The 534,910-nt window shown below is 42.3% G+C and overlaps 14 protein-coding genes and 1 long non-coding RNA gene across 32 annotated transcripts; 9 read left to right on the top strand and 6 right to left on the bottom strand.

The window, feature by feature from the left end:
* Nucleotides 1-67,374: 67,374 nt before the first annotated feature.
* Nucleotides 67,375-94,302, bottom strand: rpap1 (RNA polymerase II associated protein 1). 3 transcript variants are annotated; one of them, XM_064336945.1, is made up of 25 exons: nt 94,204-94,302; nt 93,374-93,561; nt 93,083-93,237; nt 92,881-92,973; nt 92,351-92,546; nt 91,809-91,973; nt 90,148-90,363; nt 87,443-87,558; nt 86,873-86,971; nt 86,601-86,702; nt 84,977-85,144; nt 79,996-80,172; nt 79,444-79,578; nt 78,516-78,686; nt 77,336-77,493; nt 76,987-77,157; nt 75,619-75,814; nt 74,422-74,531; nt 73,888-74,074; nt 73,522-73,668; nt 72,654-72,796; nt 69,711-70,479; nt 68,363-68,539; nt 68,129-68,185; nt 67,375-67,643 (listed from the first exon to the last, which is right to left on the bottom strand). In XM_064336945.1, the coding sequence occupies exons 1-25, from the start codon at nt 94,296-94,298 to the stop codon at nt 67,494-67,496; spliced, it is 4,341 nt and encodes a 1,446-aa protein (XP_064193015.1). In that variant the 5' UTR covers nt 94,299-94,302; the 3' UTR covers nt 67,375-67,493. The 3 variants fall into 3 exon arrangements, with proteins under 3 accessions (XP_064193015.1, XP_064193021.1, XP_064193028.1); XM_064336951.1 differs by having other exon boundaries at nt 94,103-94,239; XM_064336958.1 differs by lacking the exon at nt 94,204-94,302 and adding an exon at nt 94,010-94,189.
* Nucleotides 94,303-96,008: 1,706 nt separating this feature from the next.
* On the top strand, nt 96,009-115,069 carry si:dkey-13p1.4 (transmembrane protein 151B). Of its 3 annotated transcripts, none has more exons than XR_010330195.1 (3): nt 96,009-97,083; nt 106,334-106,471; nt 106,613-107,070. XR_010330195.1 is itself a non-coding variant. In XM_064336925.1 (2 exons), the coding sequence occupies exons 1-2, from the start codon at nt 96,979-96,981 to the stop codon at nt 111,672-111,674; spliced, it is 1,662 nt and encodes a 553-aa protein (XP_064192995.1). In that variant the 5' UTR covers nt 96,009-96,978; the 3' UTR covers nt 111,675-115,069. The 3 variants fall into 3 exon arrangements, 1 of the variants encoding a protein (XP_064192995.1); XR_010330196.1 differs by lacking the exon at nt 96,009-97,083 and adding an exon at nt 101,693-102,984; XM_064336925.1 differs by lacking the exons at nt 106,334-106,471; nt 106,613-107,070 and adding an exon at nt 110,118-115,069.
* Nucleotides 115,070-120,814: 5,745 nt separating this feature from the next.
* Nucleotides 120,815-138,593, top strand: heatr4 (HEAT repeat containing 4). Of its 2 annotated transcripts, XM_064336880.1 has the most exons (14): nt 120,824-122,881; nt 123,442-123,582; nt 125,201-125,407; nt 128,045-128,188; nt 130,910-131,053; nt 131,656-131,816; nt 132,792-132,896; nt 133,038-133,156; nt 133,251-133,431; nt 134,603-134,672; nt 135,820-136,009; nt 136,725-136,803; nt 137,333-137,492; nt 137,689-138,593. In XM_064336880.1, exons 1-14 carry the CDS (start codon nt 122,761-122,763, stop codon nt 137,796-137,798), a joined length of 1,932 nt encoding a protein of 643 aa, XP_064192950.1. In that variant the 5' UTR covers nt 120,824-122,760; the 3' UTR covers nt 137,799-138,593. The 2 variants fall into 2 exon arrangements, 1 of the variants encoding a protein (XP_064192950.1); XR_010330186.1 differs by lacking the exon at nt 137,689-138,593 and having other exon boundaries at nt 120,815-122,881; nt 135,820-136,015; nt 137,333-137,390.
* Nucleotides 138,594-138,625: 32 nt separating this feature from the next.
* On the top strand, nt 138,626-139,231 carry LOC135255568 (uncharacterized). Its single transcript, XR_010330190.1, has 2 exons — nt 138,626-138,716; nt 138,747-139,231. It is a non-coding gene; the product is annotated as an uncharacterized LOC135255568 (long non-coding RNA).
* On the bottom strand, nt 139,162-145,995 carry haus2 (HAUS augmin like complex subunit 2). 2 transcript variants are annotated; one of them, XM_064336898.1, is made up of 7 exons: nt 145,880-145,995; nt 145,566-145,673; nt 145,349-145,444; nt 145,192-145,261; nt 144,900-145,032; nt 143,486-143,594; nt 139,162-140,180 (listed from the first exon to the last, which is right to left on the bottom strand). In XM_064336898.1, exons 2-7 carry the CDS (start codon nt 145,650-145,652, stop codon nt 140,058-140,060), a joined length of 618 nt encoding a protein of 205 aa, XP_064192968.1. In that variant the 5' UTR covers nt 145,653-145,673; nt 145,880-145,995; the 3' UTR covers nt 139,162-140,057. The 2 variants fall into 2 exon arrangements, with proteins under 2 accessions (XP_064192968.1, XP_064192976.1); XM_064336906.1 differs by having other exon boundaries at nt 145,861-145,946.
* A 5,499-nt stretch (nt 145,996-151,494) lies between these two features.
* Nucleotides 151,495-168,102, top strand: lrrc57 (leucine rich repeat containing 57). 2 transcript variants are annotated; one of them, XM_064336859.1, is made up of 6 exons: nt 151,495-151,844; nt 152,634-152,927; nt 157,091-157,226; nt 157,500-157,768; nt 161,971-162,156; nt 166,092-168,102. In XM_064336859.1, exons 2-6 carry the CDS (start codon nt 152,844-152,846, stop codon nt 166,131-166,133), a joined length of 717 nt encoding a protein of 238 aa, XP_064192929.1. In that variant the 5' UTR covers nt 151,495-151,844; nt 152,634-152,843; the 3' UTR covers nt 166,134-168,102. The 2 variants fall into 2 exon arrangements, with proteins under 2 accessions (XP_064192929.1, XP_064192938.1); XM_064336868.1 differs by lacking the exon at nt 151,495-151,844 and adding an exon at nt 151,864-152,230.
* Nucleotides 168,103-170,142: 2,040 nt separating this feature from the next.
* tyro3 (TYRO3 protein tyrosine kinase) lies at nt 170,143-204,931 on the top strand. Its single transcript, XM_064336844.1, has 19 exons — nt 170,143-170,543; nt 175,008-175,191; nt 176,901-177,001; nt 177,652-177,822; nt 184,814-184,900; nt 185,047-185,162; nt 187,741-187,921; nt 191,192-191,334; nt 192,699-192,837; nt 193,441-193,567; nt 195,094-195,188; nt 196,491-196,586; nt 197,070-197,150; nt 197,624-197,716; nt 198,665-198,786; nt 198,977-199,086; nt 199,424-199,583; nt 201,578-201,714; nt 202,338-204,931. The coding sequence occupies exons 1-19, from the start codon at nt 170,483-170,485 to the stop codon at nt 202,753-202,755; spliced, it is 2,622 nt and encodes an 873-aa protein (XP_064192914.1). The 5' UTR covers nt 170,143-170,482; the 3' UTR covers nt 202,756-204,931.
* Nucleotides 204,932-205,408: 477 nt separating this feature from the next.
* Nucleotides 205,409-244,876, top strand: mgaa (MAX dimerization protein MGA a). 5 transcript variants are annotated; one of them, XM_064336804.1, is made up of 25 exons: nt 205,409-205,503; nt 217,623-218,786; nt 220,693-221,767; nt 223,019-223,109; nt 223,464-223,568; nt 223,990-224,124; nt 224,262-224,375; nt 224,666-225,282; nt 225,675-225,972; nt 226,200-226,384; nt 227,171-227,311; nt 227,397-227,466; nt 227,648-228,117; nt 228,443-228,722; nt 229,408-229,722; nt 231,899-232,270; nt 232,900-234,023; nt 234,675-234,793; nt 235,676-235,721; nt 236,141-236,374; nt 238,283-238,394; nt 238,935-239,147; nt 239,450-239,611; nt 241,012-241,134; nt 241,279-244,876. In XM_064336804.1, exons 2-25 carry the CDS (start codon nt 217,681-217,683, stop codon nt 242,082-242,084), a joined length of 8,313 nt encoding a protein of 2,770 aa, XP_064192874.1. In that variant the 5' UTR covers nt 205,409-205,503; nt 217,623-217,680; the 3' UTR covers nt 242,085-244,876. The 5 variants fall into 5 exon arrangements, with proteins under 5 accessions (XP_064192874.1, XP_064192894.1, XP_064192866.1 ...); XM_064336824.1 differs by lacking the exon at nt 205,409-205,503 and adding an exon at nt 207,558-207,753 and having other exon boundaries at nt 223,470-223,568; XM_064336796.1 differs by lacking the exon at nt 205,409-205,503 and adding an exon at nt 207,558-207,753.
* A 4,742-nt stretch (nt 244,877-249,618) lies between these two features.
* On the top strand, nt 249,619-321,123 carry mapkbp1 (mitogen-activated protein kinase binding protein 1). Its single transcript, XM_064336781.1, is given in 32 exon segments — nt 249,619-250,985; nt 259,108-259,199; nt 277,171-277,233; nt 278,365-278,422; nt 280,899-281,069; nt 281,287-281,424; nt 283,196-283,378; nt 284,238-284,255; nt 285,844-286,004; nt 289,121-289,310; nt 289,926-290,063; nt 291,028-291,212; nt 292,360-292,451; nt 295,661-295,786; nt 296,729-296,799; nt 299,892-300,013; nt 302,280-302,355; nt 303,762-303,873; nt 304,286-304,349; nt 305,595-305,717; nt 307,391-307,548; nt 308,424-308,452; nt 308,689-308,928; nt 309,925-310,061; nt 311,058-311,203; nt 312,865-313,053; nt 313,721-313,790; nt 314,397-314,698; nt 315,239-315,657; nt 315,660-316,284; nt 316,871-316,956; nt 317,919-321,123. Coding segments are annotated over 32 exon segments (4,953 nt in total). The 5' UTR covers nt 249,619-250,871; the 3' UTR covers nt 318,174-321,123.
* jmjd7 (jumonji domain containing 7) lies at nt 321,115-329,343 on the bottom strand. The gene is made up of 8 exons (XM_064336736.1): nt 329,151-329,343; nt 327,916-328,069; nt 327,012-327,265; nt 325,137-325,193; nt 322,655-322,750; nt 322,332-322,408; nt 321,976-322,135; nt 321,115-321,724 (listed from the first exon to the last, which is right to left on the bottom strand). Exons 1-8 carry the CDS (start codon nt 329,209-329,211, stop codon nt 321,636-321,638), a joined length of 948 nt encoding a protein of 315 aa, XP_064192806.1. The 5' UTR covers nt 329,212-329,343; the 3' UTR covers nt 321,115-321,635.
* Nucleotides 329,344-329,456: 113 nt separating this feature from the next.
* On the top strand, nt 329,457-336,615 carry tbpl2 (TATA box binding protein like 2). Of its 3 annotated transcripts, none has more exons than XM_064336748.1 (7): nt 329,457-329,671; nt 330,377-330,732; nt 330,904-330,991; nt 331,931-332,022; nt 333,316-333,486; nt 334,227-334,321; nt 336,096-336,615. In XM_064336748.1, exons 1-7 carry the CDS (start codon nt 329,621-329,623, stop codon nt 336,170-336,172), a joined length of 930 nt encoding a protein of 309 aa, XP_064192818.1. In that variant the 5' UTR covers nt 329,457-329,620; the 3' UTR covers nt 336,173-336,615. The 3 variants fall into 3 exon arrangements, with proteins under 3 accessions (XP_064192818.1, XP_064192837.1, XP_064192829.1); XM_064336759.1 differs by having other exon boundaries at nt 329,458-329,671; nt 333,319-333,486; XM_064336767.1 differs by lacking the exon at nt 333,316-333,486.
* Nucleotides 336,616-336,687: 72 nt separating this feature from the next.
* atg14 (autophagy related 14) lies at nt 336,688-354,632 on the top strand. Of its 2 annotated transcripts, none has more exons than XM_064336716.1 (10): nt 336,688-337,144; nt 338,726-338,788; nt 339,007-339,049; nt 340,020-340,101; nt 340,797-341,034; nt 344,271-344,500; nt 345,265-345,382; nt 346,630-346,720; nt 350,188-350,273; nt 353,149-354,632. In XM_064336716.1, exons 1-10 carry the CDS (start codon nt 336,861-336,863, stop codon nt 353,447-353,449), a joined length of 1,536 nt encoding a protein of 511 aa, XP_064192786.1. In that variant the 5' UTR covers nt 336,688-336,860; the 3' UTR covers nt 353,450-354,632. The 2 variants fall into 2 exon arrangements, with proteins under 2 accessions (XP_064192786.1, XP_064192795.1); XM_064336725.1 differs by lacking the exon at nt 336,688-337,144 and adding an exon at nt 337,265-337,393.
* A 3,081-nt stretch (nt 354,633-357,713) lies between these two features.
* fbxo34 (F-box protein 34) lies at nt 357,714-385,970 on the bottom strand. 3 transcript variants are annotated; one of them, XM_064336693.1, is made up of 3 exons: nt 385,687-385,970; nt 370,316-370,511; nt 357,714-361,706 (listed from the first exon to the last, which is right to left on the bottom strand). In XM_064336693.1, the coding sequence occupies exons 2-3, from the start codon at nt 370,408-370,410 to the stop codon at nt 359,738-359,740; spliced, it is 2,064 nt and encodes a 687-aa protein (XP_064192763.1). In that variant the 5' UTR covers nt 370,411-370,511; nt 385,687-385,970; the 3' UTR covers nt 357,714-359,737. The 3 variants fall into 3 exon arrangements, with proteins under 3 accessions (XP_064192763.1, XP_064192754.1, XP_064192774.1); XM_064336684.1 differs by having other exon boundaries at nt 385,710-385,970; XM_064336704.1 differs by lacking the exon at nt 385,687-385,970 and adding an exon at nt 381,671-382,567.
* Nucleotides 385,971-394,442: 8,472 nt separating this feature from the next.
* lgals3b (lectin, galactoside binding soluble 3b) lies at nt 394,443-399,530 on the bottom strand. 2 transcript variants are annotated; one of them, XM_064336669.1, is made up of 5 exons: nt 399,397-399,530; nt 397,728-397,958; nt 397,197-397,285; nt 396,813-396,981; nt 394,443-395,167 (listed from the first exon to the last, which is right to left on the bottom strand). In XM_064336669.1, the coding sequence occupies exons 2-5, from the start codon at nt 397,887-397,889 to the stop codon at nt 395,009-395,011; spliced, it is 579 nt and encodes a 192-aa protein (XP_064192739.1). In that variant the 5' UTR covers nt 397,890-397,958; nt 399,397-399,530; the 3' UTR covers nt 394,443-395,008. The 2 variants fall into 2 exon arrangements, with proteins under 2 accessions (XP_064192739.1, XP_064192730.1); XM_064336660.1 differs by lacking the exon at nt 399,397-399,530 and adding an exon at nt 398,241-398,361 and having other exon boundaries at nt 397,728-397,964.
* Nucleotides 399,531-504,074: 104,544 nt separating this feature from the next.
* dact1 (dishevelled-binding antagonist of beta-catenin 1) lies at nt 504,075-514,531 on the bottom strand. The gene is made up of 4 exons (XM_064336647.1): nt 513,850-514,531; nt 511,222-511,354; nt 508,334-508,489; nt 504,075-506,614 (listed from the first exon to the last, which is right to left on the bottom strand). Exons 1-4 carry the CDS (start codon nt 514,177-514,179, stop codon nt 504,768-504,770), a joined length of 2,466 nt encoding a protein of 821 aa, XP_064192717.1. The 5' UTR covers nt 514,180-514,531; the 3' UTR covers nt 504,075-504,767.
* Nucleotides 514,532-534,910: the final 20,379 nt, after the last annotated feature.

Below are 534,910 nucleotides of genomic sequence, written 5' to 3'. Positions count from 1 at the left end.
GGTCAAGAAAATTATTTCAAGAAAAATGCATTTTATGCAGTTTTTCCTGCTTAATTGGCTGCCTAACAAGGCCATAAACCCTTAAAGCTCAATGGTCATCAAATTAGATGGTGGCACCTTATAATAATTAATTAATCAATTAATAATTAAATAATTGCTTTTATTGGCCATTGAGTCAAGGTGCAATGCTATAAGCTGCATACCATTGTAAAGCGTAGACTCTTCACACTTTGAAGCAAACCACTAGAGATAACAAAAGAAATAACAAGGTTGTCGTAACGCTCGTAACGGTAATGGTATTTTACTAGGGTCACTTCGAATACATGACACTACCAGGTTATGAATTACGATATTTTGATTTCTGTTCAAAAAATATGTGGTTACTAATCCCCTTATCTCCACCTGGGAGTATAATTGAATAAGATTAAATACATGGAACAAAACTTAATCACTTTTAGTTACATTTTAACGCCCTAGCAAGAAGAAGTCAAGCCATTACTTTTCCAGTTTAGTGAATGCCTGAAACACCTGATAACAATTTGAAACACAAATAGCCACACTAAATTACAAATTTATGATCCCAAATCAGACATTCCAGTGCTGAAAGCACGTTCCTACCTGGAAAAACTGACCTTCCCTATGATCTGCCCATTGTGACTCTAGGTCTTGCTGGACACCACCTTATATATTGTGCAGTTATGCAGTGCAGTTATATTGTGACAGTCTTGTATTCATGATCATTTCTGTAGCTTGCAAAATTAGTTCACAGCTTTTTTATAACTGAAATAAGTGCTGAGATATTCTATTGCGTAACCTGCAACTTGCAGGAGGACGGTTTTGCAGAAATGCACCACTATTGTTTATAAGGGCTTTGTTCATCGGCGTATGCTTGCAAAAGCGCAAACATGGCAGGCGAGTGTAAGTGGAAGACTTTAAAGGAAGTATTGAAGGAATTGGAGAGTGACAGTAGCGCAATGATAACGACCATCTGGTAATGGTATTTTTTGTACTGGTTTTGTCAAGATTCAGAAGTACATGTATCACTACAGCATAAAGAAAACAAAAAACTATTTTTGGATTTCTTAGTTGTTTTTCAGAATAAATATCTGTATGGTTACTCAGTGAGACTCCCTGTGCTCTTTATCTCAAGCTTTGAACCATGTCTGTTCTGAGTATAATTTTGGAGATAATGGGGTTTTTATTAAATACATGGGGATTTTTACAAAAAGCCCTGGGTTTTAAGTGAGTTTTAAGGGGTTAATGTCCCTAAACAATGACCTAGAACAATGATCTAGAATGGATCAGGAAAACCATTTACTTAGATTGCTTACATTGGTTTAAAGTGGCCAACCTTCGTCATAAGCACCTGTGATGAACTTCAATTTGAACTCACATGAACGTGCTTTGCCCTGACCCCTTTTTTGTGAATGTGGTCAATAACTACCAGTTTCCTCTAAATAAGGTTATATTTCAACATTTCCCACACTCTTCATGCCTAAAATCGATCATCAATGAAATATTATTCTTAAAGCACAGACACAGCCCACTTCAGGGATTCGCACATGGCCCTTAAAGGCGCAGTACTTCCACAAATCCGGCAGGTAATTAACTTGCGTCTAGACCAGTGGTTCTTAACCTGGTTAATCATGACCACGTCAAGGGATTTAGAATATCGTCTCAGTTGTTTGGCCTCCGCGAAGTCCATCAGTTAAAAAACTGCATCATAGACCATTTATAAAGAAGGGTTTGAAATGCATATGAACTACTTGGATTATCACTCAACAATTACAATCTAACTATTTCAGCTTATTAAATTTAATGACAGTTATAATCATGTCCCCTCAAATTGATTTTACAAATACTCACATAGTTCTGAATTCTTGCCCAAGTCTGATTATTTAAACTTACAGGATAAATGACCTTTAAAAATGCTGGTGCTTATCCAAACAACTCATCCATTTACATCCAAAGCAATTAGACTACAGTTATTAAACCTGCTTACAAGCAATATTTCCTAATTTATAGAATTCTGTTTACACAGAATGGGAAACAGTCTGATTATTGCAATCATGTTCACTTAAATTTTGAAATAAAGTCCTCATTAATGCCCGTGCTTATCGCCATACATTGCTTAATCCCTCTTGATCTACCAATGTCAAGGATAATAACAAGAAAAAATTTCTTTTTTATATGATTATCTGTATACTGATTACATGCCACTGTTATATACAGGCAAGCATCTTACTTTGTTCCAACATTTCTGCCACGTGATTCCCATTGTAAAGCGTGGAAGTAATAATTGTTTTGGAAAGCTGTCCAATAGTGGTCTGTCCAACAAGGCATAACAGGGACTGGTCACTGTGGACAGAAGGAAATAACCAGAGAGAGGGGGGAAGGGGGTAAGGGTAGAAAGGGAGAGAAAGTATAAGACAAAGCATTTCAAACAGCTGCATCCAAAACTAACTGCACTGTAAAGTACAGTATATAATACAGTAAGAACTTCTCTAATATTCTTATAGTAGCACAATACCTCTGTCTTTCAAGCCAAACCATAGCTATCTAATTACACTATATGATCTGTGGAAGCTCCTTTTTTTAATTGTCAATAGAACTATTCAGTACAAATTTGATTGAGCATGCTGATTGGTTATCACGTAACTGCTTTGTTGCATATAACAAGTCCTCTCATTGCACTCACTGCCCTGGTTTTAGAGTGGTGCAGAGCATGAATCTCAACAATAACACAGACAAGCTATAGAGAGACGCACTCCAACTACCTCACTAATAATGGCTAAGGGGTTGGTGAGTATAAGCAGTAAGCCTACGTTTCTAAGTGAGTGTATGATTTCTATTTTTATTTCTAATTTCAATATCTTCTTTGAATATTGATTAAATATTTATTATTTTGATTAAACAAAATAAATTCTAAATTTCAAGTTTGATACCATCAGTTCACTGTTTGACTCACCTATCAAAAAACTTGGACATTTAAACTGAGAATTATTATTTTTAATAATAGATACTCATTTAAACTCATTTTGTGTAATATATTAATTCACATGTGGTGTTTAAGGGTCTGTTGTTGCTTGTTCCCTTAAGTTCCTGCATGTTCCACTCTTTCAGTGGGGTAACCTATTACTATTGGTCGTGGGTGAAGGGAGTTCCCACTCATCACTGTAAAGCACTTTGAGCGTTCGGAAAAGTGCTATATAAATGCAATGATTCATTCATTTATTCATAAAGGGGAATAATTAATAGTAGACTGGGCTGGATACAGACCCGTGTGACTTAATCCTACTTGCCTGACAGATGATAATAAGAAAATAATAGCTTCACAATTGATGGGAGGTTTTAGCCATTTCACAAGGGCTCTTCAGGCATGTTTCCTGCGGACCACCACCTCTCCATTTAAGGAGTACCGCTCAATCTAACTTCCTTAACTTATCAATGTGAGACCTCATTCAGTGTGAGACTAGCCTGGCATGCCTAGCTAAATATTCTCAATGTTAGAGCCTGACAAAATCCATATTCTGCTAAAGTCTGGGGATATGCTGTGTTGATAAACTTGTATGTCACAATCTCATATGGGCGAGAGTCCAATTGGAGACAGCGATTCAAAGCTGGAAAATGCTTTGAGGTTGCTGCCATAAATAATGTCATAGACTGTAGTATTTGCCTCTAATAATGTACACATGGAAACCCTAGTCTTTACTTGCAGTTTACAGCAACTTCCAGGTTGAAAAGGCCAATCCACCATTTGATATGACCAAAAGTCATTAGAAAATTATTCTAAACAGCATTCATTCCATTCATACAGTAGCTAAATGTAAATGCTTTGAGGAATTTGATGAAGCAAGCAGAGAGAGAGAGAGAGAGAGAGAGAGAGAACAGCAGTTTCACAGGATGCTGCATTTACACAGAACTCTAGAAACTCTCCCTGTTTTTTTTTTTTAAATAAGAAAGGCAAATAGACTTTGGGACATAAGCTAGCTTGATAGGCATCAGGAACATATTGTTATTGTAGCTAACTTGTGTTTATATAAAAGTCTTAATACATAGAACACCAACATGAAGCACTAAAATATTTAATAACAATTTACAGCCACTTGAATGCTGAAAAAAACCACTTAAGTCAATCTGACCAGTCCTTCATTCATAATAACAATAAAATACAGTATTAAAGATGCAACAGTTACTGTACATGCATAGAATGATGTTACATTTAACTCGCAGAAAGAGTAATGGTAGCTACATAAATAACTAAATGATGACTGCTAATCAACAGTAAAGCTAAACTTATCCAGATAAACAATGTAGCACAATATGAACACTGGAATTTTCATTTATTATTTATGGCATGCATTGTTATTTCTGACATAATGTATCATAAGAGAGTAAATAATCCCTCTAAGCATGAAAAGCAACTAATTGAAAGGAATAACAGCTTCTTAAAATTCTGGGATGGCAATTGTGGTTGGAATGAAAACCAGCATACACAGGGGAGCCCCAGGCCCAAGTTTGGAAACCCCTGCTATGGACATCACAGATCAAGGGGGTGTGGGCAAGGAGTCTCTAAGATGGGTGCTCTTAGCAGTAGACCACCCCAACCAACCAAATTAAGCAGAAGTTATCTGCAACCACCAATCAGATTACAGGAAGCATATTCCAGAAATGTCAAACTGCCTTAAGAGTGGCCGAGAATTGGTGGACTCTAGGTTTACGTTACGTGACAATTTAGCAAAGAGACTGGTAGCAATGTAGGAGAAAATAAGCGCATTCACCTAATTTACATTAGTAATAGTGCTGGACCTGGCTAACAACACTTCCAGATCAATGTATATATGTAAAATCGCTAAATCAGTACTGCAAATGAATGTATGGTGGGACAAGGGGAGCAGTGGGACAGCCTCATTAGGAACCGGACCAAGATTATCAACTCATCAATGGCGCATCAACGCCACCAACTTTCCCGGCTACTGTCTCCAGACCATTCTTTTGCTACCCCCTGCCGGTAAGTTGCATGGCACAAGAGAGGGACCACCGCTCAACTTAACTAGCTTTGTTTCCATTTGTTTGATTTTCTTTCTGCTTTGAGATTTCACAATAAAAGCCCAGTGAATTCACTGAGGGAACTGTGAATTTTTGTCTGGATTTCTGTATGTTGATGAATTTCATATTTACAAACAATGGAGAGTACGCACGCAGCACGGTGGCACGAGATAAACTCCAGGGTTTAAGCATCATCTGTCTCCATTATTCTAGCATTAACAAAAGTGCAATAAAAATTTGGTGCAATAAAAGATTTTTATAAAGCCAAAGTTGTTTTTTTCTTGAAGGAATAGAAAATCAAAGGTATGACACCAGTTACAATTATGAATGTGAATGCAGATTTTTGGGGTTTTTTTAAGGATTAAATAGCTATGTCTAATCTAAATAAAAGGGTCATTTCAGGATGTAGTCCAGACTAAGCTAAAACACTACTGAAGTTACGTATGTGATATTTTGCCCTGTCTGCATTGCAAGAAACCTTGTCTATTGTACACTCTGCCCTACTGACCAACCTCTTGCTGTGTTACAGATGCTAAGCAAGAACCAAAATATAAATCTTAAATATGTACAGATGATATTCTTAGCAAGCCCTTAGAAACAAACGAAAATCATAGAAATACCATAACCTGAACTAGTACAAAAGGTACAGAAGGGGAAGTTTGTTCGAGAATTGAGGGAGCCAAGGACTGTAAGGAGTGACTGGAGGTCAGTTCCTGTGAAGCTGCAGAGTAGGAAGATCTGGCCAGGGTTTAGGGTTTGAAGATTGATTAGAGGTAGTAGTGGGTATATTCCTTTAACTGCCCTGCATTCTCGGATTATGGTACCAATGAGTTAATAAAAACTTAAAATCATCCTATGGCCCAGAGCAAACACTGATTAATAGTCAGTCTGCATTTGGAGGAAAACGCTGGGGTAAGAGTGGTAACATGTCAGCAATGCAATGTTCATCTGGCCAAGTTTCTTGCTCGTAAATCTAGCTGCTTCTATTGCTTCAAGAAGTTGGCTGTTTCACTCTTTTTGACTCAGGAATTATGACCCATAAATCACTGATCATAATATCCATCAATGAAATACAAACACAATCATTTCATTTACGGCCGCTGTCTAATGTATGTGCCAGATATAGAGATACTTTCATCTCATATCTAACAAATGAGCTTACACATGGCTCCCTCAGAACTGTAGTCTAGGAGCTGTGAATGTGGCGCTCACACAGCGATTAAACAGTGATTAAGCATACGAGAGGAGAGCGATCACAGTTCATTTGAAATGCAGAACATTTTTAACTCTTGCTAACTACATTAATAGAAGAATGCCTGGGTACGCATAGAGGCTCTGTGTGCATTGCAACAGAAAGGCAGAATTGCTGGTCTCCACATGCATTAAGTCTACTGTCTGCATGGAACCCTAACTCTTTCTCCCATGACTAGCGCAGTGTAAGACTATAAACCCATGCCAGCAGACAGCATCACCAGGGGATGTGGAATCCGTTTCCCCCAGCGCTTTATAAGAGAGGCGGTACACCTCCCCTAAATCACCTAGCACCTCTAATATTAAGAGAAAAATTCAGAAATAGGCACTTGCTGCATTTTGTTATAAACAATTTTTAAAAACAGGCTTATGATTAAATTTACAATGCAGCAACAACCTGCCACCTTTTAAAGTGCTTAATGTTGTTACCATTCACTAGCCCAATCACTGCATTAGAAAACAGCGTCTTACATAGCAGTGCATGTGCCAAAATTAAAAATAAATAAATGACTCAATAAATAAATGAATACATAAGTAAATAAATATAAATGCAAGAAAAATATAAAAAATAAATGAAAGTACACAGAAATAAATTAATAGATAAAATCTGCGCTTTATGTATTTATTTCAAGATTAATTCATTTCTGTATATACTTATTTCCATATTTATTTATTGATTAATTGATTTCTGTACATGTCTATTTCCATATTTATTTTATTTCTGTAGATATTTATTTCCATATTTATGTATTTATTTTAAACAAATATATACAGAAATAAATAAATGAATGAACAAATGCCCATTTATATCAGATTTTATCTATTAATTTATGTGCATTCACTTATTTTTACTGTTTTCTTGCATTTATAATGTCATTTTTAATGTCAGTGCTTTCCACGTGAACCCGAGATTTACTTTATTAAATAATAAATTAATGAATAATTCATTATTTAATAAAGTAAATCTCGGGTTCACGTGGAAAGCACTGACATTAAAAATGGTAAGCTTCAATTATCAATTGAACACATGCACTCTTCACAGGTCAAACAATTGTTGCTTTAATTATTCAATCAGCAATCAGAGTTTTAGTACAAATACAACGGCAAAAGATGAGCTCTTCTTTGTTGGGAAGAAATGGCTGACATTGTTACAAGAGGCAGAGGGACTCTTGTAACAACAGACTGAGAGTAGGAGTAAGAATGCATGGAGAAGCAGGAGCGGGAGCAGGAAGAGGACCCCCACGACTGAGTGCACCAACTCCAAGCAATGGAGGTCGCACCATTCCAGAAGATATTTCCCCTGCTGCGTAGCTAAGAAAAAACAATGTGTGCTGTACAAGAAAATATGTGGCCTGATCAAGAGCAGAGATGGGACCCAGAATTATTTTTACTGTTGTTACAATGTTTTACTGTTACATTTTTATTTACTCCCAGTACAGTACTTTTCTTTTCCTTTTATTTTACATTGTGTATTCTCTACATTACTGTAATTTTGAAAAATAAAAACTGACAAAAAACATGATTTCTAAGCTCACCAGGGCTCTCTCTTCTTGATGATATTCCAAACAATCAGTTTTGGTTAGCTAAATATTGGCCCATGTCTCTGACTGTTTTTTTTCTTCTTATTTCTCAGCCTCATAATGGCTTCCTTGACTTTTGTTGGCAAAACTCTTGTCCTCATGTTGTCAAATGCCAGTAACAGACTCCAAAGACAATTAAAAGGCTAGAATCAAAACTAGGTATTGAAAGCTCTTATACTAGGGCTGACTAATCAGAAACACCTGTGAAGCCATTAGTGCCAAACATTATGACGCTCTGAAATGGGGGGACTATTTATAAAAAGTATTGAGATTTCTACACAATGAAACCAAAATATATAAATATGCCCTTAAATAAAAGTTGGGAATGTCCACTTCAACCACATGTGTATTGTTTTGTACACAGCAGCCCTCTAGGACTGTTACCCCTTTTTGTACACTGACTGTGACTAAATTCCTGGTTAAAACAGTTAACTTTGTGGAAGTTGCCTACAAAAGAACAGCAACACATTTGTAGATTGATCCAGCAGTTCCAAACAATTCCTATACAACTATGGGCTAACTTTGTAGTTAGACCTAATAAGTAGGCTGTCTACATAAAAACCAACATATAAAACTGCATTCACAGGATTATCTGCGTTGATGCAAATCCTGAAGCAAAACTTTGTTTTTGGGGTGGGTCACTTGTCAATGAAATATCAAAGCAGAGCAGTTTAAAACTGCCATGGTTACAATTTACTGTTGTTTGTACAGATCATATAGATACGACATGTTTATAATTAACATTAAAAACAATTAAACATCAAATTAATATTGCTTGCAACGTTGCTATTCAATATGCTCTTTGTTGCTATTCAGTTTCCTCTGCCTGGCTAACTAAATATCCTTGCAATACTAGCTCCATTATTATGTAGCTTTCTAGTTAATGTTACCAAGCACATCATTTCTCCTGGTTATGAAGAAGTCTTCCATATAAATTTTTTTTTTCTGTCAGTGGGGTATTCCCCTCTGTTTTGTTTTGCCATTGGCTGGATGTCAATTCGATGTGTGGAAGGCAGGAAAGCTGATTATGAAAGAAAACAAGACAACTCAAGCCAACACCATGGCTCCAATGACACCATTGAAAAACAATGCTTTCGCAGTGCTTGTCTAAAGCACCATCTGAGTCTACCTTTAGTCTGCAGGCTACAAGCAGACCCAGGTTTTCCAAAGTGCTAAATGCATTCCGGTTGACAAAATAAGAAGCCAAGACGGGCTGAATGGCCTGTTCTTTACACTAACTTATATGTCATATTTTCTGATCAATTAAAAAATGAATGGACAAAAAAAAGTTATAGTTTACCATAAAATTCCAGAAGCAAAACATCCAACTTACTTGCTTACACTCCCTATACTAGCTGCATAACAAATTACAAAATTATGCCAGGTTACAGCCAAGCATTCAACAATATGTTTCATGGAAGCTACAGAGTAGCTACCATACAATGTTCTCACATGCTAAGGGGTGCACTCAGTGTATAGGTCATTATAACACTGCATAATTACAGTTACCATCTATATGGAATAATTCATGTTGCTAAAAAGGCTATTTTCAATATCACTGACCACCTCACCTCTTCGCTCGACATTATTCTTGCAGCGCTCGTGGGTTCGTCCTCAAAGGAGATGTGAGTAGGGTTGAGGACGGAAGAGGAGACTTCTTTGAGTACAAACACAGAGTCTAGAAGGGCCACAAAAAACTGCATAGTGTGCCTTTAAATGCAATATGACCCATTGGATCATGAATCATTTAGTATATGCTTTGTAAATGCCTTTCCAGGCCTTCATTACAGCCATTTTCCATTGATCTTTGTTACGGGGGGTTACTGTCTTCAGTCACCTTTTCAGCAAGTGAAATGCATGCTCAATTGGATTTAAATCAGGTGATCGATTTAAAACTTTTTACAGATTTACACTTGACAAATGACAAATGCTTTGGTTGCATAGACAGTGCATTTGGAGTCATCGTCTTGCTGCAGGATGAAGTACCAGCCAATGAAGTTGAAGGAATTTCTTCGTACAAAATCTGTCTGTACACTTCCAAATTCATTCTGCTACCATCATCCATTACATCATCAATAAAGATGAGTGAGCCTGCTCCAGAAGCAGCTATATATGCTCAAACCATGACACTGCCTCCTCCATATTTTACAGGTGAGGGGTTATGCATTGGCTGATGGGCAGCTCCCGCTTTCCATCACTTTGGTAAAGGTTTCTTTTGGTCTCATCTGCCCATAAAACTTCGTTCCAGAACTTTGTAGTTTTTGGTGAATTCTAATCTGGCCTTTTGATTCTTGCTGCTGATAAATGGTTTGCATCTTGCAATGTAGCCTCTATAATTCTGCACTTGAGGTCTCCTGCACATGATGGCTTGTGATATTTTCTCCCCTGTCCTCTGGAGACAGCCGTTATTATCACTGACCATCAAAATGTCAAGCTGTCAAAGTTTTTAAGACTGGGGGATGGAGCATGAGCCAAAGCACATGCATCAGAATCCCCAAAGGATTGGCAGCTTTAGACAGCTGTGGAACATCAAAAGAACACACCAGAGAAATTAGAAATTCTAAATCATCCTACTTTGTTACACTGATTGTGATGGTAATCCTACAAAATTTTGGAAAACAGTTAAGGCATTAAAGCATAAGCAGGTTTCTTCTTTACCTAATCATCTCATTCATGACGCGAGCACTGTATCAGAAAAAGAAGAAATATGTAATGTTTTTGATGAACATTTTATTTCTGCAGGTAATTTATTTGAAAAGCAGAATCATGGCTGAGTGTCAAAGACTCAGCAGACTGTAAACAGTCATGCTTTGTTAAACCTTTCTTTGAGACCGCTAACTGCTAACTGTAAATGAGGTGCTCGAAGCCTTGTTGTCTATCAACCAAAAAAAGCTATTGGTGCGGATACTCTTGATCCAAGAATTTTACTGTTGGCAGGGCCTCTTATAACTTCCTCATTAACTCATGATGAAAACCAAGTCAAGGAGAGATTATGTGCAAAAATGCCAAGTTACTCACACATAGGCTATAAGTCATTCATTCTAACTGGCAAATTCTAGGCCTGCTATTAAAAGTATTGATATCAAAATTATGCCAAGTTTCTAGCTGACCTTACACAAATTGAACAAGCTGTATTCCAAGCTGTATTCCAGAGCAATGCTAGCCAAGCATACAGTACATTAATGGAGCAAACATAGGACAGGTTTGTAAGAGTCACGATTTTCAAATGTCAATTTTTTATTCCCCATGGGGATAATGAAGTATTCTAAATGTGTGTATGGATGTATGTACAGTATTTATTTGACAATACGTATTTATTTCAAAGTTGCATACATACAACTTGTACATTTTGTAAAATGAACTTGACAACCAAGTATAAGTATATCCTTTCTGGAGGATCATCCTTTCTGTAGGTATTCACCAGCAGTGTCATACACTCATTTAAATGTCCTGCATCAGGCAATTTTTGTTACTTGACACTTTGATCTGACACAAAGTTTCAATGACCACATTGTCAGATGGTAAGATTAAAAAACCCGTGTCCACTTGTATATATGTCCATTTTGTGTCTGTATCTGATGCTTTTATTTGCTGACATACTTAAATGTCCAACAGGGAGACATATTCTTTGTGGGCTTAGAGCATTTGTGATGTAATTAGGCAGGAAAAAGAAGAAGAAGAATGAAAAAACACAAAATCCCCTAAATTTGGGGCTATATTGTGTGAACGTGTAAAGTTGTTTGTGAATTCTGTCAGTTGAAATGGGGCCAGAAGGTAAGGAAATTAATGTTTTTAAGGCCTGCGAGTCTGTGGTCATTGTGGTTATTTCTGTAAGGAACCCTGAAAAGTGCCGAACTCTGGATGCTTTATAGGTATGGGGCATGCCGCCCTGCCAAGCCGTAACTTGGCGGGATGGCATACGTCCCAATTTTTAATCTGACTATCACTGCTGGAAGTATTCCTAATGTTTGGAAAGCAGCATATGCCTTACCCTTACATTAAGGCGGAGATGTAAATTATTCAAATAACTACCACCCAATATCAAAACTTTCCTGCTTAGGTAAAATTTGAGAATAATAGTCAAAACCGCTCATGTCTTTCTTTTCATAGTATTTTAAATTCCCATCAATCTAGTTTCAAGCCTGGTCACAGCACTTGCAGCCTGTAAAGTAGTAAATGACCCTGTTCATGGCCCAGATAGAAAAAAGCCTTGCCTTGTTTATTGACATGTCAAAAGCCTTTTGTACCACAATAAGCACGAAACCGTCCAGTCCCACGGTGCAACTTGGCGAACTTTTTTGGTTGATTTTACGCGCACATATATGGCAGTTGGTTGAAAATAGACACTTCATGCTACAATCATGATAACAGCAATGACTGTGCTGTGAAGTTTAGGTAGCAAACAACAATGCTGAATCCTTTTGACGTAATTTACATAGAAACTATACGCTCAGATAACCTAGTTTCACTCACGGTGGCCAAGCGGAATCGATAACGTTTCAGAAAATAAAAACGTTAAAAGATTTAATTCAATCTTCTACTGGATCGCCTACAGTAGGCGATCTGTACACGCGAACTAGGTTAGCTAAAGTAGGCGTTAGGCGATAAAGCTGTGCTTAAAAATGTCGTGTCGTACCACCTGCGCATGCGTCCTACTAAACGAAGCACCACCTGCGCATGTGTCCCACCAAACCTCCCTCAAAGGTTGTCCGTGAGTGAGTGAGTGAGTGATCACAATTTGCCATGCATAGCCCACGATGCCAGTTCTTGCACGCCGTGGGAAAAAGACCACACAATTATTTTAGATAGACTCAAATACATTGCTTCCATTAAAATGCTTGTAAGTGGTTTGAGAGCTATTTAAATGGCAGAACACAAGCAATTATGCTTCATGGGCATCAGTCTGCTTTTCTGGATGTTGCAAAGGGCGTGCCACAAGGCTCAATCTTGGGCCCTTTGTTATTCACACAGTATATAAATGACCTTGGCTCATTAGTAACTAACAGCTCTGTTCATTATTATGTGGATGACATTGTCACCCTCAATTAATATAGTGGTCAATTACTCTTTTGGTAAATTAAAACTGATTTTTCTGCCATTCAAAATGCTCTAATCAGTCTTCAGCTTGTTCTAAACCCTGCTAAAACTAACTTTATCATACAAGGTGTACGATGACAAACTGTTAAAAAAAACTGAAATCCAAATTAGGTTCTCGACAGAAGCAAGCAATGTTTGACCATGAGACCTAGGCTGTCCAAATAGTCTTTTTTGCTTAGGAAGGTTCCTAACTGAGTGAAATGACCCGGAAGTATCTACGTGGCAGCCATGATAAGAGCTGGTCAAATTCTCTAAATGCTAATGAAAGGTGCTTCAATGCTTCCTTTCTTATCTCCTTTAGCATAGGGTACACTGGACCGTCCTTTACGAAAGGGAAGGAGATAATGCCATCCCAAAATTCCTTGAGGCAGCAACATTTAAAGCGACACACCATTCGGCCGTTCATGAAAACAAACGATCAACATGATTGAGTTGTCTGATGGTTCTTAAGCTATTATATGCATAGGCTTACAATCAGATCATAATCAGCATATTAACACACTGAAGTCTGTCTTTCAAGAAAAAGGGATATGAGACGTTTTTAGCCAGATTATGTTTTTAATTCAACATGTTTGAAACTTAAAAATGATGATATGTAGCTTTCAGTAGTAGATTTGTAGGCCTAACATGTTATGCCTATCTTGCATTAAATTTAACAATTATTTTCATACTAATTGGGATTCATGTCGATAAATATGAGTGGACAAGAGGGTGAGGGTGAGCAACCATTCTCAATGTGACAACCATTTTGTTTCACTTTTGTGACTGGTAGTCTATATTCCTTTTTTATTTCAATTCCAACCTTGGTAATAAAGTAATATTTTTCACCGGGTTGTCTACGTTTATATAGCTTGCATGAAACAACACGGTAAGAACGCACAGGGCGAAGTATCTAAGATGCGCTTTTAGTAGTCCATCTTCAGAACATTGTAGTTTCACCACGGCAGACCCACGTCAATCTGCCGTCGCATAATTACGTAGCCTAGTGTATGTGCAGTTGGATTCTCTTAGCACCGCGGTTGTCTTTTCCTAAGTCCTTATGAATTCTTCTTCACATCTTTCCTTGACCTCATGAGGTTTTTCATCGAGGTCAAGGAAAAGTGGTTAGGAAAAGACAGGACGTAATTTTTTTGACTATTCGGACACAGCCCTAGATTTCACCACACATGCTCACCACATGCTCTGTTGTGACCTTGATCACATGCCTAGTCACAAGCACGATGAGGGCAATTGAAGAAAAGGCTATGTCATAGCTTCTGCAGATGAATCAATGAAAAGCATTTTGAGACTTTGAGTCAGGTTACCGTAAAACACATTATATTATCAGTAGAAAAATGTTTGTGTATTTTTTTTCAGATGAGTTTTTGCTGTATTGTTGAGTTTGTGGTTGCATCACAGATGTTTTCATTTTAAACAGTCATTACCTAGTAATTTATTACGGTTTACTGGTTAGCAATTGACACATTAATGATTTCTTGTTAACTTCACGTATGCACCCAGCTTTGGTTAACAGGATGAATTGCTGTTAGCTAATTATCTCCGCCTGCCAGGCGAGAGCCTGGAGGGGATTATGCGTTTGGTCGTGCGTGTGTGTGTGTGTGTGTGTGTGCGCGTGTGTTTGTGTATCTGTCCGCAGCTAATCTCGCATACTACTGGGCCAATGTTGTACAAGTTGGCAGCAGGCCAAGGACCTGAATTCTTGAATATTTAGCAAATCGGTCAACGACAAGTATTTTATTTGAGTTCTAACTCCTCACTCCTCCTAACCGGACGGTAGGGGCCGCAAGTGATCAACAACTGCTTCCGTTTGGAATTAAAGACCAGCGATGTAAAATGTCAATTTCAACGTAAAATGCCAATAAAATAATCCGGCAACTAACGGGGTACATTAATGTTTGAATCTGTGGCAATTATTTAGTTGGCATTTTCACATTGAAATTGATATTTTACATCGCTAGTCTTTTGGAATTGTTCCCGTCCAGATTGTTCCTGTCCGGATTTGAAACGAAAGTGCCAGACTATAACGTCAACGTTAGCTCTGTCTAACACATCGTGGCTGATATGAATGAAATTAGGTAACATGTCAACACCTTTAGCATTACTTCACTGAATCAGCGTTTTTGGTATTTTCAGTGGCACATTGTAAAAACTTGTAATATTGTATTTGTCTGGTTGCATTGATTGTTTAGCCTCTATTGTTGCATCAGCAAAGCTAATACGCCTGGCGGAGATCTGCACTCTACTGAGTGCACTCTTCTAGTATACAGTATAAAATCACGGTCTACACTAGCATTGCAGTTATTGTAGCAATGTTGTTAACTTGTGATGCCGATGCATTGAAAGGAAGTAGATAAATAACATTACAGTGTTTTAACTTGATAAGACAATGTTGTCACCTTTACATCTTTACAAAAAAGCCATAATAATGACCTTCGTGGAGGCAACCTGCAGTTTTTTGCCTTTGTGGCGGTCATTATTTCCCGATAGCTGACCACCTCTGAGGGGATTATCCCACTTATTGCACAGCTAATTGCCTTATACAATGGCTACCAACAATGTTTATATATTAGTTACTTTTACTTTTATTGATTTTTAAACTCTGTTCGTTAATTCTATAATTCTATGAAAAAAATGATTCTATCAGGATTGTTCCTTCTTTTTTTATCCAATACAATTTGTTTTTGTTTTTAAATAAATATAATTTTCATTATATTATTTAAGAAAATTTAATGGAAATGGAAGGACATACAAACACAAAAACTGCTGTTTCTGTAAAATGGTAAAGTGTATATGCATGTAAATACTATGATATAAAAGCTGACTGTAATTTTGTCTCATATTCATCTTTTGATCTCAATTAAAAATGCCTTTGGTATATAGCAAATTTGACTCTACTGTTCCCACACTATTGTATATTTGAGATTGCAGCCAGGTTTTATTCAGATAATATCAGCAAACAAACCATGCATGCTTATTACAGATTTTAGTATGCCTTGATAACTATTTAATGTTCCATCTCTCTCCTTTTGCCTGATTATGGCTCTGCTTTTGCTCCTATTTTAAGACTGTGATTCAAGCTTGTTTTGTAGAACAGACTGTTTCATATGACCTTGTTTACCTTAACATTTTATGTGAGGCTATGAAATAAGAGGACTCAGATTTCAAACTTAAATGCCTTTTAATAGCTCATATATCTTGCAGAAAATAGAAGGAAAAATACATAATCATGTGGCATTAATAGATGTATTTTAAAAATATATCTCATCTATTGACTGCACAAAAATGTACTTGAAGAAATAAGTGTCATTATGACATGCAGAGTAAATAAAACACTAATCACTTCCACTCATTATAACCTAACAAGTTTATATTTCAGACAAGCTGCACACTTTCATTTATTGTGTTACTATTGGATTGTACATGACTAACCCTGCCAAGATTCCTTCAAAACAGATCACAGAATGACTGGGCAGCAGAAGTTCAAACCAAGGAAGCAACATCAAAAAAGAGTTTTAGCTTCATTCAGGCCCTATGTACAGAGTACAGCGAGGGCAGGCCATATGTACAGACTACAGAGCACAGTTTCACTGACGGCAGGCCATATGTACAGACTACAGGGCACAGTTTCACTGACAGCAGGCCATATGCACAGACTTCAGAGCACAGTTTCACTGACGGCAGGCCATATGTACAGACTTCAGAGCACAGTTTCACTGAAGGCAGACCACATGCACAGACTTCAGAGCACAGTTTCACTGAAGGCAGGTCATATGTACAGAATAGAGAGCACAGTTTCACTGACAGTAGGCCTTATGCACAGACTTCAGAGCACAGTTTCACTGACGGCAGGCCTTCTGTGCAGAATAGGGAGCACAGTTTCACTGAAGGTAGGCCATATGTACAGACTACAGAGCACAGTTTCACTGAAGGCAGGTCATATGTACAGAATAGAGAGCACAGTTTCACTGACAGTAGGCCTTATGCACAGACTTCAGAGCACAGTTTCACTGACGGCAGGCCTTCTGTGCAGAATAGGGAGCACAGTTTCACTGACCGCAGGCCATATGTACAGACTACAGAGCACAGTTTCACTAACGGCAGGCCATATGTACAGACTACAGAGCACAGTTTCACTGAAGGTAGGCCATATGCACAGACTTCAGAGCACAGTTTCACTGACGGCAGGCCATATGTACAGACTTCAGAGCACAGTTTCACTGAAGGCAGGCCATATGTACAGACTACAGAGCACAGTTTCACTGAAGGTAGGCTATATGCACAGGCTTCAGAGCACAGTTTCACTGACGGCAGGCCATATGTACAGACTACAGAGCACAGTTTCACTGATGGCAGGCCATATGTACAGACTGCAGAGCACAGTTTCACTGAAGGTAGGCCATATGCACAGACTACAGAGAACAGTTTCACTGACGGCAGGCCATATGTACAGACTACAGAGCACAGTTTCACTGACGGCAGGCCATATGTACAGACTACAGAGCACATTTTCACTGATGGCAGGCCATATGTACAAACTTCAGAGCACAGTTTCACTGACGGCAGGCCATATGCAGTTTCACTGATGGCAGGCCATATGTACAGACTACAGAGCACAGTTTCACTGATGGCAGGCCATATGTACAGACTACAGAGCACAGTTTCACTGACGGCAGGCCATATGCACAGACTACAGCGCACAGTTTCACTGACAGCAGGCCATACGCACAGACTTCAGAGCACAGTTTCACTGACGGCAGGCCATATGTACAGACTTCAGAGCACAGTTTCACTGAAGGCAGACCACATGCACAGACTTCAGAGCACAGTTTCACTGAAGGCAGGTCATATGTACAGAATAGGAGCAACATTTCACTGACAGTAGCCTATGCACAGACTTCAGCAAGTTCACTGAGGCAGGCCATATGTACAGACTTCAGAGCACAGTTTACTGAAGGCAGGCCATATGTACAGAATAAACAGTTCACGACGTAGGCCATATGCACAGACTTCAGAGCACAGTTTCACTGACAGCAGGCCTTCTGTGCAGAATAGGGAGCACAGTTTCACTGAAGGTAGGCCATATGCACAGACTTCAGAGCACAGTTTAATTGACGGCAGGCCATATGTACAGACTTCAGAGCACAATTTCACTGAAGGTAGGCCATGTGTACAGACTTCAGAGCACTCTTTCACTGAAGGCAGGCCATATGTACAGACTACAGAGCACAGTTTCACTGAAGGTAGGCTATATGCACAGGCTTCAGAGCACAGTTTCACTGACGGCAGGCCATATGTACAGACTACAGAGCACAGTTTCACTGATGGCAGGCCATATGTACAGACTGCAGAGCACAGTTTCACTGAAGGTAGGCCATATGCACAGACTACAGAGCACAGTTTCACTGACGGCAGGCCATATGTACAGACTACAGAGCACATTTTCACTGATGGCAGGCCATATGTACAAACTTCAGAGCACAGTTTCACTGAGGCAGGCCATATGCAGTTTCACTGACGGCAGGCCATATGAAAACAAGACTACAAGGCACAGTTTCACTGATGGCAGGCCATATGTACAGACTACAGAGCACAGTTTCACTGAGGCAGGCCATATGTACAGACTACAGGGCACAGTTTCACTGACAGCAGGCCATAGCACAGACTTCAGAGCACAGTTTCACTGACGGCAGGCCATATGTACAGACTTCAGAGCACAGTTTCACTGAAGGCAGACCACATGCACAGACTTCAGAGCACAGTTTAACTGAAGGCAGGCCATATGTACAGAATAGAGAGCACAGTTTCACTGACAGTAGGCCATATGCACAGACTTCAGAGCACAGTTTCATTGACGGCAGGCCTTGTCAGAATAGGGAGCACAGTTTCACTGAAGGGTAGGCCATATGTACAGACTACAGAGCACAGTTTCATGAAGGCAGGTCATATGTACAGATAAGAGCACAGTTTCACTGACAGTAGCCATATGTACAGACTTCAGAGCACAGTTTCACTGAGGAGGCCTGTGTGCAGATAGGAGCACTGTTTCACTGAAGGTAGGCCATATGTACAGACTACAGAGCACAGTTTCACTGAAGGTAGTCCATATGTACAGACTTCAGAGTACAATTTCACTGAAGGTAGGCCATGTGTACAGACTTCAGAGCACTCTTTCACTGAAGGTAGGCCATATGTACAGACTAGAAAGCACAGTTTCACTGATGGCAGGCCTTCATTACAGACTAGAGAGCACAATTTCACTGACAGCAGGACATAACAGGGAAAACAGTTTCAGCAACTGGAGTCCATGTGTACGGAGAGCACAGTTTCAGCAAAGGCGGGCCACGTGTACTGTGAGCTCTCAGCTCGTAGCTATGTGCTCCAACTGCTTATTGCATTATGTGAAACACAATGCTTTATCCTTCCTGCTGGAGATGGGATGCTGAGACTGTGATGAACAAATGCAAAGCCTGTTTAAAAACAAATCTCCCCTTCCTACCATTCTGCTTGACTGAGTACTGTCCATGCTTCCTGAAATTAATAATGGAGGAGCGGTGTTCACAATCAACTGTGTTTTGCATTTGTGATGATGCACTTAGGATAAAAAAAAATAGCCCCTCAATTTTCTGTCAGCAAACTGTAACACTTTAGATTGTAGTTTACAAATATGAATATTCATGCACTTGGGGCAGGATTACAGTGTACACACCCATAGAAGCTCATACAAACATACACACAAGCACATACATACCTGCAGGAAGGCACATACACATAAACACAGGCACTTAATACATATATACACATAAACATACACATGCACACATTGATACACAGACACAAATCTGATACCGATATACAGGTTTGAGGTTTACAACTGAACACTGGGCATCTGGGCACTGGTACTGGCTCAAATGATTGTTCATGGCTGGTTCATACATACTCCTGCTGAAGCATTTGTTACCAGATGCTGTGGTGTGCTAGGCTGCTTATGTTCATTATTTCTTTGTTATCACTGAACACAGTTTGGACATTTAAGACCTCAAATAAACACAATGATGTTCCCTGATTTTTCTGATTCACTGCCTGGGGATGCAGATGCAGTGCTATGCAGTCGTTCATGAAAAAAGCAGCAGACCATCCATCAGCAATTAAAATAGAAAACAAGTTTAAATATGGAAGTGAAGCAGGAATAGAAGCAAAGGTCAAGAGAAGACGTCCAGTAGTCTTCCAAAATTATCCTGCTGTTAGACTGTCTGAGTAGACCGGTGCCCCACGAGTGCATACCCTAATCATGTGACAGGCCTTTTCAGCCTCATTACAAATGCACTATAACAGACACAAACAAGGAAGCTGAGAGCACCCACAAAGCCCCGCCTGAAATGATGAAAAAAGATTTTAAAAATAATCAGAAATCTGTAGATTATAAAAGTGTGGTAATGTCACCACCAGACTGATTTAAGCACAGGACTGGAGCAAGAGACAAAAGCAGCCCTGAGGAGACACAATCACCCTGCTGTTTCACTGAATCAGCATAGAGATGAAAAGCAGACAAAGAGAAACTTAAGGCCCCATTGTCAATAAAATAGCTTACAGTAAAATGAAAGAAAATAGATTGCAATAGAACTGTGGAAGGAAACCACGAGAACTGAATAAGAAGGGAACAAAGCAGGCGGAACACCATTTGGCACGCAGTCAACATAGACTATCAAAGACAGCTGTCACACTCAACAGAGCACTTTAGAATAACTGTGTATGAATCTGTTTAAAAATGTACAGATGTATAAAAATACCCTTGCATGAAAGCTGTGAATGTGCACTTTAACCACATGAAAATTGTTTGATTACAAATCAAAAATTGTGGAGGACAGATCCAAATCAAGAAAAAATAAGTCTTTGTCTCAACATTATGGATTGTCCCGCCTGCATAATGAAATAATCTACGGTTGCCTTTTTTCAGTTCTGCAAAAGTATAGCAATCAATACTCAATTCAAGCCTATTCAATTTGGTACTTCCACAACTGGCTTTTATTGTGTTTACTAACTAAACAGATTGTTAACTATGGTAGTTAATTCAATAGCTATTAACTGAACGTTTATTTTAGTATCTCTTCTGGGCACATTTCTCTGGTTTTGCAAGGGCTGCACTGAAACCTAGATTTCAAGATAGCTTTGGATATATTTGTCTACAACATCACAGTTTATTCAGTCAATATAGCCTAACAGTGACATTCCGGGCAGGTTATATAGGGCTTGTCGGTGAACCCGGGGTGTTATCCAAAATTGAAAAAGCAACCCCCCTTGTTAAGTGCTGTGCAAAAGTCAGAGACTTTATTTGTTTATTCAATTTCCAGTCAAATCAGCCATGCAAATTATTTTTTTCAGTGTCAGGCAATAATCCAGGAAACATATTTAACAGAAGATTGCCAGAAAGCCTCCACTACTGCATATAATATCAGATCTATCAGTATTTTCTCACTCTTTCTTCTGTGCACCCTACTACCACTTTAAATCTTCAAATCAACAAACAAGTTACAGCTGTGTCCTCCCAACAAAAGTTGTTACCAAAAGTGTCTATGATGTTAGTTTGGCTTCAAAAGCGACTCAAACAACTTTCAGCTTTCAACTACCTAACCACACTTCAGCTGCCTTGCAGATTTGTCATGCAAAATGGCTGAAGGAGATATTTCTGATGGGATTACACATAATTCAGCTGCATAAGGAAGGTAAAATAAAGAAAGTGAAAAAACAGGAGTTTCCAAAACTGGAACTGTTCAAAAGGTTATTGCAAGATACAGAGAAAATGGCACTCTTAACGACCGTGCAAGAACTGGTAGATCACTGAAACTATCACCACCACAAAGACAGTACTTCAAGATTTTATCTTAGAGAGATAATAAAGACATCTAAGTTTACACTTGTTTCAGATCTGAAGAAATATCATAGGTGAAGTGTTTTTGTAAATCATTCCACAGTGAGAACACAACTCAATTCAATGCACTGTGAGAACGCTAATGCATGTCTGAAAAGATGTGTAGATGTCAAAAAGCCATTACTGTGGAAAGAAAATAAACAAAAAAGAAGAAAATTTGCAATAGTACAATTTAACTGGACATGTGATATGTGGCGTAAGGTTTTATGGATCAATATGCAATGAAAGACTCTCAGAACCATACTGTCAGTACATCTGTAGTTGGTGATTTGGTTTTGATTGAAGGCATTAAATCTTAAAATTGTAACACATCATGCCATACCCTCTGGACAACGTTTTATTGGGAGAAAATTAATTCTATAGTTAGATAATGACCCCAAGCACACTGCTAAGAAGGTCAAGCTACTGGCATTCTCAGTACAATGGACTGGCCACCCCAGAGTCTAGACCTCAACATCATTGAACGTGTTTGGGATTACGTGGATCGAGAGAAGAAGAAAAACTCAAAGCAAGTATCCTGAAAAGAATGGAAGCTTTAATAAAGGCGAAGAGTGGACACATTAAATGCTGAAAGGTTAGATTTTTACATAATTGTGGATGTTTTTGTGTAATTTTGTGTTAAGTATATATTTGCTGCATTATTTAGCAGCATAACTGAAAAATAACTTGCGCTTAATTGCTGTTTTGAAAGTAAAATAAAAGAAAGGGTGATCTTTGACTTTGGCACAGTACTGTAGGCAACTCTATAAAAGAGAGCATTCTTACTGTACCTGAACAAAGCAGCTGCTCAAAAGTTCAATGTCATCTCGGTAGCTTTGAGTTGGAGGGGCAGGGGAGTTGTGTGTGAAATGTCACTATTTATCTATCTGCCTAGGGTTTGGCACTTGTCAGCATACACTAAGCAATATTCTGGTCAATTTAAACATAGCTTTTACTTGACAATATATTGTTTTTTAATGTACTATATACTCATTTGTCAATTATTATAAGTGTGTTGTATTTTAAGTTTGATTATTTGAAAAGTGTTGATTTTATGGTTCCAGATGTGCCCTTTGAGATAATTGTATGTATGCAAGGTGCTTATGTAGTTAAAATTTCTTATAGATAATTACTTATTATACTAGTCGATTGAATATTTGAGCCTTTGAGTTGACCAATAGTTTTTGCATGTTTTCTTGATGGTTTTTGCACCACAAGCATTTTAGTGAACTGGGCCCCAACTCAGCAGTTTTTCTCTAAACTATAAACCTACAGATCTCAAAGTAAAACATTCCTCAGCACTGCAATCTTGCCAACTTGCCCATTGTACCCAAACATTATAACTACAGTGAACACCACAGAACTAGAACAAGCAAATAACTAGGCTTCACCATCATATGTAACATGACATCATTGTGCATGCATTGTACAATAAATACTGTGACCTCATTCTTTGGCGCATAAACTCAAACATTCCCAAAATCTTTGAATCTGCTGTCCATTGAGTTATGTTGTGATAGGCCATCCGATGCCACCCCTTCTGTGACAATTGGCTGAAAAGACACTCCACCTCTCGGTATTGTAAATGTAGCAGTTTGCCTCTGGGCTCAAAATAAAACCCATCTTGTGGCACTTTTTTGGACAACGAAAAACTAATCCACCGACAGAAGAGGCTTAGGAAGCTGCTAGCTCTGCACTAAAAATGCCTTCAAGCAATTACATTTGTAAATAATTTCACGTGATTAAATTTATTTTTGGAAGAATAATCACAAATGCATTGTCTAGACATCAGAAAAGCCTTTTTAGCAGAGGAAATACTAGAATTTGCACAGGCTTTAAATATAAGTCTTCAAAAATATTTTCGCTGTTTGTAAATGCTAAGGGATATTAGAAACAACATTAGAGCAAAGTATTCAGCAGATTCAAGTATCCTAATTTTCAATTACTGTTTGCTAGTAACATCACTGTGAATCTGTTACATGGTTAAAGAACATACATTTCAGATGAAGTTAGCAAAGCTATCTGTATCTGACTGCAAAGCCTGACTGTGATGTTATGTTGATTACATGAGGGAGTGATACTGTGGATATTTATGCTGCGATATTAATAATTAGCAGCTTGCCAAGGTTGATACAGTAACCTGTTCTCTGAGGTAACTTTCACTACATTTATATATCGAAAAGTATGAAACAAAGTGGTAACAATATTCTGTCAATTTAAAACAATTAACATTAGCTACACACTTAGTTTATAATGTACTACTAGGCTACATCATTTCCAGCATCAAGTTGGAAAATCTACATCCCAACTGTGATATGTAATTTTATGTTGATTATAAAGATTCAAAGCTGTTGAATGTTAATGAGTTCCAGTGCTGCTTTAAGATTAATGTTGATGCCAGATGTTCATGTAGTTGAAATATTTCCCTTCTAGATAATCTCTAATTGAAACCTGTCGATTAAATATTTTTGCTGTTTGAAGTTGAAAAAATAGTTTTTTGGTGTAGAAATGTTTTCCTTGATCGGTTATCTTTCACCAGCAAGATTTTAGTTGAATCTGATCCCACAACTCATGCGTGTTTTGTGCATCCTAAAACTATAAATCCTACAGATCTCAAATTAAAAATTTTAACCCCTTAGAGCACATGCCAAATCTTGCCAATCCTTGCCCATTTAGGGGGTACCCTATTTAAAGCATTATAACTCCAGATGTGAACACCACAGAGACTCGAACAAGCACGAATCCGCAATAGCTGCGACCGCACACGTGCATGCATCCATGTGTGCATGCATCCACGCACACACCCTCACACAAAAACGTGACCTCTTCTTTGGCGCATGACCAACATTTCCACAAAATCTTGTGCAAATCTGTGAATCCATTCGGGAGTTATGCGCCTTTTTGTGATAGGCCATGCCCATTGCCACGCCCCCTCTTGGTCAATTGGCCTTGAAAGTTACTCAGCTCCACCTTCGGTCATGACCAATGTCCATGCCAAATTTCAGCCTCCTGGGGCAAAAACTGTGGCCGCTATAGGGTGGGACACTTTTTGTGGACCAACCGACCAACCAACCAACCGACCGCCCGACAGACAGAGCTATAGAGCTGCTGTCGCAGCTAAAAATGGCTTAAATGAAGCAAGACATTTGTACAATTTACAATACTAACGTAGATTAGTTTATATTTTTGGAAGAAATAAAGTGCCACAAATGCAATTGTCTAGACAAAAATCAAAAATTAATTTGCACTTTTTTAGTTTGCAATGAAATACTGAGAGATTGCATACAGCTGGTTAAACTATACATGTCCTGGATCAAAAACTTCTTGACCACAAGTTCGTAAAATCTAAGGGTGGATATATAGAACTACTATACATTTATGAAGCAAAAATTAAGCAGCGTACCCAGCGTCTCCAAATCTATCCAAAATGTCTATCCAAAACTGTTTTGCCTCAAGAAACTCACTGTTGCATCATTTTCAGCCTGGATTTTAAATGGGGAACTCTGACATCTAAATGAAAAAAACTCCCTCAGACAAAATACAGATTTTGTTGCTTGAGCATTGGTATTTGCACACTAGCAGTGAACACAAGCTCAGATAAAACACCTGCACTACACATTATAATGCCAAATCCTCCACTCTCCTATTCTTTACTTAAAAGCACAAACAAAATGTCCCCATTCCTCACATATGCTGAGAACACAACCCCTGTGTGCACAATTTAAGCATTCTCTCTGTCCTGTGTTTACCATCTTTCCTGCATCTGAAATTAGTTTCACGTTCCTTTCAGCTTCATCTAAATTCCGCTCCCTGTAAACACTTTAATAAAAGTAATTACTTCATTTATGGGGAGGTTTTCGTGCATGGTGCCCTAAATGTTTTCCAGTAAACAAAGAAAAAAGGCCATTTGAACACAAGGCAACTATTTAAAAAAAAGGCAAAACAGAGCACAGACAATATTAATCAGAGTAAACTGTAAATCATAAATAAAGTAATAAAAATAAGAGAATGCAATACAGCTTACACACATGTAAAGTAGCTTGAACATGGTTACAGACTTTGTGCTTTGGATAGTTTGTACCATGCATTAAGACCAGACAGTAGCTTATCTTATTACATGGCATTTTTCCTGTCAGTGACTAACATTATAAAGCAAGGTACCCTACCATCTAATTCATTCACCTTTCATTTACTAGATTTGCTGGTTATATTTATAGTATTTTCTAAAGTGTTTTCACTATATTCCAACTTTACATGGGTTTATTTTGTTTCCATTCAGTCAGTTCTCATGAAATTGGTCAATAATGTTTAATAATTCACTGACAAAGTGTAGCAGTTATATAATAGCGGTAGTGCTGGCTTGTTTAATAAATAGTATTGTAGTAAGCTGGACTATTGCATTGAACAAAAGGAAGATACTTGCGTTATAACTGCTGCTGTACAACAATAATGAATGATTCTGCACATTAATCAACATAATGATTTAAAAATGAACAGTTAAAATGGGAATTGTCACAATGCAACCTTATGACAGTAGAATACTGATTAGTAAGTGCAGCAATAACTAATAGTTATTCAAAGTTTGCTTAGCTTTACAAACATAGCTGAATTTCCCCAAGGAAAAGGTTTCAGTTTCAAAGAGTAGCTACAGCTTCCTGGGTCTAAAAACTGTCTGGACTTCAACTACGCTGTAAATCTGTCACCACAGACCGTGGAATTCAACTTGTCAGAACAGCTCAGAACAATTCTTAGAAAGATATGTTGAGTGTGCAGCAAAGCTTGTTTGACTGCTTAATTGCTTCAAACTGAAAATAAATTGTCAATAAGATTGCGACCTTATTTCTTTTTTCTTAAAGAATGTTTGAAGTTTGGACTGTGATTATGTATATTTATTTATTTATTTATCCAAGCAAGCATGGACAGTCAAGAAATCTGCAGCACATGTGTTCTGTGCAGGATACAGCTGTGTTATCCAGCTCTTATAAGAGCAGAGACTGCGCGGATGTGCTGCATTTAGCCACTGTTCTTAGTGAAGACCTGCACGACAGCTTCAGTTATCAATAATATATATGTATATATTAGATTATATATATATATATATATATATAAGAACGCATAGCTACATTATGTAATACAAATGTCAATCTTCCAAGATTTCCAGGTTTAAAAAATTATAATTCTCAATTGGCACGTGTTCGCCAGTGCCCACCAACAGCGTCTACAGTTTGCACTTGCACTTAAAGGACCTAGTGTGGGAGAAAAATACTCTAAAACACTGCTTAATCTCCACTCATGATGTCAGGTTCCTGAAATTTCCCAAAACAAAAAAATCACTCAAGGCCAGAGAGGAAGAAGCAAATCCAGACAATCTGCATTGACTCATTACACATGCCGAAACCATGAACATGGTTTCCTGCGAAAGTCACCTGACTATTTTCAGAGGGAGATAGAACAGCAAAGAGCAACAAGAGGCATCCAGCCTAGTTATACCTACATCGGTATTTTTCGCTTTCATTGAACCAACCAAAATTATCTAGCCATCTTGCCCTGGCAGCCTCAACTGAGTAAAGTTAATATACACAAGTCCTGGCTAGAATTCGGAATCTGAAATTAACACCATGGTGTGAATCCTCGCCTCCTCCACCACCTGCCACTACTAATAATAAAATGCATATAAATAGTACTTTCCATGAACTCAACCACACAAATTGTGTAGCACCAGGCCGTGATGTATTGTAGCCATTTATTACACTCGCCACATGCCAGTAGAGAGGACAGAATTAGTGAGCCAGTTGGGGCTGGGTCTGTTTCAGGTTGAGAGAGCCAGGTTGATTATTTTGCCAGGATACCAGCTGTTTGCAACGTGCCTTGTCTGGTAAAAAGGGTGCGATTCCTCCCTACTCTTCTCTGCTAATGGACAGATGATAAGATTAATATACCCATAAAGCACAAGGACCACCCAATCTGTGTCTTGCCTGGTGACCCTTACTCAAGCCACCCTGTTTCTTCCAGTCTGTGAACACCATATGTGAGTACTTCCTTCAAAGGGCTCAGCGGCCATGGACCTTAGTGATGTTTCAAGCCCTGGAATTCTGGAAGGCAAAGGTACAGGCACCCCTTTCTCTACTTCTGGGAATTACTGATGAATCAGGCTTTTGGCATTTCCATAAAATTAGGTCAATTAATAACATTTTGAATCTAATTGGTTGCAGATGGTTTTTGCATTAAGGACACTTTCAAAGTTCCCTTTCACCCCATGCCTTAATCTCTGTTCCCTATACTCCCCAACTCTAGATAACCTGGTATGGACGAGTAGTGAAAATGAATTCTTTGTTTGTTTAAACTTATTTCTATGATGACACCCTACAGTTTTGGTGGGATTCAGTCAGCAGTGTTATTTGCAGTGTTCATTGTTCAAGTGACCCTACTGCTCGTCCGGGCTCCTGTGGCTTGCTCTCTGTGCACGCAAAAGATTGGTCCTTCTTCACCCCTGCTCTGAGCGTATGCAGCTTGTGGCTGTGGTGAAAAGAAGCAGCAGACTGGCGCTGTGTGTTTCGGACAACTGCAAACTGTCTTCACTTTTCCGAGCCGGCATCAGGGGGCGTATATCCACACACTTGTACATAGTTTGCAAATTGGACATTCCAAATGCAGGTGGGATTGGAGAAGCTAATAAAAAAATAATAATAAAAAGAAAAAAAAATTCTTTTTAAACTACAACAGTTTATGTGGTAAAACTTACATGCCCAAAACATTTGCAGCTATAAAGCCTAAGCCAGTGTTGTTTTCTCTCCTTTGCTACTGTAAATCCAAAGTGGCTTGCATTTAGCTTTGTGCATCTGTCTCTGAGGCACATAGACAGGGTAAGCATGGCAGACAGCTTAAAATTAGTGAATTGTGTATGGTTGTTATAAACCATTGTTTTTACAATGCATTTCCTGCAAAGTGCAAATGTTTTTTGGTCGTATAAATACCGGTAATGTGCAATGTGGTTTGGAAGGCACTGGGTAGGTAGGAAAATACTGCTATGTCTTTTTATTAGCTTTCTCCACAAAGTTCTCCGCAAGTATGCACGCATGAATATGTTCAGTGCTCCAAAATGAGTGAAATGAGATGACACAATGTAGGCAGTGATGCCCTGTGCCTGCTATATCTACCCTGACCACATATCCCTGCTGTCTGCCTGCAAGTGCCCCCTCGCCTTGAAAGCAAGAGCCCAGTTTCAATTCCAATATTATTTGTATGGGGAAGTGTCTCCATGGCTCTATCCCTTTCAACACTTCTATTTAAGAAATCGGCCACTAGAGGGAGCCTACACAGAAATTAACTGAAGGGCAAGAGTATGTAACTTGCAACTGATTGTTCTTTATTGTAATACTTTCAAACTAAAGGAAACATATATATTTTCCCATTAAACAGCCATGTATTCAGGAGATGATGCAATTTTTTAAGGGGGACAGGTCAGACCTCTTATTTCCTTATTGACCATCAACTGTTATTATTCTTCTACAGGTTTAAAAAAAATAGTTATACTTTCTGCACAATTCTGCATTTTTGCCCATGTTGGAAGAACTCTGCGATATTTATGCTTTGTGGAGTGTGCTGTTTTCAAAAGGATAAGATCATACCTAGGTACAAAGTCATATAAATCATGATATACTGCACATGTGCACTTGGCATTTATTCCCCTAAGAATATAGCCTCAAAAACATAGTATCAATAAATTAATGTTTAGCAGCAGTTTTACTACTAAATGTGGGACAGGGATGCTGGTTTCCAGTGGACACATTCTTTGTCTTTTACGAGTCTGTTTTCATTCAAGCAATCCATCCTCAGCCAGATCATCAGTAACAAATAATTTAGCATATATATTAAAGGTAAATTTTCCATGTTTAAGCCCATGGCTGGACTTTTGCAGGACTGTTGTCTCCCAAACATGCATGTCAGATGTTACAGAACACTAGCAGAATCTCCAGGTTGGACAGTTTCATAATACAGTCTCAGTACATTCCATTTTGTTACACATTTGTTTTCATGATAACTCACCGGAGTCAGACTGAAGGATTGAGAACCATCCAAATTGTATGTGAACTAGCCAGTCACACATACTTTTCCCCTGCCCCCCTTTATTTCATTAAACAGACTAATAAACAGAATGAAAATACATATTTATGCTAGTTTCACTTAGATGCTCACATGTTGCACATACATGTTTCCACTTAGTGCTCAAATCCCCAAAATGGTCTCTTGAGCACAAATGGACAATAATGTATATTACTGATTGTTGTTTGGAAGAGCTTTCCTAGCTTCCAATGACCATTAGCACACATAAAGCAGTAAAACAATGACTGCCATTGCAATCTAATTCATGCTTTCATTTCAGGACCTCAGGACCATATTGCAGATATATACCAATTTGCACAGGAGCTACATAGCTATCTCAGTTTAATTTAAGTCTACTCTCTTGCACATCTCCTCACATATGAGGATATTTCCCCTGCCCTGCAGGCCCTTCAGAAGCAGCACGGTCAGCAAAGCCAGCATGCAATGGGAAATGAGCTCAGCTGAATGCCCAGGAGCCACAAAAGCACAGAAGCTGGGGATAAACGTAATAAAAAGTGGAATGCTTACTGACAACCTATCTGTTTCATAATGACAACATGAACCCCAACTCCAGGTCTCAAATGAGCTCTTTCCCCAAGTTAAGCTTAAAGCTACAAGGTAGCCTACCAACCTAGAACTGGGATACATCAGCAAGATATCATTGCTCATTAATTTTGGAGTCACATTTATTCACCAGCACCCATTTCTGCCACCACCAGTATCAGGTGGAGGAAGACACTTTGAGCATTATGTTGGTGAAAGGGTCTGATGGGGAGTGGAATGGTTAATTTCACCTTGTGTTAATAGCATTTTTCACCTCAACCTGATTTGGTAGTTTCCTGGGCTGCAGTCCCATTCAACATTGATTGGGCAGTGCATTAGTTGGTGCGTCAATAAAAAACATTTGGCACTGTGCAAGTTTGGTGTCTAATAATGTTTTCGGAATTTTAACCCACCCAGACCACCTTTTAACTCTGACAATGGCACATTGTGTTATTTTGGTGCTCTGAACTAATGTGCACATACGAACATTGAATATATTGGGCAAATAAGTGATAGCATAGGACTGTTTGATGTTAAGAGAGGGACCGTCTCTGCACTACTCAAATTATAAAAGACATGTGTTTGATACATAAATATATAGATGTACAGTCAAGCCTAAAACAGGGAATTAAGGTTTTTCAGAGCTGTAATATTTCTGCATTAACTTAGGCATTTTAAATCCTTTACATCCTGCCATTAGTATCACTACCCTCATTACAACTGCCTTATTATTGAATAGGCTGCTCTTGTTTCATATCCATTTCATTTAATGGTATATTATTTAAATTTACCAATAATCAGACCAGCTGCGTCAGAAATGCTTCTTCATGATCTCTGATACACCATTTCAGTGACTCCCTCTCTATCTTTAGCTTCCTTTGTGTATTCTTTTTGTTCTGGTTTTGTTTTATCAGAAAGCATTACAGAGTTCAATAGTAGTGGCCAGTCTTTGGGTACACTGCCGAACAGCATTACACAGTAAAATCACTGAAATGTGTCCAACAGAAGATAAATAATCCTCTGATGCAAATATCACAAGTGTATCAATGAAACATACCAGAGAATGTGCATTGTGTCTCTTTGATTGTCTGATAAACTCAAAAAGTAGTAGTCTATAAACAAGTTTTACTACTACAAATTAAAATTTAATAAAAAAATAAAACGACAAATAATAAATCAATGTTCTAGGCCTATATTTAGTGAAAATGAAAAATGATTATAAATTTTTTATAAAAAGGCTTATTCTTAGGCCTTATTAAAAAGCGCATTATTGTGCCAAGAGGAATGTCTACGCATAGTTAGAAATAATAAGAGGACATCCAGGAGCTATACACCAAATTAAAACTGTGAATAGAACATACTGGACTCCAAATGCTCTTCATAAATATGATTTAAGAACCCCCCCCCCCCCCCCCCCCGCCAAGCTAGGGGTACATTATTACTCTCACTATGGGAATAGTGTAGTATGATTATGTTTGTTCAAATTCACGGATTTATCACACAGAATATACAGGCAGAGTTGCTCCCATCTCTTTATACTAAGTGACCGTGTTGAACGTTACCCAGCAATGGTATAACCAGTTGAATATTCACTAAAATACCGGTTATTATAAGTTTTAAATGACTGCATAAGCATAAGCACATCTTTGTCATGGCCATTATTCAATGAAATATGTTATACACTTTTTCTTTACATTTTTAAAACAAATATTCAAATGTAACAACAGTATTTGATATGACATTGATATGGCATTTTTCATAGTTTTCATAGTCACATAATTTAAACAGGCAAGAAACTAAACTTTTGCACATACCACATTTACTGTTTTTGTTAACTGTTACATTCAGCAAATAAATAGCAATTGTGCATTAAAATCTGCAGAAATATATCACGTTTAGGTTTGTACTCTGCACAGGTTGTTGAATCTCTCTCATTTCACTGAGAGATTTAACAAAACATGCAATTTGACCAAGGGTACCCAAATTTGTGTGTACCACTGTAAACATGCTTATTAATCATGCAAAAGAATAAAAACAGGATCAGGTATTATAAAAAGGCAACATTCTTCCTTTATCTGTAGCTCACACAACTGTCACTGTATCTTATCACATCTCGTTTTTCAGATCACATACTTGGTAGGAACACAATACTCCCAAATAATTATGGATCATAAAGCTGTCAAAAATGCAGTTGTGATTACTTATTCATTGTATAAGAATGCCTCTCATAACAAAAGTCTTTTGGTTGAAAGTAACTGCAAAGACCATAAACAGTTTAAATTAATAGCATATCGGCAAAACCTTTTAAAAGATTCCACATTTGGGAAAGATCCCTGAGGCAGAGAAAATGAATGTGTGTGTTTGTGTGCAAAGAATAATTACTAATTACAGAGAAATTGTTTAGATCTTGCATTGTTTCTTGAAAAAATATATATTACCTGGATGTTACAGACAACCAAGATTCAAAAAATGGGAGTAGACTTTGACTGGGAAGTAGACTTTGATATGACAGCTCTAAAGCCTTCACACAGAGAGCCTGTAGAGCACAACTGCATCATAAGCTGGTCAGTCTACCAAAGCTCAACAATGGAAGAAATATTTCACTGAATAAGTATACTTTGAGGAAAGTCAGAAAAAGTTTGTTCCGGCAGAGTGTTAAATTGCAATAGCAAATTGGAATAGATGTAATGTCAATAGCTGGGCTTCTATTCCATGCATAACTTGAAATTCTGTGTAAGACCCAAAAACATTTCTTTGGCTGTGGTGATCTTATGATAAATTATATAATAACTGGCAGGAGAGAACACCTTGCACTGTCTCCACATATGAAAACTGCTGCCAGCGGAATGTCAGTCAAGCAAGACTGTTTTGAAGTCATATACTGTAGAACTAACATTCCATTAAAGAAAAAAATACTGTTTATTCATGTGAGTAACAAGATTTACAAGATTGTGTGCACAATAGAGTATACTATCTTTGAATATTTTCAACTCAGTGTTTCCTCACCCCAGTAAACAATCTAAAGCCTATGAGTGAGAAAAATTATTGCTTTTGTTTCTTTTCACCCAGTTGCTCAATTGCCAGTCTTATTGCATGCCTTTAAATTATTTTGTGTATCATGTTTGAACCAAGTTTATGCAAGGTTATTTGGGGACATAAGGTTGTGTAATTTACAATAACCACAAATGAAGTTCCCTCTGTGAAAAAAAGAATTTTCTAATCTAATTTAATTTAATAACATTGCCATGTACATCAGATAAAGTTAGAATCTTGTATGTTACATTTCAAAGAGGACCACTCGTCTCTGTAGGGCCATCAGGATTTCTATTTCTATTTTAGTCTGAACTGAAAACATCCATATGAATTCTTTTTAGAATTTTCTTTTTAGAATAATCCAGTCAGTTATGAAATAATTGTGGCGCACTGCTTTAATTTCATTTGGAATCCTGACCACTTTGCTCATGCTGGCATCAATTAGCAACATCCCATGCAAAACTTATGGGCTACAATTAGAACAATTGCCCATGGCATGTATTGTGAAGAGTTCTAAATAAAGTTGTCTATTATTTGGATAGTAAAGGCTCTACTGGGCTACGCAAATCAATTTTCATATTGATAGCTATTGCAATGAAAGTAACACTAAAGGCAGCTTATCGCATTAGTTTCTATATCTGCACAATGTTCTTAGTTACTGCGTCTCGGGATTCCTCTGAAATCCATTGATCTACGCGGAGGGCTCAGTTAAAAGCAATAAAAAGGTTACCTAGGTAACAAACTTCGAGCTCAGTCGGTGTCAAATCCATAGTTGCAGAAGTATAGCGAAACAATATCATACTAGTGATTACCAATTAAATCAAGCTCAGAAGGCTAGCAGCAAGTTCAACAAAGTTGATGTGTTAATGGTTTTGTCTGTACAGCAACATGCCAGCGCTCATCGGAGCCTCATACGGAACATGAGTTAGGCGACTTACCTATTGAGAGGCACAGCGCAATAAATGTCAACTGCTGTCTCCTGAAGTAATCCATGGCTCCTTAAGAAGGATGCCGGGATTGTAGAAAACTGGTTGCCACCTTTCTTTTACAGTGAATAAAATAAAAACAATACACGTCTTCCGTTATCATCAAGTTCCACACGCCCGCACTACAACAGCCCGTGTAATCCACTCACGCTGTTGCTTTTTAGTTAAAATGATGCTGATGCTGCGGCCAAGATGCTAAATATACTGCCAACCTCTCCCAAACTCCCTCTATCTTTCTCTCCTACACCCCCACCCTTATTCAATACGCACGCTTGGTCCTAAAGCCTGGCTGACAAATTTGTCGAGGGTCAACCCTCGGTTCCTCACAATTTGTTTTTATTTTATTTTATTTTTATTTTATTTTAAAATGTTATAAGCGTTTTGTTCAAACTAACATACGAACAAGTTTGCCGACAGGAAAAAATGGAATATCTCACTTTGTTAGATGAGCTGCAGTAGGCAATACAACCTGTAGGTTTCTGTAATGCCAAACAGTATTCAAATGAAAACGGGAAGCGGCCGGAAAATATATAGGCCCTCGAATAAATTTTCGTTGTCGATGCGATCAATAGTTCGGATAACTATTAAGATAGCACATTTCTGACCCAGGCTACCTTAAATAAATTGACCATGGTGGAACAGAATAGGCCATAAGAATAATCTTTCCCCACTTTATGTCTCCTATTCTTTGGTTTTTGTTGAGTTTACTATAAGTTAAACAATCCCACATTTTCCAGTCTTTAATAATTTTTTTTTATATTGAAATGAGATTATTATCCCCACTACTGTTAAATAAGAATAACAAGAGTCACCAACATTAATATTTTTTTATTCAAATATTTTGAAATATATTGAAATATGCCAGCTGTTACATATTTTCATTAATAAAAAGTGCTATTGTTTCATAAATAAATTTCCCTTTGACCATCTGGAAGATTTAAAAAACTGTATTTGGAACATGTGACCCAGAAGAATGTGATGGCCTAACTTCGGCTGTGCCAACATTCTTAATTAGGAAGTCACTTGTAAACTTCTAAGACATTTTTTGACCACATGTTTTTTTTATTATACCACTGCAGTATACTTTAAAATATGCTATTCAAGGCCTAACACTTGCACATTTGAAGTCAAGTCTTTGTATTGTGTCCATCAGTACATTTAGCAGTCTCATTCAAGACTCAGGTAGAGACATCACCTATAACAGTCAATGCTCTACTGCTGAATTAACTACATTCTATATACCTTGCTATTCTGTAAAGTGTCTTTGTGACAGTTCTCTGTAAAAAAAAAACGCTATACAAATAAAATTAAATTGAAATTTAATTGACATATGGTTTGCCCTTTTTTTACGGCAAATAGAAACAGCTGAATTTTTATTTGATGAGAGATCACGTCATTGGATTGTTTACAAGGTTATCACAAATTGTTAATAGAACAAACATGGGGCTGAGGTGTGGACTCAGAGACGCAAATGCAGGAAGCAGCGAAATGCAGTGATTTAATTTTAAAATTATGCACAGGTAAACAAACCAAACACAGGTGCAAAAATAAACACAGGAACAAATAAACTACAAAAGGACAGAAACTCTGGAAACAAATAACAAGTAACAAAATAAACACAGGCAAACTCAAGCAGGAGACTCCAAGACTGAGCAACTAAGGAGGGAACAGGGGCAGCTCAAATACACAAATAAACCAGTAACAGGCTAAAACAATAGGCCTAATTAGGTAATAGGTGCAATAATGAGTGTATTGTCAGTCAGCAGCAAGCAGGGATTATGACAGAATGTGCCTATTACGGCACATGTAATGCATACAGCAAACCGTTTTTAAGGCCAGCTAATAGTTGTCCTGCAGTAGGCTTGAGATAACAACAAATCACTTTCATATCAATTTCTAAGAATTTAGGATACACAAAACCCTATTGCTAATGTTAAAATCGCAACAGTGGCCTCTAGTGCAATGGGAAAATGCAGCAGGGAGGATGCCGCCATCTGGTGAAACCAAAAAAATAAGCAAAAATCATTGGACAGTGGAGGCAGGCAATGTTAAGTTAATGTTAAGTTAATTAAGTTGAAGACGTCACATATACATAATTGCGTGAAACATGTTTATAATAGAGTTCTCTATCAACTTTTGGGCAGAGCTCCTAGTCCTACGTAGTTTCTATTTCTAAAATCAAGTAGCTAGCCTACACTTGTAGGCTGTATTGGCATAAAAGTAAAATTGTTAGACCAGCATTATTGTTGGACAAAGAAAATCCCAGTTTAGATTTAAAACACCATTGTTCATTGGATATTGAAAGCAAAACCTAAAATGTATCAGATTGTGTCACCACCACGATTGCCCTGTGTCAATTGCACTGGCAAAGTTTGTAACTATCACGTAAAAATATAAGCCAAATTCTATAAAAACCTGTATTGACATAAAAGTAAAAACATTACACCAATATCATTATTATATCATTAGTATCATATTTGGACAAAATCCCAGCATTAGATTCAAACCATTATCCGTCAGATATTTAAAACGAAATTCCCTGCCTAAAGTGGACCCGATTTATTGTGTCACCACAACTGCCCCATATAAAATGTATGTTATCGTGTTGCTATCACGTAATATTTGACATTTGTGTGACCATACCACGAATAAATGAACACACTTAATGTAACAAAGTTCTCAACAGCAGCAGATTTCACATCAACCAAGTGTACCTGTCTGTCAGGCAGACTCATACTCATTTTCTAAAATGACACGGCATATCTACTAGCATGGCCTCTGCAATCGACCATTCGATCGTGATTGACGTATTGGGCACCCCTGATTGAAGTCATTGATTACCTCCACGAATCCACACACCTTGTTCCCAAGACCTTAATTGGCAGCTAGTTGAAAAGAAACCACAAAAATTTGCAGACACTGCACCAATTTTGGGATTGAGTTTGACACCCGTTTCAAAACATTGTTTCAACATTGTTTTAACTTCATGGCATGCTACATGTTCTTGTGGGGAAAATACTGAATTTGTATTTTGACTGCATTGAGTTACACTGAAACGGGAGGCTGACAGACCTATACTGGAGCAACATCTCTGGACAAGACAAGGAAGTGAGCTACAAAAATGGCCCCTTGGCTGCAAATCAAACAAATGCAATGACAGGTAGAGTTTGGGGGGTGAGTGGGAACAGGATTTTCAGGATCTGAAAACACAAAAATACTGAACTATCAAGTATTTTGATACAAATAGAGATTTTTCCCCATGCCATAAAATTACAAAATAGTATTTTATATTCCAAATACGTGTATGTAACTTTTGTTGTATGCTTTGTCCTGTTGGAACATGAATCTTTGTCCTAAATGCAGATTTTGTGTGTATTTAGTCCACAAGAGATCTGTATATAGGGTGAAAATTGATGTTCCAACAGGTCAATGATTCAGAGCAGACAATAAAAGTCACATACAAGGTACATAGTATGTACTTCTTGGTAATGTCTACTGGACTTAATGGAGCTCCTAAGAAGGTATAAACCCATTGCCAGTCTTTTTGTAACCTTCTCCAGCTTTTTGCCTCCTAACAACATCAACAACAACAGCAAAACTCCACAGGCAAGACTGATTTTATCTAGTGTTTCAGTTGTAAGACCTCACCAAGTCAGTGTTATGTATTCTGCAGTTACTCTGTTGAACACAGGTGAAACATAGGTGGAACTCATTGATGTATTTAGTGTGATCCCTGGGAATACATCTGGCCCACTTTAGGTTGTTAATACAAATAGGATGAATACTTATCAATTAAGTAATTTTCAGTCTTTTACTTTTATTATAATATTGAAGACATCAATATATTTATTTCTCTTTATTTAAGTACATTTCTGTGCATGTGCTCATCAGGACATCCATGGATCCCCCGCTTGTGTTTAAAGCAATGATATTCCTGGCAACTCAAGACAACTCAAGACAAGACTACTAAAATAAATATTTTCAGGCATGCGGTCCTTAGGCTGCAGACATCAAGAGGGTCCACGCTATTGACCAGTGGTTCCCAACCCTGTATCTGGAGATCTACTACCCTGTAGGTTTTCACTCCAGCCATAACAAAGTACACCTCATTCTACAGCTAGATATCTTATTGAGCTGAAAATGAGTAGAATCAGGTTTGCCAAATTAGGGTTGCAACAAAATAGTACAGGACAGCTTATGGACAGATGTGCAGAAAAGTACATGGGAACAAACAGAAGGCAAATGTTCCATTGTTAACATTAGCACATTCTAGGAGAAGTACTGACTACATAGTCATTTGTTTACCACCTTAAAAGCCAGAGGGGCAGTTCAGTTCAGGTGAGAATGGTTTACTATTACATTACATTACAGGCATTTAGCAGACGCTCTTATCCAGAGCGACTTACACAACGTTTTACATTGTATCCATTTATACAGCTGGATATATACTGAAGCAATGTAGGTTAAGTACCTTGCTCAAGGGTACAACGGCAGTGTCCTTACCCGGGAATCGAACCTGCGACCTTTCGGTTACAAGCCCAGTTCCTTACCCACTGTGCTACACTCCGTCTTACCCATCTCACTCTGTGAGAAACCATTATGGCACAACATGTATGTGGCTAACTAGCTTGCAGTGTAACTATATTTTCCATTTGCAAGGTTAACAAAAAAAGAAACCATGCCTTCACTCTATGGGACAGATTATTTTAGAAATCTTTCCCCTATTTATCTTGTATTTCATGTGCTCCCAGTGGAGCATTTTATATTCACCTATCGCTACTTTAATCTTTACATGAAGTCCTTATTTGTATAGTCCCTTTAATTATGTCTGCTGCTCTGTGTCCTTAATCAGAAAGTACTTTGAGGGCATTGTGTGAACTGCGCTTTATAAATTTGTATAGTAAAGTATATATTAGTCAAAATTAGTATTAAGGCTCTCTGAGGACTTAGATCAGTGGTGTAAAACTGGAGACTGTTTGTATCTGGTAGTGCAAAACCGGTAAATACAGGCATTCAAACACTCAACACAAACACTGACATCAGGAGACCAGACTGGGGCCCAAGCTCACCACTGATGTGACCGCTATCTGACTCAAGGGGATAGCTAATTAAATCAACCAATTGAGTTAGGAGGACGTCATTACTCTAACTTGCCTGCAGAATTAATGCTTTGTTTCAAGGTTCATTAAGTGGCATTTTCCCCCATGCCAGATTTGTTCTACTGAGGCTAGAGTAAGACTTCTCCTAGAATAAAGACCCTTAAATCATGCAGGCACAGGAGTTTCAGACTATAGTCCTCAGTCTGAATTCCGTAATTAACACAGCATGATATGCCTGTCAGCCTAAGACAATGGCAAATTTACCACCAGCCTTTATATGACCAATTGGCTGAGCATGTAGGATTTTCATCCCTTTTGCCTTCAGTGAATTCTCTTCTTCTAGCTGCACAAATCAGAGTGGTAATGGACAACAAACTGTCCCTCGCCGAGAACATCATGGCAGAGTGCCAGGTGTGCCGATTCTTACAGTACAACTCTTCTCCTCCTCAACCCAGATCTTAGCAGTGGTGAACCATCTGGCCCTTCAAGACCTTCAAAGATGGCTTTAGAAAGGAAAAAAAAGTCAGATTCTGCCTGATGTAATAAATCTGTTTGCTTCTGTCTAATTACATATCATATGTTAGACTGTGGTGTGTTTCTCTGGTATGCTCTGAAATTCGCATTTCAGTGGTTACATGTGTTGGAAGAAAAATGAAACCAATCTGAATGTTTTCACTCCGGTGTTTCTAGGGGGAATATGTAGATTTGATCCTTTCTTCAGGGCCTTTGGTGTCTTGATAGAATACCCTGGCTATTAAATGAACAGGAGCATAATTTTAGATTTACAGTTTGATCAACCACTCAAATTTTAATTTGCTACCTGTGGTGATATTTTTTTCAGATGTTCTCACGGTTTCAAGGTGTTTTACCAGGCCCTGCTACAATACGTAAGCGCTGTACTTGGCAAATGTAGTCGGGGATGTGCTGTGAGAAACCATTATGGCACAACATGTATGTGGCTAACTAGCTTGCAGTGTAACAATGTTGAAGTGAAAATGACAACAGGTGGAGAACCTGATATTATTGTGGATTTATTATCATCACCATTTTCAAGATGGTCTTTTAATGAAAAGCTAGACACAGTCAAGAAAGGGTGAACAACTCACTAAATCAGGGTAGGCTATGTTTGTCATTTTCAGGTTAGCAACTGGGAGCGATACCCATGGCTAACAGGCTTGGCTCAACATAAAATTGCATTGTTGGGTCTATTTGCCACTATCAAGAGTGTATACAGCAGTAAATACAGCAGTTTATATACCTAAACTGTTTAACTAAGGCTGCACAAAAACACAAGAACCCAACAGGTCATCTTATGGCAACAATTACTTTGAAAACATTTGGGAAAATGAGAATCGATCCACAGCTTAACAGCAACAGGGAAACAGAGATACATGGCAAAAAGGAAACAAAAAAGGGAGATTTTGTAGCGTCTCATCCACTGTGGTTTTCCTGGAGAAGCAGAATTGCCTTTCCGAGGGCACTATGGTTGCAAGGAGTCAGCAAATCATGGCAATTACCTGGAGCTGCTTTCCTTTTCCTTTTAAGTAGACTTTAAACAGAATATGACAGACTTGTGCTGTCATTTATACACATCCATGATGTTCACAGAAACATCAGATAGAATGCTGCTGCTGGAGTAACTGGGCAACGTGCTATCGTCCAGTGCATCACACAATCACTAGCCTACATTTTCTTCTGCTTGCCCAAAAGACAAAGTGACTTTGGGCTCTATTTGCCCGAATCAATGCGGCACGGCGTATGGGCGCAGTCAGTGGTGTGGTGTGTGGCGCACTGGGCATGGCTTGTGACTGTTTGTATGTTCAGGACCAGAGGTAAGCAGCACACACAAGAAAGGGCAGTGGCCCACCTGAAGACTGGGTTGGATTATACTGAATATATTATCATTGGGTGTGGTGCAGCTGTATTTGTTAATAGCCATGCGCTTTACGCAGGGCGTGGTGCCTATTTCCGTAGTCTAACACTGCAATAGAAGATGAGGATACTGATATTCTAATCAGAAGTTTCTCAGAAGACGTTCTTTTGTGGGAGTTGGGCTGTCACTTTTTTTTTTATTGAGTTCATAAGAATCTTACAGACAACAAAGCCTACAGAAAATAAATATTGCTTGAAAAAGGTTTCTCAACTCTTCCCTATTGACCTAGCTACATAGACAAATTATGTGTATAAAACATCACAAAACCACAACTGATCCAATCTCACATATGTACCATTTTTGGCAATAAATTAAAAAGAAACCTTACCTTCATACTTGCTGGCTGGTTTAAACATCCATGCACAGTATTCTCTTTAGAACCAACAGATTTTTGTTCCATAAATAAGCCTCCATAAATAGGCCTTGAACAACAGGCCTCGCTGAACAGACCTGAGTGTGAACTGTTGTCTGTCGTTGTATGTTGTTACTGTGTGCTGTTGTATGTGTGCAGTTATTTTTTGTTACCTCCGTTATAACTTTCCTGTGATGTTCTGTGTAAGGACCCACACGCAGACCAGGGAAATCCAAAAAACGTTGTCTTTAATCAGTCCGAGGTTCGAAGCCAGGTAGTCAGAGAGGACGGTGCCGAATCGAGTTTCCAAAAGAATAGTGAAATGACAGGCAAAAAATCAAAAACCAGGAGATCAGAATGTACCTTCGCCAAAGGGACAGGCAAAAGAGAAGTCAAGGCAAAGCGAAGGTCAAACCAGAAGCAAACAAAACCAAAAGGGGCAGGCAAACTCGAAGTCGGGCAAAGGGGTGTCGCAAGAATCTCGATAGACAAAGGCTTACTAACAATCGGCACAATGAATTCGATTAACGTTCTGACCGTGAGCTGGTGGAAAAGACTGACATTTATACACTGGGGAAGGTAACAATCAAGGAGAGGTTAAGTGAGTGAGGGCGGAGTAACAAACAACATCCAGGTGAAGAACATTAGGATAACTAATAAAATGACAGGGGACCGACAAAACGCGGACTGGAATCACATAGACAACAATGATAATAGACGGCCTGGGTGAAGCAGGTAAAACACGTGCAGAGAGAGAGAGGTGCAGTCAGAGCAAGAGACAGGTGCAGGCAATTGCAGAACTCCGCGTTAGAGCAGGCTAGAAAGAAAAGGGGCGGAGCTACAGCGCAGCATGGAAAAGGGGAGACTGGTTAATGTATTAGTATAGTGATCTAAACTATCAAAAACCCAAAACTAGTGTGTGTTAGTCCATTAGTAATATTCACATGTTAGTATATTAGTGAGGTTAGTACTTTACAATCTATAAGTTAGTAGGGATTAGTAGAAATTAGTAAAACTAGAAATAAGCAGGAAGAAAGTAAAGCGAGACTGGAAAGAAGGGGGGAAACCACGAAAACCCGGAACCACCCGAATAGTGAAATCACACAAGTACAGGGGAGTGAAGCAGCTCAGGGAACACAGACACAGAGACAGTACTGGGGAGACAAGTGACCGGGAAATACAGACTACAACACTTTCTCGCATATACTTACTTACTTACTATGTTAACGTTTAAATTGTACATGAACACTTTGCGATCACCTCAAACGTAATGTGATTTATTGTAGCAGACTAGTGTATGCTCTTTTTAGTGTAATTTCACAGCTTTTGGTCACATTATTTTCAAGTAATTCAGTAAAAAAATGAAAATTCTGCCAGTTCTGTCCTATATATCTTCTTGACCACGAGTGATAATGACATTCCGTGACCATCAGGAATTTGAATTTTGGATGGCAGGTATGCCATCCAGCCAAGTTACGCCTTTGTTGGGCATGCTCCAGAATATACAGCACCGAGAGTTTGGCACTTCGGATGCACACACAAAATGACATATACACTCGTTTAAAACGCCAAAACTTTCACTAACAAATGTCTCCTTTCATACTAGCTCACCGGGTAGTCTGCCTGTGACACTTTTGGATGTGTGACAGCTTAAGTTTGAGCCCCCATCGGACACATGAAAACCTCTAACTCATTACATTGCCTTCTTGGGTAACTGCAAATTAAACATATAAACTGTTGCTTTTGCATCTGTATAATCTTTTCAGGAAACTCATTCATATTTCTGAAAATACACCCACACTTTAGACAGCTACGCTTTCAACATTTTAACCGAGTTTCACGTTAGCTACCCTGCTAACGGCACGACTGACCGACTGTATAACACTGCAGACGGCTGTCTAATTAAACTAATATACATTTCTCCCTTATGATGGTTTAAGATGAACAATATCATACTGAAAAATGATGCAAAAGCATGTGACACACCATGGTACACATACCTAAATATGTATCATTTACTCTTGTATTTTCTTCTGTACTCCACAGTATGTAATCTTTTGTTGCATGGGGATGGGACGAGATTTCACAAATGTTTCTATTTATGATCACTCCAAGGAAGATTTTACATTCATCTGGCACATATCAGCACATAGTAAATGTGAATGAGTATTTCCCATGCCCTTAGTGACAAGTATAGCGAAATGGAGATACTAATACCCCACATTATGCACTAGAAGATTACAATAAAATATTCAGAAAAATGTTAGCGATGTCCTAGCTTCACAGTAAATAGGTGCATCAAACATAACACATGACTGAGCGACCTATGAGCACTTATACTATAGTTTGTGAAATCCCCACATAAGAGAATGGCTCTTAAATGTGAGTGGTATGAATTCTAGCAAAGCAGGCCACTATGAGCCACTACACTGCACTGACACTGCCCCTATACAAACAGCTAGACATGTTAGTTAGCCCCCAATACAAAAGTTTGAGAATTATTAGTAAAGGCAAACACGTGTGTCTTATGACGTAAATAATTAAAATGTTGCAGGCAGTAATAAGTACATCTGCAATAAATGACCACTGAATCTTGAAAGGGACATCTTTATGTGTAAAACCAATGATAAGATTGTATATTTATTCCATATTTAGTTGCAGATGATGTTATAGTTCCACGAAAATTCCTCTTGTTTATTTTGCTATTCATTGAGCAGTTGTATTGGCATACCATTAGGTTCTTGTTGGGTTTATATTGTTGCTCTGAGGAAATATAAAGTTTTGGTGGTGAAAGAATATTGTTATGAACTCCCAGATAGACACTATTGTCCAGTGTGTGTCATGCCTGGGGTGTGTAGTTGCAGGTGAGACTGCAGGGAGTGGGTGCTTGTTAAATGGACGCCCTGCGCAGCAATGATGACATTTACAAATGGCATTGTTGTCGTGTTTCGTCTACTAATAAATCAAGAACACCGAGTTTGTAGTTTCCACTCATCCTTTAGTTGCAGGGCAGTGAATCAGTTGAGCAATCTCAGGACACGGGTGTCCTGGCCACTAGGGGGCTTGCGGGAAGGGGATAAACTAGCTAGCAAAATTGATAGTCCAAGCAAAGTGGTGTATATTTTTTATTGTGAGTTCAGAACAGTGTGGTGATGTATGGAAGCCTCCAAGTTGTGTCATGGCATGGGCTGGAACCAGAAGAGGGTCGCGGCTGCGGCAGTGCCTGAAGTCAGGGTTAGGGAAAGTGGCAGAACCCCAGAGAAAAGAACAGTGGAAATGGGTTAGGATCTTTTTTTGAAATATTTGGTTTCATTTTCAGAAATCAAGGATTTAGTTAGTCAATGAATGTGAATGAACATGTTTTATAAATGAAAAAGCATAAATCATGCAAGGAAAGTGTCTCCATTACCTACCATATCAGTGTACTGCAGCACAGTCTTATTGGCTGAAATCTAAAAAAAGCCACAAGCCAAAAGACACAAGCTCTGATGTTTCCAAAACACACCACCTCACTGTGGGTTATAAGTCATGAGGTAGCCATTAACTGCCCTTCCACCATCAGAAAAATGAAAGAATTCACTAATTTGCTAATTTCATCAAAAAGGCTCAGACCTCAATATCGTCATGGTTTTGAATCACTCTATTTAAATACTGTAAACACAGCATCTGCCAGTTGAAATCATCCCCCAACACACTGTTCTCCTGCCATGCCAGTGACTGATTTAGTGAATCTCATTATTGTACATTTTGAATAATGACTTTGAGCTAGGTGACTGCCTTTACTGGTTAACAGTGCAGTATAATGCTTGGTACTTGGAGTGGCTACTGCAAACAGAGACGACAGTGTCACAGTTGCTAACATTAGCCATACTAATGCCGCATAGCTCTCACCATTATTAAGGCTGTGAAGTATTACTTGCCAGAGCTGCCTGAAGTACTGGTGGACCACCCTTAAGCCCATTACTAGAATCCACTCATCCCAATCCTAAGAACTGACACATCCTTCGGTAGGATTGCCATAGACCTGGTGGGACCCTTAAAAATGTCAGGTTGCGGGCATCAGTGCAATTAGTCATTCTTACCTATGTTACCAGGAACCCTGAGGCAACTTTTGCGCATGCTAGTAGCCAAGGGCATAGCAAATGAGTTGTTCAAACAGGTAGTGATTCCCAATCATGTCCTCATGGGCTAAGGGACCCATTCATGTCCACCGTCATGAAAGACCTGCATAGACTTTTGCAGATTTGTGTCTCAGTTTATCATCTGCAAAACAGATTGGTTAGTGGAAGGGTTTAACAAATCCTGAAGGTTATCCTCTGTAAAGTAAATTGACAGAGGCAGAATTGGAACCAGATGTTCCCTACCTACCATTTGGGATGTGCCCCACATCTCTAACATGTTTTCTCCTTTTTGGCTTTTTTATTTCAGACATCCAAGGGGCCTTCTGGGGCTAGGGAAGCATAGTAGAAACAGACCAGCCCACACCAGAGTGACAGATGCAGAAGATAATGACTACCCTGAGAACCTTCGGAACATTGGGAACCTGGTGTAAATTAGGTACAATCTTATTCAAAGCCATGTAATGTGTATTCTTGCCAGTAATAAGATGGAGTTTCAGGACAGAGCCACTGCTAACACATTAGGCATGCAGGAGAGCATATTTTCCCTACAAGAGAATCCCTCCTTTGGTTTTGTCTGCTCTATCGAATCCAGGCATAATGTGTGATTGAACTTCATATCTGAGACTTATCTGTTGTAGTTAAATTTCCCAATTTTGGAGAGATATGTAATGCAGTCCATAGTGTGGTTGACTAAAGAAAAAATACAAAAGGAGGGCTCTGCTGCTCTTCTTTTTAAAAAAATAAACTTTTGTAATTTAGTCTTGGTATGTTAGCATAGATCTCCAGCTCCTGTTCAGAAAGGGTAGATCTCCTGTTCCTGTTTCTGTTTATTTTACACATTTCCACATCTCTTGGTCTTGTGCATTGGTACCATCACTGCCATCACCAACCAGCTATTTGGGTTGGGTTTTGCCAGTACTTTATTTACCTCAGTATTTCAGTGAGTAAGTTGCTAATATGGTACAAATAGGGTTTACAACCAATGTGCAATAATCTACAGTATTGATAACTCATCTGTTGCATAGATATAGGTACTCTTCACCGCACAACCTCACTTTTCTGGACTGGCTTACCTGTGAAGAGATTCAAAAAGAACTGAACATATTTTTTTATTTTACTTTCTTTATATATTTCAGCAATTTAATTTCTAAAATCAAGTCAGTTATTTGAATGACACTGTGTTGTGTTGGCAATTTTTCTTTTTCTATTTCCAGCCCACTGGAACCTGTTAGTTCCTGTATGCCCCAGTGAGCCTCAAAAGGCTGCAGCTGTTGATAATGTGGGAATTAATGACTGGAAGCTGATGGTTTTGCCTTTTAAGAGGATGTTTCATTAAGCCTAGTTAGTTTACCAGGTCACAGTTGCTCAGTGGGTTTTATTAAAGGCAATTAAAAATCAATGATGGGGAATCATTAATGAGCGAGAATTGAACGGTCTGCTGCCTAACATGAGGCAAAGAGCAGGAATGAGATGAAGCAGACTGAGGCACAATGTTTATAGCCACCATCAATTTCTCTAAAAGTTAACCATTAGCTGAATGTAGAGTACTTTCCTAATAAAATACATTTATATCTCTGTTTAGTCAATAAGTGTTATCAAAGAGATTTATAATGCAGCTTGTTTCTGTTTTTCAATTAAAATTAAAATGTTTCAATTAAAAATTCTAATAGGTCCACTTCAGTTCTAATCAGACTGCATGCTGAATGTGACATTTCATGCCAGTGAAATGCTTTTGGTAATCCTTCCTTTACAGTCCCCTACGTTCTAGGTATTTACTAGGCAAAAACATGATTTTCAAAAAAGTGAATTATTGGGGAATTATCACTAGTAAAAAAAAAAAAAAGGTAAAAGCGAAGAAACTAAAGCTGAAACATTCAGAAGCACCTGGGGTGACCAAAGAGGTCAGTGCCAATTAACGCAGATACTCTGTAGGTCTGATGGAGCCAGTCAGGATGGCAGCACTAATTTGGGCCCTCAATCCGCTAATTCGAGAAGCATGATCTCTCCCCAGCAATCCTAATAAACACGACAGGACGAGGGGGATTGATGTCTGTTGCTTCGGGGGACCCAGCCTGGCACATAAGTGCCTTTTTCCTTTTCATTAGCCTTTATTATCTGCCTGCCTGGAGGCGGCATGGAGAAAGCGGTGACAGAGGGAGGGGGTTTGCTTTGTAGAGGGGACTGAAACAGTTACTCAATTAACAGGCTCTTATCCCAATGAGCAGAGCATCGACTGGCTTAATGGCTTTACGCATTTTAATACACACTTGGGAACAAGCGATGCAGGCAGAAGCTTGTATCGCGCGTGTTTAAAAAGTACTGCAGCCCGCCCCCTGCTTTTTGCGGCTTGTCTCATTGGCTACTCTATCCGATAGACTGTAAAGGAGGGCTATGTGTCACTGGCTACATGCCAGTTGCAGGCTCTGTGGAACAGCAATGGAGTCTTCCAAGAGCCCAATCACCCAGCGAGCATGTTCCTGAGTGATCAAACCAGGAGAAAGTACAAAGAGATTATAAAAATAGATTTAAATGTGTTTTTCCATTAATGGACAGTCTAACTACTACTCCCTCTAAATATCTACGTTTTGATTGGCAAGGCTCAAAGAAAAAGAGCACCCTCCCCAACCCATCAGGTTCACCTTAAATATTATTAAAACTCTGTGAGCTCTTGTGCATAATACATACATTGTTGTTTATCAAAGCTCTCTCTCTGCCTTTTTCCAGTTTGCTGCTCCCTGCCTGCCATAACAGTTGACCTGACCTGACCGGGCCAGGGGAGCCCAATCATAATGAATAAACACAGATTGGCATTGGGCTCTACACAAGTGGGCTGGTGTTTTTGGCAAATAACCTGCAGGCCTGACATCCGCATAAAATGCCTAACCAGTTACATAGCCTAAGTGATTAGGTATTGATTAAGTATTGCAGTGCATATGCTTATATAAGTATATATGCACTGAAAGAAGATTAAAATGCAGACCATTTTATTGTATCTGTTTTTAGTTACATGGGCCTATCTATTTTTTGGTACACTTTTGATTCTGTAAAATTGCTGTTCATTTGAATCTTTTTGCTGTGTGTACTTGCCTACCACTTATGTCAACCCCTGATTATAAAAGTGTACTGTATGTAGATCATAAAAGCCATCTCCAATGTTAATGCTAACATTTTTTTCCCAACTGGTTTTATATTGATTTGCTGTCTTGTGGACATAACAAGTAATTGGCACTACCGAAAAGTTTGACCTAAAGTTGGTCAAATTTTGGCATGTATTTCACCTTTTAAAATTGTAATATATAATCAAATATATTCGAACTTAAGTGTTTTTTAAACAAGAATATTCATATGTCGTTTTTGGCCAATGTTGACAGCCCTACTCTACTTATAAAATGCAGGATGTCTAAGAAATCTCCATATTTAGCTTGCTAGCAAGAATAAAAATGCAACAAGATGTTTGTTTTTTTAACTGACTGAAGCAATTCTTTGGTGACAATCCTCTCCTTGCTCTCGGTCCTTCCAAGGGGCCAGTAATTGAGAATAGAAAGCTGGCCCCTTGGAAAATCTGGAAGCAAAGAGAGTGAAGTTAGAGTGAGAACGAAGAGCGTGGGACTGAATTTGAACATGTGCACGTATTGTCGAAGTGAGAGAACAGCAGATTTGCGCAATAACAGAGTGTATTTTGAGAGCTCATGTACAGGTTTGTGCAAGAGCAGGGTAAATTTGAGAGCGCATGTACAGATTTGTGCAAGAGCAGGGTATATGTAAGAGCGCATGTACAGGTTTGTGCAAGAGGAGGGTAAATTTTAGGGTGCACATATATTTTTGCATGGAAGAAAAGGAAATCTGCATGAAAGCTAAAGGAATCGTGTTCTCAGAATTGGCAGTAGAATAATACCCTAAGCTAACTGCATATTCTGATCAGCTCACCGGCCTGGTCGGCATGGCCCACATAGTGACACATTTCCCTATTCAAAAACCCAAACATAACCTTTCCACTTTACTGTTTGTCATTAGATTTTGTTGTTGCAATGCCCATTAGCTGAATATTCATGCACCTGTCATGCGTCCAATCAGATTACAATACAAAAATAAGAAAAGGCCTATTTCTTCCTCAAACACTGTATGATATATATCATATATCATATATCAGTTTCTGGATTTCCTTTATACGTCTGCTCTAATTATTTAATTAGCCCAGTCAGGTATAGACATTTTAGCAAAAATTGTTAGCTTGTGAATGACAGCTGACCACTGGTTTTTGTTTCCCTGTATGAAACATTTACTGTGGTCTAATCTACCACTAAACTAGCATCAGTGTATTCAGATAATTAACTAAACTGGTCATTGTTGGCAACAAAAACCTACATACAAACTGGCCTTTCAGGAATGGAATGGATTTTAGACCTGGGAAAAAGCAAATACATGAGCATGTGTACAAAACACATGACTGTACATGACATCTGGTGCTGTAAGAAGCTGCTCAAAGTGAAAATTCATTCTAAGAATTCTGGACATGTACTCCTACTATAACAAGTGATAATAAAAAATAATAAAATTTGAGAATAAGAGAAGCAAAAAACGAGGTTGATTTTAATGCACAGATCAGTCTGCAAACAGTTTACATAGAGAATGATGTGGTTCAACTAAAGCAAAAAGCATCACGTGCAATGGCACGTTTGGGACAAAAACACTGACTGAGAGGACAGAGGATTATGGTATGATCATTCCAGCAACAGAGGCTACAAATTGCAATATAGTATTTACAACAGTGTGTGCAGAAGGGCATCTCTGTATGCACGATGCATTGAGCCTTGAATTGCTGGGTTACAACAAAAGACCATGCTGGGTTCCATTCCTGTCAGCTGAGAGCAGGAAGATGAGGCTATAGTGGGCACATGAGCAACAAAACAGGATGATTGAAGATTGGAAAAACATCAACTGGTCTTACAATTTCAGGTTTTGTCATCAAAGGACAGGGCTAATTAGTATATGGATATTTAAGACATAAGATAAGAATTTCATTTGGAACTTAAGATTGAAGATAAATAATTTTTTATTTTTGGCTGAATTCAAAATTTTTTAACTGAGATGATTTTAATAAAATTATTAATAGATGATCAATAAATATTTATGATTTTGCTCATATTTAACTCTTAAACACAGATTTGTGGTAATAATAATAATAATAATAATAATTCATTCATTCATTCATTCATTAAATCCTTAATCTTCGTTTTGGAAAACTAAGATTTAGTATAAAAGTTAAATACATATTTTTTTAAATAAATATTCATTTTGGAAACCAATTTTTAAGATTTAAATTACAATTTTATATTGCACTGAATATTTGTTTCTGAAATAGAGATATGAGGTAAATATTTCTTTTTTTATTAAATAATTATTTTTGAGAATCTGATTTAACATTGAAGTTGTATATTTTGAGATTTGTCAATTAAATCTGAAAATATGAACTAAAGGGTTTATTTACATCTGAGAAAAAAGATTCATATTTAGCCTAAAAATACAATACTGTATTTAGGCAAAGTCTGAGAGGGGAAAAAACGGGATATGAGCTGTTTTACCTGACATTTGGCACCTCATGGCTGCATCTTATAAACTTGGATAAGTATAATGTATAGACATGATCATTTTAAGCCTGTGAGCATTTAAGTTAAGACACTACTTAAGTGCATAGCATTTAATTAGTCGTCAACTCATCATGTATTGCACTTAGTGAATACATTTTAGCCCAGTGATTGTATTACAAGGCACTAGTTTGATATTATTCATGGGGTTCTCCCCATATTGTGAAAAAGGAACAGGCTGGCAATTATTTGTCTTACTAGTCACTGACAAAGACAGATTATTAATTACTTCTGTGTTTTTATATCTCCCAAGTCAGCGTGTCCTTTTTTCTCCTTTCCTGACAGAGATGGTGACATAAAGAGCCTGTGAGTTCAGGCTCAACCTTCATAACACATAGAAGCCTATAAACCTGGGTTACCCCTACAAAATTATGTTATGTACTCTGATGGCATGTCAGTTTGCATAGCATCCTTTGCATTGTGTTCATTGCGAGGTGCACGAAAGTGGGCATTTCCCACAGATTAGCAGAGCACCCAAGGTTCCATCCTCAGCACTGCAGCCTCAGAGGCTTCCAGCTCACACCAAGATAGCTTTGGGCCCACCTCTGGCTGACCATGTTAGTGTTCTCATCACTCTGGGTCACGGTAACTTCTCCTGGATAAGCAGAGAAAGTCACACTGTGATGAATGAGGAGGTCAGACATCCGGATAGATCCACTGACTGAAGTTAAACTGATAAAGTTTCCATCAGTTTATTTCCCTTCAGCCTCTGTGTCTCACCACAGTGCTGTATCTCTGCTTCACACACTTTATCTTCCCTTACAAATAACCGTTGGCAAGGGATAGCATCCCTCATCAATTTTAGGAGCACATTCTAAATCACATTCTCAGATTTTTGGATCTCTGAAATGTCAGTTTTATGGCATCTGATGTGCCGTCTGAATGGACACACTTTATCTTTAGCCTCTAGACAACGGTCAAATCTGCCTCTTGGGGCATTCGTGGTTTATTTACATGTTATTTCCAGTTATCTTCTAATTCTTCACTTAAAAATTAGTGGAGACACATTGTTTTTTAATGATTAAAAGGATTTTTACTAAGAAAGTATCTTATTTTGGTCATTTGTCAATCCATGATTTAGTTTAGAAGACTTTCCATTTATGCAAAGCCTCTGACATGGCTTTTTAAAGTAGTAGGTGAGGAGAGGAAAGTTACTGTAATTTACTGTTAGTGAAAAGGATCTGTTTTAAATTTGCATGCCTGGGGTGTCTGTTGGGAATCCAGTTTTCCACATACATAATTCCTTCCTGATGGTGAGGACTTTAAAAGCAAATAAATCAATACAAATGGAGACATTCAAAAAACATTTTTCTGCTGGGTGCCACTGGGGCAGGTGGAGAGGCTAGGCAGTGCCAAAGCAGTAGGGTACTGTAGGTGGAAGGCATACCAACCTGCACCACTACAAACACTAAATGGAATCAGTAAGCAAGCTTGCTCTGCAATGCAAATAAACATCACATCTGCGCTCATGTAAAGAGGGGTTATATTTAATCTGGGCTTGAGCTGGGAAGAATACCAGGACTCTAGTAATACCACCCAGAGATTCAAAAATACCACTTTCTTAATCTAAAACCTCCATGTGCGATTGATTTGGCTCTCATTGATTACAGACTGAATGATACTATGACATTTCATGGAGCAGGCAACAGGGATAAAGACTCATCCATTTAGATATGGAAAAATAAAAGCAACAAGTTAAGAGAATATATCTTGCAGAGACTGTGAAAGTTTGGAAATGGGAGACCATTTTAGACATCTAGGTCAAATTCCCAAAATAATTCCTTCCTTTTCTGTCTGCATCTGGCCATCTAAACATCCTCCTCCAACTGATTGGCTGGGTACACAGTACAATACATTCTCTGCTCTCTTTCATTCCCCAGGACTTAGTGAAAATGAATTTTAAGTTCTCTGATTAACCTGGTCACATAAAAAGTAAAGTAAAATCATAAAAATTTTATAGAGATGCTTAGAGCTCAAAGTGGAATATTCCACTGTCACATGTTGCACATCACGGGGGCACATGTACCCATGTAATTTTTGAGCATGGCAGCTGAGTTCCAGCCATGCACCCATCAACGCCGCATGGTGTCCCCTCAGGCAATGATCTTGTGACATACAACAGAACAAACTTGATGTAAGACTCAATGTGAAATAAGGTTGAATAATGGGAGTGAAATCAAAGAAACTAGTAAAAAGAAAACTGGCTTAACGCTTCATATTAGTGCAAGCTGGAATGTATCGTGACACTGTGCTGCTCGGTAATGCAAGCTGGAGTGTGTCATGTGACACTGTGCTGCTCGGTAATGCAGGCAGGAGTGTATTGTGACACTGTGCTGCTCGGTAATGCAAGCTGGAGTGTGTCATGTGACACTGTGCTGCTCGGTAATGCAAGCTGGAGTGTGTCATGTGACACACTGTCCTGCTCGGTAGTGCAAACTGGAGCGTATCATGACGCTCAGTTGTGTAGGCTGGAGTGCATCATGTGACACACTGTCCTGCTCAGTAGTGCAGGCTGGAGTGCATCATGTAGCACACTGTCCTGCTCGGTAGTGCAGGCTGGAGCGTATCATGACACTGTGCCGCTCGGTTGTGTAGGCTGGAGTGCATCATGTAGCACACTGTCCTGCTCGGTTGTGTAGGCTGGAGTGCATCATGTAGCACACTGTCCTGCTCGGTAGTGCAGGCTAGAATGCATCATGTGACACAGCGTGCTGCTCAGTAACGCACCCTCACACACAGCAGGAGATGGAGAGTGGCAGTGGATGTCTCTGCCTCAGTTGCGTGACCAGACAGGTCAGCCTTTGATCACAGCCCAGTAATTCAATCACAGGGCTTGTGATGCTCACTTTCATTTCCCTGAAGGGTGACCTTTCTTCGCAACAAAGAGACACTTTACCTGCCCTCCCCACTAAGAGGTCGGAGAGGTCTTATGCTTCAAACCACCCTCCAGGACAGTGATACAAAGAGGCATCTTACTTTTCCAAAATGGTGACAAACAAATATTATATTTTTGGTGTTCAGGAACTTGCTATTTCTCAGAAACGTATGACACAGTTGTCAGTGAAAGAACCCATATTTTCAGGAGACCACAGGAAGCATTAAAAGGTCTTGTAAACTGTCAGGAATATAAATAAATATGACAGGACAACCTGATTTTTTTTCTTGGCCCCAATGACACTCTCCCCACTTGTTTTTCAGTTGGCGGTCAGAAGGGATCCTGGACTCAATGTGGGCTTTGTTAGGAACCCCAACCATCGCCAGAGAGCCATGTCCTGAAACTAATAGAATCAGACCCTCTGCATTACTCCCTTGGGTAATGACATTAGGACCTGGTGACACCAATTTAGACCACTTATATGGGGGTGCCACATCAGCCCCCTTGTATTACAGTGTAGATCAAGCTAGTGTGCCACCAGGAGGGAAGACCAATGTGGCCCACACAGTGCCCTCTGCTGGTCAGGGTGTGGGATGGATGGACCACCATTTGCATAAAAACCCATTCTCTCATCCAGGATCCATTTTATGCCTTTGTATGCAAATAATGGCTACCATTAGTAATATGTGTTTGCTGGTCCTGAATCAGTGCCTGAGAAGAGGTGGGGGGGGGGGGGGGAAGTTTAGAGATTCATGCAAATAAAAAAATAAAAACAGAAAAACACTTAATCTGTCAAAATCCAACTGAAGGTAGTAGAGTTAGGATAAAACTGCTACTTTTCATTAGATTCAGCGGGACTGTTGCAACTTTTTAGGAGGACCGAGCTAAGAGGCATTCTGCTACCTCCATAGGGGCTGGGTAGGAAAAATACCATGAACCCAGACCACCATTCACAAAGTTACAGCATCTGATCTTCGCATCTCCAACAGCAGGGCCCGAGGCCAGGAAATTCCCCACATTACACACAACCAAAACATTGAATAGCCTCAGTCAGCACTTTTATAATCTGCATCCCATGCCAAACAGATCTATTTATACACTGGAACAACTTACCCCCAAAAATATAAATTTGATGTTTTGGCCGTTTTCCACAGTCTATACATGATGTTAACATCCCTTGAGGTCAAAAGAGTCTATGACTATGCCCTTTCAAAGATTACATTTTGAATCATCTGCTTTTGGGCTACCATTTGTCAAGGCATGCACTTGACATGTTTGTCTACAAACAATGTCAAGGTTGGTGAGTTTCCACTGCACCTACTGTTCCACTAGTGAGGTCCTCCTAATTTTAGCCGCAAGAAATCAGAGCCTCTGCCAATGAATGTAATACATAATGCAGTTCACAGAGCCGAAATGATTGCAAAGTCACTTTGCTAATGAGCGTCTACGACTTTTTATGGAGCAGAGTGATATAAGTCTGTCAGCAATTCAAATACATATTGCATACCATATTTCTCTTTGACAGGTGGTATAGTAAGAATCATTATAATGATAATTTAGTAAATGCAACCAATATCTTATGGTGGTGACCCAAATTTTTATGTCTAATGAGAGGGAGGTCACTGCAGCAAGTTTGAAAACTCTGCAAAAATACTTTTTTGTAAATTGTGTATGTTCTCATATTTGGAGCACAGTAGCACCACCATATGTTCTGATGGGGCTATATAGCTGGGGTCTTGATGTAGCTGGAAGTGTAAAGGAGTTTCATCTCTATGTCAAATTGGATTTCTATGCAGGAAGCCACATCAGCTACAAGCTCATTATCTTACTGCTGCCATGGTGTCACAACTTAATTAACATTACTTATGATTTTTACCTGCACATGATGTATATCATGTTACTTATCTTCGGTCCTGCCACAGCATCACTATTGGGTTTAGACCAGGTTTTTTGCTTAGGCAACTCCAAAACTTTGATTTTTTCAGCCATTCAAGTGTGTGCTGCATAACCCAATTATACTTCAGCTTCACTTCACAGACAGATGAATGAACATTCTGCTTAAGAACTTTCTGATACAGAGCAAAATTCATGGTTCCTTCAATAATGGGAAGTCCGGGTCTTGGGGCAGCAAAGCAACCCCACACCATCACATTACCACCACCATGTTTGATGTTATTATGATGTTCTTACTGTGAAATGCCAGGAATAACAGGGCCTTATGCTGTCCAAAAGATTACACTTTTGACTCATATGTCCTTAGAACATTATCCCAAAAGGCTTGGTGATCATCCAAGTGCTTTTTTGAAAATGTGAGATGAGCATTGATATTTCATTTAGTTAGCAGTGGTTTCCATCTTGCTACTCACCCATGAATCCTATTTTTGCCCAGCCTCTTTCTTATTTCTTACCTTTGCTGAGGTAAAGAGGCCTGCAGTTCTTTGTATTTTCACCTGGGGTCTTTTGTGACTTTCGTGATGAGTTCTTGCTGGACTCTTGAAGTAATTTTGTCAGGCCTGGACACCCCTGGGAAGATTCAACACTGTTCCAAGTGTTCTCTATTTTGGAGATAATGGCTCTCATTGTGGTGCGGTGTAGTCCCAGAGCCTTATAAATGGCTTTGTAACTATTTCCAGGCAGATACATTTTAACAACTTTTTTTTCTCATCGCTTCTGGAATTTCTTTTGAATTTCCTTCGGAATTTCCATAGTGTACTTGTAGAAACTTTGTGGTGACTAATTCACTCTGATGATAAGGTTCAATATAAGTGAGATTTAGATTCAACAGGACTGGCTGCAATAAAGCTTGGCTGTGTTCAATCTGCTGAATATAATTATCAATTATATCTGGTTAACTGTTTGATTGAGTACTAAGGGTGCAATTACTTTTTCACCTGGGTAATATGGGTTTTTCATTAAATAAATGAAATAACAATTTTAAAAATGTGTTTTGTGTTTACTCAGTTTCCCTTTGTCAAATATAACATTTTATCTGATGATCTGAAACCATTCAGTGTGACAAAAACTAATTAATAGAGTAAATTGATTATTTTCTTTTTCACAGCAGTGACAGCACTGTATATATGCTTTCTAATGGTTTCTATGCTTTCTGCATGTATAAGGATTAATTCAAACACAGTCCTGCTAGAGGCAGATATTGACCCTGTTAGCAGTTGCACAGGAAGTAAATGCATGAATGACACAGTACTTCCTATTAGAAGCAAGTTCAGCAGTAGACACAAAACTGTCTCTGACTGCTCTGTTAAATTAGCAATCAGAGTGGGTAACTATCCAATGAGAAATATTGACTTTGGAAAAAGCAAGCAAACTTTCCAACTCAACTCCATGTTTGTTTACACTACATTTGGAGTGAGTTGTTTTTCATTCATGTGTACATCAGTCTAATTCCATTTTGTGTGTGTGTGTGTGTGTGTGTGCACATGGGTACAGCTAGTAACAACAGCTGTCAAGCCACATATGCCTGGTTTTATATGGCCCATACCATATTATTGCCAGCCCCTCAGGTTGTTCCAAGTTGTCCTGTTCAAACTTGGTATGATCTATCACATATTACTTAGGAATTCACAGGACTTTACATCAGTGAAGGGGGGCTGTGTAATATAAAGGGTAAGGGACTGGTCTTGTAACCGAAGGGTTGCAGGTTTGCTTCCCAGGTAGGACACTGCTATTGTACACTTGAGCAAGGTACTTAACCCCTTAATAAGCAGAAGTTTTTTTTTTAACAAAAGCCTGAAAATTACACACCCATAATAAAATTGTTGCTATTATTTAACCCTTTTGACTACATCCCTCAAAATGTCAGGTCTTCTGTTTAGAATTAGGCATTTCAAAATAAATATTTGCAGTAAAACAACCTTTGCAGGCATTAAGTCTCAAGAACGTTGAGGCTTATGCACAACGTTTTCAGCATGCGCACTGAGGAATAATGCATTTTCTTTTATGTAAGCTAAGTAACCACTACACCATTTCAAACATAATTTCATTATCTAAAATGCTTCTCAGTCGTCACTATAATAGCCTGCCACTGGCTGGCAGTGTGCTGTACAGAAGTTACACTGTCCATGTTGAGTCGTTGCAGGTTCCGTTGCCTATGCTGAGGGACTGCTGGGCCAGTACTGGTCAGAGAAGCTCTTAGGTGGGCTCATTTAGTTCCAGAGAATCCATACAAACCGGAGATAACAACAGTATTTTGTACACAATACTCTCACCATGTATGCAATGGCGAAACGGACAACAATGAAAATTTCTCTGGAGAATTTTTAAGTAAACATTGGACATTCTGTCAAGGTTTCTCTAAGGTTAACCAGCATTGCTTCATTACATATTCAGCTGTTTAAATGGATGCTATGTAAATGCCTTGGATAAGAGCATCTGCTTAATGCCTGTAATGTAATGTAATGTAATGGAGTGAGAGAGCTCCCTTGTCCTAACATAAAAAATAACAAATGTCTTCGTGGTAGGTTTTATAGCCCAAAAAGGTTAGAGATAATGAAGGATATTCCATCCATCCAAAAAAAATTATATGAACTTAGTGAATGTTTTCCAATGAAGACAATCCCAAAATGCACAATGTCCACTGGGATGGGCATGCAACTAAAGGAGTAACTAAAATATTGGTCCTCCCGTACTACCAGGGAAAAATAAAAAATAAGGGAGTTAATCAAAACAACATGGCTTACAGTGGGAATGGCAGTCTTCTTTGTTAAGGTACATTACATTACATTACAAGCATTTAGCAGACGCTCTTATCCAGAGCGACGTACAACAAGTGCAAGGTAGTTTGGAGTTTGGGGAAAGCGTTGTCACTGAGTCTTGGAGAGCTTTGTGCTCATCAATAACATCCATAACTATTATCTGAAGAAGTATAATTGTGCATACTTTTCTCACAGAATCCTAAAGGAAAACAAGACCAGCCATTAAAAGGCACAAGGGCATACAGAACAGCTATCCTTATGATACCTTTTTGATTTTTAAACCTTCAGTATAAGTAATTCACATACATTATATGTCTAAAAATATGTGGATAGCAGAACATCACACCCATATGTGCTTGTTGAACATCTCATTCCAAAACCATGAGCATTAATATGGAGTTTGTCCCCTTTGCTGCAATAACAGCCTTGACTCTTCTGGGAAGGCTTTCCACTAGACTTTAGAGCATGGCTATGGTGATTTGCTTCCATTCAGCCACAATTTGGCACTGATGTGGGGCAATAAGGCCTGGCTTGCAGTCGGCGTTCCAGTTCATCCCAAAGGTGTTTTATGGGGTTCAGGTCAGGGCTCAACCCCATAAAAAGCAGGCAGACAAATCATTTCTTTATGGACCTCCCTTTGTGCCTGGGGCCATTGTCAGGCTGAAATAGGAAAGGACCTTCCCCAAACTGTTGCCACAAAGTTGGAAGCACACAATTCTTTAGAATGTCTTGTATGTTGTAGTATTAACATTTCCCTTCACTGGAACTAAGAGGCCTAGCCCAAACCATGAAAAACAGCCCAAACCATTATTCCTCGATCTCCACACTTTACAGTTGGCACTATGCATTCAGGCCGGTAGCATTCTCCTGGAAAATCGCCAAACCCAGAATTCGTCCGTGAGACTTCCGGATACTGAAGTGCCATTCATCACTCCACAGAACGCATTTCCACTGTTCCAGAGTCCAATGGTAGTATGCCGTACACCAACCACCACTTGGCATTGCACATGGTGATTTTAGGCTTGTGTGTGGCTGCTTCACGAAATCCATTTCATGAAGCTCCTGACAAACAGCTCTTGTGCTTATGTTGCTTCCAGAGGTAGTCTGAAACTCCATAGTGAGTGCTGCAACAGACAATTTTTATGCGCTACGTGCTTCAGTACACAATGGACCCATTCTGTTAGCTTGTATGGCTTACCACTTTACAGCTGCGCTGTTGTTGCTCCTAGATGCTTGCATTAAGGGGATAAGGAAACATACGATTGTCAGGCAACATTTTTTCATGGCATTTTGTATCAAAATACCTGCAAATATTAATATCAAAAACCACCTGATCATTGAAAGAATGGAACCTTTCATGGGTTTAAATAAATACTTGACACAAATTGAATGACAGAAATGCTATCACCCTTACAACAACAGTTAAGGAGGCAGTTGCCATTCTAAATAGGCATGATAAATGAATCTGACAACACAAGATAAACTAGATGCAAACTAGTTTCATGTCAGCCATATTCTCACTGTACAAATGATAAATTGTTCAATTATTTACACACAATTTTATGTTTACTTCTGTTCTGTGACCCCATCTCTATCTGTAACCGTCTCTGCTTTCCCTCTATGTGCATGAAGTGAAAAATGCAGATGAAAGGACTGTCAGCTTCCCTTTTTTCAACAAAGAAATAAATAAAACATTTCCTTGCAGAGCAGTTTTTTTTACATTTACTGTCAAATTTACATTTTCCAGCTGTACAGGGATCATGTTTGTCAGCCAGAAGAACACATCAGCTGTAGGTGGTCTTGCTCTCCAAACTAACTTGTGAGTTTTCCAGGATAAAAATTGGTTACAAGCCCACATTTTTCATATTATCAAAGGGCTTTACATTTGCTCAGTTTGGATTGTGAAACCAAAGCCATGAACGTGTGGGGCATACCGGTAAGGTCTGCATTATGAGTGAGTATAATGAACACAGCTTCCTTCTCCTGGGAGGTAAACTGGAACCAAATCCAGCCATGCCTACAAATCAATGCAGACCAGATGTAGGGGTAAGCCTGTGGTTCAGTTACCAGACATGCCCTCAGAATGGTCATGTTGTGCTAGCATCACAACCTTCACCAAATCTGTATTTCTGATATGAAGCTACCAATGTATTTTATCCATGATGACCCTGGAGAACTTCAATTGTCTTATTTGTGGGGATATGGGCAGAGCAGAGAGACTTACCAATAAAGAGGTAGGGGTTATGAGATGTGAAAATTGGGATCATTACCTGTACATATTGGCACCTGCCCAATATTCTCAATTACATGTAAATCTGAATGGCAAATAGTACGTGCGACTGCTTGGATAATTCAAACTAAGCAGAGATGGAAAACCATGTAGGGAATCTGATGATTAAATGGCAGGATATGTTTTATTACATTATACTGAGCACAGTAGTGTTGGCCAGCTCTCCCATGTAAAACAGCAATGTTTGAATCTTCATATCTCTGTCGTTTCAAAACCAAACTCATTTCGTGGGTAGACTACAATGGCCAAGGGTTCATCGAATAGGCCTACTGAGTTGGTATAGTTACATTGCACCATTACAGTGTTGTGGATACAAATTGAAACCTAACAGATCCTGATACAAGACCCCTCATTCTATTGGCCATTTTCAGACATGCACGCTTTTTACATTTTCATGGCTGTAGACTTTAGTAAATTTGAATGAATCCTCAAAATTTGAAATATGGACGATGAATTGGCCATAAACTTAACATGCAGACACACAATGCTAACTTATAAAATCAGGCTAGCTACTCCAAGTTTGAATAATTCTATTGCTCTAAAGTATAAGACTCTTTGCATTTTGATGAAAAAAAACCCTGTCTCAATTAGTAAAACCTCTACAGACAAAGGAAATAACAAGGCAGCCCCCTTCCCCAGAGGTTGATTATTATGGTATTTTATAATTCAATAACTGTCTGTAACAAGTCAGACAACTGCTAAAATCCCCCTCTGATCCCTAAGCAAGCAATCTGCTCTTTGTATACAGGCTAGCAAAAGTCATTATTCATTACACATAATTCCCATTGAACTGAAAGTGTTTACATGAGCATTTGAAAATGACTAGTTCTATGCACGTAAATAGAATGTCAAATGCGAAAGTGAAAGTTTTCTAAAAAAGCAACTTCTTACCTTAAAAACAGCAAAAAATGATCTCAATTAGACATTCCAGTGCCGAGTAAATGACCTAAAAACAAGCTACTACTACCCTCTGTAAGATCTACCCATCGTGAATTTGGCCCCTCCTTGGAAACCCCGTATACTGTCAGGATGCGTGGGGGGTTCTGACCCAAATGCAGAGGGAAAACACAAAACTCCAAAAATGGAAAGAGAACAAAAGACTTTACTAACAAGGGAACAAGGACGGAACTTCAACATGTATCAAGAATCCAGAATCCAAAAACACCAGAAACCAGGGCACAGCAGACACATGGCAGAGCTACGACAAACAATCAGACATTACACAAGGATCAGCACCTGAGTCAAGGGGAACTTAATAGAACACACTGACGAGACACAGAGGACCCTGAACAATCGGCCACCGGAGGAAGGAACGAACATGAAAACAATCATACAATTAACACAGGACAGGACACAACAAGTGCGCCATCTGGCGCAAGAACGCAGACAGGAACACAGGACCATCAGTACCCACCCCCAAGGCGCTCTGCGTCCAGGAGGCCGACCGGGGAGGAGTGACAGGGTGGGCTGGAGACGGACTCAGACTGGATTGACAAACAGGACAGAACACAGGAACAGGACTCTGGACCGGAATCTGACGGGGGAACAGGACTCAGACAGGAACAGGGACTGGACACAGAGCAGGAACAGGACTGGACTGGACTCAGGACTGGGGCAGGAACAGGACTGGACAGGACAGGACAAGACTCAGGGCTGGACTGGACAGGACAAGACTCAGGGCTGGACTGGACAGGACAAGACTCAGGGCTGGACTGGACAGGACTCTGGCGACAGGAAACTCAGGGCTGGGCTGGGCAGGACTCGGGCGACAGGAAACCAAGGGACTCAGGAAACCAAGGGACTCGGACTGGGGCGAGGCAGACGCACAGGACTGTAACTGGGGCGAGGCAGACACACCGGACAGGAACTGGGGCGAGGCAGACACACCGGACAGGAACTGGGGCGAGGCAGACACCGACAGGAACTGGGGCGAGGCAGACACACCGGACAGGAACTGGGGCGAGGCAGACACACCGGACAGGAACTGGGGCGAGGCAGACACACCAGACAGGAACTGGGGCGAGGCAGACACACCGGACAGGAACTGGGATTAGACGAGACAGTACACTGGACAGGAACAACGAGACAGCACGCTGGGCTGAAACGAGACGAGACAAGACAGAACACTGGACTGGACTTAGACAGGAAGGAACAAGACTCAACTTGTTGTTTTTCAGAATGAATGCGTCATGTAGCATGTGTTTACGGAGTGAGACTCCCATAGGGTCGGGGGATTTGGTCATTTTGGAACAAATGTTTATTTCAAGCTTTGAACTATGTCTGTACTTTATATAATTTTGGAGATAATGGGGTTTATTTAAGACAGGGGGATTCTTACAAAAAACCCTCTACCACCGCAGAGACCCGGGTTCAATCCCCAGCAGCGGTACTTCCGGCTTGGTCAGACGTTCAATTGGCAGTGTTCGCAGGTCGGAAGCCGGTGAAGGTATGAGTCCTGATCGTTACATTAGCGACTCCTACTGGTTGGTCGGGGCGCCTGTCCAGCAGGTAGGGAATCCGAGGGAGATTGCGTGAACCTCTATGTGTGTTACGCTCTCCCAGTGAAACTCCTCGCTGTCAGGTGAAAAGATGTATCGGAGGAGGCATGTGATAGTCTACACCCTCCCCAGACCAACAGAAGGATAGCGCATCGACCAGGACCGTGATACACATGAGGAATTGGTATAACGACAAAATCAGGGAGAAAATGGGAGAAAAATGGGGGAAAAAAGAGTCGTTCAATTTGAACAAATCATTTGCGGACAGCACACTAGTGTTGGAAAGTTTGATTCTTTAAAATGAATCAGTACATTCGAGTCAGTGCATCAAAATGTTAAAGTTATTAACTAGTATGTGAAAATAACTTGAAAATGTTTGAGTTATTTTCACATCCTTGACCATTAATAAAACACTCATTTGCCAAATATAGTATTTAAATAAACCTTTTACAAAACCTTTAGCACAGTGGTCTCCAACCCTGGTCCTGGAGAGCTACAGGGTCTGCTGGTTTTTGTTTTTGCCTTAAAATCAGCAGCCAATTGAGACCCAAAACACCAGGTGAGTTGAGTTAACTGTGTAATCAACTGCTCTAATTTATTCATGAAGTGCAGAGTCACTATGAAAACCAGCAGACCCTCTAGCTCTCCAGGACCAGGGTTGGAGACCACTGCTTTAGTGTGTTGAAATTTTAGTTGAATGTCACACTTTTTGCATGTTCCAATTTTTTTTTTGCGAGGTCTAGTTTTTGCGGTGGGTGGGATCCACGCTGAAGCGTAGGTAATGCGTCTCTACTGGCCAATCTACTTTGGAGTGACAGTTTGGCTTCACACAATTAGATTTGATCTCTGACATGTAAATTGTAGTGAATTCAATTTTTCTTTTTATCAATGGGAAATTCCATTACATTTTGTCCATGAATATAATCCTACAAGAACAGCAGAGCTAATTAGGCTGAAGCCCTTGCATGCCCCCTTGTGGTTATTGCCATTTATTGAGGCTTGGCCTAATAATGGTCTATTGAAACTACTGAACTCTATGTGCTTTATGCTGTTGTCTGCCTCTTATGTAAGTTTTGGCTTCAAAGTTTCTTACATGTGGTTGATTACTTGTGGAAAGCAATATGGTGGGTTGGGGGGTAAGTGGTTACTGTGTCACATGGTTTTGAGTGCAGGCTTATAAACACAGTGTATTTGGGTGGGATATATGTGCATTGAGTATGGTGCTATGCTGCAGTGTGCAGGGCAGTCTTATAGAAAATATGATTTTTTTAAATATGATACACTACCATATGATCTAATACTAGTTTTAGGGTGATGTGTTGTACGTCGCTTTGGATAAAAGCGCCTGCTAAATAAATGTAGTGCAATGTGTTGAATTTCATGTAGTAATTTCAAATGATGTTTACATGCATAATACTATAGTTTTAATTAAACCTCCCTGTGTAAAATGTTTTATGTAAAATGTTTGCATTTGCCGAAAGCCTCAAAAGACAGGACATGAAATTTACCAGCCCCAACGCTAACATCAGCCTACTCTCCAGTGTATCAGCACAGATCTTTGACAACAACTACAGCACTACAAATGTCTACTGTACTCACCACTAAGCATATTGCTTAAAATTCAAACATAGTCTCAAAGAGTCTAATTCATACTCTTCAGGGTAGGTGACAACCAGCCACTGTGAAGAATGAAGTCTGATGGTAATAGTCTTAAAGATCACATTACCAAGATGGCCATGATGGCATTTGAAATGGCCTTACACTGTATAGCGAATTGATGTGTTAATAGTTCATATTTAGTTTGTGCAGAACAAGACTTGATTCTCTTTTATACACAATTATTTGCATGGTATTCAGATGGTAGCATATTATTTTGAAAAAATCAGTTAATAAAAGATTAATTGGATCAGTGCAATATATTACATATATAATTACATTATAGTATTCATTCCCCACAATGAGAATCATTAATTGTGATTTGTGGGTGACTATCATTATGATTGCATATGCCATGAGTAGTTAGCCATTACTTTGTTTAATCGGTCAATTACATTTGGACAAATATTAATAATAATGTATATATAGGCTCATATGTAAATACTGTATATATTTACTTTTTAGCAGACAATTTTAGGCTGTTAGGCTTATCAACCATTTCTTTGTATGTCACTGGCTGGCTGTGTAGTGGACATCATATATTTAAATTCTCTTAGGTATTAACAGGTCATGTCCCATCAACAGTTCAGCTCATCCACAAGAGCACTCCTCTCGAAGTTAGCAGTCACAGGTACATAGCTGGAAGCTTGAGTTTTTACCTGTGTGCATGTGATGAAAGCACGATGAGTGCATTGATGCAACCGCTTATCTGAAATGTCAGAACTTGGAATTTTGAACACATGGAGCTGTAAATAACAACATTCTATTAAGATAAGATCCAGTGATTAGGAATTGGTTTGAATATTAGGAATCACCCTCTATTACTAGTTCTTACGGTGGACCTGGTCCAAAGTGAGAATCCAGTGATCTGTCAGGTAGAATAATAAAAATAAATACATTTCCAAAGTTGCAGAGACAACTTGGAAACTTTCAATGGAACATTGTGAAACGTGCTGGCAGTTTCCAGCCCCTTACCCAAACTTGTGTGTGTGCAGAGGTTAGTATGAGTGGGCCCTTGTGTATACAATAAGCGTTAGAGCAACTGTGTGCAGTTGAACTTCCCCGTGGCAGACACACACAGGACGACTGCAAGCCATAGATTGATAGCGTCCATAAATGCAGATTGTATTCCTTACGATACAAAATGGCCGAACACTGCAAAAACATGCGGTGGAATGGCTCTCATCCGACCCAAAGGCGCACTATTCTTTGCCAGGACGCACTGCTGTGTTCTTTTACCCTGGATTTGGCTGGTTTCATTTTCAGCCAGTCAAACACAGCATAATACCTGGGTGCGGTTTGACATAGCTGTGTGTGTTTTGTGAGAGGAGCCCTGGTCCCTGAGGGAGCAGCAGAATACCCCGCAATGAGCAGGTATTCAGTATAACACTGCTGACTCCACAATCTCCACCTCTCCATTCGTTTGAGAGAAGGTGATACACAGCCAAGCTGTCAGTCCTGGGCTTGGCTGACCTTCAGCTGTACTACTGAAGCGGGGGTGGGGGGCGGTGGGGGTAATGTGGGGGGACCGCCTCGTGAGTAATTTTACCCATTTTTCCAACTGCGCCTCCTCATTTTATCAAATAATTTTTCACTTAGGGGGAAAAACAACACAAAGCAGTATCATGTAGACCCATACACTCGCGTACAGTCTGAACGTACAAAAACCCATTTATTTCATTCAGGTCAGACAGTATAGGTTTCTCGCTGCCTCAGGGCATGAGTGGCCTCATCTGCCCAAGATGTCCTCCGTCTTCCTCCTTCCTCAGTCCTTCTCTCCACCGCTTCCTTCCTCCAATCCAACCACGGCCTCCAGCCTCCGGGCGCGGATGGGTGGCAGGTGATCGTACATCTCGAACCCGAGTTCGCTGTCCTGCCGAGGCTGCTTGAACAGGAGCAGGTGGGTCTTCAGCACCTAGAGGCCATTAAACAAGTGTCAAAGAAGGCCGCATGTGTGTTTGGGTGGGTACATGTTTGAGTGCATCATGGAATGCCAAACCCATCATTTGTGTGGTTGTAAAAATACAGAATACAGCTAAATTTATTTTTATAAAGAATAACAAAAAGATCTCTTATCTCTATTATTGTGATTAGCAGGCATAAAAGGCGCAGTCTAATGTGTTCCTGCGTGTGTGTGTGTGTGTGTACATGTACCTGCGTGCGTATGACAGGTGTGTGAGGACCAGAGGTGGGTAAACCGGCTTCAAAGAGTAAAAAGACTGACCATGTATTTGCTCCACCACCATGCACTAAACCAGCTGATTCTAATTAGCATAACTCTTCAGCATGATGGGAGAACTAATTATTGTGATCAGCTGGTTTAGTGCATGGTGCTGGAGCAAATGCATGGTCAGTCTTTACTTTTTGAAGCAGGGTTACCCACCTCTGGTGAGGACGTACCTCATCTTTCAGATAGTAGATCTTCCGTAACTGAGTCCGACGTGCTGCTTCTACCTCCTGTAGAGATTGAAAGACAGCGAGAGATTCATGAAGACAGTCACTTTGAAGACCTCAATAGGCAGAGCAATCATTAAGCCAGGAGTCATTCTTCACATCTACTGCCGTTCAGTTAAACAGTCCCAAAAACTGGCCTGCATATGGGCCCGTGCCTCAACGGGCGGCCAGTCCGGTTACCTGCAGGGCGGGGTCCTGGGAGAAGATGAAGGCGTTGAGGTGCGCCAGGGCCACCGTGTAGAGCACGGGGCACCAGGCCAGGCGGAGCGTCCCCGTCACCAGCGAACGGAAGTACAGCCGCAGCAGGGGAAGGGATTCCTCTGGAGGGGAGGTGTATCGCTCCAGAGGCGCAGGCAGCTGGAACAGTGCAGAGAGCACTGGCGTTAGCCCAAAAGGGCAGGCTGTTCCCTCAAGAGTACAATCATCAATCAGGCTTCTGCTGAATTCTGCATCTCAAACGTGCAGCTCTGAGCTTTCTCTCCCATTAGAATGAATCATGCGGGCTGCTGGGTGGTTCATTCGGTTAAGGCACCTCAGTGTGGTGTATGGATGTAGCCCCACGGTCTTGGATCGAATCTGGACCGTGCCGGTGGCATCTGTGGCCCGTAACTCCATAGGGCAAGGCGCAATTGGTGACTGGTGTCTCCCAGGGTTTGGGAGAGTTCAATCAGCTGCAGGGTCCACATTTCAGGGGTTGCTAGAGTGCAATGAGATGTACAACCCTGCTGACTGAACCCTCCCTAAACCTTAGCGATGCTACTTATAATTATGCATGACCATGCAGGGCTACTGGCCGGTAGCCAGTTTGATCCTGGACCATGAACCCATCCATGCGAGAACGGTGCCTTTACCGGATGAGCCACCAACAGCCCCAGCACTCATATTTATAACAGATCAAATGACATCAACAAAGCATCAATAAAATGGAAAAATAAGAGAGTGAGAATAAGGAGGGGGCAGGGAGGGACAGAGTGGGAGAGAGAAGGGGGATGAGTTTTTTTGTGACTTTTTTGTGATACTACAACACATCACAAGCACCAGGACAAAATGCCTTCCATTTTCAACTACTTGCCCCCCATGTAGCCCATGCACACCCACACTGCATCCACGGCAGGGGCTGTGTGTACACAGTGGGGGTGCGACTGTGTGCAGAGGGGGGCTATTTGCAGCATTACCAAACAAGCCGACTACTGCGCTACCTACAGTTCAGCACTGCCTACTGAATTCTGTATGTCTTAAAGTTCTGAGCAAAATGACAGGGTACTGCAGAAAGGTCCAATTCCCAAAGCATGTCATCTAACCCGAGAGAGAGAGAGAGAGAGAGAGAGAGATTTGCCTTTACTCTCTTTACAAATGCCTGTCTGAAATGTGCTCTCTCACAAGTTTCATCACTCTAAAGTGCAAGAAGAGGTAGAGAGCGACAAGACAGGAGGTTAAGGGGCATGGAGCCAAGGGGGAGGGTGGTGCTGGCAAATAAAACAGGCTTGTGAAGCCACAATGGGGGGGAGGGGGTTCCCCTCAGTCCTACCTGCCGCAGGGGGACCCCCAGGTAGCGCAGCAGCCCCACGTGCTCGCCGAACACCGCCAGCCTCATGGTGGCGCTGAAGCGCCTCTGCAGGGGCAGGAGCAGCACGCAGCCGAAGAGCGGGTCTCCGAAGGACACGGCCTCGAACTGCGCCAGCAGCGCCTCGTACAGGTCGTGGAAGGAGGCCACGCCCGGCAGGGGCACGCCCAGGTCCAGCGCCTGCAGCTGGGCGGGGCGCGTGAGGGCCCGCAGGAGGCCCCAGCCCAGGCGCTGCACCGCCCGCTCCAGGAACAGGTCGCTGGAGCACAGGAAGAGGCAGGAGAGCCGCGCCAGCTTGGCCGCGGGCGGCACCGCCCGCAGCCCCTCCTCCCGCCAGCACTCCAGGACCAGCAGCCACTGCAGGCAGTGCACGACCGACTCCGCCGCGCCCGGGGGGAGGGACTCCACATCGCCGCCCCCGCCCGCCCCGCCCGTCCTCTCGTACAGGCTGACGAGCGGCAGGAAAGGCCAATCGGAGGGCAGCGTGGGTCCGGAGACCTCCGGGAGGAGACGGGAGCGCACGCAGGGGGTGCGCCCCAGGTGTGCGTTCCGTGAGCGGAGGACCAGGGGCTCCAGATGGGCCAGATGGGACAGGTAGCACCCCCGTAGAGAGGGCAGCTGGGTGCAGGCGTCCCGCAGGAGTGGGCCCACAGGATGGGGGGCAGGAGAGCTGGAGTCTTGGAGCTGCAGCTCAGACAGCTCTGCTGCCTCTGGACCCCCAGTGTGGCCCTCCCTGAAACAGGTCAATAAAACACAGTCATAACACAAGAACACCATCAAACACAATAACACCATCACAACACATCCGCACGCCTCCCAGAAACAGGTCAGTAAAACACAGTCATAACACAAGAACACCATCAAACACAATAACACCATCACAACACATCCGCACGCCTCCCAGAAACAGGTCAGTAAAACACAGTCATATCACAATAACACCATCACAACACAATAACACTGTCATAACAGCGTCACAACACCATCATACAATGCCCACATGTCTCCCACATGTTATGATGGGTGTTATTGTTATAGTATTTATTGCACAGGTCAATAAAACATGACCACGTGTACTAGGCTACAAACATATAACGGGATCACTCCTTCACCCAGCTTTAAAAAGCAAAGGAAGAAAGCACAGGAAAACAAATGATTGTTATAACAAATTATTAACTTAATTCCTAAAAACACTACTGCACAAGGCCTAAAACCCGGGCCCAAGATCAGATGGTGAGGGAGAAGATAAACAAAACATCAGGTATTTAATAATAAAGCAAACACTTTCCTACAAGTGTCAAAACTTTTACTGCTATCCTTATGCTGAGGTAACACCACTGCTCAGTTGCTTGAACACAAATTTGCCCACATGTTACGTAACCAGTTTCAACCAAGTGCCCAGTGCCAACAAGAGTGAGATTCCAGTGCAGAGATCCCAATCCCAAGCAAACTTGGCTCTCCGGCTCCATCTGGTGAGCACCTAATGAAACTTGCAGAGATCAAAATTCCATTACGGTGCAATGCTGCTTCTTGAAGGTCTATTCTAAATGTGACGCGATACGTCAAGCTAACAAGGTGTTCTCCTCACACCTGCAGAATTCAGACACAGGTGTGTGTGTATAATGTGCTGTAGCTACAGCGGTCTGTGAACCTGAGCTTCCTTGCTTTCCACACTACTGAACTCCTGTGGCAGGGGTTCAAGTCTCTCAAACCTGTGCTAACAAAAACAACAACAAAAACTTTAAGTGGAACATCAGGATAATGACACAACCACAACAGATGTTGAGCATGTAAGACCTCTAATTATCTACCTTAACAAGTAATCTTTAGATCATGAAGCTTAGATCAGAGGGCAAGAGATCAGACATAAGGGCGAATCTGCCCACGCCCTCCAGCAAATTAACCGTTCCAGAAAACCAGCCACAGAAAAGAGGCACGTGCAGAAACACGCCGAGGCCAAGATGCTTCGGCTTTTGGTGTCCTCACTGAAGAGACATGACAGAGGGACGTGGTCCAAAATTTTAGGAGGATGGGCAAACGGTGAAATAATGGAGGTCTTAATTACATCCAATAATGACTGAAAATAATCCCTCAGATTGTCTTCACTACATCCGGGTTATTCTGTATTAAGCGCGGAGGTTTTATGTGAACCCTGATATAGATTTAGGCTAGCAGGCGCTGAGTGGCGCTGTGGCAAACCGTGCCTAATTCTGCAGGGCTCCTGGCCATGGCTGGCAGGGGCACAGTCAGAACTGGATTTCAGATGTCAGGCACTTCACAGGATTAGTGCCTTAGCAACCCGCCTAACCCTAACTCTAATGGCTAACACTACAGATGTTTGGTATCCAAGTCACAGCTTTTGGAATGTTACACCAAGAAGTTCAGTATCTTTCTCTAATTTCAGTTCTTTACAACACAGCATGTCTTTAAAGGGGGCAGTCTGTTTTAGATTCAAGGGTGTTCAGTTATATTCTCAACTGGTTACGTGTGCCTTTAATAGCCTTATCTCGTGTCATTTCTTTGCAGCTGGCTGTGCGTATTTTTAGAGAGACCAGCAGCAGAGAATTTCTTCACAAACCCTCATCTTAATTGTTTACCATGGTAACGACAACTGACCCCCTGTTGCACACCATTTCCAAAACTAAAGTCACCTGGAGCATAATTTAGGACCTGATTATTGAGGTTTTAGTATTAAGATGCTTCTGATTGATCACGGTCTGCGATGCAAATTGTAGGTTTGTAAAACAGCTGCAGGTTCATTCACTTTAGATCCCTACTCAAAAAAGGAAAACTCAGGAAATTTTACATTGCTCTCCATTTTAAGGGACCATGAAAGACAAGCACTGAACCTGCACTGAAACAATATTGCTATTTACGGAAGAAGAGAAGGACCAATGAGTGACTCACGGGATGAAATCCTGGTTGAAGACCATGGTGGCCAAGAGGTCATGCGCCAGGTGTTCACTGCCTGGCAAAAGCCACGATACCATTGCAATGGAAACCTCATGGAAGAGGGAGGCATGCTTGGCCACTTCGGTGTCGACAGGGACCTGGAAAAGAACATAATTCACAATTATCATACAACATGCAATATTGCAAATCCACCTACTCTAAAAAAAAAAAAAAAAGTTTTATATTTCTGGATTACCAGTTTTCCTGGCAGCAATCTGCCACTCATATCTCATCCATGTTTTACTGTACACTCAAGAAAGTAGAGAAATAAGATATTTCTTGAAATATTTGAAATAAGAGATTTCTGGGTGTTTCTGGGTCCCAGTGTCCATTAGGGTGTTAACTGCACCAAATGTTCAGGATATGTAAAGGTCAGTAGTATTTCTTTCTCCATTGGCGCATTTGCCTGAAGTCATAAAGCAAACACACTGAAAAAGATATGCATGGCAAATGCACTTGCATCTATGTTCTGCTGTAAAATATTGTAAAATTTGGAGTGTACATAATGTGTACTTATTATTGAGTATATCTATGTTTTTGTCCTGAGCTTTGCTTTATACTCAATACAGTAATAAAGGTTTTATTGATTGCAGTCTCCCACTGATGATCATTCCTAAACAGAAGCCAGGTATTCCAAGAGTCATGCAGTCTCCAAGCAAACACATGCAATCATCACCTATGTACCAACAAAGGCACCTACCAGTCTGTGTGTTAGCTTCAACAGCTGATAGAGGCACCTACCAGTCTGTGTGCCAGCTTCAACAGCTGATAGAGGCACCTACCAGCCTGTGTGCCAGCTTCAGCAGCTGATAGAGGCACCTACCAGTCTGTGTGCCAGCTTCAGCAGCTGAAAGAGGAAGTGGTGTTCATGGCGCAGGAGCCAGGTGGAGGCGTGGGAAAGGGTGGGCCTCGCCTGACAGCATGCTCTCAGACACGCCAGCAGGGGCTCTGAGAGGAGCAGTGGAGAAAACTGTAGAGGGAGGGGGGAGAGAGAGAGAAATAGAGAAATATGGGAAATATGATAAGCTTTTGGAAAATATAATGATAAATATATCATTCACATTTTTTGAGGAAATATTTGAAAGCGGCAATACATAAGAGTAATTATATTCCATGAGGGGTGGGTTGGAGGGCACGCTGGAGTTTTGGCTGTCTCTGAAGCAGGATGTGTGGTTTTATGAGGGTGTACCTTGTGGGCAATTCCCCTGTGAATGCTGGTGACAGTGTGAAGTAAACGGCAGAGAGCCGTGAGCAGTGGGAGGGGCGAGCTGGGGCCAGCCAGGGACCGCCCCCCTCTGCAGCCCCTTCCAGGGAGGCTGGGGACAGACTCTGGGTCCAGAGTGCAGGACTGCGGGTTACACAGCACTAAGAAGGACCTGGAGTAACCACCACAAAAACATGAATACACCAACACACAGCTGAACACTGCATTGACACAGAACTCAACACTGCACCAACACATAGCTGAACACAGCATTGACACAGAACTGAACACTGCACCAACACACAGCTGAACACTGCATTGACACAGAACTGAACACTGCCCCAACACATAACTGAACACTGCATCAGCACAGAGCTCAATGCTGCATCAACATAAACCTAAAACCATCATATCATTACAAACATGAAATCTATAAAGCTGAAGACAGTGGTAGATATACTCACTGACCCTAAAGGCTGATGGCATTGTTAACACTGACAGAGAAAAGCAGATGCTCACTTGAGGCAGTCCATCCCACTGCGCGTGGCCTGGTTAGACAGCAGAGGCAGGAGGACATCCGCTGCAAGAGCTTCCAGTTCCTGAAGACATTCCACAGGCTGGAAAGAGCTCTGTAAAGAAAAACAAAAATCTAATTAAGCCACAACACTGCATTTGTGCAAAAAAAGTAACTTTAGTCTTTTATAATTGTAATATTTTTCCATTTTGGTTTCAATTGCATCAAGTAGGCAAAGTCTAGATGTTTTCTAAATGTAAACGAGATTGGGTGTCACGTGTCCATGCCAGTCAGAGCACCACCAAGTTACTCACAAAATTACATCATTATGAATAAGATCGCTTCAGCAACTGAATGTTCAAAGTGAAACGACCATTCAGCTAGCTATGGTTAGGCTACCTTTCATGGTCATGGATCATAATTTAGTTGACGTGGTTCCTTGTCGAGGGAGTAAATAAGGTAGAAGATATCAGGGAATAATACAGTTGGATCATTCTTTTGTCTACTCTGTAACCGCACTGGAGTCCTATTCGGTTTATTTTGCCACAATATCTTTCATGGTCTTTAACGGAAACAATTCAAAGTAACTTGCAGACATAATAAAATATCAGTTACTGCTAGCTTGAACTATGGTAGGTCCCTATTCTGAGCAGTGACAGACATGAGATTTCTTTTTTTTTTTTTGACAAGTGTAGGATTATTTTCCCCCTCTGTCTCTATGGCCCCTCCCTTCTCCCCTCCCCTCTGTGCTTGCACTCTCAACCCCAATTTGCTATTTTTCAAAATTGTGAAGTGGGCAAAGACCAGCCAAAAGCTGGTGTTTCTGTACACTTTAAATGTAACAATTATGACCTGTTCCTTCGAAACCAGGGTATCAAACTGGGTTTACATTTCATTTTGTTCCCAAACAAATCTGATAAATGAGATTTTTTTCTTTTACATGAACAATTTTTCCTGAACAATATTTGTTTTCCACGGAATACTGTGCTGTCGCTAGATATTTTGAGTGACATATCTCATTTTCTGCTAGACACTGATTCATGGAAACTTACAATGATTTTATCTAAACACAGTGAGATTCCTTCAGTTAATCTTTAGCTGGCATATTTAAGTATAAGGTGTGTTTTAATAAGATGGCTATTGACAGCACTGTATATACACTCTAGCCCGGTGCTTCCAGTGTGTAAAGACCTGAAACAGACCTGAGAGCTGAGCTGGGAGTAGAACGCTTCCAGGTAGAGCAGCTGAGGGGGCAAGAGGATCAGTGCGCTCTCTCTCTGTGCCGGCTCCTCCAGAAGCCTCACACACCCCTTCAGCCAGCCCAGTATGGAGGGCTGCAGGCCTGTCACATGACTCCACTCCACTGGGGGAGGGGGAGGACACTCAGCATCCTGGAAGCTGTAGTTCAGAGAGGTAACCATCACTGATTGAGATTTAAATTGAAGACTTACATTCTGGAGACAAATAAAGCAGACAGATTTATTCCTAGCAGAAGGTGAGGGAAGCACCAGCATCACCCTCTTCATCTGCCAGGAATCTTGGAGCGGTACTGAACAAAAACTGTCTCTATCTGAGAACATCACGGCAGTGTGTCAGGCATGCAGATTCTTCCTGTAACACTGGGAGAATTCACCCCTTCCTCACCACCTACTCAACCCAGCCCCTAGTCCATATGCTGTTCATCTCCCTCCTGGGGATGATCCCTGCCTCTACAGTCAGCTCATCCAGAATGCTGCTGCTCATCTGATCTACACCCTCCCCAGACTCCCCATGTCTTCATCCCCCCTACTGGCTACCTATTTCAGCTTACATCAAATTCAAAATCTTGGTGCCTATTGGGCAGCTAAATGTACAGCTCCATTATTAATTTTAAAAATTTTCACAAGATCATCACACCCAACATACCAAACATGCATCTAGTACCTGTGCCCAGCCCTTCCCCACCTTGTGCTTGTTCTTCCAGGGGACCTACCTTTTTTTGGGGCTTTATTCAGCTTTATTTGGATAGAACGGTGTAGAGAGACAGGAAGAATTAGGAGGAGAGAGAGGGAGAGACGTGCAACAAAGGTCCCCAAGTGATGGAATGAGCACCCTGCTTTCAGTACAGGAGGAACCCTGTCCATCTTCTGACACAGACGGAAGACCCACATCGACAGATTGAACCTTGGCTCCTCTGACCTTCTTTAGCTATTCTTTCTTTCTTTGGATATTCTTATAGGATAATGTTAGGTACAGTGGTGTAAAGGTTATCTGTATGCTGGTATTTACTTTCGGTAAAATACTAACTGATTATACATGCAAACAATTATTATACTTATTGATTACACCTGGGCCTTCTGAGCCTTCTCGCTTTTGTATTCCAACACTGATGTGCCCAACTTGTGTACACTGCTAGGGAACAGTGTCTGTGCTAAGCTACCAAACAATCAGTGGAGTGCAATCGCTTCAGATGAAAAGCTCCCTACTAGCAACATGAGGGCCAAACCTCGAAAGGGAGGTTACCTTTCACCTCCCAGGTATTTCGCAAACGGCACCTGCAGAGCGCATAGAGGGGCAGGTGTTAGACCCACCTGTTGAATGCAGACTGCAGCTCCTGGTGGCAGCCTGCCGTGTGAGTGACGTTGGTGAGGAGCGTCAGCAGGGCCAGCGATCGCTGCAGCTCCAGGGGCCTCAGGGGGTCTGCAGGGGCCCACACTCGAGGGACGCACTGCAGGGCCTTCACCAGCAGGGGGTACAGGTCTCTGAGAAGGACACAGAGGACGCCGGTCTCAATTTCCTCACAGTGATGAGTGATGACTTTGAGGAACCAATTTAAACAAGTGTTACATTTGGTTAAATTTTTTGCCCAAATACTCAGGTAAGACAAACATAATTCAATTTATCACAGGGCTGAAGTTAAGCCCCGCCCCTTTGGCTCACCTGTACAGGTCACAGGCCTGTCCATATCCAGCAGCCACAGCCCACAGTCTCAGTGCTTCTGTGCTGATCCTCAGGGCCTCCCCTGGCTCCAGCGGGAGATCCTTGGGCTGCAGGGCCAGCAGGCAGGACAGACGCTCCCGTGCGCCAAAGCTGTGGAGCTGTTCAAAACGCGCCGGTGCAAGATTAGCACAATGTTACTGCTACGCTTACCAGCAGCTTCAGCACAGCATTCACTTTCAAAGGGAAGCCATACTGTAGAGCTCTTCACACTCCAGCCTAGCCTGCCCACAGTCCTGTGCATTCAATACTGTAGCATTGAGCACAATTTAACGTTAGCATAATGTTCACCCACACTGCAGAGCTGATCACAATGTAACGTTAGCATAATGTTTACCCACACTGCAGAGCTGATCACAATGTAACGTTAGCATAATGTTCACCCATACTGTAGCATTGAGCACAATGTAACGTTAGCATAATGTTCACCCATACTGTAGTGTTGAGCACAATGTAACATTAGCATAATGTTCACCCATAATGTACAGCTGATCACAATGTAACGTTAGCATAATGTTCACCCATAATGTACAGCTGATCACAATGTAACGTTAGCATAATGTTCACCCATAATGTACAGCTGATCACAATGTAACGTTAGCATAATGTTCACCCATAATGTACAGCTGATCACAATGTAACATTAGCATAATGTTCACCCATAATGTACAGCTGATCACAATGTAACATTAGCATAATGTTCACCCATAATGCACAGCTGATCACAATGTAACGTTAGCATAATGTTCACCCATACTGTAGAGCTGATTACAATGTAATGTTAGCATAATGTTCACCGATGCTGTAGAGCTGATTACAATGTAATGTTAGCATAATGTTCACCGATGCTGTAGAGCTGATCACAATGTAATGTTAGCATAATGTTCACCCATAATGTACAGCTGATTACAATGTAACGTTAGCATAATGTTCACCCATAATGTACAGCTGATCACATTGTAACATTAACATAACATTCACCCATACTGTAGAGCGGATCATGTAAAGTGTCTGTGTGTGTCTGTGTGGTGTGTGTGTGTGTGTGTGGTGTGTGCACGTGTGCGTAGACACAACTGAGCCATCATTAAAATGAACACACATCCCACTGGGAAGCCACACCCACCAGCCTAGCACAAGCTTGTCTCCCACTGGTGGCCAACACACGCAGGAGCTTCATCGCCAGGGCAACAGGCAGCCCATGCAGACTCTCTGGGGTGGGAGAGGTAGGTAGAGTCCAGGAACATGGCAGGAACTCCAACATCACTGTCTGCATGAGGCGAGGACAGTCTAGCACCTGGGGTGGGCAGAAACACGGGCCCAATCCATAAACAATACTGACAAACAAGTCTTTATGCATAGCAGGACAAGGGAACGAAAATGATTACACTACATACATTCACATAACGTGCTATGTGACAAACTGCTATAGTATGAACTCATGAGTTGCTATGATGTGTGTCACCTTTAGCTGTCCGTCTATGCAACCAACATAAGGGTGCCGGTTACATGGCGATAACTAAAAAGGCTGAGGATCTTGTCATATATCCTAGTGTCTAACTTAAAGAGATCGTGAAGCATTTACAAACTGCACATCCACGTACTGCAACTGACTATAGTATAAGGCCTTGGCTGCTGCTTATTTTATGCCTGATTTTGGAATGTAGGATGTCAGTGCCTCAGATTGTTTTCAATTGCTTTTCGAGATGGGGCATCAGAAACAGCTGCAATATGTCTTTTACTATTAGGCAGAATTACACAAAATTCAGAATATCCTATGTTATGGCTTTCTGCGGTGTGCTTAACTACCTGCTGCTCCACGCTGGCAGCAACCTTACGAAAAGGAGAAAGGACAGCAGCTGAGGGGGGCTTGCCAAGTCTTGTGGACTATATTCGAGTTCACTAAGAACCAACCCACTCTGCGCCTGCTTCCTTGCATTCAGCTTAGCTGTGGACCAGACTGCGCTTTGGATTTCAACCCTACGGACTGTGTTAAATCGAATTTGTCTCCCTTTTTGCGACCGCTACAGTTTTTTTGGGGAATTGAGACGCACCTGCGTGGCGGAGGAAGACGAGTGGCGGGCGATCCGGATCAGGACCTCCAGGACGTCCAGCACCACGCGGGGGGACGGGCGCAGCACCTCCAGAATGTAGCGCAGTCTGGGGAGCAGCTTCATCCTCAGCAGCCCCTGCAACAGACAGACATCTCACACTTGTTAGGAGAGAGAGAGAGAGAGAGAGTCAGGGACTGAAACTTGGAGAGGTGGAGAATGGTGAGGAACAGGGAGAGAAAAGGGTGTGCATCAAAAAGATGTCAGGTGGAGGAGAGTTAGTCAGAGGTGGAGGAAAGAATCAGAGAGGCAGAGGGGAGAGAATTAAAGAGATGGAGGAGAGAGTCAAAGATAGGTACAGGAAAGAAAGTGAGTCAGAGAGGTGGAGGGAAGAGAGAAAGTTAGAAAAATATCAGATGACAAACAAGAAAAGGAAGGGAAGGAGAGCTCATGAGAGAGAGAGACAAAGAGACAGACAGAGAAGGAGAACAGGCAGACAGTGTGCACGTAAGAAATGAGAGCTGGAGAGCTGGTCCAGGAAGAAGCTCCAGTCACCTTGATAACGTCGTCACGGGCCACGTCATGATCCGTCTTCCTCTCCTCTTTCTCCTTCGGCGTCTCCTTCATCACCTCATCCAGCCCCTCATCATCCTCCTCCTCTTCCTGAGCAGCGGGGAGCAGAGGAAACGCTTCCATCCCCAGGAACCAGGAAAAGGTGCTGTCCAGGGTGTCCTACCACAGGCAGACAGACAGACAGACAGACAGACAGACAGATCAAGCCCAAGCAGCACATCTGATCACTGGATCAGAGCTTCTTAAACTCCACCCTGGGGGACCCCTGTGTGTTCTGGTCTTTGTTCTAACCAGAACTGCACCCCCGAAATGTAACCAGCTGTTAATTGTTCTTAATTAGATTGTTTTAATGTCTTATGAAGGTTCATTTACTCTTTTAAAGTCAGATTATGTCAGAAATATTGACGCATGCCATAAAGAATAAACATCCCACATTCACGTATCAGGACTTTTAATGAGAGTAAACAATGCTTTCACTTTCTGTAAAGGTTTCTACGGTAAGAGACTCCTTTAGTAAGGGATAACATGTTTAATTCATACGGAAATGTGTTGGGACTTAATTACTTCAAGTTTGTATACTAGGCCATTGAAACAAAGCCGACGTGTGTTAATGTAAGTTCAAAGAAAAAATAATGAAAGGACTCAAAAGACCTGCTTTCAGCAAACTTCAACTAATCAATAGACTGGCTGTACGAAAAACTGCATACACAGAGGACCCCCAGGACCATGCTGGAGCGGTATGCTAAAAGCTCTTCTGGGTAATTTGGCTTTCTCATTTATTGGCTGAAGAGAGGAAGGAATAAAGTATTAGTGAAACAAAACAGTGTTTCTGGAGAGGTGACTCATAAGGAGCTGTCTGGGGGCCCTAAATTTCTGAAGTTACTTGAGGCAAAAGAGCTAGCAATGCATCCTGGATTGGAACTGATGGGTGATAAACATTACCTTAATGAGCTAACTTAATATCCAACATTAACTAATGGTTATAATGAACTTATGGTTCTTCAATGAATTATAAATTAAGTCAAAAAAAGTTCATTAAAACAAGAAACTACCAGAGTGTTACACCAGCTTAGTCTGCCTCTTCTTACAAATCCTTGTTGGCAGCTATCAAAAATGGACTGTCTGTCACCGTCTTGACAAAGTGCACACTCTCCAGATTTGAATAATAGAATAGCATTAGAAAGCTTGGATTTGACAATGCCTGGCAATGAGCATCGCCCAGGCGGTCTATGCATTACACGGCCAACACATACCAGGCCTGTAGACAATAAGCATATGTTTCAAAACAAGGAAGACTGTCTTTAGCTCTGACACATAGATGAGAGACTTGTGAGAGGCAACATATCCATATGGACCCCTGCAGAAATCATGCAACTGACTGCTGTGGAATTCCGTGTGGACAGGGCAACCCAGAGAGAGCTTGAGACGGCCACCAGTCTCCTACAAACCCTCAAGCAGTTCACGCAGAACGTGAACATGAATCACTTTTGAACTGGTCTCATCTGTAGCAACCTAAATAAAACAACAGACTAGGCCATTGCCATCAACCCTAGCAACCGTACTGCTAGCAGAACTCTATAGTGAGTGTCCTCTGCTGCGAGAGTCCTCTACTGGGTGAAAAAGCATTGAGGTGTGATAGGTGCTCTCTCACGGAGAGAGATTTCAGACTCAGATACCGAGTGCTGCCTCGATGCGAGGGAGCACTTTCTCCAGCCGATAACAAACCCGCCTTACGCGTGAGCCAAGGGTTGAAGTGTGAAGCACTGCAGTCTCCCTGAAAGGGGAGAGAATGAGCCGATCGCTGAGATAGTTTAACGCAGATCTCAAGTGAGCAAAAGTTTTGATAGCCAACAGAAACTGTGGTTTGGAGCTCTCATTCCGCCATCCTTCTTGTGGAGTGAAGTGATCAGGAGAACTACAGAGAGAGTTGAAAGGAGGGGTACTTTTAAAAGCCCGGCCAGCTCTCTCACAAACACACAGAAACTACTTACATTTACATTCACAATTCAGGCTTACCTAGAATGACTTTTTTTTTTAAACCAAATATTCATTTATGTAGCTAGATATATACTGAAGAAATTCAGGCATTAGGGCAGTGTCTTAAGTGGGAATCAAACCTGCAACCTTTTGGTTACAAGACCAGTTCCTTAACCATTAATGCACAGCCACCCAGTACTTACATATGATGAGGATGGAGATGACGCCACCCCAGATGTGGGGCGTGGGGCGTGTGTGACAGACGCTGCCTCCTCACGAACGTCCCCGCAGCAGAGAGGCGGCATGTGGAGGAGGGGGAGGGGATACAGGACTGGCAGAGCGTTTCTTTTTGTTCAGCGGCCAGGTCTCTAGTGCGCACCCCCAAGGACACGTAGAAACTACTGCTTGCTGCGGGGAAGATAGCTCCGCCCCTCCCTGCTCCGCCGATACAGAGACGGAGAAGGGAGGGGCATGTGTGTGACGGACACGACGGACAGACTCACCGCTCCGGCCGCAGGGGAGAGGCCGCGCGCGTTTCAGATTTCGTTTTAACGGGCAGTGAGGGATTGAGCACCTGTGACACTTGCATATAACACATCTTCCGTTTCATAAGGCAGGGATAGCGGGTGCATTTACACACGAAAAACTAGACAGCTCTGGGCGACGCCTCCTGTATGTGGCTGATGCCCAGCCGTAGAGAGCGAGGCGTCATGACAGACCGCTCCCCAGCCTGCCCTGCAGCAGCCGCCCTGCCTATGACAGGCAGAGAATGCATGGCCTGGGGAAGCTCGTAAACTCCATCCCCCGTCAGCTTACCCTTTGTTGATCTAGAGACTCTATTTGATAAACGGTGAGGACAGGAGGGATATTAATGACCGTGACTCCTCCCCAGCTCAGGTATGAGACCTGTCAGTGAGAGAAGCAGTAAGGTGAGGAAGTCCTCCAGTCTGTTCCCCGTCCACCACCGTCAATGCCAAATTGTCAGAGAGTGCAGGAGCTCATTCAAAGGGGAGGGACGATGGCGGGCACCCACTGCTGCCCACTGGCCGCTCCTGCTTTTCACTGCTGGTGAGGTCGATATAGGGCGGATAACCCTCCAGGCATGACAACTGCCAAACAAGGCAAGGCAGCAGTGCACAACCCAGAGCATAGCAGGTGGCCATCACGCTAGCCAACTGACATATGGTGCAGCTGTTGGACAGAGGCAAAGCCGAGCTGCATAGGCTGCAAGTCCATGCTCATAGAAGGTTGATTGGCTTAAAGCCAACTCCAATAGAGTGAATAAGAGAAGCTCTACGAAAAAAGGCATTCAAAACTGCTTGGCAGGCAATTCAGCTCAAAGTTTGGCATGGCAGTTGTATCAAACAAGAATAAAACACACACACCAGGTGCATACAGAGAAGCACTGCAGCTGATTCCTGGAGTGGTGGTGACATATTTTATGGTGGAGGTTACAGGTTCAAGCGATTGTACCCTTGAGCAAGGTACTAAACCTAAAATGTTTCAGTATTTATATGGCTGTATAAAAAGGATATTACGTGTAAAAAAATATATTACATTTTTTTCTTCTTTTTTTTTTTTTTAAAGGTTGTGTAAGTCACCCTGGATAAAAGCATCTGATAAATGCCTGTTATGTACTGGTATGGAAAACACTGCAGGGTGTGGCCATAAGAAACAAGAGAATTCCAGAAAATTCTAAGATTGTAAGAAAATAGTCAGGTTTTGTCATTCTAGTCACTGCCCTGCTGGACTGAAGGTTTATGCAGGAGATCGAGGCAGGCCACAGCACCCAGCTGAGTAGAGTCCCTGCTATGAAGCACCAAGGCTGTGAATATCCTGCTGACAGAGAACCTCCTTCCCAGTGAAACGGAATGCTCCATGTTGATGTGTGTGTGAGGGGGGCACCGCCTTGCTGCAGTAGCCCCGTCAGGAGTGACAAATATCAGAGCAAGAAGCTGGCTCGTGAATGCACAAACTTCCCCGCACTGAGAGACAAAGCCAGAAACTAGACAGAGATGGATGGAACAGAAGAGAGGGAGGACAGACAGTACAGCAAGGAGAGAGGGTGCGAAGGGAAGAAGGCATAGCTTCCTACAGTCACGGTCAGAGAATGCGGAAAAGGGTTTGATTCCAGAAAGGGCAGGGAAACGTAGCCGCCATCTCCCTGAAGGCCAAAACCTTGCCTAATTAATCAATGTAAACTAATTAGCAAATTGCCACAGCTCCTTCGTTAGCATTTGAGGGGGTGCCTTATGCAGACATGCAATGGTTCCTGAGGGCAGCAGAGGACAGACCCTGCACAACGGCATGCTGGGAAGGCTGAATGATTGGCAGTGGGAAAACCGACTACCACTGACAACCTTCTGAACCAAAATAATGTGATACATTCAGCCCTGCTGGTCTTTCCCTAACAAGATCCACACAGTGTCATTAATCCACACCGCTGGTCACCCATTTTGCCCTTATTGCACAACCTGAGTACATCTATTTAATGACATGTTTAGGAGACTTTGAGCATTCAGTAGAAGTCTATACAAGGCATTACATCAATAGACTGGCAGATCCCTTTTTAGATGGTACTTCCCACACATAAATTGGTCACAAACTGAGGCTTTTGAAAGAAAAACAAGCATCTATCTCACTGGTATCTTCAGGGAGACATGACTATAAGAGGCAGTATATCACAGGCAACTGCAGTGAAAGTAAAACCAAAGCTCTTTTTTATAGGGTCAAGCTGACAATGTATTTGACATCCAAGTGCTTGTCCTGGTAGGAGTGGGTCCTATTGGGTAGCTCAGCTGAACCAATCAGAAAAAGGTGAACATGGCAAACTACCAATCAGAAAAAACAAACAAGTTAAATGAAGGCCCCAGCTCATAACTGAAGGGTCATCCAAGACAATATTAGCATATGAAACAAAAGCAGACACCGAAATGACACGGCAGAATACTTTTGCGGATTACTTGTAACTTGTCACCCCGCTCACCTCATCGCCAGGGGAGACCAGCAAAGCACGGAGCGCGTGCACAGCAGCGGCCATCACGCCCTCCACACTGTCATCCAGAGAGAAGCGCAGGAGGAAGAGGAGACCGGCATCCAGCATGGCAGACACCACGCTGCCCTTCAAACAGGAAGTGAAGTCACCGAGGTGGGCCTAGACAAGGGAGGGGGGACACATTAGCCAATGGCTAAATATTCCAGCAACCACTACAATGGTCTGACCAAGTATAATCCATACTTCCATTATTGCATCTGCTGCATAAGTTGGCCAATTGGCCATAACAACAGTTATTTTATGAATGTACATTATACAAACAGTTAAATAATACAGCTAATTATGATGGGTACTATAAACCAGTTTATGGATTATTTTCAAACATTTTCTTTATTTGAGTTTCATTTCATTTCAGTTTTGTTTCGTTTAATAAGACGAGGAACAGTGAGCCCCCACTAAAAAGCCGGAGGAGCTGGTCTGCTGGAAAGGTTCACTCAGTTTGCTTTCACTTGCTAGTGGCTTTGGAGGCATGTAAATCAGTGCAACATATACAGTAGTCATTTATATGTTTGGACAGCACACCTTAAATAAATACGAAATTATTTTATTCTTTCACAGGTATTGCTCTGGCTCCATTCCAACACATTTTAAAGGCCATACACTTAAAATACCATCGAAACTACATTCAAACATGTCCTGGTGCCAAGCATAAGCAGGTCCCTTGAGAAATTATCAGAACTGCAGTGAAGTATAATGGGATTACCGTAGGGCCTACAACTCCTTGCAAAAAATCCCAAACAGCCATCCGCTATAAAATGATTTCCTTCCACGTCTTTACAATTTCACACAGCTAGGAATACAGGCAGCTGAGGCTTAATTTGACAACAGGATTATTGTTATTTATGTTTAAGCTCTGCTAGTGGTGGAAGCAGAGGCAACAAGGCTGCTGAGCGACGGTCATCCACTGAGTAAGACAGGAAGCACAGGCAGAGTCCATTCTAAAAGAGCAAACAGGATGGCGGGGCTTATTTTCACAGGTACGATACCTGGTGGTTACCTTGGTGAGGATGTAAGTGAGGGTTATGATATGCAGTGGTTACCTTGGTGATGCAGAGGGTTACGATTGCAGCGTTACCTTTGGGAGTAGGAGGTACGATTGCAGTGTTACCTGTAGTGCTGAGGTAGATATCAGCGACGTAGATGTATAGGTACATATGCAGTTACCTTGGTGATGATGTGTGAGGTAGGATGATTAATGTGAGGGTGTACGGTATATGCATGGTACGGTGATGATGAGTGAGGGTTGTATGCGTTCTAGAGGATGGAGGGTTATGATATGCAGTGGTTACCTTGGTGATGATGCGAGTGAGGGTTACGATATGCAGCAGTTACCTTGGTGAGGATGCGAGCGAGGGTTACGATATGCAGCAGTTACCTTGGTGAGGATGCAGGTAATGTGCAGTCGGTGATGAGGAGGTTATATGCAGCAGTTACCTTGTGGATGCGAGCAGGTTAATATCAGCAGTTACCTTGGTGAGGATGTAAGTGAGGGTTACGATATGCAGCGGTTACCTTGGTGAGGATGCGAGTGAGGGTTACGATATGCAGCAGTTACCTTGGTGAGGATGCGAGCGAGGGTTGTGAGGGCCAGGCTGCGCTGCTGGATCACCTGACTGCGTGAGAGGTGGAAGAGCTCCTGCAGGGAATATCCAGCCAGCTGTAAGAGAGGAGCAGAGGGAACACAGTCACTGAGGCACAATGCACTGTCCCAGTAGAGCATGCCTGTACTGTGACCAGCCATACACTGCATCAATCACTGTGGCCCCTCCCACTCTGGACAACTCCAAATCTGTGGCCCCTCCCTCTCCTTCCAGACAGCCTCCTGACCTCAGGCTCTTCTCCATGGTGGTGCAGGCCAAGGTGGGTCGGCAGGTCTTCAGTTGGGGGGATCAGGTTGCCATTGAAATCGAAACGGGCCTGCATGGCCTGCGAGGACAGAGACACAGCCGTTACTGCCCGATTCAAACACCATCTCTTCTCTCAGACCCTCCCTGAATCAAACACCACCTCACGTCTCAGTCCCTCCTTGAATCAAACACCACCTCACGTCTCAGACCCTCCCTGAATCAAACACCACCTCACGTCTCAGTCCCTCCTTGAATCAAACACCACCTCACGTCTCAGTCCCTCCTTGAATCAAACACCACCTCACGTCTCAGTCCCTCCCTGAATCAAACACCACCTCACGTCTCAGTCCCTCCCTGAATCAAACACCACCTCACGTCTCAGACCCTCCCTGAATCAAACACCACCTCACGTCTCAGTCCCTCCCCGATTCAAATGCCATCTCTTCTCTCAGTCCCTCCCTGAATAAAACACCACCTCACACGCTGTCACTGCTTAATTCAAACCCCAGTTCTCCCCTCTGCCTCCTCCCATCTCTTTTCTCCAGCTTACCCTCTTAGTGCCCCTCCTCCTGGGGGGTGGCAGGTCCCTCAGCCACTCCAGTTTCTCAGGCTCCAGCTTGTCCATGTGTAGCCACTCCTTCTGGGGCCTGACAGGCAGCTCTTCCTCTGCAGTGAGACAGTGATGCATCGTCATCATCTTTTTCCAATTATTCCCCCATCACCCCATCACAGACACTGATGAATAAGCCTGCACACCATTTTGGCTCCCAACAGCGCAGATTTTGCTGATTCAACTAAACTTCATCCAAAATGGATCCCTGTCTAATCCTGGGGTGCTGAAAACTGAATAAATTTGCAGGCTTTTTTAAAAATCAGTTTCCTAGATGTTCCATTGGCTTGGTACCTTTACGATTAAGATATTACCATAATAATTTGACCGTACACATTTTTTATTCTTCCCAAAAAAAGTCCTGTGGACTATATCATGCAAAATCTTCACTGAAGCTATCCTGCAAAACAGATACAATAGCAGAGACACCCTGAAAACCCATATCTGTGAACTTCAGTACTCTCCCTGCTACCGAACAGTACTGACAGATGACTGATAGATGACTAACACATGCGAACTTCAGTACTGTACCTGCTACCGAACACTACTGACTGATGACTGACACATGCGAACTTCAGTACTGTAGCCTGCTACTGAACAGTACTGACTGATGACTGACACATGTGAACTTCAGTATTCTCCCTGCTACCGAACACTACTGACTGATGACTGACACATGTGAACTTCAGTACTGTACCTGCTACTGAACAGAAATGAGGCCTATGTGTGAAACAATCTTAGCTGCTCAATAGGCCAGAGACCACTGTGTAGTCACCTCCAGTTTGCACAAAGCAGTGACACAGCAAGGCCTCAATTCAAAGTTTCTCCTGTATTGCACCAAATAAAACGTTTAAACATTGAACAGAATGTTGGTACTGTGGAGCATTGTATTTTGAATGCACCTCTGCCACTGGGTGGTGGTGCTGTCCAAAGTTTTTTCTTTCTACACGATTTCACAAACTGAAACAAACTGTCATTTTCCGAGGTTCTGTGACAAATGAAATTTTTAAATGCATTGCAGTTTGTGTGTCTGGTGTCAGCAGTGGTATATTAAATAGTTGGTTTCTGACACTATGACAGTGATTGTGTGCAGGAGACGAAAAAGTGTGCTCTTCAAGCTCAACCTCTTGAAATTGGTCTCATCTCCCGATATAAGCACTGACTTTGAAAAGTAAAAGTCGTTCTAAAGCCAGATTATCTGAGCAACATGCAATTCTCCAAAAGTTGACAAGGCAAGCCCAAGTATATTCTAACAAAGCCAGTGGCAGTCAGAAAACTTTGACCTTTAGACTCATATTTTTCCTAATAATGAGGATTATTATGTTTAAAAATATGTACATAATTTGTTCATTTCTGCCCCTAGGGGAATAGCATTAGAAATCAGCATTGTATTGAAGGTTACCTATTTTTTAAGTTAGACTAACGATGCCTAATTTTTGAATTAGCGAAACAATTTGCCTGTGCTTATTATTTTTCACTGCACTATGGAAATGTGAGAATTTTAAATGGCTTTCAATTGCAGTTAGAAACTGGTTAGGATCATCCATTTCAGACACTAATTCTGTAAACATCTGTTACATTGCTAATAACATTGGTAAAACCCAGCACAAAACTGAAAGCACAGGGGATGTATTTATTAAACCTAATGATACTTTGAGCACCACACATGCATTGAGCACCACTGGCAGTAGTGCTGCCATTGAATTCACATGACGTGGAAATGAGTGTCCTCATTCTGTAGGAATAGCAGAACCAGCAGTGGAGCAATCCAAAGAGATGTCAGGGCAGAGGCAGTGGAGGAGTGGGCCCTGTGCATTAGCTACAGTAATCTGAACTCATGTGCTGAGCAGACTCGTTTTCCATTATCTCCATTACCCCAAATTAATCTGGGCTCTCTCTTGCAGGGAGCATGGCTAATCAGGCTAATTGAAATCAATGGGCAGCAATCAATGCTGACCACAGAAAAGGGGGTGGGGACCCTCAGGATTCCAGTTGTGAAAATAGGCCTCCTCATATATTAGCATCAGTCACAGAAGACCAGTTGTACCTAATGTTGGCTAGGTATGGACGTAACTCTGCTATGGCTGTAAAGATGACTGTGTAATACAATTGAGCTAAAGCTTCTGAACTTCACAGTCCCGTGTCCATAGGCACCCTGTATCACCACCCAGACTCTATGAAAACCCTGAATCACTGTCTAGTCTATACAGATGCTTTATCAGGCTCTTGGACTCGTAGGCCAGACTCAGAAAGCTCCAACCTACAATGGTTAGAACGCTCCACCCTGCTCTGTCCACCCACTATGAAATTACACTCATGAATATGCATGTTCAATCTAAAAATACCCTTTGAACTTTGAGAACAAATGACCTTCCTATACAGCCTAATAGCAGTATTGAGCTATACTTGATACACCCGAGCAGCTCAAAGAGACTGTTCTGCTAAATAAATCAATTATAAATCAATTCAAATATGCACCACAGCACTAACAACTTGGAAAGTCGCAAATCAGAGAGATGCCGATAGACCAAGGAAAACAACAAAACTGAACTACTCTGCCTCTTCGATGGGCCTGATGATAGTCAAAAAAGAAATGTTCCAATAACAGTACAACCAACATCTTCCCTACTACTTCCTTCACTTACCTGTGACTGGAGGTTGTGGCTCCACCGCATCTTCCTCCATCTCCATTTGAAGTGGCTCTGGCTCTGGCTCTGGCTCCCTGAAGTCAACTTCTGTCACAGTGCTACCAGCTGCACTTTGATCCCCCTGCGGGGTACCGGGGCCATGCAGGGGGAGGTTTAAAGGGGCAGTGGAACCCTTGGCTTTATGAGACCTCACAAATTCCACCAGGCGGGGATCTGAGAAACAGACAGACAGCTTGATGGGCAGGTGGCATGTCTGAGAAACTGATTTACATGAAGGTGGCATGTTTGAGAAACAGAGAAAGACTGAGGTCAAACTACAGGTTACAACCTGGCTGAGCCCAAGGGAATAGCAGGAAGGTCATTTGGTTTAACAAATTAATATTTAGAAGATTAAAATATCGAATGAAGCAATGTTTGTAACCAAAGCTTAGTTAGCGGACAAAAATCCAGAGAATTGGCTTATAATGTAAATCTTAAAAGAAAACAATGTCGCCTTTCACAAAAAAGCTTCCCATTGATTCTCATCCTGTCTCAAAAAAAACCACACTGATGGGATTAAAATATTTTTCTTTACACTGCAGATTCTTTCGTTAGCTCATGAAATTTGCACTCAAAACCCCAGGGACAGTGAAACCAGGAGTCACCTCTATTAATATGAACTGGAAGAACACCTTGTTTCAGACCAAAAGTAAAGTCAGGCTTGAAGGGAGAGGACCACCACAGATGTATTTGCAAATATTAAGGTTACATGAACCTGTGTAAGACACCATTAGGCAGACTTAGAATGTTTGATTAGTAATGACCCACTTGTCTTGGAATAGGAGTTCAAATCTTACCTAGACCTGGGACAGTGGGGATACAAGGGTGTATTCTCAAAGTCTATGCACCTAGCGTTTGACTAGAATGGCGTAACATAACACAGCCCATTCTCAGGACCTGGAGAGCATCAACCTAATTTAAGGAGATAGAAATGCAGAGGATAATTAAGGTTCTAAAACTGGAAGTATCGTTGATAAGATGAACTCAGCCGAAATCGAACCTTAGTCGAACACGGCACTGAATACAAACGTATGTATACCCCCTGCAGCTTCGAACTGTTTGTTTAGTGAAACTCCACACCAGGGAGGGGTTGCAAAGATTCAGATTCTGTGGTTGTGGTAACCACGGGAAACATGGAAGTTATTTAGCACTGCAAAAAAAGAAAGAGAAGATGGTATGTTTGTTCGCTCAGACAAGGAGACGGGACACAGCCAACGTAGCCACCCATGTGATATTTTAGACCAATTGCAGGCAATCTCCACATTTACACCGGTGTGCAAACATCTCAGCTAGTTCGGCCAGCAGGGCACAATGCAGTGACTGAAGTCAATGTGGAGTTTCGTTTTCTCCATAAACACATCATTTTATGTCATGTAGTTCGTACATACTAGCCAAAGTTTCTGTTTCCACAGCAAGTATACTCATGGCTTAAGGGTGTGTTGTCATGCAGATATTGAGCTCAACACACTGGGAAGATGATGTGCCACCATAACTTCACAAGATCAACAGGCCCACAAACCTTGAGAGAGGGAGAACCCATCATGTTCTGCTCCTCCACAGAAAGTGAAATGATCTGCAGCTGCAAAGCCAGTGTGAACCCCTCCCACCAGAGCACCCACCTAACTGAGTCAGCAGCCTCTGCTGCTCCTCCAGGATCTCTCCCTGGGACATGCCCTCCAGCCTGGTCTGGTTCTCCTGGTGGATTTTCAAGGCTTCCTTGGTGCTGTCCTGCTGGCTCAAGCCCTGTCCTGACACCAGCCTGGAGCTCTTGGATACAGTACGACCTTAACACATACATACACGATTTATAAATGATATAATGCCACATTTATCAAACAAAGACAGGCAAGCTGAGCTCCAAACTCTGCGATGAACAACCATCAATATCACAGAATAATGACAATTCATACACAGCAAATGGACAGTTACACTTCTAGAATTTACCAACATTTTCTAAACCAAGAAGTGCCACTAAGCTTACAATTTATTTTTCAATAGTCAACATTTGCATACAACATCCAATATGAAGACGGATGTCTTACAGGTGTAAGAATACAACCAAATATGGAATAATTTCTGAACAACAAAACTATGTTTTTGAAAAATGTGTCAAGGGTACAACCTCTTTGACACTTAAAATTCACCCCGGGTCAGAAATTACCTTCATGTCCAGGAAGAGACTGTTCTGTCTCCATGGTTACAACAGGAGAGATATTTGACCCCTGCAGTCCAGGCCTCAGGGAAGGATGACTGCTTTGGGGCTTGCCACGAGACGACACACCCCCCTGTCTGGCTCTCTGAGCTGCGAGCTTCTGTGCAAAAATACTCCTCCTGCCCCCAGGTGTGGGTCCCTGTGCCTGTCCAGGTGCAAAGATTTCACAAGCAATTGCACTATAAATAGTACTCAGCAATATCTAGCCTAATTGTTTTTATGGCTTCCATATTCTATATTACGTTCAAGAGCACGATATGTGAACCCACTTCAATGGTCAATCAGTGGAATAGTGACACCGACTTGACAGATTTTCCACTTGAATGTAGCCTACAGCCTACTTTAAAATTATTTTTTTCATTTGACTGTGCTGAACTCAATTTTTTGTTATTTAGCCAACTACATTCTTGATGAGATTAAGAGAACAGTTTAATCAATTCCAGTGTGCAGATGTGCTCATTAAACCTGGACTGTCTTACCTCATCCTCTACCTCTGACCGATGGAAGACTTTGGGGAAAGCATCCGTGGTGAAGGCTGGCAGAGACACAGGGACACTGCTTGAGTCCCTTTCCTAAACCCAAAAGGAGATCAGAAGAACAATATGAGAGGCTCTCACTCAGTACAGGGATAGACAGTGGCCATTTTTGTGGTGAAAGCCTTACACATGAAGTGACACTCACAATGATTCTGGACAGGACAGCAGTGACATGCGTGTCATGTCTGTCCAGACGTTCCTCGGGGCCCTCATCCTCAAAATGTACACTCCCTGCCTTGAAGCGGGACTTCTTAGGGGCCGCGGGAGTCAAAGGGGGAATCTCATCTGAGACATCTTGGTCTAGGAAACAAAGCAGAAGCCATGGCCATAGAAAGTGTGTTGTGCCCACACAAACATCAGATTCATTGCAATAATTGCAAGTGCTCCATTGACTTTTTAAAAATCAGGTACTTTGTGCAGACTATTCATTGTGTACCTTGAATGGTGACCACATCTCTGTGGCCAGTCCCTGGCTCTTTGTGCCCCACATTCTCTTCCCCCCTGCGCTTGTCAGGTCGACGGGCCACATGGACCGCAGACGGGGCACCTGATTTCAGGAATTCCTCCTGGGCTCGCAGGAGGTCCGCCTCAGAGTCTCCGGGCTTGGGACGTCTCAACATCCCCCTGTGGAGACCATCAACGACAAACATGAACGAACCAACCTGTGACTAGATGTACAGAAATAAAAAAAAACCCGTTATTTAAAAATAAAAATGACTGCTTAAATGTGAAAGTAGGCAGCTAATCGATTCGCCTCCAAGCCGAAAGCCTGGCTTCTCCCTTTGGAAGCGAGGGGAACGGAATACTTTTAAAAAGAGTAATGAGGTTGTGAACTTGTCAGATACACAAGAAATGTCCGGCTAAGCACGCTGGGATATAGCTAGATATCGTTAGGTAGTCTAATCAGCGAAACGAAAGCAACATTGATTCACCTAAAATAATAATGCACCAAAATATGGGACAGTAATTCATATAAAGCAATGCATTTCTCAATAGTAAATACATCCAGCTAATGTAGCTGGTGTCTGTCCAGTAACAATCTTCGCTGGTTTGCTAGCACATATTAGCTTACCAAATTCCATGAGGTTTTGGTGCTTTTACAATGCGGTTATTATATGAATAAAGACCTAATACAAAGGGCTATACATCAGTGCAAACGATTCACCTTTGTTAAAATGACACGGCTTCCCAACACAATTTTACTCAGCTTGCCTTCTCAGAATAACTTCATGATACAACGTGAAAGCATATATTTCCGCCACTCACTGAACTGCTTCCGTAGGCAATGTGAACAACTTCCGCCCCGCATGTTGGTTTTGCACAGTCTGGTTTTGTATTGGGTCGGTGTTAGCAAGGGGCATAGAACTGTTCTGTGTCTAGGTGTAACGAAGTACAGTGACGTCATATTTGTCTTGGTATCGATTACATAATTGGAGAATAACTGCAAACTGCATATGAGCGGTCTTCCTTTGATTTCGCTCTGCGCGAGATTGACGGTGGTGCGCATAGAAACAGGTGGCTAATATACGTGTTTCGGGGGAAAGCCATGGTCTGCACTTACGTGTGTCCCGTGCAGTGGGGTTCGCCCATGAACGCACTTGGGAATAGCCTATCCATTCCCCACCCCATTTTGTTAGCATTCCAGTATTTGTAGGCGCCCGCAAGGAAATATTAAATCGTTTAATACTTATTTCACAGAGGGAATTAGTAACTTTTCGTTTTTTCAAGAGCTAGTTCACTTTTGGGGGAGATTAAACGTGCCAGCATGAAATAGCTTTTCCGCAAAATGAGCGGTGATTGCTTTAAAACAATGATGCACACTAGTCCGCGTTAATATAACGAAATGCAATCATAGGCGATTTTTTTTCCATAGTGAAGCACATTGTCGTGCCACACTAAAGAGGGGCATTGCATCGCTTGCGTGTTCTGTAAATAGGCTAGTGCATGCTATCAGAGTTGCCACTGTGGTCAGGTTGCTGGAGTGAGATTTTTAATTTTAGACTCGCTTGCATGCATCTTTTGCTACGTTTACCTTTGTTCTTAGGGAAGAATATAATAATTTTTCCAATTAGCCCAGTTTATAGAAATACAACGAATCAACAACGAACTCCACATTCCGTAGGTTAGTCAAATCACAGAAAATGCAGATAAATATATGATTGTGAGTTTGTGCATCTGGATTGACAAGGCGGTCTGTCAAGTGATCTAAAGCAGTGGTTTCTGAAACTCGATTCTGAGGACGCCTGTGTATGCTGGTTTTGTTACAGCCAATCTCATACTCAAATAAGGTTGTTGAACTCATACCAGACCACAGTATATCCTGTCTTTCACATTAAGTTAGTGTGCATGTGTGAGTTTACATGCTCCTTTTTTGCAATTAAAGACGCAATGCTTTTCAGTTGGGACTTCTTCATTCTTGGAAAGACAGAGCATATGATCCTGAAGACATTTCATTTTAATTACAATAGATTGTTCAACAGTTCAAATAGTCTTCAAATGTCCTATTTGTAATCAAAGCATTGATTTAATGATGATTATAAATGTGTCACTGAATGGTTCCTCGGGGTTCCATACATGGTAGCCAGTGTCTCATTAGGTAATCATAACAGAGAGGTTTTATTGATTGTGTGGCTAAGCAGATCTGAGAAATGTATGTGTGTGTTTGTGTGTGTGTGTGTGCATGCGTGTGTGTGTGTTGGTGGATGAGTGTGCGTATTTATGATTAAATATTTACTTGGGGGAAAAAAACAGAACATTGATGATTATAAAGAGTCCACAAATCAGCTGATTGGAAGGTCACATGCATGAGCATAATAGCCAGTTATCTGCCAATGATTTTCACATTGACATACTTCATACTGTCTTTGCTTTCATGCTGTCCAGAGTGGATCATTGTTCAGTGAGCACCTTTAGATGTATGAGCATTGGCAAATTCTCTTTTAGCTACAAAGTGTTTTCTTTTTGTGATTGATGTTTACTGGCCTGAAAGCAATTCTGGACAATGTCAATGACAGCAGCATTAAAATAATTTCACAATAATTGTAATCACCAACATCATCATTGCAATAATAATAATAATAATAATAATAATAATAATAATAATCACGGTAGTCTACACACAGAAATGTGTTGCTGTCGGCTATAAACCTAACATAACAAATTGGTTTTCTAGAGGTAATTGTAAGGCATCACATGTTTCAATAACATTCTATACCTATTTCTGCATAATCTATCACTATCAACAATAGTGTATTTGAGCACAGTCGTACAGCAGAGACGATGGTCCTGAATTTATCAATGAAAAATGCCTCTCTGGTCGTTATCTCAGCTCTGATATTGCAGTATACTAAGCTACTGCAGAGAAGAACGTGGTTTACTTGACTCCCAGCGAAGGCTTTTTCGAAAACGCTTTTTCAACAGACCTTTTTGCGTAATGTTCTATTGCTAGCGCATAAACTGTGGACGCAGCAAAGAAGAGGGAGTCGGTTGCCAATTAAAACGTGAAGGACGTATCCCACAATTTTGTTCAAGGACACCGGATCATGAAATGTGGACTGCACTTTGACCATTTAGCTAACGTGTTTCACGATCCTGAGACAACATTTGAGATGCTTGTAGTGCATGGAGCTTGCTGCAGCTATTCGCTAGCGTACTCTTAAAATTGTTCACGGTTAAGTTTTTTTCCCCCTATTTAAACGGGCATTGCTCCGTTTTGCGGTGTTCAGAGTTGTAGTCTGTAATATTGCGATGGCGTGCATACAGGGTACGCGGGGGCTTGTGCTCAACGTGGGCTACAACCTGATTCGTTTGTGGGATTTCCTTTTTCACCGTCCTTGAACAGATCGGGTAGCCTCTGCAGTCCCAGCGTCCCTGCCCCCTGTTTACTGCTATGGGAGCACCCTGAGCGGGATCCCCGTCCTCCTTGGCTCCGGACCAGCAGTGGATCGGGACAAGGGAAGGAGCTGAGCGGGTACCGACAGAACAGGGTTCATAAAGGGACTGGGCTTTAGTACCGCGTTTCTGCGATGCCAAGAGAGCAGGATGCTGTCTCCAGAGTTGGAAACTGATACTGCTGCGGAGGACACGGCGCCCAGCACCCCGAACGGAATCGAAGGCACCCCGGCCAGCATCGACGCCTTGGAAGAGGTGAGACTCGAGCAGTTGCCTGCAGTGCCTGGCAAATTCTCTGACCGTGATTTGCCATTCTGTTCGAAAGAGATGTGTACGCTATAACCTTAAAACCTGTAGCTCTGTACTCAACAAAAATCCCTCATGTAGCTCTAACCAACAAATTTAAATGAGGTTGCAAATAGAGCGCTTCTCATATAATAAAGCCTGTAAAAACTGTTATCGTATGCAAAACTAGAGGAAATAGCCTATTTTCCTTTCTACATGTCTGCAAAAGCGTCTGCCATATTTTGGGAATGGGTGTGTGTAATAAGTATCTGATGATGTACAGAAGGTTTAAAATTGCACCTGGAGTAGGCTATTTCTGTCCACTGCTCCTCTACAGAATACAGGGTATTTTTTTGTCCAATCTATTGATTGTTATCAACATCCAGGATAGTTGACTCAGTTGCACTTAAAGGGGTACAAGATACAGCAGACAGTGTAATTGATATACAACAGAAACAGATTCCAAAAAAAAGCTTGGACCTCTTTTGGAATACAGGTACCGGAAAGAGACAATTAACTTGCTGCAGCTTTTTTCCTGTGCTTTAATTTGTTCTCTGATTTTGGTTTTGATTTTGTTGTTTTTTGTGTTCTTTTTCACCAGTGAAGAAGAGTGAGTATTACAGGTCAATATATTTCCTGTAGTTATTGTAGTTGTTCTCAATGATTTCCCCCTCAATGATTCTACTCTGGCCTAACCTTCACCCGTGAAACTTCAAGGGGGAAACCTGAGAAGGTTTCCTTCTAAAAGACTGAATGTCATATGGTCATGTTCATCTGTGTTTGGAGACGTTCTAATGTTACGCTGCTTGATCACAGGAATCCGATTCTGTGCAGGAGCATTGCAGATCTATATATCTCATGGATGACAGCGAATATATATGATTACATTTATACATCCAAATTGTGAATCACTGATGCTACGGTTAAAGTTGACTGACCTTTTTTGCGACACACCCATATATTGTAACCTGCTGATTTGTTGGAAGTTCACTGGTCAACAGTGTAGTATCCCTAGCGGTACTTCTGTCTGGGGTTCAATATGCAAAATAGATTTTCAGATTAACTGAAGTACCCTTACATTATTCAGAAGTTTTATGTCAAACCTGGTGGCTTTTAGTAATTTGTTATTTTTTTAATGTTTCCAAACGGAATTTTAAAAATCACAGATTACTAAAAGCCACCAAATACAAGGCCATTTCTTTCGAATGTATTTTCAAATGCCTTCAAAAATACTTTTGAAAACAGTTCACGTGTATTTGGCCGTACTTCTAATACTGTATGTATTTTTACTAGTAGCTAAAAAACTATGTTTTTGTTAGTTATTTGTAAATTATGTGTTACATTTGGAAATTCAACCTCATTTCTCCATCACAACAAAAACAAATCGCATAATATTGGTTGATATCAATTTCATGGTCAGGTGTGCCCCAGACCATTATGGAACCACCAGAACCCTTGGAACACTATATTTCCATTTTTTCAAAACCCGTATCCCCTGGATTAAAGCATAGTTTAGTTGTGCAGGTACCCTCAGAAAGCAAAGTTGATGTTTACTTAGTGGTTCTGAGTGGCCATCCTCACCCCTGTGTTAAAGCTCCTTCCTGTTGAGAGGGGTGACAACATCAAAATGACAGAGTCTTTCATCTGTAGAGTTGTCACCCAAAGGTTTGAGGAGCATTGCAGTGATGTCATCCATATACCATTGCATTCCATTTCTGTATTGAGCAGATGTTCTTATCCAGAGCGACTTACACAGACTATGTTTTTTACATACAATCAATTCATGTAGCTGGATATAGATGGTAGAACAGTAGAGCCCCAGCTGGGAATATCATGGACTTCTCAGTCACCTAATTTGAAAATCAATCAAGGATTGATGGTATATTCTGGAACAATACTTGACACTGCATTTACCATTTCTATCAACGAAACCTGAGTTGATTCACGCTCTTGTAGAAGAGTCATGTTGTATTCCTCCTGCAGAATTCCGCAGCACATACAGGCTGTGCTGGCTACATGTGCTGGCCCAAAGCCCTAAAGTTTTAATTTGTTTCCATTTTTGCTCACTACCTGTACCTTGCTTAAGGGAACTGCAGCATTATCCAGATCAGAAACCATGATATGTAACCTCTGGGCTATATGCCTGTCTTCTCGACCCCTGTGCCAGTGTGGTCTTGCATAATATTATAACAGTGCGCGGACATATGGAGAACCTAAGCATGCAGAAGCATGTGTTTATTTGGAACATACAGAGTTGCCCCAGGTGGACTGTGGAGAATCAGTGTATTGTCATAAAAAATATTATGTCTATATACATAATATTATGTATATATACAGTATGTCTTATCCACAGCAATAGTATGCTTTATATTTTACAGATTCTACATTTGTATGACTCAATATATATTCACATATTCCAGGTTAAGTACCTTGTTGAAGGTGTGCATTTTCCGTTGATTTAAACCGTGTCTCCTCAGCACTTCTAAGCACACTGCCATGCTAATCAAAACAGGTAAACCGTTCAGTGTATAGCTCACAGGACGAAACTTTTCAGCTGTCAGGCACTTTTATAGGAATGTGTACGTCACTGGCAGGCTATTGGTGCAGCGACTCGTTTGTTATCTATGTTCTGCCTTGCTTTGGCTGGTAGATTGTGTGTATTGATCTCATGAAGGGACACAAGGACTCTTGTCTGTCAAGGTGAATTGAACACACAGTCTAATAAAGAACAGCAGGCTCAGGAACAGAGATGAGTTTTAAATGGTGTCAAGTCTGCATTGCTTGAAATCACAGAGGAAAAATCATGTATAATTTAACTGCATCTCAGAGCATATAGAGTATCCCAGCATGCACATCTTTTTTTAAAAGCTGTAACATCCTTCTGTCAGTTTTCAACCTTTCAAAACCCTTTCATGTCATTAATTGCAATAGTTAATCCTGTTTTGGGTAGCTGTCATAATCTGTCAAACAGGCTTACATTAATTCTTTTTTTGAATAATGACATTTTCTGGGCAGGGAACCACAGATTCAGCATCCCATTGAATTTATTTGTATGAATCTTTATTTGCATTCTAGAGCTTTGGAAGGTATTATTCTACAGCGATGCGCTGTTCTACTGCTGTGCTTTTTCTGTCAGTGCGTATGTTCACTGATGTTTGTAAATCCTGCGCAGTCAGTGTTTACCTCGTTTTTGTGCACCGCTAATGATGTGTGCTGTGCACTGTGGGCTACGTTTCCGTTCCGTCTCCCTACAGTTGCCTCTGTCTGGGGATGAGCTCTGTGCACATTGCCATCGCATCCTATTCTCCAAGGAGGAATGGCATCATGACTGATATTTGTCTGGCTAAACCATTCTCCATCTTACAGTTTTTATGGCCCCGGCCTCCGTAGGAGGCAGGACCGGCATTATGTCAAGGCCCCGTCCGTCCGTCATCCGTCCGTCGTCCGTCAACAATTTGGTTTCCGCTCATTTAACAGAAAACGCCTTTGTCGACCGGGCTGATTTTTTTGGTGGTGAATTAGACTTTACCACAGGAAGGCTTGTTTTGATCGGTGACGCCACCACTCATTCAATATGGCAGCCACGGCCGCCATCTTGAATTTGGTTTCCGCTCATTTAACAGAAAACGCCTTTGTCAATCAGGCAGATTTTTTGGTGGTGAATTGGCCTTGACCACACGAAGGCTGGTTCCATCGCCACCGCTCATCCAATATGGCTATCTTCATGTTGTTGACCATGTACAGTGGCATATGCCATGCTCTGCAGTGGCCTTGTTTGTCATGGTTATTATGGCTGTCCTGTGAGGGCTCCCTTTGACACATGGGAGAGGGCGAGGCCTTTTGGGAGGTTTTGAGTCATGCTGCTTATGCACAACCCTCCCAGTGTCCGCCGTTCCTCCGCCAGACATCCTGCACACGGCCCACCCCTGGTTCTGTCATGTGGCGTGAGGCCCTTTTCTGCTGTTTTTGTGACATTTATGAACCTTATGTGGCACTTTTGAGAGGCTGCTGATGTCTAGAAATAAGGAAATGAATATGACCAGTGCAAAACAAAAAATGTTTTGTTTGTGTTTTTTTTTGTTTGGTGTGATGCCATCTTAATTTGTACTCTCTTGTGGCAAAATCACTATAACAAAGGCAGGTCACTGTCATCACTGAGACAGGAAAACAGTCACTTTGACTTTCCAGCAACGTTCTTTGATTGGTCTAAATCTTTATATTCACCTCAGTAAGAAAGGTAATCTAACTAAATATGTGATTTTTTGAGGCCTGCTAGGTAATCTGTCTGGCTGAGAAATTAGTTGTTCGTTGTGTGATGAAGTCTTGATCTCGCCAGTGCCAACTGGGCACGGTTGGTGTCCATTGACATTATGACGTTCATTTGGCCATAGCAGCTCCCCTAGGGTATGAGGGTCAGGGTTGACAGGGTTTGCCCCACCTCATCACACAATGGGAAAATTCTCTAATCCATCTGGTGCCTGTGGTCTACCTGTGCCTGCTACACATGAAGTGTTCTCCTGTGCAATGAGAAAAAAGCGGGGGGGGGTGGAGGGAAATGCGTGCTAGTGTGCACCCTCCTGAGCTCACCGTTAACAAATGGGATGGGCCTGAGGATGGGGATTCAAATTTGGTGAAAAAGTGAAATATAAGGGGAAGAAAGAAGTGTTGTGTTTTAAAATGTGGTTTTCATGTAACCTAGTATTTAAATCCATAACTAAACAGAATACTGCCCTACAAACGTAAATCTACTCCGTTGTCACCTATTTTTATGTTTGGTGAGCTAGGTGTTCAGACAAGCAAGTTCTAAAGATGGTGTTAGATAGATAGACTGATGGAAGGTAGAGACAGTGGCAGGATAGCAGGTCTCATGCTTCCTCCCCTGCTGTGCAATTGACACTCAGACTTGGCACATCATTACCAACCCTCCTTTCCACTCTCTCCACCTCTGCACTTGCCCTGAACGCAGTTGGATAGCAGAGGTCACCTGATTTGGGGATTTTTACTTGTATTCTCAAAGGCTTGGCAACCCTTCTTCCAGCTGCAAGGAGAGATGAGGAAAACCAATTACTGTAATCTGGCACACCATCTCCCCCCCCGCCTAACACTTCTTCCAGGCATGCACTCACCCAGGATGGGGAAGGGAATAAGTACTCTGATAAGACTGATTGCTTTCCTCGTTAACTGAGAGAATAAATTGGCATGAATCTACTCAGCTTCTCAAGTTTTCCCAGGGTCCCCTGAGGGCACTTTAATGAAGGACAGGGACCGAGTCACTGGAAATCACTTGTTGAGAGATGGGAGCTTGGGGTGGAGAGCAGATGAGAAATGTGCTTCTTACTGAGTGGTTGCAGGTTCTAATCCCAAGTGGAACACTGCAGTTGCCTTTCTGTTGTATCTTTGAGAAAGATACTCAACTCAAGTGAAACTGATCTTGCTGCATGAATGGAATGCTTGTGAAGGGCTGGCAGTGTGGGTTCCGCTTTCCTCCCATTTGTGCTGTGTACTGTCTGATTCTGTCATCCTACCCAGCGCACTGTCTGTATTGATCCAGGACAGCCAAGTCATTATAAAGCAGCAACCTGGAACAGCTCAGGGAGAAGTGCTTCTGCTGAAGAGGGGCGAACAGTTGGCAGCAGGCTGTGCATCCTGTCCGGGGCTGCCGCAGTTATTGTGTGAGGAGGAAACACAGCCATGCCGTCTCAAAGTGCAGACCCTTGTTCACAGAGAAGACTTTGCCCTGGGACTTCAGTTTGAGTGGATGTTTTTTCTGCAATTGAGGGTCACAGGTTTAAGCATCAGTCCTCAGGTGTGTGTGTGATTTCCCTCCTGGACAGATTCCCCAGGATTTCTGTGCTGACCAGCTGGCTCCTGGTAGGTTTCATTACGATATTGCGTATGTTAAGACACCCTTATCTCAGCCACTTGCATTTTTTCTTGGCAAATTCAAAATTAAGACACTGCATGTAAAAGAAAACTTGAGAATTATGATGATTGAGAATTAGATGTTAGTACAGTAAGTATTTGTGTGTAGACATACAGCTAGTGAACAAAAAAGGAATACAAACGTGTTCCAACAATGAAATGGTTCCATAGGGGTGTGCTGCACATTTTACTGCCATTGTCTGCGTGCATTCATACCCCTAGAAGGCAAGGCTGAAGTCAGGAAATACAATGGTACTGAGTGATCATCTTCACAGAGCAGTCAGAGAGTAGTTGCCTAATAGTTTAAGGAGCATGGTGTTGACGTCCATACTTGTCCATATGTCATGAGTTTCTCAGTCAGCAGATCTGAACCAAGTAGAGCATTCATGAACTATTCTGGAAAATAACGTTTTCAGGAAAGCAAGGGCATGGGTTGCAGGTGGTGAGAGTGGATAGCGCAGAAAGGGAGCCTGTAACAGTCGATCATTTGTTTTTCAGTCAGCCAGAAAAACAAAACTTGTCTAAAATACCCTCCTGTGGTCTGACTCGTATTTGTCTTATTATTGATGCCATAGTTAGAATCGTAACTCCTCTGCATCCAGTATGGCCACATTTTCTCAAATTAGTATACGTGGATAGGTGGTAGGCTAACAACTTAAATCTGTAATGGCAGATTTTATTCATTGATGAACGGGATATTATATTGTTATGTAGCAAGAAAGATTAGACTACACATTCCACACTAACATATTTTTTAGTCTTTTTCCAACATGCAGTAGCCAAAATATTTTAGTTATCTCTCTGTAAAATCAAAGAGCTGTCTATTCGAATGGCACTAAATTTATCAGAGCATGCCTTAATTAGCTGAAAACAGTAGGTAATTTGGCATTTCATTTTCTCATGGGTAGTGGGTGAAAAACACAGAAATTGCCAGGTAGGATGGTATTAAAATCACTGAATAGTGTTACCTAAAATTACCCTATCACCCCTGGTAAAATTTATGCCGTCCGAATCGGGATTTTAGTGAATAGTTTTCTTGTGTGATAAAGGGCATTTTTGATTTTATGCATGGGAAGATAAAGTGGACTACCACACAGTGACAAAAGTTCAGGAAAAGTGCTGGAGGCAAAACAATGCATTCCAAAAGAAGGACAAATTCTGCACATTTACTAGGTTGCAAATTTCACGTATAACATTTATTGAATAAGCTAGTGCTGAGCTTCCAGTTAAAAACCTTCAAAAGAGCGTAAAAACACACGCGCACGAAACATTTATAACCTGTTGTCCCTGTGAGCAGGGGGTCACTCATGAGTGATAGCAGCTGAAGTAGTCTGCTTCGTATTACGTCCACTTTTCCCCTTTCGTTATCTTTTCTCATTTTATGTCAAAGTGGTTCACATTTATACAAAATACAAACATACATTAACATTTCAATATCCCATGCATAGACACCAGCAAAAACCAACAATGACAAAAATGAAAAGTTTTTGAAAAAAAAAAAAAACTTATTCATGGGTCATGATGAATATCAGGACTATCCATTGTCTAAATAGAAAAGGAGGTACACTAAAAAAATAGAAAAATATATTACAGCATAACTTTCATATCAAATTAATCATTGAGACTTCTGGGCTGCAGAGTGTCAAGAGTGAAAATTCAAAACAATATTTTTGATAATATTACCCCCTGTGTAATGTCTATACCCATAAAATGAGGAGAAGAGCATTCATTGAAATGACATGCAGACTTACTGTAGTTTTACCCACAATTTATCTTATGGGCACATTTTTTGTATTCCAGGTAATAAAACGTTTTATAGGAAATATTTGCCAGACCTAGGATGTCTGAATTCGGAGGTTTCAATAGAGTTAGTGCATTGAGAGCAATTTCCACGAGGGTAGTTACCATATTATGTATGGGGAAATTAGGAAACACCTGCTGTAAGGAACCAACTTCACACTGAATTACTGCTTTTTGAAGTTATTTTTCTGCTTCTTATCATCGTGTAAGTAGTGCAAACATCTGTGAATTAGCCAGGCTACTTAATGAACCACATTTATGCAATCTCCTCTCTCTTTTTGAACATCCCAGAAATCCATATTCAAATAGAAAATTACATGTTGCCGACTGGCAAGACACGCTGTATTGTTATCAGTACAGAATGGCCGTTAATTGTGACTCTGGCCCCTTGTGAGGGCAATGCGAATCCCACACTTGTGTCTTATGGAAACCAGCACAGGTGCCAGGTCTTACTGTGATTCTTTACAAGCCTGGCAACCATTAGCATCGCATCTGGAAGTGTTAAAAAGGCTAATAAACAGCTTTGTGCACGTAAAAATTATATTTAGGAGAAAAAACACGCACACTGTGAATTTATTTGTGCTAATGTTTTGGTCATTTTGTGTTCTGATAAAGAATAAGAATAAGATAAGATAAGAATGACCAAAACTTTAATGTGAGTAAATTCACTACTGCAAGAACAATGTGCGGACTGTATTTTCCTTACTTTTAAAAAGGTTGAGGTAGAAATTTGGCTTGCTGCTCTCCATCTCTGCTACAGCAGAATGCTGGCATTTCCCAGGCTACGTCTGAAGTGTAATCCCTTCCTTTCGGAACAGCGAGCTCCTACTCGCTCACTTTTGGCCATATTTTATCCATTCTCTTTGGGCTGCTCAATTATTTACATTGCATTGTCCCGCTCTGCTGTTCAGCCCTCATAAATATCAAGTGCATTGTTAATGGCTGGCTGTTCCCTCCACAAAGAAGAGCCTCCAGACCCATAAAAGCAGATGTTGGGCATTGGGGAGAAGATTTTTGTGAATTATGGTGTATTTGTATTAATGTCCAGCCTCTCCACTAGGGTGAAGATGGCCTCAGTTTTCATATTAAGGAGCAGGGGGAAGGGAGGGAGGGAAATCTGAAATCTTTTCAGACATTTTTTTTTTTTTTAAACTGAAGGCTTATGCTTGAAATTAGTGTTTTAAACTCATATGTCCGACTCTTAATCTTGGGCAACCACCAGTTCTTCTGAATTTCATTTGTAGCTAAGCTGATTAGCTTTGGAGTGCGCTGTTAACTGAACACTGATTTAGGTTTTGAATAATTTCAGTTATCCTAAATGTGAAAATAAGGGCTTTTTGTATATGGAGATATACAGATTCATAGTAATGTCATTCAATAGTATGAAGCTAGTATAATAAAATGGATAGTTATACAATGAACTGCTGTGTGAATTGTGAGGCATGAAGTTGGCTGTATGATTTTCACATGCCTATCTCTCATCCCTCTCTGGCTGTAGTTCTGTGATCTTAGGTTGACCTCTCATTGGTCAAATGGCTGAGCTGGGAGCAATTGGCAATAAGAAAACTTAAGACTTTCCTGTGGGATTGTGCATGTAGTCCAAGGACGGGCACCTGCTCCCCTTCTTATACTCCAGGTATCCTGCCATATACAAATACAGATGGTTTGACTGTTAAATTGATATTATTGTTCATACACTGCCTATTGTTGGTCCTATCAAAATTGTTGAAGAGAAACTGGTAGTCCACCCTTCTTTCAAACTCTGTGCTTTATTCAGACAGGGAATAAGCAGAGAGGGTAACAGACGGAGAAGGGATCACTGCTCAGAACGTGCCGTAGCAGGGGACCAAACCCCCACCCATACAGGGGGGGCCTCGTATGTGGTTTGAGAACCGATCACCCTATGGACTGTGCCACGTCTCGCCAAGAGATATACTGACTGGTCATCTAAAAACTGGGACATTGTCTAAATGTATAAATGAGTGGTAGTCCCCTAGCTGTTGGAGTTCATTGGCTCTATGCTCTATGCAGGTTTGCTGTAGGGATTGTACTGTAATTTGGGTTCGATGTTAGTATTTTCCTTTCTCACTTCACTTTCTTTTCTTGCAGGTATTCTTGTGTGTAGAGTTTGAATGTATTTTCATAAAATATATATTTTCTTTTTGCTCTGTTTCTTGCCTTGCTACTCTGTAAAGTGTCGTTGTGATAGTTCTCTGTAAAAAAGCGATATACAAATAAAATTGAATTGAATTATATCTGCCTGAAGTAATGCAATCATTCAAGGTACAACAAGCTGGGAGCTAAGACCGAAATAATTGCTCTCTCTCTTCTAGTCATGAAAGCTGGTGTTAATTCCTTTGCATTTCTCATAGTCTTGCATTAAAATTGGTTGTTTTTGAGGCCCTGTTCTGCAACTGAACTTGGGGGTGTCCACAGTACCTACAAGTCTGGGACTGTCCCCACATAATTAATTTGACCTCTTTGTGCATGCGGGGAGTACTCAAAATCTCAGGGTACCATGTTTGCCTGTGGGATGGACCCCATGAAGTGAGGTCAGAGGTTTTAAGACTTCTTTGCAGATTTTTTCCTGAATGGTGTTGAATGGTTTATGAATGAGGTCCCCACTGCCAATGACCCTTCTTTGGGCAAAGGAGGCAGTGTGTGGAGATTAAGCCGTACTTACTGTACGTCTGGGGTGGATCTACCGTGTCTCAAACTTCCTCATCATTCACAAAGCTGACAAAAACATTTTAGTAGAAAGAATTTAGTATAAATCCTGTATTTATAGTAATTTACTGTCTCTATTGCATTTTCGTTTTGTTTTTCCTTTTTATGTTTTGTAATTTTCTGTCCAAACCGTTTGTTTTGTTCGCTTGGAAAAGCAAATCTCAACAGTGAAGCAATCGCAGGACATTTCATTCATTCATGTACCACTTGTGCAAACACAAATTTCCTAACTACCAAATTTCTTAAAAATCAACTGTCACAACTACATCATACATTTTTTTATTGATAGTTTTTTATTTTCTTTTGTATAAAGTTGTCATGCCTACACAGGCTTTTGTTTTGATTTTCTTTTGTGTAGTGAAGTACTGTTTATTGAGGAAAGATTTTCTTTAAAATGAAACTTTTATATGACAGTATTCATGTGTGGAACAAGGTCACATGATTGTACAAGAAAAAAATGCATTTAGATAGTTACATTTTCCATTTATATATTCTATTTGTGGGATAATCTATTGTAATTAACAATGCTTGCTGTTCATATGATGACTTTTTAGATCGAGGCTTGATGTGGTGTCAGAGTTACTGTAGATACGGTATGTAAAGAATAGATTTTTACAGAGACACAGTGTGTTCACAGTACAAAGTAAAAGGTTTTTATTCCTGATTTTTCTAATTTAAAACAGACATTTGTACCCCTAAGTCTGTCTTGTTACTGTACTGTCCCTCTCAATTTGGGAAAATACAGAGAAGCATACGGTCTCTGTCAGGTCCACCAGCTGAGCTGTGCAGTCGTTGTGTAGGAGGAGCACATTTCATGTGTATTTGGCACAAGACTGTAGATGCCCAATCAACCAGAGTCATCCCTTGTGCAGTAAATCAAGGACTGGCATTCTCCCTCCCAGGGCTCTTCAAAAGACTGATAATTCAGCTGGCACACATGTTGCTTTGCTCCTGGTAAATTGTAATTATTTCTGTACAAATGGTTTCAAAGAAAAACAAAACATTTTTATTTTGCACTGATTGTTTGAATACATATGGCAACTAATACAATTCTAAAATGAATCTTGCAATTGAAGTAATATGCCAGTGACATTGCATAGAAAATATGAGAAACATTTTGATGAAAGTTTTACTAATTTTTATTTAGTGCACTTATGTGTAGTTGGTCATAATTATTTTATTATTGGATGATGATAAACAAATATTATTGTATGTTTTTATGCAAGTATTTGATTTGACATGTTTTGGAGAACATTGTTTCATTTTGCATTTTAACCATTGTTTTGTTTTAATTCTCTGTTTTTAGAAAATTTGATACAGTGGTTTCAGTGTACATTATATTGCAGTGTACATTATATTACATTCTGTGCATGAGTATTGGTCTTATTTGTGTATTAATTTAGTTTTTGAGTACATCGTATGTAATTTGTAATTCTGACAAGTATTCATTTGTAACATGTAATTTTATATGAGATTTGAGAAGTTTTGCCAAATAAGCAAGTGTTTTTATTTTTAAGCTGTAATTTTAAAAAGAGGAAATGTGTGTGATGAGTTTCAAGTCAGGAAATGTATGTAAATAACTGAGAAAAACTAAGAGCTCAGTTTAAATGAATTTCTAGCATATCCAGTCAATCAGAGCAAAATTCTGAAACATTGCTTTTGATATTTAACCGCTTATTCAGAATATTTACGATACATCCTCAAATAATTCGAAATGGCAGAAATATGTGTACATACACAGAAAAGTTACGACCTTGTCATAGTTTCTGATCTTCTGCAGTTAAAGAGATTATATTTCTTTATTGTTATCCTCAATTCTTTTGACAGTTCTAGCAAAGAAAAAAAACGAAGCCTTTTGAAGTTAATTGTCTGAAATTGCTCATTGTGTGCCTAATGAATACAAGCCATTCCATTCAATTCATGTTGTTCTTTGAAGCTAATTAATGGAGCAGGGAGGTAGGTAGGGGGTTAATTACAATTATCTTCAGGCTCCAGGCATGGATGCAAGTAATTAAACTGGAAGTGAGAGATGGGAGTGCTGTACAGATCTGGCCTGATCTGCTACACTGTGCCACAGATATGTTTCCTCACTGCTGGCTTAGGATTTATACCAGACACTGTGGTCTGCTCTTCTTTTTCATCACATTTCAATTTAGCCTCATCCCTCAGGCCCTTGATCCGCTAATATTAACGTAAATCTGTTCAGAATGTGATGTGGCTTTCAAGCTTTGAACAAGGGATAAATAGAGAGCATTAAAAATGGCCCTCCAAATCAAATGTGACTCATGTGGTAACTCATGTGCAGGATAATTATACTGTATGTGTGTGTGTGTGTGTGTGTGACAAACTTGGCAATATGCAATAATTGTAAGTGCATTAACAGTTCTGTGCAATATTCTTAGAAGTGGCTATTAATATTAACAATAATACTGGCTATTGTATAGGGTTGAATGGTTATGACCCTGTGAAGTGCTATGTAAATGTAACCATTGTTCATTTGCTGGGGGCAGGCACTGTGACTCACTCTCCTCTCTCTCTGTCCCTGTTGTCTGCAGCAGCGGCCGGTGAAGCAGTCACTCAGCGCCTCCATGTGGCGGGAGTCACACTGGCGCTGCCTGCTGCTCTCTCTGCTCATGTACAGCTGCCTGGGGGCAGTGGCCTGGTGTCAGCTGACCCGCGTGACTAAACTGAGCTTTGACTCCTCCGTCACCTCCTCCCTCACGGCCTCCATCTCCTCCCTGCGGGGGGGCGGGGGCGGCGGCCGCTCCATGATCTACCACGACAGCCCATGCTCGGACGGCTACGTGTACATCCCGCTGGCCTTCCTGCTCATGCTGTACGCCGTGTACCTGGTGGAGTGCTGGCACTGCCGGGCCCGCGCCGAGCTGCAGTGCAAGGCTGACGTGGACAGCGTGTACGAGCGCGTGCTCCGCATGCGCCAGGCCCGGCCCTGCGTCTGGTGGAAGGCCATCAGCTACCACTTTGTGCGCCGGACCCGGCAGGTCACCCGCTACCGCAACGGCGACGCCTACACCACCACGCAGGTGTACCACGAGAGGGTGAACACCCACGTCGCCGAGGGGGAGTTCGACTACGCGCGCTGCGGGGTGCGGGACGTCTCGCGCGACCTGCGGGGCCTGGAAGGCCACCCCGCCACCCGCCTGCGCTTCACCAAGTGCTTCAGCTTTGCCGGCGCCGGGCCTGAGAACGCCTACCTCAACCAGCGCGCCCACTTCTTCTCCGAGATAGAGGGGCTGGACGACTACATGGAGGCGCGGGAGGGGATGCAGCTGAAAAACGTGGACTTCAAAGAGCACCTAATCGCCTATGTGGACCCCGACCGGCTGCCCTGGTACACCTCGCACGCGGCATTCTGGCTGGCCGCCCTGCTCATGTTATCCTGGCCGCTGCGGGTCCTCGTGGAGTACCGCACAGCCTACGTGCACTACCACGTGGAGAAGCTCTTTGGACTGGAGTACAGCAATGGCAGCCCATCCCCCTCCGGGGATAACGTGCCCATACGGAGTGGCAGCTACGGTTTCCCCAGAGCGGAGACGGTGGACAGCACCGAGCTGGAGTGGCACATCCGCTCCAACCGCCAGCTGATTCCCAGCTACTCCGAGGCCATGCTGATGAACCTGGGCGGCTCGGGTTCGGGTTCCGGGGAGACGCGGTTGTCCCTGCGGGACAGCTACGCAGCCCGGAGCTACGGAGCCTTGGTGCGCGACTGCGAGCGCTGCTGCCAGCGACAGGACGGCCATGGGCCGGCGGCTACCAGCTCCAGCTGCTCCTCCATCTTCTCCCGCCACGCCTTCCACTCGCGGCTGTCCCTGGACACGTCACGCTTCTCGCTGTGCCGCATGTATGGGTCGCGGCGGACCGTGGGGCTGTGGCGCAGCCGGAGCAGCACGCTGACAGAGCGCTGTTGTGTCGATGAGCAGTGCTGCCGCTCCTCCAGCCAGCTCGCCCTCAATGACAGTCCGCCAACTTACCGCGACGCCCGCTTCTTTCCCGTCCTCATCGTGCATCGCCCTGAAGGCTGCGGTGACTCTTCCGAGGTGCGGCGCTACTACATCCGCAGAGGGTCCTGCTGCCTGGAGACCTCGCTCTGAGGCCTCAAAGCCTCGCCCTGAGGCCACTGCAGGCAGTCTCCCTGCTTATACTGGGCTATGCATCTGGACCCATTCCACACATGAGGTTCTGAACTCTCTTTTGTTCTCAGACACACCCGGCACTCTGATCCGCAGAGGTTCTACAATTAGCTCATTCATAAGCATGTTGTATATCTCTGTGGTGAGCTCCTGTTCGCAAGGGCTTGTAGACTAGAGAAGACAAGAGCATATTCCTGAGCACCCCGTCATCCAGTTATCAAGGTGCTTTTGTGTGAAAGAATAAAATCATACAGAATCTAAATTGCTGCTCCAAGCAATAAGCTGTGAAAAATGAGGTTGCTTTCCAGCCTAATGTCTCTGTCTGGGGTCATACCCTTCTCCATTATAACAATTCAGGGTTCCCACTCGTCCTGGAAAACCTTGAAAACCTGGAAATTTATTGACTAGTTTTCCTGTCATTGAAAACACCTGAAAAATGAGAAAATTTACAAAATGTCCTGGAAATATTTGTGTGGTCCTGGAAAATTGTAGGCTAGGCTAAAAGTCAAGCTGTTAAGCAGTATATTTAGAGCTGAGATTGCATATTTTCCTGTATTTTTCTCAGCTTTTCTCATTTTTATTAGCCACCCCCCCCCCCCAAGTCATGGAAATTGTCCTTGAAAAGTCCTGGAAAATGATTTCCTAAAATGAGTGGGAACCCTGCAATTATACCCAGTCCTTGATTTCCATGTCCACAACAGCCTTCAGAGTCTGAGCATTACAGGCATAACTGAGATCTCAGATCCAGCCTAACAGTACCCCACAGTGCCATTCCTCCTGGATACCATCAAAATTTACCTGCTACAGAGTGTTTGTACTTGAGGTCTGTGGTCACCGTCAGCTCCTATCCTGAGGCTTACATTCAATCAACGATGGCAGTCACCCATTGGCTGGATTCAGTAAACTATAGAGAAACCATTCCCTCTGTCACCTGACGTGCGATGACTCAAGCTGCCTCATACCGAATCTGCACATATCTCTGACATCTGCATGCCATTAGGTAAGAAGGAAGCCATTGGCCTTGAGGGGATTTGCTATATATGGTATATACCAATGGTCTCCAACCCTGGTCCTGGAGAGCTACAGGGTCTGCTCGTTTTCATAGTGACTTTGCACTTCATGAAGCAATTAGAGCAGTTGATTACACAGTTAACTCAACTCCCCTGGTGTCTTGGATCTCAACTGGGTGCTGATTTTAAGGTGAAAACAAAAACCAGCAGACCCTGTAGCTCTCCAGGACAAGGGTTGGAGACCACCGGTATATACTGACGTTGCAACATAGATAATCACAAATATGGTTAAAATTAAAACTGCGTTCCTGATTATACACAAAAATCTTGTAAGATGCAAGACTCACAGAAACTTGGCATGGACCACACATACCATAGTTCCAGATAAAATTGCTTAAACTTTACTGCTCATTCGGTCAAGAGAATAACCATGTTTATATTCCTATGAGTCATATCAAATACAAGACTTATACAAAGGTTGACTTAAAGTAAGTTTGTCATGCTCATTTCACACAGTTTCATATGCAGGTCAACCTTCTTATGGTACTCCACGCAAAAATATGAACCATGTATTTTCCTTGACAGATCCCGTGAATGCTAAACTGTAATGATTGCTTCTTTAAAAGCACAAAGAAGCAATGCACTTTGGGATTGCTGGTTTCCTGGCTCCAAAGTCTCCTTTTCGAATTGGTGTGATTTCATGGTTTTGAAAAGGGACACTTTGGAATGAGAAAGCCAGCAATCCCATGGTGCACTGCTCCATTGCTTTTATAAACAAAGGCCTTAAGTCTTTTTAAATGCAAACGAAAAAAAGAGGAAGAAGTTTTAAAACAGGAACCAAGAGTTATTCTAACTAACCTGCTCCATTTCTATTGATGCTTTTGTCCCAATGGAGGTTTCCATTTAGCAAACCAGTGATGGTTAATATATCTCTATCTTTTGGTGTTGTACAGTTCATTCATGTCTAAACCCTGACTAAATTACATACTGTCTAACACAGTATAAACAAATGTTTCATTACAAATACGCCAAAAAGATAATTAAAAGTTAGTTACCTCAGTTATTAAGGTAGGTATTTTGATGCATGTTTCTTTTTTATGAGGATAATGCCTTAAGGAATGTATTTCTTGTTTTGTATATGGATTTGTCAAGTTTTAAAAGCACTAGATAGAAAGAATAAAACCAATGCTCTGCACTTAGAGAACAGACAAGATGCCCTTGTTCTTCATGTATAAATTGTGTATGTATTTTATATTCATATCCTTTTTTAGTTCCTATTATGTGGGATGGGGTGGTAATGAAATGTATAAGAAATTATTTAAATTTTGTTTGAAGCCAAAATGAATCTAAGAAATTTGATTCCTATAACTTACTGTATGCAAAACAATGCCTTATTGTGTGATTATACCTTATTTCTTACACAATCTAAAAAAAAATACTTTTGTCTGTATGCATTTTTGTGTATATGAATCATATTTCGCAAATAAGAACCTTCATTTTAATTTTCACTCTGATACTCAGACACAGGCACATAGAAAAATTTAAATAATGCACTTGATAATTGACCCTTAGTGGTAGTGTGCACTGTATGTAGACAAATGCAAGTCTATACAAAATCCCTCATTATTACAGAGATCATCACATCAGTTAAGTTAGGGAGTTTTTTTATTTATCCTGTAAAGATCCCATGCATCTTTTATACCTACTGGTTATACAGAACAATAGCTTGTTGAGCAGCAGTATGTAGATTTAGGTTGACTGCAGTCTGTCTTGCCATCAACACAGAGACCTTTTTGCAGGTGGTGTTTCTCCGGTTCTGAAAAGATATCCTGAAAGCCGAGAATGCTTTGTTTGCTCTCGTGTTGTTGCGGATGTGTTTTCCTGTGCTGATCTCTGCAGCGCAGAGATATTTACTGAGCTCCGCAGCAGAATCCAAGAGTCTGCTCTGGAAAGCTCGCTCGTGCTGTCTGCTGACTCATCTCCTGATCTTTCTGGGCCTGTGGTGGAGGATGGTGCTGTCTGTATGAAACTCGGAGGAAGAGCTCTTCTCAGACAGCAGTCAGACTACACAAATGTACCACAGATATATGGATTTATTATGCCTATGTCTGAATGCCATTATGTGGTGATATATTGACTGTAAAAGGATATTCTGTACATCTAAATATAAGTACTGTACTTACTATTTAAAAACCTGTCCAGGATAGTGATACTCAGTCCATGTTTTTTTGCTCGCTGAAACATCTCTTGCCCCGAGGACTAAGTGTTCTGAGTAGTTCTTCACTTGCTGTGTGTCTTATGGTGACAATGGTACTTTGTGATTAAAAAGTTCCATTTGTGAGTTGACTAGATGGTCTCCCATCTTTCATTGTGACGATTTTCTATGACACCCTAAAGTGGCTCAACCACTTACAACCTCTTTGATGTGGTCTTGATGTTTTGAAATTATAGGCACAGTAGTTTATGATCTCCACTTATACTCTTGCCTGGTCAGAGTTATTTGTTTGTAACTGTGCCTAAATGCTGTTCCCTTCAGGGCAATATGAGGATAACATTTTGAGAAAATTCATTACTGATACAAGAAGAGCCTCATTGTCCTTCACTTCCTCCTTTGCTAATTCACTGGTATTCTCAGCACTCTAAGGAATTCTGTGCATTATTTTGATACTTTAGAATTAATATTATGGTGCTATAAGCAACACTTCCACATGTTAAGCACAGTGTGAGCCTGTTTGAAACCAGACATGTTCAATGAGCTGTACTGTTCCCTTACATTGAGACGAGCAGCAGGCCTTTAGTGTTCAGAGGCTATTGTGCGGTGAAGTTTCTCTGCATAACTAATGCACACAAATGAGCTCCCTGTCTGCTAAGCTACAGGGCTCTGAGGAAACAGCTCATTTGAGAGGAAACAACTATCATCAGCAGTACTTTTCCATAAAAATATTGACACATTCATTATTTATTCCAAAAGGCTTTGATGATTTACAAATTTGCCTATGCTTATTTCCAAGATTAATGCAAAACGTAATATCTGAAGCTAGACCAAGGACATTGGTTTGCTAATTAATTTGATATTGGAAAATCTTAGCAGTGGGACCACCAAGCATGTCAACCTTGAAAACATTGGTCCATGCAATGATTGATGATGCTTTTACCTGTTACAGACTGTAAGCCTCCCCCCACACACTGTGTGGCCAGTAAAAGCGACATCTAACCCATATGAATATTAGTTGGGTAGCTCCCCTATAGTTATAGTCACTGCAAGAGTAAAACTAGCATGCCTGAAGAGTTGTATATGCTGCTAGTCTTTTGAAAGACACTGTCTACATGTGAGTGTGACCCACTGTGGAATATATAAAGGTGTGTGGCTTGTTTCAGCCATTGTCATGTTGGTCAACAAATGGCGTTGACTATTATTAAATAAATCATTAAAATACAATTGAATTAAAAGGTGTGGTTAGCTTATCTGCAGGCTTTTGTTTATAAATCACAATGTTTTCCACTAGGTTAAAAAATTGAGGCTTTTAAATATATATATATATTTGTCTGGTCTGTTAACCAAAGGGCACCAAATTGCAAAAAAATTGCAATCCACTGATGTAGACGTCATCGATAAACTGGAAGTATTTATTATTAGGGGCCAAGTACCATAGGTGTGTAAGTGTGTATTGTATTTGTTAGTTTTTTTCACAATTACTAAAAATAAGGATTTTGGTGAAATTTGGCGCACCGATAGAGGACAGTCCAAGGTTTCACCTCACAAAATTTGGGGTCAGTACATTGGGCCTCTAGTGCCACCAACAAGCCAAACTTGGACTTTGACTGTTACTTTTGAACTATTTGACCGAGAGATGTGATTCGTGACCTGCTGAATTTAATGCACCCACCCCTGTCAGTTTCTGCCATATTGGTTTTTCCAGCATTTTGAGTTTTATGAAAAACATATTTTGAATACCTCCTCCTATACCATTGACCAGACCAACACAATATTTGGCATGTATGAAATTCAGAGTAGACTGACCAAAAGTTGTTAAATGGTGTTGCTAGGTCAAACAAAATGGCCACTGTAAACAAACAAATTTGATAGTGAAGGCATCAAACAGGAAGTGAGCCATATCTCTGTAATGTATTGATACCAAACTTTGGTAGCTCTCTATGCCAGGAGGTCTAAGGGGTATCCACCAAGTTTCATGAAATTTGTTTTAAATCCTCTCCTCTTTGAATTGTGGCACAATCTAGCTGTAAATTTAGGTATTAGCTCTTTGAAGCATTGTCTTTAAGAGCCTTTAAAAGATAGATGCTTGGCCAAAAAATATGGCTGCAACTATCCAATGAATTTGGCGGTGAAGCTGTCATAAAGGATGAGTGGCAATATCTCTGTAACACTTTAGTCTATTGGCACCAAACTTGGTACACAGTCTTGCAATGAGACCTTGGGGACACAGAATAGGTTCCATGAAATTATTGATAATAACCACAATAACAACAATTATAAATAATATTTGTAATGATTTATTTTACTACCAGTATACACGATTGACAAATATAACAACATATGTAATAATGCTAAGAATGAATGTAATAATAGTTTAGGTCATATTATGTCCCTAGTATACAGTTATGGATGTAGCAGGATAGGAGATAAGATATACTTTACTGAACCCCATGGGGTAATTTTTCCTCTGCATTTTGACCCATCCTAGTTACTTAGGAGCAGTGGGCAGTCACAGTGCAGCGCCCGGGAACCAACTCCAGTTCTGAGGCCAGCGCCTTGGTCAAGGGCAACTGCAGGAGTGCACCTAACATGCATGTCTTTGAGTGTGGGAGGAAACCGGAGTACCCGGAGCAAACTCCGCACAGAAAGACCCAAGCCGAGATTCAAATCCACAACCTTCTTGCTGTGAGGCAACAGTGCTAACCACTGTGCCACCGTGTCCGCCCAACTCCCTCCCAAGCCACCAGATGAAAACTGAACCCTGCTGAAACTGTTTTACTATTATTGTGATGGCCACAATAATAGTATTTGTTGTCCTACATATAAATTATTCTAATGCAGAATAAAATTGGCTTTAGAATTAACAACTAAATTATTATTATTATTATTATTATTATTAAGCTATGACGAAGAAAAAAATAAACAATATAATTTGACGTGGAAAATAAAATAAAACCGGTTACTTGAAGGTTAGGAATAACAATGAGGAGGAACTTCAACGTTGGCATGACAACGTCGTCAACAGTAAGTGTAGCTTTGTAGCTATGTCGCGTTCAGAGTACCAAACAGGGATTTCACGGAGAAGAATGCGGACATCTACCAACGCTTGCCGGTATGAAATACTGTGTCCAAGGACAGAAATGTTAACTAACGGAAAGTGTAATTTAACTAAATGTGCCTAATAGCATTCATTGCAAAATATTTGATTGATGTGTGTAGTTAGCCTACATTTGCGCATAAAACTTGAAGACCTGTCTGTGATTGACTACTAGTTAACGTAGCTTACGACACTGCTGCCTAGGTAGACTACTGCAGTGGCAACAAAATCATAACAGTTGTTCTTTTATTGTACCACTGCATAATAACCTCAGGAATTCCATTCCAGAACTATGCATAGCACCTTACAATTCTTGAAAATAGAATTTAAATAATAATAATAATAATAAGGGAGAATAGGTGGTTTTTCAGTTGGGGGTTCACATAATATTTCAGCATTATGTTACTTGTCTTGTGTAAGCATTAAAATAATGACTGCCAATACAAAAATAGGTATTTTGGACCACAGAAAAGTTTCTAGAGTTCTAGCAGTATTAAATAGAGTCCTATTGGGATAATATGCACTGTATTAGAGTTAAAATCACTAAATCAGGGTTGATTTTACACTGAAGACTTTGACTTTGGCTTTGTTTTTCTTTTTTTCCAAAAAAATGTAACATTCTTCTTCCTTAACTTTACATCATACATGTATTAAAATAATGCTCTCCTGAATTTGTAACCATAGAGCATTCAATAACAAGTGCAAGTTGATCGTTTTGTTACTGTGACAAATTACAGACACCACACATCTTTGAATTTGAAAGTAGCAGTACTAGAATTTTCAGATGTACTTCCCTTTAACTTTATTTAGAATGAAATGCTAATATGGAAGCAGAGGGGGAACAGGATGGCAGAAATTAATTTGTACGTTGTAAGGAGACCTGTTTGTAACCATGCACTCATTTCTTGTGTATGTTTGCTCTCAATCGTATTTCTCATTAGCAAACTAAATCATAGTGAGGCTAACAAATGAGCCAACTCTTAAAATTGCTATTTCTTTTTTATGCTTGACTTTCTACAACAGAAACAAAGCAAAATGGACCTTCTCCAGAGTCAGAACTCCCTAGTGAACGTTGGTGACCTTCAGAATATGAGACAAAATCAACTGTTCATGCAGCTTCTTCAGAGCACCACCCACAGCCTGAGTTTCTCCCAGGATGTTGTGTGGGAGAGGGCTGCTGAAACAATCCCATACAGCCAGACAGATTTCCGCTGGCTCTTCTGCAGCTTTGGACCACCAGCCACCAAGAGCAAGCCAAAAGCCCGGAGGACAGTAGACCTTAGACACCTCCCCCAGCAGTCCTCACCTCCTGTCCACGTGGGGGCCCATGTTGGCAGGGAACATCCAGTAGGTCCCCTTGTCCCACTTCCTCACCAGACCATCTTTGTGACAGCACAGGATTCAATTATAACTCTTTCCCAAAAGCGGCCTCTAGCAGATAGAGGGAGCAGGAAGGACCAGAGCAGCTACAGGGACAAGAAACCAACCAGGACCATTCCTGAGAGGATACCACAGCAGCGACAGATCCTAGAGCAGCGCCAGATTCCAGAGCAGTGCCAAATCAAACCACAGCTGCAGTCTGGGCTGAAGGGGTATGCTGGCAGCCTCATCTGTGAGGCCCTTGTGAGCCATGAAAACTTGAGCAGAGACCAAGATCTCCTCATGGAGGCTGCACACATTAACCAGCCTAAAACTCTTCTTCCAAAGCACCACAGGCAAGTAGACCCCACTCTAAAATAGCCCTCCCCGTAGACCATAGGCAAGTAGACCCCACTCTAAAACAGCCCTCCCCGTAGACCATAGGCAAGTAGACCCCACTCAAAAGCAGTCCCCCCAGTAGACCATAGGCAAGTAGACCCCACTCTAAAACAGCCCTCCCCGTAGACCATAGGCAAGTAGACCCCACTCAAAAGCAGTCCCCCCAGTAGACCATAGGCAAGTAGACCCCACTCTAAAACAGCCCTCCCCGTAGGCCATAGGCAAGTAGACCCCACTCTAAACTAACTCTAACAGTAGACCATAGGCAAGTAAACCCCACTCTAAAACAACCCTCCCCGTAGACCATAGGCAAGTAGACCCCACTCAAAAACAACCCTCCCCGTAGACCATAGGAAAGTAGACCCCACCCAAAAACAACCCTCCTAGTAGACCATAGGAAAGTAGACCCCACTCAAAAACAACCCTCCCTGTAGACCATAGGCAAGTAGACCCCACTCTAAAATAACCCTCCCAGTAGGCATAGGCAAGCATGCTCCACTGCCTGCATGCCACAGGCATGTACACTTCAATAAATGTCCCTTGTAAGCATGATTGAAGACAAGCCACCATGTTTTCTGCTGGAGATGGGGGATAATGAAAAGCATGGCATGTATTTCCTTATTATATTGTAATAATTTATTTGTCATAAGCCATGACCCCTGGGAGACGCAGGTTGTTCTGCTGCATACCATAATATTTATTCATCTTTTGAGAAGAGCACACAAGGGGACAGATAGCACAATTGAACAAAATCCTTTACCTTTCTCCTTCATGGGGTTTTGGATCAAAATAAATTAAAATGACGTAAGGAAAAATAAAAAGACTGATTTTTAGCCAAACTGTGGACTTTCAAAATGCATCTACTTGATGGTTTCAGGTATCTAGGGGTGTACCTGGCGGAAGACATGTCATGCAGAATAACTGAGAGGGTGTCCTGGAGGCTGTCCAGGGTTGCTTAAGCAGGTGTAACTGGCTAGTTCCACACCTCTCATATAGAGGGCGAGCCCTCATTGTAAATAACCTGGTGGCTTCAGCACTTTGGCATAGGCTAGCATTTCTAGAGCCACCTGCTGGCCTGTTAGCTGAGATTCAGGCATTTCTTGTAGATTTTTTCTGAGAAGGTTATCACTGGGTTTCACAGAATGTTTTGTTTATACCACAGAAGGAGGGTGGTCAAGGGTTAGTTAATCTGGCCAGTAGAACAGCAGCATTTAGACAGTGGATTTAAAGGTTACTGTACGCAAGGGGTAGAAATGTATGGAGGCAGCTTGCTGAGGTCGTCCTGAGACAAACGTAGAATTTAGGGTTTCCTCTGTTTCTGGTTGACCTCAGAACAGAAAAAGGATGTGCCACCTTTTTACAAATGTCTGCTAAGAGTGTGGGGGCAGATGGATGTGGTGAGATCATCCTCACTTGTATCTGTGAAGTGGCTCCTGGAAGAGCTGTTGCTGTATGGAGCACGGCTGGACACTATCACGGCGGCTATTCCAGGGCTATCTGACCTTTTAAAAGTGGCTAGCCTTGTTACTTTAGGGCAACTGGTTGAGCTGGCAGGGAGGAACCTTACAGAGGCTGGGAAGTTGGCTGAGTGGATGGGAATGAGGTCGACATGGGTGGCTGACCAGATGCTGGAGCGGTATAAGAGAGTCTTGACCACAGAAGACTGGAGGCTACTGCAGGAGGGGGAAGGTTGGGACACTGACATGGAGGAGCTGTTTCCTAGGCTGCTGCTGGTACCTGCCACTGCAGGGAGATTTAACTGCTCTACACTCTGCAGGCAGCCAGAGGCTATACAGAATTTAGTTCAAAGTGCTCAACAGAGACAGATTGGGTAACAGGGTTGACACCCCCTGGAGGGCAAGCTTGGAGGTGGGGCCAGAGGTGCGGCCTGCATGGACTGACTTGTATAAACTGCCCTTGCTGAAGTATGCAGGGGACTTGCTGTAGAGAGTTCTCCATGGGGTTGTACCAGTCAATGCATTTGTTTTTCTCGTGAACCCCACAGTGGACAGGGGCTTCCCTTTCTGTGGTGTTAGAGAGACAATTTCACTTTTAAAAGACTGTGTTTTAAAGACTGTGTTAGGCTGGGTCCCCTTTAAAGTATGGTTAGCTCATTGGTGGCTGCACTTGGGGAAGTCTTCACAGTTCTGGCGTTTATTTTTGGTATTCACAGCAGCAAGAAAAAAGAACAGTGGGCTGCATTGTTAATTACTTGTTGGGAGAGGCTGAGACGACTGTGTACCTCAGCAGGAAGAAGTAAAAACAGGTGTACATCACTGAGCTGTTTGAATCTGTTGTCAGATTGAGAGTTGCCATTGACTTTGAGTGTTATATAAGGATGCAGGACAGTGTTTTTCAGGATGGGTGGTGCCATGGGGAGGTTGTGTGTAGTCTGGAGGAAGGAGATGTAATATTTAACAACATACTAAGCTGATGGTGATGCAAATGGTTATGTGTTTATTTCTGTTTTGCATTCTATTGCTTTGTTCAAATTTTTCTCCTTTCCTTTTTCTTTTTTATGTTTGTTTTGCTTGTGTGTGTGTGTGTCTTGGTACTTGTTGTTCTTTTTGATTTGGTGGTATCTTTATTTTGATGTGCTGAATGGTGGCATACAGTATATTGTACAATAAAGGTTTGTTAAAACTCAAAACTCTAACCAGTGGGAGGGCTCAGTCTGATTCCCTCTCCCAGACAGAGCTGCCACAATATCGTATGAATTTTCTCATCTTACATTCCTGACATATAGAGCAATATTCTTTTTTTAAATGCTGATTGTAGTTATTCCAATACATTTAAAAAAAAAATTCTTTCATGACTGTACCTGTGTGAATTGAGCCTCCTGTTATTAAACTGTGCGTAGTTATATTCCATTTCATTCAGACGCCTCCTCAATCTGCCCAATCCAGAGTGCCATGGATCTCCCTTCCCTCTGTCCATACAAATGAGCACAGCACATCCAAATCAACTATGACCTCTGCGCCCATCAAATACACTGAAACCCCCCTGCAGTTTCGGGATTGCCTGAGCCCCCACACAAGCAACTATGTCAGCCAGACTGAGAACAGCTCCCAACAGCTACCCATCGCTGGTATGACATTCGACTTGTGTTCTGATCGCTTCCTCTCTTATTATATCAAGGCTTTTATACTTAATGACTGTAGGGCTCTGGTCCAATTTGTCCATAACTCCAGACATACAGTGTTTTGATTACAAAACATTAAGCTGGAGAGGGTTTCAATGCTTTATGACATGGGGCAGGCCATTTGACAGGAGTGATATGAAAACATTCCTTGAAAGTAGACACAGGGGAATGGCATGCATCTGTTTGTTCTGTAGACACTTAAGTGTAATTCAGACATATTTAACTGCAAAACCTTGGTGTGTTTAACTATAGAAAAAGGGGTCAGCAATAAATGAGTGTGACCTAGCCATGGGCCCACAGACAGACAGTACAGATGCTGTTATTGTACCCTTGAGCACTGTAATTAACCTGATTGCCCCATTAAAATATCCAGCTGTATAATCTGATTGTATGTTTAAAAAAGTGCATGTGTCATTATGGATAATAACTGCTAAATGTAGCCATAATTGTCGACTGACTGGCTGGTTTAAAGGTGCCTGGGTGTGGCTCATTGTTCTGTATTACAGGCATATTGTTGCCAGAGCTCCGGGGCAGTACGAAGAAGCAGAATGGCGTCACTGTGGACAGCGATGCACAGCACCAGAAGCACCGCCAGCAAGGTTTCCCCTGTGGAACAGAGAAGGGGACTGAGCTCCCTGAGGCAGGAGGTCAGAACTCATCATGCCCATTATCTCCATTAGCATTTCTGTTTCAAATAGGAAAAGGATCATGTGAGTAAATTCATGTCAAATGAGGGGGATGTACTGTGTAAAGTAAAATAGGGTTAACTCCTGCAAACATCTGTGTTCTGATTGCTTTGACTCATAGGAATCAGAGATAACTCTCTGAGCTGCTTGCTGGGTGCATTCGAATGATAAAAATTAAGGCCTGGCTCACAGTAGGCATTTCAGTTCATCCCAAAGATATTTGGTGGGGTAGAGGTCAGAGCTCTGTGCAGGCCAGACTCAGCAAACCATTTCTTTATGATCCTTGCTTTGTGCGAGGGGGCATTGTTATGCTGAAATAAGAAAGGGCCTTCCCCATCCCTTCACTGGAACTAAGGGGCCTAGCCCAAACCATGAAAAATAGCCCCAGGCCATTATTCCTCCACCACCAAATTTTACAGTTGCCACTATTTGGGCCTGTGCAGCTGGCACTATGCATTCTGCCTGAGTGTCAGAGAGTGAATCTTGATTCATCACTCCAAAGAACGCACTTGCACTGCTCCAGAGTCCAATAGCAGTGTGCTTTACACCACACCACTGGCATTGCTCATCTTAGGCTTGTGTATGGCTGCTCAACCATGGAAACCTATTTCATGAGTGTTGCAACCGAGAACAGATTATCTTTAAGCGCTGCATGCTTTAGCACTCGGTGGTCACGTTCTGTGAGCTTGTGTGGCCTACTGCTTAGCGGCTGAGGCTGAGCTGCTGTCGCTCCTATACGTTTCCACTTCACAATAACAGCACTTGCAGTTTACTGGGACAGCTCTAGCATGGCAGAAATTTGACACACTGGCTTTTTGAAAAGGTGGCATCCTATGACAGTGCCACATTGAAAGTCACTGAGCTCTTCAGTACAACCCATTCTGCTGCCAATGTTTGTCAATAGAGATTGCATGAGTTCATGTTTTGATTTTATGAACCTTAGCAATGGGTATGGCTGAAATAGCAAAAACCTCTAATTAGAAGGGGTGTCCACATACATTTGGAAATGGAGTGTATCAAACATACATTTTTAAAATGGTATACTTTTTGCCACAATAATAATAATAATCATAAGAATAATAATAATAATATCCAAAAGCATTACATAAACCAAGTATAATTGTGGAAGTGGTAAACATAGAATGAGCAGGCATGCAATGAATGAATGAATGAATGAATGAAAGAGGAATCTGTATGAATACAGAAGTGTTTTATCAATTTATGTAAATCATCTTAATAACTATCTGAAATCTTTGTTAATATTCTCAAAAGCACATCAAAATTGTGTGAACTCTTCCAAATGGATGCATAAATGATTTTTCAAAAATCATTTTAGTCAAGTGTAATATGGATATCATGTGCACTGGTTTCAATGTAGGAAAATGAATGAACTGTAAATTTGGCAGGTTTGTTTCTTTTGAGTAACAGAACAGATGAATAAACCAGAATATCAGAGCTACAGTTTACACAGGACAGGAGTGTCCAGTGTTTTGGGCTTGTGACATAGTGTCATTTGGATCAATGCTGGCTGCACTGAGCTCTCCCCAGTGACACAGTTTCTTGTTTGCTGTCCTATCAGTGGTCCCAAGAGTGCAGGTGGGGGACTCCACAAATAACTGTGCTGCAGAGATGAGTTCCAGGACCCCTGATGGCAGCAGGATGGACAGAAGGTTGCCCCATGTGAAAATCATAGGGCTACTCTGGCAGCCACCTGGCCACAACCCCACTGTGGACCTCTCTCTGCTCCGCTGTGCTGTGGAGGAGTGGATCATCACACTGAAGATCGGTAGGTCATGCTCCCTCACACTGATCACACAGGAGAACTCAGTGGGTTCTGTTTTAAATAAACCAATTTATCAGAAAGTTCCCATGTGATAAATTACAAAAGGTTACAGTGGTCCAGAAAAGTTCAAAAACACACACTCTTTTTTTATTGTAGTGACACGCCCTCTAGGCTCATCTACATGGCATGTGTAGCAGTTGGTGTTTAAATGGCACACACAAGCAGTACAGCATGCCATTTGTGCGTCTACACCAGTTCTGTGTGCTCTGCGTCTCTTGCACTTCTCCTGTGGGTTTTCCAGCAGGCTGCAGCTCAGTGAACATTTTTGTGGTGAAAAGTCGGTGAAACACCATCTAGGCGTTCAGGTGACAACCTAGCAATATTTGGCTATACAGGCTATATGCAGATAAAACCTGAGCTATGTTGGGGTTAACGTGGTCCATTTATGTCGAAATGTCTTTAAACCTGCATTTCCACTCTAGACGTCTAGATTCAGGTTTTTGCTCACTGTTATACAGTTGTCATGAATAAGACATAATTTGTGTACATAAATTCCCGAATTAAGCAGTTTGTCATTTTGTCATTGATATTCCTTTATACACATGCTATCTATTATATTTTATCACAAAATATTGAATAGATAGACTACCTTTTTGATGTTCCAGGTCCTTGTATTCCCCTCTCAATTTCGGAGATGGAATGTCCAGGGGTCATAAAGTAAAAGTCCTTTGTTTCTTCCACCCATGAACTCAGCCAGTTGATTTCACTAATTAGCTCTACCTCCTGGCTGAAGAATTGTACTAATTAGCAAATCCAGGTGATTTAAACAAATACTGGCGAGGTCTTTTACTTTTTGAACGTGGATTTTCCACCTCTGCTCAGCCCTCACCACAACTTATTAGGCTATTGCTTCACAAACCAGATTGCTTCCTTTACACATTATTCTATGAAAGAAGAATTCGCTGCCCAATTTGTGCTTAATGAACTGCTGATACAGCTCACATAGCAAGCTGCTGAACTTTAAATCGCTGAGGCAGAAGAGCACATTGTTGGAACACATGAAATTCATGACCATTTTAATTGTTTGACATCAAAACAGAGTCCAATTTAGTAAAACAGTTTTCTCATTATAAAGAAAAACATGTATCCTGTGGGGATTAATCACCCTAGTAATGTCATAAACAAGTGCAATAATAGCTAGCGGGAGACAATTAACTAAATAGGTGAATTTTCCACAGCAATCAAAATCTGCAGTTTAATGTTGTGCACATTGAGAATGAATACATCTGAGAACTGGCTGGAAACTACAGTTTAAATTTTCAGTTAGACTTACTATATTTCCAGATCACAAATGGTGGCCTCACCTTACCTTCTACATCATTTTATAAGCATCATTCAGTTCTGGTGAAGATAACCTCTCCTGCGATTCTTTTGGTATGCTTCACAGAGAGATATACAGTGTGTGAAGCAGCATTGCAGCTGCTGCCTCTTCGGTGTAGATGACCTCTATGATGTAATATTGAAACCCTGCCTATGCTAGTGTGGACTATGTGAAACATTTTGTTATGCAAACCAGGGAGAAAATCTACAAAAATCTTTTAAAAGAAAGAGAGGCACAATTTCAGACACTCATTCATTATTCAAAATGATATGGTATAATTCTGAAGACATTTATTGCAACAGGTTTTGCAGTCCTCCCCACAAACCAACACAATCCATCGTTCTTGGACGCACACGTGCTTTATTGTGCGCTTGTTACAAAAACACGGATATTGAAATAAAACAAAACACACACTGTAAGGAAGGGCATTACACGGCATGTCGCTCCCATGTGCGTCTCTCATTCCAGTGGCCCTGTCTCACTGCAGGCAGAGCATAGAAACAGTTAACAACCACTGAAAAATGCCAACAGGTGTGGCTACAGGCCAGCTGAACCGCTCCCTCTCCACCTGCAGATGGAACCCTAACCACACCACCCCTCCAAATTTATGTTTTCCATTTACATAAGAATATGTATCACCTAAGACAACAAAAATCAGTGGTGGAACCATTGATAGAAATGGCTTAGAATGATGGTAATACCGGTGTAGGACAGGTGGCCCATCAGGTCAGTTATAAATGCATTTTTGGTTACACTGAACATTGCACTCTTGATGCCCACACATTTAACTATAAGGTTCAGAGAATTAGAATACTCCTTCCATGTTTAACGAGAGTGGTATATTGTTGAGTACGTATCCACACCATTCTTAAACATGAAACATAAAATCTGATAATCGTCCCAAAGCCTGTCATTTTACCAGCTTCCATTGAGTATTTGCCCATTACTGCTGCCGTATACAGGCAGAGAAATGTAAGACAAACAGACATACAGGCGCGCTTGCATGATGTCTGCCTTGCCTACTGGCAGTAGAGGTAATCACAGTGTATTCTGCATCCAGAGCTACATTAAACTATGCAGCCATTTGCACATTTTTGTAAGTGCTTCATTGTAGGTTAAGGGAAATAATGTCTATGGTAATGGTTTTATACAGCTCAAACTAGATTCCCATTGACAGGACATAGTTCAATATGATCATTAGCCTGGTTGAATGTGAACTGAGTGTTGGTCTTTGATAAATCAAAACCCTCACATTCTAGAGACTTCTTGGCTGAACATTACCACTGAGGGGCTGAAGAAAGCGTTTTCCGATCCTGATCATAATGTTCGGCTGGAGGCCATAGCAACCTGTGCCTTGAGGGCTGTATATGGGGCAAGAGTGGATCAGGACCCTCCCAGCACTGGTAAGATTTCCTATCTGTTAGACTTCTTCTTCTCATCTTATTAGTCAATCTGAGTGTTTATTTTTTTTTAATTTTTTGCCATTAGAAACAGCAGAATTTGCCCCATTAAATGCTTTAAAGAATTAAAATGATTCCAGGAAGTGTACTTTCTGTTGCCTTTAAAATTCTCAATTTTTTCACAGCACTAGTAACACAGAAAAAACTTTACAAGCATTGGTACAAGAGGCATTCATCATTTGCAGACTGTTCAATTACCACAAGGATAAATTTTCAGACCAGTATTATGTATTATTATATGTATCTTCCTTCTGTTTGTCTAGAGGCTGAATTTCATTACATAGACCACTGTTATTTATGTGCATGTCAAACCAAGACAGCAAGCTGGTTCCAAATAAACTGCACCAATAAATTTTGAATCTGAGTGCATTCACCCTGAACATCAGTAAAACTGTGTGCTTATAATTATCTATAAATAGACTAAAATATGCTTTCCAGAGACACTTGCAATGAGAGAAGTGATTGTGGTTGTTCCTGATTTTAAATTCCTTAGAAGCACTCCTGACTCCTAAGTTTCTATTATTATCTCCGCCAGGCGTGAGCCTGGAGGGGATCATGCGTTTGGTCTCGCATACTACTGGGCCGATCAGCCTAATATTTGTTGTGCACGCTCACAGCAGGCCAAGGACCTGAATTCTCGAATATTTTGCAAATCGGTCAACGACAAGTATTTTATTTGAATTAATTTCCATCGTTGTTGTCCATTGAAATAGATTGAGTGCTAACTCCTCACTTCTCCTAGGGGCCGCAAGTGATCAAACAAGTGCTTCCATTTGGAATGTTTTTTTCCCATTTCCGCTAGGGACAACCAATCATGTCTTGTTGCCACAGGTTCAAATGTTAAAATCATGTCTTCTTGTTGCCACAGATTCAAACATTATGTGGTATGAAATATGGTGCGTTTGCTTGACCAGCTAGCATGTCTCGCCTTCCTCTTTGTTGGTAACGTAGTTAACGTATGCTAGCTGCCGCAGAGATTAGGCTACAGTTTGTCTTTCATGACCATGTAGGTGTGTGGTTAATGAACTTAGCTAACGTTATCTCTGTTTGAGGTGCTGACCTAGCTAACGATATTTGATTTATGCATTATTGTTGTTGGCTGCAAATCACCATGTGAAAGGAAAACACGCCTGGCAGAGATCTGCACTCTACTGAGTGCACTCTTCTAGTTAGACTATGAAATCAGGAAGTTACATTTGTATTTTTGTTGAACTACATGTATGGCATGGAAGCCCCAAATGCGAACCATCTCTTGCTTTATATTGCCACATGCGCACCTCCAGGTATGGGATATTCAGTTAGTGGCGTGTCACAATACAATACCGTCTCTATGAACAAGCCCCCACATCATAAGTTTGGTCTGGCCCAGAGACAGCCCACATCACTTTCACTCGGCCCTTATGCTGAAATGAATGACAGTCCATTGGTGGTCCAGATCTGGTTGCCAGATCTAGACTATTTTTTGGGTCATTTTATAAAATTTGTGTGGACCAAGAGAAAGTGAATTATGTGTGCTGTCGCAGGGCCCGTTTAAACTTGCTAAGTAGGCAAAAGTACTGGAAAGAAGCCTAAGAATTTTCACCATTGCCATAAAATCAAAAACTATTTATTGACCCATGTCAGGCTTGGTTCTAGTGTTCAGACCAGCAATCCTTTCTGGTCTGTCTGGCACCTTCTGCCTGCACGAGCAGCACATTGAGCCTCCTCCTCCTACTGCAAGCTTGATAGGGGGACTGCAACGTGAAAAGCAGCAGTGACTTGTATCTCAGAAGATACTGAGTGCTTGTCTGCACTCTCCAAATTTACAGGAGGGTGGTAGAGATCAGCTCAACATATGATTACATTTCGGCATTCCAAGAGGAGAGTACATAGCGGTTAGATCTTTAAGAAGATGATGTTTGAGCGTATGAGATGTAGATGTTTAATACAAGACCTTGCAGGGCCAACAGAATCAATTTGTACATGTCTTCAAAGATGAAGTGAGAACAAAGCACCTGAACACGAGTGTGGCGTAACCTAGATTGTGCTGACAGTTTGCACCCACACGTTCATGAAACAACTTAGCATTGTGTCATAAAATGTATTTACGATTATGTTGGGTCGGATAAAACGGTTTTACACTGTGTTTGAAGAGAACATTTTGTACAGTAGCGTAGGTAGCATATTCAAAATATTATCCAAAATGTGCAATTTGGAGAGGTTTTGGGATGCCCTGAACAAAATGCTTCACTGCTTTTAGTTATCTGCACAATTTCTTTTTCTGTGGTAGTAAACAAGTTGGGGGTGAACGGTGTATGTTTCCTTCCCACTAGCTGGTCTGAATTTTGTAACGAACAGTAGAGTCATTTATGTGTCTGAAATGAATAATTCTTCACATATATCTAAAATTTTGGAGCATAGTCTTGATAGTAGACATGTGCACTTCAAATAATGCCATAATCTCTCTGGTTTGTTTTGCCACAAAATGTAAGGCTTTATTTAAGATTAGTGCAAAGTAGGTGGAAATTGTCTTTTTAAATGCTTGGCCTTAAGGTTTGATTTGATCATATGCATATTTTTTGCATGAAGCCCAGTGTCTGCTTTTGTATGGTTAATATTTTAAGCTTTAAAATGCATTATGCATTTAAATGCAAATCTTGCATTATGTATTTCCTGTTCGAGAAGTTGACCATGTTCTGCAGCCCCTCCTGCTGTCTGCCCTGGATGATGACCATGTGTGGGTTCAAATGGCAGCTGCAGTGTGCCAGTATGCCATGGGCATGCCAAGCCTGCAGGCCAGAGAAATCCTTCAGAGTACACTCCAGAGAGGTAAGCCCACATAACAGTCCCTGTTCAAATGAAAGCTTGCCATTACATTTTCAAATAATGTGTTTAAACCAAGGGTTTCATGGCTTCCATTTGCATTGACTGTGGTCAATTCCATTTTAATTAAGTCAATTCAGAAAATGAATGGAAAACCCATTTATGAATTGAAAAATGGCCATAACGTTGTGTTTACTTTTTCAGGTAATTGAATTTCGATTAATTTCCTAAACTGACCTGAAATGCAATAAATCCCTAACTCTGTTGGCTGTTGTCAAAAAGTTAAATACTGTATATAAATGTGTATGCTGAATAAAATACCAGTGATTAAATTATGCCATGTTTGTGTCAGCTACGGGGCGTGTATATGGTGACATAAAATCTGATTGTATGTACAGTATTGCCATTCATATTAGAGTAATCAGAGAACAAGGAAATGGGTAGATCATTGGGTGTTATTACAGATTAAAACGAATACTAAAGCAGGGAGAAGTGGAAGTGGAAGTGAGGAAGTGAGGAAGTGGAAATAACCTGAGACAAAAGTGAAGCGGAAGTGACCTGAGATGGGCGTGGTCTGCTGGGGTGTTTGTGTGGCTTGGATTGGACAGGTGCAGATGCAGATATTTGGCTGGCAGCACAGTGTCTGGCGGCAGGGGGAGGGACCAGTCTGCCTGTCATACAGGTCCTCCTTTCCCGGCTCTTTGGGAGTGAGGTGCAGAGGGAACAGGAGCAGGCCACCGCACTTCTGGCCAACATAAGCAGCAAGACTGTGCGTAGTTCCCACCTTCTGTCTCTTCCTTTTCCTCTCTCTTTCTGTCAAGGATATAGTTATAGTTCCATGCTCTGGAACTTATTGGTGTGTTCGTCTGTTTGTTGACAAGATAACTGAAACAGTTAGGATGGTTTTCGTTTGGTTAGATGTTTTACTTTTTGGGACGGGCTGGATTTTAGAGCTGTTGTGCATCATGCATTAGGTATTTACAAAAAGTGTATAATACCTGGCAAGTATCAGAAGACATGATGTCTCAGCACTGGCCAAATTTTGACAAACATGTTGGCTATTACATTTGCAGTCACGGATACCTGTACCTTTCAGTCATGGCCACATTTCTGCAGAATCAGTTCTGTATCAGTCCCTACATTGAGTTCAACAGAGATTATGGAATCCAGACCTAGCTAAGAGCATTCTCAGACCAGTGATTACATAACAGCACTAATGAAAACAAATTATGCGTAACCAAAAACCAAAAACACATACAGATTACAGACATAACAAGCTCTTGGAAGAAAACAGAAAACATACAAAATACAATAACCTAAAAACTGAAAGATACCATAACCTGAATTAGTATAAAAAATAGGAGTGCTATGTGGTGGGGTGGTAGGGGAACCAAGACGCAATCTGAAGAGGTGGGTCTTCTCTTACAAACTGTGCCTGGAGAGCCCGGGGGACATTTCTTACAAAGAACATCTGAACAATAGTCGTGTAGTAATCTGCACACTTGGATGACAACTCCAATAGCATCTAAACCCTCGATACTTTGACAATGGCAAAGTATTTCTGACCACATGATGACTTGCAACTGGTAGGATTAGGTATGGGATTTGTCCTGAAAATCTTCATAAAACTATTAAATATTCATGTTGTCCTATGTGCTTGACTTCACAGTCATTTGTTCTCTCAATTATAGAGTTTTGTCATTTTTTGTTCAATTTGGAAACTGCCATTGTCTCTTTTTATCAGACTCTAGTGCGTACCCTGCTGGCCAAGGAGCTGAACTGCGCTAACTGGAGAAACCGAGTCCTGGCTTGCAAAACAATTGCTCAGCTCAAGGGCCCCATCAACAAAGTACTGAAGCCTTTTCACAATTTACTATTTACTCTGGGAAAGTCATGGAGATTTTTCATTTCTCAAAACAAAATCTCTCATCTGAATTATGCATTGTATTTTCATACATTTTTGCTGCATGTGATGTGTGCCCTGTGGCAGGACCTGGTGAACAAGCTGACGCAGCTCATGTGGAAGGACTGCCACAGTGAGGCCCGGCAGGCCGCCGCCCAGACGCTGGGGGCACTAGGACGAGGCAGGGAGCTGCACAATGAGCTGAGGTACTGAATAGGGCAGTGCCTGTGAATGGGAGGGGCTTGTGGGACCAGCCTTGTTCTACCCACAGAGGAGTGAGAGAGCATGTGGCCTTTCTAGGGTGCAGCTGGAGGAGGGGCCGTCCTTACTGCGGGTGGAAGCTCTGGTCCTCCTGGCACAGCTGAAGATCATGACGCCCAGGCTACTGCCCAGCTTCCTGAGCTGCCTCCGGGATGACTTTGCGGCCGTGCGGAAACAAGCCTGTTTGACCGCCGCTGCACTGTGCACGAAAGACCAGGCGGTGAGATCACCTGCCTGCCCCATCTCATCACAAACCTACGTGATAGACTAGGTGCATCTTCAACCTTTCACAAGCTGCAAACTTCCATTTGGTGAGGTTTCATAGGTTACTTTAAGTCTAGCTGTCAAACCATATTTACAGCTGAAATACAAAAGATGTTTCATCAACCTTCCAAAAATGACTACAATTGAACACATCCTAGGAAAGTGGTGAACCCAAGCTTGTTGTCATTATGCCATATCCCATCCCATAATTCTCAGCTTTAGTCAAGCTTTTAAAGACTAAGGACCATATTTACTAAGGATTTGTGGGGCTTTTATAGATGCTAATGGGACAAAGAGCATTTTCACATATTTACTAAAGTGCCGCACGGAAGTTTGCGCTGGTAAAATGAGAGAAAAGTGACATCCCTAAAATCTGACTTAATGCATATGTATATTAAGGCGTTCTGATGTTAGACTGCAAAAATAAGGGAGGAGAGAATGGAAATTTATGCATATGACCTGATGCAGCTGATTTATCATGGCTGGTGGCTGTTGCTGCAAAGGTAATTGCTGCTGTTTTTTGATGTCTGGGAAAAGCAGATGTTGACTACTTTCTGGCACAAGATTGGCATTGCGGCAGTTGACATTCTTAGGAGGAACACATTGTCAGCGTGGTAGAGTAGGGGAGAGTCACTATAAATGTTAAAAGTTTTTGGATTTTCCTCATTTACTCAGGCAATATTTAGCCTAGCACTATGAAATTTTGCATCAAGCAGCTTTGACATGTCAGGAGTCATTAGCCGTTTCAATTACATTTAGAACTTAATGGAGTCGGATGCAATTAAAACCAAAGTACGGGCCGTCTGGGTAGTGTAGAGGTAAAAGCAGCGGTACTTCAGGCTTGGCAGTGTTCGCAAATGGGAAGCCGGTGAGGGTATGAGTCCTGATCGTTACATTAGCGACTCCTACTGGTTGGTCGGGGCGCCTGTCCAACAAGGAGGGGATCTGTCTTTGTGTTCAGAACCTCAAAAACTTCTGAAAAATGGCAAGGCTACAGGGCTTGGTTCCCCGTGAGCATTTTACATTACAGTTGCATTGTTCTTTGTTTTTTTTTCTCCCATAAACTGAACATCAGATTTCTGAAGAATATATGTCTTAAATGTAATTTAAATTTTTGCTGTTTTCAGATTGTGAATCAGCTTATTGAGTTAAGTCAAGATGATCCAGTCTGGGGGGTTAAAGTTGCAGCTATTGATGGTAAGCTACCATTTTCACACTTCGGCTCATGTGGATTTCTTGTTCATGTTTCAAGTAATCTGAACTTCTGTCTTAAGTAAAGATTGGTTGAGTTTAGTTATTGATCTGTAACCAGAGTCCATTGATGTGTATTGTTACTAGAGTAAATCTGGGCCTTAGTCTTTTTGTGATCTTTTCAAGGCCAGGTAGAATTGGTAATGGATGATATTGGTACTTGTTTATAGACATTACCTGGTTTATGATTACTTTCTTACCAGTCTCTGACTTTAAAAATTGCTTTTTTGTTTTTTTCTTCAACCCACACATCACCTAATCTTTAAGGATCACTCCATTGATCAATACAGGCAGTCTTATCTGTGCCAATTGATTCAGTCCTTATCTGAAGTGTAGACCCGATATAGGTAACATTGACTGGGGCTCCCATTAAGATGAGGATTGATTGGGTTTTCAGCCTAAAAGAAGAGATTTACCAACTTGAGTGTTACAGTTTATGTTGTGATTTTTAGGCATTGTTTTGTCAGTAAGTTGTTGCATGGTAAAATACATTACACTGTGGAGCCCATGCTTAGCAATAGGGAGGCATCTTTCTACCAAGCATAAATGACAGGTGACTGCTTGAGATCAAAGTTCATGAAAGATTCAAATAAATTATTTCGCAATGTTACCATAGGATGCTTTGCTTTCATATGATTATTGAGTACTGTACTGGACAATTTGCACTTTACATTTTCATAGTTTCTTTCTATGTAAAAATTCCACTAAGTGTTATGATGACTTTGCTTCATTTTGTCGAGCAAACAAGCTATCAAATGTTAACTGCAGTAGCCTAGCTTTTTTCACGTGGATTTGTCAACCTCAGAACGTTCTGTGCTATGCCACCCTCTTGAGTTCAAGGGCATAGCATCTACATATTTAATGGGTTGGAAGCTAGCTGTAACAGAGGCTATAAAATTCCATGGGAATAAGAATCTTAAATTAACTACTTGTTATTGTTTACATTACATAAGCATGAAATTCCAACTAAGTATCTGAATATTTAATTATCCATTTACATCCCAAGTTGAAATATGTCAAAGAAAGTATTTAACCTAGGCTTGTAAGGAACACCATTTTGGGGCAGTGATGCAGGGGCCGTTTTTGATTATAGCTCTGGGAGAGATTGGCTGCCTGACTCCTCCCCTCCAGAAGATCTTGCTGCTGGCCATACAGTGTGAGAAGGAGCCTGAGGTCCGCATTGCTGCCTGTGAGGCCATCAGAATCCTACGAGTTGACGTGCCAGAGCTGCAGCCCCTTTTACAGCAGCGCCTCCTGCTGGAGAATCACCCGCAGGTCCACAGGTGAAGGTCGAAGAGAAGCATAACACTTAACACTCGCCAGAGCAGTCATTTAAATATTTCACCCTGGAGGGACTTAACAGTGACCCTGATCAGATAATGCTAAGCTACAGCACTGATGGGGGTTTATTTAAGACAATAGCCTTGATTACCAATATTAAGTATTACTTTTTGGTGTCTAAGATGTTAAAATGGGCTTAAATAACATTAAAAAAATGGCTCAAGGTGCTTTTGAAGGAGATCAAATGTGAACATTTTAAAAATATTTAGTCAGATTCATTATTGAATATTCCGTTTTTATATTGGGATGATGCCACCCACTAATCAAATCCCACTTCTAGGCAGTCTTGCTAGCATGTAAGACAAATCTTGAAATATGAAATTAAAGTATTCAACTGAATGTACAAGATTGCTCATGTCAAGACCTGAGAGGGCAAGTTAACCAACTCTTGCCTTTAACTGCTCAAGGAATTCCCTTGTTGTTGAATACCAGGAAGGTGGAGAGATGACCCTAGCTGTAGATGAAGCTAATAAAAAATGAGCAGTTTTTAGTCAAATATAGATTTTTGGGCCATAGTGAAGACCATCAGTCCACCAGGATAAACATTTGGCCCACTTGATGTAGACGCAAAAAGACAAGCTCTTAAGAGACCCTCTCCTACCCATCAGTAGTTATTCAGTGTTCACCCTGCTCATACTGTTCCTTTCTTTTTCTAAGACACATTGAGAGTCTCATGAAAAGCTACGGTTTCCCAATCGAAGGAGACGAGAACTTGGTCCTGAAAATCAAAGACCAGGTACATCTGATAAATCTGACCACACGCGTGTTGTTGGACTCTAGCTGATCTCCCACTTAGTGGCAGTTCCCTTCAGATAAGGAAATACTGTTTCTTTTTTTTTTTTAATTGCACACACTACCATTTTCTAAACTGCATAGACATTATAAATCCATTGTAATTTCAGCCCATACTGTTAATTAGATATGAGCACTTACAAATGCATATGGGGATATGGCACTTGGAACAATAAACTTACACAACTACAGTGAAAAGGCTAGCTCTCAAAAGCTTCAAGGAAAAAACTGAAATGCTCTGAAAATGAAATGTTATTAACAATAATCTCTAACAGCCACATGTGTACACTCATACGTACTCACGTTTCTAACTGGTAAGGGCTAGAGTTTCAATGGATTTTATTACGCATGTCATTTAGAAAACACACAGGGCATAATGGACTTCTGGGGTACGTAGGGTGTTTTGAAATTTGGTGAAATATACCTTCCTCTCTCTGTCCCACCTGCTCTCGGCTCCTCCCACTGCTCTGTAGGTTCAGAAGCTATGCTCAAAGCGCATCATCACAGGGAAGGTGCTGCTGCTGGAGGAACTGCACGACTCACAGCAGCAACAGAAGCGTTTCCTAGGCCACAGTGCCCAGCCCGACTCCCCACCCCAATCCATGACTCAGCTGCTGCAGGCTCGCTGCAGGGGTCAGTGGCCGCTGCCGCCCATGAATATCACTGAGCTAAGCGTGCCACATTGTGCAAAGCTGTGTCCTTTTAACAGGGCTTTTATTGGTCCAGAAGGCTGAAATTTCACACAAACACCTACATTATTTGCTTAAGGAAATAGAACAGCATGTCAATCTTGGGAATGTGCTTATGAGAACTTGTGTTGTTCCTGCAGAGCTGAACCACACCTCCTCTGCGGCCACCATCTCCAGGGCCACAGATAACAATGCTGGGATTCAGGTATGCCTTGGCCCCGGTTTCTGCCACAGTCACAGGGTGTTCTAGCATTATGTTCATGACAAGGGCTGTTGCTGTCGAGACCTTTTCTGTAATAGAATGTAGCCCCACTGACTCTCTGTTCTAAGTCTTTACATTACACATGCAAGCTCTCAGTAGCATACTAAATGGTATTAAATGGTGCTACTGGTGAGGTGTGCAAGTTGTGTAAGTCGCTCTGGATAAGAGCATCTGCTAAATGCATGCTAAATACAAAGTATTTGAGTGCACAATACCAATAAAACTGCATACATTTTGAGCACACTTTCACATCATCACCTTGCTATTGTCTTTAGCCAATACCATTCAAAAGTTTGGAATCAGAGGAATTTTCATGTTTTTGTAAGAAACGGACACTTTTACTCACCAAGGTAGCATTAAATTCATAAAATAAATATAGCCAAGACAATACTAATAATTACTATTCCCATTTGAAATAACTTCTAATTCAATCTTTACATATGCTTGCAAAGCCTCATTTTCAGTAGCCATTATTGCAGTGTACCAACCTAATCCTTAAGTATTCATGCTAATGTGCCAATTTGGCACTAGAGAAAGCACTCCCATTATATTAAGCACAGCTGAAAACAATTGTGCAGTTTAATTAAACCAAAAATATCTTTCTTTCAGTTGCTACAGTATCTAGTACACTGGCATTTCTAAAGTTCAATTTTAGTTTAATAAATGGCCAAAAATAAAATGCTTTCTCTAGAAAATCATCAGTCAATTGTTTTGAGAGATGAAGGCTATTCCATGCATGAGATTGCCCAGAAACAGAATATTTCGTACAAAGGTGTGCTCTTCTGTCTTGAAAGAAGAGAGCAAACTGGGGCTAACCAGGACAGAAAGAGAAGTGGAAGAGCCCAGGTTCACAACTGCGCAAGAGGACAAGTCACCTCACAGGTCTTCATCTGGCAGCTTCATTGAGTAGTACTCTCCAAACATCAGTTTCATCAGCAACAGTGAAAAGACAACTCTGGGATACAGGCCTTATAGGCAAAGTGAAAAAGAAAATTAGTAATGAGTAAAAATGAAATGAGTAAAAGAACAGAAAGATTGGATGGTAGATGATTGTAAAAAGAGTATTATGGACATCATCCCAGAGTTCTCTTTACTGTTGCAGATGAAACTGTTTGGCAAGCACTATTCAATGAAGCTGCCTGAGAGGGGGACCGAGGCAACAATGGTAGCACTTATAAACTAACGTATTTTGCATAGTTGTTGAGTATCATCTACTAACATAGCTAGAACGCAGAGTTGTTTCCACATATAGTTAGGTTGCAGGGGCACAGAATGTCAGAGTTGAGCAATTTCAGCATGCAAACATCCTGGCCACAAGGTGGCTTGCGCAAAGGGGTTAAGGTAAGTCACACAAGGTTTTGAACCAACTTTATTGTTTGAGAGGAAACAAAGCTGGATAAGAAATTTTTATTTATTTATTTTTTTTAAACAAAAAACAAGGGACATACAAGGTTTCTTTCATGCCACTGATGTAATATGGAACATGGCCAAGTTACAGTTGCAAATTCCAAACAAAAAAACCACGATGACACACCTCTCTAAAGAACAAAATGGACTTTTACAATAACATGTAAGTCGGAATTGTAGTTAAGGCACTCCGCTAACCTTTATGGTTTTTTAGCCACCATGCATGAACCAAGAGCTGTCAGTGGAAGATCCTCAGCCCACCCCAGTGACATGATATTGGAGAAGTCACATGACAGCGGAGAGGCTCCCACATGTATTCCTGACCAGCAAAAGGATCAGCACCACCTCAAAGGAGCGCATGCATCAACAAATTAACCTCATTAGCCTCAAGACCTAATGCACACAGCAGAATGGACGCTTTACATATTGTAATAAATAAATGTTTTGTGTTAAAAGAAATAAATTATATTTCTGGGCTAAACCCAACATATTAAAATTGTCCTTTCAGGAATAAACAAAGAAACACAGGACAGAATGATGGCATGTTGTTTGAAAGAAAAGAAAAAACTACAATACGATTATTTTAGTTCATTTCAAAATTTAATTCGAGGATAGACCCCATCTTGCACCATCTTGTTTTCAAGGGGGTCCTCAACATTAAGGAATTAAGGATTAAGGAATGGAATTCCACCTAAAAATACAAATTGTAAATAAGCAAAAATCAACTGTACTGGGTAAGCATATCACTAGATGTGCTGCTGGACCTGCACTGGCTGGTAACTGAAGAGCGAGGTCAAAGAACACATGCGCATTTTGGATCCTGGTTGGTTGGTCTTGGACTCAGGTGGAGGTCTGGTTATTAGTGGTGAACATGTGGTGCTGCAGGTCTTTCCACTGTAACACCTGTCCAGCCAGCTCCTCAACCTCAGCCACTTGAGTCAGCAGCTGGGCCACAGCATTGTCCTAAGGCAGAAAGGAGTCCCACAGATTTGATTACGTGACCAACACAAAGGAACTTTACAATGAATATAAAGGTTAGGAGCAACAGTCAATCCATCCACAGCTGAGATTACAAATTACAGCTCCACAACACAAAGGATTAACAAACTACAAAAGATGTTTCAGGTTGACTTCACGTTTAGTGGACAAAGGGGCCATATGTGAATTAATATCTGAAATTCTGAGCTCATATCAGGAAATTCTGGTTCTTTTAAAAAAACAAAAAAAAGAAGTCATATAGTAAGAGGCCCTAATCAAACCTGATATATGCAAAAAGTAAACTTAAGTCCAAAATTGCACACCTCGTTAATTTAAGCGTATTTAACAATCAAACAAAAGATTCACTCAAATATCCTAACCAAGACCAATACATAAATGATTACTAATTTATTTGGAGATTATTATTGTTCTTTGCATCATAACCTTGTGCAGTATTTTCCTATATGCACATTTATGATGATATATAATAAGTTCAGTCACGCAAAGATTCTGCAGTTTAAATGATGATCAGCAGATTTTCGTCAAATCATTTTTCTAGCCTGAATTATGCGTTGTGAATTCAAGACACTAAAGGAGAGGTTTATAGCCCACCGTTTAAGCTTTTATTGAACTTGTATTTGATATCAACAGTTAAATTTTAACTAGTTAAAATTCAAATTTTTGATAAAGAATTACAGTTCGTGAAATCTTCATTTTTTGTGCTCCAATGTCTTACAACCTGCTCAAAAAATGGTAGGCTATTATTCTTGTGACAGTGAGATTTATTGTAAAATTCTAGAAGCTGGGGAAATATTCCCACAGTAATGTTGTTTTAAAGATATATAGCCAAACTGGGAATGACATGTTTTGTCACCAGAAAGAAAAACATAACTCACTGATAGGATGCTCAGAATTAGTTATTTGTGTATGAAATTATGAATAATAAGGAAATGTGATGACACTTGTAATGAACATTCAATTCGTCAAACGTGATGAGGCTCTTCTGTGGCTTGCATCCTGGCCCTCTGAACCAAGTTTGCCATGTGCGCAATTAATTCATTGCTTGACTGATGATCAAGAAATGTAAATGGAAACTGGTGTTTTACATCCCAGGGTACACAACCAATTCAGGCTTTATGCATCAGTAAGGTTAGGCATATCTTCATAGGGAAATTTCCAACGGGGTGAAATGGGTCTCAATTCAAATGATCCACTCACTCCCTCACTCCCTCCCACTCGCTAAACGCAACTGTATATTTCTTTTTTATTGGCACCGTATGTGCGTAACATCTTCTAAAAGTGAAGTTTGCAAGTGAAGTGTATGATAGGTGGAGCCAAAACTGAATTTGGAAGCAACCACTGATAAGTGAATTTCACAGAGTTAAATGCACCAGTTTCAGTGAATTACAAATGGTAAAATGTATAAGTCTAACATATTTAATCAAGATATAGAAATCAAGTTGACATTTGTCATCAAAATAAAAGCCCATGACTATCAAGAAGCTATGTTTAACATTCTAAAACTCACCATCTCTTGAAAAAGAAATTCTGTCATTGAACATTAAATATCTCAGGTTTTTTCAAGACGTGTTGTTTGCTTGTTTTTTTGAATAGGGAATCTTGTGTTTTATCTGGGTATTTTGCAAAGTGGCTCTGCCAAGTGGCCATTTGCTGCCGCTATGGTGTCTATATTAACACTGATCTGATCATTTTAAACCCATTTCACCCATTTCTACATCCAAAATATGAAGTGGAGATGAACACATTTTCTGAGGTGACCTGCAGCTTTATTATTTAAATAATACATGTTTTTCTCATTTCAACACGCAAACCTGCAGGGAGTAAAAAGAATGCGCTCTCATCAAATATGAACAAAATACAGGCTTCACAAGCCCTTAAATTTCATAGTCTTTAATAATTTAAGTCAAATTTGTCACTAATGTTACCATAACAGCAGAAAGAGCACTGGGCATCAACACTGTTGACAACGGCTGTCAAATGTCTGATTACAACACCTGACGACAAACATCTTGATCCCAGCGCTTTCCACACCCTTTATAGGCCTACATTGTTGCACTTTGTTTCTTCCAGAATTTGGCTATTGTTAAAATGCATATGCCTATACAAATAACACCATAGGCTATGTTAAGGTTGACAGTTACCATCCAAAAGTGCCAACAAAAAAAAAAATCACAGAAAGCACTAAAAGCAGGAATGGTAAAATGGGGAAAGTCACAGAATCTGTGGCACCTGTCACTTCTGTGACAAACACCCAGCATTACCAGTATATCCCAATCACATGAAATCCCCCATTACGTAAAATTATTTTTCTTATCAGGGGATTATTTGGCCTTTTTTGTAATATTGGGGGGTTGAACCCCCCCATCAATTACACCCTTGCTACCGTAAATAAAAACACACCACTACTTGAATCAGTGCAGATCACGAGATTAAAACTTTTAAAAATAAATCAAAAAAAGGCTTTGCTATATTTTTTCCAGACCAGTTGTATGCTTCTTCATTAACAGCACATTAACACATGCCCCAATCATCAAAGAAGTGTCAAGTTATAGTCACAAAAGACTTAACACTGTTGGACTTGGAGAGAGAGGCTGTGGTTTTTTGCGCAAGAGTAGGCTACATTGCACAGGAGTATATTCGGGCTTAACAAATGCCAGTAGGTCCCCGAAACCCATCACCCTCTACCATGCTTACTGGGAGCATGTCTTTTGTTACCATTTTACAATTAACTCTGTTGTGGTTTCAGCCAGTGAGCGGTCACACTGACGCTGCCTCACTGCGAAATTGGATGCTTCTTTACTATGGCCCCAGGGCCTCAACTGTTTGGTTCTTAGGTCGGGTAACATCATAGATGTCGACGTATGGTATGCAAATTTGGCTACATATATTTTTCCCAGAACAGTGTTTTCATTCAGCCTTTCAAAATCATTCCACACAACACTTTTGTAAGCTGAACAGCTTTTCAACAGATCAGTAAAGTGACTGACAAGTCCTGCCCACTCCCTCTATTACCCATTTAGAGCAGTAGCCTAGGTAACATAGGTGATCTTTTATTTTGAACAATTTGAAAATTTTTAAAAAATAGGGGGGGCTATTTAATTTAACTGTTGACATGCGAGTTTGCGGCTGTAAATCAACAAATCGACAAATTGCTCACATCCCATTAAGTTCTTTGCTATTTAAATACCACTGTACTCCCACACTCAAGAAACCAACAGTGGAAAAACCATCTGCAGACACTTCACTTAGGCAGCGTTTCTGGGACCTACCAGGCTGGTCATGGTCGGGCCAAGGGAAGGGAAGGAGCGAGTAATCTTCACCTTGCTCTCCATGTTCTCAATCAGGTCCATCACCATACCTATGAGCTCCACCACATACCTACATTACATGAGTGCATTAAAGCAGACATTTCATTAAACACATAACACATATGGTCAACTCTTAATATTAAGCCTGAATGACATACAAGTTTACTGTTGTCAGTTAAGATCATATTCCATTTACTTCAAAGGGTAGAGCTCTGCTATCCACAGTAAAGAGTTTTAACATCGAAATCCAGACACTTTTGTATTAATAATGTGCCAAAACACATTCATATTGTACATTTTCCTATCCACCTTGAATTTATCATGATATAGGAACCACGCATTTTGCTGACTGGCACAACAGCTTTCTTGCCACCTCTGAACAAATGACTCTTTCAACTAGACGTAAAGAACCTGTACAGTGAATGCCAGTTTTACAGTTCTCTGTGCTGGACATAGCTGTATGCTACTCTCCGGAAGAACATTAACAACCATTTCCCAGGGATGCACAATCATACTGGCCATGCGTCGATTGATCATTGCTTAAAACAAACTTATGGGCATCGGACCGATGCAAATATAATGGCTCATCTCATGATGAAACATAACGAAGACATGCTCGAAAAGCAGTCTTAAAAAGTAGCCATCTGAACCTCTTATTTATAACAGCCAGACTTACAACAAAACCTACACGCACTCAGTAGCTCTCTATTTATAACCACAGGGCCTGAGGCTTGTAAGGAAGATTAAATATTTTGTGATAATTAAAAATTTGTTCCATTTTTCATTCATAAGTTGCCATCTGTGCTCTTCTACTCTTTCCATGAATTTGGAAATGTGGCTACAGTTGGCATTTGTGCTATAATGCAAAAAACTGGCATTGGCACTAATATGATGAAACATGCTTGTTACTGAAACTTGCCCCAGAATTTGCACATCCAGCATCCCAACCACTTCCCTCTGCTCAACTGTCAGCTACACATCATACAGTAACGAGCGGTTTAAAAGCCCTGAAAGCTATCAGCAGTAATACCTCCTGCCCCAATTTGCCCCCCCCCCGCCCCAATTTGCCCCACCCCCACCCCACATATTCCAAGCACAGCAGACACTGAGACATTTAGACTGTGGTTACATTAGCTATTGTACCTAATTTTATATTCAAAAACACCAACCATCTTAAAATACTGTACATTTACAAAACAAATGGCCTGGGTTAAAAATGAAATGGTTTCATCGCCTGTTTCTCTGCATGGTTCAATACAGTTACTGTACAAAAGGCTGCAACTGTTTTAAATTGCCTAGCTCAGTTCTAAATTGTCATGCTGTATACAGCTGTATTGTCCTGTGCATGGCCAACCTGGCCTGTTCTTGCTCTTACCTGTGCAGATTGGCCTCTATGGGCAGGTTCTGCAGGCACAGAGGCTTCATCAGTCTCTGACGTAGACTTGCCTGCTCCCTGAGCACCTCCTGCAGATGTGAAGTAAACTGCTGCAGGGCAGCAAATCTCTGGCCTACATACACACAATGAGAACACTGGGTCAGGGTGCCGTGTCTAAAACATTCACGTAAACTTTACATGAGAATTTGACCTATTTTTGTGCAGAGACTGTTTGTGATTAATCTTATTGTCCAAGGCATGAATGTGTAAGAGTGCCCTTGTATTAATTTACTCAGGAAGAAACTGTGGGTTACGTCTGCGCTCTCTTTCTCAAGCTTCAACAGCTCCATCTCCAGGTTTTTCTAAAACACAAAAAATACATAAATATGGATTTTTAAAGCTGAAAGATAAGCACAAACATATGAAGATGTCTTTGCATGGGCTGTTACCACGTCAAACTGCCTTTTCAAGTCTGCAACTTGTTCAGCTACAATGAGACGTGGAGAGAAGACGTTGGTGTCTCTTGGGACCGCGTCAAGATCCCGCTGAACGAAGAAATACGTGGGTGAAATTAAAATAGGTTCCCTGCAATGCTCTAAAATCAATAAATATGCCAACATCGATCTTAAGAAAGGAAAATCAGTATGTATCATCCTCTCGACCTACCTGAGCCAAAACACCTGATGCAACACATCTCGCAAGGACCTGAGCAGCGGGAGTCACGGAATATGGCACAGGGTCCCAAGGATTCATTTCGACACCAACACCTTGGATCTATATGCAACAATGCGCATATCAAGTCAGCTTGCTGGTTAATGCTAATTAGTTGTCGTCGTACACAAAAACGTTAAACGAATAGTAGCTAGCTTGACGTATGTGATTCAATTTAGTCAGATCGCCTATATCTATTTAGAAAACGACTATTCCTGAAGCTTAACGTTTGTTCGTTTGGCTAACATACCTAGCTAGCTAGCTGTTACCTGCTAAACATTATTGTCCCGCTTTTCCCACTGCAAACATTCAATTCAAAGACAGCCCGCCTGAAGAGCTCCGCGAAGCTGGCAACAATTGGAGACTTCCGGTTAGAGGATTTCAAACTAAAAGCTCAATAAATGCAATGATTTTTAAGTGCGATTTTGTCGTTTTTCTTCTTGTAACTAATACAGTTGGATATAATTACGCTTTATATACTTATATTTAAACCCATACCTTTAACATTACAGAGTCCTTTCTGGAAAATCACGTTCCCAGCAATTGCTGCTGGTGTTTTAGTGTAGCCCGGCCATGCATTACTATACACTGTCAGTTCAGTACTGGCTCATTGTTTACCAGATTATTGCCAAAACTAAAAATTGTTACCAAATGAAAGGGGTATACATTTACTCTACAAACCTATATCTTCAAGATTATGCAATAATTTCTTTGAAATCACGTTCCCAGCAATTGTTGCTGGTGTTTTAGTATAGCCCGGCCGTGCATTGCTATACACTGTCAGTTCAGTGCTGGCTCATTATTTACCAGATTACTGCCAAAACTAAAAATTGTTACCAAATGAAAGGGTATACATTTGCTCTACAGACCCATACCTATAACATTATGTAGTCATTTCTGTGAAATCATGTTCCCAGCAATTGTTGCTGGTGTTTTAGTGTAGCCTGGCCATGCATTTCTATACACTCTCAGTTAAGTAAGCTTTCTGTGGGGATGACTAAAACGCCAGCAACAATTGTTATGAACATGAACTGACAGTGTATGGCAATGCATGGCCGGGCTACACTAAAACACTTTGCAACAATTGCTGGGAACGTGTTTGCACAGAAATGATTGCATAATTTAAAAAACATACATACAAAGTAATATTCCAGGCTTAATTTAAACCAGCCATACAGCAAGCTAGTAATTTAAACCAGACAAATAGCAAGGAAGTAGCTAGTAATTCAAAACAGCCAAATAGCAAGATAGCTAGTAGCTAGCGATTGTGTACAAATTGTATCTGAAATGTTTTTAAATAAAGGGATGCCTCTATCAAAGCTCAGAAACCGTAGTTACTGTAATGTTATTCTTCAGGACTAATTAACGCTATTAACGTTAATTCTGTGCTTGTATTTTGATAGAAACTCACCGGAAGTTTTGACCGGAATTTTGTATACAGGAAGTCTAATTTTTGCTAGCTTCACGGAGCTCGCCTGAAGATAGACACTTTCGGTTGCCGTGTTCTTCTTCAGTGTCATGTCGGGTGACTTATAGCTTTGTGGTGAGTTACCGCCACCTTCTGAACTGGAGTGTGGGTCTGGATCAGAGACTGTAAAAAATAGGTCTGGATATTTGTTTCCTTCTACATACAATAATTGAAAGTATTGTGTTCAAATTCGATCAATAAAACCTGTATTCTTTCGGAAGTCAAATAGGTGCTTTCTCGATTCAAGTACATAGCGTGTCAACAGCATTTTTTCTGACGGTCTTAAAGTCAGTTGCTCTCTATCTTAATTATATTTGGACAATTAACCCAAACTTACTAAATGGTTTCTTGGATTTTACCAAGGTCACATCTCCCATTGTTGTGTGATTATTCATTAAACAGTGTGGTATTTAGCCCCATGTGCCCAAATCTCATTCTAGAAACAGTTCACTTCCTCCCTTCTCAACAACCATGGAGGCAGTACAGGAAATGCTACTGTTGGATGTATAGGCATTTTTCAAATACCAATCCTAATTGCCTTTTCCTCAATAAACCAGCCAAAGCTTTGAGTCTTTCTTTTTTCCTTTTCCCAACAGGGATCTCTAATACTCTTCAGGTCAGATGGATTTCCACCTGCCCTCACACATTTACCCAATAAGTTAAAGAAAGCTCAAATCTTCTCAATTCTAGTGGGGTCTCTCCCATCTCCACCTGTATTGCTGCCATTGGCGTTGTTTTCATTGCCTCTCAGATTAATCTAAATGTCTGACTTTGAATTATGTCCATCACTGATCTTATTAACCCTATGCATACAGTATGGTCCTCATTGATAACTTATCTATCTCCTATGAGACATCTCATAACATTTAGCACTTTCTTGTATTTATCTATTATATTCTTTATATGTGTTGCCCATGTGAGTTTTTTATCAAACAGATTTTATAGTCCTAAAATCTTAAACTATCCACACATTCTAGCTCTCTGTCATATAGCCTTAAATATAGTTGTTAGCCAATCTTTTTTCTGTTGAAAAAGAGTGTTTTGGTTTTCAGTACTGAAAACCTAAAGCCCCATTTCAGCAGTCATTCCTCTACTTTTCCTATTGCCTCTTGCATTTTCCTTACAATAAACTCTACATTTCTCCCTCTCTTCCACATTGCCACATCTGAAAACAAAGAGAACGCTAATAGAACTATCTACAGTACATTAGAGAAGACATCATTAGCATTAAGAAAAATAACACAGGACTGATAATGATTCCCTGAGGGTTTCCAGTCTCCACCATATACCTCATTGACAAATCCCTACCTCTCTCACTGAAATGCACCTTTCTGATAGAAATGTTTTTATCTATCCAAGTGCTCATCCTCATTCCATTCTGGTGTAATTTCATAATCCAGCCTTCCTTCCATATCATATCGTAGGCTTTCTCTATGTCAAAAAAGACTACTATCATACTTTCCCTATTTATCGGAGCCCTTCTCACCTCGTGTTCTAAGCATAAAGTTGGATCAAATGGTAACTCTTCCCCTTCTAAACCCACTCTGTCATCCTGCAATACCACCACCTGTTTCAGTGTAATAAATCAATCTTTCATTTATCACTCTCTCCACAGTCTTACATAAATATGAGGTTAATTCTATTGGTCTGTAGTTTGCTGGATTACTGGGGTTTTTCTCTGGTGTACTAATTGGGAAAACCACTGCTTCCTTCATATCTTTCATATCCTTTAACTATAAAGTCCAAATTTGTTTTCAAATCCTCACTGCTGCTTTCACAGTAATGTTAATCTTTTTTTTTGTTTTGGCCTGTTCAGAACAATTAATACCATATGCCATAAGCAAAACCAGTCTATCAGAACTCAACACTAACTATAGTTTATTTAACTGACATCTCCTGGGATCTGCATTTAAGTGAATTCCTTGTGTCCCTAGCCCTTCTCTCACTGTCCACCATCTTAACTGCCTCTGCATATTGGTATGGCAGGTATGCCATCACACCAAGTTATGCCTTAGTGGGGCGGCATGCCCCATACCTATACAGCACTGAGAGTTTGGCACTTTTCAGGGATTCCTACAGAAATAACCACAATGACCACAGACTCTCAGCCCTTAAAAACATAAATTTCTGACAGAATTCACAAACAACTTCACACGTCCACACAGCAGTCATATGTCTTTTACTGAGGAGTGGCTTCCGTCTGGCCACTCTACCATAAAGGCCTGATTGGTGGAGTGCTGCAGAGATGATTGTCCTTCTGGAACTGTCAGGGTTCTGTTGTCTTCTGTTGTCTTTCCCCTTGTTGTTCTCTGTTGGGCCGCCAGATGGCGGTACCTCGGTTTGTGTTCAGTTAATTGTTTTATTGTTTTCTATTATCCAATTATTAGTTGCGTTCTGTCTCGTGTTCCCCTCCCTCTCTGTGGCTTGATTGTTCATCGTGCCCTCCTGTGTCTCGTCTGCGTCTTTCTATTTAAGTCTCCCTCTCCCCGACTCAGGTGCTGGAATCTTTTGCTTTGCCTTGCTTTGTCTGGTTTGTACCTGGTTTGCTACCTGCTTGTTTGTTCCTGCCCGGTTTTTCCCGTTTACCTGTTGTTTGCCTGCCTGTGCCCTGCCTGCGCCCTGCCTGCCCTGTTTTCCTTCGTTTTTGGGTTTTTGTATTTTTGTTTTTTGTAAATTGTTTGAAGATTTTAGTTTGTTTCACCCTGCAAGTCCCTTTGTTCCCTGTTAGTTAAAGTCTTGTTTTCCCCAGTTTTGGACTTTCTGTTTACTCTGCGTTTGGGTCCATTCCCGCACCCACTCCTGACAGGAACCTTCTCCCATCTCCACGGAGGAACTCTGTTGCTCTGTCAGAGTGGCCATCAGGTTCTTGGTCACCTTCCTGACTATGGCCTTTCTCCCCCGATTTCTCAGTTTGGCCGGGCAGCCAGCTCTAGGAAGACTCCTGGTGGTTCCAAACTTCTTCCATTTAAGAATGATGGATGCCACTGTGTTCTTCGGGACCTTCAATGCTGCAGAATTTTTTTTGCACCCTTCCGCAGATCTGTACCTCGACACCATCCTGTCTCGGCGGTCTACAGACAATTCCTTCAACTTCATGGCTTGATTTTTGCTTTGACATGCAGTCAACTGTGGGACCTTATAAAGACAGGTGTGTGCCTTTCCAAATCATGTCCAATCAATTGAATTTACCACAAGTGGACTAAAAATCAAGTTGTAGAAACATCTCAGGTATGATCAATGAAAACAGGATGCACCTGAGCTCAATTTTGAGTGTCATAGCAAAGGGTCTGAATACTTATGTAAATGTGATATTTGAGTTTTTTTATTTTTAATACATTTTCTAAAAAACAGTTTTCGCTTTGTCATTATGGGGTCTTGTGTGTAGATTGATGAGAATAAAAATTAATTTAATCAACTTTAGAATAAGGCTGTAACGTAACAAAATGTGGAAAAGGGAAGGGGTCTGAATACTTTCCGAAGGCACTATAGGAAGTTTGGAGTGGAGTTATTTGAACACGCTACAGTAAAATTCCACAAAAATAGGGTCAGAGGTAGATCCTGACATTTTCTGTCATGAACAAGTGGCAAAAGTTTGAGAAGTTTTCATTTTGGGAAAAAAAATTCCAATCCAGAATTTCACTTTTTCCATAAACCCTATTTTTTTACGTAGAAAATTTGGAGTAGGATTACTTGAAAACGCTGCAGTAACATTATACTCAAATTGGGTAAGAGCTACTGCAGTACCTGTAGTCATAAACAAGCGTCAAAGATTTGAGACCTTTTCATTTTGGAGAGAAATTCCAATGTGACCCTTTTTCAATAGGTTTATATTACTGGATTGGTGTATACTTATATGTTTATAAACAGTTTGGAGTGTTATTCGAAAACGGTGCAGTAATATTTGTCCACACCATTTCAGATGTACATTACTTATCTCATACAATGTGGAAACAATTACATTTTGGGGAGAAAAAAATGCGTGAGACACTGCAATCCGATCTTTTCCTTATTATAACCTTTAAAATACATAGGCCTACATAGTAAACATAATATATATATATATAGTCACATTACCACCATTGCTCAATTTCTTCTGCGCATGGGGAAACCGTGAAACCACACAATCGCTCACAATCGACCGAAAATTTCTAATCGAGAACGAAACTTTGTATGCAGTAGGCCTAGTAGGAGGACGAATTGTACATTATACAGTCGGTAAAGCAACGATACTGGGAGTAGAAAAACATTTTTTTTTTAAAAAAGGTGTGAGCCATGCGTACAATGAGGCTGAGATGACGTCAGGTAAGCAGAGAGCGGCCATGACCATTGGCCAGGACATAAAGAATGGATTCTTTTTATTTTGGGCAAAGAAAAAAATACTAAAACATTACAAATTCAGCGAGTATCTGAAGAAAATGATGATTGCAGATTAAGCATAAGAAAGTATCTTTAACATAAAAATTAGCACGCTATCATTGGCTGCGTACTTGCGGTACACAGCCAATGTGATCTGGAGTCCCTGAGAATCGGATATATTTCCCAGCGCCGCACGAATCATAGAGATTTACTATTGGACGTCAGCAGCGTCTAGAACGGAGTGGTCAGATGGGTAGCCAGATCTTGTTTTCCAGGAGATTACGAGATTGAACTGCAAACTCTCAACAGAGAAAGTTAAACGATCTGTGGTTTCCTTGTTTTTTATGGGAGTGTCCCCATTTCACGCTTCAGTAGGGAAACTGACAGTGAACACTCCATCTAATTGACAGGTTTGTTTCGTCGTTAGCGGGTTGAAGGCAGTTTGCCAGCTAGACTAATAGTGTAAGATCGCTCGCAAAATAGTCTTCACATAACGTGCATAGCTAAGTGGTTGGTGATGTGATGGCTAGCATTTGCTGAGTTCGTGGAAGCGAGCTAAATAGCTAAAGTTAGCTAGACGGGGCAACCTAACTTAAAGTGAAGTTTGGAGTTCGCTATAAGTGCTATATTCTCAAATAAGGCCGGGTTATTTTACTGGAGCTAGCTAGTTTGAATGGCTAGGTAGCTTGCTAGCCGAATCTAATCCTGCAGCGGTAGGCTAAACAGCCTTTCTGATTTATAAATATGAGTACTAGCTCACGAATGACCGACATTGTTGGCTAATTAGCCAGCACAGGTAAATTTACGTCTTTTTTAATTTTTTTTTACACATTTTAAACACTAGCTATAGTGTTTTAAGTATCCACCACCTATCGAACTAGTCGTGTGGTTTATTTGCACCGAGTGATTACTGGCAATATAAAGCCACGTTAGACTAGCTACTTCAACAATTCAGCGGCCAGGCTAGCGATACTCTACTGTGGGCCGTCTCTGCTCACAAGTTTAGTTTACGTACGCTAGCGATAGCTAGGCTGTAAGGTTTCGCTAACACCTGTGCGAACAAGTTCAAAATATAACAGTACAGACTATAACGTCAGTAATGTTATCTGAAATGCGTCCGTGAAAATGGCACAGTGACCAACTAGGTAACGTTATTTTAACTCATAATGCTAACCATGCTTTGTATTTCTGTATTTTAGACTAGACGGCTCCTTGCAACATAGCTAGCTTGACAGCGCTGCATTTATTAGGCGAGTAGCAGCGACTCTGAGGGGCGGTTGTTACCGGGGAATTTCGGATCTGGTCCCGGAAGCGAGCACGGAGGAGCGAGGGCGATACGGGGACCGCTTACTCCCGAACGGCGCACACAGACTGGATTTGGAGGGCCTTACTTGCAGTAGCCGCTTACCATGGGGAATAGCGCCCTGAAAGCTCATCTGGAGACCTCGCAGAAGACCGGCGTTTTTCAGTTGACCGGGAAAGGCCTCCCGGAGGTAGGATTGAAACTCTGCTTATGTTGTTCGTTCCTCCTAAATTCCACCTCTCAATGTTTTTTAAAAAATTGGTTGTGTGTGTGTATATATATCCTCTAGTGATTTTATGGGGACAAAAGTCTGCAAATGGATTAGTCAAAGTTTTAAATTTGATGATGTGTGTTCCGTTTATCGTCAAGTAGTTAACGGTAAGTTTTTCTATTTTCTGAAGGGAAACTTCACTCCTGATCACCAAATGAATTCTAATATTAGTTATGTATATTGCATTGTACTGGTAATCTAAGTTTTTTGTGCTTATCTAAACCCAGATAAATGTCAAAACCTACTTTAACCCTCTATGGTACGCATTATGATGCCAGTTTATAAAAAAATGTTTGCACTGTTTTCTTGTCATAAAATAGATCAAGTAAACATAATTTAAAGAAATTTTCAAGAAAATTTTTTTTTGGGGTACACTTTGGGGTGCGTTACCTTAATGCAACACCGTACCATAATGGTAAGGAATGAAAAAAGAGAGTTACTGTTTAAAATTTGAATAAAATTTATTACTATACTAATGGAAAATATTCAATCTCCTCACCAGTTTAAAATGCATGCCATTTGAAATAGAAAAACATTAAAAATGAACTCTTTTCATAAGTTTGTTTCTCTGAACGTTACCCTCAGACAACATTGTACCATTGTGGAACAGCCCATAGGAATGAATACGTTAAAGAGTGTAAGCATATTTCAGCAAACTTTACATCAACAATCTATCAAACCAAACTATCATAACCCTCTTCAAAACAAGATAGTGAATCATATTTCAGTGTTTGATCATTTGTGTTACATTTAAATGCTTGTTTTCAGTTTCCTGGTGTGTGTCTTTCCTGACATATGTTGCCACCATTTGTTGTGTTGCTGCCATCTTTGCCAAATTTTATCAAATTTATCTAGGTTAATCTGTAGAGATAAAAAAAACATTATGATGACTGTTATGCTTTTGTACAGTATTTAAATCTAAATACACAATACCAAAAAATGTAATGGTAGGAATTCGTAATGGTATGGTGTTACTTCAAGGCAACATTTGCATTTTAACAATTTTCCATTAGTTAATTATCAAATAAAGTACATTAAACAAATAAAAATGAAACTTTACTATCCTATTATTGTGAATCCAATTTCTTCCAGATTGTGAAATGACAGAAAAAGACATTTTCAGACCAATTTTGTGGAGAGAGATGATGGAGCTGAGCCATGTGACGAAGGCCGCAAAAAAGGGATTCAACTTGGCCTCTAGAGAGTTATGTGACAAATTAAAACACTGCTATTAGTTTCCTTGGGGCCCTCCCTTTTTAAAAAAGTATTGCATCATAAATAAGGATGTATTGTGTGAGTGTAGAAGTCCAAAAATGGGTATGTTACCTAGAGGCAACGCGGTACCATAGAGGGTTAAAGAATAAGAGCCACACGGCTTCCCTCAATGATATTGGACCAATTCTATTGTTTTTTTTAAATTTTTAAACAAATTAGGCTGAAGTTCTCATTAGGGTAGCTTCACATTTGACAAATTGATCACTCCTGACGGAAACACCCGAAGTCACTTCATAAGGGAACACAAACAAAGCTCTAGTATTATTCCTTTAAGTCAGTGGTTCTTAACCTTGTTGGAGGCACCGAACCCCACCAGTTTCATATGCTCATTCACCGAACCCTTCTTTAGTAAAAAATAAGGGAGATAACGGGCTAATTCCGGTGTGTGGTCCCGACTGAGAAGGAGGTCTCACTCTGCTGTTTATCCAGCGCTCTCAAAGCGGACCGGTAGGGAGTCTCACTCAGACACATATACAGCCCTCTCTAAGCGGTCTGATAGGGAGGTCTCACTCTGCTGCATAAACCAGCGACCTCAAAGCGGACCGGTAGGAAATCTCAGAGCAGGACGCTTTCAATGACTGTGCCCACTAACTGCAGACTAGACTGAGGGGTGGACCTCTGCGGCGGAGGCTCCACCGAACCCCTGAGACCGACTCACCGAACCCCTAGGGTTCGACCGAACCCAGGTTAAGAACCACTGCTTTAAGTAGAAAAGATGACATAAGTGGACAGCGTTTGGTTGAAAAGAAGACAGAAATAGACTGCACTGAAATGTCTGATTCCAAATGAATGTCTCTGAGTCTGTAGAAGACATAATGGCTTATCCAGAACGCAACACAGGCGTTCAGGCTTGAGCCAGATGTGCAGGGATCGGAGCTGGAGAATTCTTCCAAAAGCCAACACCCAGAGCACTTTTGGGGAAATTCGCTTTTAAGATACAGTACCTCTACCCTGATTCTTACGAGAAGACTGATACCAATTGTGTGTCCCTGTGTGTTCAGTACCAGGATATTTGACAATGCTGTGTTAGCTCTATCAGGGGCCCTAACTGAGCACATGCCTCAGCTCTGTGAAGTTGGGGAAATGCACCCCCAGCGTCTCCAAACTTGAGTTATTTACACAGTGCATCTTGCTTCTTTATGATGAGTAAAAATAAAAAGCAGAAAAACGCTGTCTTAGTTGTTTTACAGGTAGCTACATTTGGACCCACAACGTAATTAACAAATAACCACATAGGCTATTCGTCTGCTGGGTGTACTTTGCTGCTCAGACAGAGTTCACATTTAGTGTTCGGGCACTTCATTTATGTTTTGTGTTTGTGCAATTTTATTTATTTATTTATTTACTTATTTATTTTTACTTAGGCCATGTCTCCATATGAAAATGGAATCTGTACCGAACTTTTTGCATTAAAGTGTACCGGTGACAGAGAATGAACAGAATTAAAAAGGAAACCAAACAAAATTTTTGCAGTAATGGTCTCTGTTATTGACAAACCTTTATGCTATCAGAATGATTTGGAGGATAATATAATCACACACAAATTCTAAACATAAGTTATGGGATTTAAAGCCAATGGTACCTGATTCAATATTCCCTCATTTCTAAACTCAAGGATTTCACCACTTTAAATTAAAGTAAGTACGCCTAACTGTTCACCGTAACTGTTACTATAACTGTTACTGCGACCTATCTGTGGTGAAGTCTCTCTCCTCCAGCCTTTTCAAAAAAATTATATATTTTTTAGAATAATTTTTCTATACTCATCTCTGTCAAAAGTGAAAAGTTGACATTTTCATTAGTTATCTAAGATGACGTTAGCTGGGCCGACGCTGATGCTCGCTAAATGCTAGCTAACATGAATCCAAATAATGATAGCTTTGCAGTCTTGGTTAGGGCAGAGGACATGTTCTTTTGAAGAAACGATGCATAAAAACAGGTAAATTCTACAGATTCTGAAAAAAAAAAACTTGTTACCTGACACATACGTTTGCACGACTGTCCTTATGTTCGCATTCAGGCGCTGTCCTACATGCTCTTATAGGTGGTGCTCTACATGCACCGCCTATAAGAAGGAGGGGGGAGGGCCAGCTCATGCAGCGAAACAAGAGTCGACTGTAGCCTGTCACTTTCAAAGTTAAAAGAAAAAATTATGAAATCAGAAGTATAGTGTGTTTCTTATAGAAATAAGACACTGAATACAAATAAATCTTTTTGGCCAAAGACAAATCTATTTGGGTGGGCCACCAAAACAATTTAATTGTTTGGGGAACACTGCTCTTCTTTTCTTGTATAAATCTCTAACCACTAGTTAGCCCAATGATTTTGCTCTAGATAAACCATAAATGGTGTGTTATTTACTGTGCCGTGTATGAAGCTAGCGAGCAGGTGTTGGGGGAATTTATGATATAGAATTTATATGATGTGTAGGCTGTGGTGTAGCTTGTACAATACGTGACCACACTATATACATATTAAGTGTGCATTCACTACCTAACTTACCTGGCCAGCTAATTGGCTGTTTAGGAGACCACTCCCTCTATAACATAAGAAAATAAGACATATGTGATCATTCCAAACATTGTTGAATAAGGGAAGTGGGGCAAGAAGAGTAAGCGATTTAATCTTTTAAGGCTTATTTCTTGCCTTTTTTCCATTAAAATTGTGTTTAACATTGCAAATCATAAAATGGGAGAACTGTCAGTTTGGCTGGTGTATTCCTTTTTTATTCTATCTGTTGCTTACCGTTTAAGTATCACAGTTTTAAATTAGACATTTGGCTACAGTATCACTGTGATGTGTTCCAGTTCCCGGAGGAGCTCCAGAGGCTGACTGGAAATCTCCGGACAGTTGACCTGTCCAACAATAAGATTGAAGTGCTGCCTGCCTTCATTGGCAGCTTTCTCCAGCTGAAGAGTCTCACCTTAAACTCTAATAAATTCAGTAGGTATTATTTACTGTAATTCCTAATACATTATAATCCAAACACACATTGTAGTTTCTGACAATAATACATTGTCTTACTCGATGAGGACCATCAGTTTATTTTATTTTGATAATCTGGCTGTCTTCGCCACGGTCCCCTGTGGACGCTCAGTGTTCTTGCTTCAATATGAATGCTACTACAGCTGCATTATTGTGGCAGGATGGCTCATCTCTCACTCTCTCTCTCTCACTCTCACTCTCACTCTCTCTCTCACACTCACTCACTCTCAGCAACTCTCCCGGATGAAATTGGTAAATTGAAGAAGCTTGAAACCCTCCATCTGAATGGGAACCAGTTGCAGCGGATACCGCCATCAGTTGGACAGCTGAGCGCGTTGCGCACCCTCGGTCTCTCCGGTAACCGCTTGAAGGAGTTTCCTACGGGACTGGGCACACTACGTCACCTGGATGTTCTGGACCTGTCCAAAAATCGCATCCAGGCTGTACCCGCAGAGGTGGCTGTGCTGCAGGCCATCGAGATCAACCTCAACCAGAACCAGGTCAGTCACCCGTCATAAGTAGGGTCGCCAGTTTTTACAAAGCACTTTCTCACCTGCATTAAAGGCAATACTAATACTATACCTAATTTCACCATGATATTATAATGCAGGGTATAGCTAATGTGGCTGGGTGGATCTGACTACAGGCTCTGACATGCCATTGGCTTATCACCCTAGTTGCTGAGGGTTTGACTAGACATCTCTGCTGCCTTGTTCAAATTGGGTAATGGAGGCTTATGCAGAAGTGGTGTATGAGTTGCACTTTTTAGTGTATGAAATGGAGCATATGCTTCTTATCAACTTCTGCACCAGGTTGAACCGATTTCAGAGGAGATTAGCCATATCAATACCCTAGCATAGAGGAATTTAGAGGATGTACAATTTGAAGTCCAACCACCTCAAACACACACATCCGGTTCAGCTGCATAACACCATTGGAATTGTAAACGTGCGTGAATTTTGGGCAGAGGGCTCCTGAAATAGTGGGTATAATTGGAGTACAGTGGTGTGTTTTAAGGCAGGTCTACTAAAATGTCTGTTGGTTTTGTTCCCTAAATATACCTATGATAAGTAATTCAATAGGCAAAACCAAGAAGGAATGTTACCTCCAGGATTCACCTGGTCAGTCTATTTAATGGGAGCAAGCTAGTTCCTACTTTTTGCAAACTCATTGTCAAAAAAAAAAAGACCAGGTCAAAACCTAGTATATGGCTGGACCTAACACGTGATCCAGCTGACCAATGGTGTAACTTCATCACTCACTCACTCACAGACATTCGCGTTTGTAGGGCTGGCCCTGCTCTTGCGGTCCAGCCAAAAAGAAACCCTATATTTCTTATCAGCGGTATAGTAAAATGCTCTAATTGTGTCCATTAGGCCTGGGCGATAAAACGATAGCGATATGTACCGCGATTGACACTTCATCAATAGCAATAAGAAAATTGTTCGATAGAATGTTCGATAGGTTCACTTAAATGCATTAAATGCAAACCACCAAGAAAGCACATAACAAATACGCAAAGTTTGTTTGCATGTACAAACCCCAAGCGTGCTCCCTCCCTGGCTCATATACAGCCTATCATATCCCTTGATAATGGAGCGAGCTACGAGTGACACGCAAACAGCCAGCCATTTAACAGGTGTATTGTTCGGTTGCATCATCGACATGTGACACAACAACAGAAACAGCGTGGAGTGAGAAATTGAGTGCAGACGGTGAGGAAATTGTTGATTAACAAGACCAGGTTAAAACCTAGTATATGGCTGGACCTAACAGTGTTTCCTGTAGGATTTTGTTCAGCAGCGGGGGAAAGGGTTCTGTTGTACCTGGGTGGTGCGCGTGTGCCACCGGCGTCGCAGTCAATATCATTAGGTCATTTAAAAATATGAAATAAAATGACACTTGACTGCAAAACAAACTGTAGAACATATTTATTGACATTTATTTATTCATACATAATGGCTCTTTGACCCACTACTTACAGGGGGCACTGTATATTAGCCTCAGTGACAAAGTTTGCAGCCTGGCTGAGAGCCATGGGTGGAACCTTGTCTTGTCTACCCATTTAGGGTCCCAGCCTGATAGTATGTGCTTAGTCTTCGTTTTCTCTCCTCTCTCCTGTCCTCCTCCACTCTCCTCTCCACTCATCTCTTTCTGCCCTCTCTCCTGCTTCACTCTGCTCTCCTGCTCCACTCTGCTCTTCTGCTCCACTCACCTCCACGACTCCTGCCTGTGTACTTGTCTAATCAGGTTACATTTGAGAATGAGCAACGTTAGATAATTCTCTCACATCACAAATATTTGTTCACGCAACCAGTAAAAACATTTAAAAATTGTAGTAACCACCACTAACGTTACATATTTTAGAAGTAGAAGGCATTTTTTTCCCCTTCAAAACTTCGGGGCATAGCTAAGAACCTTGAGCCCCTCCCTAGCGAAAGTAACGTTAGAGCGAGATGTGTATCGACCACCTGAACCGCTAGTGTATTTACTTCGTATTTATTAGAGAGAACTGGACATCGTTACCTATTAAAATGTAAGTCCTGTAAAAATACACAGACAATTTGACCCCATTCAATGTTTACTGTCTCTAAAAATCTGGTTACCATACTTTCTTCAGCTAGATATTTCATGACTTTTCCTAACTTTATGGGGAAAACAAGGCAAACATGAAATTAACTGGAAAAATTATTTTCAATGTCCTGTACACATTGTACGCGAGAACTCTGATAATTCACGCAACATGGGGGCGGGGGCAAACTTATACTAAGGGCTGCACACACAGTCCTCTAAACCATTTCTCTTTGCATTTGTGCCTCAACTAAAGATTTTGAAAATGACCACCAGGCATGTATTTTCTGCCACTGAGGTTCTGTCACAGATCTTGGAGGGTGAAAGTGATTTAGATGAGGATATGTCTGAGACTGAGGATAATGTTGAGGAGGACCCTGGTCATGTGGCATCCTCCTCTGATGATGAGAATGAAGCCTTTGAGATACCACATTCTGACCCTCCTGTCATCTCTCAACCACCAAGAAACCCTCCTGTCATCTCTTAACCACCAAGAACTGACATGTTCACTTCCAAAAATGGAAAACTACTATACTGGGGTCCAGATCCCCAGTTGAAAGACAGGGTACACTTAGTGCTGCTAATGTCATCAAAATGGTTCCAGGCCCCACCAGATATACTAGCAGTCATGTACAAGACATAAAGTCTGCATTTGAACTCTTCATAACACCATCAATGCAAAAGGATATTCTTGAGAAGACAAACTTAGAGGGGAGGTGTGTGTATGGTGACAATTGGAAAGAGCTGGATGTGACCCACTAGCAATCCTATATTGGGTTGCTTATTTTGGCAGGAGTGTACAAGTCAAAAGGTGAAGCAACAGCAAGCCTTTGGAATGCTGACACTGGTAGGGCAATTTTTCCAGCCACAGTGTCTCTGGAGACATTTCATGTTTTCTACCGCATTATACACTTTGATGATAGGGAAAGAAGGCAGGGTCGACAGGAGCGTGACAAACTTGCACCTATCTCGTCTGAATGAAGAATTGATACCCACGGGTACCTAGTTGAGCTGTTATGTTCATTTTTTATCAAAACTCTGGTGACTAATTTACTTTTTATTGGTGTTTCTTCATTATTGAACAACTGTTACGTGTTACTTATTGATGTTCTGAAGTGTTTTCAGAACCTAAACATTCGAAATGATGACATTTCTTATATTTTTTCCTGGGGTCAAATTGACCCTGAACATAAAATGTTACTATGCTTCATAATAAAAGGTGTGTTTCTTTCCAAATGTTATTTTTCTTTTTTAATGAGCACTTAATACCAACATAAAGCCCTGCAAGCACCAAAACATACTTTGTTTTCCATTTTAGGTCGATGAATGAGATTGTACAGTGATTTGCATATTTCACGATGGTCATATAAAATCAATACTTGATGTATAAGGGGAGGATGGGGAGAGTCACGTTTTATTTACTGGGCTATTAAGATGGTCAGTAGAAAGGCCTAAAGTAGCTGAGAGAGAAACTTGGGTAACACTTTCTGTTACAATTATTTTCTGTAGGTTTATATTGCTGGGGTCAAATTGACCCCAAACATAGAAGTTGTTTGTTAATTTGAACACAATAGGAGGGTTAAGCCATTTTTCAAGTCTCTGATGTTCACATCTGAAGTTATAAAGCTTTAAATAGGGTACCCCCTGAATGTGCAAGGATTGGCAAGATTTGGCTTGTGCGCTAAGGGGTTAAAGGAAGTGAGTGATATTGTTGAAGTTGTGGGTTAACATAATTGGGCTGTTCAGCATGTACAACTCTGCCCTCCACACTCAATGTATTGTATCACAAACCAAATTTTTTAAAGCAGTAGAAATTGTTTAAATCCAGGTGGGTGTAATATGAAAATGATCGTGTTTTTTTTAAGAGATGGAGAGAGAAATGTTTTGGTAACATTGGCTGAATCACACAGTGATTTGACATGGGGGAACACCGAAATTCATTGAGTTGATTTGAACAATCCACATAGAACATCAAAGGCATTTTTCAATTAAGAAATGTCAGTTGCTTTACTGAATCAACCAGATGAATTGAATGTGCACGTTGAGGCTCGGCCGCAGACAGCTCAGGTGGTCTCTCAGAAGTGGGGTCTCAGAAGTGGGGTCTCAGCGGTGGCGTTTGTCTGTGCCTCAGATCTCGGCCGTGTCAGCGGAGGTGTCCCGCTGCCCCAGGCTGAAGGTGCTGAGGCTGCAGGAGAACTGCCTCGAGCTCTCCTCCATCCCGGTGTCCATCCTCACCGAATCCCAGGTGTCCCTGCTCTCCCTGGAGGGCAACCTGTTTGAGGTGAAGAATGTGCGTGACATGGAGGGATATGAACAGGTGAGCTGCCATTCTGAGGGCACTGGCACCAGTGCTACCATGATGTTTTTCTAATTACTGTTCAGGGTTCTGGGCAGACTTTGAGAATATTTGGAAAATATTCTGGGAAAATATTGGTAAGTGTGCTGCAAGGAGAAAATTGCAGAATGAAACCTATGGGAGCAAAAGTTGTGAAAAGTTGTGTGAGGGAGTGAAGTGTCTTAAGTTTCGTAGATACAAATATTTTTCCAAGTGCCTAAAAGTGTAGTTCCATCTGCAATAGTAAAACTTAAAAAACTTTAAAAAATGAAGGAATATCCTTGAAAATTTAAATGTATTTAAGAATGTAAATGTATAAATGTAAATCTGATTGGCTTAAAGCATTGTGAAACAATTTGTTTCCTTTCTTACAGTTCCAAAGGTATTGCAGTAAATTAGACCAACTACTCACAAAGTTGTCTGATTTAATCTTCAAATTACATATATTCCATAGATCGGAGATCCTTTAAACTGGCACGTGTTTGTGTCATATATAAATAAATTAAAGTAAATTTTTTTTGCTTAATGACAAATGACATTTATTTTACAGAAACCTATTGTAGAGTAGAGCTGGAAAACTGTGACACCAAGATTGTTTTGGTCAGTTATCATGCCATCAAAATCTCAGACAGGCCCACACCTCCTGGGAAGCCCATGTGCTCCACCAGTGACTGCAGGGGTGATAAAACTGGTTAAAGCCACTGGACCAATCAGTGATCTGACCTGTGCACCGATCACATCACATTGGCCCTAGCAATAATAGCTCACATTGATCCAGCTGTGTTACCTATCTGTTGGGCATCACTGTGGTTAGATCATATCCAGGAATTCAGCTTGGGATCTGAGTCACAAGGCTTGAATGAATAAATGAATCATTGCATTTATAAAGCAATTTTCTGAAAGCTCTAAGTGCTTTACAGTGATGAGTGGGAACTCACCTCACCCACCACCAATGCTTAGCACCCACCGGGGTGATGCACGGCAGCCATTTTGCATCAGAATGCTCACCACACATTAGCTAAGGTGGAGAGGGAGAGAACCTGTTTAAGCCAAATAAATCAGGGGATGATTAAGTGGCAGTGGTTTGAGAGACCCAGATTTGGAATTTAGCCAGGATACCAGGGAACCCCCTACTTTTTGCGAAGTGTCATGGGGTCTTTAATGACCACAGTGAGTCAGGACCTCAGTTTAACGTCTCATCCGACGGGCTGGGGCGTTGAGGTATATTCGACCAGAGGGAAGGGTGCGCCCTGCTGGCCCACAAACATCCCTCAGTAGTTTCACCACCAAATTTAGTTTTCCCAGGTGGTCTCCCATCCAAGCACTAACCAAGCCCACACTTTCTTAACTTCAGCCATTCGGCAGGAGCAGGGTGCATGGTGGTACAGCTTATCAACGGCTAGCCTGTAGTCTGAAGTTTGTAAGCTCCCCATTCAAAATCATCATACACAAGAAAACAGAAATATGTTTACTTTGAAGTTATAAAATGTGTATTATTAGTATTCATTAAATGCTAAATTCAATTTATGTAAATTAAATTAATTTAAATTACATAACTAATGGCAGAAATTGTATACTCCAAGACACCACAGCAAATGAGCTTGACTGATTGTTTTAAAGCTTTTAAGGTTAAAAATCAGTACACGTTAACCCTAGAGCCATATAATAAACAATAAAAGTACATTTCATTTGACGGAAACTTAGGGACATGACTGCACTCCCTTCTCCAGGTACTCAAGGTTTCCGTGAAAGAAACCCAAGTCAGTTTGGTAAATACTGCTTTTTAAAGTTTCTAGAGGACTAAAAATTCAAGTGTGTTTGGTTGTCACATTGCAAGGGACAAACTGCCTTGTCAGTATTGTGTTTCAGGCCCTTCACTTGTTTTGCTTTCAGTAGATGTGGAGAGGAGAGTATTTCCCATGGCACATATATGCTGTGAGATTTCCACATTTGTATTGGCCTCTTGGTGTACCTCAACTGCCATCAGTGATTAGGTTTGGGTGGGAGATAAACATGCCAATTTTTACACATAACTAAGACCAGGAAATAAAAATATAAGACCTGTTCTTGCTGCTCTTTATTAACTCCTGATTAAATGCTGGTTACAAAATCTTGTTGCTAAGCTTTTCAGGCTACGTATATTCAGGGTGTGGACTGCTTGAGTGAACTTCTTTCTCTGACACCAAAATTATACCATGAAGTCATAGCATGTGGAATTTCTTGGTTTACCCACAATTTCAAAGCTCAAATGGATATTTCTCTTTGGTATAACAAGTATTTTGTGGAGCTTTGGAATAACCTTCCACAAATGTAGGAACTGGAAGTTGTTTTGGATCTGAACTTTTTATCCTCTTGTCCGCTGTAGTCCGAAAATACGCTTGAACTGTGTTGTTCACCAGACCGACTGTGAAGCTCTATGTGACAATTGGTCTGTAAATGCATAATACAAAAACAAGGATTTATTGACTGATAACCAAAAGGTTGTAAATTCCCGGGTGGGGCTGTTGTACCCTTTAATCTAGGTACATAACCTCAATAGCTTCAGATACGATGCAGGTGTACACATGAATAATAAGTAAACGCGTAAGTCATGGCTAAGGCATTACTCACTTAAAAGAACACACTGCACTTATGAACATTGGCCTTGGGGGTATTGGAATATATGGCAAGTCTTTTAGTACCACCCTGAGGAAGGGATAAAGTGTGGCTGTATTTAGATGAGGAGCATCAAGGATCATCTAGTTCTAGGATTTGGACACTGCCACTAAGTATGACTTTCCCCCACCATTGCTAAAAATACTTTTCCAGAGCAGACAGAACGGCTTTCTGTGGTGAATGGAGGGTGGGGATGAGTAAGGGAGGTGAATGTGACTTCAAGACGTCTGTGATGTCACTTGTAATTACAGAGAAATTGGATTACAGTTAAGGCAATTAAATTCAGTAACTGACCCAGTCGGCTTGGTTGCGTTGCAATAAGAGTGTGTGTGTGTGTGTGTGTGTGTGTGTGTACATGCCTGCATGGAAAACATGGTTGAAAAAGTGTGCTTAAAATAGTAAGTATATGAATCTTTACTCATTTTGTATTCACTGGCAATTACCACCTTCACAACATTGTTTGTGACTCACTGTCTTGCAAACTACTGAGTATACTTTCATACACAGTATAATTCTGCAAATCTGGCCTTGGATATCTACTGGGTTATTTGGATGTCTGTTTCTCCCTGTTATGGAACAACAGCACAAATGCAGCTCAAATGGCAATGTTTGCCCAGTAACAATGAGCTTTTTATAAATGAAGAACATTTTCAAATTCCATAATCATTTGAAATTCCTTAACCTTTTTATTAAGTAATCAGATACATTTTGTGATAAAAATTACACACTTAAAAAAATCAAAGGGAAAAATCAGCGTGCTAATGTGATAATTCCGGGACTAAACCAAAAACGGCAGGGGACTGGAGGTAGCTACAGAACCCTGAACGCTGAAAATGTTGAAGAACATTTTTTTTTTTTTGAGGAAATTGAAAATTATTCAATTGGAGAATGTATGAAATAATATTTTACCATTAATGTTTGCTAAATTTTAGACAACTTTTTGTTTTATTAACCTACATAGTACATTTCAAATCTGCTTTTCAGCTGTAGATTGAGGTTTCTAAATGAAAGCCAACTTCAAATGACAATCACTGTTCATATTCAACATTCTAAAAGTGTTTACAATGACAGCCTGGATATCTGTCAGAAAAGAAAATGCTTGGTTGATGCCTTTATCTGTTGTGACTGGCAGCCTGACCAGGGTGCACCAGCAGTGCCTGTCATGGGAATTAAAGCTACAGCCCAGCCTTTAAGTACAGTTCCACACGGAACACTTCCTCTGACTTCCGCTCTCTGGGTAACTACGTCTGTTTGTTTCACAGTATATGGAGCGCTTCACTGCCACCAAGAAGAAGTTTACCTGAGGTGCAGGGAAGCTCCCCCTGGAGGCTGGCCACCAAACTTCATCCCTGACAGGAGAGCAGCAAGGCTCAGGTTTCAGCATTGGCTGCTGCTCACAGCGAGGGAGGAAGATTCGGCCTCAGAGATGGAGAGAGAGGGAGGACGCTTCAAAGCATGCCAACACTACACAAGCAGTGCCCAGGCTGTGCACCCAGCTCAACTACAGTCTCTTTCAGGATACAGTACAGCATGGACCATGAACACACTTGGGCTGTTCCTGGAAATTGCATCACCACCAACAACTATTAAAAATGACACATGTGCTTTGGTTAGTCCAGCTGTCACTGATGTCTGGAGAAAATTCTGCATGTTTTAGAGAATTAATCTTGCAAATTGACATTAATCTGGAGACCGTGTAGAGCTCTATTAGGACAACTTTAACTAAAGACTCAGTTAGCACTTTTCAGTAAAGCCATGTGTTATTTTTAGTACTCAAGATTAGGTCCTGAGTTGCTGCGCCATAATGTATGTCAGTGGATATGATGGTGGAATTAGGAAGACAATGAGGACTACAGTCTACTATGGCCCTTAGGTGAAGTGGGGAAAAAACGTTGAAAACATATTTGCAGAATCTGAAGATGGAACACAGGAAGTGGATTCCAAGCTTGTTTTCATAATGTTTTATAATGTCTTTATGCTCTGATGGTTATGAGACCCGTATGACTAGAAATCTGAATGAAAGCTGAATTGTCACTCAGAGTTCTGGCAGTGGCCAACATGCTCAAGGCATAAGGGGGTGATGAATGTCTGAATTCATGGAAGAAATAAAGCATTCCTTTTCAAACAAATGTTTTTTTTTTTTTTGCTAAGGAGATATAATATAAATATTTTAATTTGAAAACTTGGCTTTATTTTCTGCAGTCTTGATTTTAGCAAGTTTATCTTGATGCTCTGATACTGAAGAATTGTTTTATACATCTGAAACAGTTTGGGTATGAAATTTATGATGAAATACTGGTGTGGTGCAATTTCTATGAACACAGCATCATTTTGATACGGGTCAAATAATGTGACTGTTTAGTGTTGATTTTGCCCTGTGTCAGGAGTGGCATTTCTCTACAGCCCACAGCTTTCACTATCAGGTATCACTGCAGATAATGAATTCACTGTTCAATTTCATGTTTTAGTGGATCATATTGAAGCACATCAACACACTGAAAGAACTCCTCCCGGTTCACAGCTCTGTTAGCCATGTAGTATTATAAATAAATAGGCAGAGTCACTCTACGTATATATTGTGGGAAGAGAATAATGCAAAATTTAACCCCAGCTTTAGAATGTAAATTTCAGTGTATAACTGGCTAACAACATATTTGTTTATGTTTTGAGAAGCGATGGAGAGGAAAGGGAAGGAAGTGATGTCATTCCGTTTTCCTGTTAGCCCTTTCCTCGCTGTTGAGCTAGAAGTTGTATGTTTCCTGATTCCTCTATGGCTTTTAAGACATGCAAGAGTGGCCTATGGGATTTTGTACACAAAGTGGTGATAAATATCCCCTGCCATTTTTACATAGAATTTTTCTGTCATAACGGAAGTCCTATCAATTTATTTAAGTTTTCTTAAAAATTGGCAAATTGAGTGGGAATTAGAGTGCATTGAAATAATCGCTGTAAATACAGGATTACATTTTTATTCTGGTTCTATTTATTTTCTGTAGTGCTTTTCACAGAGATGCTGTCATAAGGATGCTTTACAGGAAAACAGGATATATAGAGCATAACCCATAAGAATGTCCTTTAATGGAATATTATTCATTGTTATTTATCATTGTCATATTTTACCACCATCTGGACTTTATTTGGTGTAACATTACAATTGACAAATACTACAAAATACTAAATGCATTAATATTAACATGTTTGCTTGATACTTAGTCCCTTTTGTGTGTGAATACAAACTTCTTATAATTTATTAAAATAAATTTAAAGATAAAATTTTGATCCATGTATTTTTTTTGTCCCTTTAGAGATGGTTACATTTAACTTTTTTTCCACAATATTCGAGAGTTCTACTCGTATGCATTGATATCCACTTTGATGAACTGATCTGGAATTTTCAGCTTTTATGCTGATGTAGGCTATGTGTCCTATCGAAGGACAACAAAATGAAAATGGTTGTTTTGTCAAAATTGATGTCTTCATTATTTAAATTTACTTTCAAGAAAATGAGATGGAATGAGAAATTTGAACTATTATATGTCTAGAAAAATGTATGGTTGAAGACATGGTCATTCTTCCAATGTAGTAGCATTTTAATATTACAGGGCTGTTTCCTTCACTTTCAGATATTATTTGCACTTACACTCTCTTGTCTGTTTAAATTAAACTTGTGACTTATAGTCTCAAGAAGGTGACTGAATTCTTGACCACTTCCCTGCTGAATATGCTTAAGCCTTTGTTTATTTATAACTTTTTTTAACTCAAACTTTTACATTCTCCATCTTGGGCTCACTGAAACCCAGTGCAATCCCAGTCCATGCACTACTTGTTCTCACTGTTATTGGTCTTAAGTTACCCTACGCTGACAGTTTGACTTTTTAGGTTTTCCCGCAGAAATGACTGTAACTTCAATGTCCATAGACTCCTTACAAAGCTTCTGTACCCTTTATTCTCCCTAAATTTGACTTACCAAATGTGCCTCTCAACTCATTGCCTTGCCACTCACACCTGCACCAAGTAGTCCTGCTGAGTAGGTTTTGGCATTTTGGCATTCTGATATATGTGGTTGCAGCACAGTGACTGTTTTGCACCGTACAGGCCACACAGTACTACTGAGTGCTAGTGAGTTTTTACTACCCTACAGGCCACACAGTACTACAGGACAGCCAGTGACTTTTTACTACTCCACAGGGTGCACAGTACTACTGGAAAAGTAGTGCTGATTTGAGGATTGGCATTTATCTTGTTGACACCTGGTAGCCTGTGGGGGTCTGGCATGTTAAAGGAAGGGAGACCAGCAGTAACCAAGGGACCTTGACTGACTTAACTTCACCCTACACCTGATGAGCCAGTCAGCAGTGTCCTCCCCCCTCCCCCAGTTACAAACAGGCAGAGTGTCTGTGGAGTAGGGACCAGCCTGCATTGAGAAATTGAGTAGCTTTACCAACAATCACACTGGAGTCAGTTGCTCTGGAGAGATAAGGCAGGGACAGAACCAGCGAATCCCTGGGTAAAGCTACAGCTACTGTTAGCTATAGCTAGCTATAGTTATCATCTGCTGTTAGCTACAGGACCCAGTATAAGAAATTAAGTGTGTCACTACATTTATAGTTTACATATCGTCCAATATAATAATGGACACCATCTCTCATACCAGCATGCTACTTTCGTAAATATAACCTTAAAAACTTGTAACTTGTAAAAATGATATTGATGTGAGATAATTATTCCTAAACAAAAATATTTGATTAACACTGATTTCCACTCGTTCAAGAGGGTGATAACTGAATCTTCTGGGCTACATTTATGCAACCGTCTGGAGCTGGAGAACAATGTCCACGGCATTGTATTTTATTGGCTCGTTGATCATAATTATTGGCCTTATTATAGCCAGCCCTTTCGTTGACATCGACTGCATATAGGCTACATTTTTTTTTTTTTTGAAGCGCATTAATAAATTATAAGCAACCTGTTGTCGTTTTTTTAAAAAAATCGTCGATCAAAATGATTTCTCCAACTAAATTAAGTTACGTCACCTACGTCCTGAATCAGAATGCGTCACTGACTTCTCAAAAATGAGTCAGCTCACTTGATCTGTGCTTGTAATTAATTCTTATAGCCTAGAAACTACACTGAATATTTAGTAAAAGTATACTTTCACTTTGCACATGTTTTATTTTGCAAGTATATTCGAGAGTTCTTACCGAGTGTAATATTTGATTAAGCTAAATAAAATAAAGAACACAAAAACAACGGGAAAATATCTTCAGTTTTCACTGAACACCACTAGACGGCGCTTTTGTATTCATTGTCCAGCCAGCATCCCGTCCAACAAAATACCAAAGACACTGATTGCAGAGTTACCAAAGCTCTTGGTCCTCTCGACGAGTAGCGTAACTGATTAAGTGTCAACTCTGTCCGGCTTTGGAACAACTAATGATTTTAAACATACTTCTTCTAATACCGAAAAGCTATTGTAAGCGAATGAATTATAACCAAATATCGATAGGTCGATTTTCCTCGCAAGGCTGCTTGGAGGGAATATGTAGCAAGAAGAAGTGTGAGCGACTGCTCAGCTTAGCTGCGGTCCTGGGGTTCCACGTATTATAGCCTACCTTTGAAAAGTCAGCGTCAAAACAAGTTTGATGGTAAGAGAATGAGGGTTTCATCGCCGTGGATCATATTCTTATTGGCGCTTACTGACGCAGGAATTCATGGTAAGTTGGAGGAATTTCGAAGAAAGTGTTCGATATGTCCTTCAGAAATATCCAAATACCGGACGGTTCGAAGTGTGGACTTAACGTAGATTCTTGCTTTTCTCTTAGATCTGGAGTAACTATAGCCTATTACTTTTGCCCAGAGTAAACGTTTATGATTTGTACGGTAACTATAGTTGCTACGTTTTATTTTATTATTTTTTGTTACTCTCATAAACACTGTAGGCTAAAGCTTATTGTGAAATTACTTAAGGTTACACTTTGGACTTGGTTATCCAGACGAAATGGGTCGGGGAAATGTTTTCATACTATGGACCTCTTACAAAAGCGTTAGAATAGCATTAGAATGTTTTTTACAATCGACTTGGTGACCAACCAGTTCGACATCGCTTCCTCTTGAGTTTCAGCTGAATCAATAGTTTCATAATGGAATCATGAATATGAGATGCTCCAGCTAGCTGTAAAACATGCTGTAGTTAGCTGTTTACAAAGCAATTTAAATTTTAAGTTATTCAGTATCATGCAGTTCGTTGTATATAGTGGGCTAACTCAAGAAATGCAATGTCTGTAGTTGTCCTTACTTTTGTTTCTATTAGTTGTATGTGCTTTTATGTCTATACCTTTTCTCGCAGTGGTGTACAGTACTTGAGTTGTTTCCAGAAAAACAATCTTGTACACATAACGTGTAGCGTAGCACATGCATCTATATTCAGACATACATTTAAATGTAAAAGTATTGAGACACTCACATTTTTTGTCATTGTTTTAGCTCTGTACTCCAGCACATTGGACATGAAATGGACCAGTGAATATGAGTTTAAACTGTAGACTTAATTTGAGTGGATATACATCCTTATCGGGTGATCTGTGTATGAATTACAGCCCTTTCATACTTATTGTAGGGGAGGAAATGTGATAGGGCAAATTAATATATTCTTCATCGTATTTAGTACTTGGTTGCAAATGTTTTGCATGCAATGACTGTCTGAAGTCTGCAACCTGTAGACATGACCAGACACTGGGTATCTTCCCTGGTGATAATCTGCCAGGTCTGTACGCCATCTTCAGTTCCTGTTTGTTTCTGGGGCATTCTGCCTTCAGTTCAGCAAGTGAAACGCATGTTCCGTTGAATTCAGGACGAATGATTGACTTGGCCCGTCAAGAGCATTTCACTTTTTGACCCTGAAAAACTCCTTGGTTGCTTTAGCAGTATGTTTAAGGTCATTGTCCTGCTGCAAGTGTCAGGGTTTTCGGTGGAAAGGACTCAAATGCAGAGTGTAAAAAACTCAAGGTGTCAAAAAGGAAAATTAACACAGAATTTACTTACAAAACAGGGAACAAAAACCAGGAAACCAAATATGAGCCCACGCAGGGCTATTCATCAGAATACAAAAAATACTTCAGTATGAAAGAACAACTTCTCAAAATCCAAAAAACAGGCAGAGCAAAAATACAAGCAGATCACAAGGAAGGTAAAAACTCACAGGCAGATACTCAAGAACAGATACACAAGCCGAAATGCACAATCCGAAACACAGGCAGACAGAGGCAGAAACAGTCAGACACACAAGGAACCAGCACCCGAGTCAGGGAAACAAAGGACTTAAATAAACCAGACACAGGTGAACTCCATACATAATCAAACAAGAGAGGGATGGGATAAGGAGACATGAACAGAAACAATGATTGAATAATAGAAAACAATAATACAATTAACACAGGGGAAACCAATGAGGGAACGAACAGAAATACAAAACTGAAGTGCCGCCATCTGGCGGCGCAGAAAGGAAAAACAGAAACAGAAACACCGAACCATGACAGCAAGGTGAAGAGTTGTTCAGTGAGTTTTGACACTGTACACTTTCTGTACACTCCAGAATTCATCCTGCTGCTGCCATCAGCAGTCACATCATTAATGAAGACAAGTGAGCCAGTTCCAGTGGCAGCCATGCATGCCCAAGCCATACCACTACCTCCACCATGAGTTACTTTCTTTCTCCACACTTTCCTCTTTGCATCACTTTGGTACAGGTTAATACTCGTCACATCTGTTCATAAGACTTGTTCCAGAACTCTACAGTTTTTTTCCATGTACTTTTTAAGCATTCTAGCCTGGCCTTTCTGGTCTTGAGGCTTTCCAGTGGTTTAGATACATGTTGCTGTGAACCCTTTAAGGTTATACTGGCTCTCCCAGAGAGTGTTCTTGATCAGTTTGACAGATGAAAATGGGTTTTTCTTAGTAATTAAATAGCAATTAAAAGTATTCTTCAGGCATCCACTGCTGTGGTTTTCCATGGTCTACCAGGTCATTTGCTATTGCTGAGCTCACCAGTGCATTCTTGCTTCCTACCAATGTATCAATAAGCTGATTTTGACACACCCAGTGTGTTGGCTATGTCTCTGATTGTTTCATTCAGATTTTTTGGCCTCATAATGACCTGCTTTACTGGCATTGACACTTATTCTGTCCTCATGTTGAGAGACGACAACGACAGACTCCAGATGCAAATTCCACACCTAGAATCAACTCTAGACCTTTTGTTAGCTTTTTTGTGCATGAACTAATGATGCACAGACACACAGCTGGCCAAGAAACAGCTGAGCAGCCAAATGCCCCATTAGATTTGCTTTCCTAAAATGGGGAGACTTAGCCTATGTATTAAAAGGTCTGTAATTCCTACAAGGATTACCTGTTATGGATGTAAATACCACCAAATAATTTTTACCTTTTATTCATTGTTTCGTTTCTAATCCAGTGTGCAGGAGTACAGAGGCAAAACAAAATGTATGTCACTGTCCCAATACTTTTGCATCTGGATCATCTGGATCATTATCTGGATCATATGCATTCGCTTGCACCGTTGCTAGAGAAAATAACATGTACGTGTGTTGACTGGTGTCATTGCCATACTAACTAAAATATCTCCTTGATCTGTCCACGTGTAAGCCATGCATCTCTCAGTTTTTCATGTACTGTACAATAAGGGAGGGAAGCTGGCACTGTGGCCCCAAAAGTATGGTGGGATGTGTGTTATTGTTCTCTCTCGTCATTTTGTTTTTACAGTGTTACAAAATCAAGATATTTTTTGTTACTGAAAGAAAAAGCACATTGAAACTGTTACTCAATCTTAGTTGATGAGAACACAAAATAAATTTTGTTTCAAAACTAAATTTTGTGATCAAAACACTATTTTTCCATCTATTATCCTTGCAGCTTCCATTTTATTTAGTACTTTACAAGCTGTTCTTTTTTTAACCCGTGCATGGATTGGGTTGTGAAGCTTATGCTCGTATTGTTAACATACAGACGTGAAATCTCCTGCTTCATTGTACAGATGGGCACTGCTCGATGTAGGTCTGTGTGGAAGGCTGCGGCCAGCACAGGCTGGAATAGCATGCTTGTGCAGTCTGTTCCTCCCACAGTACAGGCACACTCCAGTCAGAAGTGCTGTCATCTCACGTCTTCAGTCTTTAATGCTGACAGGTGCTCCAGTAAACATTCTGGATTACATTTGCTTGTAAATACATTACACACCATTGGTCTCTTGCTGAGTTCCTATAGAGGGATAATGAGGCCATTCATAGAGGCCGTCTACAGGGCTCTGATACAGTATCGTTCAGCCCAGCTGTGGCCCGCTGCCTTAGCACAGAGCCTCCAGTCTTCGGCAGCCAGCATGACGTCTGCACACCCAAACCAGAGCATGCAGATCAGCCTAGATGTATGCGTACACAGGCACACAAAGGGAGCTAAGAGCCCAGGGTCAGTGCTCTTCTCACTGAACATACATACTTTGTTTTTTCTAAATGGTTTGTAATGCTAGAGGTCCCCAATATTTTGCTAAGGCCGTGGGTATGTGCTCTTGAATGGATGTGGAGGGGCTGGGTACCTACTGCCTTTGCTTGATCGGATAATTTATGCAACTTGTTGGTTTGATTATTCGCACAACCTGTCAGATACTCACAAAAGTGTGCAGCAAGTTTCCAAGTTTTTAATTTTTTTACTAAGCCCATAAAATGGCAGAAATGAAAACCCTGATTGGTCAAATTTGATGACTACTAACTGTCATTTTGATGCCTACTATCTGTTCGCAAGACTGTGGAAATCTGGGTCTATTATGGGACATAGGCTAGTTGTCACTGAGATTCAGTAAACAGTCTTTTTTCATGCATATGATAACCTCAATTTACCATTTATGCTTGCGTTCACAAACACCTGAAACAAATCCACAGGAGAATCACATAGAAATGTGATTTCTTTGTAATCTTTATCTCATTGCTTTAGCACGGTCTGGTTTGTTACATAGTGCGCCGTTTTTACTTCAAGGTGCTTTGGAGCCTGCTGAAGGTCAAATTACTTTCTAGCGGGTGGTCTGACCTCTTGTGAGCATTCTTGTCCATTTCTTATTTCAAAAAGTCCTCAGGGGCCCCCCTCCCTGGCTCACCCAATTCTTTGGTGTTTCCCAGGGCTAGTGTTCACCAAAAGCCCAGCCAACCTGACAGTGACCCAGGGCAACATGGCACGTCTGGGTTGTGCTGTTGAGGGCCTGAGCGAGCCGGATATCGTGTGGATGAAAGACGGGGAGAAGCTGTACAGCACAGACCAGATGTACATCACCCTGGAGCCATACCACTGGGAGACCTTCCACAGGTACCGGGCTCAGGACCGATCGGGCCCATTGGGGAACGGCGCTGGATGGTCACTGCGTAGTTCACTGAAGCTCCACTGAGCTGCACGGTGTCATCACCAAGGCATGGCCTTAGTGTGTGTTTTGTGCCCTCACACTCTTTCCTCTGTAAAGCTTCAGGAAGAAGGAGCAGTTCAGCATCATGTTGTACCCTCTGAGATGAGTTTAGTCATAAAAGAGAAAGACGTTTTGCGTGGCTGCATCCAGATGAACATGCAGACCCCTTTCCACTCTGTCTGCATTCTACTGGCCTAATAGCTTATTGAATATATGATACAGATTTACTGTGAGCTGCAGTGCATTTCCTGGTAATTTGAGCCCCCGCTAAGAGGGTGAAGGAGAACATGGCACACACCACCCTGAGTAGCTGCTCCAGGCTTTGCCCTAGACGTCCAGCCCTCTGTACCTGTGTGCAGTTTAACTACAAACTTCAACAGGACAGCAGATTCAGCCGCCTGTCACTCCAGCCTTCATCACCTCCCCGCGAAACCATAAATATCACTTGTGGGGATGTTTGTAGGTGCAACTGCAGCAGTTGCTGCCTCTGCGTCCCGTGTTTTGGCATGTGTTTCATGTGTGTTGTGGAGACATGGCGAGAATAACGCTGTAAATGTGGGTGCTGATATGGTGCCTGCCTTTGAAGAGCACACGGCGTCCTGAGCATGGCAGGTTGCAGAGGAATTCGGAGGGAGAGTTGATCCTTGGTGTTAATCTGCTTAGGGAGCCTTTCTCCTGGGCTGTGGCCCGCCCGGCAGGTACGCCAGACCCAGAGGAGCAGCAGAGACCCGTTGGAATGCGGTCAGCTGCCCATGAGTGTTGCTCTGCCCAGCACTGACGGTCATGTGACTGGACGCCAGCGCAGAGGTTGTGACTGTGGCGTAGTTAATCCTCAGCACATGCACAGGCCCTAGCTCCCCCGGGCCTGTTGTTTACTTCCAATAGCTGAGGCACATATTGTGCAATATAATACAAGTCCTGTCTGGTTACTTTATAGATTGACCATGTATGGAATGTCCACAGGCAGCGTTGAAAAGCGTCTTGTGTGTTGCACTACATTTTAGGGAACATCTGCATGCCATTGTTCTTAATGTGGCCTGTGTCGTGTTAAATTCATGGTGTTGCTGTATTCATGTGTTTGCTTCAAAGCATTCAAAGGAATATGATCATGTAGAATCAGCATATTTAACATAGATCATTTTACAAACATCTGCATTCTGCTTATGAATACCACAAAGCTAAGCCTTGCCATAAATGTATGTTGGTACAGACACTTTTTCAGTGACTAATGAACTGAGAGGTTGCAGTTATGTGAATGCATGGTTTCAGCAGAGCGATTTGTGTATGTGTGATGTTAGGACGTGGATTCTCAAATCTGGACCTTAAAGCTGGTACTGTACCTCAAATATAATTGATTATTTAATGTCTCTGGTTGACCAGGGGTCCCTGATCAGAGGGGAAGAGTGAAAAGCAGCAGTAGTACTGGCCTTTGAGGGTCAGATTTGAGTGTTTCTGTTTTAGGGGGATGCGTAGAGCTGTGAGAGTCAGAGAACAATGGTGGCAAAAGTGTGAGGATAGTTCTCTGAGGGCGTTGGCGGCAGTGGGAAGATGCATTTACTGTGCTGTAGTCTTACAGTGTGTGTGGTCACACTGGTGTCTGTTTCTTGGTTGGCAGTGTCAAATCCGTCCAGCAGCAGGATGCTGGGAAGTACTGGTGTGAGGCAGAGTCCCGGGGGACCACAGTCTCCTCTAATCCAGCTTGGATCACTGTAGAAGGTAAGCCATCTGTTTAACTGCATTTGACTCTATTTCTGTATTACTGCTGTCTCATACAGAGATGAAGTCCTGTATTTAAAGTGTGATGGCTCTATTTGTGTGGACAGTATGTGATCATGTGATGTGTTTTTGTCAATCACATGAAAGCCTATTGGCTGCCTTACGACCACCCCAGAGGTAACAGTGGTGACGTTTTCCTGGAAGCATTTCACGCAGCCTCTGTTTGGTTGTTTACTACCACACCAGTTTTAATTTTAAAAGAAAGGCAAAACGCCACATTGTCGTGAAGATCGTTATTACATTTGATAATTATTGTTGTGATATATCGCCCAGCCCTATTTGCAATTTCAATGTCAGTAAGTATTTGGAATGAGAAGTCCAGGGAAAGTGTTTGGTTGGTTACGATAATGAATCTTTTCACTTTTGATTGTATCCGGCTGTTGTTTTCCACGCAGTGGTCAGTATGCTATGGTGCACCCCTCCCTGGGAAATGTCTGCTTTTTATTCCACTTGGCTTGTGAACAAGTATGACTTTCTTCAATTTCTTTACAGCAGAGAATGGATGATTTTTTGGTGGGACTGGAGATTTGGAGAGACCAAAGGTTCCTGTCCCATCACTTCTCCCTCTTGCCCCCCCCCCCCCTTTCCAGGTGTCCCTCATTTTGTGCTGGAGCCTGAGGATGTGGCCACCTTTCCAGGGGTTCCCTTTAACCTGAGCTGTGCTGCTGTGGGCCCCCCTGAGCCTGTGGAGGTGCTTTGGTGGCTGGGTGGAGTGCAGGATGGAGACCCCACTTCCTCCCCCTCTGTCATCTCTGTCCCTGGTAAGGTGCTGCCTCTCTTACTGATTCACTTCCTGCTTCCCTCTGAACTTCCTCACCTGCCTTTTTAAATTTAAGTAAAAATTAGCATGCACATCTGACTACCTCACTAGTGTTCCTGCTCTGGCTAATAATGTTATTTGCTGAATCAATTGAGCATCTTGTGTTCTGTGCAAGTCAAGAGCTGGAAGAGTATTGGACTATGGCCCACTTACAACCAGCATTCTGCAGTACTGTAATCAAGGTCATTTAATGGAAATCACAATGCTGAAAGGTTTGGTCCTTCTTAGCCTTGTCATCTTTTTTCTGACCAAGGGATTCAGTTTCAGGTATATTGTATATAATTTTGACAGTGTTTCTTTGGTTGGTTTGGTTAGAATGTTATTTGGTTAGCAATGAGGAGAATTGCTCCCTGGCCATTGTGTGTAATGAGAGTTGGAGATCATTCAGGATACTTTGGATTTGAGGGAAACTCATGGAAGAAAAAGAAAAAAGAGGTTGCCTGTGAGCTAGAGGTAAGGTGGTAGACTGACTTCAAATCTCACATTTTATTTATTTTTTATTTATTTCACCTTTATTTCACCAGGCAAGTCATTAAGAACAAGTTCTTATTTACAATGGCAGCCCGACGAGCGACAAAAGCCACTTAAGGGAAGGGGAGGTGGGCTAGAAGATAAAAGCATGTCTAGTCTAAATCAAGATTTTGGGTGGCAGTATAGTATAATGGTTAGGAAACTAGGCTGGCAGCTCTGACGTGATAGGTTTGATTTCCGTGACCAAGGTACTTAACCTGACTTGCTTCAGTAAATATCCAGATGTATAAATGGATAGTCTCTAGAGAATTTAAGCTGTGTAAGTCGCTCTGGATAAGAGTGTCTGCTCGATGCCTGAAATATAAAATGTAAATGTAAGTGACAGTAGAAAGGGTTTGAGCTATGTCATTCCAGCTAAAACAGATTATGACTCATGGATTACACAGAAACAAGGTTTATGGCTGCTCCTTGAGATTTTGTCAAGAATGCTAAAAGGAGCTATTTGGATTGCCAAACTGCTTCAAAGGTCACTCTAAGAATGTTTTTACTTTAATGGAACAAGTCCGGAGGACATCCCAACACTAATATAAGGGTTTACCTCTTGAGTGTTTTGTCTATGCTCGTGTTTTCTTATACAACAGCAGTTTGCTATAGGGGTAGTGAAAGACATGTTCTGTATGTGTGTATATACAGTTCTCTTCGCTGACCTCTTTACATGCTTTGCTGGGATTTTGAACAGCGGAGTACCACAAATATGACTTTTGAGCTCTTGTGTTTTGCTGACAATAATAAAGTCCCTGCATTATCTTTTCATGTTCATATATTGTCCTGATAAGTATGTGCTGCATTATTCATCTAGTTATTCTGGCAGGCATTTGAAAGACCTCCCTGAGAAATTTCATTATTAAAATGTACTTTGTTTAAAAGTTACCAGCTACATACAGTATAATGCTGTAGGATACACTGTAAGTCCAGGGAGTTTTACCCAGAAGGAAGAGTGCAAAGCATCCATAAATAAAGAAGGGGACAAGGAGGGGGCAGTCAGTTTAACAGCACAAGATGACACGATTGATTGATGTAAAATAAAACAATAAATATAAACAAATTTAATTATGTATCAATGACAGTCAGTGACTGCATTTACAAGCATGGCGACACAAGGGCGACATAGCTCAGGAGGTAAGACCGTTTGTCTGGCAGTCGGAGGGTTGCCGGTTCAAACCCCGTCCTTGTGTTGTTTCTGTTGTCAGGGTTCCATGGTTCTCATAAAACCCTTGAAAATTTTGTCGGCAACTTTTTTTTAACCCATTGCTTCTTTCATTTGTCCAGCAATGGCATTATATTCATGTGTCTTTCACTCACTTTGAAAAAGGGACATTTTTTGGTTTACCAGGAGGGCAAGATAATAAATGATTATAACCCAGAATTCCTTGCAAAATAGAATGTGCAAATTGATTTCCGGTTGGGAGGTATATATTCTGAATGAGGTAAATGCAACTTAATATTCTGTGTAATGGAGGACTATCATCCATCTTATACTGATTACTCATAATAGCCCCACTGGTTAATTTGGCTTATTGTTATTGGAATAATGTGTTTACATGACTTATGTTACAGTCTGAATACTTTCATTTGGGTTAACATTGGAATATGACTGAGTATGTAACTGTAGTCATTGTTACTGTGTACTAGATAATCACTGTCTCCAAATAATTATGCAGTTAGAAAGTAAAACTTTGTTGCAGTGATATGATATAACATTGCTTGAGCACATTCCAGTTATATCTATAGCAGGTTAGAACATACCAGGACTTGCATAATGAACAAGACATTTACAATGAAAATGGACACTGTGCCCACAGTGATTTCACAGCCAAGAATTCCTTTTTTTGGTAGGGACAGCGTCTGCCCCACGTGTGTTACTGGACACTGCATCTCACCAGAGCCACTTCCTGTACGTGACTGCATTAGAGGCCATTACTGAAGGATCAATACTGCGGCGCGCGTAGAGCAGGGGTGGGGCCATAGATTCTATAGACCCACAGCTGTATTCTTGAGATTGAATGTTCTGTCTCCCTACAATTGACATTGAAACATTCCGATTTTATGTATCTTTTGGAAGTTCACTAAGGGGCACGACCAAGGATGTTCTGTACTGCAAGATTGCATCGGAAACTACTGTTGCCAACTGGAGCCTCCTGTAATTAAGCAGCCGAGAGGATGAAAAGAATGTAGCTGCTGAGTATCTGTCGAATCAGTAAAAACTGGTCGTACTGTTGTATGCTGCTGTAGTGGGTACATAACTTGGCCTGTGGCAGGTTTGTGGGTTGAATTCCCGGGTGGTAATTTCTTTTGTATTCCCATGAACAAGTACAAGACCTAAATTTCCTCTGTAAATGTCAATTAGCGTGAATAGATAAATATGTAAAGTGGAAGTGATGTAATAAGCCCTGGATAAGCAATGATATGATGCACCCAGGGGAATAAACAGCGCATAACTTGTTCAGGCTGTGACTTCATTCTCTGTTGCCACTGACTGCACTAATCAGGAAGATAGTCCACCAGAGAGGTCAGAGACCCTGGGTGTGGACATTATTATCAGGGTGCTCCTGCTGTAAATGTGACAAGGAGGAAGTGTTATGCAGAGATTCGCATCAGTCTGTTTTTGAAACTGGAATTACCCAGAATGCACTTCTGTAACTTCTGGCCAATGGGGGTCTGAGGTCTTCAGGGCCTGGAGTATGTCAGTGCACAACATTCTGCTGAAAGTTTTGGTCATATGAGATTCTTTTAATTTAGTCATTTTCTCCAGAATTTAATTCCCTCCCCCCCCCAAGTGTGGATTCTCACACCATATTTGGGTTGTCATTAATTGGAGTAGCAGAGTGGAATACAAGACTAAGGAAAAGACCCAGACATTGAAAAATCACAATCTATTTTAACCAGGTGTCTTCTGGGGAAAATGAGGCCCTGACATTATTACAGGCAGTGCCAAAGTCTGTCTCTGGTTATCAGATAAGCCTCCCACTACAAGCTGGAGTGACTGCAGAGAGATTTTTGCATGGGGTTATTCATTTATGCAGTTTCCAGGGCTTCATCTCTCTTGTTTTAAGGGAACGCAATAACAGTATTAATATCAGTACTGTGTCTCTGGGATGTATCTAAAATTCTTACTTTGCTGACTTGGCAGAAGATGATTCCATCTGGAACAGGGTGCCTAAGATCATTACGGAGGAGTGCGGCATGTTGTTGGGCCAATGTTCTGCATTGACTGATTTGACTAGGACTGAATGTCTGGGGTATAGATAGTATAAACATGCTGATTTGACTGGGACTGAGTGGAATGTAGATGGTAACCTGCCTGATTTGACTGTGACTGAGTGGAATGTAGACGGTAACCTGCCTGATTTGACTGGGACTGAGTGGAATGTAGATGGTAACCTGCCTGATTTGACTGGGGCTGATTGGAATGTAGATGGTAACCTGCCTGATTTCACTGGGACTGAGTGGTTGGAGAGTCAGTATAGAAAGTGTAGCCTGTCTGATTTGGTTTTTGGTAACTCATGTTTGCGTGGTGTTATTATGTATTTATTTACAGTGCCTTATAAAAGTATGTTCACAACAGTATTTTTGCTATATACTCATGGCATTTCACAAAACAGACAAAAGTAATATATATTGTTTATATATATATTTAACACAAAACCTGACCTCTCTATACCCGCATTTAACTTATACAACCTACATACAAACATGTTTATACATGACCACATTACACACAGTGCATTTAGAGGAAAAAATTGAACAGGAGTTTTTTTTAGCAATACTGTTACACTTTCACTACATTGCCAATAGCTGCTGCATTATTGATTAAGATTGACTATGCCTTTCTCGTACACGTATCACTCCTGACATCCCACACTCACCAGCACTCAGATTCTATTTCTACCCTCATCCTGGCTGTTTGGGAGATCTGATGTTTACACATTTTCTCTAACCTACTTAATCAACTGAACTTTCACAGCAGTACCCGTGAACAGGGTGTCAGAAGTTGTGAAGCCAGATGTCTTTTGAGTTAGGCATGGCCCGGTTACCAGTTTTAATAATTAGCCATCATTAATGGGTCTGAAACACCTGACATTTTTCTCCTGAAGATCTCCTTCCAGTGGTATTTGTTTTAATGTTATTATTTTATTTTTAATGTTATGTTTTTTTTCCTTCATTAAAATGACTGCTATAACAAAGTGCATTTACAATTTGCTCCTAATACAGTTCCTTCAGAAAGTAATCACAGCTCTTAAAATTTTAAAGCGTTTCATTTTTTAATTTACATTTCTCATTCACCCCCGGAGTCAATATTTAGGTAGTGGTGAGGGTATTTCTGTATGATATTTGCACTTCAGGAGTTTAGAATTTTATCCCATTCCTACATGAAAATTTGCTTGTGCAGTGTTAGGCAGTGAGCATTGGACGACAACAATTTTCTGGTCATACCACAGATTTTCAATGGGATTAAAGTCTGGGATTTGACTGGGCTATTCCTGAATACTGACCTGTTTGTTTTAAGTCATTCTGTTTTAGTTATTATCATGTGTTTTGGGTCATTGTACCATTGCTCTAAATATAGATCTCTTGCAGACTGAAACAGGTTCTCCTCTAGGATTTGCCTGTATTTGGCTCCATACATCTTGCCCTTGATGGCAACAAGCAGCATGCTGCCTCCACCATACTTGAAAGTGGGGTAGTGTTGCCGGGGTGATGGGCTGTGTTTAATTTGCACTAAACATAGCGCTTTACTTTCAGGCCAAAGAGTTCAACTTTAGTCTCATCTGACCCCAAAATCTTCTTCCAGAAGGGTCTGTGACGTGGCTTCTGGCAAACTCCAGGCATCACTTAATGTTGGCCTTTCTCAGAAGTGGCTTTCGTCTTCCTACTCTCACAAAGAGGCCCGATCTGAAGTGCTGAGAAGATTGTTTTCTGGACAGTTTCTCTCATATCAGCTTAATGAGCACTGCAGCTGTCAGGGTTGTAGTTGGTGTCTTGGTCACTTCTCTTGGGGTTGCTCAGTTTGGTAGGACAGCCTTATCTTGGTCATGTCTGGGTTGTGTCTTATTTTTTTGCAATTTTATTTTGAGCATTACAGTGCTCCTATGAAGGCTCAGAACTGTGCCAGTGTTTGTCTTTAGCAGCCTTTTTACTTCCTCACAACTTCACCTCAAAGTTCCGTGGGCAGTTCTGTGGTCTTTATAACAGTGTGACTGATCTGATCTGCTGTTTCAGTTGTGAGACCTTACAAAGTTTGTGATATTAATTCTGCAATCGTCCAGTTGAACACAGGTTGATTCAAAATCAGCATAGGTTGGACCTTGTTAATGTACTTAGTGTGATTCTAGGGAAAATGGAATACACCTGGCCCAATGTAGGTTGGTAATGCATAGAGGATGAACATTTATCACTGGGCAGCACGGTGGTGCAGTGGGCAGCACTGTCGCCTCACAACAAGAAGGGTTCAAAACCAGCCTGGGCCTTTCTGTGTGGAGTTTGCATGTGGGTTTCCTCCGGGTACTCCGGTTTCTTCCCATAGTCCAAAGACATGCAGGTAGGCTAATTGGAGACTCTAAATTGCCCACAGGTATGAGTGTGCGAGTGAGTGCCTTGCGATAGATTGGCGACCTGTCCTGGATGTTTTCCTGCCTCTCGTCCAATGCATGCTGGGATAGGCACTACCGCAATTGTGATAAGCGGGAATAGATAATGGATGGATGAATATTGTGTTGAGTAGTGTTGAGCTAGGATTAGTTTTGCTCAGTTTGTGAACGATAAGGTTTGTATATTGACAGTATGGCAGTGCTCATTCTCCAAAATGCTTGATGAATATGGACCTGGGCCTCTTCTGCAGACTCTGGAAAGAAAACAGATGCATGACTAGAGGTCATGTCCCTGGTGTAATGTTAAAATGTAAAGTCTCAGATGAACTTCAGACTGCCTCTCGTCCAATGCATGCTGGGATAGGCACTACCACAACTGTGCTAAGCGGGAATAGATAATGGATGGATGAATATTGTGTTGAGTAGTGTTGAGCTAGGATTAGTTTTGCTCAGTTTGTGAACGATAAGGTTTGTATATTGACAGTATGGCAGTGCTCATTCTCCAAAATGCTTGATGAATATGGACCTGGGCCTCTTCTGCAGACTCTGGAAAGAAAACAGATGCATGACTAGAGGTCATGTCCCTGGTGTAATGTTAAAATGTAAAGTCTCAGATGAACTTCAGACCCAGTGGCTATGAGCTTTTACTCAACCAATTACTGATAACTCACTCTCTTCGACTTTGACTGGCTCCCTATATCTAACCTTAGAATTGTGTGTCTTTAGGTCTTGTCCCTGTGTGTCACAGACATTGCTGATTTGCTGTGCTCCTATAAGGTCTGCTCATTCCTCTCTGGTCTTCTGATCATACAGGAGTGACTGAAAGCATCAAGTTCTACTGCGAGGCCAAAAATGCCCGGGGAATCTCAGTGTCACGCACAGGCACTGTGCATATCAAGGGTGAGACTCTCCCTTTACCTGAAGTCCTTCGCACTTGTTTTCTCAGTATTTGTTTCCATTTGGTCAACCATGTCCAGCTCCTGCACTCTCTCTGTTGTGTGTTAAAGGTCATTATGACTCACTACGCGGTGTGCTGTTCCCTGCAGTTCTCCCAGAAGCCCCTAGTCTCGTGGAGGTGGTGAAGGTACAAGAGAACAGTGTGACTGTGGCCTGGACCCCTGGCTTCACAGGACACTCTGCCCTGCAGGCCTGCACCATCCAGGTTACTCTAGATCCCAATAGTTTCAGAAATACCCAAACTGTTAGTCAGCATGGTTATGTAAATATAAGCTAGGAAGTCAGCTTAGATAGCAGAATCTGCTGACTAAAGACACGTAATAATTAACAAACACAATGCACGTCATATCACCTCTTGAGCTTCGTCAGATATAACCTACGTTAGTTTGCTTTTTTGACAATGTTTTTGTTGATAATCATTTTAGCTGTTTTTTTAGATTTCAAAAATGAATATTTTGAAACCATCTGAATATTATCTATTTTTTAATGGTTGTGAAGCACTAGTCCTGTTCACAATATTCTGGTACTTTGCCATTTAGGGATCATGTATGGGAACAATACCTATTTTTCACTCATTCTTGCTCATGTGGTCCCTCTCTCCTTGCTTTTCTGTCTCTTGTCCTCTCTCTTTTACTGTCATTCCCATTTTCTCTCCCACTCTCTGTCTCAGTCTGAGCCCTTCAGTCCACTCCCTCCTGTCGGTCCAGCCTATTCATACATGGACATTGTTGTTCTCCTTCCATTTCTCTTCCATTTATGCAGAGGACTTGGAAGTGGAGCCATTTCATTTTATTTGTCTAACAGGGCAGATCGCAACTGTTGTTAAAAGGCAAATTAGGACAGGAATATGGCCATGCTGACTAGTCACATTTGATGTCCTCCTCTGTTATCACGTGAGCCTGGGTTACTCTTGTTTTCTTTGTTTGTTGAATGGGAGGTGGTGTGGTAAGCTTTGGACCCAAGCCAGGGAGTAGTCTGCCTCCTCCCTGCCCAGTGCTGCATGGTGTAATCAGGATGCTAGTCTCACCGTGGCCCCAGGCTTCATCCTCCACACAATCCAGGCCACAGCTTTTGCCTTACTAGATCACAGACATCATGCTAATGGTCATTAATCAGTGAAGGTTTTTAGAGGAGGAGTTGAGTACCCCGTGAATCTGCCATTATGTTAGTTGTCTGTGGCCTAACACAGTTTGTCCAGTCTCATGTCCTGTCTTTGGTCTGTGTGCCAAGCACAGAACTTGTGTCCTAGCGATCAGATGCAGACTGAGCGCCTCTGGCACAGCTTTGCATTAAAAAGCTAATGTCCATACCCTGCCATCCTCCCATAGCTGCAGGCTGGGTTATAAACCATTTTATAGTTGGATCATTTTCTGTTCCTGTGCTTGTTCTGGTACGTTTTTGCATTTTGAGCACAGTTGATCTTGACATACAGTACCACGAACATGAAGTGGGCTGTCATATCAAGGGAACAAATATGTAATATGTTTTTAGATTTAGTTTTTTCTTCAACTCTTTATCATTTAAGTAAATTTGTGGTTCTGCTCTTTGCATTCCATACAGACTCAGCTGATATTCCATCTTTGGATGGATCTTCAGTGATCTTCCCCAGAATTCATTTTTTGTCCTTGACCCGATTGTTGGTTGGACCATAAATTTCCACGCCGCTATACAGACTGCCACACGGCCACAAGCCAACCCCAGTGACACAATTAGCCACATTTTTTGTTTAACATCAGGCTGTTGTACTTTCAGCTCTCAGGCTAGTTAGATTCCCTTATCCTTTTATGTTAGTTATGGGATTAGCCAGCTACTGCGTTAGCAAGCAGGTACAATCACAGAAATAGGAAAATGCTGGATAGAGATGGTCACCAACTGTCCCGTATTGACCAGAACGTTCCATATTTCATCAAAGATGTTGTGTCCTGTAATTTGCACTTTTGTGTCTGCTATTGGTAGCTTTAAAATCATGCAATTGTCTTTGTATTTTGCAGTTTATAAAAGCAATGTGGAAATTTTCGTGTCATATTGTTCTTGAACTCACAATAAAATCTGTTTATGATCCGTTTAGCTGACGTGGAAAGTCCAGGGGACAGAAAGTGAAAGTCCTGCCATGTGTTTCTTCCACCCATAAACTCAGCCAGCTGATTTCACTAATTAAGTCTACCTCCTGACTGAAGAATTGTGCCAATTAGCAAATCCAGGTGACTGGAACGAAATACTGGGGAGGACTTTTACTTTCTGAACCTGGATTTTACACCTCTGCCGTTTAGTGTTTTTTTTGGTTCCTCGCATACCATCATCTAGGCAAATAAAAGGACTCAGTGCTGCCTCCCTGGTCCTAACAAAGGTCACTATTTTTGTGTTGTGATGCCAGTGACATTCTAAAGAGGTAATGGCATCCAAGTATCGTGAGAGCTTCTCTCTTGCAATCGCCTTAACCCCTACTCTACAACATTGAAATAGTGACATTTGTTCTGGTGTACAGAAATTAAAAAGACAATTAATATAGAATAACTCAAAACCAGGCTTTTCTGATTAATACAGAAAGACAGGAAGACAGAAAGAACAAAAGACAAAGGAGGTGAATATGCATGACCATGAGGTTCCCTTGGGTAGCAACACACTAATTATTATAAATTGGTTTGAAGTTACAGTACAAGCAGTACGTAGTTTTGAAAAGCTGCTGTCGGTTAAGGTTATAATGCTGATATGTCCCATTTCAGTGTCTGTGTAATTAATAACATAGTTTTGTATTTAATGTATTTTTACCACTAAAATCTCAGATGTCTGAGAATTCTGGGAAGAGGGTGGAGCTGCCCGAGAGGCGTGTGATGGTGCCACCCTTCGAGCAGGACATTGGTGGACTGAAGTGCTACTCACGCTACAGAGTGCGAATCTGCTGTGACAACGAAGTTGGACGTTCCCCTTTCTCCAGCTGGGTTGACTTCCAGACCCCAGAAGCAGGTGTGTCATTCATTAGCGCATTTCCTGGTGCATTTCACAATGCATTTATATGATACCCTTAGCCTGTACTTGTCCTTACAGAATGAGCCCTTGCAGTTTTTGGTGTGTGCTTGTTTAACCCCTGAAATCTTACTGTGCCCCGTATTGGGGCTGGTGTGGGTTTATTTGCATTCATTCTATTTTTCAGAGTGAAATTTTCAATCCGTCTGGTCACACAATGTACCATTTTTAAAGCGTTAAAGCACACGGTTTTATCTCTATGAACTATTTTACGATGCCAATGTTTTAGCGACAACGGTTCCTTATTTTATAATGTGGCGAGGCTAAACAAGCTTGAGCGGTCCCCACCTTCTATAGATTTTGGAAATCCACAGACAACAAATCACGGTACAGTCAGTATCTTTATCACAGCAAGGGTCCAGTGAACAAAATCCTAAATAGTTTTTAGTCCCGGAAGCCGGCTAACTCAGAGACACGTCAATAAAATGTCCAGTGTTTACTTGGTGATTCTCTGGAGGAATTATCATCGTTGTCTGTTCTGCCGTTGCGTACACAATACTGTGTACATAAAAAATGTTTTTTAAATGTACTATCTGTACTATCTCTGGTTTCTGTATACTCTCTGGAACAAGATGCGCCCACCTACAAGGTTGTCTGACCTGTACTGGACAAGCAGACCCTCAGTATAGTCAATGGGACCTGCCCGGCACCGGCACCAGCAACAACTCAACCTGGACAGTGTAAAATATTACCAGTACACAGCCAGCCAATGACAAGCTATTATAGTGATGGCTGATAAGCATTTCAGCCAATAAAATTATGTTTCTGACAGTGTATTTGGGGTTAGGTTTACATAATAGAACATGCACTGTTTCTCCTATGTAAGCAGACCATGACTTTTTCAGTAAGCATGCTGAGAATGTTACACACCGGCAAAAAAGTTCTTGACAGTTTAAACTTTAAAAGTTTTTCATTTTACAACATAAAATTATTTTACAATGCGTTAGTCTAAACAGGAGACTCGGCATTTGGAGGCCTTGGAAGAAATCACTCACTCGAGTGAAAATTTCTGAGGATGACAGTTTTGACTGCACAACAGAGAGCATGTTCAGTGACTTATTCCCATTTTATATTTGGGAGCATTTAAATACATTCTAAAAATATTTTTATTATTATTCAGTACACTTATAAATAAGAAGTAGGCCTGATTTTGAATAATAAATGTGGCATCTGTAATTGTGGGCCTGTGTTTGACATGTTGATGGGGGTGGGTTAAAACATTAATCAGTGGACCTCAATCAATGGAGTAGTAAACTAGACAGCTGTAGTTATTTTCTGCATCTTCCAGGCCTGCTGCTGCCACAGGTGGTAAGGGGAGAGCAAGGAGAAGGGAAGGAGAGGGAGGGGGGGGGCGGGGGGTTCCTGGGGGAAGGGAGCTAATTTCAGCGATGTTTTCCACTAGCATAAAGCATACAATATGTAGTATTTTTACACCTCTACCCATAATGTCATTTGGTGGCCAGGTTTCCCTTTGGAGTCTCCAAATGGCCTTTTTGGAAACCCGCCTAGACACAGCTCAGAAATAACAATACAGAGTGCTCATTTGGTGCTGTTGTAATCAAATTTGAACCAGGATTGAGCCAGGCTCCATTGTGCTTCTAAGATGACACAGCCACAAGCACCCATATCCACTAAAATAACAATGATTTTCTAGATGAGAAATAAAAGTCCACTTCCACTGTGGTTGAGATTCTGTTACTTTGTTGCAATAATAGTTAGAGTAATTCTAACTTTTGAAAAAACAAACTCCCAAGGGTTACCTTTCAAAGGAGACCAGAATTATGCCTGTTGTCAAAAGGGTTCAGGTGTTAAAAAGGGGGCGCTACATAAAGGGTTAAACCTGAACTGTTTAGTGCTATATTTTCTACTGTTGTTATTGTCTCACAATTTCAGTCTCACCTTGGGGAGGGATGTCAGCTGGTTTATGTTGTGATAATAATCTAATCACAGAAACAATGAAAATACTCATTACCTTCTTAAGAGTGTTGGCGCTATTCACCGTCTAGCCGGATTTCACTGAGTGAAGGGGTTGGTGTTGTGCCGTTCCACACTAGAGAGAGCACCAGACCTACTCAGGCATAATCAGATTTTATACAAAACAGAGTTAGCACCATCACTGTGGCATTTGAAGAATTTTTTTCCCGAGGTTTTGTGTTGGCTTTAATTGTACTTTAGTGTGTGGGGATTAGATTCTTTTTCTTTCTAACTGGCCATTTAGGGGGTTTGAAGGCAGCAGGACACTCTGTGCCCAACACAGCCAAGGGAGATGAACAGGCAGTGCAGAGGCCAACCGCTCCCGAGGCCCTGTTGTCCCGGCTGGCACATTGTTGGGGGGTAGGGGGGGGGGGGGTGGGGGTTCTGTGGGTACCGGGGGAAGGAAAGGGGTGAGACGAGCAGTTTGCGGACAAGCAGATGAAGAGCATTTGTGGGGAGGGGGGATCCTGGAGTTGTCCTTGTTAGCATGTTTGTAAACCGACAGACCTGGCCCTTCTCCAGTGGATGCCATCCCCATTGGCACAATGGGCCATTGTATGTGTGTGTCCGCAATCTGTGTCAATACATTGCAGGGTGCTCAGCCACACTGCTGCCATCTAATGGCCAACACGGCACTGCAGCGTTTGTGTTGAGCGTTTCCAAATATCCCCACTTCTTGTGTCCTAGTTCTGAAGCACACCCCAGAATTTCACTCAAGTCTATTAGAGTTAGACCCGTTAAGCCAGAGGTGGGCAATAAGGGCCATATCTGTTTCTGGTTTTCATGCCAACTTCTGGCCTTAATTATGCAATTAGCCCTCACATTTACGCCGTCTGACATTTTTGCTACATTCCTTGATAAGCATGTGAATGACTGCCGAAGACTGTTCTTGTGTCCCTGTAAGAAAACCTTTTCCATAATCTAATCTACGAGTGAACCGGTGTTGGTTTATACGATCAGACAGCTCGTTTACCCAGGGCAATTGGTGGAAACAAAAAACCTGCGTAGACACCGGCCCTCCAGGACCAGGATTGCCCACCCCTGCGTTGAGCTGTTTGTGAAGAAAGAAATGAAATATTCACAGGGTTGCAGTGCAGTGAATGCATCACACGAGCGTGCCCTGGAACGCGGTACTACAGCCACGCTTGAGGCAGCTGTGGTGTCTGTGGCCACGCTGACTCTGGGTGTGTGGGCCCAGGTTGCCGTGATGACGATGGCCATGTCTGTACCCCGCAGTGCCGTCGGCTGCGCCCCGGAACCTGACCTTTGACCTGACGGAGCAGCAGCTGTCCCTGAGCTGGGCTGCGCTGGAGCAGGAGCAGCTGCGAGGCCGACTGCTGAGCTACAAGGTGCAGTGGAGCCTGGGGGGAGAGAGCCAGGTACGTCACTCGTTTCACCAATTAAAACATAAGCATGCTGTGCTGTGTGGTGTCCATGGCACACCAGTCCTGTCACTGTGTTGATAAGCTTTAAAAGCTGAGACTGAGGGGAATTGGGCGTGAAGGAGCAATTCTGAACTCTCCTCAGATGAAGATGTCTTGCATTCCTCCTGTTCAGGCTAACTCAGGATAGCGGAAGAAAGCCCCTGTGAAACTGACGTATTAAGGATGAGCTGGATTGTGTCTGGGCAGTGTTCTGCCTGGCGGTCTGAAATCTGTTGCTCGGGTAGGGGTGGTGTGAGATTTATTGACTTGGTTGTCTGACATGCTGTATAGCACCATTGAGCCTTCTACCAGGAGTTGCTAGGTGGGGTGGACAAAACCATGAGCAGGTGGACATTATTCAATTCCATTCTACCACACTGCCTGCCGTATACACAATGCAAAACTGATTCACCATAATTTATAACCAAAACATAAATATGAATCATGTTAATGCCTGAAAAATAACTGTAGCGTAGCCTAAAGTGGCATGATCGCCTAAAGTGGTGTGACCTCCCATTCTCTACTGAGACCTCTGCTTGCTCCTGCAATGTTCTGCTCAGGGCTAATTTGAGCTGTATTGACCAGGTTGTGTTCTGGTCATATGTGGACTGAAATGTTTTAACCCGGGTTGCGTTCTGGTCAAAGATGGGCTGAGCTGTAATAACCAGGTTGTGTTCTGGTCATATGTGGACTGAAATGTTTTAAATGTTGGGTTCTTGGTCAAAGATGGGCTGAGCTGTATTAATCAGGTTGCATTTTGGTCGTGTGTGGACTGAGATGTATTAACCAGGTTATGATCTGGTGTGGAATGAGATGTATTAACCAGGTTATGTTCTGGTGTGGACTGAGATGTATTAACCAGGTTATGCTCTGGTGTGGACTGAGATGTATTAACCAGGTTATGTTTTGTTGTGGACTGAGATGTATTAACCAGGTTATGTTCTGGTCGTATGTGGACTGAGATGCATTCACCAGGTTATGTTTTGGTGTGGACTGAGATGTATTAACCAGGTTATGTTCTGGTGTGGACTGAGATGTATTAACCAGGTTATGCTCTGGTGTGGACTGAGATGTATTAACCAGGTTATGTTTTGTTGTGGACTGAGATGTATTAACCAGGTTATGTTTTGTTGTGGACTGAGATGTATTAACCAGGTTATGTTCTGGTGTGTACTGAGATGTATTAACCAGGTTATGTTTTGGTATGTACTGAGATGTATTAACCAGGTTATGTTCTGGTGTGTACTGAGATGTATTAACCAGGTTATGTTTTGGTGGTCTTGGTGGTCTGTGATGTTGAGGTTTGTGTCATCCTGCAGGAGGCGCTGCTCTTCAAGGAGAACACGGCCCATCTGTCAGGAGGGGGGCGCTTTTTCAACGCCACGTTTCAGGTGGCAGCGTGTACTGTGGCAGGGTGTGGCCCCTGGAGCCTCCCGGTCCTGGTGATGCCCGCCACAGGTATGTCCTGCTCATGCATTTAGGACTAGTGTTAAAAACACTGAGGGAAAAAAGGACATGTACACCAGCTCTCTGGTGTAATGCATCTAATAGATGTATGGTATGCTGTGCTGCATTAATCTGTTTAAAATGAATTATTCAGCAGATGCTCTTATCCAAAGTACTTCACGGATGAGTGCTTGTAATGTGTGAATGAACACTTATTAGACACAATGAACACTTAAGGGTAAAGTGTGGATGTTTTGTAGTTATTTAGTTTTTATGTGTGTGACGTGTGTGTGTGTGTGTGGTGTGTGAATGCATGCATGTGCACGTATATATGTGTGTGTGTGTGTGTGTGTGGTGTGTGAATGCATGCACGTGTACGTATATATGTGTGTGTGTGTGTGGTGTGTGAATGCATGCATGTGCACGTATATATGTGTGTGTGTGGTGTGTGAATGCATGCACGTGTACGTATATATGTGTGTGTGTGTGTGGTGTGTGAATGCATGCACGTGCACGTATATATGTGTGGTGTGTGAATGCATGCACGTGCATGTATATATGTGTGTGTGGTGTGTGAATGTATGCGTGTGCGCCTGTGTGTACTTTTCTCTTCAGCTGTTCCGCCTCATGCCCAGAGGGGCCATGTGTGGGTGGGGCTGCTGCTGGGGCTGCTGGTGGCCACCATGGTGGGGCTGCTGCTGACCGTCCTGGTGCACCGCAGGGGGAAGGAGACTCAGTTTGGGTAGGCAGTGGCACCCGGTGAAACTTAACCAGGCGTGCCCCCAGTTACTTTAGCTTTAGTGTGCATGCTGGTTCAGCCTTAGCATAGCTGCTTGTTGGGTTTTGTCCACTGAAACTTTCAGCATCCGCTGCATAGAGTACACTGTGGCATCGAGGACATCCCTAGGCCACAGTGAAGTATCTGTATCTAGGGTGTATAATTTCCTCAGGCTGATGATAGGTGTAGTTCACTTTCTGGAGTTTATGTTTTCATTTGGCCCAGTCAGTTTTTGTGTGTGATGAAGGATATTTTAAATACTTTCTGGAAACTTTTTAGGAAAGGTTTCTGATGTGTTGGCTTTACAGTGGCTGGTATAGGGGTATTTGCTGGTTGATGGTTCAAAGCAAGAAAATGTCATTCCAGGGCAGCTTGTACACCGTTATGTCTCCTGAGGCTGTATGTGAGTATGTTACCCAATGTTTTCCCCAGAAAAGTACATGTAATCTTATTTTTGTTCAGTGTTATTTCCACATATTATTTGCACATGCAACCTGAGACTGGACAGGCATTCTGACACAATAGGTAACTAGACATTATGTTTATAATATGTTCATATGTACAGGTTCGCTAAATAAGTTACTTAAAGTATATTGTGTTTCTTCAGACCATGAATATGTGAATATCCCTATAACAACCATTGTAAAGCTGACTGGTCATCATAAGTTTCTGAGTGTTTTGGTTGTACAGCGTTGTAGATTTAATATATGTCCTTACACTGAGAGTAGTGACTTACACATACATTCATGAATGCAACTAACTAGTAATCTTTAATTGTGGCAGTCCTGTAGCAGTTCCCTGTGAGAACATTTAGAATCAAGAAGATCAAGAGGGTTGCTGATCAAATAATTTGAGATTTTTATGAATATGACTAAGGGTCCAATTAAAGATTGGCTGGCTTGCTGCGGGAAGGCAAGGCATTCATTGAAAGCATATATATTGCGGGACTGTTATCGTTCATTTTGTTGCCAGTGCACAGAAATACAAATATAAGAAATATAAGTACACAGCCTTGAGACACCAGGGGGCTCTTATGTCAACATACACATAAAGCTTATCCTAAAGTCACACACTGAATTTTTCATTTCCGTACAACAAAGTAGGGATTTAAAGGTTTTTTAAAATAGCAGACAAGTTAGCAACCACAGCCACCGTATTCACTGGTCATATATGCTAGATCAGTTTCTTTTTGCTACATTCTAGAATATTTTTGATGCGTAGATCGGACAGCCAGCTTTCTTGGTTTTCTTGTAGAATCGGGTTACTTTCATAATTTTATGCATTTAACATTTGTCTAAGCATCTTTCACACGTTAAGAAAGCAAACTGATTTTATGTGGGCACACATTAAGTTACAGTTGAAGACACTATAGGCATGAAAGTGTGACAGTACACCTGTAATAGGGTTTTTTGGCCTGTTCTGCTCTCCCCACAGAAGGTATGGGATTTTCTGAAGTGTAGTTGTGTGGGTCACTGATATTGTTCTTGCAGGTCTGCTTTTGAGCCATCAGGGGCTGAAACAACAGTCTCCTTCACAGCGGCCCGCTCCTTCAACAGACATGGCCCAGACCTCCCAGAGTCTACCCGTAAGTGTGTTGGACAGCAGATTCAGTGGAATCACGATGTGAACCATACAGCAGATTCAGTGAAATCAGGGCGTGAACCATACAGCAGATTCAGTGAAATCAGGGCGTGAACCATACAGCAGATTCAGTGGAATAAGGGTGTGAACCATACAGCAGATGCAGTGGAATCAGGGTGTGAACCATACAGCAAATTCAGTGGAATAAGGGTGTAGAGAACCATACAGCAGATTCAGTGGAATAAGGGTGTAGAGAACCATACAGCAGATTCAGTGGAATAAGGGTGTAGAGAACCATACAGCAGATTCAGTGGAATAAGGGTGTAGAGAACCATACAGCAGATTCAGTGGAATAAGGGTGTAGAGAACCATACAGCAGATTCAGTGGAATAAGGGTGTGAACCATACAGCAGATTCAGTGGAATAAGGGTGTGAACCATACAGCAGATTCAGTGGAATCAGGGTGTAGAGAACCATACAGCAGATTCAGTGGAATCAGGGTGTGAACCATACAGCAGATTCAGTGGAATAAGGGTGTAGAGAACCATACAGCAGATTCAGTGGAATAAGGGTGTGAACCATACAGCAGATTCAGTGGAATAAGGGTGTGAACCATACAGCAGATTCAGTGGAATCAGGGTGTGAACCATACAGCAGATTCAGTGGAATACAGGTGTAGGAACCATACAGCAGATTCAGTGGAATAAGGGTGTGAACCATACAGCAGATTCAGTGGATAAGGGTGTGAACCTACACAGATTCAGTGGAATAAGGGTGTGAAACAGTTGCATTCATGTTGGAATAAGGGGGAACTGTACGATAGATAAGGGGTAACATACAGGATCTGGTAGGGGAGAACTAGTCGAAGATGTGACGACAGAATTCAGAAGGGACGTACGCAATCGTGGATAGGCTGTCTACGAGTTGTTCCATGTTTTCGTGGCAAGTTACAAAACTTTGGAAATAATCATTCTGAACTGATCCGACTGGTCTGCGGGGTCCCGATTGTTTTTTGACACGTCAAAAAAATTTGGGCACAGTCAGCTAGAATTTGTGAGTTATGAGAGGTCAACCGAGTCGATTCCGATTGCCCACTGTGGTTTGCCGACTGTAATGTCATCTGATCTCGTCGGAAGCTCGTATCGTCTGTGCCATCATCCGCCCATGAGAAAATCGTATAATGTATAGTAAAGGGTATAGTAAACCTTATTACAGCAGAGTCAGTGGAATAAGGGTGTAGTGGACTTGCCCATGCAGCAGGGTGCGATGGGATTGGTTCATGAGATTCTTCTCTGCCTCCCTCTAGTGGACTGCCTGGGAATCAGTGATGAGCTGAAGAGGAAGCTGCAGGATGTTCTGATCCCAGAGAAGCTGCTCACTTTGGGACACATGTTGGGGAAAGGTCAGTCCCCCAGTTATTCTGTTCAAGTGCTGCCAGAGCTTCTGATTCACTGCTCAGCAAAGGCTGGCAGTTCCAGTCCACCTCTAAAAAAATATTTTAATAAAAAAGAAGGTGAATCTTTTCAGACACACCACTGTGACTGTATTGTAAACTGCATCACCCAGTTTCTGATTCCTTATTAAATATTGCAATATGTTATTACATATTTAATGGTATTTGGTGTAATTGGAACTCAGTAACGATATGCACAAGATACGTTGTGCCAACTGTCCTTTTTTGAGGTCAGAATTAATTGCATAAACATCTTGAAGAAGGTCGCAATAATGCTGCAGAACCTTAAGTTTGCATTTGCAGGGTTACTGCTGGTCTCTTCTTCATAGCTTTTATTGTTGCCAGAAGGAAGTGGAGCAATATTGTGGTCAAAGGCATGTGTGCTAAGCACAATGCACTGATCAAGCCTCTGCTGATGATCTGTTGTTCCAGGTGAGTTTGGCTCTGTGCGGGAGGCCTTCCTGAAGGGAGAAGACGCCTCTGTACAGAAGGTGGCAGTGAAAGTCCTGAAAAGTGAGTGTAGTGTCACTAAGCATGTCCACATTTTGTTCTGATACACTAATAAAGCTGTTTCAATTTGAATGGGTTTCGTTTGACACATTAATAAAGCTATTTCAGTTTGAATGCATTTCTATTGACACAGAAACAAAATTATTTAAGTTTGAATTGATTTGTTTTCACAGAGATAAAGCTATTTCAGTTTGAATGGATTTGTTTTGTCACAGAGATAAAAACTATTTCAGTTTAAGTGGATTTGTTTTGTCACAGAGATAAAGCTATTTCAGTCTGAATGTATTTGGTTTGTCACAGAGATAAATGTATTTCAGTTTGAATGGATGAGTTTTGTCACAGAGGTAAAGGTATTTCAGTTTGAATGGATTTGGTTTGTCACAGAGATAAATGTATTTCAGTTTGAATGGATGAGTTTTGTCACAGAGGTAAAGGTATTTCAGTTTGGGCTGCTAACTTTAGCACATTCCTTCCAGCTGATGTCAACACCTCGGGTGACATTGAGCAGTGTCTGAAGGAGGCCGCCTACATGAAGGACTTCCACCACCCCAATGTCATCCAGCTCATTGGTGGGTGGATGTGGCAGCATGAGGGTGGGGTGGGGGTGCATGGGGAAGACTCAGTGTCAGGTGGTGGAGCAGGTTCTGGGTGGGCAGGGTGGGATTCTGGTGTGGGTGGGAGTGGATGGGGTAAGATGTGGGTGAGGTTGGATGGGAGGGTCAGGCTGTGGGTGTGGTCAGATGGGAGGGGCAGGATATGGGTGTGGTTTGGATGGGGGAGGGGTCTACATGCCCTGTGGCTCAGTTAGTTTTTGTTACAGACATGAGTTTCTACAGTTCAACTTCTGTGGAAAACACATGAGCAATTTGAGCCTGGAACACTGTAATCTGATTTGTGAACATAATTCTGAATATTAAGCTAATGGGTTTGCAACCACAAAAGGTATTTTACCAGAAACGTGCTATACAGTAATCTACTTTATTTCCTACTTTATTTATCAAGCCTGGCTTATGAATTGTACTTTCTTGGCAAAAAAGTTTTTATGTTAGTGGTTATATGTCTATAAAGCAACTGTAAGATAACAGCTTTGTAAAAAAAAAAAATAATAATGAAGTGACTGTACAAATAAAGCTGGAATGTTTGTAGATTTTATTTGTGGGTTTAGTGCTTTAGGTGTACTGTTGGAAAGGTTTATTTGTTGAGAACTGAAAAAAGCTCCGTGACAAACTGTGATGATGAAATAACATGTCACGGATGGTTCTCAGTTTAGAGAAACGCCAAGTTTATTTTCAGTATCAAAATGCTGCCTACCAAAACCAGCCTTAGTTTTGTCAAGCCAGCTGTAGCTCACCAATGCCCCTCCACAAATATGGCAGGTCCTGTCCCACTAAGGAGATATTTCTAGCAGGTTGATGGTGAAGGGCTAGACCTGTAATTACAGGCCAGGCAGCAGTAAACCAGGGCCCAGAGCTCTGTTGTTTTTGCTGGTATTCAAATGCCTTCCTGTTGCCCCCTAGGGGTGAGCCTGCACCGGCGACCTCAGCAGCGCCTGCCTGTTCCCATGGTGATCCTCCCCTTCATGAAGCACGGGGACTTACACACCTTTCTGCTGATGTCACGCCTGGGGGAGGATCCCTTTGTGAGTGTCACCCACCCACATGCACTCATATCCACATGCACACAGCAAAAGAATATCCACACACCAGTCATTTGGAGTAGTATAATTATATCCAGTGGTTATACACATGTATCAATGTTGTTGTCCATTATCCAATTGCTGTACATGGTATGTTTTATAAAAATGTGAAAATTAAACTCCTCGACCACAGGCACTATCCCTGCAGACTCTAGTCCAGTTCATGCTGGACATCGCACGAGGGATGGAGTATCTCAGCAGCAAGAGCATCATCCACAGAGACCTGGCAGCACGGAACTGCATGTGAGCAAGTCACACGCAACGCGCACACACGCACACACGCACACGCACATGCACATGCACACACACACACACACACATACACACACACGTACACATACACGCACACACACACACACACACGCACACACACGTACACATACACGCACACACGCACATGCACGAGCGCACGCATGCATGCGCACACACACACACACAAACACACACTCTGTCATGGTGGGTGTTGACCCTGTTGTCCCTTAGTTTGCCTTATTTTGAGTTTGGAGCGTGAGTTCAGTACAGTGCAATCCTGCAGTCCTGCTGTTAAACAGCCGTGAGAAGACCTCTCTGGTGTCCCCAGGCTGAATGAGAACATGACTGTTTGCGTGGCGGACTTTGGCCTGTCTAAGAAGATCTACAGTGGGGACTACTACCGCCAGGGCTCTGTATCAAAGCTGCCTGTCAAGTGGATCGCCCTGGAGAGCTTGGCAGATAACGTCTACACCACCCAGAGTGATGTGGTAAATATCTCTCCCTCTGTCTCTCCAACACACACACACACAGACACAGACACAGACACACACACACACACACACACACACACACACACACACTCACACAGAGGAACTTACAGTATACCACCTGGAGTTACATGTTGGCTTTTGGGAAGCTTGCCTGGTTAAAGCATTGGGTTACAGTGTAGTGATGTGCCCTGCTGTGTTGCAGTGAAACCTGACCATACCAGTGCTGATGTAGCGGGACCACAGGGATGCAAATCTCTGCAACTCTCTCCTCGCTTGACTCCTGCACATGATATCAGACTCCGCCTATATAGAATGATGCTGTCTGCCTGGTCTGTAAGCAGCCAGAACACATGGATGTTGCACTCTCCTAGTTTTCCGTTGGTTACAACTTGCACACCAATAAAGTAGGGACAGCATGATGAATGACACCTTCTTGCCTACTGTCCATTATCAAACTCCACACTCCTGCGCAACCGCTCGACTGCACTGACTCCGATCACCCTGCCATCCTTCCCAAGAGTCCCCACCACAGTCAGGACAGCTCGGTCCCTCCCTGTTCGTCGTCAGTCACAAAATAAAAACTCACCTGTTCAAACTACATTATTTAAACAGACTGAGCCTTTGTTGTTGGGTGACTACTACGTATACTGCATTTAAAACTAGCCTCAGATCCATTGGCACTCTATCCTGGCCCTTAATGTCATGCTGTAGGTTCATGTAATGGCTCCTACTATCTGTTGAGATGTTGACAACTTGATATCATCACAACTCTTTGGCTGTTAGGCACTGGATGAGAGTCTTTGAGATGACTACATGTAATTGCCTGCTGAATTGCCCCGGAAGGCAGAATTTCGGTCAGTTGGATTCAACCGGTCTCACTATACAAGAGTCTGAATCCTTGATTTATTTTTGTGCTGTAGTCTGGCTGTACCAACTACATATGTCTATTTCTCCTATAGTGTGCCTGTTCCAATTACCTTAGATTACCTTTCTGTCTCTCATTTCCTTACTCTCTATCACACACACACAGTCTCTCAGTTCCTTACTCTGTGTCACATACACACAGTCTCTCATTTCCTTACTCTGTCACACACACACAGTCTCTCATTTCCTTACTCTCTGTCACACACACACAGTCTCTCATTTCCTTACTCTCTGTCACACACACACAGTCTCTCATTTCCTTACTCTCTGTCACACACACACAGTCTCTCATTTCCTTACTCTCTGTCACACACACACACAGTCTCTCAGTTCCTTACTCTGTGTCACATACACACAGTCTCTCATTTCCTTACTCTGTGTCACACACACAGTCTCTCATTTCCTTACTCTCTGTCACACACACACACAGTCTCTCAGTTCCTTACTCTGTGTCACATACACACAGTCTCTCATTTCCTTACTCTCTGTCACACACACACACAGTCTCTCATTTCCTTACTCTCTGTCACACACACACAGTCTCTCATTTCCTTACTCTCTGTCACGCACACACAGTCTCTCATTTCCTTACTCTCTGTCACGCACACACAGTCTCTCATTTCCTTACTCTCTGTCACACACACACACAGTCTCTCAGTTCCTTACTCTGTGTCACATACACACAGTCTCTCATTTCCTTACTCTGTGTCACACACACAGTCTCTCATTTCCTTACTCTCTGTCACACACACACACAGTCTCTCAGTTCCTTACTCTGTGTCACATACACACAGTCTCTCATTTCCTTACTCTCTGTCACACACACACACAGTCTCTCATTTCCTTGCTCTGTCACACACACACAGTCTCTCATTTCCTTACTCTGTCACACACAGACAGTCTCTCATTTCCTTACTCTGTCACACACACACAGTCTCTCATTTCTTTACCCTGTGTCACAGTCTCTTAACCTGCCCATCCATGAATTATCAGGTGGGGAATGATATAAGGAGATCATTATTTTCTCTGAAAAAGTCCCTCACTCTCTCTGACTCATTCTCTTGCAGTGGGCATTTGGGGTAACCATGTGGGAGATCATGACCCTTGGGCAGACCCCCTACCCTGGTGTTGAGAACTCTGAGATCTATGAGTACCTCATCAAAGGAGGGCGCCTCAAACAGCCACCCGACTGCCGGGATGACATGTGAGTGTCTGGGGATGCCCGTTCCATGTGCCTGACACTGTAGGCAGAAATCAGAGGGTAGAACTAAATGTATACAAAATTTGAGACTTAATAGAGGTCAACACTGAACTGTTAAAAATGTAACAGTGGTCAGTGCTCAGTGCATTGGTGTTCAGGGAAAAGAAACCAGCATGGCAGAATGAATGTTTTCAGCTGAATGAATGTGTTCTTTTGGTTAGATTAAATTAGTTCATGAGTAATTTTGTCCTTTGTTGCAAAAACAAGACAAAGATGAAAGTGTAGGAAGGTCACCAGGTTATTCCAATCACAGAAGTTGTAGTACCCTCCCCAATTTGCATGACTGCAGGTGCATATAATGAATTTCATTACAAAACTTGCTTATTTCACATTAGAGCTGAAAATGTGTTTTTCCTCTTTTGTCTGAGAGTTTTCTTTTCACCTATTCATTGACATAAGCAGGTGAAAAGCTTGAACAAAGTCTAATGACAGGCTATAGTATAGGGCCCAAGTTTCCCATGTGTTTCCTGCAGTCAAACCCTCTTCCCCACCCTCCCCTTCTCCATGATTTCCTTTGGTATCTCTCATCCTCACCCCCCGATGATTTCTCTTGGTATGTCCCTCAGCTATGAGATCATGCACAGCTGCTGGAGCCCTGTGCCAAAGTGCCGTCCCAGCTTCCAGCAACTGATCGACCAGCTGGAAGGGGTGTGGGCGGGGCTGTCGCCGGGGCCCGGTAAGGAGCCGCTGCTGTATGTGAACCTGGAAGCAGATGGGTGTGAGGCGGGGGCGGGGCTTGGGGCGGGCTCACTGGGTCTGGAAGAGCTGGGGTGGGCAGTGCCCTGGCAGTGTGCCGGCATGGAGGAAGACGAGAAGGACTGGCTCGTGGTGGCCTCCGGCGCCGCCCTGGCCATCGGCGGGGATTACCGCTACATCATCGACCCTCGAAACACCCCGGAAGAAGATGGGGGCCAGGCTGTGGCTGTGGGGGAACTGGGGGAGGACCCCAGGGAAGAGGAGGAGGATATGGTCATAAACGTGTGAGGCCCCACCCTCCCAAACAGCCAGGCCCACAGACAGACTGCACAGACAGACAGACAGACAGACAGACAGTGGGAGGGAGGAGGCCTGTATGCACTCCCAAGTTTCAGCAACACAAGCCCCCCGCCCCAGCCTGCAGACTCAATGGGAAAGGCACTCTGCATGGAGAGTGGGTCAGTGGGGGAAGCAGACCCAGACTGCACGCCCAACTCCAGTTGTGACAAAAATGGCTGCCTTTGGAAATGTGACTTCAGAACCTGAGACACAATCAGTTCCACTGACATGTTAAATCTGCTGAGTGGGATGGATCACACATAGCCTTGCCTCTGTAGGTTGCATGGCCCAACAGGGCTGCTACCTATTTTATGGCATTACATTTTTTCAAGCATAATAACAAAAAATAGAAAGGCACTCACTAATAGAGATGGAACACAATTCCTTTTTCACAGAATAGGGTGCATAGTGCATACTTACAGTTCATATCAGAACACTCCCTCAAACGCATAAGTGTTTCTTAGCCTTCATAGAGAAATGTTAAGTACTTATTTAAATATGTATAGCAACACAGACACACACACATACACACACAGAACATAAAAGAGGTCTACTCCAGGTTACTGTTGAAATTTTAAAATTACTTGTCTTTTTGTAGATCTTTGAAATGATTTTGATTTTTGATTTTTTGTCTCAAACTACACTCTTAAATCAATACATGTTATACTTGAGACAGATATGAAGATGTGCTTAGAGAATTTCCCAAGAATTCATCAGTCACTGGCACTGAAGGAAACTCTGACGGCCAGAGCTTCAGCCCCATGCACACCTGACTGGTGGGATTTCAAGGGACATGAATTTGTGATTTTTGTGTGGGATCAGAATGTGTTTTTTTTATTGTATGTTACTGGATGTTAATTTTCTGCAAACATTTCTCATCATGGAGAAAGTTCTCATGTGATATGTGGTAAAGCTATGGGCATTGCTCAGATTATGGCTACTGTAGACAGACCAGTTTTAAGAGTGACTGACTGGACATATCATCAATAACAAGTTCATGTTTTATACTAAAACTACAGTTTTCAAAATAGAAAATACAAATGGTCTTACCCTATTTTATCATATCCTGTCAAAACCCTAACTCTTTTACATTTTTTTTCTGTCATAATTGATTCATTTGAAACAGAACTATATTAATTCCTATGTCATTTACATATAGTTATTTTTGGTTTTAAAGGCCCTAGCATTTTAAGGAATATTTATTACTTTATTTGGACACCAGTCGCTAACGTTCATTTATATGCTGCTCTATAGAGTGTTGACCACCCATCAGGAGTAGGTTGACAAGGGAAAGGTTGTGCAGCTGTAATGACCACATGGCAACCACACAAACAAGCCATTGAGATACTGTATTGAAATATGGGGGTGAGTGATGCTGAAATTTAAAATGACATTCCCTGTATCTAGACAATAAGAAACAACGGGGTGTATGTTTTCAGTGTATTCGCACAAAGATGCTAAGGCTCCTCTAACATCAGCTCTGATCTGAGCAATGAGAGGCAGAACGGTTACACACAGATCAAACTTCCTGGTTACACGAGGAGGGAGCCTGGATGGCTGAGATTCACCTGTTCCTGAGTGAATGGTTGTAGCGTTACATGTTTTACTGTGAATGTGGCTGGGATACATAAGGGCAGATAACTTATTCATAACGTACTGTTGTCAAACAGAACATCATTTTGTAATAGCAAAACGGGGTTATCCCAGGTTTGGAAACGTGCTGTTTTTCCTCAGTTTGGTTCCAGGAGTAAAAATGATTGAACATTTATATCTACAAATTGATCATAGTATTTATGGATTTGGAGTTATTAGAGCAAACTCGGGCACTAGCACAGCCTCAGGCACAGGACTAAAAAGACTGATTTTAAAAATTAATTTTCAATAAAGAAGTTAAATGGCTTAAGTTGCTCATCTTGGTTTGACCAGAATTCAATGTGTGTGTGTGTGTCTTACACTCAAGAAAACAAATTTGAGCTATTAGTCTGTAACAAGACAATATGTTCATTTGTTGCAAATGGTAAAGTTGTCTTTTTGCACTGTAAATGGCTAATCTAACATTTTGTATGTTGATTTAGTGGAATACTGAGAGAACCAATAAAATGAATAATTTTCCATGACAACATAATGTGATCCTTTCTTGTGACTGGCACATAATTCATATGTTAACATATACTGATATTAATATTGTATTGTAATGATTAAAATGCTTCACTCTTAATTCAAAAGATGTTACCTGGTTTCAGCATCGTTTTCTAATTAAAGTGCATCGGAACGATTGAAAGGTCTTGTGGGGTCATCGTTAAAAAAACGGGGTCAATTCATAATATTAACGCCTAACGTTAAATATTTCTCTTGCAATGTAGTTATGCACAATTTCACGTAGTCTTCACCTCTCGCAGCAATGCTTATTTAATTGGGAAAAAGCAATTTGACCAACCATACTGTACCGTACAGATTGCGGTAACTACTAAATGAGCCGCTGGTTTTCATACCAAAGTGCGTGATCTTGCACCAACGGCCCTTGTGCCTTTCATCAGTCGCCCTAACCTCTCGGAAGGTCGCCAAGAACGCTCAGCAGCAGCGCATGCGCATTTTTTAAGCGCTTCACAAGAGTTTCTCACCCCGTCCTTAGCCTAGCCATCGGAAGGATTTCAATGAGGAATGATCATATCGTTTTCATAAGGCTTGTTTCCCGAGGTAAACATCTGTACATATTTAAGTTTGCATCCCATCTTGTTCTCAGTGTCTGTCAGCATCGGTTAAAAATAATATTGCTAAATGTTTCATGACTTAATTTGCATTTTGGCTGGTGGAAGATAGAGGGTGTTGTCAACGTGCTCATCTGACGATATTGGCTGAAGAGACATGCCTTCAACTGCTTGGCGCCTTCTACACGCTTCTGAATACGCAGGGCCATCCGTTTTGACATATGTGAAGCTGCAGGCTCTCGTTTTTTGGGGGGGCATCGATTTCAGTGTGGCTCAAGTGGTCAATGGGATTTCGTATTTGCGTGTTCCCCATTTTCATCGCTTGTCGTGAGATCCCAGCTATCCTGGCCTGACCGCGGTGGCGCTGCTGTTGTATGAGCACGTGACCGAAAAATAGCCAAAGGAAAGCAGTAGCTAGTCTGGCTTCGTCATCTACAGGAATTGCGGTAGCCTAAATCGTTCTGTGCAAAGAGTCAGTCTACCATGATTATATCTTGAATATGATGCACACGGTTGCCACTTCACTCAGAACTTCAGATTAAACACGAGCTACTAATGCAATCTAAACAGGAACCCCGAAGATATTGCTAAACTAGAACAGAGTTGATAACAACTCCATTAGAATATAGTATTCAGTTGTCTGATTTTTGCGTAGCGGTCTTTGCTACCACATGCACATCTGTCTCGTGCCATGGTGTTTTAAAATCTACCTATAGTTTACATAAATAAAACACCTCGGTACATTCTTGATGCCAGCGGAGAAGAAACCGTATGCTATTCTGTAGAACTTCTTTACCCTATGTGATTAGTTGTTTCATGAATGCCATCAGCAATGCAATAAGGGTAAGCCTATTTCCATAGGCGACATAAGGATTTTGGACAGTCCAAAGGAAATAATTAATAGAAAGTATTCGAAGCTTTTAAAATACATTTAAGACCAACAGAGGTTAAAGTAAAGGTTTAAAGCCATTGGCTTTTGTGAAGTTTTTGACCTAATAATACATAACTTGGATTCAAAGTAATTTGAGAATCAACAATAACCTATTTTAGTTGGTTTCTTGCTTTAAAACTAGGCTAATTGTGGTACACTGTATAGTATCAAAGTTTTAATATAAGTGGGGCTGTATTTTAACCTGTCGGACATAAAATGTCAGGTATTGCGTATTCAGTAAATGTTACAAAACGCCATAAAACGTATGTATGTATGCTTATGTTTAACCTACGTGATATGCAACTATTTCATGTCAAAATTTTGAATGCTTGCAGTTGAGAAGTAGCCTAGTTATGTCGTCCTTTTTTAAGTATATGAGCATTTCAAATGTGTGTGTGCAAGTGCGTGCGTGCAGGTGTGACCAAGGGTCTCTGTAAACGTTTTTTTTCAGATTGAATATCAGTAAGATATGCTTACATTAATTAAATAAGCCGAATGGTGTACTAATGAATGCTGCGCAAATAACACAAAAAGTGGGCGAAGTTAACGTTTTACATTTCACCTCCTGCCTGTGATGAACAGTAAACTTGAGTTATTAAGAAAGCTTCAGAAATAGGGTAGCCTACTGATTTAACAGAAAAGATTTCCATGGATGAAGTCGCGCTTGAATATTATTTAGGGCGGCAAGCAGCATTGCGATTTGTAGGCTAAGGAAACACTGTTGAGTGAAAACTTAATCAGAAATATGGTCAACGCTCTCAATAAGGGAAGCCAGGAGAACCAAAGCTTGTCTCCCTACTGATCACTAAACAGATGAACACCTTCAGCTACAGTAACTAGGCGTTGGATCTGCATGTGGCCAGCAGTTAGGCAACTCTGTATCAGATTGCACCGCCACGAGGAAATAACCGGTCGGACACGGAGCCACCGCCTTTCATCTACTCAATTAATTTGTAGGACTTCGAAATGTAGACACGTACATTTTTTAAAACTTGGTATTTCTTCTGTACTCTCGATTTGACTTATGTCGGACTGGCGGTACATGTAATCCCGACGCTTGCGCATTTAGTTTTGTGGTTCCACGTGACAAGCCTCGAAGTCCTGATCGTAAGGGAGTCTGCGCGGTAGAACTGGACGCGAGCGTGCCACCACGGGTCTCTGACGTCACCTTCCACAGCACGCAGGTTTTCTCCAGCTGGGTGAGACGCTCGGGGTAATGTTTGCAAGGGGGAAAGAGGGAGGACGAGCCGAGGAATACGAGAAAGGACAGACGGTTTTCATCTTGATCCTTTCCTGGACTGCAAAAAGGTAATGATGGTTTTAGACTAGTTATATGATGTTTCTGCAGTGAGAAAATTAGACAGTTGGCAGAGGCCATGCTTGAAGTGTTAGGGTGCCATAAAACCTTGAGGTTAATTTCGTGCACGCATCATGGTGAGTTGGAAATCACGCGCCATTGAGGCCGGTTGCCTTGTGCACGCGCTAGGATAGGATATGAAGTCGGTGCCAAGTTTAGTTCTTGGGCCTGCAGTCACGAGTTGCTGTTATCGTCGAAGAGTATTTGAGGCCTTTGTCCTCTGCTTCGAAGAATAGCAAGACTGTGAGTTTACTACAGCAATGCCTGTTCAATAAAGGTGGCGCTACCTCAAGAAATAAGGCACCATAATGGCACGTAAACAAAAAGGGAAAAGGAGAGGCCCAGCACAACTGGTTAGTAGATCATTGTTGTTTTGGGGTTGCTAACGTTAGCTAAACAACTAACCACGTTTGCTGGGTAGCTTGGTAACATGTTCTCAACTGAAATACAGCGTCACATAGGCCTAGTCATTTGGTAGTATGGGAAACGTTTTGAAATATTTTTTATTTTAGCAGTGTTGTTTTTGCTGTCATTTCCATATGGGAACTATATTCAAGTAGTTTTGGTGGTATTTTTGTTTTCTGAACAATGAAGTATACTCAGTTGGCTGTTTCAGTAGGTGTTTTTGGAGAACGTTATGGTTGTATTTAATTGAAGGCCCATCCATTGGTCGTCTGGGCTACTATTGACAAGTGACTTGATTACTAGCTAATGTGAGTCGCAGCTCGGATGGCTAGTTTTTGTCCGATAATTGTTTCACGCTAATGTCTTTGCTGACCGGGCAAATGTTACAGCGTAAGAATGGGACAATATTATTGCTCTATATAGTGGTGTAATGTTTGACACTGTAAGTACTATTCACACTTCTATTCACACAAATCGCGCGGTGATGTGTTTATGTAACTTCATAAATCACTTTCACGATACATTTTTTTTAACCTCCCACAGATTATGGTCGACCACAGTCCTGAGTGGCCATTCTGCAAAAACAGATGTGTAAAATTAAATTTATATCAAAATTTCATTAGTATGAAAACAGGATAATTCTTTTAGGAGCCAGCACCTATAATGAAGTGGTCATATACGCAGTTCAAATCAAATCAGACAGTTTTTATTGCTCAGGTTTATTGTCATTCAGCACTATATAAATATTTACAAATAATGTGTACTTAGATTATATTTTCACCCTTGAATGTACTATGAGGGAAAATTCAAGTCATCAAAAGTTTTTTTTTTTTTTCTGTAATCACAGGACTAGTGTAACTCCAAACTGCACTTTTAAATTACTGACTCAAAGCAAAGAGGTTGACATTCATGCTTTCTGCCAGCCTGGAATATTAATATTCATTCAGTTATCTTTTATTTTTTCCCTCGGTCTTCAGTGTTCCATCATAAGTACTGTTGAGTAAGACTACAGTTATTATTTTGTTTTTATTTGTTCTTTTTCATTAATTTGTTATTTAAGAAGCATTGGAATACTGATCTTATACAGTAACCTATTGGATATCTAATGGTTGAATTTTCAAATATTTGGTCTCCTCACTAACTTTTGCATTACAATAATTAATTTTGCATTATTATGCTTTTGAGAACAGCTAGAGGTGTGTCACTCCAGATCATTTTGGTCCAGTTTTACGCGCAATCAAATTTACAGATTTGGAGACAAATTTGAAGGATTGTTGCTTTTGGCACATAGGTTACATGTATTAAACATTTAGAACATGTGAGGTTGACCAGAAACACTCAGTAAAGTGTGCTTAAGAGTAGTGTCAGCTCCGCAAAGCAAAACAACTCTATTCCACCAGCTGAAATCATGAAGTTCAGTATGATGAATGATTGAGGATAAGGAAGTTATATTTTTATTTAGATGTCCAAGTGCAATAAAACGATTTCTGCTGTATAAATGGATTATACGTAAAGCATGCAAACTGTACAATTGACTCTGGATAAACATTTTATAAATACCTAAATTACAAAAGTAAAAATGTACACTGTGCATTATAATACATTTATATTTCAGTTTAATAAATGTATTATAATGCACAGTGTACATTTTTACTTTTGTAATTTAGGTATTTATAAAATGTTTATCCAGAGTCAATTGTACAGTTTGCATGCTTTACGTATAATCCATTTATACAGCAGAAATCGTTTTATTGCACTTGGACATCTAAATAAAAATATAACTTCCTTATCCTCAATCATTCATCATACTGAACTTCATGATTTCAGCTGGTGGAATAGAGTTGTTTTGCTTTACGGAGCTGACACTACTCTTAAGCACACTTTACTGAGTGTTTCTGGTCAACCTCACGTGTTCTAAATCCAAAATAGTTCCAAAAGGCAGATTTTGATCCCTTTCTACTTTTTTTTGATCTGCTTATTTCCCAGTATGTCTAAAGCCTGAGACATGCTTTAATTTTATAGCGCTACTTGTACGCAAAGTGGTTGGATCCCAAGCAACATACATTGTTCACATACTTGTCTACTGGCTTTTTGTCTCAGTGGGGGTTAAAGGCTTTATTGACTAGGGGGCAGATCAGGACCAGAATACATAGGCAGCTTCTTAAATTTCTGAACAACAACAATACCAGCAACAGTGATGTATAGGCTATATGCAGCCCCCGTGGTTTTCATGGGTATTGCACCTTGTAGATGCGTAGCATTAATTTTTGAGAACGCTTAGAATGCTTAGAATGACTGCAGGATACGTGTTGCGGCCATCATGCATGCACACAATTTGAATCAAGTATGTTCTCACCAACAAAAAAAAAAAGAAACACTTTGAGCTGGCCTACAGCCACCTCTATGTTTGGGTTGTAAGCAGGAAATGATTGTTTGCAGCATGCTTTAAGCAAATACCTGTGATTGCTCAACAGACAGTTGACCTGTGTAAGGGGAGCGCAGATAATTTGGATGCCATTTGACAATAATTTTCTCCATTAAATGAGTGAAATGATGAAAGCAGACATTACATATAGTGCAAACCTTTCGTGCTGTTATGAGGTGCTGAAGTTTAAAAAAGTATTTTCAGAGAAGCATAATCACGCCCATGGAGTTATTGAATATATTTATGTTTTTGCATTTTAATTCCAGGCATTAAAGCAACAGAAGGTAGCCTACATTTTTGAAGGGGGATGGAACTTTCTGTAATCCAAATAATCATTGACATAGCCTACTCATTTCAAATCATTAAAGATCTTCTTATTAGGATTATAAGCCTGTAGGGCTAAACCTCTATTGTTTTCCTATAGTTTTATTTATTTGACACACAGAAATGCGTGAAATCTCAATTGGCCACATTGGGGCGCTATAATGAAAGTTTAAATTTATATCCCTTTTAAAGGAGTACCATGGTGATTTTCACACTTTCTCGGTTTTATGTGCTATTTGCACAAGAGGCATTGAAGAAACACAATAAGCAAAGTATTAAATATGTCCGTTCTGTATTTTTGAAGAAATATGCGTTTTAAATTCATCGTCCTATTTTCAACCGGTTGAGAAAGTTGTCATTTTGCTACGTCACTAATACAGTAACTACTCCCATTTCCACGCCCCGTAAAGAAATCTGACAGCACACACCGTCCTGCTGTTCAGACAATGCAAATATTTGACTAACGTTAGGTTCACTTAAATTAGAGTGCCTTTAGATTATTTCTGGTTATATTCATTTAGCTAGCTAGCTAACGTTAGCTAGCTAGGAGGTTTGCTTTCATAATACAATGTTATCGATAACGTTAGCTTGCTAGTTTGCTTTTATGAGGACGTTATAGTTGTGCTTTTATCTTAACTTGGCTAGCTAGATATCAAAAATTATAATTGGATATAAGTCAACGTCCTTACCTTAGCTATCTACCGATACTTGATATACTAGCCCTACTAAGCTAGCTAGCTTGTGAAAATTCAGTCTCCCAAAGAGAGCGCGTATCATGGGGGTAGCTATGGAAACGGGGCACGGTCTGTCAATCATAGCTAACTGACAGTTATCATTACCACGCCCAGACGGTTCGGGTGAATTTTTATCGTGGGAAATTTAGGCTTAGAAAAATACGTTTTAAAGTGTATTAAAATGACTGAAGAATTAAAAAATTATGCACCTTTGTTTTGTTGTTGCCTGAAGACAACTGGGAAGTGTCACGTTCAACCACCATGGTACTCCTTTAAAGGTCATAACTCCCATACCCTTTGCCTAAGTCACACCAGATTTTGTGTGAGTATTCCCTGGAAGCACATGTACCAGCACACCATCATCTGATCAATCATGAACGTCTGCCATATGGAATGTTTTGCAAGTTTGTATAATATTTGAAACTGTTTTTCACCATGATGGTACATAGCATTAGTTTGCCTAACTATCCATGCTAATCATAAACCTTCATCGGGCAATGGCTATGGGAGCTATGAGCCAATGAATTTGAGATTGGGCATGGCCCATCACATAAATAGCCATAACTCATTTACCGTTCATCCAGTTTTCCCAAAGAACAACATAAATGCGTGTGGGATTGCCTCTGTGTGTACTTGCCAAAGTATTTTCAAATTCGTGCACAGGGGGCACCATAAACCGTAAAAATTTGTTTCTCAATAACGGCTGGAATTGGGCATGATCTATCACATAATAACATATTTTTCATTAACATTCATTTTTTTATTAACAACATCTGTGGTTGGTAGGCGCTTCAATAAAGTTCTGCACCAAATATTACCTTACCACAAAGTGGTCCTTTATCCAAAAGTGACATGATAGCCCCTTTAATGTAAATACCATTCTGTTTCACTTATGTGCATTAAATATCTTCCAAATGTGTGCCTCCTCGTCCTGAACAAATTTGTCCGCTATATTGGATTTTGCATCATTTCAAATTTTTTGAAAGACCTACTTTTGCGAATAGTCCTATGCCGTTTGACTGATCACCAGAAGATTTGGCATGTATCATCTTGAGAATACTGTGACCAAAGGTTTAAAAAAAAAAGAAAGTTGCTAGGATGCTGTAAACAATCAGATTCGATGGCAAAGGCACCAAACAGAAATTGAGCCATGTCTCTGCAACTTTATGTATTGATTCCAAACTTAATGCCTTTCTTTGCCAGGTTCAATGGTAGCCTAAATGGTAAATGGACTGCATTTATATAGCACTTTTATCCAATGCGCTTTACAATTGATGCCTCTCATTCACCCATTCACACACACACACACACACACACTCACACACCAACGGTGAAAGGCTGCCATGCAAGGTACCAATCAGCTCATTGGGAGCAATTAGGGGTGTCTTGCTCAGGGACACTTCGACACGCCCAGGGCGGGGGATCGAACCGGCAACCCTCCGACTGCCAGACAACCGCTCTTACCTCCTGAGCTATGTCGTCCCCGGTACACCCCAAGCTACACAAATTTTGACCACTTGATGCTTGGTGCTATACCAGGAAAAATCCTTGTATGCCAGTTGCTCTGCAAGGAAAGCAGATATTTCTTCCGAACCAAACATTTGTCCTTGGTGTTGGCCATTCAATTATATAAATATGTCATAAAAACCATGTGAAAGATTTTAGTTGTCTTAAAAATGGAAAAAATCCTTCTTGTAGGTCGCCATTGTTATTACAGTCGCAGTGCACTCTGGGTTGTGATGTCAAATGGTTGCACGGGTCTCCGTCCATTGCCCTCGTCCATTGAGTGGCATTGAAAATGTCTTCTGTTCAACCTTTTCAATTCGAGCCAGAGCGGGACATTACTCAGGAGGGAAGCACCGAGGACTGACAGTGACAGCTCCGCTTTCAGGCAGCAGCCGCTCAAAGTCACTTGACCATATGGATCAAACTATCGTTTTTGGTGAAACTGAAGTGTGTACATCATCCCCATTAATTTAATTGATGTAACGTTAATTGATTTTGGCTTAAGCCGGTGATAATACCTCCTTTAAATGTTTAAACCCTACATATAATATGTACTGATACAATAAGATGTTTAGCTATTGAATCCATCCTATTCACCGATATCCCGTGTATCACATCACACACAAATTCTGCATTGTATTGATATTTTTCGCTATTAATAAGCACAACTGCTGGACTAAACAATTGAGTTTTAACCTCCAGTGCAAGCATTTTACGTCATCTATCCAAAGTGCATTGTGTGTCTACAATAATCTCTATTGGTCAAAATATCTATTAAAGGCTGGGCTTTTTTAAATAACTGATGTTTTTTGTGTGGTTTTTACAACATATTTCCACAGTTGAGGGCATTTACAACATATTAAGCCCTACAAGTCTTAACTTTTAATCTCTTTCTGTGCGTTACCCATAGACAAAACCAGAAATTTGACAGGCTGAAAGGTATACCAGCTTTATTGGACAGAACAGTGTAGAGAGACAGGAAGAACTAGGAGGAGAGAGCGGGAGAGACGTGCAACAAAGGTTGGCGGTCGGACTCAAACCGCCGACGTTGCGACTCGTAATGAGCATGTGGACAGTGCTGTACAGGCTACGCCACGAGACACCCAGTGTACCACTTTTTTAATCCTCTACTTGCCAATACACTGGATTCTCAGTTTGGCTCAGGTTCACCTTTAAAGTCAATGATAGAGGGTGAAATTTCCTAATCACTGGTTGTTTTTGTATTTTAATGCTTTGATATTTTTTTATTCACAAAGTTTCTGAGTGGATGTTTTCTCAGTTCTGACATTTTAGATCAGCAGTTAGGTGCCCTGTAACAGCAACAGAGCATCAGTACACTGATCATGCTTTAGTCACGTGCCCATAAAAACTCAAATGTCCAGCTATCTGTTGAGTGCTTTTATGGATGAGGTTAATTGTTGAGGGTACCTGTGGTAATAATGTTTAAAACATATTGTAAAAAGATATTCAAAAGTCTCCCAAGTCATTGTTTAATAAGAGAGGATTGTGTTAGCAGAATGTCTGGGAATGTGTTTGATGTCCATAATTGCATATTAGTGCATGTTTGCTAGTGAACACACAAGCTATACTGGAGTAAACTATTCCTTCAAAAACTAGCCTACATGCAGTACATAACTATTTCACCGCATGATAACAACATAGTGTAGAACTGGTAACTGTCTTGGAAAACCTGAACCTACCCTTGTCAGGGCAAAGTCTTGACCATGCTGTGACACAGAAGAGGGAAGGGGTCATGAGAGTTTAGAGTGCAAATTGCTTTAAACCGGGACCATGAATAAGCTGCAGCTGGCAAGAAAAAACATTTAAATTTAATTTTACTTTTTTAACCTTAATTTGATTTAAAACGTTTTAATTTTTTATAGAGTTTACATAATATTTAACCTAATAACAAAGATAAGAGGTGAAAGCATACAAAACCACTGAAAGACTTAAATGTTCAAGCAGTGGAAGCAGCGGAAATAAGTTTCACCATGCCTGAATTTTAACAACCAATCAGAACAGCAAGGAGGCCTCTCTGCCTGCGAATCCTGCTGCATGGTCACAGCGCTGCCAGAGCAGGCAGGGCAGAGCTACACAGATAAGAGCAGAGCAGAGCAGATGGTGCTAAAGATAGACCTCCAAATAATGTGAAACTCCAGTACTACCATGTCATCTATCGTCCAAAACCTTTAATACTATATTTTACACTGAATTTGACATTGAGGCATACAGACTTGAAAGCCAAGTCATTAAAGTAGTCAGTACGTGTGACTGGTGAAAAAACAGCAGTAGCTAAGATCTCAGTAGTCTAACGAAACTCCAATTCTAGCTTGTCCTCTTACATTTAAAACATTTGAAACTAGCCTATATTTTACTCTGAATTTGACATGAAGTGAAACAGATCAAGCCAAGACATTTTTTAAGTAAAATCAGATTAAACCCATTCGCTTGTAGCCACAAAAGCAGCTGAAGTGATGGTGTCACTTGTGACAAACTTACATACTGCACCTATAATGTCCAAGCAAAACCAGCTTTGAAAATGTCCAGAATTTTGCAACCCTATACAGTATACACAGTGCACATAGCAACAGGTAGAATTGTCAGCTTCATTGAAGTAAATATCGCACGACAGTGCATCGCACATGAGTGTATTCGGCCTCAGAAAATGCCAGTAGGTCCCAAAACCCTTCACTCTCCACCATGCTTACGAGGAGCATGTCTTTTGTTACCATTTCGTCAGTTTAATCAGCTGGACAGCAGTCACACCAATGAGATTTCGCAAATTTCATGGGGATGTTACTGAGTGGTGTGAGAGAGAGAGAGACCCCTACCTTTGTGACCTTTGTGTCACTATGTTGTACTACTGGACACAGTTAGCACTGGCACAGTGGGGATTTGATATTAGACCGATTCATGCAGTGGAACAGCGCCTTGACAGGGTGAGCCTAGCAGTGGCACATATTGTGTTGCTTGTGTTGTCTAATACAACCCCCTGCCCTCCCTCCGTAAAATAGGCTGCAGCTCAAAATGTACCATAGATCCCACTGTGAATTTTGAGTGAGCGAGTTTGTACTAAAGAAGCACATCTGAACAAATGAGATGAGCATAATTAGAAACGGCCTTTTGAAATATGCATATTTATACTTTTCAAATCAATGAATCAATTAATTACTGCACAGTGATACTATATACAGCATCATTATTATCCTCATAAATTAGATAATTGCTGACGATACAATGCACAGTTCAAAAGTTCCAAGCTTTTAAAATGAGCACGTTGATTGCAAGGTCCTCAAAATGATTGCAAGTCTCACAAAAAAAATTGATACAGAAAATGATATCGAGCCAAGCGTGCAATTGTGTTAATAAGTTTACAATTGTTACATCTTTTTATGTTGTTGTTTGCAGTATTGCACAATATGAACATGGCACTTTTGTCTTAATAGCATAGATATTTCTGACGTGTGTGTGGCTTAAGATGTGGTAAATAAGGGGGCTTAAGCGAGTGAGTAATCCCTCTAAACATGAAAAGCACCTAATAAAGGAAAATTAACAGCTTGTTAAAATTCTGCGATTGCAGTTGTGGTTGGAATGAAAACCAGCATACACAGAGGGTCCCCAGGACTGGGTTTGAATGCCTATGATGTTGACTGCAGTGAATCATTCAGGCATGAAAGGATCTTAATTTTTTTTATTTTCATTGTTAATATCTGGCAGGCTGTACTGTCTAGGACTAGACAGACGGTTATGCCTGTACAACAACAGCCAACTGAGAGTGCACGTGTGACATCCTGTCATAACTGAAGGTATATTTATAACTGGGATACTTTTACTATAACAAATACTTAGAATGAAGTATTGTTAGGCAATGTCTAGACTGTGAGTATATGATCTGGACTGATTTTATTCTATGATGTGATAGTCCTGCTTGTCATTTACGGTCATTGCGAATGATGACACTATCAGTCAGTTTACCTATAGTAAATACGGTTTAACCAAACCCTTTCTCTGTTTTGTCATTGTCCATCAATGGGTTGTGTAAAATCTTGAGTGTGACATCACCTGCCTTTGTCTTTATGCCCGTCTGGCACGCCCTGGGACACACGCAAGAGGAAGGGCCTAAAGTACCATGTGCATTTAATACCAATGCAAAAATGATGCTCATTTTACACGAAATATCAGAATATATTTGAATATCTTATTTATTTTAATACAATACTTAAGTGTAATTTTTGGTCCAGTTAACAACCGTTGTAGAGAATTTATTGGTAGAGCTGATGGTAAAGGGCTGACTAGGAGACTGGGAAAGTACCAGTAAAAATGCCAATGAACAGCAAATATGGATGACCTTTGACTGAGTGAGAAAAGGGAGGCAGTGCTTATCATTACACTCTCTTTTTCTTTCTTTCCTTCTGTCTTGCTCTAGAATGCTACTAGAGCAAACGCACCGTGCCAGGTGAGGGAGCCTGAACCACTGCACTGCCATGACCGCTACAGAGAACCAAGCCCTGATGGTGCTTCACGAAGAGGGGGCTGCAGCTCCTGCCGCAGCCCCTGGAAGTGCCGCTCCGCCTGCCTTCTTTGTCATCCTGAAGCCAGGCCAGGCTAGCGAGGGTGGGCAGGATCAAGGTATCCTGGTGGCCAATCAAGAAGCAAACCTTGCAACGACCTCCTCTCCTACCCTGCCAGGGCTAGCTCTGCCCGCTCCTTGTGTCCCATCAGTTGCTGGTGCTGCTAAGTCCAATACCCAGCCAGACAACCTGCCCCCTGAGTGCACCTGCAAGGGCATAAAGGTCACCCTAGATAACAACAACATGTGGAATGAGTTCTACCGCTGCAGGACGGAGATGATCCTCACCAAGCAGGGCCGCAGGATGTTCCCCTACTGCCGCTTCCGCATCTCTGGCATGGAGCCCTTCCAGAGATACATCTTGGTCATGGATATCACTCCTGTGGACAACCTGCGCTACAGGTGGACTGGCCAACAGTGGGAGGTGACTGGGAAGGCAGAACCCCACGTGCTGGGACGGGTCTTCATCCACCCGGACTCCCCATCCTCAGGCCACTACTGGATGCAGAACCCGATATCGTTCTACAAACTGAAGCTGACTAACAATACCCTAGACCAGGAGGGACACGTCATCCTGCACTCCAAGCACCGGTACTTGCCGCGGCTGCACGTGGTGCCGGCTGACAAGGCCACCGAGGTCATCCAGCTCAACGGGCCGGATGTCATTACCTTCACTTTCCCCCAGACGGAGTTCATGGCTGTCACGGCCTACCAGAACCTGCGCATTACCCAACTAAAAATTGATTACAACCCCTTTGCAAAAGGGTTCCGGGAGGACAGCCCAGGCCACCAGCCCCTCAGGCCTCGGGCAGAGCCCCCGAATGCCAGTGTGGGTCCCCCCAGATTTGCGGGAGACAAGGAAGATGCAAGTCCCTTAAAGAAAAGTCTGAAGTCTCTGTTACTGAACAGCACCTTTGACAACTTTGTAATGGATCAGGAGCTCTTCAGCTCTACAGACTACAACATTGGAGTCTTGGATCATAGCATATCCACTACAAATTCATCAGAGAAGGATATCAGGTAGGTTGCATTTTAACACTGCATACTACACTGTTATAGGTACAGCTCCATTAAAAAAATGTATACAATTATAAAATGTACATGTATTGCCTGCGATACATATTTTTTGTTACAGATAGATGGAAGATATTTGAATGTCCATGGGTGGAATATGAATCTAACGGTTTGATTTATAGATTGTATGACGTGACTTGACGAGGATTAGACACAAGTCTAAATAACTAGGGTAACTGCAAGCACCAGAATAAACAAATCACTTGATGAATTGTGTGTGGGTAAGGAAGACATCTTATGTTGCCTAGAGGACTGAAACCTATAAGACAAGTCCCCAGAAAACATTCCAATCCAATATCCAATCCAGTGAGCAAAGTAATACATCTAGGTTTGGTTTAATAGTGATGGAATTGATTGAGCAACTTTGATCTTGGATTGGCCAACTGTAGCTTTCAATGCATGCTGGGTAAGAAATGGTTAAACTTAAGTTGCTTATAAAATGAAAGGATACTGCTTGCTCAATTGTCCTTAGGCAGCATTTTGTTCATTAGGTACATTTAAAAAGGAGCACATTTGGTTCATTGGTCGGTGTAGGTGTATGGCTGCTTTGAACAGAACAAACAATGGCTAATTCAGAGTGATTTAATTTATTCTAGCTAAGGTTAACCAGTCACCTCACTCCTAAATTAAGTTCCAGGGGTAGCTGGCTTTTCGTATTAATAACCAGACTAGCTGTTTATCAAACCTTCCACACAAGCAAAGTGAAGTTGCAGGTAGCTTAAATTGTTAAAATGTGTGAGGCCACTATTCCTGGTATGAGTGCGAAGTAAATGCAATACCAATATCAATGGTGGCAAACAAAAATCACATGCAACTGCAGCACAATTCTGACAAGCTAATTGAATATTGTACTTGTGTGTAGATATGTGTATGTTCTAATTCATCCCTGTTTGGTATGATGAGACTGCCTCTGCAGTTAAAATGACACGTGGTGTTGCCAGCCTGCCTCTTCACACAAGCCAAGCTCACATAGTGGAGCTGGAGGAATGTACCTCATGCGGCTGTGCCATGCGGTCCACAGGCCCCTGATGGGCAGGAGCTGCTATGCAGATAGTGATGAATGCAGACCCCCTAACTAGCTGAACTCTCTCGTATCCTGGGCAACGCAATTGGCACCTGCCCATCTCCCTACAGAGCTACTGGCCACATCCGGCACTGGCATTGTCCGACTTATCCATGCACTGTAGCGTGGTGCCATTACCAAATGAGCCACCCAGTAGCCCTCAAAAATCAATTAAGTTATTACTGTAGCAGTCTGTTCAAACCAAGTTTTCCTTGTAATCATTTTCTGTGCAATTAAATATGGAACCAGATGGTCAAAACTTTCATGAACTGCTCAAGTATATATTTTCAATGTTCCTTAAAGAAACAGGCTTTTATTGAATTTCTAAAAGACTCTTTATGCCTACAACCTTTGTAAAATAAATCAATTTAGATAACTCTGTTAGAATAAAACCAATAAAAAATAATTACGCTTATAAGCCTACACAAAAAGAAAGCAATGCTATTATAGGCCATTGTCTATTAGTACAGCGTTTTAGATGTTATTCTTAAGATTCCAAGGGAACTCGGAAATTTGGGAATACTGAATGGGGATGACTGCGTTTCCCGCTGTACCGCATTCAGTGTGCTGGTTGCAAACGCACATAGGCCTACATTTCCTCCCTTTTTCTCAGAAACTGAAGTGTATGACTTTCTGACTATAAGTGATACTGCACCCGTGTTTTCCTGCAGGTCCCAAAATGTATCCGGGACTGATTTTTAAATTAAGCAACGTAAATCAATTCAATTGATGTGGTGTTTGCAAGTTCACGTGCCGAAAAATGTCTCTTCCCCCCGCTTTCGTGCTCAGCAGTAAAAAGCGGCCTCAACCTGGACCCCCCTCGGAGCCAGCGCCAGAGGCCAAGCTGAGAACACGGAAGGGTCTTACTGAGAGGCCTCCTTCAGCTGCCGGCTCTGACAAAAAGCACGCTGGTAGCGCGAGCCTCAAAGAGGAGAAAGAGGAGCTGCCTGTGAACAAAGCCACCTCCAAGGAGTCTCCGCCAGATGGTCAGGAAGGCGTGGGAGAGGACCAGGTGAAGACTCCAGCAGGTGGAGAGCCAGCGGTGGCCATCAAGCCTCCCTCTGACCTCACCCCGGTAGCTTCCTCCCCAAAGCTGCAGACCAGCGAGGCATCTGGGCTAGCTGTGTCCGCAGGGCCCAAGGGATGCCCTGCGGAATCCTCCGGTCCTGCGGCTGCCCCTCTGGAGCCCGGTGTCCCTGCGCTGCTGGCCGAGCCGGCCGCCCGTCCGGCGAAGCGAGCGGAACGCGTGCCCCTGCCGCTGCTGGCTCTGTTCCTCAAGCAGCGGCGGCTGAAGCCCAGGGCCATCATGCCCAAACCAGAGACGCCCTCAGACCCCGCGCCCCCATCGCCCGAACCAGCACCCTCATCACCCGCCTCGACGTCGCTGCCACCTGCCAGTGGACTGTCATCTCCTTCCCCTGAGCTGTCTTCACCTGGCCCTACGGTACCGCCATCTGTCCGGGCACAGTCGTCACCGGCCCCCGAGCCGCCCTCACCCGCACCCATTCCTCTGTCTCCTACCCCCGCGTCGTCATCACCTGCCCCCATGGAGACCTCTCCCGCCCCAGCATCCCTGTCTCCAGCCCCTGCTCTGTGGCCTGCTTTGCCTGATGGACCTGAGGCCTCTGAAGGCCTGGATGGGTCAGACCCTGCCTCCGGTTCCCCGGGCACCACACAGGCTGCCGCTCCGCTCTCCTCTGGGAAGAGGAAGCGGAAGCCCAAGCCTCGGAGCAGGAAGCACAGGAAGCACGGCCGGAGGCCGGAGGCCGACCCTGACGAGGTCATCGGAGGCCCCACCGATGTTAGCATGCAGCCCAACTTGGAAGATGTGGAGGGCTTGCTCTTTGTCTCCTTCACCTCCAAGGTGAGGCTGATTTCAGCACAGCTTTTTTTTGCTCTTGAGAGTATTGCTGCCATGTATGAAAAGGGCTAATATCTGTCAAATGTGATATTAAAGGACCATACCAGTATTACTACATGTCATTGTCCATTGTTAACATCGGCCGCATAGTTTACATAAACCTCGACCATTTTTTCCCAAAATTGCTTTATTTTTGAGATATTGTGTTTGTTTACGTTTTGTCCAGAGTAGACAGACGTCATTCACTGCCATTCATGTTGAAACGGTGTGGAAAAACACTCTACGAGACTTGAAAGTTGCTAGGTATAGGTAATTCACCCTTTTGAAAATCACTACGCCGTTTATTTTATCTAAAATTACTGTATTACTCTAATGCAAGCCATTCAAATTTGCGCATAATATCAAGTCCAAGAGCATCTCATTTAGACGTACACCGGCCTCAATAACAAGCACAAACATCAAGGTCAACGATTGGCTCAAAGTTACACCTCAAACTTGTGTCTTTACCGCTTCCTGGTTACAAAGTCCAATCAGAGCCAGCCAGAGACATTTTGGCCAATGCGATGCATCCAAGGAAACGTGTTCCTTGCACGGTAACTGAGGGTGCTTGTTATTGAGACTTTGGAAGGCCTTGATCTGGGACATCTACTGCACTTCTACTGTTATGTGCTGTCTGTCTCTGCAGGATGACTTTAGTTATGTTTTAGAATTACAATAGTGTTTCATATAGTTTACAGGACCATACTGTAAGGTTCCATAATATGTAGGGCTTTTGTTATCGTATTGACTTCACTACTCTTGGAAAGCATTCAGGTGGGTACGTGAATAGGTTTACAATTTTAATTTGGAAGATGGAAGTGATGCAACCGTCCTTCTACGGAAATTGGCATTTTAACTGACAGTAATTGGTTAACTGGTTATATTCTACGTCTGGAGTTGTATACAATAGTTATAAGTTGCTTGAATATGAAGGTAAATTATGTAAGGGCTAAACCCACACTGAATATTCTGTTGGTTTGCATTTAAATGTTCTTGTAATATGAGTTCAGCAGTGTCCAGCATCGATGGATTAACCTACAGGGTCCAAGTTAAACTACGCGGTCGTTCCCTGCACTTGGAACTGTACTTCCCTGTAGGGTTTTCAACACTCTTGTCCCTGGTGACGGTTCTACACTTTGTTGTACGTCGCTCTGGATAAGAGCGTTTGCCAAACGCCTGTAATGTAATGTAATGGCTCTTTTTCTAACATAACAGAAGGCGCTGGAGTTTCACCTTGGGGACCAACCACTTAACAGGGAACTGCCACCAGCACCCCAGAAAACCCCAGAACCCCCTGTGGACAGAGGTGAACAGCCAGCCTCTCACTGACCTGCAAGCTAGTCCCTGGCCTGCAGTGTTCTTGGTTTTTTGGGGGTTTTTTTGTTTGTAAAATCACATGAACCAGCAGATGTGTATGTGTCCTTTAAATAGCATTTGCCTTCAACACTGTTCATTAACAGAACGATATTTAGGAAAAAAAAAACGCAACAAATGAGCTGAATCTGCGATGTCAGACACACATTATGCAGTACAAACGGTACACGACCAGTTCTGTAAGCCTTTAAAGGAATTGTTTGGCAAATTGTATTGCTAATATGATATATTCTTCCGAGGTTTTAACATCAGAGCTTTCATGCTGTTTGTTTCTCCCTGTGGGAAGTTGCAGAAACAGAGGAAGAGAAGATCGCTCGCCTGGAGATTGCCCTTCTGCACGATCTGAAACGGTTGAAACACAGACAAGCCATCCATCCTGTCCTTCAGGAAGGTAAAGGGCTCTTGTCATTTGCGTGGTTCTCTGTGGCTGCATTCACATGTGCACATCGACCCAGTTTCGTTTACGTTTTCACATAGACTGCATTCTGAGCTACTACCATCAACAAATGCAAGTTATTCCCCATTTCAAGAATTGTAATGGTCTTCCCATAGAAACACAAGTATCACTGTTTCTATCAATCAAAAATAATGTAAATATCTAAATGCCAAATCAGTATTATCTGTCAGTTTATCCTTGAACTCTGCATCCAAGGATTGGTGTTATTGTAATGTGTTGCAAGACAGTATTGCCAGGATTCAAAATAATATGAATAATTTGTGACGAAGTGCTGTTGAGCTTCAAATGAAAGATTGGTCTCAAATGATCTTGTGCAGCCGTTTGCAACAGCGAAAGCGTTTTTCTGTGTCCTCAGTTGGGCTGAAGCTGAACCTGCTGGATCACACCTTGCCGATTGACCTGCGGTATTTGGGCGTGTGCTTGCCTCTGCCCCCGCCCTTCCTGTACCCCGGCGGCGACGGCTCCTCTGCAGGCCGGATATCGTCCCCGGGTGAGGAAACCCCCCCCCACCCCCACCCCCTCAGACACTCACCGCCGCGCCTCCCCTAGCAGCGCGGCTGCTTCTTAAAGCTGTTTTTTGGGTGTGTAAAAGGAGGGCCTTGGTTAATGAGCATGTGTTCTTCTCAGATGGGGCGGTTCACTTCGTCTCCAGGACGGGGAAAACGACGGACTTCACCAAAATCAAAGGGTGGAGGGAGAAGTTTAACATCGCCTCGGACGCCCCGCCCGCCAAACCTGACAGTAAGACCCTGCTGCCCTCAACGTTCTAGAGTTTGAAGACTGGATAGTAGTCTCTGTTCTTAAATCAGGGTGAATACATTTGGGGAACAGGCCAGAAAAAAAACAAACGTCCTCTTACAGTGGCAGGCTTCAGATCTCGTAGGGAAAAGCTTAGCAGTTCATGTCATCCTTATATACCAGGGCTTGTTCACAGCGTTCGTAGATGAATGAGGGTTCAGTAGTCCAATGAAACGAGTGGTTTGTGTGTTTGAAACGGAAGTAAGAGTGTTGGTGTGGTTGGTGTGTTGCAGGCAGCGCGGGTGTGGACGGGGCTCTGAAGCACCGCTCCGCGTTCTGCAGCGACATGCTGGACGAGTACCTGGCCAACGAGGGCAAGCTGATCGACGAGCGGGCCGCCACCTTCGCGCAGAGCGCCGTCTCTCCCGTGGTCTACCAGCTGCCCACCAAGAGCACCAGCTACGTGCGCACCCTGGACAGCGTGCTGAAGAAGCAGACCCCTGCGCCCGCCTCTGCCAGCGCCTCCTTCAAGCCCCTCTCGCCTCCCAAAAGGCCCCGACCCAAAGCCCCCGCCCGACCCAAGCCGCCCAAACCCGCGCCGGCGGCGCCCGCCACGCCGGACGCCCCCGCCCCGGCGCCCGCGGCGGGTCACGGCGCCAAGCCGGCCGCCAAGGCCAAGAGCTCCCCCAAAGGGCCGCGGGCCCCGGGGCCGGCAGGGGACCCGGCCGGCAGGGACCCCGGCCGCGCCAGCCCGGGGCAGGGCGGCGCCAGCGGGCGCGGCGCGTGGCTCCCCAAAACGCTGGTGAAGCTGATGGACCTGGAGGACGGGGCGGTGTGGGAGGGCAAGGCGCGCACCTGCATCACCCAGGAGAGAGCAGAGATCACCCTGGCCTCCCTCCTCACTGCGCAGGTAGAGAAGCGCACACCTCTCTGTACACACCATCAGGCAGTGACTAGGCGTGTGTGTGGAGCATGCGAAATGTGGTGGGCTGTAAGGATGTTTAGTACGGAATTCGATTATCAAGATATTTTTTTATAATATTGTCAGGAAGTCTTATCTTGGGTGACTTGCATGGCTTACATGTTAGACTGTATACAGTGGCACAGCTGGATAGTTACTGAAGCAGTTGAGGGTAAGTACAGAGCTCGGGAGTACAGCAGTAGTTAGCTACTCCACTCCACAGCTGGCACCGTAGGACATGCTCTCTTTCAGCTTAATGTTAAATCACGGGGTTGGCTTGTCCAGTAAGTGGCGTTAGAAGCGGCTGTTGTGTGCTGACTGCGCTCGCCTCGTCCGGTCAGGGCACGTCGAAGGCCGGGCCCGTGGTCGCCAGGATCATGAAGCGGCGCGCCCCGCCGTGCCTGAAGGCCGCCTGCCGCCTGGGCTGCGTGTGCGCCAGCCTGGCCCTGGAGCGCCGGCAGCCCACGCACTGCGGCAAGACCGAGTGCATGTTCGGCTGCACCTGCCTCAAGCACAAGGTGGTGCTGGTCAGGGAGCCGCCCAAGCAGAAGAAGGAGGAGGGCCTCATCTTCTACGGAGCTCTGGGGGAGGACGCCCCGCCCAAGAAGAAGAAGAAGAAGAAGAGGATGATGGCATACAGTGAGTGTTCTCTCGGGAGTGGCCGACGCACACACACGCAAACGCACACTGATCGATAGTGACTTTTGGCTATTTTCCATTAGCATTAGCTTCTGGACCTTAGAGGCCGACATCTGGGATATTGCTGCATGCGTACGATCGGCCTGTTTTGTATTTTACGTCCAGCTCAAGTGAAGCAGTCCTCAGGTGTAGGGGACTTTTTTAACGGCAGTTCTATCCCAAAACAGCCATACCTGCGGCAGAGCCGCCATCAGAACCGGCTGCCCGCGTGCGGACTCTGTGGAACCGGAAGGATGAGGACGACCCGGAGCCCCTGCACATCCCCGAGCCCATCCACTTCCCGTCCTCGGCTGCTCACGCCCCCGGCCACGACCCCTCTGCTTCAGCCCACCGTGTCCTCAAACTTAACGCGGTGAGAAGTCAATTACACACTGTAGCGTAACATTCATGGGTTTACTTAGAACTGGGGTTCTTCTTGTCATCTCTCTTAATGCACATAATCAACATAACTTATTAATTAAATTAGTAGCTCAGTAAGCCACTTGTCAGTCAGTTAGTTTCATAATGAGTAGCTTGATATAATAACTTTATAGTTATAACTATAATATAATAATTTAGAATTATTATAAGGTTATAATGCCTTTATTATCACTCATTGGACAATAGTGGGACTAGGTTTGAAATAATACAGGTCCCTGCTATGTCCCATGTGCTTTGGCTGAGGAGAGTCTTGGTAGTGTACGGAGTGTTTAAAGATCTGATTTGTTTTTCTAATCCAGTCTTTAGGACCTGTTCACAGTGTCATATTAGATGTGAGTTCAGGAAGTGTATTCATTGGTTAGCATATCTGCATTGGTTGTTGTGGTAACAACGTTGGCGTGCGTTTGTACGCTAACTAGTTCAAGGGTGGTGGTGCATTTCAGACCACGCTCGGTGCAACAACCGAACTGAAGAATGGTGATTTTGTTTCCTGTTGCCCTTTGCACCATGGCAATAACAAGTTTGCTAACGTTAGCTAATTCAATCTACCTATGCGACATTCTGATATACTGCTGCTCTTGATTTCTGCTGGCTACTGTTTCTGTTCTGTTCTCATATAAAACAGTGAGGGAGGGAGTTTTGGTATAAAGTGGAGCAAAAAGTCTCTCAGTCGCACTGTGGCTGACAGTGACCTGGCTGGTATTGGTGTTGACTGCAGGAGGACGAAGAGGACAGGAAGGACCCCGTGTATCTGTACTTCGAGAGCAAGATGACGTGCGCCCGCGTGCGACCGTACAAGAGCAAAACCTCGCCCCACCAGGCAGTCTGTCCCTGCAGGTCCCTCCTGTGCAGCGGCAAGGTCAGCTCACACCCTCCTGACCCCTACACACACAGCTGACCTCTGCACTTTGACCCTAACCCTATTCATCTCATTTGTGCAACAGAAGGATGACCCTTACCACAACTTCCCAGATTCAACACCAGGGAAGGCTGGTGTGCTTCACACTGAAGGAGGTAAGGGAGGCCCAGCCCTGGCTCTGTCTGCGATTCATTCCTGTGTGTTAAGTCCAGTGTGTTACATAAGTCAGCTCGTCACTCATGACCTTAAGCTTGTAAGGTAGATTCTGAAGTATATTTATTTTTAAATCACCCGTGTATTAAAGTTATCCTGATGTGCCATCATGTGACTCTCTAGCTGCAGGGAAGACTGCTAAGGAGTCCACCCTGAGCACACCCAAGACGGCGCCTTCCAAGGTGCTGGAGATCGTGTCCGAGTGCAAGTGGGCCAAGAAGTCTGACCGGATCCAGGTGCTCCGGGTGGTGTGCGAGCACATGGCCCAGAACCGGCTGACCCACCCCTTCCGCATCGGGCCCTACCACATCCAGCCCCTGTCCCAGAGCCAGACCCGCAGGAAGGGGGCCCAGGGCCACTCCGTCACCTACAAGGTGTGCATCTCCCAGCCCGCGGGCGCCTCCCCCGAAGAGGGGGCGCCGGACGCGGGCGGCGACGGTAGCCCGGGCGACGGCGGCCCGAGCGAAGGCGGCGCCCGGGTCGCGGACGCGCCCAGGAAGACGGCCCTGCCCTTCCTCACGGGCGTGTCCCCCGCCGGCATCCTCACGGCCAACAGGAAGCAGCCGGGCGTCCCGGCCCAGGGGCTGATAAAGGTACCCGCTCGTCCTCCGCTGGGGGGGGGGCCTCACTGCATATCATGCACAGTGTTTCTGTTTGCACTTCTGGACAAGGGCAGGCATAACAGCAGTACAGATGTCGTCTTTTCCATGCTTTCATTTAGACCAAAAATTATTTTATTTCCTGCCTCTCCAACAATGCATGCTGGGATAGGCTCCATCACCCCCAGCAACCTGACTAAGAATAAGTGCGTTAGATAATGGATGGATGGAAGACATTTTGATGTGCTGTATGGAGCTCTGGATCAGAGCGAGAAGCTCTTGCTCAATGCCCTGGCTCTGTCCCTCTCCTCCACTGCAGGTTAATGGCAAGTCTTACCCGCAAGCCAAACTGCAGCTGGGCCAGATGGGGGCGCTGCACCCTGCCAACAGGCTTGCTGCCTACATCACCGGCAGACTGCGCCCCCTCGGCCAGGAGGCGTCGTCTGCAGCAGCGGCAGGGTCCAAGCGTCCCTCTCCCGCTGCCTCCACGCCACAACCATCTCACCTGGCCAAGGTTGCCACGACCACCGGTGTTGCCACGCCAGCCGCTATCTCCAGTGGCTCGGCCCCCGTTGCTGGGGCAGTTCTCAGCTCAGTGGGTAAGTTCTGCTGTAGACACTGCCTCAGTCAGGCCCTTCATAAGCCAGACCCCCTTAGTGGGGATGGTCTGGAACACACCTGTGGGACGTGCATGGCGCCGTGTCACAAAGGGAAGTGAAAGGTGTAAAAACTCTGCGATGTGCTGTGGTAAGAGCACCGTAAACAGATTGAGCATTCTGAACTGAAACCTGTAACTCCTGTATCCTCCAGGCCTCTAGTAAGCAAGTTGGCTTTATCACAAGGCCACCAATCTTTGTGTTTTGCTGGTAGCGCTTCTATTATTTATAAACTGAACATTCTGATACACCTTTTAAGGGATTCGTTTGCATTGTTTTAAGCTTATAACTGCCTTGCTTGTGTAGTTTGTGAGAATGGGAATTCACTAAGCCAGCGGCACACATCAGTAGACTCATAAAACACTCCTTAAAGTGATGTTGTAGGAGCAGAAAGCCGCCTGGAAAAGCTGTTTTTTGTAGCCTGTTTGATTTTCTGTGCATACTGGACATGGTTCAATATGCTCAATCCTGCATAAAGGTTACCTACAGGAAGGCTATCCTAACACTGTACATTTAGTCTTTTTTAATACAATAAGTGGCTTGAAACTGCAGTTAGCCCATGCTTTTCTTGAGTGGAAGTGGAAGACTGGAAGACTCACAGTGCCCTTGGATCTGTTCCTTTGTGCAGTGACCAAGCCCACAGTGGGGAAGGTCGTCACCCAGTTTGTGGTCAACAAGATCAGCTCTCTTCCTCAGAGGCTTCCCAGCATTAGTGGCCCCCAGTTGGTGGGCAGCGTTCAGAAACTCACCTTATCACCCACTCAGCTGGTGGTCTTGGGCTCCTCCCCTCCTCCTCCGAGCTCTGGGGTGGAGCAGGGAGCAGGGGCGGGGGCCTCCATCACCTTGACGATGCCCCCAGGCGAGCCTCCTTGTCATGTCCTAGTCCCCGCCCCTTCTAGTAGCACTAAGCCCCTCCCCTCCACCGGCTCCTCCAGCTGCACAGGTACCCCCAGCGCTGCCACCGTCTTAAAAGTGCCTGTAGTTAAGCCCCCATCCCCTGTCACCCCTCTGTCTGTTTTGCCCGATCAGCCAAGGGGTAAGCCTTGTTGCCGTGTCGTGCTGTGTGCCAGTCTCTGTCTGTGGTCCCACAAGCTGTCCAATCCACGCCAGCCCCCTTCACTCACCACACCCTCCAGACAGGGCCCCTTCCCTGCATCCCCTCCCCCTTCCAGCTGTGCAGTGGAGTGATGTGAGTGTGATGTGATGTGAGCTTTCTCTCATGAACAGCTTGCATTCCCGCCCCCTCAGCCACCTCCATCCTTCTGCAGGCCCTGTGTGTGACCAGTGTGCCTGTGCTGTTCATGTCCTCCACTGCTGGTGTTTATGGACTGTACAGTAGGGATTTCCTCCAATGATTTTCCCAAATACTCACCACTTTCAATCTCAGAAATAAGTCTACCTATCCCACAAAAAAAAGGTTTCCTGCACAAGCCCCAGGTAACCATTGAAAAGTACCTGACAAGTGTGAAATTAGCAGGTACCATTCAGTATTTTAGGTCATTGTGGCTTAAAGTCAGTGGAAGCATTGAGAATGAGATGAGAATAATTCTATATTGTAATGGACTGCCACTCCCAGAAAAGTGGCTTTTAATATCTCCCATGATATTTTTGTGCCACTCATATATATTTGAACAATCCAAATAGTCAAATATATATATAAGATGGAGGGAGAGAGAGAGAGAGAGCTGCCACTGTGGAATGTGGTGTGAAAAGAAGCAGCTGGCGACCCCATGTGTTTTGAAGGAGAACCATGCATGCCTACACTCCACCGAATCAGCAGTGGGGGTCACGCTGGAAAGCAGCTGTGGTTTTAGATAGTTGGACTTTCCAAATATGGTGGGAATCGATTACGTTCAGCTCCAGGTTTGATGCCAAATTTAAAAAAAGAAAAATTCTAAATGTCATTCTTTACAGAAAAGAGTCTGATATTCCTTGTTTCTGGTGGTGTAAGTGATTCTAATGGTGCATTATCACTACACTAAACATACTGGTGTCCCGCTTTGATTTTACCCAGGAAATAAGAGTGAATTAAATGTGGAATTCCTTAATCCCTACTGTACGCCAGATCACAGGCTTTGTGCTGCTGCAGTGTTATGGTGATTCACTGTGTTCGTTACCTACATGGATTTTTCTGTGTTGGTCTTTTTGATTGTTGCTTAGGATTTTGTGCTTTATGGAAAGGTAAGGAAGCATGTTTTGCTGGCCTGTTGCTGCTAACCCAGCAGTCGGTGTGTATTTTGCCTCATGGCCATTGCATACGCTGTGCTGCCATGACTCATGGACTCTGGAGTGAAAAGCTCCACTGCGAGTAGCAGGCCTCATTCTCCTGAGTTGACAGGGGATTTTTCTGCCATGGAACAGGCCCAAAAATGACAATTAAGATCAGTTCCATTTCAGTTCATTCAGGCGTGGCAACTAATTATTCAGTTACACCATTGAAAAGTGTCCATACTCTTCTTCGTGGATTTTTCAGTTAATGAATGTAATTTCATTAATTTCCTAAATTGACCAAAATAGAATTAACCAAGATTCTTCAAACATGAAATTGGTCATTCCAATTTTGGGTAGCATAACTTGCCTTATTATGCCTTGTTATCAGACTTTGCATGTGATCATTTTATTGGTGCCGCAGGGTATAAAACGGGTAAATGCCGATTTCTGCATTTTTGCCGCTGGTTTGTTGGAAGACACACTATGTTTAATGTAATTAATAGCATCACAAGGGGGGGTCGTTGACTTGATCCTGTCATTTATGTGTTGCACTCATTAATCACTCTCAAGTTCAAGTACTTCAATTAGAATCGCGTTCAGAAATCTTGATCTTCTGAATGCGATTCTAATGAAGTACTAATTGAAGTAATATTTAAAATATTAAATGAGTGAAATTGTCCCTTAAGTCAGCTCTTCTGGAGGATCTGTTGGCTTAAATCTTCTCTGTGGCGGTACTGCTATGTAAGAAGTTATTTATGGTTTTTTATTGTGTCCTGGAACCTGTACAGTGGCATAATAAAGCGGGCTATGCTAATCGCTGTCAGAATCATGCAGGAAATTGGTCGTCTGTTGTAAGACAGGATGATGGTTTTACTGGTTTTTTTACTGCTGTCGTGGCTGCTTTTCAGATGGGAACACAGCACCCAAACCGCCCAAAGCGTCGCCTTCCCCCGGGGGGGCTGCTCCCGGGCCCCGCATGCTCCTGATCACCGTCTCGCCTCCCCCCTCGGGGGCGGGGCCCCGAGGCCCGGGGGCGGGGGTTCGAGGCCCGGTCCCGGGGCCCCGAGGCCCGGCTCCAGGGGCCCGAGGCCCGGCACCTGGGATCCGTTTGGCCGCGCCCTCCTTCCCGCCCCTGAACCCGGGCCAGAGGATGGTGCTGCAGCCGGTGCGCAGCGCCTCGGGCACCACGCTGTACCGCCACCCCAACGGCCACCTCATCCAGCTCGTCCCCCTCAGCCAGCTGCGCGCCGCGCAGCCCAACCTGCTCATCCGCAACCCCGGTGAGCGGCCGGCCAATCAGCTCTCAGCTCCAGCCTCGGGGTGGATCAGCTGTTATGCCCTTCAGCTAATGCTGAGGGAAGTTTGTAAACTTGTTTGCCCACGTTTGTCCTCAAAAATATTTTCTGTTTTTCTTATAATTTGGTAGAACATAAAATGACAAATACTGCATTTGTTTTTACAGAAGCCTGCGTTTGGTAAATTTTTATCATGATAGTTCTGATGGTGCATGTATATATTTGTTCTGTCTCATTTTTTAAAATTATTACTCTTTTTTTCCTAAATGTAAGCAACATTGAGTTATGTGTGTATGTGTGCAGGTTTGTACGATTCAAAAGCTTTTTAATGTTATATATTTTAAATCCAAAATTGGGTGATCATCACATTTATTGTTTTAAAGCTAGTTAGCCAACTAATTAATAGTAATCAAAAAACCATGATGTCCTGCTGAAGTGTCCTCTTATTTTTCTGGCAGTGCACGCATCCCTGTGTTTAGACTGCATGTGTTCTCATAAAATGCTGTTCCCCGGCAACCGTGGGATATTTAGGTGACCCTGCTATCTGGAGCTCTGTGGTGATTTCACTCACTATGGTAACACCAGCTGGGCGCTTGTCTGTCGCTGCTTCCCAGGTTCTGTGGTACGCTTGCCTACGCCCGTGACCTCGGTGCCCGACTCCGGCAGCTCCACGCCCGCAGGGCCCAAGACCAGCGCCGCTGCCCCTGCTGGCGCTGCGGTCCCCTCTGCCACCCCGGCGCAGGGCAAGCCCCCGGGGGACGCCGCCCCCGCCCCCGCCCCCGCCCCCACGCCGAAGCCGGGCCCGCTCGCGGGCGCCACGGCCATCGCCCTCGGCGGCCTGCCCCCCTCCGTCAAAGCGCTGCCGGGGCTGCTGGGCCAGGCGGGCGCGTACGCCGTCAGGATCTCGCCGTCCGCCGGCTCCAAGGAGCCCAAGCTGGTGGCGCTGAACGCCGCCGGGTCCTCGCCCGTCTCTCCCAAGGTCCTGTCCGTGCCCGGGGGCTTCACCCTGCTCCAGCTTCCCAAATCCCCCGCCGGCGCCAAGCCCGCCCCGCTTCCCCTTTACGTCCCGCTGAAGAGGGGCGCTGCCACGGAGCCGCCCCCCCGCGAGGGTAAGGCCGGGCGGGGCGACCCTCAGGTGACCCCCGCCGGACTGGTCTGCGCAGACCACTCGTACACCAGCGGCCCGGGCCGCCCGGAGGAGCCCCAGGGCACGGAGCCGGACCGCTCCCGCGTGCTCGGCTCCACCCAGGAGCAGGGCGGCCGGGCGGGGCCTCCGGGCCGGGCGGGGCCCTGCGAGCCGATCGCCGCCCCCTCCCCCAGTGAGCTCCGGCCGACCACGGCTCCCTCCCCCGCTCGAACGGGAACTGCGGGCGATGCCAGTGCAGTGGCCGGTGCCCTCAGCAGCGGCTCCCAGGCCCCGCCCAAACCGCCCAGCGCAGGTGCAGGGGCGGGTCTCCCGGGGATCCCGGACGCTCACAGGGTACCTGGGGCGGAATTAAACTCTGGGCCGGTGCGTGGAGCTGAGGCCTCCACGCCGCCACTGAGAGGCCCCACTGACGCGGTACAGACCAGCGCCCCCTGCAGGGTGGCCAAGGAGAGGCAGCCCCTGGAAGAGGGAGAGGTGGAGGCAGAGATGGAGGTGGACATTAGCGGGGACTTGCCCTCAGAAGACATGACGGAGGACTCTGAGGAGGATTCTGGGGACAACAGTGACGATGACGCCGTCGTCATCACCAGCGTAAGTGACTACCTCCTTCAGTGAAAGTATTTAGGCGCAATGTTGCTGGCCAGTTCAGGGCAGACAAATTATCCAACTTAACGGTCAGTCACATTTCAGTTCCCTCTTTGTAGGAGTATGTTTATGTCTGCTTGTGCACATGGGTGTTCGTGTGTGATTGTTGGAGCAGTTGTTGTGTTCTGAGGGGAAGGCAGCAGAGGACAGCAAGGATGAGCTCAGGAAAGATGTTACGGAGACCAACTGGCAAGACTGCAGCAGCGAGACAGAGGGAAAAGAGAGTAGCACAACCCACAGGCCAGAAACTGTAATTACAAAATGATGTGATGCCGTCCATTAACTGTAATCCTTTAACATTATTATCATAGATGGTGTGGGCTGTGTCACCCATTTCTGCTACTGCTAATTTTTTAAATGCACGTAACATGAGTACATGATGAACAAAGAGAGCAGTGTTCATATGCCGCACTGCATTATTAGACAGAACAGCACATGTCGAGGTTACAGCCTGATGCAGACATGGTGTGCGTCCCTGCTGAAATCGCACGTTGGTGTAACACCTTGCGCAGTGTCAGGCTTAGGTTTGTGCCGGCATGTGCTCTAGCTGTCTAATTTCCTTTGCGGCCTGTGTGTTTTTGTCTTTTCTGTTGTCAGGAGTCCGAAGGGAGTGAGGAGGGAGCAGCTGTGGATATCGAGACGGTTGAGGAGCTGTCGGAGAAGATCAACATCGCTCGTATGAAGGCTGTCGCCATGCAGAAGAAGCTGGAGAGAGTGTGAGAGCTCGTTTCACTATAGAACCCGACCGAATCCCAGCACACCACGCACTACTACCGTTCCTTCCTTCTTACTGATCCACTCTCACACACATGCACACATGCGCATGTACATACATAAGGGGGCGACATAGCTCAGGAGTTAAGACCGATTGTCTGGCAGTCGGAGGGTTGCCGGTTCAAACCCCGCCCTGGGCGTGTCGAAGTGTCCTTGAGCAAGACACCTAACCCCTAACTGCTCTGGCTAATGAGAGGCATCAACTGTAAAGCGCTTTGGATAAAAGCGCTATATAAATGCAGTCCGTTTACCATATAAATGCAGTCCATTTACATACACACGCACACATCCTCCAGCCCCTTCATGAAGTGGAGAATTGTTCCCTTTGAATGTTTTCCCTTTTCAGTTGTATAGTTTTACATTATAAATAATCCTCATCCTAGTCCTCACCAACTCCTAATAGCACATAAGTCTAACCTCATGTGACAAATACCATATAACAGATTTTACTTTCTATATCCTAATATGTAAAACCATAGAATAGAAGAGGTGGGACCTTTCCACATTGCTGCATTTTTAAACAGTTTTTTTGCTTGTCAGATGACCTTCCATGTCATGGTCTGCACTGCTTAGCTGTACATGTCAGGCACTCTGGCCTTTAAAGGAGGGACTAAAGGAAATAGAAATTAACTTGAAAAAAGAACATGAACCACAGTATCAGTCAAGTAAACATTGTATCCAGTCCTACACACTGGCTTTTGTATGACTGTATCTTATGGTAGTAGCTGATATAAGGTGCAGCATCATTACACAGACAAGATGGCAGGTGTTTTCCTGCTGCACCCCAGGTTTATGGAGCTGCACAATCTCTTTCTCTCCTGCAGATGGAGTGCACAAGAGGCACAAAGAACAGCAGAGCACAAAGCCAGCGTAAGTTTTTACCCTGAAATACCAGTGTAGCATTCATTTGTACTCTGACTTGCATGCGCATGAGTGAATATGCTTGCAGAAGCGAACACACTTGTTGCTTGTTAAATGAAGTAACTTCATCAAATGTTAGAATAAATGTAAATCTTGCTCATAAATTAAATGAATTTCAGTTTGCTCAAGGGTTTGTATATTCCACATATTCTAGTGCATCGTAGAAATTATGTAATGCAGGTTTCTTATTTTTCTTATTTTTTAAGTGGTGAAGTAAATTAACAGTTTTTACCCTAATGCATGCCTGACAACTAAACCGCCTTAGAAAAGGTTGCATATTACCAATAAATTGTAAGGACGTATTAATATTAATGTTGAAATGAAAGATTGCATTAATGATTTAAGTGCTGATGTGGTTTAATTGGCAGGAGGAGCAGCAGCCAGAGGAGCAGGAGGAGGAAGAGGAAGAGGAGGAGGAGGAGGAGGATGATGAGGAGGGGGAGGAGGCGAAGGAGGAAGAGCCCAGCGTGGTGGGGCGCATGCAGCACAACGTGATGGAGAGGCGGCGGCGCAGCGAGCTCCGGGGTCTCTTCCTCAAGCTGCAGCAGGTCCTCGACCTGCAGGACTCGCCCAAAATCTCCAAGGTGTTCATCCTCAAAAAGGTGAGGGTGCCTGTGTACCTGTACACAGTGACTTTTCAGTTTTCACTATATGAAATAATACAGATACAAAATTGACTTGCATCTAAAACATATTGGAGCTTGGGAAAATATGAAATAAATACTATTCTGAACCTGAGAGCAATTTTATTTTCCAAATGTGTATTTGGGTACGCGCGCGTTCTTTTTTTTTTTGGTGGGGAGGGGTGTGTATGTGTGGCTATCATTGTCAACCGCAAAAACATGCTACTGTACACCCAACAGAGGTAATGTTGACAAATTTCCATCATGTACTGTTATTTTTATACTGCTAGTGTCTGCTCTTAATGAATGCCCAGATTCATACGTAGTGTACGTAACATAACGGACGAAAGTAACATGGATGAAACAAACATTTCAGTTGTTTACCATATATGAAATTCAAGTAATTGTCAGGTAATGAACTAAAGCCTGCTGCTTTAGATACAGCAGTTTGTATCCATGAATGGTCATTTCCATCCATGAATGGAACATTTTCATCCGAAAATGTTCATACGCTAGTCACTGCCACACTCAGTTTTTAGTTTTGACTTGTGTAACATGTGTAATGTCGCACTTTTATTTGCTTAAATCCTGACACGTTATGCCTTTACGGAATCACTTGTATACAAAAATGAAAATAAAAATACTCTGAAAAAAGGTTGGGGGAAAGGCAAGGTTTCCAATAACACCCAATGATGCGCTATTTCGCGGCCTAATCGACTAAGCAGCAACTATCACCAACTGTTGCCATGCGCTGATCTTCTCATGCAATTTCAAGAGAATATGCTCAGTAGGCCTACAGTATGTTATAACACCGCATACACATATCTCCTGAAAAGTTAACAGCAGTTATTACATAATTTTGTGTCAAATAACATTTTTCGGTGTAATAAATTGCTGATATTTACTGTAACGTGAGTAAACGCATTTGAGTCATTTTGACCAGTACAGGAAAAGGAGCCAGTCATTTTTTCAAAGTGCTGGTCAAAATCACTGACTGGCTGACTGGCGCCTGTGTAACACTACGGCCTGTCGGTGCTTCCACGCCTCCCTGCAGTAATAGAGTACGCCTTTGTCTGCGGGCCATGCATGCATGCGTGCTGGTGCTGATATTTAACCCTGAGGATTATAGGACAGTTTGATCCACGTCACTGAAACGGAACTCCAAGGGCTCATTAGAACTTTGCTCTGATTAAGATGTGTGGGTTGAAATGTTAACTGATGGTTAAAATATTGCTCCTGTTTTGGAACACCATTGAGTTTTCATTCTGGATTATCTAAAGTGACATTTGCAGTCATACTACACCTATAACTTTTTTGGAGCATGTGTGTCTGTGTTCTCACAGCATTTTAAATCATTTGGCGTACTACCAGTTGAGTGGATCACTTTCCTCATTTGTGAAAGTTATAGTACGTAAGAATGATACAATTCTTTATGAACTGCAATTAAATTAGTAAATGTCATATTCCTGTAAGCACCTGGCTTAAAACCAATGTTTCTTAAACTATGGGTTGGGACCCAAAATGGTTCGCAGGAGTGTATGAGGTAGGTCTCGAAACGAATTTGTAGTCCACTCGACTATGCTAATATGTGTGTTGGAAGGGTCCCTGAAAGGTTCACAATTTATTATTTGCATCCTGAATTTAAAAAGTATTTCTAAAATGGATCCCAATATAAAAGAAGCTTAAGAACCAGTGATTTAAACTAATGTGAAACCAAACAAGTTCCTCATTCACGAGGAAGCTCTTAGGTAATGCTTTTAGCCACAGCAATGGGCAAAAAGCCAGCCTGGCTTTTTCTGATGATAATTCCCTGCCTCTTTAGTGACCCAGTCCTCTCATGGTTAAGCTCCAACAGTGAACTTAATGGGGTCATTTCTCTTTCTTCAGGCCACCGGTGAGATCCAGGACTTGGTGGACCAGTTCGACCATCTGGAGGAAAGGAAGAAGATACTGAGCCGCCAGCGAGCTGCTTACATCAGGAAGATCTCGCAGACTTCAGGTAGCGGGAGCAGCACGCTCTCCTGTCCTCCGCCTGTTTCCAAGGCTGACTTTCAGGGCTCCCACAGTTGCTGGAAATCTTTATTTTAAGTCTGGAAAGTCTGAAATAACCCAGTTCCCATCATTGTCCTCAGACTGAAATTTGCTCAAATGTTTTAAAAATTCTGGTTTCCTTCTTAACTCTCTTGTACAAAGGTCACTGTGCTGATAGTGATACTGTAACCAATGCATTGTGCATTGTGGGAAGCCTGGCTTTCGTCCCCTGGTACAGTGGTGCATTGTGGGAACCCTACTTTCCTCAACTGATACTGTGGTGCATTGTGGGAACCCTGACTTTCCTCCCCTGGTTCAGTGGTGCATTGTGGGAAGCCTGACTTTGCCCACTTGGTACAGTGGTGCATTGTGGGAAGCCTGACTTTGCCCTCTTGGCACAGTGGTGCATTGTGGGAAGCCTGACTTTGCCCTCTTGGCACAGTGGTGCATTGTGGGAAGTCTGACTTTGCCCACTTGATACAATGCCATGTTGTGTCTCGCCTTGCAGGGAAGACTGAGGACATGATCATTGAGAAGCTGCAGGACATCTGCGCCAGGCAGAAAAACCTGGAGCAGAAGAAGCGCAAGGTCACCAAACGCCCGGCCCCCCAGCCCCCCCTAGTGCCCGCAGTGAGCGAGGGCCACCTGCCCATGCCTCGCTCCCCGGGACGCAGGCCCAACATCCTGAGCCGCAGGAAGCCCCCCGCGCCCAAGACGACAGGTCCGTCCCGCATGGGCGCCGTGTGCTCCTCCAGCCACCGCATGGCGCTGCAGCGCAGCCTGCACACACTGATACATAAACGCCTCGGGGTTGCGTGTAAATATTTGTAATGAAATATGGGGAACCACAAGAATGGCAATGGGCAGAGGCAAGGTTTGAGCCTGCGGTTGGTTTCACAGGACCCTGCATATATACCCAGTAAAGTCGGCATGCTGAGTTGATGCTTTGGCCAGTCTTCAGTTGCATGCAGAGCATAGCCCTGAGCCAGGTCATTGACTCCCTCCTCTCCTCTTCTTCCCCAGCCTTGCCCAGCTCGGTGCTGTCTCTGGTGGGCGGCGGGACCCTGGTGCCTGGACTAGGCGCAGCCGTGCCAAACCACCCGGTCTTAACCATCAAGGGTCCTCTGCAGCCGTTTGCCACCGTCCTGCGACCCGTGAGCAGCCCCGACCTGCCAGCCATGCCTGGTGAGCCTCCTCTGTGCTGAGGGTGTGATGTAATTCTGATGAGAAATCATGCGCTTCAAAATGTCTGCCTCACTTACATAACCCTATCGTGTAAAAAGAAGTTGTATGTTGGATCCAAAAATACATCCTTGAAAGTAGTCATTTATCCTTAGTTATTTTAAACTAAATCTCAATAAGAACCCTTTTTCAATGTACAAAATGGCAAGTTACGCATACAAAGCACTGTCTTAGGTCATTCATTAAAACCTGCTAAATCTGGGCCTGCCATTAAAAGTATTGATATCAAAATGAGGCCATGTTACCAGATACAATATTGGCTGTCTTAATTCACACAAATTTAACAAGCTGTATTCCAAAGCAATGCTACCCAATGTTTCCTAAATCATTTAATGTAACTGGGCACTGTGTATTCTCATGTTACCATCTGAAGAGAATGGATGCGTGGACAACTTGGATTTTTTGAGATTTTTACTTACTTTTTTTAAATCTATCTTTTCTTATTTTAGTTTATTATTTCTTAAATAATTTTACAAAGATATTCCTTTGCATACACACCCCCTGTGGGCAAAAGCCCGAATCTTGGACGTATGGAGGGGTGGAAAACTTTGAGAGGTGTTTTGACATAAACGGACCAGGTTCACTGCATTATAGCTCAGGTTTTACCCAGATATAGCCTGGCTGTGTCCTAGGTGGTTAGAAAATGTCCACTTCTCAACCAAATGTAGCCGAGTTTTCATCTGAACGTCTAGCCGGCATTTCACCTCATTTTCACCATAAAAATGTCACAGGGACATTAAGCACTTCATTGCCAGCTAACAGCTGCCTTTTTGCTGTATTGTTGACTGCATTTGACCAAATAAACTTTGATTTAATTTAATACACAAAGTTTTATCCACAACAGACAGTTTTCCAATTTCCCCCCTGGACACACACACACACACACACACACACACACACACACACACACACCAGACGTTCAGGATAATGTCTGTTTTGCAAGTTCCGCAACAACACCTGCAGAAGAAGCTTTGTAACTTGTAGCTAAAGGTTTTTCCGCTATCAGCTACAATGATGTTGCAGACAGTGTCAGAGCTAGATGTCAGGGGAAGGGATTGGTGGCTTGCCATGTCTATCATCATTTGCTAATGGTCAATTGGCTACTTTCATCAGATGATTTTGATCAGATATTGCTATTGACAGATGTAGCTAAATGTCTAGGAATTTTTAAACAACAATGATGGTGCTGATAACATATGATAGCGTCGGGAGCTTGTTTTTATAAGTTAATAAAACGGGGGCACATTGCTGGCGTGAGTGGTGTCTGGATCTCTGGACTGTAGTGCTGCTGCGTCCGTCTGATCTTTGGGTGATGGAATGTGTCACCTCTCCCTCCGCTGTAGGTGTGGCTTCAGTGACCATAAATGTCCCAGGAATGTCGTTCCCTCTTGCCGTCAAGAGCCCAGTTCCAGAAGCTTCTCCTGCCGGCCCCAGTCAGGTCATCTCTTCAGTAACCTGCCCAACAGGTAACCTTCCGCAAACAGAATGCGGAGTATCGAGAAGTGTGATTTTTACTTTTCTTTCTAATAGAAATGACACAGCAGCTGAATAGTTTAATGCAGGCACTGCGTGTGTTCTGTGTATTCCAACATTTGTTGTCTCGTTTGCAGGCAGGAATACGTGCGCTTTGCCGAAGATAGTCAGCGCGGAGGCTCTGGTGCCTCATACGGCACTGCAGGAGGGAAGGGGTGTGAGTGCAGAGGGGTCAGCTGCTCTGCCTCCAGCTCCTGCTCAGGACAGTGGGCTCCAGCCGGCCGAAAATGACAAGGGGCCTTCTCTGGAGGATGGGGAAGTGCTGGTAGATCAGCTGACCAGTGACAGACAGGAAGACCTGGAGGCAGAGGACGACCCGGAGGACGAGAAGCTGATGTCTCTGCTCAGTGAGATCGCCTTCCTCAACCAGCAGGCCAACAGCGAGGACGCCCCGGCCTGCCACCTCCCGGAGGCGGGGCCGGTGGGCGGGGACGACGAGCGCTCCCTCAGCCCCCTGTTCCTGCAGCTGAGTGACGACGCGGCGAGGCCCGGCCAACCGGAGGACGAGGAGCCCAGCGCACCGCAGCCCGAAGAGCCGCTCGCCAAGCCGCCGCCGCCTGAGCGCGAGCAGCAGCCCAAGCCCGAAGCCTCCGCCTCCTGCGGCGCCGCCGCCGCCGTGGCCAACGGCTTCAGACAGCAGAGCCCGCCCGTCTCCGTCAAAGGCGGCGCCCTGACTCCGCCCCCACTGCTGCAGATGAAATCGGGAAGTGTCACCATGGCAACAGAAACTAAGAAGGGCAACGGCCCGGTCCCCTGGAGGCCTATGCCCCGGCTCACTCCATTGGGGCTCAAGGCCAGCAGTCTGAGTCAGGACAGCGCAGTTTCTGCTAAAGCTCCTTCAGAACCTCTGAAACAGAGCGCAACTCCGAACGCCGCTTCATAAGCTTCTCCATCCAGGCCCCGATCCCTGACACTTGTACGTGACTCTGTTTCTGTAAGGACTTGTACATATGTATTTATTTATGCACCTGGTGTGCCTATCAGAAATCCAAAGGAGAGGTTAATTTTCTGGCTGTCAACAGTAGAAAAGAAGAAGGATGTCTATCACTGGTTTCTTCACAGTTCTTCCAGTGCATTATTTATATATATATATATATATATATGTTTCTCTTTGTTTCAAGGGGAATGTCAGTTCATAGAATGTACCCTACCTAAAACACAAGACATAAGAATGTTAAGTATGTCATTTTTAGGGGGCATATGCATACTAGAATATGTGACCACATAAAACACTGTTCTGCATTGTAACTAGATATTACTGTACTCTTAAGGGTATTTTCAATTCTATAGAGACTTAGTCCCCATATTGGGGTGGGGTATCTCTTGGTCATTGCATGCTTATGTGTTATTTCTAATGGAAGAATGAGACTAGTTGGGCCCAGCTTTCACATGCTTTTGGTGAAACGTGGATCATTTGAACCAATCAGCACGTTGCTCTAGAGAACAGTGTTTTGATTGGTTCCAAGTCGTGTGTGATTGACAGCAAGGAGCAGCTTTGCCTGTTTCTCCTATGGTGTGTCCCCGCCTCCCATCGTTACGTACTTATGCAAGCCGTGTGGTGAGTGCTGAGGCAGTGGTGCTGCTGAAAGGTCCTGTCTGGTGTCCCCCTAGCGCAGGCTGCTCCAGCGGCAGAGAGAGCCACTCTGTGGGTTATTTGAATTGGCCTGCTGGTCATAACTCGAGCACTACAGTGTCCCATGGGACATCCCTTCCGTGATATTGGTAGGGCTGTTTGTCGCCTTTGCCTCAGCCTTTTTGTTAAATGACTCCTACCAATCACACAGTGATAACACACACGCATAAACGCAGACAGTACTTGACATTCAAAATGTTATACATTCAGAAAACAAGGTCACGTTTGCACACTACAATAGCATTGATAGTGAAATGTTAATTCTGTCCAGTCGCCTTTTGGTGATGTATTTATTTTTTATTTGTGTGAAGAACATTTGTCTGGTAATCAAGGTGTGGATAGATGGCTCTGTAAACCCTGTGCTTGTTCATCAGTTCCCTGACCCTGGTCTCATCCCCAAACCAAAGAAAACGTCCTTCAGAAGAAAGCATGTTTTCAGTGGCCCTGTCATGATTTATTAGATGCTGGTCTGCTGTTGACAGGTTTGTATTCCGTAGCTACAGGTCACGGCAGTTTTATCCTGGGTAGTGTCAAAGGATGGGTAAGATCGCCCTGTTTTTTAAGCTCTAAAGGGAGCCGAAGGTAATCCCCACACAGCCAGGAAGGCTTGTTCAGAAGCAGTTTGTCTTTTCAAGCTGCAGCCCGTCCTCTTCTAGACACTTGATGGTGGCGCATGTTTCACAAAATCCAGCGGTGACACTTGCATCAAATGAGTATCTGAAAGGACTTATTCAGTTCTCACCATTTTTCCTGAAGGGTTTCAACAAGAACAAGAGTAGTGTTCAAAACAGGATTGTTCTGGCAAAACATCAAGCGTTAAAATCTCAGGATCTGAAAACCGCAGTGCATCAACCTTACTACTGCTGTACTTCCAGTCTAACAGGTTTGTTGAGTCACAGCATCCCCTTGGTCTCTGATAGTACTTTGGTGATCGTACTGTACTGCTGTTTCTCTCTTACCAGTTTCACAGATGTATATTTTGCAACACTACCTAGCCTACATGTTGATTAAGGCATGATCCTGTTTTCTGACTAATATTATCTGCTTGCTCTGTGTTATACACCATTGTAGTGAACAGTTTGATTGCCAATTTTTCTCCATTCCTCCACAAAGGTTAGTGGTCAACAATCCTGTTTTTGATGTCCGATGACATGGCCATTGCAATTTTGTTCACATGGAAAGTGGTCTGATTGTATTTCAGACGGTTATGCTTGGTTAGTCTAAAGGGTGGACAGAAATTCTGTGGCTATGTGTGAATGTAATTTGTACTCATTTCAAGAGGACATTTACTGTACATTTTTGAGAACTCATAAGGTTTAAATAATTGATAGTTTTGCTAACATTTTTAGCATGGCAATAGGCTTACGGAAAGCTTAATTTTTCTTACCAGCTGTTGTATGCTTTTTGTGTAATATCTTGTTTTGTACTGGACTACTTCAAAACAAAATGTCTCCTCTGTGCCTGAAATATCATTCTAGCCATTCTTGTGCAAAAGAATCTAATGTATAGAATCTGTCAGTTCAGATGCACATTTTGGAACCATTGTTTTATTTTGGTTTGATTTCATGTTTGGACAGTCAGAATACTTAAGCTGATAAGTTTCATTTATGTGTCTAGTGTTACAATGAGGTAGCAGGTGAATATGTACAGTTATTATGTAAAGAAAAGTATGAAAGTAAAGAATATGCAATTGAACATGAGTAATAAGGTATACATGGTGTGCTGCAAGGACTAGCATGACTTAAACACTGAGCAGAAAGCCATCTTTTTTTGTTTGTGCATTCTATGTATGTCTTATCATAATCAAGAAAATATATTATTTGTTGTTATTGTGTGTAAGTAATCTTTTCTTGAAGATATATATACGTATGTAGCTTGTTGAAAATATCAATGGTGTCTTGTGGAAAATTTAGGCAGTTTCTTCTGCCAGCTTTTGTAAAGAAATCAATATTTTTATAATACGTCCATCACTCAAGACAACATTATCTCCAGACTGTTGGTGAAAAATTAATTGTGGCCTTCAAATAAAACTATCCACAAGTGTTTGTGCTTTTTCCTTGGCATGGCTAAACACCATGCTTTGATTCAGGTTAGTCTCACATACCAAATGCTTTTTACACAGCACATAGCATCATCTGTATCAGTGTGTCCTTATAACATTTAGTGGCAAATATTCTAATATTTGTAGTTCTCCTGATGATTCACTTTAGTTGGATTGATGCTTACAGAGCCCCGGAACTTAATAGATAATTTTACCCTTGAGTAATTCTGAACTATTTCGTCATCCTTTAAATACAAACACAAAGGTAGAGCGAGCACACATCTTCTGCAGATGTAAGAATTGTGCGAACTAGAATGACATTTCCTTGATGCTTCCTGTTTCTTTTACTGAAACTACAATCTTCCATAATGCATTCATTTCTATCTTGCCTGCAACAATTCACTGAGAAACAAGCCAGCTTGGAAAATGACAGTTCAATATCAATCTCGTAAAAATATTAACAAACAATATTAACTTTATTACAATGTGTGTATAAGTCCAGGACAACTGCACGCCATAGACCCCTGTATTGAAACTAACTCAGTCATTCCTAAAATGGAATCCAACTGCAGATAATCATGCATTCCCATGCATTTCCCCTGACTCACTTCTCAAAATGGAATGTCTGAGAAACACTCAATTTACTGGAGAGCTAGGCTGCATGAGAATTGTTTAGTGATTTATTTTTATGCCATGCATAGATTGTGAAAATATTGCATTTTGATTTGGGGGGTAAATGAGCTTTTAAAGGAGGCCATTGCCTGCCTGTATTATACCTCATGGTGGCAGATTAGAGCCACAGTTTGGCCATGTGTCTTTTGCGGGTTTTGTGTGACATTTCTTCTTGACTCCTTGGACTCCATGTTAGTCTGAAAGCAAGCTGTTGACCTGTGAATATAATGATATTGACACCAATCACCCCTGTGAACACTCAGTATCAGCACCTCAAGAAGCTCAACCTCAGTGGCTAAGAAACTGATAAGAATATGGGATGAAGCAAGCCTGCGACAGGCCATTTGTGATGTGTGTGATATTTTTGTGATACCATCTGTGGTGGCATGTGTGTGATATCTTTGTGATACCATCTGTGGTGGCACGTGTGTGATATCTTTGTGATACCATCTGTGATATCATGTGTGTGATATCTTTGTGATACCATCTGTGGTTGCATGTGTGTGATATCTTTGTGATACCATCTGTGGTGGCATGTGTGCGATATCTTTTTGATACCATCTGTGGTGGCATGTGTGTGATATATTTGTGATACCATCTGTGGTGGCATGTGTGTGATATATTTGTGATATCATTTTTAGGTGGCATGTGTGTGATATCTTTGTGATACCATCTGTGGTAGCATGTGTGTGATATCTTTGTGATACCATCTGTGGTGGCATGTGTGTGATATCTTTGTGATACCATCTTTGGTGGAATGTGTGTGATATATTTGTGATATCATCTGTGATACCATCTGTGGTGGCATGTGTGTGATATCTTTGTGATACCATCTTTGGTGGCATGTGTGTGATATATTTGTGATATCATCTGTGTGCATGTGTGTGACATCTTGTGTACCATCTTGGTGGAATGTGTGTATATTTGTGATATCATCTGTGATAGCATCTGTGGTGGCATGTGTGATATCTTTGTGATACCATCTTTGGTGGCATGTGTGTGATATATTTGTGATATCATCTGTGATAGCATCTGTGGTGGCATGTGTGATATCTTTGTGATATCATCTGTGATAGCATGTGTGCGACATCTTTGTGATACCATCTTTGGTGGAATGTGTGATATATTTGTGATATCATCTGTGATAGCATCTGTGGTGGCATGTGTGCGATATTTTTGTGATACCATCTTTGGTGGCATGTGTGATATATTTGTGATATCATCTGTGATACCATCAGTGGTGGCATGTGTGTGATGTATTTGTGATATCATCTGTGGTGGCATGTGTGGGATGTATTTGTGATATCATCTGTGATACCATCTGTGGTGGCATGTGTGTGATATCTTTGTGATATCATCTGTGATAGCATGTGTGTGATATCTTTGTGATATCATCTGTGATAGCATGTGTGTGATATCTTTGTGATACCATCTGTGATTACATGTGTGTGATATCTTTTCCATATTAAATGGAGGCTAAGCTTTATTTTCTTTGCTTCTGGTGTAAAATGGTCAATTAGCTTTCTTTGCCTTCAAACATTTTGTGATGTGCAATACTCTGATGAAGTGTTTGTAAAGCACATGCCTTTGGTTTAATATATCCACAGATATCCTGTAATCTCTACAAGACTAGAAAGTCTGAAAGTCCATCAGGGAATCTGCATTTCAAGCTACAAGCATTTAAGATTTCATCTGAAAAACACTGGGTTGACATTCCTGAAACAGATTATCATAATCCATCTTCTGCACTCACTTGCATAATATCTGATTATGACTGGAGTGAACTGGGGTTGGAAGAACTGCTCTTGTTCTCTGATACTGATAACATCCCAGGAGTCTGCTATCACCATATTGCTCTCATTTGTTCACCTTTCCTGCAAATGTTCTATAATTAACTAATGCTTACTTTTGAACAAAATAGGGTTTGTGTGTTCTGTTCATTCCTTTTTTGTTTATAGGACACATAATGTACCTTGCCCTCACACTGTCTATGCCTCCTCATGGTCCTCTTACCCAAAATGACTACAAGAATTTTGTTTTCTGGTTTGATCTTTACACTACATTACAATTGCTTAAAAGATGTTCATCCAGTGCATCTTACTGAAGTGGAGAACTTCAATTTCAGGTATACAAAAGCGAAATATCACCAAGAAGGCACAAGGCCCATTTATAATCATTAAACACAAAGTGTAAAGTACTATAGTAAATATCACTACACAGCAAACTTATCTTTGCGCAGCTATACCTCTAACATTAACAGCCCAAAAGCAAATCCACAAAGGAAGAAAGGATTTGAATTTGCTGTGATTCGATATCAGTAGCCAGTGGAGGGAGATGAGAAGCAATGTAACATGGCTGAGTCTGGGAAGGTTGTAGATTAGATGAATAGCAGCATTCTGTATGAGCTGCAGAGGTCTGATGGTAGAAACAGGGAGACCAGCAAGGAGACAGTTGCAGTAGTCCAGACAGGAAACGACTATCAAGCATTGTTCATGTTCCCTCTGGAGTCTCACCTGGTGAGTATCCTGCACGCCACTCTCATCCCCTTCTCATGTGAGCCATCACCATCATCCTCAGCTTCGGTTACCCCAATCTCATATACTGTAGCATAACAGGACCAAGAGCTACAGCATGGTGGTGTCCAAGTACAGATTGTCCACATTGACCTAAAATCTAGTCCTTGGTTCTCGTCATCCCCTCCTGTGTGAACATTGTGGCTCACGTGAGGCAGTCCTGATGCAGTGGAGACCAGGCACTGCACAGGGTTGGCCTCCTGGTGTGTTGCTACCTGGGCAACTCCTGCACCTTTTTCATACTGTAAGAGTGCAACAGCACCTGCCTGGTGGTCCATGTGGTCAACCTGCTAATTGGAAGCACCCTGCTGCTGTACTGCCTCAATGCCTCCCTGGTCCCACTCTTCTTCCTCCTACAGTTGGGGGACCATGGCTGGAATGCACCTGGATGGCTGACCTGCAGTTGGAGGAAGACATGGATAATGCAGCCGGTAATACAGGGTGTACGGGGTATCCCCCTATGGAGACTTCAGTGCGGTACAACTGGCAAGAGAGTTTGTTCCAGCCTAGCTAAACTTGAACTACTATCATTACTGTTGTATTCATTAGGTTTTTATTAAATTAATACGCGAGCAACGGAACGTTTTAAAAATAGATGGAGCACGATGTCAGCATGCTCTTTTATTTGATTTATTTAACCTTTATTTAACAAGGAAAACGCCAATGAGATCGAAATTTCTTTTGTAAGGGGGACCTGACATAAAACACAAAGCTACACAAGACAGTAGACAAACGGGTTACAAACATCAAATGGGGAATGAGACAGCAGTGTAACAGTAGGCTATTTAAAAAACAGAGCAGTGCTTGAAAACAGAAGCATTTTTCAGTCAGTCATGAATTACAAGCCTGAAGTCAGCAAATAGCAAATTACATTTTTCAATTTAAGATTTTTTCAAAATAAGTAGGCTAGTGTTGGCCAAGTTGGTAGACATTTTAGCCAGCTGTTCAGAAAATCTTTCTTTCTTTTTTTTTTAAACCACCTGTGAACAGTATTATACATTATATTTAGTGTGTCCCATATGACCAACCGAATATGTTGTAGACCTGTTGCTGACATACGCGCTTCCGTTTTGTTTTGATGCTGTACTTAAATTTCCGGTGGTGGTCATGTTTAAAAGAAAAAAGAGTGACTAAAAACGTAACAAATATTATCTCTAAAAGTAGTCCAATTAGCCAGTAAACATTCATATTGTTACATTTCCGTTTGACCACTAGATGTCGATGTTAACATTCATTTGGGATCCAATAATAGCCTACCTGTAAAAAAGATACAAGGCATATGGAGATAGAGAATGCCTGGCTCGCTAGCGAGTTACATGTGGGTGTGTTGAGATGTTTGAATCGTCATAAAAATGCATAATGTGTTTTACAATCAACATAACAAACAGTTATTTCGCTAGCCGTCTACGCTTATGTTTCTCTTCCTGGGAGGACCTTCGTGCCAGTCACGGGAGCTGTCTCTCTCCGACAGTGGAACAGCCATCGACTCACGGTAGCCACCTCCAAAATCAACCTTGACCAGCAGAAACTGGACGGGAAGATCCCGTGCTAAACATGAATATAGCAGCGTTGTTGCTTGTGAGCATACGTTTATAAACAGCCGAACGAAATTATTTATCTTCCAAATAGAATTGGCTCACAACAGCTCTCATCGCAAGCTGAATTTAAGAACTCTAGCTGCTATGTGACAACTGCTCTTTGTCTTTCTTGCTAGTAATGCTAACAAGAATCCTCTAATGTTCGTATAACAATGTTACTAGCCAGTTAGCAGTAAAAACACAGTTGACTTGCAGGGTGATCGCGATCCCAGATGTAAGAAATCTACGCAGTGATGTTATTTCTTGCTAAATTCGCTAACGCGGCGCCACTCGATGCTATGACTAGCGTTAATCTACTCTTACCATTGATAAACAAAGTTAACCAAAGCCCTGCTGTCAGCTCATAATGGAAATAAAAATAGTTAAGTACTTTGGAACAAACAGATGCAGTTGTCCAATTAGCGCAATAGTTCAATATTTAATTTTGCGTAAATTAATGTAGCCATAGCATTTCAGTTATTACCATTAGTGAAAGGTATTGTCGAGCAGAGGTCATAAAATAATGTCACTAAAATACTGACATTTCTGCCTGTCTAACGTTATCGTTTCTCCAACCAGCCGAACACGCATTAAACCATGTGGAATTTGGAAAGGCAGTCCATTCGCCCATTAAAACAATATGGTAGAAGAACGGTAACAAGCACACAGCTGTGGATTTCCCTGAGTCTAGCTTGCTAGTAACCAGTTGGTCATATGGCTATGTAGCAAATCGGATTTTAGCTTAGCATTGAATGCAAGCTAACATCTTGCAACCAGCAACAAGAAGCAGCACAAGCGCTTTGCGACTCGACCAATGTGGAACTGCTGACGACTGTGGAAATGCAACATGGACAATTTCACGAAAATGCATCCCGTGGCAACATCTCCTTCCATGGAGCCGGCTGTGTCTTACAGAAATATGCTGGAAGGGTAGAGCTTTCACTGCGGAGAAAATACAACACGAAGCAACCGAGCCATTGTGTATTTTGTGTGCTATGCACGCTCATTTAGTGACCAATGTTTTTAATGGTCCTTATATTTTAGCCCTTTTATAAACCATATTTGTCGGTGAACGTCTCCGCTTGGATTGTTTCTGCCAGGACGACCAATACGGCCTTTTGATGGTTGTCCATTGATTCAGGCAAAGATTACTTCTGATACTCAAGACTTCAAGATGACGGTGGAAGGGTCTACAATAAAGAGTCGGATTAAAAATCTGCTACGGTCTCCATCTATTAAACTGAGGAGGAGCAAACCGGGGAACAACAAAGAAAATCTTGCAAATAAGGTATGCTATATAATGCAGTTTACCCATAGCGCATATCAACTACAGGTTGTCTAATTGGTAGATTGGTTTAAACGCCATGCCGTTGAGATATAACCTAGTTGCTAGTTTGAAGAGGTCGTATGCTGCTTGCACACCGGCGCGTCGACACCTTACCACTGGCACATGTCGGTGGAGACCACTTAATATTTGTATTTTATAATATCAGTTTCCTAACAAAAAAATTAATCAACCTATATTGAACAATGGGCATGTTCTTACGGATATTCCTAAAATGTTTTTTCCTCTTCAGTTTATATCTGTCCTTTTTTTCGTGAACGTAACGTCGACTGTACTTAGTGACGACCCATTGTTGGTCAGTGCTTTGTCTTTTTATATCATAATATGTCAATAGGCTATCATTGTCTTACAATTAATATCAGTATTGTCTTATTGAACTGAAGCACAGTTGCTGGTCTCCTGCGAATCTTAGATCAAGTTAGCAAAGACATGCCCACCAGTTGTTTCTCTGATGCAACCCAAGTGTTCCATTAACAGCAGACTGTCCTTTCATGCCGACTGCTAGGAACAGAAATTTTATTCTTTCGTTCGTGTTGATGTATGACAGTGTATGACTGTTTTGAGCGCAACCATACATTAAACTGTCGTCGGGGAAGACTCGTTTTTCTTATCCGAGTCGCTCGTACTCTGCTGTGTGAGCTTGAAAGAGGGGTGGATATGCCACTTACAGCTGTCACCAGACCCTGCACCTGGCCCCGGCTCAGACCTGCAGCCTGCCAGTATTGGCTCTATTCAGTCTGCGGCCACGAGACACTTGCATTTATATGCATGTGAATGTGGAGTTCACTGTTTTGTAGGCTATATTTCTTTTCCTCATTTAGATCATTTTTCTGCTTGCAAAAAATTAGCCTTGCAGCATCAGTGGGATGTATGTATGCCGTACGATTTAACACGACCGCCCGCGTCTTTGTATGTCCATTTTCTGCAACGTAGAATGCAGAAGTATTTTGGTTATGATTTTTGTTTGACAATCGTGTATGTTTTTTTTTTCCATTTCTTTCCTAATTATGTTCGCAAAACCACACAAAGACAGGGAGATTGCAGAATTTAAATGATTGTGAGCTGTGTCCAATGTACTGGAAAGTTTAGCTCCCTTCTCAATGAAGAAATTTAAAGGTGGAAATTTATCTCTGCAGTGGGCATCATATGCCCAGTTTTCTTTGGGATCTTAAGGAACTCCATGCTGTCCCCACCCCTCCACCCAAACTATCCAGACTGGACTCAAGAGCAGTAGGGTGAAGGTTTTTTTTTTCTACTTTCGTCTGTCTATCGACGTTACAGCTGGGGTCCAGATGTGAAGCACAGACCTCTGCATGCACAAGAGAGCTATAGCCTACATTTCATTTGAAGCATTCCCTAAGGTCACTTTTTTCCCACTGGTGGTTTCAGTTTGTTTCTATGAAAAATAACGTCAATGTACACCGTTTCCGTAACCTCACAGTGTCATGCAATATCAGTTCAAGACAAGTACTTGGTTCAATGGGAAATTGGGTATTGATTTGTTTAATAGCTGGCTGCAACCATGAAGCCTCTTGATTGGTGGCTTTGTAGTTTGTGCATTCCTATCTGATTGCTTGTTTACTGTGACAGGGACATTAGCAGTGCTTTCCTGTTTAACCGCTGTGGTGTCTAGAGTTTTGGTGGTTTCGAGTGTTTCCTACCAGGGGTGCTCAGTCTTGTTCTCTAGTTTTGATTTTGTATCCAGCGGTGTTTTGTACAGTGAAGTAGATAAAGCCTGGAAATTAGGGTTTCTCTTTTGATTGGACCTTGAATCCATTACCCTTTATGATTGGGTATTGCTGTAAGTAGCTGGCCTGCAGTGCTTTAGTGAACTGTCAGCAGTTAATTAAACAATGCACTGATAATGAAGACTATCACTGAATGTGCTGCCTGGAGGGTGTGCAGATGCTCATTTCATTAGGGTTTTACAGTGTGTGGTGTTTGATAATGGAGGGGAATTCAGGTTTAGAGTGTCCAGCAGGTTTTATTTTTTGTTGTATATTACCAATAATATGTGTGTGTGTGTATGTATGTATGTCAATCAATGAGTCAATCCACTTAAATGTTTATGGAATACTGAATATTGAATACTCTTAGATGTTTCACTAAACATTATGCTGAAATTTTTGTCTCCATTTGGAAAGTGTAGTTAACTAGTTGAGCAATTACTATTTTCTTCTGTCCCATGCCTTGTTTACTCAAAAGCATAAATGTTTAAATGGGTGGCTTGATAGGTGATCAGCTGTCACAGTAACATGATTTTTTTAATAATGAGCTGTTTCTTGTTCTTCTGTGGAGAAGTCTGAAAGAAATGTCCTTCCAGCATATGACTGCATTGCTTCAGTATCAGCCTCTGTGATAAATTACATATGTTATTCACTGGTACTTTTGCTATACCCTTTTCTTCTTGTACTGTAGTAACCTGCAGCTCCATAGCAACCCAGATCACTATAAAATGGCTTCAGATTAAATATGCAGATCCGTTAGCTTTGTTGTAGACATATAAAACTTTGGAACTTGGGTTTCTGCGGTGTCAATTTCTGGCTATCAGGAAAAAAGATCCTTGACAGAAGTTTTGTTGAAGGATTATGCAGAGTCATAACCAATTTGTTCAACTCCACAGCTGCACCTGTACCTGTTTTCAGTTTTTTGTGTTAACATTTGTGTTAATAAAACATTCATTGTTAATGTGTAGCACATGTATCATAATGTGTGTCAAGCCTGAAACTCCCCACTGTTATAAAGGAAGATGTGCAAAAGCCCTGCGGAACCAGTGGTCACTTTTTTGTGTGTTCATATGCATGAGAGGGGAAGGTAGTACTTTTGGAGATTCATGAAAGCAAATATAAATTAGCTCCTGTGGATGATTTGAGTGCTTTGTGCTTGTCATACACTGCTTACTGATGCATCAACACTTAAAACCAGTTTAATGAGGAGAGCATGTGGTGCCCATAAAAAACAATTGTATAATTAGACTGAGTTATCAGTGGTCCTGCTAGCCCATGGAATTCTGTGTCTTTGAAGTGCAGGGCATTTGTATGCGTTGTGATAAAAATAACTAGGCCTATCTTGCCATAATATGCCAACTCGCAATAATAGCACAATAAATATATGTCATTCATAAATTTTATTTAGAGCCTTGTAACAGAAGCTGGATGAAATTGGATACAAATGATGTTCTGGCATTCTGACAAATTTTTACCACGCAGGCTAATAAAAATACAACCCAAGGAGCGATTTCTACCTTACTTGCACATGTTGAGCAAGCTACAGTGGAGAAGGCAGGAAAACATTTTGGGAAGGCCTGTGGATAAATGGGTAGCCTGACTAGGTTGTTTTTTTCAGAATACATTTTCCTCATGCACCATGACCAGCTCCAGCACTCCGTGGAGCTATCCTATGACATTACTGTATTCTTAATGGTGAATAAAGTTTTTTCATTTGTGTGAGCTGAAATAGCCAATGCTGTTTGTTGTAACTTGGCCTCATTTTGATATCAATACTTTTAATGGCAGGCCTAGATTTTGCAAGTTTTAATTAATGACTTAGACACAAATAAACAACACAGATGTCAGGCACTGAACAGTCATTTCAAAGGGTAAGCATTACAACATCCCGCAAAGATATTAGGCCTATACCAATTCATTTTAGTTGAGAGGTTTTTCTCTTAACTTCTACCGTAGGATCTACTCTAATCCATCTCTAGTGATCAAATTAATCATCATATGTTGTTTTAACTTGTTTTCCATTAGCGGTGTTGCAATATCTTTCGTATGTGTGTCAGTTATAGGCTAATTTGTTAATGGGAAAATGGCTAGCTATAGCTAATTTGATAGCATCTTACTCGCTCATTCCAGGGAGACAGGCCAAAAAGAATAAGCAGTTAGATCTTTTTGGGCTTATTTCTTTCCTTTATTTCTATAATGATTTTTATTCATAAAATAGGACAACTTCTTCCAGTTGACTGGTGCATGTCATTTTTTGTGTGTGGAAAAAATGCAGACTCCTGCGTTTAATGCAACCTCTGGTTATGTCAGAAATTTGGAAACTGGGAATGAAACCCATTCTTTCTTTTGTGGTTGAATACAATATGACATGTGTATACCTGTTTTCGTCTGTATGCATGTTGCTTTTGATGTGTTTTTTTACTTTCAACCCAGCATTGTCAAACTGAATAATATTGTTTGACTTTTGTAAAGGTCTTGTCTGAACTAAACCTGTTAGATCCCCTTGTTATGTTCTGCCCTGTGCCTTAGCTTGTTCTTCTAGTTACCCAGAATGCGTTTAGGCATATATGAGAGCTGTCTGACTCGTTAAAGCAGAAGGGAATATAAACATCATTCCCCAAATAAATAGTACAGGAGTGTTGTGTAACAGTCAAAAAGACCAAATGTCTCAAGGGTTGTAGTACTTTCTGCCTTTTCTGTTTTAAATTGTTCATTATGGTCAAGCTTATATTATATATTGTCTTCTGTTTAAAATAGGCTGTTTCCTTGGTGTTTATTTTTCATACATTTGCTTGATAATCTTCACTGTTAATGTCAATGCAAAAATGGCACCACTTTTAAGTCTCAAAGGTGCCAAGTTATTTGAGATTCCTGCAACTTCAGTAACCTTGCGAGTTGCGAGAAAAAAGAGAGACCACAGTGAGCTTTACCAAGGATTGAGAGCGCTTCAGACTCTCCCTAGAGCTCTGAATGAGGCGAAGAATGTTATACACTTGTCTGGGCTTAGATCTACTGCATACTGGGTCACTTGACCCCGGGCCCATGTGTGGTATGGTGCGATTATACACCACAGCTTTTCTCTGCTCTGCTAACTGTAACCTTTGATCCCTGTGACCTCCTGATCTGCACCACCTGTTTGCCTTTTTCTGGCATGCAAAATGTGGCAATCAGTATACAATACTATCAATACCTATCAGTCAAGTAAATGTTATCGTTGCCTTTTTACCATTTTACCATTTTGCTAATTCTGTTTGAAGATAGTGTTAGGCAGTTAACATATAGGCCCAAAACTTATTTCACATATTCTTTTAAATGTGTTTGAACTGTGTTCTTATTTCTTATTCTGGGTCTCTGTTTGTGGTAACAGCAATCCTCATGAGAGAAATCTGTTGTGGTTCCACACGTTATTTTACAGTGTCACAGTCAAGTTGATGAATCCCAGTAGGTGATGAATAATAGAATTACCTTGACAGAAAATATACAGTTTCCATCAGTCTTGTACATAGTTGCTGAAGCTGTGTATGTTTCTGTGCAGTTTACTCCCACCCGCTATAGCTACAGAAGCCTGTTGGTTACATGTTCAGGTTTAACCTTGCTCCCATCTCTGCCAAAAGGCCTCTAGTGTTTTATGTGTAAACGGAAAAATGCAGGTTGGAGTCGGAAAACACAATGCATTGTGGGAATGCAGTAAGGTCAGTATAATTTGACTGGTGCAGCAGAAGGAGAGAAGTTTGGGGAAGGCAGTGCATAGCCAGCTGCGCAGTAAGTGCTTGGCAGGTGTCTGTAAGTTAAGGCTGTGAGGTTTTCTGTAATTCAGTGGAGGAAGATTCCTCCAGGAAGACTCACCTGTTTGGCCATAGTAAGAGGGCAGACCTGCACACACATGGGATCTGACTGGCAAGGGCTGGAGGTGTCGGATAAACGGGAGGATTCATGTTGCGCATGCTGCAGGTGGCAAAGAAAGAAGTGCAGACTGTAAGTGTACTTTTATGCGTCAGGGTGCAGACTGTAAGTGTACTTTTATGCGTCAGGGTGCAGACTAAGTGTACTCTATACGTCAGGGTGCAGACTAAGTGTACACTGCGTCAGGGTGCAGACTAAGTGTACTCTATGCATCTGGGTGCAGAATGTAAGTGTACTCTATGCATCAGGGTGCAGACTAAGTGTACTCTATGCATCTAGGTGCAGACTGTAAGTGTACACTGCGTCAGGGTGCAGACTAAGTGTACACTGCATCAGGGTGCAGACTAAGTGTACTCTATGCATCTGGGTGCAGACTGTAAGTGTACTTTTATGCGTCAGGGTGCAGACTAAGTGTACTCTATACGTCAGGGTGCAGACTGTAAGTGTACACTGCGTCAGGGTGCAGACTAAGTGTACACTGCATCAGGGTGCAGACTAAGTGTACTCTATGCATCTGGGTGCAGCCTAAGTGTACTCTATGCATCAGGGTGCAGACTACTGCTGCTCTATGCATCAGGGTGTAGACTAAGTGTACACTGTGTCAGGGTGCAGACTGTAAGTGTACTTTATGCATCAGGGTGCAGACTGTAAGTGTACACTGCGTCAGGGTGCAGACTAAGTGTACACTGCATCAGGGTGCAGACTAAGTGTACACTATGCATCTGGGTGTAGACTGTAAGTGTACACTGCGTCAGGGTTCAGAATGTAAATGTACTCTATGCATCAGGGTGCAGACTGTAAGGCTGCTCTATGCATCAGGGTGCAGACTAAGTGTACTTTATGCATCAGGGTGCAGACTGTAAGTGTGCACTACGTCAGGGTGCAGACTAAGTGTACACTGCATCAGGGTGCAGACTAAGTGTACTCTATGCATCTGGGTGCAGACTGTAAGTGTACACTGCGTCAGGGTGCAGAATGTAAGTGTACTCTATGCATCAGGGTGCAGACTTATGTGTACTCTGTGTCAGGTTGCAGGCTTTAAGTGTACTCTATGCATCAGGGTGCAGACTGTAAGGGTGCTCTATGCATCAGGGTGTAGACTAAGTGTACACTGTGTCAGGGTGCAGACTGTAAGTGTACTTTATGCATCAGGGTGCAGACTGTAAGTGTACACTGTATCAGGGTGCAGACTAAGTGTACTCTATGCATAAGGGTGCAGACTGTATGTGTACTCTGTGTCAGGGTCCAGACTGTAAGTATACTCTGTGTCAAGGTGCAGACTGTAAGGGTACACAAGTGTGGGGGCAGACTGTACGTTTACACGGTGTCAGGGTGCAGACACCAAGCCATTTCAGAAAATGATGTCAGCTGTGCCACTTTGTTGTGACAACTATAGTAAACAGATTTTTCTAATAATCTGAATCATTTATGGCCTGGTATTTGCATCTTTAGAGTAGGCTAAAGGCTAAAATGACATTTATGAAGAGCTCAAAGCTGGCAGACTTCATGAACAGCATGATGTGATTAGCGAATGCCCAAGCAAAGGTTTGTGGAGGAAACGGGCCCTGTGGGTGCATTTTAATAGAGGACTCTTGTGATGGCCACCGCCATCCCTCCAAGGACAAAGTGGGGCTGTCCCCTCAGTTTGCTCCACCTGCATCGTTTGAACTTTAATCTGACGGTGGAAAGAGGCCTTGTCACCGAAGCAGAATCTTATTATGGTCAACCTTGTCGTGGGCTCTCCCCTGTGTTGTCTCTTTGCTGAGCTCAATAGAGACATCCACCACAAGCTTGGCCTGCCTTTGTGCCCATTGGCTTTTGTTGTGTGGGCTTGCCCGAGCGACTGGCTCACGCTGACCTCGCCTGATGCCGCGCATGGACCTCGCTGCTCCCTCCAACCGCGTCAAGGAAACCAGACGTTTCCCCCCTTTTGCTGGCCAGGGTCTTTGTCTGTCCTTTCAAAGGAAGCCTGCAAGGTCCATACATTAGTGAAGGGAAGTTCTGTCAGAGCCACAGAACAAGGACTGAGTGGTTTTAGAACTTCAAAGCCCAGCTGTTATGATCCTCCCGAACTGTCTCTCCATTTGTTTTGTTTTCTCCTTTGTTGTTTTTTCTTCTGTGACGTGTGGTGACCTGGGGGTTTTTTCCCCTTGCACATGCTCACTACTGCTCGGATGACTTCTCTGAAAACTTGGACTGGTCATGTCTAGGTACAGCCCGGTAAATGGCAACATTCAAGATAAGGAAATCTTTTGCCTGTGTGCGATACTGTCTTAGATTCATTAGTCTGTAATCTCTCTCAGCTGTGCTAACAAACAACTGCATATATAGTTGTGTGATATAATTGATGAGCACACTTTTGTGTGTCTTGCATAACCATTGCTCGTTGGTGGCAGCTGTGGTGTCTTACCTTTGCTCTCTCTCTCCCCCTGCAGGTGACTCTGGAGAAGGTGCTAGGGATCACTGCTGCTGGGAACCGCGGTTTGGCCTGTGACCCTCGCTCGGGCCTGGTGGCCTATCCAGCAGGGTGAGTTTGCAAACTCTCCCCAGGGTAGTGGGGCAACGGGACATGGAAGGGCTGGGCATGGCCAATTGCGCCATGTTCATAACAGTTTGGCCATTGTCTTGCGGGTGATGTTGTGTTCTGAATAGGACACATTGTCGCTCATTTTCTCTGGAAACCTGTGTTTGATGAGTTTCGTAGTTAGTCATTTTGTAACATAAATGCTCAATACAGAATTTGTATTTGTAAGGTTAAAAGTTTGGCTCTCTTCCCCTTTAAATTGTTCATTTAATTCACTGATCCTGGCTTAGTTTCTTTAGAATGAGTTTCTCCTGCGTTTGTACAGGATGGCTTTTGTAGGGCGTCAGGGTAATGTGTACACGCTTTGTGAGACCTTGTTAAATGGAAGCTGGATGAACAGGGCTCCATTGAGCTTTGAACGGAATTTAATTATGCCCTATTGAGAGCGCGGGGGAAGGGGGAGTGAAGGCTGGAGAGGGAATGCTGTGGATGTGGAAGCCATTTCTCAGTGCAGTGGTGGGAATGAGTGTGCCTGCGGGGCTGTGCAGAGGTGTGGGGAAATGATTGGTGACCGTGCCTAACCGCCCTGAGCAAGGGGAGTTTGAGTCTGGGTTGGGTGCTGAGTGCCACAGGCATCTCCTTTACAAATTACAGGAATGCAGAGGGCAGGCAGCTGCATCCAAACATTCTCACGGGACTCATGGCTGTAATATAGCCTAGATGGTTTTTTAAATCAAAGTTCTACTTATTCCGCATAGATCTTCTGATTTATGATCCTGTTTATCCTGCATATAATAATCACACAGCCCAGTGTCAAACACTCCACATACTATAAAGATATCTGGATCCATGCAGAAACTATTCGAAAGCTAAAAACAAGTACAAGCGAGCAAACAAGCCAACAAGCTCACACTTTGTGCACTGTTAGAAGGGGCGACGTCTGTGAGCACCCAGGTTTCAGCTTTTAAGAGACAGTCATGTAGTTTTACATGTGACACATGCTATAATGTGATTTTCCTTTCTGAAGAGTTCAGTCAGTGGGAGCCTCTTGAAATGGCTGCATTTAGTGTCCCTGCTCATTCAAGTAGTGTTTAGCCATGATTCTTGCCAAAGTCAAGTGGCCCTATAGTTAGTAGGATTTCAATGTGATGCACACGCTCAGTATTAATGAAGTTGCGATTATGCCTTGTACTTGCTGTACTGTTCTTAACTCAAACATACAGACGGAACTGTCTGTTTGCTTACAATGTGACATTCCGAGTTCAATATTTTGTTTGAACAAGGACTGCACTTAACCTCAATTATGTAAAGTCCGACGCTGCATGTGCTTGTGTTTAGAGACAGGTGTGCTGTTTGTAGATATGGGTGTTGATCCAACCACGGTGAGGCTGTTCGTACAGTAGCCTTTGATGCCATCTTGAAAGAGGTCAGTGCTAATCGAAGCATTGATAAAGCAAGTATTTGATGCTTGTCAAGCCCTTGGAATGGTTTGATCAAACAGTTTGACTCTGGGAAAAATATTTTGATGATCTAGCTCGAAATGAGGAATCCACAATGCCGTTGCTTTCATCAAGCTTTATAATCTCTTTTAGCCAAGACCCTCAGTTTTGGAGGTGCCCTTGACAGAGGAAGAATGGGGGATGTGAATGATTACTGTGTCCTTGCCCATTGTTTCATATTCGGGGGTTGTCTCCGCATGGATGTAATTCCCAAATCAACCTGCAGTTACCTCAGAATTTGTAAGTGAATTTAATCATGTGCCTTCCCGTCGTTTAATCTAAAGAAAATTATGTTGATGTTTTATTGCCGGCAAACCATTTTCAGCAAGGTCCATATGGTCTTGAAAAAGAACCGGTGGTGACTTTTAGCAATGTATAATCTGAGCCCCAAAATTACCTCAAGGGTTTGAAAATGGTTTTGAAATGGCATTCTATGAGTACATTAAAGTAATGGTTCACCTCAGAATTAAACTTTCAGAGACCCCTTCTTACCTTGCCTGGGTAGTGCTGGATCCTCTCAGCCTGTGGCTGCAGTTTCTATGCTGTCTTCTGCAGAGCTGCAATCCAAATGGACGCAAGTTAATTTTGAGTGTAAAACCATATAATCCTGATTCATTTTAAGTGTGAATGCAGTCGTTAGTGACAATTAACCATCTGGAAGCTGTATGTGCAGCACGAAGAATACCCATAATTATGTAACCCATTAAAATGTTTCATCCATTATGAACTTGCTGGCTGGAAAATTTTGACACATCTGACTGTAAAAAAGGCGATTAGGCTCTGATGTTGGGAATATCAAAAAGATTTCCGCCACAAGCCAATTCATTTGTAGTATTTATTTTTAAATTGAATCATGACTAAATAAGCACTGTTTGAATTTAATGTAAAATGATTCAATTGAATCGTCTCTACAGGTCCATTGGTTCTTGAATGCATTTTTGGATTGTTCTTCAAATTTATGGACAATATACACTATACACATATGACACTAGCAATACATGGCTTTAATCATCATATTGGTGTCATGGCACCGATGGTTGCTTTTGGAGACCATTTTGTGCTTGTCTCTGATCATTGCTATTTGCAACTATGTTTGAAACAACTTGTGGGCTAAAAGAATTCCTTATTACAAGACTTAAGTAACTTAAAGGCATTATGGGCGGGTCTCTGGTAAGGCGTTGCCATTTAATTTTGGCAGAAAATCAAACCAGTACTGTGACACCATGGGAATACTGGGCCCGTGTTGCCCATTCCCATAAACTTAATGCTTGATATTAAAGTTAAAACATACTGTTATAATATACTACACTATAGCCTAAATATAAGCACATATTTAAACAAGTAAAGCTTTTGAAACACTACAAGGCTCCATTTGAGCCGTGCAAATGAGAAGCTTAGGGTTTACATTAACACACAGTTGAGTGAACGGCTGCCCCTCAGTCACACGGTGAAGTTAATCTGATTATGCTGGTGGGCCTCAGTGATCAGAGTGAGTGGGGGGAGCAGAAGAGAGGCCCTTTCAAAGGCCCTGTTCAGGGATGGCGGGGCCGATTGTAAGACCAGAGAGCCATCAAGGCCCCTCTTAACGAGGCTTGAGCACGTGCCACTGGTGGGCATGGTGTAGTGGCCTGAATAAGCACTAGCTCTGTAGTGGCATCCCCACCATGTGACCAGTCAGCACACCGCACCAGTGCAGTGAAGCCGGTTGTGATCGGACGAGAGACGTGCTCCCTCTGTGTAATGAATGCAGAGGGCTGCAGTTTTGTGAGGAGGGTAGAGAGAGGGCCAGGGTGGATGAACAGATGGACAGATGGACTCCCACAGCCCCCACTGAAGCATGTCCCTTTTGAGGTGAAACTAGGCAAACGGCATCCTCATCACTGGCTGCATCCTTTCCGGTTCCATTTGATCCCTTTTTGGATACAATGCTGTTACATGATTGTGTACTTTGGACACGCTATACTGTATTAGCTATGAAGGTAGCTTACAAGACTCTGTAGCTGACTTTAGCATCTTGCAAGTTAGCAGATAAAGTCATGTTAAATTTGCTTCAATTCATATAGCTGTAGCTTCCGTGCTAATTAGCTTTATAGGTAGGTGAGTAGCTACTGAAATGTTAGGCTATTGATAGTGTCTGTTGTCTCAGTAATTGCCGTTTTTTAATCAAATGTTAGTTATAACCCCATTGCATTGCTGTGCTACAGATTCAGTGCTATGCACATAGCTTGCAGTGCTTTAGCCAGCAGGCTAGTAACAGGTAAGAATGTCCAACCCAGATCCTACGTGAATTAGCACATAGTTACGAATACTTAGTGTTATATCCAATAAGGGGTCGCCCGGAACCGGCAGGATACAGCCAGTGCAAGGGATGCTGTCTGTGCAGTTAGAGCAGTGATCTTCATTCCAGGTCCTGGAGAGCCGCAGGGTCTGCTGGTTTTTGTTGTTACTTGGCACTTAATTAATCAATTAAAGCAGTCGATTACACAGTTAACTCACCTCACCTGGATTCTTGGTTCTCAATTGGTTGCTGGTTAAGGTGAAAACAAAAACCAGCAGACCCTGCGGCTCTCCAGGACCAGGAATTAAGATCACTGAGTTAGAGGCACCGGCCTCCTGCATTTTGTACGGCACCCGCAGTGTGTGCTTTCCCTCTCCAGTAGCTACAGTTGCCTATGGCGTGCAGGACTGCAGGGGGTCTTGTGGTCGGAAAGAATTTGCCATTTTCATTGGTCTTGTAGAGAAGCCTGCAACAGCTGTAGATTATATCTGAAATGCACACGGCCAGGTTTACTGTAGATTATTACTTAAATGCACACAGAAGGTTAGCTGTAGATTATCACTGAAATTCACAGAGCCAGTTTAGCTGTAGATTATTACTGAAATTCATGCAGCAGGTTAGCTGTAGATTATCATTGAAATGCATACAGCGGGTTAGCTGTAGATTATCACTGAAATGCACACAGCAGGCTATCTGTAGATTATCACTGAAATGCATGCATCCATGTTTTCTGTAGTTTATCATTGAAATGCACTCAGCAGGTTAGCATTAGGTTATTACTGAAATATACACAGCAGGTCAGTTGTACTGTAGATTGGCACTGAAATGCACATCGCAGGTTAGCTGTAGGGTATCACTGAAATGCACATAGCCAGGCTGACTAGATTATTGCTATAATGCTCACAGCAGGTTGGCTGTAGATCAGCACTGAAATGCACTCAGCAGATTAGCTGAAGATAATCACTGAAATGCACTGAGCAGGTTGGCTGTAGATCATTACTGAAATGCACTCAGCAGGTTAGCTGTAGATCATCACTGAAATGCACTCAACTGGTTAGCTGTAGATCATCACTGAAATGCACACAGCAGGTTAGCTGTAGATTATCACTAAAATTCACAGAGCCAGGTTAGCTGTAGATCATCACTGAAATGCTCTCAACTGGTTAGCTGTAGATCATCACTGAAATGCAATCAGCAGGTTGGCTGTAGATCATCACTGAAATACACAGAGCCAGATTAGCTGTAGATCATCACGGAAATGCACTCAACTGGTTAGCTGTAGATCATCACTGACATGCTCACAGCAGGTTAGCTGTAGATTATCACTGAAATGCACTCAACTGGTTAGCTGTAGATCATTACTCAATTGCACACTGCCAGGTTGGTTGTATATCATTACTGAGGTGCACACACCAGGTTATCGCTATAATATCACTGAAGTGCACACGGCTGGTTATCTGTATCACTTGAACGCACAGTTCTAGGTTAGTCATAGATCAGTTTTTGGACCTGTGTCTTTATTTACACTGCCCTGAGTGCAGAGTGAAGAGGCCGCAGGTGCAGATTTGTGATCTGCAGTGTATTGATTTGTGGACTTCCCTTGGGTCCAGAAATATAATCAGTGGGGAAAGTGAGTAGCTGTCTAAAGCACAGACTAATACTAACTGGCCTTGTGTTTATTTATTAAAGACGAACCAACCCCTGGGGATGCCACATGTTTTTAAAGTGCAAAATCGAAGCTAGACAGGAGAGCTTTCCTCGACCAGACTGTTCACTTTGAATCCAGATTTTTTGCTGCATTTCAGTTTTCTCTGCATTTTCAGTTTGTGTAATCAGTACACATTGATGTACACGCATGACTCTTCCTACGGCTGACAGAAGTGGCTTACATGGCATTGTGAAGACCGTGACATCTGTGTGGCCATGCTTTGTGTGTCACTGAGTTTTTAAAAGCTTTTGTTCTTTTGATGACTGCCTTTGTGACATAGCTGTTGTTCTTGTCACAAAGATATTGTTCATTGCCTCCATTGGAGGTGTGCATCAACACACACGTGCTACACTCTGCACTACATTTCAGTCGTTCTATGTTAGGAGTCCCTGTACTTGCACCAGGTGGAACTCTCTGTGCAGCGTACAGTACTTGTAGTGATATGATGTCATCATATCTTCAGCTGGGATTACAAGGGTAAATCAAGCACTGTAAATGTGCTGCACACAACTGATAAAGACAGCTTATGTGATCTAAGACAGCCAGTTGAATTAAATTGTATTTAGTCAGGCTGCATTCTTACTCAGATGAAAGGTGAACTGTGAGTTTGAAAGTATGTTGGTGAGGATGCTTGGGTGGTAGATGTTAAGACACTGTTCTAGTGCATGGATAGGTCCCAGGGTCCAGGATCAAATTCAAACTATGCCTGTGCTGACTGTGGCCAGCAGTTCACCGGGGCAATGCAGTTACCAGTAGCATTGCCCGGGGTTAGGGGTGTTCAGTTGGCCTGGATTACCATCTGATTGATCTGTGGTCTGCTTTCTGAAACTTCACGTGAAGTGTCCTCCTCCAGCTCAAGTCTGTGCAGGCTTGGCCTGTGTGCTGCGGCAAGGAAAGAAGCGGCTGATGCCATTGTGCTTCGGAGGAAAGTGCATGCTCGTCTTTACTGCACTGGCTGCAAAGTTTGAGCGTGGCTGCATACTATCACATATTCTAAACTGAGGAGAAATTAGATTGATTAGATTGATTCCATTGCAGACCTCGTCAGGCCAACTGATTGAGCAGTCATTTTGTGCAATCAATATGCTGCTTAGTTTACTCGATCACAGAACCACACTTGCTGAAAAGTAATAGATGAACACAATGGGCTTCCGTTAGGCCTGCACATTTATTCTCCCAGATCTGTGTGTTAGTGTCTGGTACACATTTGGCATCCTTAAGGTGGAAGGAACAGGGATTTACTAGGGATATGAATTCTGGGGAGCAACTGCAGGTCAGATCTCAAAAATATCCCTAGTTTAAATGTAGGAGAATAATGAATAATAATAAATGGTTTTATTATTTAATCATTTTATTTACAAAGATGGGATAACAATGAATAATAATAGATGATTTTATTGTGTAATTATTTTATTTACACACCTTTTTACACGGTGCTTTTCATCGCTTGTACCTTTTTACAAGCAAAAAAAAAGCAAGGCTGTGACTTGAGTATTAGAGGTGAAGTATGTGGCATCCAGGCCTATCTTGAAATACAAGAGCTAATGTGTCCAGCATTAGGCAGCCGGAAATAGTAGAGCCAATCTGTCCAGCGTTAGGCGGCTGTTGAGGCATCCGGGCTCAGACACTTGCAGACAGACGGGTTTAACTGCTGTGTCATTAACTGGGCCCTGAGGATCAGGAAAGTCAGGTTCTACTCTGCTGAAAGCTTCGCTGATGGGCCCCCTCATTACGGACTTTAAACAAAAACGAGCCTCAGTGGTGGTGTGCTCCATCAGAGTCTCACACACGGTACAAAAACGAGCCTCAGTGGTGGTGTGCTCCATCAGAGTCTCACACACTGTACAAAAACCAGCCTCAGTGGTGCTGTGCTCCATCAGAGTCTCACACACTGTACAAAAAACAGCCTCAGTGGTGCTGTGCTCCATCAGAGTCTCACACACTGTACAAAAACCAGCCTCAGTGGTGCTGTGCTCCATCAGAGTCTCACACACTGTACAAAACCAGCCTCAGTGGTGGTGTGCTCCATCAGAGTCTCACACACTGTACAAAAACCAGCCTCAGTGGTGCTGTGCTCCATCAGAGTCTCACACACTGTACAAAAACCAGCCTCAGTGGTGCTGTGCTCCATCAGAGTCTCACACACTGTACAAAAACCAGCCTCAGTGGTGCTGTGCTCCATCAGAGTCTCACACACTGTACAAAAACCAGCCTCAGTGGTGCTGTGCTCCATCAGAGTCTCACACACTGTACAAAAACCAGCCTCAGTGGTGGTGTGCTCCATCAGAGTCTCACACACTGTACAAAAACCAGCCTCAGTGGTGGTGTGCTCCATCAGAGTCTCACACACTGTACAAAAACCAGCCTCAGTGGTGGTGTGCTCCATCAGAGTCTCACACACTGTCCATGGAGGGGTGTCCAGGAAAAAAAAGATCTTAAATTAGGGAATAATTCCTTGAACGAAAGCACTGGTGCATCATGTTGAAAGTAAGTGTTTCAGGGACAGCAAAGATGAAATGGCAGCATGCACCTCCACTGAGCATTTCAGTTGCACATAAGCGATAGAGATGTCAGTGGTGTTTCTGTTTAAGTGAGGAGAGACAAAATACATTTTTTAGGCAGTGCACCCACATATAGAATTTTTTGTCAAATAAACATTTAGCTCTGTTGTCATATTTAAATTAGGTAGATGGATGTATGTGGCTCTTGTACCTCTTACAGCATAATTCAGTAAGTTTGATGCGTTAACCCTGGTAGCATGCTAATTATAGGACCTGCGATTGCTTTATTCATTTGATCTTTCTCCTCCAGCCTGCCTAAGAATCATTTACCTGAAAGTACTGCACTTGATTGTAATGTCAAAATAACATTTGTTACAAATTAAAGTGTGTAAATAAAATTAGCCTTTAGCATTTGATTTACTTTTTTTCATGTAACAACATGCCCCAACAATTCATTATTAGTCGATAATGCCTCAAAGCTCACTTCCAACTTTCTGTTGACATTCTTTCTCTGCTGATATTGTATTTTATAGGTAACCCTGAGTGGTCAGATGGCTTGCTTTTCATTTTAAATCTTTAAATGGTGTCAGTCATATTAAGGGCGTCTCTTGAGGTTAGCGTGTTGTACCGCGTGCGTGCTCGCGGAAATGTGTGTCAGAGTCTGTCCCTTATTCAGGAGGCGCTGCAGTAAAACTGGGTCAAGAACACAGAGCATAACTGGCAGAAATAGTGGCTGTGGGCAGCAGCCAATTAGGGCGCTCCCCAGAGCCCGGCCCTGCCCTCCCTTCGCTGCAGTGAAGCGCAGCTGGATGCAGATTCCCTGCAGCCTCCGTGCCATGCCCCCACGCAGCCAGCCAGCTCCGCCTCCCTGCACGACATGCTTACACTGGTCTGTCGTCCTCTCTCTTCACGCTCGCGCTGCCCTTTCCCTTCAGGGGAAGAGGCTGGGACAGCCAGGGAGCCTGTGAAAGGCCCTTGGCTAACAGAGCAGGAGCACGTGACTGGAAGTGCAGAAGGCCGTCGTGAGAGGGATGTGGTCTCGGGGTGGCATTCCGTGCGTCGGTAGGAAAGCGCTGCCGTCTGGGCTGCTGGCGGCGGCCGTCTGCTGAGCTGCCCACGCGGCCACGCCCAGCTCTGCCGCAGGATCTGCTCACGTGCGGGGGGACACCTCCGACGCCGGCACATCCTCCCCTCCTGCTTAATGGGCCATTGTGCTGTACGTTGAGCTTCCTGTGTAACATGCTTTTAATGTATCTGTTAGTGTCTGTTAGACAGTTGCATTGAAACACAATACGGTTTAGCTTATTTTGACTGGATGTGTTCGATTAGTAACAGGAACTTTGCTTTGTATTTTGAAAGAGCCCTACAGGTTTTCTTGGGTCCTAACATACCTGAGACCCGATTGTGGCAGCTGTCACGCCACGTTTGTCCCCAGACTGTGGCGGTGATAACACAGTTTGGGAGAGGAGCAGGAGGTGGGGGTGTGGAGGTGTTGCCTCGCTGCTAAAGGAAGCAGCTTGGGTAGAGAAAACGCTCCGCCCCCCCATTTACCCCTCACCCCCTCCCACAGGATCACAGACTGGCTTGCCACCTGTCTGTCCGATACACAGCAAAAAGCCTGTTTGTTAGCAGCGTGAAGCAGCCCGCTGTATCAAGTTCAGATGCAGCGAGCAGGACCGAGACTGAGGGATGCTGATCGTGTTTCAGCTGTGCACTCTGGGAAATCAGTGCGTTTACCGCAGCATTTTTGTGTTTCTGTACATACCTCATTTTTATAGCCCTTCTTTAAATGACATGTTTGAATGGAAGTAGCTGGAAGAACAGCCATCCCCCTGTGTGAGTGATCTTGTTGATAGCTGTGGCTCGCACATGCTAACCAGCTCTGCCGCACAGTTCCTTTTGGCGTCTGTCTTTTTCACCACCGCTTTGGGCCCAGCAGTGCTCCTGCAGTGCTCTCCTTTCTCACCATCCGCGCGTGAGAGCGCGTTCACGCTCCACTTCAGAATTGTGCTGCTGTCAGCGCCATGGCAATAATCATTCTGCGGATTTTGTGTCTCTGGGTCTTAAGAGGCAAATTTAGAGCTTAACACCCCCAAACAAGGGAATCCCTCCCCCCACCCCATAAAAACACATTCAGATCGGTTTCTTAACTGCTGCCCGTGCCCTTTGTGAGAAATAAACTGCTGAGAAGAAATTCCTTTGACTCGATATTCGAGATGCCTGCAACTGCACAAAGCCTCCTTTAATCAAGGTCCCAATTCTGTATATTTCTGACAAAACTCGATGAATGGCAGCCCTATCCTGCCACACTCATAAATTAAATTCTATGGTGCTGAATTTACCCCTTTTTACACAAAGCCAGTCCATCTTCCATTTTGTAGGAACTGATTGTCAGATCTTTAGAGGTCTTCAAATGAAATGCGTAGATCCATGTGACTGAATGACGAGGCGCCATCATTTTGAGCATCAGTGCTACAATGACCTGCTAGCACGCTTTATGAATACGAACATGAACAATGACATGCAAGCTCTGCGGTCTGCACCTCAGCTGTCTACAGAATCAGGAAATGTAGGACGGATGGCGCCCCATCCAGGAACTGGGATGAATTCATATTGGTTATTTATAGAGTGCACAATGAAAAGTTTTACTTGTCTGAAAATAAATATTTGAAAATGGGGTGGACATTTTCAGGGGCATCGTTTTGCCTTTGCAGTTGATTCCTAGGCCATTTTAAGAATTTTCCTGGACAAACCTTTCCCATGCATTTCCAACGCTGGTTTGCACACTGGACAGCCAAGCACAGATTCATAGTCACAAGTGCAAGCATGAGGCATGTCTCAGACACATGTCTCATACAAGCATGCGTGTGCTGACGCTCGCCACACAGAAGTGTCAGCCGTGTCTCATAAATTTATTTATATATACAACAAAGAGCCCCAAATGTCGGGGATTTTATAACTACTCAATGTCCGTGTCAATACATCATAAATTTCACGTGGATTGATCGATCCATGATTTCACAAAATTGATGAATTAGCCTGTTTACACCGGTAGCTGAACAGTTATTCAGGATATAAAAAGCTGCGTCTTCTCCAGATTGAGAGGCTTCCCACAATGGCGATGCCGATACTAATGTCCTCTGAAGCTATGCTATCCAGTGTGGCCTCCTGCCCAGCCTTTGTGTACATTTAGTTACTCTTTCAGCTGCATTTCTGTGGTGGCAGCACCACAGTGCTGTGTTCGCTCATTAGTGCTGCTGAGAGAGCGTAGCTGCCTGGTACAGGGTGGAATGAAGTGTGGGGCAAGGGGCCATGAAATGAATGCCTTTTCATGGCTTTGTAAGCTCCTAATCTATGGTCAGGGAACCAAGGCTAAAGGCTGTTTGGGTTTTCTGTTATTTCTTTCCATATTGTGTCTAACTCTTGGCTTTGCTCATACCTCTGTGCAATGAAAAAGGAGCTCGCCTAAGAGCTTTCCTGCAATTAGAGCATGTAATGCTACATTGTCTGCTTAATTTAATGGATTGCATAAAATATAGTATCCACTTGGCAATTGTCTTTGCTCACCATCAATTGCTTCAGTGGAATATTCTAATAAAACTGTGAGAAGTTGCCTAATGTACCGCCACTTAAAACTGATGTACATATATAGCTGAAAACACGGGATAATTACATTGACCTACTAGTGCAGTGCATTCTTTTTAACCAACTGGCCAATAAACGTTCGCTATAAATACATTTGATGAGTTTCAAGGGAAAGTTGCAAATGTTGTTAACGATAGTGACTTCATGTATCATGATCTTCTTTTGGGGGTTGTGGCTTTGGCTGATATTCGCTGATTATGATAACTATTAGGTATCTGTGTTCTTGCTGGCAGTCTCCAAAGTCTGCTGGTCTGGTTAGCCAGTTTTGTATCTCTGCGCTAGCATTTCACATATTTCTCAGATGAAAAACATTTTCTGTTGGATCCTCTTTGTGTGCCTTGTCAAGTATTTCCACTAAGGATACCCATCAATGTCTCATGCTGGCTATGCTGTTTTTTTTAGGTTTAGTTCTGCATAACTGAAGGTTACGTTGTCTATCATGAAGTACATTGGGCCTACGTGTTCGTTGAACACATCTGTACACAAGTTAATTTTTAAGCACTCTGGACAGTCAATATATGTCAGCATCTTTTTCATTTCTTGTTGATGCTAGCATTTGTTGTGTTCAGTTGCTTAATGTGAATCAACTCCAGTTTGGTAATGTCATAACTACAATCTTACATATTGTGCTTCCTCTTGAGTCCTCTGTGATGTAAGCTATAGCCATGTGATGTCAGTAATCAGAACTGTAGTGCAGACGATGGAAAATCACTGAAGATTCCTGGGTGCTGTAGTTCCTGGTCTGTGTGTCCATTTCCTGGTGCCCCCTGTGGAAACCAGCTCTCTCCTGCTCTGTACTCTGAGCCTATCATCCCAAATCTGCACTCCTAGGAGCCATCACATTTCAGACTAGAAGCTCCTCACCATGACTGAATTCTCCCATGTGTCCCTCTGGTAACGCATGGAAATGTGAAGCAGTAATTTATGCACAGTAGCACAGAACCAAAATAAGAACTGTTACTATGGTAACATTGTAGTCTCGGGCCCTTGTCTCTCCCTAGAGCATTTGGAAAGGTAAGTAACAGTTTATAAGATTGGCTCCCACTACAATCCTGCAGTCGGTTGGGTAGGTTTGATGAAGTTTTCATGGGCATTAAGTTGTAAGTCAGTGATTGAGTTGGGTTGATTCGCTGCCTCTAAGTGGAGCTTCTCCTTTGAGATCATGATTTGTTTGTATATTCGCAAAACACATCCCTGGAAATTAGATGAACCTCTCACATTGGAGTGTTAATCTAATCGGGCTCACACTACTGTAAGGTTACAAGCCTGAAACATGTGGCTAATTCCATTGCTTCAGTCAACAGATACGCTGTTAGAGAGGCAGGGCCGGGACATTACAGGTGGGAAGAACATGCTAATGGGTCTGATTATCAAGATGGTAAACATGACTTTGATTTCTTCTCTAGTCTCCTACACTACTCGTGGACAGACCCATAATTCCAAAATGGTGGCTATCGTAATTAATTTGTCATCGGTAAACTTTGGCTTGCCAGTTGTTTGATGGTTCAGTGTAATGGTAGAACTGCCCATTATCCAACCATAACATGGAGAGTTTAGGTGTTCAGCAAGGCCTCCCTGTCACAGGCCAGTCTTTCCTTACTATGCATATGTGGAGACTTGTGTTTGTGGCAGCTGCTTGTATGATAAATGCTGTACAGCTCTGCTACACTGTGCCATAGCAGACTGTCTTTTAACTCCCTTTTCCTTTGTGCTTACCTGCTGTTTTTCAGCGGCTTGGAGCGCAAGCCTAAGGCTTTCACAAACAAGCGTACTGTATGTTGTACTTTCTTTGGTTCTGGCACAGCAGGTATTGATGCAGGATTTTGGTGAAACGTGACTGAAATGTTGTTCTCATTATTCCCCATGGCCCTATTGATTTTTCAGGTCACAAAATCAAAGGACAAGAGCTTCCTGACTGGCTTTTGATTTCTGGTCGGTTATCTATGTATCTTGATTAAGTTTGTCACAAATCCTTATTGATCTTCAGGCCATGAGGACAAAATTCAAGGTCACAGAGGTTCATGATAGATTTTCCAGTTTCCAGTCTGCTCACGCAGTTGTTCTTATATTATCTGTGACCGTCCTTTGCTTGTTTTTACTACCTTCTAACCTTCTTACAGCCTTCTTAATACTGTTTCATATTCAATTTCTCATTGCAGGAATTCAGTTGTATCCATTATTTTATTAGTTACAGCCTTAGCTGTAGCTAAGGCCTATCTTATATTTCCATATAGATTAAATTGCATTACATTGCTTTGTTCTATACCCAGAATTCCCAGTGGTTGTCAGTATAGCGCATTTTGGCCGGCTATTGCTGTCTTCTGTGGTCTTAGTCTTACCAGCATGGGGCTCTTAACAGTGGAACTCATCAAAGGCTGCTGCAGAGCCAACAAATTGCTGAGTTTAAGCCTTTGTATTCCTGAAGTAATGCAGCACATGTCAGTCCTAATGAATGGGTGATCTTCCAGTGTGCAGCTCCAGTGATTCCATGCCTCAGCGGGGACAGATTTAGTGCTTGTGTATTCAGAAGACAAAGCCAGCGGGGTCATGACATCCCTCCTCCCATTATTAATAAAGACATCACCCTGTGTTAAGTGGGTTTTATGTAAATTCCTTTGGGTATATATAAAAGAGGCTTTCTATACTGGTTTGCTTAAAAGGCAAAATGACTGTTTATTAGCAGATGCTGACAGTAACATCTGCAGCTCCCACTCCCCTAGACGCAGCAAAACTGAGACTTTCTCAACAGTCACACGCAAACGCGTGCGCGCGCGCACACACACACACACACACACACACACTACTGCACTGTGCAAACGCGCACACACACGCACACACACACACACACACTGCTGCAATGTGCGAATGTGCACACACACACACTGCTGCAATGTGCAAATGCACACACACACACTGCTGCAATGTGTATATGAGCACACACACACGACAGTACATACTGTTAAGAACAGCACATACATGTACAAACGTACACTCGCTCAAATAGCTCATGCACACAAGGCAGCGACATGGACATTTTTATGCTTCTTTTCTTTACAGCCAATGCAGCATCAGAAGCTTGCTGTGGGCGTGTCTGCTCAGCATGTCCCCAGCTAATATATCAGCCTGTAATCTGGAGTCTTGGCGCAGCCCAGGCCTCAGAGGAGATTCTGCTGGGATAGTCCTCAAGAAGCGAATGGAGGAGGAGTCAGTGAGCCGTGCTCGTGTGAGCCGTGCTCGTGCGAGCCCCAGGCTTCGTCTCCGCAGTAAACTGTGTCTAGCAGAGCGCTGAACTCTGTGTCTCAACCACCTCTGCTTTTCTCTTTCCGCTTGACGTATTTTTGATGGGTGTATTCTTGAGAAGCCTAGTTTCACACTCAAATTCACATTAAAAAAATGGCACACATGAAACCTTAGTCACTGAAGGATTTTGAAGGTGGGGGCTCCTTGTCTCTTCGGTGACCCAGAAATCAAACGAGGTCTGCTATCTTCAAGGACATTCCAACCTGTTAAATGCTCCTTGAAGGAGCTAGTAGTGAGGAGCTTGGAGGCTCCCGAAGGATACTCGAGCAAGGAAACACGAGTGCATCCTTTGCGGAAGCATTTGTTTTTTGAACACGTGACGTATATCCTAAGTGATTGACCTGTGGCTCTGCCTCTCCCCATCTGCTGCATCTGTATTTGACACAGTTTCAGACTGATGCTGACTGAACAAGGACACTTGCTAAATACACGTTTCCTCGATTCCTCCATCCTCACGTTTTTTCCTTGCTTCCTTTCCTTGCATCCTCCGATAGGTGGAGATAAGGAGTGAGGAAAGGATGTAAGGAAAGGATACAAGGAGGTAAAATAAGCAATTGGAATGTTCCCCTGATGTTATTAAGCACTTGAAGCACAGATGACTGGACACTTATTTCTCACTGATGAAGCTGATGACTGGAAAACCCACTTCTTTGTAAAACTGCAATTGAATTGGCATACTCTTGTCCATCATTTGGTGGCTGAGAGCCTATACAAATTTCTGTTTGTTTCATAAAACTGGTTCTCCTTTCATGCTGTATGGCCCAAGAATTAGTAAAACAGACTCTGTCTGTCTGTCTGATTGGTGCACAGTGCAGCAAGAGGTTGTATGATTGGTGCACAGTGCAGCAGCAAGTTGCGTGATTGGTGCACATTGCAGCATCAGGCTGTGTGATTGGTGAACGGTGCAGCATCAGGCTGTGTGATTGGTGCCCAGTGCAGCAGCAGGTTGTGTGATTGGTGCACAGTGCAGCAGGAGTCAGTGTGATTGGTGCACAGTGCAGAAGTAAGTTGTGTGATTGATGCACAATGCAGCAGAAGGTTGTGTGATCGGTGCACAGTGCAACAGAAGGTTGTGTGATTAGAGAAAAATGCAGCAGAAGGTTGTGTGATTGGTGCACAGTGCAACAGAAGGTTGTGTGATTAGAGAAAAATGCAGAAGAAGGTTGTGTGATTGGTGCACAGTGCAGCAGGAGGTTGTGTGATTGGTGCACAATGCAGCAGTAGGCTGTGTGATTGGTGGATGGTGCTTTGTGATTTTACACCACTGCTTATAGTAGTCCTGTCATCTAAACCCTGCCAAATCGGATCAGGGGCTCTATATTTACTCAAAGCCAATAGTAGTATTACTGAATGTAGGCTCTTCACTCAGTCTCTGGCTGTTTCTCACCACTCAGGAAGTGGCCATGGATTGAATAACATTACTACAGTTTGAATAAAATGACCAAAGTTTGAGTAAAATGACTTCAGTTTAAGTCTGACGGGGAGATGAGAGGGGCAGTCTGAGAGGAGACTCTGTCTGATGGGGAGGTGAGAGCAGCAGTCTGAGAGGAGACTGTCAGGGAGGTGAGAGCAGCAGTCTGAGAGGAGACTCTGTCTGATGGGGAGGTGAGAGCAGCAGTCTGAGAGGAGACTGTCAGGGAGGTGAAAGGGGCAGTCTGAGACAAGACTCTGTCAGGGAGGTGAGAGCAGCAGTCTGAGAGGAGACTGTCAGGGAGGTGAAAGGGGCAGTCTGAGACAAGACTCTGTCAGGGAGGTGAGAGCAGCAGTCTGAGAGGAGACTCTGTTTGACGGGGAGGTGAGAGGAGCAGTCTGAGAGGAGACTCTGTTTGACGGGGAGGTGAAAGGAGCAGTCTGAGAACAGCGGGGCTCCAGCCTGTGTGTGCGAGGAGGTTGGGGAGGTGGCGCACACGGCAGGAGGAGCTCTGCCCGTTTCCCAGCAGGCCTGGGGTGGGGTGTGTGGGTACTGTGGGCAGGACACGCCCGGCCACACACTCACCTGCCCTGACACCACAGGGATTCTGGGGGGCGGATTTGGAGAGTTTATCGCAGGATCAGCTCTGAGACGGCCAGAGCCTCAGGCCACCCTCAGTACATCTCTCCAGCTTCCTCTGTTTTTATGCGCTGGTTTGGGCCATCACAGATTAGACTCCTCAGATCATGCACTTTACACACTGTACTGTTCATATGGAGTCAGGTCTGCTTGTGTCGGAGAGAGGCAGGGCTAGAGTGGTGTATTTGTTTAAGTGTGTCTGAGTGTCATGTGTTGTGAGGCTGAGCACCAAAACCCTTCTACAGACATATTTGGGTGTGCATCATCAATCACTGAGAGAATTAAAAGTGCATATTGTATGTTTATATTGCATTTTTACTTTACACTGAAGGGTGCATGTTTTCAGTAGATCATACAGCTGTTTTTATGCTACAGGGTATAAGGTACAGGCCTGTATTTGCTGTTTGTGTTTTGTACTTTGATGGCTGACACTCTGAACTCTATGATGTAAATAAGGACTGTGAGAAGTAAGGCACGCTCTTAATGTTGTTTGTTTCACTGTAGTCATGTGTCCCACTAAAGTATTCAGTAGTTCACACTGCTCTCATATCTGATTATAGTATTGTTGCCTAAGCACAGTAACCTTGGCTTTACTGTGACTGACATCAACTTATTCAGCGGCGTCTAGTTTCTTTGAATTAAGGTAACTGTTTTGTGTAATGTGTTGAAACAATTTCAAACCAGCATTAGTCCCCATTACTCGGCATCACAGAGGATCTGAAGGCTAGCCATTTTGCATCTACAAAGGCAGAATACTTTTAAGTTGATGACCGAGTTGATGTGCAGTGCAAATAACTGATTGCAAATGACTTAGACATACCACATTCTTTGACTGGTCTCCTCTATGATTGACTATGAGACTTCATATTGTGCGTGTGTGTGTGTGATTGTGTGTATGTGTGTGAGTGTGTGTGGAGGAGGGGTGGGGGGGCATGAGCGTGTATGTGTGTGTTTGTATATGTGCTTAACCTGTTCTCTCTGTTTGCTGTACAGGTGTGTTGTGGTGCTGCTGAACCCCAAGAAGAACAAACAACATCACATCCTGAACAGCTCCAGGTGCTGCCGGAATCTTCCGTTTCCTACTTTCAATACGCATCTCCAGTTTGTGCCTCATCCTGGGTGTGTCTGGATGTACAGCCCAAGATTGCATTCAGTCAGACTGCTATGCACTCTGAATAAAACATTAAATCCACTGTAGCCTGCAGATACTCAACATTGTTGTTCTTAGAATAGAATGACTTAAAATACAAGATCTTTATTGTCCGCATAAAACAAAATACTGACTGTCTAAAATGTATACACTGGAGGGTAGGTGCCAGGTCATGTACAATGGTATGTGTGATACCATAAAAGAAGAAAAACGTCTCATAAAACTCAGTGTTCTGTGTCAAAGACAAAATGCAGGTGCTGTGAAACTGAATCTGGGCCCACGTCTGTTTCAGTCCTTTTCCATTAAGTGCACAGCGGGTGGGTCTCTATACATTTGGGTTTAACCCTTTGGTCCTCTGCCCCAAAGCTGGGTATTGGATGTAGTTCTCTGCACAGTCAGCAGTACAGCAGTCCCCAAAGGCACAGTGGGCCAGCTGCAGAGCTTTCTTTTTCAGAAACATGCCCCCTCGCCCCCCTACACAGTCTCAAGCACTTGTGAGTTCAGGCACCCCTCTCACAGATCAGACACACACACGCACACACACACGGACACACACATGCCCTCACACACACACACACGGACACACGCACACGAACGCACACACACACACACACACGGACGGACACACACCCACGCGCACACACACACACCCTCACACACACACACTCGCACACATGCCCTCACACACACACACACACACACACGGACATACGCGCACACACACACGCACACACAAAGGGCTCACATCTGCAGGCATGATGGATGGCAGCCCTTGAGTTAGTTTACAGTCAGGCTGCTTTCTTGTCCAGTCAGCTCAGCTCTGTGCTCTTATAGCTGCGCGCTGTGGGGTGGCTGTAGGTACAGTTGTAATTCCCTTCTGTTTGCGTGACCTCGCCATGGCCTCTCCTACTCAAATGCATGCAAACTCTTCTCCTTCCAGCATTTCACACATTCAAAGTCCAGCTTTTTTCTAGCTGGAATGATGCAGGTTCCAGGGACGCGTGATCTGAAAGTTTTCCATTTTCCTCACTTCACAGGAAAACAATCACCACATTGGCTTTCTCTCCTGATGGCAAATACCTGGTCACTGGAGAGGTAAGTCAGGATGTTATTCTTCCTTTTCTTTTTCTCTCACCTTTTTTAATGAGGTCATTTTATCATAATTTTTTATATCCTGTTTTATATGAAATATTAGAGAGTTACTGTTGTGACAAACCACCAAAAACACCTTGAAATAGTTGTGCTTCTCTGTCCCTGGCCTTTGCAATTTATGACCTGTGGATGATATGAGTTTTACTTTAGTACTGATTGCATGTCTCTGAGCATAAAGGACTGTCCACTATAATCCTTTATGCTCAGAAAATTGCAATACAGGACTGAGATGAAACTTATTTTGGGTCTCTCAGAGTTCCCAGAACTGTACAATATTAGCATAGGCCTTTCTAGGAGTTCCTAAAAAAAACATGGCAGACATGGTGTTTGCAAGGCAAAATGTCAACACACAAGTTAGATTAGAGGCTTAAAAAGGACGGCACAGTAGTCGCAGGCATTGAACGGTGTCTGTTTAGTTCTTGTGAAGCTAGATGATCGTTTTTTTCCTTGCTCGTGTACTTAGTCCTTTTGCCTGGAGGATAATCCGGTGCGGAGTGGACCGCGTGTTGAATCCTCTCGTCCACGTGGGCTTGCCGCAAGACGTGACTGTTGATTTTGGAGCCTGTTTAGCCTAAATCCTTCCTGTCCAGCAGTAGTTCATTAGACTAGAACGTGGCAGTGGACGTATGTTCGGTGGTTGCCATAGCAGCAGAAGGCCCTGTGCCAGCCCACGAACAGACTCTGGCCTGCTTTGTGTGGCGGGGGTGTGGGGGGTGGCAGCGGGCGCAAGACAGCGGGCGCAAGACGGCGCATGCTTGGCCCCGGCGCTTTGCTGGCAGTCCTACGGGCACTGCCCTGCCTGATCCCCGAACCTCCCTCCCATGCACGGGCTGCGCTGGCCCCAGACTGTTTTATTCTTACAGGCAGAATGCCTTCAGATGCACGGAACAGGCACAGTTTTGTGTAATGAGAATCTATGCATTAATTACAGGCATGTTTTATTAACATAATATCAGTGAACAAATCCTCCTTGTTCTTGTACGGTACAACAATCTCATTTGCATCGGTTCTTTCATAATGCTGATTTCTAGCCCATGACCCAATGTGCAGTGCTGCCTCTGAATTCAATGAAATGAAATGAACCCATCCGAGCAGGTCGTCCCGTGAAATGCATGATATCTTCGCACTGAAAAGAACATGTTTCACACTTTCCAGGCAATTTGTTCTGCATCACAGCTGATTAAAACCAGATAAAAATGTGCCAGAAAGCACACAACTGACGTAAGTGATTAATTTGAATTCATGAATCAATTACCCTTAAAAAAGTGAACATTTGGACACTTGCAGATCTGCCATCATGGTAAATGTTGTTTTTTAATATTTGAAGCAGGTGATCAAAAACCATTTGCTAGTCATTTGTTCCTGAGTCTACAGTTAATGATTTTCGGTTGGTGCTATGGAATGGTTACCCCTTTACCTACTGCACAGTGAAGACCAGAGAATTCCACTACAGCATTAATTAAGCCTTCTCTGTCAGAGTAGCTCTCAGAATGGCTAGGAGCTCATCTGTCCTGAATAAGGGCACTATGACCAAAGTATGTTCTCACCTCCCCTCTGTCATCTCTTCTTGAGTATCACACTGATACAGTAGAATCACTAGATTCACTTAGGATAGAGCCACGGAGAACCCCAAAGGTGAATAGTATTTTCACATGATAAATGATTTTTTAATGCCAGGCTGTATAATGTAGTAATTGTATTTTTGCCGGGGTACTTTGTCAGTCCCTGAACTTGAAGTCATAGAGCAGGTGGACCTGGGACATGCTCCACTGAACCCAGTTTGACGCTCTCACACAACCTCTAAATCAGAGATACTCAAATCTGGCCCTCCAGGCCAGTAGTACTATTGGTTTCATTCTTCCCCTCTAATCAGGCCTGATTTAAACCTGGGACAGCAGATGAGTTAAATCTCTGGCCAATCCGTGGCTGTAATCGCTCGATTAACTGTCACATAAAAGAAAACCAGCAGTTCTGTTGGCCTAGAGATTCAGAGACCCTGCCGTAAATGTACTTCTCTGGCCACAAATGAAGTCCACAGAAAATGCCCTTCTGGACACTGTCAGCACTGTGTGTTCAGACAAAGACTATAGAGTTAACGGGGCCTCACAAAGACAGGGCTGTGGATGCAGGCCAGCTCTGGGCAGCATTGGACACAGTAGGAGACAGGAAGCATGTTTTTAGTTCTGTTTGTAGAGAAACGCAAACTTCCCCGGCGACAGCGGGGGATTGGGAGTGGCTGACCCATTAAGGGCACAGGGCTGTGAAGGAGGTGTGGCGCTCTCTTGGCCTCCCTCGTCTCCCTCACCCGGGCTGCCATGTTTTCGTGTCTGTGCAGGACACTACAGTGCCTGTTTATGTGTGTGTTTCTTGCATCCTTGCCTGTGCGCATGTGTAAGCAGTGATACTCTCTCCTCTGCAGAGCGGGCACATGCCAGCCGTGCGGGTGTGGGAGGTGGCAGAGCGCACACAGGTGGCAGAGCTCCAGGAACACAAGTATGGCGTGTCCTGCGTGGCCTTCTCCCCGAACAGCAAGTACATCGTCAGCGTGGGCTACCAGCACGACATGATCGTCAACGTCTGGGCCTGGAAGGTACAGCTACAGATTAGCATGCCCATTAATGGCCTTTATCCAGCCTTGTGACCCCTAACAACAAAAATGTATTGATTTCAGTACAGGAAAATGAAAAATCTCTTACATTATAGTACATCTCTCCTTCTGTGGAACACCCCTTCTCATAGGTCAGAGGTCAAGTTTGAAACGCCATTTTGAGAACGTTAACGTTGCGTCTTTCTCCACCGTCCCTCAGAAAAACGTTGTGGTAGCAGCAAACAAGGTGTCCAGCAAGGTAACGGCTGTGTCCTTCTCTGAGGACAGCTCGTACTTTGTGACAGCCGGGAACAGACACGTCAAATTCTGGTACCTGGACCACAACAAGTCCTCCAAGGTAAAGTAGGCTTCCATTCATCGCTCTCATTCTTCAACACTTCGTATTTGGTCTGTCTCTCTGTAAGCTCAGCGCTCCAACACACACACACACACACCCATGAATCCTTGCCTCTACACCATTTTACTGACTGTATTAAGGTCGAAATGCTCATTTATGTTATTTATGAACTGTAATTCCAGGAGTGGTATTCACTCTTGTCCACCACAGGGCGGTGGGTTTTTGTTTTCACCATTACTAACAGCCATAGGTTCATCAACAACCAGTTCAGACCCAAAAAAAAGTTCAGATCCAGGTGAGGTAACTGTGCAGTGATCTGCTTTGGTTGATCAGTTATGTGCTGGGTTCTGCTGAAAACCTGCAAACCCTGTGGCTCCCCGAAGGAAAGTGTGAACGCAAGCACTGCATTCGGAGAGCCAGGGAGGCCAACTGGGTCAATTAAGTATTCACATCCTCATTAGTTATGCTGCGCTTATTAACTTCTAATTTCTTCATCCTTCTGCAGCCTCTTGTGTCTCTGTGCTTATCTTTATTTTGTGTATTCATAGCAGTCTCAGCTTCTCCCTCTTCAGTCAGTGACCCCTTTAGCACATGCAGCCTTACCCTCAAATGTTCCGGATCTTTACCATGTGGTGGTCGTGTGTGAGTGAGAGCCAGAGTTGGTGATCCGGAAAAGTTGCTCTGGAAATTTTCCAGCTCAAGACCATTGTAATGTTAATGGAAAGTTTTAATGGTATTAATTGTTAGTATCACCAAACGGTAACATTTATGGATTGAGCATGAAAAATTATACTTGTTTGGGTGAGACCGAAGACATCCAGTTACATAATTTCCTCCTACTACAGAAGTCAGAAAATAAAGGGGTATGCAACAAATAAATAATAGCCTACCTTTGCTAACAAGTTTCAAAGCACACATGATGCCATATGGTTTTACAAAAGTCTCTAATGTTGTACTGTACTGTATGTGTACATTAAAAATGTGGTGGGATTGTCACCTGTTACAATTAACTTTTTTCAAAGTTAGCAAAGATAACCTCGTCAGGACTATAGACATCTTGGTCTTGACCTACTTGCATGCCATAATTTTTGAGTATTTTATAGCGGTTTGTTCAGGTGACAGTCGTGGAACTGCAATCTACACTTTGAAATTGCGGATAGCTGTTGATTGTGTGAACAAGGGAATCCGCAAGAAGTTCATTTGACAAGGTCACACATTCCATGCGTGAAAGGAGCTGTTGGTTTTCATGTGCTGCATAATAAGTGTTGGTGTGATGCTGTAGTGACATCCCTTGAATTTTGCTCAGAAGGCTGTACCGACTGTACCAATGAAGGTTTTATGTATAATATTGTCATTATAAATCTGCTTGACAGAGGGCATGACTTACATCAACATTGTAACCTTCAGCTTTCAACCCAGTCCCTGAAGCGCACCCTACTGTATTGATGATAATCTAAACCAGGCAGTCTATACCAGAGTTACTGTGCCCAGTGCTCACCCGCTACACTTCATACCATGTACAGAGTGAGTGCTGAACAGTAAAAAGTATTACATCATTAGTGAGGTTAATTGATGTCAACAAAGACTAAACGACCAACAAGTGTGAGTGACTCCCCTGTCTGCATCGGCGGCCGCCCAGCGTTTCGGTTTGGCACTGGACATGCTTGCAGTGACTGAATTGTTGGTGTGCTCCTCGTCTAATCTGTCTGTCTGTGTACTCCTCCATCTCTCCCCCCCTGCCTCCCCTGCTCTCCCACTCCCCGTCCCCCAGCTGAACGCCACCGTCCCCCTGCTGGGCCGCTCTGGCCTCCTGGGGGAGCTGCGGAACAACTTCTTCAGCGATGTGGCCTGTGGGAAGGGCCGCAAAGCAGAGAGCACCTTCTGCATCACCTCCTCTGGCCTGCTGTGTGAATTCAACGAGAAACGGCTGCTGGACAAGTGGGTGGAGCTACGGGTGAGTGACTGAAGTGGGGTGGGCCTATGAGGGGTGACTGATTGAAGGAGCGGAGTGTTGAAGCTGGGGATGTGGTGGGCTAGCCTGGTCCCCAGACAAATGTCTCCACCCTACATCCTCGGCTGGCTGTCCCTTCCTCTGTAGTCGCTCCTCCCAGTCATGATGCCTCTCTGCACCCCCAATGGTGGAACAACCCGTCCAAGGTGGTCAGAACAGCAGAATCGTTGTGCTTCTTCAGATGCAGGAGGAAGACCCACCTCTTAGTTATTTTAGTTCCCCTCCCATCCCCAGCCCATAACACTCCTACTATTGTTCTAGTATAGGTTGTTGTTTCTATGGTTTTAGGTTTTGTTTCTAAGGCTTGGTTATGGATGTAATCTGAATATATTCAGGATTTGTATTTTACTTCATACTTAGCATAGGTAATTTGCATTAGTCATTGTTATTACATGTATACTCTGGTCTGGGAATGTTGTTCCCCAGGTCTAACGTTAATATTAATCAGGTGAATGTGCTCATGTTTCTCCTACATCGTAAGTCGTTCTGGCTAAAGGTCTGCTAGTTGACTGTAATCTAAATTTAACAAAGGCCTTTATTCAAGTTTTATATTATAGTGATAAGTAGCATTATATTGAAGAAGCAACAACAGAAATATAAAATTGATGTCCTCGCTCTGACCCAACACTCTCTACCAGATATATTTTTCTGTCCACCAAACTAATAAGTCCGCCAACTGCAATATAGTAAGATGTCAGGTTAAAGCCAGCAGGTTTTTCTGGAGTGGATGTGTGGATGATTTTGCCCTGCTGCTGTCTAACTGTAGCCTGTTCTGCTTCCTCTCCTCTTACACACTACACAGAAAAATGACAGTATTACAGTAAGTTACATCTCCACAGCAGCTGTCTCTCTCATGACACTTCCCATTGCTGTCCCCTCCCCTCTCATCCCTGACTGGCTCATTTCTCAGAACGCTGCATTCTCACACGCCCACCTGTCCACGCCCCTCCGGGTGTGCTGATTTCACGCATGCCTCTGCAGGCCTCAGCCCTCAGCTGTGTGTCAGCGCTCGGAGCTGCTGTTCCACGGGCTCATTATTCATCAGGCTGCATCATCGCGTGCATGTGTCTGCTCCCCATTACACAGGCCTGTCACACGCCAGGGCTGTCGCCGCTTTAAATAGGCTGCTGTGACTCCCCAGCTACGGCCACTATCTCAGCCGGGGTGTTTTTGGGATTCTTCCTGTTTTTTTTGGCTGGACCGTAACAGCGGGGCCAGCCCTATAAACACGAATGAGTGACTGAGTGATGAAGTTATACCATTGGTCGTATAGACAAATTGGCCATAATTTCGCACACCCGTACACGGTCCAGCCATATACTGGCTTTTGACCTGGTCTTGTTCTCCTGAATGAGTGCGGGAAGTCTGAGAGTGGCGGTCATTCCAGCCGAAATCCCCTCTGCCTGTAGAACGTGGCAGAAATACAAGGCTGTGACGTGAAGATCTTATTTTGGGCTGATTTTGCCTGTATGTTTGGCCCCCTGCTACACACCATGCACCTTTTTGATTCTGGTTCCCAGACGACCCGGGACCCATCTGACCCAGCACTGACCTGAGGACCCTGCTGTGCCTCACATGCTGTGCTAATATGGGCCACAGAGGAGCGAGCGAGGGCCCAAACAATCCTACTACTGTCCTGTGCACTGTCCTGCCGTGAGAGAGAGAGGGACGAGAAGGAGAGACAGGGAGAGAGAGGGGTGATGTAACAGAGAAGGACGGGAGAGAGATAGGTGGAGGGAGACAATGGCTGCTCTGTCCGTGAACTTGTAGGCCAGAAAAATCATGGCATTTCATTGCAAGATTTGACTGTCCTCATTCGGGGGGGGGGGGGGCAGAAGACAACCTCCCCTTTCCTTTTTCCCTTTTTGCTTAGGGTTCAGTTGTGAAGGACCATCACTGAAGGCTCTGTGGTCTTTAACTAGGCCTCCTAAATGGGCTGTTCCCCACCAGGACCCCACTGGCGCCCCAGTGCACCGCTGTGCGAGAGCAGAAAGACCCGTTTTGTCTCTTTCAGCCTCTGTGGCTCTTGTTGCCGTGCAACTTGAGAGAAGGAGCGCATTCACACCTGTGGGATACACGCAACCTGCACTGGCCAGGACATGAGGAATGTGAACCATGTGTGCTGGGGGGTGTGGCTGGCTTTACTGGGATTTATGTCCTGGCCCTCAGCAGGGAAAAAAGGCTGAGGTCTGTTCACTTGTTTGTGCTTTCGCTTAGCTCTCATCGGCTTTGGTCTCATTTCAGGTGCCGCCGTGGTCGTGGAGCAAAACCATGAACCCTGTGTTTGTTTCACTTCACTCACTGTACAGGAAGTGATTGTTAAAGTCATAACCCCCCATCCTGACGTTGTCATACATGGTGACTCAGCGGCAACTTCCTGTTTTCTAATGCCCTCCGTCTCCTTGCAGACCAGCCTGGCCTCCTCTCTCTCTGTGACGGAGGAGCTGATATTTTGTGGGTGTGCGGATGGCACGGTCCGGGCCTTCAGCCCCGTGAACCTCCACTTCATCTGCACCCTGCCGCGACCTCACAGCCTGGGCACCGACGTCGCCATGGTCACCGAGGCCAGGTGAGGCCCAGCGGACTGCCATTATGATAATGAGCATTGTAAATGTTAATTTACACTAGCTGAGACTGCAAACTGACTTTATCATAATCAGCATTGCAGCTGTTATTATTTATTCGCTTGGCAGACGTGTTTATCGAAGGCCTTTGTGCTGTACAGAGCTTTTCATTTTTTGTCTGTGACTGGACATGAAGACTAACTGACCAGTTAACTGACAAAGCAGCATTATACTACAGGAGACATTACAGCTTAGAATGGTACGAAGATGGTAAAAGCCATTATGAGCAGTGTAACTGTTGCACATGTAAGTAGAGATTGACTGAAGGAACACTTTTGGGTTAATACTATAGAAATGTTCTTCCCATGGCTTGAACCTGACACCTTCCGATCACAAATCCCTGCTCCATATTGCTGCTTCACTGTGATACTGTACTCCTCAAGATCAGTCATCAATGATGCAACTACTTTGAATTAAGATTTGTTTGTGGTGCAACAATGTATTGTTAATTAAAATAAGGTTAAAGTGATTGTATAGGTAAATCTGTGAATAGCTTCAGACTGCGTTGTATGGGGTTATTACGGTATGTATTAAGCGTCAGCAACAGTATGCGAAACCAATTGCATTGCAATATCGACTTGTCAGTCTAGACATTTCCAACTGTTCCTATGTGGGGATTAAATGGCTGGAGTTCAATTTATTACTGGGCTCTGACCTATTGGCTCCAGGTCCTTTATGACATCATGAAGGACCTGGCGTAATGGCCAGTAAATGTTTTAGTTTCATTGCATTGCATCTCCTCCCATAGTTTGAAATAAAATGAAAGTAGTGATGTAGTGGATACATCACTCTGTGGTGTATTTATGGTAATTTAAACTATTTTCAGCCCCTTTTCAGTCTCATTAAACTATGTATTGCCTCCAAATCTGGAACATCTGTAATTTCTATAAGGCATTCAATTCATGAGCTGTTCTTTTTATAACATGAATATGCAGCTAATAGTGAGAGTGGGGAAGCCTCATTGCTCAATTGAGTTAAATATAGTTTATAATCCATTTCCTTCCTGTGAAAGTGCTATTAAAAGCAGTTAGTGATAATGTTGCCTCCCCTAGTCACTCCACAGATCTACTGGTGAATGTCAACCACAGGAATGAATCAGAACATAAACTGTAAATTGTGTGTGAATGGTTGAACCCCAAAACTTTGAGCCTACAACCTAAAATGAGGCTGAGCAGTTCAAACTTCAAACTACTCATCCCTGAATTAGTCACCATTTTACTCTTCACGTGCCACACAGTACTACTGGAGAGCTGGTGCCTATTTTGCATTACAGCCAGCTTAGCACTTCTTGGGAACCAGTGACTGTTTACTACCCTACAGGCCGCACGGTACTACAGAAAAGTGTGGTTGCCTAAAAGAACTGCCGAAGATACAAAGCACCCCCTTCATCTGTAAAACATGGTGGGGGTGTCATTGCATTCAAAGGATACGCAAAAAAGTACTAAACATGACTACTTTCATTTGCATAGCATTAATATGACCCAAAAAGTATGGCCTGAAATGGGGGGCCTGTGTATAAAAAGTACTGTAATTTCTACATGGAAAGAAAAATGTATTTAAAAAATACCCTTTAATAAAACCTGAAAATCTGCAATTCAACCACATGTGAATTGCTTGATTACAAATCTAAAATTGTACAGCGCCTGTTAGTACAGAGTCTTCATCCCAAGCAGTATATGTTTAAGCAGCTGTTGACCTTTGGGTATCTGCCTTATTGTTGGGAGGCGCTAAAGCAGTGATAACCTTTTTGATGGCCTGCTGAAGGCTGAGTCACCAAATACATGTTTTTTTTTTTTTTCAGTTGTCTTGTTTTTAACTTTTCATGTGGACATGACGTAATAACGGTCTTCAATGACAGTACCTTCAGCTCCAGATAAGAGAGCCCCAGTGATTAAGAAGAGTAATGTGTACGCAGTTGAAGCAGTTTTTTTCCCCCCCTTTGTTTCCTGCCTCGATTTAAACCACGCTGGATGAATCAGCTGCGAAATGCCGTTAAAATACTTGAGTGCTGAAACAGGCTCGTGTAGGCTGAAAGGAATCTGCCCCGAACCCGGATAGATGACAAACAGAAAAATGCCTCATGATCCCAGAACAATTTCCTTTTCTTTTGCTTTGAACCGTTACTCGTTCCAAACCCATGTGGGCGCTGCATGCATTATTCAGCAGTTCCATCTGTGCTGTGTGCTTACGTTCTTCTGTGGAGAACTTTAAAATCCACCGTTGTTTGTCTGTGCCTTCAAAAGGCTGGCCAGAAATGTGTTCTGTGGTTATTACTTGTGAGAAAATGAGCATGAACAAACCGCTCTGGTGTGACAGCATGATGCGTGAGTTATGGGGCCGCTGTCTTTTCCCTGCATGGTTTCAGATGAACAGTGAAAATGGTGGTATTTGGAGAACAGCTAGTCATTTCCATCATGAGGTGAAGGTTTCGGTCACTGTGTTTAAATTATGACTCTCACGGTTGCCCTATCTTTTCACTCTGCCACTTATTTCAAAATGGTTTTGAAATAAAGTGCCCAGTTGGCTTATTATATTCATATAATCATTGTAGGGGAAATTGTGCTTGATTTAAAAAAATTGTCATTCAAAAAGCCTTAGGTTAAAAAAAAAGGAGCTTGCGGTGTAGTGCGATCCCTCTCCACTTTCCCTGTCCAGTCCTGCACCGGCTTTCAGCCGATTTTTGTCCTGTGACAGATGGATCTCTCCTGCACGAATCCATGGTTTTAACCTCCGAGTTTGTTTTTAAATCCATGGCTCCACTGGGCCAAGGCCATGCAGTTGTTTTCATTTCATGGTGAGGCTCCAGTAACCTGAGGCTGTGCAGAGGTGTTCAGATAGCTGTGCCGAAGAGCAAGGATGGGATTCTCGTTTGTCACCAGGGAGATTTCGCAGTATCACGGGAGTGGACAGTGATAAAGCTTTCCTCCCAGCCAATCCAGTGACTTGTTATTGTTAAGTTTATGGAAAAGTCAATACTGCGGCAGCGCTGAAATAACAGTGTGTGTCAGCCGGGCTTTTCCCATGTACCTGAAACAGGATTTCCTCTCCCATCTCCCATCAGCCACCTCTTCTCCTACAAGCTGGATGCCCGCTTCCCTGACACGGTGGCATTGACCTATGACCCCACCAGCCGCTGGCTCTCCTGCGTGTACAATGACCACAGTCTGTATGTGTGGGACACGCGTGACCTGCGCAAAGTGGGCAAAGTGTACTCTGCCCTGTACCATTCGTCCTGTGTGTGGAGCGTGGAGGTAAGGGGCTTTGGGTATGGGAGGGTGTGGGGTCCTGGGCAAATAGTCTGGTGCTCTCTCTCTCTCTCCCCCTCTCTCTACCTCTCTCTCTGTCTCTCTCTCTCTACCTCTGCCTTGTGTGTTTTGTATGTTGTGCATGTGTCTGTTCGTAATGGTCTCATGTGTGTCTGTTTGTGATGCTCTCTGTGTGTCTGTTTGTGATGCTCTCCTGTGTGTCTGTCTGTGATGCTCTCCTGTGTGTCTGTTTGTGATGCTCTCCTGTGTGTCTGTTTGTGATGCTCTCCTCTGTCTCTGTTTGTGATGATCTCCTCTGTCTTTGTTTGTGATGCTCTCCTCTGTCTCTGTTTGTGATGCTCTCCTGTGTCTCTGTTTGTGATGCTCTCCTCTGTCTCTGTTTGTGATGCTCTCCTCTGTCTCTGTTTGTGGTGCTCTCCTGTGTCTTTGTTTGTGATGCTCTCCTGTGTCTTTGTTTGTGATGCTCTCCTCTGTCTCTGTTTGTGATGCTCTCCTCTGTCTTTCTGATGCTCTCCTCTCTCTGTTTGTGATGCTCTCCTCTGTCTTTGTTTGTGATGCTCTCCTCTGTCTCTGTTTGTGATGCTCTCCTCTGTGCTGCAGATGTACCCAGAGGTGGCTGATGGAGAGCAGGATTGTTTGTCTCCCGGCTCCTTCCTTAGCTGCTCCTCAGACAACACCATCCGGCTGTGGAACACTGACGGCCACAGCACCACCCTCAGCCGCAATGTCATCAGCAACGTCAGTCTCACCACACCCCACCTCCCTGTGCTTACTACACACACTCGTCTCCCTCCTCCCCCACACACCCATCTCCCTCCCCCACACACACCCATCTCCCTCCCCCACACACACTCATCTCCCTCCTCCCCCCCACACACACACCCATCTCCCTCCTCCCCCACACCCCACCCCTCTCCCCCACACACCCATCTCCCTCCCCCACACACACCCATCTCCCTCCTCCCCCCCACACACACACCCATCTCCTCCTCCCCCCACACACCACACACCCATCTCCCTCCTCCCCACACACACACACACCCATCTCCCTCCTCCCCCACACACACACACACCCATCTCCCTCCTCCCCCCACACACACACACCCATCTCCCTCCTCCACCACACACACACACCCATCTCCCTCCTCCTCCACACACACACACCCATCTCCCTCCTCCACACCCACACACACCCATCTCCCTCCTCCCCCACACACACACACACCCATCTCCCTCCTCCCCCACACACACCCATGTGCAGTAGAGTCTGTGCTTTAGAGAAACCCATGACTATTTTCTGAATATGCACACTGATCCAGGGAAACATTATTAATTATCTATGCACATTATGCATTGATGTGTTTTACTGAAACTGCCAGTTCAATTCCTTGCACACGTGATATAATGGCAGGTATCAGCTTGAGAAAGGACCTGGTGGTCACTATGGTTACAGGTCCAGTTATAAAATAAACAGGATGTTTAACCAAGGTTATAGCCCAGGTGCGGCACTGCTTTACCAAACCAGAATTTCATCAGAATTTTTATATGCATAGTTAATACCAGAATGATCTAACTATCAAATTAAGACAGCATTGGTTAAGTAAGAGCAGTTACAGATCAAACAGTAATGCGATGATGATGGTGATGTCTCAGATGTACAGTATTGTGCTCAGTTATTAGTAATTATTTTCTGACCCTACAGGACCTCCTGAAAGTCATCTATATGGACAACAACACGTCTGCTCTGCTGGACCCAGACTGCACCGCCACGAGCAGCACGGAGAAGGCCGACCCCCAGACCTCTGAGAACCGGAGTGGCATCAGGACCGTGTGCGTGAGCCCCGACGGGCAGCACCTGGCATCAGGGGACCGCACCGGCACTCTCAGGTACCTCCTCAGGGGGCGCCTTTTCCGCCTGGCGCAGCACTGCGCTAATAGTTTAAATTGGTCCCGGAGGGTGATGTGTGTCTGGAGGCAAGGGCAGGAGCAGTGTGTGTGTGTGTGTGTGTGTGTGTGTGTGTGCCTGAAACTGGTGCTGTAGTGCAGCTTAAGCAGGCTGCAGCTGGCACAGTAGAGTGCAGTATGTTTGAGTGCAGTGTGTTTGAGGTTGCACCTGGCACGGTAGAGTGCAGTGTGTTTGAGGCTGCAGCTGGCACGGTAGAGTGCAGTGTGTTTGAGGCTGCAGCTGGACGTAGAGTGAGTGTGTTGAGGCTGCAGCTGGCACAGTAGAGTGCAGTGTGTTTGAGGCTGCAGCTGGCACAGTAGAGTGCAGTGTGTTTGAGGCTGCAGGTGGCACAGTAGAGTGGAGTGTGTTTGAGGCTGCAGCTGGCACGGTAGAGTGCAGTGTGTTTGAGGCTGCAGGTGGCACAGTAGAGTGGAGTGTGTTTGAGGCTGCAGCTGGCACAGTAGAGTGCAGTGTGTTTGAGTGCAGTGTGTTTGAGGCTGCAGCTGGCACAGTAGAGTGCAGTGAGTTTGAGGCTGCAGCTGGCACAGTAGAGTGCAGTGAGTTTGAGGCTGCAGCTGGCACGGTAGAGTGCAGTGTGTTTGAGTGCAGTGTGTTTGAGGCTGCAGCTGGCACAGTAGAGTGCAGTGTGTTTGAGTGCAGTGTGTTTGAGGCTGCAGCTGGCACAGTAGAATGCAGTGAGTTTGAGGCTGCAGCTGGCACAGTAGAGTGGAGTGTGTTTGAGGCTGCAGGCGGCACAGTAGAGTGGAGTGTGTTTGAGTGCAGTGTGTTTGAGGCTGCAGCTGGCACAGTAGAGTGCAGTGTGTTTGAGGCTGCAGCTGGCACAGTGGAGTGGAGTGTGTTTGAGGCTGCAGGTGGATGCAGTAGAGTGGCGTGTGTCTGAGGCTGCAGCTGGCACAGTACATTGCAGTGCGTTTGAGGGTGACGTGGCACAGTAGAGTGCAGCGTGTTTGAGGCTGCAGCTGGCACAGTACATTGCAGTGTGTTTGAGGGTGACGTGGCACAGTGGAGTGCAGTGTGTTAGGCGGTGGGGGCGGGTGACACGCTGATCATTGGCTGTTGTCGTTTAAGGATCCACGAGCTTCAGAGTATGGAAGAGATTCTGAAGGTGGAGGCCCATGATGCAGAAATCCTATGTCTGGAGTACTCCAAACCAGAGACAGGTGAGCCAGCCCTAACAGCCTTAAACACGTTGAAGTCTTACAGTAGGATTTCACAACAATGGGCTGAATCACTGTAATACCTATGTTGTTTCACACCATTATCCAGAGCTACATACAGTAAAGCACCTCAGCAAGTTATGAAATTCTGAATCACAGAGTGATACATGGGGCAGGTGTATCTGGAAATAAACTGATAAACAACTTCCCTCACGTAGGGTAAAGATGCCAGTAAAGGTTAGCCTTCATTTTTACTAACTAATTTCAGCTTGTGCCATTACGCAAAACTTGTATGAAAATTCAGTTTTGAGTCAGTGTGTCTTTGGACAAAATGTTGAAGAGCTTCTGCTTTGAATTAGTTTGTTAGAAATGTAGACCGCACCACTCTGATTTGTGGCTTCATTTGAATCATCTCTTACTGTAAGTTTGACAAACCTTTTTTGGATGCTGGACCACTGACACACTCCTCCTAGTCGCTGAGTCACCGACACGTGACTGACTCACGAAACCACTTCCCAACACAAACACTACACCGGAGCTTTAATGTCAGGAGAGAACTCGCCCTTTCCCTCGGCCTTATTACAACATCTGGAGTGTTTTTACAAACCATTTTGGGGGGGAAATGAGGTGGGAGGGGAACCAGTGCGCCTCTGCGTTTTATCTGAATTTGTGTGCAGGTTACCGCAGAGGTGTGACTCAGACTAGCATAAGCATTCACTTATCATGTTCTGTGATCTGGCAGTGGAGGAGGGAGGCCTGTTTCGGTAAGGTTAAGCGCTCAGAGTAGTGTCGGCCACAGCAGCGGAGTTCAGCCCTAGTAGAGGGCCCTGCTAAGTATGCGAGAGCCGTGCCTGTTCCGGGGGGAGTTGGGGTGTTAACGAAATTGAATTATCAGCTCTGACACTGCAGCCTCCCAGAGTGTCAACTGCAGGATGTCCACTCTCCCACAAAGAGGCGGGGCCGTTTTTTGCCCCACCAGTTGTCTATCCACACCCCCCCCCCTTCAGTCCTCACATCTGTCTGTAGAAACTTGCTGTGTGGGCACTCATGTTTTCATTTGCGTCATTTCATTTTCTGTTGTCCGCTCACACGCATCATTTTTCATGGGAAGCCAAGAATAACCCTCTACCCTCTAGCTCCATTTCCACCAACCCCCCCCCCCCAAATCATTGGGCTTTGCTGTGGAAGGTTTTTTATCAAGATGTCAACAGCCCACATCACCTCAAGCCAAGTGTGCAGAATCCACCAAGAGTGGCTGCTATTGGTTCATGCTCATCGTGACTGCATCGGGTTATTTGTGTGCGTTACATGTTGAATTTACACCAAACTAATCTCGGTGTCCTAGAACAGGGCTTCAGTGTCATAACATGGCAGCCTGTTTCAGTGATCCTAGTCCTTATTTGGCAGAGTGAGGCTTGGAATAGTCCCAGACCTCCCTGAGTTTTACTGAGTGCAGCTGTGACCAAATCCTCTCGTCAAGCCATATGGTAATCACAGTCTTCACATCTCCAAGTCATAATGCTGTGAGAATGTAGGCTGTAAATAACTAAATTGATTACTGCAAGGGTAGGAATGTCAGTTATATATTTTTTCTGCCCGAGCTTGATAGTACAGTTAGATCGATTGTTAGTCTGAGGCTGAATGTGCTGAATCTGAATAGTAAAACACAGATTAGTTCTGCCACATGGTCACTTGTTTCCTGTTTTCATAAGGAGAGTGAGACTTTCATGTGGCCTGTGGCTGTGTCTGAAACAGCTTACTTGCTTTCTATTGAGTATACAACTTGTATGCAACTCGTATACTCAGTAGTAGGCAAGTAAGCTGTTTCAGACACAGCCTGTGTCTCTTAAGCCAAATACTTAATCCAGGTATGTAGTTGTGGTTTTGGATGTAGCAAATACTAGAATTTCTGTTGCTCCTGGATTTGGGTTCCCTACTCCTGAGTTACAACATTTTGTTGATCAGCACCAATACAAGAAAATATTCAAAGGTCTGCCACCTCTTAGTGTAATTCAGCAGAGTGATTTACAGTATAAGAGAACAGTGAGATCACTTGATTTATATGAGCAATAGTGGCCAAACCTGGCCAACTACGTTCCCAGTCCAGCAAGTGTACTAAAGCAAGTGAACTGTACTAACTGAAAACTTAATATGAATATAAATGAATATAAATCCTGAATACCCTGCATCCACAATAAGCTCAGAAAACAAAGTGTAAAACCATGAGATTAAGATCATTGATACAAAATTCTGATCATTCTTGTTTTTTTTTGTTGTTGTTTTTTTTCCATTGTCCGCTTCTAGCAGCAGGTCCACAGACAGCTTGCTAACAGCAAGAGTCTTAGCCATATGTGTGTGGTGGAGAGGGGGAGGGGGAGTGGATAATGAGAGACAGGCTGTCAGGGGTTAGGAGGGGTTAGGGGTCTGAGCTCGGACTCTTTCTCTCCTGGATTAGCCAGGTTGTATTTTTGTCCTTTGTCCTTCTTGCTCAAACGCTGATTAGAAGGTTGCTGAATTTCTCTTTTTATTTGCCTGTTAAGGGAGTCAGGGCCTTTTGGTTGAGGATATCCCAGTGAGCTGACATGTGGGGGCACATGTCTTAGTGAGAAAGAAGCCATGCATTTATTGAGCTCAGTTCCAGCAGATGGGGTCCCTGCTTCAGCAAGCAGGATGTGGGAGCCTGACTGACCAGTAGGGGTCAGTGGCAAGCAATGAGACCGGTAGTCCTAGCCAACTGAATCCCTCCCTCCCTGGGCAACGATACAACCAATTATATGTCAGAAAGCTACTGGCCACAGTGAACACTGGCACGATTCATATTCCCTACCGGGGGAATATCGAATGTTTTAACAGGATGAGCTGCCCATAGCGCCACTCCCTGCTTGTTTTTCCACACAAGGAAGTGTGTTTCACATTTGTTTTGGCCAAAAGTTTTTAATGGCTGGTCTTTTTGAGATGTACAACTTTTTATCAGGGCAAACAGGGCACCCCTGAGTGTTAGAGGTGCATTCTACTTTTACTGTATGAATGTGTGTGGTCTTTTATCTGTGTATTCCACCCTCCCTGGCCCTTGTGAAGTCCAGGAGAAGTACTGGAAACAGTGAAAACTTCTCCGTCGTTGGCCGTGTTGTTCTTCCTGATTGTGATGTCATCGAGGGCTCATTGGCTGAGACTTTGCTGGCAGTGATAGCGCTTGTCGCTGGTTTCCTCAGGGCTGAAGCTGCTGGCCACAGCCAGTCGAGACCGCCTGATTCACGTCCTGGATGCCGAGCGGGAGTATAGCCTGCTGCAGACTCTGGACGAACACTCCTCTTCCATCACTGCGGTCCGCTTTGCTGGTGAGACCCAGAGCTGACTGTAGCGTGGTCACACTGAAATCACACACACTTCTACAGAGTCTATCGCACTGAAATCACACACAGGTCTACACAGTCTATCACACTGAAATCACACACACTTCTACAGAGTCTGTCACACTGAAATCACACACACTTCTACAGAGTCTATCACACTGAAATCACACACAGGTCTACACAGTCTATCACACTGAAATCACACAGGTCTACACAGTCTATCACACTGAAATCACACACAGGTCTACACAGTCTATCACACTGAAATCACACACACTTCTACACAGTCTATCACACTGAAATCACACACACTTCTACACAGTCTATCACACTGAAATCACACACTTCTACACAGTCTATCACACTGAAATCACACACACTTCTACACAGTCTGTCACACTGAAATCACACATACTTCTACACAGTCTGTCACACTGAAATCACACACACTTCTACACAGTCTATCACTCTAAAATCACACACACTTCTACACAGTCTGTCACACTGAAATCACACATACTTCTACACAGTCTGTCACACTGAAATCACACACACTTCTACACAGTCTATCACTCTAAAATCACACACACTATTACACAGTCTATCACTCTAAAATCACACACATCTGCAGTTCATCACACTGACATCACACACCTCTGCACAGCAATCTTCTGCACTGAAATCACTGTTTCTCCTGCATAACGGCCGTTCTTGGAGAGCCAGTGTGATCATTTTGGTGAAGGAATAACTGGGTCTAAATGTTTCAGCTTCAGCCTTGATGTTTAAGTTTAGTTTCCAGAGCGCTCTTCTCCTTTTTAGAGCTCTCTAGAGCTTTGGTCATGCCAGCAGTGAAATGGATTGCTATGCTGTGCTGTGTTCGGTGTTGTGCTAGCCCCTGTTGTCATGGTAACTGCCTTCTCTCATCAGCCAATGAGGGGAAGGTGAGGATGATCAGCTGTGGTGCTGACAAGAGCATCTACTTCCGCACTGCGCAGAAGGTATGAACCTGCTAGCCAACCTCATTCCCTCCCCACACATACTCTACTGATCTCTTGCACACTGCCGTTTACACACATACATGCATGCACACAGACACACACACACGCACACACGCACATGCATGCACAAACTCCCTCTATCATTATCGTAACCTCTGTACACACCCTGTTACACAAATCTTGGATCAGCTGGAATTTTTACCAAACTCCTTAGCCATTTGACAGAATAGCTTTCAGCAGTATGTGCAAGACTTTGGGACACTCCCTGGCTAAAATAAGAAGTAAAAATCTGAACATATAGACATAAGAACTTAAGAATATACTGTATAATAACACAATAATGAGGAACAGAAACAGGACACTCACTTGGCATTTTACTTTAGAAAACCAAAATAGCTAGCATCGGTAAGACACAAAAACTCAAGCCTGGCCTACTATTCTAAGCTGTGATGTTAAAACCCTGGAAAACCAAGTTGATTACAAAATTCATTTTTGCAGTGTTCACTTGAAACATGGCGGCTGACCACTACACTAGCTTTACAACCACATTCTGCTACGCCGCGGTCCTCCTCAGTTCCTCCTCAGTCAACAAAACTTGCATGAAGAGGAAAGCATTTCTTTGCAGGAAATTCAGACCGTGCCTTTAAGGTGCAATCCTGTTAGTCACCATAGCTACAGCAACTCACCAAGTTAAAGCATTCTGCCTGTAACTGTAACCATACTTTTCAGTGTAGCAATCAGAGTTGGCACATTTTTGCCAACCACTGTAGGGCATCCCAAAATGAAATTTTGAAATGACTAAAGAATATGGCCTTAGTAGGCTATACAGGCAAAGGGAGCAGTTACATCATGTGTAAAGGTGGCCAATTAGCACTGCCCACAGAAATATTAGCTGAAATACACATTTTTACTTTTGTGTTTTAACATAACATAACATAACATAACATAACATAACATAACATAACATAACATAACATAACATAACATAACATAACATAACATAACATAACATAACATAACATAACATAACATAACATAACATAACATAACATAACATAACATAACATAACATAACATAACAAACATAATGACGAGAACAAGCCATTCAGCCCAACAATGCTCGCCATTTTCCTAACTAAATTAGTGCTCTGATTACCTGCAGTTTTCATATAAGCTACATGACCTGGTAAGGTTCCGGGCACCTTTTGGGAAGCCTGTTCTGCCACTGTCAGACGGGCCATTCCCAGAATCCCCTTGGCACTGTCTGGCCCAGCCCTCGATGGCTGGCTGGCCTGAAGCTACATATTTACAGCTAACAAGTGCAGATGGGCTGAAGAAATGGGCAAGATTTATCAGTACAGGCTTTCGTTTATTGTTAAAGCTGAAACTGTACAAAGTGCTGTTTGTGTTGCTGTACTAAGGACCCTGTTGTATTGTGTTTGCCTCCGAATCTCATTTAAAATCTCTTCAAGGATTTAAGGAGGACGTCAAAACTCTTAATTCAAAGCTTATTTATTTCCCTCAGAAAAGCTCAGCATTTAATTTAGTGTGCTGAAAACAGTTCATCCTACATGGTTTGAAACTATTACATTAACGTTGACCAGGATATAATACTGTGTTGTAACTATTAAAAGTGTAATATTGGCACATGCCTGTGCATAGTTATAACTCATAGAAACAAGAGTTGAATATAATTTTAGCTTTACTGTCTGGGCAACCCTCATTATCACCGAGAACAGAACTGCACATAGCTTATAATATAATATAATATAAGATAATATAATATAATATAATATAATATAATATGTAAAACCAAGAAGACGTTAGAAATAACTCTATGGAACAGTGGAATTAATACATTTATATGTCTTTGCTACAGTGGGAAGATGTTATTAATATGTCTCATGCTGTGTTTATAAATGTGGTCGGAACTCCTGTAGAGTAGATGGAAATGTTGTAGAAATGGTGAAATTCCCCAAGAAGAGTCCAGACGAGGTGTTTGCATTTGGCACATTATGTAATGAAATGAAGTTGGCCATGTGACTAGTGTGTGAGTCCATCAGCTGTGTGTGATTCCATCAGTTTAATGGGAACCTCGTCAGGAAAAAACCATGAACTCATAATGCAGCGGCTGAGAAATCAAGATCGCTTTTGGTTCCTTTTTTTAAATTTCTTGGGTGCTGTATCATTATTCTCTTAAAACTGCTGTGGCTTTTGCTTATAAATGCAGTGCAGAAGTGCACTCTGGGATTGCTGTCCCCAAAATCTCTTTTTCCAGAATGGAGGCTTTGAAGCCAGAGAGCCAACAATTCTGTAATATATTCCTGCTGAGATTTTTTATTTATTTTTATAAACAATGGCTACAGCTTTTTAAATTTTATTTCATTTTTCCCAGAGGAGGTTGGTTTCCTTTAACTGTCATATTGTGGATACAGGCCCCATCGGGTCTGGAGGATCGTGGCCCCTCTTTAGAGAGGAGAAAATAACCACCAGAGCCAAGATGGTGGTACAGGCTTTTAGACTTAATATGGGAAATCCTTAGTGATTCAGTTGGACTGTTTATTAATTCATTTATACTGTTCATGATTGCTTTTTATATGATTTATTTGATGAGCAGATACTTGAATGACTCACACAGCCAAGATTTAAAAGAACTCTGTTTCATACCAGCTGGACCGTTACGAACACTGTACTGGATTTGTGAGGAATCCCTCCACTATTTCTACAGATCCTCATAGCTGCTAGTTTGGACCAGTTTGTGATCATATCTGCGACATTCACATCACACGGGGATTGTGCAGAATGATCTTCTGATTATTTGGATTAAGTGCAAATATATTGGTGTGAAATATATTAAACAAGGATTGAGTTGGACCCATTTTAGTTCAAACCTTGTTTAAAGTCCAGAAGTCATTGTTGCAGGTCTGTTCTATGACTGTTAAAGGCATGTGGAGATGCAGTTTTAAGGATACACAGACCCTACTTTGTTTTTCTAGCCTTGTCTGTTGTGTAGTAAGCTTGGTTTTTGGCAAGTTGCTGTTTGTCAGTAGTAATAAATCAATGCTGAATATCTTTTTTCTGCCCCCCTACAGACTAGTGAAGGGACTGAATTCACCCGCACACACCACATTGTGCGCAAGACCACCCTGTATGACATGGACGTGGACCCCACCCGCAAATACGCTGCCATCAGCTGCCAGGACCGCTGCATTAGGTGCGTGCACCTGCGTCCGTGCACCTGCGTCCTTGCATGCATTCATGCGCCTGCGTCTCCTGCGTCCACGCGCCTGCGTCCATGCGCCTGCGTCCATGCACCTGCCTCCATGCACCTGCGTCCATGCACCTGCATCCATGTGTCCGTCCATGCTAGTGTCCATGCTAGCGTCCATGCGTGCATCCATGCATCCGTCCATGCGTCCGTCCATGCTAGTGTCCATGCGTCCATCCATGCTAGTGTCCATGCGTCCGTCCATGCGTGCAGCCATGCGTGCGTCTGTGCATGCGTGTGCTCAGCACTGTGGGTGGTCAGTTGTCGCACAAAGGATGGTATTAGTGCTCCAATGTTGCACACGCAGTAGTAATAATATTACTGTTCAGAGTCACAAGGACACAGGAGCTGATTATTTTTTCGGTGAAGCAGGAGAGTCAGGTTGGGGATTTTGCCGGGACATCTTGGAACTGCCTTCACTTTGCAATAAGTGCCATGGGATCTTTATTGACCAATATGAGTCATGTTACCGCCTCTTAATGTCTTGTCAGAGACCGGGGTTTTATTACTGCACTGGGACAGTGGAGTTTATTTGACCCGAAGGGAAGCCTATTCCCTGCTGATCCACAACACCATTTGCAGCAATCCTGCAATGCGATTGTTTTTCTGGGTTCTTGTCTCTCATCCAAAAAATAACCAGGCCCACACCTGCTTAGCTTCATACACTTGGAGCAGGACATGTGGTTTGGCTGCTGTCTGGGAGGGGTCGGATTGTGGGGGATTAGTGCTCACTCAGGTGGGGTTAGGAGTCCTAATGGGTAAGTCTGTTATTCAAGAAGGCTGCAGCCCCCATGCACCAAACCACACACGCCTCTCCATCTGTTCCACCCCCCCACCCCTTACTCTCTCTCTTACCCTCTCCCTCCCCCTCCCCCCCTCCCGGTCTCTCTCTCTCCCTCCCTCCTTCCCTCCCTCTCCCTCCTCCCCCTCCCTCCCTCCCTCCCTCCCTCTCTCTCTCTCTCTCTCCTCTCATACTCTCACACACACACATATCCACATACACGCATTCTCTGCCTTACATCAGGTGTTGGCTGTTGTTTGTACTGCGACTCCCTTTCTTCTTGATTTTCCTGTACATAATATAAAGCACTCAGGGAAGTCCTCACCTAAGTATTCATTGGGCTTCACAACAGTGATGCACCATTGAGTGGACCGCAGACCCAAATGATGGTGCTTGTCCCAACTCTTATGAACTGAAGGAGTCAGTTCACTGGGCCAAAAAACCTTTCCGAACTTAGACCTGCATTAACATCAGAAACCATTTCATTTCTTTCTGTTCATGATTTGATTTGCCCTGTATGTTGAGGTCAAAATCTTAATTGGCATCTCTTCATGTATTGAGTACAAACTTGGCACCCAGCACAAGGTCATGGCACATTGAAGTCATTGGCCAGGAAAATAACCAGTCTGTCAAGCATATGAAGGGGCACACTGTGTTCTAATACTGAATATGTAACACAGACTCATAATGAAATGTACAGAGTTTGAATGATTGGACTGTTGAAATGCCAATGGAGATGTTAAGTTGTTATGAATTAAATAGCTTTTGAGAACCTGCTCTCTGTTCGACTCAGTACAAGATTCGATTACAGTAATTCAGTTTCATTGGGAACAAGAGGCACTGTTGAGGTTACATAAGTGAATATGCACATCGAAGCTGAGTGCTGTGGCTTCCCCTGGGCTCCTCTATGCATGGTGTTGCTGTGCGTCGCTCCAGACACCACAAAATCCTGTTGTAGTGCCCCCTTGTGGCCAATAAGAGGAGGCAGCTGAGTATAGCGAATGAATTCGGCGCAAGTTGCACTGAGGTTTTTAATTTTTTTTAAGTTTTGAAAAAAATTCTGGGCCGAAACTTTTACTTGTGCAAAATGTTAATGGTAAACCAGAGGTTGTCTTGTGGAAAAAGGCCTAAACTAGAAGGAGTTAGTTTTATCTTTGTCATATCGTACATGGCTTTCCCACATGTTGGGTTTATTGGGTTGAACCAAGATATAGGTGGTTTCATATGGAACCGGTTGAAATGTTTAGTGACTTCCCACCACACAGTGTTCCTAGGTTATAATGGCCTTCAGAAAGCATCCTGGAGATGAACTAGGAAGATTTTCAGAGTGGCGGGGGCTGTGTGTGAGGTGGGGGGTTTCTACTGCGTTTCAGGGTTTGGGTTGCTCCTGTGGCTCTGTTGTGAGGTGTGTGTTTCTGCTCGCCCCCCCAGGATCTTCAACATCAGCAACGGCAAACAGAAGAAGCTGTACAAGGGGTCCCAGGGGGAGGACGGGACCCTCATCAAGGTCTGTGTGTCTGTGTGTCTGTCTGTCTGTCTGTATGTGTGTGTGTGTCTGTCTCTGTCTGTCTGTCTGTATGTGTGTGTGTGTCTGTCTCTGTCTGTCTGTCTGTCTGTGTCTTTCTGTGTGTCTGTCTGTGTCTCTGTCTGCCTCTGTCTGTCTGTGTGTCTCTGTCTGTGTCTTTCTGTGTGACTGTCTGTGTCTCTGTCTGTCTGTCTGTTAGTATGTGTGTGTGCCTGTGTGTCTCTGTCTGTCTGTCTGTCTGTCTGTTTGTCTATCTGTGTCTTTCTCTGTTTCCGTCTGTCTCTGTCTGTCTGTCTCTTTGTCTGTCTGTTTATCTGTGTGTGTGTGTGGCAGGATGTGTCTTCCTGTTTGGGCGTGGGATGGGGTGTGTCCCTTCCAGGCCCCTCCATACTCCTAGCCATATTTGTATGTCTGAATTCACTGTCTTAAACATAATAACGTAAGCATAATGGCCAATTAAAATAAGGACTTCCCGTTCACCGACAGATGCTTACTGAAGTCATTCAGATGCTTGCTGTAGCCTGAGAGTATTGTGACCATACAGTTGTTTACCTCTGCATTGCTACTCTAATGCCAGTCAGAGGTTGACAGTTTGAAATAACTTTTTGTTTTCTTCTCATTGTGTGTATATGTATGTACATTGCTATACTCTGTGAAGCAACCTTAGTTAAGCGAAAGGGGCTATTCAGGGAATACTTTGTAGTATTATCTCTTAGTGAATATATTTAGAACTAGAAATACCGCCTCGCGGTTGTATGCCTCTGCCAACCAGTAGCCAGTTTGGATATAAAATGTCATCGCTTCATCAAGGCTTCATGCATGTGGTAATTCACTCCTTCCCTGGTTCCTTTTCCTGGCTAGATTGACCGTTTGGATATAAAATGTCATCACTTCATAATTTTATCCTATTAGACATTTGTGTGAAACTTTGTCATAATTAGCTTATGAATCTTTGAGTTATGGCCAAAAACGTGTTTTGTGAGGTCACAGTGACCTTGAGCTTTGACCATTGACCACCAAAATCGAATCAGTTCATCCTTGAGTCCAAGTGGACGTGTGTGCCAAATGTGAAGAAATTCCCTCAAGGCAAAAACGTGTTTTGTATTCCCTCAAGGCAAGGTATTCCCTGAGCATAGTCAGCGCAGAAGGGTCTGAATGATTTTAGCATGTAGTGTAGTACATGTGGACAGGTTTGAGTGCAGTTAGCCCTTACCATAATGAATGTATATGTGTCTGAGTAGTGTTAGCCCATTGTGTAGTGAATCTAAAGGGGTGTGTTGAGCCTTAACGTACTGACATTAGATGTATCATAGTGGTGTTAGCCCTTAGCATAGTGGATGTAGATGCATGTTAGTGATGTTAACTCCCTTGTTGTTGACCCTCCACAGGTCCAGACTGATCCATCAGGGATGTATGTAGCAACCAGCTGTTCAGATAAAAACCTCAGCATCTTCGACTTCTACTCAGGAGAATGTGTGGCTACTATGTTCGGGCACTCTGGTAAAACAGCACTTTCTGTTATTTTGTTACTGAATCCATTTCCCTGCAAGTCAGTTGGTCATAATATTTATCCATTACTTTATCAATTTGTCGATCAATCACCGTCAGCCAGTCAAGTCTGTCAAAAGACTCCATCCAGTGAGATTATCTTTTTCTTTTTGGCTGAAATGTGATGTAGAAATGTGATGTACTCTTGATGGCATGAAAATACAAAAGTACAAACAGTGAGGGCAGAAAAACAAGTCTTCTGACATGACCACACCAAAACACTGTGGACACTTCTCACCAGCTGGGTAGGATGATTCCTCTAAAGTTGAAAACTATTTATCTTTAAATAAGCCACCACTGACCTGTTCCTTATTTTTCATAATGCTTCACTAGTAACTTCCTGTTAACTGTTGTATGGTTACAGAGGTTGTCACAGGGATGAAGTTCACCAATGACTGCAAGCATCTCATCTCTGTCTCAGGAGACAGGTTAGTGTGTGTGTGTTTGTGTGTGTGCGTGTGTGTGTGTTTATATTGATGTACAATTGCAATTAATTGCATTTATAAAATTTGTTCAGGAGCTTTGAAAAAAAACAATATATATTATTTCAAAGGTAAAGAAAACACAGAAACACATGTAATTCAAGTGAAATGACCCGGATTCAATCAAATGCACTTGGCCAGTTTTAGAGCTTGTGCAAATCTGTTAAACCATACTTAAATTTTGGTCATTAATACTGAAAAATCCAAGAAACAGGAAAAGACGTTGCCTGAAAATTGTATAAGTAGTGTAGAGTTAATACTATTTCAACTATTAACAAGATAAATGACCATTAAAATGTTATTGGAGTATTTCACAGCACATTAATGATTCAGATGTCACATATTTAGTCATTCTTCTATGCTGAATGATGTATCAGGCATTTGCATGTCGTTTGCATCTGATATACGTGGTTAGCTTTACAGTGACTGTTTCCAGGGTATTACGCAGGTCGTTCTGGCAGAAGCTTTAATTTATCTAGCGTTAATCTAGCGTTAATGGAAGCCGAGCCATATTTCAGTCATCTTGGATGGGACAGTGCTGAAGTGTTGATGTAATTTGCTGTTAGTTTCTATATAATAGGCCTTCTACAACAATGGGACACCCTCAATATGCAGTTTTTTCAGTCAGTTTAACTTACATAAAACACAGTAGAAAACCACAGTGGTTTAAGGGGTGAAGCGTGGAGTGGCTAAGAAGGCCGTTTGTCTGAAGACAGTCCCCCCCTTAGGAGGACAGTGAATTGTCTGTTCTTCCTTTGAGAGGGAAAAGTAGTGGCAACCAAATTATCTAAATTAATTTGTTAATTCCTTAAAAAAATTTTCAATACATTACCAGGACAGTAAAAACTAATTTTGAAGTGGCAACAGTCAACAGTCCATTGTCCCAGGGTTTGACATGTCCCTGTGCTATGGAGAATATTGACAACATATAGAAAACGTCCACTTGGTGGAAATTGGTATTAAGGGGAAAGTGATTTAATTGCAATGAAAAAAATGAACGCATGAAGCATTTTAAATGAACTTCATTTATTTATGTGTTTGGTAGTGTGATGAGTTTATTAGTGTGTGTGTTATTTATAAACGTGTGTGTGTGCGCGCGTGTGTGTGTACATGTAGATTGTCAGTGTGCTTATTACTGTAGCTAAGGCTGGGGTGCGCAGGGCTGTGCTCTGACCCTGTCTCTGTGTTCAGCTGCATCTTCATCTGGCGCCTGAACCCCGAGCTCACCATCCGCATGAGGCAGCGCCTCTCTGAGCTCAGACAGAAGGGCAAGCCAGCACAGAGGACTCCAGCCCACAAACCCACCGCTCACAGGTACCCCATACACGTAAACACACGCACACGCACACACACTCACAAACCCACCGCTCACAGGTACCCTATACACGTAAACGCACACATACACACACACACACACTCACAAACCCACCGCTCACAGGTACCCCATACACGTAAACACACGTAAACACACGCACACACACACACACGCACTCACACACACTCACAAACACACACACACACACACACACTCTCTCACACACACACACACACACACACACACTCACACACACACACTCACAAACACACCGCTCACAGGTACCCTATACACGTAAACACACGCACATACACACGCACACACTCACACACACTCACAAACCCACCGCTCACAGGTACCCCATACACGTAAACACACGCACACGCACATACACACACACACACACACACACACACACACCACTCACAGGTACCCTATACACGTAAACACACGTAAACACACGCACTCACACACACTCACAAACCCACCGCTCACAGGTACCCTATACACGTGAACACACGCACACACACACACCACTCACAGGTACCCTATACACGTAAACACACGTAAACACACGCACTCACACACACTCACAAACCCACCGCTCACAGGTACCCTATACACGTAAACACACGCACACACACACACACACACACTCACACACACTCACAAACCCACCGCTCACAGGTACCCTATACACGTAAACACATGCGCACACACACACGCACTCACACACTCACACACACACACACACTCACACACACTCACAAACCCACCGCTCACAGGTACCCTATACACGTGAACACACGCACACGCACACACACCACTCACAGGTACCCCATACACGTAAACACACGTAAACACACGCACACACACGCACTCACACACACGCACACACACACACACACACACTCACAAACCCACCACTCACAGGTACCCCATACACGTAAACACACGCACACACACACGCACTCACACACACACACATTCACAAACCCACCACTCACAGGTACCCTATACACGTACACACACACACACCACTCACAGGTACCCTATACACGTGAACACACGCGCACACACACACACGCACTCACACACACTCACAAACACACCGCTCACAGGTACCCTATACACGTGAACACACGCACACACACGCACACACACACACGCACTCACACACACTCACAAACCCACCGCTCACAGGTATCCTATACACGTGAACACACGCACATACACACACACACACACACTCACAAACCCACCGCTCACAGGTACCCTATACACGTAAACACACGCACACACACACACACGCACTCAGACACACAAACACACCACTCACAGGTACCCTATACACGTAAACACACGCACACACACACCGCTCACAGGTACCCTATACACGTAAACACATGCGCACACACACACACGCACTCACACACACTCACAAACACACCACTCACAGGTACCCTATACACATAAACACACGCACATACACACACACACACACACGCACGCACTCACAAACACACCCAAATGCGCACGCACACACAAACACAATTTGACTCACTCCTATAAACACAGATATAATATGCAGGTATGAAACATTTCCAGAGCTACAGGTTCTCTGAGCAATCAGTCTCCCAGTAGTGATGAGTGTTCACCCTCCTGTCTGCAGTACCAGGCGAGAGGTTTATAGCGCCCCGGCCCTGGTCACCTTGTCCTCCGACAGTGACAAGGAGGTGGAGGAAGATGGCATTGAAGAGGAGGAGGAGGAAGGCCCAGATGAGATCTCAGTTCCCATCTCCTCCTGCAACAGCACTACGGAAGAGACAGGTAGCTAGTGCTCTCTCCTTAACCACGTACAGTAAACCTTTTTATTTAGGTACGCATGAGTTTTTGTGTTTGCCTTTTACATTGGTGTGGTCACTGAGCCTGTAATTAGACATGATGAAGTAGGGATACTCAGCTAGTGTATAGTGTCTCTTTATGGTACAGTACAATAGAATTCACGTGTTGGTGATGTGATATTAAAATATTCCACATAGGTTTCAGTTTGTTTAATAGTTTGTTTTACTCTGGTAGTTCATTGTTAAGCAGGGCTAGTATGGAGCTGCTTTGTATTAGGGGTGTTTAGTCAGTCAGCTTCAGGTTCAGCTGACTAAGGGCTTTTATCCATGACTAAGCTTTTGGGTTGCCATTGCCTTACTGTAAATGTGACCCAAGGGCTTGTTTTGAGGGGTGTTAAGGATATTAGTGTGTTAGGTACAGGTGGTTGCCCAAAAGGGGGAAACACCAATATGAAGTCATTAATTTGGGCATTGGGCCCCCATGTGCTGCCAGAATGGCTTATATCTGCTGTGCTGTAGAATATACCCGAAACTGGATTTCTGCAGTATGGATACAGCACCATTCCTCCTCAGGAAAGTCATTCAACTCCATGTGATCAGCCATCATTCCTGAACTTCCAGAATCTTCTATAAATGCTCAGCTAGGTTCAGATCCGGTTACTGAGCCCATGGCATATAGATGACATCATTGTCATGCTCATCAAACCGCTGCAGAGTATCTGTTCATTGTTGACTGAAGGAGGCTCCATATTCAAACAAGGTCATGTTTTTCTGCCCTCGGACTAGCACTCAGATATCAAACACATGCCTGTTTATTCTTCCCGTACACAACTCTGAACAGTGTGCGCTCTGTGTTTTCAGATGACGGCTCACACAGGAAACTGAAAATGGTGAGTAGTTCCTTTCTGTTCTAAGTTTCTTAAGTTTAGAATCTTCTCTCTTGTCTTTCCCTCCATCTGTCTTCCCCTCATTCAGTCTCCCCCTATTCTTCCTTCCTTAAGAACACATTAAGGTTTTCGTTTTTCCTGGAAGCTTATAATGTGTTACTACTTCCTGGAAAGGCATTGTGCTGCAGCAGACGTCACCCCCTTCTGCCCCACCCTCATGTTGCATATGCCTCTTGCAGGACCCGAGTGGGGGCAGGCAAGCGGAGACGCCCGTCCTGCCTGAGGCCACTGGCCGCCGGCCTCGTCGGCGCTGGTCCCGCCGAATCGGCAGCATGGAGCTGAAGGTGAAGTCCATGCTGGACCTGCGGCAGCTGGAGTCCTTCGCAATGCCCTCCTCCCCCAGCAAGGCCCCGCCCACTGCCCCCTTCAGAGAGGAGGAGCTGGGCAGCACCACCAGCCTGCAACCAATGGGAGCACAGGTGAGAGCACAGGGACCCGGCCTCTGTTGGGATATTCACAGCCAACGCTCGCCTTGTGTTCAGTTCATCATCTGTGTTTCGACGTTCGCTTTGTGCTCAGTTCATCATCTGTGTTTCAACGCTCACTTTGTTTTCAGGCAATTCATCTGTGTTTTTTACGCCCATTTGCTTGACTCAATTTATTGTAGTATCCCGTAAAGCAGACTCAGTGTATTTTTTATACATTACGGTTTCACCATGTCGAAATGATAGCACTTTTTATACATAGCTCCCCCCATTTCAGAGCACCGTAATGTTTGGGACAGGTGGCTTCACAGGTGTTTCTGATTAGGTGTGTTCAATTTCTTCCTTATTGCAGGTATTAGAGAGCTTGCAGTATCTCGTCTTGATTCTGGGCTTTTGACTGCCTTTGGAGCCGGTTATTGCCATTTGTCAACATGAGGACCAGAGTTGTGCCAATAAAAGTCAAGGAAGCCATTTTGATTTCAGCTGTAAAAAAAAGCAACATGGATTCTCATGTTTAGACTCCTGTTTTAGCTTTAAATTGGGTGAACCACTGGAGTGGGTCCTTGTTTGTTAGATGTAAAAGAGAAAAAAAAACTGAAGTGTTGCGATAAGCCAGATCATTTTGGTTGTTCAAATGGGGCAGTCACTGATGCAGTATATTGCGGAGGTAGTCTGATTCTTCCACACACATCCCACTGCGTTAGTTAGACAAACCGCCCTTCCATTACTTGTTTAGACAGCCCTCCACACCTTGTTTTAACTGCCAACTCCTACAAATCTCGTTTCGACAACACCCTCTCACACCTTATTTATACAACCAACCCCCCCAGCACCATCATCATCACCTTATTTATACAACCAGCACCCCCTATCACCACCACCTTATTTAGACAGAATGGGCAGATGAAACGTTGTTTTTAATGGAAACTGGTGAAGATGTTTAGACTTCTAGGACCTTCGTCTGTTTAGCCCCCACGTCTCGCCCTGCAGGTGAAGGAGTCGGAGGAGAGGAGCCTGCGTGTGCGCCCCCGTCCTCACTCCATTTGGCTGACCCCCCAAACGCCCGAGACCAACGTGGAGGTGCTGTACCCCGATGGGTGTGAGGACCGGGTCAGCCTGGCGGGCAGGTAATGTCGGGCGCCATTTTATATTCTGTCGTTATAACACTGATGTTGTTTTGTCTCGTCTCCCGATTTGGGATAAACCAAATGTGTTTGTAACTTCATTTAAGGGGCAATTATAGTTACGATTATAATAACGGAATTGGCATTTAGACTTTTTGAACTGGAGTTGAATAGTAATTGTGAATATATTGAGTGGTTGAAATAGTAAAAAAATGTCATCTTTGGCAGTGGAAGAGAATTCTGATTTCGAATCTTTTTAAATGCTCTTCTTCCCCCTGCTTCTCCTTGCTTGGAGTGATCATCTGTATTTGTAATCTCCACTGTTAGCTCAGCAGAGCGCAGGCGGCTGTGGGATGCCGAGCTGCCGCTTCTTGTCTCATCGTGGTCTGCGGTATAAACTTGAGCAGAGAAATGAGATCGATACATAGAAATAGAGTTGGGAGTAGATAATTAATGTGCAGCTTGAGCAAACAGACAGTGGGTGCGTGATCACCGAAGCACACTGGTGAGCGATGGGACGCGTTCATCCCCGCTAATTTGGTCTCCGCCTCCCCGGGCCGTGCTAAGCCAGCCATGTGCCACCCTGCGGAGCTGCTGGCACAGTCCGGACTCTGCGCCAGGCTGTGGAGCCCATCCACGCGCTGGAACGGTGCCATAGCAGGATGAGCAGCCCAGCAGCCTCACATGTCGCTATACAGGCGGCTTTGGGCTTGGCTGAAGTATATAATCTCGCTTTAGGCCCTGAACCCCCGAGTGGCCCTATACCAGCCATTGTAATGCCGATAGGTCCTCAGAAACCTCTTTCATCTGAAACATTCTTCATTGCACACAAATACTGTCTGGGCCAATGGAAAACGTACACTAAAACTGTAATATTTTTTAAAAACTCCAGGAAGTGAACTATCCCTTGAAACTGGGCTATATTTTCTCTGTTTAGTTTGTATTGTTCTCTGTTGAGTGCTCACCTATCTTCACCTATTAAAAAGGCCTCTCTCTTAGTGAGTACCAGGTGAAGGAGCTACCCCATGGTCCGCTGGGAAGGTTTTACCATGGAAGTGAAGGTCATGAAAAACACAGCCCAGACAGCGCCTGCTCTGTGGACTATTCCAGCAGCCGGCTGTCCAGTCCAGACCGGCCAAGAGAGGGTGAGACACACACACCAACACACCCAAGACCACGCACAGCAAACACACACACACAACCACACACACAACACACACCAGCACAACACACAAACACACACACACACACACACACACTCACTGACACAGACACACACACACACACACGCACAGACACACACACACAAACACACACACACACACACACTCATGACACAGACACACACACACACATACACACACACTCACTGACACACACACACACACACACACACACTCACTGACACACACACACACACACACACACACACACTCACTGACACAGACACACACATACACACACACACACATTTCATACATTGATAATTTGCTAGCTTATTAGCTTGTGGGAGGCCCTCAGCTCAAACAAAGGTTTCTCCATGCGAGTGTGTGGACATTGCATGCTTTCCGTACTGAGTGAATGCTCACCTTATCCTTGGTCAGAACAGCAGGAGTGCTGGAGTGGTTCTGAAAAGGAGGCCGGCTGGTGCACTCCATGCAGTCATAGTGGGATCCAGTATGCTTTCATACACACTGCTTACCATTGTAATGCGTATAGAAATAATTCACTCTGTAGAGTTATGATACAGTATCACAGATTATGGCACTGCTGTATTGCCTACAGTATAAAGCAGGCGGCCTGCCAAATGCAAATAGATGCTCTATAAAACAAGAGATACACTTTATACTCTCTTATCATTGAAAAAGAAAAGTTTTATCATAACTTGTGTAAATGTCCAGGTCTACATCTGCACTGAGTCAACATACCCCGGTAGTGACAATGAATAAGCATAGCTAGGTATATTTTAAGAAGGCAAAACATTCTATTCACTTAATGTTTTATAAACAGTTGGTGGAACACAATGGGCACATATGCAGAACCCTGGTATAGGGTGAAGTGTGTAGTCTTAACACGCTTATCAGCCTTTATTTGCCCACATAAACCTGTTGGTAACAGTAACTGTGGAAAACCATGACAACCTGTGAGACAGAAATGTTAGAGACCCAATATGGACCCCAGGCACGTTGTGATTGGTCAGAAATATGGAAATGAGGGCACACCAGCACATTACCACAGCGCACTCAATCTTCTTTGTGTCCCTCTTTCTCTGTATCGTCTTCCTTTTGTCTCAGCCTGCATGCCAAAGCTCATTGTGTCCTGACATGTACATATTGTGTGCGCAGTATGTGCATGGATATGCATGTGCAATAGCATGCATATACGCAGTGCATACATCTGTAGCAGCACCTCAGAAAGCATGTTGCTCTGTGCATTGTGTTATCTGCACTCATTCACAATATAATGATCAGTAGGGCTTTCCCCATGTTGCCGTGGTTACACAGACTGTTGTACGGTAAACTTCTGCAATTTGGCTGTGTTTGTGCAGCAGTACTGTATCATTAGCTGGGAAGGAGGTGTGGAGTTGGCTCTGGTGGATAAGCAGGTCCTGCTGGATTGACCAGCAATGCGCTTGTGTGTGTGTGTGTGTGTGTGTACGTGTGCATTTGTGTGTGTTTGTGTGTGTCTGTCTGTGTGTTGTCCTTTTTTCTGTGTGTCTGTGTTTCTGTGTATGTGTTTATGTGTGTGTGCATGTGTGTGTGTGTGCGTGCGTGCGTGCGCACTCGTGTGTGTGCTGCTGTTTCAGACTCAGAGGCCACGGAGCCACTCAGTGTGGATGGGAACTCCTCCGAACTTGAGGGGGAGGAGCTGGAGGAGGAGCTGGAGGAAGAGGGGGTTGAGAGGGGTGTGGCCAATGGGGTGGTGCCCCAAACGCCAGACCAGGAAGCCTTCCTGAAGCAGCACTTTGAGACTCTGGCCGACCTCAGCAGCTCAGGTAGGACATGACCGCGCAGGGCTGACTGGGAGAAGGCAGCAGCGCTTCCCTGCCTGCTGCTGTCTCTCTGTACAGGAGGCGGCAGGGCCCTGCAGGCCAGCTAGCTTGTCCTCCACGCGTTATCTTTCCTCAGCAGCCAGGGCGCACACTGCTGCCCCTGAAGCCAGCATGGTGCCCTGTGAGGACCAGGGTGCACCCTGTAGCCTCAGTACACAGCCTTGCCCAAAGCTCTGTTTAAACTAGCCTAGAGACATGCTTGGTGCTGCCGTTTGCGTATGTTGGCTTATTTGTGACGTGGAGCTTTACTCCCTCTGTTGTAGTTGGCAAAACAAATCCTTGTCTCTCCTCCCCTGGCTCTCTGAATATTGTCTGCTTCTCCTGATGCCCCACCCCCTCCCCTTGTACCTCTGTACTGTCTGCACACTTCTATGGTCCCGCAAGTCTCTGTCTCTGTCTTAGGCTGGACTCCGGATGGCCCAAACTGGGAAATCTGTAGCAGGGTTTAATACAGTGAGCTTTTCATTGGTCGCTGATTAAGCTACTTAGTGATATCTCCTGTCAGGACGATGTAAAATTTGACCCCTGTGGGAGTTCTTCTGCAGCTCAGATTTGGAGCCCAGGTTTTGACGGTCCTTTTTTCTCCCCCATTGCTCCTCTGACCTCCTAGGGAGTCCAACCAGAATCCAGAGCACCGAGAGCATCTCCGGCCGGTTCCTCTCCCAGAACCCCGCCAGCAGGTAACGGGTTCCACTCCTCACACTTGTGACAAAAACTACACGTAGAGCGTTACCAACCCAATAAATGAACCGTTAATCAGTTCGGTGTTCTGACATTTGACGGTGTATTTCCAGTCATGAGGAACTATTTTCAGCCATGTTTGTGATTCTGGATTTATTTCTTGATGTTTATTTATAAGCAATTTGATTGATGTTTATACCCACTCAAACACATGCTTCAAAAATGCATTATGCGCATTAAAAAAAATTGTAACCAAAATTTTGGGGTAAACAACGATAAAAAGTGGAAAGAGAGTGACTAAATCGTGAAGAAATGAAAGGCAGAATTAAAGTGGAGAATCGGAAGCTGAATGGAAAAGGAAGAGAGCAGGTGCGGACAGTGGAGGTGTGTGCTGGGGGGCTGGGTCCAGCGCTGTCCCCTGAAAGGGACACCTCTGCAGCCTGAGAGCGACGCATTGTTCTGTTTTTCCACGTGCGCTCATGTTTCAAAAGCCGTTCCCAAAAAAACGTCAACTATTTTGGAAATGGAAACCAAAGGAGAAAAATACCTAATGCGCTCTTCTCTGCATTTTGAGTTGTTTTTTTTGTTTGCTTGTGCTTTTGCAGGACCGCCCTCCCTTTCCCCACTAGGCTAAGCAGGGAGGGCAGTGCCGGCGAGGGGGGGGTGCTGCCCCTGGTGTCTGAAGTGAGGCCCCTCATGGAGCAGAACCAAGCCAAGGGCTCCAAGGACAGGGCGGAGCCAGACCCCCCCGAGAAGAGGCCCCTCCTGCGCTCCACCCCCCAGAAGAAAAGGGCCCCCACCACAGACACCCGCCGAGTGGTCAGTCCCACCTCTAAGGGCGTGGCTTCCTATGTGGGCATGTCCGGGCTGAGGAAGTCGCAGTCTGTGCAGAACCTGCCCATTACAGGTGATCTTTCTCTCTCTTTCTCTCTCCCTCTCTCACTCACTCACTCACTTCTTTTGGAAAGATTTCCTTTTGAAGCTGCTGATTCATATGTATATGGATTACCATAAAAAATAAAACAATTTTAATATTTTACTTATTTGTATAGTCAAAAGCTAGACTTGGATTGTTGTCTTGGAGTGTAGATATGAGTTTTCCTGTTAATTCTTTAATTGACTTGGTGGTGTTTCATTGTTTTGTTTCCAGATTTTGTTTTGCACGAATGTGTTGCATGAATTTTGTTTCGGTAGTGCTTTTGTGGTTCATATTTGAACAGCAAAGTCACGTCAAGTTTCTTGAAATGTGCATCTGATGGTGCGTCTGCATTGTGTTCATGGCTGTTCAGTACTTTCCCGTGGTGTTCTTTCGTGCTATGAAAATTATATTACATTTTCTTTCAGTGCTACTTTAGCTGCTTGCTGCTGAAATGTGGGTGAGCCGTTCTTCTCTTGAGTGTGATGTATTCGTTCCGTTGTTAATAATTCCCCACGCTTCTTTAATCAGCTGACGGGCCCCGGACTCCCTCCCGACCCTCCAGAGAGGTGCACCCCCAGCCCAGCGAGCGGGACCAGCGCGCCACTCCGCGCCGCACCCTGCCCGTCGCGCCCACGTCCCCCCTGCCCCGGGACCCCGGCCCCGCCCTGCCCACGTCCCCCCTGCCCCGGGACCACGGCCCCTCCACCATGCCCAAGGCCCTGAGGAACCGCTCCTACATGAGCCCCACCACCAGCTCCATGGCCAAGATGTCGCGCTCCGTCTCCATGGGCGACAGCCTGAACCTGGGCGAGCCGGGCGACGGGCGCCTCAGCCCCGGCAGCAGCAGCGAGTCCGGCTCCCGCGGGGGCTCCGGGTGCGACACGCCCACGCCCACGGCCCGGGGGGGCCCCGCGGACCGGAGCAGAGCGCTCGCCCCTCCCCCCCCCGCCCCGCCGGTACCGCGTCCTCTCCGGGCTCCACCACCGCGCCCCGGGCGGCCGTTGCCCCCACCCTCGCCGTCAGCTCGCCCTGCGCCCCCACCCCCAAGGGCCTCCTGGCCAAGCTGGCCAACAGCCCCCGCCCGCACCTCACCCTGGACATCCCCCGACCCCTCCCAGACAGGCCCTCCTGCGGAAAGTCTCCCAAGGGCCCCAGACACGACTCCTCCCCCAGGTCCCCGGCCGGCCCTTTCCCCGGGGGGTCGCCCCCGCCCCCGCCCCCGCAGTGCCCCGCCCCCGCCGTCGATGTCCAGCCGCACGCCGCGCTCTCGGGCTCCCCGGAGGGCCCGGGAGCAGAAGGGGCGGCCCCCGCCCGAGCCGAGCGGCTGCAGCCTGCGGGGGAGGGAGAGGGAGGCGGGACCTCCCCGCCGGCCCGCCCCAGCCCCAGCCCCAGCCCCGCCCACCTGCTGCCCGGCCCCGGGCCCCAGGACGCAGGTTTGCTCCGGCTCCAGTCCTCCTTCATCCTGTCGCCTCTGCGTCTCTGTCTGCCCAGGCACCTCTTTACCGCAGGCCTCTGGCCCGTGTCCGTCTTCTCCTCCTCACCCCCTCCGTCCATTAACCATGACCTCCTGCAGGGTGAGGCCTTTCTCCTCTCATCCTCTCTCCATTACCGCTGCTCCCATCTCCGCTTCTCTCGCACCTTACAGCCCTCTCTAGCGTGCGCCAGCACTTCCTTTCATTGGGGTTTTTCATAACTGTTTCACTGCATCGTGAAGAGTAACAGTTAAGAGTTGATTTCACAGATCTTATTTTTATTTTATTTTTTATTGGGTGTGGTTTATTTTAAATTAAACTCTTATATTCCATATTAGAAATGTATTCCTTGTCATGTACAGATAGATTTGCTTTTGTACTATTATGATAAAAATTTCATATCTTAAAAGCATAATTGGTTTTTTTTTTTTTCAAACTAGGCCTTATTTTTGTAGTATTTTTCATCATTCTTATTGGTATTAATTTATAGTGTTTTACGCGCCTGCTTTACTGACGAGAAAATAAGACCCAGGTTGAAAACAGCATAACTATCCTTTAAGAGCAAACCAGTGTGAACAGTGGAGTTAGCAGGTTTGTGCTGTCCCTTGAGGGCAGTGGGTAGTTAGGTTTACAGTACAGCTGTAAGAACGGCAGTACTCTGACACCGGACGTTTTTTCCCTCTTGCAGACGCCTCTCTCAGGGTAGAAACCTGCCACCAGGTGGCCAGTGAGCTCCACAGCAGTGTGAAGAAAGCAGTTGAGCTCTACAGAACGGTGAGTAGATCTTCACACTCAGTATAATAACAAGAAGGATTTTCCCCATACGTTGTGCAAATATTGATACACTGTATGACGAAAAGGATCTGGACACCTCTTGGTCTGGGGCTATTTTTCATGTTTTGGGCTAGGCCCCTTTGTTCCAGTGAAGGCAATTAATGATACAGAATACAGTGATATTCTGGATGAGTCTGTGCTTCCCCAACAGTTTGGGGAAGGCCTTTTCCTGTTTCAGCATGACAATGCCCTCGGGCACACAGCAGGGTCCTTATAGAAATGGTTTTGTCGAGAATGGTGTGGAAGAACTTGACTGGCCTGCACAGAGCCCTGAACTCAACCCCATCCGACACCTTTCGGATCAGTTGGAAAGCCAACTGCAAGCCAAGCCTTATGCCCAACAGCAGCGCCCAACCTCACTAATGCTCTTCTGGCTGAATGGAAGAAGATCCCTGTAGCAATGCTCCAAAATCTAGTATAAAGCCTTCCCAGAAGAGTGGAGGTTGTTATAGCAGCAAAGGGTAGACCAACTCCATATTAATGCCAGTAATTTTGGATGATGTTAGGTGTCAGGTGTCCACATACTTTTGGCCATGTAGTGTATAAGTGAATTATGTGGGTAGTGGTATTGAAAATCAAGGTAAAATGACCATGTACAGCACAATAATATTTTACCTGTGCCATTTTAATGAAATGTAGGTACAAGAGGATGGAAAGTGTATTCAAACTGCCTGTCATATTTACTGACTAAATATGACACTCTGACTCTGAGCAATGGGGTGAATAGGGCAGAGGGCAGGGGGTGAATGGGGCAGAGGGCAGGGGGTGAATGGGCAGAGGGCAGGGGGTGAATGGGGCAGAGGGGTGAATGGGGCAGAGGGCAGGGGGTGAATGGATCAGGGGGTGAATGGGGCAGAGGGGCGGGGCCTGGCTGGAGTTAAAGGTGAGGTTTGTGCACGCAGGTGAGCGGTGCGGAGAGGGAGTCCAGCGAGGAGCAGCGGGAGATGGCGCAGGTCCTGTCGGCGGCCTTCAGGGAGGTGCGGGCGGAGCTGGATTCTCTGTCCCCCTCGGCGCCTGCAGGGGCAGCCAGGGGAGCCCTGTGTGGGCTGGGGGGCAAGGAAGGGGGGCTGGGGGAGGACAGGACCCTGGCCCTGCTGGAGCAGTACTCTGAGCTCCTGCTGAAGGCTGTGGAAAAAAGGCTGGACAACAAATTCTGACCACCCCTCAACCACCAGGCCCAAAAAGACAAAACAAACAAACAAGCTTCAGACACCACAACCCCCCCCCCCCCCTTCCTCAGGCCCCTCCACCTACTGAAGCTGAAACGTAAGCAGGACGTGCTCACACCTTTCTTTTTTAATTCAGAATTTTTATTTTTACTTTTCTCACCTTTCTGTTTTAAAATGGTTGTTTGATTTTAGAGCAGGTGTTGTTGGTGAGCAGGTGTACATTTAACTCTGTTAATCACGTGAGAGGCCTCTTTCCAGGCTGGACTTGGATGGTGTTGAGTGCATTCTCTGTGTGAGTCTGTGTGTATGCGCGTGTGCATACATGTGTGCGTGTGCGTTCGTGTGTGCACGTGTGTGCGTGTGCGTTCGTGTGTGCATGGGCACCTGTGAACTGAGCACACCTCCCCCCATCCTGTACTGCTTGGCACTCACAGCCACTCCTTTCACCCAGTTGCCAAATATTAACCTCCCTTTTTAAAACCGCTTGAGAGAGTTTCCAAACCCCACAGGGACCCATGGAACCTCTCATCCCAGGTTTGCCTGGGGGGGGGACTGTACTTCAGTGAAGGAAATGGCTGGTTCTCAGCACAAGGGTGCAAGCAGGGAGGAGGGGGTGGGGCTTTGGAGGAAGAGTAACACTGCTGTTGAAAATGATCACTTTTTAATGTGAATTAGCTGTGATGCATTTGCCAGCTCAAAGCGAATGGTTATAAAGGAACACTACAAGTGGCCAGACTTCATGACAGAAGTGAAATCCCCCTGCAATAACCACGTGGGGACTACTTCTGTCCCTCTTGGTCTTACTCTGGACCCTGTTTTATCTAATAAGTGTTGTTCATTGTGTTTTAAATGCTCATATGAGTTCATTTAGGAAGTGGGACTAGTATTTATTTTGTTGTGAACAAGTGGGAGTGAGGAAATTGTACAGTGCACGTATTTTATACTGGATGCTGATGCTGTCATTCAGGTTTGTGCCAGAGGTTATGTCAGTGTCACCGGACATTTGGAAGGTCAGAGAAGCAGTTCGCAAAAGGAACGAACTTGGAAAAAATCTGAACGGGCCAAAAGCACTTTCAGGTACATTTTGTAAGCGCTCAGTACTTTTTTATATTCCAAATTTGTATTCAGTGCGTTTGCAGACGTGTTGTTTCATAATGAACTTGGTGCCTTAGTTGAAAATTACCAGCATTGGGCTTTTCTATACAGTTAAGTTGCAATCACCAAAATTTTGTGTGCTGATTAAATTACGAAAACCACTACCTCAGGTTAATTCTGAGGTCACCTTGAAAACGGATTAACCTCTGCGTCGCTATATGAAATAAGAGATATAACAATCTAATGTGAGCGAACTGCTGTAGAAATGGCCTTCCTCTGGTGGCACTGGCAGGCAACACGCCCCAGGGCGTGGCTGGTCAGGGGGAGGAGTCAGCAGAACTGATGGAAATGTCATGGGGAATGGTCACCTCAAAGGCATTGAGGAACATCAATCCTTGAACAACAAAAGCCTCACCTGATATCACCAGGAACTATCAGGTGGGGTTTTTTCACCTAGAAATATTGGGTGTGGTTATTTTACCTTTACACTACCCTCTGATTGGTCTACATGTTAAGCTCTACAATATTATTGGCTCCTTGAGGCACTGTATTGGACAAGGTGGTGCGGTGAAATGCTGTTCTATAAATGACTGACCCATCTTAACTGTGGACAGTTCTGTGGAGAAAATGACGGCTAAGTTTCTCAATGCCCTGCAGGTTGTGCTGTCTCCTCCCCTTGTCTCTGGCGCAATCTTCCTATTTCGTAATGACCATGTAAAGCACTTTTATTTGTAGAAACTGTAGTGAGTAGGTCAAACGTTGGCTTTGCCATACCTCCAGGAAAGCTCTGACCAGAAGGGTCTTAGTAACACTCACGTCTCAGAAAACATGCCAACCCAAACCACGCTGCCATGGCAACAGTGGCAGCTTCCTGCCAGCTGGGCTCAGCAGTGCTGACCTCTCCTGTCCTTTGGCTACTGCCCAGCTACAGTCACCACCACTGGCCCCATCCTCCCCAAATATAGTCCCTTTGGATACAGTAGGTCTAAGGACACTATCGCTCTAATAGACGCAGTTCATGCACATTAGCATATAGTCCCTTCAGATAGGTCAGAGACACTCTGTCACTCTAATGGATACAGTTCATAGACATTAGTGGCTGTGGGAACATGGAATCAAGGATCACTCTACTGGTCACTGAACCTAAGCCAGTTAAAGCCTCATCTCTTTCTGATGACCAAGATGCCTCTGTTATTACACATTACTCGTAAGGTCAGTGTGCGTGGACATACACCTTCATTTCCTATCAGTGTACAAAGGTTCAAACGTGGAGGATGTGACATGATACAAAATGACAGTGGCTCGTCAAATGTTTTTCTCATTTGAGATGTTCCTGTAATGCCCCATCTGTCCACAAGAGGGTAGCATGTCTAAGGTCATTAGAATTCATTTCTAAATAGTACATAGGACACCTTTAAAAAGACATGGGATTGTATTTCATGCTTAAGTGATATAAGTGTATGGCTCTACCTTACTACTTAAATGCATGGGGAAGTTTGCATGGAAGACTATGGGGGCACGGGGCCAGCAGCGGGGCCCCTAAATGAACTTGCATGGTTGTGCATATCAGATGGACTCGTCGTATGCAGGGTCTCGGCATTGCCCATGAAGCGACCCTTTCAGTTCTTAGCTTTCCCATTGTGCTTATGACACTGTCTTAATGCTTCATTTCAGATGGACCAAAAGAAGCAATCTTTCTAAGGCTGTCTGTGTGAAAACTTGAGTTTTATTTTGCACTGACTTCCAGGTTCAGTTGTGTGTTTTTACCCTCGGTGTTTTTACTCTTTATCCCTTGAAATTCTTTTTTGAGAATGAACGAAAACAAATAAAAAAGTTTATTACACTGTTGCTTCCGTTTATTGTGTCATGTTGTGACCGCAAGGTCTTTGCGAGGATATACTGACAGCCAAAGGCCGAACAGGCCTGCATTTATATACATTTTGCTGGGGAGGCTCTTAAGACCCAGAAATTCATTTTTGTCCCCTGCAGGGGACATGAGCCTCAAGAACTATACATTCTACTATGCTGAAACCTACGCTATAACGGACATTCAATAAAATATATTCACAGCAAAATGTGTTTCCATCAAGACTCTTATGTAAAAATAAAAATGTAAATACTTAAAATTTTTCTGCCAAGCCTCAGGAAGATTGCAGAACATGACTGTAGCTGCATTACACAGCAGGTTATGTTGGACATTTTCAAGCTCACAGATGCTCCACCGCTGAGCTCAACAACTGAGCCTCACTAGCACAGAGTACCACCGCAGACAAATGGATCCATCCTCCTGCTGGGTGTGTGCCCTCTCTGAGTGTCTGGGATTTCATGACCCTTGACCCGTGGCTGCCAGTGATGTCATAGCATGCCCACTGTTCCAGAGAGAGACTCCACCAGTTGGAAGTAGTTGTACTTGATGTCAAACTCCATGTCGTACCAGAAATTCACTGAAAATGAAAGGACTGTCAGAAGCAGGGCTTACGTTATATTGGGTCTAGCACCTGCAGCACCTAACACAATCTATTATGCATATTAATACAGATAATCTTACCACATGCTTTTCACATACAGTATATTATTCAAAATGATCATGTGCCGCTCCTGTCCTGCAAGCATTAGCATAGTGCGATAGCACGTCGTGGGGTCCATCCATGCGCCGAAACCGTGCCTTAACAGCCGGCCAGCAGACGGGTGGTACCTGCAATGCAGCCGTGAGACTGGCGCACGTGGTGGAACCACAGGGAGGGGAGGTACAGCATCTCCCCCGCCCTCACGGTGCAGGTGAGCGGACGAGCCAGCCGGTAGTCCGGGTAACGCTCCAGGTCTGGATTCAAGGGGTCCAGCGGGATCCAGGGGACCTCAAAACAGAGGGGCAGCCCCAGTTACAACATCCGGACTCCGTACCGCCATTATTACTTAGACTGAGATTATCTTTACTGTGAGAACGAAGCGGTTTTTAGGTGCGAAACGCATTAGCCTTCTGTAAAACAGACTAGAAAGCCAAATCAAATCCCACTCCTTGAGCAACTGAGCTGGAGTCTGCACCTCTCTCACCTTGTCTGCACCCTCCTCATCCACCACCTCAAACGTCCCGTCCTTTCTCTGGCAGAACGTAGCTGGCTGGTACAGCTCTGAGCAAAAAAGGAGACAAGCTTCACTACAAGCCTCTCTACCAGGCACACAGAACCAGAATAATGCAGTTCTGCCTGGCAGCTGCGGGCTTGAATCCTGACAGAGGCACAGCAAAATCCAAAATATCACTGTACCTGTTTATTTCTGAGATTTAGCAATGTTCTTCGATCCTTACGCACACAGTGGTAAGTTGTTCTGCAGAAGGGATTCAGTTGAATGCTAAAAGATGAATGTGACGGTATTACCGTACGGGATGAAGGGCCGGTCAGAGGGTGGGATCAGAATGAAGTGCTTCTCTCCAGAGATCACACAGTACAGGTTCTCATAGTGGTCTTTGTGCACTGAAACCACAAAACCAAACGTTTAGCCCCAGGCCTCCACCATCAAGGCCTTGCTCAGTGGCCCAACTATTTCTTTTCCATATGGGCAGTATACCACGCTACACTGATCGTGCCACTGATAAAATCTGATTTTATTGGTTTTCCTCTTAAGAAAATATTTCCAATACACTGACAACTATTTTCCTGCAAAAGTAAATTGCATCCATTTACAGTTTAGAATTTCTTCAAAGTCAAGCTGGATACTTAAGTGCACGTATAGCACAGGCTAGACATTGTATAATGCATCGAATCACTGTATTAAACAATTTATGTCTATACTGAATAAACATAAATATGAGATCTCAATGCCATTTCTACTTTTTTTCTTGTATTAACCCTTGTTGCTCTGTGTACCAATGAGTACTGTTGTGTTTTTATTTCCTTAAAAAATAAGGGCAGAAGCGCACTTTAATGTATATCTGTGGAAGACTACTATTACTGTATTGGAAAGATAGGGCAGTAATAAGCAGCTTGTTAGCCCTTACTATTATGTTCAAATGGTCTCAACAGTAAAACAAAATTTCTCATGCAGGAAGTGCTTCATTCCTTGGAAAAATATGAACACAAGAGGGAGCCATAAGTGCATCTATGACCAACTGACTCACATAAAGCATAATATTATATTACTGCCCATAAGAGCCAACCCTGGATTTCACTGCTTGATATCACTGAGCTGTAAGAATGTTCCAACCCTGAATTTCACTGCCTGATATCACTGAGCTGTAAAAATGTTCCAACCCTGAATTTCACTGCCTGATATCACTGAGCTGTAAAAATGTTCCAACCCTGGATTTCACTGCCTGATATCACTGAGCTGTAAAAACGTTCCAACCCTGGATTTCACTGCCTGATATCACTAAGCTCTAAAAATGTTCCTTAATTTCTGTGAAGCCATGGCAGCCGTCAGCTCATATACAAATCCCAGATGAGGCTCGGGGGTCAATTCCCTGCTACGCCTCTCTCCACACAGTGACCCCATCTTTCTCTGTCACCCCCTCTGTTTTCCCCGTCTGAATATAGTGGAAAATACTGACCGTCTGCTTTCTTTAAATAAACCAGGAAGGTAAACCAGTTGGCTAATTGTGTGGCAATAAAAATAACCCTCATTATTATTAAAACCTGTAACAAATGCTCATTATCATGAGAGCTAGTTCTAGTATATAAATGTCTGATATCAAACACTGTCATAACTACCTCAATTCTTGATATCAAATTCAAATTACTACCAGCTAATCTGAATTTCTGATATCAGACTGAATTACAATGATCTGCATTTATTATATCAAAGATTTGAATGGAAGCTTGGTATAATTAAACTTTTAATATCAATTTGAAATAGAACTAGTTTTTATTCCTGTTTTTGATTAACTTCAGAAATATTCATTCAACATTTTGATAAAGTTAACTATTTAGCAAAAGTCCCCTTTGGAAAGAAAAAGTTATTTATGGAGCCTTTAAGAACAGTCGAAACATTCTATCCAACTTTACAAACATTGATGGCAGTGATATGTAATTTTATAGATTTGATGTCAAGCAAGCAAAACATGAAGATCTTTTTCCAGCAGTCTGAACCTGAAATACTGAAGCTGTAAAAAAAGAGGAGTGTGTGAAATGTGTGTAATCCGAGACTGACAGGAAACACATGGAATTACAGATGTTTTTCTTATACACATCTTAACTAAATATTAATTCTGTTACATTTATTTATACCTGTTGTGTATATTAAAAGCAAAGAAAATGCTTGTTGGGGGTAAATCTCATTTCAACTTGGTGATGTTTAAATATAAACACAGCACCACAGACAATCTATAAAATGTGAGTGGCACCCATGAAAAATCTTGAGCCAGAGGTTATTTCCTGTTAGTCATTTTAAAAGCTAGTGGCCCGGTGGGCCATTATATAAATATTATTGATCTTATCAATCAGTAAGTCTGAACCTGAACCCAGCTTCTTATTGAGGCCTCTATGCAAGTCACCATAAGCTTGCCATATCACACATCCATCTGGGATTGATTTGGATTTCCGAAATGGGCTGTGCTGGGGAAGCAGATGCTAAATAGTCAGTGCAGAATAAGAAAACTATTTTCCTTAAATGTTTAAAAGCTGGAAAGTTGTGTAAATGCGTGACAAAAATAAAATTCTTGTCAGATAGTGTTTGTCCAATTCATACGACACAGGTACAATACAAGCAGTTACTATTTAGCATAATACTATTTCCCTTGGAAGTGATATGACCATAGAACAATATCAGAATAGAAAAGCTGCAGAAAATGCTACTGATACCTGCACAGCACAAAAAGGTCAAACTTCACCACTTCCACAGTATTAAAAAAATACTGCCTCTTACTTGATGTGACAGCACTTGCTTCTCCCAGCCAGAAATTCACAGCATCAGGCAACTTTCCTGCAACAAAAATAGAGCTACCATTTTTATAAACCAATGCATAAGAATGCTATTCCTTGCCAAGCAAGAGCACCAATTAATTTTAGAATCTGTACGGCATGCGATATCTCAACAGGGGTTTTCAAAAGAACCAGACCCTGCCTGACATCAAGCCTTGGATGCAGGACAATTGCAGATTCCTTACATGCAGCAAGCTGTGTTTGCTGAGTTCAACTGATGTTATAAAACATGTCTTCATTGTCAATCCCAACTAACCATGACACACAATCCTGGTTCATTGTCATGCAGCAAAACACGCCAGACCTTTTCCAAAGAGAATACAAAAACCAGTAAAGGACCCAACTGAGCCAATTTGGGAAAACCTGGAATTTTCTTACCCTGAGCCTTTCAGAGGGAAATCTCAAGATGACACAACTCAAGAGAAATGGTGGGATGCATAAAAGAGCTCAATCCACATATCTGTACAACAGACCAACCCTTTAAGGGTGACAGGGAACCTCTGAATGCCAGCCCCGATGCCTTAAACAGTGTACATGCATAAATGCTACTCAAGGGCAGTCTGACCTGATACAATGAGGTTTAAAGTAGGGGCATGTCTCAAGCATATGAGTACTTGACAAAAATTCTTAAAAATTTGAAAAAAATGTCATCTAATATTATTATTTTTTTTTTGCATATACAATTTCCATAGTAATAGGTAAAGCGTGTACAGCAAGGCTAGAGCTGTGCCTGTTAACAGTTCAAAACAAGCTTCTATCAAACATCTTTGTCGCACGGGCTGGCCTACACAGGAAAAATGGTCTGCAACGCCTTCTAGCAGGCCTGTTGATGTAAACAGGGTTTTAGGCTAAAATTGTTCAGAAGTCCCACCCCTAGTTTAAAGGTAGCTTCTGTGGGTGAGGAATTTCTGCCAGGGTCATGTCTATGTTTCCCCAGCCCTATGATCTCTCAAAGAATTTCCCCAGCAACTTTGAGCAATACACCTCAGGGAACAGTGGGCTGAGGGAACAGAGGGCAGAGGGAACAGAGGGCTGAGGGAACAGAGGACTGAGGGAACACAGAGCTGAGGGAACAGAGGGCTGAGGGAACAGAGGGCTGAGGGAACAGAGGGCAGAGGGAACAGTGGGCTGAGGGAACAGTGGGCTGAGGGAACAGAGGGCAGAGGGAACAGTGGGCTGAGGGAACAGTGGGCTGAGGGAACATAGATCTGAGGGAACAGAGGGCTGAGGGAACAGAGGGCAGAGGGAACAGAGGGCTGAGGGAACAGAGGGCTGAGGGAACAGTGGACTGAGGGAACAGTGGACTGAGGGAACAGAGGGCAGAGGGAACAGAGGGCAGAGGGAACAGTGGGCTGAGGGAACAGTGGGCTGAGGAAACAGAGGGCTGAGGGAACATAGAGCTGAGGGAACATAGAGCTGAGGGAACAGAGGGCTGAGGGAACAGAGGGCTGAGGGAACACAGAGCTGAGGGAACAGAGGACTGAGGGAACAGAGGGCAGAGGGAACAGAGGGCTGAGGGAACAGAGGACTGAGGGAACAGAGGACTGAGGGAACAGACGGCTGAGGGAACAGTGGACTGAGGGAACAGAGGGCAGAGGGAACAGAGGGCAGAGGGAACAGAGGGCAGAGGGAACAGAGGGCTGAGGGAACAGTGGACTGAGGGAACAGAGGGCTGAGGGAACAGAGGGCAGAGGGAACAGTGGGCTGAGGGAACAGTGGGCTGAGGGAACAGAGGGCAGAGGGAACATAGAGCTGAGGGAACAGAGGGCTGAGGGAACAGAGGGCTGAGGGAACATAGGAGTGCTCCCTTTCTGCCTACCCAGGGCTTCGCTCATCCAGGGGATGTGGGTCTCCAGGTCGTCTGTAAGCTCGGGCAGCTCCTCCATCAGGTTGGAGCACTGCTTCTGCACGTAGAACACGCCCGCCCCTTCCTCCTTCTGCTCCACCACATCCAGCAAAGAGGAGAATGTCATTTGGCGCTCCTCAGGCATGACGAAGCGATCCCCGTGCACTGCGTCGGCATAGCCGGTAGGTGTGACCGCCACGCTGACCACCTTGGAGCCCACTCTTTCCCTGTTAGACACACCCCCTTATCACCGAATGCAGCTTCAAATGACTCACAGCGGAATGAGGGCTCGTGACAGCCATCACAGGTAGGGCTGTCATGCACTGTCAATCACTGATGTGTGTTAACCAAAGGACTTTGTCCTATATAGATAAACACCGCCTCAAATCTGTGAATTGTTTATGAAGACTCACTTCTATGTTACTATTTCAAAACAGAAAGGCTGTCCAAAAGTAATCTAGAAGGAAAATCAGGAAAATCCCAAGTCATACGAATAATATGATCCAATATCTTGGATTCTTAGACAAATTTGTAAATAAAGCTAGCTGCTGTAGCATTATCATGCAGAGCTTTGAGTACGAGGCTCAGCCTCATGCTTTGAGAATGAAATATTGCCACACAATGTTTATTTGTACCAGGGGCGACATAGCTCAGGAGGTAAGACCGATTATCTGGCAGTCGGAGGGTTGCCAGTTCAAACCCCGCCCTGGGCGTGTCGAAGTGTCCTTGAGCAAGACACCTATCCCCTAACTGCTCTGGCGAATGAGAGGCATCAATTGTAAAGCGCTTTGGATAAAAGCGCTATATAAATGCAGTCCATTTACCATTTACCATTTACATAGACTGCTAGTACAGTCCCTCGGGATTATGGATTTACCTGAGATAAGATGGGTTCCACTTGTGCAGAGCAGGCCAGTGATTGAAGGCATTGCGGATGATACATGGCTTGTTAGGACCAATCCATTCTCGGTAGAACTCCAAGGGGGATGGGGGCTCCTCCAAATATGGCACGGTTTCATTGAGGTACAGCTCTGTGAACATGAAAAAAGATCTCAGCAAGCAGTAGCTAAACAGCAGGGAAGTAACTGTCAAAGTCAGGTCACCACTCGACCGACTGGTCTATGCGTATGCATCCTGAGCATGCACATTCTGTCCAGATCAGAAACTTAACTCATCTTACTGAGGTTCAGTGGGATGTTTATATGTCCGCTGATTTCATAAACCTGACAAAAATGCGGAAACTGTGCAGTATTATAATTTGCAGTGACAGCATACGTGCCGTTTTCAGCTGGATGGTTTGTAGCATTTTATGTGTTGTCCTGAGGCATTTTAAGGACATCGACCTGACTGTCCTGTTAAATGTGCTAAACTTCCTCGCCACTGGCCCGACACTCCTGCTCACTGTCACGTACTTCCGGTATAGTGTCCCGACTGCCCGGTACTGTTCTAGGGGGTCTTGTGAGGTGTCCTGTACGTATTGAAATGTAGTGGCCCGTGCTGATAGCCTTAGTGGGCTGAATACGCCGAATGTCCAGTATCTACGAAGCTTGCAAGCTTAGCCTCTTCACCAGTTCGCAGACAAGTTATCTGCGCGAAATTACCAAAAAAAAAAGATAATAAAATAGTATCCCCCTTGCTTGTGCTATGTATTTAGTAATTTTACGAGTAGGAACATGAAATAATTTAATTCCAGTTACAGGAGGTAGCCACAGTACAGGACAGTTCACAAAACACTACAGACAGCATTACATTCAGCAGGACAGCCTGTAGGACATTGGGACAACATGTCACTATCCCCGTTGAGTTGAGGACAGCATGCGGGACACCGTTTAAAATACTTAAAATACTTATTCTAGTATGAAATGTCACAGGACAGGGCACACTAGTCTGTAGCACACACTGTTTCTCGGGGTACTGCTATCAACTAGCTTGATGTAAACACACCAATTCAATTCATGGAACGGGCTCCAATCATACAGTGTTTATTAACCCTACTAATAGCCTACTTTGATTCCTTACATGAATCTTATCTCTTGGGTTGTAGAAGACAAAATAACGTGCAGTTAAGCGGCACGTGGCTTGCTAGCAAATAACGTTAGCTAGCAAACTCACCACGAGCTTCCTGTGGGAATTCTCTTAAACATTTCTTCACTGCATCCAAACATTCCGCCATGACGACTGGCTCATTGCAGGCAACGTTGTACAAAACATGATAGTTTCACATTACCACACTGTCATACACCCCGACAACAGACACTTCGTGCAACAGCACCGCACACAGCACAGTTTACGAAACGTGTGGCTTGCTTACCATAGAAGCACTGAGTCCTTATAATTGAACTACATTTCCCTTCACTTACGAGTCTCCCTCTTCTGGCTGGAGATAATAATAACAATAAGCACACATGTAACTAATTGGTTTTGCTTGCCAATCAAGGTTACGGCTTTGCCTTCAAAGGCTTTATGGGAAAGTGCGCGGATGAGATGTTCATTTTGTTTATCGACATTAAAACGATATATGAACAAATTAAACCAATTAACTAAATATATAATTTAAAAAACGCGACATTTTAAACATTCATATGGATGAGGAGGCTGCTTTAGAGAATTATTTTGACCAGTCAATTGCCAATGTGAGTATTTACTCATCGATTCTGCAAAAACTTGAGTACATCTCTTGCGGTATAGCCAAACACTTTTTTCAGTGTAGCAGTGTAATCTCGTTTGTTTGATTGTGATCTTTCACCAATAATTTTTTTATGTTTCCTATTTTATTATGAGAACCAGCAGACTTTGCCTTTCGGCCTTGTTTGTTTGTATATGCTTTTATTGGGCTTCTGGATTATATCGCTCTTAGCTATCAGATGTCGGAAGTAATCAGATATCAGAAGTAATGTATAAACAAAATCCATGATGTTTCTTTTTCAATCTCTTGTCATGTCACTTCTAAATTCCTCCTTAATGATGATTACGCACAGCAACAGTTAATTCAGAATCCTCATGATGTGTTATTACTTTTATAACAGTGACCATTAATTGAGGCCATTGGTATACTCTCAAGATTGTCTATAAAACCCCATATTTTGAGTGATGGAACTTTTTCCACTTTTCACTCAAACTCTCACTGTGCTAGCTGGTTCCATGCAATCACACAATATTCCTTCCACATTGCTGTTGTACTCATAATACTCAAGATAACATTTTCAGAGAATGGCAGTGAAAGTGTGAGGTTTTAACTGTGTTAAGTTTATGATGCAGTGGACAGGTTGCAGTGGGAGTTTTCACATCCTCCAGTCAGGAATAGTGATTTATCTCTAGCTTTGTGCATGTGCTTCCAGGACCCTACTGACTACATGAGCTATGAGGGGGCCCTGGGGCTTCAGGGGCCACCACAGCTGCAGGACCCCTCCTTCCTCTCCTCTGTGAGCGAGCGGGATAAAGATCTAGCAGAGGGCTTGGACCTCAGTTTCTTGCCTGATGACCTGGGCACCCAGGATGAGCCACCAAGTGGTGCTAATAAGATGCAGGACAGTGGTGTCTTTGAGGACTACACACCTGTGAAGTCCTCTGTGCCTGAAACTGGCGAAGCCTTCCCAGAGGCCTCTCCATTTTGCCCTCTTGCCATGACTCCTATGACTCCAATGACCCCCATGACCCCAGTCTCTGAGCGATCCGGAATCATCCCCCAGTTGCAGTAAGTAACTATTTAACCTCAACCATCATTTTAAAAGAACATTTGATGTTACTTCTGATCTGATATTGATTTTTTTTTTTTTACTGCAACCCAAACACCCAAATATTGGGTTTCAATAGTCACAGCAATCAGTCTGTCCTCTAATGTAATCCTCTTTGTGTGTGTGTGCAGGAATATTGTGTCCACAGTAAACTTAGCCTGCCCTCTGGACCTGAAATCTATTGCACTCCAGGCTCGCAACGCTGAGTACAACCCAAAGGTGAACTATGCAGAGTTTTAATGTGTGGTACTGCTCATGTTTGACATGGGCTCCAGACCTTAACATTGAGTTCCAGAAGCAAATGCATGGGTTTACTTTACCACTTTCACAACATTAATATTAACTTTCTAGCCGTGAATGGCAGTTCCAGCATATAAACACCTCTGTTGCTAACCCCAGTAAACCACGGTGATGAAATTAGCATACACACAGAAAAGTTCTTGCTGTAAGGTGCAGTCCACATGGAGCATTAGAGATTCCAGAATGAAAACTCACACATCTACTTATGATCCATAGAAAAAGTATTGTTTTATTTATCCATATAAAAAGTATTGTTTTATTTATCCATGTGACAGGTGAAAGTTTGACCTACAGTATATGTCTTCATGATGGAGGCCTAATATTAACCTCCACATGGTTATGAATTATTATTTGCAATTTTTAAGAATTCAGTAAAACATTTCAAATGAATTCACTACATCCTTTTTCAAATTACAACAACATTACTTGATCTGTGTTACACAACTGGGAAAAATACCTGCGAGAGAAGATGCCTTGCTTCAGTAAGCTTATTTTAACCCAAAAGAAGACCTTGTTACCATCTCTTTAGCTGGAAGGACTGCATGTGAGCTTTCAGCCAAGATAAGCTTGAGATGTAAAAATATTAGTGAGGATATTCTGTTAAACTAAGATGAAGATGGAATTGTAAACAGTTGCTACCAGATTGCCTTAAGATATCCTGTTCATATTCTCTGGTCCAGTTGTGAAAATATAAGACCAATAAACAAGAGAAAATGATATGCAGTATTGTGATTGTGTTCTTCAACTACTGTATAGGCAGCAATGCCTTTTTGAAATTAATTGGCAATTAATTAAATTGGTCAGGGCTGGTCAGGTTGGGTGTTATGTTCTCACTTTTGTGTGATGACCTTGTTCCAGCGCTTCGCTGCTGTCATCATGAGGATCAGGGAGCCAAGGACCACTGCCCTCATCTTCAGCTCAGGGAAGATGGTTTGCACCGGTGCCAAGAGGTGAGGACCTTTCACTCACTCAGAGAAAAAGACGAGGACCAATCACATGCGCACAGAGAAAGATGAGGACCAATCACATGCTCACAGAGGTGAGGACCTTTCACTCACTCAGAGAAAAAGACGAGGACCAATCACATGCGCACAGAGAAAGATGAGGACCAATCACATGCTCACAGAGGTGAGGACCATTCACTCACTCAGAGAGAAAGATGAGGACCAATCACATGCTCACAGAGAAAGACGAGGACGAGAAAGATGAGGACCAATCACATGCTCACAGAGAAAGACGAGGACCAATCACATGCTCACAGAGGTGAGGACCTTTCACTCACTCAGAGAGAAAGATGAGGACCAATTACATGCTCACAGAGAAAGATGAGGACCAATCACATGCTCACAGAGGTGAGGACCATTCACTTGCTCAGAGAGAAAGATGAGGACCAATCACATGCTCACAGAGGTGAGGACCATTCACTTGCTCAGAGAGAAAGATGAGAACCAATCACATGCTCACAGAGAAAGATGAGGACCAATCACATGCTCACAGAGGTGAGGATTGTCTGTGGAACTTCAGGGTACCTATCTGTTATGAGCATGGCAGATGTAACTCAGAAGTGTGTAAATCATTATAGCTGCAGAAGTTGCCTAGAGTGCCAGCAATAGATATAATTAATGATTGATGGAGACAAAACCTTACAAACCAGAAATAAGGTATATAATGTGAGCTACAGCTCAATCATTACAATACCACAAGGATTGTGGTGCACTCACTTAACTCCTTGTCAGGCATAATGCAATACTGGAAATAACTGTGTAACTATTGGTAGGTAACTGAGCGTGACAGTTATTGGAGTGAAAATAAGTTCTACTTAGTTGGTGGTCAGTCTTCTGTTGGACTACGGATTTTGATCACATTTACATTACTGCCTGGGGCGACACTGCTGCGTGACAGCAAGAGGGTCCTGGGTTTGAATCCTGGCTGGGGACTTTCTGTGTGTAGTTTGCATGTTCTCCTCGTGTCCATGTGGGTTTTCTCTGGGTACTCCAGCTTCCTCCCATGGTCGAAATACATGCAGGTAGGCTATTCGGAGAGTCTAAATTGCCCTTGAGTATGAGTATGTTGTGTGTGTCCTGTGATGGATTGGCGGCCTGTCAGGGTGTTTCCCTGCCTCTCGCCCAGTGCATGGTGGCATAGGCTCCAGCACCCCCCATGACCCTGACCAGGAAGATAATTGATGGATCACTGGCTGTCATTGTGAAAGGGAAATCTCTTTTAGTTGTGTTTGTTCTAAGCAGTGAGGAGCAGTCTCGCCTGGCTGCTCGTAAATATGCCCGAGTGGTACAGAAGCTGGGCTTCCCCGCAAAGTTCCTTGACTTTAAGATCCAGAACATGGTGGGCAGCTGTGATGTTTGCTTCCCCATCCGCTTGGAGGGATTGGTTCTGACACACCAGCAATTCAGCAGGTATTTTTGGGTGGGGCTGGAGCAAAGTGTGGGGGGTGGCTGGAATGGGTCTCCAGGGTACACTAAAATCGCTAAATTACCACATCTTATTTTGACCGTGGTTGTTTTCAATGATTAAAGTTAGATAGATTGTCTATGTATACTAAGTGTATGGCCAAAACTGGATCTGGCTTGAACTTCTGAATATAAACAAACCATGTCTCACACATCATTTTATGGATTGGTGATAACTGATGTGTGATGTGCTTAATCTTTGATAAACCTGTCCTGCACTAAAAACAATTCCTTCATATATTCTGATGTGCTAGCTAGCTAGTTTGCATGCATATTATCTTTCCCACATTTAGTATAATTTTGTACCTGTCTTTGAGATGTTTTGTGTGTAGATGCTGGGAGGATCAGAGCCAGTTTAAAGCTATTTTAACCCTGATGTTTATTTTCTCCCGGTCTGGACTCTGGACTGCCCAGTTGTATTTAAAAGTGTCATTGCTGCAGTGTTGGGAGAGAGCAGATGGGTCCAGAGAGCAGATGGGTCCACACTCTTCTCTCAAGCACATGCAACCACACTGCTGCTGCTTTTCAGTCTGCAACCCAGCAGCTGAGCTGCGCAGTTATTGTGCTGGAGGGGTACGCTCCATGCACAGCTGGCTCAGACAGACCGCCAGTGCCCTCTGACTCAGCTTACCTGGTGTCATGACTGTCTCCCCTGCACACCCCCCCCCCTCCCCACCTCCCTGCAGCTATGAGCCGGAGCTGTTTCCTGGGCTGATCTATCGCATGGTGAAGCCACGCATCGTCCTGCTTATTTTTGTTTCAGGGAAAGTGGTGCTCACTGGTACGTGTGGCGAAGAGCCTCTGTGGCTCCTGTGCCCCCATACACTCACACATACAGAGACTGCTACCAACGCACTCATGCAGAGACAGTGACTGCGACTAATTCACTCATGCAGAGGTACTGACTGCGACTAATTCACTCATGCAGACACTGACTGCGACTAATTCACTCATGCAGAGACACTAACTAATTCACTCATGCAGAGACACTGACTGAAACTAACACACTCATGCAGAGACACTGACTGAAACTAACACACTCATGCAGAGACACTGACTGAAACTAATTCACTCATGCAGAGACACTGATTGAAACTAACACACACACTCAGAGATTAATACACACAGTAACATGCACATATACGCATAGGAACATAGAGAGACAGGTTGAGATCCATGCAGTGACGAATGCGCACAGTGCACCCAGTGGCAAACTGCTGCACACACTCGTACTTTCCTGGCTTGCAACTCCAAATCATTGTAATCCAGAAAACAGGACCTACGTAAGACTGACACTCCCACACCAAAAACGGTCGACTGTCCATGAGTAATATGGCTCTCACTTGTGATTCAGCCAAAAATGTCTTCTTCACAGTACATATAGTGTTGCCATTTACATTATAGGCATTTAGCAGACGCTCTTATCCAGAGCGACTTCCACAACTTTTGCATAGCATTTACATTGCATCCATTTATACAGCTGGATATATACTGAAGCAATGCAGGTTAAGTACCTTGCTCAAGGGTACAACGGTAGTATCCCACCCAGGAATCGAACCTATGACCTTCAAGTTACAAGACCTATTCCTTACCCATTATACTACTCTGCCGCCCCATCACTTGTGACATCCTCCCCAAAATTTCTTAATGCCTCATTTTTTAAAAAACTGTCACCTAATTTTTTTTTTTAAATGTCATTGCCTCCCAAACATTTCCAAAGTTCACTTTCTGGAGTCTTTTTTATGATTTCAGTTTTAGTGTATGTTGTGACGATGTATCCTTTAAAAAAAACATATTCAAGTCACTTTTACCAAATACCTTTAGTCAACCCAGATCTATTGAAAATGTGATTAGTTTTTCCTTAAATAGGATGTCAACCCACCAGTTCACTGACCTCTCAGCCTCTATCTGTTGCAACTCTTCATCCATAAATTCAGGCTCAATTAATGTTGAAAAGTAGCGGAAGCTCTCTTCTGTATAGCTTCAATTTATAAGTATTTTGGCTAATGTTAGACATGCAAGAACATAGGCAGTGTGGTAATTACCCCTTGACCAGGCCAGCTACATCAACCTTGTGTTGCTTGTGAAATGAGAAGCAAAGAAGTACAAGCACAAATTATTTTTTTATGTTTAGAATTCAAAATAAAGTCTATGAAATGTATGTGTTTCTAGGTATGGAAACATAATATCAAAATGTGATATGTGGAAGCATACGATCACTGTACAAGCTGCTTTGTAGTACATTTTCTTTCTTTAAACCACAAACCCATTGATGCCCCTATACTAGCTATTGTAAAGCAAATGTTGTCCGAACTTAGATGTCTAAAATATCCTTCATGACACAGAAATAACTGTCTGAGGCAATCAAAAATGTACACCAAAACTGAAATAAAAAACACCAGAAAGTGAGCTATTCATTTAAATTCAGGGTGAAATTCCTCACTCTGGCAACCCTGATTACTATCCACATGCAGGTACAGTACATTCGGCCTTATAATAAATGCACTTAAAAAAATATATGTATACATGTTGAGTAATGTCTGTCTTCCTTATAGGTGCTAAAGAACGTTCTGAGATCTACGAGGCTTTTGAAAACATTTACCCTATTCTTAAAGGCTTCAGAAAACAATGACGTCACTCGTATTCAGCAGGATGGTCCATGAAGCCATCCACCGTATAAACTGAGCACTTACTGCGCTATTAAAATTAAATTTTGAGTATCATGCATGTCTAGGGGGAAGGTTCTTATGCTTTGTATGCACATTGTCAATGTGATTTTAAGTTAATGTATTCGTCATTCAAAAAGGGCACTGTAGTATACAGAAAAAGCAATGTTTCTCACACCAGTAATCTCTGCTGTGTTTGGCTTTTTCAAGACGGAGCAATTGGCAAATGAAACATTGTAAATAGTTGGCCGTTAGTAACCCCCAAGTGTGACTTGTTACACATGTACAATAAGGTATGTACACCCAGTAGTGACCTGCAAAATATGCTTAAGTCACGTCGCAATAAAGCTGTTGTGATGTATCGTGCAACCTATTTGAAAATACGTCAACCGCAGTGTTATTACAATCATACACACACTAGATCTTCCAGTGCACCCACGTGATCGCGCACAAAAAACAAAGTGGATCACGTGACACAGGAAGAACGCGAGACGGCAGAAGACCGACTGTACTGTCCACCGCCTGTCCACAGAAACACATTTCCTATGACCGTAATTGACTATAATACTGATAGTCTTAATCTCAAACGATGAGAAAAGACTGCGCTTATCCCTGCCTCGGAATGGCAGTTTACGGATAAACATCACCGGTTCAATGGCCGCCGCCGCGGGGAGCGAAGCCCGTACGACCGGCCCTAGTGAGGGGGCAGTGGGGGGAAAACCAGGGGCACGGCCTCCAATCCCCCCGTATACCCTTTCATCGGCAACTACCACTGCCTCCCCGGGACCTCTGATGGTGGAATCGGTGGATGATGCAGAGGGGCTGTACGTCGCGGTGGAGCGGTGCCCCCTTTGTAATACAGCCCGTCGCAGGCTTACTTGTGCCCGCTGTATTCAGGCAGGCGATTTCGTTTATTTTGATGGTAGAGACCCTGAACGGTGAGTGTCTAAAATCCACACAAACTGACTGTGTCAATGTAAGCTTTCAACAATATCGAGCCAAAGGTGCACGGCCTCTCTGTCCAAGTAACGTCGTTCGCGGTGTGTAAACAAGACTTGAGTTGTTCGCTAGCTGGCTTGGCTAGCCAACGCCAGCACTGTCGGAGTTGTTTATCTGTACAATTATCTTGGCTCCGTACCAGTCTTAAGACGCGCACGCCGGTCCGAATACAATGGGAATGCATTTATGTATGCTAACTTACTAATTCTGCTTACTTATTGGTGAAACGAGGGTTTATAAAAGTGTTTTGTAGACGAACTAATTCAGGTCAGATTCGTTTTGTTTTTCAGTGTGATGTTAGCTAACTTAAAAATGTGCGCTAACGTTAAAACAAACTTAAGGAGGGTGATTTGTGATTTGCGCTGTTGTTTTATGTACTGAAAGTAACGCTAACTAGGAAATAAACATGAAAACTGCGCTACTGTGACTTAATGGCTACAGAAAGCATGTCGGGAGTGTGTGTTAAACTGAGGAGTGACTAAGCACGTCTACAAAAGTGTATTTGTCTAACACGAGTGTATTTTTTTTATCTAATCGAAAACGCATTCAACATACAAAGCGAATTACTCATAACTTTTATGTTCTCTGTACGTCTGGAAAATAACCATTTCAAGACTTGGACGGCCAGTTAAAGTATTAATGTCAAATTAAGCAAACTTACATTTGAACCCTAGTAACACCAGCATTGCGTTTCATAAAAGTAGTAGGCCTATCACGGGAAAGAAAATATCAGTTCAGCGACACATGGGGAGGCTACACGTTTTGTAAAGCTGTGCGTGCACTGTGCAATTTTGCTATTCAAGTGTGTTTTCGACACTTTCCTTTTGTATGACATATTTCTGCGATTAAAATGAAATGTGGCTGTTACTTTAAGTTTTCATACTATTTGTATTCATAATAGTTTTAAAGTTTTTATTAGTTTATTACAACAAAATATTAGTTAGTACACATATTATAGACCAAGAAGCTGATGAAAATAAGGAGAAGAATTTGGGTAATTAGGAAGTGTAGTCCTAGACACCTTTGTTTTGATATTAATGTGCTTTGTTCTGTGGATGGTTGGTACTTGGTACATGCATTTAAAAGATGTAGCCCAGGGTATATAAGTCTGTTTCAAATGCAGAGAATATAGAAAGAGGGCATTCATCTTGGTGTTATTGCATGAAAGGTTTGTGAAACTTATAATTTGAAGCTATGGGTACCTAGCATGCAACTGTGTTACATTATAGAACATACTCATTTAAATGTAGGGACTAATTTAGGACTGTGGTTTGTTTAGCTGGCTTCAGAGATTAGTCTGTATTGCTGTAAAGCAACGTAATGAGAATTTTGGCTAGCTGGCTGTCATACTTACGCCAGTGACAGCAGGCTAGATTTTTTATGATCTCTCATTACCAGAGCAGGAATAGCTGTATTCTACACAGTGTGTGGATAAAATAAGTAAACCAAATGACTAGTATTACTTGCAGTTTACAGACTGTCTAACAATGGGGAAAATAAGGACATTCCTCTGTTCTCAGGTACACTGAAAAATTTGAGAGACTGAAAAATCTGAAAAATGAAAAGGAAGACCTACAGCAAAGGTACAGTTGTATATACAATATACATATGTACAAACATACCAGTGTTCCAAACAGTTAATTTTGGTAAGCCTAAAGTTTGTTCTATGTCAAACCTTATATTATCAAATATGCATATATACACACACACACACACACACACACACACACACACATACACACACACACACAATTACAGGTTTATATTCTTAACCTTTCTGTACATGTTTGTTTCTTTTCAGAGTTATCAAAGCCATGGACAGAAAGATTCAGACTGATCAGCTTGTAAGTTCTGCAATAATGCTCACTAGGGATCTGCTTTTTTTGTTTTACGAGGGACCCTATCAAACATGTTGTCTGATTAAATATTCTGTAAATGCTCACTGTAAGCATTGTTTTCAGTCATGAGCTTTTAAGACCTTGTGAAATAAATGTCATATTTTAATATTTTGAGAACTAAAGAAAACCAACACTATGATATTAAGCCTGAGATTTTGTTTTTGTTATCTTGAAAGAAGCAAAGTTCTTATAATGCCCTCTACTGGAGAATTTGATATTAGTCGTTTGGAATCAGTTTTGCTTACTGAAGGTTTGCATACTCAGAATATGTTTGTCATCTAAATGAGCATTTTCTGTTGGCTAATTGCTCAAACTTCAGTTTAAATCATTGTTTATTATCAAAGTGACATCACTGTGAAAGATGATTTTAGAGGCGTGGACAAAGTCTCCAAATCTGTCTGCCACTAATGTTCAATAGAACAGTGGCAGACAGTGTGAAGAATCAACCTGGTCGCATAGAGCCACTTGCCTCTTCAGTGGCTGAATTTGTCATTGGCAATAAAAAGTAACAAAAGGCAGTTGGACAAAGCATGTTTCAAGACAGCAGTGTTGCTTTCCCAAGATGGCAAGAATTTGGGATTAGATAAAGGGTGAACACCGAGCTGAAAGTAGGTATCTGCTCAGCAGCTAAATATCAATAAATTCTATTTGCCTGAATTTTATATCTAGATGGGTAGATTAAAAAAAATGTGCCCCTCCATTACAGGTGAATGCCTAAAATATCTGTGGTACCCACTCACCCACACCGAGTACATCTAGCCCTTATTTTCACCTGCCGTTTTGAAATGCTGTTGAAGCTGTCACTCAAGTTGTAGTGGCCCAAGAGTGTGGCTGCAGTCCAGATGCAGATCACTAGAGTGCTCCCAGGTTCCCTGAGAGCGGACTTATGTAGCCTTAACAACGCTGTCTCACGCAGAAGTGGAAGATCATGTCGTGCAGGATGAAAATCGAGCAGCTGAAAGAGGCCATCCTCAGTGGGCAGGAGGAGGTGAAGTGTGGTAGGTGTTTTTCTCTGACAGATGAAGCTATAGCCCCACAGGGAAGGAGCACCCTTTCCGTCTCTTTAACTTAAAAGCAGGAGAAAAGACACAGTCATGAGTTCCTAGACACACTCTCCTGTATGATGCGTTTTTCCATTATGTGCATACCTGGCCCTAGCCAGTACTGCTCTGGCTGAGTACTTAAACTAGGGTTGCGTTCGTGCTTTGTGCCAAGCAATGTTGGTGGTCTAATTACTTAAGTAGCTACATCCATCTGCCTGAAGTCTGTCCTGAGACTGAAATAAATGTAGCCTGATGGCAAGGCCAATGTTCCATTTTCATCCATGCTTTCTTCTTAGCTGAGCATGGCAAACTGAGTGAATGAGTCAGTAAAAGTAGCTAAGCGGAGTTATAATATATATATCAGTGCACACCGAAAGGAGTCCTGCTGTGGATTTTGACTAATCCCACTTTACTAAATAAACTTATTTAGCACCCTATTGATCAAAGCACCCATGTTAGTTGAGGTCCAGACAGTAAAGGGTCAGTTTTAAATTACTACATAGTGTTTATTGTATATTCTGTATGAAGTCCAGAACTAAAACTATAATAAGTTATGTCGCATATTGAGTTCTGTCCCCCCCACACCAGCACTGATGGATGTGTCTGCTCAAGGACTTGTTGCCCATTCCCCTGGCTTTACCCTGTCCCAGGTAAGGACCTGCTCCTGCGTTCCCAAGAGGAAGGCCAGAGGCTGCACCGCAGAGCCAACCGGCACCAGGACAAGAAGGAGAAGATCGAGCGGCACAACCGGCGCCTGGGCGAGCTGCTGGAGAAGAGGGGCCGGGAGCTGCAGGGCCGCCTGGAGCAGCTGGCAGAAATCCGCCGGGGACACATCCTGGAGCTCACCACCCACATCTTCCCCATGCAGGAGGAGAAGCTGGGCACCAGGTAAGTGCTGGAGTATGGGCAGCACCAGGGCAGTGCTGGGGGCATGGGCAGCACCAGGGCAGTGCTGGGGGCATGGGCAGCACCAGGGCAGTGCTGGGGGTATGGGCAGCACCAGGGCAGTGCTGGTAGGCAGCACTAGGCAGTGCTGGTATGGGCAGCACTAGGGCAGTGCTGGGTATGGGCAGCACCAGGGCAGTGCTGGGGCATGGGCAGCACCAGGCAGGTGGGGCATGGGCAGACAGGCAGTGCTGGGGGCATGGGCAGCACCAGGGCAGTGCTGGGGGCATGGGCAGCACCAGGGCAGTGCTGGGAGTATGGGCAGCACCAGGGCAGTGCTGGGGTATGGGCAGCACTAGGGCAGTGCTGGGGTATGGGCAGCACTAGGGCAGTGCAGGGGGCATGGGCAGCACCAGGGCAGTGCTGTCCGGCTGCTTTCAATGACTTTCCACCCATTTAAATGTGGGGTTTGAGGGGCCACAGATAGGTATTCGGGCATAAATTACACATACATACCATCTCATGCTCAGAGACCAGCAGAATATTTCCCCAAAACTGCATTTTATTTCTTTATTTAATGTAACGCATCTGTTTTTCCCACGAAACAATTAGACACCAGACCATGCAAACTGCACACCTGTTTTCATGCGACAAATTTTGGCTATTGTGGCTAAAATAGAGCCAAGCTATTGTTAGCAAAAGGTGCTCATTATTTCTTATCTTTTTCCAGCTTTAAAACTGTCATTATGTGTTGCATGTGTAAATGGCATGTGTTCTGTGTGTATATTCCTCCTCATGTGGTCAGTGTTTTCTTTTTTTCTGTCTCACAACCATGTATACCAAACACAGAATATAATACATTGTGGGTATAGCAAAATAACTATAAAGAAACTCTCACAGGAGGCTAATGCTTGCTTGCTTTTTGAGGTGTGTAATTAGAGGGACTCCAGTGGCTATTTCAACTCTTTTTAAACAACTGAAATTTAGGACGTGGTCATGTGAGTATTTTTTGAGCAGTCAGAAAGCAGGGTCGTGAATGAGTATCATGTGATCTGGCTTTTCCCTTCCTCTTTCTGAAAAGGAAAGGATAGTGTTTGTTGTGACAGCAATGGATCGTGACAGGCTGTAAATATAGTCCTGGCAGGACATTACATTTTTTTTACCCTAACTTGCCCAGTCAGGCAAGAGGAATTCTACTGTGCCAAACAGATTGTTTGTTTTAAAAGCATCTACAAATATAAATAAACACATACAATAGCACTCTCTAGGGCAATGAATTTATTCTGAAAACAAAAATTTACATTGCACGCATTCTTACAACACATTCTTACAACTTAAGTTTCCTTGTGTGTGTGTGTGTGTGTGTGTGCGCGCATGCATGCGTGCGCACACGCTTGTGTGTGCATGTGTGCATTTGTGTGTGCGTGTGTGTGGCCCTCAAAATGAGTGCATGATTTGCAGAGGTTTATATCCTCCTTGCCCTCTGCCCTGTATTAAGCCACCTTTCCTCAATCGTTGTGGCATCAAACTGTTGAATAGCAGGCCCCTCTATAACATTCATGGTTACTGAGCTTCAGGTAGATTATCAACTCTCTTGTCATCCCACATGACCCAACCCTTAATTGCACCTGTTTGATGTCTCTCAATTTTATGGTCTCACGCTCACCCTATTCATTGCCACTTTCACAAGGACCTTATATTCCAAATTCATTAATGTTATTTATCTCTAGTTATTTAGGGCAGTCATCTCTTTTCTTGTATAGTAATGTATTAAAATTTCTTAATAAAAACGCATGCATCTGTAATATCTCTAAACTTTAATTAAATGCAGAGGCTAAAATATATGCAATGTTTTCGGCAAAGATCTGATAAATCTCAGCCAGCAGCCCATCCGGTGATTCCACCTGATTTCACTGAGCAATAGCGAGATTAACTTCCTCCTTTGTAAAAACACCCAAAAATGATTCAGGCTTGTTATAAGGATGGTCGGTCTGTGGATTTTACAGTGAACTTGGATATGATACTCAAACTTGTGCAACCCAAGTGGGGTGTTTTATTTACAAAAGTGCCCCCAACTATTATACAAACATTTATATACATATACAAACACAAAAATCAGCACATCAATTTGTACTTGCACAATTATGCCCACCTATTGCCAGCCCCAATAATGACCTGCTTATATACTATACATAGGCCAGATTATACCATTTCCATACAATATCCAATTATCTCACGAAATAAATTACAGTATAGTTTTACACATAAATGACAGTATAGATTTATAAATCATTATATATACTATCAGATACTACTCCATATCTAATAATCACCCATCTAATTAGATACTGGAAAATACACGTTACAGTCTCCCCCCGTCTAAAATAGCTAAATCTTCTTGTCCAGCACTTCCAATAAAATTACACGGAATCGTGACATTCGGTTTATGTCATTCCTAGTTGAAAATGGAAGAAATGGAACAAACAATGGTTACTAGCAACTCCTAACATCGCGTTGGTCGAACATGGTATACTGAAATAAATCTTTTTAATGTTACAAACCAGATATGTACATCTTTTAGTTATTTGCAGTAAGTTATGGTGGTGAACAGATAGCGTATATGTTTGAGTTGAAAAACCGGCAAACATAAATGTTGTGCACTACATTTATATTCACTAAATTAATATCGGTTTCATCATACTTAAAAAACAATTGTCAGTAATTGTTTTCCTGACGTCATCGTCACTCTTTACAATTTCTCCATTTGTTTTCAAACATTCTATAAACTTCTGTAATGGTCTTTCCTTGTATTTCTGAATTATATTCTGAATATTGGTAATGTTTGTATCTGCCTCATAACCTGCCTGAACCTTAATACATTTTAAAAATTCATTGTTAATTATTTTTATCATTATTTTCCCTAATTTCTTTGAGGTCATTTTCATCTTGTTCTGACTTATTACTTTTACATCTAATCAACATAGGTTTTCTCAAATTTTCTATATTCTTCATTGTGTGCTTGGTTCAATAATTTCCTTTTAAAAATAAGATATAACACATTGAATGATCTTCGGGTTTAACTATATGATGGTAAAGCTTAGTTTATGTTGCTGTCTTTTGTTTTGTCTGGCTGTGTAAGGTTGCTGCTCTAAGCAGCTCTAACCTAGCTAGCAATGAGGAAAGATGTGTCTTAAGGATATGAATGTTAATGATCTGTGTTCCCCGCTCTCGTCCCCCAGGGACCCAGCAGATGTGGTGGCGGAATGTGACTCTGCCCTGACCTCCAGCACGGTCAGCGAGCTGGCCGAGGCTCGGCGGACCACCTACCTGTCAGGCCGCTGGATCTGGGACGACCAGAACGGCGAAACCAGCATCAGCATCACAGGCCCGCGAGTCACGCTGCCTAGCAACGGGGACTGCTCCGCCTACTACAGCTGGGTGGAGGAGAAGAGAACCAGCCAGGGTCCTGGTAAATACACACTTGCACATCTGTGACTCCAACAAGCCACGGTCCTGGTAAATACACACTCTTACACACCTGTGATTCATACCAGCCAGGGTCCTGGTAAATACACACACTTACACACCTGTGATTTATACCAGCCAGAGTCCTGGTAAATACACACACTTACACACCTGTGATTTATACCAGCCAGGGTCCTGGTAAATACACACTCTTACACACCTGTGATTCATACCAGCCAGGGTCCTGGTAAATACACACCTGTGATTCATACCAGCTGGATTCTTCTAAACTAGCTGTGGGAAAACACATTTGACTAATGCTCATCAGTAATTCAGTACAGGCAGTACTAGGCATTAAATTACAGATGGAATTCTGACTTTTAGTGTTTAAACATCAATATCAGAGGGTGTGCTTAAGGAGGGATTTCATTAACTGGAGTGTGTCCCAGTGATTTCTGGTTTAAGCATATTCTGACTTCATGCTTCAGTGTACTTTCACTGTCCCACTCTTACTCATGAGATGTAGAGTAAAAGAGAAATGTATAGCAGCAGCCCTGCATGACAGATTGTGTAAAAACAGTAGAAAGAACAGCGAACAACAAACATTTTTCCCAGTAAAAATGAAAATGATTCATTTAACATAATGCAAAGAGATGCATTGTAGTGAAAATCTTTCCATTTATTTCTTGTTGAGAGTAACTGAGTTGTTTGCATTGAGAGTCATATTTTCATACATAAATGTAGTGCGTTGGCATTTCGTTTTTGCAGAGCTGGACCATATTAATCCCGCCCACACCATCAGTACTGCCCTGTGTTACGCCACCCAGCTCGTCACCATCCTGTCCCATATCCTGGATGTCAACCTTCCCAAGAAACTTTGCAACAGGTAACAGTCCTTAACTGCATCATTAATTTGATCTAAATTAAAAGGACAACTCATACCGTCTTTTGGATGAGACGTTAAACCGAGGTCCTGACTCACTGTGGTCATTAAAGATCCCATGACACTTATCGCAAAGAGTAGGGGGTTCCCCGGTGTCCTGGCTAAAATCCCAGATCTGGCTCTCACAAAAACTTGCCACCTAATCATCCCCTGATTCAATTGGCTAAAAAAAGTCCTCTCCCTCCAGTGGAACTGCTCAGTGGCCAACAATAGAGGATTGTGGTTAGGGTTAGGTTTAAGGTTAGCTCCCAGGTGTGAATGTGAATGAGTGTGAAGCAGGGCGTTCCTGCAAATGAGCATCCGTGCTCAGCGAACCTACCCTGGGTAAATAAAGGTTAAATAAAATAAAAATACCCTGTGGCCAGTTTAGTAATGTGATCATTTTCTGTAAACCTGGCTGCTCGCACCGTCTGCCAAGCTTCCCAGTGACTGTTCATAATGTTACCAATAGAGTTAAAAAAGCAAGATGGTTTTTTTAAATATAAGAATGCTCCAAGACTGTAAGAATTGCATGGACAAAGACTTAAAAACTGACGAAACCCCCCAAAAAAAACTTTAAATCAAGGAAAAGAAACAAAAATTAGTCTCCTGAGTCTCTGTGTAGCTTTGCGTGTGAGACTGGTTGGTAGAAATGTTAAATAAAAAATAAATAAGAGGTTCAGATGACTGTGATCAGGGTACTTTATAACAATGACTTAATTTACAGCGTGTGTGCTGCATGTTGTCATAACAGGCCATCACACAGGCCTGATATGAGCCCTTAGCATCGTTTTGAAACCGATAAGCTTAGGCTATTACCAGCTGATACCAGTACAGCCCCAATGTTATTGTGCATCAACTTTAATTCATCAGTCTATCTGTTATCATTATCCAGTGGTCTGTTGTAAGGTACATACAGTGAGCAAAAGGTGCACAAAAGGTGCCGTCATTTCTAAATGGTTCATCCGATATGTATGAAAATACCCTCAAATTAAAGCTGACAGTCTGCACTTCAACCTCATTGTATCCTTTCAAACTCCCAAGTGCTAGAGTACAGAACCAAAATAACAAAAAATGTGTCACTGTCCAATGAATTATGGTGCTCACTGTAACTGCAGAGACTTGATGTGTAGATCTATGCACAAGCTACAGTATGTGTGTATGTTATGTTAGTCATGTAATACATATTTAATGTGATTTGTGTTTGACAGCGAGTTCTGTGGGGAGAATCTGAGCAGGTACAGGTTCACCCGGGCCATCACCAAGCTCAACACCAACATCCTGCACCTCTGCTTCTCCCAGGTACCTCCTCATTACGAGCACTCATTACGAGCTCTTCCTTTCACTTCGACCGACATACTTTTACTCCTTACCTACATATGGGCGGGGTTACATTTGGAGAGAGCCAAACTGTTAAACACGGTGGTGGATCTGTCATGGTCTGGGCAGCCATCTCATGGGAGTCCTTGGGTTCGATGATTGCGCTGCATGATTATTTACATCACATGTACATTTTAGGCATTTGGCTGATGCTGTTAACCAGAGTGACTTGTTAATAACACACAAAGGAAAGACCTGGATTAGTAAATTACCAACATTCCAAATAGCAATTATTGAGAGTGCAATGGTCAAGTCAAACACACCAGCGATGGGTAAATGTTTGTCACTAGAATTAACACATGGCAGGGAAGGTAAAGAAATTTTTATTGGGGTAAGGAAATATAGGACGGATAGCAGAAGATGTGGAAGAGGGCAATGGGAATAGGGGGAAAGGTTTTCCTGAACAGATTGGTCTTCTGGTTGCACAGAAAGGTAGGGAGGGACACTGCTGTCCTGACTGAGATGGACAGGCCGATCCACCAATGGGGAGCCAGTAGGGAGAAGAAGGCCAGGAGGAGTAATAACTGTTGTGGCAGGGAGGGGAACGCTAGGCACCCGGTGGCCGCAGAATGGAGAGCACATGTTGGTGTGTAGGGATGGACCATGGCCTAGAGGTATAGGGTGCAGCTCCTTTTGCACTCTTGTACACCAACATTGGAGTTTTGAATTTGATGCAGGCAGTCACCAGGAGCCAGCTGAGGGAAAGCAAAGAGGGTTTTTCTCCCAGTTTAGTACTTGTTAGAACATTCCAAGAAGCTGTTCCGAAGTGAAGGGTATCCCACCGTCTTATTTGTCAGTCCACAGTTCAGTCTGAGGATCTCCATTACATTACATTACATTATAGGCATTTAGCAGACGCTCTTATCCAGAGCGACGTACAACAAGTGCATAGGTTTCAAGATGTAGAGGCGCAAAAGAAACACTAGAGTGAAGTAAGGATCGTAGTGCCAGAAGTGACCACATCGATCAGGACTCCAACCCTGTAGAGTAAGCTTGTTCAGCAGCAAGAATCCTACCAAGTACAAAGTACAAACTAGCACTGGAATCACACCTAATCATACAAAAACAATCCTACCAGATACACTAACAATCAAATTATCCTAGCTAGGTACAATGAGCTGAACTATAGGCTAGGGAGGGGTGGGGAGAGGTGCAGCCTGAAGAGATGAGTCTTCAGTCTGCGTTTGAAAGTGGTGAGATTCTCTGCTGTTCTGACCATCACGGGGAGGTCATTCCACCAGCGAGGGGCCAGGACAGACAGCAGACGGGAGCGGGAAGTGCAGACGCGAAGAGGGGGAGGTGCCAAGCGTCCAGAGGTGGCAGAACGGAGAGGTCTGGCTGGTGTGTAGGGTCTGATGATCCTCTGAATGTACCCTGGTGCTGACCCCTTAGCTGCCTGGTATGCAAGCACCAAGGACTTAAATTTGATGCGAGCCATAACAGGCAGCCAGTGGAGGTCAGTGAGCAGGGGGGTGACATGGGAATGTCTGGGGAGGTTGTAGACCAGACGCGCTGCAGCATTCTGGATGAGCTGCAGGGGTCTGATGGCGGATGCTGGCAGACCAGCCAGTAGCGAGTTGCAGTAGTCCAAGCGGGACAGGACCATCGCTTGAACCAGGAGCTGGGTTGCGTAGGTGGTGAGGAAGGGGCGGATTCTCCGGATGTTGTACAGGAAGAACCTGCACGTTCGACTCACCGCCATGATGTTCTGGGAGAGGGACAGTCTGTTGTCCATCACCACTCCAAGGTTTTTTGCGGTGGGTGATGATGACACCACAGTGTCCCCCAGGGAAATAGAAAAGTCAAGAAGGTTAGAGGATGGAGCAGGGATGAAGATCATCTCCGTCTTGCCTGGGTTCAGCTTAAGATGGTGGTTATCCATCCAGCTCTGGATGTCCCTCAGGCAGGCAGAGATGCGAGCAGAGACCTGAGTGTCAGAGGGCGGGAAGGAGAGAAAGAGTTGGGTGTCATCGGCATAACAATGATAGGACAACCCATGGGCAGAGATTACAGGACCAAGAGATTGGGTGTACAGGGAGAATAGGAGGGGACCAAGGACAGAGCCCTGGGGAACTCCTGTGGCAAGGGGGCGAGGTGCTGATACTGCATCTCCAGGATGGAACACACCAAACATAAAAAACTGCACCATGTACCGTCCATTCTCATCAGCAGCCAGACCTGCGAACATTAGGCTAGGGTTTATGCGTCGCAGAGTTGATTTATATATTTGGTACACTTTCCTGTATTTAGGTATTATCAGCATCTCTGCTGTGTCCTATGCCTTCTATGTATGGAATTCATAGAATGTTGTATGTTTTTTTTTTTAAATAGCCTGCCCGGGGACTGGATATGAAAATGAGCCTCCTTGGCTAACTTTGCAAAATGTTATTAATTTGCATTGTCACTGTCAAATAAAATAAAAAACTTAAAAAAATAGAAAACGACTAGTGACTAGATATTCACATATTGTTATGTGTTTCCATTATTCTATTCTCAGAACTGAATTGGGGTGTTTTTATAGGCTGTCACAAAAATGACTTTATTTATACTACATAAAACGCTATTCACTGCAAATATGTGACAAAAAGCCCTTGTTACCATTATCCTTGCTGAGCTAATTTTCTGAATTTCATTCATAATTGATTTCAAATTAATTGAAAAGGTTGTTTTGTACCTCTGCTTAGTATGTGTGTGCAAACTGCTAACAGTGCTCTGTTACTGGGTTAAATATACACTCACCGGCCACTTCATTAGGTGACAGGAGTGGCACCTGGTGTGGTCTTCTGCTGCTGTAGCCCATCTGCTTCAAGGTTTGACGTGGTGTGCGTTCAGAGGTGCTCTTCTGCATACCTCAGTCGTAACGAGTGGTTATTTGAGTTACTGTTGCCTTTCTGTCCGCTCAAACCAGTCTGGCCATTCTCCTCTGACCTCTGCCATCAACAAGGCATTTTCGCCCAGAGAACTGCCGCTCACCGGATATTTTCTCTTTTTCGGACTATTTTCTGTAAACCCTAGACATGGTTGTGCGTGAAAATCCCAGTAGATCAGCAGTTTCTGAAATACTGGCACCAACAACCATGCCACGTTCAAAGTCACTTAAATCACCTTTCTTACCCATTCTGATGCTTGGTTTGAACTTCAGCAGATCGTCTTGACCACGTCTACATGCCTAAATGCATTGAGTTGCTGCCACGTGATTGGCCGATTAGATATTTGCGTTAACGGGTGCAGTTTGCAGTTTAACAGGTGTATCTAATGAAGTGGCCGGTGATGTGTGAAATGGTATTGGTATCTGTGTGTGTGTGTGTGATTTTCTAATAGGGCTTATTTTTGGGTTAAAAATGATGTGTGAAATGCTAACAGTGATCATTTCTGGGTCTCTCTGCTAGCACGTAGACAGCGAGCTGCTTCATCCCCACCACACTCTCAGGAACATCATGTTTCTGGTTGCCCCCGATAACAAGAACCTGGGCAGGTGAGAAGACCTGCCTCCTACACTTATACTACAGTATTTGCTGAAACATACGCTAAGGAGTCCAAGTAATGATACATCTAAATCAAGTCAGCTTAACAGACACCCAGTCATAACATATTTGCTATGAAGACAATGTATCGCAAAGACTTGTAAATAGGGGACTTGTGAAAGGTATAGACTTTAGTTCCTGCATTGAATGACCAAATCTAAAAAAAAATTTGTGCAAAATATATATTTAGGCCAAATGTATCAGGATGGAAACTGGCCAGTGCCACATTCTACAACCTGAAGGGCAAGTCTGCGTCATGTTTTATATTAGACTTCTAAGTATTGAAGCCATCTTAAATCTTAAAAAGGCTTCTTTCCTGTGATTTGAATATGCCATTGTTCTCTTAAAATGGCAATGGCTGAAATTCCAGACGCTATTGTTTTTCTTGGAGCCGAGCTCGGCGCATTGTGCTTGATGTGTTGATCAAAAGAGCGGCCTTTCAGTCGGTTGCATAGGGACACTGTTTTATCAGTTTATCACACAACACGTATCACCAGGATACTGACACACGGACACCAGAAATGTACTGTTTTGTTTTGTTTATGCTTCAGAACTCTTTGGAAAACTGAAATCGGTGTAACAGTAGCCAAAACAGAATACATGACAACCTACTCCCAATTTCTTTGGCCTGCATCTGAATTTTTTTCCTCTTCTTTTTTGTTTAAAGAGAGAGGGCACCCCACCCTACTTTTGTGTTATGTTTTCACTTTATCCATGCAGAAGGAAAATAGAGAGGGTTACCATTGGAGGATGGATCACAGTACAGACAACATCACAGCTGGGAAACAAGTTTGAGCTTTCACATTAAACTTGCTTGGGTCAGGCAAAGGGTGCATTCTACTCAAAAGTATTTTGATCTTACTGTGCCCACCTCTTCTGAAATAAACTTCGCATCTCCAGACAAGACCACCAAGTATAGGGCATCCATTTTTATGAAGGAAAATTAAAATTCTGCCATTCTGTGACTTGTGACATTCATCCTTGCAGCAATTTCAGTATAAAAGTGGCAGTTACATGTGTAACTCTTCCTTAGAGAATAAGCCTGGCATAATTTAAAATGTTTTTCTTCTTCCTATGAAAAGACCGAAACCTACAATTAATTTATCCCACCAACAAGTATCGTCCATCTAGAAAATGCCCGCTATAGTCAATATCCCAGTAGACATAGAACTCCATTGTTGTCCAAAAACTATTAAAATAAGTCAGAGACATACTGTTGCATTGGTCAGCATAATTGATTGATGAAGCCCTGGCCTTTGTACTTTTTCCTGAAACAACTGAAGGAAGTGACAGCGAGTGCTGTTTCAGTATGTGGAAAGTTGTTCTATTTCAGCGTCGACACACTGAAAATATTCCCCATTGAAATGAACAGTTAGCTTCAAAGTTAACTACACTGGCCGTGTTTCATATGATAATAGATTGCATTTTCTAAAAATGAAAATATGTCTTTCTGAGCAGTATTTAATGATTATAGTGCACAGTTTGAATGAATGACTTCCTGGTTGAGTGCTAAATGGGGTAGGAGAATATCACAGTATGAGAATAGGAGAGAGGCAGACAGAAGTTTTGTAAGTTTTGGTCTTTTCATAGGATATGTTGAATATCCTATGAAGGGAAATATTTAATTAAGCCAGCCTTGTCCTTTAAGGTCATATTCTTATATATGTGCATATATGCCTTGAGATTCCAGTGATTAAGTATGGTGTGAATGATGTACAAACACATACTTATCTCTGCTGTGGCTGACCAGAGGGTTAGAGCAGTGATTAGCTTCTAGATTTGGTTCAGCAGTATCCACTATGTTTTACACATGCAAAGAAAGCAGTGATATAAAACAGTTAGGGCTGTATTTAGCCTGGCTTGACTTTACTGGTGTTGTGGGCTTATTTTCTAAAACGTATTAAAGCGCTCCCATAAACTCTTAATCAGAGGTGCTGAATCCCAAAGCAAACTAGACAGAATAAAAGGGGTAGTGCGCCGGTATTACCTTTCAGAGTGGATACGTTTTTAAATGCACAAACGTTTCAGCACCCAGCCGTTTGTGCATGCTAACAGCATGCTAACAAATACAAAGTAACAAGCCACTTAAATAGACAACCACACACCGATGTAGTTGTCTGAGCACACTGGTGCATCATCAGCCATGAGCATGGTGAATATGGACATGTGCTTAGCAAGCAGTGAAAAAGACCTGTTCAGGAAATGAGCCTATTCTAAATAAACTAAGATAAATCACATGCAGGATGGCATATCATAACTATGCGTAACATCAAAAGCCATATAAATGACCAATGTAGTGGAATTATTAGAGGAAGCAAGCAAGAGAGAGCTCCTCATTCATGTCACCAGGGGAGATGGTGTTCAGGGTGTGAGTAACAAGCCTGCTCCATAAACACAGTCTGTGTTGCTCGACATGAAAGGGAAACATTGACATGAGTGTCATTCTTAACTATAAAAATCCCTTTGTAAATCTGTGTACATGCTTGATATCACTTGCTACTCTGAATGTTAAATCTGAGGGTGGATTTTCCAGTCTAACCAATAAACTTGTCAGGCAACTACGGTGACATGGCAGTAAAGCATTGAATCTTGATGCAGTTGATGTTATCGTTTGTGCGCCTGGGTGAGCCCATTGTTATCGCGATTTCCATTTTCTCTGTAGTCATTCCAGGAAGCCCTTTGATACGACGCGATTATGCAACCCTGTAAGGGAGGAAACGACCTGCTTGTTTTGCGTAGTCATAGTGCCGAGCGCCTCGTTCTCACACGCGTCCTCCCTGCGCCCCTTGCCCCGCCCCGCCCCGCCCCGCCCCGTCTCGCCCTCAGGACGGGCCCGTTCGAGGTCAGCGCCGATCTGGAGGACTCCATGGAGTTCGTGGAGCCGGAGGCGGCGGGGCCGGCCGAGGAGAGCGGGGACGAGGCGGTGTCCGACGAGGAGACGGACCTGGGCACCGACTGGGAGACGGTCCCCAGCCCGCGCTTCTGCGACATCCCCTCCCAGCCCATGGAGCTGTCCCAGAGCGCCGCCCTGCAGGCCTCGCAGCCCGGCGCCAACGCGGGGGGCATGATCTCCTCCGCCGCGGCGTCCGTCACCTCCTGGTTCCGCGCCTACACCGGCCAGCGCTGAGGGGCCTCCTGCACCCCGGCCAGCCCGCCATTCATAAAGGGAGCTCCGTGCGGGCAGGTGCATGTCTGTATGCGTGTGGGGGACTCGGGCTTGGAAGTCTCTCTTTTTATATAAAGGCTGTTCTTTTAAAATAGTTCTGATTTCTGCAGATGGTTATTACACACTTGAATTTTTTCCTGGATTAAAAGAGAATGAAACAAAATGGGACACCGTTGTGTGTAAATGACAGTTGTTGGTGCTGCAGGGGCCACCCTTGGTCTGGAACTTGAGGTGGAGATGGTTTTGTGTCATTGGGGGGAGGAGTCATCTTGCAAGGTGCTTGCGATATGTTCCTGTTTGTCAACCTGAAATTTCTTTGTTCTTTTCAGAAGATGAAAATGACTCACAACATTCATATTATCTTTTTAAAATTTTTTTTTTTTACTACACTTTCCGGAAAGCCTGTTGTCTGTGTGCATGCTTCTGCAAGAGGGACAGGACATAGGGATGACACACCTGACAATTAGACAAAGCCTGCGAGGTGATGTTCGTAGCACACTCAGATGGCGTGCCTCCCAAGAGAAGGGGGCATTGTGGAGCAAAATGGAATTTTTTAAATTAAGAGTCCATTTTATTTTCTGTGTGCTGTTAGTTTATCATGGATAACTACTACTGACCTACTACGGTATGGCAACCATGAGTGAGATAGGTTTTCAGGAAAGACCCCCCCCCCACCACCACCACCACAGCAGCTGGTAGAAATGCTGAAATGCTAACCTCCAAACACTGACAATGACATCTGGATTACTGTTGGACGCAGCCTGTCTGGACCCCCTGACACATTTTTAGGTCGTTTTAGGTTTTTTTTTTTTTTTTCTCTGTGTGTCTTCTACTGCTGAGGAATTTTTAAACTGAAGTATTTGACAACTGTGACCTTATGCAGATTTCACTCATGGTTTCACAAGCAATACTTTGGATGGGACGTTAAGATTTGAAAGGCCGCTTGCGTGCATGTCACAGAGGTAACTGCAGCTTGTGTGTAGAGGAGCCGAGCGATACAAGCGGACTAACTGTATTCCCCATCTAATGGATGTTGATATAAATGGAAATGTTATTTACAACGTTTCCAGAAAATGGGTGATTTTGACATTGTATAGTTCTTATACAATTTATCTGCTGCCATAAAATGTCTGATTTGAATGTGTGTTTCATTGTGCCTGTTCTTTATTCAAGTTCTTTTGCAAGCTGGTGTACTGTTCAACTTGGCTGTTAAGTCTCCAGGGGGCACTATTAAGTCACAAATTTAGGCAGCATTATTTAAAGGCATAGTTCACTTTTTTTGACATTTCAGTTTTGGCGCATAATTGGACTAGACAGTTTGTGGAATTTATGCAAGTTGGCTTACCAGTGGCAGGTGTAGAGCATTCACGGGTTTGTGGCCTGATGAAAGAAAACTTCAAGCAACTCCAAAGCAGCTTATACAATGACATGTTTCTAGAGGCTACGTGAAGACATTTAATGTAATGTTTAGAAAATGAAACACAAATTTCAGTTTTTTATATCATGTCAGTACATGATATTTCCCATAGTTCAGGTTGCATGTGCCAAAGGAAATCGTTTTTATTTAATCAGTTAATAAATGTTTGTACAGACAACAGGCATAATTCCACTGTACAAGTTGCTTTGGAGTTGCCTGAAGTGTATTCTCTTGCTTTAGACCACAAATACCTGAATGCCTGATACCAGCCATTGTAAAGCCAGCCAGGCATCAGAATTATACATGTGAAAATATCCCTAATCACACATCAAAACAGTCTGGGCCACTATAAAACCTATACTGACATTTCTATATATTTTTAAAACATTGTAGTGATGGATGAGTTGTTTCAAATAGTTTGTATCTAATGTAGGAGCTCTGCCTTTGACTAACTCAGATTTCTACGTGGTAATTATCATTTAATGCAGCTTAATCTCTAATATTTAAATACCCTATGCAAAGTACAAAAGGATAAAGGAACAGTCGGCTACTGATGGCTGATCTTACTAAAAAGGACACGCTTGTTGATCATCGGAAAAACAGGCTGAGGACCATGATCGTTTGACCTGTAACTTATGCCGTAGGTAAGTTGCTTGTCACTCTACTTGTAGCTCACCATCTGCCGAAGTAGGACGATGTTCTTGGACAAAAAGTGACGAGGCAAAAAACCCCGCCTGTGTACACTGTGTACAGCCAGAAGTGATTGGTTTTAGTCTTAAAAGTCCATTTACACACTGCAGTAGGGATATACAGGAGTGTACCATTACTTCTAACACTCAAATGCTACACTTGCCAGGTAACAGGACAGTACTACTACTACTACTAGTGCAATGAAAAGTATTTTCCCCCTTCCCGATTTCCTCTATTACTGCATATTCGTCACCTTGAATGGTTTCAGATCTTTAGACAAAATGTAATATTAGACAAAGGATACCTGAGTAAACAAAATGCATTTGAAAAAATATTTATTTAATGAAAAAGCTACCACCACATATCACCAATGTGAAATAGTAATTGCCCCCTTAAACTATTAACTTTAACTAGTTGCACACACTTTAGTAGCAATAACTGCAACCAAACACTTCCTATAATTTGACGTTTCATTTTGGAAGAATTTTAGCCCTCTCTTTGCAGAACTGCTTTAATTCAGACAAATTGGTAGGTTTTCAAGTGTGAGCTGCACATTTCAGGTCCTGCCAAAGCATTTCTATTGGATTCAAGTCAGGATTTTGTCTAGGCCACTCCAAAACATTCAATTTGGTTTTTTTTCAGCCATTTGGTAGTGGATTTGCTTTAGTGTTTTGGATCATTGTCTTGCTGCATAACTCAATTATGCTTCAGCTCATGGACAGATGATCGGACATTCTCCTTCAGAAACTTCTGGAAATTTCCTTCAATAATCAAAAGTGGGCCAGGTCCCACGGCAGCAAAGCGTCCCCACACCATCACTTTTGACTCATCTGTCCCTAGAACATCATCCCAAAAGGCTTGGAGCTCATCTATGTTTTCCAAATGTGAGGTGGTTTACAGATTTCTAATTTCTTCTGGAATTTCCTTTGATTGTGGCACAGTGTGTTTGTAGAAACTTTGTGGGAACTACTTCACTGATGGTAAGGTTCAATATGAGTGAGGTTTAGATTCAACAGGGCTGGTTGCAATCAAGCCTGTGTTCAATGCTGAATCTAATTATTAAATTTGAGCTAACTGGCTAATTAAGTAGCTGAGGGGACAATTACTTTTTCACATGGGTTATATGGGTACTTCATTAAATGAAAATGTGTTTTGTGTTCATTGTCTGAAACCATTCACTGTGACAAATATGCAGTAATAGAGGAAATTAGGAAGGGGGCGAATGCTTTTTTACAGCACTGTGTACACTACTGCATTTGTAAATTCTGGCAACTATAGTCAGATTTGGTCTTACGTGGCCCACCATCCTTCCATGAGTACGCTTTGTGCAAGTTCACAGTTTAAGACCTGCCCCGAAAGTTGACCCCAAACAAACTGCTCCACCCTGGCGCTCTTATCTGCAGCAGCAGTTAGCACTCCTCCCTCCCATAAAAACGAGTCATAATTCAGTTCTCTTTGCTCCCCAGCCCTGAATGTGCGAGTGGTGCACAGACAGCTGGGAAACCTGCTGGACTGAGGCCCTGAAGCCGTATGCCGTAATAAAGATGCGTAGGTAAACCACAAGGTTGCTTTTTACAGTGCATATTTATTGCCCATTCATCGTGTAAATTCGCCGTTTTCACCTTTGTTGTAGATTTAAGGCCACACACAAGAAGCCAGCAAATAAAAAGTATTCCTGAACATGGTGCAAAAAAAAAAAAAAAAGAAGAAAAGTTAACTACAGATTGTGTATTCCTTTCATCCCTTTTCTGTATTAGTGACAGGCAGATACAGAGTTGCTGGGTGAGTTTCGAATATAGGGATAGCAGAGTTCTATCAAGACAAAAGTGCTTAAAAAAATGTGGCTTAAAAAACAAAAAAAAATAATTGAATCCCATAAACAAGCTAGAAATAAGGGCTTCAGAAACGCATCAACCCCCATTGATCCATCACCCAAAAACTGAACACGCTCACAAGGAGAGGTGCGACAATGTGCGCCGTGGCTTTCTTTCCACCGCTGTGGTTTACTCCACCCACACAACCCCGCCACATCCGACAGCCCGCGGCCTCGTCTCTGCACTGCCAGAGGCCGGCCTGCTGCTCCCACACCGCGCACCATGAACTACACCAGAAAGGGAATACGTTTAAATGTTCTTTATTTACGGACATCAATATCTGAAACCGATCACAATGTGGGATTCAGGGAGGGGGGGTAGGGTTCCCACAGTCAGAATAATGCCTCGCGAATGTTTAGGAATAAATACATGATTTTAAATATTTTGGAGCAACAGGGCTAACTGCTGGGAGGTGGACAGACTGAGGCACATTACAAACCGTGCACTGGTATTTCGGGACTTGACAGAAAACAAAAAACAAAGCTACCGAGTTGGCAAGAAGATGGTTGCCAGTCAATCACTGTAAAGGTTTTCCCTAATTTGGCCAATTTTCCCCTCGCTTTGCAACTGTTCAAGGATTATGAAGGAGTGTGGGAACCCTGAGGGGCAGAGTAAAGTTCTAGACTGTTCTGGACACATGTAGTCCATTAAGGCCAGAGTCATTCCCTTTTCCTAGGTCAAGCACCATGCTGATCCTCCCTGTAATCCATCCGCACACTGTGGCCACAGAGAGAAGGCAGAACGGACAAAACCTCCAGGAACGCACACTTTATTGTAAAATGCTCACACAGGCAAAACAAAACAAAACAAAACAAAAAAAAATTAAAATCTCATTGCAGGGTCACTATACAATGCCTTTAAAAATAGGGATACAATTTCTTTTAGATCATTACTGTCCATTCCCGTTGGCCCTGCCCGCTTTTTTGACTCAAGCCGAATGGTGTGCAGTCTAAGCCGTTGTAAAGAACAGAGGAGTTCGATTTGCCCCCAAACTTTCCATGTTTAAATGTTTTCCCTTCCAGGGCGGGACTGTCGAATGAGCGATAGAGATGCTTAAAAAAAAAAAAAACCCCCATAAAAACACTGGTAGTAGCTGTAGGCTGTATCTGCAGGTGTATCGCAGGAGTTAACGGCTGGGCCTGTGCTAGAACTATATACAAGCTGTCATTTCTTAAATATGTACACAACGGGGAGGGTAAAAAAAAAAAAAAAAAAAAACTGCAAACCAAAAAAAAAAACCGAAAAGAACCCATAACTGTTCCACCAGCTGAAGGCGGAAGCTTTCTGAAGTACTGTGCATGCCGTCGTTCCTTACCCTGTACTGATATAGGATTTCGCTTTATATACATTGTAAACGCAACAGGGCTTCGAAATGGCTCCACTCACTCAGGAAAGAGAAGCCCAGGCTGTTTGGCCAACTCCGTCACTGGTCATGGGGGGGGGGGGGGGGGTTGAGAATATTAAACTGGGGATTGGGAGCAGGGAGAGGGGCTGAGGGGGTACGATTTGGTAAATTCACATTATTACATTTAAAAGGCCTTTTTGCAATTACACCCAACATAATTTAGCAATTCACATATATGGGTATGCTGAGAAAGCATTATTATTCCATATTATCTGCTTGGCAGATAAGCATTCACCTCAGACATTATTAGCCATGTTAATGCTTTACGGAGACTGAAGGTGGTGGGAGAGGAGGCGGGGTATGGGCGACATCCTACCCATAAACAAGAGAAAATGTTGAATGTCTTTTTTTCTCCAATCTTATCCAAAAAGCACCGGTGTGGGTGCAGGTTTTTTTGCTTTAGCCCTGCACCACGACGCCTCATTCTACTTCTCAAGGTCTGGATTGAAGGCCAGGATTAGTTAATTAGTTGAATGAGGCGTCAGCGCTGAACTAAAACAAAAGCCTGCCTCCTGCACCTGCATTTGGATAAGATCTGACAACCCCTGATTTAAAGCAACAACATCCTCAGAAAAAAATGATTAATGCCAGTAGACAAAAAAGCAAGCAGTACTGTAACCAGAATGCTTTGAGAAGCTCTGTCTTGTGAGGCTAAAGTGCTGACATTTTTCTTGAAGAACCAGCAGGTAGGTTTGGGTGGGGGATCCAGTGATTCCTCATCAGCGTCAGCAACCTGGTCTGTCACACCTACACACACACGCACACACACACACACACACACACACGCACACACGCACACACGCACAAAGCCCTCAGAAATAAAAAAAAAAGGCACACCGTGCCCAAGCCCCCTCTCTCCCTCACTAAGAGTCCTCCTCGCTCTCCCTGGCTTTCTTGTAAATTGGCATGTTGATGCTGTGGAAGGCGGGGACCCAGCGGTTGTCGTGGAGGCCCACGTTGCAGCCGGGCGTGTCCTTGTGCGAGCCGTGGCAGCACATCCAGTAGCCCGGGCCGTAGGGCAGGGCCTGGCAGTAGGGCTTGTGGTGCCAGCGGCAGAGGGACACGTCGCCCCGCCCGTAGCGCCGCTTGCACTGCTTGCAGGGGTCGTCCCGGTAGCGGGGGTCGCAGACCCAGCGCGAGTCGGCCGGCCGCACGCCGTAGCTCTCGATGACGAACTTGAAGTAGTGGCAGGTGCACTTGAGGGCGGCCAGCGTCTGCGTGGGCAGCAGGCTGAAGATCTTCACCATGATGTGGTGCGGCAGCAGGGCCATGTACTGCTGCGGCTCCAGCAGCAGCTGGATCTTGAAGCGCATCTCCAGGAACCTGTGGGAGACCAGCCTGCGCAGGGGGAAGGGCACCCGCTCAGGGCTGCCCACGCCCGCCGCCTTCTCCAGCTCCTCCTCCTCCAGCAGCTCCTCCAGCTCCTCCTCTTTGGCTCCAGTCTCCTCCTCCTCCTCCTGCTCGTGCGAAGACTCCGCGGTGGGCAGCGGCTGCTCCTGCAGCGGGGAGAAGCAGAACAGCATCCCGGGGAGCGGCTCCTCGCGGTGCTCAGCGCGAGAGCCGCTCTCCACCATCGCCGTCTCCTCCTCCTCCGCCTCCTCCTCCCGCTCCTCCTCCGTCTGCACACAGGGTTCGGCCGCCGACTCGCAGCGCTCGGGCTCCACCCCGGGCGCGGCCCCCGACTCCGCCTCCGCCGGGGCCACGGGCGCGGCGTCGCAGCGGCGAGCGCCTGCGAGGTCGGGACGCGGCTCCGCCCCCGGCCCCTCCCCCGGCCCCGCCCCCGCCAGCAGCACGCGGCACACGTTGCGGCGCAGGCTGTTGCTGCGCGACAGGTCGCCGCCCCCCTCCCGCTCGCTCTGCCTCTTCAGGCACTCCGACTCCAGCTTGGCCACCATGTCCAGGACGCGCACGCTCTCGCCCTCCTCCTCGCGGCCCTCCCACGCCTCCGGGCCCCCGGGCTGGTCCTCCAGGGGCGGGGCCTTGGGCGCGGAGACCAGGCTGCGCGGGTGGAGTGGTTTGGAGCAGTCCACCTGCTGCTCGTTCGCCCTCTGCTCCAGGTAGGCCACCATCTCCACCACGGAGAGAGTCTTCCCTCCCTCCTCCCCCCCCTCCCCCTGTCCCTCTCCTTCCCCTTCCCCTTCCCCCTCCCCGCGGAGTGGCTCCGCCTCCCCGGCCTCCCGCTCCGCTCCCCCGCCCCCCTGCGGGAGCTGCTCGGGGCCGCGCCTCTTGTCCGGGTCAGAGGAGCATTTCCTGCGCTTGGCCACGGACCCCTCCACCTCCCAGCAGCCTTTGGCCTTCATGGAGACCGTCCGCAGGCTGGCGGGAGCCTCGTCCCCTCTGCTGCCCCCGGTGGCGGGGCTGCCCGGGCCGCTGGGCCGCGCGCACTGCTGGCCGGCGAAGATGGCGATCTTCTCCTTGGTGTTGCCGGGCTTGATGACGGCCCAGATGTCCAGCTGCCCGTCCCCGCCGTCCCCCTGGTACAGGGTCAGCGAGCCGTCCTGCTCCGGCCCGGAGGACAGGAGCAGCAGCGAGACCGGCAGCGAGGAGCCCTTCCGGCCCCAGGGGCTGCTGGGAGCCTCCCCGCCGGGTTTGGGGGCGGGGGCGCCGCCCCTGCACGGCGCGTTGTTGGAGGAGATGGCGCTGAGGGGCTGGCGGCTGGCCGTGCCGTTGCCGGGGACAGCCCCTGGAGAGCATGGCTGTCTCGCGGGCCGCTCGGCCCTCAGCGCCCCCTGCTGGCCAGCATGAAGGCCCCGGGCGTCGTCTTGGCTCGACTCCAGCTGCAGCTCTTTCTTCTGGAACTTCGGATATGGCTTGAGGTGCATAGTTGCAAACCTGAAAAAGTCAAAAACAAAGTCAATTATTATACAGGCAGTAATTCAAAACAATGTACGGTTCTGTCTGCAGGCTTCCTTCAAGCGAGAAGCAAATTTGGCAATCTTACACGCCAAGAAGTAATTCTCTGGTGTGTAAGATTTAAAGAGGAAGCACGCATGCGATTCCCGCCTTTGGCAGAGACGAGGCGTAGGGGGAACGGCAAACATGCCCATCTCACAGAAGCAATGTGATCCTCATGAGATATGACTCAATGTCACGAAATTAAAGCCTTTTTGTGCAACTCAGTACTAGAATATTGTAGGTCACATACCAACAGAAAGTAGGTGAAGCGTGTTTACATCGACAATAGAGCATAGCAAACACAGAGGCTTCATAACGGGCCAAATCTACCACTCCATCACTAAAGAATTACCCCCCAAAAACATTCAAGCGGAATTTACCCAGTTTAGGGAAATGCAAATGAGGCTGTATCCTCTGGTCATCCAGTGTCTAAAGCAAAGCTCAGCTCCTGGCAAAGCTCAGAACAGAACGGTTCGCCTGTCTCACTGGGCTTGGTAATCGCGTGCGTGAGGGAGGCCGTTCCTCCTCCACACACAATGGAGACCAGGCCTGGAGAGCGAGCCCCCGGCAGGCCCGGAGAGCGAGCCCCCGGCAGGCCTGGAGAGCGAGCCCCCGGCAGGCCCGGAGAGCGAGCCCCCGGCAGGCCTGGAGAGCGAGCCCGGCAGGCCGGAGAGCGAGCCCCGGCAGGCCCGGAGAGCGAGCCCCCGGCAGGCCGGAGAGCGAGCCCCGGCAGGCCTGGAGAGCGAGCCCCCGGCAGGCCCGGAGAGCGAGCCCCCGGCAGGCCTGGAGAGCGAGCCCCCGGCAGGCCTGGAGAGCGAGCCCCCGGCAGGCCCGGAGAGCGAGCCCCCGGCGGGCCCGGAGAGCGAGCCCCCGGCAGGCATGGCCGCCGCGACAGCAGGGCAGGGACCGGAGCTCTGAGTGAGAAGTGCATATAAGGCATTCCTCCACACCACGGCCCTGGGGGAGGGGGGCCGAGGGGGGCTACGCGAGGGACAAGTCACTGTGACCAAATGAGGGAAGGCATTCTGGGAAGGTGGGGGTATAGGGACCTGGGCTGGGGGCAGAGTGGCTCCGGTAATGGGAGGGGACCATGGCGGGGGGTTTATCTGCATAGCTACTGGACTCGTGACCTCTTCACACACACACACACACACCTCAGGCCTGTTGACCTTCCACGTGTCTCAGAGCAGCTGTCATTTATAACGAGCAGCTCGTCCCCGTGTGGCCCTCACTACCCACGTACAGCTGGATTTCCCCACGCTTCTGCGGAAGCTAGCTGGAGGACTTCAAATCAGTATAAAACTGTCAAGCAGCACCGTGGACCCTGCAGACATGGACAATGCCTGGTCGCTATGGAGAGGTGACCCCTCACATGCACAGCCTCCAGAAACAACAGGGTTACGATGCAGCAATTAGGTTAAACCAGGGTTCATTCAGGTCAAATGTCTTTGAAAATGTATCAAATCCCCAATGCAGATCATTGGTATTACATAACGAAGACAAAAACTATAAATATGATTTGGGTCTTAGGAGCCACAATCAAGCCTTTTAACTCTTACCCAGTTATAATGCTTAAAACACTTTCAAAATATCAATAAAAAAAGTTATACCACAGCCAAAAAAAAAAAAACAGTTCTGGAATGCACCTTCATCTGGCAACCCCAGGACATATTTGTGGAGGTGTAGAACATTTTGTCACTATTCTGGTGTGTGCCTCATTAAATGCAATTCTTCAAGTTTTTAACATTTTTTCCATTCATGGTGCTTGGACAAGGTTTTCAAACAGCAACAGCCTTCCCACCATGCATAGCTAGCAACACAACTAACGATTTTAATGGCAAATTCATCGATTGCTAAAATGGCAAACGTTAGCTAGAGCCGGAAGGAAATGAACGTTACACGCTTAATTAACATATCAGAATCTGAGAAAACCATTTTAATTATTGCTCATGTAATGAAGGCAAAACGAACCATTGTTTTGCCTGCTGCCCAATATTTGGAATTATTTTTTCCACCTGTCCCTCTGAAAGTGCATCAGTGTTAGTTTGGAATCAACTAGTTTGGAATTATAGGACTCACCCTAGAATCAAGTAAAAAGCCAATGAGGGCAAGTTTTAGGGTCAAGCATGAACCTCGCTCTCTTGCATTCTTTAGAAGCGCTATATAGCACAGCTTCTTCCTGCTTGGACGATGCGTGACAATCTTTCTGACTATCTCTCAGGAGTTTGTCTACTCTTGGGAAATTGCTAGCTCAAATGCCATAATGTGAGGACTGCATGTTAAATTAACTACATTTGGCATCCTGCGTTTCAGGGTTTCACTGTATGCCTTCAACACGTAGCTTGTATTATCCAGGACAAAATGTAGTTACGTTGTCGAAATCAACCTCAGAGTTCAATAGGCAACGTTTGAACTATCTGCGACTGACCTGTAGCTTAACAGCATTCAAGGCACAGTGTCGCAACAGTAACTTAAATCCAATGAAATTGATTTTCCTTGGAAAAACAAATAAAGATAATTTTGTTTTGCAGTCCGTTAACTGCGACAGCGACTTTAGCTTTTCTTTATGGGAGTCAACAGCCTGCGGAATGCAGTTCTGCCAAAGCAGCTTAGCTCAAGGAATATCCCTGCCATGTCCTGTAGGCCATTTATGACTGTCAAACTTTTTAAGTGGAATGCTGGCTCTCAAAAATGCATCCTTCAAATCTCAGATCACTTCCGTCAGCCACACATTCCCCCCCCCCCCACAGACAGAGGACCCCTCCTTCCTTCACTTCAGACCAGCCGTTCTTTTTCTCTTCCTTCTTTTGTCTGTGAATGCACGTCTATTGTTTTTTGTGTCCGTATTCATTTTTCGCGAACGGTAGAAAAAAATCTGACAAACTTTGTGTTCGACATTCCTTCCTCTCACCTGGTGTATTACGTCAAATCAACAGCAATCGATCACTAACTGTATAATTAGGTGACTGCAAAAATCCAATGCCTACTGTGACCTCATGGGGATACAGACTGTAATGAAGGTTGAAAGCATTCTGGGTGATGCGCCCAAGATAAACTCATGTCAGAAATAGCTATGCAAGCACAATATCAGGGACAGTTACCCAGTCACATCAACTAATGTGTTCATTTTCTGCTCTGTGAAATGTGCTATATGTGTCAGTGATTTCTTCAGAAATGAGTTACATTTTTTACAGATTCAGTTGTAGACTGGAAAGGGTGGCACTCATTGTAGTTACTAAAAGTCTTTATTCCATCATGGAAAAAACAGTTCTTATTGTTATTTGACTGCTTAGCACCTCAGATGAAACTGCAGAATATACAAGAAAATATGAACCACTGCTGTTTATCTGTGAGCAACAGACTAAATCTCACTTCCGGTAGACTTCCTGAAACACCTGCACTTATGGCAGCAAGCTTTAAACGAGATAGAAAAACGAAAAAGAGAAAGAAAGAAAGAGAGAAAGGCCAGTATTATTTATGGCTATCTGAAGAAAGAAAAATGTGTAATATTTGGCCGAGCAAATGCAATCCAAATGCGAGTTAGGTACCAGACTTCCAGCAAAGTTCTGAGACAGGACTGCAATGAATCGGATTTACATTAAGAGCATCTTAATCTGCAGAAATGGAAATAGCTGTGCCGGTTAGGTCAGAGCACAGATGCTCTCCAAGCGCAACTATACCTCGATCCTTGCATCTCATTACTTTTAAGGATGAACATAAATAAGGAAACAGCCTTCTCTTAAGTTTGTTTGCTACCATGTTAAAGGGTAAGCACCACATTACAGCACCCCCCAGAGATATTAGGCCAATTAATTTTAGTCTGAAGGTTTTTCATTAAATTAAGCTGAAATTGTTGTTAGTTTGGCTTCAAATTCGACAAACTGATCACTCCTGACGGAAATACCCATAGTCACGCTAGAAAAATACTACTGTGATGCGTGATGCAACAGGTGGAAGACAAACAGCTCTGCTATTATTCTTTTAGATGAAAAGATGACCAATGAACAGCATTTGGTTGAAAAGATGACTGCACTGAAATATTTGATTCTGAATCAAAGGATATTATTGGTGACTGGGATGACTGACTCTGATGAGTCAGTAGAAGACAAAATCGCTGATCCTGACACCACAATACAGCTATTCAGGTTTGAGCCTGAAGTGCAGGGATTTGAGTTGGAGGATTCTTCCCAAAGCCAAGAACAAGTTCACTTTCTGGGATATTCACTTTTTAGCTATCTGGCCCAGATTCATAAGAGAAAACCGATACCAATTGCGTGCATCGATGTCCGTCTAATACACAGATATTATACAATATAGGCTGCTAACAGTGTTAGCTCTATCAATGGCTGCAGGGGGACAGCAGTAGCTAGCTCAGCTCCTACCTTAGGATCTACTCTAATCCACCTCTAGCGAGCAAATTAGTCCAGCAGTATATGTCGCTTTCTTATGTGCATTAAGTACAGGCTAATTCTTTAATGGAAAAAGGGCTAGCTATTGCTAATTTAACAGTATCTCACTTCCTCATTCTAGCACATCACAAAACATGAGGTACATGATCATTCCACAGATTGTTGAAAAAGGGAGGCGGGGCGATTTGATCTTTTAGGGCTCATTTCTTGCCTTTATTACAATAAAATTATGTTTTATGTTTTTAACTTTATGAATCATAAAAATGACAACAACTTCTATTTGGCAGGTGCATTTCATTTGTAAAATAATACCTGGTGCTTACCCTTTAATGCTTTTCTTTTCACTTTGTCCACGCAAGTTAAACTCCATTAAAAGTCCCGACTATTTTATTTTTTTGTTTGGCAATTTTATATTATTCCACATGGTCTACAAAACAAATAAGGTTGGTTTAATTAAAATTATTTAAAAAATGAAAACAAAACCATATCCATTGAGTTTCTCTCCCTTTGAGCTGAGCAGGCTGTTTTGGGTGGGTGTTCCACATTTTTCCCCCCACATGCTCTGTCCTGATTGGTTACCGGACCAGGAATGACAGGAGTGCCCCTTCCATCTCCTGCCCACACACCTCCAGCACTAAAAGTGAGTATGGCGTCTGTAAATTATCCATAGGGGATTAAACCGTCTATGGATTCATTAAACTGGAGCCAGAGTCCAGGTGCTGGTTCAAGAAACAAGGGCCCAGCAAGAAGTGTCTGAATGGCAACCTCTTTATATAACCCCAAACTATAGCTACATATACAGCAGGTTACCAATAGCTTACCAGGCTACTTAGGTAGAGAGCTGTAAAGCACACTGAGTTTATGTCCAAGCTCTCACTATTGTAACTGATTATAAATGCAGCTGAAAACATTTAAAACGGCGAATCAAAATAATTATCCTCTAAATCAAGCCTCAATTTGTTAGTTAATGCGAGTGACCAATTCATCCGTGAATCTCAACAGCCCCATCAAATAGCACATCAAAGATGAATCTACAGCAGATCTGGGGCCAAATTTAACTTTGTCCAGTGATTTTGTTTTCTGGGGGCAAATGTTGCAAAATGTTTTACCAGCTTAATTGAGACATGTTAAGACAACCAAGCATTTAATCAAACCTTAAACAAAAAAGTGGGGGCCTTTACATGAACCAATGTTAGCACAATGTTCATGGTCTATTAAAAAATGTAGTTAATGTAGTCATACCAGCTAGCTAATGAAAGATCACATTAGTTAGTAGTTACCAAACAGTAATAAAACTGATGAAAATACAATTCAGTCCCCTTTGCTTTTGGAAAGCCTTTTTACTTTCATCTTCCAAGCTTAGTAAGTCCACAGAAATGAGAAAACACCCATCTCTGACATTCTCTCAGAACAGGGGAAAAGGCCTTAGGGGAGGGTGTGAGGGACAAGTATGAACACAGAGTCTTAAAAAATACCAAACATTGCATTAGACTGAGCTTCACCTCTCATCTGAGAGCACGCTGTAAAAATTTCATGTGGAGATCATCTCAGCATATGTGAAATGGAAGAAAACTGGATGGTCTCACAACGCACAGAAAATATACTCAGCTACGTATACAAATGTATTACCTGTGTAATGCTGCTATGGCCCTGACATCACTTACATAAACCATACCACACTACAAACAGCACATAAAAATACTGCTGTAAAGCCTCCGGGACCAAACACTGTTCCAACAGGAGCAGCGAAACGGTCGGTGAGGGGAATGGAACTCTGTGGTGCAGTTCAAATCTCACACAGAAAAGAGAAGAAGGAGCACGTATCAGGAATTCACATATATTGTCTGCAAATCTCTGCATTGTACACATTGAAGATGGTTGAGATAACAATCCCCCAACACACAGTCAGATCTTTAAACATCAAATCTATTAGAGTTCTAGGATTCAGCTTTTTTTTTTTTAAATATGGTGATCACACAACACTAAGCTGAGCAGGGTTCATTCTTGAACTACAACCATAATTCAATCCACTAACTACTGGGAGAAAATTCATTCTCTTTCTTCTGCCAAAATAGGGTGAAACCTGCCTGAATTTGAATTCTGAATATGCTTTACACTGACCCTTATCAACACTTACTTCGCATTTCAGAATGCAGAATCCTTTATTTTACTGCATAGACCTAACAAAAAGTAATCTAAAGATATCCACAGCTGTGCACAGCAGAAGATCTCACCGAAATAACGGCAAGGACTGAGAAGGCGGAATGCTTCAGAAATTAGCTGCAAGTTTCACAGGTCCAGGATATCAATGAGTGGCGGCAGCGTTACGTTTAGAACGTACTTGCGCGTGAAGTGAAAATAAAGGTTGGATTCAGCCAGCCCTAATTATGTGGAGCCTAAGACAAGTGCCTATGTTGACTGGTGTCGGGGCTATCCGGAGCTTCCAGCCAAGGCTGCCATTAATCACTGCGTTCCTGCGCAGATGAAGGCTAAGCTAGTTAGCTCTGGGAATGTGTTGGAACTCGTCCTCTCCAGAGAAGCTCCGTTTGCAGACGGCGTACAAAGCCGCCGTGAGGAAGGACTCGAGCGGAGTTGCAGTGGGAATAACTAACCGACGCTGTAGCCAGCACAGGACAGTCTGCACAATTACGCAACACCCCCCCCCCCCCCCACCCCACACACACACACACACACTCCTCCCAACTCCTCTAGTCAGATTTTCCTCAGCACCCCACACAAAAAACACGAGTCAGAATCAATATCACTTCTCGGGAAGGAACGAGAATTGAAAAAAATGAATATAAAAAAACGTGCCTGAACACAAGCAGAGGCGCGGGGCTGAGTCACGGGGCCGTGACAGTGACCTCACGCTCAAACCTGCACTTTTCAACTGCAGCTTTTCACCCCTCCAACTCCTCGCTCATCTCTGAAGCCGCAGAGCGGCCTGCGTCCAGCCAGGCCTGGCTAACGGCCACAAAGAGCAAGAGCAAAGCGGAGAGGCAGGAGGCTCTGCTCCCTTACTGGGGAAGGTGAGCAGAGAAACACCGCCCTAATATCGGGAAAACACACACGTGTCTGTACGACCCACCGCAAGCCATGGAGCACGTGCGGAGAGGGGGGAGGTCGGGGGGGTACAGTAGAGTGGTCCAAACTGACAGCGCTCCCATTCAACACATATACATTTTGGGCTGTGTGGGGGAACGTGTCGGGCTTTCCTTGTAAACAGTGTTCGGGAGTTACGCCCGGAGTTTAGAGCGTTTCTTAAAACGAGACCGTTCCTGGAAACGCTCCCAGCCTCCAGCCTCCACCCTGCTCCCAAACAAGCACAACAAAGCTGGAATTAATTATGACTTCAGTAATCCTGTCGTCCATGTGATTCTGGCACAGGGCTGTGTGCAACTCATTCCACAGGGTACAACTTTTGGGGGTTTTTTTCCTACCCCCAATAAAATATTAGCACGGTCTGTGTGGTGTGCAGTCATGGAGGCAGTGTAACGTCAGCACGACACAGGCCCTGTCAGCATTCTCAACACGCTCATCGCTGTGGTCGGACAGAGTGTCCACTCTCTAATGGTAAATAGCCGGAAGGGTCCACTGTGTAGACAAAGGGCAGGGCATCGGCCCCACGGGTGTAAAGCCCCTCGGCCAGCCACTGAAATGCAGTTGGAACATGCAAGTGACCTTCCTATCCAAATAACCACTTCAGTTAAACAGCCAGGAGCTGCCGGCCAGGAACTGCCAGGAGACAGAGACCAGCAACCCATCCCCGCAGCCCTCCAGGACTGGAACTGAACCAAAGAAAACACTGCTAGGCAAATTACCCCAGCGCATACAAAACGTCTGTTTTAGAAAACAAACAAACAAAAAAACAAATAAACAGACAAACGAATAAATAAAACTCAAAACACCAGTTCAGTTTTCAAAAATGACAATGGACAGATGCACTCTCCTCTTGCAGGCAACCAAATGTTATGATGACAAAGGGCAGCACATGGTCCCAAAATTTTTTTACATGAATGTGGAAAAAACTGGCAGGACTGCATCCCCAAGTCTGCCGCATGGAAAAAAGCGTGTGCTGGCATATGGCTGAACTTTGACCTGCGGCATATCTCGTGAGTGCAGAGGGATGGGGCTTACCTCCAGGCAGGGTGAATTGTGGAGGGCGGTTTCCGTGGTTCCCTGTAGGGAGCTGGTCGGCAGGAACTCATTATATATTCACATCTCCCAGGCATCAAGCTCCTCCCCTCAGTGTGACTGTCTCTCTCAATCCTGCCCTTCCGGAAACTCCTCCCCTCAGGCTAGGATCAGATGACCTCACACCTCAGGACACTACCTGCAGTGTAGGGATCACAGATAAAAATCCATTAGTCTAACCCCTTCCAAGTTGCTTAACGTTTGAAAAAGCATAAAGCAGTAACAGCAATTACACTTGTGGTTGCCGTGTTTCATATGTTCAGCAGGCATCATTCAACTACTGCACAGTCTACCAGTTATAAAAATACAGCTACTGTGCAGTGCAGGAAACAACTGGGCAAGGAGATGAGGGAAATCCTCCCATCCATCGTAAGGCCATTTAATCATGAAATCCCCTCTAAGAATCCCAGGCACAACTGGATCGCGTGTATTACAAGGTCACTGTTCCTTCATTCAACCCGTACCCTGATGAATCAAGTTGCCTTTGGGCTTTGAAAGAATAGCTATTTAGTAGACGCTCCAATGCAGAATGACTTGACCAGCTTACAGCAGTAGTATAATCCATTTATACAGCTGGACATTTTACTGAAGCAAATCAGGTCAAGGGCACAGCAGCAGTGCCCCACCTGGGAATTACACCTACAATCTTGGGCTTGCAAGCGCAGTTCCCTCACCATTGCGCTACACTGCCATCTTAGCATCTGAATCTAGGAAACTCCCTATGTTCTGAAATATATAGTGAGCTCCAAAATGTTTGGGATAAAGACATTTTTTCCCTAGATATGGCTCTGACCTCCACAATTTTTGATTTGTAATCGAACTATTCACATCTGGTTCTCTCTTCAGCATATGAAACATGTCCAATTGGATTAAGGCGAATAAAACATTTTTCTGGCATTATTAGTTTAGCAGTATGTTTGGTATCATTGTCTTGCTGTAGGATGACACGCCATCCAATGAGTGTCTAGGCACCGGCTGAACTTGAGCAGATAAGAGGTTTCTGTACTCTTCAGAATTAATTCTGCTGCTGCTACCAGCAGTTATATCACCAGTGAAGACAAGTGAGCCAGTACCTGTGGCACTCATACATGCCCAAACCATAACACCCCCACAACAATGTTTCACAGACAAAGGGGGGGGTGCTTCGGATCTTGGGCATTTCCTTTTAATGTCCACAATATGCGCTCGCCATCACTCTGATACAAGCAAATCTTGGTCTCATCTGTGCATAAAACCTTTTTCCGGAACTCTGCAGGCTCTCAGGTACTTCTTAGCAAACAGTAACCTGGTCATCCTGTTTTTGTGCTAAATAGTCATTTGCATTTTGTAGTGTAGCCTCTGCAGTTCTGTTCACGAATTCTCCTGTGGACAGTAGTCACTGACACATCCACGTCTGCCAGGAAAGTGTTTCAGTCCTATTGGACAAGTGTTCGGGGTTTTTTATTCATTATCATGGAAATTCTTCAGACTGTAGAGGTCTTCCTTAGCCTACCAGGTCTTTTGCGATTACTGAGCTCACCAGTGCTCTTTTTTCTTATTTCTCTGCCTCATGGCTTCCTTGATTTTCACTGGCATAACTCCGGTCCATGTTGACAAACATCTTCCAAAGGCAATCAAAAGCCTAGAATCAAGACTAGATACTGAAAGCTCTCTTTAACCTGCACTAAGGAAGCAACTGAACATACTGGACTAATTAGAAATGTCGGAGAAGCCATTTGTCCCAAACATTATGGTGCCCTGAAATGGAGGGACTATGTATAAAAAGTGATGAAATTTCTACATGGTGAATTCAAAATGCATGAAAATACCCTTTAATAAAAGCTGAGAATCTGAACTTTAACAAATATGAATTATTTGATTACAAATCTTAAATTGTGCAGTACAGAGCCAAATCAAGAAGAATAAGAAAGAAAAAAAAGTATTTGTCCCAAACATTATGGAGCTCACTGTATGCAGTCATACCGACATTATTAATACAACTATGGCAATATAGGCCTAAACCCTGTTCATGTTCCTGCACCTGTTCCTGCAGGGAGGGACATGGAGAACTTTTGTGAACCCTAAATAAAGAGATTAAGCTTATTATTGTCAAAGACGTTCTCCAGCAAATGACTCTGCACGATTTATAGCTACAAAACGCTCTTGCTAGATAAAGAGAAAAGGTGAAGGGGATTTTTTTTAAAAACCTCCATGTCAAGTCACAAAGTAGCAGGTTAATCAAGTGTAGAATTATCCCATAGCTCTGCAGGCATTTTTCAATTAATGAGGAGTAAGAGAAAACCTTAGACTGCATGAAATGCTCCCGAACAAGTAAAGGTACACCAATGCCCATATTTTACACAGTGAGCACACAATAATGAGAGGATTCTCAACATTGCAAGTAAAAGACCACTTTAATCAAGCAGTTTGCATGCGTTTGCAAGTGCTCCCAATACTCCCGTTCACATTTAAGCAGGGTTCAAGTTATGGCAGGTTAGGGGGCATTTGACTCCCGACAAAACAGAACCACCCCCCATGATCATTAAAACAGTCATCTGGGGGGAGAAGGAGGTCTCTGATGATGCAGTGTTTTTGTTTGTTTGTTTTTTCATTTTTAAATGTAGACACTCTTTCACTTCTGACAGTTGGCATTAAATATTGCAGTCCTAAACATCCCATGGAGTCTTCGCTCACCACAATGCCTTATCTTTAATGAATGTGCGCCGTTTTAATGTGATTTGCTGTAATGTTGGATTTAAAAAAAAAGTTTTTATGGCCCAGAAAGCTCCATTAAAAGCGTGTAAATAAGGGTGAATTCAGACAATGCGCAAAACCATTTCTTAAAATCTCCTAAATTTATTCTTTTTTTTTGCAGTGAAATGGAACTGACCTCAAGCCTGCAAAGCACATCCTGGAGATGTGACGACACAAAGGCCTGCACCAGAACACCCCACTCCTCTGAGGGGCACCGCAGCAGCCCACCTCGGTCTAATGCAACAGGGCAGCACCTGCGCTCTCCAGACCACTCCGCCAAGGCCAACTCCACAGCCAGCAAAGCCACATCCAATCCCCGGCGAGGACGACCACAGCGTGCGTTTCACATTTACAGAAACACTCACCTCAAAGCACACAGCACGACAGCTTTGAGATTCAGCGTGCACCACCAAAGCCAACAAACACAGAACATGAACCTGTGGAGTATGCTCTTCAATACCACATGGAAGCTGGCAGCCAGGTTTAAAACCGTGCAATCGAACGCATGGCAGGCCACTGGAATAAAAGGTGGGCCTGAATTCCAACTGGCCCCGCACCAACGGAAGCCCAACAAACACCAAGAATGCATAGCTGGTGAAAGTGACTGGGGCAAAGAGTGAGAGGAGAAGGGTGCCTTTCTCTCACTCTCAACCCTCCCTGGGAACAACGAGGCACCAGCCTGTTTTCAAAGTGACATGTCAGCCATGAAGACCAGATAAGCCCGAACAAAAGCGGCTTTGGGGAACAGCAGCCAACAAGACTAGGGGGGAAGGCTATCCTTCAACCACTAGCCCCCGACAAATGCACATTCACTGCGGTGAAAGCAAAGCAAACGCGTCCAGACAATCCCGCACACCAGGACTGAGAATAGGATGAGTCTGCCAGGCCGAGGGCAAGGGGGTACGGACGGACAAGAGACGGAGGCATTTCCTAATTACTCGCCAAGCAGGCACTGACTAGCACCTACTCCCATCATGCATTGCCATAACTTCAATACATTGTTGGCCATGCTTGGAAATCCTTTCAACTAACATGGCTTACACCCTCTGTCCTTCTGGATTTCAGAACGCACAATGGATGCAGGTTTTTATGCCTGCCATATTAGCTCAATTCTCCAGGTCTGTTTGAGCCGAATACTCTGCCTGACACTTCCACTTTTAATGTCCTATTAATTGTGAATGAAATGAAATGTACTCTTGAGAGGGTTGTGTATGGTGTATAAAAGATTTTAAAATCAATATACTTCTGCTACCATCTGCTCCTTTAACTTTTTGCTGAGCCCCATTGAACTAAATTATTCACGTTAAATAACACAGTTGATTGCCTCCATCTTTTGTTTAGGGAAGTTGAAGACGGGGCTAGAACAACATCTCTACATGCCCTTCCGTTAGAAAAACATGTTTAAAAAGGCTTGTCATTTTGTTAAACTAGCAAGTGTTGATGTGGATCTGATATCAGGATTCACTTAATAGTTTAATCAAACACAATAGAAAGCCCAAGACGAAAAAAGGAAACATTTATCGTGTACCCGCAGAATCGGGGGAAAACCAGGACTGGGACAAAAAAATCACAGTACTATTCAAACCAGGACAGGGACAAAAATTAGTACTATCCAAACCAGGACTGGAACAAAAATTGCAGTACTATCCAAACCAGGACAGGGACAAAAATCGCAGTCCTATCCAAGTAAGGACAGGGTCCTGGAAACCTAAGTAAGCCCATAAAAGCTACACTTCATGCACATGGTGCCATACGACTGCTGTGCAAGTATGTATCTGTGTGTGTGCCTGTGTCTGTGTAAGTGTGTGAGTGTATGTGTCTGTGCGTTTGAAAGTCGGTGTGAACTCTTTAACTCTGTTCTCGCACTGCACACACATGGTCAAACCGGTCTGACGGACACCTCAGAAGCTTCACCTAAACAGCTGGTGCTGGCGGACTGGCAGGCTCAGGCGTCTCTGATTACAGACACGTGCACGCCTGCAGGCAGCAGTGCAGAAATAAAAGGAAGGAAGCCTCACAGCCAGCCAATAAGAAGCCAGGGACCTCACATGGCTATATATGGCAGAGATAATCAATAGTTTGGGGAATGCCGGCAGAGGCTGCGACTGCCCCTCCCTCCCACTCGCTCAGCTTAGCCAGACACAAACGCAGAGGGGTGGGACGACCAAGCCCAGACATCAGTCACTGGATCCCGCTGCATTCTGGGACAGCAACGGGCAGATCAAACTGGAAGGACAGGGCTGCCCAAAGTACAGGCTCCAACCCTCCGGAAAAGGACATCACCAACGGCATTCACGAGTTTACTTCTGATTACCCCTTTCAGGTCCGTCCCCGGTCCACAAACCGCTTCCTCTACCTGAACTGCGGCACTCCTTTCCAAAAGCAGGAGTTTTTATGGAGCCTCTGCAGACTTGGAGTCGTCACTGTGCAAGCTGAGCCTTCCAACTGCGCCTCCCAACACAGTTATAACACCCTCCCATAAATCAGGAGAGCCTGAACACGCTTTGGCCCCGTTTCACGCAGGCCAGAGGAGTACGCAAACTCACCTCCGAGAGAACTTCACTCCCGTAAAGGCCAAGGAATCCCACAAACAGCTGGACCAAACAAGACAGGACAACTGCAGCTTTCCAGAACCTTCTAACCAGAGAAGTATGAGAACAAGAACCCTTTTAGAGAGCCAATTTATTTTTGGGGGCTGGGGAGAGTATTGCTCAAGAGAGAAGTATTGGGTTTTAGACAGCCAGCTGACAGGGTTGCGTCACAACAGCAGACAGGCAACCTGGATCACCTCCATGACAGCAGCTGTGGTATTAGTTACACAAGTTCTGGTATCAACTCGAGTGGCTCTGTGGTCGCGCTAACCCGTGGAATGGAACGCAAGGCATTTTACACCAATTCACTTGCGTTCCCATTTTTTCATAATGTGCCAACTCATTAACACAATATGCCGATAATAATTTTACGATGACACTTGTAACAGAAGCGGGAAGAAATGTCAAGATTAGCTGGATGAAATAAGGGTTTAGTGTTCTGATCAAAATACATTTTTTGCCACACAGGCCAATACTAAAAAACCCTAGGAGCAATTTCTGTTTAAATTTACTCATGTTGCACAAGCTAGCTAGAGAACGACATCTCATTTTGGATTTTTCATTCAAATGATGCACTCTCTCTTTGCACCTCACAGTGCTACCAATGGCAGTGAGAATATTATGATCAATACTCAATTGTCATACACGAAAAAAATGATTGGCTCAAAGGAACAGGAGTAATTATTTTGTTATGATTCAAGTGTGGGTCATTGCCTATTGTAATCTTAATAATAATCTTGTAATCTTTATAGAATTCAGTGTGCTTTTTCCTGTGTGTTGGCTCATTAACATGACCACTGTCTGGCACACTAATTCTGAAGCACTCATTCATCAACGCAAGCTAGACCCATTCCTTAGGCAAATCCAATCAACAGCCAGAGTGCTAGGAGGCAGAGCTTGCTGATCTAGGCCCTTATCAAAACTATCACCATCAAAGCTTGATATGGTATGACAACTCACCTCTGTCAAAGGCCTTAACACTTCCCCGGCCACCACACTGTACCCATAGTGACCATCGGCCCCCCGAGAACATCTCACTGCCTATGAACCAGAGAGGAGGACCCCTAATAATGACTCTTTGAATCTCACAACGCTAACAACGGCTGTGTAAATGTGACAATCACTAAACAACACAAATATCAGACAGCGAAGGACGATTGGTTCAAAGAAGCAGGAGCAATGTGGTTCAATTCTGGGTCATCACCCATTGTAATCTTACAACAAAAAAAGACCTCAGAATTTCAGCATTTATAGAATACAGTATTATTTCCCCTGCATAACATAACGTTAAACATAATATAACGAGAACAGGTTATTCAGCCCGACAATGCTCATCATTTTCCCAACTAAATTATTCGGCGCAAAAAACAAAGAATCGTTAACACGACCAGTGAAAAGTTACCTTGACGATGTCACAGATTTCTCTGGTCTTTTATCACCGACAACTGCACGTCTCCAAATACACCTTTCCAAAATAAATCCTGACCGACTTTTTATTTTGAGCTGGCCGTGCTGATTGTGGCAGACAAGTCAATATAGGGCAAACACAGCCCATTTAAATACAAGACTACGGTAATGCAATCATTCCCATCAAAAAATATTTAAATCCCTTCAAAACTTGAGATGCACTCACATTCCTAAAATCTATGATGAAACAGAGAAATCAAAGTGAAGTGCTTGCAATAGCTCCCAATGCCTGTGGCTCCAAGAAAGACAGAAACGCAGAAGGCACGGGAAGGCCTTGATGAAAAGCACTGGACGTACTAGGAGTTAACAGTAAAGCAAGCCTGTCTGCCAGGGAGGAGGGGACCTCACCAGCAGTCCCAAACTGCTGAACACATTCTCTGTGAGTGCTGCTCAGATCTGAAGAGTCTCACCATGAGTCACTGGATACATGACTGCACAGGCTCAGCAGCAGAGGCTGGAAAGGGAGCCACGTGATACACACTGTTCATGTGTAAAAACACCAATATTTTAACACACACACTTCATTTTAATTGACTTCAGTGAAGGTGGCAAGTAGAAAGTCATCTTACCCAAAGTTGTCCACCAATACTTCTTAAAGGGTAGTGCACTTTCTGGAGCCTAGTACAATTTCAGTTTTTACCGTGTTTTTGATCAGCCTAGACCATGATTGTGTGCAATGAACGATACTTAAGATATTTCAATACACAATATGACAACAAGAATGTGGACACCCCTTGGCCTGGGGCTGTTTTTCATGGTTTGGGCTAGTTTCCTAAGCTCCAGTGAAGGGAAATCTTAATGTAATGCCATTCTAGATGATTCCGTGCTTCCAACTTTGTGGCAACAGTTCGGGGAAGGCTATTTTATTTTCAGCATGACAATGCCCTCGGGCACACAGCAAGATCCATAAAGAAATGGTTTTGTCGAGACTGGTGTGGTAGAACTTGACTGGCCCCACACAGAACCCTGACCTCAACCCCATCCAACACCTTTGGGATGAATCTGGCTGAATGGAAGAAAATTCCTGCAGCAATGCTCCAACATCTAGCATAAAGCCTTCCCAGAAGACTGGAGGTTGTTATACCACCAAAGGGTGGACCAACTCTATATTAATGCTCATAATTCTGGATGTCAGGTGTCCACATACTTTTGGCAATGTAGTGTGACTATGACAAACTGCTTAACAGTAAAATGTCCAGAGTTCATTCAAATTTAACAGAGTACATAAGAGTCCAATAGGGAGAAGGCTATACATGTACTCTAAGAATTAATTTAACACTGAACATCTTAGTGTGTAGCTTTAAAATGCTACACAGTGAAGATGCATTCATGAGTTAGTTTAAAGCAAAAAAATAAATGAAATGTTTTAATTCACTTCAAGGGGTGAAGGCTATATATGAACAGATTCATTTTATAGTATTTATTCACAGTTATAAACAAAAATATCCAATTTATATTGTGCCAGTACTACTTTCCATGACTGCAATGGTCTCAGGTTGCACATGCTATAGATAACAAAATGACATATAGTCATGCAATGCACACAAATACAACCTCTGGCAGCATAACACAGCACAAGCCCTTTTGGAATTACCCTGTATTCTGGTTTTAAACCACAGCTGCTGTCCCTATAGGCTACTATGCCACTGTAGAATTAGCAGGTCAAGAGAAACTAAATATCAACTAAATATTCTGCACATAATCCATGCACAAAAACTGAAATATCAAACTCAGAACTTCAACTATCTATTAAGCAAAGAAATTCCAAAGCATTCAGTAACTATTCCATATCAACGACCCATGAGTTTCATATAGCCTTTAGCTGAGATTATCCTGACAGAGTTTACATACATCTTAAAGGGACCAATTAGCCCAGTAATTGGTTAAGCAGGATATGGGCCTAAACATTAGTATGTTAGTGTTCATCATTAAGAACCGACACAGGCAACCTTTGGAGAAAATGCAACTTACATTTAAGCAACAAAACAAAGAGTTAAACCACATCAATTTTCCTCCAAAAGATACTTCAATTTAGATTTTACTACTTGAACAAAATGACTTAATGGAGTGGTTTCCCTTGTATCATTCAATTAAAATTTTAGTCACGTGAATTTTAACACCTTCTGGCTCTTGTGTGAGAGGTGGCTTCGGTATCACTCTAGTCAACTGGAATCTTGTTTTCTACCCTTATTTGTGACACAAAAATGTAAAAAATTCAAGTCTACTGCTGACAACTGCATAACACTAACTAAGCTTATTTGCTGAAATATGTGCCTGCAAAAAAACACAATGACAGCAGAAGCGCAGCCACACATTCTATTAATGCTAAATCTCAGGAGCTGGAAGACGGTTCTGTGGTGTGCAGTTGAAACGTCACCGTACCCAGTGCGCAGGGCTCTGAATGGCATAGAAATCTGAACATTTAACAGAGGATCCAGTGATCCCATCCACTTCAACACTGACCAATCAGAATCATGAAAAATGGAATCAAGGTAGCATTTTATGCAGCCATGTCTTTGTTTCAGCAGAGGGCTCAGTCTAGGTACTCCGAATGACAAAGGCACCAGCCCATTTATGACAGAACCCTACATCAGTCAAATTACGTTCCTGTTACTCGTGTGAAAGAGTGTAACAGTTTCTATTAAAACCACCAACTGACTAAGAAGCATGCAGCAGCTGGGAAGATTAATCATTAATCAGTCTAATCTGATATCTTCTCTTAACCATCAAGTCATTCAAGTCTGACTGTTAAGCAACCAGTGTCACTGGTGCTGCTGTAGTACACTTATGAAAAACGGCTTGAGATGTAGGCTAGTTTTAGCTACATGACAGCCACCGGTTTAAGACTAGAGGCAGTCCTACCTGTAACTGACGTTAATGCCATAGGGCCACCCCACAGGTCAGCCTCACAATAAGGGAAGTATCTAAACTCACGGCATTGTGGACTAGAGCCATGAACTAAACTCATAACATTAGTGTTTTACACCAAAATAATAATAATAATAATAATAATAATAATAATAATACATTTAGGCTTCCATGTCAAAACATGAGAATATTTTGACAAAATACTGTATATAAGGCAAAAGAAACACATATGCATAATGGCTTATATTCATGTAAACAACATCTCAATTATAATCTTAAATGTATTCTTAATGCCCCCCTGCATACAGGTATTCAATTGTAGATTAACTTGGGGGGAGGGGGGAGGTGAACAGTTCTGTGGCAAACAGCCAAAGAGCAACATTCTTTTTAAAAGATCACAAAACTCCTGAGGACACCCAAGAACATGAAGAGCATGCCGGAGGGATTACTGCACTGTCCCCAGGGTGAGAACAAATCCCAAAAATGGCACTGTGCTTTTAAAAATGTCACCCTCATAACAAACCAACAATTATTTCCACTGCCATACTATTAAAAAATGTAACTGGGTTATAGGTAATGGTTATTTGATGCTAGATAAATCTGAGCAATATTCTGCTGATTCTGAGGAGGTGTTCATCAGTTTTCTCTGGAGAGGGGTAGGGAGGGTCTGTGGCAAGGTCTCACTGAGCCTGTGGATATTTATATGGGAAACGCTGTTGTGCCTTTTCCAACTCCTGATAGTATACTGACTGTTGCACCCGGTCATTGCACTGTTTATCCCAAGGAGCACACAATAGAATCCTGTATTCCTTGTTTGGTCTACGCCCCTGTAACAAAGAGGTCAGCAGCGCCACGCTTAACTAGGTAATGTGTATATGAACTGTACAATCAGTCCCATCCACAAAAACAAGCCTCCTGCCCAAATCGCTGGCCCAAACCTGCGGACCCGTTCCTCCAGCTGAACACGTCGTGGACTTCACACCTTCCAAACAAAGTTCACACCTGCACAGTAATTGCTTCTTCAGGAGCGGGGAGCAGGGCGAGCGGGGAGCAGGGCGAGCGAGAAAGCGTCCGCTCGCCAAAGACTCGCTGCCGCTGCCTTCGGTGGGCAGGGCACTGCTGTGCTGATGCTCGAGCCAAAAATAGCAGGGGCGGGTCAATGACACCCCCCCCCATCTTCTCCCCCCGCGCTGTTTGCTGGAGTGGGGGGGGGGGGCGCACAGCCATGACACGCGTGCCTGCGCTGGGGTGGGGACTCTACGGCGGTCAACCTGCCGAGTTATGTCAGGCCAAGACAACCAACTTCTCTCTGCAAGCACCACAGGCGCCGTGCAGCTTGAACAAAATGTCACTTTTTCCAAGTTCCAGAGTTTCAGCTCTGGGTTCTTAGCTTGCATGGCTCCACTGAGTGCTTTCCACTTTATCCGCGAGCGACTGTACAGCTGTCTGTGAAGCGCACCGTCCTGAAATGAAGGCATTCGTAGCCTCCTTCGCGAGGTGGTGACACGACTGATCCAATGCCTCCAGTTTAGAGGAGACTGCAGACCTATCCGAGCCGGGCGCTGGGTTCATCTCCCTCTCTGTGGACTGGAATGCAGTGAGGCTGAGCAGAACACACCCTGGGACAAAGTGCACTCACCGAGACAGCGGCTGCAGTTTCCCCGCACAGACAAAGGCGTCTGTTTGCCAGGCACTCGGACAGGAACAGCACATGTCAAAGGGGCAATAAAGACACAACGGGAGTTTAAACCACAGCTGAGGAGGCCTGTGAAAGAGCTTTCTGATCTCGCTCTGCCCAGCACCTGCATCTACTGTCATTTTTATTAATGCTGAAACCAAACCTGTACTCCCAGCTAACCACACCGGATCACGCTAAAAGAGAAGACAAGAAGCTCAGCTTAACTGACCTAAAAAACAAGGCGTACGCACCTGGAAATGGTCAATTCGTGAACTATGCTACCAAACATATCTAACAGTGAAACAAAAGGCCAGCTAATGCTATGACACAACCGGTTTTCTCCAACATTGTGTCAATCCATTTAACCCTTACTAAACTCACATTATTTATGAAGAACTCGAGAACCAAGGCTGGAAAAAATACTCTCAACTCTAACCTTCCCCCAGCGAAACCAGAGACTGGTATACACCACAGAGAAATACCAAAATAGTGTACCACTCACTTAAACACACACTGACTTGCTAAAACCTGTTGTACCTTCCTCACCCCACCCTTACCCACAAACTGCTGCTTTCCAGCACTCGCAACACCCTGCTCTCAGAGTGGAGCTCAGAGCGGCACATCACACAGCGCTATGCTCCCAACTCAGAGTGGAGCTCAGAGCAGCACATCACACAGCGCTAGGCTCCCAACTCAGAGTGGAGCTCAGAGCAGCACATCACACAGCGCTAGGCTCCCAACTCAGAGTGGAGCTCAGAGCAGCACATCACACAGCGCTAGGCTCCCAACTCAGAGTGGAGCTCAGAGCAGCACATCACACAGCGCTATGCTCCCAACTCTGAGTGGAGCTCAGAGCAGCACATCACACAGCACTAGGATCCCAACTCAGAGTGGAGCTCAGAGCAGCACATCACACAGCGCTAGGCTCCCAACTCAGAGTGGAGCTCAGAGCAGCACATCACAGAGCGCTAGGCTCCCAACTCAGAGTGGAGCTCAGAGCAGCACATCACACAGCACTAGGATCCCAACTCAGAGTGGAGCTCAGAGCAGCACATCACACAGCACTAGGATCCCAACTCAGAGTGGGAAAACAGGTCTTTTCAGTCAGCCAAGCAGTCGACAGATTCTGAGAATGATGCACTGAAACGGTTACTAGAGGAGCCTGGCAACTGCACCTTATTTAGGACTACAACAAAATGGCACCGGCGCAGAGACTCTGAAAATGTACAACCAGGGGGAGAAAAGAAAATCAAAACTTTGCAAAACAGGAGAGGGAAGAGGGTAAATGCGTAAATGCATGAGCTGTTCTTTGGGTTGCTGCAGTGTCTGCCCAACAGCATCCACTCCAACAGCTCCAGAGGAGTTGAGCACCAGTGATGGGGTCAGTGGCTCCAAAGAAGAGTAAATATTCCACATCCTACACCTTCCACAGGAGAGTAAATAAGCCACACACATTCTGCAGCTTCCACAGAAGAGTAAATAATGTGCACACATCCTACAGCTTCTACAGGAGAGTAAATTATGTGCACATATCCTACAGCTTCCACAGGACAGTAAACAATGTGCACATATCCTACAGCTTCCACAGGACAGTAAATAACGTGCACATAACCTACAGCTTCCACAGGAGAGTAAATAATGTGCACATATCCTACAGCTTCTACAGGAGAGTAAATAACGTGCACATATCCTACAGCTTCCACAGGAGAGTAAATAATGTGCACATATCCTACAGCTTCCACAGGACAGTAAATAACGTGCACATATCCTACAGCTTCCACAGGACAGTAAATAATGTGCACATATCCTACAGCTTCTACAGGAGAGTAAATAATGTGCACATATCCTACAGCTTCTACAGGAGAGTAAATTATGTGCACACATCCTACAGCTTCCACAGGAGAGTAAACAATGCGCACATATCCTACAGATTCAACAGGCGAGTAAATAATGCGCACACATCCTACAGCTTCCACAGGAGAGTAAATAATGTGCACATATCCTTCTGACACAACTAGCTTGTTAAACACAAGCTGGGCTTGAGTTCAAAGTTTGATGCAAAGCCTATTTGCCAGACAAACATGGCGTTCAATCTCATGTGCAATAACCTTCTGCACACTGGAGCAAGCAGATGTTTACATTTTCCAAACAGCCACTGTCTGAAATAATCCATCAAATATAATTACCAGTTCACCAGAAACGACATACATTTACAGCTACAACACAAGGTACAGATGTACAGGTAATGACTCAAGTCAAAACAAGTCGGAGGACTCCTTCTCTACGTCTTAACCCATTGGCCGACTTATACTCCCTCCCATGATAAACAAGGAATGTTTTCGAGCTTTTAAAACGGCGATCATTTTTCGAGCATTCACACATGCCAGGTACTCTAATGCCCTAGTTCGCTTACGGGTGGTTTGTTTTCTTCCCGATAATTCAGCTTTAGTGTAGGTTTCTGATTTACCCAGACCGTTTTCGTAGGCGATGACTGACATTTTAAATATTTACAAAAGTTTCTGATGACCCACCGGCATTACAATGGCAAATATAGGTGTATTTGGTGGTTCCCCGTCTATAGCAAGAACATTCTCCTCATGGAACGCCAAAGCAGCGTTTACATTGAAGTTATATCTCCAGAGGTACTTATAACTATGTAATATAAAAAATGATCTATGCCAGTAATTGTGACTAAAAGCCATACAATTACTCTCGCCATATATACAGCTCCTGGAAATAAGATTTTTGTGAGTTATCGTCAGGCTTTAGACTACAAAGAACCCAATGCTCATATACCTGTAAATATATAAAATATCCTACATCTCATAGAAAACAATCTGGGCCAATCGCAAACATAAATTAAAATAAAAATCCAGCAAGTGAACTATGTCTTTAAGACACCCGCAGTGAAGAAGCCACGATTCGATTATAGTAGCAAAAGGAATTATCGATCGTGTTCCTTATGTCGGAGCCCGAATATCACATACCGTCACATTCCAAGGCGTCTATGCTACAATCCTTAAAGTAGTTAAAGCTGAAAAGCTACGTTAGCTGAAACGTTGTTCACAGTTAACTTCTCATGGCTAGTTTGCGTAGCGTTAAATGTCAAAGGAACTGATACATTGTAGCTATTTAGATAGCCTACGTTAACCAAGTTACGAGTTGATAATATTAAGAATGCTAGCACAGATAATAAATCGCAGAATTGGCAAAACTCTGGCGACCTCACTTCGCTATCGTTACAAAACCAATACGGGTCAACGTACACCATCAGATGCCCTACCTCAACTCCCTGAAAAATATACCAGAACTATCCATTTCACTTTCCCGTCAGCGCTAGCAAGCTACGTCTGTGGGTGGGTGGGTGCAATAAGGTGTAACCACTTGATAGCCTGCTATGTTAACCTAGAAATAAATCAGTGTCCCAAAATTTATACTAACTCGTGTTCCTATTCAGTTAAAGCCGATTGGCAACTCATCTCGATCACGGTTTTGTGAACGTCAGCTAGCTAGTTAACGTTAGCAAACAAACTCCCTCCACCCAGCGAAAAGCGGAATGACTACAATATTGCCAGCTAGGTAGCTACTGAAAAGTTAAATTACATTTAGCAAGCTAACTAAATGATGTCGGTGAACAAACTACCTCCCTAGCCAACTTAAATAGCTAAAACAAGGCTAAAGCAAACTGAACAGGCTTTTCCTACGCCCAGGTACCTAGGTAGGCAACGCTCGCTAGCAAACCACCTTGGCTTTCGTGCTAAATTGAAGCTTTGCTGTTAGCTATCTGCTAGCGAATGCATTAACCAAATGTGTACGCCTAGCTAGCTTACCCACCAGCTATGCCTAATTTGGAAATGCCTGCTCGCTTTTAACAATTGAACCATTGACAGCGGTGCGCAATACATTTTGAGAACAACTGGAACATAGCTACAAAACGCCAGAAATTACGAGCATCTTATTTGAATAGAAAAGCATACCAAAAACCCCAGTTTAGGCTGACCTGCGCAAAAACTCGGAAATGGATGTTTGGGTGACACTCGCAGAGATCTCCCAGTTCCAAACCAGCGCGATTCTTCAGCATTTAGGACAGTTCCTCCCACGTTGCCGCCATCGTCTACATTTCTAACAATCAGCTAATAAATTACGAGTTTTCTGCTGCTAGACTGCGTGTAGTAATTTGTTTCTTTCCGACTGAGTAGGGTTTTGGTTCTCTGCTGTTCCCAAAAATCGTGAAGGGGGCGACGTATCACTGCTTGATATAGCACGTAGCGTCCTGACGTATTTATACAGGGAACGCGCCCGTAACACGATTACATGGACGCGCGTGTAAAGTTTCAGACATGCTGTACTTCAGGCAAACATGAACATGGCCTACTATCAGAGTTAATATGCTCGTTTTTACATTTTATTTATTTATTTTTTATGTAAAATAAATATACAACCACTATCGCTAGGCTGTATGTCTTGATTCTGATCCCGAGAGCACTTTCTCGTCAAAATCATTATCACTACAATAATAAGGGCAACAATATGTTGCAGTGGTGAAAGAACAGGATATGCGCCCATCTTGATTTGATTCCTAGGGTGACCACTGCTGTTGCATCCTTGACTATGATATTTAACCAGAATTCCGTCACTATATCAAGAAGGTTAGCCTGAATTGTTGCAGTAAATATGACAATATGGTTCCATGATCTATCATTTGCCCTGGGACTGCTGTTTACAAATGAATATTATTAATTTATGTATATAATTTAAATAAGTATTATTTGATGGAAGTCATCTTCGAAGGTTGAAGGTCAGTGTTTCCCAAATTGTTCTTTTTGAGATTTTTGTGTCTTCTAAAAATGACAGTTTGTTTATTCTGAAAATCCTGACTGTTTTGATAACTTGATAAAATGTTCAGGGTTGAAGAGGTATATCTATGGGAGTAGTAGTAGTTAGTATGCCATTGATTTGGAATCACAGCTACAGAAACTTTTTTTTTTTGTCAAGCTTTAAACCTTCAGGACAAACATATCATACACATAAAGCATGCACATTTTTGCAACTAACATTTATAATTTTAGTCTGACTGTATTTTGTACAAATTTAGATTTTCCTGAATGATCTCCTCCAGTACCTCTTATTCTATTTAAATTCCAACTTTAACTTACTTCTTTATTAAATTTGGAAACTACTTCAAAGTTCTTCATAGATAACAGGATGTGTTGGGGCTTCCTGAATGGCCCATCCTGAATGGCCCATCCAGTTCAGCCATCCTATATGGTAACATTCTGTAAATTCAGGAGGGAACACAAGCACTTACACACAGTCTGAAGAGTGTCCAGCCAACCACCTCTTTATTTCACTCTGGAGCTGCAGCTGGGCTATTACATTTACTCTGCTGGGGGACTGGACTACTGGCAAAGCTGATGCTGACATGTATCTCAGGTGCAGCCCAATACCTCACATTTTAGAGCCTGGGTTTTTAACAGGAGGTCCATGAAGGTACACTAGGGGGTCCCTGGCCAGACATGATATGCAAGGGCTATATATAGATTTGAGAAAATATTTTTAAGTATAAGACCTTTTTAAAATATAACCCTTTTTACTTATGATTGGGGTCCCCTGGATGCCTTTTAGCCTTTGTAGGGGTCCCAGGATCAGAAAAGCCAGAAAACCTCTGTCTGAATATATGAACAAAAAGCTTTTCTACTGTAGGCTTTTGTACTTTAGCTTATTGTTTTCTTGCATTGCAGTGGGCAAATCAAGATGACTGTAAAATACTGCAACAAATAATTTCCTTTGTATTTTGGATTGTGCAACTTCTTGCAGTTTCTCAATGAAACAATCCTTTTAAAACCATAAAAAGTCTGATTTGAATCTTGCTTCACCCTAATTCAATGATCATGTACTAAAGGTTTTGTTTTTATTTCAAATGAAAATGTCTAATCCTTGACATTGATATGCTGTTTTTCCTGTTTCTGCCATGTGTAAGTATATTTTAAATTAATTGTTTGTGCATTGGGTGGTACAGTGAGTAGCACTGTTGCCTCATAGCAAGAAGGTACCAAGTTTGAATCCTGGTCAATGGCCTTTTTGTGTGGAGTTCGCTTGTCTCCCACGTGGGTTTCGTCTGGGTACTTTGGTTTTCTACCACAGTCCAAAGACATGCAGGTTGGGTTAACTGGAGAGTCTCAATTGTCCTTGGGGCATGAATGTATGAGTGAATGGTGTGTGGAGCCTGTGGATTGGTGACATGTCCAGGGTTTAATCCTGCCTTTCATCCAATGTCTGCTCGGATAGACTTGAGCTCAACCAGAAGTACGCAGTTTATATATTATATCTTCAGATATACTATTATAGCTTTAGATATCTTAATTGCCTTATTACTCTTTTAAATATGACCTCTGGCATTATAAACTCTCAGCATAGTAGGGTGTCTGCTAGCAGTACAAGCGTAAATACAATGATCAGCGTTATTATAAAATGAGCAATATTTGCTGGCAATATTAGCTTTAAAATTTATCATTATTAGCAGGTTAGCATAATTTTTTACTCTTGTACTCTTTAATTGATCGCATAACAAGCTAATTCTAATGGGTCATTTGATAAATGTCCATTCAAGGGAAATAATGACGTCAAAGCTAATGACTTTAGAATATTTTCGTGTTTGACCCTTGCTATATATTAAGCACATATGATTATACTGTTTCGTGTTAATTGCTTGTTACCAAGCGAGGATAGTTTTATGACAATAGTAACGTCTTTACTGATGAAGTCTGCCATTTGAAAATAAAATATTCCAGGGTCAGGTTTTGTTGTACCATACAAAAATGCACACAAGGTTTTGGCAGCACTCTGTACAACAAACAAATTGAGAGCACTGGCCAATTTATGGAGTTCACAGTCTAGGCGTGTTCTCTGAGCAATCACTTTTGAATAATTGATGTTGGCCATCTCCAGTTTCCCTCAAGAATATCATCCACACTTTCCATCATTAAAAATACATGTTTGACCTGCCACCTGGATACACTGCAGGGCCTCCCCTTTGCTGAAAAGTGATTAGGTTTCAGAAAAAAAGTGCACTTGCCTCTTTTGGTGCACAAGCATTTGATCCAAATGACTTGTTTTGCATTCTGTGTTTTGATCTTCCTTTATTGTCAAGGATCATATGTCAAAGCTGAACTTCTGTTATCTTGACAGCAAAGAGCTTTGAAGTCTCTTTTGAGAGCCACTTCTGTGCTATTAGCCCATATGTGCTGCAGTGAAAGCTGCGCATTTCCCCAGAAATAAGGTAATATTCATTTGTACTACAGTGGTATTGTAAGGCCCAAGAACAGAACATCTTTCATGTAAAAATGTGAGAATTATGACCTCAGTAAGCAGGTGACAACAGAGGGATGGTCTATTCCTCTGGTACAGCCTGGGCCTTGCCTATGGCGGCTGCCAGGATGAGGGTGGTCTGCTCCACAGGTGGTCCTGGGTGGGGAGGAAGCGGTAGGGATCAGGGAGGCTCGAGATTGGTTGGAGGTTTGTTTAGCTAACAGCCCAAGGCGAGCAGGAAGTGGGGGTGCCTCTGCATTGCTGAGAGTCTACCCTGCATGCACTGGCATGTCTGCCCATCCCATAAAGGGGGGAATGCAGGTGTGTGCCAAACAGGCGGAAAGGGGACTCAGCAGCAAGTGAGGAAGCTGCACAGATTTTTTTAAATTTTTAATTGAGGACATGAACCATGGTTTGGCTTACTTAAATGGCTCAGCCTGGCCCTTACTTGCACAATGCATAGAAACTTTGTAAAAATGATGCAGCAATTTAAATTTCAGTAGATGTTCTTATTCATACTGTAAAGTTCTTGCTGTGCAGCGTGCCTAAAGTGGAGTGCAAGCCTATAATGGAGTAGAGTCACAAAGCAATTATGCAACTTTCAGGACACATTTTTTGTTACTAGCTAGATAGCTATCTTGTTCAACAATGGGGCACATTTTTTGTTAAAATTCTCTGAAATGCCTTGAAATTATATTTGTTAAAACAAGTTTTCACAGGGGCCAATGTTTTTTGTTGATTTTATTTATTTATGTATTTGTTTGCATGCTAAATTAATTAAAATATTTAATTAATCCATTAAATGGTTACTGGCAAGCTACACGCCAATAAATAATGTGCTTTTCTATTTGAGTTTTATAATTTATCTCACACAATAAATTAATTGTTTTAGATTAACTGACTAACTGAGCTGACTCTCCATAAATAAATAGGCTTACTAGAATAAAAGCCAGAATACACAGTGTGTTCCCTGGACCACAGCTTTAAAAATGAGTTACAATTTCAGTTTCTGACTACATTGTGACTTATATCAGCAAACAGATTTCAGCTGCCAGTTTATTTATTACGGGAATTTTAGAATTTAACATTTTAAATGCCTTTATAACACTGTCCTAAGATTATTTAAGTATATGTAGCCATTACATATTAACACAAACACAGACATGACAATAATTTGATACTGTGAAAACTGTATATTCAGTCAGTATGCATATTTCTTCATTTTGATTAAGGAAACATGCGCTATCAAAACTTCAGTCAGAAAAAAAGACTAAATTAGTGACAAATTGAGAATATACATCACAGTGTAAAATACACCCCTTGAATGCTAATTATCAACAGGGTAATTAAGTCTCCATCTTTTATCTGGCATTGAATTGTTCAGATATGAAGGGATTACCTGTTGCCGATGATCAGTCTACACAGATCACAGATATGATAGTTCACAAGCCTTGTTCTGTTCTTTCTTTTAAGGTAACTTTGTCGTACAACTACAAGCTACATTTCTTCCACATTCTTGCTTGCTTCTCACAGTTTACATACGTCCATTGATAAAGGCAAGGAGCTGACACTGGTCATCGGCGTCATGACCAATGGTTGTAGTCTGCATATACTGCTGACATACTTTCGCCATCTAGTGGATACAGTAAAAATAAAACTTTAAAAAAAACCGGACATTTTTCCGGAAGTATGCAGACTTATCTCACCAGCGTTACCATTTTTGCCATTTATTTATTTATTTATTTATTTAAATTTTATTTCTTGCTAAATCTAAATTACACGTGTTTCATAAAGCAGGCATTGCAGACTCACGTATGCACTTGCTCATCTCCATCATAGGGAGGCGGCTTCCTTGCTTGCACTTGAAAACGTTAATCTGAAGAAAAACACGTTTGTTTGTTTGTTTTTGTTTTTTTTAATTGAACCTTTAATTTATACAGGGAAATCACATTGAGACACTGGTCTCTCTTTCAATGGAGCCCTGATGACAAAAGAAAAAACAGTCTAACAGACAAAAGCTAAAGGTTCCAAGAGATAAAATGAATATGTGAAGATTAAAGGGGAATTGCACTTTATAACACTTCTGGGCTCATTTTCACACCTACCCGGAGTTTTGTGTGCATCCCAGACGGTTTTTATGTTTTACGTCTGGGATGCAATTCCGCTTTAATTAAAAAATGTTAAATAAATAAATTAAAATTAAATAAATAAAAACAATTAAAAGTTCAATTCAGTCAGAACATTTACATTCAAGGTAGCCAGTTTTTTAATCAGGGTGATACACTGGCCTATGGTAATAAAAGAGTTCAGCTTTAATGCACACTGCAACTCATTCCAGGCATGAGAAGCACTATATCTAAGTGCAGTTTCACCTAGTTCAGAGTAGACCCACGGCACCTTGAGAATCAACCAGTCCTGAGAACGAGTCTGTTAGGCTCCAACTCTCCATTCAATAAGAGATCAAATATGAGGAGGTAGCTTTTGGAGAAGTGCTTTATATAAAAACAGGAACCAATGTTGGTCTCTTCTCTGAGATAGGGAGGGCCAGCCCACCTTCTGATACAGTACACAATGGTGAGTACGGTAATCTCCAGTGATGTAATGTAGGGTTGAATGATAAATGGAGTCTAAAAGCTTTAAGGTGGAAGCATCAGTGTGTTTATGTATTATATCACCGTAATCAAGTACCGGAAGGAATGTTGCCTCAACAATCCTTCTAATGAGAAACAAGATTTATTTCTGTAAAGGAAACCGAGTCTCACTTATAATTTTTTAATTAATTGATCAATATGAGTCAGGTTTCCATCAATCCAGATACCCAGATATTTATAGTGAGAGACTCTCAATCAGGGCATCATTGAGTGTGCACATCTGTAGCTCAGTAAAATCTGTCCTTTTAGATCGGGTAAATAACGTATTTAATTTTGTCTGAATTTGAAACTAGTTTGAGATCTAAGAGGGCCTTCTGCAAGGCATTGAAGCTGAGCTGCAGATTTTCAACAGCTTGAGATACAGTAGAAGCAGAACTGTAAAGTACAGTGTCGTCTGCATAAAGATGTAGATTGTAACTCTTTACGTAAGAAACAACATTATTTATATTAATTGTAAATAATACAGGACCTAAAATAGAACCTTGAGGGACACCTTTAGTTATATTGAGAAACTTGGACCGAACATGATCAGCAGCAATACATTGAGACCTGTCAGATAGGTGGTTTTCAAACCAATTACAGGCAGATCCAGTCAAATAGAGGATAGCCTACGCAACAATGTGGATTGAACGATGGTATCGAATGCTTTAGTCAGATAGCACAATGAATAGCACAATGTTGTCCATTATCTAGAGAGGTCTCTATGTCATTTATCACAAGAGTTGTAGCAGAAATTGTACTGTGATTAGCTCTGAATTCTGATTGGCAATTGCTCAGAATGGAGTACCTAGTGAGAAAGGCTTTAAGCTGCTTGTTGACAAGAGATTCTAGAACTTTAGCCAAGCAGGACAGTGTAGAAATTGGGCGATAATTATTAAGGTCACTAGGATCACCACCCTTGGAGTGGTAGCATATGCACAGAATTCCATACTTTAGGGATAACACTGCAGAGAATAGTGAGATTAAAAATGTGAGTCAGGGGGCACTGCAATCAGAGGAGCAGAAAGCCTAATAAATTATGGGTCAAGTTGATCCTCTCCAGTGGACTTCTTTGTATCAATAGCCAGGAGAGCACTAAGTACCTCACACAAAGTGAATGGAGAAAAAGAAAAATGGGCAACTCTATTCCTGGTAACAGCAATTTTAGGAGCAGTATTTGGAGAATCATGGGTTCCTTCGGATGTAGGATCAGACAAATCTGAAATGTCAACACTAATTCTGGATTCTCTCTCAAAAAGATGGCCCACTGCAACAAAATGCTGGTTAAAGGCATCAGCTACTTCATTCTGTCCATAACTAAACGAGAGTTTAGCCTGATTTGATTAAGCTGTGAGTTATGGCCTTTGTGCTTAATTGTGTTAACTATTTTCCAGAACTTTTCGGGATTAGCATACAAACCAGCAAGAGAATTTAAGTAATATTTTGATTTTGCATTCCTTACAGAGGTAGAGCACCTATTTCTTAACTGTCTGAAGGCCAGCCAGTCCAAGGAACTACCGGAGCATCTGGCTTGAGCCCAAGCTTCATTTCTCAACTGAATCAAATCAGTGAACTCAGATGTAAACCAGGGATTTTTCCTATTTTTAAACTCTAAGTCTTCTCATGGGTTTGTCAGGGAGATAAACACAGATGAGAAATGGTCTAGAGCAGTCTTCGAATCAGGGATACTAGAGATACATGACAAATTGGCATGGTACAGATCATGCAAGAACCCTTGTTCCTCAAAGTTCCGTAAGTTCCTCTTTGTGATAAAATGGGGGTTTGATTTAAGCAGTCTAGTGTCTCTGATGCACACTATTGGACAGTGATCACTCAAATCTAGTGGAAAAACTCCACTGGACATGTATTTATGTGGAGCATTAGTTAAAATTACATCAATAAGCGTAGATTTAGAAGGATCTTTCAAATTTATACATATATAATATAGTAATTAATTGGCTTAAACCCAGATCAATACAGGTAGACTTCAAACAATCAGAGGATGGGGACAACCAATTAAGGTTACGATTTCCTAAAATAGCCACCTCAGAGGATAGGAAGAGAGCTAGCAGTTCTGCTATAGCATCCACAACATGAGCAGCTGCAGTAGGTGGGCGATAGACTGCTACCACATAGAGGCTAACATTAGGACTTAGTTATATTTTAATGACTAGCAGTTCAAACTAATTTATTTTTATGTAAGTTGCTACCCCACCACCTTTTTTAGGCCTGTCACATCTAAAAACATTGTATTCTTTTAGCACAATAGAATCATCTTCAATAGAACTGTTTAGCCATGCTTCAGAGAAAACAAAAACATCAGGATTTCTATCGTTGACTATCGTTCGCTAGTGAAGTATAGTAAAAGTGGGGTAAAGCAAAAGCCTTGTTGCTGGTCATTCTCTGATGACACAACCCTTGTTGCCCTTGGCTAGGGGTGATTTTGCTGTTAGCTGAATGGTAATGCATTTGCCTATGGGATCATCGTCAAACTTCAGCCCATGCACATATAGCTTGCGTTCACTTAGGCATCACGTAAGCACCCAGCTCTACATTCGCTTAAGCTACTGAGGGGCAATTTTGGAATGAATCAGACTTTGCATGTGCATATCTCAGATATGAATAAGCCCCATTGTAACTTGAAAAAAAAATAAGACAAAACATCAACTGGAATATTGTGTGAGATGTCAGTAAATTGTTTGTTTTGTATATTACACTGACTCTTTGTAAAATGTCATGGTGTAACAATATAATAGCATCAAGAACAATAGTAAGATTGATCAGGCACACAAAAGTCAGCAGCAAAATTTTTTTTTACTCCATTCAATATCATTTTAATTCTTCAGATTTTGGCTGAGTGCAAGTGCCCAGTTCAAGAACATCTAGATGCATGTAACAGCAGCCTTATGCACACACACATTATAATTAGATAAAAGTTAAAACATTGTATAACTATGGAAGCTCTCAACATTGTCAGTGTCATTCTTCGTTCCAGAATTGCCTTGAATACACACATACTTGTCCTCTAGATTTTATACTCTAGGTGGGTTGTGCCCTTCAGCAGTAACTATGACAGTCTCATATTCCTTGTACACAATAGGTAGGATTAACATTGTAAAACTGTGGTTGGGTTACAGGATTCTGGATCAGTTGCTCAAGAGATGGCTCTACCCACATCAAAATGATTAGGGAATAAAACCCCATGTGGCTTCAAAGGCCCAGTAGGGGTGAGTCTGCAGTGATATAGAAGGAGCTGAGGGATCATAAGCCCAATAGGAATAAGGCTGCTGGGATGCAGGAGGGGTTCAGAAGGTCATATGTCAAAAAGGGGGGCAGACTCTTGAGATGTGAGAGGAGGGGCTCATGGGAGTTTCTCCACATTGACATATGTGAGGGTGATGTCATCGTAGATGCCCAAACAGGTGACCTGGTTGAGTTCTGGAATCCGGTGCTTGTATTCCAGCAGGTGAGCCTTGTTCACTGCCACCTTGTACTCACTGGGAGTGCAGAGGATCTTCAGCTGTGACCCAACCACAAACGAAAATAAGTGGTCCATGCAAGTCATATAAAACATTAAATTGCTGTTTCCAGATGTTAAACTTTACCTTTGTCTTCTGAAGAAATTATAACTTGTTACTGATATTATGCAGCCAATCAAATACGGGGTAACTAGGTGGCCAAATGTAGAGAACCAGTTTTTTGTGGGAACTTGGCCAGGGCAACAGGATTAACACTCGTACACTTTCAAGAAGTGCTAGAGGATCTTTAATACGACAGTAAGTCAGAACTTCTAACATCCATCCAGTACCTTCTACAGCAGTGGTAACCAACCCTGTTCCTGGAGATCTATCATCCTGTAGGTTTTCATTTCAACCCTAATTTGGCAGACCTGATTCCGCTGATTAGCAGCTCAATGAAATCTCTAGATGTGGAACGAAGTGTGCTTTGTTAGGGTTGGAGTGAAAACCTAAGGATGGTAAATCTCCAGGAACAGGGTTACCACTGTTCTACTGCATAGTTCCTCCATCACAATTGATTTTTATTGGTTCAGTGGGAAGAGTGCCCCCTGCTGGCCCAACAACTCCTCTTCCAGTAGTTCCCCAGGTGTCCCTTCCTAGACTAACCAAACCCAGACCTATTTAGCTTCAGTTAGCAGTACAGGGGGGTATTTCACAAAACAGGACAACTGAGTTAGCTGGATAATTGAGCTGAGTAGAACTCAGAACAGCTGTTTTTAATTCAGTCCATGACCCAGATGTCCATGTTTTACTCAGTGCGGTTATCCAGCTAAGTCAGTAATCCTGATGTGTAAAAACAGGGCCCAGGGTAGTACACTAGCTGGTACAATTATGTCATTGCACATCATTACATTGCATGAAAACATTACCCAGTTAGATCTCAGCACTGACACCAGTTTATATTACAAATATAGATTCATTATTAATCAATGACAGGCTGCATCTACACGGCATATATTCAGTCTCATACTTGCACTGAGTGCTCCACTGTGACACACAGATTCAAGATTAAGGATAACACCATTCAAAAATATACGTATTTCTTACAGAAACAGTAAATTATCATTATAATCATTGTGTTTGCCTATTCTTTTATCAGTAAGTATTTAAACATTAAGCTCTGGGAATGTGTTTGGTTTAGGCATACCAAGAATGTCTCTACAAGGGGATGCCCCTTGCAAAGCTTATTGAAAGCCTCATTTGGTTTCTCCAAGCAAACGTTCGTAAGGCTTAATTTAGAAAGGCCTCACCACAGCTTTTATACAGTTATACAATAATGTTTCAGTCAAAGAAAGAACAGCTGTCTTCTGGCTTAGCTTAATAATATGTTAATAGGACTGAGGCAAAGCAGAAAATATTGTCTCAGTGACAGAGAAAGAAAAACACTAGGATGTATTCAAAAGATGTGAAATTATATTTCATAATGGGATCAATCATCTAAAGGCTGTTTGTCCAATGTTGCCTAATATATTACCTGTTTAAATAAGCTAAGATGTCAAATATTTTGTTAAGCCATATAATTAGTGACCTTTAATTTGACAGTACAAATTCAGGTTGAACCACTTTTATGCTTTAATTGACTTATCCCCAACATGGATTGCTATGACCTCAGCACCTCAGTTGCCTGTTTTTGGGCCGCATACTCACCTCAAAGGGCTGCTCGGGGGCAAAGGGGAATTGGCTCAGTGCACGTTCCTCCCTACCCCACCTGCCTCCCACCAGTGAGTTACGCACAATCACCGCCTTTCCATGCTCATTGAAGCGGGGGTTGAAGTGAAGGGCAATGTCCTTGCCTCGTGACAGGTTTACCGCAAACCTACAAAGGATGCATCAGTGGTGCTTCAGTCTTAATGCCATAAGAAAAACTGTAGAGGTCTCTGGATATCTCTACCATGCTACAGGCTACAAAACAATGCTCAGAATGTTCCCCGCAATAGGGACAGCAGCACAGTTCTGAAATTCTACCATACATTTGCAGCAGGTAATATGCCTGCTGCTGATAAAACAGAAGATGAAGGGAAGAATACTGACTTATTTGGTTTTGGCTTGACCTGGCCTTTGATGGTGATCAGCATTTTGTCGTAGACACCGTTTGGCAGCTTCAAGTCATATGGCACTTTCTGTCAGGGAGAAACTGATTGACAAAGTGTCTTTGTCGCAGTGATGATTTGCTGTTGCGCAGTTTCTGTTTCTGCGCTTCAGGTATGTTTTTATACTGTATGAATGGTAATGCCATGTATTCAATCAGTCATGAGTAAAGTAATTACCGGTTTGTGGTATGTCAAAAAATGTGACAGAAACTGACCAACGCCATTTCTGGCCATAAAGAATTGGTGTGCATCCTGCCAAAGTTACCCTGTGCGATGGAATGGATATGCTACTGACACTGGCTGAAGTAATCTCCTGCCGTTTTATATGCCTGTGTTGATATCACACATAGCCCGTTGGTTATACATGTCTGTGTAGTGGAAATCAATGTGTTTTAGGCTGAGCTCTGAACTACCTGTAAAGAACCAATACATAGAGAGAACAAGACACTGATGGTTACACTGAATCTCTCACCGGTGGGGCTTCCTGAGGAGGGTCCTGAGCAGGGTTCAGTGTTGGGGTTTGGTTAGGTTGGCCTGGCCATGCTGGTTGCGGGGTTTGGTTAGGTTGGCCTGGCCACATAGGTTGGTTAGGTTGACCTGGCCACATAGGTTGGTTAGGTTGACCTGGCCACATAGGTTGGTTAGGTTGGCCTGGCCATACTGGTGCTCCAGAGTTCTGACCATTCTGTGGTGGACCCCAGAGGTTATTCTGCTGAAAAGAGAACGATGGTCAGACACACACACACACACACAAACGTGTGCACACACACCCACAAATCCCTCTCTCTCTGTGCAAACACATGCGCACACACATGTGCACACACAAACACACACACACACGCACACACATATTCAGACCCAAAAGTGACAAAATTCACATAACTCCATTCACATAACTCCATAACAAAATTCAACACTACCCTCATTCTGAAACATTGAGTTACAGTCAACCCACAGAACATAAAAAATAAAAGCAATTACTTACATTCATGTTTTCTGGAAAACAAACAGAAGGCCATGTTATTATTGCATAACTATACAGTCAATAACAAACTAATGGAATGGACTGAAACCGAACAGATAAAGATTAAATGCTCTTCAGCTCAACATGCTCTGAAGACAGGATACTATCAAGGGGAAGCTGACAGAGGAACATTCGTTCCTCTCTTTGGTGTGAGACAGGATGGTCACACTGTGTTTTTGCCAGAAGGGGGCACCATCTCCCTGGCATTCGTAAATATGTACAGCAATGTTCCACAAACCACCACCATGACACACTGAACCAGTAATATCAGTTTTAAAGATAGAGCAAATATTTAACTGAAACAGTACTGATCATTATTTGAGACAAACATCACTTTCCCACACTAATATTATTTCTCTTTAGAGAATAAACTAGGACATATCATAGGAATAGTACCAAAATCCTCTAATCTTTCCAAATGAAAGCCATACAATCCAGGGGATATTTATTTAAAAGACTTAAAATTATTGACTTTTGGAGTTAATTCTTCACCTGGGCTATACACAGTATTATTCAGAAGTTGACCACATCTCTGCAGAAGACTTAAGCTTGGCTTTGTGCTGTTCAGGTTCAGATTAGCTTTCCACCTACAGCATTTTCAGAAAGCCACCTAGTTCACCTCAGTTCTGTATGAGGCCAATGCTAGAACATTCTAGAACAGTGCATAAGAATATATAATGAGGAGAACAGGCCATTTGCTCTGTCTGTATAATAAACAGCTAACCCCAAGATGCCAGCAGTTATCACATACTGCATAAAGGGCATGTTCAAATTCAGCATGTGATATGAAATCCTGCTCCTGGTGATTTTCTTTTAGTCACACAACAGCAAAAGACAAGTCAGCACTATTCGCACAGCACTAATTGTTTTTACTCCTCAGGACGTTCCCTGCAGTACCCACCTCCGAGATAAACCGTGGTTTACTTTCCATACACAATAAAATGTTCAGTGTTAAATCAACCATTACAGAGTGCATATGGTCTCAGCTATTGGACTCAGCTGAATCAATACTAGACATTGTACTATGTACTTTCCATACAGATACTGTCAATGTGTATGCAAATGTGAACTATGTTGGACACAGACACATCTTCCTTTTTTAAGAGGCAGTACATAGTCCAGTGGTGAACTTACCTGTTTTTAGCTGTTTGTCAGTCCAGGTACAGACACGGAAGAACACAGATCAACCTCATTTATATGCTGTTCCCACATTTAGCCACACCTTGTTTCCGAATCCTGTGTGCGGCAGACCACACCACTAGGGTGTTTTAAAAAATGTCCTCGACATTGTCACATGTCCTCTGTGTGTCTATGGTACACTCATGCAAAAACCAGTATGTTTTTTTTAGTTTATCACAAAACGTTATAAAATATAAAACAAAGGAATGCTGATGACATTTTTATGGAGAGCAGGCAGGTCCACCCTCCTTTCATATTATTTTACTTTATTCAGAGAGGTAGAAATCAAAGAGGGTGTCATAGCAGGGCAATAAACAGAGCATTCATACAAAGGGGTATACGATTTATAACACCGTCAATTTCACAATTTCAAGAGCTACCTGCATAATTCATTGGATGAATCAAGGTTTTTCATAAGAAGACAGATATACAACTGTATTGATACTTTTAAATACTATGACTCAAAGTTATTATTGTTCTTAGATAAAGGAGTAGCAAAGCAAATAATTTCAGCATTTTTAATGTTTTTTCCTTTTCGTTCAACTCAGAGTGCCCAGTCATCTTCACCAGCTGCACTCATTGCTGCAAACCTCTGCCTTCAGCTTAGGAGAGGGCAGGGGAGCACATGCTCTCCTTTGAAGCTCCTGCTGTCAGGCTGATGCGTATTCATACCACTGTCCACATGTGGAGCTTACACAGAAACAAGTCTTAGGAAGACACTTCTTGAACTTGACCAAACAAAATTATCGAGCAGACGGTGGGAACCAACCCGACCAGCTGGTACTGTCTACTTTTCTGTAATTTGGCAAATATGATCATTCACCCACACAGTAATTTCAATTGTTCTCATGGAGAGATTTTTAGCTTAGGGCAGGGGTGGGTGTGGTTGTAGGCTTTTGCCATACTTCAACTCTATGACTCAACTAATCAACTTGTCATGATCTTCAGTTAAGATGAGTCGACTCAGATGCTATTACAAAAAGCCTGCACCCACACCAGCCCTTCTTAGATAAGATTGGATTCCCCTGAATTACAGTAGAGAGCTGAGGGAAGCCTTACACCTGAAAGTATGAACTACTGTAATTCTCCTGTTTGATGCACCTGAAGCCATAGTGCGGAACGTGAAAATGCTAATTGCCCTGGTCGTGGTATTAATGTGAAAGTGCAGTTTATGCTCTCAATATTAAAAGTAATATAACATTTGTCAGTAACATTGAGACCCTTTTTCACAAGGCTGCATAATGGAGTATAGCTTGCCAAATGATGAACAAAATTACACATTTCTAAAATATTTTTAAAATTCTACAGTAAGGACATTTGTGGCCAGGGATTATTAATAAGGCCAATTATGTCATACCGTATCACACCCAGGGACAGTGGGTTTGAAAACTCTGATAGGAATTCTTAATTTGGTTTTGGGAATTGATAAAAGGGCATGGATCAGTTGATATTCCTTACATTAACAAAAAGTAATTCAAGTCGTGAAAAGCATCCAAAACTCCCCAAAGCAGGTTTATGATTCTTATGGATTATCAGTAAGACCCCAAATTAGTCTGGGCTTAATAAACCTATTTTATTTTCAGCCATGTTTCAGACAACAATTCATCTTAGAAATCAGGTTGCTGAAAATAAGCTAAATCATTTAAAGTAGACGTCATGTTTGTCTGGGATCTAGCCTTTTGTAGACCAAAAAACAATAGTAGGGACAGGGAAAAGGTTGCTAAAATTAACAGTGGACAAACTACTGAATATTGAGTGGCCTTTATTGTGATAGCCTCCTTTAAATAGGGATATAATACTCAAAGCTCAATTTTGATGAGTGTTGACTTTCATATCACATTAAACTCTGAATGGTTGAAATATTTTAAAGATATAAAGATTCTAAAGATTACTTTCAGTTTATGCCTTAAAAGGAGAAACTGTGAAATCTACAGTATGTAACCGCAAAGTCAGGTCTGGGTTGAAACAGAGTATAAACCGAGATCTCTCACCTGCCCTGCAGAAGTTTTGAGACATACTGTCTGTGGCTGTGGGTGTAGAAGGAATGCAGTAGAGCAGACAGGGAGTCTTGTGTTTGTACACAATGAGCATAACCGAAGCAGCTCAGGTTGCCATGAGAACAAGGGTGTGACCCCAGGGCGGAGAGAAATATGCTCTTTAATATAGAAAAGAGAGGTGTGAGAGACAGGTCATACATATTACAGAACAATATTATACATATTACAAAACAATATTATATGCATGGAACCTATTATACACACATTTGTGTGTGATTAGTTTATAGAATTTGCTTAGTTGTTTTGAAAACAGCAGATCTTCAGTCATTTTCAGAATATTATATCACTCTCAGAGGTCTCAGAGGCTTATAATTTCATTTTAACAACTATTTCACTTTATTGTATTTTTATAGTCTAATGTTTTAACTTATTTTAATTTTTCCTTTAGAGACTGCAAGATCAACACAGATTAGAAAGCACATTCTTTATGGCAGATTGGCGGTGTATTGCCTGATGTATTGCAGTGCCGTAAAAAAGTATTTGCCCTTTCTGATTTCCCCTATTATTGCATATTTGTCACACTGAATGGTTTCAGATCTTTAGACAAAGTGTAATATCAGACAGGGAACCTGGGAAAATACAAAATATAAATATGAAATTATTATTTCATTTATTTCATGAAAAAAGTTATCAAACACCCCTATCACCCATGTGAAAAAGTAATTGCCCCTATAAACTTAATAACTGGTTGCACCAGCGGCTATAACTGCAACGATATGCTTCCAATAATTTGATATCAGTCTTTCACATCGCTGTGGAGGAATTTTAGCCCACTCTTCTTTGCATGCCTGCTTTTATTCAGACAAATGGTAGGCTTTCAAGCATGAACTGCTTGTTCCAGGTCCTGCCATAACATCTCTATTGAGATCAATCAGGACTTTGACAAGGCCACTCCAACACTTTTATTTTGTTTCTTTCCAGCCATTCATATGTGGACTTGCTTTTGTGTCTTGGATCATTGTCCTGCTGCATAACCCAATTGCACTTCAGCTTCAGCTCATGGACTGATGACTGGACATTCACCTCTGGTACATAACAGAATTCATGGTTCCTTCAATAATAGTACTGAGGCAGTGAAGCATCCCCTCAACATCACACTACCACCAGCACGTGTGACTGTTGGTATGATGTTCTTACTGTGAAATGCTGTATTTGCTGTATACAAGACATAATGGGACCTGTGTTGTCCAAAAAGTTCCACTTTTGACTCAGCTGTCTATAGGAGATTATTTGTAAAGGCATGGGGATCATCCTGGTCATTTTTTGCAAATGTGAGACAAGCATTCATATTTCATTCTTTTTGTATTTGGTACCACTAACACGTGCATATCTGTGCATAATATTATTAATATTATCTGTGCACACATTGTATACTTTAAACATTTTTGTCAATTTTCTTGAAATATGCATTGCAAAGGTAGCTGTTTTTTGTTTGTTTCTATGTAGTGTGATACACAATGTTACCTGAGTAGATCAGTGTTTCCCAACCGGTGTGCTGCGGCACTCTGGTGTGCCGTCAGGCAAGGTTAGGTGTGCCGTGTGAAAAATCCTTTAAAAAAATTTTGATGTTCAAATGAATTAAAAAAACTTAAATGAACAAATCCCATTCACTAAAGCCAAAATAAATGTCATTAAAATGCATATCGCTTAATTAAAACCCTAAAAGAACATTTAGGCCTACTGTTGGCATGTCACATCAACGTCAGTACGTCGCTTGCAGGGTGTTTATTTTTTATGCTTTTGAGAGTGGTGTGCCATGAGATTCTGTAAATTTGGAAAGTGTGCCGCGGAAGGAAAAATGTTGGGAAACGCTGGAGTAGATCATGTGGCAGGTATTTGAGTTGCAGTGGCTGTATTTCAGGTTGACTTGGAAGTTAGAAGAACCACAATGGCAAAGTAAATTAACTGTTTGCAGGCTCTTGTCACTCAACCTGTTCCTCTGTTTGGTACCTGTCAAATATATTTGATGTATATGCTTTTTCACTATTCATAGCTAGACTGCAGCAATTGTCTCAGTTTTACTATGATCATGCGGCAGCCAAAGATACATTATACAGCCATGCTATCTCCATTGACACACATTGGCAGTAGAATGGGTCACACTGAATAACTCAGTGACTTTCAACATGGCACTGTCATAAGATGCCACCTTTCCGAAGTCAGTTCATCAAATTTCTGCTCTGCCAGAGCTGCCCCATTTAAATGTAAGTGCTGTTATTGTGAAGTGGAAACGTATAGGATGCAACAACAGCTCTGCCACGAAGTGGTAGGCCACACAAGCTCACAGAACAGGACCGCCAAGTGCTTAAGCATGTTAAAATTGTTTGTCCTCAGGTGCAACAGTCACTACCAAGCTCCATGCTGCCTCTGGGAAGCATTGTTGGGAGCTTCATGAAATAGGTTTCTTTGGTCGAGCAGCCGTACACAAGCCTAAGATCACCATGCACAATGGCACGCATCAGCTGGAGCGGTGTAAAGCACACAGCCATCAGACTCTAGATCAGTGGAAACGCGTTCTCTGGAGTTATGCTTCACTATCTGACAGACATATCTGGATTTGCCAAATGCCAGGAGAACTGCCCGAATGCATAGTGCCAACGCTAAAGCTTGGTGGGCTGTTTTTCATTGTTTGGGCTAGGCCCCTTAGTTCCAGTGAAGGGAAATCTTAATGCTACAGCATACAATGACATTCTAGGGAATTGTGTGCTTCCAACTTTGTGGCGACAGTTTGGGAAATATCTTTTCCTGATTCAGCATGACCATGCCAGTGTACACAAGCCACACAAACTAGGCCACAGATATCAAAACATCAACTGTACATCATATAAGTGTTTATTTCCTTATATACATGTACAACGCACAAGAAAAATATTTTAACAATGTTAAATATGTGCAGGTGAGATTGGAAACCCCCTTGAAGCTTAAAACAGACTAAATCCAACAGCCTAATAAATAACAGCCATATTTATGATGTGCAACATGTACATGGAAATCAAAAGAGAAGTGAATACATGAAACACAAAATGAAAAAACTTCTAAATGGCAGTTCCCTTCTTCGTGAGATGACTAAGCCTTTTTCATGGGAGAGTTCTCTCCACTGCATAGAAGTTGTGTAAGAACCAGAAAGGAGGGTGGTGCAGTCAGTGTATTAAAATCTCAGTGACACACATACACACACACACACGCACACACAGCTCAGTTGTGGCTCTGTTTGCTTATGGTTGAAAGCAGGTTTTCTTTGATGAGTGCAAAGTCCTTCTCCATGCTGCTCACTGTAAACTTTATCCTGACAGCAGCAGAGCTTCTCTCCATTGCTCTGACACAATGGCTGTTCAGGGGTGGGGTCATACCTCCTCCCTTCAACTGCCTGTGGCCAAAACAAGTTACTCTACAGTGAGAATCTTTGTATTCAGACAAACAAACACTGACACACAAACACTCTTGGTTTCTCACACTCATGCGCACACACACACTCGCAACACACAAAGGCACAAATTCTGAGACACCTAGACACAGTCCCAACAAATACACTCACTCAAATTCTCAAACATACATACATACACACACACACACATACATGCATACAGTAATGTGAGCTGATCAATGAGCTGAAGCAGTTTTGTAAGGAACAGTGGACCAGAATTCCTCTAATGTGATGTAAGAGTCTGATAATTTCATAAAGAAAAATATTTCAGAGCATTGCTGCAAACGGGTTTCTACAAACTACTGAATCATTGCATTGGAGTATTTTTCACAGAAGGCTTCGGCATTTTGTCTCTTTTTTTGGTTAAATAAAGAATACATACATACAAACACACATATGTACATACATACAGAAAGTATTCAGACCCATTCACTTTTTCCAGATTTTGTTACGTTACAGCCTTATTATAAATAGGATTAAATTAATTCTTATTCTCATCAATCTACATACAATACCCCATAATGACAAAGTGAAAACAGATTTAGAAATTGTTGCAAATTTTTCAAAAATAAAAAACTAAAATATCACATTTACATAAGTATTTAGACCCTTTACTCAGTACTTTGTTGAAGCACCCTTGGCAGCGATTACAGCCTTCTTGAGTATGACAATCCACAAGCTTGGCTCACCTGTATGGGGTATTTCTCCCATCCTTCTCTGCAGATCCTCTCAAGCCAGGTAAGGTTGGATGGGCAGAGTTGCTGCACAACTATTTTCAGGTCTCTCCGGAGATGTTTGATCGGGTTCAAGTCCGGGCTCTGGCTGGGCCACTCAAGGACATGCACAGACTTGTCCCGAAGCCACTCCTGCATTGTCTTGGCTGTGTGTTTAGGGTCGTTGCCCTTTTTGGAAGGTGAACCTTTGCCCCAGTCTGAGGTCCTGAGCGCTCTGGCGCATGTTTTCATCAAGGATCTCTCTGTGATTTTCTCCGTTCATCTTTCCCTTCCAGACTAGTCTCCCAGTTCCTGCTGCTGAAAAACATCCCCACAGCATGATGCTGCCACCATCATGCTTCACCGTAGGGATGATATTGGCCAGGTGATGAGCAGTGCCTGGTTTCCTCCAGGCGTGACACTAGGCACTGTGGCCAAAGAATTCAATCTTGGTTTCATCAGTCCAGAGAATCTTGTTTCTCATGGTCTGAGAGTAATTTAGGTGCCTTTTAGCACTTTTAACTCCAAGTCATGTGCCGTTTACTGAGGAGTGGCTTCCGTCTGGCCACTCTACCATAAAGGCCTGATTGGTGGAGTGCTGCAGAGATGGTTGTCCTTCTGGAAGGTTCTCCCATCTCCACAAAGGAACTCTGGAGCTTTGTCAGAGTGGCCATTGGGTTTTTAGTCACCTCCCTGACCAAGGCCCTTCTCCCCTGATTGCTCAGTTTGGCTGGGCGGCCAGCTCTAAGAGTCCTGGTGGTTCTAAACTTCTTTCATTTAAGAATGATGGAGGCCACTGTGTTCTTTGGGACCTTCAGTGCTGCAGAAATTTTTTTGTACCCTTCCCCAGATCTGTACCTCGACTCAATCCTGTCCCAGAGATCTACAGACAATTCCTTCAACTTCATGGCTTAGTTTTTGCTCTGATATGCGCTGTCTGCTCTGGGACCTTATATAGACAGGTGTGTGCCTTTCCAAATCATGTCCAATCAATTGAATTTACCCTAGGTGGACTCGAATCAAGTTGTAGAAACAACAAAAGTATGATCAATGGAAACAGGATTCACCTGAACTCAATTTTGAGTGTCATAGAAAAGGGTCTGAATACTTATGTAAATGTAATATTTCAGTTCGTTTTTTTCATAAATTTGCAAAAATTTCTAAAACCTGTTTTAGCTTTATCATTATTGGGCATTGTGTATTGATTGATGGGAATAAAAATGAATGTATTCAATTTTAGAATAAGGCTGTAACGTAACAAAATGTGGAAAAAGTGAAGGGGTCTGAATACTTTCCGAAGGCACTGTACATGCATACAGTGACACATATACACAGATACACACAGTCACATGCATACAGTGACACACATACACAGATACACACAGTCACATGCATATAGTGACACACATACACAGATGCACACAGTTACATGCATATAGTGACACACATACACAGATACACTCAGTCACATGCACACAGTGACACACATACACAAATGCACACATTCACATGCATACAGTGACACACATAGACAAATACACACTTATATGCATACAGTGACACATACACAAATACACACTTACATGCATACAGTCAGCAAATTCAGTGATAGGCACTACAGAGCTATTAGTGGTTGTCATGAATATGGCTGAATATCCATTTGATTAAATGCACATTAAATAAATACAATATTATGTAGGCTATAATACTATAAATAAGACACTATCGTAAAAACATACTTGTGGCAAACAAGCCTGCCACAGGCCACCGAAGTGGCTTTCCAAGGGGCCCTCCAGCACAGAGACACAGGGAGATGATGTTCAAACAGTCCACGTTTATTTACAAGGGTGGCAAGATGGTACAGCCAAAGAGCACATGTTAACCCTGTCATGACCGAGAGGCTCTTCCTTCGTGTGAGTGGGGATGGCAGATTTAACCTGTGCGCACTGATTGCCTCACTACGCACAGGTGCAGCCACCCCTGTTCCCGGGTCCAATTAGCCTGGCCAATGATCTATTTCCTAACCAATTATCTAATTAGCCAGGTCTAATTAGCTTGACCCAGGACAGGTATGGCTGCTTAAACCAGCCATCCCCACACCACAATACTATTTAGAACAATGTTTTTGTCTTTGGGTCCAGCTCTTTAAAAACATTCAAAGAATAAAAACTTTAACATGCCTTCAATTGTTCCCCATAGAATGCCAACAACACAGTGACTCATTGCTTTGAGGTTATGTAGATTTTGTGCTTACAGACTTGGTAAAGATTAGTTTTGTAAAAGCATCAGCTAACTATGCTTAAAGATAATATTTGAAAACAATATGCCATCGTTAGATTTCCTTCGATTCAAATAAAAAAATTTGTGATCTATTCTCTACTTTTTGCTATTTTATGATTGCTCTGCATGAGCTGTTTGTCAAAATATTAAATATTTTAAAATATTACAGTTTAATTTTAACAGACAAAATGCAGGAATGCATATACTGTTGATATTCTTACATGTACTTGTAGTACATGTTAGTACAAGATCTGGAGATGAACCATGACAGCTACAGAGTTCACCAAAAAATATTCAACAAAGTGAAGAAGACATTCATTTTTTAAACCCCTCTCCTCATCAACCTAACAAGTGAGGACATAAGTTAATTTTGCACCATGGAAAAACCTCATAATATGTTGAATCCTGCAGATCTCTGAGGAAGCATCACATCCTGCAACCCGCATTGGCAAACTAAAATGGCTTTATAAAGAAACAGGGTTGGGGAGTAGTTTAACTACATGTAATTACAATTTGCAGCAGTTTTCTGGTAGTTCATCTACATTCAATTTTGAGTAGTGGTTGTTGTAGTTTATTTTTTTGTCATTTTGTTAACTAAAGGAATTATCAATCAATGCCGCAAGCGGCGTTGGGAGGGGTCCAAGCATTGGCGCTATCGCGCCCCCCTATGGAGTGATTTTAAAATGGTTTTATACCTTCACCCAACATATCTACTGAATATCATGATGATTGTATAAAATATTGATGACTTACGGACAATTTTGTGCTAAGAGACGCTGTCGGATTACTTAGTTGCGTCGCCATGGATGTGTCCTGGCCGCTTGCTGTAAAGGCCTTTACTATGTCGTCACTTAGATGGCCCGGTGTGTATGTAGAGCTGCAGCGCTTCCATGCTGCAACTAAAAAAGGCGTCACACTAGTGTTGTCACGATACCAAAATTTTGACTTTGATACAGATAACAGGTTTAGTATCATGATACTTGATACTGAAACAATACTGATTCAATACTTGGTACCTAACGATACTGAAATTACCTTAATACATCAGAAACGTAATGTCCACAAGGGTTGACCTCATTTTCAAATTCACGGTTTATTAAAAACCTGGTTTATTAACAACCTTTAAGTTGAAGCCTTCTCAACATATTAATAAGCATAGGCCTATAGTGTTACAACACTAAACAATAGAAAAATATATTAAATATATTTCAAAAATTAAACAGTTGTAAACTAAATAATCTTTAAACAGGTCTTTCACTTTTAAATAGATCTAAAAACAGCATATTTTTCCAAATGAAACTTGTAAGTGACAAAAATTGTGAACAGTGTAATCTGGGGGTGTTAGGTACATTTCTTCATATGTTTTGGGAACGCCCTCATATAGTGGCATTCTGGAAATATGCGGTTGAAGTCCTAGCAGAACTTTTGAATACGGTGATACCCATGTGTCCAGCCTTGCTACTTCTTGCAGATACCTCCGATGTTTCCTTAACTAAGAAACATAAACTTGTTTGACCTAGTATCTCCATGAAATCTGTTGGTTACAAGACTAGACTTCTTATCTGAAGCCACCTTGCTTCATAAGGCAGTCTATCGTAAACAATTACTAGTTATAAATGTTTTGTAAAATTAACACTCATGTACTGTCAGATTACTGTTAAAGTTTATTATATGTGCTCCATGTATGTACCTTTTATTTATCATGAATGTAACTTCTTTTTCCTCCATTTTTACCCTACCATTATCCCCCCTTTTTTCTTTATTTTTAGATTGGTTTTTATCTTTGTTGCATACTCTTTGTAATGCTATCCTTTTCTTATATTTGTTCCTGAAAAATCAATAAACAGCTAACAAAAAAAACAGCATATTTTAATAACAATACAGCATATTCCCATAATAAAATATTTCCAAATTAGAACACCTATTGCTACTGAAGTGAACTGAGTCGAAGCTTACGCTGTGTCAAGGAATGAGTGCACAAGCGCACGTCTCACTTGGCAACCTTAGTTGCTACTTCCATCTAGCAAATATTCTGACAAATTACACTTTTCATTCTCTCAATAGGTAATGCGGGAGACACATTTCCCTGGCTTTTACATTTGACACAAAACTACCGAACGTCGGAAAATTCTAATATCTAACCGTTTCTTTTTTTTAAGTACCGAAAAAGTGCTGAAGTTTCGGAATACCGTGCAACACTACGTCAGACACATATTCCAATCCATTGCTCAGTTTAGCAGAGAATGCACATTTCAGAGCACCTCAGAGACAGATAGCTAATACATATTTCAAATAATAAATACGACATTGAAAAAAAAAAAGACAAAATATCAACTCGCCATCCCTGCTATCTGCGTGCTGCGCGCAGAGTACCGTATTTACTTCAACATTGGCAGACTACAGTAGGCTATAAATTGTCTTTTGTTTATATTCAATATTAGTAATTGCAACGAGAAACTGCAGCTGTAGACACAAGAAAGTTTAATATGGTAGCAACGGAACAAACAAAATATTTTGAGCAGTAATGCTTACATAGAAATGATGAAATTTTATGTGTTCAGTAGACAGAGACAGTAAATAAATATGATACAGCCCTATCCGCTTCTGTTTTGCTCCAGAAAGATAGGTCTATCAGCAAACATATGGCTTAGCTATGCCCAGAAGTCCTCAATAATAATAGTATTTTCCAAGAAAGTATGAAAAATAGTTGACAACGATTTTAGGCTACTGCTACCCCAGAGAGAATGAATAAGTGAATGCGATGATAAGAAAATTTTCCATTACGCTGACCGATAAAACGCTATTCCAAAAGCAAAATCAGACATGTTATACATCGTTAGGAAGCTTATACTCTCACCTACTGAACAAATGAATTGTCAATCAAACCAGGCTGTACTAAAAAGGGCGACAACGCCGTAAACAACAGGTGTGGTATTACGCACAGCTATTTATGAAGGTACCCAGGCATCACAGATGCGCGTATATTTCACAAATGGATTGTCCAAGACAAAATATAACCACTCAGTCTCAAAAGGGACATCTCTACGCGTAAAACCAGTGGTAAGATTGTATATTTATTCAATGCTTAGTCACAGATATTGACCGTAGAATGACATGGTATAATTTTAAAAAACTTTGTCTCGTTTATTTCGTTATTCAATGAGCAGGGTTTTCACTGCTGTATTGGCATATTTTAAGGCTAATGTCGGGTTTATCTTGTTGCTACGGAATACGATTTCTTTCAGCGTAAAATACTATCAATAAAATGGTTTAGCTATTTCTCAGCATAATGACAGATTGAAAGACTAAACAAACTGACCCGATATTGTCCAAAAATGTATCCATGAGAAAGTAAAGTAATGATTCATATACTCAAAAAGCTTTTACTGACAAACTTCTAGTAGCAAAAAACGAAATATCAACTTGCCATCCCTGCTACCTGCGTACTGCGCTCAGAGTACCATATTATTTATTTAGACATTGGCAGACTACAGCATAAATTGTGTCTTTTGTTTATATTCAGGTTGCAAGATACATCTCTCGGATGCTCTGGGATGCATCATCAGTGATGTTCCTGGGGTTATAGGGGGTTTCGGGTTTTTCAACATCAGACCCCCTTGCCCAGGTGACCCAGCCGGGGTTGATCAAGTCCCGGCTTGGATCCCAGCAGCAACAAGCCACGGGCCTGCCCTCTTTATCCAAAGCTTTGCAGAGTGAGCGCCCCGCGAACCCCCGGCAGCCCACTTCAACTGGCTCACAGTGAGCCCGCCAGCCTCGGCTTCTGCGCTGCTCCACCAGCTCCTGGTATTTGGCAAGCTTCCCCTCGTGAGCCTCCTCCATGTGTTCTTCCCAGGGCACTGTCAGTTCCCACATGATCACCTGCTTGGTGGAATCTGAGCAGACGATCATATCATTGTTTGTGCGATGTGATCAGGGAACTTTAGTTGTTTTCCAAGATCCACTCTCAGCTGCCAGTCTGGGGCTGTGGAAAGTAGGCACTGTCTTGTCTGTGGCAGTGAACAGGGCTTCTCTCCAGCTTTGAGAATAGGGATGGTTTTCTTCCTGGGGTGGTGTTTACTGGACTGAATGGCTGTGGTGACTGTCTCCGCAACTGCCTTGAGCACCTGGTCATGGTGCCAGCGGTAGCGGCCGTCAGCCAAGGCTTTGGGGCAGCTGCTGAGGAGATGTTGAAGGGACCCTCTCCCAGCACACACAGGGCAGGAAGGCGTTTCACACTTGCCCCATGTGTGAAGGTTTGTCGGGCTTGGTAAGGTGTCGTAGACGCCTTGGATCAGGAATCTGATGCAGTAAATGTCCGTCTGCCAGAAATCCGACCAAGTGATCTTCCGCTGCGGCATGTTTTCCCACCATCTTGCTAACCCGTACCTCCTCTACGCCTGCGCGCACTATATTAGTAATTGCAGCGAGAAACTGCAGCTGTAGACACAAGATAGTTTGTTATGTTATGGTAGCAATGGAACGAAGCGGAATCTATATATATTACTGTCATTGTTTTATTATACCAGAGTGTTTTCTCGCGTTTGCACAGAAACTCAAATACTATCAATAAAATGGTTTAGCTATTTCTCAGCATAATGACAGATTCAAAGACTGAACGAACTCACCCGATACTGTCTTCAAATGGATCCATGCCAAAGAAAAGTAATTATTCATCCTCTCAAAAAGCTTTTACTAACAAACTTTTAGTAGTCTAGCATGCACTCTGGCTGGCACTGTCTTCCATTGCTTCCCCGACGTTCAGACCCTCCGCTCACTGATAAAAACTAGACCCTACGGTATTGGATTACTTGCGTCGCCATGGATGTCTTCTAGCCGCTTGCCGTAAAGAAGTTTACTAGATGTCGTAACACTTTAGATGTGGAGCTACAAGCTCTTCCGAACCCCAACTAATAAAAAAAGTCCAAATGGCGGGCAAACAATATGGCGGACATATGTGGTCCCAATAGCAAAGTTGTAGAGCACATTTAGATGCATCGGTCGATGAAGTTTTGTGTTGATCTAACTTATGGCGTGGGAGTTATGGCCTTTTACGCATGACCCTTTGTTATAGCGCCACCATCTGGCCGACATAGGTGATTTGCAGTGCCTGAGTAGTGGGGGGCCATAGGAACCAATTTGGTTGCTCTAGGACTTATGGTTGCTGAGCCCCAGACACATTTAGCGGAGAAAAATAACAATAATAATAATAATAATCCTAACAGATACAATAGGGTTCCACCAGCTTCGCTGCTTGGACCCCTAATAATAATAATCCTAACAGATACAATAGGGTTCCACCAGCTTCGCTGCTTGGACCCCTAATAATAATAATCCTAACAGATACAATAGGGTTCCACCAGCTTCGCTGCTTGGACCCCTAATTATTTGGGCCCTTAACAACATATTCTGAAAGGTCCAGTGGTTATCCACACTGTCTACATTCAGGAACTTCAGTTTATTCAGATTAACATCAGGGTTGTCCTACAGGTTTAACCGAAACTTTTCTTTGAGTCTCTGTTTCTCTCTTGTGGTCAGAGGTGTCAGTGAGTGGGAATCTTGATGACCTCACCACTGCACAAACCATACAGTCTATGGCACAAACCAGAGATTTAAGAATGGTGGTAATACTTGTTCATGTAATGTAGCATAAAACCTATATTTGACCCACTATTCCACAAATTCAATTACAGATAATTTTTTTCTCCATTCATATTCCAGCAATCAACACCTTTTAGCTAAATTCTTTGAATGTATTCCCTTAATTTACTTACCTTTAATTTAATTACCTTCAAAACACTGACTCAATGATCTTAATTCTGAGCCATTCTTGAATCCATTTACTTACTTTAATTATATGGAAAATAACAGTTCAAAAAAAAAAAAACATTACAGTGATATTTTGTTTATATCACATTAAATACACACATATGCAATATCTCAGTGGGAGAAAAGAAGAGTGGACTGAATAAAAACGAAGAGTGCGTTCACTGTGTATGCTCCCCAGTGACATACATTTATTTACACCAAGAAGTAATGTCTCCAGCCTACTGGCTCTGATGTCTGATGAAGGGCCACTAGGCTTGAAAAGTTACTTTTCAGTGTTAATAAATATATTTGTTTTCATAATTTTGAACTCACAGCTATTCACAATGCATCAATATGGTGCTTTATCTGAAACAAAGCTGCAAGTTCTCTGATTATCTATATATATATATATATATATATATTAGGGCTGTCAATCGATTAAAATATTTAATCGCGATTAATCGCATGATTGTCTGTAGTTAATCAGGATTAATCGCAAATTAATCGCACATTTTTTACCAGTTCAAAATGTAGCTTAAAGGGATATTTTTCAAGTGTTTAATACTCTTATCAACATGGGAGTGGACAAATATGCATGCTTCATGCAAATGTATGTTTATTTATTATTAGAAATCAATTAACAACCCAAAATAATGACAAATATTGTCCAGAAACACAAAAATGCAGTACTCAAAGGTACTGCATTTAGCATAACAAAATATGCTCAATTCATAACATGGCAAACTCAGGCCCAACTGGCAACAACAGATGGGCATATTGACCTGCTAAATTTAACATTACTTAGTAATATGAGTAGTCACACAATGTAGTGTGTCCAACTTTACGCTTATAAAGGTTCACTAAAACATCCCATTTTTTTTCAGCATTAACACAAAATGATGGACCTCAATGCATTGCAGCAACAGACACATTGTACAACAGGTACATTGGTCAGCTAAATTTTCCATTACTCAAAGATCATTCCCTGGATCCCTCGCACTTCTTTTACATTACATTACATTACAGGCATTTAGCAGACGCTCTTATCCAGAGCGACTTACACAACTTTTTACATAGCATTTTTACATTGTATCCATTTATACAGCTGGAGATATACTGAAGCAATTTCAGTTAAGTACCTTGCTCAAGGGTACAACGGCAGTGCCCTACCCGGGAATCTAACCTGCGACCTTTCGGTTACAAGCCCAGTTCCTTACCCACTGTGCTACACTCCGTCCACTCCGTCCACTTCTAAAGCAAATCACACAACGTAATTGTGTCCAACCTCACATGGGGAAAATAAAGGCTCGCAAAAACATCCCCTTCTAATATATGGGATAAAAACAGGATGATACAAAATAAAACAAACAATAAATAAAGTGAGCAGGAAACAGTGGAAAGGGAGTATAATACAAAACTAGGACACGAACTAGGATATTGCAGTTAGGCTATACTTCCATTTCTTTGGATACAACAGTTAGGCTACTTCTATTTATTTGCACCAAGCCAGTTGCGTAAACAGTCAAGCCTATTTACATTGTCGGGCAAAAGGGCAGCTCCCTTCTTTTGAACAATATACCCAGACAATGAAAAACTGCGTTTTTCACACCCCTGGTTCTGCTACAATATATATATATATAGTACCAGTCAAAAGTTTGGACACACCTGCATAAACCAGTTTTTTCATGATTACTGTATAAACTTGTCTATGAACACTTAATATTTCATTATATGATATCTGTACTTATATAAGCAGATAATCATAAGTGAATTGCATTCAAAAGTTTAATTTTTAAATGAAAATGGAAATCTTGTAAGCTCATTGGGAGGGGGGGGTGCATTGTTTTGTTATTTCAATATCTTGGTATGTACTGGTGTTCATGATGACGTCTATCTTAACAGGTGCTCCAGGACCTGTAGAATTTTTCATATTAAAAAAAAAAAATAAAGACCACCCGCCATATTTCAAAGTGCATGGGATTTATTCCTACATCAGTTTCACCCTTCTACCCTCCATTGGAAATATATGGTACTGCATGTGGTGAAAATGATGTAGAAATATACTCCATGCATTTTGAAATATGGCGGGCCGTCATTATTTTTTTTAAATATGAAAAATTCTAAATACAGTAAGTATGGCTAACTTAAGGCTGAGATTCACTGGCAGTGCTAAAACTTGTTCAGGACAAGTACTGGGCCAGTTATGGCCTTCTGGTCAGCTGAAATTTGGCCCTGTTATGGTCCACGTGTGGCCCCTGTCTGACAGTCAGTTTTGGGCCCTCCATGGGCCCTCACTCTTTGCTGTGGGTGGGCAGAGGGAACATGGGTTCTATGGGCCGGAGCCATGCCAGAAGAAATTTGCTATGTGGCCAGAGAAGGGGAATGAGAGACGCATGCAGGAACTCCACCGGTCATCTGAGCCCCTTTGCTTTTGTGAATGTTTTGTTTATTTGCACAGCTCAGTAAAACCCCTTGTGCGTCTAACATCTACGGACTGTGTGGTTTGTGGGGAGATAATCGTCAGAACTTGGTACAGTGGTGGCCCATACGGGGGGAGTGAGGGTGATGGAATCACCACTGGGGCAAGCCCTGAGACAACAGCTGGTGGCATTGCTGTAACGGTACGGGGGGTGGGACCCAGGCGCAGAGTGGGAAAAAACACAGAACTCAAAAAGTTTATACAACAAGACTTTACTAAAAATAAAAAGCAAAACAACCAAAGAGCCACGAGGGGCATAAAACGAAAACAAAAAAAAAAAAACAGAACTACACCAGTACGGAAAACTAACGGCAGAAACGCACAGAAACACACAAGCGGAAACAAAGTAAGAAACACAAACCGGTCAAAAACATAGGCGGGAACAAAACAGATCTCAGAAACAAACACAGGAACAAGAAAATGAAAAAATCCAAAAACACCAGAACACCAGGGCATAGGCACGAACACATGGATTACGAACAAACAATCAGAACGAACCACAAACAGGTAAAAAACGCAGGCAGGTACAAAGGGTCTGAAACATACATCGGAAACAAACACAAACAGGTAAAAAATGCAGGCAGGTACAAAGGGTCTGAACAAATGCAAGTCGGGAACAAACACAAGGAACCAGCACCCGAGTCAAGGGGACAAAGAACTTAAATAGACAAGGGGTAACAAGACACAGGTGAACTCAAAAAACAATCAAACCAGAAGGAGGGGATAACAAGACACAGGTGGGAACAATGATGGGATAACGAGACAATAGAAAACAATCATACAATTAACAGGGGGGGAGCAGGACACAAAACAGAAGTGCCGCCATCTGGCGGCCCAACAAGGGAAACACAGACAGGAACACCGGAACATGACAATTGCAGGACAGACAGCCCGCTGCCCTCTTTGAGTTGGCACAGGGGTAGGAGGAAAATCGGGCTCTCCTGAGGAGTATGTGTCCACACTTTCTCTAATTAGGAGCCTATTGATTCACCTCAGTCTTTGATCAGTTAATCTTGTTTCCTCCTTTTATTTTAATTGTTTGCCATATAACATAATAAAAACAACAAATATCAGACATGATATTGTTATTCTTCATGGAATGCATAGCTACTTCTGACATAATGTGGCGTAAGAGGTTAAATAATCCCTCTAGACATGAAAAAGTAAAGCATAAGGTACCGTTATATTAGTAATCCGCAAAGGTGCTAATACTAGTGGCTGTAATGGAAATTGAAGATGACACTGATTGGTTTATTGCATGTTATGCCCAAGACACACCTATTAATGAATTAATGAAAATTGGGCACACATTCTGTTCACTCACACACTCATACAGTACCTATGGGCAATTTAGAGTCTCCAGTTAGCCTACCTGCATGTCTTTGGACTGTGGGAGGAAACCGGAGTACCCGGAGGAAACCCATGTGGACACGGGGAGGACATGCAAACTCCACACAGAAAGGCCCAGGCTGGATTCGAGCGCAGGACCTTCTTGATGTGACCACCGTTCTGCCCCAGTTTTTAATCTGAGACCAAATAATTAGAAGATCCTCATCTCAGAATTTAAGGTACACTGCATGACCAAAAGTATGTGGACACCAGAACATAACACCCATATGTGCTTGTTGAACATTTCATTCCAAAACCATGGGCATTAATATGGAGTCATATGATACGCACTTTCGTACGTCGCTTTGGATAAAAGCATCTGCTAAATAAATGTAATGTAATGTAATGTCCCCCCTTTGCTGCTAAACAGCCACCAGTCTTGTCTGGAAAGGCTTTACACTAGATTTTGGAACATGGCTGCAGGAATTCACTTCCATTCAGCCTGAAGATCATTAGTGAGGTGAGGCACTGCTGTTTGGCGATAAGGCCTGGCCCTGAAGTCAGTGTTTCAATGCATCCCAGAGGTCACAGCTCTGCACAGGCCTGTCAAGTTCTTCTACACCAAACTCAGCAAACCACTTCTTTATGGACCTCATTTTGTCATGCTGAAACAGAAAAGGGCCTTCCCCAAACTGCTGCCACAAAGGTGGAAGCACACAATTCTCGATTTCCCTTCACTGGAACTAAGGGGCCTAGCCAAAACCATGAAAAACAGCCCCAGACCATTATACCTCCTCCACCAAACTTTATTGTTGGCACTATGCACTCTGGCAGGTAGTGTTGTCCTGGCATTCACCAAACCCAAATTCATCTATCATACTGCCAGGTAGTGAAGTGTGATTCATCACTCCAGAGAACACATTTCCACTGCTCCAAAAAGGGTGTGCTTTACACCACTCCAGCCGATGCTTGGCATTGCACATGGTGATCTTAGACTTGTGTGTGACTGCTCGGTCATAGAAACCCATTTCACTCCTTTGCTTCTTGGCAGAGAATGTTGCAACTGAGGAAAGATTATTTTTCTGTGCTATGTGCTTTTGCACTCTGTGATCCCGTTCTGTGAGCTTGTGCGGCCTACCGCTTCACGGCTGAGCTGTTGTTGCCCCTAGACATTTCCACTTCACAATAACAGCACTAATGGCTGACTGGGGCAGCTCTAGCAGGGCAGAAATTTGACAAACTGACTTGTTGGAAAGGTGGCATTCTATGACATTGCCATATTGAAAGTCACTGAGCTCTTCAGTACAACCCATTCTGCTGCCAATGTGTGTCAATGAAGATGTGTGGCTGTATGCTTGATTTTATGCACCTGTTATCAATGTGTATGGCTGAAGTAGCCAAACCCACTAATTATTAGAGGTGTCCACATACTTTTGGCCATGCATTGTATACCTTTATAAGCCTCTGTAAATGCTGCGGAGAAGGGCTTGTCATCCTGTAACACAAAATGTTTTAAATATAGGCTACTCAAAACCTATATATTAGGCTAGACCTGTTAAAAATGAGGCACTCTCTCCATAAGATTGATGACTCTTTCAGTCACTGTGGGCAGATTAAGATGCAAAAGTGTTAATCAGCCATTATTTAAATATGATAAACCTACCATTAATATATGCACTTGTGTCCTGGGGGGAAGTTGGCTCTGATGAGCTACCCTCGGTATGCCATCCATAAATGGCCTTTCTGTGTTCTGGCTGTGTCAGCTATTCAGTCGAGGTGAAATGTGGTGGTGGTGGGGGCCCTCCACCCATTTTAAGAGCCACCACCTTCTTCCTGTTGGCTACAAAGTGAAACACAGCTATAATGTCTATAGGCCTAAATTTAAAATTTAGGAATAAAATTAGCTATGAAGCAAATAAAAAATTATCTGTTTGAATTATGTTTTTGTCCTTGACCTTTACCTGCTGCCAAGTGCATTTCACACCACTGTGATTACATCTGATTTCAAAAATATAAAATGTATGCAGTATTAATGTACAATTCAGGCAGAAATTCTGTCCAAATCCTCACAAACTACTTTAAATGTTGAATTCACGATAATTGCGAAGGTCACTATATGCTAAAGTAAACATTTACAGGGTTGGTCAAGGGCACTGTATGTACTTTTACACAGTTAGTTAATTGGCCTACTAATATGTCTGCTGCAAACGCAAAAGGTACAGCTACAAGTGTGCTCTGTGGACAGAAATATGTTGTGGTACACAGTTGCGACACTAGATAGCGCTCATACACTGTACCGCAGCAAGGAATTCCAACAAGTGCATTCTTTAAGCAGTTAGGCGGCTCTTCTACCTTGGTCAAGCGTAGGAGTGCCTAATCCAGAAGATTTTTTCACAGTCCAGGGCTCGTTTTGTTATGTTCACTGCTCTAAAGAACGAAGTAAAATTACAGTAAATGATACCGTATTGACGCTACATTTTTGAATATATACATACATGAATACAACCATGTAGAATTTAGTGCCTAAGATATTTACGACGGAATGTTCTTGGTGTGCCTTTACATTGCCACATGGGGGCAATGCAGTCGTTCTATCGCTCTAAATCTCCATGTTGAATTGGGGTAGTACAATGTTAACAATAATAAACAATAATTTTGAATAATAATTTTTAAAAATGTTTGTGTGCATATGTGTGTGTGTGTGGGGGGGAGAGAGAGAGAGGGACAGAGAGCAAGGACTTAATAGAGTGAATGTACCTTTGTCAGTATTATGACCCAGCCTGGAGTCAGACCGTAACAGGAAATAGAATAAAGGAAATGATTGGAGAATGGTTAAGAGGAATGAAAACTGCACACCGGCAAGCAAGTGCGGTCCCTATCCAAAACGAATTAAACTCACTAGTCTTCGAAGGCTTACCTGGTTCAGGCCAGCTTTGAACACTGAGATTCGGAACACTTAATCTGCATTGCTGAGACAAAGAGTCCAAATAGTATATCCCCATTGGATATTTCCACCCGGAGTCACCTTCAAAAATAATAAAGGAAAAATAACAAAGCCAAATAAGAAAATAGAGTCCCGATGGAAGGATTTGTAATCCAGCCAAGAACACTCTGCCTAACCGGAGTCACTATATGGTGAGCAGTGGGGCAAAACGAGAGTCGAGATTGAATTGAACGAACATAGTCGAACACAGAATCCACTAGGCAAACCAACTAGAAGGGCTAGTATGACTGTCTTAAAAGTAGCTGCATCAGAGGCCTCACTCATCCCCTGTGAATACTGTGTAATGCTTAAATTGATCGTTCATATTCTGGGCTTTTCAAAATATCAGTTTTACAGTATGTTTTTGATTGGTCCGAAACATACTGTAAAACTAAAATTAATTGATTTGATTGATTTGATTTGATTTGCAATGAGGGATATTTTAGATACAGACATTCCTGAAGTAACACCAAAAAAATGTTTGCAGTACTCTTACGTTTCCAGATTCTGTAAATATGAATGTTAATTTCCATAAATGTTAACATAAAGATCAGTTTGTAAGGTGCTGGTTCTTCTTTCCTTGAGCACATTGGCTTCAGGCTACATGCTCTGTAGGGAGGTCCTACTGAAAATAAGCTTAAGTATAATTTTCTGAAGTATAGTCAGCTAATATACACATGTACAACCTCTGGAGATGTAATGTACAAACTGTTTGGGATCATGTTAATCACACTAAAATATTTAAAATTCTTGCGTTGTCAGGCTATAGCTGATAATTAGTTCGTTTAAAATGTGTGAAAGCTGTTTCTCCTGAAAATTAAGTGTCAAAAATGTTCACTTAAGTGAACTTCAGCTCTGCACATCTGCAAACCCCGAAGCAGCTGCTGAAATAGGTATCTCTACTTGTGCAACATTTTAGTAGCACTGCATTATCAAATGACTGTGGAAATACCATTATCTGGTACAATATATCCGGAAATATAGAAAATAGCAATACTATGAAACTGTTTTGTAACACTGTTCTTAGGTACAGTTAGGCAGTCTTGTGCAGATGGAATCTTGATTCATCACCCCACAGCACAACAGAAAACCTTACGTGGCCTACATTGGTCAGATTGCATCATCTTGCAAAATTAGCTGTGAGAGATTGGTCCCAGACTGGGCCAAGGTACACCTCTGGATGCTATATACATGACAATCCCAGTCATGCTGAGAGGCAGCTGAGCATAGACTAGTGTCAAAACAGAGGTTCCGTCTGTCAAAGCCTTGCCCACAGGCTTTGAGCTCTATTTCACCATTAAGTACATATTAGCTATTCAGAGTACCAGCTTTCAGGGAGTACAGTCTCACATCTGGCTCTCACTCTCTATATGATACCTTCAGTGAGTGAAAATGTAAAAGGATAGAAAAATAAGTAGTAGGATTTCGGTAAAATGCTGACATACACAAATTAGAGCAGAGGGCCAAAATGCAAGCTGCCGCCCTCCAGGCCCTGAGTCAGAAACTCCTGCTAAGACCAGCTGTGGTAGAGTCAACTGCACTGCATTCTGGGATGACTGTACATCACATGGCACATCGCCGCTGTGAACAGGCTAATAATCACTCTCCCACAAACTCCTATCAGTTGAGCAGAGTTCAAGTTCACCGAGCTTTTGAAGGTCCTCCTGCAGCTGGATCACCGCTGGTCTGCTAAATCACTTAAAGAGGTCAGTCTGTAAAAGTGATTTATGTTGTTTTGAAATAGTATGCAATATATTCTTTCAATGTTATCTGCTTAGTTGTAACAGCAGAAAATGTACAGAGGGTATCTAGATGTCTCTTAGAGCAAAAATCAAAACTAGTTGCTGCATCAATAGAATGCTTGGTTTAAATGAAATATATACAGTGAGCTCCTTAATGTTTGGGACAAAGATGTATGTCTTTGTCCCAAAGCCTTTGTCTTTGGCTTTGTATTCTACAGTTTGAAATGTGCAATCAAACAATTCACATGTGGTGAAAGTGCAGATTATCAGTTTTTATTAAATGGTATTTTAATACATTTTGGTGTCATTGTATAGAAACTACAGCACTTTTTATAAATAGTCCCACCCTTTCAGGGCATCGTAATGTTTGGGACAAATTGCTTCACAGGTGTTTCTGATTAGTCAGGTGTATTCAATTGCTTCCTTGGTGAAGGCAAAAGAGAGCTTTTAGCATCTAGTCTTGATTATAGGCTGTTGGTTGCCTTTGGAGTCTGTTATTGCCCTCTGTGAACATGAGGATCAACATGAGGAGGTGTGCCAATGAAGGTCAAGGAAGCCATTATGAGGCTGAGAAATAAGAAAAAACTGTGAGAGACCTAGGCCAAACCATAGGCTTACAAAAATTACCTGTTTGGAACATCATTATGAAGAAATAGAGCACTGGTGAGCTCAGTACTCGCAAAGGGCCTGGTAGGCCAAGGAAGACCTCTACAGATGATGACTGAGGAATTCTCACCATAACACCTGTCCGACAGATCTGAAGCACTCTTCAGGAGGCAGGCATGGATGTATCAGTGACTACTGTCTGCAGAAGACTTGAACAGAACTACAGAGGCTATATTGCATGATGCAAATCACTAGTCAGCTGCAAAAACAGGACAGCCAGGTTACAGTTTGTTAAGAAGTCCCTAAAAGAGTCTGCAGAGTTCTGGAAGAAGGTCTTGTGGACTGATGAGACCAAGATTCACTTGTATGATAGCAAGTGATGGCAAGAGCAAAGTAAGGGGGCCAAAAAGAAGTACCTAACTACCTAAGATCCAAAAACGTGGTGGGGGTGTCATGGTTTAGGAATGTGTGGCTGCCACAGGTACTGGTTCACTTGTCTTCACTGATGATGTAACTGCTGATAGCAGCAGCAGAATGAAGTAAGTGTACAGAAGCATCTTATCTGCTCAAGTTCAAGAAAATGCCTCCAAACTCATTGGATGGTGCTTCATCCCACAGCAAGACAATGATCCCAAACATGTAGCTAAAGCAAAAAAATAGAATTTTCACTGGAAAATTCTTGACTGGCTAAGTCATTGACTCGATCTGAATCCAATTGAACATGCTGAAGAGAAAGTTTAAGGCAACTATCCCCTGAAACAAAGAAGAGCTATAGATGTCTATAGTACAGGCCTGGCAGAGCATCACCAGAGAAGATACTCAGCACCTGGTGATGTCTATGGGTCACAGTCATTGCATGCTAAGGTTATGCGACAAAGTACTAAACATGACTACTTTCATTTATGTAACATTAGTATGTCCCAAACATGGTGTCTATGTATAAAAAGTGCTGTAATTTCTGCGTGGTGATACCGAAATATATAAAAAAACCCTTTAATAAAAGCTGGTAATCTACTCTTTAACTACCTTTTAATTTTTTGATTACAAATTTAAATTTGTAGAATACAGAGCCAAATAAAGGAAAAATATGTCTTTGTCCCAAACATTATGGAGCTCACTGTATATACATATTAGATATTACAGATATTATATATAGATATTACAGGTTATTTATGCAATTTATAAACTAAATAGGTAAGCTTGTTGCATAATACGGTCTCCATAATGGTCCAGTGATAAAAATATACTTGAAAATGAGAAATTTTATTAAAACAAGCAATGTAAGCCTGTCAGTAAACAGATCCTCCTGTGCTGTCCTGCTAAGCTGTGGAAACAAGAACCAGGCTGTTTATCCATGTTTGTTTACCAATGCTTTTCACCTCGTCTGAAAGGAATGTGAAACAAGCCCTGCCTAATTGTCTTGCGGTCTTCTCCACGAGCTCCTGCTGATGGGATAAAAATGAAAACAATCTTTTCATTTCCATTCTCCCGCTCATATTTGGCCCCTGATAAGCATCATGGCTGTGAATGTGTCTGAGCCCTGGGCCGGGGGTTGGAGCGGCGCACTGCTATTGGAACACACAAAAGCTCCTTGTGTACATACACCCTGCGCCTGTAAATATGGCCTACTCTGCAGCCAGGGTCTGGAATTTTGCTTTGTTTTGCTTGGAGGTTATTCAAGGGAGTCATGTATCCCTGCAGTGATCCCCGTCTGGGCTGGGAGTCTGCCCGAACAGGAAGAGGATCTTGACCCCTCTCTGCTGCCGAAGACAGAATATCCAGCACAGCTTCTGACACTTAACCCTTACGCTCTTGCACCAATGAGGTTACTCTCTTTTTCAGTCACGCCTTTTATTGTCAATAGTTTTTTCATTTTCTCCTACAGTTGGTTTTGATGTAGAAACCGATTTTTAGGTGGCTAGGGATGCATACAGGTCTCTTCATGTTGCTGGGTCCTTACGTGACAAAAACGTGGATATAATAATAAGGGCCCTCTGGGTAATGGTTAAGCAGTGATACCCTAGCATAATTACTTGTCCGAGATGGAAAGATATGATTTTCAAGGATCATTACTTGCTCTTTCAAAAGTGCGGTCAAGGGGTTAGGTAAACGTGAGTTTCATCTCCAAAGTAATATGCTGGAAATCATTCTGGCTACAGTGTGGTTTCTAATGACAGAAACAGACCCTTGCTCTGAGGAGGCAAAGCCTATAAAGCCAATGATAATTGAGATGGATGGTCTTCTCTTTTAAATTCTGCACAGTCTTTCTGATTCTGAACCTTTTGATTCTGAGCATAGTGCCATGGTGTGAATTTTCATCTCTTGCTGTTCAAGTGTACATACCCAAGTGCCTTTGGAAATGTGGTCAGTTTGATACACAGCCAGGTTTCCCTTATAAATCAGCCCTTTCATGCTGGGATATGAATGCCAGCATTCGAATGGTAAACCACGTCTAGAAGCAAAGCAGTTTCTCCTGTTTCCCTCCATTGGGCTCTGCAGTCTAACATATGCCACTGAATTTGAAAACTCAAGGGCAATTGCCACATCTTTTCTAATACTAGGTGCATATAAATACAGCTTAAAAGGAATTTAATAGATCAAGGTCAAATGCTACAGTCAGCAAAGACAACCATTTGGCATTCAGTGGGCTAGAACCGAGATTGCATTTATATTGCTTTATTGAACAGTCTCTCACAGTACATGGGAGAGCCCATGTCAGTTCTTAGATCTTTCACCATTCACATACGCAACTTTGCAGAAGAAACTGAGGGTTAAGTGTATAAATAGCATATCATAGCAGTGTCCTATATTTGATGTAAACCCATAACTCACAGGAAAATTATTTGGGACTTAATACCAACTTCACCAAGTTAAAGATTCATTTCCACGGTTCAACCTTCACTTTTGGCTAAATCACCCTTTCCAGCATTAAATTCATTGTTTAGAAATGAGAGGGTTTTCATTGGATTTTTTTAAATGACAGAAAAATCATTGCCTAACTGGAGAGACATTTAAAGACAGAAGACCAGATGAACTATGCAAAGTAATGTGAGATTAGCCTTAAAGAGGAACACAGTATTAAAAACAACAGTAAGCAGAAACATGGGGCTCCAAGTAAATCAGAAGGGTAAAGGAATCCAAGTGAATCTAAGCAGCAGCATAGAAGAGGCCCAAATGAATATGAGGAGCAATAGAACAAAGCTGCTTTTGGGTTGGGTGGTATGGCTATATTATATACTACTGTATATACCAGTGGTAACTAACCCTGTTCCTGGAACTCTACTGTCCTGTAGGTTTTCACTCCAACCCTAAAAAGCACACCTCATTCAATGGCTAAAGGTCTGCATTGAGCTGCAAATTAGTAGAGTCAGGTGTGCCTAATTAGAGTTGAAATGGAAACTTACAAGATGGTTGATCTCCAGGGATAGTGTTGGTTACCACTGCTATATACTATTAGTGTGCATTTTTTGAGTTTCACTAGAACTGGCCATGCCTCTCCAGAAGGTGACAGAGCTGTTCGCCTTGGTGTTCTGCAAGACTGCACTAGTGAGACTGAATGATTGATCTGTAAGCATTCGTAATGGTCCTATACCATTTACCTTGTCCTATACCATTTATTTACACCAATCCATGCTTTAACACAATCTGTCCGATCTATGTTCCACCCACCAAGGGCAAGTGCACAGCAGCTTAACAATTCCAACCTCTGTATTCTTTACTTTCATCTGCTTCAAAATATCACCCTGCACTTGTACTCATTTATGTTTGTACTGCATTTCAGTCCATAATGTTTTTGCACAGGTTCTATGAATTTGTATTATGTTTCTGTGCGATTTCTTCAGCATTGTGTACAATATAAACAAATTTTCCATGCTTAGGAGCGGGGAAATGTAACTTTTGAGTTACACTAGTCATTTATATGTCTAATAAGAGAAAGCAATGATAACAGTGTTCATGTAATCTTTAATTTCAGAATAACTTTACAGGGAAAATAGAGTGTATTTCTTAATTTATATGAACTGTGGTGGAAAAGGGGAAATTCCCTGTGAACCACGCTGATACACAGAACAAAACTGTAAACCTGGAGCTCTGGACTCCAGGCATAAAGGAACTCTGGTGCGTTTCATATAAGTATTAGGACACTGATTGTGTGCCTTACTTTGCCTCAATTAGATCTAAGTTGTATGTAAATGGAAAATAGACAGCATAGTATTAGTGATAATGACCTTTGTTAAGACAATACATGATTAGATGTCTGTGGCTGTTTTGTGTGACAGAAGTGGTAATGGGCTAATCTGTGAAAGGTCTGAGACAGGGGATTGGGGAATTCTTAATAAGCTGGTGATGATGCTGTGTAGGAACATCAGTCAATGAACATGTGACATCCTGACCACAAAGAGCACATCAATGACCCTGTCACAGAGCAGAGAAGGCATTCTCTACCTCTATATGGAAGAACAGCTGGATATGTATATCTTTTACAACTGATCTTTACAGTTATAACCAGTTCATTTCTAATGACAAAGAACACAAATGCTTTGGTCAAAGTGTAGTCTAAGTAATAGCCTTAATCATAGCCAAAGGCAAAAAACAGAATGCTGTGATAGCCCTTCGCAATATTCACAAAAATTGTGCATCCTCAAGCAAACCAGGGTAGCCATTAGCCAGCTTGGGGTAATGAATTTGAATAGTGGCTGAAGTAGGACATTGCTGCGGGTCTCAGCACTTGCTCCAGCCACACACACACATAGACACACACGTACAGCCTTTACAAATGGATCCCAAGTTTTGGTGGTTTGTAGTAATTTCTCACCATCAGGTTCGGGTGAGTGAGTCTGTGACAGTCTCCTTGTGGATTGAGCTACATGCCAAGTCAGCGGATCCTAGTGGGGGGCGTGGTCTGATCCCCTGGAGATGGCGACTGCAGCCCTTTTGTCCACGTGTAGCAGAGCAGGCTTGCACTCATCAGACGGGCCAATTAAATTATCCCGGTGCAGCGGCCCAGCAATGTTGTGGTTAGTGGTTACACGGGTGATCACATACGTGGTATTGCCTCTACCCTTCCTGTGAACATAATGTAAAGCTGGGGTGGGGGCAGGGGGATAAGCTCCTAATGAACTGCACTGATGAGACTGAACCCTCTCCTTTCATCTGTGTGTCTCCAGTGATTCAATGCTGCGTCTCCTGATGACACCCACACTGTGCCCAGCTGGAGGTCATGGCTGTCTTCAGTACCCTTGGCTGTGGCTTAATGTGAACCCCCACAAGCGCACTGCTGGGGAAAGCCAAGTACCGTCTGCAAATTTACATTTCTAGTAACATTTCCACTCAATGTTTTGTTCATTATTATTTGGTCGGTGGAAGTGCAAATACACAATTTATGGTCCTGAATGTCAATATTTTTATTACAAGTTATTAATAATTATGATCATTGTCATTATCACCTGACTGTTGATGTTTCTTAGAATTTAAAGAAACCAAATCATTCTGATTGACCCAATAGAAGTGTTAACAGAAGGCCTTCTAGACCCTATTCCAAGTGGCGATTTAGACTCTGAAGGCTAGAGGAGTTGTTAGGTCCAACAAAACCAATATTAGTTGTTGTGTTTGAATACCTGCGTTTTTATGTGCTAAATCTTTCTTGAACTCCAAGCATGGGCAAATATAATGAATGACGTGGAACAACAGCCATTTTGTTGACTTCCTCAAAGAGTGTGTTAGGATGATGGGCTTGTTATTTAACAGTGATGAATGATTATGTGAGAGATTTCCATAAACAGCATAACCTGCTGACATCAAACCAAACTCAACCAAACCAAACCAAACCAAAGAAATGAAACCTATGGTTCAAGCAGCAGGGTCTGCACCGCTTGATGTGTTCAAATTTATTCTTTGAAAACAGATAGTCTTACAAACGGCATTGAAATACAGCAAACACAGTCAGATATTTTCTTATCACGGCAAATGGGATGGATTTTGGCAGCCGTTTCACTGGGGAGGTGGGTGGCTGAGGCTTAAATAAGCCTTTGATTCAATGAGCTGGTTCATTTCCACATTTAATACATCACCACTGGTGAGTTACTGTTGGTGGGAAACCGCCTTCAACTTCAACTGTGGCATATTTGTCTAGACGGAGATTGAAGGTGGTGTGTGGAGGCTTTTGGTTTACCATCTTTGAACAGTTTTAATACCACTGCAAACACAATACCCTCATTCAGTATGAGTAAACCAAATGAAAAATAATCATACAAAAATACAAGGTCGGACATGGAAAATCAGACACACTCCATGGCCCATGGAGCCCCTGTTTCAAAATTCTGCAGCCCTCACCTCTCCATTCAGTTTCATATTAAAAAATAACATATTTGATATCTTCTCATGATGCCATTTTTGTAGCAATGTGTTTGCATTCGTAAATTGCTCCTCTATATGCTATATGTTTTCCACTTGTGCTGTCGTATTTCCTGCCAAGTATTCAAATGTAATGATGCACGCACAGGAACTTGCTCACCGAATGGGAAAAAGCAACGCATAAAATCCAAAAAGCATCTATAAAATTAAGTTTGATAAGACATTGCGGGTTGTCTCTAGGCAACTTATTTCTTAGTCTTATTTCCGCAAAATATGTTACCGCTGGATTATCTAAAAAAATAAGAACTAAATATTCTCCAAGTTGTAATTTTGTTTCAAATGGAACTCTGGTATTTGGAGTCTGAAAAACAAACTTTTGTGACCACCGGTCGCCACAGATGTTGCCAAATCCCCCTCAACTAGAAAATTTGGGATAGCCGCATTAAGAAGTAAACGCTGAACCTTATTCACAAATAAAAAATAAATAAAAAAACTCAAAGTTGTGTTTATCCTTTCAAGCATTCACAACTGGAATTTAGAAAAGGTGTGTTTCAAAAAATAAACATTAAATGTTCGTTGCATGTAGACTATGCAGTTCCATAGCTTTTGGGAAGGGTGGGGAAAGGAGGCACAACACTCACTCTAATGAGCATGTAAAATCTTTTTATTAATTTAAATACAAGCTTTAAGACATTTTATGTGCTTCTAGAAAGAAAACTGGTACAAATATAATTTAGGAATTAAAAAAAGAACTGTCAATTAAAACAATTTAACTAGGTCCAGCAATTTGTCTCCACCATGTGACCTGCAGGGATTTAAACTTGTATTTCAATGGTTATCCTCCTGGTCCTCATAGGCACTCCAACGGCATAGTCAAGTGATAAATCATTCAACTGAGTTTTTCATTGAGACTATTGATGACTATTAGTTGATCTAATTTGGGCAGAGTCAGAAAGGAAAGTAAACACGGATGGAAGTTTAAATGCTACAAATGTTTAAATGCTTATATTTTCCATCCTTGTCTCCTTGTTCTTTGCCTAACCCTGGAAATTGATCACGGTCTTTAAGGACATTCCAACCTGTTAAGTATTCCTTGATGGAGCTAGGAGCTTGAAGCTAGGAGGCTTCCGAAGGGTGCTTGAGCAAGGAAACACAAGTGCATCCTTTGTGGAAGCATTTTTCTGAAAGTGTGACCTAAAAATGATCGACCTGTAGATCCACCTCTCCCCGTCTGCCACGTCTGTAATTTGACATGACTTCAAACTGATGCTTGACTGAATGAAGATGTTTCATTTGCCTAATACACGTTTCCTCAATTCCTCCATCCTCGCATCCTTTCCTTGCATCCTTTGTTGGGTGAAACTAAGGATGCGAGGAAAGGATGCAAGGAGATTAAATAAATGATTGAAAGGAGCCAGTGGTCTTCCCTCCTGATTTTCAAGAGCCACAGGGTCTGATGACTTTTGTTGTTACTCAGCACTTGATATATGTGAAGCATCTAGAGCACAAAAGCAGTGTAGAAAATGCTTCAAACTCATTGAAAATTATTTGAAAAAAGGTTCCCCCACCCCCCATTGCGTCTGATGTGAATGCAGCCTTAACTGGCATCTGGAGTTGTCAAGGATGTTGCCATGGAAAGGTCAGAGGTGATACAGCTGTGAGTGCAAACGCATGGCTGGTTTTAGGGCAATCTTAAAAAAATAAATCTTACTAAATAAATCTTAACATTTTTAAAAAATTCTTGTGGGTGTTTCGTGCCCCTCTGCTTGTCAGTGCCAGTTTCATTTGAAACTGTAGAAACTGAGCCATGGCATGGCTCTGTGCACATGCATATAACGTAAAGCTTCCTATTTAAAGTGGTCATTGTAACTTGCAATGTACATCATAACATGGGAACTCAAGATTGAAACTACGTACTCTTGAATTAGTAATGAGCCTAACTGTTATGCATATGAAAGGGGAATATTCAGGGATGATAAGCTGTCATATGAAAACAATGGGAACAATTGTGGAGTGGCACAACTAAACGAACAGTAAGAACAGTGTGTGTGTGTGCATGCATGTGTGTGTGCGTGCGTGCATGTGTGTTTGTGCTTACGTGTGTGCGTGCATGTGTGCGTTATGTGTGTGTGCGCGTGCGTGCGTGCATGTGTACGTGCATGTCCATGCATGTGTGTGTTTGTACGTGAGTGCGTTCGTGTGTGCGTGATGTGTGTGTGTGCGTGCATACGTACGTGCGTGTGTGCGTGAGTCTGTGCTTGCGTTTGTGCGTGCATGTGTGCGTGTGTGCGTGCGTGTGTGCACATCTCTTTCACTCTCCCTCCCCTACAAACACACGCACGTGCGTGTGTGTGTGCGTAAGGGAGAGTGAAAGAGATGGATAAAGGAAGAAAGAGGAGCCTGGGGAGTGGAGCAGCTCAGCTGGAACCAAAACTGATCTTGCCTCTAAGCTTAGCAGAATGGCTATATCTGTCCTATATATTGCATCCACGAATAGCATAGCAGTTTAATTTAAAGAACTTTGGTCTGATGAGACCAGGCCTGAGTAGAGGGGCCTGTGAGTGTGATGTCACACTCTCGGGTACCCCCAATCTTCTTGTCCCCTCCCCTCCCCTCTGTTGTGGTCACTGGAGCGCGATGTTCGCTGATGGGAGCGCAATCTGGTTGCCGCAGGCTGCATAGGACCTGGCCCCCACCCGCCAGATCCCTTTGCTAGATAAACAGGAAGGTAGGCAGGCAGATTGTGTGTGTGTGTGTGTGTGCGTGCATGCGTGTGTGTGTGTGTGTGTGTGTGCGGCACTCATGCCATGGCTGGAGATTGGACTGTCAGTCAGAACGCACTTTTAAAGACCAGGGCCTGAGGGTCACTTCTTACATGACGTTTCAAGTGCTTTCTCATAATTCGACAGACAGATTGAACCATTCCAATGACAAGGCTGTGGAGTTCATCTACAGTATGTGGGTATGTAGTTTTTGGATTGTCACTGTCATCAGAATGACATTTTACGAATCAAATAACTCAAGGTCAGTCACAAAAACACTTCAGCATCTGTTTTCTGGCACAATGCTTACGAAATAATTAGTACTGATCTGTGGTACATCTATGGCTGGCTGTGAGTTATGTCTCTTTTCTGTAGTGTTTGCACCAGAACTGACAAACACTACAGAAAACTGACAACCATTACCCTCCCTTTCAAATAGGCAGAGGAAATATTGCCATGTATGGATTAGAACAGGTTGTTATCAGTTATATTATTATCAGTTTTAACATTGTTATCAATGTTATAATGCTCTTTAGTGCAGGGTTTGTTCCAGATATAACACATAATTGTTGCAATAAAGCTGAAGCTCCTAAGAGGTACCCAAAATGCAATAATTTGAATAATTTTTGTGAATGCATCTGTGCCAATGTGCAGCAGCAACACTGCACTCCATTATCTCTCTGAAATTTTGATTCACCCCCAAGAGACACACCCAATGTTGTGCCGTCTGGCAGATTAGCGTGTCGCCACTGGGCGTGTCCATGCGCGAGAACGACCGGTCAGCGCTCCCCTGGATATGTGCATCTTCTCACACTCCAGGGCTGTTTAAGCTTTCATAACCAGCAGGCTGGCCCCCTGAAGCCACGGGACACACATTTCATTATTCATATTTAAATGAAAGCCTGTAAGCGGCCTGCTCCAAACTGTGCCATTTCATGTGAACCCTCCCAAAGCCTGATGGGAAGGAAGGGAGTACATTTCAGGGTTGAATTTGTTACACAACACACAGGCCCCCTTTCAGTGGGCCCAGTGCAAGGTCATTGCTCCTTTAAGCTGGGGACGCCTGAATGCACAGCACACACACCATGTCTCTCATTGACATGCAGAGCGGAATCTGCCTCTAAAGATCACTCCCGCCTCCCCCCAATCCACTGCGTCCTAATAGGACCGACGAAATTCACTGCAGGCATATTGGATTTTAAATTATGCCTGTGTACAATAAAGCAGCCTTTTTCTACATACATGTTTTCCTACACACACCCTATTGCAATATCACAGTGGAAACATGGAGCGCAATAATTGTTGGGCACAGGCAGCACAGCACCAGGACTGCAGGGATATCTGTTAAATACAGGGACTGGAAGATCTGCATCTGGCACACTGTCACCTTGAGACCAACGCTAACACGTAGGGACTTGCAGTACCACAAATTATGGAACTTTCCAATTCCTGAATGGGCATGTGCTGCATCCAATATCAGCCACGTGTATATAAGGTGCATGCGTATGTGTGATGGCGTACGTGTTTGTTTGTCTAGACCAAAGATGGAAATACTAAGACTGATGGTTTCCCTGGTGAGAAGACAGTCATTGGGGAGAAGGCAGTTCATTTTAATTAGTCTCACAAATGGCTGACTCAAAGTAATATGTTAATAAGTACTGTAAGGCTTTGGAACTGCATGCTGTTAAAAAGGTTCTGTTCCCTGCATTTCTGCATATAAAAGCAGTATGACCATTTACACTTAAACATCCAGGCTTTCCAAATGAAACCATGCTGTAGTGAGTGATCTGCACAAACACTAGTGAAAATGTTTTAATTATATTATCTTTCCTGAGCCATATTTTTTGGATTCTTTCATTCCCTTTTTTGTGTTCACTGGTTTTTGTAATCTCTGTCCACGTCCATTCATCATTCAGGCTAACCTATCATTTTTTTCCTCTTCAAGTTGAAGGTCTGTGGGCTAAAGTGGAAAAAAAAATCCAATGAATTTGGAAACTGCTGCTTACGACACATTATGGTGTACATGCTCTACACATACAGTGCCTTCATGAAGTATTCAGACCCCTTTTTCCACATTTTATTACATTACAGCCTTATTCTAAAATTGATTAAATTCATTTTAGTATTACGTATTCAGACCCTTTACTAAGTACTTTGTTGAGGCACCCTTGGCAGTGATAACAGCCTTGAGTCTTCTTGGGTATGATGCTACAAGCGTGGCACACCTGTATTTGGGGTATTTCACCAATTCTCCTCTGCAGATCCTCTCAAGCTCTGTCAGGTTGGATGGGGAGCATTGCTGCACAGCTATTTTCAGGTCTCTCCAGAGATGTTCGATCAGGTTCAAGTCCGGACTCTGGCTGGGCCACTCAAGGACATGCACAGACTTGTCCCGAAGCTACTCCTGCATTGTCTTGGCTGTGTGCCTAGGGTCATCGTCCTGTTGGAAGGTGAACCTTCGCCCCAGTCTGAGGTCCTGAGCAATCTGGTGCAGGTTTTCATCAAGGATCTCTCTGTACTTTAATCCGTTCATCTTTCCCTCGATCCTGACTAGTCTCCCAGTTCCTGCTGCTGAAAAACAACCTCAGAGCATGATGCTGCCACCACCACCATGCTTCACTGTAGGGATGGTATTGCCCAGGTGATGAGTGGTGCCTGATTTCCTGCAGATGTGACACTTGCCATTGTGCCCAAAGGGTCCAATCTTGGTTTCATCAGACCAGAGAATCCTGTTTCTCATGGTCTGAGAGTCCTTTAGGTGACTTTTGGCAAACTCCAACCAAGCTGTCATGTACCTTTTACCGAGGAGTGGCTTATGTCTGGCCACTCAACCATAAAGGCCTGATTGGTGCTCCAGAGATGGTTGTCCTTCTGGGAGGTTCTCCCATCTCCACAGAGGAACTCTGGAGCTCTGTCAGAGTGGCCATCTGATTATTGGTCACCTCCCTGACCAAGGCCCTTCTCCCCCGATTGCTCAGTTTGGCCAGGCAGCCAGCTCTTGAAAGAGTCCTGGTGGTTCCAAACTTATTCCATTTAAGAATGATGGAGGCCACTGTGTTCTTCGTACCCTTCCCCAGATCTGTACCTTGACACAATCCTGTCTCAGAGGTCTATGGACAATTCTTTTGACTTCATGGCTTGGTTTTCACTCTGACATGCACTGTCAACTGTGAGACCTTATATAGACAGGTGTGTGCCTTTCCAAATCATGTCTGTTCAATTGAATTTACCACAGGTGGACTTCAATCAAGTTGTAGAAACATCTCAAGTATGATCAATGGAAACAGGATTCACCTGAGCTCAATTTTGAGTGTCATAGCAAATGGTCTGTATGGTCCAAGCAAATGTGATATTTAAGTTTTTTATTTTTAATAAATTTGCAAAAACTTCTAAAAATCTGTTTTTGCTATGTCATCATGGGGTATTGTGTGTAGATTGATGAGAATAAAAATGAATTTAATCAATTTTAGAATAAGGCTGTAACGTAACAAAATGTGGAAAAAGTGAAGGGGTCTGAATACTTTCAGAAGCCACTATAAATTCTCTACTGAAAGAACATGTGCATAGTGACAGAACAGTCTTCTCAATGTAACTACATTCTGGATAATTGGTGAATTTTATTGCATAGCATACCCTGATTAAGTGTAAAGCACTTGTATTACGAACACCAGTGTTGCATTCCAGTGTGTCTGCAAGTTTCACCTTTGGAAAGGTCTAAATTTGTAGCATTGTTTACATCAGGGGTTCCCAACCTATTCACCACCAATCCATTTGTGAGCATTTGTATCATCCGTGCTTTCATAGAAGGCAGTGCTATTTAAGATGGACCCAAAATAACCAAAATTACAGAAAATATTTACATTTTGTAAAACAATGTTCAAATATGGATATACTTATTTTGTCCACTGAAAAAACAACAAACAAGTCAGACCAAAACAACAAACCAAACAAAAAGGAAATTAGGATTAACTTTGTTAGAGGTTAGGTTCCAAGTTAAGGTTTTGGATGTTTTTGGATGTGCTTTGTAGTAAAAAATGGGCAGGATTTACAGAAAGGCATAAAAACCTTGTACTGCCAGTCATCCATGGATACTCCTGAGCCAAATGTCAACCAAGACATTTCACAAACATGTCATTGAACAGATACTCTTCATGGCATATTAAGTGCTTACTTTGAGATACAAAGTGCATTAGAACTATTGAGAAAGACAACAGACACACTTTGTGTAAGTGACAATGTGGTAATAACAGCTTGAAGAATAACTGAGATTCTTTGTCGTTGATCGTAAGGGCAAAATAAGGATTTTCTGCAAGTTTTGTGAACCCAATGTCATTTTTGTGTATTCAGTTTTCCTGGGAAGTGTTTCAACATATTTGCTATTCAAACAAATTCAACAAACTGGGCACTAATTAATCATTACTAAATCTAAATTAAGTGCTAATGTCATGCTAGGAAATGGAGCTGGAAGCCTGAGTGTTGATAAAGTCTGAAGGGGTGGGTTTACAGTGTATGACAGAAGCCAGCCAATGTCTGCTGTTCTGACCACTGTGGGAAGCTCATTCCTGCACTGATGGGCAGAACAGACGGAGTAAAGGCGCTTTTCCAGCATAGGCAGTATACTTCGTAAGAAGTAGAACTTTTTGAGCAAAACGAAGAAATGAGAACAACGGAAGAACAAAAAGACGCGGTGTTGTGTGTTCGTACGGTGCAGTGTGCGACGGCCTCCAGGGAGTACTTTTGGAAAAATTATTTCTTGTTCTCTGACCTCCCTCTCTCAGCTATTGGTCCAAATATCACATGGTTGGTTATGTCACGGTTGAGAGTTCAGAGGGCAGACTTCACATGCTAATGTACGGAGAGTCAACGCCAATCTCTCTTCTGTAGAGATGGGAATTCTGTGAGTTCCCGCATGTTTAATGAATGGTGCTACTCGTTTCAGCAAGTCATCAAAACGCCTAGCACACATTCAGAAATAAGAGAAAGTGGACCCCCTCGTCTAAACTCCGCATTTGCCGACTGTACAGACAAAACTCTCCATTCTCCGTCCTATTCTGATTTAGAGGGCGAACGTGCCCTTACATGCATCACAAAAACTATTACACTACTAACTAATGCTTACATTACAGTGTAAAATATCCACATTATATAATACCACTAACCTATTTAAAGACACTCAATTTCCAGAACTCAAAAAAACGTGTATAACCAAAATATTTTGAGCAGTAATACTTACATAGCAATGATGAAATTTTATCTGTGTTCAATAGTAAATCAACGATACAGTTCAACCAGTTCAACTCTGTTTTGCTCCAGAAAACGATGTCAGATATGTCTATCAGAAAATATATGGCTTAGCTATGCCCAGAAGTCCTCAATAATAATAGTATTTTCCAAGAAATTTCGTTTCGTTAGGTGCAGCGTCTTTTACTGCTACAGTACCACAGAGTGAATGCGTAAGTGAAAATTTTCGGTTACGCTGACCTATAAAATGCTATTCCAAAAGCAAAATTAGACATGCTATACATTGTTAGAAAGCTTATACTCTTACCTACTGAATAAATGAATTGTCAATCAAGCCAGACTGTACTAAAAAGGGTGACAATGCCGTAAACAAAGGTACCCAGGCATCACAAATGCATGTATATTTCACAAACGGATTGTCCAAGACAATATATGACCACTCAGTCTCAAAAGGGACATCTCTACGCGTAAAACCAATGGTAAGGTTATGTATTTATTCAATATTTAGTCCCAGATATTGACTGTAGAATGACATGGTATCATTTTTTAAAACTTTGTCTCTTTTATTTCGTTATTCAGTGAGCAGTGTTTTCACTGCTGTATTGGCATATCTTAGGGCTATTGTCGGGTTTATCTTGTTGCTATGACGGAATACGATTTTTGAGTGGCATTTTTATTTATATTAGCTTCTCTACCGACCTAGCTTACGTAGCTTACGGAAGAGGACGTGAAGAGATCGTATACGGAGTCACAAAACTGACGTAATGTGAAACCAAGTGAATATCTACGTCATGAAACCCGCCCACCAGAATGGTTCTGCTGCACTGAGCACAGTTGTCTAACCGTGCCAAAAATATTGTGCTGGGCATGGTTTGTAAGCATTCTGCGCCAAACTGTTTCTAGGTGGAAGCACCATTGGAACCGTTCCTCTCCGTGCTCAGAACCGTTCGACCCTAAGGTGGAAAAGGGGCTTAAGTGTGCAAGCATGTGGGCTGGATTGGGGAGTGGGGGGTCAGACGCCCTGAGGATATGGGATGGAAGGGGTTGGGCCTGAGACATGGTCTGCTGATATTTGAAGATAGGAAGAAGCTTGCAGTGATATGGACGTTATATCACGGCCATCATGTATAACACACTGACAGCACCCTAACAGAGGGCAGAAGTAGCCATGCTGTTTTAGAACAAAAATACTTTATTGCCTTATTAAGTAATCTAGTATTCATTCTAGTAGTACATGTACCCAGTGGGTGTGGAAACCTGTGATTTATACAATCCAAGTTCCAACTGATATCACAATTCAGAATTGGACATACAAAGTATTGTATGTATTGTGTGTCAAATGGTTTACTCGGATGAGAGAGTTCTGACCACAGCATAGACAGCACATAGAAGGGGAGGAGGGGAGTACTTAAAAAAAAAAAAACTACAGCCTCAACTCCAGTGAGTCCGTTCAGAAGAACCAAAAGGGTCGATGACTTCTTTTCACCCCAAGCATGACTCCATTCCAGTATAATTCTAGTCAACCTGCATTCCTGCTCAAAGTAATAGCGATATTGGAAGCTGAGTCTTGGGATTAAACACTTAACTTTACTGGGAGCTGTTTCCACTGAAATGGATTTAAAACCCATTAGCCTAATGAAATTTCCCTGAGGCTTTGTTCTGAGGGATACCAGCCCACAAGCTGAGCCTACAGATATCGCTGACACCAGGACGATTTCCATTTGGTTGAAAGGCCATGCAAAGTGGAGATATCAGAAAAGAACCAGATACATCAGACTGTCTGAGCAACCTTAGCTGACCCAAAAGGCACATGACTGCTGTGTGAGAACTGGTATTCTGATGGTGTAGTTCAGCCAAAAACAACATGGGATTGACTGTTGTGCATTATAATATTTATTGCGATAATAATAATAATAATAGTAATCATTATCATCAGCATCATCATCATTAGTAGTAGTAGTAAATGAGTGATGGCACTATGTACGGTAAAATGCTCAGAATTCATTTACCTCTAACAGAATTAAAGTCCATGAGGAATCAAACACATTCTATCAGAGTAGAAGTAACAGTAAACATTTTGCTCTGTGGCTGCCTGTCTTGCACTTCACACGGTGGAATTCCTGTATAACAGCAGATGGGCCTTTGGGCCGCCTGTTGGAACCTGCTCAGCCCCTCCTCAGGACATGAGTGCTCCTGTGCAGCGATGCTGCAGTGGGTGGGTTCCTCTACGCGCTGCCAGTGAACCCTCTCTCCCCAGGGCCTGGCTCTCTGAGCCCCCCCGCTGGCATCTGGCGTGCCACGCTCATGCCACCCCCTTAGCCCTGCAGAAGAGCACTGCTAGTGCCTCACTGTAAACTGAGCTGTTGAAACAGTGAATGAAGGGAACACACATACTACCCATTTGGAGGGGAGACGTGGGGCTTGATTTGTGCTGCAAGCCACGATGGCGAGTAACAGAGCTTGGTGAAGGAGAGGTAGGGAAACCCCTCACAGGCCAGCACATTTAATTACATGCATAGTTTCATTTCCTGACCGAAGCACAGCGGCAGGTTTCTTCTGCCAGTGTCAGCTGAAATCTATCTTCAGTTCAAAATGACTTTGGTCAATTATATGCTTACTCTATAATTGTAAAGTGGCCTATTAAAAAAAGGAGGATTGCAATCTTTCAGTGAATTTCTATATAGGATCAGATATCTCTTATGTAATCTCAGTTATTCACCTGACCTCTACTCAGACATTCCACTATATATAGAAGCAATCAGCCTTGTTTAAATGCACTTCCTTGAGATTTTTCATCCTGAATAAAAGCATATTGGCATTTTTAAACATTTAATTGGCTAGCTTGTTAGCTTGTTATTAGGAAGGGTAAGGGAGTGACCCTGCAGAACAGAGGCACTAAGCAGTATTCTTCATTTTAATGAATGGAGTCATTATCAGTCAGCCTAAGGTTCTGAACTGAACAGTGGGTACATGGCGTACACTGCATTTTCGCTTCAAGCAGCTGTTTCTCATAATGTGATGCAGGGCTGGGTGATCCTCATCACGTGGTGAACAGACAAACAAAGTCAAAAGAACGGTTGGCTTGCTGCCTTTTACTAAGTTCATGAACAGAAAAACAACAAAATCTTCAAACACAAACTGAGGAACTAGTCCAGAAATCACTCCACAAGGGAAAAAAGGCAGGCGAAAAATCCTAAACCAAAGAACAGAAATTGGACCATGTGGAAAACACCAGTCTTTTAACCAGCCAATCCCAAAACCATTCTAATTGGTCAAAGTGTGGACACAGCCACTAAAACGAACCATCTGGATACAAAGACAAAGAAAATGATAATGAGCTAAACCTGCATTGTGTTAATACATTTCTGGAAATAATGCACATGTTCAGCTACGTGTTCAGGAGTCTATTGATTAATTTCAGTCTTTCAATCGGTCCAGAAAGTTTGTTACCACTTATGTAATTGTTGGCAATACAGCACAATAATCACAATATAAACATGGGAATTGTATTGTTCATGGCTAGTTTTCACATAATGCAGCCTAAGTGGGTAAATAATCCCTCTAAACATGAAAAGCACCTAGTTAAGATAAATTAACTCATAAAAATTCTGGGATGGCAACTGTTGTTGGAGTTCACAAACAGAAAAACAACAAAATTTCAAACACAAAACGAGGAAATGGAAAAAAAAGAAAAATCACCACAGGGGAAAAGGGGCAGGGAAAAAATCCTCAACCCAAAATTAGAAGTTGGACCATGCAAAACCACCACTGTCTTTTAACCAGCCAAAACCATTCTCTTTTTGGCTTGGGAACCAAGCCTTTTATTAGGCCCAGTGATTGGGCAATAGGCAGCAGCTGCAGTGATTACAACCAGCCACAGCTGCTGCCATACCTGTGAATAGGACCAGCACTGCCCCTGGTGAACAATGCTTGAACTTTCCTTTCTGGTGTCGCAATATATATAATTACAAACACTACTAGAGTTGTTTTCTATGGTGTTTACATGTCATGTTGTTTTTTGCAAATACTATTATTGAAGGAAAAGTAAGTAAAATAGAATAGTATTAGAATAATTAAAGATAAATAATCACCAAATGATCACAATACTGGGATTGCAGTATTTTCAGATAAAACTTTTGTCCATTGCACATCTACCATATATGGAACACAGCCCTCAGGAATGGAATGGGGAGCCTTTAGGTTCTGCGATAGGCCCTGTCTGTGGCTCTTTTTCAAATGTACTACTTGGCTTTCAGCAGATGTGTAGCTGATAATATCACTCATGCAAAAATTCCTTACATATTTAATCAAAATGAAATGTGTGCATACATGCATTTAAAAGCTGTTTATGTTTTTTTTGTGTGTGTGTCTTTCTAATGACTTTCAGTGGATTTTTTCAGCTTTTCAACATGATCAACACTATTGCCAAGACAACATTTATACCTTGCTTTCTTGATGCAATGTACAGTGGGCCACTGTCGCTCACTGCTCACAATCTTCTGCTTCCTGTAGTTCCCCATTCCCTGCTTCTTGCTCTCTGTGTTTCTGTCGACACCGCACGTCTACCCATCTTTCAGCTCCTGCTGATTCTGGAATTTTCTGTTACCATGTAAGCCAGTGTCCCCTCTTCTGTTGCTGATAACAGCCAGGCCAACTCAGCTAATCTTCCACAGCCAGGCTAACCTTCAACCTCTGTTCCCCCATAATTCATCATTGTTGCAGTTTTGCAAATAATTGAAAATATTGTTACAACATGAAGGGAGGGCAGAGTTTGAGCATGTGTGTTTCTACTCACATGCTTGTGCCCTGTGAGGAAGAAAGCTAAGAGGAAGCATACTCATTTATTTTGATTGGCAGTCTCTGTGGTGAATTTCCTCCACAATTCATAACACATCAGTCAGTTGATTAATATGCAAATAAGGAGCTACCCTCCTTCTACTTCAGCCAGAAGGCTGCTGGTTGTGAGAGCAATGCTCTCTAACTGGATTTTTTTGTGTGTGCTGATACCAGGCGATTAAAAGTAGTTTTTGAATAATCTCTACACTAGGCAATCAGTCCCCAAGGAGCCTACAGTACCATGTAAACAATTAAAGCTACAATAAAAATTATTTTTTTTAAAAAGCACTCTCTAGCTCAGACATACGGTCTAAGCTGTAAGCTGGAACTGTTGTAACATTACAATATTTTATGATAATATGGTTTGGGGAGCATTATTAGTGAAATACACTAGTCTGCTTAATTGAACGGTCCTAGTGTCTCATATCCTTTTGGCACACCATCTCAGTTCTCATCTCTGATCTCTCTGTTGTTCTTTTGTGACATCAGTCAACTTGTTGCATTCTTATAATCCTAAACAAAACCCTTCTCCATCTGAACTCCTGTACATTCACTCAGCCCTATGACCCTCCCATCCCTCTGGATTATATCACTATTGAGCCTTATAATCTGACTGATGAAAACCCTGAGCTTACTGTTGACCCCCAGGTTAGCCCCCAGTCTTCCCTCTTCTATTTGCTTCACATACGGCCTGGCCCTGCTTCTCACTCATTTCCACGTTGCCTACTGACCGTAGTCCAATAATAGTGATGTTTTTGCTTTTATACAAAATTCAGCTTTTTCAGAAGTTGGTGGATCTTCCTTTGTCATTATATACTTCATAGGCCTCACACTGGACCAAGAGTAAGCAAACAGTACTGTATCAGTCTGTCTTCAAAATAATCAAACTCCAAGCATTTAGTTGTTCAGGATGTAGTGGCCAGATTTATGTACATAAAACATGCATTGCAAAATGCGGACTGACAAGCATATGTTGGTGCATATGCAGCGTGCGTGAAATTAACATTTTATTTACTAAGGCTACTGCCAATTATGCAAGAAGCGAATCGTACTGTCTACTAATCACATTTTACATATGAAGAAGAACTTAAAATGTGCAGTTCAGGAAACTTGAATGTGGGGGAATAAATGTATCTTCTGGTGCAATGTAAGAACTTATCCAGAAATAGTCAGCGCAGGTCAAAATACAAACTGTGATGTTCCAGCTGTGGCCACAATTATTGATTGAAATGATCCAGATGTGAGAGAGTGTAATGATGTAAGGTTTGACAATTCGTGGAATAGGATTGGAATGTTGCGTGGGAAGTTATAGGTCTTTTGTTTCTCCCAGAAGAGTAATTATTTATATGGCTGGATGTTTATCACAGAAGTCACAGGTGTCACCGATTCCATGCTTTTTGTCTCTTTTTTGGCAGTTCTGTATCTTTCCCTGTTTTTAGAGATTTTCATGACTTTTCTGCAGTTTTGGATGGTCACTATAATGCAGCCTCAAACCTCGCAATGAAATTATAACAAAGACTCAAATTTCACAATGTAGGCTACTACATGTACCAAATCTAACTTTAAGGACATGACAACAAACATAAACACACAGTAACCTTGTTTTTTTATTATTTCAGTAATGCAAGGCAAAAGCAAAAAGCATGCTCTTTCCATGCTGGACAAAAGCATTTAAATGCACCAGCATATCATTGCATTTACTCTTTTTAAAAATTTTTTTACTTGTGGCAACTGTCCACTGATTTTTTTAAAACTGCAAACACTTATTACTGCTGCTACAGTTGCACATTATTTAAATCATTTTCCATGGTTGTGTATGAGACCTATTGGCAAATTTAATATATACATTTTTTTAAACATTCTGTAATTTCTGCCTCTTTATTCAGTTTTCTGTGATTTTAACAACTTTGCCATGACTGCTCCATGACTTTTCCCAACATTTTCTGTGACAAACACCTCACCTTAATTATTGCACGGGTACTTAATCTGCACTATTTGATGGTTTCTTGCTCAGGAAGTTGAAATATTCTCATTGCAAAGATTCTCCCAGTGCGTATTTAAGGACTATCTGTATCTCCATCTTGCTAGCACCTTGATTTATACCCGCTCTTTAGTAGATAAATTTCATGCTAAGATCAACCCTCATTAACTGCGTGAACTTTATGTATTCTGTTGAATTTACTAATCAGCTACACATATAATATCTCTGCCCATTATTTGCACAATCCTTTTTTAAATGCATATGCATTAAGGAGAAAAGCGATGAGTCACAAAGAGGACGCGCATACTGCTCTTCCAGCCCCATTTGATACATAAGACGAGTGTTTCTGGGGCAGAAGTTAGTTGCAAAAGGCAAATCTGTAAAGTAAAGTAAATCTGGCCCTAAGTCATTTGACATTTTCACAAACATTAATTTGTGAAACCTTGTGGCTTTACTGCTCTGTATTGCATTTACATATTCATACAGAATGACTGTAACATAAATAATGCCTAATTTTCCCATTGCTGGACTTGAATATGTATAATCGAATGCAAATTTGGGGCAATGTCTAATACAACCAATCACCTCACAGTCCAGCGGTTGTGCTTTCACCAGCCATCTTCGTGAAAATTTGTGCGAAAGTCCAAAGATGTTAAAGTATGAAAAGAGTTTTAATAATTAATACATATTCATAGTACACACATTTTTTGGAAAATTAAGAAGTCAAAATTATAGACTGTTTCTATTTTTGTAAAAAAAAAAAAAAAAGGATGCATAGACGAGTAAATGGCTTCACATGACTTGCAGTGCTACTATGACTTGCCATAGTTTTGCACTAATACTTTATCCAAAAAAGGAGATGCATGTTAAAACTCTGAATGAGGGAAAGGTCTGTTTATCACACCACTAATGTGATTTGGAAGTGAGGCGGCTCAGGGTTAAGTCTATTCCCCTCTCAAAGCATGTGTTTCTCATAAGATTGGTTTTAGTAATGTAATTCACCCCAGGTGACACAGGTCAGAAACAGATGTGATTCAAGAATCTAAAAAATATAGTTTTCTTGCCCCAAAGACACTTTCTCTTGTTTCCAACTAACAGCCCTGCTCTCTGCATGTCAGGACTATTTTTTTTCTTTCACATTTCAGTTCTTGCCCAGTTACTGTGGGGCATGATTATCTATAAAAACCCACAGCGGCTTTCCTTACAAGCCAGTGTTAAAAGCTGTGTGTTAATTATCACCCTGAGTGGTTCAACAACACATTACACCAAACCTCGAAGTCATTTGTATGGTGGCAGTGTGATGTGTGATGCATCCTTTTGGTCTTTCAGTGGGACCAAATAAAAGGACCCACTACTACAGCTATATGCTATTTATGTAATTTCATTAGATCAATCATATCTTGATCTGACATTTGTGTAAGGGCCACAGACTGCAAGTGCATCCTAAAGATTCTACTGTGCTCAAGTACATGAGTGAACCAGCATAATTTATAGAGCTGTCAGAAAATGAAAAATAAAAAAAGTGAAAAAACCAGCACACAGACCAGGCCTCCAAGACCAGAGTTGTGCACCCCTGCTCTAAAGATTAGTCTTTTGTATCCATGTATAGATGTGATTCAGTTAATGTATGCTAATGAAAAACTCCCCACAAATCCCAGCATGAGCACTCAAGTACAAATAAGAGTGCCACGTGACAATGGCTTGAAAAAGACACAGGAGGGGAGGGCCGCAGGTTACCACCTGGACGATCGGACATTGCAGTATCAATCCTGTTTTATGTCATTTTCTCAAGATCTATAGCTGTTTGTTCCAGGACGACATATTATGCCTGGCAGTAACTCCATTCTTGAATCTCTCTGACTGTTTGTCATCCTTTTTTATCAGGCTCTTTGCATATTGTGTGCTCTTGTACATATTGGCATCAAACAACTTGTCATGTGACATTGGTAAGATCCGACATCGCTGGACTAAGAATCATTCCTAAACAACATACCTCAAAGGGAAATGCTTAGTAATGCTCAAAGATGAGTGGATCATATACTCATCACAAACTGTCCACTTTGTGGAACGAGCTCAGAGCAAGAATTGTTTTCCTTTATAGAAAGATCTCCAAGTGGAAGACTACAAGAGGAACGATAGCCCCAACACTGGTATCCATCTGGTGGGTGAAATTGAAAAATGTTGCACCTTCAACATCACCCTTTCTTACAAAAACAACTTAGATCGGTACATACATCAATGACCAGTTACTTCTGTACATCAAGCATTCTAATGCTGTAATCGTGTTCCCAATGCATTTCAACACCCTCCATAGCAATTTGAAATGTTCCCTGGAACACAGCACCCAGGACATCCACTTTCTTCACCACTGAGATAAAAAAAAGTAATGGCTGTCAACCACTATATACAGAAAATAAACTGACCACATCCACTGACTGTTACTCTTCTACTACTCTAAGACAGACCTTGTCTTTCGAACTTGTGCCTTGATAAATAAAACAAACTATATTAAAAAAATTAAATAAAACATTAACCTTTTACTACTAATAGAGAAGGCATGTAGCTATTTAGAATATGGGAAAGCACATAAACCTTATATTTAATGCATGAAAAATATATATAAATTGTTTTTTTTCCTTCTCAGTAATACACATGTTCAGATTGGAAATGTAATTATTATTGGTCTGGGATGCTGAGACAGACGGAACTGTTCCTCTGATATATGGCAGACGTTTGAGGAGAGTTTGGTTGGTCTGTAATAACAGAAACCTCTCCTTGTCATGAGAAGCTCAGTTTGAGCACATGACAAAACCAAACAGAGGTGTGCAAGGCAGTCCTTGGACATATATGTATTTGTTTTGGATTCAAATACTTTTCTGTGCTCTATTGATCTTGCCTGCTGCAATTGAACCTGCCAATATGACCAGAAGGCGGGGTTTGCACTTTCTGAGAGTATTTAATTGGTTCCAATACACAAGACATTATCAGTAAAGCTTCGAAAAGTATTTTAATCCAAAACAAATGTGTATTTGACCCAGTTCTGGTGCAACATAAGGTGTGCAACTATAAAAAGTATTATTGATCACTGTTCCATTGTACACTCACATAGTCCACTGATTGCATGTAAAGAAATATAGAAGATTCCCAAATTAAGGTTTTATATTGTACAAGCTTTATTAGACATGCACTACCTCATGCATGTTGCATTATTTGCTTTGCATTATTGGCTCTATATGGCCAAAGGTATGTAGATACCTAACATCCAACATCTCATCCACAATTATGGGCATTAATATAGAGTAGGTCCACCTTTTGCTTCTATAATAACCTGCACTTTTCTGGGAGGGCTTTATGCTAGATGTTGGAGCATTGCTGCAGGGATTTGCTTCCATTCACCAGAAGAATGAGGTTGAGCACTGATTGGCCAATTAGGCCTCGCTTGCAGTTGGCTTTCCAATTGATCCCAAAGGTGTTGGGTGGGGTTGAGGTCAGGTCTCTGTGCAGACCAGTTAAATTCTTCCACACTGTTCTCAACAAAACCATTTCTATATGGACCTCCATGTGTGCCCAGGGGCATTGTCATGTGGGAACAGGAAAGGGCCTTTCCCAAACTGTTGGGGAAGTATGGCATAATCTAGAATGAGATTGTATCTTCACAGTGTGCCTTCACAGGAACGAAGGGGCGTAGCCCAAAACATTAAAAACAGCCCCAGACTCCACCCAGAAGGGGCTTTAAGTCATATAGTGTATTTATGCATATACAAGATACATACAGGACAAAAAAAGAAACCAAATAAATAAGGGAAAATAAGTATATGGACAGCACAGGCTACCAAACAGGTGTGGATCATTACTTAATTAAGAAACCAACATCTCGGCATGCAGTGTATCATATAAAAATAAAATGAAAATGCTGGGCAAGCATGGTTGCCTAAATTTATGTCTAGCATGGATTCTAGACAAGCTCAACTTGCTTAAGTTCTCTAAACAATGGTGTTTAATGTGATGTCAGCAGGAAAGTCATCAGTAATGGATAACAGTGGGAAGACGGCGTACTCCAGGATTGTGATTTTTATGTTTTCATTTAAAGTACAAGGTAAAACAGATCAAATGGAAATCGAATGTCAACTGCAAATTTCAACCTGGAGTGAGAGTAGCTAAGTTTCATCAAAAATTGTGGTGAGCCAACCAGTATCTACATTACATTTGTTGATCATTTATGTCCACTTCCTGCCAGCTATATTTTGTTGCACATAGCTTTGGAAATGCTCTGTACAATACACCATTGTACTATAGAGGCAAAAAGACTTTAAACCAAATAAAAGCACTGAGGACAGTGATTTACTTTACACCAACTTTTTAAAATCTTCTGCAGTACAGGGCTTTACCTTCTCTAAATAAATAAATATTTCTTTCTCTCTTCAGTTTCTTTCAACATGATTTAAATCTTTATGGCGCAGCCAATAATAATATGACAGATTATTTTTATTCTGCAAAAATCACAATATCCTATGCTAAGAATCTATTTATTTTTTGATCATGACAGTCAAATCTTTGTATATTCAATCACCACAGTACCAGGCATTGAATTTTATGCCAGAAAACAACAAGGTAGACACATTAAAATCCTGCCAAAATCAGTCCAGGATCTGAAAAACCATGGTTTCTTTTCTATCAAAAACAGCCACAGAATTTCTGCTGCCTTCCAGCTACAACATATGCATATGCAAAAACACTCTTGGTCTCAGTAATGTCTTTGAGGCTTTGAGTAACCTGTCCATTATAATAAAAACAAATTAAATAATTTCAGTGAACATCCTTTGCAATGAACTCAAAAGCAGATTCAACCTGGCCTCAAACTTGGTAATATTACGCATGCCCAAAGATAGCAGGTAGTTAGTCATTTTTTACTTGGTTGATCCTTTAATGCAAAGCACACAGATTGATCCAAGAAAATCCAAACATCTGCACCTCTGTGACTGAACCCCTAGAGTTAGCACCTTAGTGGAAATTACCTCAAATTAATGGTAATTGGTACCATGCTAACAGGCAGGACTCACTGGTCATTTATGTGGTTGCTAAATACCAAATGGGAAAAATGACTCTTTTCTCCTTCTTCTTTTAAATGGACTCTACCCTTCATTTAATTTAACCAGACATGATCTAACAGGCTTTCCCTTGCTTTGAAGATGTTTGTCGAAAGAAATGGCTTTGTTGTTGTTTATCAACAGACAAAAACGATGATGGGGTCTGACCCCTCCCTTCTACCTTTGAACTTCCTTGTGGCTTCTGCTTGAGATTACCTGATGTATAAACCTTGCAGCCTCTGTCAGCACTTCATTATAACCTTCTGATGGCTTTCATCAGTATAATCTTAAAGTATAATCTTCATTTCCATGACAATGTTTTCAAACATGTCTCATATTAGTGACTCTGAATTAAAGTTATTATTGTCTTGAAGACACTGACAAATTATTAAAGAATTTCAACTGATACAAAACTCCTCTGAAAGTTTCTGTTTAATCTGTACAGAAGCACTCTGTGACTTACAACAGCATAACATTTGCTTCACGGCAAAATGCCAATGAGCCAACACCTCTGAGAACACTATGAAAGTGCTACAAAAGTCTGTCACCAGACTCACACCTCCAGACTGCCATGAATTCCCCCCACCACACCAGATGTTGGCGGTTTGGGATAAACAACCAACGTTCTTATCTTTTCATGACTTCAATTGATGACTCCCAACATGGATGTTGCAGTTTACCTCACATATCACGAGGGTCTTTCTGCATAACTCAAACCTGGGTCTCCTTAGCTTGCCTTATGTGTCATTGCCAACTGAAAAAAAATGTCTGGCTATGTAGTACATTTCCTCATGCCCATGGTACACATGGTTAACCATAAAAAAATAATTTCAATATTTGTATTGATTGTATTTTTAATTTTTTTTGAAAAACGAAATCTAATTATTGAGTACCTCAACCATATAAGCCATTGGCTATTGTGGGAACCAATAAAAGCTGAAGTTTCAACATCATATGCTTGCTTTGTTTAAGCTGTGAATCCATTTTAGCTTCAAGGCTGCATAGAAGACACATAGAACACTATATAATATAACCATTAAGCTTCATATAATAATATTCAATAATATTATTGCTGCATCAAAGTCAAACCATCCGTAAGTATGGGGCCCCCTTTGACAGATGCAACTATTGACACAACAATTATGCCACTGAGAATCTGGTGCTTTTGGCAGTGGAATAAAGAAAAAATGGAATACATCCAAAAGACACATGAACAGCCACAGTTACTTCAAAGAAACATTGCCGCAACATCACACCAAAATTACAAGAATGTTATGTGCTTGCTAGCAGAGTGCTGGGAACCGGCTTACATGGTTCAGTTATATACAGAAACCATCTGGCCATTAACCGGTTGAGTTCACATGGATCGAGCTGAACTGGTTAAAAGTCAAATGATTGACATGCACACAAAACTGATTGTGTGAGCTACTTGGTGCATGGCAAACATCAAATTCATTCGTCTTTTAAAGGAAACAATGGCTGCGTCTCTCCTAACAAACACAATACATCATTTGTCTGAAGTTTAACACTGCCAAAACTTTTCAAGGAATCTGAAAAACCTTGTCAATGAATAAAAGGAAAAACAGTCTCCTGCTGTCTATTTACCTTTTTTCTCAAGCTGAGAAGAGGCAAAGTTATCTAAGTGGTTCTCACTGATCATTTCTTTGAAATGGAAGGGCCTTGTCTTCAAAAAAAAGAAAATAAAAGAAAATAAACACAATAGTGGACTTTCATTATGGGCAAAAGCATGCAATATAAACAAAAAAGACCAAAAATTTGTGACGGAGGGACAAGACATAGAGGGGGGATTTTGACTTGGTGCTTTCGGCTGTTTTCAGCTGCATTCTCAGCATGGACTGAGTGGGATGTATCACTTTGTCGAGGGACGGAGAATGTTTGCTTACAAGGAAAACCAAGAAAGCGTAAATGAATGATCCAACAAGACTTCTTGATCTCTTCAGCCACTACTGCCCCCCCTACACAGAGAGACTATTTATAATTTCACACACACACCCAACACACACCAGTGAAAGCGAAGCTGGTTGTTTTGACAGCCAGAGAAGTGCTTTGATGCAGACCAAGGCAGGGCTTATTTCTTGCAGCTGTGATGTATTCTAAAACAAACAGAGCAGCTGTGATAGGATCTTGCAGAAATGAATTCAGCTCGGGCCTCTTTGCCTTGGCTGGAAATTATAAGAGGAATGGCATCTTAGCCAAGTAAATTCCAACCCTCTGCCACTTTGGAGCATCACAAATACACAGGAACCCAAAAAAGGATCATGGGAAAGAAATGGAAATGTGATGCCACCTAAATATCATGTGGTCCACTTCACTCTTTATGGAGACCTTTCCGATGACCTCACAAGGCTATGATGGGTAGCCATGTTTGAAAAGAGATATCTGTGGCCTGATTAGATTTCCCTCCATAAATAGTGAGGATAACGCCAAGTTCCTGGTAACTTAAATGGTGGTCACATCATCAGAACCTATTTGCATTAATCCCATGGATAGTTTATTTGATACTACTAACAGTTTACATAGTTTTACAAATACTCAGTACCTTCTCATGTCTGCTTGTTTACTATCCAAGGTTCTGGTAAGTAACAAGAGTTTCCAGTGCAATATTGCAATATCCCTATTGCCAGAATATTGTCCTTGGTCATGCCCCTGAATAAGTTTTCATAAGATGCTACAAATTCCAAAGTTTTAGTTTCACGATTGGGAGACAGAACTTTCAATGTTAAGAATACAGTGCCAAGTATCTTGTGGATTTATAGAATCTGTGGTCTTACTTCTTTTTACTTCAAGCATTGACAGGTATGCATCCTAGTCAAATGTATACATTCCTACATTCTGTCGTGAGAAATGCAGTACAAGACCAAAACAGAAACCTCCCAGGGGTGATTGCACATTTATCTTAGTTTTGGAGCTTTATGACAAGTCAGTGAAAATTATTGCTTTGGCTAGACACTGGTCAGACATTCAGAGGGCCTGGTTCAGTGATATATCAAAATAATTCATCTATCTGATGGGTCTATATGGATTTATACTTTCTGGTACTACAAAGAACAATGAGCCTCATTCACGAAACGTGTACGATCACATTTAATCGTGAACTGTGTGTAAGAATGTTTCCAAGAACATTTCGGCATTCATCATTTTTTCTTATCTGTATTTGTTTGTAGCTGTTTCCTTGTGTTAATTACATGAACAGGATTGCGCATAAAATTTACAAACAGCCTGCACTCATCACCTCATACACCTGGGAGGTCTGCACACGTGTCATGAATCCCGTATTGGTTTTTCATAGAAACATTTCTAAGAACAAAAGTAAGAACAATTTAAGAAAAGTTTTGTGAATAAGGCCCAATCTTTGGAGACCACCTGGGAAAGGCACTGAGGAAAACCTGAACTGAAACACATTTGTCTCAGCATCATACTTTAATACAATGTTAACAAAGAAATGATAAAGTTAACACCTTCTTCATTTTTGCTTCTGCAACAGGGTGGGCATTTGTAGATTTATTACTTAAGGAAATATTTTTTGAGAGGGGAACACAACTGTTTGTTGAATTTAACTGCACAAAGAGATTTTTGGAGTTTTCATAATTGAAATCATGAATGTCTGCGACCCTCACCACCACAATGTAAGCAACCCCCAGTTTAGCAAATAGATTGTATTGGTTTCAAAGAAACTTGGAAACATTCAGTTGGAGTGGTTAGACATATGAGGAGGACAGAGCGGAATACGACACAGCTGGGTTCTTTCTCAGACACAAGCTTCTCATGCTTAATAAAATCAGAAACATATATTATCAAATTCCTGCACAGATGTGTCCTACTATAGTGATAGATAAAAACCAAACTAGACAGATCTGCCAAAGCCAGAAGAGGATGATGTTTTGTGTCTTGGAGCTGGCAAGGTAAAGAGGGAGAGAGCAGAAGGTGAAATTGGAACAGCATGTGTAGAGAGTGAGAAACTCTGTAGACATTCCGGATCATTCTGTAGTCAGCTACACTTCTCTGCTCAAATTCTCTGCTTTTATGACACTTCAAGGCTAATGGGCAGTCTGCAGACAAGCAGTCTGGCTGACCACCATTAAAAATCCTCTGGCAAGAAAAAACCTGTAGAGATGAAGAGGAGGATAAGGGAGGGGGTGATTATTGTGCAGGTAAAATGTAGAACCAGTGGAAGATAACACAAATATGACAGGGTGCCTGAAGCCCCCACAGACACATACAAATAAATACCTACAACAGGAAACCTGGAGATTCACAGGATGTTCTGGTTTTTGTTGCTATCCAGAACTTATTTGATTATCGTACCTGGTTTCTTGGGTCATTGGTTTCTTATTTTAAGGTGAAAACAAAAGCTGGCAGAACCTGTGGCTTTTTGGTGCCAGTTTGGGTGTCCTTCACCTAGAGTGATAAAATGTGCATCCATTCGGACTATGGGCATAGGAGCAAATGTGAATCAAATGGCATTAGGTTGCTTGCTGCCCCAACACAAAGTGGATTTGCCAAGCAAAAGTGGATTCTGGACTGGAAGTTGTCTTAACCCCTGAGGCGATGACATTCTGTTGCAACCCTCTCCTGAAGAAGCTGTAAAGCTGATTATAGACTACAGTCATGTAGTTGCTGTACCATCACCACTGATTTCCATAGTACTTACATGTTGCTTGCTATGTTGTCATTTGTATTAAAAGCATATGGAATATACTTGAGGGATGTATGTACTGCTATTGCTACATAAAAAAATGACCCCAGTGAATGTTTTGTCTCCAGCAACCTCTTTCACTTTTAGTTATGAATATTGAATTATAAGTAAAAGTCCTTGCCATCATCATCTTGAACCACCCATGACTCAGTTGATCCATCAGGACCAAACTGGATCCATTAAATCACAGTTAGAATCTTTGTTAGTGGAGCCACTGATCAACCTCCCTGTGCAATGTTTGTGTCGTATTCACTGGCACTTTTAATGTGGAATTATGCTTAGAATTATTGTCTAGTTCCCAACATTTTGCATTGCCACATAGCCTTCCTTTAGTGAGTATCAAATCCACTATACTGCATGTCACTTTACGTCTTGGGGATTGTGTGAGCAGCCATGGAAAGATCATCAATTAATTTTCAAAATAAGGTGATCATAATTTATATTTGTAGCTTACATATATTTTAGTTTTGCTTATAAGACCTGTTACTTCCTTAGCTGTCAAATGGCTGTAATTTGATTATTACAACAATCTGGCAGGTAGGTTTTTAAAAAAATACTATAATTGCAATGTTAATTTACTAGCCAGGATTTTCATTAAAAATTCTCAGTATATGATTGTTAGTTATCCGAGGCAAGGGAGCATCTGTGATCTAGGCATTCTATAAATATTTTAATGTCTGTAAGGCAAGTTAGATTTATTCAACAGTCAGCCATATCTATCTTACGTTACTGAAAAGGAGGTTGTTTACTGTTGGAGGCAAGATGCTGTACACAGGCTGAATGTTGAATAGCACTGGTCAAAAAGGCTAAAATAAAGTGTTTGAACCAGGTATGATTCTGACTCCAGGGGGTGATATCACCTTCTGTTGAGGTGGTAAGTGTTCTAATGAGCTCTGTAGTTTTCTCTGCTTCTACCTACCCAACACACCCAAAGGCAGTCAACAGACTTCAGCCACCAGTGTTAGTTATAGCACTGATGTCACTGGTCCAGACAGGGAATAGAACTCTAGCCATGGCCTCATGGGATGGCTTCCACACAGAGAGCAGCTCTAGTGACGCACGTGGGGGTTCATTGGACCTCTGCTGGTTTCCCAATCTTCGCAGGTGAGCCTCAAAACACCCCTGGAGAGGAAACCAGTACACAACAAGTAAAAAAGCTGCACTCTGGTTCACCAATCGGTCACTCCTCTGTCATTTAGAAAAACAACCTTAGTCTTTTAATTTATGTATTAAAAGACATAAACATTAGATTCATACACAAACTTTTATTTTAGAGCTGCAACAAATGGCACACTTTGCTGTGAAGGTTAGAATTATTTAAAATCTGTATAAAATGTGCATATAATGTTTTATCTCATATGTGACATAGCTTATTACCATGTGTTTCAGCTTATTTATTTCTGTTGAAACATTTGAACATGAACATTTTTATATGTTCTGTATTTATATACAGTATACTTTATGTTTCTACACATATGTAGAAACATGCAACAGACTGTGAGTTCAGTTGTTGTTTTTAATCACCTTAATCAACGCTTTCCTTTATAATTTAATTCATTCCCAGCAGAATTTGCCAAATTTGTCCACAGAGATAGTACTGCTGCCCATTACTGACAAGAGCATGAAACAGGCCCTTCATTAGCCAGACCACAGCTCATGGACTACGCTACACCTTTTAGATTCTCTGATATAGATTATACATTCACCAATGTGTCATAAATGAGTGAGAAATAATAGTATAGAGACACAGAACTACAAGCTAAGGCATCCAGCAGCACACATTTGAAACTATCTGCTGGGGTGCATGCCTAACAGGCTGTTATTTCTAGTGACAGGGCACATGGTTTGTTATATTCTGGAAACGTATGGATGTGGATGAAGCACATCTGTTGCTCTTTAAAACTATCAGTGATTTGATTTGTGTGCATGAGGTGAGTGTATGTATGAGATGTGTGTGAGATAGATGTATGAGATACAGTAAGTGTGGTATGAGGTGCGTGTGAGGTGAGTGTGTGTATGAGGTGTGTGTGTGTGTGAGTTAAGTGTGTGTAAGGTGAGTGTGTGTATGAGGTGTGTGTGAGAGCTGAGTGTGTGTGAGGTGAGTGTGTAAGTTACGTTTGTGTGAGGTGAGTGCGTGTATGAGGTGTGTGTGAGTTGAGTGTGTGTATGAGGTGTGTGTGAGGTGAATGTGTGTATGAGATGAGTATGTGTATTAGGTGTGTGTGAGTTGAGTGTGTGTATGAGGTGAGTGTGTGTATGAGGTGTGTATGAGGTGAGTGTGTGTATGAGGTGTGTGTGAGTTGAGTGTGTGTATGAGGTGAGTGTGTGTATTAAGTGTGTGTGAGTTGAATGTGTGTATGAGGTGAGTGTGTGTATTAGATAAGGCCTTCATGTGGGGGTGTATGTGACATATGTGTACTGTATGTGGTGACTGAATAGCACAGCATAATTAGTCATTTAAAATTAGCATACAAGGAGAAATCTGCTCAAAAACCATTTATTAAGATAATGGTATATAATGATATTCATGTAGCATAAATGTGGGGCATTCGAAATGGTAGGAAATGAGGTAATGTGAACACGATATAGGTCAAAGCTCAGCAACGGGGGTGTATTTAAATGGTTGAGTTACAGATGCATGTGGAAATATCAACACATTCCACTTGATTTCTCATCTATGTCACAACATATTTGTAGAGATGAAAAACCCTTCCAGTTACCTGTATGTAATAATACTTTAACTGATCCTTATGGATATGTGATATAAAACACATTTTCACCTGAAAATGTTCAAAGATGACCGCTTTTAAGTGAATGAATGTCTACTGCTATATGAACTCAACACAACACGTAATTTCAGAATATTAACATCATATTCTTTCAGACACGGCAGAAGGCTTTCAGTTCCATCAGAACTTTTGTCCTTGGAACCGTACCGATGGAGGAAGGGAGCTGGCAAAAACGTATCAAGCCTCCACTTGAACTCCTGATAATCTGCCTTTGAATCAGACGCGCTTACATGGCACATCTAGATTGGAAATGGAATGGAATGGCTTGGTATGTGAGCAGAGAGGATGCCATTCAAACATTCTCGTACATTCTTAGGACCTGTGAATGTACCAGACTTCCTATCTGTGCCGTGCCAGAATTGTGCCGCACCTATCTTGAAGTCACATGAGCCCCGATCAGCCCTCAAGCAGCAGATCTTCGTGTGGTGGGTCAGAGGGGCGGTCTGATTACTGCTCCTGATTGGGCGGGTTCACCAAGAGGCCAGACTTAAGGGCATTATGAACATTTTGCATAAGGACAGGGCCTCTGACTGTTATCCTTAACTCTGTTTGAAACGACAAATGTGCTCATACACTGGGGCTAAAACAACAGTGAGCAAAGCAAGATAAAAAAATAAAAAGTACTTGAAAATGAACCCTCATTCGTGGGGACGCAGGGGAAAGTTCAAAGGGAAAGTGTGGGATGAGGAGCTTTCGTCAACCACGTTTGTGGTATTGGATTTGGCAGGATTTGTCGTGACCTGTTTCGGCAATGATAAAATATGTGTTGACCTTTGTTGACTGATATGAATGTGTGCATGCCAGTATTGTCTATAATTTCTGGTAGCCCTGCTGAAACAACAAAAGGTAAGCTACTTAAGGTGCATCTCAGCAATTCTGATGCAGGCTTCATTAAATGCCCATTAACTGCCAACATTTCCATTCTTGAACTAAATGAAACATTTGGTGACATCCAGATGCTGAATATGGAAACCTTCCAGCATGACTCTTCCACAGAGAGCATGTGCCTCTCATGTCTCTCCTGCCTCTTAGCATCTGCTGCAAGCGCTGCTCCCCTCCCTTGAAGAAGCCGATTGGTTCTACAGTGGTTTGTTTAAACACATTTGTTTTTGCATGTATTATTATCCCAAAATGCACAAATATGTGGTGTACACAGGGGTACTCATTATTCATAATGATGGGAATAGAGAGATTTTGTGGAAATATACTGAGATGAATGGAAATATACTTCAGCAATTTCAATTCAGAAAATATTATGCTGAATGGGTCTGTGAGTCTGGAGGTCCTTCAAAAGCAGAATACAAATTAACAAACAGTAAATTATGAAAGGAAGATAAAATAATCTTAAAACTTTGATTTACTGAAGATACAGTTTGGCTGACCATCTATGGCTTCAACGTTTACAGTTTAATTTAATCGGCACCATCAGTCGAACGACTGCACATCCAGTTCAGCCTTTTTATAGACAAAGACAAAACGAAAAGCTGGCCTGGATTAAAGGACTTTTTTCATAGAGCACAAGCTGGTATGCTCTTTAACAGCTGTCGGCAAATGCAGTATTTTAAAATGTGTATATGTTGGGTTCACCCCTACTTTGAATTCATATATTTTTCTTTCGTTTATTTTGCTTGTATCCAAAATACCCACCAGAAGACTGACAAGGCAAGTATAAGAAAAACACAGGGAATCTTTATTAAATACAATTCATTAAAACAATACGAGCATGTACACACACCGGAACAGTAACACCCTTCTTCACTCCCTCTCTCCTGCTCTATTCACTTCACTGGCCCCCCTCTGGTGCCAGGCCGTCCAGGTGAGTACCCTCCATGCAATTCCGACACACGAGAGGACTCCCAAAAGAATATTAATTGTGCATTATCACTCTCACACTGCAGCAATATCAAGAGCACGCAGTGACCCTGGTTACGCTCTGGCTAGTACAGACATACACACAGACACACACACGTACACAGACATACACACAGCCGTACACACACACATACACACACACATACACACAGCCATGCACATGGCCATGCACACAGACATACACACAGCCATACACAAAAGAATAATACCAAAGGATCAGGGATGTACCGTCGGCCCGCGCCAGTTTGCTGGACCGAGCTACATCCCAAAGAAAAAGAAAACTCAGGTCTGCTCCCCACAGTCTCAACTCCCGCTTTCAGTCTTGCAGGGAAGAAAGTTCTATGGAAGCAGGCAGCATTCCAGTCCAGGCCTTTCCCATCGCCATGCTTCACTGCTCTGTGCTGCTGACTGTGCTTCTTCTCTTTTTATCCACCAGGTTCCCCGCCCACGTCTGCCACCGTCTGCAGGTTGGAGACCAGGTAAGCTCCGTCGAACACACTCACATACTCACACACTCACTCATACACTCACACACTCACTCATACACTCACACACACACTCACATACTCACACACTCACTCATACACTCACACACACACTCACATACTCACACACTCACTCATACACTCAAACACTCACTCATACAATCACACACTCACTCATACACTCACACACACACTCATACACTCACACACATACTCATACACTCACACACACAATCATACACTCACACACCACTCATAACTCACACACTCACTCATACACTCACACACCACTCAAACACTCACACACATACTCATACACTCACACACATACTCATACACTCACACACACAATCATACACTCACACACATACTCATACACTCACACACACACTCACACACACACTCATACACTCACACACACACTCACATACACACTCACACACACTGATACACTCACACACTCACACACACTCACACCATTAAACCCAAGTTGAAATGAAGATTTCTCCCTAAATATTCCTAGTAATAGCTGATTATCCCAAACACATACTGTCCACTGAGGAACTCATTCTTCACCCCTGGAGTTCTCTGCCTCTACTGCACACCTCTTTTTAAACCTTCCGCAGGGCCGAGTATGTCTAACTGGCTACAGGTGTGCCCTGTTTCCTCTACTCCATAAATCACCCAACCAATTACCATGCCGGCTCTTCACTCCTGACATATATGTGTAACAGGCGTGATCTTGCGTTGTGTAAAAGCACCACAAACCAGGATTCCCAGTTGAGCTGGTTTATTCTGATAATAGACAAACAGTGCGATCACTGGACTGTTCTCAACATGTATCTTCAGCAATGGTAATCGCTTACATGGGCAAGTTAAACTGGGCAATATAACCAACAATATCAATTACAGCATACATATGTACCTGATAATAGACAAACAGTGCGATCACTGGACTGTTCTCAACATGTATCTTCAGCAATGGTGATCTAAAAATGTAGAAACACTCATGTTACCACACACACATGTGGCCTGGTAAGTGGCTAACTTAGCTAGCAACATAGCCTACATGCCGTTCGTCACAGTTTGTAGAACAGATATAGTGGATATAATCTACAAATGCACAAAAGCCTTTGTCCATATCACACTCACACTCCTTTAGGTACATATGCATTGATATAACGATAGAATTGTATAATATGAACAATATGAACAATCTCTTAAAATAATTGGCACAATGTTATAACGTGACCTACCGCTTGCATGGGCAAGTTAAACTGGGAAGAACGTAATGTGCGTCATTCCCTTAAAGGCAACTACACAAGTATTTTAAAGTGACAGAACACTAGACCCAAAATACACACATACACCTCTGGTACAATGGCAAGTGTAATCATTATTAACCATGTTACATATGCATACAGTAGGTATATACAGTGAGCTCCATCATGTTTGGGGCATTTTTTTCTCGACTACCCTCTGCAACCAACACCAATCACAAAACCCTCAGCAACCAGCACCAATCACAATACCCTATGCAACCAGCACCAATCACAAAACCCTCAGCAACCAGCACCAATCACAATACCCTCAGCAACCAGCACCAATCACAATACCCACAGAAACCACTCACAAATAGCTACCCTAAACTACTGTCTGATTGTGATAAAGCATTTGGAATCAGTTATATTGCTGCTATCATATTGTATCACATGCTGTGTGCATGTTCTCATTTGATGTGGGTAAATATTTTTGAACAGTTTGTGAAAATAATTTGTGACTGTTTGAAATGCATATCAGTTACAAAGGCATACTGGTGTCATGCTGGCATTTTGACAAAAAATGGGGCCTGTGCAAGGCTTACTTGGTGACCCAAGCTTCATCTTAACAGCCAAAAGGATCCAAAAAGAGCTGTATGGTGGTGGGATTGTAAGTTGATGATGTATTGCACATTGAGGACAGCTGTGTTTGCAGCATGGATTCATTATGATAGCACAGGAACAGCACCATTTACTGCTAACACATGCAGCATGTTGCATTTCTTCCATCATTTATTGTTACTTTTATGTTTCAGAAAACCTGTAAAGGAGCTGAGCAGAAAGGTGCTACAGATATTATTTAGTAAAATAAACAACAATGATTATATTTTCTAAAAACATTGACTTACCTTTTGACCTGAGTATGGGTCTATACTTGCCACCGGGAGGTTGTGGGTTTTAATAGCCTACCAGTTAAGGCTCTACTGTCGTATTCTTAAGTAAAATACATAGCATGGTATGTTTGGTGATTATTATGAGAAAATGCATACTATGCTACATTAACTGTAAATTAGCCTATATATGGCTGCCTACAAAAAATGTATTAATCCTGAAAACAGCAGATTGAATCATAGCAAAAACGATGAAAATAAAATGAATTTTCCCAGGCGCTCATGCAAAAGGAGACACGTTTAACAGATACGTTCGGAGCTAACACAGAGGTCATTCTGCAGATCGCTGCAAAAACAAACAAATGAACTGAAGAACCTCTTGACCCAGCACAACAAATTGCAGAGAACTAAACCAAACATGCAAATGAGGCAGAAATATCCAGTGACCTTTGACCTCATTTTCAGCAGCCAGAAGCGCACCACCGCATTATTACCGGGCTAGAGGCCAAACCATTGTAAATCAATCCTATTGATTTTGTTACTCCAAGAGAGTTGGAGGGGGGTCTATCAATTTCCAAGAATCCAAAGACTTCTCTGGTGCTGGTGGCTGTGAGATCAGCTGAGCTGGTTTGGTAATACAATATCCATTGCTAGCTTACTGGCCACACCCCTGCTCTGCAGCACTAGCACAGCCCTGTCTCTGTAATGGAGGCATACTGGGGCACCTGGCCACATCCCTATCTGTCTTGGGCAGGCATTATGGGGCTCTGCCCCCCTGTGCCCCATTAGCACAGGTCTCTATTACAGATGAGTTAATAATGGGTTGCTTTTGATTCATATCCCTTGCAGGTCAGCAACTGAAGCTAATGCATGCTTAACACATTACTTAACAAGAGAGGGCTCTCAATGCACATGAGAGAGCGAGAGCAAGAGACACAGAGAGTATGTGTGTGTGTGGAGAGTGTGTGTATGTGTGTGTCAGTTTGTGTGCGTGTGTGTATGGAGAGTGTGTGTGTGTGCGTGTGTGTGTGTCTGTGTGTGGAGAGTGTGTGTGTGTGTGTGGGAGAGAGAGGGAGAGAAGGAGAGAGAGAGAGAGAGAGAGAAGTATGTGTATGTGTGTCAGAGAGAGACAAAGGGGGGAGCTGTGAGATGTTATCTATTCCAGTGCTGCAGTCATTAGTCTCTGAGGCTGCCCTGACACAGGAGAGCCATGCATTTGTTTCCACACCAAATCCTCACACTCCCCACACCCCCACACCCCACCCCCCCAAGCCAGGGAAGGACTGCAGTTCACCTCCCTTACAAACCATACGGCCGTAAATATTGGCTGGTTTGGCTATTTCCACGGAGCTGTATGAGCGAGGTTGCTTATTAAAGAAAATTATCTCTGCTAGTTATGAGACAGTAGTTATGTATTTTACAGTACATTTGGAAAATAAATAAATAGGTAAAATATGCTGATACTGATTATGCCAATGCTAAAACAAATTTCCAGGCATCAAAATCTTGTATCTAGGCAACACGAGAATACACCAGATTGAGAAAGACAGATCAGTTAAACAACATACACTAAAATAAAAACCGTATAACCAATTTTATTCCTTTGCTGTATTCTACTTGCTCTCATGGTTTCATTGATTACATTTAGAATTTTCCTTTTGTTTTTATTAAAAAATAATAAAAACTTAATGTAATGTCTAGGTCTCAATAAAATTATTTTGTACAGCACATATTTGAGATGCTCTCCATGAAAATGAGAACAGAAGACCCAATCAACAAAGAAACAAACCATGTCAATACAGAGTATAGATTCTAGGATTTATGCCTGCATTGATTTTTTTTTTCACTGTTGGTTGTGAAATTAACAAAGGAAAGAAAACAATAAACCCAGTTGTGAAGTGAGAACAATTTTCCTTTCTCTACTACTCTGCAAGCCAGATTAAAATCACAAATTCAGTTTAATATTAAATATTAAATTAGGACTGATAAACATCTTGCAGGGTAATGGATACTGCCAAACATTGTTGAATTCCTTATCTTCTGTTTGAGTCAGTAACATAATCAAACATTTATTTCTCTCCATAATTCTATTCCTTATCCAAACCTTACTTGCTGGGTGATGCTATTGCATTCACTATCGGTGCTGATACACAAGGTGTGTGCTGGGAATTTAAACACTAGCTCCCATATTAACAACAAGGCAAAGATCAGCCATAGACATTTTCATTGGAAGTCAAAACTGTCAGAAAAGAACCAATCTAATATTTCATCACTTGATGAAAACGAGGCTGAGAAATTGCCAGCGCAAGGCTCAGGCACCTGCACGGGCTGCCGTAACCAGAGTGGCATGCAGAGGGATTAAGATGACAGTGTGTGTTAACACTGAGAATCCCTCCTGACAGGGAAGACCCGTGTTTCTGTGTTCTCGCTGTAAAACCGTCTCATACATGTCACACAGCATTCGGAAAGACAAAGTGACAAATCATTTTTTAAACCCCCTCACTAATAAATTAACCCCTTAAATACTGATGCTGAGTTTCTGGCTTTTTTGGAAGAGGTGTTCGGTATGCTGGTGTGAAATACAGTCATGCACACAGACTGATACGGCTGTACCTTCTCAGTACTAGATTCATTAATTCAGCCCTCTGGGGGAAATGGTAAGCTCATGCCTTTATAATAAAGGTCAGTCGCAGGGAGCCTGGGAATTGAGAATCCTTACAGCTGTGTGCCCCCAAAGAGGTTTTATTATAAGATCTTCATTATAAGGCAGGAGTGGCATAAGTCCTAGAGAGCTCGTATGTATGCTTCTTTTTTCTCCAGCAATTTATTCTGGCTTAAATTTCTAAATAACATGTAAACATGAATGTCGGCTCCTATTTCTGACCAAAGTAAAATGTTTTTATCAAGAAAACATGTGCAGTGTGCATCATATCATGCTCTTCATAAAAAATTCCAGATGAAATATATTATTGTGCTAATTAAATAATTAAGAGCAATAAGCTGGATCTCAGAAAAGATTGGGCTTTATTAACTTTGGCCTTTATTAACATTACATTACATTACATTCATTTAGCAGACGCTTTTATCCAAAGCGACGTACAAAAAAACTTTTAAAAATTTTTAACATTTCTTCTTGTACATGGATTTTGAAAATCCACATATAAAGTACCATGCATCTGCATAAGATTATTTGTATGGATTAGTGCTATATAAATATTTTTTTGTAATATTTGATTTTGCCTTAAAAATTCCATATTAAAAAATATAAATATTTTAATCAAATCAAAATCTGATTTGAGATTTGGCATGTACACCTGTGAAAAAGAGCAACTGACTTTGAAATATGTTGTATGCCACAATGAACCCAGTGAAACAGAAACAGGTGGGGTTCTTTTTCTTAAATAAGTCAGTTATAGTTTTCATACCAACAACAGTTAATTAAATAAAATGCACAAGTATATCTTGAAGGCAGAATACAAAGACAGAGTCCATTTGATTTGATATTTGCATTTTTGGATTTTTTGACAAGAATAAATGCCCTCCACATAAACCATGAATAGGTGAAAGTGTTGTGGACCATGTTGTATGTCAACATGTCTCTTCCCATGTCAGTCAGCAGCCATGCTGGCATGCTCCTAAATGCATTCCATGCTTTTATCGAGTTTGGGAGCTTTGCTTTCTCACTAAAAATCTTCTTTAAAGACTGCAGTCTGCAGGCATTGTCTCAACCCTCACTTTAATTTCCAGCAGGCATATTTTCTGCCACACCGTGCATGGCATTGAACAGCTGAATGCATAGGGGCTGGCAGTCTGCAGTAGATGACTACTCTTCTCTTGTCTGTGGAGACTTTAAACTGTCGCTGTTACTGCTCACGTCCTACAGAGGAGGATATATACAGAGGAGGGAGGAGGGGAGGGGTCTGTCTGCAAATCTATGAATTTCTGATTATCAAAATGCAAAAAACAGCAGGGGTAGAAGTGGCGGGGGGGGGGGTGTGGATTCACCTGTGGTGCTAAAGTGGAGAGCGGCCAGCCACAGTTTGAGGCTTTAATGAGAAATAGAACAAAGCAGCAGACTGCGTCATGGGACCGGCCAACCGCTGATAAGTAGGCCAAGAAGTCTTCAGCCCCGCCCCAGCCTCCATTCCCTCATACAGCACAGCAATGGCCAATGATAAAACACCCACAGTACACTCCCCATTCTGACTGTAATATGTGCCTCAATATTGTCTTTTATAATCTGTGTAAGAAATTATTTATTTTCTTTATGTTTGCTTGGAGCTCAGCAGGACCAGTTGTTTGTTGCCATTTTTCATTTTCTTTTTATGGGACACTTTTATGGGATTCTGAATTCTTTATTTCTAAAGCTGGAAATACATACTACATTCTGTATTCCGTGTATTCTGTATAATCCCTTCTTCTGGTGAACATTTTATCAAAAACTGGACCTGCAAAATTTATCTTTTCAAAGAGAGCAACAATGTTCACTTCAACAAAATGGTCTCCACTCCCCTGCTATTAAACTCTATGTGTAACCACAGAAACAGGAGCAGCATGATGCCCTGTCTGCAGCAGAGTCACCCGCTGGACACACGACACGCGGCTTCATGCATCGCTTTCTGATGCATGTCGTTGGTCAAAAAATAAAAAGGTGAAAAAAAAACATGGAATGTTGTTCGGCAAATCTTGCTGCTGTTCCTCTGCAGTGGTGTGTGAAAGAGGTGAGGCAAGGTGAAATGATAGGGGGCTGATGGGTAATGTGGCTGAGAGACCCACAGGGAGGTGGGGGGGGGGGAGGGGAGCGTGCGGCTGGGGGCTGAGAAGGCTGATGGGTAATGCGATTGAGAGAGAAACAGGAGGACCGTGAGGGGAATCATGGGTAACGTGGCTGAGAGAGAAGGGGCGTACACAAGGGTGTGCGGGTGGGAAACTTGGCCTGTTTACAGGCTGCTCCAGGTGGTGCGGGGATGCAGGCCAGGAGAAGGCCCACCCCAGATAGTGTAAACACACAGGCCCTAGAGATTGGGCTGCTTTGATAACTCCCATGATTAGCTCAGGTGCGGGGTTCTGACCCTGCCTGTGAAAACTCTGCAGGGTGGTGGGGGATGGGGGGGGTTATTTTCCTATCTGTGGCACATAGAGGAGATGCAGCTGCCTTCAGCGGGCCTGCGTCCCGTGGCACCTCCTGATTTACAGCCTGGGGTAGGGGGGGAGAGGGGGGGAGTTATAGCTACTACTGGAAGCAAACTCTTTTACTGCAGCTAAGGGAGCAGGGTTCCTTCTGGTCCATACTTCCTTAGATCACATTGAATGCCCGCAAAACTACTCTGGCCAAGAGTGTCACTGACATGGTAATTTATTGCCAATATCTCCGCCCTAGATGATGAAGTGGCTGTGCAGCACCCTGCAGCAGGCAAGTGATGGCGTGAAAGCCTCTGAGGCGCTGCGATATATTTTGATTTAAATCTTTATTTTACTATTTTAAGTTCAGCTCGTTTCAGAGTCTCCAGACAGGTTCATTCCATAGCTTTAAAAATGTCAAGAAAGTAACTTATTTTAAGTAATGTTGTCTTACCTTTTCACCTTGTGAAATATAGCACCAATGGTAATATTATTGAGTACTCATAGGTATTTAACTACTAAATGCATACTGTACCAACAATTTCACATACATGAAATGTCCATAACACAAGATCAATAGAACCTTGAATCTTGAATCTAGCATTTATGAATCTTGGCTTTTGTTGTTGTTTGCAAGGACAGCCCACACAAATTGACTCACGTGAAAGAAATCCACATACATGGAGGGTGTATGTTTCAGATACTCTAGCTTAGAAGATTCCTTTACTTGCTGACTTATGTATCACCTTTTACATTTCAGTATTTACAGAAGCCGTGTTCAAATGAAACACCTTTGCACCTTGGATTCTGACACACAACCCATCTATATCCAAGACTCCTTAACTGCAGTGCCCATACACACAAAAGGCAGGGGCAGTTGTATCATTGTAGTATTATTTGTTCAAGTACAAATAAAAAAAAAAAAGGTTACAAATGTGCCTTTGTATTCTTTTAAAACAGTAATTCTCAGTTCATGGTAAAATAAATTAACTTCTGACATTTATGGCACTGCCTGGTATCAACATGAAATAGTAACACAAACAGCACCCAGCAAATGTGCAACATTACTGAACCACCAAAAAGCTTGTTCACTGGGACACACGTGTGTTCGGTGGTGGCAGAGCAGAATGTGAGGGGACTGGGAGTCTGAGCCCACAGGCCAGCTGTGTAAATCTCTCACTCCGCTCAGCCGTTACCCTTCCAGGGAGTATTGACTCTGTGCATTTTTAGAAACAATGGTATTCAAGCTACTTAAGAATGTTCTTGGGGGCACATTGTTGTCCTCTGGGAGCTTTTACCTTTTAAACACAAGACATGCTGAGGGGAGAAAAAAGCCTCAGCCAAAAACAGGCAGAGGGGATGAAGGGGTTATAAGGAGAATGTCACTTGAGTGAGACATCATAATCAAATCAGCCATTTTCTTTTGGATGACTTTCTATACTGCTTCCTCAGCCATGCCTCCCAACCCCCGATCTGGAAAATGGCAAAAGCCAAGTCAGTATGTTGAATTGATTAGAGTGATCCATCACTGGCCAGCCTTAAACACACACACAAATGCACACACACCCACACACACACACACTCAAGTACGCACATTTGTGCACACACACATACACACATTGACTTGACAATTATTTAAATGAAAATGCTGGTAAAAGTCTTAAGTAAAGGCCAATGACATTGTGAATAATGAAATTATCAGTCTAACTTTATCACTACGAATTATTTAAACATTAGTCCCAAGCCCAGCCCCCAATGCAGTGTTACTGGTAGTCAAGTAGTGAAAAAGCACAGGACCTCTGGCGTCATATGTAACACTATGCTCTGGGGTGCGGAGAGAGCCATATGAACACACGCTCCCTGCTAGCGGCAAGGTCCCTCCTGAGTGAACAACGCAGCGATGGAGGACAATGGAGAGCTCATCACTCCGCCAGAGGTCTGCTCATTAAGAGAGGATCATTAGAGGTGAAAAGATGAAAGAGCTGCCAGACTGCTTGGATTCTGCATCCAAGGCAGTGCCCAGCTTAATTTGGGGAGGTTGGGGGTGTTGCTTTTGGGAGGGGTGAAATAAGCCCCTTTCACAGGTGGAACCCTCAACACTGCCAGGTCAGGTAGTGGTTTTCTCCACTCACACATAGGTCTTCTATACAGAACAATTCTGTGTCAAGTCTGTTTTAGTATTTAAGTATTTTTTAAAGAAATTGTGCCAGAAAAAGGTCTTTTGTAATAACGGCATAACTTTGTATGTGCTTCACCCATGAATGTTTCTGCTTTTTTCAAAAGATTGGCAGATTTCTTTAAATCTAACTGGGTCCCAACCCAATAAACTGAAGGAATATCTTACATGGAAAATCGACTCCTGCTCCTGTTCACACGTGATGGTAACACCCAGAATTGGCGAAACACTTACAGGTTAAGATGCATGTGTGAAAGGGCCTTTAGTCACCCACCCTAGTGCACCCCTCCAGTGGCATTCTGTCCATTTCTCTTTTTTTCACAAATCAGCAAAGTCATTATCAGTCATCCCAAGCTAATTGGGGCCCGATGGACCCATGAGGCTTAGGGGGGAGGGGGGTCAGGGGTAGGCCGGGCTGGGTTGGGTCCCCCTACTCTGAAAATTAGGCAGAGAGAAGAAAGTGATGTTGAATGATCAAGGAGGCTTTGAAGGGTTCTTTTGAGCTTCTGTGTGGCCCCCGAGGGGCCCTTTGTGTGGGGTGATAGAAGTGTGAACTGGAATTGTCTGAATTGACAAAGGAAAATGCCCAGTTGGGTCACACAGAAATAGGGTTAATCCACAAAGAATGAACAGCGAGCTGCGGTAGCAACTGAGACAAGACCTGGAGAAAAGCAGCAGTCGATAAAGGACCAATTAAACCAATTGCTTGTCAGCCAAGCTACAGGCAAACAAAAAGTCCACCCGTTAGGATTCTGTTAAACTGTGTGTAAAGCCTGGATCTAAGGAGCACATGGCAAGGAGTCAGTGCACAAGACAGTGTGCTTTCTGAAGCACATCAGGCTGACGTCATTGCCTCCTCATGAACAGACACATCTGCAGAAATGTAATTTTAAAAAGTTCCATTATTATTTTTCAATATAAGTATGTTTGGTTTGTTAGCAGTCTTAATATTAAGATTCTCATAACCAATAAGATGCAAAAATTCTCATAACCCTCACACACAAAAGCAATAAAAAAAGATCAAAGCCGAGACTAGATGACTAAACCAATTTAAGTGTGCAGACGTGGACTGAGCTTCTTATAGTACACAGCAAGAGTATACAGTTCTCAGGACTCCGCTCTCTCTGCTGCCAATCCGCTGGGTCCTCAGCTCCGTCTCCTCTTCCTCTGCTGCCCTAGACCAGTCCGCTGGGTCCTCAGCTCCGTCTCCTCTTCCTCTTCTGCCCTAGACCAATCTGCTGGGTCCTCAGCTCCGTCTCCTCTTCTTCTTCTGCCCTAGACCAATCCGCTGGGTCCTTAGCTTTGTCTCCACTTCCTCTGCTGCCCTAGACCAATCCGCTGGGTCCTCAGCTCCTTCTCCTCTTCCTCTGCTGCCCTAGACCAATCTACTGGGTCCTCAGCTCCATCCCCTCTTCCTCTGCTGCCCTAGACCAATCTACTGGGTCCTCAGCTCCATCTCCTCTTCCCTCTCCAGCTTTCCCCAGCCCAGGAGCTCTGAACACAGAGAGCCCAGCAGGCCGTCTGTTTGGGAGACATTTTGTTATAGTCAATGACAGAGCTTGGCTCATGATATGTGTATGATAATAAGAGAAACACAGAAGGAGAGCGCAGCTCATACCAGACATGCCCGACTGTCCAGGCTCATGTGACTGAGACAGCCGTGTTATATATAGCATTAGCATCTCACAGTGTGCAGGGCTTCAGTTGCTTTCACAGGGCTATTTCAAGGAATAATCATTTTGACCTACAAAACCTGAAGCAGCATCAACACACAATCATTAGGCCTGACACTCGCTACAGGGACACATATAGGTACATGTAGATATGCAAACTGATGTAAATGCCACAGATGAATAGTGCTTGCTTCCCTGTCATTGAAAATCATGGAAAATCATTTCAATTGTAAATTACTTTTTTAAATGTATACTTTTCTACATTCGCAACCACATTTCACAAAGAACAGGCCAGCATGGTTACTGATTTAGCATTCTGTATCTAAGAGGGAGGGATGGGGGTTTGGGGCGGGGTGTGGGGCGTGTTTCTCAGCCAAAGGGAGTCATTGATCATACGTGTCAGGGCTGGTCTCCTTGGGCGCTGCTATCGAGCAAACGTTTGCAGGAAATCTGGCCACTGGGACCTGACGGACACGCATCAGCGGCACAGAATGACACCTCACGATCACCTGCTCCCATGGTGCCACAGCCCAAACTGAGGAATCTGCAGAAACCCCGAGAGAGAGAAGACCAGGGACCCACAGAGTAATCTCAAATCAAAGGAGTGACCCCCTCTCTGCTTACAGCCATGGTGATGCTAAATACAGTAACATCAGTCCTTAATCTCTCCTTTATCACAGCTCTTAAAATGCTTCAATACTTCAAAGAGGACATGAGAGACTTGGGGTATTGTTTCAATCATGAGTCCAGTTTTTTTTTTTTCATTTTTGACTAAAGCCATATACAAAGCATGCATACTTGGGCCTACTTGGCTGCATATTCATCCCCTGACCGTTAAATAAATAAGGCTTGTGTGTGGGGGGGGAGGGCACTCCGTTTAACTGTTTTCAGCAGGAAATACTTGATCTTTTCCTGAGGGCGGTCTTGTTCACACTCCTGACTCATCCACATCTGCTCCCAGTGCAAGCTGGGAATTCTGGAAAATAGTGCCTAACCAGATGGCTCTTTTACACTCTGCTGGCGGATGTATATGTTTACTTGTGAGCCCCAGCGTCAGTTTTGTAAACTGTTTATTGGCAGTTAAATTTGATTGTTATTCTTGAGACATTCTGGTGGTTTGGTTCGGCTGCTGTCTTTTTTTTAACGACTCTAGATGTCATTTATAAATACTGCCCAGGTAAGAGTCAATTCCACAACCGTATTTAGTCCTGCGAAAACATTTCTTATCTAGAATAAAGAGTACCTTAAGGGCAACTGAAGTGTCTTATCGTTACCAAGGAGGGTCTCAAGGCTGACAAATGAGTAACTGAGCTATCTATCGAGCCACCATGTCATCCGGCCTGTCTCCTGACCAGTGCAGCCTCTGGTTTCACAGCAGCGGTAGAAGCAGGCTCTTCGGTTACGCTCTAATGCAAAGCCTGTCCTGTAACTTCTGATTAAACTCCTTTAACATGTTCACGAGGCACGCTGCTTCCACACAGCGCTGTCATAAAGAGGATTATTCATGCCACCACCTACTTTGAACACTTCTTCCCCCTTCTTAAAGGGCACATAACATCTGCCCCTTGTCCATTAATCCCTTGCGCGTGTCCCTGTCCCCACTCCCCACCCAGCTCTCAGGCGCTCGCTCCCACTAACAAGAGCTGGCTTCGAGGGGAGAGGGGGACAGCGGCCAACCTGTATCAAAGTACGGGTGACTCCCAACAGCAGGATGTGTTCCTTTCTTTTTCTCCCCCTCAGTTCCATTAGCCAACCATAAACAGCAAGGGGTCTTTAATGTGCCCTGTCCTCGCCACCATTTCCACCAGCACCCGTGGTTTTTAGGAAGCTGCCGGTGTGAAAGACCAATATTATTGTAGGGCCGCTCATTTGTTCAGTGTCTGTAGCCTGGCCAGTTTTGAGGAGGGAGATGGGCACCTGAGTATAGAGAAGGTGAGGACCCATTTGGCCTCCCTGCAACATTTTGTTTGGTCAGACACTTCTCTAACTGGGGTGAGAACGATTGGCGTGGCCAAACAAACAGAAACACAAGTTGTTCACCTAACCAAACATGAATGAATGTGGATTGCAAATGAATGCAATTCTCTTTTTTTGTTTGGTAGTTGGAGCATTTTTTAAAAATTTGGGTTGGGATCCCTGAAATGGCTATGGCTAAGGCTGTATGACAAGTGTTACTTAAGATACAACAAATAAAGGTAACCGACTGTAGCTGCATCCATGCTTACAAGACTGTATGTGTGACAGTTTCTTCCTTGTCTGTCTCTCTCTGTACCCCTGTGATCTCCCCTGTCTGGATCTCCACTGTACCTGGATCATGGACCTGGAACATTCAGCTGGAAAGAGCAAGTATTAACCAAGGATGAACTGAAACATTCAGACACACACTTCTGTCCAATACTACTCACACACACACACAACACGCACACAACACACACACCCACCCACACACACACATACACATTCAGAAAATCAACACAGTTCTTCCTAGATCAGTATATGTTACATAGGCTAATTATGAGGAAGATCCCATACAGCTTAATCTTCCATCAGCACAGCGGTGGTCCTCATTGTGATATGAAACTGAAAAGGCTGGGAGTTGCCTCATTAATTGAGCCTATTTTCCTTTCCCATCCCTTTAAATTAGTCTGCAACCCCTCCAGCCCTCCATGTGGTCACTGAAACTGAGACTGTGGTCTAGCCGGTGGAATGACGAGCTCTTAAAAGAAATGTTGGATACCCTCATTATCTACATGTAAAACAAACCTGCCCAAAGTGCCTTCCAGCATCCTGGGCTCTTGACTGAGTGAAAGAATATTATTTGTGAGGCTGTAAAACGAGGAGAGGATTAACATGCACACGCAGTCCTGTCTCCGTCTTCTTTACTTCCTTTCCTGCAGCAATCGCTGTCTTCATCTTTTGCTTTTGGCATTTTCCTCTATCTCTTCCCATCTTTATGTCTCTGCAGTTCCTCCACTCCCACCTCCAGCCCCCTGTAATAATCCCATAGCCTGTAAACCGTGAGCCAGCCACTCTGTCCAATCAGGGGGTTTAGGGGGTGATAAAAAAAAGGCTTCATTTTCATTTTAAAGCTGAAGTGCACATTTTTAATTTCCACAAATCCCCCAGTCGCAAAGGGCAGGACACCAATCTGAACTCTCCCCAGACGAGACAGCATGAGGTCAGTGGCAAAACATTCTCACTGCAGAGCTGGGAACCACAGGGGTCTGTAATTTGTATTTAAGGTTTTGAAAGTGCGCCACACAACACTATCTTAAAATCTGACTGCTTCTTCGGAGCTCCAGATTCGGATAAAGAGGCTAGAGATTTGAGGAATTAGCTGCTAATAACGCACCATGCTCACGATCCCCCTGATCTCTCCAAATCCCAGATGGTGGAGCATGTTAAATCACTTGAATTAGGCTAATGGCCTCTGTCCGAGACTGTTTAGTCTGTGCAGGCTGTGGAAAAAGCAGGCATGACAGCGGCAGCTGACTTAGTTCCAGCAACTTGGGCCAAAAGTGGAAGCAGTTGTCGTCTACAGTGCCTACAGAGAATTATGTATCTGCCAAAGCTCTTTCCAACCCTGACCCCCTTGGTAAAAACAGTTGTGTCAGCTCCAGAGCAAAGACATTAAACCAACAGCTCAGTTCTTGTTGACCTGCACAGGGCAGCGTACTGAACCGTTACATTCTGAATGGGCTTCATTTCTGTTTTTGGAGAGGAAGAGAATCCCCTCCCCCCTTTGTCCCTCCAGCCTGCCAGCTACTCCAAGCTTTTCCACTGAGTAGCCTGTTTCCGTGGAAACACATCTTCCAGGTAAAACTGGGATAGCCTTTTTTGGCAGATAAAATAATTACATACCAGGTTACCTTGCCTGGAAAGGACACAGGCCAAGGCCTGGGGATTTTTAAGCCCTACAGCCAAAGCATATATATCCCTGTCAGTAAGGACATGCACTTTTTTGTGAAAGTAAAAAATGCTGCACTCCTTTTTACCTACAGTTAAGTATAGCCTTGTTTGTGAAGCTGTGGTGATGTCATGGAAAACTGTACTACTGAACTTGCGCAAGTACTTAATGACCTGGGAAGCAGCTGCGATCTTCTCTTCTCCCCGGGCTCCTGTGATTCCCAAACCAACCTCCACAGCAATATCTGTCCAGAGGCGCTTACAGAATCAATAACAATAACTTGCCCTCTCAGCTGCGTGCTACACGGCAGAGGAGACAGATCCTGCAAGCCAATCACAAACCCCCCAGCAGTGTGCCGCACCGCGGTGGAGACAGACCCTGCCAGTGGGCTCCATTTCTTTGTCTTTTAAACGTCTCATTTCGCAGTGGATGCTGTTGTCATCCGTGCCATGCACAAAGGCCGGTCAGAACCTGCCTGGAGCAAAACACTGGGTCTGGATGGATAGAGGTGTGTCTGGATGGATGGAGGCAGATCTGGATGGATGGATGGAGGTCGGTCTAGATGGATGGATGGAGGCAGGTCTGGATGGATGGATGGAGGTGGGTCTGGATGGATGGATGGAGGCAGGTCTGGATAGATGGCAGCAGGTCTGGAAGAATGGGTGGAGGTGGTTTTGGATGTAGGCATGTCTGGAGGAACAGGTGGAGGTGGTTCTGTATGGAGGCACGTCTGGAGGAATGGGTGGAGGTGGTTCTGGGTGGAGGCGTGTCTGGAGGAATGGTTGGAGGTGGGTCAGGATGGATGGAGGCAGGTCTGGATGAATGGAGGCATGTCTGGATGGATGGAGGCCGGTCTGGATGAATGGAGGCATGTCTGGAAGGATGGAGGCAGGTCAGAAAAATAGAGGTCCTGGTTGAGAAGCTTATTGAAACTAGCTTGCTCGCACAGCCATTTGTGCAGATACTGCACACAGACAGTGGGGGCAAGTGGATTACTTCACAGTGCCCTCCTCCCCCCTCCTCACCCAATCACAATATTGGCAGAACATAATTATTTGAACAGGGCTTCCACATTTTATGGAAACTTAAATATTTTTTCTTTAAAACTGAAAATTTTACTTGAAATTCCATTATACCAAATATCAGAAAACACAAAAACAAAGTAAATACAACTATTAATTTTCCAGTGCAAATATTTTTTCATGCATTTTTGGTCACTGCTGACCAAAATCAAATGTGTCTATGGAGTAAAAAAAAAATAATAATACTGGAATCTAATTGTGAATTATAATTCAGGCTGAATGATTGAATGGTCACAGTTCTTGGCTTTGAGGTCTGATTCATAAGGAGTTGTGTATAGTTAACACATTAAACATAAGTACCATGTTTGAGGGTGTAAAAGACAAAATGGCGGCCTGTCCTGATAAATATGTTTGAAGGTGTGGAACAGGTAGGTTACACATCACAGTAGGACCCATCCTTGTCCTTTCAGTGACCCCCTCCTCTGCTACTCTGGCCCTCAGGTGACCATTCTTAAAGAGCATGAGTGACCCCCCCTCCCCAATTCATTCCCCACATATTGACTTTTCCTATCCTGAAGACACCATGGTATTGGTATGAAACACAGGAGATAGGTACATCCATCATTTTCCTGAAGAATTGTATCGCATTCCATCTCGCGAGCTTGGGTTCAGCTCTGACTTGCAACACATGTAAAATAAACCTGAAATGCTGTCCATAAGCAGTGTGACTCTCACAGGGGAGCAGAGATTAGAAGTTGGAGGTCTACACTTTTCCAGATGTTTCTGATTTGGATTCCTTGAACTGATAATCACGGGGGATTACGATAAAGGGACTCTCCAGAAGCGGCCCGGCTGAGGTTAGTGACCTCACCCCGAGCCAATGAACCCGTGTTCTCTTATCTTCCTCTAAACCCCCCAACCCCCACTCATCAAAAAAAATGACTGAGAAAAACAGGCCAAACAGAGGTGGGGTGAGAGTGTGGTATCTCCACTGTCACAAAGAGAGTTTTGTTTGTGGTTCTCAGCATTACTTTCTATGAAACCTTGTGCAATATTATAAGTCAAAAGAGGCTGTCTGCCTTCAGTCAGCAAAAACCTTAATAATTGAGGTTCTAATCCAAACATGAGAGAATGTAACCTGAGGATCTGACCTGAACTTGTTAGGAATTTATGAGGATCTGATCAGAAAACATGAGGATCTAACCTGAACTTGTGAGGATCTAACAAAGCACGTGCCCTGCTGGGTGAAACTGCCAGAAAGTGACATCCACTGCCCCAGACAGCAGGCCACGAAAGCAGCCGTAAGTGCTGGTGTCATTTGCGGGCGGTACACCTCCTGTTCCTCTCCCTGCTGAGAAGCTCAGCCATGCATTGCCGGCATAGCTGTGCTGTCTGGAAGGAGACATCTGGGGTGGGAGAAAATTCTACAGGCATGAAGCGAACATCCAAAGACAAAGGGGATTGCATGTCTCAATATGCTGGAGCTGGGGCCTTTTACAGTTGAGCAGTTTGATTGACACACGACAGAAGAGGACAGCAGTCCTGTCTGGGCAGGGGGCTGGCCGCCGAGCCATCTGATTTTCACAGCAGGAGTCTGGGTCTCAGCCCACCTTGCTTTCAGATGCACAGGCAGGGCATCCAGATGGCTGTGTGCATTGTGAAAAGTCCCTGCTATTGATATGAAGATTAAAAACACAGGAAACACAGGAAAACACCGCAAGAGCCTGGTTATGGTTATCACAGCTGTCACCATGCTCGGGTTCAAGGTTTTCTCCTTTTGAGCTGCCAGTCGTCACCTTTCCACTCCACATCATGTTAAAAAAGATGCACTCAGTGGGAAGGATAGGGAAACCTGGGAGTCTTTTAAATGCGTTGTGGTCGTTTGATGTACTGTTATTTCATGGTAATGGTGCTTGAAAACACCGAAGGGGGGGACAAATGTCATTTCGACATTTAAATGTAAAAACCAGCTGGAAAATCTGTCCAAAAATTACATAAAAGTATAAGAAATCTTTCAATTAATATAACTGAAACCAAATGGTTTTTTTTTTTTGGTGATGGTAGCACCATTTCCATTAATGAATTTAAATTCCAAAAGGAAAATAATTTACAGATGTTACAGATCACAACGTTTTTAGTTCACAAAATTCATTTTCTTCAAATTCACTGTTAATGGCGAAAATTGGGGTGAAAATGGTTACCAGTATTTCATGAAACATTTTTCCTGGTGGGATGGGAGCCCAGGGCGGGTGGGGCAGTGAGGGTGAAAATGGGATTTCTCACACATTCCTTCTCCTGCGGTTCATCCCGGATGACGTCCACATGAGAGCTCTCATCTCTCACACTCCAGCTCTTGTGTGCTCGCACCGCTAAAGCTATCCATTCCCAGATTTCACAATGCTGTGCTCTGTCGTACAAAGCTACAGCTGAGCAGAATGCAAATAATATGTTTCATTCGATTCCTGTGCTCACCCTGAAAAAGAATTTTCCATTCCTGTGTACCAAAAGAGCCAAGTTGGGCCAGGCTTCAGGAGATCATGAAATGCTACACGCTTTCCTCTTGCCGGTCTCCCCAAGGTTTTCAAATAAACAAGACTGGAAAGTGTGGCTCATCCAAAATAACAGACAGCACCTCTTACAAGCAGCCAGAACTTTACTGGCCACTTCAAAGGAGCTTGGTATCTGCAGTCTGGTTTTGCACTCACATTTGCCTCTTTTCCCCTGACGGTTAGGGTTTTCCTTTACAACCACACTCAAACACAAGGCTTGCTTCAAAGATGAAAATGCATCAAATGAAAGCAAACTATGAAAACAATTCCCCTGTTAGCGAATTAACTCGACTCACAGACTTTGGAGAATCACTGGCATGTGTTGTTTTCTATATAGTCCTTGTTTTGTGTCTGATTGTCAAACATTTTAAACAACTGAAGAGACTTTTATATTTTATAGAGCTTAATTTTATATACTTTGAAGTCTCCATCAGCGTTCAATTTTTTTAATTGCACAAATGTTAAAAAAATTCTGAAAAATAACAATAATAAATTCCTTGCAGAATAAAATCCTGGTTTAATGTTCTGAGATAAACAAAAATAGAGTTAAGAATGCTGGTGAAAGACTTGTATTGTCAGAGTCTCCTACAGGAGAAGGGCTTTGGGCCTCTGACTAAACTGTTTTTTCCCTTTGTTTTTGGCAGGCTCCAGAGAAACGGAGTTATATCAGGAAACTATGATGTCTGGGCTAGATGCCCCAGTTTATAAAAACTCCAGAGCACAGAATTCCTGATCACACACAGATAATTTAGGAGAAAGCACAAAAAAGCGGTGCACTATCATGGTTTACCATGTTAAACATTTCAGCGCTACGCCCTAAAGTGTCCTGTGTTTGCTGCAAAGGACACTTTAAAAGAGCTGTAATTTTTCAAGCTGCTGTTTCACCAAGCCGTATACTACAATTGTAGATATTTATATATTATTTAGACATTTATATATAAAAAGAAGACAAGTCTCACTGTAAAGACTTGAATTACTTTAGCAGAAACAACTTTCCAGATTCTTGGGTTCCCTGTTGGCTAAGTGTTATTAAAGTCATATGTTTCATATGAATGAATAGCCTAAACTAAATTGCAAATGGTACCTCTTTAATGTACTGTAAAACCTAGCATATACTGTGGCATACTAGGGTCAGCATAGCCTTTTCCCCAAAACACACTTATGCACTCAACAGGCGTGCTTTCTCTTCCTGTTCTATAATTTTTTACTTTTCTTCCTCATCTAAAAACTGTCAGGACCATTGATTGGGGTGGGATGAGGGGGGCAGGGGTTTCGCCTGATATTTACAGACTGGATGTTTTTTAGTTTGTTGTTGTTTTCACTTCTTGTTCGTCTCCTCTCATCTCTGTGAGTTCTCACGTGAGGTTTGTTTTCCTTCACCAAACAGCCGGGGGAGTGCATGTGGAAAAAGCCGCCTCGGCCCTGTCACGCCTGCGTATAAATGAGCGTAACATCTTTTCACTTCCACGGACTGCCTTTACGACCCCCAGTGCACCAGGGTGTTTGAACCTGCTGACAAAACGGAGATGAGCAGCGCTACTGAGGGCCATGGGGGAGCACTGTCGTGGAGCAGGCCCCTTTTCAGGGCAGCCCCTGGCTGGGAGCTCCACCCCAGCGCCCAGCAGCCCTCTTTCTGTCAGGGCCCCCTCAATCACTACCGTCCCGCTCTCATCCTCTCTTGTTAACGAACAATGCACTGGCTCCGCCTCCCTCTCACAAACGGCACTGCATTTCCATGCCACTCACTAGTCAGCGGTCAATCCATTGTCAAGGTCACTTGTTTTTAATAAAAATTTTCACTTATAAGATATTAGAAAAAACTGCACCAATGAAAGTACTTCCTAAATAAATCAAGGGGTTGACAAAAAGTAAACCTAAGGATTGTTTGTATCGTACAAGTACAGGTGCAGTCATGCCTTTAACTCTAACTCTGTAACTCTGCCGGTAGTTACGCTAAAAATGAACACAAATCAACTTTTTCGTCAATGTAACAAAGATATCAGCAATTCTGCTTGAAGCCATTCCATAACAGCTGTCCTCAGATGAAAATACAGATGTCTACAAATTCACAAGTTCCCACGTCCAGTGAGAGGCCCTTCTGTCACCGTCACCGAAGTGAAACTGGCTGTCCTGGGCTTTCTCGGTCCTAGAGGCAGGTTCAGAGCAGCTGACCTCAGGTTAACTGCTTCCCTACGCCCCTGCAAGCGGCTCTGCACGCCCATAAATTATTGAGGAAATAATACAGTGAATGTGCTTTTTCGGGCCTGTATCACTTCCTGTTTCCAATAGTTTATTACCCAGAGTTCAGCTCTGCCAGAAATGCTGGGCTCTGCAAGCATGTGCTTTATCAAACATCACAGAGTCTGGGCCATTTCAAAGCAACCCCAGCATTTTCCAGGAATTACTCTCATGTACAGAGACAACAGGGCTATAATTAGGTGTAGACGTCTTTCAGGGCTTTGCTGCATGCTCGGTTTACTTCACTCTGTGCACGACTGCATATAAATGAACATCTTTTCACTCCTGTGGATTGCTTCTTGATTATGAATACTACAGATCAGACCTGGGTCAAATACATATTTAGAGTATGTTAATTACTTTATTACTAGTAATATCAATATTATTTGAAATACAGCATTTATAAATACTGAGTGTTTAAATTACAAAATGTATTTGAAATTTTAGGAGCATTTGCATGTATTTTCTTTCAAATACTTTCAAATATGTCTTAAAAAACATTTAAAATACTGTGATCGATTCAATGGAATTATACACTTTTACAATATAAGGCCAGTGGTGAAAAATGCAATTTCATCAAGCTGTTGAAAGACTTGAAATGCACTGGATATGTGAGAACCTATCAGTTCTGAAAGTTCAGCATTTTGTCTAATTAGAGGACAGTATTTTGACAAGAACACGTCAGGAGACTGCTGATGGCCCCAGTCCAATTGTGTCGATTTCCATTGCTAATTGGTAGTGAATATGCACGGCTGAATTCTATTTTATCAGTGTCTGACCTTACAAAAGGTAAAAGATGGAACTGCACGTATGGCTGTCATATGCTCTGACAACAGAAAGAAAAGAAGAAATAGTAAAAGCCACTAACTTTAAAAAGATTGTATGGGTACAAATAAACTGGCAAAAAGCTGATCAAGAAGTCTGACTTTGCCATCCCCTCCATGCAAATACATGTATAGGCATTTAGGCTACTGTCTGTTAGTGGCAACACATGGGTTGTTTAAAATTGCCAGCGTAGGCTACCCTTGCCCATAAACCAAATTCAACCCCTAGCCCCTAGTAGTTCCCCTGGAGTACCCTCAGTATTATAGCTGGCTGACATCACATTGAGGGCCACTCACAAAGAACTCTGGGATATAGACCCTTCTGTATGAAGCCTACATTGGTGCTGGCTCTGTCATTTCTGTTGTCTATCACAGAAATATTTCAAAATATTTTTAAATTGTATTCGTATTTTAATTTATTTTTAAAGGGCTCTAAAGACTATATGAAAAAGCATTTGGTTTCCCACGAAAGTATTTATTTAAATGAATATATTTTTTAAATACTATATGTGGAGGTATTTAGTTTTACATTAAAATAATTTAAATAAATCAAATACAAAGTATTTTATGTGTAAATGTATTTGAAAATACTTCAAAGATGTATTTACATACATTTTCAAATATAAATACAAATACCTATTTGTATTTGACCCAAGTCTGCTACAAATGATCTTTTTAACATATGATAAATAATGTAGGCATAATGTATATGGCATTTGTCCAGATTACCTCCAGTTCATAACCTTGTGTGGATAGCAGAACCAAATAGCCATTATTGAGAAAACATGACACTTATTATTTTTAAAAATCTGGTCCAAGAAGAATTCCGGTAATTGGATGGTGTGCTGTCTGTATAAAATTTGTGTGCCCCACATTTTTATGAGCACTTAGATGTTTAAAGCTCAAAAAGTCTACAGGCTCAAGTGCCTCGACTGAGCAGATAAGTTAAATAAAGCATTGACATTCAATGGCTTTAAGTGCTATGAAAATATTAAAAAATGGTCTCCTTTCTTTCACTCAGATGATGTGCCTACCCCATAATGAGCAGCCTATAAAATATTGAACCCGGCAGCAGATTAAATACACTTACATGGAATGCTAATGGTGGCCTCCCCTAGTCAACTGCGCAGGCTTGGTGAATAAATTACTGGCTTTTCAATGAGCCTGTGCCCCGTCTGGCACAGAACAATCATCTCTCTCCACCAACACTGTCACTCATGCTTTTGTTGACTTTCTTTTCTCTGTTTTTATAACAGAAATGTTCACTTTCTATTGCCTGTGGGGTGGAGTAGAGGCTAGATCACTGCTCGTAGTCACCTGAAAAAAATTAAGAATCAGTTGACGGGTAATAAATATACAGCAACACAGAGTTCGTTCAGGAAATAAGGAGCTCCTTTTGAAAGGCTGCTATCGCTTAGCTGTTATCTTTGAATTTGTCCTGCAAGTTAATTTCTCTCTAAATGTAAAAGCAATAAATCATGAATCGTGTTCATAACGGGGGGCTTCGGCACATATTTGATTTTGGATGAACAGGTCATTTAGTGGTGCAGAAAATTAATGGATCCATAGCAAAAACAATTTGGATTATTGCATTGTGCTGTAGTCTAGCTGCGTATTACAAAATTAAGCCATTCTTTTGTGTATCTCTGTGTCAGCCGAGCATTTGTTTTCATATGAAGTAAATTATACTTAATTGTTAAAGTAACTTAATGATGGAATTATTGCATTGACTCCTCCTTACTTTCTCCTCAGCATTATTCTTTGAGGGCCCAGTGAAACCATTCCCATAGTGAAGTGTGCAGGTTTTATTGTTTGACTGAGTAACCGATGGCACAAGACCTGAAGAATGAGTTAAGTGTCCACGTCAGACCTGATTCAAATAATTATTGGAATGCCTTATCACAGTAAAAAAAATCATGAAATGATTTGATTTGATGTGAATAATGTGGTTATATGTGATGCAATGGAGAGCACTGTTGCCTCACAGCAAGAACGTCCCAGGTTCAAATGCCGGCTGGGGTCTTTCTGTATGGAGTTTGCATGTTCTCCTTGTGTCCATGTGGGTCTTTTCTGGGTATGTTGATTTCCTCCCACAGTCCAAAGACATGCAGGTTAGGTTAATTGCACTACGTTTACACCGCCTGGTAAAAGTGGCCCAATTCCAATTTTTTTCTCACATGTGGCACAGATCGGATATGTACTATGAACGTGAAAACAGAAAAAAGCACATAGAATCAAATATTTTCAGATCCGCTTTGGGCCACATTCATATGTGGAAATATATCTGATTAGAATCGGATATTTTCCAATGCGACTGTCATCTAAATATCCCATTTAACATTTACTGTTACCACTCTCCGCTGGTAATGGTAAATGTTAAAAGCAGTTAAACAGAGGACGAAGGCTCAGTCCAATAGTGAAAACCAAGGTTACATCTTTTTAAGTATGTGGGACGAAGAGTTAGTATAGGCCAAAATACAGGGGATGTTCATTGCGAACCTAAGACGCTTTGAAAAGCAACAGCTTGAATGACTATTTCTCTCTCATTTTGTGTCCATTGTTGATGACGATATGGCCGTGGTGGCATGGTTGTTTAATTTTGCAACCAAATCCTGTGTACGCTTTGCGGATTGTTTCAAGGGTAAACTGTGAGCACAGGTATCAAATATGGGTGTCTTTTAAAAGCAGATATAAACAGACAGTCACAAAAATAGGATATTGGTAAAAAATCGGAACTGGGCACCAAGACCTGTGGTATAAGAGAGATTAGAGAGATTAAATTGCCTGTAGGTATGAGCGTGTGAATGAATGGCAGGTGTGCTCTGCTATGAAATTGGCAACCTGTCCAGGGTGTATTCTTACCTCTTGTCCAATGCATGCCGGGATAGGCTTCACCCCCTCCATGACCCTGACCAGGAATGTTAGATGTTAGCAGGTTAGATAATGGATGAATGGATGTTAGTCATGTGTTTCATTGAATATTCTCTGGCATCAGCCGTTCACAAGCATCTGTTTTTTTAAATTATACTGGCATCTAAATTATAAATGCATATTTGACCCAGGTCTGGTCTACATAAACCACCAAACCCATAGCTGCAAGAGCGGAACATGATGAGAGAAGAAGTGCAATGTCCATCCCATCGACCCCACAGTTCAGGCTACATAATGAGCGGCACACGGGAAAATTATATCTCAAAACCAATCGTCTGTGGAAGGATCTAGATTCTAGAAGATGGACACGTATCCAGCTTCTCTGGGTCTGGAAGGATCATTAGGTTCCTCTGCAGCCAGGTCAGTCTCTTTATCATGTGGGTGCTTGAGTGAGACTTGCAGGAATGTAATCAGTTGGAAGCAAATCCTGGAAAATGTCTGCACTCAAAACACCCCCTGCCCCCATAAACACCACAAATGACAATTTCATGAAGGGAACCTCCAAAGTGAGAAAAAAAATGGATTTACTCAACTCCCACCATTACCCTACAGAAGCAGAAGTGACAAAATGTTTGTCATATATGAATATTTATTTCAGCCCAAATATGTCATTAGGAGGACTCATGCATGCCAAGACTGCCTTCTGGAAACAGCACCAAGCTATAATTTAAATAATAATTAATGCCTATTTTAAGAATTATCATATTCTCCTATAATCTCTGTAGCGTTTTGGGATGGAAATTGTTTGGATAAACAGTGCCAATCCTTCAGGGAATATGTAGGCCTATAGTGTGGCATGTTTCAGGTGTGTACAATATTATTTTCAGCACAGCCCTGACAATTCTTTTAACAGGTCTTTTTACAGCTCTGAGACAGTTGACTCTAATTGCACATAAAACAAAGAGAGGAGAAGGATGAGAATTGGAAATAGACAAGCAGCATTTTAAAGGCTAATATTTATTTTCAATGAGGTGAGCACAAAAAAACAGACTTTCTAATTAATTTTGATGCCTTAAGCAGCTATACATGGAAGTACATTATTAATAATAATACATTATTATTTAAAACAACAACTACAAAATAAAAATAAAAAGAAGAATAAACACTCAGTGGAAATATAGATGGCACTGATGTCACAAAGGGCGGGATCACTCACTTCTTCACGTCCGTTTGATCAGTGCCAAAAACTAAACACACCTTTTGCTGCCACGTAGAGAAGTTCAAACCCTGCTGCTTTCTATTCTATGAGTATCATGCAGAGCTCTGTCTCCACAAACTCAGGCCACTGGCACAGTGATGCTTTTCCAACCATGATGCCATCAACGTGCTTGTGGGAAGAACACACAGAGACAGAGAGTGGGCTTCTTTGAAGTGCCCGTCAATTCTTAATTTCTTATTAGGTCATTACACTTTTCTGGCTGTCTAAGTACTAGATACTAATTCTAATGGTGCAGAAAGTTGGATCACAAGCAATATTGAAACTGTTGCTATTTTAAGCATGGGAATTTAGTTAATGCATTTTACTCAAGTGGTTCAGTCATTTATAAGACAGGAGCCATTAACGTCATTAGCCACAAATGGGTTACATCCTGCCAAGTCAGGCAGTTCTAAGTTGGGCAGTACTCCTAGTGTAACCATTTCCAAATGCATTTCCTTCCAATTGTCCCCCTCTCCTCTGATGTATGCTAGTTTTCATGGAGTACTGTGTAGAGTGAAGTCTGTAAAATAATCACTGGCTGTCCTGTAAGACCATGTGGTCTACAGTCTATAAAATAGTCACTGGCTGTCCTGTAGTATCATGTGGTCTATAGTCTATAAAATAATCACTGGCTATCCTGTAGGACCATGTGGTCTATTGTCTATAAAATAGTCACTGACTGTCCTGTAGTATCATGTGGTCTATAGTCTGTAAAATAATCACTGGCTGTCTTGTAGTACCATGTGGTCTATAATCAGCAAAATAGTCACTGTCTGTCCTGTAGTACTATGTGGTCTATAGTCTATAAAATAGTCACTGTCTGTCCTGTAGGACCATGTGGTCTATAGTCTATAAAATAATCACTGGCTGTCCTGTAGTACCATGTGGTCTATAATTTGTAAAATAGTCACTGACTTGCTTGCAGAAAAACTGTTTTTGAAGAGTGATTTTGCTTTAGCACATGGCTCCCTGTGTTGGTGCAAGTGGAACAGCAACATCTCAAGAGCAAGAAGCTTTGCAAGAAGTGCGTTCACTGTGAACTTTTGTTTGAAATTAAGTGAAAATGTGTCAAAACAAATGACTCAGCATTTGAAACAGAACCTTTGAATATATACTGTTCACATGGAAGCATTCATGAAGACCTCCAGTCTTCTATCAAAATATTTATTGTGCACTGAATAATATCTACCTATGCCACACAAAGATACTTATAAATGAATCTTATATTACACAACACAACACAACATAATAACGAGAACAGGCCATTCAGCCTGTAAATGCAATCTGAAATCTGTTTTTCAATCACAATGGCAGCAACATGGTAGCATAGTGAAAAACTGCCTGCGTAAAGACAGTGGATAGATACTTGTTCCAGGGTAAATCCTGAGTTTGGACTCCAATGGGGGGAGGAGTGCAAACAAGAAGGTTCCATGCTACCCCCCACCACCCCCACCCCCACCTCAGACCGATTAAACCCCCTGTTGACTCCACAGCAGCCTGAAACTCCAGTTTCCAGTGTCTACTTCAGAGAGATTGCAGAGCATGATAGGGCAGGGGAATCCTGCTCTCATCTTGTGACCCTTCATAGCTGACATGAGGCTGATCAAAGGCTCTCACTTCATCATAACCCGAGTGCTTTAAACTGCTCCCATATCACATGTCTCTCCGTTTTGACTTGTTCAAATCCTGAAATTATTGAAACGTACCCTTTTCAAAGGTAATTTTATATTGTATGCACTATATTGATTGAAAGGTTTAAAATCAGCCTGACTAAAGCCAAATTCAGATAAATGAAACAATAACACAACTATACATTATATTCTGATGCAAAAATATGTTCATACTGGAGTACGGTAACCTCCAAAATTATTCCCATCGCTTGATAAAGCTGAGCAAAAAATATGACTAACATTAATGACACAGGTAATGAGCATGTTTATTGGATGCTCAAAAAATTTATTAAAAAAAATTCTTTTAAATTGCTCAGAGAAAAAGATTAACAAGAAATTACAGTTAGCAAGAAATATTTTTCACAAGTATTCATACTTGTTTTCAGCACTTTGTGCCCCCTCCCTTCACAAGGACAACACTACTGGATAGTTTTTCGAGACTGGTGAATTGTTTGGCAGGGATGATCATGGCCATTCCTGCTTACAGAATCTTTAAAAATCCTTCAAAGCCTTTGATGTGCCCTCTTCAGTTAGTAAGACAATGATCCCAAGAATACCTGAAAATCAACCACGGCCACAAAATGCCTTTTTTGCAATGGCCATCTCAATACTTGAACCTCACTGAAAATTGTGCATATTACAAATATTACAGACATACTTGTGTGATTACATTGAGCAAGCAATAACACTGTTTTTGGACTATTCTTTCTTTCTACTAAGGTCAGAGAGAGGTGGAGTTTAATCTGCTCTGCCTACAAAGAGCAGGAAAGGAGGGAATGCTCATTCATTCTCATGATGAAACAACTGTTCTGTGCGCAGTTCATTAAGAGGTGCAATGGGTTCTGCAGAACCATTCTTCATCTTCCCACTGTCTCATGACAGTGAAGACTTCCCTGCTGGGCCTACACTGCTGGCCCCCTCCCACCATCTCATTATCATAATGAGGACTGCCTTAATGCAGCTTCATGCAAACTCTGACCGTCATCTCTAAGAGGCCTCTTCCGTTCCGCTCCTGTTCTGAGCCGCGTATGGTCTCATTAACTCCTTTCGTTTATTAAGGCAGACTTAATGATCACTTCAGTTGAAGTAATTTCCTGATGCCAAAAAAGGAGTGTAGATTTACTGAGTCTGATGTTAGTAATTATGGGACTGATTGCTTCTAACCAAAGCCATTCTATAAGGGTATCTATGGTATTTATCAGACAGACCTATCTAGAATAACTTGCAGATTAGATTTTTTAATACAATTTACTTACACAACCAAATATTTACTTAATGAATTCAGGTTCAGTATCTTGCTCAAAGGTACTACAACAGTGCCCTAGCTGGGAGTTGAACCTGCAACCTATAAGTGACAAGACCAGTTTTTTATTTTTTTAAGACCAGATATTATCCAGCACGTGTCAATTATTCAGAGATTATGGTCAGGTAAGGGAGGAACGCATGAAGATAATTCAGCTGTTTACAGAAGATTGCTCCTTGCAGACTGAATCAATACGCACAGGTGATCCTCTGATGTCATGCCAAACCAAACACACTATTGACTGAGTGTTTGCATTCCCCCGAAACAGGATTCATTTGTTTGTCTATCTTGGCGTGACAATCCAGGCTGATGCCACACCTTTACTGGCTGTCTGTCTCACAAAAACCCTTCTCTAAAACTGGGACTTAGTCACTCTTCTCTAAAACTGGGACTTGGTCACTCTTCTCTAAAATTGGAACTCAGTCACTCTTTTCTAAAACCAGGACACAGTCACTCTTCTCTAATACCAGGACTCAGTCACTCTTCTCTAAAACTGGGAATTAATCACTCTTCTTTAAAACTGGGACTTAGTCACTCTTCTCTAAAACTTGGACTCTCTTTTCTGTTGCTGGGGCTCGGGTGCACTGGGGTATTTTTTATATTTTTGAGTTGCATTGCCAGGTCCTTTCATTTCCATCAGAAAGCCTTTGCTTTTCTACACCTCTCCCCCTCATAAGTATGAAAGCCTTTCCTACTGGGCCTGGCTTTCTGTAGGGCTATCAGAAGAGCCATCTCAGGTTTGGAAGAGTGGAGGACAATTATCCATAAATGCCGTTTGTTAAGCATGTTCAACCAGACCATCCAAGGTAGCTAAATGAAACGCATACCATGAATAAATGAAGAAAGACACTGTGTCTACACAGCTTTGTTCATGATGCGTCTTTGTGATCTGTATTACCTCTCACCTCTGCACCGGACAAATGTGAGTCTGCCCCCCAGGCTACGCACCATAGACGCCTGTCCCAGCTGCAGGTACATTCTTTCTTTTACCCCTGGTAATTGTTGATCTCATTCATTTGTAGATAGAAAACCTCTCACAGTCACAATGATGTAATTTTGGAATCGGACTTGGCTTTCTGCTGGAACAGGTTGACAGGGCAATTGTCCTGCCCATCAGCCCACTAATTAAGCGCGCTTGGCCCCGGCTGCCCGGTCCCCTCACCCTCCCACATCAAATAAAAGCCGGGTCAAAGAGTCCCCTTGAGGCCGCCACTCTGGGGCTCTGATTGCATGTAAACGAAGTGAGAGGCACTGCTATTCCTCCCTGTTGAGACCTCTTGTAACCCCACCTCCCCCTGACCCCCAGCCCCTCCAACCCCCCAGCCTATGCTGACCTCTCAGAGGCACTGCCCCCCATCCCTCCAGGGTGCAGACAGCCCCAGCCAAACTCACCGCTTGAATGGCCCCTACAGAACAAGTCTACTGATGACACACCAGGGACAGAGCTGTGGGGAAGGAGTGGGGGGGGGAGATCTATTAAAACAAAACAATGAAATTTGCAATAATCACCTGCCCCCTTCCTCCCTTCAAACAACCTACCCCCTCCCCCTGAGGACTGTCCCAGAGGTCACACAAGGTGCTCATTTAAATAGATACGCTAATCCGTTTTCCAGAGACAAGCTCTGTCTGTGGATAGCTTTTTGTTCCTAAAGTGGTTTTCCAAACCACATCTAAGAAATATGGGCAGTTTATTTCTATTATTTGTTGACAGCAACTGATCTGCATTCAGAAGGAGTAAAATAGCTACATTTTCACTACTGTACTTTCATAACTACCTTTTATATACAAGCCTTTGTTTATTTGAAAATGTTTTTATATAATATATTTTTAAGACTGCATTTTTATAGTAAATGTATGAGCTTTGTCAGACTGAGTGAGCAGGCAGGGTGGATGTAGAAGCCTCTACTTGCATATTAATATTAAGAGGCATTCTTACATTCTGGTGTGAGGTTCACCCTGCTGAGAGTCTGTTTCAGTGTGTGCATGCACCCTGTGGTCTGGAACTGAAATCAGTCTGTGCCAGTGCTAACTGTATCTGCCAGCCCCACAGGGAGCCACATAATTGGCTGAAGCATCACCATGGAAGGGAGGGGTTCCGTCAACGAGTTTATTGGTGTGTCATCACGCACCGGAGACCTTCTCTGGTCAGTACGGTCCTTTGCAGGCTGCCTGCACCAACTGTTAAGCAAAATGAAAAGAAGTTGTGGCTGTCGGGAGGGGTTTTGGAGGAAATCGTGTGTGTATGTACGTATGTACTCTCCTAAATGGACAGAGGAGGGTGCAGCAATTAGACCAGCCTAGAAATAAAACTGTGAAAAAACAGCGTAGAAATGATTTATGTCTTTCTCTAATGAATGAATCGAACACAGCTACTCCTGCAGTGACCACATATATTTTTAACCTTCAGGGACATTTTCTAAGTGAAGGGAGGCAGAAAGCAAGTCCTCTCAAATTCCCCTGATGTGAATAAATGTCTAAAACGAGGGAAATTTAGAATGATGGAAGGATCTTGGCTTTCTGGCAATTCTGAGGTTCCCGGCTGCTGACTAGGAACAGGATTTTTGATGTTTTGATTTACAACCTTAATTACGATCTGTCTACCATTCCATTTCCTCCCATTTACTCAATGGCTCTCTGACTGTGTTTGAAGATCAAGGGGGAGGGGCAGTTGGCCACAGGGGGTAGGAATCTCTTTTTCAGGTCTGAGCATGAGTCAGGCCATAAGCAAGGGCTAATGAACAATCGGGAACACAGAAATGGCTAATGAACACTTAGGAACATATTAATGGCTAATGAACGTTTAGGAACACAGTAATGGCTAATGAACACTCGGGAACACAGAAATGGCTAATGAATGCTCAGGAACACATTAATGGCTAATGAACATTCAGGAACACAGTAAGGGCTAATGAATGTTCAGGAACACAGTAAGGGCTAATGAATCCTCAGGAACATATTAATGGCTAATGAATGTTCAGGAACACAGTAAGGGCTAATGAATCCTCAGGAACATATTAATGGCTAATGAACGTTTAGGAACACAGTAATGGCTAATGAACACTCGGGAATACAGAAATGGCTAATGAATGTTCAGGAACACAGTAAGGGCTAATGAATGCTCAGGAACATATTAATGGCTAATGAACGTTTAGGAACACAGTAATGGCTAATGAACACTCGGGAACACAGAAATGGCTAATGAATGTTCAGGAACACAGTAATGGCTAATGAACGTTTAGGAACACAGTAATGGCTAATGAACACTCGGGAACACAGAAATGGCTAATGAATGCTCAGGAACATGGTAATGGCCAATGGATGCTCAGGAACACGGTAATGCTAATGAATGCTCAGATATGCTGCAATGGCTAATGAATGCTCAGGAACATGGTAATGGCCAATGAATGTTCAGGAACACGGTAATGCTAATGAATGCTCAGATATGCTGCAATGGCTAATGAATGTTCAGGGACAAGGTAATGGCTAATGAATGCTCAGATATGCTGCAATGGCTAATGAATGCTCAGGAACATGGTAATGGCCAATGAATGTTCAGGGACAAGGTAATGGCTAATGAATGCTCAGGAAGATACAACCACTAAAACGGAGAACCTCCCTGAACAGGTAGAGATAGGTGGAGGACTTGGTTCAAGTACCAGGCCAATCTATGATTCTGTTTGACCACCACTTCAGTGAGGACACTCTCCACATCCCAAATAGAGACTTCACAAGGCTTACTTAGGCTGCGTAGAACTCGTTCTCTACATCCTTAAGTTGGCTGATCATATGCAGGGTCCCGCAACCTCCCCTTTTTTGGAAGTTTGGGGAAGGCTCCTTTTCAGTTGAGCCCTAATGAGGACCTCTGTATGTCACACAGAAATGGCAGCAGGGTGTCCTACTGAAGCAATGAATAAAAGATATGGATGCTGTACGACGTCTTTTCCTCCGCATTTCTTGTTGGAGATGCATTATTCATCCGAATGCCTCCTCACTGGGGTATTAGATACATCCGCCCCTCTATGCTGGCGGTTAGGCGTCATGTGACAGTTCTTTGGCTGTTACCTCCCGGGGAGTGAGGGGCTGAGATGAGGAGGTGAGGGCAACAGGATGGCAGTCAACTTGAAAAGTCATCTTCCTCTGGGCAGCTGCTTCCACTGCAGCAGACGACAAAAACAGATTAGTATTTTATGAAATGGGGGATTCACTTTTGAAGGGCCCAGTTCCCAGCCAATTGCTATATATCAAGAGCTTCTATAGCTCTTATACAACGGTTATCTGAGATATTTATTTTCTTTATATTCTCTATATATGTCATATTAGGTGTTAAAAGAATCAAATGTAGCTGCTGGCTTAAAAGCTTTTTGTAATTCAGAATAAAACAGCTGATTAGTTACAAGTTACAACCTTAAGTAAGATTTGAAAAGCTGCACCACACATAAGTTTCTGTTTTCTTCTGGCGCTCTTGCATAAATACTGGAGTTATAAGCAAGCACTCTGAAACGTACAGATAGTCTAACCAAGATACTCTACTTGCATTATATTCCAGAGCTCAACTCTAAATTACATTTGATAGTAAACTATGTGTAATAACACTCCAAAACACTTAAATCAACATTTAAAATAGAAATAGATTGCACCCATATTTCAGCCCTCTAATCTAAATAATGTAGTAAGTACACTCAGGAGTGATCTGCACTCTTAACACATTTTCAGTTGAGATGAGTCTAAAAGATTCATACATTTGCACATACTTGCCTTCATCAGGGAAATGGTTTGTATGCTGATTGGCAGTCTGAAATATCTAACTCTACTGTACCACTGCAGGTGTACAGACTAATTGATCATTGCAGATCCTTTCTCAATGTATCCTTTCTCAATATGTCCTTGTGACAAACATTGAGTTGGAATTTCTTATCAACAGAATTATGGAATATTTGCTCTTCTAGCATAAAAAGACAGGACAGGATATTGCAATGTACTAATGAGATTTTAGTTCTCCTTTTGAGCCAAAAGCCTTTTCCAAGCATGTTCCAAGCCTTTTCATTCCAAATAAAATCATTGGCTCTGTCATTTACCGACTGCAAATATTCTTGGTTTATTGGTGATAGAATCTCATTTTCAGTTCCCATACACATCTGCTTGGGAAAAGATAGCTGAAGGAGAAAGCTTCTCTAGATTTATGTATTATTTCTGGAAAAGTTTGTTCTTCTTGGCAACAGTTCCACATCCATGGCCAAAGTGTATGGTGTTTTACATAGTGCTTAAATATTGCAACTATGTCATTAATCAATGAAGTTTGCATCTTATGAGCCTTTGAACCAAACGATAGACTTTTGATTTTTTTATATTGCACGCACATTAACCACACATTGCCATGACATATGGTTAGCTTTGCGGTGGATCTGTGCTGAAGCACATCTTTTGTACAAAAATGTTTACTGACATGAGTTATGGTTCAGACAGAATTTTATTATTGTAATATGGCAGCAAAGATATGAAATTATTTTGCTACAGAAGTATTATGGTGTTTATTAATGTAATAACATTTTTTAAAAATGTGTCACGAATAATGAAAAAAATGGGCCGGATTAGCCTTGCAATGTCCATGGGTGACCGTGATGGTGAAGGGTCCCTTGAACACCCTGTCTTTGACCTCTCTGACTACACACAGGCATACAGTCCAGGCCATTGCACAGGCAGGCCAGGAGACCCCAGAATCAATATGTACCGGAGCTGGAGGACAGGAGGGCTTCCTCACCACCATCTGGCTGCAAATTAAGCCCATGCTTCCACTGCTAATGTTGATAACCACGTCCCTCACTGTTACCCCTCCTCACTGAATACCCCCCTTCTAAACCACGCGCCCCCACCCCCTCCCTCAGATTGAGTCCAGGGGCTGTCTGCCAGTTGTCCAGGTATTAGGTTTGGCCACTGGGCCTAAGAGTGACCTGAAGGTCTGCCCTCTTTTCTAAAAGAGCACACTTCTGTTTCATCTCTCTAAAGAGCTTGGGTTTCATTATCCTACAGGGAACTTCCCTGGACCATAGCTAAGTAAACACAGACTACATGTCTCACATATTCAACCGTCTGCATTGTGGCTCTGAAGTGCACCTCAGCTGGGCTCTTTCATGAGACTACATAAGAGAGCTGATGACCATGAAGCCTGACAAGGCTCCTCATTTTGCTCACCATCCAGCCTTGGCACTGCAAGGGTCACTGTTTCTACAGCGTCATCTGTCTGGGTCTGTCTTGTGCCAAAAGGAAGACAAATGCTTATGCACCTGCAAGTCTGGAACTATGGCATGATTGATATCTTTGATTTTCATATGATTGATATTCATAAGCATTTTGTCAGTTCTACAACTGTATTCTACCTTTATTAATTATATTAAATGTGTCATAAAATCTAAGGTATTCCAAATAGTTATACTGTTGCTACAACCCACCATGTGTTAAAATACATTTTTAAATACCCCATCTGTTTCCACAGATCATACCTAAATTGTAGCTACCACCTAAAGCTGTATATTTAGGAATATCTGTGTGTACTTTCATATGCTGAAATTTAGTATCTTTTTATCATTTAGTATCTTAGTATCATCACCGTTAAGGTCCAACATCAAATACATTACAAATGCTACTGAGACCTGCATTGTATTGGAAAAGCACCCACAAGTCACAAACTTTATTATGAATAGCTCTACAAATGACAAATTCTAGCAGTTATGTTCTTTATGCAGTATCTCCGCATAGCTTGCATAGCTTCTGCCTTGTTTCAGATTATTGGTACATAATGAAAATGCAGTTATGGTGGTGATGATGCCACTAGATGTTTAATCATTTTGCTGATATTTTGTATCAAGTACATTTTTTGTGGAGTTTCTGCATAGAGCACAATTAATCCCCCCCCTAAAGTAAGGATTTTTAGAGTTAACAATTGCACAACAGAGTTAGGCAAGACAGTACAGGTACACATATTTACTTCAGTGAAATTTTTGTACAAGGCCATTTTGGAACCTGCTATTTAGAAAAGAACTAGATGTACAACTAATACTGCATCCCTTCATTTTACTCATACAACTGTATTGTGCTTCTGTATTCATTTCAGACATGGGTGAAGCATGTATTTGCTTGTGATAACACTCCTGCAGATCCCTGAGAATTTTCAACAAAAGTACAATCATATGAAATAATCATTTTATTCTGAATATTTGTTTAAATTAATTATTTTAAAAGTGACCTGTATTACTTTTGCTGGTTCATGAAGTGTTGAAGTGCATTTCAGATAATTTGCCATGGGTCCCTTTTCTTGTATAGGCCAGGGTGTCTTGGAGTCAGTTGATTAATTAAGATAGCAAAGGGCCAGCCCTGTTTGCGCATTGAGCACACTCATTAAAAACAACAGGTTCTGGACCTCAGTTATGTTTTCATTACCAAAGGTGAGATCTGCAGCCTCTCCACCCCCTGCTCATGGCTCAAGTGTGGCTGGGTCATGGAAGAGGAGAGCCAGAAGAACGAGGGGGAGCCATCTTCCTTCCCCCACGTACCTCCAGCCTTGTGGAACGGTAAAGCGGTAGGGTGGAGAGAGCCGGAGAATTGCTCATCGTCTACTTTACGCCACTCAATTCCCCACTGACAGACAGCCTGTGAACAGGAGGCAGTGACCCCTCTATTGGTGGGAGGTGACCCCTCCCAGTTCCGGCACAGCCTGATATATGCAGGACGCTCAAACAGCTGGGTCCATTAACTGCAGAGAGCACTGAGGGTGGGATTTACATTCATGCTGTTTATATTTCTCCTCCAGAGACTTGACATAAGACAGTCATGTGTGCGCCCTTGCAGAATACAAATAAATAAACAAATAATAAAATACAAAAAATAAACACAATAATTTAAAAAAAATCTTAAACTATAAACCACAGTTTCTGGGTAAGGTCTACACACGCCCAATTTTTATTCATTTTTTTATTTCTTAAAAATATCTCTGTTTATATGGTTCATATGTGCAGTTCCGCAAATAAATTATTTTTTAATCAATTCCAACAAAACTATCCATCACCTCACAGCAGGTGAGTGTACTTCCACATTCAAATTAGAGAGCTGGGAGGACCAGCTGCTTCAAATTAATCCACAAACCCAGAACTAGCATAATATCTATTTATAATTATAAATGCATTATTTTTCATATGATTTACATAATCAAGTAATTTTGCATAGACAAATTTAATTTTTTTGCATGAATAAATATTTAATCTGACTTTTCTAAATCTCAAAAATAAATGACTTGTCTTGTCAGGCTGCGCCCAATATGGACATAAGAAACCATAAGTTACATGGTAGGTAAAATCCTCAGATAAATTGCTTTTTAAAAATTAACAAGAATATGTTTTATTTTATTTAGTTAAAATACCACATGTTTATGAATCGTAGTGTGTTCATCATTATGAGTAAGCTTTCAAGTGTGTGAAACATGAATCTTTTAGATATAAAAGGAGTGGGCTGGGACTTTGGGAGATCTGGCAACCTAAAACCATAAATCTCAGGACGGAGTAGACCAGCATACCCTGACCTCTTTGTTCCAAATCATTGCAAAACCAACAGACTGGTATCTGACCCAGCTGCAACCTCCCCTCAGATCCAAAGACAACTCTAAGCTTTCAAACAATAATGTTTGGGACAAAACCTTTTTTTTTCTTCTTGATACACAATTTTACATTCGTAATCAAACACTTCACATGTGTTTAAAGTGCACATTCTCTGCTCTAATTAAAGGGCATTTTTATTCAATCAATTAATTTATCAAATTTTATTTATATAGCGTATTTCACAGCAATTGTCACAATACGCTTCACAGACAACCTTGGCCTAGACCCCCACAGGAGCAAGCCTATAGCAACAGTGGCAAGGAAAAACTCCCTGTGGCAGATGGGAAGAAACCTCGGAAGGAACCAGGCTCAAGGGGAAACTCATCCTCCTCTGGTCGGCTCAGGGTGTAGATTGGTGACCAACACATTAATTTTGGTTTCATTACGTAGAAACTACAGCACTTTTTATACATAGTCCCCCCATTTCAGGACACCGTAATGTTCAGGACAAATGGCTTCACAGGTGTTTCTGACAAATCAGGCATGTTCAGTTGCTTTTTTAAACCTTCCTTGGCTTCCTATAAGAGAGCTTTTAGTACCTAGTCTTGATTCTAGGCTTTTGATTGCCTGATTTAGTCTGTTATTGAGGTTTTTGTAAATATGAGGGTCAGAGTTGAGCCAATGAATGTCACAGAAGCCATTATGAGGCTGGGAAATAAGAAGAAAATTGTCAGAAACATATGCCTTACATAGGCTTACACTATTAACTGTTTTGAGCATCATTAAGAAGAAATAAAGCACTGGTGAGCTCAGTAATCACAAAGGGCCTGGTAGGCTAAGGAAGACATTTATAGTTGATGACCGAATAATTCTCACAATAATGAAGAAAAACCCCAAAATACCTATCCGACAGAAACACTCTTCAGGAGGCAAGTGTGGATGCATCAGTGAGTACTGTCCACTGAATACTTCACAAACAGAACCAAAGAGGTTACACTGCAAGATGCAAACCTCTAGTTGGCTGCAAAAACAGGATGGCCGGTGTAGAATTTGTTAAGAAGTACCTAAAAGAGCCAGTAGAGTTCAGGAAAAAGGTCTTGTGGACAGATGAGACCAAGATTAACTTGTATCAGAGAGATGGCAAGGGCATAGTGTGAAGGTCAAAAGGAACTGCCCATCTTCGTTGATGATGTAACTGTTGATAGCAGCAGCAGAATATATTCTAAAGTTTACAGAAGCATATTTTCTGCTTATGTTCAGCCAAATACTTCTAAAGTCATTGGATGGATCCGACAGCCAGACAATAATCCCAAACATACTGTTCTGCTGAAGCAACAAAAGAGGTTTTCAAAGCCTAAAAATTCTTGACTGGCCAAGTCATTCACCCACTCTGAATCCAATTGAACATGTGTTTCATATGCTGGAGAGAAAACATAAGGCCACTAGCCACCAAAACAAGCAGAAGCTGAAGATGGCTGCCGTACAGGCCTGGTAGAGCATCACCGGAGAAGATACTCAGCATCGGTGGGTCACAGACTTCATTGACAAACAGTCATTGCATGCAAATAATATGCAACAAAGTACCAAATATGACTACTTTCATTTGCATAACATTAATTTGTCTCAAACATTATGGTGCTCTAAAATGGGGGGAGGGGCTATGTATAAAAAGTGCTGTAATAAAAGCTGAGAATGTGCACTTTAAGCACATGTGATTGTTTGAGTACAGAGCCAAATCAAGAAAAAAATGTCTTTGTCCCAAACGTTACGGAACTCACTGTACATACACTCAGTGGCCATTTTATAAGGTACACCTGGTTTGTACTGGGTAGGACCCCCCTTTGCTTCCAGAAGAGTCTGAATTCTTCACAGCATGGATTCAACAAGGTAAGGCAAAAGTTCCTTCGGCATTTTGGACCATGCTGACTCGATAGCATCACATAGTTCCAGCAGATTTTTTGGCAACACCATGCTGAAAACTGAATCACTGTGATGTTCATGGAATGCTCAATAGATATTAAGGGGCCTCATGTGTGCCAAGAAAACATTCCCCACACCATTACACCACCCCCACTGTTGCACTGTTGACACAAGGTAGGATGAATCGATGGATTCATGCTGTTTATACCAAATTCAGCCCATACCGTCTGCATGTTCAAGATTCCTCAAGATTCCTCAGACCAGGCAACGTTTTTCCAATCTTCAGTCATCCAGTTTGTGTGATCACGTGTCTGCTGTAGCTTCATCTTCTTATTCTCAGCTGACAGGAGTGGAACCCAGCATCATATTCTCGCCCAGCCCATGTGCTTGAGGTTTGATGCATTGTGCATTCAGATAGCTTGAAGACTCTGTCCATTCTCCTCTGTCATCTCTCATCACCTCCTAATTGTGTTTTTGCCCTCAGAATAGCCGCTCACTAGATCTTTTTTGTTTATGCACCAATCTCTGTGAACTCTAGAGCAGTGGTCTCCAACCCTGGTCCTGGAGAGCTACAGGGTCTGCTGGTTTTCATAGTGACTCTGCACTTCATGAATCAATTAGAGCAGTTGATTACACAGTTAACTCAACTCACCTGGTGTCTTGGGTCTCAATTGGGTGCTGATTTTAAGGTGAAAACAAAAACCCAGCAGACCCTGTAGCTCTACAGGACCAGGGTTGGAGACCACTGCTCTAGAGACAGTAGTATGTGAAAATCCCAGGAGGCCAGCTGTTTCTGCAGTGTTGGCACCCCCACATCTAGCACCAATAGTCATACCGCGGTCAAAGTCATTTAGATCACGCTTGAATCACCCATACTCGAACAACAGTATTGTGAACAACCTCTTCACCATGTCTGTACCACGTTCAGTTGCAGCTGCATGTTTCGCTGTTTGGAGCAGCCTATTTCTGTTATTGAGCTGGTGTACTTAATAAAGTGGCCATTGAGTATTTATGAATGAACAAACAGATGGACAGACGAATGAATGAATGAATGAATGAATGAATGAATGAATGAATGAATTATTTTATTTTCATACCATACCATGACATATCATACCATCTAAAATTCCCATCCCACATGGAATTACACTAATAACAATTACAGCAACATGTAAGACAGTCAGGTGTGTCTTCCAATGATAAATAATCAAAATATTATCTGTTGATCTTATTTAACAAACCCTTTCTCTGAGCATAATACAGAGGGAAATATAAACAAAATTCAATTCATTTTAAATTTCATCTGATTTTATGCTGACAGAAATTACAAAGCCTATCCCATTCAATGCTAACGTAGCATCCAGTTTCCGGATGCAAGGACAATATTCCAGACCTGATCTGGGCACACATGGTTCTTCTTCTCATGGGCAGATTATTTCACATAATTTTCAGCACTGAACTCATTTTTAACAAACAATATGTTCTGAGTAATGGCTTATTCCATATCTCAGTAGCCCATTTTTCTTTAAACTGCAACAGAACAGCATCTTTAATCGTACTAGAATTAAGAACAGCATCTTTAATCATACTAGAATTAAGAACAGCATCTTTAATCGTACTAGAATTAAGAACAGCATCTTTAATCATACTAGAATTAAGAACAGCATCTTTAATCGTACTAGAATTAAGAACAGCATCTTTAATCGTACTAGAATTAAGAACAGCATCTTTAATCGTACTAGAATTAAGAACAGCATCTTTAATCGTACTAGAATTAAGAACAGCATCTTTAATCATACTAGAATTAACTTTTTCTTACAGGGTGTACATTTCTTCACACCCTGCTCTCTGAAATAAAGTTTGCATGTGCTTTGTCCAAGGGCCACTCATCTCTATGTCCCACACGAGTAGCTTCTTGCATGGTCTACTATCACTCATGTTCAGTAGTATATTCTACAATCTACTCATACATGCAGCAGAGCGTACTTCTCAAGGTTCTTACCCCACCTGACCTACAGTACAATGGCTAGGGTTGGGGCAAATTGGTTTGCTCCCAAAAATGATCTAATGGCTCTATGAATCTGTTCACATCCCTTGTATAACCCCAAACACCATCAGCATAGTCCAACACAGGCATGTCAGTGCTTGGTATGAGTGGAGAAACCCATATTTCCTATAATTTTTGTTTTGCCTATAACTACCAGAATGATCCATAGCACATTTTACGAAGTTGAGACATCCATCAAGGCAGAAGCCATATTATAAAACTATCTTATATAATTACAATAACTTAATTCAAGTGTATAATTCAAGTGTTTGCCCCCAAAACTGAATTGAAACTTACTGATGGACTGTGATGAAATTCTAAAACACATTATGTCAGATTTCTTGTCATTGATAGTCACCACTTTTTACACCAATCACTTACAACAGAAAGCATGTAATGTTGGTTTTCCTCTGTCTCTGCCAATAGAACAATATTGGCTGCATACAGAAGGGCACTCATATTCTCTTCACCACACCTTACCCCACAGTATAGCTGTCTGACAAAAAATAACAAGGTCATTAATGTAAACTACAAACAGTGTTTGAGAGAGGATGTCACGCTACTTATAAAATGTCATTGGAAATAAATGCCATTGGTAATAAATTTATTTATCCTAACACAATCCTCTGGAGATCTATACAGTGACTGTATAGCATCACAAATGCTTGAGTTACTCCAATCCCAATTAGCTTATGCAACAAAGGATTTCTGTTTATAAAACCAAAAGCTTTCAGGAAATGAATATAACAAGCAAATGTATGCTGACCCTCATTAATCTGTTTGCTAACACTTTGGAGTTCACATGTTGACCCCATGTCTGTGTGGGTTTTCTCTGGTTAGTCCAGTTTCTTCTGACAGTTCAATAGCATGGTTAGGCTTATTGGAGACTGCAATTTTTAAATGCCCATACGTATGAGTGTGTGAGTGAATGGTGTGTGCCCTACGATTGATTGGTGGCCTGACCTGTCCAGGGTGTATTCCTGCCTGTCGGGATACTCTCCAGCTCCCCATATATATATATACATTATATATATATATATATATATATATATGTGTGTGTGTAAGTGTCCATGTCTGTGAGTCTGTGTATAAAAACATTACATTTTCTAAATAAGTCACATGTTCCATGTGGTCCAACTTTACATTCCATGGTGTCTAGCTATGGGCAGAGGAGTATCAGTTTACACTGCTAATAGAACAGAATGCCACAGATGTAGGGTACGCATCATGTTGATGGCAGATCTACAAATACATTTACAGCTGAAAGAAATAGGAGACCATTTCAGTCTCACAAAAATACTCACAGTATACTCAGTAACTACAAACTATTCTCACAGTAACTACAAACCATAATGTACCATATCACAAAACACCCTCACAGAAATTTAAAAAGTTGCTATATATTTTAAATGTGAATTATGAAAAATACAACTATATACATATTTCAACAAATATTGTTGCTATATTGAAAATGGCATTCATTTCAACATTTGTCTATTAATAATATGAAGTATTGCAATAGCGCAATATTATAATTTGGTATATTTTTAGCATATTCCATTTTCAAGAATTACATATGCATCATTCTATTAACGCAAGTCAGAAGGTCATGGTAGTAATGAAAGCAACGACAGATCATGTGCACAATGGTATTTCCATAGGAGACACCATTGCTGCATTACAACCATAGAGCACATCTCATTTCCTCCTTGTAGCAATTCATAAAAGGTGGGTATTGCTCACATTCTAGGAATTCTGGGAAAGCACACCAGTACTTTGAGGTGTGGACCATTAATTATTGATTAATGTGGCATTATAATAGCAGTGCCGCAAGTTTGGAATGTAAAACCATAATTATTGGCATTTATAGTCTATAATTTTCAACTAGATTTTAGAATTGCATAAACAATTTGAATGACAGCCTAATATCCACATGGGTATTATTTTGGAGACAAGAGTGTCCTTAAATTGCTATGGCGCAAGACCTGACCTAACATAATTTACAGTTAAAATATATGGTATATTTACTCCACAGAACCTCCAGCTACTGCAACCACAACCTCACTTTTTAGTCAATCTCTTTGTCTGTAAACCAATGGCAAGTTACTACTTCTGATGACCAAGATCTCATGTAGGTAGGTGAGGGCATGCCTAGGCCGACAGATGGGGACAATGTGGAATGAAATAGTTAATTGTGCAAGAATAACTTATTTACAATTATAGAAACATTAAAATGCAACGTGTTGACATTTCTATAACAACATATTTCTTATGATGTCCATGTGTTCCTAGACCAAGCATAGAATGAAAACCAACAGAATTCATGTAGCAGTGGAAAATGCTGCATTCAACAGTTAGTCCCTATCAAGCTAAAAATATAAAAAATATAAATGTTTTTCATCTTTCAGAAAACATTACCTTGTTTTACACATATATGCAGATTTTTTCTTTGTTTATTAATTTTTTCATGTTATGTAATCTGATCATGGATGCTTTTCTATTTTTATTGAGTCCCATATGTCAGCAGAACCTTAGACTGGAATTGATTTCTTGGAGGAGAACCAGTAAATTCTCTATTGACAATAACAGCAGATGAGAGAATCCAGTAACATCATGGACATCTGCTGCGGAAAAGGTTTCTTTTGTATATGAACACGACATGAAAATGCTGTATGATTTACTTGAGATTACTGAGATTAATGACTAGCAGAATGCAATCAGTTAGGTACTTTATCATCTCAAATGATGAACCAGTGAGAACAGGACATTGTTTTTCTGATCTTGGTAACCTCCAATGGTCAGCTCCAAAGCATATCCCAAAATACATACAGAAAACTATTAACAAAAACTAAGACTACTTGAGGTGAACATATTGAGAATAATTTCACACATTTCCAATCCAAGGCTAAGCAAAGAACACATATCAAAGCACGAATGCACAACTCCGGTCCTGGAATCATGTATCTGGGGAATGAAGCACCCTTACCATCATTTGGGTTTTGTCTGATTAGAACTCACGGACAGCTATATTTTGTATTCCTCTAACATTAGACATAACCCAAATATCAGCTCCTTTATAGCTTATAATTCTGATAAACAAACTGATCCACTTTATCTTGATGGTCTTACCTGGCACAATGGCCAAAATAATGCATATTACCATGAATAGTTGCGGACTGATTTCAAAACTATATAGGATCAGTTTATCAGATCTGGCACCCTTGTTTCGTGGTTGCAAGTTACATTCCAAATTGCTATGAAATTAGCATTAGCGCACATATTTATTACATACATACATCTGATTTTCAAATCAATTGTGAGTCATTCAGTAGGCTTTTGGGCCACCCTAAATTTCATATATTAAATAATACTTTGGGTCATTTAGGCTGTTTGGGCGCAAGAATATTTAATTCTGCAAATGTGTGGAGGTGACACAATTGACATCACATATTGGACTTTGGAGTTTGTAGAATTCTCTTCAGGGCTCCATACCATGATAAAGGGGCTATAGAACAGCACAGTTATGACATGCCTTAGTCTTGACAAACAAGAATGAATTAGTGATGTAAGCAGCCTGTGATAAAGCATAATAAACTGAGAAATGACTGTCACTCAGGGTAGCAGATGCTAAAATAAATGAGGGAGGTCCATGAAATGTCAGGCTGTGAATAATTACATAAAATGTTTTCCATCTGCAGAAAAAAAACATTTATCTAATGTATAGTTTTCCTCTTGAACAATATACTCTAAGCACAGCAAAACAATTCTGAACTTTAAAGCAGACATTTATTAAAGCATAAAAAAGAAAGCACCAGTTTTAACAATATACAGAAATGTTATATACAACCAGATGCAATTTACAGCTATTTGGCATCAACATAAACAGGTAAAGCAGTTTCCCATGCATATATTATGTGCACATATATCAGAAGCACCATGTTATCAGCGCTTATCTTGAAGATGTTCTGAAACCTCTGCAGCCTTTGGATAGACTGAGTCAATCCAAAGCGCTTTCTTCCCCTTCACTTAAAGTAAAGATCTGCTTCATTCATCAGTCAAATTCCATCTCATTTTCCTTTCCATGACTAATCAAATATATTAAGCTTTAAATATTTTAATACAAAAGTAAACCAAGTCAATGACATGTATTTACATAATATACCATATAGGCGCACTACTGCAAGTATGGAGTCAATAAATATTAAAAAATGGCTAAATACATTAAAATAATGGTGTCACACAGATAATGCTTTAGAAACAGTACCCAACATGTGATATCTGTCAGAAAGTGCAGGTATAGGGGGTTTTCTGAGCACATATCCTACCAGTTGTACCACCCCCGTTCGTTTTCTTTTTAAAAGTCTCAGGGACAGATTTTAACCAGATGCTGAAACCAGACTAGGCACTTGTTGGGTGAAAAGCGGCCAATTCAATTGGCAGAATCATTATGGAGTTTCTTACACGGTTGTCATGAGTTTCAAAGACCCTGACCGGAAGCGAAGTATCTTCTTCTTGAGGTTGTGTGATGCCTTGATCTTCACAAAGGCCTTGGCCTGTGTTGAGCTCATTTGCTGGGGGAGGACGGGTCCAGCCTGCCCAAACTGGGGCCAGTTCACCCCCCCACTCTCTTCAGAGTCACTGGTCGTGGTGCTTTCCCCTACAAAGTCAGCCTCACTGAAGCTGGATTCACTGTCCCCAAAGCAGTTGGTGGTGTAATTGCTTTTCTCATCCTCACTTGTGTCTAGGATGGTAGAGTGGAACAGGGAGGCACACTCAGCAGAATACTCCGAGTCGCTGCCCACATAGGCATAAGGGCTGGTGTACTGACTGTTTGATGGAAGGTACATTGCAGACACATGCCCCAAAACAGCCTTTTTCTGTCTCCTCCGTGCTCTCCTCATGGCCTCCTCATATGGGACCTCAGTTATAGATTTCAGCCTCTGGTAGTCGCTCCTCTTGTACTTTGGTTTTGCGAGCACTGAATCACGTCCATGCGTGTGATGTCTTGAGGCAGCCATCTTGGCTGCTGATGGAGGTGGGTGTTTGTCCACAACCCGCCCCTCTGGGATGGCTGCAGGGATTCTCTTTGCCCTGGAGGAGGTTTTCCTGCAGGCTCTGTGTGGGTTGTGCGCTTCCTCAGGGAAACGATGCTTCCTGAACCCGGCCCGTGGCTTCTCTCGCCCCGCCTCCAGAGCAGACTCAGCAGGAACCCGGGATTTCAGCGCGGTGCTCTTCACTTTCACAACCTTCACATTCTTGCTGCCTTTACGGAGCTTCACAGCCTGCTTCTGAGCCGGGACGAACTGGGCACTGACCATCGGCCCACATTCATCCTGACTATGGGAGGAGGAGCCTAAACTAACTAACTCAAGTGTAGGCCTGTCCTCCAGAGGAGGCGCACTGGCTTGGGGGGATTTTGGGCATTTCTTCGGACTTGGTGTTCTCTGCTGTGAAACTTTGGAGCCGTCCAGCTTTTCTAAGTAAGGATAGTTGTCTGCTGTGGAAGAGCCCACATGAGGGCTGCCAGGGTCCTGGTAATCCTTGGATGTAGCACACGATGGAAAACCTTTACTGGCCGCAAACCCCTTCTGTTTTGGGAGGCTGTTTGTCTGAACATCTTTGTCATTTAAATGTTCACTCTGAACATAGTTTAAGATGTGGGTCTTCCCATTCTCTGAAGGTTCACCTTTGACTTCAGATGCCCACTGTTTCAAAGGAGACCCCACACCAGCATCACCGCTGTTCACTGCACCAGCTGCCAAACACACTGGCCAGTTTGTTTTGAGCTCAGGGGTCTTGCCTTGCGACTGGCCACTGGCTTGCCGCACACAGAGGCTGGCTTGTCTCAAAATGCTCTTGGAAGGGTCCGTGTTTATACTGGTCCTCGGCTTGTTGGTCCTCATAGGCTGAGCCCTCCTCTGAAGTAGCCCAAAGATGTAATTGTCCAATTTCTTGCTGGGTGTGCAGGAAGCTGGCCAGGTGGGGCTCTGGGATGCTACGGGAACCTCAGGCTTTACCAAGTCGCTCAAAGCCTCACCAGCCTTCGGTGGGACACCCTCATCTTTCAAGTGGCCAACAAGAGACTGAAAGAATATGGGGCTCTGGACAGCCACAGCGTGCAGCGGGCTGGGGTAGCGGTACACGTCACTCCCGTTCTTGGCGATTAGGTCACAGTGGTATTTCGACTGACTGTCAGAAGGGCCATCGACAGAAGGAGAGTAGGGGGCGGAGAATGACCTCCTGACTGCCCCAGAATTTGACTCGTCGCACAGACCCTCGCACTCAACACAAACCAACAGGTCATCTGAAACAAAGAGGAATCTAGAGTTACAATTGTGGCATGTGTGCACAAATACTCCAGCACAACCCAACAAGAACAGTATAAATAAACAAGGGGGTGTGGCAGCAGCTGAAATCCAAGGTCCTGTAAGGAACACGAGCACACTTGAAACACACACAGGGATGCACGCACACACACACACACACACACACACACACACACACACACATACACTGGGGCGCATAACATAGCTGTAATATATTGAAGCTTGGAATACTACATTGTCAAACAGATGACTCCTGATTGCAGATGTTCTAATCCAATGTTTAATTTGAGATGCCTTCCATTGAAAAGGAGAAAATCACAATTCTAAAGTGTAAACAAATGGCAGGAGATTTTAATTTTCATGCTTTGAAAATTTTTAGCCAGCTCAGTCTTCTCACAGAATTGGTATGACAAATTTCTTCCTCTATAGCATCCAACTAGCCAACACTAAAACTGTAGCCAGAACCACAACCATCCATCAATGAGAAGCTTCTCTCTTGAACATCTAACAAGTAATGTTTGGAACTTGTTCTGTGAAGATTCAACAGGACACAGTGGTTTACCGAATTTTCAAAATGGAGCTTAGGTATTTCAGATCTTGCCATCTCTGGGCGTAACTGCAAACTGCTTGTTTTGACTTGTTAATGACCCTTTTCTTATTTTCATATAATAGGTGTGTCCCTGATGGCCACTTTGCAAAGTCAGGAAGTGGTCTTTTCTGCCAGTGTAGTTAGCGTTCTGTTCTTCCCTCAGGCTATTTTTCTCTACACCAAACTTAATATTTTCAAAACAAGCCTTGTTAAGGGTCACAACACTGAAATGAATAATCTTTCATTCCATCAGCTATGTTGAGGTATAGCTTGGGAGGGGCAGGTTTGAGGAAGTACTGCAGCGAAATTCTCTGGACAGTTAAAGCCAATCAGGGATAGTAGAGAATAGGAAGGGTTGTCTTGAAGGAGAGCAAACAGAAGGGCTGTGGGTAAACTCCACTGGTGGACAGACCACACAGAAGCCTAAAACTGAGGAATTCTTCAATACACTGATATTCTTCATCTGATTCAGAGATGGAGCACATGATGACCAAGCTTGTTGCCAATTAAAATCAGAAAAAAAGAGAATGACAAGATTCATTCACATTGTGTGTGCACACAAAGCATATTCTAGGTAACTTCAGGACTCAGCTGAAGTGAGCGTTCATACTGTTGAATCGGTAGTCTTTTAAATATTATAAGTGTCTATCAGGAAATGGCAAAGAATAAGGTCTTGCAGTTTGTTGTGAAAGGTCATCACCCTTCAAAGATGACAATACACTGCAGTAGCAGTCATGATGGATTCAGCTAATATCTTTTCCTCCAGTGAATAAACGGCCTCAACAAGCAATTTAAACATGTATGGATGTATTGATCAAAGTAAATATATTAAACAAGGTTAGCTGAGCAATGAGCCACAACTTGTTAAAAATCCTTGCCTCTTCTGCATACACAGAATTATGAGTCTTGATTAGGTGCGCTGGATTCTTGTCAAGACATCAACTCTAAATTACATGCTGCAGGGACACTAGGCACGGCAACCAAAGGGCAGGACACAGACTTCACAATATAATCATTAGGCGACCAAGGGTCTGTTCAAGATATATATATAAGGAAGAAACAAAACCCCACTGTGCACCACAACCCCAAGAGTCCCAGACACACTCACCTGAAGATCTGAGCCTGCCCTCAGAGACGCTGAGCGAGGCATCCAGAGGGCTGCAGAAGCAGGTGCTGGAACGGCAGCTGGACAAACACTCGCTGAAGACCGAGTTGGAGGAGTTTGAGAGGGATCCCGACGCCCCATCGCTCAGCTCATAAAAACCTGGGGGTGGGAAAACAACATTTTAGCACACAGGTTTTGCACCCCCTGGGGGACGGAGCAGAGCCGTCATTCCACAATTTATGGCAGGACAGACTGAGCCGTAAAAAAAGAAAACTCTCAAACAATAAAACAAAAAAAATTTGGTGCAGGTGGTAAGGATTTGAGACTTGGGTATTTGATAATGTGTCAATGTACCATAAAGCATGATGAGATGAGATGACTTCAAGATACTACCTATTGGATATGAACAGCTGATAACCAATGGGAGACAGGCGAGTAATGCTGAATAATCTGCGGTCTTTAGTGACTATGAAGTAAACCACAACACACATTGTCCACTGGGCAGGTGAAATAGTTACATCAGTTTTCCAAAATTACCGTAGGCATTAGGAAGGCATAAACTTAGGAGGCAGAAATATTAAGTACCCATGTAAAGAGCTCAGTCTGTACTGCAGTGACAAAATAATTTTAGGTAGCAAAAAGGATTGAGGTGGCATGGTCTGGTGAGGAGTATTGTTTTTAAAGGCTTCAAAAGTTATTTTGGACATCAAACAGGTGATTTGCAATTATTTGCATGATCTGTTGCATTTCAGCTGCAAACAGAAGCATTCAGGTAGTAGGTGTACACATTAGGCAGATGGCAGCCAGTGATAAGTGAGACCCTTGTGCAGGTGGAAAGGCAGCTTTGGGCAATATTGCCTTCTCTCAGTGTACCTCATATTCAGGATGTCAGGAAGAATGTCAGTTTTATAGCCTGCTTCTTACGATATCTTTTTAGTATTCTTTGACTATATACCCCCAAACTGGCTTGCAAAGACCCTTTACTGTGACCTCACCATATGTCTCACAGCATAACATAAATTCTGTTTTGGTGAAAGGTAATGGGCTCAAACAGTTTAGCAATTCAGTAACAATATTACTACTCTCACATTAACACTGTTAAAATTGGTCACTGAGAACCTATTCAGACTGCCCACCAATACCAAAAAATTTCAACAAACGGCTGATTGGGACTTTTTCCCTTTTTACTCTGCCTTTCTGATCCAGTGGGAATAACATTTCAAATATATATGTAAATTTATAATTATTGTAATTAAAATGTTAATTGTTTCCACCATACATTATATTGTTTCTCATCTGATGAATTTGGTGTATTTGTTAATGTACTCATTCCTCTGAGACAGCTATGAGTAGACAGAAAGCATAAGATCCCTCAGCACTATTGGAGCCCCTGGTCTCAGTGTCATTTATCCTACAATATTGAATTGTTCTAGCACAGTGGATGTTGTTTGTCAAGTGTAAATTATTTTATTACCACATTTTATTTGACACAAATTTCTAGTTTTTAAAACAATGTCAACGAATGTCAAATATAAACTTCCAAAAATTCACCAGTTGACAAATTCTGCTATGGCTAAACAATTAAATATTGATACATTATAATGAAAACTACCATAATGCCAAATAAAACCCACAAAGTAAGGTGTCAATGATCATGATGAATATGTACATGTGTGTCATTAGCAATAAATAAATAACTAATGGAGATGATTTTGGTTGTGAGGAGGGATGACTGTTGATAGCTACTCAATTGGTTACTTAATGAGGTATTGGCCTTGCCAGATTGCTTACGGATGCCTGGATGACTACAAAGACCCAGTGACTGAAAATACAGCATCCTGCCTTTGTGGTTTTCATACCAGTTTGTTAGCATAACTAAAAATCCTTCAAATCGTTCAGACTTTATGGTCACTTGCTGCCGCCTCTACACCTCTACCAAATGTGTTGCCAGTGTTTCCTGAAGCTCTGTGGAGCAAATGCATGCACCGACCACGTAGTGGCGGGTGAGGCAGAGTGGGCCATGGCCCACCCATTTACCCTGGCCGACCCACCACACCCAACTATGAATGCCTTACTAGGAAGTCCTGGCCCACCTAGTTCTATGCAGGTCCAACTACATTAATATTTCAGGCTATGTTTCTGGCATGCAGAATTGCACAGGCCATTATTTTGCACCATTCACACCATATTAATGGTGGTATGATGCATCGTATTATGACTAATACTATTACGACCAAAAAAAACTGTGGGAACCAAAAGATAGGGACCCCAACCACAACAAACTCAAGGGTAGAGTCCTGCCCATATGTTCCTGGACATCGGTGTGTGATGTTAATGGGGTTTCTATACAATAAATTCATATACACGTGGTATAACTATAAACACAAATGTATTGTACTCAAGAGAAACTATAAAAAGCATAATATAAAGATGTTGGAATTACCATATGAATGCTGGACAGGTTCTTACTACAGCCATAAAATATTGCTCTCTGGCAGGAGAATTAAACTCAGAAGGGTAAAATATTCTTTAATGTTCAAATACAGTTGTAGGGGCCATGGTCCTGATTGGCATTGTCCTTCCATTATTTAATAATGGATTATTGAATTATTATAATTATTATATATAAATATATAATTAAATATAATAATTTAATTATATTTAATTATTATTCCATTATTTTATATTATTGAATAACTGGAACAAGCGTAAAGGTTTATGACCAGGCTACTGATTGAGCAAACCCAGTCATCACGTCTTGCTAAACTGTAACCAATAACACAATGCTCTAGTCACCTGGATTCATACCCTGCATGGGGGAACTGGGCTAAAGACTGCTTATCTCTCAGATTTTTGGGTTTCCGGGAGATCTGTTTGTGGTGCAGTCCCACCTGAACTGGGGCGGCTGTCAGTCTCCATGTGATCATGTGACACCTTCTCAGTGTCCAGTCGCAGGTCACTGATCTGTCTGTCCAGCTCCTGCAGCTGATTAATCAAACCGGCATCCCTTCGTCTCAGACAGTTCTGGAGGGGGAGGACGCAGCAGAGATTGTGGTTACTTAGCCAGCAGTAAAGAATTTAACACATTGCATAAGACATCAATGATAAACATTTAACAGCATGTATCCTTTAAGCAATTTTGGAAAGATCCTGTTGCATTCCTGCTAATTCAAGCATCTCATTTTGCATGATACATACACAGGGAGGAAAACAAACCTATAGCAAAATCCAAGGAATTTCTGGCTACTTAGAGACACATAACGAATTCAGTCAGTTTAATAGCATGGACTGGAACTCCACAAGGCCAGCCAGCACTCTGTTTAGGCCATTGCTTAATGTTTCATTGTGTGCAGTAAATAAAACCCAGCTAAGGCTATAAATCTTAAGAATTCAACACTGATTGGATTAAAGGTCTAAATGAATTAAATCTTTGTCAAAAAAATCTGACCAGAATGAGTGGCCTTATAAGAACACGTGTACCCGTGCAGAAAATGAAACAACCACTGCAGGGAAAATAATTAATACAAAAATTTTAAAAACTTCCATCCCGTCAGAAAACATGCGGACAATGCGGCATGGGACACGTCTGACAACACCTCGATCGTGTGGCGCATTTCAATTCAAGTGGGGTAAAAGAAAGGAACAATGAAAACGTGGCCTTCAACGGCCGTAATAGCGACATCATAAATTACAATAGGATTTGCGAACGGCCCATCTCATTTTTCCTGTGCGCATTTTCGCTAATTCGCACACGAGACCAGAAATGCTACTTATTCAGCGCTATATTGAGCTGCGCTTCCTCTGCAGCTAACCGGCGGCCCATAAAAACGCCCTCTTGACAGGAGGCACTGGGTGATTAATGCGCCCTGGGCTCGGCGCACGCTATGGCTCCAGAGACCATTTTTTCCACAACGTACCATGCTGAAAAGCAACAGTACGATTCTGAAATTGATTCTAAATATTTACACGAGGAGTTGATAGCGTGGGCTTGCAACCAACAGGGCCTTGTCTGCTTTTTCATCAGTTTATATTCTGAGGAGTTGTCAATAAATTAAATGTTTGCACTGTCCACCTTGTAAAACAATGAAGAATGATTTAGTGCGTTTCGTGCTTTTGAGAACCCCACATACTCGGCTAGAAAAGTTAAATAAATAAATAAACATAGCTGGTCAGTAATTTGGCTAAAAAATGTTTTCGTGGATCGATGTTGATATCATGTCAGGTATGTTTTAAAGATATGGGAAATAAACCAGAACCCCAAATAAAGAATTAAGAAGATTTCACGCTAAATCAAATTTAATCATCTTCAAGTCACATAAATTTCGTGATAGTAGGCTATTAAGAAACAAACGTAATGTCCCAAATAAGCTCCAAGTTCCGAACACTTTGTCTTATTTGCTCAGTTCAGTATGATTATTTATTTATTTATTTAAAACCATGCAAAAGGACCTCCCAATTAAAACTGGTGTATTTTGGCCACTTCATGGGGTCTAATCCCAAACAACCAGTCGGTAACTCCTCGGCTTCCTTTACCAACAGCAGGGGGTGTAGGATTTGCTTGTAAAAGTTAATTTAAATCACCCCAACCATTGTAACTCATCAGCAAGCCTTACAGAGGCAGCTGGACCCCCTCACAGCCCGGATTAGTCAATCAGGAATTTCCTTCAGCCTCCAGGAAGTTATATTTAAATAACCGTCATGCCTGTTAAATCCTTATCATTGCATTTCTTTGTCAGTTCTCCTGAGTTTACAAGCATTGTGTTTGTAGCGAACTATTGATTAGAACTACGTACCAAAATTACATACGAGACATCACAGGTCATTTTTGCTCTTGAAATATCTTTTACTTGCGGAAAATGTATGTTGATTTTATGTTCTGTAAGTCCTTTCAACTTGAATGTGCCAAAACCGTCATCAGAAAATGTGAATCGATTCACTGACTACCTGGAGGTCAAGGACATAGGAAGCCTCACACGTTTTTGAAATAAATTCATTAAATTTCCATGTTGGTTTGTAAATACTGTATGTGTGAGTTAGTCAGAAAGGTTTCGGCAACAAGGTTTTGGATGATGTTTACAGGATAGGCACGACTTTACCCGTATATTAATTAAATTATTCTGTTTGTTGGAAACGTTTCGGCTATGCTATCATGTGAATCCGTTAACCGAACGTAAACCAGTCGCCACTGCACAGCCTATCCTCTGCTCTGGTGGAAGATAACCGCAGTCAGTGTATTCGCTGCATGCTCTGTGCGTTAGTTATCACTTATACAAAAAAGGAGGCTATATAACACCGTCATCACAGTAATTAATAATTCACAATGAAAATATCTCAAGTCACCTGCAATTGTAAACGTTGTAACAATTGTTTCCTCAAAACACAACGTGGACACTTCGCTTGTCACGGACAAGAGAGGTTTTTACTCTGGTCCATTTAGCCTAATAAACAAACGTAAATACAAACGGACTAACTATTAAAATATTTAAGTGCAACACATCATGGAATAACGCAATACCTACCAACTGTTTTCTTAGCAATAAAATATTTTCTTCCAAGAGTTTTTCTTCGGAGCTTAAGTAGTTCTCCACTGCGCCACATACTTTTTCTCCCCCGGTTATCGTACAATTTTCCTGGTGACTTAGTATACTCCTGACCAACAATTCCTGTCTTTGTCTCAGGTATTCCAATTCTCCCAGTCCGGCAAGAGTCGCTTCCAGTCTCTCCCGGGTACGCAAGCGGTCCACCTCCCCTTCCATCCTTTCCCGGGAGCGCATATCGCTATCCCTCCTGTCCCGAACCAACAAGCACTCCTTGGAGTCCGTAATATCTGCAGCGCCTATTTGCTTCATAGTATCCACAGGACCAGATTAATTACACCATTGATTTTAACAGTAGTGAAACTGGCGACCCTGCCTATGCTATAGAAAACCTGCATCAACTTCCAAGCAATACGATTTCGAATTGCAGTTACCTATAACTCAAATAATAAAAGATTGCCCGGTCGTGCTACAAACTATTTGAAAGCTGCACAGGTTGCCTTAAGCATACACGTTGTCAGTCCAATAATGTTGTAATTTCCGAAAGCGGCTGTAGCTTCTTAAGTTAAAATTTTATGTGCTATAGATGAGGGCTCTGTTTCCATCAGCGGCGTTCAGCCCTCTGAAAGCTCTGACTAATGTGGCTCTCACACCAAATCCTACATTAGGCTGTAGTGAGCAGTTCCGCGTTACTTACGCGTCCTAGTGCCGGTCTATTCATTTCTTATGAGCTGTAACAACTCAAGACGTCATCCTTAAAGGATAAGCAGCGTAAAATAATGTAAAGTGAAGCGCTATATCACTTGAATTTTGTCTATCAATATCAGACACAATGTTAATTCAGCGTTTTTATTATAATAACGAAATAGTCTATTTGTAGTAGCCTAATTTATGTGCATAAATAGTCTATGTAAATTAATATCCGTTTATATCCGAATAATTCAGTTTCCACAACTGCGTTCGTTGTGTAGGCCTAATTCCGGACACTAGGTCCAATTTGAGGTTGCATCTGCAAGGGGTTAATAAAACATTTGTTATTAGCAACTTAATATTTTGCAAACATTTAGCCTAAGCAAGGAGTGTTCCAAACTGCCGTGCGGTGATCGTGGGGTGAGAGGAGGAGCGACAGCGCCCTCCCCTGAGATAAACAGCAACCGCAGGAGATAATTAAACGAACTTTACTCATGTAGAGAACGCAATACCGTAGGAGCTACTTTATGACATTTTACATTAATTTTGCTGTTCATATGACTTAATAGCTCTGGGTTTAATGTCGTTTGAGAGTAGCCTATAGGGCATGTTGAGGCAAGGACTGAAACTCTTTTGTTTGGACAACGAAGGGCTAACATCCGCGCTCATCACATTTTCACACACATAAACTCCACTATAGGTTAAACTTCTGTGATGGCGTTCCAAAATCTATGATTCACTTTAAAGCCACACACAAGCCTTCAGACGGAAGCATGTGTTGTAGAAGTTGGAGGACAGAACCCCAAAATACAGAGTTTATGTGTTGGGATCCCAAGGATGCTGCAGTTCTGCTGCTGAACTCATCCCTATTCTATGAAAAAGAACAATTATCAAGATTCACATATATTTAATTCAATCTTTTTTTTCCTCCCTGAGAGAGCTGGCCAAAATTGCAGCAGTTGAATACAATATATATAAAAGCTCAAAATTAAAACCAGGCACAAATAACAAAATGGCACTAGGACAGTTACTATCACTACAAAACATAATATCCTACAGTTTGGAAAAAATTACAATCTTCTACACAAGTATAATCCCATCCGTCCATTATCTATGCCTGCTTGCCCTGGGCAGGGTCACAGGGGGTGCTGGAGCCTGTCCTAGCATGCCCAGGGCGAGAGGCAGGAATACACCCTAGACAGTCCGCCAGTCTATCGCAGGGCACAGGCACACACACCATTCACACTGATGGGCAATTTAGAGTCTACCTGCATGTCTTTGGCCCAGGGGGGATTCAAACCCATGACCTTCTTGCTCCGCCCCACCAGTATAATAAGGAACAAATTTGAAGTCATCCAGAGATATTGCTGCAACAAATACATTTTTAAAAATTATTTATTTATTTGCCGATTATTCTATGCCAAGGAGCAAAATAGGAAAATACTGTTTTTGCAAAACCACTTAGTGGTTGTCAATGATAATTGCAAGTATTAACAGTGAAGAGACAACCAAGATATGAAAGTTTACTTTATAAACATCTTAGGGAAGTGGTCTAATAAAGTGAAAGTGTCATGCTCTAAAGTAGACTATACAAAATCAAAAACAAGCTGAAATATGCTGCTGTACTTTTGCTACATTTTCCTTCATGAATTGGCATCTGTGCTTGTCTACTTCCTCCATGTATGTGGAAACTGCAATTTTCATCCATGCTGCTACATAAAACAGGACAGTATTAACATAGACCAGTACAGTATGGCCAGACAAATATATGTCATTGATTATAAATAAATATTTTAAACTCTGTCTATAGAGAAATAACTATTTTGTTTCCTTAATGTATTGAACTGTATGTCCAATATGGAAGTTGTGCAGGCTGTCACAATGGTGTACTTGTTGAATAGCTGTTTACATACTGTTCTGTTACACTAGATTATTAAATTTAACTTGTGCAGTTTGTGCATAGCAAATGTGTTTGTTACACACACACATATACTATATATGTATGCGTATATGAAGATAAAGTTAACTTTAAGCAAATAAATAATGAATTATCTTATGCACATATCTAATTTGAACTTGACATTTTTGTACATCAAATCTACCACATTTGTGTTAAATTATATACACATAGCATGTCCTGAGCTAATTAGATCCACCCTGTGAGCGATCAAGTTATTTTGAAAGCTTGTGCAAAAAGCCGACTTTCTTTCGTTTCACCTTTTATCTCCAAGGGGTGTGGAGGAAAAGAATGATCTTGGATTTCAATATCACCTTCTCCTCCTTTATAGCCCTCTCCTTTGTCCTTTAAATGTTTCATTATTACTGGTGCTATCAGTGTTACCAAGAGACCTGGGTCTTTTTCTGATTATAAAGTACAATAGTTTAAAGTATAATAGCCTTTGCGTTAAGGTATCAAAAAACTATAATGACAGATTACCTTTGAAATGGCATTTATCTCTTCTAATATTAACTGAAAGCATAATAAAAACTAGCAGCAATATATTAATACTCCGCACATTTTAAGTTAAAGGAAATCTTCACCAGGAAACCGAGCAAATTCTCACGGTCCATTAATATTATGTTGTGAACTCGATCTGGTTTTCATATCCTCCAGAGTCCCAACAGAAAGAAAGTTTAAGTATTCAAATTGTTATGATAATACAAATGTTTTGGATGGCAAAAATATGTTGCAGTGAAAATATTTTCAAAAATTTAATTGATTTTATTTTTATTGAATGTCCTCTGTAACATTAATTTCAGTATTGTAAAATATATGGTTCTTGAGATTAAGTTCAGGGATTTTAAAAAATGTATTTTTTGAGAACTATAGGAGGATATGTCAATGCTGCCCTATATGAAGTACAGTACTTCTGCTGTGTGTCATGACCTCATGTTTACTGGTTGGTCATCTACCTTTTTGATGTTTTCCTGCAACATGAACTACTGGCTCACAACCCCAGGAAAAAGTCTTTTTTTGGATGTAGAGTTAATGAAAAATCAAGCAAGCAGTTAGCTGATCTCAAGTTCTTGCTAACTTCCAATCCATGTTAGCAGTTTTATTGATAAAAAGCAGTCCTTTCCATGGACCACAAATGACTTAACAATCCTGATGTAAGGCACAGAGCCATTCCATCGTTGGGCTGGAATTGTAAATGGCGATTTAGGCTTTGGAATAGTTTTTCCATTTTCTGTAAGTATAGTACAGTACGTTGCAGAAGGGCTTTCCTCCTGATAGTTTCTTCATATCTCTTGATACTTGATGCAATGTGAAATAGGTTCTCCATTTCTCATTGTACTTTGTGCAAGGTTTACTCTTGGTTGTCAACCATTTGTTTTGTCTGTACTCAAAAAGAACACTCATACCAGTGTAACTTCTGCAGTAAAATAGCAGGTATTCATTTACCTCTAGCAGAGGTGATATGAGCCCCAGAGTATTCAAATGTACTCTATAAGAGTTAAATTTACTCTATGAGTTGATCACCGAAAATTTGACACTGTGGATCCATTACCCCAAATTTGTTATAACACATTTAAGAAGAAAAAACACAGAAGCAGAGTGAAATATTTTCTCCGCTCCCTAACCCATGGAAATATTCAGAAAAGAGACATGCATTATACATTAAAGTTATAAACCAAGCTAGTCATTGGTTGAATGCACTCTGTGATACTGTACACTGGTGTGACTAGAAGGCTTGTTCTAAAGTTTAAATCAAGGAAAAGCTGGAATTTCCGTGAGAGGGGGGAGGCTGAAGGGTCCTGTTTGATGTAATTATGTTGCTAAATTTGTACTGATAGTGTTTTTGATTGAGGCGGTTTACTCAAAACTGGGGACAGCCACTCATGAGAACCTGCAGCGCTATTTATTCTGAAGTGGTGCTGAGGCAATTAATGAATATTGACAGTAATGAAATCCAAAAATGCAACATTTGAGATATAAGCAGATCTGCAATTTCAGCAGTCCGTAGCAAATAGGGTCATTTGTTCTACATCCAGGGAAGCAGCAAACTGCTGAAAGCGTGATATTTTTCCATTTCTTTCCCCTGGAATTCCTTCAGTCTCCAAGTGTAGAATGAATCATAATCATATGCCTGCCTCATTGCTAACGTCCTGTGGGAGAGTACAGGTTATCACATGCAGCCAGTCACTGCTAATATTTACTCTGCAGTCCAGCCACGCAGTCGTGGCAGAGGCCTGTGTTTCTTGTGCAGCTAGCAGAGTGGACTACAACCGGCCTGAAAAGTCAGTAATGCACAATGAGGTAAAGGGGAATCCTGCTGCCTCACTGGAGCAGGATGCAATAGCAAGGGGACAGGTCTATTGCCTTTGGTTGGATCGCCACCCCGACCCCCCCAAACCTGTGTGATATCATTAGTGCTGATGTGATGCTGAACAGTGAAACAGGCTAATGCTTCACTCTCAAGAGCTTCTAAGGAAATGCAATGTTCCTTCCTGTATGCAATAGGAGTCTGAAAGGTTATGTCACCACTGTGCAATGTAGACTTCTAAGGTCCGGTGTGTGCTCACTTGAAGACACAAGGACAACGGCAACACATTGCTAATCTATTAGACATACATTCCAACATCCTTTGGTGTTCCTGCATTGTCAACACACCCACACAAACCCAAACACACACACACACACACATACATACACACAGAGCTATACACATGATGACAAGGATATAAAAAGGAACCCTGTACAGTTTGTCCATGAAGGCTGGCTCTGTATTTGAAGAGAAACTAGACAGGCCCGAGGCCACAGCTCCACTGCAGCATATCACCAATGATACGGTACAAGTCACTATGATTTAATTCAAATTCATTTGTTGCTTTTATCTTTTATTCATCATATTGGCGTGGAGAAATGAGACATCTTCCAACGGACTCAAAGAGCTGACTCAGCTTCTGGGAAACAAACCTAAAATGTGTGACATCCTTTTATTAATCTGTGGTTGTGCTGTGTGGGAGCTCACGTCCATGGTTTCAAAAATATTTTACTTTTGAATTACATGCTGTCAGATATCATCTTCATACATAAATAATTACGCAATTTCCTGATTTTGGTTGGCAGCAAATACACTTTAGTCATTATAGTTATAATTTTGATTATACTTTATGACAAATTCAGACAAAATAAACAGATTATGCATTTAAATGGAATGGTACACTAAGCACATTTTCATTAGCTATGCTTAGCTGTCTGAAAGCTTCAGTCACAAGCTGTAGTTTGGTGTTATTAATGATTCAGCCCTAAGGCTTCTGCCTGACAGACTTCTGCCTGTTTTTGTACCTATTCAGCTTCAGCCATAAATGCTGTATCCAATGTAGTTTAATCCCATTAAATTCTTTCCCAGGAACGTCTGCAGTGCATTAAACAGTAAGATGCAGGACGAGTGAAATATAACTTGCTTAGCGGTGGAGCTTTAAGGGGAAGCTCCACAGCAGGTGGTTTTCAGCACACTGCTGGGTGGCGTGTATATCAACATTGATCACAAAGTCAATGCAAGCTGATATGTGACATTACTTTTGATATGAGGAACCAAAATAACACTGAAATGATTTTTGAAAAAGCATGCACTACAATAATGCAACATGAACATCTTATGTGATCTGAAATTTGTATAAGGCATACTTTTAGTGACAAGAATTACTTCTCGAAAAGAAGGTGGTGTGTCAGACAATGACTTAATATTATTACATATTTAGATTTAGATTATTTTAGAGGTTTCTATTTGTGCCCCAAGGTGAAACCCAATTATATGAACATTTGCTGAACAGAACATGTGAACTGATTGCTATGTTTTAATCAGAAAATCAAAAAACGAATTTATCTCTGAGTGGAAATTTAGTTCACGATTGCTGATCTACTGTTAATTTATTGCAGAATTTTTAATGGGGAAATTATGGGAGACGCACCCTGTGGCTATCTTTACAACTCTGGATAATTTGGATGATTAGCAGGGACGCTCCATGGGTTGGCTCAACAAACAGCAGAACTGCAGAAGCCGGCAGCCTAAAAGCTAATTAAAACATCTCACCTCTTAAGAGAGCAGCATTCAGAAGGCAGAGATGACCCATTGTTTGTGTTTGCATGCAGCTGAAGGATTGATTTTCTGCCAGGAGTAAGGAGGTGGAAATGGAGGCACATTATCAGCCCTATACAAACGTAAGCTCTTTTCTCTAAATATGACAGGGATCTGGAGAACGGGATCCATGGACGTTTCTATGAGGACCAGATGTTTGAGATATGATTGGTGACCCTCAGCAAACATCCCAGGTCTTAACATTCCCCAGATTCTAATGTTACGGAGGGAGACCTGGCAGAAAAGCAGAGAGCCACAATGGCAGGGGTTTGGGGCATATGGAAACAAATTCAATTTGGAGGATGGGTTCCCATAAAAAGAACCAACAGAACAACAAGCGTGCGGTATTTATGTCCTAAGGGTAGGTGGAAGTGCCCCTGTTGGAGCTCTAGGCCAGGAAACAGGAAGTAAGCCCGAGTCAGTCCAAACACCTTAATTGAATCAGTAACAGCGGGCCATTGTGCCAGAGTAATCGAATCATCAAGCCAGACGGGAAGAATCACTGATGGTCAAATGCAGGCAGGGAATCATTTTTGTCCTCACTTAAAGGTCCGGGCCAAGAAAAAATATGAGGAGATTGACACAATAAAGTGTTTGTGCTTTGTCTTGTGAAAGGTGCTTAGAGAGGGCTGAGGCCCAAGCATAGTGCTAGCTGGTGTTTATCAGGCTGTTTGTACGACTCCACTATAGTAAGAAACAAATGAAGGAAAAGCTGTTTAGTTCATAAGGAGCCATTTAGTTCATGCCCACACCTTAGCATCAGCATGTAAGCAGTTGCTTACATAAATAAAATTTAATTTAATTTAATTGAATAGCGAGTATTTGATAGCCCTCGTACCTTGTAATCCAAAGTGAATTTTGACCAACCACATTCCAGAATCTGTGACACAACATTTCTTGCTCATAGTGCTGTTTTTCTTCTGATCCGATCTCTCGATTACCTCACAAATTAGGCGAGGTCCATTTAACAAGAAAAGAGAGCCATTATGTAGCCTAGCCAGGAAGAGAGAGAATACATTAATACATTTAAAGGCATCAAAGCTTGGATATATTCAAATGACAAGTTATAAATGGAGCAAGCATCTATTCACACTTTACAAATTAGAGGGTTAATTCCTCACCCACTCGTAACCCAGTTCATTTCCTCAAATCTGCTTTGAAGAAACCATATGGGAAAACTAAGCTAATTCAGAATTATTTTGTAAAGAAGCACCACACTCAAGCCAACAATTCTGAAACAATGTCCAACCTTTCTGGTCAGGTACATTTTTTTCAGCATATTATTATCATTTGAAAATGACTGCATGGCTCAACTGGTCTCATTTTCAGAGGTCTTGCTTTCTGTTTTAAGGCATAGAACCTCTCTCCAGTCGATGATGCTGTCAGTGCCATGACACTACAGTGATTATGGGAGCGCTCATCCGTGTCACGGGTTTTTGTGTTGTAGTGCACACTGACTCTGTTGTCAGTGGAAACGGAACCGACTGCCCGCTAAATAAAAGCGTGTAATAAAAGGCATGTCCTCAGTTGTATTTATTTAATTATTCATTTATTTATTATTATTTATGTATTTTGTATTTATTTATTATTGATACAATCAGAGCAAGTTGAACAGGTGGGGGAGACAGCACTGCCTAAGCCATCCCATGATGCACTGGGATGGAGCAGCTGGACGGAGCGGAAGGGAGAGATGGCCGTGGAGTGAACTATGAGCTCTCCGGGGGAAAAGGCTGATATCTCCCACAGAGGAGGACAGAGGAGGCAACATTCTTTAGCAAATGTAATGTTTCGCCTGTGAGCAACCCTCTGAGTCTTGTGCTGTCTGGAATTTAACATCTTTTGTTCTGTTTTCTCCAGTTCTGTCATGGATCAAAGCCTCAGGAGGCTTGCTTCATAGGTCATCAGGGTAAATGTACATTTTTTAAGTGTGCACTGTTACATTTTCCAAAACACTCTAGAGACATAAAATGGATTTTAACAACAGAATAGTAACATTGAAGAATTTTAAAGCATACAATATACTATGGATACTACTGTGATATTATGAAAATAAAACCAATGACAAAATAATAACATTTCATTTATAAAGATAATTTTTGACTCAGTGTTGCTGTACAAAGAGTGAAGAAGCTAACACACAATAAAGCTATAGCAATCAGCTTCATTAAAGAAGGCTGGTATAGTTTCCAGTATGTTAGATATTTAAAGACCTCCACCAGTGCTCAAATGACAAATGATCTGTGGTCAGTAGCGATATGCTACATATGTGTTTTCACCAAAATTACTAATTAAGCTTTTAAGAAAGGGGTATAATTATGTAGTTTCTTCAACACTTCCCTGGGAGCCAGTGCAGCTTCAGCTGGAGTGGAGTAATAAGCTGCCATGACCTTGTATGAGTACAGATCTCAGCATCTGGGTTTTGTACAAACTGGAGTCCATCCAACAGCCTGCCTGAAACACCAGAAAGCAGAGTGCTGTGGTAATCCAGCTGGAAAGTTATAACAGCCTAAGCAGATTTCTCAGCATCACTGTATGATAGTGATGACCTTAGAAGAGCAATGTTCCTAAGGTAGAAGAGTTTTAAACTCAACAGTACTGGTGATCAGAACATCAGTGCTTCAGGACCGTCAAGCATAACCCCAATACCCAGTAATCCTCACCATGAACTGAAGGGAGTGGCAAAACTGGAGTCATGCATACCACTGGGTTTCAGTATATCAATGAAATCCAAAATCATGGTGCTGTATGACTTATACTGCATAAATGTACACATCAGAATCAAACATTACAACAGCTTTAGCTCTCAGTTTTAGGCCTCTAGCTCTTCAACTAGAAGCCTGCTGAGGAAATACACCATCAATGGGATATGACCGGGCAGGATCTACAGATCCAAGAAATAGCAGCCAACTGGTTTAATTAACCTCAGGGTGATGCAAAGCTGGGTCTTTGGAGGGCAGGCAGCATTTCCAATGGGAAAAGAAGTTTGTGTTACTCAGGCCTGGAGGACAACACATCTCTACTATGGTCACAATATGTGTCACAGTCGTTTTAATTCCAAACTAATAAAGTCAGTTATCCTGTCTGCATTTTGAACCATGACAAATAAAATCTAAAAACATTACGATTTCATTTATGCATGCTCTTCCTTTGGAGATAACACATGACTTGTTGTCATGTGTTATCTCCATCCATCCATTATCTTTACCCGCTTATCCCGGTCAGGGGGGTGGGGGGTGCTGGAGCCTATCCCAGCATGCATTGGGCAGGAGGCAGGATGACCCTGGACAGGTCGTCAATCTATGGCAGGGCACACACACCATTCACTCATACTCTCATAGCAATTTAGAGTCTCCAATTAGCCCACCTGCATGTCTTTTGGCTGTGGGATGAAACCAGAGTACCCGAAGGAAGCTCACTCGGACACAGGGAGAAAATACAAACTCCAGGCCGGGATTCGACCCCAGAACCTTCTTGCTGTGAAGCCACCCTATGTGCCACCCTTTAAGTGCCACCCTATGAGTTATCTGTTTTTTATTGCCATTCAGTAACTTGTTGTGTCCAATGTCTGTGTATGGCAGAATGAACTATGGGAACAGACCATAGAAATCAGCCATAAACTAGCTAAATGCAACAGGCTAATTACCCTTTGACATACTGAAAACTTTTTGCTACCATTCTAGACCACAACAAAACTATATCATTCTCTGATCATTTCTGTATTTTTTCAGTTTAAAACCCTCCAAACAGATTTGGTGTAAGATTTTAATTGGTCAGTTGAAATTAATTTAGCATTCTTTTGAAAGAATAAACATACCTTAAATGACTTCACCAATTTGGTGAAGTTGCTTTTTGGTGTACGTGAGAGAAATGGCACAATAGCAATAATGGAACAGGAAATAGATTACTTCTGCTGGTAAATTAAATTTTGTTACTGTAGGCATATTTGCTAAATATCCTCATGTCCAAATTTGTTGTATTCAATCACATTACCGTGTACCATACCCAATCCAGGTGCACGTCTTCAACATGCAAAAGAAACTGCGACAATGGAGACTAATTGAAATCCATTTAATGCAGGCTTGAGAAGTACAATAAAACAAAGAAATTATAAACAACTATTTCAGCCAGTCCTATATACAGATATATACAATATATACAATTTACATATATACAATTTCCATTGAAAATTTGAAAGAGACAGAAAGAGACAGGCTAAAAAAAACATTCATTTCCAGAAAAGGAAAATAAGGAACTTTGATAAGACTAAATTCTCCTGAATATTTAATGTATATATTAATATTTCAAAGCTTAATATCATGCTATCAAAAATCTCACTTCCCCATCCTGATAGCATATTTCCCAATCTAATTAATCTGTCTGATTCTTCATCTGCACAGACAGCTGCACCTGTCTCTGCCTTCCCCTTAATGCTCGGCGCGAATGCCTTTCTCTCCACAGGACTCTGGTGAGCAGGAAGTGCATCTCGCAGCCAGAGAATGATGCCCTCTCCAGTTCATTAATAAGCCCCTTACACGGCTCCAGCTCTAGTTGAGGCCAGCGTACCCACAAGCTGAACCTGGGTCCATGCCTACGACGTCCTAACTGACTTTACTACACTGGTTATCACAGCTGTACCTTCACACATAAAAGAGAGTTGACCCCCTCATGAGAATTCCATTGCTTCAGTGCATATGAAGTATTCAGTGTAATGAAAATGCAGCACAGAAAATGTAAATATGACTTCAATAAACTAATTATTTGTAAGCAAGATGCTAAATCTATTTTAAAGGAAAGGCTGCAATGTGTGTGAGGGGGAGACAGTATTGGTGTAGCCTTGAAGAGTAACACCCACACCCTTATCAAAATTCAGTTTAATGAATGAATGGATGAAAATGTTGTTATAAACTGTGCCCTGTTAAAATAACTGAATAACTTGGTAGTAGCACTATACTCCACAACTCTGATACCCCCTCCATTTCTTTGTTCTCTTTTGTGGCGCGTTACTGCTGTTTCCCTGTTACAATGAACACACTGGGGACATTTTTATTCTGAGCTGGAAAGCTAAACCAATATGCAAACCAATTTGCATTGTATAATTAGCATTGATGACCCCCTCATAAAATGGCTGCCTCGAATCACCCAGATGGAGGCTACCTATTGATGGTGGCTGAGGGGGATTTTCCTATTTTACTGTAAAGTGTGTGTAGACATCATGAGATGAAAGGCAATACATAAATGCAATCCAATATTATTATCTGTAGTTTCCATTTATTTATATTATTATTATTATTATTATTATTATTATTATTATTATTATTATTATTATTATTAATAATAATAATAATAATAATAATAATAATAATAATAAACTTTATTTGTATAGCACAAAAACAAAGTTACAAAGTGCTTTACACAGAGGAGTGGTCTCTTTTGTGAGACTGGGTCAGTGACCATGGACCAAAGGACCATTAATTGCAGCAAGGGTTTACTTTAATTGCTATGACAATGTTAGTCAAATCACACAATCCAAATCTGCGCAAGCTCGCACGAGACACCCTGCGATGGGGTAGCAAGCTATGTGCTGAAATATAGTGTAGCTTGTAACTGTATTTCTCTTTTAAGGGTTTGCCTGTAGTGAACCGACTACTGCAAAGATCATTTTCTCTCCTCATCTGTCTATGTGCCCTGTTCACACTGCAGGGTCAGAACCATTTCAGAAAGCAACTAAAAGTGTAGCCTTGCTGGGAAACCTCAGCATAATGAACACAAGTCTCAAAGCAGCGGCAAACTAGCTGCAGTCAATGGTCTTGTTGGGAAACTGACCTTTGGGTGCAGTGGTAGGAGGAGAGCTGTGTTATGGGGGATATTGTTGCGTTAAAAAGCTGAAAATCAATTGTTTTAATGAAAATGGAAAATGTTAGTGTTTTCATCCTTTTCAGGGCATACAACAGCATAAAAGGAATGCTACACTATTTCACATTAAATCTTCTAGCGGCGCAAAATCTTAAAAATTGTTTACATTTTGTGAAATTACTGCAGTATGTACATAATTGTAGGCAGGTTATTTTCTCAGGTGGGGAACTGATGTATTATAGGATTTTATGGGATGTGATAACCCATTGTTTTGGTAAATCCCGTCAAATCCTATTCCAAAAAATGTGTTTGCTTTTCCTTTGAGCTGCACAATTAGTCGTAGACACTTGCAGTATCACCTTTTAGAACTGGGTGTGGAAAGTTCCCAGCAGTTTGAACCTGTTTCACATGACAGTGTGAAGTGAATGGAAAAAATAGTGTGAGATTTCCTTAATTTTAACTTGCAATGTGAACTACAGGAGGCATTCCATATGCTGTGCCTGTTTTTAACTGTGAGCAATGTGAAAACATCAGAGGTTTTATCAGACATTGCAACTACTATAGTTATGTAGCTATATAAGCTGTTACATTTATATTTTGGCATTAGCTGCTAAGCTATGGCATCATCACATACACACACACTGTTTTGATTTAAATATAGTGTAATATACAGCATTTGGAAGGCTGGCATTCAGGCTAGCTGCAAATGCATAACACTTGGTGTTTCTTTTTTTGTTGTTATTGCTCTGATCACTGTACAGCCAAGACCCTGTTGTCCTCGGAAGCTCTTGACCAGACGAAATGCAGAGATGGTCAGCGTGTGTGAAAGCATCAGACTGCATTGTGGCTGATGGAGAGGGCAGTGTCTGCTGATCACATTCGCTGTGAGACCAGACCTGGATCGGAGTGCATTACTGAGACATGAAGTGGCTCAGTCTACCTCACACAATGTCCCAGGAAAAACAAACCATGAAACTACATTCAAAGCTGAGCTCTTCTCTTTTTTTTTGGGGGGGGGGGGGGGGGTGTATTGTCCAAAGTCAGTTATTCCTGACTGTTATTTCAATGACTAAGTTCTGCGTGCAGGTTGTGCACCATAAACTGCACACTGCTCCTCATACAATGTGAAGCTTCAAGTTCTCTTCTTGGCTGGAAAACTAGGCCTTTTCATGCAGAAATGTACAAAACGCACAGTTCTGTAAGCAAAGATACATTAGCGCTCCAAAGTCTCTACAGTTTATTTTATTTCATTTTATTGTGTGCTGAAACACAGGAGCTGGGGCTTGTTGCCAGGACGTAACCATAGCAAACAATCCCCAAAATCTGCCCTCCTCAGCATCACCACTTCCTACTCGGCAGAGAGTGGCGTCTTCACTGTCCAGGACAGAAAACCCCAGTTTGCTGCTGTCAGCTAGGCGGTTCTCCAATGCCTCTGCAGTGCCAGGCTCCTGACCTGTAAGAGTATTCATATTTTGGCAATGTGCTCTTTTACAAACCCTGTTACTCTCTCCTATACTCCCTCTTCACCCATGACTGCACTCCTGTACATGGCTCCAATACCATTATCAAGTTTGCAGACGACACAACGGTGGTTGGTCTCATAAATAACAACGATGAGACAGCCTACAAGGAGGAGGTCCAGCACCTGGCGGCGTGGTGCGCCGACAACAACCTGGCCCTCAACACCAAGAAGACCAAGGAGCTCATTGTGGACTTCAGAAAGACCAAAGGAGGCACGCACACCCCTATCTGCATCGACGGGACGGAGGTTGAGCGTGTCACCAGCTTCAAGTTTCTGGGCGTCCACATCTCCAAGGACCTCTCCTGGGCCCTCAACACTTCGACCCTGGTCAAGAAGGCTCACCAGCGACTCTTCTTCCTGAGGAGACTGAGGAAAGCCCATCTGTCTCCTCAGATTCTGGTGAACTTCTACCGCTGCACAATTGAAAGCATCCTCACCAACTGCATCACAGTTTGGTACGGCAGCTGTTCTGCCTCGGACCGCAAAGCACCTCAGAGGGTGGTGAAAACCGCCCAACGCATCACCAGCACTGCACTCCCAGCAATTCAGACTGTCCAGCAGAAGCGGTGTCTGCGGAAGGCACGCAGCATCGCCAGGGACACCTCTCACCCCAGCCACAGACTGTTTGCCCTCCTTCCCTCTGGGAGGCGCTACAGGAGCCTTCGTTCTAGGACCAGCAGGAACAGCTTTTTCCCCTCAGCTGTCACCTTGCTGAACTCTGCACCACGGTGACAGCCCCCCCCCCACTCAACTTACTCCAATGAATGAACCTTGCACTGCCACACCTTGCTAATAATATATTTAGCATATTTATACCGATCCACTGTCTATATTGTTTATAACTGTCTATACTGTTTATATCACATTGTATTGTATTCATATTTATCAATATTGTATTCATATTTATTCACTTATGTACATACACCTTACTGTACTTTACTGCTTCTTTTGCACTTCTGGTTAGATGCTAACTGCATTTCGTTGTCTCAGTACGTGTACTCTGTGCAATGACAATAAAGTTGAATCTAATCTAATCTAATAGCAAACAATCCCCAAAATCTGCCCTCCTCAGCATCACCACTTCCTACTCGGCAGAGAGTGGCGTCTTCACTGTCCAGGACAGAAAACCCCAGTTTGCTGCTGTCAGCTAGGCGGTTCTCCAATGCCTCTGCAGTGCCAGGCTCCTGACCTGTAAGAGTATTCATATTTTGGCAATGTGCTCTTTTACAAACCCTGTTACTCTAGCATGATGCTCCTGCACTGCATTTTCAGCACCAGCCATCTTGACGGCACCTCATAGCCCACATGACCCCACAGCTGCCATCATAATCGTCAGCCGCCATGACCTGTGGGTGCAAACTTATGTAACCGCCATTTTGTACCATCTGCTGTGTGTGGAAATTAGCATTCAGCCAATGCTGCAGTGTAAAGCAGTCTTACTTTATAATAATAATAATAATAATAATAATAATAATAAGTAGTAGTAGTAGTAGTAATAGTTGCATATCCAACAAATGGAAACAAGTACACTACAAACCTATATTACATTTTTAGTTTTTTTTGTTTTTTTGTATATAATCTCATATATATCATGTACACTAAGAAAACTAGTCTATTTCTGAAATTTTGCAGCCATTGCTCCCTTTTAAATTATTTGGATAATTAACTTGTTTTGATTAAACAGCTGCAAATGGAAACATCCTTGCCACCACACCCCATCAGCTCAAGGCCAGAATGCAACTTCGCAGGTGCTGCTGCAACAGCTTTCCTTTCTGTCACCAGGGGCCTCATTTATAGAACGGATTTACGATCAATTTTGATCTTAAGTATGACTTACGCAGAAAAACATGTCTAAGTGGTTATTTATAAAACATTACTTTGACATGGAAATGATCTTATCTCTACGGAAAGTCTAGACTTGATGTAAGTGATTTTCTTGATGGTTATGTAGGGGCATTGCAGTTTGGGATATGCGTCCATGCCTGTGGTGAACTTTGCATTAGCTTTATGAACAATTTTATAGGAATTATCAATTAAAGGTGTGAGGAATTAATTGCCAGACGCAAGGTGTTTTGAATTAAAAACAGGATGCTATGTTCTATAAATAGTGTGTCAAATTAGAAAAAAGTAACCATGGCTGTTCTTGCGTTATTGGAAGACATTGAAAACCGTGCTTTCAGAGACCGGAATGCTTTTTTTGCGCATGATGATATTCCAAAAAGTTTGCTTTTCTCTCATGGTCCATGGTTATTCCTGACTAAACCTTCATATGTGCTAGCATTATATAAGGGGAAATCGCTGATTGTAAGGCACGTTCAGGTGCCGTCAATTTTAAGTTAATTTGAGATTTATAGATCATAGATCGTAAGCTACAATTGGGCTTCTTAGAACCTGCGTAAGCATGCTCAGTATCTTTTATGAATCGAACGTAAGCACACCATCGGAAACGATCTTAAGACTAAGTTCAAGTATAAATCTAAGAACATTCTTATAAATGAGGCCCCTGGTCTGTTTGGTCTCATTTTAAATCAGTCGTATTTTAAATGGACATGGGAATTTCAGGTCATCATATTCACTCAGTTTAAAACAGTAGTGTTAGCAAATATAGAATAAAAGTAAATTGGGGGTCCTGAGACCACATTTTTGCATTTTAAGGGTTTGTAGTTTTATTCAATGTGTTTTGAGGACTAATAGTTAAAATTCAGCCAAAGAGAGTAGTGAACTTTTGTCAAGCTCTTCTGGTAATATATTGAACACTGTCATGATGTTCATTTTATTATGCAATCTAGGTTGATGTGATTGGATATGTGATTAGGTATTTCAGTCTTTTGCTGGTCCACCTTAAAGGAAGGTCCTGCACCACATCATTTCAATTGAACATGTTGAGGGCTAGAATTTCAGATTTGTATTCAATTCTTAATCAATTTTGTATTCAGACACTTCTCCAAAGTATTTAATGATGAAGGGTAATGATGTGCAAAGGATGTAGTGTAAGGGTCAGTGGTAAAGATGTGCTCAGGTATTGTACATATAAAAAAATCTATATGAATTTACCTTATGAGTCACTGATGTTGCTTACTATTGGTGGCTGCTCAGAGGAGGCGAGAGAAGCCAAATCTCCTCTAAGATTGAAAATGTTTTTACACATTTTTTGTTGCATAAAAAGGCATTACATATAAAAAGCATTTCATGCAGTTAGTTGTTATTCTCACACTGAAATATAATAATCCCACATAATCAAAGGGACCACGCGGATGCGTGAAAGGTCAGACAACTGGTAAAAATTTAAATAAGCACAGCAGTTGATGCAATTTCAAAATGCCAATATGAAAAAAAATTGTTAATTCAACAAACTGTTAATCAAAAAAAATATTTGATTTCACTGACTACAGCATAAAACATTATTTTTCATAACATGAACACATTTTTATTTTTATTTTATTTAACCTTTATTTAACCAGGAAGTCTTGTTGAGATCCTGAGTCTCTTTTTCAAGAGAGACCTGTCCAAGGTAGCAGCCAACACAGTGTCAATATAAAACAGTATGGTACATAATAAACTTTAAAACATTGCAACTGAATTTATGCAGCCTCTTCATTTAGTAACTTGTCATGTGTTGTCATAAGTTATTTGTTATCTTTTATTGCTATTTAGTGACTTCTTATATTTCTAATGTCTGTATATGGCAGACAGAACCATGGGAATAAGTAACAAAAATCAATCATAAAGGTGAAAAACGAGCAAAATGCAACAAGCTAATTACCCTTTGATATATTGAGAACCATTCAAGACCACAACAAAACTGGCATTCACTGACCATTTATGCTGTTTTTTTCAGTTAAAACAATCTTTGAACAAATTTGGTGTAAGGTTATCATTGGTAAATTGGAATGAATTTTGTATCCCTTTGAAAGAATAAACATATTGTATTTTAAATGACTCCATTCATTTTGGTGAAGTTGCCCTATGTTGTGCATGAGATAAATGGCACAATAGCAATAGTGGAACAGAAAATAGAATATTTATGCTGGTAGACTCATTTTTGTTACTATAGGCATGTTTGCTAAATATCCTTGTGTATAAATTTGTTAAATTAAGTTAGACTACTTACTACCATGGACATGCTTTTGTACATTAAAAATGAGACATCGGTCAAGACTATAAGTGGAATCAGGTGTGTTAGTGCTGGGTTAAAGCAAAAACATGCGTCCACACCATCTCTTTTCGGATAACATTGGACAGACCTACTTTATATGGGTGCACTTTTATTTTTACTGTAGCTATACCCAGTCCTAGTCCTGGAGAGCCACAGAGTCTGCTGGTTTTAGTTTTTTCCTTAAGATCAGGGACCAATTCAGACCCCAGAAACAAGATAACCTGAATTAACTGTGTAATCAGCTGCTTTAACTGATCAATCACTGTGGTACTCAAGTTTTGAGTAACAACGAAAGCCAGCAGACCCTGTGGCTCTCCAGGACCAGGACCAGAGGGCCATTGGCTCAAAGACATGCTTTTAATTTAAAATTTCATTTAAACCTTTTTTCCTGTTCACTTTTCTTCTTGACTCTCCTCATATTCAGTCAACTAATTGTTTTTATAAATATCTCGATTAGAAACTCACATGTTTGACTATGCCATTGAGTGCCTATGGGAACCCCTGGAAGATAACTATTGGAACAACCATTGAAAGTTTAAATCTCTATAGGTCACATGGTGGAAGTTGTCAAATTGGAGTGTTTTTGGTATTGGTCAGGTTTTTGTTTTTCAGTACTAGTTCTATTTGGCTGGAGCACTTAAATGATGGTTTCGCTTAATAGCCAGCTAACTAGGTAATCCCAATGCATTTCTTCCATTTTTATTACCAAACATAGGATAAACAGGCTATCTTGCCTGTTAGTTTGCCAGCTTATTTAACACTAAAACAGAGTGGATAGTGTGGGATAGTGTGGGAACACTGACACTCCTGCTGATTGGGTGTGTAGTGGTTGTGGCAAAATTATATAAAAATGGATTTCAGGTAATATGTTTTTCTTTTTAAAATTATTTTTTATCCTTAATAGTGCTTCTGTGTTTTTCCCCTGGATAACATAAATCAATGAACACTTTACTTCAATCTATGAATGCAAAATATCACCTTCAAAAAGATGAAGGAAAAATGGTTTACATTCCATGTCTTAGGAGGAGTGTGTTACCCGGCACCAAGCCTGCTTCACATATCTGGCCTTTAAAGTGTTAAATTTTGTCTTAATCTAACCACAAGGTTATGCAGATGCTGTTGCCATGGAAACATCTCCTAAACCCCACACCCCCGCAAACCCAGCCCATCCTCTCATCTGAGCTATTCATCCTGATGATTTGTTGGCAATGAAATTACGGTCTGGGTGATTACAAAGGGTGGAGATGTCACTGAAGAGACCATGGTAGACAGAGGGGATGGAGACGTCACTGTGCCTGGTCATTCTTTACTGAATGCTGAGACTCAGGAAGATCAGCCAGTACATGAGCAGTTTAGGCAGGGACTTGCCAACCCCAGGTAGCTGCTTTATACTGCTGTCCTGTGTCTGCCCCGCACCCAGACAGTGTCCTTCACCCACCGAGTGCGCAGAAAATAGGCTGAACAAAAACTGCGTACGAGAAGAATACAACCAAAGGTCAACTGCTGTTTAATTGACTGACATCAACTTAATTGAAATGGTTAAACAGTTGACATTTTCTCCACTTGTCGCTAATAACCATGACATTGTAGCTGGAGTTTATGAGGGAGAAAAAATGGAAATATGGATTACCTGTAAATTGAAATTGATAAATTAAGGCCACATGGGGGGAGAGCTAGCTCCACATCTCCTTCAAGCATGTTGTCTTGGCAACAGCAGCAGTAATTGACTGTGAATGAAAGGAACAACCCAGAAGCCTTGTCTGATCCTGCTGTTTTCTGACAGAGTGTATCCACAGGATAAACTGTACTTAATTGTTGAAGAGAAGTCAAATCACTGGCTTGCACGAAGAAAGCCTCTCCTATGTGGCCCAGCTCACACCGATAAAGAGGACATGGTGGTTTTGATCTGAGGGGTGTGCTTAATTGCTTTATCAAGGCCATTCACACGTTTCATTTAAAAAAGCCTGCAGCTCTCCTTCACATTGATTAATTCACCCTGCAGGCAGTTTCTTTGCATTATTTAACCAACCACAAGACTAGAGTCCCATTTTACCCAAACTTATTCTCCTTTAACATCACCCCAAGCATGAAATGATTTTTTATCATTATTTTTACACCCTTCATCGTCTGAGTAAACAGATGCTTTTAAGAAGCAATGAGACATACACTGATGAAGACTGATAGATTGAAATGATTGTATTTTCTGTTGTTGCAAGTAACCTGGAATAGAATTGCATTTTGATACTTTTGACCAAATGTTCTTAAAGAATGACATCTTGCTTACATTTTCTGAGATGTTATTGCAGCCTCAGTCTTTGTGAGACCGAATGGTAAATATTTTTTTCTGCCCCCCTGCCCCCACCCACCCCCACACACACAAATACACACACAAACACTCAAAAAATGGAAAAATATAAACATTAAATAATGTTTTATGCCAATGTTATGTTCTCACTTTGGCTCATAATCATCTGAATTAACTCGCTGACAGTTGATAAAGTGATTCTATATCCCCAAATGCCTCTTAGAAAGATCAAACAGGCAACATCTACATTTGACTGGTGACAGGAGGGGGTTGGCGATTGTGATAGGGGACCAGGCTTCCATTAGGCCCGAGTCATTTAAAGAGCCAGTTATGTGATATAAACTGCACTGCTTCCCTGTCCTCTTCAATTTAGATTACCACATTCTCTGCTTCTGTCGGAAAGAACAGGCCTTTCATGTGTCCGGGACTGTTGT

Source organism: Anguilla rostrata, chromosome 1 (assembly GCF_018555375.3).
Source record: "Anguilla rostrata isolate EN2019 chromosome 1, ASM1855537v3, whole genome shotgun sequence".
NCBI lineage: Eukaryota > Metazoa > Chordata > Actinopteri > Anguilliformes > Anguillidae > Anguilla > Anguilla rostrata.
This window is presented reverse-complemented; position numbering and strand designations above follow the sequence as displayed.

Coding starts and splice junctions, on each gene's coding strand:
- lrrc57 (XM_064336859.1), top strand. CDS start 152,844: ATGGGGAATAGCGCCCTGAAAGCTCATCTGGAGACCTCGCAGAAGACC. Junction 157,227..157,499: donor CTTAAACTCTAATAAATTCA/GTAGGTATTATT, acceptor ACTCACTCTCAG/CAACTCTCCCGGATGAAATT. Junction 162,157..166,091: donor ACATGGAGGGATATGAACAG/GTGAGCTGCCAT, acceptor TTTGTTTCACAG/TATATGGAGCGCTTCACTGC.
- jmjd7 (XM_064336736.1), bottom strand. CDS start 329,211: ATGGCGGAATGTTTGGATGCAGTGAAGAAATGTTTAAGAGAATTCCCA. Junction 328,070..329,150: donor ATTCCCACAGGAAGCTCGTG/GTGAGTTTGCTA, acceptor TCATGTTCACAG/AGCTGTACCTCAATGAAACC. Junction 322,136..322,331: donor ATGAGGAGGGTGCAGACAAG/GTGAGAGAGGTG, acceptor CTCTGTTTTGAG/GTCCCCTGGATCCCGCTGGA.
- mgaa (XM_064336804.1), top strand. CDS start 217,681: ATGACCGCTACAGAGAACCAAGCCCTGATGGTGCTTCACGAAGAGGGG. Junction 224,125..224,261: donor AGGCCGGATATCGTCCCCGG/GTGAGGAAACCC, acceptor TGTTCTTCTCAG/ATGGGGCGGTTCACTTCGTC. Junction 232,271..232,899: donor CCTGCTCATCCGCAACCCCG/GTGAGCGGCCGG, acceptor GCTGCTTCCCAG/GTTCTGTGGTACGCTTGCCT.
- heatr4 (XM_064336880.1), top strand. CDS start 122,761: ATGACCTCTGCGCCCATCAAATACACTGAAACCCCCCTGCAGTTTCGG. Junction 122,882..123,441: donor CCAACAGCTACCCATCGCTG/GTATGACATTCG, acceptor TCTGTATTACAG/GCATATTGTTGCCAGAGCTC. Junction 133,157..133,250: donor GAGCTGCACAATGAGCTGAG/GTACTGAATAGG, acceptor TGGCCTTTCTAG/GGTGCAGCTGGAGGAGGGGC.
- rpap1 (XM_064336945.1), bottom strand. CDS start 94,298: ATGCCCCTTGCTAACACCGACCCAATACAAAACCAGACTGTGCAAAAC. Junction 93,562..94,203: donor TTGCCTACGGAAGCAGTTCA/GTGAGTGGCGGA, acceptor TGGTCTCCACAG/GGGGATGTTGAGACGTCCCA. Junction 86,703..86,872: donor ACCATGGAGAAGAGCCTGAG/GTCAGGAGGCTG, acceptor CCTCTCTTACAG/CTGGCTGGATATTCCCTGCA.
- dact1 (XM_064336647.1), bottom strand. CDS start 514,179: ATGAAGCAAATAGGCGCTGCAGATATTACGGACTCCAAGGAGTGCTTG. Junction 511,355..513,849: donor TATTGCTAAGAAAACAGTTG/GTAGGTATTGCG, acceptor CTCCCCCTCCAG/AACTGTCTGAGACGAAGGGA. Junction 508,490..511,221: donor TGACAGCCGCCCCAGTTCAG/GTGGGACTGCAC, acceptor TCCCACCCCCAG/GTTTTTATGAGCTGAGCGAT.
- atg14 (XM_064336716.1), top strand. CDS start 336,861: ATGGCCGCCGCCGCGGGGAGCGAAGCCCGTACGACCGGCCCTAGTGAG. Junction 339,050..340,019: donor AGATTCAGACTGATCAGCTT/GTAAGTTCTGCA, acceptor TGTCTCACGCAG/AAGTGGAAGATCATGTCGTG. Junction 341,035..344,270: donor GAGGAGAAGCTGGGCACCAG/GTAAGTGCTGGA, acceptor CTCGTCCCCCAG/GGACCCAGCAGATGTGGTGG.
- lgals3b (XM_064336660.1), bottom strand. Junction 397,286..397,727: donor CTCCTCAGGAAGCCCCACCG/GTGAGAGATTCA, acceptor TCTCCCTGACAG/AAAGTGCCATATGACTTGAA. Junction 395,168..396,812: donor CCCCCGAGCAGCCCTTTGAG/GTGAGTATGCGG, acceptor GTTGGGTCACAG/CTGAAGATCCTCTGCACTCC.
- tbpl2 (XM_064336748.1), top strand. CDS start 329,621: ATGGATGAGGAGGCTGCTTTAGAGAATTATTTTGACCAGTCAATTGCC. Junction 332,023..333,315: donor GTTTGCACCGGTGCCAAGAG/GTGAGGACCTTT, acceptor GTTTGTTCTAAG/CAGTGAGGAGCAGTCTCGCC. Junction 334,322..336,095: donor AGGGAAAGTGGTGCTCACTG/GTACGTGTGGCG, acceptor TCTTCCTTATAG/GTGCTAAAGAACGTTCTGAG.
- haus2 (XM_064336898.1), bottom strand. CDS start 145,652: ATGAATCCTTGGGACCCTGTGCCATATTCCGTGACTCCCGCTGCTCAG. Junction 145,033..145,191: donor AACCCACAGTTTCTTCCTGA/GTAAATTAATAC, acceptor GTGTGTATGTAG/GCCAGAGATTTGCTGCCCTG. Junction 140,181..143,485: donor GCCCGACCATGACCAGCCTG/GTAGGTCCCAGA, acceptor TTTCTGCCTTAG/GACAATGCTGTGGCCCAGCT.
- si:dkey-13p1.4 (XM_064336925.1), top strand. CDS start 96,979: ATGCTGTCTCCAGAGTTGGAAACTGATACTGCTGCGGAGGACACGGCG. Junction 97,084..110,117: donor GCATCGACGCCTTGGAAGAG/GTGAGACTCGAG, acceptor TGTTGTCTGCAG/CAGCGGCCGGTGAAGCAGTC.
- fbxo34 (XM_064336693.1), bottom strand. CDS start 370,410: ATGCCTGGGAGATGTGAATATATAATGAGTTCCTGCCGACCAGCTCCC. Junction 361,707..370,315: donor ACAATTCACCCTGCCTGGAG/GTAAGCCCCATC, acceptor TGACTTTTTCAG/GTTTGCAACTATGCACCTCA.
- tyro3 (XM_064336844.1), top strand. CDS start 170,483: ATGAGGGTTTCATCGCCGTGGATCATATTCTTATTGGCGCTTACTGAC. Junction 197,151..197,623: donor GGCAGTGAAAGTCCTGAAAA/GTGAGTGTAGTG, acceptor CATTCCTTCCAG/CTGATGTCAACACCTCGGGT. Junction 198,787..198,976: donor GCCTGGGGGAGGATCCCTTT/GTGAGTGTCACC, acceptor CCTCGACCACAG/GCACTATCCCTGCAGACTCT.